Raw genomic sequence first — 503,119 nt, 5'->3', positions numbered from 1 at the left:
TTAAACCTCCAGTCTGAGCCACCAGACCTGCTGGCTTCTTCTCTGGGCTTTTATTTTAACTGCTGGAGTTAAGACAATAACAAGTGAGGAGCAGCTTGGGTTCCAGATCTGTGTGGAGGGAGGGGAGTGCGCCATGGGCAGGTCCCCACGGGCAGCCAGTCCCGAGCTGGTGACTGTGGGCACATTGCCCAACAGAGGGGTCCAGTGCTCTGGGAAAACACTGCTGACAGAGGGGCAGACACTGTCAGCCCAGAGAAATGCTGGGTGCTCATTACTTGGGGAAAAGGGAGCCTTTTTGTTATGTGTTGGGGACACTCCAGGGTGTGAGGTGTCCCCTCAAGCAGCCCAGTGCAATTCCCTGCCCTGTCCTAGCTGCCCAACAGCATCTCGGATTAAACCATCAGGGCTGGCCTGGGAATGTCAGCAAAGCCCACCCTGACACAGCCACGGGGTGCAGGTGGTTCAGGGATGTGTTTCCACAGGGGATTACATGGGTTTGAAGTTTGACTCCTGAGAAGCTGCTGCTCCCACCCCCAGCCTGCACCTCCAGAGTCACCTCACAAAATGTGACCATTTTGCATCTGTGTGAAAGATAGTGAAGGGTGCCAGGGAACCAAGCCTATGGCATATTATTTAAAATACAAAGCAGTGTTTAAGGTGGTAAGATCTCTGCCTCCAGCTGGGCTTGGAGCAAGGCAGAAGAGGAAAGGGAATTTTGAAAATACTTCACTAGTCAGTTCAAGCCTTGCAGGGCAAATTTTTTCCTGTCAAAAACATGTTGATGGTCTTCAAGTGATCATACTATACCAAAGAGCTTTCATTTGACTGACAGTAGTCTCTAAACCTGGTATATGTCTTTTAGAGTACCATCCCATGAGGCTTTGAGGTAGCTTTTCTCACAGTGGGTACAGATATTTGGGGAATCAGAGCAAAGATACTGTACGAATAATCCATGGAGCAGCATACCCCTGTGTTATCTTCTCAGGCTCCCTGTTCCCAGATTCCTCCCAGCAATGAGATGTTGGATATTCAGATTTATAACAGCAGGCTCAAAGAAAACTCCCTACTGTGTATGCTAAACCACTTCACAGAGAGACAGGGAGCAGTTTTGTTCCCAAACCTCAGCAGCTCAGTCTAATGTGCTGTACTACTGACCTACTTGCACAGCAGTCACTTGCTAGTACACGAGAATGACACAGTGGGAAAGCAAATCACGTGTTACTCTGGGGGCAGGAATCACCCCCCACCACGTATCACAAAGTCTGTAATGGTTTCTAGCAAGTTATGCTGTTCTCACCGGGCTGGCGAGACGCGAGACCCTTCGGTCATTTTACAATCGGGAATTAAAGCTCACAACTCCTGGGAGGTGACTGTTGCCTTGCTCTGATCCTCTGGGGGGAAAAGTGGGTTTGGAGGCAGACAGAGGCTAGCTGGGGAAGTAGCAGAGTAGGAAAGAGATTGCAAGAGGATTGGGGAGTGACAAAGACAATTGTTACAAAGAGGAAATACATCTCATGGGAGCCCCAAAGGAGTACATCACCCAACTCCTGCAGTCTGGCAGCAGGCTCTGATCTGCTCAGGTTGTCTTGGCTGACACATTTTCTTCAGCATAGCAGTCTCAAGGCCCTGACTTTGATGTTTTCCCTTGCTCTGTTCCCTGTTCGTGATGGCCCATGTTTCAGTGTTGTCCCAAGTCTCTGATGGCAGACTGGGATCTGGGATGTGTCACTCCTCTCTAAATGCCTTTTGACATACACAGTGCAGCAGGGACTTTCATAGCTTGTGTAACTCGGGATGAAATCCGTCCTTAGAGCCATATGACCAGTAAATTGAAAATTGTCCCAGATGTATAACTGTAGCTATTTGGGTTAATGGTGATCTTTAAATGACTTTGCAATGATCATATGTCAGCATGTCCTCTGGCATGGTGCTTAAATCTGAATTTCCATCACACGGGGATCTTTGTGCCTTAGCAGACGAGGATGCAGTTTGTATTTTGACGTGATAGTGTGTAAAAGGGGTTATGACTCAAGTACAAACATTGCTGAAAAGACAGAGGAGTTGGGCTGTGGCACCAGCAGAGGTAATGGAGCTCAGCTGCTGAAAGGCTGTGCTTGCTCTCTCCCTGCTGTACTGGAGAAAATTGCTGGGTGTGTTTTGTGAAGCACTGTCTCTCTTGGCCACCCTGTGGCTTTTCTCAACGTGCTCAAGCTTTTATTTGAAACCTGAGTGGTCACTGGGCAGAGCTGCTCTCAGCCCTTTAGGAATCCTCTGGTCAGCCTGAGCACTTGTCCCACACAGCAGAGAATAACCCCTGTCCAAGGCTGTCCCTCAGCTCTGGCTGTGCACAGCAGTGAAGGGGGGATGCCCTGAAGAAAAGCAGCAGAGGGGCTTGCTTTCCTTCTTGGAAATACAGTGTAAGTCTGGATTAAAGGTGCAGCCCTGAAGCCCCTTCTCAGTGGCCCCATTCCAGGGAGCAGCAGGGCTGGGCCATGGGCACAGCAGAGCTTCCTGCAGCAGAAAACAGCCGGGCTCTCCCCATCACTCTGCCAGAGCTGGGGAGGGAGGAGGAGCCTTGCCAGGGCTGTCCTGTGCTCAGGGATGTTTCACTGCCCTGAAATGCAAAGTCCAGGGACAGAGGGTGCAGGATGTGGCTGGAAAACATCTGTGAGTTCTGCAACCCCAGCAGCTCCTGCCATCCTGCTGTTTTCGGGATCTGAATATCACTGGGATCCTGACTTCCCAAATGACTGTGGCCTCAAAAAGTAAACCTTACTTTTTTGGATAGGTTCTTTGCAGTATTTATATGAAAACCTAAAAATGGGACCCTCAGGAAAGCAACTGTTTCTCTTTGGAATGAGCTGATCAGGCCTCACATGGTTGGTTTATTTGAGCAAGGAGCGCATTGTGAACACAGGATGCATCCCTGTAATAAAGGTTGTGTAACTCAGATCTGATTCAGCAGAGAGTGGGGCCTGGTTACAAATTCATAAAGTGAAAATAGTGATTATACTATGTCAGATTAGTTCTAACTGTGCCTGGATTTTTTTTTGCTTTTTGTTTGTTTGGTTTGGCTTGCAGTTTCAGGAGGAGTATGTATGCCAGATTACTTTCTGCTGCCCAACATTGGTTCAAAACTAAAAACCAGGATGAAAAATTTCAATTCAAAACTAAATAATAGCTCAAAACCACAACCTTCAAATTCTTCCCTCCTGCCCTACAGCTAGTGGTGATAAAAATGAGAGCTGATTCATTTCTTGGGTTTTAACCAAGTGTTAGCCATAAGACTAAATATTTGGTAGCTGGAAACCCAAAGGAGGAAATATTAATAATGCAGTATTGTATTTATGATTTATGCTATTATGATTTGACTATGTAAACAGCACGTAATGGGTTTGAAGTAAAAAGTGAAAATTCAGTTTGAATATCAGGAAACATAGACTGCCTGATAGCGTCCCAAGGGAAGGGGTGGAAACGGGAGGCAGTGCCGGAGCGGAGCTGCGCCGTGCCGGGCCAGTCCCCGCCGTGCCCGGAGCTGTGCCCCACCGGGCCGGCGCCGCAGGGCCGCCTCCTGCCCCGGGAGCAGGAGTGTGTGAGCCCGGCAGGACTGCCCTCGTCCCGAGCAGCTGCTGTTTGCTTCCCGGGGCAGCCCTGTGGTTCCGCAGCGATGCCGTGAGAAGCACCGGGAGGAAGGAAAGCAAAGCTTCACCGGGGATTCCGCGGGGCCGGAGCAACGGAGCCCGGGGACACGGCGGGGGCAGGGCTGTCCGAGGAGCAGGAGGCGCTTTCCGCCGCAGCCACACGGGGCAGGGGATGCCGAGCTCTGCAGGCGGGGCAGAGCTCGCCCGCGCTCCCGTTCCCGGCGCTCCGCCCCGCGTCCGCACGGCGCGGCCGCCGGTCCCGCCCCGATCCCACCGCCGGTCCCGCCCGGTCCCGCCCCGATCCCACTGTCCCGGGCCGCCTCCCGGCCCGTCCTGTCCCGGCCCGGCCCGGCCCGGCCGCGCCGCTCGCTGCCTTCCACTGGCGGCGCGCGGGTGCAGCCAGCCCGTCGGGCGCGGTGGCCAAGTGGTAAGGCGTCGGTCTCGTAAACCGAAGATCGCGGGTTCGAACCCCGTCCGTGCCTGCCGAGGCAGCGCGGTGCGCTGGCAGCCCCGCCGCGGGGAGGCCGCGGACGCCGCCTCGTTTGCGGCTCGTTTTTGCTGTAAGTGTCGGTGATCCGTCCGTCGGCGGCCGTTCCAGCGTGCGGCCAGCCGGGTGTCCCCGGGTCCCGCGTGTCTGTGCCGCAGAACAGCTTGGGTGGGACGGGCAGCCCTGGGGGAGCATCCTCCGGAGCCCCGGTGCCACCCACAGCTCCCCAGATCCAGAAAGCCCCTTGCAGACGACACTTCCAGGACTTGTGTCCTGAACTGGGTGAATCGCAGCTGGAACAAAGCAGATGTTTGCGCTGTGATGCTGCGCTCGGTGTGAGGAATCCTCCTGCTGGCGCCTTCTCTGTACGTGCTGGGTTTGATGTACTTCTCACAGACAGACAGGCCGAATCCTGGAACAAGCAAGAGCTTAGTGCAGTTAAAATCATGCTATTGGTAAGGTTGGACAAGCCCAGTAAGATCATCGAGTCCAACCATTAACCCAGCGCTGCCATGTTCACCCCTAAACTGCCACAACCACATCTTTTAACCTTTTCAGAGATGGCAATTCCACCACTTCTCAGGGCAGCCCCTTCCAATGTCTGACCACCCTTTCCACGAGATTGTACCATTTATACCAGAATTTACCCTAATTGCTTGGTTCTTGATCAGTCTCTGCAAAGTATGACACATGTGCCAGGGCATTTCTGCTGCCTCTGTATAACATCACTTTGGTTATTGCTGCTTTCAGAGAGCTTGCAATATGTAGAGTCATTGTATTGCAAAGTCAGCAACAGCCAGATATCTGGGCAGAGCAGAGGAGTCTCTTTGAAACAATTTGCTGCTTCCTTTGATGCTTAAGAAAAAGCTGGATTTGCTGTTTTCCGTGCCACACTTGGCCTGGACCTGACTGGGCAGGAGGCTGTTTGCCTTTCTCAGCAGGGACTGGAAGTGTGTGTGCATGAGGTGTTTGGGGAGGTCTGTACAACATGGTTGTGCAGGATGTCATTAGCAAGCCACAAAACAAGCCGTAGTATGTTTTGATATAAAAGCAGGAAATGCAGTTTAGAACTTGTTTAGAAAAATTCAGACACTATTTTACTTGCAAAATAGAGTGCTGTCAAATCCCATCAGCTTTGTTGGAGGCTTTTGAGGACAAAAGTTCCAGCTTTGAAACACCCTCTTTTGATTTTTTTTCCCCCCCTACATCATTTCACAGTGGAATGTCAAACCAAAATGTTTCTACTGGTTCAAAAGCCATCTTGCAGCTTTTGCAGAGATTTTCAGAATTCTGTGGGTTTGTTTCTGGCCGAAACCAGTTGTGAAACTGAGGTTCTCCCTGAAGCAGGTTTCCCATCCTGTAAACTCGAGCAGTCAGGTCCTGCCCAAACGTGTGCCATGAACCCAGGACTGTGAACCAGGTATTTTAATAAAGCTCTGGCATCGCTGTTCTCTGTGGCCATAACACATCCAGGCAGCTCACCAGTTGCTTCACTTCAGTCTCTGCAGAACTGGAATATTCCCTCTAGCTCCTGGGTGTCTGTGAGGAAGGTCCTTCACAGGCTCCTGCTGAATTCCCAGGGAGAGGCCCACGGGAGAGCCTTGGCCAGGATTGCTGTTGTGCATCTTCACCTCTGGAACAACACCACGAGGGGATCCTTTCTGCTCAGGACAGGCAGTTCTGTGTGTGCCATCCTGCCCTTGTTGTTGTCTTCAGGGCAGGGCTGTGGTGGGCAGGTCACGTTTGCTCACCTCCCAAATTCCCGCCCCCTCTTCTTACTCACTCAGGCAATAAATTTGATTTTGGCTTTAATTAGTAGCTAAAGTCCTGAAGTGCCAGCCAATGAACTTTAATCAAGGCATTTATGATCTGATCATAGCTGTGCTGTGCTTGGGGTTTTTGGTGGATTGAGGAAAGAGTTGTTTATTTTGGACACAAGTCCTGACTGAAAACATAAAAATTTTTAGGTGGCCCTTTTGAGTTGCTTTAAGATCTTTGATTTTGTTTTCCCAGAAAATACTGGGCTGCCTTTCTCTGAATATAACACCTCTATGAAATGAGGAACTATTAAATGAGGATTAAAATGAGGCTCCTGTTAATTACCTAATAAAACCATATTACAATTAAAGTACTTAAAAGATGTGTTACTGCTGGAAATCTTGGCCATATTTAAATACAGAATTCCCTGTCCTGTCTTGCTTGACAAACCAGTTATTCAGAATCCTGACTGCTTTAAAATAAGTGTAAAAAATAATCAATTTTAACAGTATTTCTTGTAAACTTTCATTTTTAGCAGTATTTCTCAGTTATGTGTTTTTAAGAGGCTGACAGAAAATGTTTGCTTTTGAAAGGTAAGATGTGAATGGGCACTGAAAATAATGGGGTTTGTTTGGATTATATGAACATTTTCAACACTTTGCGACTCTCCTGAGTGTCTGTTGCATCCTCCCTTGGGTCAAACTTCAGCAACCAAAAAGCAGGGTGTTGGGAACATGGCAGGAGCTGTGTCTGGGTCAGAAATAGCAGTGAGATCATTGGAAAGCCTTGCTGGGACCTTGCTGCGTGGAGCCAGGCAGGGGGATTGGCCCAAAAGCTGGGCAGATCCGCTTCTCCCATCAATAATGTGTTGGACTGATTTCCTACCTCTCTGCTTGTTGGGTTATACTTCCATGGGATGGCTGGCACCTTAAAAAAAAAGTGGGGGGGAGGAGAGGAGAGAGAGAAAAAAACCCAGCCACCAAAGCCCTGAAACCTTGACCTTGGAAAGAAAAGGCCTGTGCTGGGTTGTGCAAACAGAGCGTGGTGTGCCAGGGGTGACCAGGCTGAGCCAGCTGGGCCACGGGCTGGGCACAGCTGCCCTCCCATGGTGGGGGGCTCTCCCAGCAGCCCAGACCCCTCTCTGTAAGGTGAACAGCATGGCCAGGGCGGGAGGATGCTCATGTGCTCAGTCCTGAACCTCAACAACACTTCCTGCAGGTTGGACAACTACACATACAAAGGGTTTTATAAAGCTGCCAGTGCCAGTGAGACCACCCCAAACTGAAGGAAGCAGTGAGCTCAGATGAGACACAGAACAGCATTTGCAGCATTGTCCGAGTCCCAAATATATGGCAGAGTAAATTAACCCATGAGTAAATAAACCCCAAACTGTGGAAATCTTCACATGGCTACAGCAATGTGATTCCCATTTCTATTATGCCTGGAATTTAATGGACTGCTGAAGTTTGACCAAAAGGCATTTCTTGTGTCAAAATGAAAAATTACAGATCAAAAGGGTGACTTTGCAGACAAACATATCGATCTAAAGCCTGGGTGACACAGACTTCCTGGAAGAGAGCCCAGAAGCATGTCTGTGTTTAAAGTCAAATGGCTGTAGCCTTTTACCACTGATGAATAAAAAATGTTTTTGTCTGCATGCCGAAGGCTCCAGCAGAAACAGAAATTACTCGATTTGTTCTGCCAGAGGAGCAGGTACGTGTTTGTGAATAGTAATCCATTGAATGCTGCAGCATTCAGTAATTTTAAAAATGACAGTGAGATAGGAAATAAGAATTATTTTTTCGCCTTGAAAACTCTGTTTATGTCACTGTAGGAAAGACAGAGTGAGAATCCTTATTCTGTATTCAAGGGACAGAGTTACTGGTGTCCAGTAACACACTTCTCCAGAAGTGTGAGGGGAGCAGTTGGGAAGTTCCCCTGTGAGGAACCCAGTTGTGTTTTTGCTTTGCTATAGGAGTAGCAACTCTTACATAGATCCCCAAGGTTGCTACTGTCATCTGTAATTAGATATTAACGGAGAGGTCAGGGTGTTCCTACCTGGCCAGGAGGGATGGAGGGCCCAGCACAGCAATGCTGCTGCTCCTCTGACAGCCAGGGGTACCAGTGGGAATGACAGCCACAGGATTTTGTGAGTGAGCTCCGAGGGCACCCACGAGAGACAGTGCAGTCCTCACTGCTGTGCTGATGTAGTGCAGAGCAGCACTCAGCTTCCCAGGAGAACCTGTGAAACAGATTTTAGATTAAGAAAGTGGTGCTGAATGGCAGCTACTGCTTCTGGGGAACCCAGAAAATGCCAGCTGACACTCCAGGCAGTGTGTCTCAAATGACTGCAATTATGCAGGGAAGGAGGAGCAAGAGGGATGGATGGGAGATAACCAATCCCTTCTTCACAGCCTGTTTAACCTCAGCAGCACAGGCCTGCTGCTCACAGAAGCCCTGCTCTTCTCCCTGACACCCTCTCAGGTTATGTTCCTGGCTGTAAACTATATGGGAAAAAAAAAATAATTAGAAAGAGTATCAGAGCCTAGGCCTGGAAGGTTTGTGTGCAGGGTTCTTTATCTGTGTACACTCTTGCTTTTACCAAGGAATGAAGTTCATTGCAGTGAGCAAGCTGTTGCAGGATGAAGAGCAGTAACATGAGTATAGCTTTTATTGTGATGATCTTTCTGTAAATTGGAAAAAAATTCTATTTGAGCTGATGAAATTATGTGTTTGTAAATGCAGTGCCATGGGAGCAGAGTCAGGTGTTGGATTAATATAGCAATAGGACAAGAGGAAATGGCCTCAAGTTGCACCGGGGAGGGCTTAGGTTGGATAGTAGGAAAAATTTCTTCACCAAAAAGATGCCAAGCCTTAGAAAGAGCTCCCCAGGGAAATGGTTGAGTCACTCTCCCTGAAGGGATTTAAAAGATGTGTTGCTTAGGGACATGGCTTAGTGGGGGACTTAACAGTGCTGGGTTAATGTTGGACTCTGAAAGGTCTTTTCCAACCTAAGTGATTCTCTGCATCTCATGGAGAGGAATTGCCTTTCCATTCTGCACAGTACAGCTGCTCAGGCCTGGCTGTTAGAGTGCCAAAGCCAGGCTCAGAGGCCAGCCTGAGATATCAGTGCAAAAGCTTCAGCAACAAACAGGACAAGAGACAAAGGGCACACACTGGAGCACAGGAGATTCCATTCAGATATAAGGAAAGAGTTTTCCAAGTGAGCAGGACTGATGCTGGAACAGGTTGTGCAGTCTCCATCCTTGGAGAAATTCAAAAGCTATCCAGACACAGCCCCAGGCAGCCTTCTTTAGGTGACCCTGCTGGAGCAGGGCGTGGGACCAGATGTCCTCCAGAGGTTCAGCCTCAGCTATTCTGTGAAACTTCTTTGCCTCTGAATTGTACTGTTTGCTGTGCCTGCAGGACATGGGGCCAAACCATCCCTGCACTAAGAGCAGTGCCTGCCTCAGGGGGTGCTCTCTGGGGCCCTGCCTTGCCAGCTCATTTGTGGCAGCACTGCTTCAAACTAGTGCTGAGTTGGTACAATCACCCAAGTTAAAGAATTTAAACTGTATATGAATTCAAGGCAAGGACAGCCTAATATAGAATGTAATGTTTACTGTCTTTGAAGGAGCTGTAATAAACTTGGATGGGAAGCTTAAGCAAGAGATGGAGCAATCAGCTGGCCTTGCAAGTATGTCAGAGGGTCCTTGGGAGCCTGAATCTTGTCTGGGTTATTGCTGGGCATTGTGGCCATCAATTGTACCTAGATGGTTACAAGAGTTCAATGGTGTGCAGTTTGCACTGTCACAGCCTTACTGGGATTGTAGGATTATGCATCTGGGTTGGGGGAATCCCTGTTCCTAATTTCACTGGGATTTGAGCACAGATTTCATCATAGGAGAAGGAAAGTGGGAGCTGTGTGAGGCTCCAGTGTGTATCAGGGTTTAAAGCCTCATTTCATATGTCCAGAGTACAGATAGGAGGACTCATACTGTGGCGGCATCTTTAATTTTGGGGAAGCATCTTGTAGAGTCCTGCGATCACTGTCCCCTCTCAGCAGTCACTGCAATGCCTCAGTGCCTGTGCAAGACCTGCACAGTGAGAAATGAGCTCCAAGACTGAGCCTGGTCCCTTTGAGACTTGCTTGGGCTGAATTCCTGACTCCTGTCCTTTCATCACTCTGGGCCCAACTGAAAGAGTACTTGTGAGCTACCAAATATAGAATGTGCACAGCCTATTTCACAACTGGAACTTGCAAATGCTGGAGTGGATTTCATGGACTGAAGCCCCCCAGGGAGGGAGCATTACAGTAAATAATGTTAGTGCATTTGTTTAATCCCTGGGGATTGTGGAACGTAGGATTAAAGTGGGCTAAGGGGATTTCCCCATTGACAGCTGCTCCACAGTGCACAAACACACACACACAATTTTTTTTTATGTAACTTGTTCAGGCCCAAAGAATTTAAACTGCATATGGTGCTGACCGTTATTTCCACATCTGGTTACACATATCTGTCTCCCCCAGTAATTGTCTTTAATAGACACAATTGGGGATGAGGTAGTTGTCCTAAGAAGAGACAGAGCTCTGTGTTTGAACAGAGACCATTATTTCTGAGCTTAATCAGAGCTCATTAGTTCTGTGATTTTCTCCTTTCTCCAATATATGCACACATGCTTTAAATGTGAAGGCCCAATTTTTGGTAGGGCATTCCTCTTGTATGGATGATTTGCCAGAGGTTCTTTGGACAGGCAGAGCCTTGGCCACTGAGCAGAGAACCAGAGCATGTCTGTGACTGGAGTGACTGGAGGCTGCAGCTCACTGGTGCTACATGGGTGCTCTGAGGTGAACCACCAGCTTCTAGTAAGGATCTCAGAGGAGGGACTGCAGTTTCCTCTGCATCCTCTAATGAACCTGCCTGCTTGGTGTTCCTGCTCAGGTACATGGGGTCAGGCCAGCTCCTTGCAGTACATCGTGTTTGCACATTTCTGAACTTTTAATCACAAACTTGTTATTCCTACTGTTCTGGCTTAAAAAAAAAAAAAAAAAAAGAAGAAGATGGAGAGAGAGATCTGACCCTTGTCTCTGGCATGGATTGATATTCGCGGGTGAAGACCAGAATTTCATCCCGTGCCATCAGTGGGTTTAAACTGTTTCTATCGTTACACTGTGTTCAAGTTTAACATCTTTGACAATCCACTCTCTTTCCCAACAAGGTCAGATGCCGAAATACCAAACTGTTGGCTACAAGCCATTCTTGCTCACGTGCTGCTTAGTACCACACACAAGAGTTAACAAATCAGTGGATCTACTGGCAGAGAAAGGTACTGCATAAGCACAGGCAGGATTGAGAAAGACAGACTCAAATTAATGCATGTATTCATTCACCTGGACCAAGCACCATCCACAGGGTCCATGTCCCACGAAGCAGCAGGCAGGGCACTCTGCCACCCACAGAAGATCCCTCCTGACTTTAGAAATTTCACACCTGGCTTCTACTTCGTGAACACCTCTAAAGAAGCTACTCCATCTGGTTTGTGGCTCTTGTGAAAATGTTTTCTTTTTTCCCAAAGAGGGCTATTTTCAGAAGTGACAGAACCTGTTGTTCCATAGTTATTGTTCTGGGCTGTTGCTAGTCAAACATTATTAATATATTAATAACCGTAATATTATAATAATATTAATAATATAATAATAGATATTAATATATATTAATATATTAACCTTTTGCCTGCCAAACAGCTTGAAAGAAACTGGTTATGCTTATTTTTAGAATTGTGTAAGTTGTGATGCTTTACAACTTGATATGCTTGTGATTACATCTGAATTCTATGCAGACCTAATCCTCTTCCCAGCTCCCATCCAGACAGGGGTGTACTCATGCATTCCCTGTGCATGGATTCTGCACACCATGAAGGGCAGCCAGCAGGTATTTGTGAGAGGAGATGAAGTCCTAAGACCTGACCTTCTCAGGTACAGAAGTATCTCCTGCCAAGTGAAGACTTGCCTGAAATATGCCTTATCCTGTTACTGCCACAGGGCTGCCAGGGGCATCAGTGGAAGTGGGAATGGGCTGCCAGCAGCTGAGCACATCCCATGGGATCAGGCTCCCTGCAAAAGAGCTCCTGCTGGGCAAAAATGTTGTGTGAAAGTCTTGCTCTGCTCTCATGAAAATTAAGTGGAGCTTCACATCAGCACTAGTGGGGGCCAGGTCAAGACAAGAGGCAACATGTTTTGAGGCTGCTGAAAATAGCAAATTAAGCAGTTGGTCAGGACATCAGAGAAGCAATGTGCCATCAGCTCAGTTAGGGAGGAACTCCATTCCCTGGCTCATGCTCTACCTTCCATACACATAAGTACATTTTTTTGCTGTGAATTTGTTGTTCTTGGAATTATTCTGTGGTGTTTCAAGCAGCTACATGATTGAGACTGAGAAAAAAAAGTATTAAAAAAACCCTAAAAAATGAGAGTGAGGTTGGCAGATGTAACTTGCATCCTGTAAGAGTAGCAGTCTCTTATTTCCTAAAAGCTGATGAGCCTTTCCTTGTTCAACCCAAGTGATTTCTACAGCAGCTATTCCCTTCACCAGAGAAAAGTGAGTGTCTTTTACATCTTTTTGGGAAGTCTTGATTTCTACTGTACTCTCTAGGCATCATCTCTGCAGAACCCTTCCAGATGGTCAAGAAATTCTTTATTTTTCTGTCTTCTGCCAGAATGTCTTATTTTCAAAAGGCTCATAGAGCTCTGTCCCTCTTCCAACCTTTTCGCCCATGGTCCATGATTCACTTTGCATTCTACTATCAGTTTTATACAACATGTTCCTTGGCTCTACATATTCATCAGGCCTCTAGCCAAGGAACACGTTCTTCTGTGTAGAGGATGGCTTCAGTGCTGATGGAGAGCAGTTCCGTGGCAGAGCAGTTCAAGTTCTCTCTCTGGCATTCTGTCCACGCAGGCCAGGTAGAGTCACTTGCCACATCCATAACAACGCAAACACAGGGCTGCCGTGTCCTCAGTATAGACACAGGAAAAAAATGTGGTGTAGATGACAGAGAGGAGCACTGGGTGCTGAAACCAAAGATTTAAAAGATGAGGCCTCTGGCTGTTAGCTTTGATTTTTTCACGCATGAGCACACAATTATATAATGCATGAACACAAAATTACCACATGCATGAGGGCACAATAACGTCATGCATGAGCACACAATTATTTAATGCATGAACACACAATTACCTCATGCATGAGCACATAATTACGTCACACGTAAGCGCACAATTATGTCACACATGAGCACTCCATTACATAATGCGTGAGCACAAAAGTCACCCAAAAGAACCCAAAACCTTTTCAGGTCCTTGTGGCATTTTCTTAAAAAACACATTTACAACTGAGTGTAGTGTAAAGAAACTACACAATTTCTCTATACATGGTACAGCTGCGCTTTGTGCCCAGATTTTCTCAGTCATAGAGATATACTCACCCAGCTTTACTGGAGAGACTTGGCACATATGGAAGGGTAGAATTTGTCCTCTGATATACCTGGGGTACACGCAAGGTATCCCATCCCAAGGTATGAAGTCCATGCCCACTTCAAGGTGTGCAGGAGAAGACTGGACATGTAGGGAGCAGTGCAGGGAACAGTGCAGGGAGATGTACGGGGAGATACTCATAGAGCAGTACGGGGACATGTGCAGGGAGCAGAGTAGGGAGATGCTGCCTGCGAGCAGCCTGGGTGCGTGCGGGATGCGGAGCGGGTGTCGCGGCCGGGAGATGCCGGGGTGTCCGCGGGGTCTGTCCCGGGGTTTGTCCGCAGGGTTTGTCTGCAGGGTTTGTCTGCAGGGTCTGTCCCGGGCTCTGCCCCGGGGTCTGTCCACAAGGTCTGTCCCGGGCTCTGTCCCGGGCTCTGTCCCGGGCTCTGTCCGCAGGGTCTGTCCCGGGCTCTGTCCCGGGCTCTGTCCGCAGGGTCTGTCCCGGGCTCTGTCCCGGGCTCTGTCCCGGGCTCTGCCCCGGCCCGGCTCGGCCCTGGCCCCGCTGGCGCAGCGCCGGGAGCGGCCGGCAGGGGGCGCGGCGCGCCCTCGGTGCGCGGGCCGCGGGGCTGCCCCGGCGGGAGGAGCGCGGGGAAGGGCGGGCGCGGCCGGGGCTGCGCGGGGCCGCTCCGCACCGCGGACCCGCCGCCTGCCCGCGCGGGGCCGGCCGTGCCGGCGCGGCGTCGCGGAGGGCAGCGGGTGGGGAGGGCAGCCCGGGAGAGCTGCCGGAGCCGCCGGGCCGGGCTGCGGCGGGAGCTGCCCGGCGCAGGGGTGGGGACTGGCCGCTTCCTTAAACGGCGCGGGACCGGCGGAGCGAGCCCGCACCGCCCCGGTGCGCCGGGCCGCGCCGACCCTCCCGGGACGCGGCCGCAACACGTGGAGCGAACTTTTGAGGGACGCGTGTCTGCGCCGGACGGGAGCCCCGCCGCCCGGGACCGCAACGCTGCACGGAGCAAGCTCGTCTCTCTCCGGTTTGATGGCTTTGGGTGTTGGATTTTGCCTTTTTTTTTTTTTTTTCTTTCTGCTTTTGGGTGGTTTTGGTATTTTTTCCCTCTTTTCCCTACTTCTCTGGTGCTCTTGTGTTGGGACACTTCAGTCTCGCTGGGGCAAACGCCGCGTTTGAAAAGCCGAGAGAAATGTTGCAACGTCCCTTGTGGCAACGCATTTTATTTATTTATTTTTATTTTTTGCCTTTTGCAAGGGCAAAGAGGAAGGGTAGGAAAAAACCCACCGTGATCAATAACGGCTTAAATACCCATCTGCGAGTCCCTCGGCTGCGGGAGGCAGAGAGGGGAGCGCGGCCGCCCGCCCGCTGCCGCTGCTCCCGCTCGGCTGCGGCTCAGCCCGAGCCCTTCCCGTGCGGATTCCCGAGGACCTGCGGCTCTGGGCGGGGAGGCGGCGGCGGGGGCCCACCAGCCCCTTTCCCGTGCCCCCCTCCACTCAGAGCAGGTAACGGAGGGGCTCGGGATTTTCTGTTTGGTGTTTTCGCTCCCGCCTCTCCGCGCACGAAGTTCCCGCAGGAGCGGGATCAGCGGTGCCGAGTCACGATGGGCGTCGGGGCCCGGCCCGAGGTGCGGGACCGGCTCCGGGAGCCGGGACCGAGACAGCTCTCAAGTTCGGGGAGGGGGCGGCGCGGATCGCTGCCTTCCTCGGCCGGGGGAATGATCCCGCTCCGGCGGGGTCCCGATGGCCCCGGGGCGGGGGCTCTGCGCCGCCGGGGGGTTCGCTACAGATAGCGGTGAGTAGTGGTCGCCTGCGCCTGATGGGCGAGCTGAGGGCTGGGTCTTTGCGGGCGAGATGAGAGGTTCGTGTCTTCAACTGGCCTACAAAGTCCCAGTTCTCGGCTCCCGGGACCTGCCGGGCGCGCAGCGGGCGAAGACGGAGCGCGGCGGCGCTGCCCGGGGCGGCTCGGGCGGGACGCGGGGCCCGGGCGGGCCGGCTCGGCTCCGGGCACGGCGGGCGGTGCTCGGGCGGCCCTCGGGGACCGCGGCGTGCCCGGCGCTGGGGCCGGCGGGTGCCCGGCTCGCCGCGGGGAGAGGACGGAGCTGGTTCTCCGCGAACCGTAAGTGCATTTTGTATTCTTCTGCCTCGGAAAAGGCCTTAAGCGTGCGCGTCCTACCGGTGCTGGCGCCATCCCCGCGGCTTCGCGGCGGTCCGGACCGGCTGTGCCCGGCCCTGCCTTGGCGGAGAGAGCGCTCGCTTTCGCTCCCGCAGGACCATGTGCATCCTTCCCTCCGCTTTCACTTTCTAAAAACACATCTGTTTTCTCTTTTTTTTTTTTCTTTTTTTTATTTTTTTTTAGTAAATCTAGTCACATCCATACGGAGCAGGCGGGCTGCCGGAAATTCTCTTACTCACCTAAGCGTTTTTACCACCCAGCATTCCGGAGTTCCTTATTATTTGTCGGATTTCGATTCGGCACACTGCGCGTCTGCAGACATTGGTTTGTGCTCCTTCTTTGGGCACGGGTGTATATACAGCTCCGGGTGTGTATATTACTCTTGGCTTGTATAGCGTCATATTTATAACTTCTGTGCCCTTCTATGTTATGTTGCATTTTAAGTTCTTAGAACTATTTTGAGGGTCCTCATAATTTTTTGATTTATGTAGAGATGTTTTTACTTCTCTCTTGTAAAAAGTCAATGATATTGACCTCCAGTAAAGAAAAAGGCCAAGTGGCAACAGTATTCTCATGGCTAAGGTCTATAAAAGCGAATGGAAGATTAAAATCTTCCTGTGTGTTTTTTGAGCCACTTAGAATTTCATTTTCTCTCTGATATAGCTTTGTAGGAGTCTACATTCTGTATGAGTGTACACAGACTCACACAACTCTTATGCTCTGTTCCCATGAAATTTTTACGAACAAACTCGGTTTTCAGCACAATTTTTGTAGCTATTGCCCATTAAAAATAAGTGCTATTTCTTTTGCAGTTAGGAGAAATTTACAAATGCTGTTACAGACCTCTGCCTATTTTTTTCTCCTTCAGCCCTTTATATCCAAACACTTGCGTGCAGCACACTAACATGTATTAATAGCTATTGCTCTGACACATGTCAGCACATACAGACCCTGACAGATCAGAATTATCTCCTGTGTCTGGTCCCCCAGGTGCTTCTTTTGACTTGGGGGACAGTGGATGCAGTCAGGTCCTACTTGGGCCTGTTCTCTTCATGAACCTATTCTGGTTGGGAGCTTTCTTGGAAACCAAAATTTCAAGGAAAACTTTTTGCCCATTTCTTTTCCCTATATGCCTGTTTTTCCAAAGAACCCAGTCTAGTGGCCACAAACAGGAAAACTACCTGAACATAAGGAATAAATGCAAAGATTCTGTTACCCCTTTAGGAGAGAGCCCCTCGGAGCCCACTCTGCTGGCCTGTTTGCAGCCATCTTCCCCTGCAGATCTGTATCCCTTAACGAAATGAATCTGCAGTGAAATCACAGAAATCTGATTCTAATCATCCTCCCTGGAACAAGTCGGCGCTACAAGAAGACGAGCATAGTGTAAAAATACTCCAGGCACGCGGAGCCGTGTCATTAACATTAAAACCTGATGGTGTGAAAGGGGGACGGGGAGCAGATTCCTGTGCCTCCTCAGCCCACTCCTTCCAACTTGTGCAACTTGTTAGGCATCTCTGGCAAGCAGCGATTCTTGTGGAGGTTGGGTGTGTTGCTGGTCGGGCTCCTGGACACGCTGGTGGGCTAAAGTGAAGTTTTCCCTTTCACACCAGAGTTTCTTAACTGTGCTGTTCTTTGTTAAGCTGGGTAAACAGCCGAGTTTAGCTTTTGTCAGGTTTAACATAATCTGGATTCTTTTTTTCCCAGCAGCAATTAGTTTTTTCCTGCCTTCAAGTAGTTTTTGTCCCTCTGAAACCTATTTTGGAGCACTATACAGCATAATTTCAGTTACTACCTTTTCATTTAAGTGTACCAGTCAGGATTCAGTGGAAGCCTGGCTTCTGTAGAAAGTGAGTGCTCAGCATTTTACGGTCACCAAGGCTTGTTAAATTTGTACCTTTGAGCTTCCAACTCCCTAGTCACTTTTAGAGTTTTTTTCCTAATGGCATTTGCCAAGGTGAAAGGACACATTTTTTAAGCAATATTCATCTGTTTGCACTAGTGTGGATATAGTTGTCTATAGCTGCAAGAACTCTGTTGACAGACTGGCTGGTACTAGGAATGTGGCTTTCTCTCCATTCATCCACATTATTGGGATTATTTAGATCATAGCCACACACACTGCATTGACAGGCACTTTCCAACTTCTGTCTGTGCCCCAAAGAACATACAGTACAATGCAGATGTACTTCTCAGCATCTGGTTTACACTGTGGAGTTTAAACATTCTCTCTGAATTAATGTTCAGGCTGGAAGGGAACATTCCCTCATGCCCCAAGTGACTTTTTGTGGGTCAAATTACCAAGTAAAAATATTTTATTTTTAAATAATATTGCTCTGAAGGCTGGGTTGGGGGTAGACCATGGTTTAGCACTTTCCAAATGCTAGAGAAGATGGTTCAAGCTTCTGCTGCAAGTTGTGGACAAGCTCTTAAATTATTGTTTTAGCTCTGAGGCTTTCATAATGTTCTGTGCTCTCTGGGATGCAGATTCAATTATTCCCCCCTCCCCGGTTAATAATGGGGCTTTGTTTTATTTTCACTTATAAACTTTATGTCTCTCTTGCTAATCTTTCTGTGTGTACAAATATGCTTCCTTTGTCAGTCAGACTTGGCAATACTCAGGCCACACTAAACTAGTTCTGGGCAGTACAGCAAGGCTTTCTATTTATCAGGGCCTTTCCGGGGAAGTTTATTACACTGTAGGGGTGACATTTTCAGCCTTCTGAAAGAGTTGGTAAATATTTGGCAGGTTTTACTCCTTCAGAGAAAAAAAAAAAAGAAAAAAAAAAGGGCCATATTTTATCTGTGATAAGGCCTGAAAGAAAACTATCTAGGCATTAAGGTTTGAGTTGTCAGGCAGAAGGGTGGGGTTCGTGCAGGATATTCTTTGAATTGCCCTGAGTGAAGTCAAATGTTTGCCTGCAATTTAAGAACCACTGTTCCTCTATGTTTGCAAATAGAGACCTTCGAGCCAGGGCTGTATTTTAAGTTGCAGGAGGGCACAGAGCAGAGCGAGCCTGTGGTGTCTGTCTGGGTTACAGATATGTGTAATCAGGGACAGGTTGGAGTCAGACCGTGCCTGGGATCTGCTCTGCTGTTCAGTGCAGACCTTTCACAGAACGCTGGGCACGCTTGTGTTAGAGCCCTGCACCCGTGGGGAGGGCTGAGCCCCACAGGGCTGGAGCAGTGAGTGTGTGCCCAGCTTGCAGGCGCTTTCCCCTCCGCTCTTGGCTCCATCTGCACATGGCGAACGCCGAGCTGGGCTGTGCTCCATGCCAGCTCCTGTTCCAGGCCAGCTCTTCAGCTCTCAGAGGCAAACCAGACGGGGAGGGGAATGTGCTTCTCCTTCCCACTGCTGGCCTACTTGAGAAAATCCTTCCAGCTCCTGCTGATTTCATCACTTCCCTTCCTGAGGACCCAAAGTGCCAGGTCCCAGAGGGGAGGGGAGGAGGGGAGGAGAGCCTGGAGGAGGCTGCAGGATGGCTGGTGCTGGACCACAGCGGGGGCACACCTCTGAAGCTTTGGCTCCTTGCCACAGCCCGAGTGACAACCCTGTCAAAGGTAAATTGGTGGCACCTGCATGACTTTCCCAAAGCACTTTGCTGTCGCCTTCTGCCAGTGTGATTCTTGCTTAGTCGAGGGGTTTCTCTTGGGCTTGACTGCTCTGAGGGTGCAAGTGAGAAGAAGGAGGGTTACAACTGCTCAGATCCCAAAGAGGGGAGTGTCTGGTGGCTGGGCTAGGGAAACCCTTCCTTGCTGAAGGCAGAATACCTCTGTCAGGTGCCATTGCCAGCCTGGGTGTTTGTGTGAACCTTGGTGTGAGCCAGCAGCAGTGTGGAAAAGAAATCATGTGGCTGTAGACTGAAGAAAATGAGCCAGGATGATGGTCGGGGGACAGCTTCCCTTCCCAACTCATGGGCTTTGGATTCATGGCATATTTCTTTAGCACCGATGAATCAAAATATTTCCAAGACATTGCTTGGTAGATTTGATTTTGGATAAATTTCCTGAATTTTATTTGGATCTTGCTGGTCTGTCAGTTTATGAGGCTTAGGCTGTTGGGTTTTCCTTTCTATGGCAGCAGGCAATAGGCCTTTGTACTTTGTGTCCTTTGGGAGAAAATCCTTCAGGTGTCCCTGATGTCCATGTGGGTTGTTGTGCCCACATTTGCAGGATTTCAGTATTTTCCCAATACAGATTTGTTAGTGACACCATTTATAGGTCCAGGGCTGGAGTTGTGACTCCTAGATCATGCCTGATAGAGCTGTAATTCATTATTATTATTATTTTATATGCAAAGCATCCCACCTGAGCAAGGCTTTGGAGTCCTGCTCAGGCATTTACTGTGCAGAACCTGGCCAGTGGTGGGCAGATGTCACCCATGGAATAATGCCCACTGCTCCAGGTGGGATTCTGAGGAGCAAACATCACCTGAACCGTCCAGTCTGCTGAAAGGGCCAGTTCTGGATGGCTGGGGGCTGGCCAGAGTCTTTTCCCATCCTTTTGCTGGTGAAATCCAATGAAAGAAAATAGTGGCATTCCAGTTCTCACAACTGGTTTGAATCTCTATAAATGCACTTCACTTTTTTTTTCTTTTCCCGTTCCAAGTATGGAATTTCCTCAAACTATAAAATTTGAAAGCAGTTTTGATTCAACAAAATCTCTCTGCATGATAACTTTTGAAGTATGATGAGGAACTCAATTTAAAAGACTTTAATTCAATCAGCAGGCTGTAGGAACTAATTTACAGTGGCCCAAAGGCCTGCTAAAATTAGTCATGGTTTTATGTTTTTGGAAAAAAAAACCTCTTTAGGGGTGGCTCTGTTGTTACAAAGAACAGGACTTTTGAGTATATGACTGTTGGTAGGGTTAAATTCAAATATGCAAGTGCAGTAGTTTGAGGAATAAATTCCAGAAGCTGTTCAAGGCTCAGCTGCATTACAGAGCAACGATCAGGTTGGGTTAGGCAGAACTGCCGTGGACTGAAACATCTGGAATAATATCACATTTCCCCAAAGTGGAATTTTCTTTAAGAGCAGCAGCAATTGCTGATATTTGAGAGGGTGGAGCCAGCAGTAACCTACAAATGGCTGGAAAATGAATTAAGAATTTATAGAGTGAAATATTGAGACTTTGTCAGGAATTATGATTTTGATTATGATCTCTTGTTTAAAGCATCAGCTAATTCTGAGAACTGGGGCTTTCCAGGGGGGATTGCTTGGGCAGTTTCTGCCGCAGCCAGAACTCGGCTCCTTGGCACTTGGCTTTTTAGTCTTTTGATGAATTCCAGTGAAACAAGTTGTGGCAAACTGATTTGGAGCTTTGGAGCCAGAATATGCATGAAAAATCTTGTATGAAATGAGAGATTGTTTCATAAAGAATTTGAATGTAGTTCAGTTAAAATATGCTTGATTTAAAACTGTAAATGCTGTTTTGATTTTTTAAAGAAAGATAAAGGTTTCCTCAATTCCTGCATTATGGGTGTACTTTACACTTGAAGGATACTATAAAAGACTTGAAGTCTCAGTTGCATATTAAAGTACTTTTTATTAAAAAATCTGCTTTTGACTACAGAGACATTTTGTATAATTGTGACTTTATCTGTTAACGTGGAAGGAAATATTTCTGGAGAAGAAAAACATTTCCATGCAAATAACAGTTGTACAGAACAAGAAACAGAAAGGTGCTTAATCACAAGTGAGCTCACCCATTTTAATTTACCTTGGACCATAACACAAAAAAAAGTCATTTGGAAAAAAAAAACCCTAATCAGATATTTACAGTATTCATTTTTTCCATCTTGTGGATTATTCAGCACTGCAGTTAATGGTTTACATCAAGCTTTCAGTACATTAAGAATGTGTCCTGTACACACCCCAAAACCAGCCTGAATCCACATTTTAGAAACAACCTAAATGAAGGGGGGTTTTAAACAACTTCACTGAACAATAAAATTCAACTGAGTAACTTAAGCCGAATTTCTTAAATCTGAGTCAGTAAAGAGCTCCCAAAATGTCATGCACAATAGATTGTAACAAAGGAGCAGAACTTCCCCGAATCTTTGCACAGTGTTTGTTACTGCAACTCAAAGTGCTACTTTGAGAGCAGCATTACTTTATTCCAAGTCCCAGCCTAAATTTAGCTCCAGGATTCACATACTGCACTCGCTTCATTGGAAGAGTTTGGTTTTCTTGCAGCATATTTGAGCTAGTTTTGCATCTCCTTGGGGAATAAATTACAGCCTGAATGAGAACATTCACACGTATTTATGGCATTAATGCTCTGTGCAGTCGGAGGGGCTGTGTGCAGTCAGCCTTTAAAACTAATGCTACCTCTAGCCCCCTTCCAGGGCTTCATTTAATTTTTGTATCAATGGCCATCAAGGGCAGTGAGAAACAATGAAACATTTTTTTTCAGACAGTGTTTCTTTGCAAACATAGCAATGTTTCTCACTTTAGAATTTCTATCCGTGAGCTCTTTCCCCCCCGCAGCCCAGCCCCATGTAACTGCACTTGTACAGCGAGTTGTTTCACATGCCCCAAATAAAAATGCAATAAATCCAGAGTAAGAAAAATGCTTATGAGCAGTTTAAGGTGTTATGTAATGCTAGTTACATAAAGTTTTGGATGTCTTTATACTTTTATGGTATTATTGCCTTCAAAAAGAACACAAACTGTAATTTAATTTAAAAACATTTGATAGTAATTTTGTCTTTAAATACATAAATTTGGCTTGTAGATGTGGCTACATCACGGAACGAATTTACAGCTCTCCAAAGAAACAGCAGGTGTGCCCAGTGCTAAATAAAACATCTCCTGTAAGCCAGCAGAGATCTCCTGATCTGCACCAGCCCAGGATTTATCCCGTGCTCTAATTTTGGTGACGGGTAATGTTTTCAGACAAACAGTCACGAGCACGCTATCATTTTATAGCACCATGCTCAGAACTGCTGGGAAATTCTGATACTTTCAAACCTTCTACAACTTTGAAGTGTGTTTTCCAAACAGAACTATTTTCTAACTGGTCAGCTATCAGTATTACATCAATGCCAAATTACAGTCAGTTGTTTGCAGGCAGCAATCAGGGTTTCAGTGCTTAAAAATACATCTGAAGAGGCTGTTGCAAAGTACAGTATGAGCTGTGCTGCAGGGTGGTTGGATGGGATTATAATCCCTGAAGCTCTGACCTGGTGGGCTGCAAACATTAGGGTTTCTTTAAAAGCTGTGCTCAGGATCTTGTGTTACATGTGCCTCTCTTACCTGTGCAGTGCACAGGAGGTGTATGGAATCAGTCACCAGGCTGAGCTCTTCCTCTCCTGTCTCCTGTCCCACTTGAGTCAATTCACACCCTGAAGGAAACACTTGAGTGAAAGAAATGTAGTACATCCCAATACAGCCTCCAGAAATAGTCTCCCACCTGAATGATTTCCACAGCAACCAAAGCTTTTACTTTTAATGAAATTTGCTATTACTTCACTATTCCAGGCACAGCTTTGAATGCAAGCAGCGCTGCTGAGCTATTACCTGACAACCAGAAGCCTCTTGTTCATTAAAAGCATTTTTAAAGGGATAGAATTTCCCCTTTTGCCAAGCATTTCGTGTGCCCCCTGCAGTACTGAAGGGCAGCCATGAACCTGGACACTCACAGAGTGGTAACATCTCATTCTCACCGAAGCGTCTCATTAGAAGTATCTGGCAAAATGATTCCTCATTCACCCAGTATGGAGTTCAGTTAACTTCATCCGTCTAAACAGTGGGGCCTTGGTCTGGACTTCCCCTCAAGGCAGAGGGAAGGGGGAGATGGCTCCAGGGTCAGGGTGTCTCACCGAGTGAGTTAATACTCGAGGCTGGGAGACAGCTCTTACCTCACTAATCAGGAAGTTTGTACAATCAGTTTTGAGTCACAGATGTGAAGGCTCCCCAGTCGCTGAGGCAAATGGAAAGGTTTTTAACCACATTTAACTCTTAGATTTGCTTGATATGTTTGGTATGAGAGATCTAAAACTGGTAGATGGGAAGCTCCTCCTGTAACAGGGGGCTGGTGGTTGGGCACTGAACACCCGCAGGCACCAGCACCAGGGTGTGCCTGCAGCACCCAGCTGTTCTGAATGTTGCTGTGACTTTCTTTCAATCTCCGTGGCAAGTGAATTTGGTTTCTTTAACCTATTCTTATGGCTCTGAACTAATAGCAATTTTAAGGACACCTAGCTCAGCTTCATGTTGCTAAATCCTGTGTAGTTTAATGACATTCAGCAAATGAAGGGGGTTGTCCTGTGACTTGCTGCTGTAAGGAGCTTATATATATATAGAGTTGGACCCCAAAACCAGTGGGCATTCTCCACAGTAACCAGTGTAACCACAGTAACCAGTGCCAATGTACCTGGCAATCTGCTTCCTTCGGAAAAAAACATTTCAGAGTTACCCATAAGAAGTAATGCTGAAATGAGAGGGAAAAGTCATGTAAATTCTCCCACACATGCAGCACTAAGTCTGGGATTCCTAATAATGTAAACTTCATTTTCTTTGCAAGATTTTACTGCATTTAGTACCAAAAAAAAAAAAAAAAGCTTAAGCTTATGACAAAAACCAACATCTTAAGCAGAGAGCAATATAGTTTAAAAGCTCGAGATCAATGTGCTTCAAGAAGAGGGAGTGCACCTGGGCTGGGCCAGCTGTCTCTCTGGGAACTGCGGGGTTCTTTCTCTTCTCTGTTGTGCCCCAGTATCCAAAACAGACACTTTTCATGAATGTGCTGGCAAGGAACAGCATGTGATGGGATTAGTGATGAGGCGAAGCCAAAACACTTATCAATTATTGTATCTGTTTACTTCCTCAAAGAAGGCTCCCTTCAGAGGCACGTGCCTCCTCGCTTGTAACCAAACGCTCTGTGCTCTCCCTCGCTTGTTGAAAATTGATTTGCACATGCTTTGCTCCAGTGAAAGTCTCTTGGCTTGTCCCTGTGAAATGTCACTGCTGGTGGGTGTAGCTGGGCGTGGGTGTTCCCTGCCCTTGGGATGCTGGCACTGCACATGGGTCACACGCCTGCCTTGGGGAGTGGCTCTGTCCAGTCCATCAAGGCTCCCCAAGCACCACAAAAAGGGCAGTTGTGTCTTTAAAAAAAAACCAAAAAGTGGAGCTTTCAGGTCCCAGTCTTCTCTACTTGCTCCTCCCCAAGGAATGGACACAATTTGACCTTCCTGTATTATTTTGAACTAGGAATAAGCCTTTTCTGGAAAGGTGGAAAAGCGCAGTGAAAAAAATTCCCAGGATCATGTAAGCTGTGGCTAATGAAATGTGCATTTACGTGACCACCCATAGCTGTTGCACATTTTATGCTTGACTTCTTCCATGCGATGAGCCCACTGCTAGCAGGGGCAATAGTTTCAATTATATGCTCCCTATTTTTTTTAGGACTTTGTACACTGCCCAGACATAAGGGAACTAATCCACAAAGTGTGCAAATGAAATGAATCTAAGTTCTTACCTGAAGCAGTATCCAGGAAAAGTAAAAAACTAAACCAAATGCTTTTTAAAAGCTTGAAAATTACAATAATTAGCTCATGTTTTGATGTTAATACATTCTGACCATATACAGTGTTGTAACACTCATAATGAGTATTGGTGCAAAAATAGGGAGAATAAGTCCAAATGTGTAATTTTAAAAAAAGTCAGAAACTGGACTTTGTGTGAATTCTTTGGAGCGTATGAGCACAGGAGTATTCTTACATTATTTCCACTTATTTGACCTCAAAGAACTGGTAAGTGGAGAGCACCAGAACACCTGATATAGCTACTTAAAGCTCCAGGTCAGTAGCATGCTTAAGCACATGCTTAACTTAAAGCATACAATTAATCACATCCCTTGTCCACAGAGTAATTAAACTTGTGCTTATGTACTTTGTACAGCACAGTACCTGCCTGCAGGCGTTCTCTGAATAATACTGTGCCTGAGAAAGTGGTGAATCAGAACGTGATTTTTGGCTGGAGTTTGAAAATGAACTTAAAAGAGTGAGTTAGGCACTCAGAACTTGTTAGATTTGAATAGCTACGGAAAAGCTAGTCTTGTCAGCAAAGCTGAGTAAGTAGCAAGGTGTGGCCATTTTCTTTATGGTAATGCCTCAGTTTTGTTTAAAGTGAAATGATTTTAAAAACTCTTTTGCTTGGTAATTCCCTGCTGCTCTCCTATAACTCTTTGCTTCCCTCAGTGCTGGGCAGCCCAGCAGAGCCCAGGCAGGGCAGCCTCTTGCTGGCAGCTTCTCTCCTAACTCTCTGCTCAGGGTTTAGGGGGGTTGAGCCCTGGGGCCAGCCCTGGCAGGTCGAGGCCAGCAGCGTGGCTGCTTTTCCTGCCATTGATCCGTCTGGGCAGGGCTCTGTGGGAACACTCTCCTCTGGAGGCAGCAGGCATACAGGCACTGCTGGTCATTATCCATAGCCCCAGCCCTCTCCAGCTGCTGCAGCACTGCTGGGCCAGAGCCTTGGGTTACAGCTGCCCTGCTGAACCCACCAGCCGATGGTGCTGAGCGTGGTCCTGGGCAGAACTGTGACCTGGCACTCCTCCAGCCAGTCCTGGACGTTGTCTGAAACTCAGCATGAGTGATGGACCATTATCAAGAGGCTATTGGGATGTGTCTCCTTTCCCCCCCTTCTTTTGGAGACTTTAACAAGAACAGCAGTGGCCAGACTGGGCTAGTTGGCCATGCCCTGATTAATCTGCCAGGAATCATGGAGCCTCTTCCAGCCACAGCTCCTCCCCTGGCATTTTTCTCCTGCTGCTCTCCCTTCCTGTCCCTGTCCTGGTGCCAGCCAGTTTGACGTGTCAGCCGTCACCCCAGCGAGCTCCCACCTGAGCTGCTCTGGGTGGGTGATTTGACCAGGCTGCACTGCCACCTTCTTTGCCAGCCTCAGCTAGGTCTGGTCTCTTGCCTCTTGGTGTAATGTGGCAGCCTCTAGTAGCTTCTTGATGACTAATTGTTTTATTTTATATACATAAAGTCAGCTGCTTTAATCTGTTTGTTCTCCAAGGTTCTGTGTATAAATGCTAGTGAGGTCACCATGCTGAGGCAAACCAGGGCAGCATCAAAAGCTCCTCTTTGAAATATTGGTGCCTGGGTATCTGAATGGTGGGAGGCTCGTTTGCAAAGTGGCCTCTATGGAAAGTCTGTGTAATGTGTTTGATTATCCAACCTTGCCATTTTCAAAGGGACCCAGTCAAGATGAACAGAGCCTAGTTGTACCATCTCCTAAAAATAACTTTGGCTTTCCAGCTCCTCTGCTGGTGTTGGGAGTGGCAGAAAAGAAAAGTGATGCTCCAAAATGAGGATTGTGAAGAGAGAGGAGATGTCAAATGCACGTGGTCAAACCCACCTCTTGTCAGCCCTGGATGAGCACCCTGGATGGAGGATGGGAAGTGCTCCAGTGTTCCGCCCTTTCGGGCCCCAGGCAGCTTCCCCCAGCACTGGCTGTCCCAGCCAGCAGCTCAGCTGGGCAGCTCTGCTGGAGACAGTGACAATGGGGACATGGTCTGTTCCTTGGCAAAGTGAGACACTTCCTGAATTCTCCTAATATGTGTATTTTTAATTTTTTGTGGGTGAGGGACAGGGGCAGAACTGGCCAGGATGGATCACAGTTCTCACTGTCCATTCCTTTTGTGCTGTATAGTTGATACTTTCTTGGGGACTGTTCCTGTAATTTTCAAGATGGTGATCAACCTGATCTTGGTTTTGAGAGAAGAATCAGAGCCACCCCTTGTTCCAGAAAGCAAACCCCACAAGTAATGGTTTCTGGAAGCTTTGCCAGCGTTTCTCCAAAGCAGCTCATTAATTTCAGGGCCATGCTGACATGGGTTGCTCTCTTGGTGTCGTGTCCACTGGCTCATGCACCTCGAGTCAGCTCCAGGTCTGGGAAGTGCACAGTCCCAGAGTCCTCAGAGCCTTGCTGTACTTTCAGCTGCTCTGAAGGCAGCCCTGTATCTTTTCCCAGATATGCAGATCCAGCACTGCTGCCATCTAAACTCGGAGGCTGAAGCTCTTGTCTGGGCACAGCAGGATGGGCAGCTGCTGGTTAAAAGGCTCAGACTCTCTCCTGTGAGTGGGTGTTACTCACTTGGTAATACCAGTCCATTCCAGCTGAGGATCTGTCCCTTTGTTTTGTGTATGGGACAATTTGTTTTCAATTTTTGTTTCTGAAAGGAAACTGTCAAGACAAAATTCACACTTAAAAAAATTAAGGGAAACAGCCTTTTGTCCGTTTCTAACAATCCCCTTCCATGACTAAAGCTGGAAGAATTCTAGAAACTGCAATAATTTTCTACCTTCACTTTGGTTTTGTTCTGCTCTTGCATTTTCTAAGGTTCAGATACAGCAGGACAAAAATAATTTGAGTTAACATCACTGTAACCTAGAGATGTATGCTTTGATCATCAGAATCTGATTGTGCTTTATCTGGAAGTGGGACGGGGGCAGCAGGGAGCCAAGAGCAGCTTAGGCAATATTCACTCTTCTTGTAGTGCACAGCCTGGTGCTGGCTTTGCAATCCAAGAGGGAACATGCAAAACCTCTGTGGAGGGTGTTCCCCTTCAGCACATATCCATCCTCACTCAATTCTGACAATGACCCAATGACAGTAAAATAAAATTGGGGTGAGACAGCCTGCCCAGGCTGCAACGACTCCAGTTACTGCATTTTTGTGCCCTGGGTCTGCTCTGCCTGCTCGTGGTGGGGGCTGCTGGGGAGGTTGTGCTCTCTCTGGGGCAGGGGCTCATCAAATTTTCTTCCATAGTGGTACAGCAGGGACCTGATCCTGCCTGGGGCTCCCCTCAGCTACAAAGAGTTGTTTATTGTCAATCCAAGGAGAAGAAAATAAAAACAAAAAATGTTTTAAAATAATAGCAACATGCATTTTATTTTCATTTTAGTCCTAAAAACTACTTGACGCTCTTTCCAAAAGAATTGATTCCTTAAATGAATGAAGAACCAAGAGTGCTGCTTTCAGTGTGGGACTGCTGATGCTCTGACTCATGCTCTGCTTCTCACAGGCTCTGGCTTTTATGCTTCATTTAGGACACCAACGTCATTAGGTTTTGGAAGGCTGCTGTCTTTTTTTATTATTATTATTATTATTGTTGTAACTTTCTCAAAGATGCAAATAATATTTGGATCCAAATAATGGCTCATGTTTTATTACCAAATTGGGTCAAACTTCTTCTGTAAGTCGACTGAAGTTTGCTTTCAGTCGACTTACAGAAGAAATAGTAAATGAAAATAAGGTGTGGCTCTGTGCAGTTGTGAGAGGGTCTCCAGGGTTTTTGGATGCCAGGTTGTCTGTTGCCATGGAGTGTCATCCCATGTGGGATGGATGAGGATATTTCTCTTGTGTTGCAGAGGGCTGGGACCTTTGTGACTCCCCAGGCATTCCTGGTCACACCAGCTGCGTGTGTGTCCCTGGAGGTGCCTTGTGTGAATGGCAACTCCTGCAAGCATGATGCTGGCAAAGGGTCCCTTACTGAGGCACCAATGTGATGCTTTGTCTACCAGGGGAAGGAAAATAAGAAAGGCCCTGAGAGTGCTGAGGGGTTCCCTGCTTTGACACAAACTCTCCTGGAAGTCCTTGAGCATGTCACAAAGTCCTTCTCAAGGGCAACAACTTGCAGGGATGCTTGCAAGCCCATTATGGGATGGGGCCCACCCCAGCTCCCTGCAGGCAGAATTCATGGGGAAACAACGGAGCAAAATTGTGGGAATCTGCCTGTAGTTGCTGTTGAGTCCATTGCCATCAAAATACTGATCAATTGAAATGAAAGTGTTACTCCTTGCCCTAAGAACATGCAGGGCTGGGCTGGGATTTCCAGGAGGACTTGTGAATGAGGGTTGAAAATTCCCAGCCAAATACTTAGCCCCTTTTTAGTTGGAAATGTATAGATCTTCTTAGCTGAAAGTTGTTAAGAAATCAGAAGTAATTCCCTAAAATTCTCCACTTTTTTATAAATTAAAGGCAGCTGCTGCTGCAGATGGATGTGAACCTTCCTGCTGTGACCTGAGTGCTGCGAGTCCCCAGGGGAGCTCCAAGGGCCCCCGGGGTTGCAGGGTGTGACCCAGTGTGGGATGTGTGTAGGGCTGGTCAGCCCTGGGGTCTCCGCTTCCCCTGGCCAAAGACCTCTGCTCACATGGGTGTCAGAGCAAGGAGTACCCACAGGACAAGGTAATCCTGCCTTTTGCCCCCCTGGCTGGGTGTTCCAGGGCCTGCAGTGAGCTGTGCCAGCTCCGTTTGGTGGCATCCCTGCGAGTGACAGACGAGCCATCTGGCATTCCGCTGGAACTCAGCATGGCCTTCACTGAGGAGGAGCCCACAGCAATGGCAAGGCAGCTGCACACCTTCCCCTGCCATGTGGGCTGGGCTGGGGCACTTCTGGGCACATCAGCAGAGCTGTGTGTGCCACGCTGCAGAGATGCACCCTGCCAGACCCTGCCCTCCTGGGGACCGACTGAACGGCAGCAAGAAAAATGAGGGACTTTCAGGGGCAGCTGTGTTTTACTAACCCAGTCATAATGCCCCTAAAAATCCTTATTGTTCTTGCAATAGTCAACTGTGGCACTGCAAGGAGAGCTCAGGGGCAGGCGGCCCTGGGGAGGGAGGGCTGGCAGCCGGAGCAGGGTGTCAGGCTGGGAACAGTGTTTCTGTTGGAGCAGAACTACAAGGACGTGGAGTTGTGACCAGTGGTGTGGAGCATGTGCTTCTCATGATGCTCAGGGCACAAGAACTGGAGCACAAAGATGGAGAAATTAAAGAAGCCGAGTGCTTTCCCTCCCTGTTGTGTCTGTCTGACATTTCCCCCCACCAGAAATAAATGCAACTAGAGAGGTGCACCCCAAGCCCACAGAAAGAGCCTTTACCCAAACCATTCCTCCCCTCCCAAACCTGTCTTCTTTCAGCAAACTCATTGGAGGTCTCTGGTCATCCACATCATTTTTCTCTGAGCTTTATTCCTGCTCTCGTGTCTCAGACCATGATGAAGTAATTGCTTGCAAAGAAGCAATTTGTTAAACAGAACCATAATATTCAATTATTTGCCATCTTTATGCATTCTAATACTTTACTTGTATTTCTGAGACCTTCTGTATGCTGAGTAAAATTTTTTATTTTCATTGAACTCTGCAACAATGTTCAAAGCTTTTATCATTTAATAACTCTAGGGGTATGGATACACAAATTAATGGCTCCCTGGCCCCACAGCAGCAGCAGTCCTTTCACATTGTCTGTGTGGATTACTTATTTATTACCTTTCTGAAAAGGCTTTGTTTGTGGCTTTTAGCATTTTTATCAATTAATTGATATGATTATCAATTAATTCTGCTTTATATGCCCATGCTGCCCATGCCAATAGATTAGGAGTGCATGCTTTTTTTTTTTTTTTTTTTTTTTTTCTTTAAACTGGGTTTTATGGCTCTGGGGCAAGATTTACTCATTTGTTATTTGTCGTTCTCAGGAGCATTTCAACTGCTTTTCTTAAAGCCGAATTCTTTATAAAGGAGAAGTGACTAGAAACCCTGAGCTGAGTCCCAGGTCTGGCTTAACTTTGTAAGGCACACTGACACACTGCGGCTGCTCCACTTAAGGTATGGTATGAACCAGGAGCTGATCCCGTGGCTGTGGAATGAGTGTTCACATGGAGTCATCCTGCTGTAGCTATTGCAGCTGCTGTGTAAGCAAGTCCTAAAGGACAATCCTTGTCCCAGTGACAGTGTGACAGATAAGACAGACAATGGGCACCGCTATCAATGGAGGATGGATTCTGTTCAACCTGCAGGGAGCAAAGAAACCTGGGCTGCTCCAGGTCCCACAGAACTATCCAGGAGTGTCCTTTGTGCCAGCTGATTCCAGGAATGTGACACTTTTGGAACTGTTTGTGTCAGGACTTTCTGCTTTGACACCTGTGATTTCTGAGACTGCCTCATCATAGGAAACCCCAGATCTGCTGCTCCTTTCCACAAGGATTCTGTATCCAGCAACTCTTCTGTCTTCTTTGGATACTGAAAGGAGATGAAAGGGCTTGAATGTTTCCTTGGCAAGATGGGTGGATGGAATTAGTTTAATCTGTTCTGATTCTGACACCTACAAGTCAAGTGACCCAATCATCTCTTCTGCTCACAGGCTGCAAAGCAACACTCTGCTGCTGTGGAATATTCTCTGTGATGAAAACAGGAGGATCGGGAATGGGGGTTTGTAACTTTTTTGGATGAGTTACTGTTACAGTTTTTATCTTTAGTATCAACACTTTAAATCGGGATATTTATATGTTAAAATAAATACATTTTTGCCCTGAAATAGTGGAATATGCCTCCCCAGCCTCTTCCTACCTCAGCTGTGCCACTGTGAAGAGAAGCCACCCATGGATTTTAAGGTCAAGTCAGAACTTCTAACAGAGGATGCACACAGCACAACTCCTGCAGTTCATCCTGCAGCCCAGACCCTGATGAATGGATGTTTTTCTTATGTGCTGTGGGAGCTCTGCCTATAGAAATGTCTGAGAAGCCATTCCAGGACTTTATAATGTATCTTGTTCCTTCTGGCAAGCTGCAAGTTGCCTGCTTATCCTGGCCAAAACCCTCCATGTGTGTGACTGCACGTGGGAAATAGGAGAGCACCATGATTTGGTGCTGTTTTTGTCGGATTGTTCCCAAAGCAGCTCCCCCAGGTGCCACACTGCCTGTCAGAGGAGGGTTGGTGCAGCAGAGGTCTGTAGGGTCACTTGGTACGTGGCCAGGGGCTCACATGCAGCATCCCTTGTGCACATCCTGCAGTGGGATCCAGCCCTGCTGGTCCCTCTTTAGCACTTGAGGACACTGTCAGCAGACCAAAGTGCATTTCTTAGTGCCCACACAAAGCCACTAAGACTTCAAGAACAAATCTGACTAGGCTGAATTTTCTTTCTTTTTAAAGTTCAGTGCCACTTAACACCTCCAATTTAGCTTGTAAAAAAAGCAGAAATACCTAAAATGAAGGTGTTTTGAAAAGCACATGCAGGCAATTATGGTTTTTTTTCAGACTCAGTCTCAGGTGATACCCTCAGCTTCTACTGCTGTTAAGCACTGCCCCAGACTTCCTTCAAGTTGCCATCCCTAGTCTGTGCTAGCATAATGAACATGAAAATAGATCCTGTTGAAATAAAACACCCTCACATGCACACAACTTTTCCTCTGAGAAACAGGTAATAGCAGATGAACTGAGCCTGAGCCACCACTGGTGCTGCTTTGCCCATCCTTGGAAGGTGCAGAGCATCTGCATTGGTGACTGCCCACAAAGATCTGACCCGAGGCAGCACAGAGCAAAGGGTGCAGGGTGACATCCCAACAGGGAAAAGGGGGAAAAAATTTCTCTTCAAGTACAAGTAATTCTGTTAATGCCTGCAAGGAATCTCTCACTGCAGGGGATGCTTGCTGAAATGCCTTGCACTGTTATCAGCTGCTCTCAGTGCACAGCTCCTGTCCAGAACAGTTTAATGTGGTATGTTCAATCAAACAGAAATTGTATGTCAGACACATACGTGGAATAAAATCAGAGCAGGAAATACATTTTGCAGGCAAATGTATGGATTTCTTTTACTGAAGCACGGTGGTACTTTGCTGTAGTTTCTGATGAATAAATAGCTGCTTCACAGAGCAAATACAGTTATTTAGGCAAACTTTTGTCATAGTTTAAACATTTGATTTTCAGCAAGATTGAATAAATCTAAGCTTTCAAGGAACTTTTAGCTTTAGCAGGTGGTTATTGGGCTTTGTCTTTTTAATTGGACCAGAATTGGCCATGTTTCACCAAGAGAACATTTGCTGGAGTTGATGGGAAAGAAACTACACCTTCTCCAGTGCGATGGCTGGGCCAAACTTCACATGAGCTGGACCCTGTTCTGGTTCCCAGTTTGTATTGCCTGGGGTTCAAAGGCTGATACTTAGTACTTTTTAAACAGAAAAACTAAAACAATACCCCAGAAAAGTGAGCTGACATCCCTAGGTCCCAAATTCAGCACACAAACTTATCAGCTGATCTAGAACAGCATGACTGTGCCTTTCTCTGCAACATCAAGTTTGAAAAAATTGTTATGTCGTTGTAGCAGGATTTGTCTTCTTAACCTGGAAGCCCAACAGACAGAAAGTCCTCTTGTTACTGAGCTTGATGCTGCTTACATGCAGCTTAAAAAAAAATAGAACAAAAGAAAAAAAAAGTATGTGCTGTTTCATTAATACTAAAGATACAAGAAAAACAGCTGTGGTGTCCCAGGTAAATAATGTTGTCAAGTCTAATGAATTAAATCCCACATTATAATTGTGAGGAGGCTCTTAGTTATTTGTTCTGGTGTCATGGGCTCCTGACCTGGCTCAGTGTGACAAATACTGAAGGGGTCCCTGATGATTACTGTACCTTCAAAATGTTCCTTATATTTTTAAGTTGATATTCCTGTAAACTTCACTTTTTCTTTATGTCTGTAAACTCAGACTGGTTCTTTCAGCTCAATAGCAACAGCCTCATAGACAAGAAATGCAGAGAAGTTCAGAGCTGTAGCAACCCAGTTTGTAACTTAGGGCACCATTAAGCCCATGGAGCTGGGCAGGATGCATTTAGGCTGCACTCAAAAGAAGGCAGCCCCAGACTCCTCAGGCTGCTCATCTGCCTCACGAGAGAAGCTGAGCACTACAAGGACTCTCTGCTGCACTTCTGAACCTGTGGAAGAAGAATTTGTTTTCTCCTTAAACTTCCTGAGACTTTTGCTTAGCATTTTTAAAGGAAAAATTAAAGACTTACTGGTTTCTACAGCCTACCCTTAACAAATATACTCCCAGTTCATCCACCTCTGATGATTCATTCACTTCTCTGACAAGAGACTGACATCCTGATTAGTGCCTGCATGTATAAGAGGTTTTCAGTCATTACAGAATAAAGAACAGGGAAGGACTGATGATCCAGTAGGAGCCAGTGACATTTCCAGTGTGCCATTGCCCAGGACAGGTTGGTACCACACTCAGACCCCAGCCCCATTACATGACATTACAGCTATTTATGTCTGGTGCCACGGATCTTATGCTATGTGTAAGACCAAGTGGTTTGTGCTGCATGACAGGTGAGAAGCAAATTGTGGATCCCAGTGTGTGGATTTCCAAGTAGTTACAGCTTGCACTTAATTGGGGGAAAGGAAGTCAGAGGAAATCATGTGCATTGGAATCAAATACCATTTTTAGGAGTGTGTATTTCAACAGTGATTAAAATAGCCAGGGACCATGGCACACTCATGATTAATGGTCTCTGTGAGCTGAGGGCATGTCCCACAGCCTCAGGCCCTCCTGGGAGACACCCCTGAGGAGCAGGAACTGCTTGGTTAGGCTTTATCTTCCTTCATTGTGTGGATCAGCTGTGTCATGTGGCTTGCATTACTCTCTCTTGTTTCTGGAGCCTGTGCTGTGTGTGAGCAGCTCCAGGCCAGCCTGAAGCAGAGGCACATCTCTGCATCCTGTTCCCATGGGGCACTTCCTGAGCTCTGCCTGGCATGCTGAGCTGGTGCTACACTTGGAACAAGACCAAGCGAATGATTATTTTAAAGCCACTCATTTTTTTCTGACTCTGTTCTCATTCACATTTTGTGACTTTGCTACTTCCTGACCCCCTGCATGTCCCTCTGGCCAGTTGTAGCTAAACCACTGAGCAGTGATTTCCCCAGCAGGTATAGACAATTTCATGAAGGACAAACCTGTGAGACACATGCAGGTGAGCTTGGAGGCCTCACTGTACCTGTCCCTGTTACAGGACACAGCTGGGTACCTCAGGACTGCTCAGCCCTCTCAGTGAGGCTTCCTGGCCAGTCTCAGTGGGATATGGCAGCAGGGCCAGCATTCTCCAGTCCTCTGATCATTTGATGCCAGATGAGAAGCTCCTTAAGACCCTCAGATCTCCTGGAGCAGCTCTGAGTCTCCCTGAGGGTGCTGGGAGGGCTGAAACCCACGGAGAAGATGAGCTGGGGGCTGCTCCATGCTCCACCCTCACTCCCTGTGTGGCAAAAAGCACAGGCTTAACCTCTGCATGCCTCCCACCCTGGATGAACCAGAGACAGGGAACTCTCCCTGTCTCAGTGGGTTTCTGCAGCACTTAATTGATTTGTGCTGCTAAACAGCCCTGCAGTAAATGAGTACAAGGTGTTAAAGAAGGATGCGTTAGTGGGAAAGATCCAGCTGAAACAAAGCTTAGATAGAAACCATGTGTGTGCTGTGAGCACTCTCACCCCTTCCAGTGCCCGGCCCTGCACGGGGTGATTAATGCTCTACAGAAACCCTGGCTTGTTTTCAGGCCTCTGGCTCGTCCTGGAGCACCCCTACAGCCCAGCTGCCCAGTGGGCATTGCTGCTTCAGAGCCCAGCCCAGCAGCCAAGTGGCACCAAGGAATGCAGCTGCCCTGCCCCAGCAGCATGCAGACACCACTGCTCTGCCCATGGAGGATGGCTTTTCCTGCACAGAGACAACAATACAAGGCAGTGCTGTAAGAAAACTTGAAAAAGACACAAGTGAGGAACTTCTGGGAATTCCTCAGGCTTTTTTACCAGCTGCAGAGGAGTGTGAAAACTTTTGGCTACAAAAATATTATTGTTTATGCTGTTAAACAAATCATCATTTGTCAACAGGTAGCTGAATTATGTCCAACTCTGCTGGCAGAGCCAGAACTGATTTTGTTCCCAATGCTATTGTATAGTTAACAGCTGGCAGCACTGGCAGAGAAGGCTGTGCTGGGCTGATAAATAACCCAGCCAGCCTCACAACAGAAGCGTCTCATGGAGCGACTGCAGCGCTGGCTGGAATGTGTGGAGTAAAGCTTGTTAACAATCTGTGCACAGGCAGAGAACTGCCTGATGAAAAGGTACTAGAAAAATGTTATTTAAATATGACACAGATTTCCTAGGGTTATCAAAAGAACAAAACAGGTTTTAGGTCTAAGGATACCAAACCACAGCAGCAAACCAGCAAATGTTAGCATTTCTCACTGACTGCAACCAAGTCTGGTAATAATGAGTGAAATGTCCCAACCAGTTCTAAGATACGAAAGGCAAGCCAGAAAACCAACAGAGAGAAATATTTCAGTATTTGTTTCACAGCCCCCAGATTCTGCTGGAGAATGTTCCGCTCCTCCAGATGTTTTCTGAAGGAAGGAGAGAAAGAGAGATGTTCTCATTTCAAATGCTGTGTTGCTTCTAAGCCAATGAGACCACTCTGTACCACCTGGGAGAAGGCAAGGTGACAAGTGACAATGCCCCATGGGGCTCATACAGTGATATCACTGCCCTGTGTGCTGTACTTAACACTGCTCTGGTTTTGTCTTTGCTTTGCAGGCATTTTATTTTTATCATGGGTAAGACCAGGAATGTGTGTCTCTGAGAGAGAGTGAGCATGGGGCTGCAAGCTTCATCTCAGTGCAAACAATATTTTGGCAGGAAATCTGCAGGAGATTAAATTAGGGGCCTAATGACTGAATATTAAACATTTCAAATTTTAAGATCCTTTAAATAAGCAGCTAAAGAAAAAGGAAAAGTCTGACAAAATGAGCAGGTCCAAAAGCACTAGAGGAATCCATTAAGGGTGACTTGGTTTTTTGGTGCAAATTTAAAAAGACTTTTTATTATTATTTTATTAGTAGCTGTATATGTCAACATGCTATTTCCACAATGTGTTTTGAGTCCAGATTAGCCAAAGTTTTAGGTATTGGCAGACTTGCTACAATGGAAGGGAAATGCCAATGGAATAACTTTAAACATGATCCAATCCCTGATGATTCATTGGATGTGTTAAAATTTCCTTTGAGACCATGTAAGTAATGCAGGGCCTGGAGTGCAGAGTGCCTGTGACTCAGCTCTCTGAGGCAGCGGGAGGATGTCAGAATTACTCACTGGGACAGGAGGAATCTCATTTATCTATTTATAGGCAAGGCTGAGATGAGCTTGAACCATTAAAGAGCTGAGTTTGCCAGTTCCCATAGGGGAGGAGGAGGGAAGGATCTCACTTTAGCTGCTGAAATCAAAGCTTCCTTTTTTCCCCTATTTCCAAAGCTGGTGACTGGCCAGTTATGCTTTCTCCTGCTTACACAGGCAGCACAGGGCTCCTCCTCCTTGTTAGAGGCCAGTGCCCACTTTGCCAAAATCCTGTCTGCTGCACATTTCTAGGAACACAGGGCTCAGCATTACTGAGCCAGTCTCCCACTATCACAATCAATTACATCATATCACACTTTTTGGCAGGCTATTCCAACACTTCATTTTAAATTTCCAGCCCAAATATCATTTGTTCTTGTGCCAGCATCATAATTTAGTTTAAACAATTCTCTTTTTTTCTCTGATCTTTACCTATCAGATGTATTTACCAAAAACAATCCTATCTGCTCTAGTCTTTGTTTTGAGAAACTAAACAAATGAAGCTCTTCTAGTCTCCTCTTGTTCTAAACCCTCTGATGATCCTTAATGCCCTTCTCTGTACCTGCTAATCTTCCTTGAACATGAGTGAACCTGTATCTTCCAGGACTGTGTTTGCCTTTCCATATCAGATTGGTGGCTCACAGTTATCCCTCAGAGCAAGTAATTCTCTCTGTGTGTTTTTTTTAACCACCCTGCTTTTGTCCTTTTCAAGTGAGTAATGTGATATTCTAATGATTAATTTTTAACTGCCTGTCTTTATACTTTGTCTATTCTATCTCGAATTCTGTCATTAAGTTATTGCTGATTGATGCTCTGATCCTTCTCTGTATTAGCAAAGTCCGTGTCCTCAGCAAATTTCTTTATGACAATCCTACAGCTGTGCCAGAGTCATTAACAAAATAAGTAAGACTGGCTCAAGACTGAGCCTTGAGGAGTTCCACTCTCTGTCCAGCATTTCTCCTTCCCACAGAGCTCCCTGTCCTTGGCTTTAGCAGTTCTGCATTTGCCATCCACACTAATCCCCATCTTCTCAACTTCAGCTACTAATTTCCCATGTGGTGTAATATCAGATTCTTGACTCATGTCTGGATAGAATATATCACCTGTATTTCATTTGTCTTGGAAAAAAAAAAAATCAGTCATCAAAGAGAAATATGAGGTTACGCTGAGCTCCTTTAATGTGCCAGTTCTTTCCAAATCCTGAGGTGGAAATCTGCCAGGGCACCTTGATCTGAGCACATGGAATTCTTTAAGCTTTTCCTTCCGTCTTACATGTGATAATTTTCATTCCCTTAAGTATGTTCCTACTAGAAATCCCACCTTTGCCCATTGTCCAATATGATAATCTCTAATGAAAACGTAGGTAAAGTGGTTTTAATTGATTTTGGACCATATGTAGACTAGTCTAATCTCAATCCCATTCTCACTATATAATGACCACGTTTTTCCTCTTTCCCTCTTCTGTATTTATCTGAAACCTGCTACCATCTGTTTCATTTCCTTTTCAAAATCTGGTCACAACTTTACTTTTGACATTTCTCATTCTACCCTTATATTTTCTGACCTCAGCAAATTAAAACAGGAACACTGAGGCAAGTAGTTCCTCCAGTCTTGCCCCAACACTCTTCTCTGATGCCACACTCCTGGCAAAGGTGACAGAGTAGCTCACAAAGCAGGTCCAGAACTGCTGGACTGAACATGCCCTTGGCACAGGGGCTCAGCCCTGTGCAGGGTGGTGGGCTCCAGAGGCACCTGGTCATTGCCTGCACTGGTTCCCCTACAGACCTCTGATTTCAGTCCCTGGCTGCACCTGAACCCACTGCTGCTCAGACCTTCTGCCCATCCCTCGTCTGCTCTCACCAAACTCCTGCATGTGTTTGGGGCTGGTTTTGGAGTTTCCCTTGAGGGTTTGTCCTCCTGCATGTTCCAGCTGGTTCTGGAATCCAGTTCCCATCACATTCAACTCCCCAGGTCTTCAGTGCAGTTGATTCCACTCCTTTGTTCCCTTAATTTCTCAACGTTTGTCCTTTGAGAGATGAATACTTTGGTGTGTGACTCCAGACAGTGCTGGAGATTCAGCCCTAATGAGGTACCCTGAAGAACTCTTAACCAGAGTCTTCACAGGCTCTGGATGACTCAGAGCTCAGCGCTTTAGAGACAGTGAAAGAACTTCACTTGCCTTTCTTGTGTGTGTGAGACACTGTAATCCTTCTCAGGATGAACTAGCATTTTCATTTTATAGACAACTGAGACATAAAGATCACACTTCAGAACATACTGCACTCTGCGAGGAATTAGTTAAGTGCCTGAGGTGAAGTACAAAGCCTGCTAACCCCACTGAGATTGCTGCAGCAGCCAGACCTTGCTCACCTGAAAACGAGGTGTCTGTGCCAAGCTATTCACTTTGAATTCTGTCTGGTTCCTGAAGAAAGCAAAGCTCACCCAGACCCTGGGTTGACCTGTCCTAGACATGCAGCCAGGACAAGCAGCAGAGGCTTACCTTAAACTGGCTGCACAGGGCCAGTTCTAGAAAATACACATCATAATAATGTACTGGTCATGCAAACCCCTTTAAAAATCACTGTCATGTGGGGTATCTGTACTCAAAGTGGGACTTGAATCTCAGCAGGGAGTCACCCACCCACTCACTGCCTTTCCCCACTGCCATGAGAATCGCTCCAGGATCCTGCCTGTGACATGTCCTTGCTTTCCCTGTTTTCTGAGCTGCAGAATGGCAGCAGCACAGCCCTCACTTCCCAAAACAGCATGAGACACCTGCCACAGCACTAAGGCCATGCTGCTGTCCCAGAAAGATGGAAGATGAATGGAAGCTCTTCTCTTGGCAAACTGATGCATGTTCCATCCCCGTAGGAGAGATGAAATGGCAGAGCAAAGCAAATTTCTCTCCTCTCCATTAATATACTGTAAATAGTCTGGACAGGGAGAAAAGCTGTGCCCCACTCCCAGAGCATGTCTGCCCCGAATTCACAGTGCTCTGCTGGGCACCTACTGACCTTGGCAGTGTCACAGGACTAGTGTTTGTCTAAAAAAGTAACCTCCTTGTGAACAGGCTCTTTGCTTTGGGAAACACAAAGCAGTCTTGTCTTCCAAGTGTCCAAGCCTTCTTTTCATGTCTGTTTAGTCCTTCAGTAGCATTTATTTTTGGCCTTGAGAGAAAAACACAACTCCACATTAAAGGGATGGTGTCCAGTTAAACCCACAGGCTGCACCACCCTTTGCTCCCCCCTTGCAGGGGAAGGCAGTGGAGGAGACCAACAAAAAACAAGAGGAAAGCCTATTGCCTGTTGGGCACAGAACTGCTTTTGCTTTCTAGTGAAAAGGAGCAGAACATCCTCAGCAGCCCAGAGCAACTGCCCAAACAGGCCAGAGCCTGGATGTCTGAGGCTTTTGAGTAACAGTAATAACCAGTCCAAAGGCTACATTTCCATTTGTCTTCATTTCCAAAAGCCTTTGCAGGTGAGGTAGCTCAGAGCAGGGAGACACCAACGTTCCACACTGTTGTCTTGAGTTTGTGGTAGGTCTCACTCTGGCAATGCCAGACTTCCAGCACATCACCTATAAATGACACCAAATCAGAAACATACCCTTTCATGCTGCCCCTCAGTGCCCTCAGCCCTTCCAGCCCCTCAGGACAAGGCTGCTCATGCTGTGTGAGGAGCTGAGGAGGGGCTGCAGGGCACCACTGCCTCCTGAGCCAACTGCAGGCTCACTCCACCCTGTTCCAGGTAAGTGCTAAGCCAAAGTGCTCAGGATTCCAGTGGATTATGCTCACCTGTCTAACTCCATACAGGAGAGGTATTCCCAGACCCAGTGCCAGCTTTGTCACCTCCAGCAGAGTCTCATGACTGTGTGTGGCCTGAGGCAGCTGCAGAGGGGCTACCTAAGGGCTCACAAAGCTGAAGCCTGAGGCACAAAGTTCAAGGCAGAGGTTCTGTATGGACAGTGTGTGTGGTCAGGACCTGCATTCCTTGGGGGAGAGGCAGAGAGGAGAGCAGAACTGCCTCAGGAGCTCTCCTGATGGGATCTGCAGGAGGAAATAAGCTCATTTTGGCCACAAACTACGTTTTGGGCCACCCATCAGCATTCAGCATGCCAGGTCAGGGAGCTGTGCTCCCTGCCTGTAGCACAGTGACTGAGCTGGGCCCTGGGACAGTCACTGAAGCACTCTGCTCTCAAGCTCTGCCAGACAGCGACCACAGCCCTGCTCCCTGAAATCAAGGGGACTCTGGCCACAGTCCTGATTCATCTTCCTCCTACATCAATACCTCATCTTTTAGGTCCACTGACTTCAGTGATGGGAGCTGTCAGGCCATGGATGTCCACGAGGGCATGGCTGGGGAGGACAGGAGCTGCAATCCGTGTCTGCCTCACACTTAGCGAGTCAGGGGAATATTAACAACGCATCACTCGGAGTAAGGGCTCCTGGCTGACCTTGGCAAGGGGCACTTTGAGAAGGATAAAACTGCATTTTCATTCCTGAGAATCCTCCTCCAGTAATAAGATGTCCCCCCTGGGATGCTGGTAGCACATTGGTATTGTCTGCAGAGTAGCTGGGGGCTCGGGGCTGACATTGCTAAACCATACACACAAACTGAATGTCACCAGTCCACACCCAAGATTTACAAACACACAGACAATCACAGGTAGGCTGTCCTCCAATTAGTCTGGGAATCTAAAAAAAGAAAACAAACCCCACCCAAACCCCTCAGTAATTTTGGATTCTTTCCTTTGCATATAAAACATCATTAAAATAATTAGTAAAACAGATGCATTGTATCAGTAACTGACAAATTAAGAATTCAGTCATGGTTGTTCAGAAACCCACTGCCTCCTTGCAGTACCAATAATGATTATTTATAGCCTTCTCTGCAAGGAAAGCAATCCAGAAAAACAGAATGATTATAATGTAATGCACTCATCCCCAGGGAGAAGTCTGGTGCAAGTTGCAGCCGACATCTCACACCATTTTCTTGTCTTGAATTTTAAACTTTATTGTAAGTACTGTTTGTGTATTTTGCAGAGATTGTCTCAGTTCCTCTATAACAAGTACCCATTTTATTCCTGCTGAATTTCATTGAACTTATTCCTGTTATAAGAGGCAGATCCATATTACTGCTTTATAGAGCAATCTCTTAGCTGCCTATTCACAAGAATGTGCAGCCTGGCAAAAGAATGAGCTGAGGGAATGAGCTGGGTGGCAGATGAGCTATTACTCTCGATATCACCATAGCATCTGGAGCAGTTACACGCAGCACTAACACAGGCTATGAGAAATCCTCTGCTCTCAAAAAGAGCCAACAAAGAAAATACACAGAAGGTGGGAGGAATGGAAGGGCCACAGAAAAGAGAAGGAGCTGTACAATGTCACATTGCCAGCAGCTGAGTAAAGTCCCTGTCTCAGCCCCCTCCAGCTTCATGCTGCCTTTGCTCATTTTTGGTTCTGCATTTGGATATGATGCATCTTTAACTGGAAGTTCAATTCAGAAAGAGAAAGTAATTTTTTCTTATTTGCTAAGAAAACTGCCTTTCTGCTGGTTGTGCAAACAAATTCTTTCCCATGATTAATACCTGTCTCCTGTGCTGAAGACATCAGTCTCTGCATGGATCAAATCTTAATGAAGCAAAGCTCTCTTCTCAGAAAAGAACATTTCTCATTTTTTTTCTGCAAGTATTCCTCCTCACAATTTCCCTTGTTTAGCCCAATGATAATTTTATGATGCACTCCCAACATAACTCACAGTACTTCTCATTATTGTGTGCCACGAGTGTTTACAGAGCCATTTTTGTGGCAGATACCAGCCTTTAGACATTCCACATTTCCTGTTTCACTGGAGCCAATCACTCACTGTTCACTACTGAGATGCAAGTCCCTAATTAATTTATACACAACAAAGCACTTCAGTCATTGCAATGAAAGCGTAATGGAGAGCAGACCATTAGCAAAAATTGGCTATCATGCATGGAGAAATTATTTCCTTTTCATGTTTCCATCAATATTAAGATTGATTAATTATCTTGCAAAAAACCCTCCCCCAATACCAAACTGCCTTTACACTTTTCCACCAATGCTGGATGTGATACCTGTGCCAGTTTTGTTTTCTCTCACATCAAGGAAACCTCTCTGATGTGCTGAGAAGAACCGGGGACTTCACAGGGGACTTCACAACTGCTTCAACCCTACTCATATTCCCTTTATAAAATAAGAATATAATAGCCTGGTTTTAACAAAAAAAAATCAAGATTAAATTCAATATATTCTGAAGGAGTGAATTCTTAGCAACAGCTGAAGGGGAAGTGGAATGTATAAATGCCTCTTTCATCTTTATCAAATTACTATTCAGTGCAGTTACATTTATTAATAACAACATCCCTTAAACCACATTGTGAAAATCCATTAGCAAGAAATGCTTTAAAATGCTCAACAGGCTGTAACAGATGATTTACCAAAAGCTAAAACAATTAAATACTATGAGCAGGGTGGGCATTTTCATGGGCCATGGAGCTTGGCAGGGGGACATTAAGGTATGATCAGAAATGGACAGTTTGCACAGCATAACTTTTTAATTCTCTCATCTCCATTAGGAAGGGGATAGGCAAGCTAAGAGTGTTTTCTGACTTTTCCTTCATCTCACTTCCATACGTACTCACCACTAAAATTGCTGACGGGCATTTCCAAGTCATCACCTGTGACATTTGCTAAACACTGAGGTACCAGACTGCTCTGAATCAGGTTTGGAGAGGAACCTGTGAGAGCAGATCGCTGCTCCCAGAGGAAACATCCTCTGACTGTCCCAAACCCTGGCAATAAGAACCCTCTAAGAAGTTTCATTGTCCCCATGAGGGTCTGACAGGGGGGCAATCGCTGCATTGTTTTCTCCTTCAGCACACCCTGCACTGGCCCTGGAAATTCTCATACTCCCCTCCTGTATTTCTCTACTTGTCCTTTTAAACGCAGTTGAAATGTCAATCAGTGCTGAGCAATCACTGTGAAAGAACTGGATATTGACTCTAAATTCAGGTGGAGGATTCTCTCCTTATTTCCCCACAAAAAAATCGCCGTTCCAGGCTTTGGTGCACACCCCACAACACAGAAGGTTCGCTCAGGTCCCGGGGGATGATTCCAGAGGGACAGGCTGAGAGTCCTTCCCTCGCTGCTTGCGGCTTGGAGCAGAGAACAATAATGGCACAGAGAGCTCCACGCAATCCCAGCCGTGACTGCGGCTATCGCCGCCCGCCGCACAGCCAAAGGAGGGCTGCCATGACATTGCCTTTGCTGCTGCACAAGGCAAAGCCTGAGCCAGGGATTACAGGGAAAGGTGAGGGGGAAGGGGCAGGAGGTGCAGCCACAGCTGTGGAGGGAGTGAAACAGCAGCTCTGGGGAATCCCTGAACTCTCTGGGATGCACAGGGGGTTGCTGTGGGCTGCATTTTGGCAGACCTGCTGATAGATCAGGTTCCCCTTCCAGATTTGATCATTCCCATAACCCATAAAGAGATGCCTGAGGCAGGTCAGATTGTTTCTGAGGCAGATACACACAGTGCAGCGCAGTTCCCTCCAGAGTGAAAAGCTCTTTGCACGTCTAAGCTGTAGGTTTGATTCACCCCAGCCGACAGACAGACCTGAGTCACACACCAGCCACCCTCGTGTTCATCTGTGCCCCTGGGGCCTTCCACTTAGGAGCACGAAGCAGTGGCAGAACAAATTTGTGGCAGAATGTATCTTCTGTAATTGCACACGAGCCAACTTGTTAGATCATTTTCTGTCCCAGCTGAAATTGCAGCTCCGTGATTGCTTGTGATTGAGCAGAACTAAAAAACACATAATTACACAGGCCAGGGCACAGACATGGGCAGCTACAGATGCTGGTGCTTAGCTGGGAAACTGCAGCACATAGTGGGGAAAAGAAAAGTTGGAAATGATGTGCACATTCCACCTCATTCCACTGCAGAGCTTTTGGCCTTCAACTTGTGCAGAGCAAAAGGCTGAAATTTCTCAGGTGTGGCACAATTTCTCTTTTTGCGGCACAAAACATCAAAAACTGTGTCAGTGCTTGAGCTGGTGGGTTCAGCTGGCCCAGCCAGATGAAAGCAGTCTGGACTAACGCTGGGGAGACAATACTTGGCATCTCCCAGGCACATCATTCTTGGCTGTAACATCCCCCTCCTGGTTCATGTTCTGTTTTCTCTGTTGTTGACCTCCAGTGATGGAAGAAAGGGGTTGGACAGGGAGATGAAAAGGAGAAGGCAGTGATGGCACTGGGAACAGAAGAGAGGCCTGAAGGAATGGGAAAGAGAAGGAACAGCTGTGGGGCTGGGAGGGAAATGGAGAAAGGAATGAAACAGATATGCTTCCCCTTTGGGATGGTGGGCTGAGCCAGTGTGAACAAATCAGGGCTAATATGAAAGGGAGGAAACCAGAGAAAAGAAAGATGGAACAAGGGAGATCACAGAGAATATCAGGAAACAGCACTAAGAGGACAGAGATGAAGGCTGGGACATGTTGGGGAAAAACAAACAGTGAAAAAACTTCTGGAATATTATGCAAAAGACAGAGAGAATTAGAAAAATGACTTATGAAAATGCCAGCAACCCAGCTGCTGAAACTCCTGTACACTTACGTCAACATCACACCACAGATCAGCACCAGGGGAGGAGGTTTGGGGCTGATTTTTAATTTCATGGAAAGGCTTTCAGTGATGCAGAGCATGAACTTCAGCTCCCACTGAAGTCAGAGTGGTTCAGAGGTGCTTACAGCCACAAGAACACAAGACCCAGCCTGATAAAGCCCATGAGATGAGAAGCTACATGACAACCTTGAGAACAAGCAGCCTCTACCTTGTCCAACTCCCACCTCAAGAGCCAGGGTGATAAGGACCAGCACGTGCAGGGAGGGAGCCCAGGGCAGGGACACTGCCCAGCCCTGCCCTGCACCACAGCAGCATTTGCCTCCTTGTCCCTGATGAGCAGTGAGGTCCTTCATTTACATGTCTGAGCTTGAGTAGGGGTAAGAGGCATCCTCTTTGCTGCTTGAAGTGAAATGTTTGGCTTATTGGCACAGCTTGTTTAATTTGGCTGTTAGTGCTTGGTCAGTGTTATTAGAGAAAGCAATAAAAACACATTAAATACAAGGAACTACATTAAAAAAACATGGAGTCTGCAATGCAAACCAAAAAAAAGCAGGAGGGCTGAGTATGGAGACAACCATTCCCTCCTTCAATCATCCTCTTCTTCTCCCTAAACATGGAGAGTGTTATGGTGGAGGGCTGGAGGGCCCAGGGGTCACCGTTCATCTGGGAAATGTCAGATCTGTATCCACATCTGGCTCCTTCCCCCAGTGCCAGGGTAGCTGTTGAGGTCAAAAGTGGGGGCAGATATTTCACTCTGATGCAAGATGAGAATTCAATAGCACTGAGCTCCTAAAACTGTAGCTTCTGCCAGAGTTTTGCTTCAGTGCAATCTCCCCAGAGGCAACTGGTGTCCATCCTCAGCCATATCTCTCCAATCTATATAAACCATCATTAAAGTGCACCTGAAGTGTTCTTCCTCTCACACATCGCTGCTGAGCTGCTTCCACACTCAGTTTTTACACTTGCCATGTTTTTCCATTGTTTTCTTGTGACCATATAATGAGGGGCAGGTCCCTCCACCACAGAGAGGGACTGAGAGACACCAGAGTGACACACATCACCTGTCCTGCCTGGTGCTCACTGCTTGAGCCCAGCTTTTGCAGCTCCATCACATTTCTTGGGTTCTGCTCCAGGTTGAGATTTTTAATTGCATTTTATTAACTGATCTGAGCCACAGCTGTGTCCCCACATTTCTGCTGCACCATGAAAACCACAACTGCATGTTACATGTGGGACAATGGTGAGGTGATTGTTGTTCAGCCTGGGATTCCTAAGGAAACAAAGCATTACATGTATTGACTCTGTGTGTGTGTGAGTGTGAGTAGTTCTAGAACAGCATCAGACAATTTCAACACAACAGAGGAGAGGATCTCTCAAAGCTCTGAAGCTCCCAGAGGTGACTGGGAGGACAGCTGGAGGATACAGACACCATTAGTATTCCCCGAGGAAAAGGCAGTGGTGAGTGCTCCCTTCACAGCAGACAGGAGACAGCACACAGGTGAAAGCTGCTCATTAGACCTGCTGATCAGGAAATTATTCCTGAAAAACCTCAGTGTGCCTGAACACCTTCTCTTGCCACTCCTATGGGAGCTGGACCCTGCCTAGTTGTTACATTCACAGCTTTCCCCACTCACCTGCCTTTCATCCCGAGACCCAAATTCCAGGGGAAGGGGGTCCCTGAGTGCTACTGCAAAATAGCAGCAGAGGCAGCAGTGAGAAGATCCAGGTGCAGAATGTTGGAACTGCAGTCCTGCCCCTCAGCACATCCAGTGTTCCTGCCCAGGGCAGCTCTGAGAGCGTGGTGGAAGTTGCAGGAATTGGATCATTGGCTTGAGCATTGTCCCTCTGAGGGCACTCACTCCCTACGCCACGAAATGACAAGTTATTATTTAACAGCAGACCTCACAGGAAGGAATGGTTTTCTGTATTCATGGCCTCTAACAAGCATAGCAATTGTTTACTGTACCCTGAGCAACCCTACAGTAGCTATAATGCAATAATTATAGAGAATCTTTCCTAAAAATGTATTTCCAATACATCAGCATAAATTCAGCTGGCATTGAACACATGAGCTCAGCCCAGCTTCAGAATCAGATCATGCACTGCATTTGTGCAGCTGTGCAAGCACTCTGGTGTGGAGCTCTGGAGCCAAAGCCTTGCAGTGATGGAGGGAAGGACAGGAAGCAGCACAGAAGCAGACAGAAGAGCCACAGGTTCTGTTCTCTGTGGTCAATGACAACAGAAAACAGCAGGATAATTTTCAACCTGGATAAACTGAGGGTTTGGAAATCATAGCATTTTTTAATCTGGGTGCTGACTTGTAGGTCTCTGGTTTTACAGGTTCAGTCTGAGTCCAGGCTGCACCAGCATTTTTCATGGAGATGATTCATTATTATTATTTTATGTCATCCCCACACACTAGAATAGCATCTAGAGGATCCTGCAAGCTCCTTGGAGGATCCTTTATTTTGCTCAATATTAGTGATCTCCAGCTCATGCTACTGTGCCTCAACTTCCTCACCTGAAAATAAGGCCAAGACAGAAACCCCTCAACCTAGGGGTCTGTTCAGGTTTTGAAAACAATTCTAGCACCTTGAAAGAAGGTTTCCCTAGAAGCCAGTCTGCAATTTATTGCTTCAATTAAAAAGTGTGTGTTTTACAGTCCACAGTCTGTTTACACCTCTTCCAGCTATCTCTCTAAAAGAGCTGGGCTCTGTTGCTCACAGATTTGGCACAGCTTGTTGAACAAGCAGGCTCACCAACCTTCCATGACACACAGCACTTGTGTGTAACTTTGCAGGCTGTGTTTGACTTGTCTGAACTTGAACAGTCACCACTGATTGATTGGCTTCTAAAAATACCCGCCCGCCATGTTTCGAGGTCTGGAGAGCTGCTGTTGATTTAGATGGAGACTTTCTTGCTGGTCAGAAGCTAAGACAGACATCTGACACCCAGGCTCTGCTCCTGCTCCTGCTCCTGCCCTAGGAGGGACCAGCAGAGAGACCCAGGCCTGCTCCACACACAGCTCGGTTCTGGGGCAGGATGAAAGCAGCCCTACCCGTCTCTCCTCTTCCTGCATGCCCATTTCCAGGCTCTATTGGTACTCAGTGGGATGATCTGCAGCCACCAGGAGCTGCAGGTGTCCCCACAGGGAGGGGAGAGCTTCCAGAGGCAGCCATTGCCAGCAGAAGGCATGGCAGCACACCCTGCAGAGATGCAGACCTGGCCACTATCACAAAGCCACCAGGAGAAAAGCCAGGCTGCCACCTCCAGAGGAGGCAATGGATGTCCTGTTGGTCTGTAACCTGTCATTGATGGCACTTTTGTTCCAGCTCTAAGAAAGAGCTCCATCAGAGGATAAAAACTACTTTGGGCTCCTTGGAAAACCACAGCTAGACAGCTGCTTATGGAGTATCAGGCTGATAGAAGAAATTAGTGTTATTCTGGGAGCATGTGGGCTTGGAGAGGATCACTGCAGCCAGACACTTCCACAGCTCCACATTCAATCCCTTTTGTGCACAGGTTACAAAATGGGACCTGGCTCTGCTGCCCCAATCCGAGGTCTTGCAGAACCCATTGTTCCAAGACTCAGAGCCCTCCCTGTTTTCATTTTAAGTGTATTGCATGACAGTTTATAATTATTCTGCCAGCCAAAGATTTCCTTTATTTTATATCATATTCTTCCTCTGCAGCAGCTACAGAAAGCAGTGCCCTCACTCCAGCTCTCCTACTGGACCCACACTCCTTTGGCTTTTCCTTGCAGGCACCACTCACTGTCCCCGTCACCTTTAAATTCCACTCTGGATTTATTCTTCCCAAAGATGGATGATGAGAACTGTCCATGGCTTTTCAGATGAAAGTTCAGCTGTTCCTTGCACAGTGGCAGGAGCAGTTCCTCATCTTTTCTGGAAACAGCTTGCCCGATAAACCCAATGATCTCATTTGGCTTTTGTGTTCAGTTTTAAAAGGGGTATAAAGCAGGCTCTCTGCTATTTCACTTCATTTTATTTTAGTGTTTGTTATCTGGAAAGAAGAGGGTAGTTAAAGTGCCTTTTTAATTAAATTCCTTTAAATCTTTGAAAACAATAAAGAAAGAAAGATAGCAAACAAAGTAAGACAGAAGAATTACCATGTGTATGACCAGTGGTATTTTTTCCCGTAACACATTTATATATAAATCTCTTTTCCAAAAACTTGCAACATTTCTCAGTTGCTCAGTCTGTCTCCTGGGTAACGTGACACCTCACAAGAGGAGCCTTGTGCCTCTGCTCTTTAGTGGGACATGGGTCTTAGGAACTCTGTTGAAATTCTCCTCTAAATAAAGAGCATTCCTAGTTTCTGGAAGGTGAGAAGAGCTTAGGGTATTGCATCCTTCTCTCTGCTTCTCTCCATCTTCACAGAGCTAATGAAAAAGGCTCTGAGCAGCAGTAACTTCATTAAACCATGGTCCCTTTGGGCACACAGACTCTTTCTGGAAAAACTCCTAAGAATTTACATGAGCAAGGAGACAGTAAATAGGCTTAGGTTTGCTGTAAAAAGGTTCAGATCTGCAGTGTCAAATGTTTAGAGCTCCATAAATTAAAAATAAAGTTGAAAAGCCATAGCTTAGCTGAAATAATCTGACAAAGGTCCTCTGCTGTCAGCACAGCATCTACAGGATGAAATCTCACGCTTGCGCTGGGTGTGGAAGAAGGGGGTCTGGCAGAAGCTCAGACCCTGTCATTCAATCAAATCCCATGTGCAATAGTTCTGACCACAATGAAAACTTCTGAGTGCAGAGCTGCATCCTGCTGCATCCTGCTGCATCCTGCTGCATCCTGCTGCATCCTGCTGCATCCTGCTGGATCCTGTGTCTCAGTGTGCTGGAGCCATCAGTCCAAGAGATCGGCGCAGTTGGAAGCACAAGTGTGACCAAGCTGCTCATCTGCCATTGCTCCAGCTGGCCACAAGTAGCACAGAGGGGATGTAAAACACTGCAGGTTTGACCATAGGGCAGTCTAAAATCCCACGACATTAAGACTGGAATGTGTTTTCCATTTTCACTGGCACTGGGGAATCAGGAAGGTGCTGACGTGCAGGTTGCTGTGAGGGACAGTCTGTACTGCAGCAGCACCTCAGAGCTCTCTCCAAAACCAGATCTTTGTCTCCAAAACCAGACCTTTGTGGCAGCTGCTGCTTTTAATGTACATTCAGCCCTTTTAAAGTACAGATTTCAGAAATGTAGGACTGGGTACTGAGGGCTACTTCACTTTCTACCAAATGACTCTCAAACATTGCTTGCTGCTTGCTCTTTAGTAATAGCTACTTTAGGCAAGTTTTTTTACAACTTGCCTGATTTATTTTTTATTAATTGCTGTTATATGCTTTTTTTTTAAATAAGGAGACAATGCTTTCTGTGTCTCCTTCCTCAGACACCACTGCTTTCCCAGGGATCTCTCAAACACCAAGGCCAGAAACCAAGTTCAGTTATTGTAGGTTGAAGTTAATCTAAAATTGGTGACTTGTCAATTTTAGTAATTTTAATTTCCCATCTATCTGCTTGGGTTACACACACATAAAACTTTAAAATAATATGCCTTCTCTCTCTCCCCACATAGAGAACCACTGTGTTTCCCTGTCCTCCATAGAGCATGTGACCTCTAGCTGCTCTCCTTGCTTATCAAGTCAAGGAATTCATTCAGCTCCTCACAGCTCCAGCCACTGACTCTCCATTCACATCCCTCTAAAGGCCCCACCAGCTCCTTGATCAGTTTAGAGAGATTTATATTTGTGTGCCCCTTCATATCCTTCCTCCTCAGGCTCTGATTTACCATTGTGGCTTCCTTATCACTCTATAGCACTTCCTACATGTTTGTCTTTAGAGCTCCTTGTTTTCCCTCTTTGAAATCACCCCCGAGTTGTGTTTCCTTAATGGCAGTGGGAAAAATTCATCTGTCAGAGAGGCCTTTGCAAGGAGCTGAGCAAACCTGAGCTCCTGAGGAATGCAAATGGCATTCTGCTCCTCACGCTGGCCCTAAGCACAGGAAGAACTTTCAACCTATATCAAACTTCCTTGGGCAGTTCTCAGACCCTTGCCTGCTTTTACATTTCCTGTGCATTCTCTGAAGAAAAGCTGTGTGCCCTGCACAAGGCATGAGGAAATATGACCTTTTTCACCTGCTTTCTCTGTGCCCCCTCTCAAAGAGCTACTCCAGCCCAGCATCCCTTTCTCTAGCACAGACATCCACAGCTGCACAATTCTGCTCTCCATTTCTTCCCCCCCTCCTGGGTTTTGTGATCTGTTCATTACACAGTTTGTGCTACCCCATTAAAAAAAACATGACTAATGGAAAATGCAAGGTTGTGCTGGAAAGTACAGTGGCTGGGTGACCACCACCCTGAGGATCCCTTCAGGGCCTCTTGGGGTCCCAGGTGAACTGATCTGGACAAGAATGATGGACCAAAGGGAGCCACAGCCCCTCAGTGCTCAGCTACTCCTTGGCTGGACCCAAGGTTCAAGCTCCCGATCTTTTAACTCAGCCTTTGAAGTTACTTTCACAATCATTCTCCTGCTCCTAAATATTCCCCTCTGCAGGGATTAAAGCTGGTAGTAAAACATCTCACAAATGTTTATGATCACAATTACACCTGTTCCTAGAAGAATTTCACAGTCAATTGAGTCACATTATTCTTCTCATATTGGCCTTTCCTGCCCTGGTATCCAGATTTCCCAATCAGACAAACCAAGAGAGAGCCCTGGCAGGTTATGAATTCAGAGTATTCTTTAAAGTGTTTTAAACTCAAATCCTCACCAAATGCAGACATGCAAGCCAGGCAGATAATGAGATGTCTTCAACCAGCTGAACTGCAAAAAAAAAAGAGGGAATGTTTCCTGTAAACATTGCCTCTAAAGCACTGGGATGTGCATGGCCAAGAACTCAAGCCAGCTGCTATAATTTCTAGATCAATTTTATCCAAATAAAGGCATTCCTACTGTACATTGCACAGCTTTGATCCTTTAGGGAGGAATTCCAGTCACCAGTGTGACTGATCTGGATACAACCAATACTCTAGCATTCAAGAGGCTGGGCAGAAAAGCAGGGGGAACATTTAAGATTTCCTTGGCATTTATTCAGCCTGAATTTCCTGACAGAAAAACAAAAGCTCAGCACTTATGGGTGAAATTCCCCCATGACAGAGTAAGGTTTGTCTTTCAAAGAGGAGCTAAGGCAGGCACAGTCAGGCCATTTGGAATTAGACTCTACAAAGTCTAGCTAGAAGCAGGAATAGGAAATAGAGTCTTTGAGAGTCCCCTACTCCCATCAAAATCACCTGGAAATCCCAGGTGCTGTAAGGAGAGGAGAGTCTCCATTTGTGAAATATTCCTGGCCAGAGTTCAAGTTTCACTGTGATCACTCACTGCCAATCCACTTGCAGCCCCTTTTCTCCTGTAACCTCCTTCAGCTGTTAGCACCAAGCAGCAATAAAACCATATCCATGTTCACTCAGGAATCACATTGAAATGCCTTCATGCAAAGGGAAAAGTTTCACATCCTACACATCAGATTTCACGTGGGAACAACTTTCAGACTTCCAGCACAGAATAATTTTTCCAATAGGAAAAATCAAGTCCTATAGTAAAGGCTGATCTAATAATTATATTCACAAGGATCACTCCCCATCTTTGAATGTCTGTGAAATTGTCACAGAGATACCACAGCTATATCCTCCCCTAGATCTAAGGAAAATCTTATCTCATCCACTGAGATACAGTGACTTCCAGCACAGTGCTCAATAGTTATAGCTCTGTCCTAAAAGTCCAATTGCACAACACAGTAAAAATAGATGCAACACGAGCACTTACAAAAATGTACTGCAATGTCAAACAGCTCTGCCAAAAAAACACAATGGCAGGCCTTGGTCCTGCAAAGCCCCACATGCAGTCACGCTGCTTTTTCACACATTTGGAATGGCTTTTCTAAAATCCATGCAGCTATCCATAACAGGCAAGGCCTTTTGCAGGACCAGGGGACTGCTTTACTTGTTCTACTGGTGGAAAATTAGATCTGTTCACTCCTATATAACCTCTTTCAAACAGTATTGAATTACCTACAAGTTACTAAAATTAGACTAACAAATAAATTACTTTGCAGTCGAGCTGATAAAATGTGACTGTTTACATATGATTTAATCCTAGAACTAAGATTAAAGACTACTTCAAACAGAGCCTTTATCCAGTATGTCACATAAAACTCTGTTTGGCTTCAGCAGAGCCGAGAATGACATTAACAACCTTGTTAATCACAGATTAAGAATGGAAAAGGTCCTACTTGGCACCAGGTGAGCCATCAATAACAACTGGGATGCAGGGGAGCTGCAGGATGACCGAGCTGGAGTGCCAAGGAGGAGCTCCAGGGCTGGAGCTGTGCCACGGCCAGGCACAGCAGCTCCGGAGCAGCCCCTGGGGACAGGAGCTCCCTCCTCACACCAGCTCTGCCCGAAGTCCTCCAAGCCTCTGGTGGAGCCACTTGAAAAGTCAGCAACTATCCCTGGGAATCCACTGGTTTCTAGCCCTAATGAAGTCCCCTCCCCTTTTGTTGGTTTGTGTTTTGGATGAAACAAGGCACAAGGCTGATGTTCCTCACCTTTCCCTTAGCAAGGGCAGCATAGGCATGTGTTTAAATACATGTTAAGGTCCTTGTCCATCCCTGGGAAAGCCCAGCACTCCAGAGGCCCAGGCAGAGGCTGAGCACAAGTCTTTGTTGGCACAGCCAGTGGAGCTCCTGCCACCCTCCTCTCTGGAGTGCACAGGCACCTGGCACCAAGGCCAGGCTCAGGGACAGGCACCTGGGCACTTCTCACAGCAGCTGCCACCTGCCAGCACCTCACCTGGCCATGCCTGTACCTCACCTGATCATGCTGTACCTCACCTGGCCACCCCTGTACCTCACCTGGCCATCCCTGTACCTCACCTGGCCATCCCTGTACCTCACCTGATCATGCTGTACCTCACCTGGCCATGCTGTACCTCACCTGGCCATCCCTGTACCTCACCTGGCCACCCCTGTACCTCACCTGGCCATCCCTGTACCTCACTTGGCCATCCCTGTACTCACCTGATCATGCCTGTACCTCACCTGACCATGCTGTACCTCACCTGGCCACCCCTGTACCTCACCTGGCCATCCCTGTACCTCACTTGGCCATCCCTGTACTCACCTGATCATGCCTGTACCTCACCTGACCATGCTGTACCTCACCTGGCCACCCCTGTACCTCACCTGGCCATGCCTGCACCTTGTGCCCTCCCTCTCTTCAGGGGACTCCTCTCTGGTGCTCCACAGTACAGGTACAGCCACCCTACACCCTCCAGCTCTCCCCTCCAAGAGCATCTTTGTGCTGGGGTGGGCAAGCAGCCCCTCTCAGTTAGAGTGTGGTCCATGGCTGACTTGCAGGCACCACCATGGAACAGATGTGAGGTGGAAATGGGCTGGAGTAGGAAGAAGGTCCAGGCCTACAGGACCCCAAGCCCCAAGTGAAGCCCTGCAAGGTCCCTTCCGCTCATCCAAGGCAGGATTCCAGCACCACAGGCTCCCCCAACCCTACCAAACCACACAGGGAGAAGAGAAAATCTGTTCCACATTAAAGATATCTAGCAATCATTAAAAGCACAACCACAAAGGCTTTGCATGAGCAGTCCTTCTCATATTTACCTCCCATGCAGTCCCAAGGTCCCTTAAAATGAACCAGAGACACTTTGCACATCAGAAGTTGCAGCAGCTGCCCTGTGTATAAGCACTGGACAAGCCTTCCCACCAAAAACCCACTACAGAAACTTTGCAAGCCCCTCTTTTAGGTTTTAGCTCTTGATCTGCAAAATCCAGGTGTACATGGGCAGCACACAGCACTCTGGGATGGCATCCAGGGATCCAGTGGGCATTGCCAGCCCAGCTCACCTCCAGCACGTGAAGTCAGCACAGCCAGCCTGACTGGCCAGCTGCAGGTGAGTTATCTCCCAGCTGTTTGTTGTAGTCAAGACAGAAAATAAAGGGGGGACAGACATTTATTTCCCCAGGATAATTTTAGATGTTTGTCATAAATCTCCCAAAGGTAAAAAGCAGAAGAAAAGATCTGGAATCCTCCCTTCTGCTGTGCAGGAGATAAGCTGTGATTCAGCATGAAAGTCCTTCTGAGTTTTCCCTAGTTCCCATTACTGCACTGCCCAAATATCCCATTGTGAAACAAAGTCTCCCCCAGCGAGGTGCAGTGCCAATGCACAAGAAACATCAGGGGGTTTACAAAGAGAAGAGCAACCCTGGCGCCTGATATTCTGAAAACGCTGCGCAGCCGACCTTTGGGAAGCAGTTCTGAAATCCCTCTCATCAAAACAGAGGCTCCTAAAATCACTTCTCATATTTTATAATGTTGGTCGATCTCTGCCCTGACAGTTTAGCAGCGGAATTCAAGTTTATGGTCTGTACTCCACAGGCTTTACTTGCTGCAATTTACTGCATGTTAAGGCCCAAGCAACTGCAGAGAGCACGCACAGAATTATCTTCCTGCTTATATTGCATGTGGTTTGCATTGTTTAGCTTTTATTGTGTGCTCCATGCTATTAATGCCCTGTGTTTCTATAGCATCTGCCAGGTGAAGGACTCAACAGTAAAGAAAGGTAAATGCAGCTGAAGAACACAGCCAAGTCTGGCAGAACCCCCTACTCTGTGACCATTTTGACAATTTAAAGTTCTCTTGTAAAGTGCTGAGTGGTGCCTTTCTGCTCCTGCAAGAAGCCTGTGCTCCTCTGCAAACTGCTGCCAAGCTGGTGCAGGACCAGACTAGTTTATCCCTGCAGCTCCCCTGGGTAAGTGACTGAGCTCTCTGCCCTTTCCACAGTGCAGAGCCAGTGCCTGCACGTACCCATTTCCTTGGGAAGCTCTGCAAAAGGGCAAAGCTGAAAAATGCACTGCTGTGCAGCCAGCCCTGATCCAGCTCTTCCTCCCCTGCAAGTCCTGAGGGCTTCACTAGCATGCTACTGTCAGTACCAGAAAAAGGAAATTCTCCTCAAGGTGTTTGGGAGCCAGGACTAAGTGTGCTGACAATTATTTTGCTTGCACAGAGCTGCCATGTGTTCAGGTTCTCCTGGATAGCTATTTTTTCCCTCATACAAGTAACACATAGCAGAATTAGAAGACTTTATATATTTGCTGAAAAGGTGGAATTTTCAAAGGGAAATAGAGATAAACAATGCTTGTCTAGGATTTCTGGCTATCCAGCAGCCAGTTTGAGAGTAGCAGTTGCTGGACTTTTGGCATTCCTGGTTTTGTCACATATACAAGGATCAGCTACACAACAGACACGTGTCCCTGAAGATCTGAGGCTGCTCTGTGCTTCTACAACAATCTCAGTGTCTGAGATTGCCCTGTGTGTGCAGATCAACTGCACAGAACACACACACAGGATGCTTCCTGCAAATGCTGCATTCATTGTGCCAATAAACAGATTTCTGCAAGGAAATATTTACCTCCACTTGGCTTTTAGCAAGTCTTCCTGTACCTCAGCCTGTCAGTGGGATGCTGTCATCAATCCACAAATCCTGCAAACACCCGGGACAGATATAATTTCAGCTGAATCAAAAAGGTCACCCAAGAGCAGCACAATAACACAACCAACTCAATCACACGGGGTATTTGTCAGATCTTGTTCCTGTGTGTTCTTCTCAAATCTGACTCTCTCTAGATTCTGACTGAGCCATCACACTTCTGCCTGTGCCCCCGGTACTCAGACATATGTTCAGCTGTGGTTAAATTTGACTTCTTGTTGTGTTATGCAACTGAGTTTTACTCAGTGTTATCTTTTGATTGACTCCTCCACTATTCCCCTCCCAGCGGATTTATCTGAGGCCAATGACAGCCAGCAAATACTTACTAGAACTCTTGTCTTTGGCAGCACATGCTGGCAGTAAGTGTTTTCAGGCAGTTTGAGAAGTGGGTGTCACTTACATTAGCTCACTCTAAAATCTTGACTCACCCTTCATGCACATAATCCCTCCTGCAAATTCTAGGCCATGGATTTTAATAGAGTTTCCAAAGTAGGTGTGAGGGCCACTGGCTGTGCTAATTTAGTTCCTATTGATTTATCTTGTCTCCTTTCATGGCAGCAAATTGTAAATGCTTCCTTTGCTTCGCTGGGTGTTTGCTCCCTGTGTGACAAGTCTCTAGCATTGATGGAATGTGTTAGTGAAAAGTGCCTTGATGTCTGTTTTCAATATCACAGAGACAGAGCCATCATCCAGTGACAGTCCCACTTTGGGAGAGCTGTCTGGTTCAGCCTCTGCCCATTTACCAGAGAGGAGAGCTGGGCCCTGTGACGTGCAGACTCCAAAGTAAGACAAAAATAAAACTCCAAAAGACATTAAATACACCTGTCTTTAGCACTGGAGGTCAGACTTGCTGTCAGTGCAGGGCAAAGAAGTGGAAGTCCATGGTACAGCACTGCAATAGAAGAAACTGATGCTTCATTAGTGTGAGCAAAGGCAGCTCCATCCAGCCTTTTGTATGCATGTTTAATTAGGGCTTGGTCCAGTCCTGAGCCCTGAAAAAGGCCTGTGTTCCAGCTGCTTTTAGTTCTCACCCTTGATTTGAGTACTAATCACATATTTTTTTGCAAATATAGCATGAAGCATTCCCTCTAGGAAAAATGACATTTAGATGGAGCCTACAAAGACCATAAATTTTCTCTTTGGTTATAATTATGTATTACATTAATGTTGATTTTTTAATGAACAAAATAAGTGACTTAATCTTTATAATTACACATTTGAAAAAAAGAAGTGTTCCAGAAGCCTTTTGCAGTGTGTTTCCCCTGCCTCCTGCACTGGGAATCCCAGCCTGTGCCTCTGAAGGAGATATCCTGGGACTGGCAGTTGCCAACTCAAATCCACAAACTTCTGGTTGTGCCAGTTTGTGAATTACAGACCTGCTGTCTGCAAATGACTGGTTTTCAAAGCAAAGGCAGCCATCATTTCAAAGGCTGAGAAAGAAATATATCATAAATCAGTGTATGTGGATTTTATTATAAAGATCTAATTAAATTTTGTTCTGTAATTCCAATGGGCTGTTTACACACACAGTGTATGTTTTTCTTCCTCTTTTTGGCCATGAACACAAGCAATATACCTTATAATTCTTTTCTTCCCTAATATGCCTGTTTTTATGCTGGTAAAGTAACATCTTAGCCTATTGTAGCTTGTTACAGTGCACTGTAGAATTTTTATAGTATGTTACAGTCTGGTTTGGAGATCATCCAACCAAGCAATCTGCTTCCTTTTAAAAAAATAACATAAAATACTGCATTTTTCATAATATGTATAAAGCCATGCAGAAATCCAAGCACGGAAAATAAACAGAGCATTGCCAACACCAAGCACTTAGCAGTCCTGTCCTAGGCCACAAAATCACAAGTTTGCCTTACAAATCTTGAGATTTCAACTAAACATAATTTTGGGTTTCCTCTATTTGCCTTTCTTCCTTTTAAAACTTTTTGGTTGTTTTTAAGCTGTTCTGTACAATCACAAAAGTTGTCAATTTACCTTCAGCTTTAAAAAATGCTGAAATTATCACATAATTACAGGATATGAAGAACCAGAGCTTTGAAAAACAACTGTAAGAAAATCTATGGTAAAAGTGTGAAAGTTGCTGCCACTGCAGGCTGAAATCCACTACCTGGCACAGAACTGACACACCCTCATCCCTTTAACCCTCTCTGGGATGCTCAGAGAGCTGAGCAGGAGCTAAGACTGCCCTAAACACATGCAGCAGTTGCTTGCCTCCACTTCCTTTTGAAAATTCAAAATTTTCAGCTTACTATTGGACAGGTTTTCTGCTACCAAACCAAACAGGATTCCAGGCTGGAAAAGGTATTTCAAAATAACTTGAAATATTTAGTTCAACCTAAAATATAATTTCTCTTAGCAGAGTTTTGAATACTTTTTTCGCCAGGAAACACTGAAAAGACAACATTATTGATCAATCCATATCAGGCACTGCTTCCCCCTGGTTGTTCTGCATAACTCTTAGTCAGACACTGCTGTTCTCACTGCTCGTGTGCTGGTTCAGCTTCCATGGAGAGACATCCGTGCCCTTCCTTACGGACAGGCAAGTCTGGGGTCACTGAGAACTTCACCAGGGATGCACAAGGGTTCTGGTGCTGGCCTGGTTTCATAACCAAGAACCACACAGAGCTCCCACACCTCTCCAGGCACTTGTTGGTCCCTGTGTTTGTTAAAGGGCCAAAGAAGCACCACAGCCTGGGCAGTGGCACTGCAGAACCACGGCCTGGGAAGGGCTGGGCTGCATCCCATCCTCCACCTGCACCCAGATCCTTACAGTTCACAGGATGGGCCTGCCCAGATTTCCCTGGTAAAACAAAAACACTTCATTGTAGTCAGCAGGGCCAGACAAACAAGCATTAGATGACAGGTCATCTGTCTTCTGCAGCCCAGCCTCAGGCCGGACTCAGAGGGCCTTGTAGCAACAACCCAGGTGTCAAGCACCTGTCCTTGGCTCTGCCCTGTGCCTGGAGTCAGTACCACATCTGGGCAGAGCAGGGACCACTGACACTGCCCCAGGCTGTCCTGATTCCTGAGACGCTCATGGGGCTGCTCAGGGGTGGCCTTGGTGAGCCTTCACCAAAGCATCCAAAACCCGTTGCAGCCTGGGGAGCTGGGAACTGATTTTACCATCCTGGGCCAAAAGCTCAAGGCCCAGTCATGTAAATGATGAGCTCAAGGAGACCTTCCATACACGAGCAGCCCCACAGCTCAGGCAGGAGTGCCTGGCTCCATGCATGGATCCATTTACAGATGATTTGTTTATTAATTAGAGGGCATCTTTCACTGCAGAGCTGGTTGCCAGTAGCAGGATTGTGAGCTGCAGATCTATTCTCAGTGTTGACATGTAAGGGTAGCATCGCTTCAGCAGTGATAGGAAGGTGTTGAAGGGATAAAGCCCATCCTCCCAGTAACTTCAGCTCTGGAATCACAGCAGGCCATGAGCCAGCCAGGCACTGATTTGCTCTGTTCCACAGCCCCAGCATTAACACTGAGCCTGTGGGACTGCAAAAACATCACTCTGTGCTTGGCATGCTCATAGGTAAAAGGCAAACTTATGGGAAAGCTAACAAACATAAAGCAGTTGAGGAAAGATAGAGGCTCAGATCCATTTTAGAGGCCCAGTTCCTACTGACAAATCCCCTGGAGTTTGAAGGATGCACACTGAGCTGCAAACTCAGGGCCTCAATGCTGCTGTGGAGTGGCTCACACTGACCTCCCCAAGATCACACAGGGGGTGCACCAATGCAGGGAAAATCAGGCCTGCTCTGTCATCCTCTCCATCAAAGGACACAGGTGTGAGCCAGACAGCTTCACCTTGCTGAGACAGAGGCTGGGTTGGAGTGTAGCAGCATTAGTGGCCAAGCTCCCATGTCCACAGCCCTCACAAGAGACCCCCTGGCCCCCTGGGACATTGTACCCTGTTCCCACCAGCTGACAAAGGCCTTTTGCTCTAGGAGAAAAAAAAGAAATAAAAAAGTGGCATGGTTCTGTGTGAAATACCATTGTTCCTTAAATGTCCCCTTACGTCTACCTCAGGCCACACTGAGTCAGTTTGACACATACGAGGGCTGTTTCGCAAGGCAGCGTTATGTGTGCCCAGATGTGATCAATCACACAGAGCAAATAACCTCTCCAACAACTGCCAGATCCAGCAAGGGCAAATGTCACTCCTGTGCCAGTGGCAAGCCCACAAGCCTTCACACGCACACGGGGCAGGGTCCTCAGAGATCACAGGACTTGTGAGAAAAGGGCCTCGTGGACGTCATCCTAATGCCACGTCCTCCAACAGTGAGGGTACTATGCAAGAATGATTTCTGCCCTGAAAAATGAATCAAATCCGCCCAACTTTTAGGCCAAGGCATCTCCCATGTCCACGGTGAGCTGTGAGGCTCCAGGAGTTGTCCTAATATCTACCTGTGCTCATGGGACACTCGCAAAGTCATGACATTAATTTGTACGTGGTTGCAAAATAGCATGAGAAGGTTGTGGGTCTGCTGGCACAGCCTGAGCTGTTATATAGGATGGAGAGTGGACAGGAGAACAGAGTGGGGTCAATATGAAGTGAAGAACTGTTCAGGAATGTCTTGCTGAAATAGCCCCTGAACTCTGTGAAGACTTTGCAAGCAGCACTGTAAACAGCTTTCTATTAGGTTTTGGCCCTCAGTTTGTAGGGGCAAACCCACAATTAAAACAGGCTGCAAAACCAGGGAAAATAGCAGCACAGAGTGCCACAAATCCCCTGAGAGGAGAAATTCTTCATCCAGTGTCCGGGCAAACACTCAGTGCAGATGTAATGGCAGAGGTTTCTGCAGCCTCTTCCACAAGGCTTCCCCCTGGGTGTCCCAGCACAGGAGGGCAGCTCTCCATGGGAGCCAGCCACAGGCAGGCTGGGGACAGCCTCCAGATCCTCCCAGAGACAGGCAGGGGCTGCCTTCCAGATCAACACCTGCTCTACAAACTCCTCCTGTGCTGCATGAGCCGTGCCCAGGTCCCCACTGAGGGTGGGTGTCTCCAGGCTGGGGCTCAGATCTGAATGGGGTGGGTGATGTTCGACTTGTACCCTTGTAACCTCTGCTCTAAACAAAGGGGCACAGCCATTAAGTAAGACAAAAGCAAATAAAAAATCTGGATGGTGAAAGAGCCTATGTGTGTGGAAAACACGGTATTGACCCAACAGGGCAGGGAGCAAAAACTGCAGCTAAGAATCACAGCTTGGGACAGCATGGTCTGAACCAGAGCAACACACTTAGACCTCTGTGTCACAAAATCTCCTTTCCTCAAGGCAGCACCCAGCAATCTGGGCAGCAGATTGTCCAGTGCACCGGGTGTGAGGGTGGCAGGAGCAAACCCTCCGTGTGCAGGAGCCAAATGCTCCGGGAGCACTTACCCATAGCACAAAGTGAGCTCCAGCACTCTCCACAAAGAGCTGCCTTGCTAATTGAGCAAGCCAAAGATTTTCTGGAAGGAAAACAAATATATTTGCAGACAGGCTAAAACAATAAAGGAAAATTTAAAAGGCTGAACAAAGAGACTGCAAAGCCAGTGACAGACATTAAAACCTCAGCAGCAGCTGCCTGCAAGTGGGCAGCGGGGTCCCACTGCCCTGCCGCTGCAGCACGAGGCTCCAGAAACCGGAAAGATGTTTCACACAGCACTCAATTATCAAAGCCGGAATCTGCATCCAGCATTCGTAGAAAAGGAGAAGCGCTGAAGCCGTGCAGTCTCCTTGGGGAGGAGCCAAACGCCGCGGAAAGACGGAGCTGAGAGAGCCGGGAGGGACGAGCGAGGGGAGCGAGGCGGCTGCGAGCTCCTGGGCACGGCAGGGAGCCCTGTGCCTCCCCTGGGAGGCTGGAAACGTTACACAGCTTCATCACAGAGCTTTCCCAAACAACAGAGCTTTTATTCTTCCCGTGGTTCAGCTGTCGGAATCAGCTGTGAGGCCGCAGACCCGCGGGGTGGGAATGTAAAATCCTGAATCCCTGGTGAGACTTTGTTGTCACCTTGAGGCCGTGGCTGGTCACGGGAGCACCGAAGATGGACACTCACCAGGGACATTCCCAGTGCTCCGCTCTGCTTTGATACCCAAGCTGCAGAGTGAAGGAATTACTCATCAAGGATGTGGCACAGCAAAATACATTTTTCCAGAAGACACCCCTGTATAAGTGGCCAATTTCTCCAACACAAACCACACGCCTTTGGCAGATATTTAAGGATGATTATACTGAGATTCTCATCTTCTATGAAAATTAGGATGTGCCAAAATTCATTTATATTTCCTACTTCTAAGCCTGACTGTAAAGATGTGCTTCTGCCCTTGCATTTCCTTTAATGCCACAAGAGAGGGGATTCCTCACAGCATTCACAGACAAAACTCCCCAAAGCACCATTAATGGAGCTGCTTTCCTTGCTGTGGAGAAGCTGGAGGGAGGTGGGTGCCTGGCCTCTGGGAGTGCAGTGAGCAGCCCCAGAACTGCTTACCTCTGGAAGCAATTACTTAATTCAGGAATCCCCCTAAATCCTGGTCTAACTGCTAAATTAGATGTTAATTATTGTGTTGATATTCTGTTCTCCCTGACTTTCAAAGCTGGAACTGCTGCCTGTTCCGTTGCTGCCTGTTCTGTTCCACTGCTGCAGCACTGCTTGAGATGCTGCAGCCAAGGCAGGGCTTGGTGTGATTAATCCAGACCATCTCTTTTCACACACTGGGGGCCACATTTGTGGGGTAAAATTCAGAGTGATTCCTTTGACATGACACATTTCATAGCCATGACTGAAAATTAATGGCTAAATAGGAATTGTGGACTTACAGCAATGAGACTAAAAGGAAAGTTAGAATTTGCCTTTGACAATTAACTGGGAGGAATACAAGGTGTGAATTTAAAGTACTGTCGTTATGACTGAATTGTTCCTCAAAGATACTCTTCATTCTGGAATAAACCAGCAGAATTTAGGGATAAGTGTTCCAGAGTAGTATGGGGGTTTTTTTGCAACTCTGGAGTAACAATTATAGCAGGGAAGATTTAGCAAGATGGTAATTTTATGCTTTATCTTCTGGTCATCCGAGAAACTCCCTTCCACCTTATTTTTTTCAAACCCAGTTGACTCTCTCTTCTGAAAAGAGTTTCTATTTATAAATGCAGTGGGAAATTCTACAGGGCTCACCTGCACCGCTTCCTTTCAGCATTAGCTTTTATTGTTTTTATTTAAAGTAGAGAAAAAAATCACACAGCAAAGAAAACCAAGCATTTGTAGGAGTATGGCAACATTTTCCATACATGCTTTCCCCGTGAGTCAGGGTCCATCCTGTGCACTGACACATCCTGCAGACTTGCTCTGACTCGTGGGGCAAAGCCATGGGTGTGCACAGCACAGGGAGACACCCAGAGAAAACAGAGGGAAAGTTCTGGATCCAGGAGTGCCACAGGAGACAGTTCCCCAGGGATTTTCTCCCATCTTCTCAGTGTGCTGGCTGCTCACCTTGCTCTGCACTATGAAAACTGTGGGGGTGCTAGAAAGCAGCTCCTTGGGGATGGGCTCAGGATGTCTGGAAGAGCTCTGGGAGCTGCAGTAACAATAAATACCCCTGTGCATCTCACAGCTTCTGCTGAAACTGGGAAACTCAGGCTTGTCCAAGCCTGAGGAGGGATTCCAGCTGAGTTTATGCATACAGAGCACACGGCTGTTCCCACAAAACACCACACCTGGACACATTTATCCTGGAATAAAATGTGACTTGATACTACCCACTTCACTCCCTTGGAGAGTCCAGTTGCACTGGCTTTAAAAGAGGATTAGGGTAACACAGAACAAGGCTCTATTTATTCCACAATGAGTTGTGCAGGAATACAGATGATGGAATGAGTCCATCCCTAAAATTAAACCTAGAAAAGCACACATTGAATTTTGTGTATTAATAACCAGTATGTATCATTTCAGTGTGCAGAGGACCAAATGGCCTCTGGATCTGGACAACTCAGGTGACTATCTGTCAGCAAGATTTCCTCCCCAAAACACTGTTATCTAATCTGAAAGCTAGGCAGATATTTCAGTGCCTTGGATTGTGATTTATAGCCTGGTGTATGAGTCCAAACCTCTTGAATGATCTTAATTAAACTCTGAGGGTGAAAAATTAATCACCATAGTTATTTTATTATGCAGGAACAGTAAAAAAAATACTTCAAATTTACATAATGTCTAACAGAAAATTATTTAGCAGTCACATTGAGACTCAGATTATTATTAATTATTTAACTTGTCCTTTTATCATTGGGGAGGAACAGGCAACATTTTGGCACCAAGTTTCTGGACAGTAAGAGGAAAAGGGTTGCTTTGGTATTTCTACCTTCTCCCACAGGGGGCCAGGCTCCATACCTGCTCCAGTCCACTGCAGTAATGCCCAGTGCCTGCTCCTCTTCCCAGAAACACTTCTTTATCAACACTCTGTCTCCAAAAATCATTTTCCCAGCAATATATAACATCCACTGAATGCCACTAATAAATCTCCAAGCTGTCCCTGCATGGAAATGATTTGTTCTTGGTGCTGGGCAGGTTTCTGTGTGCAGCTTTCTCAAACAGGCAGAACATGAGGGACAGGATCTGCCCTGCAGGTGCTCCTGAATGAGCCCCACTTTGTGTCACCATCACATGCCCAGGACTCAGCTTTACCTTTGGGATGTCTCTGACACAAACCCTGCATGGGACTGCTAGATGAAGCTGTATTCACCCCTTGGGTCTCTCCAAGGCCCCTGGGTGACAAACTGAGCCTCAAGGCAGCAGGGTGGTACCAGCCAAGCCTCTACCCTGCTGCTGGGCTGGAACAAGCTCTCTCCACTCTCTGTGTGTTGTATTGACTACTCTCTGAAGGGAAAGGTACCCAGGACACCCGCACAGACCTCTGTGACCTCCTCAGCCTATTGCAGTACCTGAGTTACTGAACACCAGGCTCTTCCTCTGAGGAGATGAACAACCTCCTCCTTGAGGTCCTGTCTGCACTGAGAGGACCCAGGGAGAGTCACAGCCTGGAAGGTCTCCTCAGAAACCTCCCCCAGTCCTTCCCCCACGCTCCATCTGCAGGTTTTTCCCAGGACACTCCCTGGCTGGCTGTGCCAGGAGCAGGACGTGCGCCGGGCTGCGCTCGCTGGGGACCATAAATCACAGAGGCACAGCGCGGGACGTGCTGGGAACAGGGGCACAGTGACAGGGCTGGCCACCTACCAACCCACAGGAGAGCCCCCAAGGTAAAGACAGCAACCTGCTTTATCAAATTATCACCTTAATGAGCCAAGGCTGCAAATAATAGACAATCATGTGGGCTAATGGCTTGGGATGGAATGAGGCAAACAGAATATGGACTGGCATGAACTCTGCAAAGCACAGTAGACTATTTATACTGATGTTCCTTAAGAATACCTCTAAGTAATGTTGAAATGGAGAAAGTATCCCAAAAATCAGCTTCAGAAGGAAGTCAAGGAGTGCCTGGCAAACTCTTACGTGCTACATTGCATTTGCAAGCTAATCTGGAAAATTATTACACCACAGGAGTACTTACTATGAGTTTCATCATTGGTGAGAAATCATTGCCTCACGATAATATCAGCAGAGATCAGCCTGGATGCTCCTCTGCAGCCCTGCTGGAGTGGCTCCCAGACCATGTGGGGTAACATCACTCTTCACTCCCCCCACTGAGGAGCCACAGAGGAGGACTGAGCTGCTGTGCTGCCCCAAGCTCCACTGACACACTCAGCAGCAACCCCAGCTCTCAGAAAAGGAAACTGAGGCAGAGATTGATTCACAAAAGAGGTCAGAGATCATGTACAGGGACAGCAGCTTGGAGATCCCAGATTTTTCTGGCCATCTACAACCTCACCAACAGGATCACCACTCAGAGGAAATTTCACTTACAGGTGCTGTTCCTACTGGTCTTTAAGTCACCAAGGTGACAGCATGTCCTGACACCGCCAGGGCCACCTTGCCAACCCCTCTGCAGCAGGACAGGCAGCACTTCCAGGCTTTTCTAAGCAGAACAGGAAATGGGAATGCAACACCATGGAGTAACTTAGACATAATTGAACCTGTTTAGTAGCCCCAAAGATATCCCACCTCACCACATGTCACTGCCCGTGCCAAAGTGCCACTGGACAAAGACTCAGAGGATGCTAGGGCTGCACTGGAGCTGTCCCAGAGCAGGGATGGCAGTGCAGGATATATTTATACACCAGTCTTAGAGAACAGCAATGCCCACTTGTCCTCAGATCTTTGTATGCCTGGGGAGAGGTTTCCAGTTACACAAATTTATTGCAGGGTGACACCCAGAGATCTGATTTCTTGAGAGAGATAATGAAGTCCAGGACTTTCTGGCAAGGAGCAGAAATGTCAGTGTGACAAGCTGATCACTTACTATACCATAACTTAATACATCCTGTGCGTGCTTGGGAGGATGTTTTTGATGAACTGGCAACCCAAATTAGCAAGGAATTTTTAGCATGTGCATGGTCTTCTCATAGTCAGGTATCAAGATTCACCTTGAATGGGAAGATCATTCCCTGAGCATGACTCCATTTGCTCTAGCATGGCAGTTTATGACTCCAAGGTGCTTGGAGGGATGAGTGGAGAGGGGAATGTCTGCAATTATTCAGGGAAAGCAGATGCTATCAGACAAGGCTGTACCACTGGCTTCTCTGAGCAGGGCAGCAGAGACAGCTCCCAGCATTGCCTCTTGGTGACCTGGACAAAAAATGGACAGCAATATCCTATTTTCCAAAGAGAAGGACAGTTTGGGAGTGCTATGGTATGCTGCCTGATCCCAGACAGTTAACTAAGTCCTTCTTCTGTAAATCCCTGTAAGAGTAGGAAGCCAGGTTGGTGATTTTTTGCTCCCAGCAAAACCAAGGACTCTGCAGGGGCATTGCAATAATGGAATTAAATCCTGCAATGGTGGACTTAAATATTGCAATAGTGGATCACAGAGGTGAGAAACAGGGTGGCTGACAGGAGTGTGGGCAGTGTATAATTCAAATTGCAGAGGAGGAGGACAGGTTTAGGCCTACAGCTTTGTTATCTCACTGCAGTCAGATCCTGTTTACTAGACTGACAAACACAACAGCTCGAGAAGTGAAACTGTTTACTTGTAGTAAACTGCTGATGCTCACAGCTTTTGCTCCATGTGCCTCTCGTGTTGCTTTCCCATCCTTCCAAATATAATCTTCTGTGGCAAGCAAGATCTGGAAGGCTTTTAAGCAGCAGTCTCTTCCCAAAGGGCACTGTGCAGTGCAGTTTGGCCTTTACATATCACTGCCACTCAGGATATAGAAAGAAATTATCTTTCTGGAGATTAAACAGGAATCCAGAAACTCAGAAACAGGCGGATTAATTGCTAGGAATAATATTACCAAACCTGTACACCATGTGCAGGGCATGGCTGTGCAGAGTGTTTATGTGTACCTATGTGTGTGCCTTTACAGAGTAGGCTGAGTAGGTGTATGTGCATAAAATCTGCCCAGAATTTCACAATTTAAGTTAACTGGGGGGAGGGCAAAGAAGGCTGTGGGCAGGGAACAGAAGGATGAACCCATTTCTGCTATGAACTGGATGAACTGTTAGTTTGGGGAATTCTCACTGATGTTCCTGCCCAACCCATGAATTCAGCTCCAGATCCTTGTGGGAGCCATGAAAAGTCCAAAACCATCCTTTCCTCTTTCTCCTCCCTATGTGATCTGGATGCAGATCTAGAGCTTCTATAGAAAAGGAAGCAAAAGAATTTCCAAGATCCAGAGAGAAAGAGTAGGGCTCTGAGGACAGAAAAGGATGGATGTGACATTAAAAAACCAGCAATTTACCAGTACAGAACAGGTACCCAGGTACTGCCAGGGCCCACGAGGCTGCCCATGGTCTGAAAATGCTTTGAGAAAAGCAGCTGAATAAGGAGACATCAAGGCCACAATAAAATATGTGCTCCTCACATACAGTACTAAGTAAAATGCTGGCCCGCTGAAGTCCATGGGAGTTTTGTCATTGATTTAAGTGGGGCCATAGTTCTACCCTGGTCCTTCATTTCTTCTGTTGGTAATATTGTAAACAGCCTCACTAAGTTATAAAGTGGAAACATGCCCAAGGCATCCTAGTGATGAGCTACATTGCTGTAGGTGGCAACTAAACTGTAAATAAAGCTGTAACTCTTTGACTTAGCCCACAACAATGTTTTTTCCTAACTAGAAATTCAGGCTTGATACAGAGCAGGGAGAACACACTGACTCGAAAGCCTCCCAGGGCAGACTGACATGGAAGATCAAGTTGATTCCAGGAACACAAGTAACTGACCTCTCTATTTTAGAAAAATAATTCATTCTTTGTAAAGCTCCAGCACACAAAATGTATATGAGCAGATCTGTAAAAAACAAAAACAAAGAAACAAACAAACCCAAAAAACAACAGCAAAAACCCCAAGCAAAGTCTGACACCAGCTGAAAAAAGAACATGCCAGATGACAGCCCTCTGGGCCTAGGGCTTTTAATTGCACTCCACAGATCTTGCTGGAATGAGTTGGTTTGGTTTAGGAGCTGGCTCCTGAGTCCCCACCTCCCAGATTACTGGGTTCTCCACCAACCTTTAAACACCCAAAACTTTTACAGGGAAAGCACCAAACTGCCTGCTTTGCAAGGAGAGCTGAGGAGAATGGCACTGATACAAAGCTAGATCTACTCCTGCTCTCACTGACAATCTGGGTTTTCTTGTGTCAAATCCTTCTCTTGTCCTATTCCCCACGGCAGCACTGTCAGGGCAGCCCAGCCTCTGGCAAAGCCAAGCCTGGGGAAGGGGCAGGAAAGTCACAGCTGCACTCAAAAGTCAGGTAACAGAAAGAGGAGAGGAACAGGTCCTGAGTTTAGGAAAGAATTTGCTTTCAAGTTTTAAACAACAACAATGTTAGTATGGACACCATTGTGGCATTTCTAAACGCTAGCAGAAACCCCTGCAGAGTAATGAGGTTTGAAATGATGATTCTTGAAACAAGTTTTTCTCTGGTTTATATTGTAAATCCGTGCTTCTCTAGCCTGTGGCACTCAGCAGAGCAGTGCAGTGCCATGGGACAAGTCACCAGATGTCCTGCTGACCATGAATGTTCCTGGAGCTGTGTAAGCAAACCCCTCAGCAGAGAGCCAGAAGTACCCAAACCTACACCTGAAAGACATACAGGTGTTTAGATCTCCTAATCTGAGCTCCACATCTCACTCAGAGCCATCTTTGGTTCCTCGTGCATCTTTTGATCTAATCCTTGTCCTGACTTGTGTTGGTGATATTGCCACTGGCAACAGGCAAAGTCAGGAATGTAAGAACAAAGGAAGGTAGAACAGAGAGAGACCATCCAGGCCATAAAGCCCAACATCATGAAAAACTCATGAGCCTGAAACTTACCTGAATCTCTTACTTTGTCAAATAAAAGCTTTTACATCACCCTGCAAACAAACTGGTATAGATATTTTCAATTTGGTCAGTGACACTCCATTTGGGTGGTATTTTATGTAAAAAAAATAGAATTGCATCAATGAGATCTAAATTATTTTGTTTATTTTCACCTTTCAGATTAACAGGAAGCTATGTTATTGCTGGGTTGATGCTGATTTAAGCTGGTGAGTATTGGAGTAGCTGACATCTCACAGCCAAGCTTGAGATGATCAGCTCTGCACGTGAGAGCTCCACTGATTTCCCTGGCCTTGCACCGTGGCCCAGCTGGGGCAGATCAATCACACTCTGGACTTTCCAAGTGGAGAGACAGCACTTAACCACCCTGCACGTGTCTGCTCTTCAGGGCAGCACACAACAGAAATTCTGGCACTGATTGTCCAAGGAAGATGAAAAAAGGAAGGTCCTACTCTCTCTCATCACTGTGAGACTCAAGATGTTATAGGGACAGATACCAGACACAGAGACAGATACCAGTGAAGCTCTCATACAAAAACAACACCCAGTACTATTTACTGGGAACCCTGTTTTTTCAGTAGCATCACACATAAAATGCCTGCTCCTTTTCCCATCAAAATTAAAAGCAGAATTCCCACTGTCTGGCCTAAGGATCAGGCCCATTATATATGTTAAGAGTTAGATCAGCAGCTTGAAAAGTCTCTAAAGGGTTTTTATGATGCTGCCTAATTAATTCAGAAGCAAATAGATTATTTCTCAGGAGGTGAAAAGCAGGAATTATTTAAAAGCTGCCTTTAGGCAAACTACCAGGGAATAAGAAAAATGTAACTACTGGTTATGTCAGATTTCATTTTCCAGATCAAAATTCATTGTGTCAGCTCCTTTTCTTTGTTGTGATTCTTTAAAGATGTAACGAGAGCCTATGTCTGTAGGAAAGGAAGGTGCTTTGCTGAGCCATGCAGCATCTTACTGTACTTTTCCCCACCTAATAAATATCTTCCAAAGGGGAGTCTGTGAGGAAGGAAAAAGGAAGGAAAAAAAAAAGATACAAGTGCTTTCCCCTCTTCTCCAGGTTGCCTCTTCATGGGACAGGAAAACTTCTCACACGTTGAATTGTGCAATACAAGTGTTGCATGACTGTAACCCCTTATGTGAACTTCTGCATAAAAGAATAAGAAAGGAACTCTTATCCAGAGGTCATGTGTTCTAAATATGTAAATACAGGTTTGAGGGGATAGCAGAGCTGCAGATAAAGTGCCACAGCAGGTCAGTGACAAGGCTAGGATTAGCCACAGTCCCCTGTTCTTCCCAGCACAGGCTGCCTTGAGATTTGCAATTGCTGTAGTTTGGCACAGACCTGCTGAGGCAATTGAAACTGCATCTGCCCACACCAGGTCTGGCTTTGGCATCTGTTTCTAGAAATCCTGGCTGGAGCACCAGAAGACCAGAAAGGCACCAAACACCCAAGTCCCGGGGGAAGTGAAGCTCCCATTATCCCCTCTGAAACAACCCAGCTGAGAGGGAGAGTGATGGGAGAGCGACAGATACATCACACATTGGTAACTTAGAAAAGCTTTCTTAATGTAAGCTCTGTGTGTAAGAGGTTTGTGCTGCTTAATCCTGTCTAAAGCTGCTAAGACACTGCTTTTTAATTCAAGGTTTGATAAAGGAGGGTGCTAAGCCCTGTCCTGCACAAAGAAGCAAACGGTGTGAGGAGCCTGTGAAAAGCACAGCAAGTGCAGTGTGAGGCCAAACTGAGCTTTGTGCCAGTCCCAGGTCCATGGATGGGCAGCAGGGAGGACTGGCAGGCACAGAACAGCCTGGCTGGATCCTGCTGCAGTCAGTGGAGGTGCTGTGCTGAGGAAGGAGTGGCTGCCCAGGAACCCATAAATAGGTGCTGCATGTTAACTCCAACAGCTGCACGAACAAAACACACTTTTAGGCATGAAGCAGTCAGATGACCAACCAGAGAAAAAGCATTTGACCAAAAGTCTTTTCTACTTTGTAATATTTTTCCTGCTTTGCTGCAGTAGTGCTGCAGAGGCTCTTCAAACCTGATTCACTCTGCACTGCCTGGAGGATGTGGGAATCATTCCTGTGCAACAGGACGAGCAAAGGGCTCTGCATTATTCACTCCCACTGCACCGCCAGCCTTGTTGGTTCTCTCCACACACACTATGAATTTCACCCACAGCAATCAAAGCCCAGCCTCTGGACCAAGGTGTGTCTTTGCAGGTGTCCTGGCTCCCTGGCCATGGTCTGGCTTTCCAGGGAAGCTGCTGCTTTTCCTTTTGGGGCAGGGGGTGTTACATGGGGATTTTAAATATTCAGACTTGGGCTTAGCCAGTGAGATTCAGAAAGCATCAATGTCTGAACAGGCTGGCTCACCCTCCTGTTTTTCTGGGATGCCCTCCAGGTACCTGAGGACTGTAAAGCAGAGAAAAGAGGAGTCAATAATTCACACTTCTACAGGACCGAATTTAGATAAGCCTGAGCAAACCAAGCCAGCCACGCACTCTGCTGGGGCTGAGCTGCTTCAGTCCTTAAATATTTTGTAGGATGGCTCCTTTGAATTCTAAAGGAAAATTAAGAAGCTTGCTGTTTTGAGAGGTTTTGGAAATCTCCTTCCTTTAATTCTCTTCATGTACTCTGGGTGTGTTCTCATTACAACTAGGAAAGACCTGAAGATCTTGTTTCCAGGTTCTTCAGTATTTGAATTCAAGTCATAAGAATGTGAACACAAAAGAACAAATGCTGAAGAATTTCCTTACTCACTAGTTTTCCCTAGTCTTGACTTAGATCTTGGTGACTCAACTGGTAATTTCTGTATTTTTTCACAACTACAGAGTCAAAACCATATTCGATGTGAATGTGCTGAAATTTACATTTCTTCAAAGAGTTGTCTCTATTTGATACAGCTGGGCCATAGGTAGCCTTGAATAATTTCTGACTGCTGTGGGGTTTTGATCTCAAGTCTGTACAGCAAAGCAGGAGCTGTGACAGTAAAAGTGAGACTTCAGTCAGAAATGGCCAGGGACAAATGACTAAATCCTGTTGTGCAACTCACTGACCTCTCAAGAATACCTGAGACAAAATTCCTTTGCAAATATGACACAGGTGAAGTGTTGTGCAGAACAGGGCAAGTCACTTTTTATGTGTCCTCCCAGGAAGTCTGGAGTGCAGCGGGGAGACAGAGCAATAAAGAAGATCATTGGGCCAGGCAGCTTCCAGTTCTTCTCTTTTCAAAAGAAGACAGAGACAAAATAAGAAAAAAAAAGGAGGGAGAATAAAGGAACAAACCTTTCAAACCTTTGCCTGCTGAGAGGAGACCCTCATTTAGTCATTATTGTGGGAGCCTTGCAGTAGTCTAAAGGAGATTCAGATGAGGATACCTACTTACAATTATTTCATAGCCCTTGTAATGTTTGCAGCAAACTAATGCAAGCAAGGACTCATTTCTATTAGTCAAGAAAGTGTTTATGTTGGCAGAAAATGTATCTTCCAAGCCTGCTAATGCAGCATTACAAAAGACAGCAGTAGGTTACTCAAACTGGAGATCAAACCTGTTTACTTTGATGAAAGAAATAGTCTAAGGCACCAAAGGGTGCAGCAACAGCTGACAGGCCAAACACTGAGTCCAATCCCGCAACTGCTTCCTCTTCTGAGGCCAAAAATCTAAATAACACAAATGATGGGAATATGCACAGCAGCTCTGTTATTTCTAGCTGTAGTTAGGAATAAAACCAATCAGGCCATTTGTCAAGGTGCAGCCATGCAAAACACAGGGGCTTTATCTTAAATGACACACATAAGTAACATTTCCATTGAAGTTTTTTGGTTGCTTTAGCCACAAACTGGCAGTCACCCTTGCTATGCAGAAAATGGTTGGGTTTTAATAAGCTCTCCTGGGACTGCTGGACAGCAGGGACACTTCAAGACAGTTTATTACTATTTTCTCACTCTCAGTCTCCCTTGGGTGACTTCTGGCTTATCCATGCCAGAACAGAGACACTTGGGCTGCCTCCAGGCAGGACAGCTCGCTTCAGCAGAGCTCTTCCTTTGTGTGAATGTGACCGTGCTGCTCTCAGCAGGCAGCCAGAGCGTCTCTGTCCCACATTCCTGACACTGGGACACCACTCCCATGCCGGGATGTGCACGGCACAGACAGCCAGGCACGTTGCACAGAGCCAGCTTGAATAGGAATTGCCGGCACCCAGCCAGAGCTAATAAGGCTGGCGAGACCTGAGCTGACTCCTGCAGCCATGAGTGCAGGGAGCCAGGTCAGAGCAGTGCTGTGCCCTCCTGCAGCCAGCAGTGCTGGGAAACAGGGCACAAAGAGCAGCTCAGAGCAGCCCAGCTCATTAGCACCAGCTACTCTTCTGCCATGCAGACCTGCCTGGGTATTTTAGATTACTCTTCCCAGTGCTCATATCACCTAATTTCTCTCTTTACCCTAACCATCCTGGCATCTAGCGTGCAATGGAGAGCTGAGCGTGTTAGAAATGAATTTATAATAGAATTAAAATACTCCAGTGAGTTACAGCCAATCTGCAGCGCAACAGTTTTCAGCCAGATGGTCAGGCTATCACAACCATCGAGTCTGAGCTCCTGATTAATGTGGGTCAGAGAATTTCCTGTGGCCTGTTGGCAGGTTTACTCCACGCATTATCAGTGAACACAGCACCAGCGTGGCTCTCCATCACCCATGTGGTGGCTTGAGCAGGGCAGCCAAGCAGGACAGCTCTTTTTAGGTAGACAGCACTGCTGTCTGCAAGATCCAGAGAAGTGCAGGAGGCTCCACAGCACTGGCATGTGCTGGGAGCTGCAGAAGGCTTCGAGAGCTGGGGCTGGGCTCTTGCAGCTCCTGTTGGCAGGGGCAGGAATCACAGAGTCCTGCCCCCAGTTGTAGTGAAATCAAGTGGAGTTTTGCTTAAGTAAGGGCTGAGTCAGTCATGAGTCAGGATTCATGGACTTGGCCCAAAACACACATACATTTAAAAATAATTGCCTTGAGTGCTTGGATAAGTTTTCAGCAACACTAGGGAGATGTGAATAATTTTGGTCCAGTAGGAAGATCAAAGAATGCTGCAAATATCCCTGTTACCCAGCCTCATGGGCACTGCTCAGCCCAGCCACAGCAGCTCCTGGCTTCCCAGGGTGAGAACCTCAATGCATGGGTGTCAGAGAGTGAAATCATACCTACTCTTTGATGTATTTATATGGGTGGAGATTCCAGGTCATGCAGTGAAATGGAATTACTCACGCCCTTTTGTTCCCAAGGATTAAAGCCTTTATCTTCATATTCTCAGCAGGAATATCATGTTTTGGGAAGAGAACCCTAACATCTATACCAGTTGCATGCTACTGTTCTTTTAAATATATATGATATGTGGTTAGCCTTCAGGACAGAATGGAGAGGCATCAGAGCAAACAAATGAACTAACAGTAAAGAGAGTGTGGCTGTGAACAGCCGAGCACAGCCTCTTGGTACAGGGCTGATCTTCCTTTCCCTCACTCCCACAGAGCACTCATCACTTGTAATCATATGGGAAAACTGCACCAGCAAAAGAACGCATTGTTAATATTCCTATGTTGACTCTTTTCTGCCTGTGATATCTTGCCCCAGCTTGAACAGCCCCAGGCACATCTATTACACACATCCAATGGAGACAGTTCCTCATGGTTTGAAGGTAAGGAGGAGATCCATGAAAGCATTTGCCTGCTTGGTACCAAGTTCATACCCTAAATCACGAGCATGACCCCAACACACAAAGTAACTTTAGGAAGAGGAATAACATCACAAGGTAACAGGTATCAGCTATTCTGTAATAATTGTCTTTTTGCTTTCTCTACCCTCTCGCAAATACAAAGTAAGCCAAAGTAGTTTTCCCCTGCCACAAAAAAAGGGGATAACTGCACTGCTGGGCAAGAGCACGAACAAGGCAATTGTGGTGAAGAACCTGACATGCAAGAACCTGTTTCATTGTGGTAACTCACCTGTATGTCAGAGCCCTGAGCACGAGCGAGACTCAGAACCAGTGCAAATCATAACTTGGGAACAGATAATACCAGGCAGGCAAAGCTGCAGAAGCTCAGCACTCCTGTCATGGATCATGCAGGCAAACCCTCGTGCTATGCACTGAAATCATGCCAAGCCATTTGGCATGGCGGTGATTATTTGCTTTGGTGACATCTCCTAGTGATCTACCTTGGCAGGCTAGAAGAGGTGTGAAACAGGACAGCATTAGAACTAATTATCATTATTTGCCTTCAGCAGGTGCTGAGAACTTCACTGCAGAGTGCTGAGAACTTCACTCAGAGAGCTGGGTGGTGTACAGAGCACAGCAAGGAGCAGGCAGGATACAAAGGATACACAACTAATGAGAGCAATATCAATTCAGCTTCAAAACATCTTAAATTATGTGCCTCACAGTCACTTAGCAAATCAGACCTTAACCACAGTTTCTGTAAGACATCACTACATAGCAGTAATGGAGCACACAATTTCTTTTCATCCCTCAAGCCAGCTCTTAGGGGAGCATTCTGTATCCACTAGAAAAGAACATGATGCCTAATGCTCATGGTTTCAAGGCAAATTGTAAATATGTCAAGGACATCCTGAAGCAAACACAGCAAATCCCAACTGAAAATTTAAATTTAAAAATCTGTTCCATAAGTTTGTGATGATATCTTTGGGTTGGGGGGAGACGGTTTTGAGGTTTTTTAATTTTTTTTTTTTTTTTTTTACATTTGAGTGAGATGGACACTTGGTAAGGGCCAGAACAAGTAGAGAAAAAGCCAACGAGAGACTGGTGAGCAGCTGGAAGTGATGAGGACAGCACAACATGCAGCAGCTGTGCCACAGGCACTTCCCTCATACTCAGCATTTTACAGGTATATCTAAGAGGACTTCAGTAGGGGATTTCAGGCTCTACTCCTTCCCTGGACAACAAAATTGTACTCATCTGCCATCAGAACAGACACTGACTGTGGGCTCAGAAAAACACTTTCACACAGATCCCAACAGGAGCCTTTTCCTAACCTGCCATTCCTCGGGTAATCAATGACCCAGCTGAGACTGTGAGAGGGCTAAGGACTTGAAAAAGACTAAAGCACATGTTTAAGACTGAGCACAAGAACAGTCTTACTGAAGTTAAGCACATTTTTGAGTGATTTCATGGGGTTGGGCTGAACTCTGCAACTGCTCATCATTCTTGCTGATTGCATCTGCATCAATAAGGGTGGTTATGAGAACAAGGATCAGCTGTGAGTTACATGGAAGGGAAAGGTGAAGAGAAGAGAAATCAAGGAGGAAAGTTGGTTGCTAAGGAAAAATCAGGGTCTGAAGATAGACTTTTTGGCTGTTCCAGCAATTACAAAACCTCCCCAGCTCCCAGATGGGAGGGTTCAAGTGAGCTGCCTGTCATAGCTGTGACTCTAGTGTTCATAAAGGTCAGCCTGGCCACAGGAAAACACAGGCACAGCCAAATGCCAGGCATTTGTTTGGCTCCAAGAGTCACTTTCTGCTTTAAAACTGCAAATGAATTGCAGCGCAAAGTTGGAACACGCCAGGACTTGAGCTTTTTCCAGCAGCACAGGGATGCTGGCTGGTGCCAGCAGTGCCTATGGCTGGCAGAGGTGAGGCCAGGCAAGGATCTCCTCCCAAGCCATCGCCCAGCCTGCATTCTGCAGCAGCCTTGGGAACATCCATGAAGGCTCAGGGACTCCACAGCTCATCTGTGGTGGAGGACAGGACAAGTTATTGAGATGAGATTTGTCACTGGGACAGGATAAGCAGGGGCAGGACTCACAGGACCAGGTTTTTATTTCTGGCCTGCTGGATGATTATGGATGAAAACTCAATTTCCCACTCTGTAAATTGGGATTAAGCATATTGGCCTTTGTAAAGATCCATCAGATAGAGATATCTGTGTATTTAGAAGAGAGGTAGCACTGATATGCCTGGCATTTATTTGCATGCTTTAAAGCACAGCTGGATTTTTCTCTGTGTGTGTGTGGTGCACTGTATCATGGTGCTGCTGCCTCCAGAAATCACCAGTTAAATGAATCAGCACTGTGTGTGTCAGGACCTGAACTATTGCATTTGGTCAGTTATTGGAAGGATGATCAGACAGCAACAGGAATTTCTTCTTCTTTGAGGGCAGGCATCCAAAAGAGCACAATTTACCCAGTAACACACAGACCCCAGGCATGCCAAGCATTCCTCACAGGAAGCCCTGGGCTCTGCTCCAGCCTGGGTGTGCTGGGGTGGGCACAGCAGCGGGCAGAGGGGACAGGTCACACAGAGACAGAGTCACAGAGGTCAGAGCTGCATGGCTTTGAGGGTGTCCAGGGCACCCACGAGTGGGTGAAGGCAGCGAGCAGCACCCAGCTCTCACTGTTGGGCATCTCAGCCCATCATGTGCAGGTACTGTAGCAGTGAACTGAATAAATTTTTCCTCTCTTGATAGTATTAAAAACTTATTATTTCTGAGTAATTTTTATAAATCTTCACCAGCTACTGTGACCCTTCAGTCCCTTCACTGCCTCCTCTAGTCCCAGGGGCCAGGTCCATGAAGCTGAACCATGCACCTCCTCTGCAAACCAGAGTGCCAAGAGTGCTGTGACAGCAGGACTGGAAATCACAGGCAAAACGCTCTGCTCCGTGGGGAGGCTGGCTGCAGAAAGGAAACGATTCTGGCTTTTTCCTGCAATGCAACTATTCCTGACAGCTCCAGCCCCAGTATGACAAGAGCTGGGGTTAAGACGATCAGCTCTGGGATAAAGCTGGAGATGACCAGATATATTTAAATTCAGCAGGCAGAGGCCCTGCTGTGGCTGTCCTGGGATCAGCACCAGGACCGGACCCGCATCCCCAGCACAGGGAGGGATTCCCAAAGTGAGTGGCCTGGCCGTGGTGGGCACAGCCCTGCCGGGTCCCATCGCTGAGCACCTCGTGGGCACAGGCGCTGGGGAGCAGAGCAGGCTCGGGATGCCAGCAGAGGGAGCAAAGCGCCGGCTGGCACGGAGGGGAGCGCTCGGAACCGCCCGGACCCTCGGGCTGCGGGCAGCCCCTGCCACCGCCGCGAGGGCAACACATGGCACTGCCACCACGGAACACAGGTCCTACCGGAAAGAAAAATAGAACAGACACAGGAATGAGCCATCAAAACCAATCAAGCAGCGAAAGCTGATCAGCATCTCTAGATTTCACAACTATGGATGTGTGTATGTATAAACATATATATATATATAAAAAACCATATACATGTCGATAAAAAATCTTCCATTATCCCTTAAGGCATGTGATTGTTTTGTTAATTCCCAGGATGTAATCTGTTTTGCATTAAGTGGGATGTTAAGCATCTAATTGTGAAGCGTTGATAACCCATGGGAAATTCTATTACCAGATAGGCATCAGCTGAAGGGAGATAAAACACATCAGGCACTGAGGTGCGATTTCCAGGTGAGATCAGTGTTGTACCAGCACCAGGGCCTGCCAGGGATGAGCTGCAGGAGTGATACAGGTGGAAACAGGCGAATTTAGGATTTACAGATCAAAATCTGCTATTTCCAACTGCTCCCTGTTCCCAGATGTGCATGGCACTGACAATTTGCACCTGGGCTGATGACATAACTTGGAAAAGGACCCAAATTTCATGCATTTCATGTAAAACCCATTATTTACACCTACAAGTACCAGAGCATCTAAAAATACCATCAATTACCCACAAGTACCAGAGCAGAGACTGTAAACATGTTTTTTTGCCTCCCCTTATCTCCTCAAATGAGACCAAATTTGCCGGCCGGCCCTGCCGCGTGCAGTTCATGCCCTTGTAAGTGAGGATCAGACACATTTTTGCAATTCAAACTGAGATTATTGTCAGCCCAAGTAATTGCTTGATCTTGTGATTGGCAGCTTTACGTTCCTCCTGCCCGTGTACCTCACAATGTCTGTCACTGCAGACAAAGAGGTCTCTGAGCAGAGGCTCTGCCCTGTCTGCCCCAAGGTGTTACAGCACCCGTCCATCGAGCATCAACATCCAATAATAGGGCGTCAGAGGCTACTCCAGGTCCTGGCCATTGCTTTTGTTACTAGAACTCTTTAATTGTTATTAGACTGACTAGCAAGTTTGTCTGGAGTGGCACGAGCAGAAGGAAAGGAAAGCAGATCCCCCCGGAGCTGGGCGAGTGCTCCTTCACAGACACAGCATTGCACCAGCAGGGTCCTGTTATCTCAGTGACCTCCCAACGCTGGCTGCTCTGTCATGCTTTGGGAACAGCAGAAGCAGATGCAGAGATTGGGGGTTGCGATACCAACACCCTTTGAGCTCTTTGACCTCCAGTACTGTTTGTTTTGCTTGGCACTTCCCAGCGACCACGGCTCCTCCAGGGCAGCCCTGTGGTTCTGAGCTCCTGGCCAGAGACTGGAGGTGGCTGAGAACCTGTCCCCAACGCACCCAGCTGCCACCTGCCCCCCTGGTCCTTCGGATGGCCCTTGCATCAGCCCCTCCAGAGGCAGCAAGTGCTGCTGATGGACTCACAGGCAGCCCTTCCAGAGCACCCAGAGACTCCAAAGTAAGCACGTAGCACATCCACCTTTGTTTTGAATTGTGACAGCACTGAGGAGACATTCACAAAAAGAAAACCAGTTTCCAAAATTTCCTGATTATATGCTGTTAAAAAGCAATTGGCAATAAGTTCAATCTAGTTCTTTTAAGAAACTGTTTTTTTCCTTTGCTTTCTTTTCCTGTTGTTGTCAGAAGGTGGGAGAGGAAGGCAAGGAGAGAATGCAAAATTCCTACATATTTTAGGGACAAAAAGCAGTTGTCATTTCAGAAGGTATTTTTAAGAAACGTTCACTTCATCAGCTGTCAGGCAATTCTGTTCTGCACAGTGCTGCTGCAGGCAAGGCAATAACACAAACTGGTATTATATTGTACATAAAAATAAGGATATATTCTCAGCTGAATCAGAGCTGCCTTCTCACCAGGGCTCTGACAGTCCTGATGGGTGCTCAGGGCTGGTGACTCAGCAGCTACTGGTGACTCAGCACTCACAGAAATCAATGGAAGCACCTCCAGAACTTTTTGTAGGAGCTGAATTAGGCCACATTTCAGCCTGGTAAGGGAAACGCACTTCTGACAACTTGACTTTGTAGCTTCAAGTAATTTTCTCTGTCTGCTCTAAACTAGCTTCAACCGAATTTTCACAAAGACAGCATTTCCCCACTGGCTTCTTGACCCAAAATAGCCTGAATTTCAACACTTGCAGTTATTTGAGTTCAAATCTTCTATGTGTTGCTTGTAGTGACTGTAGGGATCTAAGAGACTTTTGCCATGAAATCCTTTGGCTTCAAACAAGCATTTATGAACACAAACCAATTTTTTTTCTCATTATCTTCTCTTCTTTCTATCTCCTTTTTTTTCCTCTCAAGATGGAATGTGCATTCTTTGGGTCAGAAAGCACTATCTACTGCCATTAGGACTTTCAGTTCATTGTTATTAAACAATGTGGTGGAGGTGTACCTCTGCCTCTCAGACAATTGCCACTTTTCTTTAGGATGAAATTCCTTAGTGGTTAAAATTCTTAACTTGTTAAAAATCTGAGGGAAAGGGAGGAAAAATACTCCGTTGCTTTGTAAATAATTGTGCCCTGCTCCTGGTATTTTTGGCTGTCTGGCTGCATTCCAGCCCTGTATCACTTCCCCACGTTCCACCCACAGGAGCCCCATGAGCAATGGCTCAATGCTGAGTTACCCCAAGCCAGTTCTGGTGACCCCACATTTAGAGGGCAAAGCCCTGCCACAGCTGTGGGCTCCTGCAAGCCTCATACGACACCTGAACCATCCTAAAGAAACATCCTCTTGAGCTAGTGACAACTTTGGGGTTTGAATGGAGATATGGAGGACCTGGCATTGTTTTGTGCAGTGGGCCTGGGAGGTGGGAATGACTCTAATGCCTCTTCTGGCATTTAAATCAGCAAGGCCCAGCCTGTTGGTGTTGGGCAGCCCCTCAGGCAGATGCCAGCCCTGCCACCCTGTGCCCACGCCAGCCACTCGGGATGGATGTGGGAAAACCACAGCACACCCACACTCAGAGTCACAGGCTCCTGTCCTGGCTGAGTCAACCCAGCCCCTTATTTTTGCAGGGAGGATATGCAGGATCTGATGGAGCTTATCACTTGTGCATGGGCAGGGAGCGGCTGCTTGGCTTCAAAGAGCAGATAAGGCCATCAAAGCAGAGCGCCTGTCAGCCCCAAACGCTGCCTCCTCACCCAGCAGAGCCAGCGCCACCTGGGCTCACGCTGCAGCCTGGCTTCAGGAGCCACTGAGGACTCAATTACTGTGCTTGCTGCTCACCACGGCTGGCAGGCTCAGCACAGCCTAGAGGAGAACAGCCACCCTGCTTTTTGCTGCCTGCCTGTGCAGCAGCAGCACCTCAGTCTGGAGCTTTGCCCTGTTGTACCTGCACCGTGGGCAGGGACCAGCTCCCCACCCTTCTGCTCCCCAAGAATGTCACATGAACACGTTTGGAAGTAAAGGAGTGGTGTCAGGACACACTGTGGGTCAAGGCAGCAGAGAAGGACACCTGGGAAAGGAGAGGGATCCTGTTTAATCCCAAGGACCCGTTCCAACAGAGAGCAGAAACAAGAAGCAGGCAGGGAAGGTGACAGGTTTGTCACCCTGGTGAGCACAGCAGAGGGGACTCACCACCAGTCAGAGGCAGACAGGATGCCAGAGGAGAGGCAGAAGTGGATGAAAACAAAGCAAACCTTCTCAGCTGACTCAGGGCAGGAGCAGGGACAAGACAATCTTCTGCCAAAGCACCGCCTCGGGAGGACTCAGATGGAAAGAATTTCTCTTGCGGGCAGGAGGGCAAGTCAGATACAGTATCTGAGCACAGCACCCCACCCTTCTCTAGGCTTGTCCTCGGGTTTGATATGCAGCGTGCAAACCTGGAATGCATTCATAAATAAATGTCAAATTCTCAGATGTATTGTCAGCCTTAAAGAAAATGAGCAAACTTAATTAAAAATCCCACTGTTTCTTTGACTCATTACCTGAGTCACATCTTCAGCTTTGCCTCTTTTCATACCTTTAACACTGAAATACATGTATCTTCACATTATACTTTATACACATTTTACATTATACACTGTACACTGAAATACATTATATCTTTAGCACTGAAATACAATGAACACTTGTAAACTCCAAGAAGTCAGCAGGAGATGCTCCAGTGTCTGAGGAAGTCATCCATAAGCTGTAGCAACAAGAGGCTCAGGAAGTCTGAGGAATCCCTGTGCAATACTCTCATGTGATAATGACAGGCAGATTGCCACTTACTGAAATCACAAGATGCCATGAATCCACTCCCATATTCCCTACCCAGTGAGGACATATTTGCTCCATCAGGTGACAGCACAGACCATTGGGCTCCTGATGTCTGTAACTAAAACTCTCCTCACGGTAGGCTGGTGCATTCACCCCTTGAACACTGTTTGCTCCAGATTTGTTCCTCTCCTCTGACCCACAGGATCCCACCTGACACTGAGTGTTAGAAGGAAGCCAGTTCTGGCACCACAAACAATTCCCAGGCTGCCATGTCCCATTTCTCCTGGCTTCAAAGGAGTGGCTGTGGGCAGGGTGCTGTGTGACAGGGCAGGGTGCTGTGTGGCAGGGCAGGTGTGTGACAGGGCAGGATGCTGTATGACAGGGCAGGTGTGTGACAGAGCAGGGTGCTGTGGGACAGGTGTGTGGCAGGGCAGGGTGCTGTGTGACAGGGCAGGGCAGGTGTGTGACAGGGCAGATGTGTGACAGGGCAGGATGCTGTGTGACAGGGCAGGGTGCTGTGGGACAGGTGTGTGGCAGGGCAGGGTGCTGTGTGGCAGGGCAGGGCAGGTGTGTGACAGGGCAGGTGTGTGGCAGGGCAGCATGCTGTGTGACAGGGCAGGGTGCTGTGTGACAGGGCAGGATGCTGTGTGACAGGCAGGCTGGGCTGCCCTGCCTCCCCCGGGGAGCCTGGCAGACTCTGTCCCAGCAGACACCCAGCAGCAGCTCCTCTGCCCCCAGCATTGTTTGTGCCTTTCCAACGAGGATGAAAGACGCTCCTGAATCCCAGCCTGGACCACAACTGACAGCAGAACCCGCAGAAGGCACCCAACCCTCACACAGCAAGGACAGACCTGCCAGGGCTATCCTGTGAGAAGGCTTCAGCCAAACCACAACAAACTCCACCATCTCCACAGGCTCTGGCTGAGGTCTGCTTTAAAACCCTTCCTTTTCCAGGACAACGCCCCTCTGGACCCATTTTGGTTCATCACAAAGACAGTGGCAAACATCCAATGATTTCAGTAGTAGGTGTGTTTTGGCAAAATTTATCACCAACAGGGATAACTGGAAGACTCGAGACATCCCTGTCCAGCACAAAAATAACCTGGCTGGTGGTTCTGCTGCAGTCAGGAGGCAGCAGGCTCTGGGGTTCAGCAGCAGCTCTTCCCACATGGAATAGCTGACCCACCAGGCTCTCTTTGAGATATATTTTTTGTTATTAAAGAGTTTCACCATTTTACTGTATCTTACTGGTTATTAACAAGGTTTATCATCGAGGTTTGTCACTAGAGAACAGGCACTTATACCTGATGAAACAGAAGAGAATGGGCCAGCTGCCATTGTGGTGCTACCTCTCATTTTTCACCAGTGGCCAAGGACGTGTAAGAGCAAGCAGAATCCACCTCAGTAATTTTGCAAACTAGGCTGTCAAGCTCCAGTGCCAGGAAACCTTCCTGTTGCAAAATGCAACCTAAATATCACATCATTTTAACATCTGCACTGCCTACTCCCAGCTAAGTTTAATACAAGCTGGCCTTTTTCAGCACAGAAGTACATGGGGCTGTATTTAGGCCCATGTGAGAAGTTTAGCAACCCTCTTACACTGTCTTTTCCCAAGAGGTAAGAATTTGGTCATAAAAATTTTACTCCAGAGTGGCATTTTGCAGAGACACCCCTCAGCTCAAGGGCAAATAGGCTTTGGCAGCAAAGTGGAAAACCTCCATTTCAGCACTGAGGTGGCCAGACTGTGACACCAGAGTCACCACCTCCCAAAGAAGTTTTTGCCTTCTCCTCCTCTAGACCTATGCAGTAATTCTGCTTGGTTTAAGGGACGCTAAAGGGCAGTGGGAATTTTCCCATCACTTTCAGAGCCCCATGAAAACATCACTCACTGCTCCATTTGCATTTGTTTGCTTTTCTGTACAGCATGATTTCATCTAAATCAAGCCTAAGCTCAGATAGCCAGCTCTGTTTGGTAAAGCACTATGTACATCAGCTTTAGGTCCCAGAATTTAAGAATGGACTTAAAAGCTTGGCTGATATCAGAACTGCACATCCATTTTATTCATTATTCATGACTCTGATGGTGCTGGAGCTGCCTTCAGAGAGCTCTTCAATACTGCTTTTGACATGCAGAATCACCAGCCCTTGTTGGCAACCACAGCTATTCCCCTCCACTCTGGGAATGCATTATTAATTGTGGAATTTGGATACCAGTGGATGTCCTTGCAGTTTCCAGACTCTCACAGTTGAGAAAGCAGGGCCCATAAAAGGGCACTTTGGGACTATTTCCTGCTTAGAAAACAGAGAAAATAAAAATTCAGCAATTCAGTCCACTTTGGACCTCTTGAAGAATGGAGACCAGGCTCTAACCTCAGCTCCACTGCTCATCCAGAACACATGCCGAAAAGTTAATGGAATTCCTTCAGACGTTCCCCAGCACGGCTGAGATCAGACACTGGCCCACACTGTCTGGGCCAGGAGATATTCTGAGCCAGACTCCTCACCCTCAGCCTTGGGAACATTTTCATAATGGAACACGATGTTTGCAAGAACTAGTCCAAAGGTGGCTTCTCTGCCTGTAAACATGTCAAGAGCGAATTGGCACGGCGGCTCCTCCATCCCTGGAATGCGCAGGAAATAGCTGTGACTGCACTTACCCAGAGAGCAAACAGCCCCATTCCCACCACCACCACGCTCCTGACATGTCACAGCGGCGCTGATAAAAGGCCACACCACACCATGTGCCCTGAAAATGGCTCTTAAAGCTCAGCCCAAGCCTTTCACTACGAGCTCATTAAAAGACAACCGTTCCCTCAGCCTGGCTGTGGGCACAGAGCAGAACAGGAGGGAATTGGAACCACTTCCAGTCCTGTATCTATGTGTAACCTCCCAGGCAACGTAAACCTTCACTTTGCTTGCCAATGTTGCCACACAAATCAGCACACCAGACTTGGCAGGAGTTTAGCCAAATTTGGCACAAGCTCTAAGTCAGTTCATTTCACAGTTGCTCAGAAAAACAAATCTGTATCATGAAGGTTCTTCAGAGCACTCACGTTTGTGTTTTGGTTCTGGAAGAATAAAAAAAAGAGCCAGATTCTGCTCTGATTTATTTTGGTGCAAACCCAGAGTAATTTTACAGGCTTTAATCCTCCAGGTTAAACTGCTTTCTATTCAATCACAATGTAGCTCTCAATCTGACACAAGGGATGATTAAATTAAGTGAGATAAGGGGGTTTTTACCATGTCATTAGCATCAAAATATGAAACCTAACACCATTTCTAGCTGGGTTATTGATTTTACTAAATTCTCTGTCAGAACCTTTATTTTAACAATCTTGTTTAAAAATAGTTAATTAACTGTTGGCAATACTTCACTCTGCACTAAGAATAAATAAGCAAGAAAAAACATAATTTTGTTTTAACTTTGAAATAATTTTCTAATTCACATCCTCTGAGAAGTGTTATTTTTTGACTTGTGATTTGATTTAAAAAAAAGTACTATCTGTGAAAAGCTATCAGTGTCTTCAATTTGGGGGTTTTTTGGTTTGTTTTTTTTTAATAAGGAAAGAGACACTGGAAATGTACTAGTTAAATTTTGCAATAAAAATAAGTTAAATATCTGACAGTACTGCTTTGTAAAGGATTTTAAAGGAAATCAAAATTGGATCAAAGCTATGTTCAGTACTACAGCATATTTACGGCAAGTAATTTATCATTCTTCCATTAAAGTGGGCTAAACTTGATAGCCAAAAAATAGGTTTAATTTTATTTAGAGTCTGATTAATTTCAGTAGTGAGGACTGCATGCTATTCGAATCACACATATTTTATATAACATCATGTTAATTAAAGGCCTAATACTACACTTGTACACGAGCCAGGCAGTGACAGGGAGCTCAGAGCAGAGCAGAGTTACAGCCTCACGATAACATCCAACAATACACAGCTCCTTAACTACCTAATGATGTGGTTCCTACTAACCACACCAACCTCTAGGAAATGGATTTTCTGTATTCCAGATGCTTACAAACACTACCCTGGCTGTAAACTCTGCCCACTTCAGATGCCAGAACTGAGCATCCTTCTTTGCAGGGATGGGGGCCGGGGGTTTGCTGATCCTGTGAATCCCCATCCAACTTCATGGCACTACAAAGCAAAGTAAAACACAGCAAAGAAGCAGAAACTTCGAGGGAGAAGATGACAATCTGGGAAAGCAGGGAAGATGCCAACCCACATCAAAGCTGTTTATGAGGCACAGTCACAAAATCTGAGAAACACCAAACATCGAGGTTCGAGCTTTAGAAGTCCTTGTCATTGTGGCTTTCAGGAATTCACAGAAGCACGTGCTGGGGAGGGAATGAGAGCTCAGATGAAACACAAGGGGTTTCAGAAAAAGATATTTCAAGCACAAGTTCTCTAACAGAAAAAGTAGCATGACTGGAAATCATGTTGTCAGGAAGGCCAAGTTAGCTGGGACAGTGTGGTGTTTGTGTGAAGCCTGTCAGGAGCATTTGATGCTAAATAACCCCAATACTCAGTAATTTAGAGATAGATCACCTCCTTGAAATGAAGCTAAGTATAAAATAGAAGTTGCCTAAAATAGGGGTTTGTGAACTGCAGTTACAGGAAAAGAAGGAATGTGACAGGCCAGCACCCCACTGCCTGGCTGGTGTGGGAAGGGACCAGAGACCTCTGCACTGCAATACAGCCCCACCACATTACACAGCCTCGTTTTTAGGTCAGTCAAGCTCCATCTTGATGATTATTAAGATATTTCTGCCACCTCTCCTTTTGCTGAAGGTGGCTCCAGAACCCCTCTGCTCTGCACTTGGAGACTGCCTCTAGTTTCCAATTTAAATTCATCCATGGCCAGCTTATAAATACTTGTCCTCTGGCCAGAACTGGGGTTCAAGCTAATTCAAACCCATTGAAATTAATGAGTTTTTTTCCCCATTGACTTCAACAAGCCTTGAATTAAGGCCCTGTGTGTGGACAAAAAGGTTTAGGGCAGTTTTTGTAAGAAGAGAGTTTTATCCTGTTGATTTTGGCCTCTCTCCTCAGCCTGCTGTGAACTGTCTGCCTTATTTTAATGCTGTATTCTCATCCTGCTCTAGTGCAAAACTCCTATTGAAATCCAGGACAGCCTTGCCAAGTGGTTATTAATTACTGTGGTTCTTGAGGCTCAGTCCTGCAAACTGATCTGCATGAGCTCAGAGCTTTCTCTTCAAGGATCTGCTTTCAGGATCTGGGCTGTAGGGCTGCAGAACTGAGCACCAAAGGGACTGATCCCATGTCACCCAGCCCTGCCACCCCGGTGCCACTGCAGCCCCAAGGAGCTCACAAGCCCAGCTCTGCTGTTTTCCTTGGAAGGCAGGGAGGGGGCCAGCAGGGAAACAGTCCTGCTCAAGCAGCCTTGCCTTGAACACAGAGCTTTCCAGGCCAAAATAACTTTTTGCTTGTTGGAGTTCAAGCACAATTGAGCTGTGCTGGAGGAGGGCACAGCTGAGCTCTGCCTCTGCAGTCGAAGCTGGGTTTTGTGGAAGCAACAACTGCTGTGGGATTTGTCTTCTGTGGCTGCAGCAAGGAATATTTCTTACCCTAAGAAATGCCAAGGTGTCACACAGGATGTATGTGAGGTCTAAAATGTATTGATATGTGGGCAATTTATTGTATTTCCAGCACCAGGAAATCCTTCTTTTATTACAAAATGGGATGTGGATCCCATGTGTGCCTTCATTACTGAACCTAGTATTTCGTGGTGCCAGGACTGCATTAAAAGCAAGTTTTAGGTATGTTTGTGTTGTTCATTTTGGCTATATGGTGAAAAAAACTGGGGAAGGATGCTTTGCAGTGGAAACAGAAAAATCTCAACTAGTTATTGAAAAAACTTATGAGCTCTTCAATTAGACCACAGGCATTTTAAAGGCAAGCAGGTCAGGGTGTACTTTACTCCCTGAACCTGAAATGTCAAAACAGTCATGTGACATATTTGCATTGAGTTACGTAGGATGAGTTTAGATCTCACTAATCTAGCTAGTCAGATGCCTGTAAAAATAAATATGAACCTAAAAAAGAGTGACATCAGCCATAAGTGCTTATTCTGCTCCAGATCTGGCAGGTAAAAACAGCAAGAAACCAAGTGCATTATGCTGTCTGGGCTCTGTGCCTATTTTTCATCATGTGGGGAGCCAGGCCAAATCCTTGACACAATAGCAATTTTTGCTCAATGCCAACTATTCCCAGGCTGGCAGTGCGAATGCAGAGCTCCTGAGGCATGGAACTGTAATGGAATCCACACTGCAACGAACATCCCTGCTCCAGGAGGGGAAATGGCTGCTGCATGTGAGGCCTGGATTCAAACACATGCTGTCAGGACATGAGTTACAGTGACAGCAGATGGGAACATCCTGGACTGAGTCACCCCTCATGCCAAGCCACAGGTAATGCATGGACTAGTGGCCTACAGAAAGGCTGGGAAGCAACTGTGTCAGAAGAAATGCTGAAGGCTCCAGTTCCAGGTGTCTGTGTGAGCTACGACACAGCAACTGTCACTCATGGTAAGTGGCAAGTGACATCTATTTAGATGAGCTCTACTCAGTCAGTGCCATGATAATAAAAGCACTTCACCTCACTGCACCCTTCCATGGAGACAGGAACATCTGACAATGGCTCAGGAAAGAGTTTAGCTGTTAGGCTGCTACTCACTGCAAACACAGAGAGCTTCTCCTCACCTTTATGGCTGATCATCATGTCTTCTATATTGAATAGTGGGTGGAATGACACTGGCTTAATAATAAAAAACATACCGAGATAGACAAGCTAAAAAATAAAATTATGTATCTGCCACCAACCAGCATGCCCAGCATATGTTCTGTTTGAAAAGGGAGACCCTTGTTTTCATACTAGAGAGTATGAAAGACTCTGCAAGTCTGCAAGTATGCAAGACAGATCAACCTGCTCAGCTGGGAAGACACCAAGCCCTTTCCAAACAGTTCAGAGTCAAAATGTCCTTAAAACTCATTGTGGCAGGACTAACAGTGTCCTCAGAGGTGAATGAATGTCCTGGAGCACTCAGAAAGGCAAAAGGCAACACCGCTGAGCACTTGTGTCCACAACACATGGGTATTGTCACCACAAACCATGGGACATCCTCACCCACCCATCTCCACCCACAGCTCATTACTGACACCAACAGTGCCTTTACCTGAAAAGGGGTCAAGAGGCTCCTTCCACCACGAGGCAGACACGAAGAACAGTACAGCTCTGATGATCAAGTGTTCCTACCCACTTTTTTATTCTAAGTGTTTGTGCTCACTTCTCATGCACTTTTAAACACCATTTTAACTAACAACTAAATAGAATAACTAAGAACAGGACACTAAGCCAGCAACATAAAGCACCCTGATTCACATCTCTCAGAATGGCAGCATCTGTACAGACTGGGCAGGAGAGAAAACAGGTTCTTCTCCATGTAATCTGGCCTTGGCAGCAGCAGTTTGGGTGGTTTCTGAAATCCCATTGCCTAGCACCAAGCTGGCAAGAGAAGAAATAGCCTCATCACTCTCTCTCTCTGCTAAGGGATGCATTCTATATTCATCTGCAATCAGGAGAGAGAATAAAGAAGAGTTTTTTGAGCTTTATGCAAAGTAGATTGAAAATTATCCAACTATTTAAAAATTACTTCAAGAAAACCCCAGAGTAGCAGTGATGAGCCACTGCATCAGGAGAGAGCTCCCACTGCCTGGGGAATGTTTGTGCTCCCAGGCACAGGCACCCTTTGGTGCACAGCCCCTCTCACACGTGGGCAGGGTGATGCTGCTCCTCAGCTTCACGGGCAGGTTTACCAGCACCAAAACAAGTCCTAAATGTATGTGTGACCCCATGGTACTTGAGATGTGATTCAGGGCCAAAGAGAGGGGTAAGAGGGGTAAGAGCCTGCACATGGAAACATCGAGGAGTAGCTGCAGTAAGGAGTGAGAGCTGATTCACCTGTCTGCAGTCTGCTCCACACAGGACTCACAGCATTCTTTCCAAAGCTCAGGCAAGAGCGTTACACTTCATGGCAAAACCATCTCCCACTGAGAGAGGGGACCACTCCAGCGTGCAAACTGCTCATGGGAGAGCAGATGCTGGCCCTGGCAGCTGTGCATGAGCCAGCCCCCACTGGGAGACCATCACATCCCTCACTTTCAGGGTGCAGCACCCACAAGGTGCTCCTCTGCCCCCGCTGAGGAATCTCCTGCCCTCCATTCCTCCTGCTCAGCTGAGTTAGAGGGGAAAGGATTCCCAACACCAAATAAGCCTCAGGCAGACAGCCAGGTTTCCAATCCCCTTGCCAAAGGGGAGACCGTGCTTCTGCTTTTCCAAGTGCTCTGTGATCTTGCACTTGCAAAGCTTCTAGAGGCTTTTTCCTCCCACTGCACATTAGCAATTCATTGAGTGGCTTCTACAGGTCTGGAAGGGAACAAGACAAACTTTTAACACACGCAGTGGAAGAACTGTAGAAGCCTCCCCAGGAGACCATCATTAAGCCCAGAGCAATAGGGTCAATAAACTGCTCACCCTCCAAAGATGGCACAGCCATGGTGGGCACAGGGTAAAAGAAGCTGCCACCTCCTAAGGATGAAGAGCTGTACATCTTCCAAAGCTCCCCAGACATCTTATTAGACTTCAGGAAAGTTACTTCTCTTTCCCAGTCTCCATCTCTGTAAAATGGTGATAAAACTTCATAGGAGGCTCAATTCATTAATTCTGAAAACATTCAAACACAACAGTAAAGATTCTCTGTAAATATGCAAATCCACAAACAAACCAGTATTTGTAACAGAGGAGAAACCACAGGTGGGGCTGAGAACATCCAGAATTTGCAATCTCCCCCAGCAATGTCCTCCTGCAGTTTCCTGGAAAAAGGCTGTTCTGATACATGCACTGCTCTTGTAATGTGAATTTTGTTCAATGGGCTAATATTATTATTTCTAAATTTACTAATACTGGATACAAAACCATCTGTATTCATGAAAACCTGCGCGTTTACAAGCTCTCACACACAGAAACAGAAGCCATTTCAAACATCATGCTGTATTTAGAAGGCTGCTTTGAAAATCTGGCTCTTAGAATCACCTTTGGTTGCTAAATAAACTTCTCTGGAGTAACCACAGCCCACACAAAAATAGTTACAACACAGTTTCATGACTTTAAGTGGAAATGGGTGTTGGTAAGAAGCATGCTCAATTTTTCTTCACTGAAGTTGAAATGTAAAAAAAAAATACAATATAAGCTCTGTAAGCAGATTCTTCATGGTAAACAAATATGCAGAGATGCAGAAAATGCTAAGTGATCATTTTTAGAACATTTATTTTTGGCAGGATAAACACTTTCAGACTCTAAGCAACTTCTCTGTGTGTACAGAATCTCCAACTGTGAAAAGAAAACAAATAGCAGAGTTTCATTTGTTATAATCAGGTTTTTTTTCATGACTGTTTAGAATAAAGTCAGATCACATTTGGAGTGGCTTGGAAATTCATTGTTTAGGCATTAGTCTCCAGTGGTAAACATCCTACAATATGTGTATAATACAGCAACTATTTTTGTACTTCAAAGCCTTCCCTCATATATTGGGAAGGTGCAGGATAAAAACAACCTCTTCTTTTCCCTTCTAGGGAATGATCATTGTTTGATTTCACCAAGAACAGATCCCTGATTATCCCTCACCGGACCCATTTATTCACATAAAAATTAGCCCCAAACACCACACCACAAATTGCACTTGAGAAATCCAACTCTCTGGAGAAACAGGAGTATAATGGGGGGAGTGTGCAGTCCTGGAGCCTTATCATTCCCCAGCTCCTGGGGGCACAGGGCTTTTTTAATACAGGAACTCACTGTTGACTGTTGATGGAATATCCTGCAGATGAGGAAATGTGGAACAACAACTCAGCTGGTTTGAGTGATCACATCTCCATGGCCAGCGCCCCACTGCCCTCCCAGCTACCAGAGCAGGCCTCCTTCATCGCTTCAGAGGAACAGAAAGGAACTTCAGGAGCAGGGTTGAAAACTGCATTTTCTCATTTTGAGCAGCCTAGTGGAAATCTGAAAGCTCAACACTTCTGCAAGCAGCCGGCCGAGCCGTCCTGCCCCGAGTGTCCAAGGAACCAGCAGCCAACATGAGTCAACGCTCTGGGAAACGTCGGCCTGCCAAGGTCACGTAAGTCTGTGGCAGGAGAAGTAACAGGATCATCTGGCTCTTCTCCTGTTTCTCAGCCACAAAACTTTCTTCCTCCCCTAACAATTACATATGTGGGTTTCCTTAACAGTTTCTTTTTACATTTCTGTTTAAATAGCACAGGGAAAAGGAAGGGGAGACTTGATGTGGAAAATTAGTTTTGGAAATGTTGAGCAGTGTGCACTTGCCAACTTCTGTTCCTCCAGTCAGTTCACTGTCGATGCTCTCAGCTCTCACCAAAATGCTATTTTTAGGCTGTACGTCAGATTTCACAAGTGAGACTGACAGGATTTTTAGAAAAATTGGAGGTTTTCCCCTGAGAATTAAATGAGAAAAACAATGTGGGAATACTGCTTCCCACTTTGTGCTGCTGAGGCTCCACCACAGCTACTCCAGGGCAAAGCTCCAAAGAGACCCAACTGCACAGGAGCAGCCTTTCCAGAAGGCATCAGGGGATTCCCAGCATGAGGGAGAGTGCAGGAGATTTCCAGCAGGGATATGTACAGAACACTCCCATCACGAGGGAGATGTGCAGGTCTCTTACACCTAATGAGACACAGGGAATCTGAAAATGTTCTGAGGAGGTTCTCTACAGCAAATCAAAGCACAGGCACAGAGCGGAGTTTCAGAAAACACAACTTTCTAATAAAATCCCCCAGCTGTTGCTGGAGCTGCCAGGTGGCTCCTTAGGGGCAGAGGCAGCTGCAGAGCCCCTGTGCCAGGAGCTGCCACTGCTGCCCCAGCCCAGCTTGGGCACAGGGGCTCCCCAGACCTTCACCACCACTTCTTCCCAGTGCTCAGTGTCGTCTGCTAAGCTGCAGCCTCTGAAGGAGAAGCCAGGAATGCAGAGGTGGCACTTTCTGCTGCAGTGAGAGACCAGCAGAACCTGGAGGCAGCAGCAGCTGTCTCCAGTGCATTGTTTGCTGAGCACTTGTCATGCTGTTGGACATGCACATTAAGAAATTAAGAGTTTCTACATGGTTATTTCCTTGAGCTGACAGGTGTCTAAAGCTAGTTTCCAGCTCTGCTCACCATCCAAATATAAGGAACTTAGAGCAGGTTTAACTTTTGGGTATTTTTTTTAATAGAGAGACTCTGTGTTTAACATCTTTGCTAAGTCTCTTTTGATGAAGCCATGCACATATTGACAGCCCTTGCTGACAGAACAGGGCTGCAGGGAGAACATCTCATGCACATATAAACCAATGGCTCAACCAAAAAAGTATTGCTGTAAAAAGACTTACTATTGCAATGCTGCTGAGCAATTTTTTCTCAATATCCACATGGATATTTGAGACTGCTTGATGATGATGCAGATTGTTTTGAATATTCCAGGGTCATTTATCCATAAAAGACTGTAGACAAGTAATCCAGCCAAATTTCAGTTTGCAGATCAGCATGTCTAGATATTTGACCACACAATCCTACAGAGAAAATGTGGTGTCACTGTGTTAGCTGAAGGTGGTGACTTCACACAGGTGGAACTGAGTGCAGAATCTACCTCCCAAGGGTTTTCTGGTGCTTCCTGAACCTGACAAGATTAATTTAGTGATTTGGAAATCTGTTGCCAAACCCAAGTCCCCAGAAGACTGCATAGCAATAGGAAGATTAAAAGCAGATGGTTCAACAACTAAGGTTTTCTAGTTAAACTTTTAACAGACTTAAAATTCCTGGGCTTCATGTAATCATCTTCATTCTTTCCTTCAATTCAGTGTGTGTTAGTATCTTTGGAGCACTTTCTTTGGACATGAAGCCAAACACATCATGCTAATAATACGACCTCAAAAAGCATACCTTTATGATAGGCTTAATAAGAGGTTAAGGAAACGTTGACTCTAGCTCAACAAAGCTCTGTGCAATTAGACCATCTCCATGTGGTTGTTAATTTCCAAAAAAGGATGCTGGAATCTAAAATATGAAGAGAGACCATTTCCAGGAGGGGCTTTAGCAGATGAGCCTGTTAAACAATTCAAACAGTGCTGCAGCTGACAAAGGGTCTCCTCTATTAAGGTGAGGCATTTGAAAAGGGTCATTGTGGGAGCCGATGGTCACACAATGCTCCTGATTTCCTGTTCCCTTGGAACCACTAAACCCCCTGTCAAGTCTGGCAGGATGGGGTGATGGGGGTCAGGCTGTCAGCATCCCCAGGCCTCAGGAGACCTGTGATGGAGAGGAGCAAGGCAGGAGCAGTTGGAAGCAATAACAGTTCTGGAAATTACCTAAGAAACTTAAGAGTTTCTCTGTCTGCTCCAGGCTTTCTCCTCTCCCCTTGCTCTGACTTTGAGTCCTACAGCTTCGACCCATACCAGGCCAGCTATAGTTTGTTGTGCCAAGGTCAGGCTCCCCCTCAGGCCAAGAGGACCCAGACCCTGGCCAGTCCAGCTTCAAGTCCTGGGATCATCTCTTCTTTAGTTTTTTTCATTTCCGGTGCTAATCATGAGCATTGGTGTGACTGAGACAGAAAAGCAGGCAGAGCCAAGCAAGTATGTGCCTGTCTGAATTGTAGTGACTCCTCCAAGCTCCCAATTAACATCAGAATGAAGACAGGACAAGTGTCTCCCATGTGTCTACTAGAAATGTTCCCTCTCTGCAGAAGTGGCAGCTAAGACAATCCCCTAGACATTCCACATGAGGTCCAACAAACACCAAATACAAATCAAATACACAGAAATTCTCTGCTGGGGATTTCTTCCTCTGCAGTGTCTTATAGCACCAGAACCAACTCTAGGACCACTATGCATTCATGCAGGGCCACAGAATGCCAGTGCTGAGCTGCCAAGGACACAACAGCCCTTCTTCGTGTCACCTGCACTGAACAGCCTCAGGATTTGTTTTCCAGGGGTCATTTGGGTCAGCCTTCACAGAAGCACTCGGGGAGGAGGACACCAAGCAGCAAGTATTTCTCTCTGTGAACAAAAAGGTGCTTTAACAGCCTTTCTTGCCCACATACCTGTGATACCAGGGCAGCATTTCTCATTACCAGCCCCAGGGTCCCCGAGACCTTGAAGACATGGGTGTCCTTCACACAGGTCAGGTCCATGTCAGCACATTGCCCACGCCAGAATAAAGCACGAGAAGTGTCTCCAGTGCCTGATACTGCAGCCTTCATCCAGAAAACACAGCTGGCTTGATTCTTCCCATCCCTGAAAAGAGAGTTGCAGGAATGTTTTAGAGTCCCCCTACTGCTCCCCAGTTCTGGGTGCCCACTATGTTGTGCCACTCCTTGTGCTGCAGTGAGTCCCACTTCACCCCCTCCCTACATCCCTTTGAAGGCAAAGTTAGCTGCAAGGACAAAAAACTGCACCTGCAAAAGCTGAGGAGGTCTGCTTTGAAAAACCAAACCCACAAAATACATTTGGACACATGAATAGAGCAGCCAAACCTCAAGTTAAATCTTCCATATGAAGTGTAAGGAATCAAATAACCATCCAGAAGAGATGCCTGCAAAATAACTTGGCTCACAACATTTTCATTTGGGTTAAATTAAAATAATTGTAAATCTTCAGTGCACAGCACGAGAGCTGCATTCTGTGTAACACTGTACGTATCCCATTAAGCTTTAAGTCAGTTCAATCCTACAAAAATGCTTTGAAAACCAGACTGAGTTGCCCTTCCTTGGGCAACCAGTCACACTACTGCAGGAAAGAAGAAGAGGCTTTGTGGGTGAATTTTCTCCATTGTAGTTAACCAGAGCTGAAAGAGGCAGGGGAACAGGAGGGGCAGAAGAAACACTCCTTGGAACAAAGTGGAGAAGCATCATTACACATTGATCTCTTGAAGCTGCATTGAACCTCAGCTGTGCATCAATTAGAAGCCAGTGCCAAGCTGACTACCTCTGACACAAACGTGGTTCATCTAATGATCCTTTCCTAATGACTTCCAAGTTGTGACTTCCTGGGCATCTGGAGGTTTAAGGGAAGAAGGTGTCTGGCCTCCAAGGTTCTTCACACACAGAACTGACCCCTGCTGGCTGCAGCTCAGGTCTGTGGGGAGCAAGAAACTTTGGACATTGTTTACCAGCTTTTTGCCTGATAGAAAAACCACCTCAATTCACAACCCTGTTAAATCATTGTACATCACTGCATTTTCATAACATCAGGATGTTCAATTCCACTTTGGAATGGGAGTTCACAGTGCAGTGGCTCCTGAAAACCAGCTAATTCCTGCCACTCCTCCCCTCATTTTGAATAATTTTGACTCCATCATCCTGTTTAACAACCTGAGGGCATTCACAGAATTGGTGTGAGCACAGCACAGAAAAACTCAGCCATAGCCATGCCAGTAGAGCAGAGTCACCACTCACACCTGGGTCCTTCTGAAGCTCTCATTGACTTTGCAAGGCTTGGAATTAACCAGTACATTTCTCTAATCCAGCTGTAAATAGAATATTAAAACTCCCACCCCATAGTTGCTTTGGTATCAAGTGCCAACCCTAAAGAAGGCTTAAGAATCTTTACTAAAGGTGGCATAGAAGGGCAGAAGTCAATGACCAATTGGCACAGTTCTGCTCATTAGTTCTTGTAGAGGAAGACTTCAGAGTAAGGTAAACCCCAACACATGAGTTTATTTCCAGAGCTCTTTCTGAAATTGCTCCTGCATATTGGTACCAATAAATCTTACATTCCAGCTATGCTTCTCTAATAGATACAGGCATTAATTTTTATTGCTAGTTGGCCAGATTAATGACAAGGAAAAAGGGAAGAATAAAGCAAAAGCTACAGCTAGCACTTATCTATCTCTGTCCTGCAGCCTTCTTTCTCCTTACTCCTGCATCTCTCACATTAAGAGGCAGCTGAGCTCTCTACATGCAGCTTTAATGGAACACCTATCCGTCAGCATTCAACTGCAGAGTTCAGCTGGGACTGCAGTTGCAAATAAAAACCATTGTACTCTTCTGAACAAGCACAGCAATGACAGTGTAGATAATACCTTGTACTGCTGAAACAAGAGCCATGCAAAGATTTCAAAGAGCTTTACAGACATTCATAATTTAAGACAATCCACATCCTCCTAAAGGTGATACTGGATCCTCACTTTGCAGATGAAGAATAGAGGCATTGAAAAAATTAGGGATTGAGGGACACGGAGAGCAAGGCAGCACTGAACAATGTCCTGCTCACATACATCACAGCAACCAGATCTTGTGATGGTTTCTGCAGGCACTCTAACCATTGCCACATGCTGCTGAAGTTTGCTTCATCAATTTCTCTGTTTTATTTCCTAAGTTACTCTTGGACACTGTTACCCCATCCCTATTAACCCAATCTTCTCTGCTCTGGACCCTACTGTTTCACACCAATGCCAGTTACACAGCCTGTATCACCCTGTCTGGTGTCTGACACTGGAGACACCATTCAGGCATGACCTGATTTGGTGAAATGTTTTGGTTCTCTTTGATATATTATACACTAGATATAATGAATAACTTAAGTGCACCCTACTTCTATTGCCTTTCCACTTTCTGACAGTGTCCAAGCCATGGTTCAGTGAGGTGAGCTGTCCTTTCCAGGAGGAACCTGGGGTGCCAGCCTTGTTGAGCAGGGCCAGCTCTAGCCTAGGGCTTGCATTCAGCACAGGCTCTGTTTGCTGAGTAACACTCAAAGTTTCAGACCCCGGGTTAGAAGTTTTAATTGATGCACACAGGAAAGCTGGATTAGGCGCTGTCTCTCCTGATGGATCTCTCCCTGCAGACTGTGAAACTGGGGAGTTTAAAAGCAAAGATTTTGCTCTTCACTGCTATAAAATATATCTTCTCACTCTATAATTAATCCCAGTGAAATGAAAGAGGGCAGTTTAACGGCTTCACCTATTGTGGTGCAAAGTGCAAAAAGACTGATTGAATATACACTTTCAGAGGTGCAGTTTGGCTTTCCTAAGGTACCTCTTTAATGAGCATCTTGGACTTGAAAATCACAGAGCACAGGACAGGCCAGAGACACAAGAAGAGGCTTCTACAACACAGACAGAGGTGAAGCTGCACTCCCATATACCAAATAATAAATTTTAAAAGTGAATATAAACAGTCTGTCTCATGAAAAGCCACCCCCAAATATAAGGCTTACTCCAAAGAACAGGCTTAAAGCAGAGAATTTAGTTTGCTGGCCACCCTCTCCCATTCCCTGGTCAAGGGCTGAAGGAGGGCAAAGTCAAGGTCTGCCCACCAGTTCTTCACAGGAATAACCCCTGCACAGGGATTGCTCTAGCCAAAAGCAGACCCATGACATGAACAAGGGAAGTGGCACAGTCCTTGTGCAGGGCAGTGAGGGTGCAGCCTTCCCCTCTTCGGGAATGTCCAACCTCTCATGTGCAGGCAAAGCAAGGGCACAGCCAAGAGCCAAGCACACACACCTGGGACTGGAGGAACAGCGTCAGGCACAAAGCAATGCACAGTGCTCACACATGTGCCTTCACCTGCATTTTCAGGTGCCTCTCAAGCAACTCCAAGAGCAGCTGCCTGCTGGCCTCTACTCTTACCCAAAATACAACCCTTCAGATTACAATTTCTTCAAGAGAGCACAGCACCTGAGACCAAACAGAAATTTGTTACAAGTTCATGGATCTTGAAAGTAGTGAAATCCTAGAAGACAGAATTTCCCCAGCAGAAATCAAGTAAACCTTCCTCAAGGTTACACTGCCCTGTGCTGAGGACATAGACCAGGTAAGCCATAAGGGGATAACTCAATTGAAACACTTAAGACTCAGTAAATATACAAAAAAAATTATGCTACAGATGCTGGTAGATAATTGTGCAATAGGACTGAGCTAAGATAAAACATAAAGGGTATTATGTAGATGAAAAAATGGTATTTTTATACTTCAAAAGAGTAAGATAAAAAGCTGATATTTTACTGATGGACTTTAGTTAAGGAATTAGTCATCATTATACAACAGCAATTTGAATATCCTAGCACAGCACGTGTCACAGGAAAATCATTCAAAGTTTGGATACGTTTTAGCTGTATCAATTAAAATTGTACATCACAGTATAACATCAGATAGCAAAACTTATTCCAAGCAAGTATTTACATAGAGCTATTAAATGACAAGGATTTGGTTTAATTGGTGAGTAAATGGAGCTGGAAGTTGCTGAAGAGATCTCTAGCAACCAAGAAGATCACTGTGGCAGAACAAATTGTTTTACTCTGTTTTGTGTGTCTGAGTTTTAAGCCTTCCAGATGCAACAGCAAATGCAATAATAATACTGTCTAATGAAGATGGGTTTAAATAATGAGTTTGGGGTGAGAAGGCAAAGCAATGATTTGTGCAGCAGTATCTCACCAGGGAAGTAGAGAAGCTGACAGATTTTCTGCCTGGAAAGGGATGTAGGAAAGTGGACCACTGAGATAAACTAACAGAAATTCTCTAAAACAAAGGCGCCATTTAGGTATGTAGGGCAGCTTTACTCAGACTCAGTAATTTAAAGCTGCAGCACCAAGAAAGTTTAGTGCTACTGCAGGAGAGAGTCAAAGCCCTAGGAGATGGTAAAAAAGGTTTGGAAAATATGGCCAAACAAATCCAAATCTGTCATAAACTTTCATACAGCACTTACTTGAATGGACAAGGACTGCAGCACTGTCCTTTCCAATTGATCCAACCCAGAGACTGCTCTGGCAATGTGGACACATCCTCAAAAGGACTGAATACTTCCCTCAGCACCACTGTTAGCAAAACTTTACTCCCCCAGTCTCCCAGAGAAGCTACAACCACCATCTGTACAGATCTATGGCCATGATAATTTACACCAGCTGGAAATCTGACCCACCTATTTAATGCAAGGGAACAGGCATGACTTCTTTCCTGCTGCATTGACTAAGATCTCCCCAGCCGTACTCTGAGAACACTTCAGGCGTTGGGATATCAACCACAGAAAACTGAGTGGAAATCCCCAGGCAGGAATAAAACATATGTTTAATAAATGGTTTTACAGAAACAGAAAAAAAAAGAGAGAGAGAGGGGGAGGAGGAGGAAGAAAGGAAAAGGTTTGCATTTGTGAGATCATAAGAGTCCAACCATATAAGTGATGACTAAGTGTAATCTTGAGTTTCAAGAAGATGAAGAAAAACATGTTTTTGAAACTGTTGAGACTGGTGTTCCCAGTCAAGAGATATTCCTTTATTGGCCTGCGAGTGACCCTTTCAACCTGGGCTTCCCTCCAGCCCGTGGGTCCATGGCAATGACTGGAGGGGAGAAAATCCCCGCTACTGGCCAGCTGGGCTCCAAATTACCTTACTCAGCTGTGCCTATAAATGTAATTGCATGTTTCCATGAAATTGCATCAGAATGACCTGCTCACCCCTGACATAGTTCACATATCTGTGATCTCTGTCTCTGTGGATAAAAATCTCTTTCTTCTGTGTGTCTGAAGATTCTGAACAGAGTCAATTCCCCACTAACCAGGGAAATGGAGAGAACAGATAGCCCAGATACAACCAAACTCTGGAGAGTGCAAAACACAGGTAAATTATATCCTCAAATGGACAATAAAAATATGAAATACAGAAGTTTAGTGTTGCTGCTGAGTACAGACCACAGATAAAAACTGGCAGACCTGCAGCAGGCAGCACATCTGCATATGCCATACTGAGCTCAGCATCTCCAGTAGTTGATTTCCATGGGGACAGTGGATAGTGGATAGCTAAAGACAACTACAATTCACACTGGTGGTGTATAACAGCATGAACAAACACTGAGAAAAAACCAAATTCCAGTTCAGGTGAGAGAAGAAATATTTCCTGCTAACCCAAAGGAAGTATCTGTCAAATTGAGTAACAGAACTCTCTACCGTCTCAGCTCAACCTCCCTTCCCAAATTCCATCACCATCACTCCTTCTCATGCCCCTTTTCTCTTCCCCCACAGGCTGAAGGAACTGGTACCTGCAATTTCTGTGCTAAAGGAGTGCTGTTCCACCCCAGAGCAGCCCAGAGCAGAGCTGTGGTCCAAGCAAAGAGGAAAGTCAAACACAAGCAGAGGTGTAAGAGGAGGACGTTTTGGTGGCTCTGATGAGAGAGGAATGCCCTGGTGCAAACTGCAATCTGGGTCACTGTGGCAGGGGAAGGAGAAGATAAAAAGCCTCAGATGGCTGGGGAAAGGTGTTTGGCAAGAGCCTGGGAGATCCACCTAGAAAAATCTGAATCTACTAAGACAAAGGAAACTTATGATTCAATTTCAAGATGTCAGGTCAGCCATGAAGATAGATATAGACAGAGAGAAGGAGAGGTGAGAATGCACCTCCTTTGCTTTTAAAAGAAAGGCCAGAGAAGAAGAAAATCAACTAAATATAACAGCCAGTGAAATAAGTAAAACATCTGGGAGGTTATTTTCTTGGTAACAAGCTAATGTAAATAGACCTTTGTATTAGGTCATAAATGTGACTTCCACAAAGATGTAAGTGAACTCCTCTCATTCAAAGGCTGCTGTGGGCTGGACATTTCCATGGAATTCCCTCCCTGGACCACCACTGTTTCCTGTTGGGCCTTCACACGGAAGGGCAGTCCCACTCCTGACAATGACTGAGGCTCAGGACTATTGTAACCAAAGAACAAAATGTGTTCCCATTAAAAAAATCTGGATGATAGCAATTAATTCCACATTTTTGTGAATAAATATCATGTGTTTTGTGCCAGAACACTTTGGCTCGTTCACAGAAGCTAACAGTGACACATAAATCTATTTTCCCTGTTGCTCAACAGACCATCTTGCTCTGCTGACCAGTTTTCACAGGGGAAAAGGGGTTTTTTCTGTCTCTCAGTCAGGACCTTCAAAGGTCCTTGCTCCCCATCTTTATGTTGACCTGTGGGTTACAAAATGCACTCAAAGCTACTGATGGCAAGGTAGTCCTGTGACTGCTTTGGGTTTTCACCAGTACTGATATGAAACAAATTTATTTCCAAGAGCTGCCCCACCATTTCCCAGGAGTGATGTCATTCAACTGGAGTCAATGACCAGGATTCCTCCCCTCTCCTGCAGCCAAACCCAGCAGAACAGAAGTGCTGTGAGCATCCCTGACACCACAGCTATGCTGAAGGACCCATCCTGTTCTCCCTGTGGCAGTGCTAGGAAAGAGCTCTCTTCTGGCATCAGTGATCTGGGTTAATGTGGAACAAGGAAGGACCAACACCCGAGCAGAGAATGGCCAAGCCATTCAGAAAAAAAAGCTGATATACCCCTGTCTTTTCCCAGGGGTTTACTTTGTTTTACTCTGCTGATGTTGGTGTATTGCATTGCAGCAGTGTAAAACCAAAGGAAAGCTGTAGGATTCTGGCTGCTCTGAAGCTTTACAGATGTTTGCTGGCTTTATGTGGGAGAAACATCACTATTTTATTGACCAAACTCTTTTTTTGTTTTAATATGGAAAATCTCAGTGGCACTTCACTCCATTTGTCTCTTTTTTCCTTCTTTAGTCATATGATAATGTACACTTATAACCAGTGAATCATCCCCCCAAAAAGTCATAAAGAGAAAAATAGCTTGTATGTATGTCTCAGCGGTCAATGAATCATTGACAACAGGTATAATGGGAATAATTATATACTGCTGAGAAACTTTACCCAAAGCCCAGCTCAGAGGCTAGTTTCAAAACTTCTGAGCTGTGCAGTTGGATCCAAGGCTGTGAGTGCCAGGTTAGGAAGCAGCCAGGAGAATTTCAGATTTGTATTATTGCAAGGAAATGTCTTCCCCAAGTGTCTGTTATGTGTTGACAAATTGTTTATACTTAACCAAGCAATAATAATGAACAGTCTAAATAGACATTGATTTTTATGTTTTTAATTCACTTTTAGTGGGAAAATATCTTGGCAACAGAAATATGGATGTCAAGCTTTGGATGCCAGCCACTGCTTTAGAACTATGCTATTTTAAGCAGTAATATGTATTATTTGGTAAAACAACCTATATTTTTAGGGTCTAATCCTGGAAGTTCCTACTCCAACAAGTTTCAGCCTTCCAATCAAAGTTTCTGGAATTACAAATATGAATGTAAATTTGTAGCAGACTGGATCCAGACAAAAAAAAAAGTTTCAGTTTCAACAGTTTGTCTGCTGCCTTCCTAGAAATAGTTGAAATATAAATGTGAAGCAATTGCTCCAGAACACAAGTGCAAAATCCTTCTCTAAGTCAGCTCAAAGAACTGGAGCAACTAAAGAAGACGTGTCCATGGACCCAGCCCAGCTCCAGCAGAGGGCTTTGCTTTCCAGTGCAGGGTCATTGGCTATTTTGAAGAGCATCTATCACACAGAGCAGTCAGGGCTGCCTCCCAGAGCTGCTGGCTCCACTTTTCACCTGGATTTGTACCCTGGGCTGAGCTCAGCCCCAGTGCCAGCTCTGGCAGCCCAGAGATTTTGCACATCATTGTGGAGCCAGACCCCACAATCACCCTTGGGAACAGGGACAACTATTTTTTCTCAGATCTGCTGAAGCCTCTTAGAGAGGAAAGATGCACAAATGTGCCCTCACGAAAACACACCAGTGCACAACAGGAGTTCTCCTAAAGAACAGAATTCCTCACAGAAGAAAAATTTACAAAATAAATTATGGATGAATCAGATCCATTGTGTGCAGCACGAACCTTACCATCCACCAATGGCAAACAGAACTCCTAAGCACCTAATATGCCTTTCCTCTCAAATATCCCAAAGGTGGAAGAAGACGGTGATCAGCCCCATCCTGTCCTGTCACAGCAGTGCACCAGCAGTTAATTAGTGAAGCAGTTAATTCAGTGAAGCCCATACCTGGGAGGAGATGGTGGTCACAGGAACTCTTTCAGTGGAGACAAAAAGGCACCTTCTGAGAGCAAATCTTCTGATCCATCACAGATATCTGCCTGAGGCTAAGCTGAACAACCTTCTGGAGGTTCCCACTTCTCCTTGTCAGCTGCAAAGGGAGCATGGCTACAGCTGTGGCCAGCTCAAACATAAATGTCTGACTCCTGGATGCCTTGAGTTGGAGCAGAAATATTTCACCTTTAGCTGAGAAAGTAGTTGAAGAGAGATGGGTGGCTGCTGTTGCATTTCTGGGAAACACAAGATATTATACGACCTGTTAATTTATTCCAGAGTTTCCCTTTATGCTTTAACAATATTGTTCAGCATTCAATTCAAGTCATAACATTTAATGACTTGTGGTCAGCTCAGCTTATCCCACATTTCTGTGCCAGCTTAAAAATAAACAAAGCTGTGTCTACTGAATGGCACAATCAGAGGAATTTACCCTGCTCCTACCACAAAACATGTATCAGAACATACCAAGACAATTTCAGCTCAGTTCAGAGAATATGAGACAGCTCTTTACATCCTGGTATAAGAGACTGAGGGAGTTGAAGAGTTTGTTTGGTAATGAGCATCACTCTTTAGGGGACATGAAGACTGAGGACAGCTTCAAATTAACATTACTTTCATTTCAAACATGTCCAGTGGCCTCAGATAGGAGATGCAATGTGCTGGGGGCCGCACAGTTATTTGGGACTTGTTTCCAGCACTGAGTTAATTCAGTGAATAACCTGAGTTGTGTCCACACTGGTACAGAACAGCTGTGGGTTTGGAGGGTGCCTTTGTAGGGGTGGCTGTCCTCCACAGGGCAGTGTGGCATTGTCATGTATGAGCCACCCCTCTGTCAATTCTGTACACACAGTGAAGGGTTAATTCCACTGCAGGGTAAACTCCATGCTGCAGATAATTCCCCCAGGAAGAGGTAATCCCTGTCCTGCTGAACTTACAACCAAAATCCCCACATAAGGCGTGGCAGGAGGCACAAAGCCAAGAAGAGGTACAGCAACTCTTACAAAGGCACCTTTGCTGCCAAGCTGGGAGCAGAATTTAATGCTGAGCTGGTGACAAACAACCCCAAAACAACAATGTGCAGAAGATGCTCCATACTTTAGGAAATGGGAAGAAAACTCAAGTGTCTTCCTCCCTTAGATGGTCTACACATACTCAACTGATTCCAGCACAATTTATAAAATAGATTTGTAATTTCTTGGCCTCAAAACCATTCTCTAGACATACCCAGTCTATGAATCTGCTGCACAGACAGTCTCCATATTCTCAGTTTTCTGGTTTAAAAGCCATCAACCAACCTATATGCCTCCATTTCTCCAAAATCCTACTTTAATGTAATTTTGGCAAATAGGACGGTAACTATTTAAAGCTGTTCTGTGGGTTGTGTGCTTTGAAGAAGAAACCATTACCAGATACTTCAGAAAATTTCCATTTCTCTTCTGTTGTTTGTCTGCTTTTATGCACCTTTCCTACCAGCTGCTGGACCGCTGTCTGCCAGCCCACCTCCCCCTTCTCCTGCATTCCATGTTCAATGGGCTCTTCTGCAGTCTAAAGCTTTCTCCTATCTCCTGGTGCCTTTATGTCAGAGAAATAATTTGTTTGTTACATTCAAAAGGGAATTGCTTGGTCCTGTCTTTAAAAATGTATGACAGAGTTAGAGTCCATTTTTTACCCTTTTGCTTGGAAACCTGTACAATTATGATCTCAGGATGAAAGTGCATTTTTTAGTAGATCAGGCAATGAGACAGGCCATTTCATCATAAATGTCTACGTGGAACTTGGAGTGGTTTCTTAAATCTATCATAATAAAGGCACAGAACCAAGTTATGAGACCATTTCCAAAAATTGAAGCCTTTATCCCATCTAAACCAAACTGTTTCTGGAGCTGGCTGATGTGAGGGCAAAGGGTGAGGAAAAGAGGGAATATCTTAAAATACATTTTCTACATCCTCTTCCCTGTCCTAAATTATATACTTTGGGCATCACCCGAATGGAGACACTTCCCAATGCTCACTGTCCTCTTTCCCTCCTATCCCATGAAAAGCAGCAGTTAACTACTGAGCCCTTTGCCTCTCCCTTTAAAAGTCTTCAGCATCCATAGTTCCTGCAGTTACATTCCTGTAAACTCTAGATTCATATCTAATAATATGGAAGTTCTTCTGCAGCATCTCCTGAAGCAGGATTTCCAAGCTGTGCAGTGAATATGTATTAACTTGCAGATCAAAGCTGCCCTTGTCATTACATTAATGATCAACCCAGTCAATATTATACAACACAGATTCATCACAACCTTCAGATCCAGCCCTATGAAAATGTCTTCATTTCAAAGAGATGGCTCTGAAACTCCCCAATGACCCCTGCTCACCTACCAGCATCTCTGCCTGCTTATGGGAACGGGGGGACATGCTGCAGTTCTTTCTTCAGGACATCCTGAAGAAAGAAAGAAGGGAGAGAGAGGGAAAAAAAAAAAGAGAAAATGAGAGGAAAAAGAGAGAAAAAAGAGAAAAAGAGCAAATCAATCTGTGGAAGGGTTCTTGCTGAAGTTCTGGAAAAGCAATCTTTCTCCTCTTCTGGAAAAGGCAGTGCTCAGAGCATGTGGTAGAAGTGTGGACACAAGCACACAAATCCAGGGGCTGCCAAGGCAGCAGCACCACGAGCAGTGAACCCTGTTACCACCCTTCCCCTGCACCTTCCCAAAGCCCCTCAGTGCACGAGACTCTCTGCACAGGGAGGGCAAAATCCCAAGCAGCCTTTGCTCATATTTCCTGAGGGCTGCTAAAACCATGTGCTAATCCTGTCAAAGCTCTCTCCCTGCACCCCCTGCCAGGGGGGCACACATAAACCTGCCTCGTGTGAGCAGCCACCACAGCACACAGAGGCACAGCTATTTTAGCACAGCTCTGCTTTCAGCTTACCCTGCTGGGTCATGTTACACACCCAGCCACAACATACTGAAATACAATACCACACCAGAACAGATATGTGACAAATTCTCCTCCAACCACACAAGTGCCTTATCCCTGTCCTGATCCAAAGTACAGCACTGTAGAGCTCCTGCCAATGGGGCACAGCCACAACTTGAGTTCAAGCAGAGGATGCCACTTCAGAAGTTGGGAAGGAGAGAGTAATAAAAAATATATCCTCTTGTTTACCCATATTTCACATGGGTGCTTTTTTCACTTATCAGGAATTCCCTGTTTCCTTCATGAAATTACACCAAGGACCAAGCACCTGCCAAGGAGGGTGGCTACAGTGCTGCAGGAAGAAGAAAGGAGAGGAGCAGCACCTCCTACTCCACACTCCACAGCTACTTCTACATTAGAAGCTTTAACAAATCTGCTTTGCAACACCTATTGCTTTAAAATGGAATAAAGGCAAGTGGTGCAAGAGGTAGGGAGGGTAACATTATATTCCAATGACAGGGACAGAGGCAGCAAAAGAAAAAACTGCATTATTGAGAATCAAAGGATTTCCTCTGAAATCCTGGTTCCATGCATGAGGTCACTGGAATCCCTCAGCTTGCCATTGATTAATGTGTAGATACAGGGCAGGCAAACCTCGTGCCTCAGTTTCCAAACCTGCAAAGGTAGGAAGATGAGCACTTTCCCTGCTTCAGCAGGGCTTGTTGAGGCCTGGAGGTTTGCAGCATGCTGCAAGATCAAAGGATCAGAAGAGCATTACATATTCAGCACAGGTACACGCACTATTTGAAGGTCTGGAGGCAAGGCAGGTTGCTTAGCTTGCAAAGGAAAGCAGGAAACCAGAGATTTCACAAGCCCTTTTATTGTAATTACTGGGGATTGAATTGGTGCTCTGAGAGATGGGCACACCAGGCTGGCATCTCCCAAAGAGCACTTACCTCAGAGGTATCACAGCCTCAGGATTTGTCCTAAGAGCACCCTTGAAGTGAAGACACTGAAATGAGTCTTCTCTTTGTGAAAACACAAGTTTTTCTTGAGAGTCACTTTCAACAATTTGCCGCTTGCAAACTTCTCTATATCACCCTTCCATTTGTTGGGAAACACAAAATAAATCCTGGCATTCACAACGCTGTCACAGGTTGTGGTACCCTGAAAGGGCTCATATTTCTGCAGAAGCAATAACTCTTCTGCTTGTCACTGTAAGCCAAGGTCTTTCTTACAGCACACACATACACAGAAGAAAATAAATGTATTCCAGGAAAGCACAGGGATGAATTCACAATTACAAGTGGGAATCGGTGCTTTTGTAAACACACACAGACAAAAATTTATGGCACAGGTCTCCTTTTCCAGCTACCATTAAAGGTTATTTCAGCCAGACAACTTGACTGGGGACCTGTGGTAGCACAGGGACTCTGTTATTCTCCCTTTCATGCCTTCACAAACTCATGCTGCTGCCAGTGCATCCACAGCAGGTGGGCTTTGTCCTCCCCGGGGCTCCTTGAGCCCACAGATCCCCAAGCTCTGGACCTCAATAAAATAAGGGGCTTGCTATTCACCATAATTTCAGGATTTCCACAGTTCCTAACTCATCTATCACAAGTGCTCATAGTGCACACACTTAAAAGCAGTCTCCTGCTTGTTGTTAATTCTTCCTACCCACCACACATGACAGACAATGAATACAAGTCAGTAACGACATTCCCACAGACACACACTTGTCCATTAGAGGTGCTCCACCTGCCACACCTCTCCTTTTCAAAATCAAAGTATCTTAAAATGTTTAGAAATAAAGTGTTTGCCAAAGATTAAATGTTGATTCAGTGCTCAACAAAACCAGTGGGAGTCTCCATTGATTTCAGCACTGAGAGCCTCACACAGCTCTGAATGCACACAGGTCACACAGGATCCAGTCAGAGTTCCTGACACTTGGCAGGCTCAGACCTCATCTTGTCAATGCCAGCAACTGGACAAAATGGAAGCAAAAATCAGTACAGGTATTTTTTTATAATTTACTCAGGCCCCTGATCTAGGGCTGAGACACACAGAGAAAAAAATGTAAAAGGTGTAAAAAATGCAGTGAAATAAAACTGATTTGGTGCTTCAGAAGATATTATTGGAGTGTGGAAACCTATGGAACTTGGGATGGTGGAAATGACTACAACTTTTATGAGCATTGCAAGAATACAAAGCCTTACATGAGAAAACAAAAAGCCTTAGAAAAATAGTCAAACAAAAGCCCATGCTAATGCTGGCATTACCTGAGAGCCTCATTACAGAAACAAAGCTTGGGAGCAGACAGCACCAATCCTGGGCTTTCCTCAACAGCGAGGACAGACAAGATTTTGTTTTAAAAGTTTCTCAGCTGGTGCAGACAGCAAATAAGCTTTTTGGGAATGATGCCACATAGAGAGTAATGACAATGAAACCAAATCTGAAAGAACCAGGAAAGAATTTTACATGGACACTGCCTGCAAGTTTGACAACGGAACTGAAAAGCAGCACCTTCCAACCCCCCCACACACAAAACCCACAGGTCTCTACATCCCACAGCCTGAGCTGGTCATCTCTGGGCTGGAATGATGCTGGAAGCCTCCACCAACAAGGGACTCAAAATGGTGTCTTAGTCTGCTACCTTGGTCAAGTAGAGAAAGGCATTAAAAATCTCAGCGACAACAAACTGAATCAAGAACTACTGAGACATGAAATAACACAGAAGCTCTTCACACTAATTAAGGACTGCATATGCAAGCTGTGGGATGGGTGCTGGGCCCCACCTGAAGTCTTGAAAGCTGAAGTACTCCAAGGGTTCAGTGCATATCTGGAATATTAGAAATTAATTTCCTTCTAAGTCTATGAGGTCCTTTTTGCTAAAAGCTTAAATTGAGACTGGATGGTGTTCTCAGAGGCATGTTCCAGTCCAGCCACTTCTTAATGTCTGTAATGCAGAAAACACTGAAATGCCACGGGCTGTAATATGCAGGTGTTCAGGCGAAAGAATCACAGGGGTCCCTATAGGCCTTGAAATCACTGAAGTGTGCAGAGAGCAATTAACCACTCTCACAATTAGAGATGACTTTGGCTTCCTTTGCTGAAAGGCTCAGTGTGCAGCTGGTCACCTCTTCCTCAGAAGTTTTGCTTGGCAACTCTGAGTGTCAAGACAGAACAGAATCTGATGTATGTGTGCATACATATATATACACATACATATATAGATATATACAGACACACATGGCCCCTTTGTGTGGCTCCATGGAGCAAACCAGAGAAAGACTGAGAAAGGAAGAGAACCTCTCCTGGAGCATTTGCAGCTGGCACTGTGGCTCAGTGACCGACCAACAGCACGTGCAGCAGGGAAGCTCAAGGCAGAGGTTCAGCTTCCAACCAAATAACAGCTGAAGAGAAAGCACAGCTCAAGTAAACTGAGGTGTAGAAGTCAGGGAGCTCTCAGGCCTGGGGAGTTCTCTGCATCTCTTCTGTTAGGCTGCTATTGGTAAATAATTCTACCAAACTGACTTAGCTGAGGCAGTGGTTCAAACCAGAACATGTCTGTACTCCCAGTGACCAAAGAAGTGAAGCTCTGCTCAATAACCTCTACAAAATTATTCTCCTAATTGAGAAAACAACTTTATTCCCAGAAGTACTCAGAAAAGTGTTTAAATTGCACTGTGTTTACATGCCACCCCATACAATGAAGGTATAAGCATGGACTTAAGAACCTAGTGCTGCGTATTTGAAGGTATACTGGGGAGCCAAGGTGAATACACCTGTCCTCCTGTCAGGTCTTTTAAGAAAGACCAAAAAAACCAAAAAAACCCAGACATCATTAAGTAGTAATACCATGCTAAGAATATAAACTAAAAAAAAAATGTACTAATTGGAGACAATGAAGATTTACAAAAGTATATACTGAAATGAGGGACAAAAATGACACTGGATAGTCTAATGAGTACAAAGAAATGCAATATTGCATCTGTACAGCATCTCCCAATCTAACATTCAGTGGGAAACTGTATCCTCACCTCCCAGAGAGGAACTGAGGCAAAGAATGGTTGTATGACTGGCAAAATGCTGTATCAGATCTGGGAAGGTGCCCTGCGAGGTGACTCAGTGATCTCTGCTCCCACACACCAGTCAGAGGAATTGTTTCCAAGCCAACATCCAGGCCACTAAAGCTGATAAGGACCCAGGGCCAGGGACACTCCTGCTTGTCACAGTCATGTGTCCAAGCCTTGCAGTTACCTCCTTTAGTACAGAGGGTGACTATTTCTGATTAAAAGTTTAGAGCATAGCACAGCAAGCCCACACATCTGACAGATCCCAAAGTCTCATCTGGAATGAATCAGTATCAATTCAGACTTTATTTAAACATATTGTTTAAATACAGTTTATCCCTCCTGATGCTGGGTTAAGAAGTTCAGTCTTTCAAGTACACTCTCTTACACTGAAATCTTCTTCTCTTTAGGACCGACTTGAGAACGTGCAAGTTCATAATTACAGTAGTCAGATACCGTCATCCTATTATCATCAGTCTGTGTTGCTTTTCACAAGAAATCAGACTGACGTGTCTGTGGGACTGTACCCACCACACCACAAGAGCAGTGTTTGGGAATAGTGACAGCAGGGACCAGACAAGCCTACAGGACATTGTGCCACATGCATAATATACATAGCTTCAGTAGATGGAGAGAAAGCTCCCAACTTCCTGAGCCAAGAGAACTAAGAACAAAATTTATAGATCAGCTATGTATTTTATTTTTTATAACATTAAGTACCTCTGTGACAAACAGTAATTTCCTAGAAATTCACAGTTTAGCTTCCAATAAGTTTGAACTATGTTATTTGCTGTTGTGACATCAGCACTCACTTCTCCTGCAGCTCCCTTGAGTGACAGCATAAAAATGCTGGTTACACTGATGGCACTAGATGCTCCAGCCTGAGATAGAAAACCCTTTCATCAAATGCACTTAGACCTTATCTAGAGAAGGCATCATGACTTCAGGAGCTGCTCGCTCAGCTCTGGCCAGCAGATCAAGCAGTGCAGTTTGCTCCTACTCAGCAAAGCAAACACAAATCCTGAATGGCAGTAACACGCCCATGCCTCAAATAAATAGTGTGCTTAAGTGTTTTCCTGATTGAACCTGGACTGCAGCCTGAGGACGAACAGAGCACCTTCTGCCACCTTCCAGAATGTGGAAGAGCACCTGGCTCAGAAGAGCAAGTGCCTCTGCTGATTTTCATAGCACTTTTCCTCTTGGGTAATTACCGGCAAAATCCAGCTCAAGAGTACCACCTAGCCTTCCTCCAACATTTTACAGACACTAACCAGTGAGCTCAACATCACCAAATTAGGCAGCTATTAACTCTTGCACCTGTCCTACAACACATTTAAGGGACAGACTGAGGACCAGGGTAGGTCAAACTCTACCACAGCATGAAGGGGTGCAAGAAATACAGATTTTTCTGCTGTATCCCACACAGCCTTTGCTCAGAAGGCAAACTCCTCTCTCTGCCCTCCTCCCGTGCTCTCTGCCACATTCATTCCCTCTTAACAGCCAGTGCCAGAGCTGAGCCAAAGGGACTGACTGACTCAGCAAGGAATGCCCAAGTCTTTGCTCAGTGTGGGAGACAGCAGTGTCAGTCCCATGGCACTGCCTCGGGTAGGGGACAGCTTCCCACAGCCCTTTTTCCTATAATGATGGACTGGAGAATGTTTGTGTGCTCAGGAATAATCACAGTATAATGTCACAGCCCACCCTCAGTATTTTATAACCCACAAAGCCACTGACTCATATACACTCCAAGTGGTAGCCAGCCTCTCCACAGGCCCACCAGTGGCACAGCCACTTCTGAGCTGAAGCACAACAACAAATAACATCAAACAGCAATATCTTCTTAGTTTAGCCTAGGAAACAGAAGATATGAGCCCACTCCAGGAAATACAGGGCATCAATTACACTGGTGGGTTCCTACAGCCCAAAGCACGGTTCTCCCACGTAGCCTGGAAAGTGGGAAGGACAATGTAAAAACACCTGTGTGGCATCATAATTCCTGCATTGTGCCAGCCAGAGGTGAATCAAACTGAGCCTGGAAGCAGCTCCACTGCCTGTGTAACAGCCTGGTCACAAAGCAAGGACAGAGAGACCCCTGGCCATGAGCTGGGAGGCCTCAGCAATGCCCTCAGGACTTGGTGGCTGTAACTTCTGAGTGCTCAGGAAACCCCCTTCAATGACAGTGTAAACACCCAGAGTTGTCCAGCCTGGAATCGTGCCAGACCTCTGGCATGAAATTCCTTTTACTTGGAGGAAAAAAAAAATCCAGATGATCTGAGTGAACAAGAAGAGACATGTTGCAAAGGCAGTGCAAGAGATCTGGGATTTGTTCTTAGCTCCACCCAGCCCTGGTGATCATAATCCTTTGTTTGCCTTTTTTTTTTTTCTATTTAGATTGTAAGTTCTTCAAGACAGAGACAGTCTCTTGGTATTTGTTTATACAGAGTTTATACATCAGTCCCAGGGATTACTGCAAGGAGAATAATCTTTAATGACCACAAATCACTGCGACCCCCATTTTAGAAATGCTCTAATGTGTGTCAAATAGATGTTCAAAAAGAGGCTCCAAACTAATTACAAGGTCTAAGATACCACAACAGCTCACCACTCCAGTTGCTGTCCATTAAATCCAGCTAGGAATTAAACCCCTGTGTTCTTGGCTCTAACTTACTTTCTCAAGCAGACTGGCAAATGAGTCTCAGTGAGACTACGAGCACTGTGCCTTTCCTCTCACAGGCTCACACTTGACAGAGAATTAAGAGAAGTCACTTCTGGTTTTGCCACATTAAAACCAAAGCAACAAAAACTTAACAAGTAAACAAAAAAAACCCCAACCAAAATGAAACAAACCCCCCCACTACAATCGCAGATAGATAAATTCAACACTTCACAGGAACTTAGACAGACAGAAATCCCTTGTACTAGGGGCTTTAAAATAAAAAGAGGAAGTCCAAGGCAAAAGTGACCTTAAAAGTGTACCTGGGGCACAGGCAGGAAGAGAGACAGGCAAGAAAGAAGAAAAGTGCCAGGAGAGGGAGGGACCCTCTGATCCCCATCTGTTAGACACAGAGCTGCATCTTGAATTTTCTTCTAATTTCTGAGCAGCAGTGTCAAGAGGGAGTGCCAAGGGATGAGCAGCAAACCATCTCTGAGCCCAGGCCAACCCAGAACCCAGCATGAGCCTTACTGCCAGATTTGTTTCTCCAGGACTGCCTGCCTTCCTCCAATGGCTGACCACAGCTCCTCCACCTTCACTCACGTGCTACAATTACTTTAGCATAGTCCTAGAACTAAAATCCATTAATAATCAACAAATTCCATAGTTTCAAGAGGTTTCTCTAACCAACAAAACCCTGCCTCAGACAGTTTTTCATCCTGTACGTTCTCCAGAAGTGGCATCATGAACACTGCAAGCTTTTTTTAAAGGAAGTTTGGTTCTCTGCAGTCACCACCTGTCTTCTCTTTAGCACCTATCCCCTTCCAGGGGAAACAGAGTCCAATCCAAACAGAGCTGTGCAGAGACTAGAGCAGATGAGATGCAGGTTTGCTGTGTGCAGACTGCAGATCCAGGATTTGTTTAGAAAAATGACTCTGCTTTACTTCACATGTCCATTCCTATTGTGCTTCTTCCAGTTGAGATAATTAATGTGCTTGAGGAAAAATTGATTGTTCCCTAATATTCCTTCAGCCCTGTATAATGAGGCTCATTTTGGTCCTGAAGTCAGTCCCGCTCAAGTAAAGTGCTTGTTTGCATTTCAGATCTTACGGGATGTTAAGATGAATCAAGGTGCTTGGGGCTGTCAAGTTGAAAGCTTAATATCTTCAAATTGCTGTCCAGGTTACTTTGAAATATTTATGTAATGTACCTTTCTTTCCTGGCAAATTACCATTAATGGGAAAGGAGCTTAGAATTACCTACCAGAAGCACCGAAGTCCCTCTAATGGTAACAATTATTCATTCTAACTTTTTTTATATACAATTTTTCCTGTAGTACCTTCAAATTACCTACAATTCTAGCAAATGTTTTATGTTAATCTAAACTCTGATTCTATCTTACTCATCTTTTTCAAAGCTGCTGCCTTGAGGAACCACTCAAAGCAATAGATAAACAGTGATTTCACTCTCCTGACTGTGCATTTGATGCAAAAAATTCCTCTTGGTGTTTTTAAAAAGGCTGAATCTGCTTCAGTTGGAAAGCAGACTATTCAGGTATCAAGCCAAGACCTATTGAAGCCAGAAGAATATATTTAAAAAAACTGCTCTTCAAATGGGTTAATAAGTCCACAGTGGATATTTTCATGTGGAGTTATTAAATTTTAGACAATTATCATAGCAATAAAAGTCAACAGGCTGTCAGCTACCTAAAATACTCAAGAACATGTTTACTCAGAGTTCATTAAAAAAAAATAACATCCATTTGAAGAAAATAGCAGATTTTCAGTGAAATAATGAAGAAAATATTTCCATGCTGAAATACCTGCATGCCTCACATGGATCCCCTTGCTGAGAGTCAAAGTCTCCAATTGAAACTCATTTAAGAGAACTGTAGAAAACTTGGGAACTGAAATGATAACAGAGAGGAAGGGTGGTTTGAGAGCATGCAGCAGGCAGGACATTTGTGACATCTGGGTGAATTCCCTGATATTGTTGCAGAATTCCTGCTTGAGCTTGGCTGAGCTGCTCACCCTGTGCAGTTCCCACCTGGAGCACTGACCTACCTTCACCTCTGCACACCCCAGCTTTCTTCTTTGGAGTAAAGAAAGACTCCCTCAGAACACGTGAGCAAGTGCTTCTTAGCACAAAACAGCTTCATTTTTGAGGGGGAAGCTGGCCACCACCATAATTCAAGCAGCTGCTGAGCAGTGCCCTTGCCCTGGCGTGAGTGGTGCCATACAGCCAGGAAACAGCCACAGCTCTGCCATGTATCAACCCAAACTAATTCAACTTTTTTTTTTTTTTTTTTTTTTTTTTTTTTCACATCACAGCAGGTGCTCCCTGAGGGACTGGGACCAAGGTAAGGAATCTCCTGCAGGAGTTCAGCAGGTAGCACGTGGGTGATGCTGCAGTCTCCTCTGCCACAGAAAGCTTTCAACTGGTAGGTCCCAATATCAAGACTGATGAAGCTACAGAAAAAGTGTAGAAGCCGAAGGAGATTCTTTGCAGCCATGAGTTGCCCTTTTTACTGTTCTTTCAGTACTCTGTCTGAGCATTAGGTTGAGGCTTTTTTGATTCAGTTCGAAACAAGAGGGAAAAGCTGCCTGTAAGGTACTTGCCCTTGCTGAGCTGGAGAATATTTCAGAGAAGATGGAGACTTGCCCTTGCTGAGCTGGAGAATATTTCAGAGAAGATGGAGACCAGAAGAATAAACTCTGGGCATTGAAGGGCTGCTTGAGAGAAACATGGGATATCCAGCTGTACACTAAGTTCCAGGGACAGAACTGCACCTGGATATGAAAGTTAGTACAATGTCCCCTAGGATCAGAAGAGATGTGAAGATAGAAGATAATGGAATAAAGTTTTTAGGGAAAACACTAAGCACTGCAAATACACAAGCACACTGTAAATACTGAGGTGCTCAGCCAGCTCAGTATATCATATTTTCTCCTTTCAGCCAGCTGCAGTGTATAGCAGGAAGCTGGGATGAGAGGATACTTTCATATGAGAACAAAACAAAACCAAACCAACAAAAACAATTGCAGCCCTCCCAGGAACCACTGCCTGTTTATGAACAAAAAACTATTAAGGCTCTTGGGGAAATGGAACACTCTGGTCCCACCAACAGCGAGCAGGTAAGTAGGAGTGAGATGTAAAAGCTGTGTAGAACACTGCAACAGAGCTGCAGCTCTTTTGGAGTCGAGTGCAAGTACTTACCTTCCCAGTTATGGTACCAAATCAATTTCACATGCCCTATATTTACCTGCACTTGTGCTCTGCCTCTCTCAGACTGCAGGATAGAAAGATTTTTTTTCTTTTTTTTTGTAAAGGGATGTCTAGACAGTTGTCTTCACATCAGACAAAAAGGGATCACACAGGAAATTCAAAGGAAAATTGATGTGGGCTGCTATAAAATAGAGGTATTCAGGATGAGGATGGCAGTTCTGCTCCCTAGCAAGGTTCTCAGTGTGGAGTGAGTGGCCCACCTGCAAATGCCTACCAGTTTTCACCATCCTAGCTTTGCTCCCAGGATGAAGAAATTCAAAGGAATCAAAGGAATCCTTCAATTTTCATCTCAGCTCCACTGAAACCAATAAAGGCTGCCCCATGTAAACCACTGCTGCATCACTGGCTGTGACAGTGAACACCAAAATCACCCACACGGACTCAGGTCAGCACTGAAGGAGAGCAGCCAGTGGGAGTAAGTGTAATTCCCATCCATTCATAGCAAATGAGTGGAAAACAGACATTAAATTGATCTTCTGCTCCTTGCCTCTATTAAACACACTTAAAAAATAGATCTTTGAATCATCTCATGATTCATCACAGCATAACATGATGTATTGAGTGACCTATCTGGTTACATGGGCAGGTGACACATGAGTGGAGCAAAGTTTCAAGATCAAGAAAGAATTTGGCTGTGTCAATACAGCAGGTGTCAGCCTGATTCATTAATTTTCATAGTAACTATGCCTCTATGTGAACTAATTAAAGACAATTTAGAAGTATTTTAATTCTTTTTGGAGCCACACCAACTAAACAAGAAGAGTTTTGATACATGTTTTATGTTCCCATATTTCTTTTTCTTCTTCAGGCAGTATTACAGTCAGGATGGACAAAAACCTAAGTCTAGTTCATCAAAAATTGTCTAAGTTGCTGTGTATGAAATGGATGGATTTTTCAGTTTTTCTTTTGCTTCTCTTTAATTTATACAATATGTAAAAATGTTCATCATATTTCCCTACAAAGGCAAATATCCATAGCCTTTGACAAGACTTTAAAAGAAAAATTAAACTACATTAAAAAAAAAAACTCAATAAAAAACCCCCCAAAGACATGCATGCAGTTTAGAAGAAAAATGTATTTTAATAATGTTTAAATTTTAGATAAAAGACTATTTCTCAGTAAAAATCTTTCCCCAAAAGAACCCAACTCTTTCTTTCTGCTTGTTATGCTGTCAAAATTCTAAAACTCACTTAGGAAACAAGACAGGAAAGAATGAAGGAAAAAGAGGTTCAGACAAGAAATGTATCCACACTTCTTCAAAAACTCTATCAATTTACATCAAGTTCTCAAGCCAATGTAATTTATAGTGTTGGTCTTAGAGATATAAAATTTATATTTAAACATAATCTTAGCTAATGACGAACTTGCAATTAATAATAATATGTTTAAATCCCACAAGAAAGTTTTGTTTAATATGACCATTTTAAGGCAAAATGATTACTGAATTGCTGCTGTCACCCAAATGACAATATTTTAAGAGACTCTAGGAATAACTTTTCCAGAAGCAATTGCTTCATCTTCTATAAAAAGTCATGCAAGGCATTCAGTAAGACAGTGTTCATATCAGAGCAGCTGAAACTCCCAGGGCAAACATGACAAGAGGATTCCTCATGAAGCTTTTAATGGTTCCATAACATTTTTTCTTGCCTCTTTTTTGGTTTTCAAATAACATGTATAATTTATTACTGCCAATAAAGTTTACTGGTATTTTCATGCCTAACGGTCACTCATGGTGGAAATCAGAGCAGGGATTAAGGAGGATGCTATTTTTAAAGTTCTTCTGGCAGAAATTGCTTCTCCTCCATGCAAGGAAGTGAGCTGTGGCTAGCATGCTCTCCTGCAACAGGTAAAGCATGGCTACAGGAGACAAAACCAGAAAGCCTGGAGGAAGGGCTTAGGCTTGGGGCTGGCTTTTATTCCCCGTGGTGTGCCACACAAACGAAAGTCATCCTTTTAACAAGAAACAAAAAAAAAATTAGGTACACATCACGCACACCTTATTTGGAGAGCTGAAATGGGAGCCAAGTGGCAGGACAGCTTCAATTTCATGTGGCTTGAGTAAAATCCAATTAATAAAATAATTGGAAGATCTGAGTGGAGGGCAGAAAATCCTCATTGCTTTTGCAGTAACTCTGAGGCGGGCAGGCAGGGCAGCAACCATTCACACAGCTCCATGTCAGGGGTGCCAACTGCCTCCTCATTCACAAAGTGAACTCTCACGGATTTCTGTTAGGAATGATCATGCTTGGAAGTCTCTAACTAAGCAGTGATGTGATCACACCTGAGCTCACTGCAGCTTTGGCATTTGCCTTTGTCATCTGTTTGCTGAACTTCCTCAGTCCTGTTCAGCTGTTCCCATTCCCCAGCTACGGCAGGGCACTGTCTCAGCAGCAGCAGCAACAACAAAAGAGACAAAACCCATCCAGTTACCTCAGCAGAAGTATTAAATGATCTAGTGTTTGACACATTTGAAGTAAAGACCTGAACTACAAAAGCTCTGGTGCATAAGCCAAGGAGCCACGATCAGGCCTGGAGGCCAGGCCTGGCAGCCATGTCCGTGCCCGGGACAGAGCCAGGCCAAGCCCTGCCTGGGTGCCTCGCTCCCCAGCAGGAGTTACTGCTCCCCGTGTGTCTGAACACAGGGCAGCCCTGGGCAACACTGGGAGGCAGAGGGGAGCTGGGGTCGGAAATAAGTGGAATTCCTGAGCCGGTCAGAAAGGCGGGCGGCAGCGGTCCCACAGACTGCGTGGAAGCAGGCGTGTTGCTTTGTTTACCTCAAGCTTTATTTTTTAAAGCACCATGACAGCTCTGAGACCCGCTCTGTCTCAGACTAATCTATTTTCCCCTCAACACCTTGCAGCGAGCCGTCCGCCAGCTTCCCATCCAGGCTGGTCAGGAGCTCCCGCAGGGCCGAGCGGCAGCAGAGCGCTGGATGGGGCGGCTGGAGCAGCAGGATCAGCCCGGGCTGACCCTCTGCTGTCCCGCTCCAGGGCCAGGATCAGCCCGGCCTGACCCTCTGCTGTCAGCTCCATGGCCAGGATCAGCCTGGGCTGACCCTCTGCTGTCCCGCTCCATGGCCAGGATAGCCCAGGCTGACCCTCTGCTGTCCCGCTCCATGGCCAGGATCAGCCCAGGCTGACCCTCTGCTGTCCCTCTCCAGGGCCAGGATCAGCCCAGGCTGACCCTCTGCTGTCCCGTTCCAGGGCCAGGATCAGCCTGGGCTGACCCTCTGCTGTCCCGTTCCAGGGCCAGGATCAGCCCGGGCTGACCCTCTGCTGTCCCTCTCCAGGGCCAGGATCAGCCCGGCCTGACCCTCTGCTGTCCCACTCCATGGCCAGGATCAGCCCGGCCTGACCCTCTGCTGTCCCACTCCATGGCCAGGATCAGCCCGGCCTGACCCTCTGCTCCATGGCCAGGAGCCCCGCACACCCCGGGCTTGGCACTCGGCAGAGTCCAAACACAGAGCGTGCTCCTCGGAGTCCCACCTTCTGTATGTGCAAGGCAGCATGGCCTTGAGGAACCAGAGCAACTGACCTGAAATACTGCTTTATTTACTTCACTTCTGTACAGGTTTGAAACCGGAGACTCCCATTTCTGCAGGGCTCTGTGCAAAATAAACTCTGAGGCACAACAATGATTATCCCATTAAGCAACAAGGATTTGTGAGCCCTGTGTTCGGCTGGGTTTCTCTCACCAGCATTTTACCAATATTTCCAACACTAGAGATGAAAAAAATAATGAGTCAGACTTCTTAAAGATCAGAAATTTGTGAGCTTTTTCAAAATCTCAATCCCCAAAGCTCCCTTGAAAATCACAAAGACAAGAAACTTGCTGGGGCTTTTTACATAAAAGCTGAGTCTTGTGCAACATCTTAACTCAAGGTGCTGGGACTTTCCAAATAACACTAATTAAGGTAGTACTCACGATAAGATCCTGAGAAGTGATCTTACAATTTTTGTGGGATAAACAATAATAAAATTAAATATTACTATAGTTACAACTAGATGTCGGTCTTGAAAAACCTCACCAAAAAAATCTTTAACTTTTCCCAGTTTGTCTTCTATTTAGATTGTACACTTGCTTGGGCCAAATCTTTCCCTATTGTTTATACAGCACATGGAGATAGTGAACTTGTTGGGAAATTCTGGACATTGACATAAACTAAAAAATACCAGTGTGCAGGGAATTTTATTTTGGATCTCAAAATACAGAGATTTTCTGATGGAAACTATCAGATGTACATCCAACTGTCTATATTAGACAAACTTTCTTTTTCTGGAGGTTTTGGACTTAGGCAAGCACAACCAAGGCAAGATTCTTCCACTGCAAACAAAAGAATCAAACAAAACAAATCTCTGCCTTTTGGGATTTTACAGACAGCAAGGCTAGAAAAATGTGCTTGAAGCAAAAGTGTTTATGGCTCTTCCTGCACAGCTGACCCCCATTTCAGGAAAAAAACATAAACAAAATGGGATCCAATTTGTGTCAGGGACCTCTAACTATTAGCACAACACACAGTTAACAGCTCACATTAACAGTTTAACTTGAAAAATCCTAACACGTCCCAGTGATGGGTAGAAGGCAGACAGCAGGACTTGCTAATTGGGTCATTCTTTACTAGGCATCTTTGAGTGGTCGTTTGGGTTCTCTTAAAACTGCTGCCTAATGAAGTAATTCATGGTTAGCATCCTCTTGTCACTTCAAAAATAATTATTTCACATACAGTATTAACAAAATCTAAATTTACACTCAATAATTTTCCTCTATAGCCATGCAGACTCAGAGCAGTGATGCTCCCAGACCAGCTCCCTGCTTAAATTATACCAGGGTAAAAGGCAGAAAAATAGAGCCAGCAGTTCATGGCATCAACATCCTCTCTGCTACAACAGCCCAAAAGACACAACAGTAGAGAGGAAAACAAATTGGTAACATTTAGGGACAGAAAAGCCCATGTCTGAAGTAAGGACCATGCCAGGTCCTCTTCCAGACCTCCTCAAGGCCTGAAGTAAGAGGAGCACAGCAATGCGCTGCCACCAATGACACACAGGGACAGTCCTTCCTCCAGCTCCTCTCAACGCCTGGATTTTGGCTGGGAGAATTCAGAGCATTTCCACCCCTCTCCAATATACATCTGTGTTTATTATTTTTTTTGCCTGCACGACCGATAATGAGCAACCCTGTTCACATATTTTCTAAAAGAGAGAGCACAGTTTGTTTATGTGTCAGTCTTTAATATGTCTGGGGTTACTAGGAAATAAATGGACTTTCCATGTCATATTTAGATCCCCTTCCCATCCCTCACCAGTCCCCCAATGTGTTTGTCTCCTTGGTGCCCTCACAGGGGATTTGCATCATACACAACATTCTGCCCTCACCTCTATTCACTCTGATGCTCAGAGGGCATTTTTTAAAGTATAGGATATTTTTTCAAGGCCTTGACCATTTATCATCCCAATGGAAAAAGTTCTCAATGATTTCATGAGGACTGGCCCTTCATCAACAACTGAAACAGCCTTTACAGGCTGACCAGATTCTGCAACTTCAGCCACTTCCTCACACAGAAGCAACGGAAGAATTCCATCAGATTTAAGGGCTACAGTGACTTTTATTCCTGGCACAGGAACCAGCCTGAAGGTAGCTAAAGGTCCCTGAGACATATTTATGAAACAGTTCAGACTTTTTTCTGAGCATTCAATTCTCAGACCTGCAGCCTAAAGCCTCACAGGAGTGCATTTTTCCTTAAATGAATTTTTACACGTAAAATAATAAGAACATGAAAAATGAAAATTCCAAGTCAGAAACCATCACATCAAAAAACTGGTCCTGGTTTGCATCACTCACTGCCCCACACATTGAGGATCCTCTGCCTTTGACAGGGACTGACCAGAGCTGAGGAGTGCAGGACCTGCCCAGCCCTCCTGGCACTCTGTGACACTGCTGGGAGCACTGTCAGAAATGCCTCTTGCACTGACATTCAGCTGAAGGAGAACTGAATGTCAGACATTCCGTTTTCTCATCCTTAAGGAACTGCTCTACAGCCGTGTCAGGCACATCCCTCTAGATTAAACTAGTCTAAGCATTTAGATATCCACTCTTCCTTTACACCAACACAAGCATTAAGTCCATTGTCAACCTCCAGCCTAACACCAACGTGAACGTGGTAAAAGAGAATGCTCTGAATCAGCTTTTGAAAGTTATTTACAAGAGCCAGGATCTCGGGGGAAGGAAATTCAGCAAGCAAAGTTAATAAAAACATTCCCAGACTGTCATCTTAATTAGCTTCAGCACAATATTTAATGTGGTTGAACAGCATGGGATGGTTTGGGAAACTTAACATCAAGTGCAGCAGGCATGCAGTGCCTCAGCAAGAAAGGGATGAAATCTCTTTCTGGGACACAGCAAACTTGCTGGGAAGTTATTTGTTTGCTGGGAAACAATATCTGGCCGCAGGATGAATCTGCTGCCCAGTTTTGGCTGGCAGAGGGGACTGAGGACAGCACTCATTCCTGGCTGGCATGGGATGCAGTCCTTTCCCTTCATGGGCCCGGCAGGGGCACTGGGGAGAGCCTAAGTGAGTTCCCCACCCTAAAAGGGCTTTAAAGTCTGGTAGGGGAGGATTAGAACACCTTTTAAATAGAAGGGGATCAAACTGGGGACTCCCAGACTGGATCCCAGCCTCTAACCCAGTAGTGTACAGAGCAAGTGCCAGCATTTCCTCCTCCTTGAACAGCTTTGCAAATCCTGGTTCTCCTGCCCCAAATCCAACAGCCTAAAAGTGAAACATTTCATGTGGGGTGGAGTGGCAAATGGAACATCCTTTTGGATACAAAGGAATTCACTTTTTGGTTGTCAAGCCAAAAAGTCATGCATATGTACAGGACATTATTGAAATACGCAAATTTATTTTAAAACCTTGAGCATTCAGACGAATAAATTGGCACTATTCTCTCCCCTCTTGCAAATAGTATGAAATGATCTTTAACTGGTGAAAACCCTGTTTTTTGTAAATGTAAATGTCAACCAAGAGTCCAACCCAAAATTGCCCCCATATTCCTAAAGACACTTTGGAGGATCAGCTTTAAAGCTTTAAAGCAGGACCAAACCCTTCATCTTATAAACTGGCTCAATTTCCTGAACATATCCACAAGTGCTAAGCTCAAACTATTTGTCATCTCCACAGTAATTTGAAAAATATGTTAAGAGAACCATTCTATTAAAATCAAGACTAAAATGGCTGAAAACTCTGGGTGGGGGAAGGAAAGTTATCATTTAACAGAAACACTAAATCCCTGCTACAGTAATTCACAGCTCCATTTATGCTTTTGCACCATCTGAGGATCCTGGCCCCATGGCTGTTTCAAAGGAGGTCAAGGAACAAGTCTGAGAAGCTATGTACCAGTTTCCTAATAAGATTGCCTTGTCTCACATTTCTGCTGATTTCTTTCATACGTTCAAAGTTGTTACAGCAGCTCATAAAGAGAAAATAAAGATTAGACACCAGCCTTTGCCCTTGAGACCATCCCTGACCTCTGGTTTGCCATTTACATTTATTACAAAAGAGCCTGAAATGTTTTTGAGTCATGGAAAAGCATCTGATGGTTACAGAGGGTTTTGCACCAATAAAGTTCTGTTGCCGGGTCTCCTCAGACAGAACTTTGCAAGGATATTGAAACTCCCATAGTTGCAGGCAATAAACACAACTATGTCAAAGTTGGGAGGAGGAGATGGAGGGGGATGGTTCCTTGCACACCACTGTTTTCTTATCCATCTGGAATTAGGAAAGCACGCCTGAAGAAAGAGCCAACAGCTTTGGATAAGTCAGCCCAATTCCTCGGCTATGACATACTCCCTGCATGCACGCACGAGAGAGAATGTGAGTAACTCATTTGTCTGTATTCAGCCACTATTTAAAAGAGAACAAATTAAAAGATTCACCATGGCAGTAGTAAAAGACTGTTTAAAGGATTTGCTAACCAGCCTGGTCTTGGCTGAGGCCCGTCCTGCAAAAAACAAAGCAATCCTGCCTTCAGAATTGGATTTAAGAGGACTTGAGAGTGTTCACATCTGGTAACATCTGACCCCAGATCAGTGCTTCCCTACAGGCTTGTGTCTTTAAAATCAATGGAATCACACTGGAGACATAAGTGTGGTTAGCTGGGAGTCACAGCAACAAGAGGGCAAGAGTGAGCTGCTGTGACTCATGAGCTCCTGTAAAAAAAACATCCTCTCCTGCTTCCCTCCTTTCTAGAGTCAGTTGTCTTCATTTAGCTAGATATAATTTGTCCTTTCAGAATAGCTATAGCTCTCTTTTACTCTGCCACTCACAAACTGCCCATTGCTGCCACATGCTGCACTACAGCCTAGAGCAGAACAAGGAACTATTTCCCATGAGCATTCATATATTCGTTTCAATTCAATTTAAATGTGAGCTTCATTATGACCTTGTTAGCACCCCCTCTCCTGTTTACTTTCCATTAACATTCAGCCTGTCAAACTTCATTAGCACAAATGACCATAGAAATTGCGAGCTGCTTGAATTCTTGCCGTTTGAAACATATTTAGTGGGTGAAATTCAATCTGTCCAGTAGGCCAAGGGAGTGCTGCCATGCCCCAGCCTTCTGCTGACTTGCAAACTTTGGGAGTGTTCACAAGCAAAATGTGATGACAAGAATAAGTCTCTCTGAGTAAGGGAAACCAGAAAGGAGAGCTGTGACTGCCAGGCAGCAGCCCCAGGTACACTCCTGCTCCACCACAGATGGGGAAATGTCAAAGGGAAGGAACTGATTCTCCCCCACCTCTGTTGCCCATTAGACAATTAGGGAGGAAGAACACCTCAAACACAATGATATTTATAAAGAGATAAAAAGTGGAGGGGGAAAAGTAAAATTAATTATAAGACTCACGGAGCTGTGCAAACCACTCAAGTGTTTTGCATGCAGCCCACACCATCCCACCTGTCCCAGGAGGACACGACTTCTCGGGTGAACTCACTCTTCCCTTTAGTCTCAGCTAGATTTCTTGTCCCCAGAAGAACATTATAACATATGGTTAACTTTTGCACATAATACCTAGTTCCCAATCTCACACAAAAACTTCCACAATATATGTCATTTTGACATGGGTTTAAACATGATAAACAGTGTAATACAATCTCCAGCTGTTTGAACAATTCTGGTCATAAACTGCCTCACTGCACTGTCATCATGCTCGTTTCTGCAGTGAGCCTTTGTTCTTTTTTATTCCCTACATTTCTCCCTTCCACTTCAAAATATTTTGAAAGAAAAATGCATAAATTCAAACTTCAAATCAACATTCCCTTGGGATCTTTATGCAAAAAAGGAAGAACCTCAATTTTAAATTTCAGAGGTGGACAAAAAAAATATGTATCTTCTTTTTTGAATTCTCGTCAGGCCATTCTGAAATATTAGGCATAATGTTTCCATGAATACTGGTAAAGAAGATTTCAAGAGTGGAAGAAAACACAATCCAGAAAAATTACCCATTCCAGTATTTCAGTTCAAAATATCCAGGTCAGTACTAAGTTAAAGATAAAGTTAAAGATAAAGTTAAAGATAAAACATCTTGTTTATTAATTTATTAATAACTCACAGAAAAAAATACTTTGGTTACAATCAATTGCCATTATTTCCCTTCTCAGGTTTTTTTAGGGTTTTTTTGGTGTTTTTTTGTTTTGTTTTTTGTTTTTTGGGTTTTTTTTTTTTTTTTAGTGTAGCCTAGAAGACCAGGAAAAAAAACCCTTCCCTTTTTCTGTGCAGTTTTAGTAAAATAAACTTAACATCCAGCAGTGTTGATTAGAAGAGGTTAATACCCACTGGCAGGCTGTTTTCCAAGCTCCATTTCTGGAGGTTCCCTGTGCTGGTTGGATATGAAACTCTATCTGCCCCTGCTCTATTGACACACAGTCCTGGCAGAAAGCTCCTCTACTCCAAATTCTCCTGGGATACTTAAAAATCCTGGAGAATATACATTTTCCTACTGTTCTATACTGGCCCAGGATACACTGAAACACTGAAAGATGAGTCCTATAAAGACAAGCTCTGAGCCTACCACTGGCTGCAGTTGCAAGGGGTTTATTAAAACCCTTTCCCATGGAGTTCAGCATTTCTTCCGTGTTCCAGCATAGCTGCAGAATGAATTTAAATTCCTCTCTGCCAACCCAGGTGTGGAGGAATATATTTTAATATCATAAGAAACACAGAGAAAAGGGAAAGGAGTATTTCACTTCATTAGTGTGCTTTAAAAAGGGGAGATCTAAGATAAGGATGAAGGGAAATTTAGGGCAGGCTTAGGAACGAGTTCCCAAGGGAAACCATGGAAGTCCCATCAAGTGAGATGTTTAAAATTAAACTGAATAAAGCACAAGAACGTACATGGAACAAAACAACTCTGCATGCAGTAGGACCAGCTGCACAAAGTGTCTGTTTTCACTCCTGGTTTCTGTTGCTTTCTCTCACTCCTGTCCAAGTATCCCAGGAGTGTTTTCTCCCCCACAGCATCACCCTCCCTCCTTGGGCAGCCAGGGACAGCTCCAGTGATCTTAACTGGTTCAGCTTCTTGTTAAATTCCCATCTACAAACACAAATGGACACGTTATTGTAGGCTCATTTGTGCTGAGTAGTAACTTGTTCTGGTCTGGCTTGTATTTTTACACTTTGCTTCAAATGAAGACTATCACCGTCCCAGTGCTCAGCAGGAAGAAGGAACTGGAGCCTCCCATCATTTGTGCCCTTTGATTTACCTCTGGCAGGTTCATCTTGGGAACAGCCAGCAGATTCCTGGACAAGGCTTTCAGAGCTCATGCTGCTGTAAGTCAGCATTGGCACCCCCGGTGGCAGGGCCAGCAGTGAAGAAACCACAGGTAGTGCCTGTGTGGGTGACTTGTTCTTCCCACTGCACAAACTTGGGGCAAAACTGGTTCTGATTTGCAAATATGATGGGGCTATTCCTCGTGTAAGAGAAAGAATTACCAAAATCATATAGGTCAAAAACCATGTTGGCTCATGTCAGGAAAGCCATTAATATAACTACATATTGTTAACAGAGAATAAGATAAAAATCACATGTCAAGGCTGGGGAGAGGAGGATTTGATTAAAGATGGCCTAAGTGATTCGGCAGCAATTAAGATTTCTCTCCAGCTGGAGCAGCTCATTCCTGCTAGGAAGGTACTGGATCCAACTCTCCCCTCACTTGCACCAGTCCTGCACTGGTGGAAGCCCTCACCTCTGCTCAGGCAGCTCAGCACAGAGGAGCAGAATCCTGCCCCAAAAGGCCTGTGGCAATTGTAAGGATCAGATAAAACACCTCAGGAATGCAGCACTGAGTGGAACACCAGGTAATGCTTTCATTTCCATCCTTGGCTTACTCAGTCCCAGCTTTCATTTAGACTACACAGTGGTTGGAGAAAGAGTTTTAGCATTAATTAGTTTAAAGGGTGGGGATTACATTCGCATTTTAATAGTGTGGAAATGAAGTATCTGAACAGGGAGCAACGAACTGTGGGAAGGGCTGCTCCATGTTTTCTGTTTACCAGATGGAAACAACCCTGGATTTTCTTACTAACTCCCTCTCTGCTTAGCTGGCAGCAACCTGGTGGACACGGAGGCTCCAGCCCTGCAGAGCACACAGATGCAGTGTGGGGATCATTTGTACTGGGGTAACAACTGGGGGCCCCAGCTGAGCTCAGACCTGTCTGGGATGGATTTTGTCCCACTATACAATGCCATAAATGACTGCAGGAGAAGCAGACAGCACCTAATGCAGGAGAGAGAGTGAAGCCACCTGCCACCTGCAAACTGTAGCTCCAACAGCCCATTTCCCAGTACAGAACCCAGACCAGATTTGGGAAATGCACCAGAGGACCAGCATGGATCACACCACTTCCCAGGGTAACCTATCTCATACTGACAATTCTAAGAGTGCTTTAAAATTAGTTATTAATTCCCAATGCACCTGCTAGGGAATTAATATTTTTCTCCCCCATTTATCAATATGTTAACTGAGGTCCGGTCCATTAATGTGTTGCAGTGATCAATGGCAGAGCAGAAACAGAAGCCAAAATTCTGCTCCAGGGGGAGTTTGTTCATCAGATAAATAGGTGTCTGCACATTTGTTTTATACCTGCATAAACTCAAGAAGACAGCATGCTTGCCAGAAGTTTAACAATGAATCACTGCAAAAGCCTGGAAAGACACAAAAAATTCCAGGGAGAGGGAAAAAAAAACCCAAAAAACTTTATCCTAACACATCTTTACTCAGGGTGCTTCATTGGCTTCATTGTTCACAGGAGTCATGTGCAGTGCAGCATCCATCCCAAAAATGAACCATAACAAGGCTCTGCCTTGGGGACCATCAGAGTTTTGATTTTTGCAAGAATAATCCCACAGATGAAGAGGTCATGGTTATCTGTCCATTGAATCTGGCAGAAGAATGTGCTGCTCCAAAAAGTAGCCAGGCCCACACAGACACTGCTTTTCCCAAAGCAGCTGGCAAGAGTGAGGAAGCGAGGACAGGAAGGGAAGAGGAGAAAGGGAGAGGGAGATCTCAGGCACAGGACAGTGGAGGGTCCACCTTGTGCTAACCACGGCAGCCAGGATCTCCTTGCAGTTTGTCCCTCTCAGCCAGCAGAGTATGGAGCCCCCAGTAGCCCCAGAAAGCCAAACTGGGCTCTAGGGACAGTGCCAGGGCTCTCCTAGTTGCTGAACAGAGTTATGTTCCAGTTGCCATCCAGTTTGAAACTCCAACCTTTGTGTTTCTAGAGTGGAAAGTACAGAGTGGAGCTGGTCTATTACTTCCTTGTTTATGTTGCTGCACTGTAGGTCTGGACTGCTGAGATGGCACCCCATGAGCACAGAACAAGAGGCTGTAGACAGCTGCTGTATCTTATTTGTGCCTTATTTCCAATCAGGCTCCTGCCTGAAACCTCAAAACCACAATATCAGCCTCTTGGAAATATGCAATAGCGACCAACAGGGTAGTGCTGCTTGTTTAAGACCAATAAAACATGAAGTTGGATGAATGCCACCCACAGAGCTGATTTCTTCAACATTTTCTACACAAAAACCTACCTACTGACTTTAGCAGGAATTACAGATACGTATAGTTACAAATTCTGAATTACAGTTCCTAGAAATCAGAAATAAAAGCTTGTATACAGCACCAGAAACAGACTTTTGTGGTGGTGCAGGGACCCAAGCTGCATGTTCACACCCCTCGCCTGTATGAGTAACTGGACAAACCAGCTGCCCCTTGATCCAGGGATCAGTTTCTCTTTAGACAAGAAAGTGGTGCCATCACATCTGCAGAGGGGGGGTGGTTGGTTGGGGATTTTTAAAGTATATCTTGATTTTGGTACACTACAACTCTTACTCTTCAAAGAGAAATTATCACAAAGAGCCTGCAAAAAATCCTCAAGCACAACTGCCTGTTCCCTGGGGAGCTCTCTATCACAAGTACTGAATCTACTTGGAGAAATTAAGGGAACAGCAACTCTTTTGCTGCTTGCTGGCTCTCCCAGAAGGGCATCCCACCCTACAGCAACACCAAAGGATGGAGGGATGGGTGTGTATGGAATAGGGACATCTGGTGATGGCAGCCTGAGCCATAGGCATGTGTTTCACATATGTACTTACATGATCTATTTGGTACATACTTGCCACAACAATTTGTACTGCAAGCAGAATTTCAGTTTCTTCTTAGCTGTGGTGGCAGTCTTAAGGACATGAGGGGATCTTAAGGAAATCATCTCACTCAACCATCGATGTTGGTTGTTGACACACACTTCATGCTAAAAAAGGTGCTGGTTTGTTTCATCTCAAGGTGCTCACTCCCTTTGTAATATAATCAGTATTTCTTCAGGAAATAAGACCTTACTGGGTGAGTATGTGAACATCAGTCTCAGGATTAACAGAAGCAATTTTCAGCCAGCGCAGAGCACACCCACACGCACAGCCTGAGGAAGACCCAGGAGACAAAAGTAAAGAAAAGGTACAGCTTAGCTTAAAGCTGTTCTCTGTAAAGAAAGCAATGAACATGAGCTCTAAAACTACAGGCTATGAAGGAAACAAAGAGGTTTGGGGAGAACAGTGGAATGATCTGGAACAAAGGGAATCTGGTGTGTACAAAGAGCAAGGACAGGAACAGCAGCTGAGTGAGCTGGGAGGATGTTCTAGGATGGCAAGAACACATAACTGATGGTCATTAATCTCTGCAAGAGAGGCAGCTTGTCTTTTGTGCCATCTGTTTCTAATTACTGTCCCAACTCAGCTCTAGGCCTAGATTGCACAATTCAAACTCAATTCCAAACCACCCAAAGTGCTAAAGGTTTTGGAAGGCACAGGAATGGGAGTATCGGGCATAAATTGCAGGGTTTATGGTATTTACACAAGAGCACTCAATTAGTTCATGCACAAGTGCCAGAACAATGCACGTGAGGACCCATTGGGTCACACATGAGTGCAAAATTGCTTCACCCATGTACACCACCCAGAAAGTTTATGCAGGAATGATCCAGCAGTTCATGCATGAGCACCCAATTAATGCAGGAGTGTCCAATCAGTCTGTGCACAAGCAGCCAATTAATTTGTCCATAAGGGCACAATTAATTAATGACGAGCAGGTGATTGGTTTGTGCATGGCTGCCCAGCTGGTACATGCACGAGCACCCAGCTGGTGGTACACACGTGCCTAATCAGTGTATGCTTGAGTGTCCTCTCAGGGCATGCTTGAGCACTCCAACACTTCATGCATGAGCACCCAAATAACTGAGAGATGTGTTTTATGCATGAGCACCCAATCAGCCCATGCATGAATGCCCATGCAATTTATTCTTTAGAACCCAAATATTCCATGAACAAGCCACAGTCAGTTTGTGCACACTGCCCCAGTAACTCACCCCGAGCACTGCATTGGGCAGGTTTTGGTAGCTGGGGCTGCAGTGATGCCTCTGCCAGGTGCTGGGCACAGCCCGTGCCCAGCCAGATGTGAAACTGGTGAAAAACCCCAAATGCTCCAAAGCATCAACCCATCAGAAGAACCCTCAGGATCTCGTCTCAGACATACTCAAGAAAGAGCAGCTGTGAGCATTTGAGGAATGTGGAGGGAGAGATGGCTGAGATGTAGGGCTGGAGATGTGCTCTTGGAAGGAAGCAATCCATGTGCAAGGAGTGCATCCCAGGGGACTGGCTCCAGGACAATTCATGGGTGCTTTTAATTTCTTTAATTCTGCATGCATTTTACAGAAGTGTCAGGAACGTCACATCTGGAATCAGGAATAGAAGTTGCCTTAGAAGCTCTGAGCCAGCTGCTTGTGGTTCTGCAACATACCCATGAGAACTCAAATGCAGAGAGTAATGACTATTAGCCTCTAGAGAAAAATCTCACTCTAACAAAATGCATTGACTTAAGAAGAATAAAGGATGAAGCTCTACAACCTGTGCTACACAGGAGCTCAGACAAGATGATATAATGGCAGAGTGGTCATAAAATCTGTGATCTTATCAGTCCAACCTGCTTATGTCTCTTAATCACTGGTAAGTCCAACTTGCACAACTTTCCTTGTTCAGGCATAGAGAAAAACAAGGTGGTATGTATTAAGCCTTGCTCATGCCAATAAAAATGTACTACAGGAATGAATGCATTTATTAAGTCTCAGCAGTGGTGCCAATGGTTTTGGCTCAACTACAATTTCCTGGCCTTGGACACAGGGTCAGGAATCTCTAAGACTTTTGAATCTTGCCCTGCAGTAAGTCTGAGCTGGAGCTGTCTGCCACAGGGGAGAGAAAGCAAAGCCTAGGCAGCCCTAAAACATAATATTTTCAGCATTCAAACAGAACAATTTAAACATTTGTAAGAGCAGGGGAAGGGCTGGCTTCAAGATGTTTTGGATCAGTTCTTTGCACTTAGATAGAGTTGGATGCAGAGAAGGGCCAGCCAGAGCCCCCTGCCTGGGAGACCTTGCCACAGCCAGGAAGGGGAGGCTGTTCCTAAAAGCACACAGCAGAGCACTGGTGATCCAAGCCCTTGCAGGAGAATGGCAAATGCAGGATTGCCTGCAAGGGAAGAGGAAGCCCATTTCTACCCAGCTGGAAACCAAACTCACAAAAGCAAGATTATTTATTTACCAGAACCAGTAATTTCTTGATGTAACTGGAAAAAAAAGCACTACAAATTCAGACCTTTCAGCATTTTATTCAGAAAATTACCATGGAAGAATAGCAACAAGTCCTTACTGTCTAGAAAAGAGCAAATGTGGGCATAAACAGGCATCATTATTTTGTATCATTCCCAGCCACAACTGTCCCAATACTGTAAAAGCCTTGCCATTAACTTCAAGCACCTCCCTCCTCCTCTGCATGCCCAAGCTCTCCTTTGCCCAGGACTGGATGTATTTCTCCATTTCATTGCATATCCAGTGTCTAGAGAGATGAGAGGCAGATAACTCACTAGAGACTACTCAAGCTCAAACCCAACAAAAACAGATTTAGCATTTGCCCATAGCCAGCCAAGCAGGGTCATGGTCAACCTGAGCATTCTGAATGTGCTCAAAGGTGTATCCCACACACAGTCACAGTGCTGGCACATCTCTGAAAGTGACTCACCCGAGTTCTTAGAAACACCCATCTCAGTAAAAGACAATAAAAATTATGTTCCTAAGGCCCAAACACTCTAAGCTGTACTTTTAAAAAGTCAGTGTCTAATGATTCATGTCTGTAAGGCATCTCACTGGGTCATATCCAAACAAGAGCAAATGGCAGAGAGTCTGTCCTGGCAAATCTGGCCTGAAGCACCTCCTCTGAAAATGGGTCTTGGTCTCCTAAATCCCCAAGCTGTTAACTAATAAATACATTATTCAATTCTGAGGCAAAAAAAGACTAAATGGCTGAAAAATCAGTGGGTTTGTGCAGAGGCATTTGGAGAGACATAGCACATGCTCTAAGAACAATTCACCAAACAAGATTTACTGAGCCTCCTGCTCTGCTTTCAAACCAATCCTCTTTACTAGGTGAAGTCATTAACCTCATTAGATGGAGCCCCCCCCATCCAGCCCAAAGAGACAAAATTAGCCAATTTTACTAGAAATCTTTCAGATTCAGATTTCATTTACACCTCTCTGTCAGTTCAAAATCAGAGACCCTTCTCACTGTCTGAACATACTCTGGCCACAAGCAAAAAGTTCTACATTTCTACAAGAAACCTAACAGCTTTTTCCCTTCAAAAGTAAAATCCATAGATATTGAACATTTCTCCATGTGCTGAGATCCCTGCTGTTACTGCTGAAATTTAACCTATCAGAGTAGGCATTGAAGGAGACCATCAACAGTCTGTGGTTAAATCCTCAAGGGGAGGTAAGGACCTGAACACCTGTGAAAGCCTGGATTTATAGGTTTCAGCAGAACCTCTCTCTGCCCATACTACTTTAACATAAACATGAGCTGTATGAAAAGGCTCTGAACAGCCACCCTGCACCTTTTTCATAACACAGCTTTCTCCTTTTGTTCTCCCTGCCTGCATGGGAAGTTTTTCAGAGGAATCTGGCCAATAATACTGTGAGCTAGCAACAGCATATTTTGGACAGAACAATATTAGCTAGGTGAAAAAAATCAAAATTAAGAAAAGCACATGTAATTAGGCTAGGATGTGATGTCATCAGTGATACAAAGCATCATTAAATATACTTTACCCAGCTAGTGAATTGCAGGCTAGTTTTACAGACATGGATAATCTTGACATAACTAAATGGTTCACAGATCACTGGCATTAATTCTTAGAGTGTCAGTGAGTTTCCACATGAAACAGGAAAAAAAAAAGGATGTTGCAAGAAGATCAGCAGGATGATTTAGGAGCCTGCTGTCTTGATTGATTTTCAAGCAGAGTTTTGCAATTAGGCAAGAGGATACCCTGTTCCATGTAGACTGAATGTGCAGACTCAGTGGTTGAGAAATAGCACGTCCTGGAAGCAGAGGTTCAGCTCTCTGTGTGCAGATGGGAGAGCCCCCACTGCTGCTCCCCCACAGGACAAACCAGCCCCGTTCACAGCACACACACTGGGAGCTCCTCCTGTGGCCCTGAGCACTCGCCTGGCCCCATTTCCACAGCATCTAAACCCCACTTTGCCTTGCAATACACTCTGGGTGCACTGATCCCCATGATAGTGCTGCAGGGTGGAAAATACTTTCACAGCAATTTTACAAATATTAAAGGGAGGCATCAAGAAATTAATTAACTCACCAAAAGTCACAGAAGAAACCTGTGAAATAGAAGGGAACTGAACAGAGGTTTTCTACACTTCAGATCACTGTCAAGAGTTTGTACTTCTCTTCAGAGCTATTTCTTGAAAGATGTCTTGGCTGTAGCTGTTAAATTCTCTCCTTATCATAACAACTGATTTGTTTGTAGAGAGATGATGCATGTGTGTAAAATGTGCCCATAAACCATGATGAAGTTATTTCATTTTCAAACAGACACTCCAAACATTCCAGAGTTAAAAATAAAAGTAGCATTTAGCTCTACAGGGCATGTTTTCTGTTCCACACAAAGTTATTTCTGCTCTTGTTTTAAGAAAGTAATAATTTTTTTTTTCACCATTCATATACCAGGTGTTTCTAGGGGTGTGTTTGGCCCCAGATCAGCTCTGGATGAAGCAGCAACACAGCACATCCTTGCTGGCAAATGAATCTCTACGCATTTGGGAGCTGCAGACTGCATGAACCATAAATCTCCTTCAGTGTGAGTGCCTGGACTCTTCTCCAGGTCTGTTACAAAGCAGATAACAAGTGGGGTCACTGAACAGTACAGAATAAAACCTTGTATGGGGCTGGAATATGTCAAGCTTTACACTGAGACATGAGGATTTGTTCTTCCAGTGCACTTGGGCTCTTCTCAAAGCATCAGCCAAGGGACAAAGCAAGGAAAAGGCTCAGCACCTGCCTCCAGGCAGGTAAAGCTGCAAGGCTGGGTGGGCAGGGACACAGGATATTCCATGTTACAGCCACATACATGGAAAAGCTCCCAGGGCTGTCAGCAGTTGGGTACAGCCATTCCCAGCCACTGTGTTCTCCGTCCTCTTTGCTGAGTTTTTTGCTTTTCTCAAGGAAGGATCCACGCAAGCTTGAAATAATGCAAAACACAGCTGAGAGAGGAAAGGCAGGAGTGCAACTGATGATTCCCAGCCCACTCTGTTTCAGATCCCGAATAAGGATCCCAAGAAGAAACCAAAACCATCTCTAACACAGGCAGTATTTTAAAACCTCATTGCAATCCATGCGCATTTCCAGAAAAAGATAAATCTGCTTTACACTGGCACACCTTTTTCAACAAAGCTACTTGAAGTAAACTGGACGTGTTTCTTAGTATGTATTATCTGGCCAATGTACCAGTACCATTTATTGCTTTTCAAGGCACGTAGTGGGTATTATATCAAATGCCTCCATAAGGCATTGTGAAGGGAGTTTTTCTTTCCACATCTGAAACTCCCTGTACAGGGCAGGTCTTTAGAAAAGAAAACATCAGTGAGAAGCAAAATACTTGTCAGAGGGAAGAGAATCACACACTGAGACTTTACTAAACCAGCTTTTATCAGAGCAAACTTTCTTCTACAAAGAAATATTCACAGCTCTGGGAAAGGAAACACACTTATCAGATCAGTGCTGTTTGCCTAGGAAATGAAAAACGGTGACTGTTTATAACTTAAAGTGTTTTTAATGAACTTAACTGCTGTATTTTAGTCTGGGAGGAAGAGTAAAAGTGCTTAGGAAAACAAGCAGTACAACCGAGATTATGAGATCTGGTCGCTCCCCTGGAACCACTGTGTGGAGCTGGGATTCCTTCACCACCTTTGCCAGTCCTGCTTTATGGCATGTGGGATAATTGCAGCCCGGCAGAGAAGGAATGCCTTTTGCCAAATGTGAAATGAGCTGCTGGTGCTTGTGTGACCTCCCTGTGGGATTCAGGAAAACTCCTGACTGAAGCACCAAGCACTTGCCTGTTCACTGGCTGCCTTTCCTTGGGTTTCTTACATGACAACCTCTGAAGACAGCAAAGCACATTCCCATTTTTCTGCTTCTGTGGCTACAGCTGGGGTGTGCTGCAGGTAACAGTGCAGACAAATCCAAGTTTGAAACCACTTAAAGACAGCGAGTTAGAACAAGAATCTGGGAGTGTAACAATTTCATTAATCATCTTCATTATCTTGGCACACATCAGGAACTTATTAGGAAAACTTAGGAGCTAAGCAAAGGGGTATGAATACTCAAAAAACTGCAATTAAAAGAGGACAACACACACCCAAAGGAAGATCAAATGAACACTAATCTTTTTAAAAAAGCAAAGAATAATACAGAATATTGGAGAATAGGTCCTTATCACCAGTATGTACCACACAGCCAGATCCTTCTGCCTCTACAGAGCCCAAACAGGTTTCACTGCTCCCAACAGTTGCAGGGCTGGAGCTGGAATGCTTTGGGAATCAGGTGCACAAACAGGCAGTGAGTGACCAGACTGACCATGAGGCAGAGTAATCCAGGCAAAGAGTTAAACACAGAGAGAGCAGCTGGGTCCAACTGCTGTAGGCTTGCTGCCAAGTCTGGAACCTCAGCATGTTTCCAGGTTGCCAACATGTCCTTAAACATTGGCCTCTATCATAAATGCACTTACAGAAAGTCTGGCCCCTCCTCAGAGTGACTGACAGCTGGAAATGGATTCAAGAATTCTCCAACAGGATTTTCTGGAAAGAGAGGTTCCTAGACATGTGTTAGAAAACAGATCTCTCACATAGAACATAAAATCCTGCAAATTTGGACGAGGTAGAAAAACAACCACTTGGGGACTTTCATTTGGGTTTTTTTCAAGACGCAGTTTAAAACACTGTTCTTGGTAAATTTCACAAGTGGAGAAAAAGTCAGAGTATAAGCCTGGCTTTAGCACAGGGAAACCAAGACCTGTCTGGGTTTACGTAGAAAAAGAGACTTGATAGAATGCTGACCTCTGAGGAGTCTCAAGGTATTTCAATGGCAGACACTGAACTTTGGGCAGCCCATTTTGTTGTGAAAACACCAGGCAACAATTTTGGCTGACACAAGGTACATCTGGCATGTCTAAACATTGCAAAAATTTCCCTTGAATGCCAAGTGACTGGTGTTGCAAGGACTTTTGAAAGCCCATAGCAAAAGGACCCCTTAACCTTTCATATGACTGTACCACTGGAGAACGGAAAGGTGCCTCCCCACAATGTACTGAAATAAAAGTGGAACAGGAATATTCCCAGCAACACAAGCTGAGACACAAAGGAGTCTTATATTAGGATTTCAAGCACAGGCCATAATCTCCCTTTTGGAAAATAACAGAGTTCCCATAAAGTTCAAAATGGGGAGAGCAGGCACTCCTCAAAGAGTGTTCCTTAACCACAACTGCTGAAAATTGCACTTTCTAGAAAAAAATTCAGGGCTGGTTCTGATTAAGATAAATCCAGACCTCCAAAGTGAAAATAAAACAGCAGAGGACATCTCAATCAGCTCATACATAGGGACTATTAGAAAAAAAGACAACTCCCATTCTGCCTCCCCCTCCTCCAAGCACCCAACAAGTGAAATGCTTAAACAGTTCAGATCTAACCTCATCTTTAAACTCCTACCAGTTTACACCACCTTGGGGGTATGTAAAATGGCCTAAATATGAGTATAAATAATTATGTGTAATCAAGAATTCAGGCTCCCTTTGCCTGAGGTGGAAAAAACCCATGCTCATTCCAAATACAAATTCATTTTGGAAATGAATTTTCATGACTGATCAGCATATCTGCTAATCAACATATCTACAGTCTAGCCTCATAGCATGAATGCCAAGAACAGACGGTACTGATGACAAAAGATGATACAATTTGCATGTTCGTTGAATTTATCAGAGTATGATGGATACCCTGTGCCCCGGGCAGATAATTAAATGTGACTGATTTGAGTTGGAATGGACCAAGCTGAAATCCATTTCAGAAATGTGTTTCTTCTCCAAAGGAATAGCAGAGAGCAGTGACCAAGTCCCTGACACACAATCTTTTCATTCATTGCAGAATTTCAAGGTTGTCCTGCTCAGTCAGAGAGCCAGAGGACCACCTGTTCCGCCTGAAAACAGCAGGTCATGACTGTGGATGTGAGCTCTGAAGATGCAGTTGCAGAGCATCCTTTGGTGATGATGACAATGCCTTGCAGAGCATCCTTTGGTGATGATCACAATGCCTTGCAGAGCATCCTTTGGTGATGATGACAATGGCTTGCAGAGCATCCTTTGGTGATGATCACAATGCCTTGCAGAGCATCCTTTGGTGATGATCACAATGCCTCTCACCACTGGCTCTGGCCTCTGACCGACCCTGCCATGACAAGGCCACCTGACAGACTTCTGACTCAGCTCCTGGAATCTCTTTGTCTCGTGCTGGAGTAAAACTGGGGTCCTTTCAGAACACAATGAGTGAGCCCTACAGACCTTCACTGCTGCACTAGCCCCGATCTCCCTCAATCCCTGATCTCAGCTTCATGCCAATAAGGCTCAGTTACTGCATTTAAAACTCCTAGCACACATTCTTCAGAGCCTTTTATCCTAAATCCTTGGCAGAGAAGTGTTAAGAATGAGGTGATGGCTGTAAGGAGGACCTGGATGTGCCTTAGTTTCCTCAACAGCATTAGGACAGGGATACCCTGCAATGGGTTTGCAGCCCTCACCTGTCAGAACCACTGTTTGTCCATCCATTAAATCACTGGAATTATGGAAGCTTATGGAAGCATATAAGTGTTTTGTACAACTATAAAGACTAAGTAAGGAAACAAAGCAGGTTTCTAAATACAGTCAGAGCTTGCAACCAAGGAACCATAAAGGCAGACACCTCAGATATCTCTATCATCAACCTTAGCAATTTTGCATAAGCATGTAGAATCATCAGCAGCTGCCAAAAGCATCTGATGAATTCTCATGTAGCCACTATCAATGATTAATTAGGATTTAGAATCTGGCCTTTCTTACTATTTCCCAGTCCAATTATCTGCTTGTTAAAATGGACTGCTTCACAGCTGGAAGGTTCTTGTTAGACAGTCCACTTTGGGATCTGCTATTTTCTAGACATTGAGGAATAGCTGGAGAGAGATAATATAGATCAACTTTTGTGTTGCTACCTCTTACCCAGCCCTTACTTTCTGCAGCCTCACTGAAGAAAAGAAAAATCAAAACCCCAGACACCAGACAACATTTCAAGAGTGACCTAGTTAGTTACTGTAGGTTTGGATCCTTCACATTCTTGGCACCCAGCATTTGCAACTGTGTACATGAAAACCAGCTCACAGAAACATGGATTATTTTTTCCATAGCACTTCAAAACAACATAAAGGCTGAATATGGCCTGGAAATTCAACACTGGATGAATCCTTCTATCTGCAATCTTCAGGCTGTAAACAGGAAAATTACTGTTTCAAGGGAAGAAATAACTGTGGTGATCTGCTGTATGTGCCTGTCTTTGCATCCAGTTCAACACGACTGCAGAAGTAAATGAACACCTACTAATTATTTAGATCTAGAAATGGAAAGGCAGCATCTACTGGCCTAATTCCCATGTGTATCTACTCCCTGGAAATATTATCCTGTGAACTTCAGCACCACTGACTCCCGCAGCAAACCGAATGCTGCGGTACATGATCTGCAACGGGTGCTCAAATATGGCTCTGGCCACTTGGCTGGTTATGGAAAGTACTGATGCATGAGAAACCTTTTCTGGCTCTTCATTCCCATCCACTGACCTCAGATCTTGTAACATATTTGCTATGTGAAGTCACTCTTTTATTCAGTAGCAAGGATTAGCAGCTGCAGCGAAAACCTGTGGGCTCTGATGTCAGATGTGAGTGCAGAGGCACTGAGCTCGGAAACTAAAAATTCCTAGTTCAATTTACTATAGAGATGATTGAAACAATCACCCTAGATTTGAAAACCCCAAGTGGACAGGAGGAGTGGGCTCAGCACATCCACCTCACACCAAATTGCTGGCCACCAGCACATCAAGGTTGCTGCACACATGCCCTTTAAATTGGTAATTCTGAGAAAGAAAAGCTCTCTGCAACAATCCTGGCTGTGCACAGAATCTGCTGTTGGCTTCTCTAGCTGAGTCCGCAGCTGCACATCCACTTGGCACAGGCAAAGGAAAGTGCACTTTATCCTGCATCCGTCAGCATCGGTGACAAGCAGATTCCACATAAGGGCATGAAATAGCACATATCAGGGACAAGGTACTCGCAAGAAATGTGAGAGATTTAAACAAGAATTTCCGTCTTTGCCCTTCTACCCTGCGAGAATGGACTTGAGGTGCTGCTCAGGAAGAGGAAAGATTTTTCCAGAACTGCCAAACAAACTTCTGCAGAATGGCAGCAAATTTTCCTCTCTTTGCACAGTTTCTAACACACTTGGAACTGCTGTGAGCAGTGCTGAGCCTTCTGCATCTCATCTGAGCTCTCATTCACATCAGAAATCCCTGCAAAGAAATGCAAGCTGCCCTTTTCCCAAAGGAAGAAGTTTAAATCAAACAGCAGCACCTCAAGCTGAAGAGGAAGTTTTTAAAGGCCAAGGTCATGTACAGACTGAGCAAAGTGGACAGCAAGGGCCTGGGTTCTGGGGCAGTGCTTGAGTTGTGCTCCTGAGCTCTGCTGCCAAAATGTAGGATCTGAAGCAGCCAAGCCAGGGAAACAGGTCTCCCAACACTGTTCTGAAAATCAAATCCACATTGCTGTAAAGCCCTTAATGCTGTCATACAGAAATCTCTTTGAACCAGCAGATAATTATTAAAATAGTACAAAAGCCAATAGTTCTTTTTCCGCAGCTCACTTCTCCCTCTACAGATGATAGGTAAAAAAAGTAAAATACCTGACTGATTAAATTCACATATTTGCAAAGGTATGTGTGTTTGTGCACATACGTGAACGCTGCTGCCTGCCTTTCCTTTCAATTCCCAGGCAATTCCACAAGTTCTTAAATCCCCTTTGGCTAATCAGTTCAGACTATATATGGGCAGCCCATTTCTGGAGTAACAGATGCTCCTAATTTAACCTTCAACATCACGCCTAGAAATTGTCCCATTTGGATGCCAGAGTCCCTAATTTGGAGCAGTGCCTGTCAGAGCAGGGATGGTCACAGAGCGAGCTTCAGAGCTGCTCTGCCATTCAGAACAATGTGAACTATTAAAAAGGAAAAATAAAATAATCGTGCCAGAATCAGTGCTCAGTAACACATGCTGCAGGGAGAGGGCAAAGCTGCAACAACTCAGCAAGAGATGAAATTCAGGCAGGGGAGAAGAATCAAAAATAGTTTATTAGTGAATCAGAGATGTAGAAGGAGAGACAGTGAGCAATGGAACAGCACGTGGAGGAGGAGCTCTGCTGGGAAATAAATGCACACATTATCACGGACAGAAAATAGAAGAAGTCTGAAATAGAGCTAGTCCAAAACAAATATTTCTGTGAATAGAAACATTTTAAAATAATTTTCTTCCTGCTGAGTCCACAGGGTTCTTTTGTATTTGCAATATGTGACAGTTCTAGCAAATAATGTTGTAAGTAGAAATGTTGTAAACGAGAGCATATTAATCGTATGTTGGCATATATGCAAAGAATTCACATACAAAAGCATTTCACTGAAATCCTAGAGTTACCCTCATCCAATCCAAAAAGAGAAACAAAATCACATGTGTAAAGTGAAACAGCAGATTATCTGAATTTAAAATATAGCATTGCCAACTCCAGCCATTCAGATGTCATCAATGAAAACCTCTGCTTCCCAGTTTTCTCATGGAAGCTGATATTGATGGATTGAAAGAGCAAACTCACTAAACAGTGAGGCACACACAAACGTGGTAAAAAACTTGTGTGTCTTTTTCCAGCAATTATACCAGTAGGTTTCTTTCAACAAAACATTCTGCCACCCTAGTGAGGTAGGTGGAGAAAGAAGGAATGAATTTGCCTAAAAAGATATGCTAGAAATATAATTTCCAAAATACAGATGAGTTTAGCAACAGCTGGAGCCCAGTTACTGGAAAGCAGATGAAGATCTTGGATGAGATATTCCTTGAGACAGTTTGAATCACTTTCCCAGTATCTGATCCCAGTGGTCTTCAGAGTGTGTGGAATTGATGTCACATTGTCTTTAATGTAAGTCAATGGCAGCCAGGCAGTTAAAATTAGAGATGTATTTGCAGCCATGTGTCCCGTAATGAACGTGAAGAAAACATTTTTGAAGTAATTTGCAGGTTATTCTAGGTGGGAATTGAAATGAAAACATTGATTTGCTTTATGAGGAATCACTGAATCATGCACTAGTCTCAAGATATCAAGGTGCAGTAATTAGAGATTTTACACCTGCAGCAATTCCATCTTGGAAAGGCTCACTTTAACTGAGAGCAGGTGCATTTCTCAGCTTATTCTAAAACAAAGAGTTGATCCAGAGGTATCAACTCTTTTTGGAACAGGCCTTTTTTGGAACAAAGACTGATTGAAAAATCAGCAATGTTCAGTCTAAACCTTTACTCAGATCTGGCTCTTTTTGGAGTTCTCTGTCACTTGGGTCCAGTCCCAGCTGAGGCTCTCTAGAGAGTCACTCTCATCCCTTTGGGGTACATAAACTAACAGGAGCTGAATGCAGCTGAACTCCTCCTGTGCACATTGCCAGTGAAACCCCTTGAAAAGGAGAAAAATGTGTTTATTAATTTGTTGATTAAGTTTGTTTTGATTTCCTCAGATTATTTGTTTCCACATTTAACACAAGTGGTGGAGACTTGAAAATATTAAGTGAGTCATATACTGCAGGTTTTATTTGCTTCTGCATTTCTATATATAAATAGTAAAAAAAGCAATTTTTAGTATTTATTTCTCAACACAGATAAGGGGGTTACCATGGCTACCAGTCTCCAGTAACATGGTTTAAAAGGACAAAAAAAGGAAACCAGACTGGAGCCTGAAATAATCAGGTTGTTCTGCCCAAAACGTACACCATGCGTGTTATGGTAGGAACAAGGGACTAAAATCAGACAGGCTGGAAAAATACAACACTGAAAACAAAAACAAGGAAAAGGAGTCAAAAAGGTATGTGAGCCATGCACACAGCTTCAGATTCAATATATTTTCAAGTACACAAAACACCTCAGCAGGACGTAAGCAGCTCTGGCTTTGAAGCAAACACAATAAAGTCCCTGAAAAAAAATTAAAGAAATCTGCTTCCTAAGGAGGTTAATGCAGCTCCACGGGCAGTGCACACAGGACAGCCCAGTCCCTGGGATGAACGTCCATTTTAATGCCCAGATACAAAGATTAAACACTGCCCAGCTCCTGAGCTGTCGTGAGTGACATGGAAAATTCCTCATCATGTCCATGCCCTTCTTCCTCCCCTCTCACAAGGAAAAACACAGATAAACCCAGTGCTGTAAACACAGGCTGGAAGTTGTTGGTGTTGCTCTGCCCAGATGCCCTGTCCAAGAAGACAACAAGAATGACTGGCTTCTTCCAGAGTTTTTTCACTCTTCTGTTTTTATTACAGAGAAGAGTTCAATGGTCTTCAAATATGGGAATCTGATGCTTCCAACACCTGAGTTTCTGATCTACTGAAGGCTTTAGACAGATGTTTGAACTATTTTATTGATACAGTACAATGGACTCTTTGCATACCAGACTTTCACCAAGAACAGGCAAAGATATATTCTTATATTTCAGAAGGATGCATTAAAACAAAGGCCTGAGAAGAATGTGTGAGGGTGATTCATTTTATATTGATACACACACTGTTCACAAAACTGTAGACTCATCTAAACAGTGTAATATATTTAGAGGAAGAAAAAATTACTTGGCTGCACAGGATGATGCACTTTCCAATTCATTCTCATATGAACAAGCTGAGTGTAGTGATAATTTATTGAGAAAAAGTAATTTATGCATCTACAATTGGGACTTTAAATCATAAATATGGCTGTGGGACTCAGATTTTTTCCAAATTATCCTTTTTCTCTCCCCCTCTCAGCTCCACTAATATCATCCTTCTATTCCCTTACTACTGATAGCAAGTGTTTAGAACACACTGGCCCATCCAGCAACAGGTCCCTTTTCACACTTTTTCTGAACACTGCTCAGTGGCAGTGGGGAAGGCTTGGTCCTTTCACAAGATCTGCCTCCTAGTTTGTCTCATTCTGAATTTTCTCATTACTTTAAATCACGTGAGCGAAAAACAAGAAGATGCCCCCTTGCAATGCCAGCAGCATCAGCAAATTTTAACAATAGTTTGTTTGTGTGCTTTTCAACCTCATGATGGCCTCTGAGTGTTTGACTCAAGAGCTTGATATTTGTTGGAAATTCTGTGGTGCCAGAAGCATATTTTTTGTGGAACTCTTTGTGGAAGAGCTATAAGTACAAGATGCTTTCAAAAGCAACACAAAAATATCTCTCTGAAGATGAGGGGACAGATTTTTTATATATTTAAATTTTAAAAGGTCCTAATTATACAAGTAAAATATATTTTTCTGCCCCTCGTTAATTTATCCCCACATGCCCCTCAGGCACAGCCCAATGAACTGCAGCAGCACTGAAGCAATTTTTCCTCCTGCTCCAGAAGCAGTGCCTTGTGCAGCGATGCGACAGTTCAAAGTGTGCATGTTATTTTAATGAAATATCATGATAGCTCATTAAAGAGGATGGCAACAGAATTTTGGATTCTCTCCTGTTCCCAAGTTATGTACACAAATGAATGCTCACTTTCCTTCACAAGGTACAGGCAGAGTTCAGCTGAGACAGATGTCTGCTGCATCAGTTGTGCTAACAACCCCCTCTGACAGGCTGATTACCACAGCTAGACCCAGCTTATGGGTCACTGGGGAATTATGATTAGACCATATACATTTTTCTTAGAAGTCAGAAAAACAGGATAGGATAAGTTCTGGCTCACTAGAAGCTTTTTTTTTCCTCAGGATGGAGATGCTCAAGTTCCTAATGAATAATACTTTGTGAATGGCTTAACATGGATGGAGGAAGGGGGAGGGACAAAAACCAGCAAACAAGAAAAGCAGGTAATGCAGACTTGTAGACTTCATTCTGCAAAGCTTTCAGGAAAACAACATGGGGATTGGCTTTAGCAGAATAGTGTGAGATGCACAGACAAAGCACTGAACAACCCACAACTCGACCAGAAAGGATGCAGAGATGTGCAAACACTCCACAGGAAAGTTTTCAGAATACAAGTCCTGGTAGTTGGCAGCTCAGTTCTTGCAGGAACAAGAACTTGGATTGACAGGGCTGAAAGACTGAGCTCACAGGGAACCACCCTCCTACCCTGCTGTTCCTCTGAGGATTTGCAGCAAGGCTTATGAGAAATGCCCAGTGAGGACACAGTGCTCCTCTGCACTGTGTCACTGAGCCCCTGGGTGCTTTGGCCTCACTCCTGATGAGCCACCCGACCTCAGGATTAAAACCCAAAGTCAGGAATGACACATCAAACCCTTCACTTCTTGACATGCATAAAAAAGGGGAAAACAATTCCTGCTGCAGCTCTGTGAAGCATTTCTCTGCCTAGAAAGGTCTATGAGACTTCCCTTAGCTGAAGAACCTGCAGAGTTCAATAATTATTTTGTAAGCATCACAGTGGGCTGGAGGGGAAACAGATGCATTGGTTTATTCTTTGCTATCCCACCAACTTCATGTGGGATCTTAGCACCTCATCAGCCTCTCCTGGACCTCACTGCCCAACTCACATTTTAAAAAGTCTGTGGTATCTGCAGACAGGCAAGATCAAATGACAGAACGTTACCATTTTGAAGTTCCCCGACTCTGTTTTATATCAGCAATGAATTTGGTTCAGCATTTCTGCTGGAATAAATAGTTCATTCTTGTTTCAAAAAAAATAGTGGTAAAAGAGATAGAAGTTAGGAGAGTAAGACCTTTAATTTAAATATGAGATGTTCAAATGCTAAAACCTGACACGAAGGGCATGTTCTTTGCTCAAGGAGGTATCTAGGAAAATCCTCCACAACCTAAAGAAAATGGCCTGACAGGAGAAAATGCCAGTAAAAGTGCCTGAGGCCAGCTGTGCCTTTTAGAAGCCCCTTGGTCATCTATTCTTCCATCCCCAACAGAGCAAAGGGAAAACATGAAGGGGAAAGATCATAGTTGTTCTCCAGATTTACCATAAGAGACTGAACTGAAGATAAATCACCACTGTCTTTATCACACAGATCAAGAAAAGCAGCAGGTTCATTCTGGAATACCTTGAAGCTCTCTGCCCTGCCAAGGAGAACCAGGAATGTCCTCCAGGCTTCCAGTGGAGAGGCAGCATGAGCAGTTCTGCTGCAGAGCTCTAGCTCTGGCTGGGGTGATGTGCCAGCCTGGCACTGCCCCTGGCTCCCCAAGGAAGCAGGGCAGAGACAAACACGGCTGGCAGCACACACCTGCCCTGCTCTGCTGGAAGGATGGCTTTGTCAGAGGGGCTGTCCTGCCCTCAGGGTCGCTTTGAAGGGTCCCCTCTGTCTCCTCTGGGATTTAAGGGTTCTCCTCCCCTGTCCTGTGAGGAGCAAATCTTCCTGTAGAGTCATTCATTCCTTACAAATGGAGCCCTCCATGCACGAATCCAGCACTGGGTGCTTGTTCAGCACGGTGAGGCTGTGCTAACCCTCCCATGGAGGCTGGAGGACTTAGCACAGATTTAATGTAGAGGCGTTATTATTTAAAAAAAAAAGATTAAAAGTAGGAAGACTAGCATTTCATACCCATTCAGTTTCTCTTTAAATCAACTGAATGAGTCAATTAAATTAATAATAAAGAGTAAAGGAGAGCTTGATATACAACACTACTCTGCAGGTTATATTTAACTGCAAATAGAATAGAAACCATCATAGAAAATAATGCAGAGACCATGCAGGAAGGGAAAGAGCAAAGGAAGGGATGAGAGGAGTAAATTTTCAGGGTTTTGGTTTTTGTAACCTGCCATTTCCCAGTCAGGCCACACTATGATGGAGAGTGCACCAATCACCCACTTTGGGTGCAATCCAGTCATTTGTGGAACAATCTTTTTCTGGCTTTATTTGGACATATCCTCACCACCCCTTCCACGTTCCTGCCGAGTCTGTCTCCTCCTCTGAGGTCATCTTTGGTTAGTAGAAGCTAGTTGGCTTCTACAGCCTACATCAGAAAATAGAAAAAAACCCCAAACTTTTCTACAACACTGGATGAACACTAGAAAAAGTGCTTGCTTCACTAAATTCTCAAAAGTTGTCAACATTTTGCTTAGGAATTACCTGTTTTGAAATACAGCTAACTGTTCTTCTGACCAAAATAAAGATAAAAAAATAAAAATAAAAATAAAAATTAAAATGCTAAAGTAAAGCACTTTATTAATTCATTTATTTCAGTAGAAAAAATTGGGAGGGGAGTTGAATCCCAGATTTCTTTGCTTGTTTGTTTGAGCACTGATACACATTAACCTCCACCAGTACGTTATTGTGCTGGCTGAATAAAAGTGGCCTTCAGATGAGCCTCAAGAAAAGCTCCTGCTCACCACTCTGCTAAAATCCTTCAAATTACTCCTCACTGCACCTGTGGCTCTCCAGTTTCTTCAGCATCTCTGCACTGCAGAGCTACAAACACAGATGTCTGTACCCCATGCTACAGATGTGAGGCACAGAAGGATTCAGGACTCACCTGCAGTCACATGAGAGTTGTGACACAGAACAAGACCCAAACTCAGATTCCCTGTGCCAAGGCTCATATTTAGAAAGGGGTTGAGCTCCAAATTCACACAGGCACTTAATAAAATACAGAAAGTGTTCTTGAGAGGAGTGCCTTGGAGATAACACGACACTGGGATTATTACCTGAGCCTGACAGACATTTTTGTATTTACTCAGGTGATCAAATTAACAGCCCTGCCTAATTTCCCATATACAGCATCTCTAATATAGCTCAGCTTCTGAGCTGAATTTAAGGCTAAAAATAAATGGGTCTTTTGGAACATCCTGAGTAAAGTTTTGGCAGTTACTTCTATAATAGGAGTTTTCTAAATTAAACACAAATAACAATATGGATACCCAATTCAAAAAGGAAAGAAAAGTCACTAACTTTTTTTTATTATTAGGATTTATGGCTCTCCCAATTTTAATCCTAATTATTGTAGAATCTCGTATTTATACTGGGAGTTTATAGCAAAATCTTATCAAATTCAAAAATATATTCCCTATTAAAACCTGTACTTCAATACAGTCCCACAAAAAGCCACCAGCATAATGAGAAGAGACACTGCCAACATTAACAATCTTCTCCTCTTCCAAGTCATTCATTTCCAGTGTTACTGAGGAGGAATTCCTGGGAGCATCCTTCTGGGTCAAGGAATACAGATCATTGATTTATGTATAAACTCGTTTAAAAGAAATTGAATCTACCTACATAAATAAAGGTTATAAAATAGCGATTCCCAAAGACTTTTTATTCTGTTAATCCAATAATGCATTTTCCTTTTATTTTTTTGCTTTACTTGATGTTTCTTCCACCCATATTTTAAGGCAATTTCATGACAAGTAAATCCAGGCAATAAATATTTTTGCTGGGTCTGATCTGCAAATTATCAAACCTAATGACACACTGACACAGCGCGTTCTTCCTGCCATGAAAAATTTATCACATGCAACTCGAGCACCTCCGAGCAGGAAAAGTCCGCCGCTCCTGATTTATGCCGCTCGAAAGGAAACGGACACGTTTGAAAGTTGCAAAGCTGTGATTCCATTTTTTTCTTCTGCTGGGCGTGTTTGATCAAATCAGAGCTTGCAAACCAAGCTCTCTGCTGCGGTCTACATCTGAGAGGGGAGAGAGTTGTTTTTGTGGGAATGATCTAGCTCGGGAAAAATGCCGAGGTTAGCACACCCTTGTGTAAAACACATTGCCGGCATTACTTGGCACTGCTGCCTGCAGGTCAAGCTTCTGCTCATGTCAGCAGTCTTGGCTCATCTGGAGGAAGCTTGGCAGGATGGTGGAAAAAAAATCCTACATCCCTCCTCAATGAATCCTCCCCTCTTGTCCTCACCCTTTGGACACCAGCAGCAGTGAAGTTGGATGGTTCTGCTCACCTCAGCTAGGACATCAGCTAATGCTAATTTCAGTCGTGGTTTTCCTCCCAGGAATAAAAGATTTATTCCAAGTTTCCTCGACCTCTCTCAAAAAGTTATGAGGAATGGAAGAGAAGTAAAGAAATAAAGCATGTCCTATTCACCCCAGGAAAAGCATGGGCAGAGAGAGACAGGTTAAATTGACTTGGTTAAGTGGCTGATTAGAATTGAAAATAAATCCTATTAATATGCTGTGATCACACACAAGTCTGCTTTGACACACTGGTACATATCACTGCAAATTCAGCATGCCTGAACAGCGACACATCCACAGGTTGCGACATCACCTCTTCTAAACGATGTTGAGTATCCCACCATCTCTGAGAAACTGCTTCCCAGAAGGAAAGGTTGGCTGGGGGGGGACCAGACACCATCAGGGGACACGGGGAAGGGAAAAAAAGAAAATGGGAGCAAGACTCAGGAAAGGAACAGGCTCCAGCAAACCACAAGGTTGTCCTGAGGTTTTGTGCTGCAGTGAAGTGTTTAACATGAGAGAAAAACAAGATTCAGATTCTCCTACCCCATAAAGCAGACTTGACTGAAAAGATTCCCAGCATCAGCAGAGCTGGGACTGTGCCTGCACTGAGTTCTCCTTCCACCCACGGGAGGGCAGGGCTGCTCTCACACGTTACACATATGACACAAGCACATTTTTACATAATACTGAGATGTGTGTAACTTCAGTACCAAACACCCCTTACACAGTTTCAGACAGCTTTGGTTAGAAGAAACAAAGCTTGTCTCTTTACATAGATGTCAGCTGGAGAAACAAATACACAATTTGGTTCTTAGGGGAGAACTGTAAAAAATAATTCAATTGAGCTCTATAAACTGCAGCTGCAGTCCCATAGCCAGGACTAGGAAATTCCAAAACCAGATGACTGAGGTGGCAACGAGATGGCAGGAAGAGCATTTACCCAGGAGAGGAAGAAAAATCTATTTATACAATGGTCTTAGGATTCTTCTTAAGCACAATCATAAGGGTTTCAGTAAAAAGAAAGGACAAGTACAGAGCTCCCCCAGTTAAGATGATACACAGCAAATAGGATTTCAGAAAATGCAGTTTATCTTTGCTTTAATAGAAATGACATGACTGATACTTGTCTGCATAAAGAAGGAAATATCAATCCTTGCATATACAAATTTTCAAAATGATGATCTAACATAGCTGAAGTATTTATTATAATTCTTTATTAGGTGTGCATGTTGCTACTTTAAAGCAATCAGAGGCTAAATGGAGGTCTCAGTAACCACAGTGATTTCAGCTCATATTACTCCTGTCACTGATGGAACAGAGAAGACTCAAACTACAAACCATATGTACGCTGCTTCTCATCCTTACAAATAACATGACTTTGACTTAAAGATTTTACCATTTTTTACTCCACATGGAATCAAAATTTTAACCTATTTATTCACATTATCAGATCCAGCAATTCCAACCCAGACAAGAAAATAAAATGAAAGACACCACACAGGCCAGTGCACAAATACAAAGCATGAATCTTCCTCCAGCCAAAAGAGAAGAATGTCCTTTTTATAGGGCCGTTACATTTGTTTATATTATTTTCATAGAGCAGATCCAAGTCCTGCATTTGGCACACATTACTCAGCAGCTAACAGAAGAATTAAATCAATCAATATAGCTGGCAGTGTGCAGGCCCAAACAGCTGGCCAGAGCAGTTGTGTGTGCAAACATGCACTGCGTGCTCCTAATCCATGCACACGTGCAAATCCACAGCAGGAGAGCTTAAATTAAGCCATGTCAGGTATCAGAACTGCACCTAATACTCCAGCATGGAGCATTTCAAGGAAGCAAAATATTTATTTGGCAGCTCCAGTTTTCATTCTTTGGGACTTCCCACCTGCCAGGCCATAAGGGTGCATTTTATCTGAACAGAGATTTCTCTTCTACTTGAAAGGCAGCTGCCCAGGAATCAGCACCTCACAGAACTAGGGCTGGCAAATGAGGTGAGGTAACCCTTCCCAGGCTTTGCTACAGAGAAAGCAGAAGTAAAATACAGCACACAAAAGGATCTCCAGACTTCGTGAAAGTCCCATCCTGTGTCATGCAAGGACAGGTGGAGGAAGAGCCCTCCTTTGCTCACACACTCCCCTTGAAGGGCCAGTCTCCACTGTGCTCCCAAAGGCTCTTTGTCTTTCCTCAACACACCCACGTAATGGCCATTCACTGGTCCTCTCCCTGTTGTGCCTTCATGACTGAGACCATCTGTGCTGAACACCTGGAGCTGTGATCCTGCATGCTCTGGTGAGGACAAAGTGGCAGTCTCCAGGCTGAGCACAATCTTGTTCAGTAGCTGCAGGAATGGAGCACTGAGGAGAGGCCAAAAGAGTGCACAGAATTCAAGTGACCTCAGGTGGGTTACCCCATCACCTCCTGAAATACAGAAACTACAGCAGGAAAGCACCTGCAGCTCTGAGTGCTGCAGGGCAACCACCTACATGCTCCATGGGAATGAATGGAAAGTTGCTCACCTCACACCTCTGCCACTGTTTTGGAAAAGCAGACCAGAGCTACCAACTGCTATGCTGGGAATTAAAGAGAAACAGGGAAGGGTGGAGGAAATGAAGAACCAGTTTGCACTGACACTGAGGTGCAGTGCTCTGGGATCAGTGTGATAATCCCAGCCAGGTTTTCCTCAGGTCCCTGATGCTGCTGAGATGGTCACTGCTAACCTCAGGCCAGCACCTTGCTTTCCCATCTACCAATTGTTAGATACAACACCCTCTGTCTTGTCAGCGTGATGGTTCAGGACACCATAAAAAAGAATCAGTAATGTTTAAGCAAGCCACTCTCCCCTCCAAGCCCAGTGTGTCCCAGCCAATGGACAAGACACCACACAGAGACAGATTAAGTCAGTGATAGGAAATGCTAAACTACTCCTGAAGAAATCTGAGCTTGGGCCAATATCCACAGAAGACACTGTGAAACATTCTTCTTCAGTAGGTGTTGGACAAGAGTTATCACTCATCACTCATTACTACATTAAATAGAGAGGGATAAAAATTCCAAAACTAAGACCCTTGGGGACACAACACTTTATGTGGAGACAGAAGGTTTAGCATTAGAGTCCTGATTTAACATTGCTTTCACAGACAAGTGTTAACCAGGAGCAAACCCATTGAAGTCCATGGACTTACTGCAGTGTAAAACCTGCACACTGAGGGAAGAGACAGGGTCAGCATCAAATGGGGATAGCAGAGGCAGGGATTTTGAGAACCGCCTGTGGAAAAATGTTCACACATACTTTGCACACATCATTGCTATGATTAATTTCTTGTGCATGCATGAAGTACTCAAAATGTGGGCTTGAACTTGCTAACTCCAGCAGTAGGAGAACAGACTCACAGAGCAGATCCTCAGCTGGAGTAAATCAACATAACCCTATCAAAACCAAGAGAAATACCTTGATTTATAGCACCAAAAGATCTGGTCTTAAGGTATTCAAAAACTGTATATGGAAAATAAACCCATCAAAAAACAAAACCAAGAGGAAAAACACTGCTTCTTTATCCTACAAGGCAACTTTGGTTTTCTTTCCCTTACTCATCACGCTCCTCTGGGAGCTGCTCACAAAGCTTTCTTACATTGCTATCCATTTAGTGTCAGGCTTCACTCTCACCACCCTTTCAGTATAGGGCCTCCCTTGCTGCTTAAGTGACCTAGAGTGTCTTGGTTTGAAAAGACAGGTGTCTGCTAAGGAAGGCAGGAGCTTCTCTTGAAATGGAAAATGTAAACCCCCTGCCTCTGAATTATTATAATTTTGAAATTAAGGGGCTCTTAGGCAAAGATATGGGAGTAGGAATAACAGTTTTTTATTAAGAAAAATAAAAATGCATTAATCCAAAACAACACTGACAGAGTCAGAATATGACCCGACACCCTCTGGGTCAGGGTGCTGGCAGCAGTCCCATTCAATGGTGGCTGTGGCCCTCCTGCAGTGACAGGGGTGGTTCTGCTGAAATAATGTTCCCATAGAAGGGGTGTAGGTTTCTTCTGATGGTCCAGTGGTGTTCCAAATGTCAGATTATATCCAGGTAGGAATGCTTGGCTCCTCCTCCTGGGCAGAGCATCTCCCAATGGGATGGTGTAATTTTATCAGCCATGCAGTGACACTCGATGGCCCATTAACAGAAGATATCTCCCCGGAGGGAGGATGGGCTGTAGAAGAGATAAAGAAAACTGCTCCACCTGGTTTTACCAGGTGGCCCATTAACAGAAGATAACTGCCCCACCTGGTTCTAGCAGATGGCAATAGAATACACATCCCTAGGCCACATCTTGCATTTGCAACCTAAGACATAAGAGTAATTCAGTAATAGTCCAGATGCTAGACACTGCCTCTCCAGGTAGCTATTTGAAGCCTGGTAATTTTAAATCTTTTACTTAAATCTCCATCATCTACCAAAACACAAATTTTGAGATCTAACTGACTGTGCTTTCGAAGTACTGAAAGCAGCAGGTGGGCTCTAAGGCAGCAATTCATTGTAAACATCATGCTGCCTAAATAATGGTAGCTGTTTAATCCTATGGTGGTTAATGGCCAACGTGCTGGAGAAGAGCATGGGACAATTTATGAATTCCAAATATGGTTTTTCAAACAGAATTTTGGCCTCCAAGAACAGTAATGTGATATATGGAGCAGATGACGTTGATTACGCCTCAGCTCTTCTTGTAGAGCCTGAAGGAAAGATTTGAGGCTATTCATAACCCAGGACTGTTTAGCAGCCTAATCTTCAGACTGGAAACACCTTGAATCCCTGGGGTCAATTTAGCTTTTCATCCTTTCAAGGTACAATAGGGGCATTGAAATTGGGAGGCATTTCTGAGGATGAAAGCTCTGCAAACAGCACAGGAAGCACATCTCGGACCAGGGGACACTTATCAAGAAGCTTTATGCTGCTTACAGATACCCACAGCCTGGGGACACGTGGGTGCTGCCCCAAACCCAGACACAAGCCCTCCTAAAAAGCTCTGAGAACTGTTTTCTGTTAATGTATTTGAACCTTCAGCTTCCTTCCTGCAAACAGTGTCTGTGTGTGATGCTGGGCAGTCTCCCTATGTCCTCTCCAAACTGAAGATTTTCAGATTACACTAGTGATTCTGAGATCCCTTGGAATACTCCCATCCTAGCAAACACACTGGGGACTGACTAGTAGTCACTTAAAGGAAGAACTGTGACACATTTGAGAAGTTTCAGGCCACAAAGAACATTTCTAACTGCCTTCTTACATTATTATAATAATGCTAAATGCAATATGCAGTAGCCAAAAATTCACAAACACTTCCATCCCTAACACCTTGGACAGGTATGAAAACAGACCATGTCTTTGGGTCTCTGTGCTGAAACTGAAAATGGAAGAGCAACTAAACAAACAGCAATGGATGTTGATTCATACAGCAAATCCAAATAAAAAATAGCATTAACAGCTGACACTGGGGGGGTTGTTCTGTTTTGGGGTTTCAGTAAGCATCCTAGCAACAAGTCTGAACTGTACTGATGATGCCCAGGGGACAGCAGAGGCTCTGTTTATGAATCCTGCATCCAGGACTAACCTAGTACTTCCTAGTGTGCATAGCAAAAAACACAAATGTGCACAAGATGAAACAACTCCAACAAAGAGAACAAGGGAAAGCTTGAAAGTGATGTCCCTTATAAATGAACTGGAAATAAAATGCACTTACCGCTTTGACAGCAAATCACCAGGTAATTGTTTCTTCCCACAGACATTATTGTAACATAGACAAAAATTGGTCACCATTAAACAAAGTTTACTCAGTGGCATTTTTACTGTTCTGCTGATGGGCCAGTTAAGAAAACACTGAATAAATTATGAAACAATAGAAGGAAGATGGCTCTTTATAAGCTGTGTTCGATATAACAATTTTAAAAGGCTATAACACAAGCTTATTGAATTTGGCAGGGCTTATAAATCCTAACTCCCATTACTGTGCTGCAACTTAAAAGAAGTATTCTTCACTTTGTCATTGGAAAATTCAGGTTTAAGTGGTCCCAGTGCAAAATGATAACTTACTCACATGCTTGAATGTTTCCATGCACAGACCACAGGTCAAACATCTGGTTAAATGCAGCACTCAGTACTGCAGCCTGTCCTGCTCATGCTTGTGTGAGAATTGGCTTCTACATACCTAGCAGGCCAAATATTTCTCTCATTTGAGATTTCACTGGCAGTGCTGTTTTGGTGGAGGTTTTTAAGGGTTTGGGTGGGGTTTTTAGGAATTCTGACCTTATTGAGCAGATCTCTATGATTTGGGGATGCAAAAGCTCAAAGGAGTACCAGAGCATTTCAGTTAGGATGCCCATGGGCACACAGAGCCAGTTTAGTGGCAAACAAGCCACCAGAGAGTGTTTGGGGAACCTTGGTGCTGTTGGAACTGAAGCAGTTGCCTACAGAGCCTTTCTGGCCTTGAATGATCTTGTTTTGTGGAGTAATGCTCCCAGTAAATAACCTGGCCTGGACAGATGTTCTCCTCTTGCAAAGATCATGAGATCTTTAGAGCCCTGATCTGTAGCAGGAAACAGCTGAGACCCAACATGCATTTGGCCACAAGGCCAAATTGCAGAAATAAGCCCATAGAATTTCAAAGGGAAGGAGGATCTTTCCCCCTTTCCCTAGATAAGCATGCTAATATGAAGTTGCTCCAAACAGACAACTCTTGTAGAATATTCTCTTACAGGTAGGTACAAATCATTTAGAAGAGAACAAGACTGGATCATTTAACACTGATTTTGAAAGTAATACAAATTTTAAAAATGTTAAAGGCTTAACCAGTGGAAGCTGCTAAAAATGCAGCTGCTCCAAACCTGAAATACCAAACTCTAACTAGAAATAAATTATTCCAAAATTTGCCAAAAAAAAAGCCTGAAGACTTCTACTTTGCTTTCATTCTATGGAAGATATACAGCTCAGCACAGACTTCAAATGAAAAGATACAAATATTTTCTACTAAGAAATTCACATCATCCTATTGCATTTTTCAATTAATTTCTGCTTTGAATTTGCAGCTGTGAAACTGAAACAAAAATCCATGTAGCAATGATTGTGAATAAGATCTTCCTATAGAACAATATTAACTTGAAATTACTTAACCAGAGAAGGGCATGAACAAAAGACCAACAGGATGTGATTAAAAAAAAATCTGTACATCTTGAACATTTTCTGAATCAAGTCAATGTAACTTTTAATTGCTCCAGTTATGGATATCTATATACATTTAGCTTTGTATAACTGCATAAAAAACTGTGTTTTCACTGTGGCTGATAAGTGTGGACTTTGACAGGGACTAGGATGAGGCATCTATTTTTAAATCTCAATAAAGCTTTCCAGAGTTCTGTACTCTAGATCTACCTTGAACGAAATGCAGCACCATGTAAAAAGAGGGATTAGAATATCCATAAAACAGTCAAATCTGTTTCTCCAACGACACAAATAGTTAAACTAGAAACCAGAAGTTCAACACTTGTGCTTGTGTGATAGCACTCTAAGGCAGCTGACATTCCAGGTGTACAGCAGCAGATCAGTGATGCTGTGATGACTCCTGGGATGGACGGGCTTCTGAACACCAGCCTTCGGTTAAGAGCTTTCTTTCAATACACACAATAATATTTGGACAGCTCCAATAGAGCAGGATTTACTGCTCTGCTCCTACAGCCCCCTCCCTCTCTAGGATGAGTGCTTTTGAAATACTAATGATTTTATAAGCCTCCTTCTTTTGGTGAGGCATAGAGAGAGTAACAGCGTTGCTCAAAGACAAGTGAAGTGAGAGAAAGTGATATTCTTCCAGGTCACACTGAAAAACCAAGACAGCCAAAGAGCTGCATTCAGACCATGAATCTCAGCTCTGATCCAGGAGCTGCTGAAGCTGAGCTGCTGACTTTAATGGGCAACAGACCAGGGCCCTTTGGCCTTAACCCATGGGTTAATCCTTGGCACAAGCCTGAAGATAAGTAATTGCAGAGCAACCCCACTTCTTACAAAGCAGCACATCACGACAACAGCCAAATTTGCTTCACATGGACTGCGAACGTGCAGCGCACAGAAAAACACAATTCTCATTGTTAACACGTCCTTTTAACCCTTAGAAGTTTGACATTGCAGTCTGCTGCTTTGAAAAACAACCTCCCTGTGGACATGCCCTGTCACACCCCCTTTGTTATTACAGGGTCAGATACTGCCCAGGATCCATAAGCTCTGTTGTTGCTCAGATTTAATAGAAAAGTGAAGGACAGTCAAGTTCCTACCACCTTCTCACACAAATGTACTGAAACTTTTTAAAATTCAGGTAGACTGACAAGGACTGCAAGTTTTTATATGAAACCAGACTAAATTAAGGTACAAACTGTAAAGAGGGAGATTTTGCTCTAAGCTTTCATTTTGTTTATTTCAAAACAAATATTCCCTATAAAGAGTACTGAATTCCTATACATCTGAGAGTCCGGCTGTATTTTTGTTTAAGGTAATCACATTAGCCCAGATACTGACTGGATGCTAACAAAACTTCTTTTTTTTAAAATGTGCTCTAAATAACACATTTTGAGATGTTGTTAGACTAAATGCAAACAGAACTTGAGCCCTGACGTGCTCCACACATTAAAAAAAAGGATTCCTAGAAGTTGCACTTTATGGGACATATCACACACTGCTGACGTCCTTGGATGCTCTGCCAGAGCCAAGATTAACAGCCCATTTGAAAGCCTGAAAATGTTTAAGAACTGAAAGGCTCGTGCTGATGGCTGAGCTCCCTCATGTTCCACTGAGATCAATGAATTTGAAAGCATTTGGCATCTCACATGATGGGTGAGCTCTGCTCCAGCTACCAAATCTTGATTAGTCCAAAATAGAAGAACTGAACACGGTATTGGAGGAACACAGAGGAAAATGTGAGCTGTCATGGAAGAGAAGTAAATCTCTTCCCTGTCAGCCACAGTGAATCTTTCTCTCTCTCATCAGCTTTCCCTTTCCCCCCATGACCTCAAGGAGGAAAAAAAAGGTAAAAATTAAAAATAACAGTCTATTTTAATGGACAAGCTGGGACCACCTGATAGTGTGTTTCTGACCAGCTATTCCCACCTCCTGGGAATTTCAACAAACATCATAAACAAAACCAGGTGGGAAACTAGTTTCATTTATTTTGATTTTACAAAGAAGTTCAGACTGAAATTGAGTTGTTTACAAAACTACAGGACTTTGAGGGGCCAAAAGAAAAAACTATGTCAATCTGAGATCCACAGTCCACATCTCACTAAAAGCAGGAGTATATTTATGTAACGTGCCCAGAATTAGCAATAAATAAAGAAACTCTGTTAAGATGCAGAGGCAAAAATCCTAGTTTACACAGCTGCACCAAGCCAAAGCATTTTATAAAACTATGCAGTACCTGAAAAAGTGGAATTGCAGCCTCCTACAAAGTTGAGTTTCACAGCAGCTTACAGCAGGATGTGAGAGTGAACAATACACAGTTGTAACTGCAAAATCAATTAGAAGGAAGTGGAAATAAGAAGGTGGAGTTTAGCCTGAATAGAGAGATAACTTGGAACATGAGTTCAGGTGATTTGAAATAAATGTTTCATCTCCCTGAGAAGATGGAGAGTATGATTTGCATTATGTGAAGCAGGGCTCAGACTGAAAACAGGAACAGCAGCTAACTGGTCATCCTAAGTATTCCTCAGAAATCCCTCTCCAAAGCATGCTTCAAAGTATTGAAACTATAGGTGGGAAATACAGGATGGAAAAACTCATCTCAGAGGTTGAGACCCATCTGTGGCAGCTCTGCACCACCACCAGCTGGGTCAGAGCACACTTGAGCACAAGCAGGAGCACGTGAGGCTCCACAACCTCTCCAAGTCCTCTGCTTCTGAATGGGTGAATCATAACTGAGAGAGAGCCCTTAACCACAGGGCAGAGACTTCAGTGGGTTTCCATTTTCTTGACATGACAGTAAGTGCATGTCAAAGAGAAAATGGCAACAGTCCTTTAATCAAAGCAAGGAGCAAGTTTTCACCAGCCGAAAACACAGATTAAGACTTAACTCTGATGAAGCTGCTGTCAGACCAGTAAGATTGAAAAAAGATTCACATCCTTGCAGAAATAGCCTAGAAAATGTCATTTGAGAGGAAAAATAGTTTGCCAGCACAAGCTGATCTGTGTGTAGCTCCTCTGCCATTTTTCATGCAGATTCAGAAAATGCAATTTCATAAGAAAAGGAAAAATTACCACTTCGTAAGAGCTGCAAAATTCAAAACAGCCCCTTTGCATCATTTAGCTGAGCAAAGGAGCTTAAAAAATACATTAAATTTAAATTTACTTTAATATCCTGGCAGATTGCTGGGGTGGTATGGACGGTCTTCCACACAATTCAGAATCAAATCACACTGCAAGTTGCAGAGTGTCCTGAATACCCTGTTTTATTAGCACATAGAAAAGCAACACTCAGTACCAAATAGCTTTCCCTTGAGCTCTTCAGACAGCAATGTGCAGATCCCACCTGTGCAGCTGCACATTCACCAGCGTCTTTGTGTTATTTCATTTTGAGGAGAAAATGCATGGACTGGGCAGAAAATGGACAGATGTCCACAGTCAAAAAGTGACCACTGTCCCAAGAGTACAGCTGGAGACGGATTAAAGTAATGCTGAGCTTTGTGTTGCCCCATATCAGGCAATGCAGGGATGAAAGGGGCAATATTTGTCTGAACAGCTCCACCATCACCCTCCCACCACCACTCCCTGACACTCCAGTGTCATTTCTCCTTTCATAGCAATAAATTCATCCCCAAGTTTCAGTCACAGGAAAGGTTCTCCCTAAAGCTGTATGAGTGTATCAATTCCAAATGTTTGCAGGTCACATAACAGAGATAAAAACAGAAAAGAAAGGAAGATTGGAATAAGAGTCCAGAGGAAAGTGCAGAGAATGGCTCAAGGTGTCCCCAGCGTGTGCCAGCACTCCAGGCTTTCCCCCAGCACTGCTGAGTTCTGGCTGCTTCCTCCAGGGTCAGCCTGGTGTCCAATGCAGCCACCAGAGCAGGAGGAATTTTAAGTTTAAAAGCAGCACAGCATTAAGAAGTGACCTTGGCCAGCTGCCACAGCCTCAGCTTTGCCAGAAGCTGCCTTCCTCAATCATGCAGCACCTCCCAGCCAGATTACCTAAAGGCAGCTGTGATTGCTTCCTCCCCTAAAGCTGGAAACAGACACAAGACACAGGAAGCTGACAGAAAATAATAGTATGGAAAACCTAACCCATTTACACCACTATCACAAGGAACACGTAGCACTGAAAGCAGCAGGTAAATTCTCACATTTCCTAGGCTTTGCAAGATGAGAATGTACAAGATGAGGGGAGGACCAAGAGCAGTAGATTGAAGGCTGGAAGAAAGGGAGATGGATTGTTCTATCCTAATATGCAAAATATTTTTGGTTGATCTCTGCTTTGGTGCAAATGTTCTGAAATGAGACATAAAAAAACTTCACAAAGATTACCTGGTTTCCCTGTGCCTCAGTTCTCTGCCTACAGCTCCCTAAGCAGCACGGTATAATACACATGCTCAATGTAATGATGCAGTTCTATCAAAAGTAAGATCCACACAGGGACTTCATAAGCCCCAGAGAAACTATACTCAGCAGCTCCTCTCTCTGAGAGTTTTAAATAGATATGCCAAGGGTTCATGCAGATCCCAGGAAGTACTATGATAATTTTCAGCGATGAAGATTAGCCAGTTATTTCTTGTGAAATATTCCAGGTACATGCTCAGATTTTAACTTGAACAGATTTTTCAGCACAATGTGATAGTACACAATGGATTGTAACAATTTATGCCAGCTGAAGTTTTAATCCTGGACAGAACTAACCCTGGAGATTTTACTTAAAAAAAAAAATCAAACAAAATAAAACCCAGACCCACCCCCATAATCCCAAGACATACAAGTTTCAGGAAGAAAACAGGCACCACCCCAGGTGTGTGTTTAAGGCCTCTGTCTGCAAGTCTTCAATAAATATGTCTTCAAAGTTCTGGCAGCAATCTATCTCACACCAGAGGTGTTATGAGGGAAGGAGCATAGCTTCAGAAATAAATCATTAATGAGTTGGGGTGTATTGTTATGCAACTCAAGAGCACGTGGTATACCTGGCATCCACCTTAGAATGAGATGGCAGAGATATTTGTTACTGCACCAAACAGCCACCACTCATTCAACAAAGCCTCCCTCTGCCACCTTTCCCTCTTTTCCAATTTCTGGCCTTTTATTTTTTAATATGCTTTGAGTGGGGCATTTCCATGTAGCTACTGTCCAGATGTCACCCATGCAAGCTGCCAGGCAGGTGCAGCACTGAGCAACACCTGAGCACTGCATTCCCTGGAGAGGGAGTGCAGCTGCATTGCTGCTTTGCTGCAGCTCCTGCCAGCTCCCCCAGCCTGTCCTGCTCCCCTCCTTGACTTCTGCAGGACAATAAAGAAAAAAATAATCACATCTTCACAGTGAGCATCAGTCACACAGACAGCAGGAGCCAGGCTGAGGCAACTGTTTCCTATGGATCTCACTTCAGAAGAAGCCAGGGATTCAGGACCAGGAGCTACAGCAGATGTGCTGCCATCACTCCAACAATCCTCTTTGATCCTGGTGTTTATTTATCTTTGGAGAACAAGAAGTTAATTCATAAGCAATTTCTAAGCAATATCTCCGAAGTGCTGCTTATCTTTGTCTGAAGTTTTGACAGTGATCTGAAGAACAAGTTGGACAATCCCATTAACAGGAACAATCAGTGATTCAAGATCCAAGGATCTCAAAGTACTTTACAGAAAATAAAATGGATAACATCCACAGCAGATAAGTGTCAATATTACAGTATATTTTACAGTTGGGCAGAAATTAGCATAGGATAACGGAATTACCAAGAACATCACCAGAGCAAGGCAGGAATAAAATTAAAATTTGATCCTCATTTTCCAGCACTGTTTGAGCAGTGCTGCTTTCCCTGCTGTGCAATTACTGCAGAATCCTGCTCGTCTTCACTGTTGCAGAAACTGAGGAGAGCTGCTTAGAAGCACAGCTCGTAAGAGATAAACAGGAAGGCATTTCTGGTGAAAATTCAAAATGCCAACAAACAAAAAAATCCCATTTGGCAGAAGACATATTTTCATTTGGAAACACTGTGGATCTTAAGGGAGTTGTAGGCTGGGCCCATGGAAGCTGAGCATCTGCTGCTGAATGGCTGCATTCTTACCCTGCCATAGCTTTTCTTGCTTGAGATTGCAGGACCAGAGTCTTCAGAAATGGGAGACAGCACAAAAATAGATATTTTGGGGGGTTCAGACATGGAGAATATAACATGTAATATCTCAGAAGCAATTTGACATTTCACAAAGGAAGCACACTCTGTTTCTGAAAGAAATACTTCGATCTCAGAAATAAGGATTTTATTTTTAAAAAACTGACAAAACTTTTTGCAGAAAGCAAAGTTTTGTACCCCTCAAAAAGATGATAATGATTGCAAGGAAATATAACTTTATTTCCCTGAGAGTATTGTTTTGACATTTTAAGCATCATTCTGAGCATTTAAGCTAATGCTTGGGACCAAAAATGGAAGTTCTACACCTTAAAAAAGCCATCATTTTTATGTAACATATAAGGTTAACAGAGTTCACTATTTTTCTCATTAATTCTATTCCTTTTTTCTCCCCCAGCTCTTCTAGTAGCCTGAGTCTCTTTGACTGCTGTGTCCACGTCCTGCAGTTTCATATCTAAACTAAACCCTGAGCACAATGACAGCACAATGAAGCCTTGATCAAGCACTCTGAGCTCTACTGTAAATACATGAGATGGGAAGATCTCATCCTGTGTGCCCTCTGTAAGCTCTGGATCAAGTCCAGGACAAAGAGAAGTTTATTAATGCACACACATTCCTACTGGCCTTTGAGATCTTTGGCAAAAATAGTTTTAAACAGGCCCCTGTAGAGACCGAATGAGCAGTATTCAAATATTTACATCGAACAACAGAGTTAATTACACTTCAAGACATCAGTAAGATTCACTCTGCTGCAACCTCAGCAACATACTCCAGTAAAGCAGCAACATAAACCATTTTCTGCAGTCGAGGCGGGCAGCTTTCCATCTGGGTTTCAGCTAAGGCAGGAATGTTTCTGTCGACAACAGAACCTCACTAATCAGCACTTCACTAATCCACACATTTTATTAACTTCGCCAAAAAACTCACAGCCTCTCCCTGCCTCTCAGCACAGATTTAATAGCAGAGACCTCAAGCAAAGTCTTTCATTCCCCGAAAACATTTTTTTAGGCAAATGTTATGTGCATTTGAGTCAGACATTACAAAGCAGTTTGATAAATAATTTGAGCAAAACTAGTTATCACTGACAGAGCCAAATCTTATGCATATCTGGAGAAGAGAACCCAAGGCAACTTGAAGTTCAATCTACAAAAGAATATTTTATCAAAAACACTTAATCCTTAGTATCTCTCAGGATTTGGCCCTCTGTGAACAAAACAACATGCTCAAATGAAATTTACTTCCTTCCAAGTTAACACTGCATTTGCCCACTTACTCACTGGCTCCCAAATTCAATAACTTTCAAAGAAGTCTCCCTCCAGCCACTTTTGACACTTCATTCTTCCTTTCACAGAGCAGTCTGCATCCTATAGATGTAAGCCAACAGGAACAGCAAAGCCAAAACAAACATTAAGCTATACTCTGGAATGAAAAGCTCTGTCCATGCCAGTGTCTTACCTCTGTGTTTAGAACTTTTCGTACCTCTCAGCCCCAACCATTAGTGCTGAATGTCTGCAGCTATGGCAGCTTCATTTTTCAAGCCCACCAGAGATTATCCATATGCCACCACCTTTAAAATCAAACTAACAGACAGCACATTCATTATCCTTCCACTTCCAAGGGCATTTTTAAATAAGTGTGGAGAAAGCCAAACAGACTAACTTGCTGTTAGTTAACTTCCCCATCAATTATCCTTGCAATTGATAGAGAATATGAATAATACCATGTATAAATTATATACAGGCATTTGTAGAGAAAAATAAAGAAAACTCATCTACAGAAAACCAGTAAATTGGATGGCATTTATATTGATCTACTTCTACATTTTTGTGTGGAATATCTAACAACACATAGATAAGAATGTAATTTAAATTCCACAAATGTTATTTCCTTAGTTGTGATTTCTGTTAAGACAGAAGGGAAGACTCCACAAACAATGGAGTACTCAGAGGAGGGGTGGAAGCTGTGGTCTCACATGTTCAGTCCAAAAGCTACAGACATCCCTGCTCCATGGAACATCCTCTGCACTGCCCCAGCCCAGGGGAGCACAGACCTGGGCACTCCTACACAAGCTCAATTAGAGAGCTCATCTTTTATTAGCATCTGGTGCTCAAAGAGAAGATGCAGGTAGATACAGCCAGAGAATGAACCCTTAGCTGGACCATCCCCATCTGGCTCTGGGCTCCTCAAAATTTTATTTCCTCAGCCTAGCAAAGTGATGGACACATCAAAAGCACGGTTCTTCAGAGCCCTCAGGCCTGGCAGCACTCCTAGCTGAAGATGCATTGTGCTGGATTTACAGTGAACAGTGCTACAAACCTCAGCAATATAATGGTTTATGTCTGTTAATGACCTAATGTGTTTATTGTATGGATCTGAACATTTTAAATTTAATCACACTCTTAGAGTAAGGGAGCATAGAAGAAACTCTGATGAATCTTTACTCTGAGACCAATAGAAGTAACTCTTGTACCAAGCAGTAACATTGCACATTCCCTCACTATCATCATCTCTACTCCAAGTCAGGATTTCTGTTCAATCCTTGCAATTAGCTCAGTAGGTGAAAACTGGAAAATACCATGTTACATTTGAAGATCTGAATGTCCTTGAGAGTTAAAGCAATGTTAGGATGTTTAGACTTTCTGCCTATACTTGAATGACACTGGAAAGACAGGCTCTGTGCATCACTAGAGGCAAGATCCACACACCCACCTGTATGTCATTCTCAGCTTCCCACTGATGTTTACAGGAGGATATTTTGATTTATTCAAAGAGATGCCTTGCAAAACACCCACCTCACCAGAAGAGACAGGATACAGTGGCAGGCACTGACTCCGCACATCTTTATCAGTTTACCCCCAAACTGTGTGTTGTCTTAATTTTGGAAAACTTCTCTGCTCCTTGCCTCTTCATTTGAACTGTATTTAGTAATAACCTCCATTCTGACTTTCCGTAGCATATACGTCCCACGAGTGAAAAATCAGAGGTACACAACCCTTCCATATGAGAGGGAGATTTTGTCAGGATTCCAGTGAAATTAACTATCCCATACACACAAAGCTACTTGGCATAATGAGGAAGTGAGCAGACAACAACTCGTTCTCCTGTTTAAACTTAATCCCAGGTATTCCTTTTCAGAAGACAAACCTTCTCCCCTCACTGGTGGACAAGGAACAGAGGTATTTGATAACAACTCTTCTCAAATTTTTTGAGGGAGCAAAAAAATTCCTTCTTAAAGGTTTGTTTAAATGTCTCCTGAGTTCAGGTGTCTGATCTTACTCTGACATGTTGGCTCCTCTCTTCTCTTCCATCCTCCTTATTGGATAAAACCCCAGTTTTCATTATTGAATCTATGACATCACAAACACACCTCAATGGTGAACTCTTTGTTTTAAGAACCACAGAAACTCTGATCAGACCAGTCTGAGATCAATGAAAGAGGGACTCATACCATGATCTGCTGAAATCACAGGGGTTTGTCATGTCGTAGTCTTAGCCAAACACAAAGAACAGATTTGACAAAATCATCTCTCCAAAGGCAACCTGCTTGGCACCCAAAATAATGGGAAACCAACCCTGAACTGTCATACTAATGGAAATCCTTCTCTGGCATGACTATTTCAGTCAACTTCACTACATACAGTGTGATGCATATGGCAGAGCCCTCCTCTATTACAGAGGATCAACAGCCTATTGTAAATGATATTAAGGAAAATATTAAATTAAAAATGTATCTACAGATGACTTGAAATAGTCAACCAATTGATTTGAGACATTTGAAGACTCCATCTTGCCTCTGAAAAGTGAATAAAACCACTTCTACTTTATGTATTACATTTGTTCTCACTACTCCAAATTACATTGTAAGTTTTCAGGTAAATTGAGGCAGAGGGAGGATGCCAAGGCCATATTCTATGTGCAGCCACACATACTGTAAGCATGTAAACACCCACCTATAAACAGGCACTGGATTTATATAAACATACACACACACACATAAATTCACTTTATAAACAGAGGCAGGCCACACCTCTATCTTCCAGTCTGCACAGAACTCCAACTCCCACACCACTGGGAATTTCAAGATACGTTCAAACTTGAAGTCTCTCCTGGGCGTGCTTTGACCTCTGAATTTTTGGGCCTAAGACAGATCTGAACTTGAACAGAAAGGTTTCACAGATCAATCTCCAAATCACCCCTCATATTTGAAAGACCCAATAGAACAACAATAGCCAGAAAAAATAATTACAGAATTAATATGAACATAAATTAACAACCTTTAGAACAAAATTGTTTGATAGTTGTTATTTTTATAAAGGGATTTAATAAACCAAAAATTCGGAGAGCCCAAGCATAGCTAATAAAATCAGTGTGAGGAGACATGATAAAATTCATGAGGTCTTTGTCTCCACCTACTGTATGGAGGAATAATAATTGTAACTCCCAGAAGGATACAGAGGAAATTAATTTATACCTTTCCCAATATAAAATCCCGACATCTATTCCACACAGATCACAGGACTTCAGCCTTTCCCAGTTACCACAGTTTCTGTCACAAACCTGAGAGACAATGACAGTGGCTGCCTTTACTGAGAACTGAGGCACCCATAATTACTGCAAAGTGGCAACTGTTATGGTTTTATGGTTCACTCTTCCTTTAGAATAAGAAGTTTTGAAATACAAGAAACTGTTTAAAATAACTCATGTAAGCATAAGAGGGGATCTGGGAACTTCCTGAACAGGAATGAAAATTAAAAGCCTTCAGAACATTTAGTTCAATCTTTTTTAATGACCAATAATTATATTAAAAATAAAACCTGCAGAATTGCAGTCCAAACCTGCACAGGCCTGTGTACACTCTCAGGTGTAAAGGCAAAACGAATTAAACAAAACACTCTTAATTAAAACTGTCAATCTGTCAAAATCTGGAAAAGATTACAGAGAAGTCTGATCTGTGGTTGCTCTATACTTTGCACTTCCTAATTTGACAAAATAAAATGTAGGTTATAAATTTTTTCTAAAGACAGCTCTTTCCTGCTATTCTGGCACTCATCCAACCAGTTTATTTCTTTCCTACTGTCACTAAATTTCTGTACAATCAAAAGCTAAAATAAAGCTTTTCATTGCTATGGTCTTGGGGAGCCTGGTGCCAGATTCTGCTTGAACAGAAACTGGGGGAGCCCCAGGAGTCCATTAAAAACTTGATTGAAAATGTCAGGCTGATGGCAGAGAACCAGCCAGCCTGCACAGCAAGGGGCACAGATGCACCCCAGGCAATTTGGTGTTTTTATTTATACAAACCACATGATGTTTCCAACCCTCAGAATGTGTTCAGGGAACAGATTCAAAAGTGCCAGAAAATTGAACTTTTGAACACACTGGTGTTGATGAACAAGCTCTTTCAGAAATATGCCCTGAATGGACCCAAGTATGTACTTGTAAAGGTGCATATTAAGGAAGCATTTTGTTTTCACATCTATCTAGAGTGCATGTTGCAGATCTGTGAGGGCTTTTGGCTATTTTTAAAATTGTTTGTAGAATTTAAATAAGCAGTTCCCATTTTAATATGAAAAAGAGGATATAGCTACTGTAGTAATTCCAACATTTAATCCCTTTCCTCTCTATGTACAAAATTATATGGGTTTTTCTTACTCCAACTCAAGAGCACACAACTTAAGAGACTTAATTCAGCATGTAGTTCTCCTCCAGTACTTATTTACACAGACACTAATGTACACATTAAAACCGTAAGCAGAAGCTCCACATGGGATAAAAAATGTTTGATAATATGCAGAAAATGTATGGCCACAGGAAGAGAGTCAACTTTACATTATAACCATAGAGGGCACGATGGGAAACGCCTCAACACAGGCTCTTTTGTGCTCCAGAAAAAGGGAACAGTCCCTGACAGAAGTAAGCAGTGTCAGAAACACTTGATCTTTGACTTTGCTGGGCAGATGTGCTGCTGGTGAGGGGCAGATTCCAAGACAACAGAGCAAAAATTACTTGATTTTATTTCCTCTACTTCACTCTGTGTTGTTTTTACAACCATGCAAATATTATTTAATAATATCATTTACTGAGTTCTGCAAGGAAAGCTGCACAGGTATTGACTAACAGGATTTCACCATGGGGCTTATGATCATCTCTCCACATTACAAGTAACAGGCTGTATTTTCCAAAAACTCATGAACTGGCCACAATGGCATGGTGGCAGCACCTGCAGCTTCAGAGGAAACGAGCCTTAATGGAACAATAATGGCAGAGCTTGACCATAAAAGTCATTCCTCCTTAACCTTTCTCATTTACTACTCAAAGGAATATGTTACAGCAAGAATATCCAAAAGTGCAAAACCAATTTGAAGAACAACTGGGCATCAGCCACTCATACAAGCACACACAGGACACCCAAAAGAGCATTTGTTAAAGTTTTATGCACACTCAGTAGGTTGCTGTGAGTCCTAGTGACCTTCTAGCCAAAGGATGGTCACTTCTGCTCTACAGTTCAGAACCAAAGAATACAATTTTATGAGATTTAATTCAAAGATCCTATGAAATAGAAGTATATGTTTTGGAAACAGCTATATTTCTGGGGTTTTGATTCTTTGTGGCAACAAGTTTCACCAATTAATGCATACAAATTAAAAGCACTTCTGGAAGCTCTATTTGATTTTACTTAAAGAAGTGGGGGGAAAGGGATTCTTCTTTGAAGTGAAATGCACTGCAGTCCTGGAATCAAGAAAGCTTTGGTAACCATAGCAACACTGTAATTTTTCAATATATATTTTCATAGCTATTTAATTTGTCAAATTGCAGACTGGCATTCAAACCATTTTTTCCAGCAGACCCATGCTTTTCAATACATGAAGTTATTCACATTTACGAGTAGTGGCCTCTCAGGTGCTTTACAACATGGTTCTCTTCCAAATATAACTATTGTATCAGCCTTGACAAAAATAAAAAAAATTGCTACATGGTTTCTATTTCTGCTGTTATTGTCCTTGACAATTTCATTTTTTTAATAAACCAGCTGAAATGTTTGCCAATGTTCAATTTTTTAGAAGACAGACCAGGCAATGTTCTGTAGTTACTAACTCATAAGTTGTTAAGAGTAGCTGAAATACTGTCTTCCAAATCCTGTTAAATATCCAAGTTACTTTAAAAGTATGCAACTTTATGGATAGAAAGTTAATGAATAAACCTGGCACTGAGCTATGGTAGAATGTTATATCAGACTGAGATCCACCTGCAAAAGACTTTCTTAAATTCACTGCTGAAGATAAGATGCTAAGGAAGAAAAACATGCTGCGTACTATGAGTGAATTTGATTAAGCACTTTGGGTAGTAGAATAAGTTTCCAGGCCTAAGAATAAACTGCATTCCTCTGTTGTGTACTGCTGACTGTAAAAAGCCTGAAAGCAAGCAACTATTTCACAAATCCAGAACTTTTGCAGGATAATTATGATAACTCTTAAACGTGACAGACTCCACTGAAAACCATATCTCTTGACAGATCTTAAAATCAGCACAGAAAACATGAAGTCATAAGGGATTTGGGATATGTGCCATTATCACAGTTCTGGTCTCTCAAGACATGCCAATGCTGCCATAATTCACAGGATTCTGTCCTAGTTTTCTAGTAGAGTTCTAGTTCAGGCTACCCTGCTCTGGGAGGGACCATGGAGATGAGAGGACACCATTGCCAGTAGTGCAAGAACCACATTTGGTCAGATAATATCACTGAGAGGTCTCCTGTAAAAGTAGACAATTGCTATAGTATTGTTTTTGTGATAGTAAACAGGCAACAAAAAGGATGAGAGAAAATATGTACCAAAATAAGAATCTGTAAACTGTAGCATTAAAACAGTTAATAGAAGTGTTAGTGAAAATAGAAATTAGTTTAATTAAATAATCCCTACAGCATCTGATAGCAAAGCAGATTGGTATACTCATTATTTTACCAAAGCAACATGACAACAGTTAAAACTACTGAGCTGTTAAAAAATATTAGCCCTGCCATCCTAAGTGTAACAACAGAATCCATATAAAATGGATATTAAATCCTCTATCATACTTGTTTAAAGCAGAATCTACCTATCCAGCCACAAGTACCTATTCCTAGATTGCAGTCCCTATGAAAAGATGTAATGAGATCCCTTGTGTGGAAATTCAAACTAGCCAAAAATAAAGAAACTTCTCTGTTATTATGTTATGTTAGAACATGGAGGATATTTGATAAGACATAGAGAAAACAGCTGTTGCCTACATCATTAAAATAGCGTTGAACTGTCAAGCAGAACCTGCATGGATTAATCATGGGAAGAAGAGCTAAAAATAAATATTCCTCTCACATCAGTGTCATGTGTAAGGCAAAAGAGCAAATAAAGAGAAAAAAGGACACACGGCACTGAACTGCAGAAGGGAAAGCTCTCAGCTCAATTAGGCAAGGCTTCAATTAAAGAGGAAGCAATCAAATGAAACTTGAAGCACACTCCCACTGTACAAATGAGCACAGTTACTGCACACTCTGTGTTCTCCCATATTTGCCTCATTGCAGCCTCCTCCCACACTCACTGCTGATACAGTCCTCGAGTTGTTACACAAGGTGGATGCTGCCATAGCACAGAACATTTTTCTTTTCCTTTACCTGGAACCAGTTCTGGGTCTTTATACTACAGGCAGAAACAAAAACTAAATTTAACCCCAGGCAGAAGCAGACAATAGGCACAAAATTGCATTAAAAAAATTGAAAGAATCCTTCCAAAATGGAAAATTCAAGCAGAAAGTGAAACACAAACCATACACGTAAGCCCTGAAACCAGAGAAATCCTATTGCCAAGCCTGGAGCACTGAACTGTGGTGGAAGCTGGCATTAAAACCTTAGCAATATCCAATACCTGGGTAAGCTGAATGGGAATAACTAACCCAAACTTGACAGGATATGCAGCAAAAGAGGCCATTTCCCAAATACCTGGAGTCTCAATCACGGAACAGTTAAGTCCATTAGCAGGACACTGAACTTTGCCCTTTTGTTGGAGGCAATCAGGATCACAAAGGCTGGGTGTTACCAATTTCCCCAGTCCTCCAACACTCACCAGCCACCCAGTCACATGCTGGACAAATGCTCACATCTACCCCCTTGTTGGAGGGTGAGAAAAATGGCATTAAAGGTACGTGACAGTAATGTAACCCATGACAAAGACATGGCTTATTTAAGAAGTCAAGACATCCTTTAATCAGAGTTCATGCTGTGGAGGGATGGAAGGTGCCTTGTGCAGCCTAAGAAACCCTTCCTGAGAAACTCTCCCCTTTGCTGCAACTATCAGGTGCCAGTTTTAGGCATTTACTCCCCAGCACAACAGAAACCCTGCTGCACTTAATGGGACAGATGATGAAACTCCCCATTCTTTCATCTGAGAACTCACCTCTGTGCATAATTAGAAGCACAATCATTAAAGTTAGCGTTCCAAATTGCTGTCAGGAACCAGCCACACAAAGTATTCCTGCAGGGTTACAAGGCACTTTACAGACCACATCACAAAGCCTGTCCTTACAGCAAACCCCAGATCTGTCTGAAGAACAGTTCACCCGCTTCTCTCCAAAGGACCAAATTAAACCTAATCCATTTACTAACAAATGCAGATAATAGAATTAAATGTAGTTCTTATCTAGCAGACAGGCAGTCTCAGCCTGAGAAATATTTATCTCTCTTGATTTTCTCTGCCCAATCCCACTAAAAAGACCAGACGTCTGGCAAGCTGCAGAGTTGGAGGCCCAATCAAACAAATCAAACCTGAATAATGCAGATAAGCTTCAACTAAACAAAACAGAAGGTAAAAGGTGTTTCAGACCTGGAAAATAATGACCTGTTTGAAGAACATGGAATTGAAGGTACTGATAAAAATAACAGTGAGAACAGAGGGGGGTCTGGGATTCCAGCAAATCCAGTAGGGACAGTAGACAAGACAATGATGATTGCTGACTCAGCATGTGGCTATTTGCACACTCCACCTCGGTGCATTCATTTCAGGTTACTTGCCCTGCTTCAGTTTGTGACTTAAGGAGTTAACTACAGTTAAAACAGAATTTGCAAACTTCCTTTAGGTGTTCTTCTCTAAGGAGAATGCGGCAATTGAGATTCCTGTACCCAATTCTTCTGATTTGCTGCCCATGCTTCTGGTGGAACTATCAGTTTCTCCTCTGGCCTTGCTATTCTAATTCTACCATACTATTGTCAGCAACACTGTGAAGCCCTGCTCAGCTAGAAGACCTTCCTTGCTATCTGGATCTCCACTTGCATAGGAGGAGGTTGTCCTGTCTGCTGTGGGGTATAGGTCCTGTTTTTAATCTCACAGTCACACCTGTTTACTTCCCCAGAAACATCTGGGCATGTAACATGGGACGGGGAGTTACACAATTCCCAACCAACTGTAGCCAGCCAGAACTATATTACAATGTGGCATATTTACTCTGGTGTCTGGATGAAGATTACAAGTGAAATTATATTACTTTATCTGAGGTAAAATAATTTTCATATTTTCCAGAATGTGTTAAGCAAACGAAGGAATTCCTCAGTGAGAACAGGAATGTTTTGGAGTAGTTCCTGAGGTAGATGTAGAAATACTAAATAACTTGTTTAATGTTGGAATAAGAGTCTACAGTAGCTACACTGATTAAAATTGCAAAGCAGCACAATGAGAACTTGGCATCCTCTGGTACCCCAGATGTCACAGAAAATGTGTTGTTCAATATAAGTCTTACTAAGGACCAATAGTTCCAAGAGGACTGAGCACTATTTCCCTTTGAGGGAAATAACAGACTGAGATCTCAAGCTCACAAATACATACAATTTATGTATACAACTCATCCTTAAATTTCTGCATCATACAATGAAAAGAGTTTCCGGGTCTTAAATGTAGAAGCTGCAGGCACACCAGAAAACATTTGATTAAAAGAATTCAGGCCAAAGAATCCAAGACTTGCTGAATCATAGAAGTAAACTTTCCGAGGCTGATTTCATCTACGTGTCCTGAAACTAGTTATCAATGTGGATAAAACCCACCTGATACAACCTGCTAAGAAATAAATGCAGCCATTGAACCACATTCAGGGTTTTTCTCAGTGAAGATCAATAGAGCTAAAAGTAACATAAAGCACACTATATTAAGAACACAGCAATAATAAAACACAGCAGTAATGAAACACTAAACATGAGCTTTCATTGAGATGACACAGGCATTGCATAGGGGCACATACAGGGAGAGAGGTTCTGCCTGGGTAATGAGCTGCCGAAGTTTGTACCAGCTGAAGATCTACTCCAAATGTTTAAAGGAAGTGGTTTCATCACTAAACCAAATTATTGGGATTGTGTGCTTTGCTGCTTTTTTTAGTAGGTTCCAATTTCTCCTGCCAAGCTAGGAAGCTATGCTGTGAGCAGCTGGTACTCCAGGACTAACAACTCCACCATGAATTTACCCTCTAATACTCAAGCTTCCGATGCCTCTGTTTGTAACACAGAACCACAGAGGGTAAAGTATCACAAGTTCCTCCTCCATGCCTACGGAGACTTACCCAGCTTCACAAAATGACCTTTGTTACAAAGGGATTTACTTTGGTGTCCTTGGAAGCAACAGATGGTCAGGATGAGCTGCTGCCATCAGCATTTTGCTTTAGTCTGTTAAATTCTTCACATAGTGCCCCCAACAGTGGAGGCATTCTCTCAGTTTAAAAGTGAAAGCAGACCAGTGCAAAGATGGGACAAAACAACAAGAGAAGCAGCAGTGTCTTTAAAAGACACTGAAATGGGCTGGATTTTGTGATTATATAAAAGCAAGAAACACTGTCTCAATCTGATGTATGAATTAAGTGCTTTACCTTATCAACAGGAAATATGAACACATTTCCTACAATTATTTCCTTTTGCAAATCACTCCCTGTAGGTCTCAAAGGAAACAACAGATGCACCCAAAACAAGTTTTCATTTCTTTGCTGGCTGTTCAAAGAAAATGCAAAACTCTGTTTTGTTTTCATTTCTTAGCACCTCACTGTTTAGACAAAATCTCTTCCTCAGCACATTTGAAGTACTTTACTGGCTGGTGTTATTATCTTTACCTACAAAGTGAGGTAATGAGAAGAAAAGCAAGGGCAGCTTCAAAGTCGTACCCTGTTCTCATGAGCCACCATATTACACCACATTCCTAAGCCACCCCCACACCACAAACCCAGCAAAGCTATTAACCTGCAGCAGGGACTCAGTTATTTGAATGGTATCTTAGGTATAGAAAGGGGAAATCTTGTTAAAGATGTATGAGCATTTAACTGAGCAATCTTTGACACTTCCAAGTTTTCCAACTGATGCACTGCCAATGTGTTTCTTGTGTTCATCCAAGATTTATGATCTTGGTCCTGTGACAGGCACTCTGCTCCCTCTAATAATTTGAGCAGGTTGAAGAGTTGACTGTTGGTGTGAGCTGTTGGCTCATCTGTTACCTTATGTTGTTTTTAATTGCAAGTATTCCTGCCTAGAATGACATGCTTGTGTCAACACAAAACAGGCTTGGTGCAAGACTCACAATGGAATGTGAAACACTCCATAGTGCAGAAACACTGGAATCTGTGAGCTTGGTTCCAAATCCTTCCAGGCAGATGCTTTCTGAGAAACCTGCATCTGGTTTTCTAATCCCCCTGAAGTTTGGCAGTGTTCAGATCAAGCTTTATGTCAAGGCCCTGCCCTAACAAGCAGGGCTAAATTGAACAAAGTTGTATTTGCCAACATATCCCTGGAGAGAACAATGCATCTCTGCGGCAAAGTCCTGGTTCTCCAAAGCTGGAGGGGGTGGTGTCAGTTTTAACCTTAAATGGTATCTGAAAACAAATCTTTAAAGTTTACAGTCATTTAAAATACAAACAGCTTAGCAAAGCAGCCATTCAGTACAATTTCTCCTCAAGTAATAAGACCTTTGAGAAAGACAAGACTGATTGCAATTAAAGATAGAGGGTAAAAAAACACTGTGATTTATAAAGTGCACGGAAAACGGGCTTGAAGATTCAGGAATGATGGAATTTTGGAACTGTACAGGAAGAAAAAATATCCCAATCAGTGTTATAAAGACTTTTTGGTTATCCTTATAAAACAATTCTACAAAAGATGGGTTTGCTTCCACAAAATTCTATTAGTTTCATCTTTATTGAATACGGTGGGATATCTCCCACAAGCATAGTAAAAAAAAAAAATATATTAAGCCTGAAGTCAAGTGATGTTCTTCACTCAGCCATGGGAGAAATTTTTCAGTCCAGTAAGTATAACTTCAGAGTGAAATAAAAAAAAATGAGAAACTAATCAGGGCCATGAATCAGCCTCACTGGGGAACAACAGGGCAATGCAGAACTCTGATCTAAATTGCTATCAGCGCTAGAAATCCAGCCCGGGGAGCTCGCTCTGCTGAGCACACGCCGAGCAATTTTCTGCTGCCCTCTGCAGGGAAGCCTTGAGCCTTGTCATCCACAGCCAGGCCTGCACAGGATAAACAGGCTCACAAAAAAAACAGGGAGTTCTCAGAGGAATTTTTACAATTTACTGGTGTATTGTTACTTCAACAGTAATCTGCGCTCAATTAATCATCATGAATACTGCACTTATAATTGCAAATCAACCTTTTCACTTGAGATGATGAGCCAGTTATTGGCATAACTGAGGAAGTTTTGATGGAGATATTAATCCCTAGGTGACTCCATCATATGGGAATAGAATACCAGGCCCTCTTCCTTGCAACCTCAACACTATGCTTCCACTCTGCTTTGACTGCTAGGTATCAAAACATAACCAGGAATTGAAAGGTACCCAAAGAAAAGCTCTTATCTCACAAGCTCTTGTTCTCCTGTACTCTCTAGGAAAATATTAAGGAAATATCACTGTGCCATTCACTTCTTCCTTCTAAACTTGTGCATGAATTATTTTGGTCTCATACACTGAATGATTAAAAAAAAAAGAGATAGGAAACCAAAAAACTCCTCATTGTACAGTGCTTCAGTTCAGCCAGTGTCTAAACACAAAGCCATGAAAATGTTTTTGAGATAAAAGTGTTTAATGAAACATGAGCACGTTGAAAGTTATTGTTACTCAGGTGACCAGCTACTCAATCCACTTATACACTTCATTTGAGAACACAACTCCAGAGCAAAGGTGAGAAGGATATGGTTCTAGTTCCACCTCTTCCCTTAAGGACTCTGTGGAGGTATTTTGTGTTCCCATCTCATCAGCCACAACACAAACAGCAGAACAGCATCAGGAACCTTAATTCACTACTGTCTGCAGGACACTGAGATGATATGCTGAAATATGTATATATAAGCAGAGATATTTTCTTTGTCATTGCACATCTGATGTTGCATGAGAATGTAATAAAGACAACTGTGGGACTCTAGGGTAATGTGTCCATACACAAGAAGGTCTGATGTGGAGAAATCTTTGTTGGGAGGCAGCCTCAAGCACCCAGCATTCCTACTGGGTGGAGTATGGCCCCCTATATAGCAGCACACGTATCTGCAAAATGTGTACCATGTATTTGTAATTCCTTTATGCTGAAATACATAAAAATAAACACAAAACAACTTGTTCTGTATTCGCCACAGCTGATTTTGTTAAAACAGCAGTATAAGAATCACAAATGGACTTTTAAACCATATGGAAATACAACAGACCAGCTTGAAGGAGGAAGAATTTTTAAAGCTATCCAAACCAATCTGACAGCATCAAATATAAAGGAAAGAAAACTAAAAGTTGCACAAAAACATAGGGATCAGCATGTCAAAACTGACAGAAGCCTGGCAACAAGCTGAAGTTTAGAAATTAAATACTTCTCCTCAAGCAATTAATTAGCAACATAGATCTATATAATACAAACAAAACCTCCAGAAATGCACTGACTCCTTACACCCAGCACCTGCACTCTTATCTCCAGGGCAAGGGTGGGCAGTTTATGAACAGAAACAGTCTAAGCAAAACTCTGGAGATGGTGTTGCATTTCTGGCCTCAGGCCCAACTCTGCAAAAACGCCACGGGACTTGGCAGAGCTCAGTCACTGAAGAACATAACGCAGCACAGAAGCCACACTTACTTCTGACCAGACTCAACCTCATTCATCAGCATCATCAAACTGGCCCTTCTCAACTGTTCTAACTCGTGGTGGAAAAACAAAGCAAGGTGTGTGGTGACAGCCTGGGTTGTAAAACCAATCCTCCTTCCATACATATGAGCCGAAAAGATTGTTTTCCTCAAAGCTTCCACTGGAGAGATCATCAGCATCTAAAGATAAAATAAAAGGTTTAAACTATGGGAGATACTCAGGAAAGTAGTGGAATAGTGTAGCAGGTTATTATGGGGGTCTATGGCATCTTCTAGTTCACTATTTCAGTCTGATCTGCACTTTAATTAGACCTTAAAAAAGGCAAACGGAAAAATTAATTTGGCAATGTCTTCATTTTAAGGAAGGTTCATGCCACACAGACAAAACAGTCTTCCAGAAAGCTCACTGATGTACCTGGGACTTAGAATGTCTGGCACCAGCTCTTACAAGACATGCTGTTCTTTCACATCTTCCCTGGGAATAAAAGGCTCATGAGACTATCAATTTTATTTGCCTTTCCCCTTGCTGCTGTTGTCATAACACCATCCCAAAGAGGAGTCCTCCAAACCCTCTAAGAACTGGGTCACTGGACACAACGCGGGGGTGGAGTCCTGGAAAAGCTGTCTTGGAAAAACATTTCCACTAGGCTAGAATCAAGTCTAATGGGCCTGTATTTAACCAATCTAGCACAAAAATAGGGCAAAGTGTTTTAACAGAAGCATAAAGATTTTTAGCAGACACTGAGCAAAGAAAAAGCCCAGAGCATGGAGAAGCAGAGGACCCAACACAATATCCCACATGTCAGCCTCCAGCAGCACTGCCAAACAAGCCACCACAGCAAGAGCTAAAGACACTTAAAAAGCCATGAATGACCAATCAGCACAGTTTTGTATTTGCAGCAGTTAACTCAGACACTTGTACTGAATATGCTTCAGAAGGACCTGAATCCAATCATCACAGCTGCCTTAGTTTGTGAGGATTTAAAGAGCTACAGGTGGGATGAGCAAGTTAAATAAACGGGGCAAGAGGAGCAGTTCCAGTATCTGACAACAAAATTGTGCATTACACATTCAGGAGGTCAACACAAGAAACTGCTTTCCAAAATAGACCATGGAGTTACTTAAAACACATTCTCCTGCCTCCAACTATCCAAAACTCAAATGAAGCACAAGTAAATGTTTACTCACCATAAGGACCACATGTAGACTCCTCCAATTCTTTATCCCAGTCCTCCACCTCATGCTCAGATGCATCTTGCTGCCCTGAAGACTCAGGTCCATTGGAAACTTCACTATCCCACACATCCAGGTCAGCATATATATTGTACCAGCCCTCATCAGTAGAGCCACTGACATCACCTTCATTGGGGGAGGTAGAAGCAGATTCACTTCCTTCAGACTTGCCATCAGAAACATTTGGAATATTCCGCAGCAAACGTTCTAAAACCAGTAGAAAGCACCAACAGGTACACTCAGAAATTAAACAAGAACAATTAAGTGTTGTGCACTTTGTGACTACTAATCTTATTGTAATACATGCAGTTTCCTATATATGTAATATCACTCCAGGGCTGCTTTACATTTCAGATGCTTGGGAAGAGCGGACATAGCCTTGCACCACAACACCCAGGCAAATCAGACTTTCTTGTTGGAAAATAACTCTGTAAACTAGGACAAAGGACAAAGCAGTCTTGCTTTACCACATTCACCTGTAGGTATTAAAAAAAAAAGTTCTGGTTTTAAAAAAAAAAGTTGTATTAATTACTTATGTACTTAGGCATACACAAATATCTACATGGAAATAATTTAGCACAGAAAGTAAAGAGGCATTTCCCATGCAACACCAAAAGGTTTTGAGTAGATTTCTCAAGCAGTGCACAAGTTTCAATATGTGCAATCTACTTTGTTTTGTCCTACCTTTTCTGGGCTCCCAGATCATAGTTTCTGTCTTATCAGGAAGCTGTTTCCCCTCGGAGTTTGCAGCCTCAAAGGCAGCAGCCATCACCTATGAGAAATTTTTAAAGAATGCAGTAGCAATTCTGATTGCTCATGTGCTACCCCATGTGTTCCCGAGCGTCTCCATTTGTTCCCTTGATGAATCGGAGGTTTAACAACAAACAGGCTTTCACTTCAGAAGGCAAATCTGCAGAGCTGTAGCTAATTCTGCTGCTGCCATCGGTTACCTTGAGCATTAATAGGGAACAGCCCGTGTCCTCACTCACAGCCCCGACCCAAATCGCGCCCCTTTGGGAATGGCGGCACAGTGTGAAGGCACCAGAGGGAATGAAAGACACAAGGAACGGAAGAAGTTCTAACACTGAACCAAGGGCTCTGCGGGAGCCACGCTCCGAGCGGGACCCTCCAGCTCCCTGAGGGGCTGGCCAAGATGGGGGAGAGCAGCAAGAAACCCTCAGCTGCTCTGAGGGGCGCGCAGCCAAAGGGACGGCGAGTCCTCCTCACAATTCCAGTGGAACCAGGAGGAGCCGGCGGTGGGTGCGGGAAGCCGGAGCCTGCAGGGGCCGAAGCCGGTGGCCAAGGGCAGGGCTCGGGCTCCAGGCGAGCCCTTACGGCGTCCCCGCCGCCTCCGCTGCCCGCCCGCAATCCCGGGACCCCCGAACCTTCGGAGCCGAGCCCGGCCTGAGGGCGCCCGGGCAGCGTGAGCCGGGCGGGCCCGGGCTGTGCCCCGGGGACAGGCTGCGGCACCGGGGTGAGGCTGGCAGGGACGGGGCGGCTGCTCCCGCCCGGCCCCGCTGCCTGCAACGCCGCCCAGAGCTTCGGAACCACAGACGCAGCTCGGCTGCAAAAACCTCCGAGACCATCGAGTGCAACCACGACCCGACACCGCCACGGAATCGAGACAAATACAGGCGTGAGAGCCCTGAGAAAGCACCTTTTCACGGATGAAGTTGTAAATAAAGTATCAATGCCCCTCATGGCTGGGTGGAGTTTTCCCCTGGGCGAAAGTTAATTTCCTTCCGGCCTCGTGGTAGCAGCATGCTCAGAGCGTGAGGAGACAGGAAGCACCGCGGCTGAGCAGCTGTGGCAGGTGTCGAGCACATTGTGCGAGGAACCAGAGCAGCTGAGGGGAAAGGGCCCACTCTCTGAAATGATGGCGTTACCAGCTTTGATGGACTTTAAAAACTCCAAACTCTGCGGTTAAAAACTTTTAGCGGAGCAACTGATGAAGCAAGAAGTGGTTCAGGAGAGGGAGTAACAGCATAAGGGGCAGGGAGGGTGTAAGTGATTATCAGTAAGGAAATCTCAATGTCAGACAATGAGATGGCAGAGAACTAGGATATAGGAGACAACCTAGCTAAAAGCTTGGGAAACACAAAAGCAGGATGTACTTCAGATCTGATTCCTCCACAGGAGGAGTCTTACCAGACTGCTGCTCCAAACTTTATTCCCAGCTAGTTAAGTTACTGGAATTCATTGCTTGAGAGGAGCTGCAATTTCTACTTGAGTGCAAAATCAATAATATTTCCCTGTATTGTCATTATGTCACCCTTCAGCCACCGGGAAATTGCACAAAGGAACACTTGCTTCCTGTTCTTGTACTTTCCCTACGTTTCTCTGTTGGTCCAAAGATAGCATTTATGTTGATTTCTCAGGTTTGTGGCTCTGTAAACAGCCAAGGACAGCACTCTTTCAAAAAACATTACACATTATTTAGGCATGGTGGACAGAAAGTTGAAGTGTAGATCAGAGCTCTCCACTCCAACCTCAAGGACATTGCCAACAGATCTCTACAACTCCCCTCTACCCTGCATCACTCTCAGGATGCAAACACCAATGCAAGGTAGCTGCAGAGGCTGTTTCTCTTTCTGTCATGAAGATTACAGATTATTTCAAGGGTAGGAAGCAATAAATACTGCAATTTTACTGATTTCTGATTACCTAATGAAAAGTGTTTCACTTTTCATGATTCAACTTCATAAGATAAAAAGATGACCCACAGGTGTAGTTTCCACTGGGTTTGGTTTGGATTTTTTTGCATTTAGGTGCTATAATATTACTTTTCCAGAGTGTAAAAACTGATGCATGACAACTATCTGAATGTTTAAGCAGATCAAGAGTTTGCTCTCAGAAGTCACAATGAAAAGACCCTCAGAGGTTTGCTTCCTCTGACTGTGCACTTGAACCTGCCCCTGGCAGAATCAACACTAGAAATGACTGAAACAGAGAAGATGATTCTTTTTTGTCACATAAAATGTAAAGGTAAACTTTAATAAAATCCAGGAACATATTTACCTTTGTACAAAGAAGTTAAAAAAATGCACAGTCATGTCATAACTATGTATAGTTTTTCATAAATGTCCAGTTTGCAATAAAGTGTATTTAGAAACAAAATCTTCCACCAGGTCTCCCTGCAACATCTTCATTGCTCGCCAGTGAATGCTCCCACAGTTTTCTGGTTTGCCTTGGGGATGACTCAGCTCCTCCTTGATATAATCCAGCCAGAGGTCTTTAAAAGAAAAATGAAAGTTCTGGTTAGATTTTGACTAGATATTACTTAACAAACATGGCAAGCCTAATTAGAAACTCTTTTTCTAAGTATCTTTGATAATGCAGTAGTGTTCACTTCGTGAAACAAAAATCTCCTTTGCACCTTGAGGAGCAAAAACCCTGGGTTCTACCCCAGCTGGAACAGTAATGTCTGCAGAAATAATGTAACAATAACTGAGCTGTGTACTTTCTTCAAATGAATATTGCAGAAATCTGGATTATAAATATATAGCTCCACACTGTTCATAAATCCAAATTAAAAGTGATACACATCTCTTACGCCAGCCAGTGTCTGAACATGATTTGCTCCTCATTGTGCTGAAGCCATCCCAGTGCCAATGACCCTGGGCTGACAGTGGAGGGTCCCTGCAGTGTCCTACTCTTAATGGCACAGAAGAAATAAGCTCCACTCTGCATGACAGCAAGCACAAGGGCAGAACAAACAGGTACCTTTTAAAATAGATGGAAATAAAAGAGGCAGCAGTGAATGAATGAATGAATAAATTAATAAATAATAAAAAATCCTCCTTACCAGTATTTGTTGAACCAAATTCCCTCAAGGCACGTTCATAGTATTCTCTCAGATTAAGCATTTTGCAGGATTCCTAAAAAAAGGAAGGTATTAAAAAGCCACTTATTTTGTACAGAAGTGAATCTGCAGCATGATTAGATTCTGACAAAAAAGAGAGTCATGGCAATTACACACACACACTGCTGAAGATTAGTTACCATGGAACTTGGGTTTGTATCACATCCTGTGAATCAGCTGCAGAGGACAAACATGAACTGATCACAGACTAACACCGCTACTCTGCTTCCTATTTAAATCCCAAATTAGAACTGTATTTTACAAATACAAAGCATTAATTGGATAGTCAAAAACTTACTTGCTCCTTTTCTATTTGGATCATCTTCCTGAAGAACTCAAGTGAAAATGGACGATTTTCACACAGGCTGAAATAAAATAAGTGACTTTAGACTTAAGGATTCTTAAGATATACCCTAGAATAATCCGGTTTGAAGGGTTTTTTGGTTTTTTTTACCTGGTGAAGAGTCTTTTAACTTTCTTATAACCACTGTTTCTGTAAGTCCAGTCAAGATACATTTCTTTCATAGTCACAGATTCAGCAGGCGTTGTGGCATGTAAGGATCTCTGCAAGTTAAAAAGGAAAAAACCCATCAAAATAAACAAAAAATAAACCTATCACATAACCTACAATTAAATGGCTCAATTAGGCATCTGACACAAAGGAGACCTCCTAAGTCTAAAACACATTTCTCCTTCAGTATTCCATATAGCTGGAACTGGCATTTCCATAAATCCCTTCATGCAGAGGGTTTCACAATACTCTACGAACAGCTGAATTCAAGCTCCCACCTGAAATACATGTTTTATGTGGTAAATGGGAGGAAAAAACACAACTCAACATGCCAGGCAAAGAGAAAATGTTTTGCCCTGCACTACTGAGGAAATCCATAGTGAGAATAAAGTCCTCATTCTGATCTTGACTTTTCTGTAAAAAGACTGATATTCACAGAAATTGGAAAATTCTCTTTTCCATGCTCAGATAAGAATCTGAAAACAGAGCAAATATTCTAGACCACAAAGTAGGAGTCCATCATTGGTTATGCTTACAAACATCCATATACCTCAGAACACGGGAATGACATTTGTGCCTATAACTCTATGTCCAACTGTTTTTTTAAAGGCTTGAAATTCTTTGATATCAACACATCCATGAAGGAACTTCAGTATAAAGCATTTGTTGCATGTTCCATCCACACACATTTTTCCATTTTATTGACACAGACATAAAAGCAGATTTTGATTAGCCAAGTACCTGGTAGAGAGCTTCTGTGTCCTCCTTGCTGTTTGTGCTCTCACTCCATTCCACCCAGAGGGTCCACAAAGGCAAAGTGCCCTACAAGGTCAGCAAACACATCAAATGGCTGAAATTCAGTGACTCTGATTTACAGAAACAGACAGCAACACAGCCATCAGGTTTTGCATTACCTGCCACAAAAAATACTCTTTGGACACAGCTCTTGGAAAGACAACTTTGAACTGAAATCACTTCTCATTTCCTTCCTCTCTTACAGGATAAATCATCCTTAGCTGGACAACTGTGTTGCCAGGGATGAGAACCAAGTTCTGCACCACTGAGCACTGCAGTACACAGAGGTGACTCCAAGAATGAAAAGGAAAGAAACCTTCTTGCTCCCTCACTCATTGTGCTCAGGGTTTGAAATGGAACAGAGCAGGAGAGGACACAGCTAATTCAAGGCTTGAAATACCACACAGGTGTATCAGACAGTGAAGAAAAGGAAACACATTTTTCGATTAAGACACAAACACCAGCTCGCTGCTAGGAGAATATGTAAAATGTCAACTGTAAGCATTCAGATTTCAAACATGTGAATTTTAAGTGAATTGACAATTCCCTAATACACCGGAATGCAATTTGCATGTGAAACATCAAGTTCTTATTTCTGACCTTAAAAATTGTTAAGGACTTTAAATGCCTTGTAAACAAAACAAAAACACACCAAAACCACAAACAAACAAACAAACAAAACCCACCCAAACACAAAAACCACAAAACAACCAGTCATCAGGGGTTTCTGGCCCAAGATAAATGCATTCAAGTCCATTATACCAGCACAGACCTTAGATTCCACGTGTTTAATGGCTTCTTCAAAACTCTGGGTCACATCATCCCTCTTCAGCTGGATCAGCACCTGCAGCCTCATCTGCCACATTTCCACAGAGTGGCTGAAGTGCCTGGTTGCAGCTTCTGCCACCTCCACAGCCCTCTCCGAGAGGTTGGAGTCCAGTAAGAGCTGAAGCTAAAACCCAGCAGATACAGCTTTGTTAAAAAACAGGGCTTTGAACCAAAATAGTTCATCTTTGTGTCTACTCAAAATGGCAAAAGTAGGCACACAAATAATGCAGGAAAGTCCCAGCATCTGTTTCTTCTGTGTCAGTTCTTACCCACTGCTTGTAGAGGGCTTCTGACAGCAAATTGGACTCATGGGCTTTGCTGAACACACTCAGTGTCCTCTCCAGCCTCTAGAACCAACAAAAAATAAAAAGAAAACAAGCATTATTCCTATAAATATACTAGATTCTAACATTCCAAGAAGCCCACTGGATTGTGTATCATGTCAGTGAATATCTAATTACACATTATGTGTCTAATGCTCTAGATACCTGCAAACATTCCAAGACAAAGTGGAAATCTGAGCATTTACTTCTCTTCCTTAAGGAGCAAAGAACAACGTTGCATTGTTCTTTTACTGTTATGCTAGGGAACCAAGCACCAAACTTTGCTCAGACTTATTTGCTTGAGTAATTTTAATACATCCACTTCTTGGAACAAGCAGAGGTTTGAAAGACCTGTCAGTGAAATTTTTGGATCCCCTTCAACCCAAACCATTCCACAATTCCATGATTAACAAGTCTGCAGTCTTAGCTTTTATCCAAAGAGGTCAGTGTACTTTACTGACAAGGCTAATTAATCAGGTCCAAGTTAATCAAGTCCAGACAGGACACCTGTAAGCCTAGCAATAAAAGTGATCCCCCCAGATGGAGATTAAGTTGTTTTTAATGATGGCTACAGGTAAGTATTTTTGATAAAATGTCAAAATACATTTGCTTCTTGTCTGAGCTATTACAAAAGTCAATAAAAATAGGGATGATTTGTTAGAATTATTTCCTAATAAATTTTACCTTTTGCTTTAATTCTTCACTGTTGGTTTTTCTGTTGTACCTCTCTAAGCAAAAAGTGATGTAGCATTTCCACATGTCCTCTGTAGAAGGAAAGGCATAGTATCACACTTCACAGAATCACAAGAATAACAACAAATATTTGTCTTTAAGAAATATAAAGATACAAGATGTGATACAAAGTGTTAATGCCAACGTTATTTTAAAATCTTGTATTACGAGAGAGGCCATAGATTTATAACATTACACTTTAAAATTACTCCCCAGTCCAAGCTGCAGGCAGTAACTCTTGGTAAAGAGCATCAAGCTCTTAGTTCAGCTGAGACTTTTAAAGATCCCTTCCAACCCAAACTATTCTTTGGCTTTAAAGGCTGTACAGCAGCAAGTTTGAGACCACTCCACAAACAGTCCCTTGGCCAGCTCCTTTACAAGTAAGACCAAGACCAGAGGCTGAGGCTGGATATTCACTCCTCTGGCAACTCAAAGCCATTTCTTACTCACAGCTGACCAGCAGCAGACACATTTTCAGTAAAGCCGTTAAGAGCATAAATACACTGGAAAATAACCCAAATAATACATAAAATAGATTCAAGAGGTAGCATCGAACTGCTTGCCTTCTCTTAGGTATGGCAGAGCCTGCCATCACCTTCAAGGCTTTTACAGGCTGCTCAAGCACCTGAAACAAATGTTAAAGTGCAGGCAGAACATTTCACCTGTTGGGACTGCTCTCACAGCTTCATCAAAGACTGCACAGCACCGTTCCTCTCTCTGGGCCATCTCTGAGGCTTTCTTCTGCTTTGTGCTGTGCTCTGCGGGCTGCAGGGACCCCAGCTCCAGCTCCCGGCGGGCCATGTAGTCCCATGTCAGGGGATCATCAGCATAGCTGGCCTGCAAACTGGACACAACATGCTTGTAACAGCCCACAGCCGCCAGTCCTTACCTGCAGGTATGTTTAGGAGGGTTGTTATATTGCTATAGAAATGGAGTTAATTGCTAAGCAACCAAATGCCAGGAAAAAAAAATTATTTTCCACAAGAGAAAGACAAAATATTAGCTTTTTAAAATATTACTTAATACGGATATTCTTCAGAAATAACATGAAACAGGGAGCTGTCAAGAAAGATCTTTTTTTTGAGAGAAACAACTGGAGAAACAAAAGATGCAAAAACCCCACCAAAGAACAGTAGGAAAATCCACAGTTCCGGCAATGAATTTACAGAAACTGAGGGCACTAATTATTCAGTGACAACTGTATTTTACCTAAATGTTCCTAGCAGCTTTTTAAAGCCCCTCCTGAAATTAGATACAAGTATCCTCTTCTAAAGATCATGCTTTTGGTTTTCTTAAAGGACTTCACATCAGCCTTAACACTATTTCTGTAGAGAAACAGACCTTAGTTCTGAAAATCCAGACAATGCACTGTAAGTTAGAGTTATAACTTAGGAGAACATGTTTCTTAAAAACCAAACCAAAATGAAATAAAAATACAACACAAAGCCACAACTCACCTTTCAAGGATTTCTTTTTGCAAATCTTGGGTAAAATCAAAGAGCTTTGCAATAGAGAGCACAGCCAGCTGGAACTCAACACCTACATTTCAAGAGAAGATAAAACTATCAAATGGAGTATTTGCTGAAGAATTCCTCGAGATATTACATTAATTGCACTTGGCATTTCTGTAGCTTGGTTCCACATGCAAATTTAATCAGCACCTCCTCTATTCCCTCACTTGACTCTGCCCTGAAAACACAAAATGCTCCACACTCAGGACAGATCTCTCCAAAGCTGTACAAAACAGATGTCCATGAATTGTGTCCATCTTGTGTCTCCACAACTTACCTTTGAAAATGCCAAGTGACATGACTGGACATAATCAGATCATTGTGAACGCCCACCAGCCATTACTCACTATTTTTAGGTGCTTACAAATCATTTGTATGCCTATTTTTTTCATGATTTCTCCAGAAAATTAAATTAAACTCTTTCTGAAATTTCCTCTAATGTTCTTTTTCCCCACTAATTTTCAATGTTCATTATTGTATTTTGCCCAGTATTCCAAAATAGCCCCATCTATCATGAGCAGTCAAAGATATCTGCTACTAGTTTGCAGTTATTTTACCCAATTCTCTCAATAAAATGGCTTATTTTTACCAAGCCTGCTTAATTTAAAATAATTTAGCCTGGTTTATTATTAGTCTGAATTCTAATTTTTTGCCACTCGTGGTAGCGGATTAGCTGTGATCTAATGTTCAGCAAAGTAAAAAAGTGTGCAACTCTGAACTCTCCTCCAGTTTTCTTTATTTAAACAATCAAGTTTTGGGGCTGTAACTCAGCACTAGGCCTCTTCAGCCTGAAAGCTGCTGTGCTGGAAGGGATGTCAGCCTGCAGGAAAGACATGCAATGAGAACTACCATTAATTTATACTCTGGCATTTAATAAATTCTGCTAAAAAAATGGTGTATCTGAAAAAAGGATCTCAGTGTGTGCACTGAAGCCAAGCCTATCAGCATTGCCTACAGCAGAATTGGGTTAAAGGTTACAATTTTCTTAGTGAATAAGTACAAGAAATGTTCATTCACCTTTAATTTTCTGAGAAGCATCCCTGTAGACTATGCGAGCCATCTCCCCATTGAGAATTTCTTCAGAGTAATTGAATTCCCCCTGAAATATCAAGCATATCATTGAAGAAATTATTGTCCTTTCTCAGCTAACATTTTTGCAAACTGGGAAGGAAAAATCAAAATATATAAATGTTTTTCTTCCTGCAAGTCTATTTTTATGTAACTTACACAAATCAACTATAAAGAAATCAGGTAGGAAGTTTGACTATTACTTTCCAGAAATTACTGTTAATTTTCTGACTGGGGAATGTAATAAAAGATTCTACAAATGCAAAAAAAAAAAAAAAAGTATGAAGTATTAAGAGCTGAGCATCAGCAAATACTTGAAAAGCTCCACACAGGTGCAGGACATGAACAAAAACTTCCTCTAAGCCATTGTCAAATAAACCATTAATCCAAAATTGAATTTCAACATGTAATCCACAAGCAGACAATATCTTTTAAGTAAGTTTAGCTGACCTACCAGGTCCATCTTTGCTTGTTCAAATTCCTTCTTCTCCTTCCTCTGTTTTTCAGCATGCATAAGCTCCATTCTGAAATACTGCAAGAGTGACAACAAAATGAAATTACTCTTTGGATAAATCATAAAAATCTAGGTCCACAAACAGGACAAAACAAGCTCTGAGAAGATACAGATTAGACTTTGACACATCCCACACATGTCCTAGAGCCTTGGTTTTTGAAGGTTTGTGCACCTACCACTATCTGCCCTGTGTATTTGCCCAGAAATTTCCAACAGGTAGCAATGATCATTTTTTAGTTATTCTTTAAACTTGCCCCCAAAGAAAATCAAGTTTCTCAACAAAGACTGGGGATGCCAGACTGAGCCTGACAACTGTGTCCTAGCAGAGCTTAACAGTACCTTAGAAAGGAATTTTGGGGTTGGTTTTTTACAATTTTTTACATTTTCCTGCCGATGGAAAAACAAGTTTCTCCAGCTGTCCCAGACAGATCTGGGAAACATGCTGAATTGATTTGCTCTGATTGAACAAGTAAGTGGTCATGGAAGAAAAACAGGAACTCACTTCTTGATAAAGTTTGGGGCACTCTGGGTGGAAGCGCAAAGCACGAAGGAACAAGTGCCTGGCACTTTCTGATGACAGCCGTGTCTCCATTTCCCACTTTGCTGCCATGATCCACAGTGCTGCAACAGGTGACACAAATAAATTTATTTAACCTCTCAACAAGAGCTCAGCCCCAGAGTAAGACTGATTAGCTCCCACGTAAAACTGTAAAGCAGACAGGCAGTTCCAGGAAGTTTAATCTGGTTTAGCTACAGATCTAATGATGCCTTCAAAAGCCAAAAGGCTGTCATGAGCAGCTGACATCTCTTGCTTCTCCACCTGAGAATTGGGCATTCTGACCTTCTTCACATCCCTTTATGACTGCTCAGCTCTGTCAGAGCCCTCCTCTGAAGCAGCAGCAAGGCAAAGAACAGAGAGTAGGAACTTCAGCCCAACAGCTTGAACTGAGATCTACAAGAACTTAAACCAACACCAGACAATCTATGCTGAGGCATTTATGCAGCACTCACCATTGAGCTATTTACCTGGTTTATTGGAATGAATGGCCAACATGGTAGAAAACACCTTACTGAGCTGATGTTTTGCGTTCTGTAAAAGAAGCAGTTTTGTTTCACCCCCTCTGGCACTGAACTGAACCCCCAGCACCAGAGTTTCAGTAGGAAAGGTTACAAGCTGTAGTACAATTGGTCAGAAAAAGATGCTTCTCTGCTACTTTATCTACAGTAGAAAGTTTCTCTTATTCACTCACTAGTGACCAGCATTTAAATGTCACCACATTAAAGTAGCATTACTCAAATTTCTGAACCACACAGCCAACACAAATGTTGCCAAGTCCCAAACCCATGATTTCACTGCCCTTTTCTGAGATAGAAACTGTATTTCCTTCATCACCTTCTTCAGTACAGAAATGACAACACTTGAATGCTGGTAATAATTAAAGTGTTGCATAGCTAAGTTTATCACGTACAAAACTGACAGAATTAGGCTTTTCACTGCAATAAATATTTGGAACAAAATCACAATTCACAGACAAGTGAATCACTCCCTCCAGAGAAGGTATAACCAATATCATGGTTCTCACAAACCAACTGGTATTCCAGATTTAATGCAGTCAGCCTCACCTTTCCCCTTGCATCGAATTTCATACTAATTCACTCTCAGTCAAACTGTACACTTACATACATCAGTGAAAATCCCAAGCAGCTCCAACAATACTATAAAAATTATTTCAGTATTAGAGCATGTAGCAGTAAAGTTTGTACCCCTATCTTTAAATCAAGTTTCAGATACGTGAATAAGCACCAGTCTCAACCAGGGTAAGATCAGGATTTGAAAACTCACCCACTGCTTGCAAAATGCAACATGGGAAAGCCAGAGCTGGACATCATCCTGTTGGAAATCAAAAGAAAAGAATCAACCTCACAATGCACAAAATCACTTGTACACTGACCAGCAAACAACACATCCTTGGTACAATGACCTGGCAAACAGAAAAAAAAAGAATTCTGAATCTCAGTACAAATAAACTTACTTTCCACTTCCCCGTAGCTCGGTTGAACAGGCTGTGGACTCTATGTAGAATAGAGTGCTCAATTTCATCCTTCTTGAACGAATAGCCAATGCGCTAGGAGGGAAACAAATACTAATTTTACTGCAATAGAAGATTTGGCATAAAGTATTCTGCACTCTTAACAGCTGACAAACTTACTGCTCTTCTTTTCTTGATCAGTTCCAGCAGATTAACTTCATACTAGAATAGGAAGAAAAAAACATTTAACAGCAAATGTGGAAACCCATAAGAACAAGGCAACAAAAAACTACATTAAGTTTGTCATAGATGATCAGGTGGACAATAAACATTACTGTCAGGAAAACATACGCAGCAGTTTCTGGCTGAGTCACTACATTTGTAAGACTTCTGGCCCTGCACAGGGCAGCCCAGCAATCCCACCTTAAAGCGTTGTCCAAACACTCCTGAGCTCTGTCAGGCTCCAGGCCAGGCCCATTCCCTGTGGAGCCTGCTCAGAGCCCGACCACCCCGTCAGGAACTGTCTCCTCTTACTGAACGCACTAATTCCCGTTAACTACACACACAGGGAACACGCTCCCCCTTTGCACACCAGGGGACGGGGGCTCTACATCCCGGGAGGGACAACAAACTACAGAAAGGTCACAGCACTGGAGAAGCCTGACCCAAACTCGGGCACCAGCTCCTGGCTACGCTTCCTGCTCTGGTGCCAGCAGCCGCTCAAGGATGAGCACCGGGGACCAGGTGAGGTGGGGGGCTCCGTTTTCAGACCTGTTTCCAGCGTGGATCACTACAAAACTACCCGGTCTAACTGAGATTTGCACCGAGATCTAAGTACCCGGGTGTGAGCTGGGTCTGCACCGAGAACCGCCCCGCTCTGCCGCTCGGTGAAGCCTACCTGGATGTAGTTAATGAAATCCTCCTTCCGCAGCGCTCTCCGCTGGATTTTGTACTCCAGAGCCGAGGCTTTCCTCAGGACAGCCCTGTGGGAACGGGAGGTCAGCGCCGGGGCGCTCCCGGCCGCGCCACGTGCGCTCACCCGGCCCGGCCCGGCCCGGCCCGGCTCGGCTCGGCCCGGCCCCGCTCACCGGATCTCCCTGCGCGTGAAGAGCCCGACCCGCTCCAGCTGCTCGAGCTCGGGGATGCGATCCTCCAGCCGCTGCTCGATGCGCTCTGCCATGGCCGCGGTGCTCCGGTGTGTCTGGCACGGCTCGGCCCGGCACGGCTCGGCTCGGCTTCCGCCCGCTGCCCGCGCCGCTTCCGCGGCCGCCGCGCCCTCTGCCGCCCCCTGCGCGGCTGGCGGGGCAGCGCCGCGGAGCGCCACGGGCTCGGTCGGGTCGGAAGGGAGCTCTGGAGACCGCCCGGCCCGACCTGCCTGCCCGGGGAGCGGCACGGCAGCACGGGACACCAGCGGGTTTGGAGTGTGTCCAGAGGGGGAGAGCCCGGCATCTCCAGGGCTCTGCCACACTCCACGGAAATAAATTCTTCCTCATGTTGAGCTGGGACTTCTTGTGTTTTAGTTTATGGTCATTGCTCCTTGTCCTGTCGCTGGACATGACCGAAAAGAGTGTGGCAGCATCCTCTTGGCACCAGCCTCGCAGGCAAACACGATGGCATCGGCCAGGCTCAGTGCTCCGGCACTTGGCTTCTTGGTGCGAGTGCTCCGGGACAAATGGCTCTTTGTCTCTTACTATGTTCTTTCCTTTATTCTTTCCACCTTCCACATTTTTAGTAAAAAATATCTGCTGGGAGGGTGGTGAGATAGTGGCACAGGTTGCCCAGAGAATATGTGGATTCCCCATTCCTGGAAGTGTTCAAGGTCAGGTTGGACAGGGCTTGCAGTAACCTGGCGGAGTGGATGGTGTCCCTGCCCACGGCTGATGGTTAGAACTACGTGATCTTTAAGGCCCCTTCCAACCCAGAACATTCCATGGGTCCGTGATTCTGAGAAAATTAACAATAAAACCAGGCAACAGTAAATTTTTGTTTCTTAAATTAGGGATGTTCCGGAAAATATGAATTGAGATGGGAGATAATTTATTGAGAAAATTGCTTAAATGCATATTATCCACAGCAGTATGTGCTGCTTATGCTTTGAGTTGTCACTGCTGTCACTGAGCTGGTCAGCCACAGAACCAGCCCCACATCCAAACCCACCCTGTCACAGCCACCGCTCCCTCCTGGGGGAAAAGGCACATGTTTGTCTCTGAAAAAAACAAGTACAAGGGGAAGAGGCAGCAGACTAAGGGCAAGAGGTCTTCTGGCACAGAATTAGTACATAACAGCAAAAAAAAAAAAAGTGAGTGGTTTTTTCCTTTAGAGTCAGAGGTTTTAACAGGTGTCGCCAAGTACAGAGCAAGTACCTGAGCAATCAACTTTTGTTAAAAACACAGGTAAGACTAAACACTTATAAGAACTATCAAGAACAGCAGTATTTTTTTTCACCTGCTGTGACTTGGATTTGTGGTGGTTTTTTTTTCAATTTTAGGACCACTTAGGAAAAACTAATTCTTAGTGGGACATGTTTAGCAACTTTTCATTCTGACAGGAAATAGTGACATGATTTTCCAAGAAGTACCCAAACAGAAAAGCTGCCAGGAAATGGAGAGGCACATCCAGTCACAAGACCAAGAAGCACAGACTGGTGCTGCATTCAGGAGTTGGTGGCCCAGGCAGCTCTGGATTGCAGCTGCCTCGTGCCAAGGGACCCGTTACCCATCCCACAAGGACAAGGAAAATTCCTGGTGGAGACTGTCCTCCTTGGAGACTTCCTTGTCCTGCACTGAATGTCCTCCACAGGTTGGAGGGGGATTGGCACGGCCGTCCCAGCACAGCCATCCCCTCTGGTGAGCCAGAGCCTGCAGGTCCTTGGCACCTAAAGTTGAGTGAGTTCACCTTCCACTGGGTTCAGCTTTCAGTAAAGCAGCACAGCAGTCCTCAGTGGTGGTGGAAGAGTGTGATTCATAATCACCAGTAACTTGTTAATTATATTAGGTTTCATATTTTGACATGCAGCAGCTCAAGCCGATTCTTGTGCAAGTCCACAGATTTTACTAAAATAGCCCTTGAGGAGAATGGCACTGGGCATCAAAAGTACCATTAGCACACCAAATGGCTGAGCAAGAGTGTGATTGGAATTACTACTGGATTACTTCACTTCATTAGAGTCTTTTTGCATCTGAGTGCATGATGTTATACTAAAAAGCATTCTGTACTTAGAGCTAATCTGTCATGGTGCATGTAGATCCCAATATGTAAATGACAACACTACATGCAGGGGAAGAGCTAGGAATTGAAAAGGTAAATGCCAGCCATTACCTGAAAACCTCTGGAAAATTCTATTTCTGTCTTCTTGCTCTCCTCTCTCTTCAACCATTCAGCTCTTCTTTGGCTGAAAATCAGCAGTAACTGGTTTTGGTGAGAGACACCAACATAAGCAACAGAGTCTTCTGAAACTTTGATTTGTTCTGTCAGTCTGTAAATACTGTTCTGTGATCAACCTCCAGTGTTCTGCCACCTGAAGTAGGTCAGGAACTTTGAAAGTCACCAAACCATCCGTAACTGTTTTAATGTAGATGATGGAGAAATGTGTGCACCCTCAGGGGCCACAGCAACCTCCACCTTGAACGTGCCTCCAGGAGAATTCAGCCCCAAGCACAGATCTACCAACAGGTCTGAGAGTTCCCCTCACACTGATAACAATGGGTGTCCAGCAAGGCCTCAGAGGGCATTAAATTTCTTGCTAGCACTTGTCAAAGCACCACAATATCATCCCATAGAAGCATATAGGCACAGCACAAACCACTCTGCAGGACCCATCACTGTGGGACTCAAAGGATCAAAGAATGGTGTGCACCAAAACAATAGACTCCCCAAGTTTCCAGTTTAGGGCCTGCTACTTCCCACTCAAAATCACAGAGTGAGTAACAATAAGATTTAAAATACTGAACTTCGTTGATGACCTCACTGGATTATTTACAAAAAAAAAAAAAAAATAGATCAAAATCCAATTGAAAACATTTTTTGTTCCGTCAGATATCCCTCCTTTCCTGTAGATGGAACAAGTACAAAAATAAAAATGCCTTTCCTTTTCTTCCCCCGGCAAAACAATCCTTAGAACAATTAACATAACGGACTGTCAAAAGTGCTCATACCAAAGTGACAAACGCTGTGAGTGGCAGGCAAGCCCAGCCCGACCCACCAGAACACTGCATGCTGGATTTGTCATGCAAATCAAAATGGAACCTGACATGCTCTTTGTTCATTTCCCTTTCATAAAATCTACTTTAAATGCCTCCCATGTGCCTTGTTTTGGAAGCTGACATTCCAAATGCATCAGTGCAAATTAAGGAGGGATCCATTACCAATAAAGACGTTGCGATACAGAGAGTTTCAACAAACCTTATTGGGAAAACTGGAGAAACAACTGCTGCAGGTGGCAATGCAGGGTCCCCAGTTTGCTGCTTTTATTCTCTTTAGAAAAACTCTATCAGTAAGTCCTTATGAAGAAGTTCTGGCAAGCTGTCACAGCTTAATATTTATAGATTATATCCGCAAGCAATGGGTACGTTGTGAATTAGCAATAATCACAGTGGTTTTCCTTCAAGTGTCCTTCAAGTCTATATTAAACCATTTAATGGTTAATGTGCATAAAACAAATATTTAAATTACAAATTGATTTATATCTATCTTTTAAATTTCTGCTCTTTTACCACCTGAGTGCAGAAACAATCACAGCTTTTTAGAAGATGCCCCCAGATGTACAGTATTTTACAATTAACGTGTACTTTATGAAAATGCCTTTTAAACAATGAGAGTAATGTTATGACCTCATGAAAATAATTGAGAAGCTTCCACTGACTTCAGTGGTTCATCCCTTCGGGATATATTTTTAACAAAGCCCTCAAAGCATTTACTGAGCATGTGAGACTTTGATTTAAAAATATATGAGCACATCTGTTAATAAAACAGTTTTGAATTTACTCTCAAAAATAGACTAACCCAAACGTTGGACTACATTAACTTCCTTCGTTTTGTAATTAAGATAATTTACATGATGATTTGGTTTCACCCCTGCCAAAACCAACAGTCAATCTGAATAACTGGTGGTTTCATCACTGCAATTCCACTCTGAGCATCCAAAAATTTAGATTTAGGACTTTGCAGTTGGTCAGTTGGACTGTTCCATACCAGCATTAATCCTGGTACATGTCGTAGACAGATGTTATTTTTTCCATTCTGATAGAAAAATGCCAGTCTTTGTCAGTGCATTGCTTTACTCTTGCAACTTGCTGGCATGGACCCTGCGACTTTAGATCTGAGTCCCTCCAGGAATTTCACTCACTCGCCCTTCTCTTTTTTCAGCTCTAAGTGGTAAAAAACCCCCAAACCAACAAATAAAAATATTTTCATTTAATGCCTTAATAGAACTATTATCTGATACTTTACATATCATCTCTTTTAAAAGGCAAAACCTTTACTTTCTTCTCTGCATTGGCTCTGAACTTGAATTTTTATAAATCAGCTTTTTCCTCCTACTCATTTTGAGGCATTCTGTTTTGCCCCAAGATCTGAACATCTATACACAGGGAATTTCCAGTGAAGGGGAATGATGCCTCTGGAATTGTTTTCTTGCCAGTTCACATCTGGCACTCAGTATAAGATCCATCTGCTTATTCAGGGTCTCCAGGGGCTTGCACAGTAGTGGCTCTGAGTGTGCCTTTTAATTTGATTTTGTCATTTGGCTGGTTGGTGAGTGGCTGACAGTCTGTCTGACTGCAGCAGGGCAGTTACAGCTAGTCACTCATCATGTCCTAGCTGCCAGTTCATAACCCAGTGGAATGCCAGTCACATTTCAACAATTTGAAACTATATCAGTCATCTCCCCTACATACCACCAAAATGTCAACACCACAAAATATATTGCTTAATTATCTTTAATTTAATTTATTTCTTGTCTGTGGCCAGAGGTCTGGAGAGCAGGGTCATGCTAAGCTTAATTTACCTCACTAACCTGTCTAAGTTTCGAAGGGTGGGTGAAATTGTGGCATGGCCTTGGGTGACCTGTGTCACAAGTAGCAATTTTGGGAAAGCTAGAACTTCCTCAGAGCAAAGCCTCATATCTTTTAAATGCAAGCATGTTGGTGCCAGCATCAATTGTACTGGTACAACAAAAAGCCTGCACTATACCACATACAGATTTATTTTTCCTTCCAAAAACTGGAATGAGGATTGGTCACAATTTGCCTCCTGCTATGTTTCTCACATCCTTCTACAGAGATGGTTTTAGCATGGTAAAAGTACTTTGAGCACAGTCATGACAACAACCAGTAAAAGTACTTCTGGAGTATGGATAATTCAGATTATAGTGTGCAGAATCATATCCTCCCATTCCAAAAACAAGATAAACCCTTGTAAAAGTGTTGTGAAGCAACCTCTGGCATATGAAACCCCAGATAACATGAAACCCCTGATAACTCTCCTATAAACATTTAGATAAGTTTTCCCATGTGTGAATTTTGTGTATCTGTGCTAACTGGTAAACACCCAGAACACAGTTTCTGCCCTGATCTTATCCTTTAAGTAACTGATGGTGATAAAATTCCAAATTCTCACTTTATTAATCTGTACTTGGTTTAGCCACAAAAGAAAGAATTGGTCCCTGTTAAAACTTATCCCTTACTTAAAGCTGAAATTAATTAGCTAACTCATTCAGTTGAGGTTTTATTTTACTGTCTATTGACATGTTCTTTGATCCTCCAATATTTTTCTTTTTGAGTGATTAAAGATTTCATTCTTGCACTGTCAACAGGCCTTTTGTTCAGAAACTTCTATTTACATCTGTAACTGACTTAATTCTCAGATCTTCCCAGCAGTTTCTCTTTGATCTCTGCATTTCGGAGTTTAATCATTAAGTTTGCATCTGAAGTGTTTCAGTTGCCATATCTTTCACAGTTTCCGGGACTCAATTAAGAGAACACAAATCCTGAAAGTTCACTTAGAATCATTTTTTGACAGTTTTGTGTATTACACATACTGCATCTCTGAAATTACAGCATGAACTAGAATGATTCCTAGTCCATTTTCATGCATTAAGTATTTAAATTTCAAGATCTGGCATGGATTTTTTCTGTGTAGTCACTATATTTCTGGTTTTACATTTTAATTATCTTAAGAGATGTCCTACCTTTCTAGAACAAATCGTTCTCATAGGGCCCAGACTTATCACAATGCTTTTGAAACAAGTAGTTTTATTTCACTATCTTGGTTCTAATGACAAACACTACTGCTAAAAAGCCACCAAGCAAAAATAAATCATTAACTGAAAATCAGGAAAAAAATTTCAGTGTAGAAGAGTAATGGAAAATACAGTAAAACATCACTAAGAGAACTCTAAGAAACAAGTCCTAAGCAATACTGATTGTTCTAACTATCACTGATTGTTCATGTGAAAGCAGAAGGCAGGTGACTCCCTGTTGCAAAACATCCTGTGCATTCACTTCCCACTCCCTGCAATAACTCAGACACACGAGCAACGTGCTGGCTGAAAGCTGGGCATTGTGGGTGCATTAAGATTCCCTGAGGGCCAAGTTCCTTGAGTGCTTTGCTCCTGGAATACATTTGAGCAGCTCTGTACAAAAGCAGTCCCAGCCAAACATGTGAATGAGAATCACAAGTGGCTGCTCTGTCGACCTCTCACACACAGGACATTCTACACTGGGGTTCCTCTGTGGGATTCCCTTTTGCCATGCTCCACAACGCTTCCCTCACAGCAAAGTTTATTTTCTCTTTGCTGAGTTCCCTGATTATTAAAGCAGAGCAGCACTGTACACTAAAATGCAGAGAAACCAGACTGAAACTGAGAACTTCCACCCCAAGAGCTGTGCAGTCCTGCTGCCCCAAATGCACCCAGTACTGCTCCTGGGCTGTACTCAGGGAGCTGGAACTGCCCTGTGCTCTTACCCACAAAGCTGGAATTGCTGTTACCCACAAAGCTGGAATTGCTCCCTTTCTCCAGGTGCAATATTATGTAGCCTCTGTTTACAAGAGTCTGGGAAAACACTTAGTGGGTGTTGACTTTTGTTTTCCAAGTACATAGGGAAAAGTAGCTTATGTAACAAGTTCCATGGGCTAATTACTGTTGATCTACATCAAATCAGACTGAAAATAAAAATATGAACTGAAAAATGAATTCATAACTATTGAAGGTGAAGTTAACTCAGCACCTAGTGAAGTTTATTTGTGTGAGTGAAAGAAAGGGGTGCCACTGCAATCGGTCTGGTTTTGGAGTACAGTGACACAGATGGGATCTCCCCATCTATGCAGGAGGTGGTTTTGTTTGTCTTGGTTCTGGAGCATTTGTGTGTCCTCACTTGTCTCATGGAAAGCCTGTGTTTGGGGACAGGGTGTGAGAGGGAGAACCTGGGTGCATGGAAACAAGAAGCAGCAAGGTTTGGATTTAACCAGAGAAGTGGAGTATGTAAATACTTTTCCATAATGGATGCCCTTGAATCCCACTGATCCTGTTCGTTAGCTCAAGGCCAAAATAAAAATCCAGAGGTACCCAGAACAGTCACTGAGGATTTGTTGTTCTCTACAACACCCTGAACACCCTAGTCCAGAGCCTTACCAGTGGGGAATAACAATTTTCCCTAATAAATACTGACTCTGGCTTTCATGATGGCCCAAATCTGGAACCAATCCTTAACAAAGACTGACAAAAAGTTTATATATTTAACTCATAAGCATTGTTTTGTTCCAAAGTTACATACAATATTAATTTCCCAGAAGATAAACTGATCTGTAGTAGTATTTAGTTAGCTACTAACAATCTATATAGACAGATCTATGTTTAAAGATGTGAGGAAAGCAGCATAAAAATACTGACAGAACCTTCATTTAGACTGAGTTCCAAATACACAAGTATTTATTTCTCCTTAAAAAAAAAAGAAAAAGAAGAAGAAGAAAAGACCTCTTGTGAATATTCTTGTGCTGAGACAGAGTAATTTGGAGGACTGGAAGCTGAAAAATTAAATAGTGTGGCCATAGGGGTACTACAGGCAACTAACAAAATGATGTAACTACGAAACAAAACAAAAATCCATAATGTGCTGTAAAATATGCATGTTCTTTTACATATATATCTGAAGGGGAAAAAGTCACTGCAGTTCTTCCACTAAAGATGACAGGAATGCTAGGCACAGACAGACTGCAAAAAGCCACAGGACAAAGAGATTTACATGTAGCACATGCTTTCAGTCTGCAGAAAACAAATCTGATCTTTTGGATATCAAATGCAAATCCCACTAACAGGATGTGAAAACAAGAATGGATTCACCATCTCAAGACTGAAAATCTGACATAGTATGAAAGCACCTCTGCCACCTACTTCTGCTTTCGTTTCAGGGTTTTGTTCCAACAGCACTCCTGGTTTGCCTTTGTTTCTTCCATTTATCATCCTAAATGCATTAAACTGCCTTTTTCCCCCCCCTACATTCTGTTAGGGTACTTTTATCTTTATGGCAAAAAGATACAGTATCATAATCTTCTGTTTTAATTTCACCTGTTTATGTCAATTTCAGGCAGGCACACTCTGTTTCACTGCATCTTTTTTAGACTACTTTATTAGAAAACACATCTTCAGTGTCATCTGCTAAATATGGCAAATTTTCTGTTACCTGATGTAGATGTACACAAGAAAAATATTTTAATGTTTTGGGTTTTAAAAAATGCATCTGTAAAATCTATAGGGGTCTGTGTTACCAGGCAGGTCAAGGACACAACAGTCTCACACCACGGCTCATTTCTTCTGAAGAAACTGTCATGATTTCCATCTTTCTAAAAGGAAATTATTTCTTTTTCTTGCTTCTAATTGTGCAAAATAAATAGAAGTTACTTGCTATTTTGTGCCCTGTGCTCTTTCTAGCCATCCATTCTGTGAAGCTCCAAATCTAGAATGAATCATAGAATCACAGAATGGTTTGGGTTGGAAAGGACCTTAAAGATCATCTCCTTTCAACTTGTGCCAGGGCAGGGACACCTTCCACTAGACCAGGTTGCTCCAAGCCTCATCCAGCCTGGCCTTGAACACTTCAGGGATGGGCAATGACATTTCAGAGTTTTTGAGGACGGTACCTCATGAATACTCTGTGCTTCTTAAGGACATGCGAACAGCCCAGGGCAGCAAATCTAAACAGGCTGAAAAAGGAAGAGACTCTTTACCAACTAAGGAAAACCGGCTGAAGCTCCCAAGGTGCTCCTGTTTGGCAGCCAGTCCTTCCTTTCCAGGGGGCTCAGGCACAGATGTGGAGCTGCACTGTGTTGTCTCACCCAAGAGGAGCCACAGCCCTGGTCCCTCTGTTCACAAGCAGACACAGCTCAGTGCCAGAGATTAATTGCTGAATTATCTTTTACTCCTGCTTGGAAGGTTGCCCTCTGTCTCCTTCCAGTTCTGAAATTCAGAAGCATGACCCACCAGAAGCAACAGAGGCTTGGAAGCAGTTGGGAGGAAACAGGAATAAATCAGGCAATAAACAACTTCCAAGGACTGAATTGCAGTTGTGCAGCATTGAGGAGCCTTTCTCGCACATATTTTAATACTGACAAATTTTGTCACTTGTAACAGGGTGTCACTGGCCTCAAGCTCAATCTCTGATCACCTAAAGATACCCATAATTTGGGATACTGCTGGTCTCTAGCCTCTGAGTCCAGCCTCCCAAACACCAGAAGCATCACCAGGAAGTCACAGGTATTATAAGCAAAGAAATTACACATAAAGTCCTCAAAAATGTGCAGTGCATCAAACACTGCTGCTGCCAGGAGTGAGAGACTGGCTTGAAATGAAATATTCAGTCACAACAAGTGGCTGTAGAGAAATTGAGTAGGAAATATAAGATGAAGAAGCTGGAGTACTAAGCAGAGACAATTATAAGCAGGATAAAATATTTAACAGTATTGTTTAGAGGAAGAAAACACAATGTAGATAATGAATTTATAAAAATGTAAGAAAATTAAGGCTGAAGCAAAATACTGAAAAACTTGCAAGTAAAACATCAGTGCCTGATGAGGGAAGGAGGAGGGAAAAAAAGATAAGGGAAGAAAGGATCTTTCCGGAGCAAACATGAAAGATAAATGGTACAGCAGAAAAAGCAAAAAGAGGGGGATAGTAATCAACAAAGACTTGTTTATTTGAATGTTTCGGGTGTGTATACATATATTTTCTTTAAACATGATCAGGTTAATAAGGGACAGATGAGACATCACTTTAGAATCTCCCTTTATTGATAATACAAGGCACATTTACAGCATGACTGACTTTTATATATGGTTCTTCTCTTATCACTAAGTTCATTTTTCTTAATGCTAGAAATTGGAAGATAAACGGAGATGGGGGGTGCCAGCACCTCAGCTGGATCTGGTATCAACTCAAGGCTGTATTTCAGACACAGACCATTCTTACCCTACCCTGTACAATTACCGGAGTTTTGCAGAGGAAAGCAAACAGAACGGAGCGGCTGCCGGAGCCTTTTGTGCGGGAGCCGCCGCGCCGCGATAAGGAGGCGATGAAATGGAGCCGCTGTTGAACTGCCCGCGGCCGGGCGGACTCGGCGCTCCCCACACGGAGCCGAGCCCCGAGCCCGGCCCCGGCAGCGCTTCCCCGGGACAGAGAGCTGATGGACCGGAGACTCTTCCAGCAGAACTCCCCGCGCCCATGGGCAGCTTCTTGTGCCTGCCTCTGTTCAAACCTCACGGCTAGTAAGGTTAAAGCCGCGGGCTAGCAGCAGGAGCCAGTGTAACCCCTTCCACCACAACGCCGAGACCCATTTTTACCTGAGCTTCTATTTTGACAAATACAGAAGCTCAGGTATACAGCTCCTGAGCTCTGCGGGCAGCGGAGCGGCTCCTCGGGCAAGAGGGGCATCAGCCACCTGTGCGGCCGCGGGGCAGCGGCGGTGGCACGGAGAGCCGGGGGGGCACGGAGAGCCGGGGGGGTGGCACGGAGAGCCGGGGGGGCACGGAGAGCCGGGGGGGGGCACGGAGAGCCGGGGGGGGGGCACGGAGAGCCGGGGCATCGGGACTGCCGGGGACCGGGCTAGCCAGGATTCGGGGGCTGCCGTGGCTCGGACCGGCCGGGGCTCTGGCCAGCCGGGGGCTCGGGCTCGGCCGGGGCTCGGGCTCAGACCAGCCGGGGCTCGGGCCAGCCGGGGCTCGGGCTCAGACCAGCCGGGGCTCGGGCTCAGACCAGCCGGGGCTCGGGCTCAGACCAGCCGGGGCTCGGGCCAGCCGGGGCTCGGGCTCAGACCAGCCGGGGCTCGGGCGGGCGCTGCCGGCGCGGCGCGAGGGCGGCCCCGGCCCCTCAGGCCGGCGGGGGCCCCTCCGTACCCATCATGCCCCGCGCCGGAGCGCGAGCGGCGCTTTCCCGCGAATTCAGTTCAAAGGCGGGGGGTGGGGGGGGGCGCGCGCCGAGCGCGCGGACCAACCAAACGCTTCCAGAACCATCCGCGCGTCACGCGGGGGCGGGGCCGGCGCCGGCCAATGGGGCGGCGCGGCGCCATCCCCGCGGCCAATGGGCGCGCGAGGGGGGCGGGCGCGCGGCGGCGGTCGGGCTCGGCGGCCGCGGCGCTGAGGGGAGCGGGGCGGAGGAGACTTGGCGGAGTTGGAGCGCGGCGCGTCCCCCCCCCGCCTCACGCACCCGCCCCGGCCGGCCCTGCCCGCCCCGCTCGGTCTCCGTCCCGCCGGGGCCTTCCCGGGGCCACCCCTATGGCTCCTCAGAAGCACGGTGGAGGAGCGGGGCCCAGCTCGGGCTCCGCTGGCGGCGCCGCCGGAGGAGGAGGTGGCGGCGGAGGAGGCGGCGGGTTCGGGGGCTCCGCCGCGGCGGCGGCTCCCGGTGGCAAATCCGGCGGTGCCGCGGGCGGCGGCGGCGGCGGAGGAGGCAGCGGGTACTCGGGCGGCTCCTCGGCCTCCTCGGCAGCGGCGGCGGCGGCAGCGGCGCTGCCCCCCGTGAAGAAGCCGAAGATGGAGCAGATCCAGGCCGACCACGACCTCTTTCTTCAGGCCTTCGAGAGTGAGCACCGGGTCGCCGGAAGAAGTGGGGGCCGAGCCGGCGGGACCGGCCCGAGCCGCCGCGGAAAGGGCGGGAGGAGGAGGGGAGGGCTGTGGGGAGCAGGGGCTTCCGGGGGTAAACACGGCCGGGGGATGGAGGGAGGAGGCGAGGCGGGGGCCGGCGGGTCCCGGGCGGAAGCGCGGGCAGCGGGGCCGGGGTGCGGGAGGCGGCGGGAGGCGCCGGGGCCCGCGGGGCGGAGGGCGAGGGTGGGTGGGTGTGTGTGTGTGTGCCCGCGCCCGGCGATGAACTTGGTTCTCGGTAACACTTCCCATCAGGCTTTCGGGGCGGCTGGTTCCCCTCCCTCCTCCCGCAGCCCCCGAGGCTCTGGGCAGTGAGGGGCGAGGGGGCCCTTTCCTCCTCGGCCCCTGCCCTTCGAGCCCCTTTCAGGGGCAGGACGCGATTAAGAGTTCGCTGTACTTGGTTTTTCTTTGTTTGGCAATAATTTTCACTTAGTCGAGATTTCGTGTTGGGAATCGACCTTTGCGAGCCAGGCATCGCTCCTGTGGCAGCTCCGCATGTGAGGGGAATCCCCCTGAATTCACTGGGTAGTTGTTGGTGGAAATCTGGTTTAAAAGCACAGTGGATCAGTAAACTTCAATTGCGCGAAAAGATTTCTGTGCAGCTGCCAGGATTTGTAGGGAATTTTTAATGCCCTACTTGAAGACATGATCCTGTTTTGGGATGGTTGCTGTCAGTGCTCACACTTGCTCTGGACGGTGACAGTGTTGGAGTTTCTGGTGTAGTCTGGAATAAAGCGTGGCCGGTTGAGTCTCAGTCCTTTAACACGCTCTGTATTCAGTAAATACTGTGCTGCAAATGGGTCAAGTCACAGACTTGAGTTTTAAGAGCTTTTTCTCAGTGCCTGAGGTGGAAAAAATTCTTTTGCTGGTGCCTCAGAGTGTGGGACAAGGGAAGCACAGAGCTGAGCAGGTGGGGTCAGGAGGAAGCTACAGTGTAGATATGCATACATGTGTACATAACATGTTAAACATGTTAACTCTGTGTGCGAGTATCGTGGGACAACTGCAGTAAGTAAATACTGGATTTAAAAAATCCTAACACAATACTGAATTGCATTCTTCCCAGCTGTTTTTGTCCCTTTTCAAGGTCATATGCTAGGAAAAGATAAAAGATTTATTTTAAGCTTTTGCTGAGTAATACAGACTTGTGAGACATATGTCTCTTTGCAGGTTGAAGAGTGTGTTTCAGGATTTTTCCACTCGGGAAAACTAATGTTGAAGCAGCAATGTGTTGCCTTTAAATTAAATTGCATCCTTGTGAATGTGACAATGTTTTCATACATTAAAAAATTATAATTATGTCATGGGACTGAAAAACATGGGATATCTTTTTCAAAGTTGTGAATACTCTGTATTTTCACTTTATGGCAAAGTGCACATACCTTCATTTCTTTCTTTTATCTCAATTTGAAAAATACAGATTTTATTGTGATAATTTGCATTAAGCAGATTTTCACTGGCTTTCTTCAGGCTTCTAAAAGGAAACGCTGTGATAATTTTAAAATTTCCTTCTCTAACAGTAACACATCTCTTTCATTATGTGTTCTATGGGGTCTTACATTCGTAACTGTAGAAATAAAGCTGAATCATATCTTTAAAAAGGGTAAAGGATATAAAGAGCTGTCCTTTTCTACTTCTAATTACAGAATTCCACACAATAAGATTTCCAGCTATTTGAAATAATATTTTATATTTTATAAATATATATATATATATATATAATATATAAATATTATTTCTTTAAAAATAAACTTTGTTTTCTTTATGTGGGAGATGGAGGCAGTGTTACCAGCCTTAGCATGGCCATCAACACATCCTCTGTTCTCTTTTTTTCTCTCCATTTGATGTGTATTAAGTAATTTACAAGTTTTTTGCTCATGTTACTTTGTGAAGTTGGCCTTTATTTCAGTTCAGCTAGGGAGTATTTCAGTTTAGTTTGGAATTCTTGTTAGAAATAACCCGATCCAGACAAAACCCTTCTTGTCCTGATTTAATTGGTTGAAACTAAACTGAAGGTCCTTCTCTTGTCTGTAGGGAAGTCTTGTTCCTTTGAAGGTTGGTTCTCAGGCTGTTTGAGAGGATGCTGTGCTTTAGTGTCCATTTTGTGAACAGCTGAATTATCTTCTCTCCTTTTGCACTTGAAAACAGTAGTTGCTCTACCAAAAACAACATTAATTTCCCACCTTAGAATGATGCATAATGGATCACAGTCAACTGACAGTCCCTGTTCTTGTTTCAGTACCTGCTGCAGGTGACCTTGGCACTTGCCAGAAGAGTAAAGCAATCAGAACCCAAATTATCTGGCTGTGCAAATTTATTGTACTCTTTTGGTATCGTAGCAGATGTGTTTGTTACCTTCATGAACAAAACTTACCTATAAGACCATGGGTTGTGATACATTGAGGTATTTTTCTGCCCCTTAATGTTACAAAGTCTGTATTTTGTGGAAAGCAGGGGAGTCAGAGTCGAGTTGTGGCACCTTAAACAATAAGTTGCTTTGTGTTGTAGAGTTGGTGAAGTAACCTTGAATGTGATAACTTGGAGTTACTTGGACATTGTGATGCTTCACTTAATGGCTTTTGTGATAATTGTTTCAAAGTAATTGCCACGCTAAGTTAGATGCTTTTTGTCATTACAAGACTGTCTTTCTGGAGGTGTAAGTTGCACTGGGTAACATGTGTTCCTTTTTCTTAGAACCAACACAGATATACAGATTTCTACGTACCCGGAATCTAATAGCAGTGAGTAATTGGTTTTATCACTCCTTTACTTTGCACTTGTAGAAAATTTTAATTAAAACATAACCATTTTCTATTTTTCCCCCCTGCAGCCAATATTTTTGCACAGAACTCTCACTTACATGTCCCACAGAAACTCCCGAACAAATATCAAAAGGTAAAATTGTTTTTGTAAAGTAATCCTAAAATGTTCACAAGTAGCAGAAGTCCAAAAAGCAGTGGAGGGTAACCTCCTGTTTTCTTTTTGAAGAACTTTTAAATGCATACTTCAGTGTACAGTTGATTTCTGAGACCTAAGAGGTTTTTTTGCAATGTTAAATGTATGTGTAGCTTTATCCGTGTGACTTCTGTGGATACTGGGAGTATTCAAATGTGGAGAGCTATCTGCAGAATCCTGACTAATTCTCCTGTGTTTGTTTTCTATTTTGGAGGAAAATTTATTAAAAAAACCCAAGCAAAACTGTATTACATCCAACCTCATGTAATCAATGGTACTTAATCATAATCATATGAAACATTGTATTTTAAACTGTAACCTAACCAGTTGTTTTGGAAAAAATCAAAGCCCAAATACAAAACTATTGGTTTTGTTAATTAGTCTTACTTTTTCTTTAAAAAGCTATCAAAACAATTTTTTTGCTTATTTTAAAGTGAGTCAGAACAAAATGTTAAGAAATTATTTTCAGTCTGTTTTGTTTTTTGTGGTTTAGTTTTGTTTGGTTTTTCTAACTAGAATTGTACTACAGGCAGTTCTTGCTTATACCTTAGATTAATTCATTATTGATTGAAATGTGTATGTTACCTGAAAATGTTCTGTTGGGTATCTGGACTTGCTGGAAGCAGGAGACAGTTCTTTGCCTGTGCATTGTTATACTCTGTTCCAAATTCCAGTTGATTCAGCTGCACAGGCAATGCTTGATTTCTTCTTTGGGACACACTAATTTTTATCAGTTCCCTCAACACTTGGTTTTAGAACAGTGAGTTTAGTTGGGAGGGAGATGTTCTACTAACAGACAGATTATAGGTGTTTCTTTCAATAGTTCTGTCAATGCTGACTAACTGAAATCATGCTTGTAATTAGGTTAAAACGTGTCAGTATGTTTTCTTTATAAAAACACAATAATGCCACAGAAGTGAGCGAGCATAGCTGAAAGTGAAAAAGACAGAAAGTAATTGTGAAGTGTGCTCCCCCTGGGTTCCCACTGCCCTTTCCAGGCTCACCCAGTACTGTGCCCTTCTCTTTCAGCCCACTGAAAACCACAGAAGTTGTAATTTAAAGGTAGTTTTGACTTAGAGATTGGTGAAAGAGTCTTAATTGGACTTCCTGAGGGGATTAGCAGGATCCTCGTTTGCTGATCTGTGCTGGTAAATACTTACGGTATGGTCAAGACCTGAATCACTGTTCTTCCTTCAACACAAATAGTTAAGGTCTATGATCTCATTTTGGTGAAAAAGGGACTTCAAAGAGAGAAAATATCTGAACTAGAGAAGATCATCCTGAGGTTTATATTAAGAAAAATCTGTGTTTTGGTTTCAGTACAGTGAAAGTGTTAGTAGAGTTCTCTTTGCAAAGAAATCTTTTCTGGAACTGCATCGCTGTTAGCCTGCTTGTGTGACCTATACATGTACATTAAATTATTCTCCTAGAACTCCTAAATGTTGCCATTGTTAAATTGCTGATAATTTTGATTGCTATTTTGGTAAATAGTATCACAGGTAAAATACAAAGAACTAATCTCTGAACTTGATAGACCTTACTTAAAGAATAGTAACTCTGACTCCACATCTTTTACCTCCAGCTCTATGATAGTCTGAGAAAAATGCCAGACAAATTTATCACTTGGAGGTAGGGAACTAAAACTGCATTTTTACCAGGAAATTATCTGTTGATATTGCTCCACATGTTTAATATTGAGAAAGTGCTTAGAAAACCTAGAATGCTTAGAGCACAGGAAAATGGTCATAGGGAATAGTTAATGGCATGTGTCAACTGGGCTAGAAAGGTATTGAAGTTGCTGCTAATTGGAGAGGTGATGAGCTTTGGTCAGCTGATACTTGATGGAGATCTGAATTGGACTTTGTCTCTCTGGGTCTGTCTTCAGGTGTTAGTATATTATTAGACCAAATGATGATGTTGGAAAGAAGTTACTAACTGTTAATAAAATTGCTTCACATACAGTATTTGGATAAAGCAATAATTATATTATTTATTGTCAAAATAATGGCATGCTATGATGTGACTTTTAATGCTTGCTAATTACTATTTTTCTTGTCTGGAATAAGAGTGGGTGGGGAAAGGAATGCACAAGATGCACGTACTTGTTACACAAGTGAATGCTGTCTTGAAAATCCTGAGTGTGAGGCAGGACTATTACAAAAACTTGATTTTGTCTGTTTTGCATGGGAGCATGGTAACATAAATAGTAATTCATTTTAAAAGAATTTCTGCCTTTGCAAATTAACTTCAAAGGCAAAAAATTTTTATTAGTTGCTATTTTTAGTTTCTTGGAAAGATTTCTTTTTTTTTTTAGGAGGGTTCTTGTGACTAACCTGAGTCTGGATTTTGCAAAGGCTGTGCCACTGTTCTTTTTGGATCAATAATGGTCACATACTAAATACAAGTTGGGTCAGATGTTAGTATGTTTTATGAAAGATTGTTAACTTCCCCCCATTCTGGGATCATGTTTGTCTCTTAGCTGGTTTTTGGCTTGTATTCTGCTCATGTCATAGCTTTGGTCTAAATCTGTTTTAAGCAATTCCTCAGTCTGGAGAATGCCCTCTAAACTTGCTGTTCTGCAGAACAGTGGCTGATTTTGATGAGCTGGAGCAAAGTGCACCCAGAGACATTTTTACCTTATAATCTGAAACTTTTAATAAATTGCTCTGTTCTTAACATCTCTTGCTGTATTTAATGTTGAGCACTGCACTGCTCATTTTAACAATCCCACGTTTTAGTGTAGGTGAGTCAGTTCCTCAGTCTCATATGTGTGACTCTTGGGCTGAGTAGAGCTTTGAATCAGTGATTGTTTACTACACAAATCATAATTGTTTTCCTCCCTGTTATCTGAGTGCAGCCCTGTAGTTTTTGTTGCCCAGTGTTGCTGTTTAGCCCCCATGTGATGTGTAACTCAATCATTCAGGAGCATTACATGCTGACTGCAGACAGAGTGACATCAGTGTTCCTTCAGTCAGGGTATTTCTGTAGACAAATGCTTCCCACTTCCCCAGAGCATGCTGTTGTTCCCTCTGCAAGAAATCCAGTGTTTGGCAATGGTTTATGTTCTTCTTACTCCATTTTTCTAAAGTATAAGTGTAAAGGAAAGCTATCCTTGCACTCTTTCATTGTCACTGTAGACAAGTGCAATTTTGTGGGCATCTAGATCCAAATGTTAACTTGCCTTTAATGAAAAATGGAGAGAGTGCTCTGTAACATGTTGAATAACTTCTGCTCATGAGTGAGCTTTATTTAGCAGTGAACATGAAATTGTGTGTATGGTAGAACAGGCTGAACATATGAGTGTGAGCAGACTGGTGTCAGAATTACAGAGAGGAGAGATTTGAAGTGATTATTCTCTATGACATTGTTGTTATTGGTTGTCATTGTCCCCTGTTTCCTGTGAAAGGTTGCTTCCAAATTCATTGCTCTTTGCATGGTATCCATTTCATAGAAATGTGTGGAGAAGTAAGGGTTTGGGGTTTTAATTAGGATTTTAACTCTTTTGTCCTATAAGGTTTGAAGTGATTTTCATTATTGTGATCAAGATTAAAATAGTAATGACTGAGGGCTGACATGTCAATCCCTGGTGTGTATAAGTGTCAGTAAAACAGGAGGATTGTCTTTGACAAAGCTGGGATGTGGTTAAACAAGTTCATTGCAAGGGTTTCAATATGTTGCTGTTAAATGAAACTTCATGTGAGCAGTAGGATTACTGTTGCAAGGTCTGGGTTTAATTCTTTGTATTATTTTTGATACTGCTTGAGAAGCAGTTGTGTCCCTTACAACACAGGCAGGATACTAGGGTCTAAAAAAGTATATATGTGTCTAAAGGGTGTTTTCTGAAGAGAAGGCTAAAATGGTATATATGGACATTTGTACATGGAAAATCAAGTGAAAGCTCAGGCTGAGTACATTTTCTTGCTGTAAGTTGTGGGTACAGTGGCTGTGTAAAACTGTTCTTTTTGCTTTTTCCTCACAGGAAAACATTCAAAGTAGATGACATGTTATCAAAAGTAGAGAAAATGAAGGGAGAACAAGAATCTCACAGGTACTGTCCTGCTGTATATTTATGTGTGTGGGTTCAAATGAGTACAGGCATGGGCTGTGAATCACAAGTCCTTTTGACTGATAAAGTGCAAGTGATAGTCATTACTCAAAGCAAGGTAGTTGCTGCTGGAAATGTTGCTTCCAGAATCTTAAAATGTGTGTATGTGTGCTGGTCACTTAACTTGGAGAAAAGCAGTATTGGGATAAACTTTCAGTATTTGTTGTGGCATCTTAAAATGTGTATAGAAACCCCAAATAGGTATTTGCCTTAACTTTGTTTTTAAGAGTGTCAGTTGTGTCAGTAAGTAACCTGTGTGTGTTGGAATTAAAAGTTAAAAAGAGGTGGATTTGGGAAAATAGGAAGTTTTATTACTTGTAGTTTATGTTGTTGTATACGTGCTATTTTTAACCTGTTCTTTTCCCACAGTATTTGCAAATCATTAGACTACTTCAGAGGCAGCTGCTGTGCTAAATACAGTGTAGTCTGAAAGAAACTTACAGATTTTGTGTTCTGAGAGGTTTTATGGATTTACTATATATTATTTTTCTTAATTATGTTTTGCTTTATATGTTGTGTTTAGTTGCTTTGTTGAAACAACATAGAATATTGATCTGTGTGTTGTTTTTTGTGCTTCCAAAACTGAAAAAAATGTTCTTTAGTGTGAAAAAATAACATGGATGAATGATGCAAGATGGTGTAGATAGAGTCCTTTGAATGCTTGAGCTGTTGGGCACTTCCGTTGATCATCTCAGAGCTCTTGGGAATGTTTGTGTTTAAAAATAAGTGTGGAGTGTCAGGTTGTGTCTGCCTGAAAAGTGAAGGTGCACTAAGCTTTGTCTAGTGGGGTATTTTTTTCACTTCAGAAATACTAAGTGGTTTTGGGACCCTTTTAAATCTAGATTTATGGATACCTGTTTTCAACAGAAAAATGCCCTGAATTCTATGATTTGAAATAAGATGGGTCTCTGAGAGGCAGAATAGTCTAGGGTGTAAAACAAAACAGATGCAGTTATTATTTTAATTGCATATGTTACGAGTGATTTGGACTTGATTAGACTGATAGCCTTTATTTCTAAAGGTGCAGGTTCCCCCTTGTAAAGATTCTCATTACTGTGCTTAAAATACTCGTTGGTTTGATTTTCTTTTAATGTACACCAAGCCTGTGGTTCAGGGTGAAATTCTAGAAAATTTCCACCGAAACTGAATTCTGTGGCTGCTGGCTGTCAACAGATGTGTGTGCCTGCCTGTGGAGGCAGGATCTTCTGTCTTCAGGCAGTGCTCTTCTACTGTAGTGCTTATTTTTTTTTAACATATCAGGTCATAGAGTACACAGAATAAGTCTGTAAAGAGAAAACTGGAGTACAGTTCTGCATCAGCTGCAACTGCTGTATCCAGGCAGTTTCCAAGTTAAGAGGATGGATTGAATCATTAGAGTTCTGTACTGAACATCAGTGAAGTGGTTGCTGTGGGAAGAAAACACTTATTTGTTCTAACATTTCCTTTTTCCCCCCCTCCTGTTTAGCTTGTCTGCTCATTTGCAACTTACATTTACTGGGTTCTTCCATAAAAATGGTATGTTTGCCAATTCATTCATTCCACTGTTAATTTATATAACACCTTTGAAATCAGTAGAGATCTGTGAGGGGAATATTTGAATGTTTTTACTCTCAGCTCTTTGGATGCAGGTTTTAATTTACTTGTTCAGCCTGTCTCATTAGTTCTAATTCAGTAGTGCTTTAGAAATGCTGTAGTGTAATTGTGATGTTAAGAAGATAAGCCTTCAGGGTTTTAGTCAAAACAGCGATTTTGAGAAATCCTTCAAGCCATCATCCATTCAAACGGAAATAGACCTTGAAGAAAGTGATTCTTTCCTGAAGAATGTGATTTTGCTGGGGGTGTGTCTTTGGTGTTTGAAGTAGCTTTAAAGAACCCCACAGCCCTCAAATAGTTGGAAGATTCAGTGGTTTCTATTTTAAAATAGAAGTGTAAGAAAAAAAATTGTCAAGTTGAGTCTAGAAATGATGGAAAGGCCATGTCAGTGATTATAAAAGCCATGGAAATCACATTTTAGTGACTTGAAATCATTCCGTGGTGTCTTTCAAACACATAAGGATTTGCCTCTCAATATCAGAATATTGGATTTCCTTGATCATAATGAAGAGTTCTATTCCTCTGAGAGTAAAAGCTGTTTTTCCATTAAAGTAAAATTATATTTCTAGATTTTTGGTTGCCATTGCTGATCACACCACTGGCAGCAGCTGCCTTGAAGATTCCAGGCTCTAGGAAATTGATTGTGCAGTCTCTGAAACAAAGTCTTATTTTTTAAGACTTTTTTTAAAGTTTGTTTTGAGAGTCCTTTAGTGACTATTGTGCATTTATTTAGCCTTACATAATATTTAGGGGGGGTGGTGTAATTTTGTCATTTTGTTTTGTTTTTCTATCTGATAGATCCTAAGCCCAAATTTTAGGTTTGCAAGCTGTAAAGAAAAAAAAAAACTGGGAAAAATAATTAGTGTATTCTAACTGTCCTTAAATCTACCCATAACATTTTTCTCATTTCATTTTCTGTTATAAAAATGTAACAAGCTTGCTCTTTTATACTTTGGAGACCAGCTATGCCTTTAAATCAGCTAATATGAGAATAATTAGGATATATTCTCAAGTAGGAATTTGTAGTAAGTTTGGGGAGAGTTGAAACTAAGAATGTGGTTTAGAGGTCTTTGTACCTGGGATGTGCTGTGGTTAAAAAGTAATTACAGATGGATTTATATCATTGAATAGATCTTCACTTTTTCAGAACTTTAAATGCTTTTCTGTTTAGATAAGCCATCACAAAACTCAGAGAATGAACAAAATTCTGTAACTCTGGAAGTACTGCTGGTGAAAGTTTGCCACAAGAAACGAAAGGTAAAAATGACAAATTATTAATATACATTAAAGCAAAATGATTAGCTGCTTCTAGAATATCTAAGTAACACTGCCTTACAGTGATGCTTCTGTTGAAATTAGCCTTTAAATTTAAGAACTAATGTATTCAAGTTGTTTTCTATTGGATTTTGCATTGCTTTACAAGAAATGAGTTTTAAAAACCATTCAGCTCTGTTGATTGAATTCAGCTTGTAAATCACATCCACTCGTGTATTTCAGCTACTTCTGGTTTTACCTCAGTTTTTGTGTGTCACCTCATTAAAATATTCATTCTGTTGTGATGTCCAGAGGCTTAAGGAAACCAGGCAATCACAAAATCATAAAGTACCCTGTGCCTTTCAGAGTTTAGGAATAAAAAGGAACAAATTGTAATTGTTTTGAATTCCTCAGTCACCTGCCAACTCCTCTTTTTCTGTATCTGTGGTTTTTACTTTGGTTATTTCAATTATTGCAGGTTTTAGCTACCATGAATCATAAACAATTTTATATTGAATTTGCTTGCAGTTTCAGCTGTACTTATTTTGCATCACTTGGCAAATTATTTCCCCAACTACAAGAATATGGGAGGCTCAGTGATGCTTTAGGTTTTTAACTAGAAAGGGAAAATTTTGCAGTCAGAGCTGTGTGTTCTTCCCTAAGCTAGGCTGATTTGACAGGTTTTTAAGAATTAATACTGTTTCTAGCCAATTTTGTTAATTATTGTAGTGTGGATAAATGTAGTGAGATCAGGAGGTGCTAATGGTTATTCCAAATGTTTTGCTGCAAGTTTCATATTCAGGCCATCTTGTCTTGTTTTCCCAATTCTACACAATGTTCAATGATCTCTTTGAGAGGTAATTGAATATAATAAATCCTAGGTAAGTGGTTCTTTATCTCACAGGTAGTACAAAATGCACTTTCAAATATTGCAAGGAGAAGATAGAAAGCACTTGGAAAAAATATATATAACCAAAGCATTTAATTTCTTCAGGTAAACAGAATTAAATTAGTATTAATGACTGTTCTACAGTCTTTTTAACTGCCTCATTTTAGTGTTATTTTATTCACATAGAGAAAGATGGCAGCTGCCAGAAGGGGTTATAGAATGCCAGTTTTATTTACACTTAAAAATATCTGGGCTTGCATTTAAAATCTGGGATTGTTCCAGATTTTTTTATTTATATCTGTTACAAGGCTTATTATAAGGCTTATTTTCAAAAGTTGGCAGAACAAATGCAGTTTAGAAGTGGCATCAATTTAAATACTTAATGTCTTGGCTTTGAAGTCTAAAAACCTGAACCTTATCTGTCTTGTTTTGCTGCAGGATGTCAGTTGTCCAATAAGACAGGTTCCTACAGGTAAAAAGCAGGTGCCTTTAAACCCAGACCTCAGCCAAATAAAACCAGGCAACTTCCCATCACTTGCAGTTTCCAGTAATGAGTTTGAACCAAGCAACAGCCATATGGTGAAGTCTTACTCATTGTTATTCAGAGTCACTCGCCCAGGAAGGAGGGAATTTAATGGACTGATCAATGGTGAAACCAACGAAAACATTGGTAACTTCAGCCTTGAAATCTGCTTGATCTTGGGGGCACGGGTGGAGTTGTTTGGGTGAGCACTGTGGGTCACACTGTGACAGGGTCACTCAAACTGAGTGACTGAGCTTTGGTTTGTTTGCAATCTCTGTTGAGATGGGGCTGAAATTCAGCTGCTAGCTGGAAATTGTGCTTCTGGTTTGTGTGGATTTAACACCACTTGTTGCTAACGTGATGCTGAGGGCGTGAGGCAGCACTGCTGGAGGATGAGCAGTGCAAGAGAGCCCTGTGGTCACTGAGACTCTCATTATTCCTGCACCAACACTGGTCACTGCTGACTCACTGGGGGTGCTGTCAGTGTTTCTCAGCAAAACTAAATTACAAGCCAATAGACAAATACCTCAATAATAAATTTTTAAAAGTTATTAATCTTGTTGAGAAGTGTTAAAACACAAATATTGCAGCTTGGAAAGTACATGTAGAATGAAAAACTTTATTTCTCACTATTTTATAGCCACAAGAGGAGGAAGATCAAATCCCAAATTCTTTATGCTGACAGAATAATACAATGAAATTATAAATACACAAGAACACACCTAAAATATGATTACTGTTAAGCTAAGTGCTCTTTTATTGCATTGTCCTTCTCTATTGTATGGATATCTGACACAATCAATAGCCATTTATATCTGTGAGTGCATAGAGACTGTTGGATCTTTCTAATCTGTGCTTATGTCATGATTGAATATCATATTTCTTATTTGCAGATGTCAATGAGGAGCTTCCAGCTAGAAGAAAAAGAAACTCTTCAAATCGTGAAGATGGAGAAAAGACATTTGTAGCACAGATGACTGTATTTGATAAAAACAGGTAATATTGTAAAAACAAATATAGCTTCTATTAATCATTCTGTTAATAATTTTCAATCATCATAATATTAGACATTTGATAATAAGCTTAATATGTTCTTTGTTACAGTGTAGGTTGTCTTTGGCTCTATTTTAGTTGTTTTTTACAATAAGAAATTAGGCTTATGTTTTTTTTAAAAATACTTACAGGTTTCATAACACATTTTATACTGAGACCTATTCAGTGACTGCTGTAAATGATTCCTATCTGTGAACTTGAATATTGTCCTGGTAATTTGCATCTGTTTGTTTTTTCCTTGCCAGTCCATTCTTCCTGTTCCTTGTTTTTGACAGATGTAATTTCTCTGGTTCTGTTAAAGATCAGTGACAACATAATTAAAAAGTAAAACAGAGAAAAGGTCTCTGAAATACCCTTACTGCTTGCACTCTCTTGAGTGCCATAATTCTTCCCATGCCCAGAGTGGTGCTGGTGACAGCTACAGAAGGCATCAGTTCTCCATTGCTACAGGACAATCAAACAAGTAGTTAAAATTATAACAGGCCTACTCTGTCATGTAGTTTAATTATTTATTGTCATGATACTACTTAATGTATTTCAAAGAAGGTGGAGTATGGTGAACTCACTTGTAATAGCTTCGAGCACTCTAGATCCAGTTAGAAAGATGAGGACTAGACCATTTCCTGGGTGGACATTTTGTTTGGTTGTGCTGCAGAGGACCATAGTACCAACAGCCAAAATACAGTAATGAAAATAAAGAGTTCTTTCCATGGAAAATGCAGGTCCCAGGTAGAGGTAGGTATTTACATGATTTCTTTATCAATAAAAATGGAGCTTGAAGAAAAAGCTGCTTAAACCAGCTCCTACTAATTCTGACAAAATGGTTGTTTATCTAAATAGAGTTTTAGAAGTATAATTTGAGAAGAGTTTTGAAGAAACATCCTTTTCTAATCTGTATCTTCTTAGAAGTCTTGACAGGATTTTGTTCTTTTCTATTACTTAATTCCACTGGATAACTTCAATATGTTAAGCAACATATGAACCATTAGATGATTTTGTAGTGATGATAAACACGGACATTCTCAGGCATGCTGTTGGATAAATGAGACTGATTTGCAGCAGAACCAAATCATGCATAAAAATGTATATATTTTTGTTTAGTCTTTAACATCTTTCTTTGTTATGGATGATGTTTGCCTAAGATTTAAACCTAGTCAAATAAATTTGCCTGAAAACATGACTTTAGGTTCATGGAAATTTAATTACTGTGAAATAGTGCATTTTAATAGACAAACAATGAAAGAGCTTTTTTACACATAATATGTATTTTGTCTTGACAGACGCTTGCAACTTCTGGATGGGGAATATGAAGTGGCCATGCAGGAAATGGAAGAGTGTCCCATTAGCAAGAAAAGAGCAACATGGGAAACGATTCTGGATGGGAAGGTATGGATTGTTTTGGTGGCCAAGAAATCAGGAAATAATTCTCTTTGGGAATGTATGGACATACATTTCAATTTAGCTCTTAATTTAGAAAGCTTTGGCTACTCTGAATCATTAATATAAGCAGATGTTAACTACTGTAGGTATGGCAGTTGTCTCTTTTCAGTGACTTCTGAATTACTGACCTAGAAAATCAGGCAGTTTAAATGCTATTCTAACAAGCTGGACACATCAAAAAGCAGCAAACTGCAGAACATTTAAGGGGAAGAAAGAGGAGCCCAGACAGGTGTGATCTTATGCACATAGCTTATTGCTGATAAAATGTAGTGATGAAAAGAAGAGGGTGTTATCAGTGTAGGAGGAAGGGTTGAGCAGAGAGAAGTTATTGACTGAGGTGAATCAACACTCAGTGGTGCAGTGATTGTATGTGCTTACATAGTCATGCTCACATGTCCTGGGAGAGGATGAGTTGTAAGTGATTGGAGAGAAGAACATGAAGGTTCCAGATGGCTGCAAAGTATTTGTCTCAAAATGATCACATAATTATGAAAAAAGCAGAGACAGTCCAAATGATGTAGTAGAAATACAGTTATAAGCTCAACTATCCTGATCAGCCTCTACCTCCATTAAAATAAATTGCATCAGTTTATGTTCTGTGAATATTTTCTCATTGTTTTTAAGAAGACACTTACTCTGCTGGTTTTTTTTACTTCTCCCCCTCTCCAGAGGTTGCCTCCATTTGAAACATTTTCTCAGGGACCTACACTTCAGTTTACTCTTCGTTGGACAGGAGACACAAATGATAAGTCTACAGCTCCTATAGCTAAGCCTCTTGCAACACGAAATTCTGAGAGCCTCCCTCAAGAAAACAAGCCCAACTCTGTTAAACCTACTCAGACTATAGGTAAGCAAACTTTGATTTGCTGCTGAATAATCATCTGCTTAACCCTTGTGTGCTTAGGGCTCACTGGTGCAGCTGCTTCAGGTTATTCTCAGCAGGAGAAAACAAAACTGAGTGGGCTTGCTTGTATCTCATATTTTGTCATTTTTGAAGGTTAAAAGCAGTACATCAGGACAATTTTGAAGTGATTATATACAACGCTCATAAATACTGCTGTTGGGGAAAAAAAATACATTGGGGAAAATACATCACTAGGATTTCCGAGATTGTCTGGTCTGCACTGCTCACTCCAATTAGTGTTCTCTAAGTTTCTGGATTTATAGGTGCCCTACTTTCAGGTGAAATAGAGTTAATTTTCTTCTCAGTGGCTGCTTTAGTGCTGTGTTTTGGATTTAGGATGAGGATAATGTTGATAACACTGATGCTTTAGTTGTTGCTAAGCAGTGTTTAGACTAAGTCAAGGACTTTGCAGCTTCTCACACCACCCCACCATAAAGAGGCCAGATGACACAAGGGGCTGGGAGGAATCACAGCTGGCACAGCTGACCCAGACTGGCCAGAGGGATATTCCATGTATGGCTGCATGCTCAGTACAGAAACTAGAAGTAAAATTGGCCTAGATGCCATTTGATTTTGTCTCACTCCCAGTTATTTGTGACTTTGTATTAGAACCTTATGTTGGCAAGGAAAGCTCAAGGACAGCTGGAAAACTTAAGCTGTACAGAGAACAACAGGCTGCACCTGTTGTTTCAACACTTCAGAACACACCTAGACTGTGGATTGGTTCACCTCAGAGTAATCAGCATTTCCAAGTTTTTAACTAGACTGGACTGTGAGAGTAAGGAATCTTCTAGGGCCCTGTTGTAGAAGTGATTATTTGGAGTGCAGTGGTTCTGTCCCCAGGCTGAGTCTCTGGGGTGTGCAGGGAGGCACTGCTAGTGAAGAGTTGGTAGTGCTTTGGAGAACTTGGCCAAAATGGCATTTCAGTCTGAGTTTGGTGATGTTTGGAGATGCAGTAGTGACAGCAGGGAAATTGCTATTATGAGTAAAGCACTGCTTTTCCAAATGTGGTTTTTATGCAGTTGTGTTAGAGTGAATGTTGAGAAACTTCGTGGTGAGACTAAGAGTGGTGATTCTTTGTGCTGTGTTTAGGGCTTTAGTGTGATAAAAAAGTGAAAGCAAGAAGAATTTCACCCTACCTGTGAAGAAGCCAATGTCTAGAATGATCCCTAACATCCTCAGCCGGCCTTACAGGAATTTTTCTCTTTGGAAAGAGTACAATAATATTTAGATAAGACTGATACCTGTTCCCTGAATTGAGTATTTTACCTGAGCTAGGGATTGCAGACACTGGGGTTTCTTCCATTAGGGTGAATGGCTGATAGTGCACACAAACACAAAGTAATTCCAACAGAATCTGGGAGGTGCCTGAACTTTTGCTGTAGAAATTGTTCTGCTTTCTCTTGACTTCCTTGTAGCAGGCTTCCTTGTATTTTAGAGTTTCTGACCTGTGTTGTAATTTGTTAGGCAGGTTTTATGCTCAGACTTGCAAAAGAAATGAGAGTTGAGTTGATTAACTCCAGTGTGGTAGTTCACTCTAACAAATGTCGAGGCAATAGGAACATGGCCAGGCTGCATTGCCAGTGTAACCAGGAACCCATTTTTTCTTCCATCAGAAAAGCTACGTGTTCCAGTAAATTGATAAAGTTACAGCCAGAGCAACCTTCCCAAACAGTACAGCCAACTCTTGTACAGAAATATGTTGTAGTGAAATGTGCAGCATTGTAGGTATTTGTTATGGTTGTGCTGTTTGCAGTGCCTGAATACCATGAGAGTGCAAACTGTACAAAACTTCTATCAGAGATTCTGATAAAGATCCAGTACATCTTTCCCAATGGGACATAAATTTGGTGTTGTCATGTTACTTTGGCATATTTCCAAGGCAGACCGGTGGAATAAAGACATCAAAGACTTTCTAAATATGGCAGCTGAAACTTTGTTGTAATTACAAAGTTCTGAAAGTAACTGAGCCATGGAATTGGGATTTCTCTGATGTGGTGCAGGCTAAAGTGTCAGGCTTCCTCTCTTTTTCATACAGACAGAAAATAAAGTTTCCTTTCTTCTGCAAAATATTAAATACAAAATAAGTGAATCTTCTAAAAGTTAGGTCAGTAGAGCTGAGCCTTATTTTCCCATCTTTATCACCATTCAGAAGCAAGGGTCATTACTTGGTTTCTCTTGAGGGCAGATTTATAAAGCTGTTTAGGTGTGTGTGGTTTCTCGTTACCTGTATGAAATCAAATACTGTTACAGATCAAAGTGTGTGCAAGAGACTCAGAAGCAACAAAGCAGTGCCATTACACATACAAACAGTGTTCAGGGGTTAAAGTTTCAGTTAAATGTTTTGTATGTTTACTTACATTTCTGCTCCTTTTAAGAGACTTGTGGAACTTCTGAAATAGAATTTAAGTGATGTGTTTGAATGCAGCAATCTGAAAGCAGGGGTGGTTTTTATTTCCCAGCTTTTAGCTATACAAAAAGAATTCTCTGCTGAAATGGAGTAAGAAAAATGTTGCTTTTTTATCTGACCATTTTTAAGTTCTCTGAGTCTTCAACAATTGATAATATCTCAATAATTGAGATAATCTTGTGTTAGAAGTGGGTTTGTCTGTAGATTTGTGAAGGATGCTGAGCATCCAGGCTTCTTGTTGCGGGTAGGAGCTACTTATGTCAAAGGACATTCAAGTAGCCAGTTTCCTTCAGCAGCAGTGCCCTTCTCAGGACTTCTCAGAACTTCCATAGTTGGGTGAGAAACAATGTTTGGCTGTTCCTGTGCACCAAAGAAACGTGTGTCTGTGTGTGGTTTTTTTCAGCTGTGAAAGAATCTTTGCCTACAGACCTTCAGACAAGGAAAGAGAGAGATGTTTTAAATGAACCTCGACAGAAGTTGCGAATATTTTACCAGGTATTGGAAATAATCATTAAAGGGAAAAACTAGAATCTAAATACTGTGTGGAATTAAAATGTTCGCTTGGGAGCTGGGTGGAAATTTCCATTTGCCCTTTTTGTGGGTGCCTTAAAGAATCTCAGATTCACAGACTGAAAGCCTTTCCACAGATTCCTCTTTACACAAGTATTCTAGAAAACTAATCTTGGGGGCACATCTGATGTTCTGAAAGACAAAGACTTCTGGAGGGATGGGTAAAAAATTCTTGAAATACCAGTGTTTCAGTACACTGAACTCATATCGCGTTCTTAAGATCTAACTATTGCTGTGGAGGTCTCCTGTAACCATGTCCAGCTTGGTTTTGGGGGTTGGAAGGTAATGAATGAAACTCATTTGGTGCTAATGGTGCTCTGCCTGTTCCTTTGTTTGCATCAGTTCCTTTACAACAACAACACGAGGCAGCAGACCGAGGCCCGCGATGACTTGCACTGCCCCTGGTGCACACTGAACTGTCGGAAGCTCTATAGTTTACTCAAACATCTTAAACTCTGCCACAGCAGATTTATCTTTAATTATGTTGTAAGTAACCATTTTGTAGTTCAGCACTATGAAACTTTGTACAGTCTGTCACAGATACTACACATGCAGGGATTCTGTTTCCAGCTTAGTGAGTTGTAGAGCTGTATCTACAAGTTAGAAACTGCTTTCTGTGTTGTACATGGAGGGGAAGTATTGTGGATTTGATTTTCTTTCTTTTTTTTTTAATATATATATATGTGTGTGTGTGTGTGTGTGTATATATATATATATATATATATGTATATGTTAAATAATGTTGACCACTGGAGGCTGAATTCTAAATGTAGCTACTGTTTTTGTGTCAATGTGTTCTTTGATGTAGAAAGCAATGTAATTGTATTTGGTTGCAAGTCTCTTGAAGCTCTAGAAAATTTAGAAAGGTTCTTGCTAGCAATCTTTTGTTGATACTTTGCTTAATTTTATAATAAATTTTGAGTGGTTTTATACTAAACAGTAAAATAGTACAAAGCAAGGAAGCTTTAGTGTAAGCAAAAACTCTAGAAGCTTTTGCTTCCAGAGGTTAAAAATTATTTGGGTGCTGTGAAAGGAAACTTAGAGCTGTATCAGGTTATTGAGAGGTGATATTTAAGGTATTCAGAATTTAAAGGTTACTTGTTTAAAGCTCTTGATGCATTGCCATTACTGTTTGCTGAGCATTTGCAACTGTGCTGCAGTATCATCCCAAAGGTGCTCGGATAGACGTGTCCATCAACGAGTGCTACGATGGCTCCTACGCGGGGAACCCCCAGGACATCCATCGGCAGCCCGGCTTCGCCTTCAGCCGCAACGGGCCCGTCAAAAGGACTCCCATCACACACATCCTGGTGTGCAGGTAGGAGCTGCTCACAGAATCTGCTGGGCTGGGAAAGGCCTTGGGGAGCAAGTCCAGCCTGTGACCTAACACCACCGTAGCAACCAATCCATAGCATTGAGTGGATCCAGTCTTTTTTCAACACTTCCAAGTGTTTAAAACCAAGCGTCCGGTCTTTTTTAAACACTTCCAGGGCTGGTGACTCCACCACTTCCCTGGGCAGCCCATCCCAATGGCCAGCTCTTCCTGTAAAAATTTTTTTGGCCTATAAACCAGATTTGTGATACCTGGCGATTTGTGAATCTGCAGGTGCATATACACAGTGCTAAATGTCACTGTTATGACTAAATAAAATGTAACTGAAGGAGGATAACATCACCCATGATTTTTCTGTATCTTTCCAGTTGAGGTATCTGTTCATAACAATGTAGCTCTCTTTAACTGCCTTACCCTAAGGTGAAATTGGAGGGTTGGCTCAGGAGCTCTTGTGTTTTTAAGGGGGATTACTTCGTTGTTGGAGATTTCCCCCCTCCCAACATTTTTGCAAGGTAGATCTTAAAATAACTGGTATAAATCAGTGGCAGCTGTGGGTATTTGCGTGTGTGACGTGCTGTGACAGCAGTGGGTTCCCCTCGGCAGGCCGAAGCGCACGAAAGCCAGCATGTCGGAGTTCCTGGAGTCGGAGGACGGCGAGGTGGAGCAGCAGCGCACGTACAGCAGCGGGCACAACCGGCTCTACTTCCACAGCGACACCTGCCTGCCCCTGCGGCCCCAGGAGATGGAGGTGGACAGTGAGGACGAGAAGGACCCGGAGTGGCTTCGGGAGAAAACCATCACTGTAAGGGTCCCGTCTGTACAAAGTTACTTTAAGCAAATTGTGGTTTTTAAAAGATGGTCTGCAGTTGTTTTAGGGAACAATTGGGCGGACGTTGTGAAAATCCTGCGTTTTGGGAGCAGAACTTCTTGATGAACTACTGTTGGTGGAAATTCCAGGAATCAAAGTTTGTTTTTTCATGTATGCGTTCAGTTTGCAGAGCTAGTTCAGTCCTCCTGTGTTCAAACAGGTTTTCGTTGTTTGTGGCTGATTTTCTCCTTCAAAGAGGAGATGCTGGAATCAAGAGCACAGTTTGGGCTGTATGTAATAAAAATATTATTTATCATCAAAAGTCTACATCAAATTACATTTTTCTAACTTATTTGACTGCAGAGCCTGAATTTTCTATATATATTTTTGAGTGTAAGTTGAATTTTGGGTATGCTCTCACTGCTTGGCAGCAGATATGCAGTTCTGATGGGTGTGTTTGTTTCTTTTTCTATCCTTCCTCCCAATCTCCAGCAAATTGAAGAATTTTCTGATGTTAACGAAGGGGAGAAGGAAGTGATGAAATTATGGAATCTTCATGTTATGAAGCACGGGTATGTAACTGTGCTTAGTTTTGATACAAATAAATTATAGTATAGATTTGGTTGATCATTTTGCATTGTAATTCACTAAATAGTTAAAAAATTCAGTTGGCTCACTTGTTTAGGAAAGGGTCATTAAAGGATAATTTGTAAAAAGCTTTTGACAGTTTAAGCTTTTAAAGAAGTTGTGCCTAGTAGTGTTTGGGCTTTGAAAAGAAAAAATACTGGACTGTGTAATAGCTGCTCTCTGCAGTTACATTGATAAATCATGTTGTAGAGTAACTTTTTGTTTTTGAAAGTGCTCTGCTTGCATAATGATGGCTTTCTTGTTTGACAGGTTTATTGCTGACAATCAAATGAATCATGCCTGTATGCTGTTTGTTGAAAATTATGGACAAAAAATCATTAAGAAGAACTTGTGTCGAAACTTTATGCTCCACCTGGTCAGCATGCATGACTTTAACCTCATCAGCATCATGTCCATAGACAAAGCTGTGGCCAGGCTCCGAGAGATGCAGCAGAAGTTGGAGAAAGGAGAATCGGCGTCCCCGACGGACGAGGAGCCTCCCGAGGAACAGAGTGGGACAGCAAATGGATACAGTGAAAATACCGTGAGAGAGAGGATTTCAGAAGTGGAAAGCATCTCAGGTGTCACGAAACAGAGCAAGAAGCAGAAGCTCTGAAGTCAAAAATTGTCATTCAACGGACAAGCATTGAAGTGACATTCTAGGGTGCATGAGCTCTATAAAGAATTACACACAGAAAAACAGAAATTCCAAACAGGCACTGCTGGATGGAAATAAATGATTTCAACAAGGATATGTTTAAACAGGGTTTTTATTCAGTTACTTATGCAAGTACTACATGTATATTGGTTTTGGTGATGTAATGACAATATTCTAAGAGTTTGAGCATGAAGAGCAATATAAAAATCTTTTTGTAATTTTAGTAATTAGTGTCTTAAGAACTTTATGGAATTTACATAATTTAAGTATATGTAAAACCGTTTTTTATATTAAGATTTTTGCATCTGTATCTGGCTGTTTTTCCTACCATGAAGTTGTGAAACATTAGGGAAAGGGGATTGGGATACAGTTTCTGCTTTTCTTATTTAGAAATTCTCCAGTTAGCTTTTTGTGAAAATAATGTCTGACTATTTACAGTTTAACCTTGATCCTTGTATTTGAAATCATTTATCAATTGATCATAAATTACAAATCGATTTTTTTTACACTAAAAATTATCAAAGTTGGCGAACTTAGCACTTCCTTTGTCTTGTGCCTGTTTGGAAAGATCTTGGCTTTTCACGTTGCAGACACAGTGAAGTAGCACCCTGGCTTTTTGAGGTTTAACCAGCAGTTTGGGTTTTGTGGATAATTCTGATGTATCGATCGCCCAGTGTACCATTTTAAACTTGAACATTTAGCTCCTTTGTCTTTTCCTTACACATTTACACAGCTACAGAGAGGGTTTGTGTGCAGCCCTGTGCCGGGGCTGCCCATCCTGGTGCCATGCTAAGGCTGCAGCCTCTGTCCGTCTGTCCGTTCTGCCTCAGCACAGACTGCAAGGCCAGGCCTGGGTTAGCTTTGGCTTTCGAGATGCCACTCTTGAGGGAAAAATGCACTGTAAAATTGGACCAGAAAATGTGTTGCACTTCTTATGTAAGTATTCTGTGATGTATTGTATTCAATACAGATACTAAGATGCTGACTAAACTATATTTGAGCAGTTTTGCACTGCTGTTAACACATTTTATGCATACGTTTACAGATTTTTTCCAATGGAAAGTGGTTTCACTACTGGTACAGTATCAGCACCGAAGGGTTTTATTCCAGCAAGCACTGTGGTTGAGTGACATCACCTCAATTTTTTATTATCCTTAAAATATTTCATTTTTCATATTCTTTATTTATAAAGGAACAATGCTGCTGTAAATACAGGTATTTTTTGTTTTTTATTTCATTCCATCACCATGAGATGCAGTTCCCTATTTGTTGAAGGGGTATATAAGCTTTCTAATGGTGTCTTCAGAAATTTATAAAATGTAAATACTGATTTTGATGGTCCTTAAGATGTGTTTAACTGTGAGACTATTTAACTAATGGTGTGGATGTGATTTGTCATCCAGTATTAAGTTCTTAGTCACTGATTTTGTGTACAAAATAGGAAAGAGGGAAACTGCAGCTTTTCATCACAAACTCCTTGAATTGCCAGCTCTCTTGAGTTTTAGCAAACTCTAATTATGCCTCTGGATAGTACATCATGCATTTCTCTCTGGCTTTAATTTGCTAAAGCTGTGCACATATGTAAAAAATAGATTATTTTAGGGGAGATGTAGTTCTAGAATTATTGCTTATGTCATTTCTTAAGCAGTTATGCTCTTAATGCTTAAAAGAAGGCTAGCATTGTTTGCACAAAAAGTTGGTGATCCCCCCAAAAATAGTAATGAAATTACTTCTGTTCAGTAAACTTTGTATGTCATGTCAATTTATAATAAAAGCTGAAAAAATCCCCTTGTTTTCTATTTATAAAGATGCCTTTTCTATTTGTACCTTTGAAGATGCCATGTGAGCTGGTTAAAAAGAATTTGAACGGTACAGTAGATGTAAAAACAAAAGAAACCCCCCCCCCAAAAAAAACCCCAAAATGAGTTCAGCTGTTTAAATGAACCATTGTTTTTCATTAAATGTTTTATTTGAAATCAGCTTTTGTACATGAAGTTCAGTGATACAAATCTGCCATGTCATTCCATGTGCAGACACCTCAAGCAGCACCTCTATAAACTCTCTTCTGCATGGCTTAAAGTTTGGATGTGTTCTCCTTTGCCAGATTGTTACAGTTCTATTTAAGGTATCTCCATAAATTTCCAGGGATTTAGCCAGATTATAATAACTTCATTCTCCTTTCTTGGGTAGGACTTGAATACCTGAGATGGGTTTAAGTTGTGCTTTACTATGCAGAGCTGCAGTTTTTAAAGTACAAATGAAACATTGCTTGTGTTGTCAGTTACAGAACTAAGATTTGCATCGTTTTTACGTGCAAGTGGTTCATTTTTCAGAACTTCTACAGAGTATTTGTCTGATATGGAGTGAAGTTTAAATAAGTGTCAGTTTAAATCCTGTTTCTCTGGGACTGCAGAGGATGGATGTTCCAGGTACTGTGGGACCAGTCAGGAACTGGATTGCTTGGCCAGGTGGTGACTGTGGAATGGCAGACACTGGAAAGCTTTTTCCATCTTAGGATGCAGATCCTGAAATGCAGGTTGTGCTCTGCAGACTGGACTCAGGCTGCTGTTGGGCAGTGTGTTCTTGTCTCTGACATTGTCTGGGTTCTGATCTGGCCTTCAGTGTGCTCATGGCAGATTTAATGATGTTTGGTACTCACAACAGGTTTGTGAACCCCACCTAATATGATTTGAATTTTTAATTCAGTGCATTAAATACTATATTCAGAAGTGGTAGATGAATTGTTCACCTTCAGCGTGCTTTGCTTGGAATGCATCTTGAATGTAACTCTTGAATTTTGAGGGGTGGGGTAAAGATTCACTGCCTGGAATGAAGCAGTTGCCCATGATTTGAACTGTTCTGATTATTCATCCAATCAACAAAACTTCCAAACCAGAAATTTGATTTTACCTTTGGGAATACAGGAGGCATTCGGTGAGGGCAATTTTGACAGTGTTGTTCCAAGTTAAATATTTCTTAATTCACAGAAGTCTGGTGTCATCATCAGTGACTGGAGATGTTCCCTGCTACAAATCTGACTGTGGTTTCACATCCAAGAAAACAAAGGCTTTGAAGTAGGTAAGTCCTCCCCTGACTGACCTGCAGTTTTTAGGCTGTTCAGTTTGAGAGTGAAGCTGCAGCTCTGGAGGAGAAACACTTGGCACCTTGTCATGAAGAAAGCTCATGTGAATGGAGTATTTATGAGAGAAAGCTGCCAAGTCAGCAACTTCACTTACTGCTTTCACAAGCTGTTTTTCCTTTAAAAGAGACCAAAGAACTGGAACAGGCTCCAGGTAAAGCAGAACTAAGGGAATGAAGTAAAGCTGTGTGTTACTCCAACAGGGACTTTATTTGAAGGTGATTAAATGCCTCTGCTGCTGGCCAAAACCTCCAGATGTGTAAGAGCTGCAGCACGGAATGCACCAGTAAGAGATGGGAACAGTAAAATGGACACAGACAAATCAGCTGGGATGGAATGCTGAGGGAGGGTAGCTCATAGGTGCTGTAACAAATTTTATTAAAAGAAGGGAAAAATATTTTTTAAGAGATGTCAGTTAAAATTTAGACATAAAGGTAAGTGCAGAGGTGGGAAACCTGGAAATAAATTGTTTGGGACTTCTGAGGGACAGAAGATTAAATAAATAGGAAAAAAATGGAGAGAAGCTCTTAAAGATGGCTGCAGTGCTCTAGAAAACATCCTTATCCTGTTAGAATGCTATGGTGCTCAGCTTTATGCCTCAATAAATAATCTTCTAGACCATACACAGTTTAGAGGGATAAAACTTTTATTTAAAAAAATTCAAATTTTTCTTGACACAAGTCTTAGTTGAGGTAAGTTAATGTACTAGCTTAGGAAAACAACTTTCAGGATTGGGTTTCATAAGCCATTAACACTCTGTTGCTTGCAGGGCTCCAAGAGCTAGAGGTGCAAATTGTAAAGGAAGTGTCAAGTTTTCCATCCAGCTGACCTCTGCTGCGGAAGAACAGAATTTACACCTTTCAGTTCAAGCCTCTTCCGCTCCTTTGCATCCTTTGTTCCTTTAGTGCTCGGCTCTCTTGCCCTGAGACTCTTCACTCCTCCTCTGTTCCCAAGGTGCAGCTCCAGGAGGTGGCTGAAAGTACCTCATTGGCAATTTGGACAGCGAGGCTTGTGCCAAGTTCAAATGAAAAACAAAACCACCACAATAACAACAAAAGAACCATTGGCAAACTGCCCTTGTTCAACACACAGCTAAAGCCTGAGGGCAGAAAAGCTTCTGCCCTCTCCAGGGCAGCAGCAGGGGCCTCTCATGGCCCTTCACAGTCATCTTCAGCTGCTTTTTTGTATATTCTGAACAACCTGACACAGCATTACCACCTCTGGAAGTACCTGAATTCAAGGTTTAAGCTTTATTTTCTAATATGTAAGTAAATATCCTGAAGAATCTATAGTCTGACCAGCCCCTCCCAAAGCAGATGAAAAGATACCTGACCCACTGGTACCTCAGAAGTGGGGATATTCACAATTTTACTTTCCATATGGTAGAAGTACTAAGTTACAACTTGTACCTGATACCTGAAGTGTGTAAGTAGAACTGCCAGCACTACTACATGGAGCAAGATTTAAGTCAGCTGCTGTGTGGAGTGCCTGCCCACCCCTCTGAGCAGGACTGACACTTTCATCTGCTGAACCTTGATGTGAAAGGACTGAGAACACTCTTCACAGCAGAACTGAAGTAACACTGAAAGCACAGTATTCTCTTTTCCCTGACACCAATAGTGCAGCTTGAAAAGCTGAGTACTGCAGGCCCTTTGTTGCTAACAGCGCATGATCTGACCTGCAGCAGCCCAGTCTGCCTCACTTCATGTCTTGCAGCCAATTCCACCCTAACTCTGCTGTGTGCAGCTTTTTTGCACTCATCTAAACGCACACATTTTTTTCTCCTGTCAATGTATAAATCCCAACAGCCATTCTCTCCTTGTCTGAAATTCTTGTACCCCTGCTACAGAATTCAGGCAGGATGGCTGATCTTTTTGTACTGACAGTGTCAGTATGGGCAATGTTAATTAACTGCAAAATAAGCCTTTATGATTTAAGCTTATTATGGTAGCATAGAGGGCTAATGTAGCACATTGCCACTGAAGGAAAGGCAGTATGATTGTCTAGGCTTTATAAAAATAGGGCTACTCTAACATGATAAAATATATTTAATTTTAATTGAACTTGAGGTAAGAAGCCCATCAGTGAATGTTACTTTTAAATATTCCTTAAATCCAGTAGCACTGCAATCTTTTGACCAGGAATGGGCTTTCTTTTGAGACTGAGCCTATCCAGCTTAGTTGCTCCTTAGAGGAAAAATGTGTAACTTTACATAAGTTCTAAATTCCAAGTCATTTAATTCACACTCTTATTTATCCCATCCCACTCTATGGAGGAGACAGCTTAATTACCACACACTCTTCAATTCTGACTGCCCCAGGTTAAATCTGAAGGCAGGGCCTGCCTGAAGCCCACCCAGAGCCCATCTCCCTTAACCCAGGTGGAGCTCCAGCAGCAGCTGCAGTCTGCAGTGCTTGAGCCAAGCCCCTGCCCTGACTGCCAGTGTCCCCAGGCAGAATTTGGGATGGCCAGGAATCCTGCACATCACAACAGCCCTTGAGTTGGCAGACAGTAAGAGCAGGTTGTCTCTGAGTGTTAGGAGGGCTCTGAGGAATCACAGCTGCCAATCCACAGGGTGAGCTCAGGTTCCAATTCACTGAGACTTGCTCTGGCACAGGCTCTGTGTGAACTGTAGCCAGGGAAGAGTTCAGAGAGGCTCAGGATCACATCCTGCTCTGGCTGTCGGTCTGCCCGAGGCAGCTGTGCATGGCCAACACCGTGCAGCTACTACAGAAAACATATTCCAAGTGACAACACAGAAAACAGCTCAAGAAGTATGAAAATAAGGCACTTAGGTGAGACAGTGAGAGGCTGGCTCCCTGAGGCCAGGCTGGCTCAGGGCTGCCTGCCCAGGGGGATGAACAGTACCGTGCGGGGAGCGGCTGGGCGGGCACTGCCCACGCAGGCTCCTAAGGCAGCATCGTGCACAAGAAGCACAGCAGGACCTTGCTGCTCTAAACACTGTGCTCTGAGTGGCAGAAATACAGCTTTGGTCCATTACCACCCCTAAAACACTTCACAGAGCAGCAGCTTTAAGCAAAGTTAATTCTACACAACATGCGTACCCTGAGACGAGTACAATGAAATACTGACAAAAATCAAGTCTAGAGGAAAAAAGGAAAGGTCTGATGGACTGCTTAAATTAATTTGCCTACACAAATGCTTGTTTCTAGCTTTCTCCGGAGTAACAAATCCAATGTTTCACAATTCTTGTTTAAATGATCCAGTACGAAGTACAATATAGTGGAGTTCAAGTACTATAAAGACAGGGGTTTGTTACCAGATTGTTGTCAAACAGCTGGAAACTCAGCTTTTAACATTACACTTTACAGCAAGAACAAAAAATCCCTTTACTCACTGCTAAAAGACCAAAACCTTCCAGCCTGGGTATGAAAATGAACATCCAAAATACAGAGAGCCACAGCACTGATCAAGTACCCAGTCAAAGACCACTTCTCTGTTGTTAGAGCTGATGGTCACTCGGAGCTTGAAGTTTCCTCCCTCGTTGCTGCAGGGTCCCAACTGCACAACTTCCATGTCAAATGTCACAGTCGAGCCAGAAGTAACAGCAGGCAACTGGTTTGTCATCTCTTTTCCATTTACAAATACTGCCCCTGAAACAGTCAGCAGATCTAACAATATTTCTCATTTTCTGTACAAACTAACATGCAGGACCACATCTATTTTTTGCCAGCAAATAGGGAAGTAACCCTGCTACATTTCTCTTGTCACATGGAACAGGCTGCAATAACTGAGCAGGAAGAGATCTGTGATCTCACCAAGGATTTTTAACTGCACAAGCAGCACATACATGAAAGTTGCTCATACATAATGCAGGGCATCTAAAGAGCCCTGTGGGTTTTGGGAAGGAAAATTCCTGCCTGTATCAGGAATAGTGTGGCCAGCAGGACAGGGGATGTCATCCTTCCCCTGTGCTCAGCACTGGTGAGGGCACACCTGCAGTGCTGTGCCCAGTTCTGGCCCCTCAGTTTGGGAAGGACTTTGGGACACTCCAGTGTGTCCAGAGGAGGCAACGAGGCTGGAGAGGGGCTGGGAACACAAACCCTGTGAGGAACCACTGAGGGAGCTGGGGGTGCTCAGCCTGGAGAAAAGGAGACTCAGGGGTGCCCTCCTCACCCTGCACAGCTCCTGAAAGGTGCTGTGGCCAGGTGGGGTTGGTCTCTCTCACTAGGCAGCACTGACAGAACCAAAGCACACAGTCTGAAGCTGTGCCAAGGGAAATACAGGTTGGATATTAGGAAAAAGTTTTTTATGGAAAGGGTGATAAAGTTCTGGCGTGGCTGCTGGGGAGGTGGTGCAGTCCCCATCCTGGGTGTGTTTAACAAAGCCTGGCTGTGGCACTGGGGGCCAGGGTTTGGCTGAGGGCTTGGGGCTGGGTTGGACTCGACCTCTGAGGTCCTTTCCCAGTGGTGGCTGTGAGCTGTGTGGCTCGGACTCACCGTTGGTGCTGATGCACACGGCCTGGTCCCGCTGCAGCGACTCGTCGCCGTTGCGCTGCTCCACGCACACTCCCAGGCTGTCCCGGCGGTCCGGCTGCCCCACGGTCTCAATCCTAGCAAGCAAAATGTTAAGTCCAAACCTGAAGCTTTCAATCAAAACACACCATGAAATCCAGACAGTCTCTCCAGACCCTGTACTGTGCTCCAGGGTTCTCAACAAATTCACCCAAATTTTTGGGGAGATCCCTGGTGAATGACAAAATTCCTACCAGCTTTCCCGAGAGCTCCACTGAGCAATACTCTCTTAATCTGCACAAAATATGAAGCAAACCTTTGCTTCCTGCAAACTTCCAGTGTTATTTAATACAATTCTCCACTGTCAGAGCTTAGAAATGAGTTTCAAAATGATTTCCAGTTGTCTGAAGCATACAGTACGTTCAGCAGGACCATCAGCTACACCACACTACTGGTCAGCATCATGAGTATGGCAAGATAGCTGTAGCTCCAGCAGGGATTTAATAAGCATGACTGAAATAGGTTTTTTTGACCCTGGCATATTCTGCTGTAATGGGATGAGGATGGGGTGTTGCTTTGGGGGTGTATTTGGTTTGAGCTTTTGTAACAAATCAGCCTGGTGCAAACCAAGCAATGTCTAGAAGAACATTTACATGTCTGGCCTCTGCTGGGGAGACCAGACATGTAAATGTTCTTCTAGGCATTGCTTGGTTTTAGTCTGGGGAGAGAATCTCTGAAAAAAATGCAAAGCAGTTGTGCAAATGACCAGGGACTCAGTTCCTGTGGGCCCCAGCACAGGAGTGAGTCTGCACAATTCATACACTGAAGGGCTGTTCTGGGCTTGAGTCCTTTCTCATGTACTGCCACCTCTCAAAGGTGCTAAATCCTACTTCACAGAGAGCCTGAGTGACTCAGGAAATTCAGATGGTCCTTTCTAAAAAGTAAAGCAGTTGTCATTTTCTTTGCAGCTTGAGAGAAAGAACAGACTGATCCGTGGTTGCTGGCAAACAAAGGAAAACTTCAGCAGAACTTTCAAGAAAAAGCAATTAAAGGGGACAGTGGACTGGCACACAATGGGTTAACTCTTTAGGGGTAAAGATAAAATTGGAACCATGTTTTACTTTTGCACTCCATTAGGTTTTTCAGTCCCCTGGGAATGCCACTAAGACAGCAATAGCCTTGCACTGCAAAGCAAAGGGAAAATGATTACTTGAATCTCCAAGCAGCTTTTTCTTTGGAAGGGATCCACCATCTTTTCCCAAAGCAACTCCAAAGGAGATTTCAAATTCCTTTTAGTGCACAACAAAAATGCTGCACAACAAAACCTTGTCTCTGGCACTGCAGCCCAGACACTGAACCTGGTGACCCCCAGCACTTCCCTTTGCCTCAGAGCACAGAGAGGTCCATCCATGGGGATCACAGGCACTGCCTCAGCTGTCAGCAGAGCTCTGCTGGGCTCCTGACAAACTGTGACCACCACAGGGCATCTGCTGGGTGAGCCCAAACCACTGAGTGCCTGGCCACAAGCACTGTGGCCCCCACAGCACAGAAAGCTTCAGAGAGATGCAGAGCAGGTCACTGGGGAGAGATGTTCCCTTCCCCAAGGGCAGCTTCCTGCAGGCTGCAAGGCAACTTGACCTAAAGCAGTGATGTTTTCCTACAGCTTGGCCAAATGCTTCACCTCAGCACAACTGCCACAGTTTATCTTTAAAATGTGGATACAAAGCCCTGTGTTTATCACAACTTCACTGCTCACTGACAAGCTGTGCCTGGGTCCTGAAAACAGAGAACACAGAGCTGCCTGAGAATAGTAACTTGTGTTCCAGCAGCTGGAGGAAGGCAAGCACCAAGTACTACATCTCCCAGCCCAAGAAAATCTCTCTCTTCCAAACAAGAAGCTACTCTTGGACCTTGGAAGAAGAACAAAACCAATTTTTGAGGTTGTCTTCAGTCTCAAGATTCGTGTCACGATAGTCCTTGTGGACACGTGCCTGCTCGAGCTCTGCCATCCTGAAACAATCTCCTCTTGGAGAGAAGTCCATAACCAAAATGTGAAGCAAAACATTTTCATATGCTACCAATAAAAAATTATAAAAGCACTGGACTGAGAGAGAACCAAGGGAAACCTCAAGGTTCTGCCTTTAATTTCACAGGCACTGCTGAGCCAAGAGAAGTTAAATCTAGCAACAGATTTCAAATGAAAGCTTTAGATCTTTTTATCCATCTCAGACAGGGCAACTGAATACATCCTCACACTACAGCCATCTAAAGTTAACATAATCCATTATCAGGAAGGGATAAATGAAACACCATGGAAGAAGTCATGAAAGTATCATGAACAGCCCTTTTCAATTGTCTGTGGGGGCTGCCTGCTGTACAGCAAGTAGTTTCATTTAACCAGGGAAAAGATTAAACAAAGCTTCAGAGTCTCTGAGGTCTGTAATCACAACTGACATATCCACAAGGACATTCCTCATACCCTGTTAAACAGCATCATCTCAGGGATAGGATGACAGGCAGCAAAGCTGCCAAGGTTTTTAATCATGTTCTGTGTCAAATGGAAAGCTTGAAATTCACAAGATCCCTTCACTCTGGATCTTCCAATGCCAGTTTCAAGCAGTAGTCTGACCAGCACTAATTATCTCAAATGTTAAAGGCATTGTTGCCAGACTGTCATCCCAACAGCACATCAGTGTTTTCATGTCCAAAGTCTTCAGAGCCAGTGATTAGTCTGGGAAGGAAAGTCTGGGAAGGAAAGCACCCCTGACCCAAGGTTAAAAGGAACTAGAGGCAAAGCTCCACTGACTTCAGCCAGTAACAGCTGCTACAAAACATCAGGAAGTTCAACATTCCACAGATCTGCTCAGCATGAGCTATATTTTACCATCCCTCAGGAGTTCACTCACTTTTATATAAGTGCAGGCCCTACAAAAACATCAGGTGTTTTCCTACAAAGCCAGGAAGCAGAGCTAAAGGAAGGTCAGATGTCACACAGAGGCACTACCTTGACTGGAGCTGAGCTGATTTACAACTCCAACATGCCTCAGGTTTACACACAGCCCAGATGTGACAGCTCACAGGGGGTGCACCAGCCACCAGCCACCCAAAAGGGACTTGCCTGAATGTCAATGTCTGCCCACAGAAATAAGTGGGAGCTTTGGAGTAGAGCACACCACAGGACTGAGAATCGTTCCGCAGTGCAATGTTTCTTCGGCTGCTCAGGCTGTAACCCTCCAGACCAGCTGTCCATTCTTCAAAGGAAACAAACAAAAAAGCAAGAAAACTGTGAACCTCAACTTGGTCCTGCTTGTGCAAAATCAAGCCAGTCCCAATGTCTACTCAGTCCACCTCATGCAACTCAAGCTATGTTAAAAACAGGCTGGTTTTGCCTTTTTCTTATGGAGAGATTTGTTTTTCAAATAAATTGTAATTACAAAAAGTATTTTCCAACTCAGAGTTCACCAGGAGTTCACTCTTTGCTACAATCCCTGCCAAGTCTTATTGTAAGAAAAGGAAAGCCTTCATTACCCACTGCGCTTAGAAATTTGTAAGTGAAGAGAAAATTTAAGTTTTCCTTTTTCCATGCTAAGAGCTTGTTATGAGCTGTAGGTCGACAAAAATCCTTATGGTGAGGGAGTAGAAAAAAAAAATGCTTTTTTTCTGGCTCACATGCTTTCCAAGGCTAAGGAAGCAGTGAGCCACCTGTGAAAGGTTCACTGAGCCAAGAACGCTGCAGGACAGAGGGACAGCTCAGACACGTCTGTGGAGCTAGTCCAATATTCTGTCTGGTTATGATTCTGGGTACTCAGCTTCACAGCTTTGTTGCAGAGAATATGAACAAAATATACAAATACAGAAAGTCATAATCCAACTCTAGAAAAACCACTGTAGGGTTGATTTCCTGGTGTCTGGAGCGTATTTCTGGGACAGGAAGAAATGACAGACCTGCAGACTGAATTGAGCCTTTCACATCCCTGGTAAATTCCTCTCACTGCCAGGCTATTATATGTGCATTCATTAAATTGCAAGTTTAGTGACATTTAATGCCAGCCCCTCCCAGAGCCCATCCCTTGAGGCCGGGCAGTACCGTGGGGCACCAGCGAGGTGCGGCCGCTCTGGGGCACGCTCCAGGGGCTCCACTCCTGCCGCCCGTCCCCGCGGGCGCACACCCGGAACTGGTAATCCACGTGGGGGTCCAGCTGCAGCACCAGGAACTCTGGCTCCGAGCCCACGTACACGTCCTCGAAGGGCCCCGCGGGGCTGCGGCGGCACTGCAGCCGGTAGTCCTGGGCTGTGAAATCCTCATCCACCTGCAGAAACACAGGAGCCCCCCGGTTCCCCTTGTTGGGAAGGATGAAGGTTTGTCAAGAAAGTCTCACAGATGCTTAGCAGAAAGATTTTTGAATGTAGAAGGTGAGGAAGGAATAGAGATGGAAGCAAGTTTTGATATAGAAGAAAAGAATTGCTGAGCCAGTCTTGCTGGATAACCAAGGAGGCAAAGGGTATGTGAGTTAGAAGGGGGTTTTTATGACTCAGAACAAAGGATAAACCCGCCTCAAACAAGATGTTTTTACCAAGCAGAAAGATAGCACAGGCAAACAAGTCAGCAAATGTTGCAAGTAGAAAAAAGGTCTCAGAATTTTCCACTGCAAAAAGACTGAAAAACAACTTCTAGCTTAAACTGTAATGTACTAACATTTAGTGACTGGAGAATACTAACATGAATATGGTAATTGTATTAGTTATGATAGGCTATAGATAAAAGTTAAGGTATAGATTGGTTCTACTGTATTAAGATGCTCAGCAAAGAAAAGTACATAATGCATTTGTAACCTAAACTAAGGGTCTCCAGGCCAGCTGCAGCTGACAGCTCTAGGCACAGGCTCTGTTGCCCACAACCCTGGACTGCTGTAACCTCTTGCATGTAATACACTGCATTTTGGAAGAGCAGCCTGGAGTCCCACATCTCTCATTCAGGCTCTCACATCCCCTCCCCTGCAGGGGCACACGGCAGGTGAGCACACTCACGAGTACTTCAGAGCAGAAAATGTGCCGTGCAGAAAGTGACAGCAGTGTCTGAACCAACAGATGTATCAGAATTATTACAGTTAGAAAATATCTAGAGAAGAAGAAACATTGAACAGAAGGCTGTTCATTCTAGCAGAGATATAAAAAGATCCTTCAGCCAAAAAGCTGAAAACAACTTTGCAGAAGAAATTCTGTGCCAGTTTTTAACAGCAAGGGAAAAATTAGTGCTGTCCTTCATAAACTGTTCCAGGGAATGATTTCCAGTTCTTTGATATCTCTAAGTCAAAAGATATTTACACACACACCCCCTCAAAAAAAACCCCCTTCCATTATCCCCCAGGCACAACCAAATTCAGGGAACTCCTGCACAGCACAGAAAACCAGACCCCACCTGAGAGCAGTGCTATGGTTTAACAACCTGAGTCCACATCCTTCAGGGTGGCAGCAAGGACTGGCTGTTGCCAGAACAACAAAGGTTTGTTTGATGCTGCCAAGGAGCAGAGAGCTGTCCAACAACAACTAAACCACATCAGACCACAGCAGTGGTTTTTGTGTGTTGAAGAGAAAGGGCACTGGAGTAGCTAATAGAATAATATTTTCTTTTTCTACCCACTGCATCTCCCTGGGAACACAAATGTGTTTAGGGGTAAAAGCAAAACAGAGCAGGTCCAGCCTCATGCTGGGTCTGCTAAATCAAGTGTCACTGCAGGCAGACACAAACCCCAGCACCAGCCACACACCATCACTGCACTACCTTGTCTTTAAATGACACCATTACCAAAAAAACCTCTTCTCAAGTTCTTAACTCCACCCTGGAGTGGACTAGTCCTTGGAAGGTAGTAGAGAGTTCAGCAAGAAAGTGGATTGTTTGGGTTTTTTTAGAAAAAACTCAAGTCTAAAGGAATTTCACACAGGATATTTTACCTACCTTACACCATCTGACTAAAATACCTCCAGGCTTTTCCACAAACTCCTCCAGCTGTACAGGTGGGCGGGATGCCACAGTTCCATGTCTGAATATTTGATTTTTCAATATAGTAAGGAGGCAGTCATCCAGCTGGGCAGATAAACAAGGCACGTCAACCAAGGAGGGCACTTCTGGTAAGCTGAGAAAGGAAAGTTTGCTGTAATGAGAGGGGCCAGCTTCCACAAATTCATATTTCATCCATACACTTGAATCTGTGCAGATTTGCAAAGAGAGAACAGCTGCAGGAATTGGCACGTGCACTCCAAACTTAAAAGACTCAGAAAACATTGTGTTTCAGCCCTAACCAGACTGTTTGTCAGCAAATACTCTGAAACACAGGCTGTTCTGCAGGCAGTGGCTGCACCCTTCACAAATAAACAGCATATATTTCCACAGAACACATGGAGGGTGAAAACCCCCTCCATTCTGTGAGTGCCAGCCCCAAAGAAAGTCTGAGAAACAAACAGGACAGCAGCACCTCAAATTAATTTTTCGAGGCAACGGAGCAGAAAGCTTTTGTTTCAAAGGAGAAAAGATCCCCTGAAAATAAGGGCACAAGTGGCACTGCCTCAGACCACCTCAGAATGTTGGTGTCTTACCTATCTAGCTGAATATGTAAAGCTTTTTTTGTAAAGTTGCAAAGTTTCTCATTCTGTTGTCCCACATCTCCATCAACTGCACTCTCTCCTGCAACCAAACAGTAAAAATATTTCTAATGAGACAACATCCACAGAAGGCATTCTTTGCTTCAAAGAATAACCAGTCCTGACATGAACAACCAATTAAATGTGAAGCACTCTCAGCACTTTCGCTAGTCTTAGCTAGAAAATGCAATTATAGGTAATAATATAAAGCCTATCTAGCAACTTTTGAAGCTCTGAAAGCTACCTGCAGACACACCCATAACAGATGTAATAATTTGCCTCAGGTCTCAGACAGAAGTAGAACTGGGGTCAGATGACAAAAAAACAGGGTTATTAATCCCTTTCTCCACTAATTTTAAATGAAGAAAAAAGCAAAGCACATTCACTGATCAGAAAATAAAAAAGCAGGCGCTTAAAAGCAAGAAATAATGTCAATCATTGTTCTGTTTGCCACAATCAAAATGGTACTATTGTCACAATGAAGGAAATCATCTAATCCATGCAATAATGTGTGGAGATAAATACAAACACTTTCCTAAGCTTTCCATATAAAGCAGCATCACACACTTCATCTTACAGAGACATATGCTCCAGTCTCCTTCTGCTGACTTTAGGGTAATTTACAACTTCAGCAAGCTCAGTCCTTTTCCAAGTGGAGGATTACACACGTTACAAATCTCTGAAGGAAAGCACACGTCATAATTGGCAGCAGAAGATTTAATAAGAACAGAGGCTTAACTCCTCTGTGCCTCAGCTGCAGCCTGTGCTGGTCCTGCCCACGGCCCTGGGTGATGCTGCTGCTCAGAGCACCGGGGAATGGGAACTGCAGCGAGTCAGCTTCTCATCAGATCCCACAGAACTTCACACAAAAAACTTCTGCCACCACGCTGATTCAGTAACCTGAGACTTAAAATCAAGGTGAACACCAGCTGTCCCAGAGCTCTGGTGGTAGAAAAAACCCCAGCAAATGAATCCTTAAACACGGTCACTGCTCCTGTGAGCTCCCAGCCAGCACAGAGCTCAGGGCTCAGGAGGAATTGGGAGCTTTCCCACCCCTGGGACACAGCTCAATGTGCCTGAGCTCCCAGAACTGAGCTCATGCTGAAAGAAAGTTAAAGTTGAGACATGAGAACAATGCAAGGAAACTGCCAACACACTCATGGCTCAGACATGCTCCCAGTAGGTTCTCCAGCCTGGGGAAAACAGGCAAGAGTGACATTCCTTTCTGCCGAGGTATTTAGCATCAGCAGGGTATAGTCTGGCCCTTACAGTAATATTCCACATGTCCATTTTTGTTTGCCTCATCTTCAGACTTTTTAGAGAAATTTTCCCCATACAGTGGCCATTTGATTCCTCATGTTCCCCACCAACAGCAAACATAATCACACTCAGGGGACAATGTGTTTATTTCAGCAAGACAGACATAATCTACTGCACCAAAACAGACACTTTGCTATAGTGGTATCCACAATTCAAAGTAGCCCGATATATTTTTCTGTCTACCCTGGAAAGGTAAGAATGTCTCTGCAGTGAAATTATTATCAAACAGGTACCTCCTGCCCTCCAGGAGAGGCTACACTGACATATGTACACCCTTGGATTGGAGTGAAATGCTGAAATACAGATTTGTAGGAGATAATAATGATCAGCTCTTCACCACATCTACTCAATTCTTAACATTTAGTTTGAGCCAAGCACAGTGATGATAATGGGAATATTCCAGACCTCCGACAGAGCACAGTGGAAGGCAGAGCTCAGGCTCAGCAGCAGGTCCTGCCTCACCTTCCCGGAGCAGATCATCGGCCGTGCTGACCCCGTGCTCGATCAGCTTCTGGCACTCATCCAGGGGCTTGATGCTCTCCTGCTCTATGACATCCACCTCCTGCAGCAGGGACATCAGTCGCTCGTCCAGCAGCTTCTTCAGGGTCCCTTTCAAATCGCTGAAGTGCTGCTCAAGCACATCTCTGGTCAATGTTGCACTATCTTTGATCTGAATTCAGGTAACAGGAAAGAAGGATTCAGGGTAAAGGGAAAGGCCATGCACATCTTTTATTTTTCTGAAGCATCTCATCCACACTTGCTGCAGAAAAGCTGCAAGTGGAGTCTGCTTTAAAAAATGACCACTGGCAGTTAACAAACTAGTGAAGTCATTTTTAGTACATGTACAGCAGGGAGGGAGGCAAAGAAACCAGCCTGGACCAGGGGAAGAGCATATTAACTAAGCAAAATACAACTTGGGTTATGAGTGCTTCAATCAAGGAATTTTTCTCATCAGAAAAATCCAAATGCTCTGTAGATCTCCTCCCTGCTGCCCCTCAAAAAAGCCCCACTGCTGTAATCCTACTTAAAAACCACTCTGCCATCCTCTGGTAATCTTCCTTGCAAACAAAAACCTACCAGACTTTTAGAAAATTATCTAGGAGCACTTTTCCAAGTGCTATCACTTCACTGGATTTTTAAATCCTCATAAAACTGCTTTCTTTTAAATTTTGTTCAAACAACTACTCTTGGTGGCCGGACAGGGTGAACAGCAAGTTCTGATTCCGGAAGAACCCGACCACAGAAGATTCTACAAGTGCTCATTAAAATGTCTGCAAACTTGCTGAATCTGGCTTTTAGGGAAGGAAACACACTTGAACATCCCCGAGCTAAAGATGCAAAAATCAGAAGTAAACATCTCCCTGTGAACAACTTTTCTAAGTCACGCACACAAGGAAATGCTGCAACACGCTGACAGCCTTACACACAATTTCTAGATCTTTAGAAGTACAGACAACCAACACAGGAAGTTCTCTGGTCAGGTAAAATAAATTTCCTCTCCACCAAATACTCATGAAGCTCTGCAGCTGCCACACAGCTCTGTTTCCCTTTTCTTGTAAGTTCAATGCTTGAGGAAAAAAAAGGAAGTATTTAGCTTTGTGAAGGGGTGGGGCAAAGGAAGACAGAACACTCACTTCTCCAAGCATTCTACCTCCATTACAGACAGATACAAATTCAGCAGCTCAGCCCCAGAATTAGACACTGCTCATCATGCAAAAGAGGAAATGCAAGTCCCTGAACACACAGAGCTCTGTGAAGTTTGAGGAAAATCACATCCCACTGGTCCAAAGGAAGAGGATGGAACGCTGAGTGATCCAGTCCCATCACATCAGCCAACCAGTCCTCAAAAAATAAAACTGCCACTATAGAAACCCCAGTCTAGCACACTCAGCACTTTGGGAACACAGGGAGCTCTGGGATGTGCACAAAACAGAAAGTGGTGCTGAAGATGGAAAGAGAGAAAACAGAAACATGGAAAGAGAGAAAACAGAAACAGCACACAGCAAGGGAATTGTCCCCAGGAGCAAAAGGAAAGGTGAGCTAACTACACACTCACTGCACAAAGGCACATGGAACTCTCACTGCCCTTGGAACTGCCAAGCAACACTTTGAGATGACAAGGTTTGGATGAAAGGCAGCCACGAACAATTCATTTTCTTAAGCAGCCTGTGGTTTCAGTGCTGCCTAATTAAATGTCTAATGATCAGCCCCACGCTCAGGGAGCAGGACACTCACCCAGCACATTCTCAGCAGGTTTCTGCACTAACAAAAACCACCAGGCCACCACGGAAACGCTCTCTAAGTTTGGCTTTGTTTGGGTTTTTATTCACCCCCGGCAGAGCTGACTCAAAGGCAGCACGGCACGGCCTGCAGTGCGCCCCTGCCCGTGCTGAGGCCGAGCAGAGCAGCCAGCCGGCCCGGCGGCTCTGCTGCCCACGCTGCCCATGCCCCGGCATCCCCCGCCCGGCGCGGACAAACCGGCCAGCCCGGAGCGCCGCAGCCCGACCGCGGGACGTGCGCCGGGCACGGCGGAGCATGGGCCCGCGGGCAGGGGTGCCACGGGCACCACACGCCCTGCTAGACCAGAGCTCTGGAAAACGAACTCTTCGAGAGATTTACTCTTGCCTGGGGAAGCTCCCTCTGGTCCCACAGAATGAAGCTCGGCTCGGCAGCAGAGCTCGGCTGTCCTCCCACACGCCGCACATCTGCCGTGCCCACAGCTCCCCGGGACACCCCGAGGCCGCCGGGCTCCCGGGGCTCTCACCGCCCCCTCAGGGAGGCTCGCCCGCCTCCACGGCCCCACAGCCGAGCCCCATCCCGGCGGACAGGACCCCCGCACGGCAGCGGCCGCGGCCGCCGCCCGCAGCGGGTCCCGAGTGCGGCCGGCCCCGCGGCACCGGGCAGCGCAGCGCGGCGGGGCTCCGGCCGCTCCTCCCGGCCAGCTCCGGAGAGCCGCTCCCGGCCCGCCTCCCCACCTGCTCCCGCGCCTGGTGCAGCCCGCGCAGCCGCTGCTGCAGCTCCCGCCGGTAGCTCCGCGCCGCCTCGATGCTCTCCCGAGCCTCCTGCAAGAGCAGCCGCACCTCGGCCTCGGCGGCGGCGGCGGCCTCCATGGGCAGCCGCGGCGGCAGCGAGGCGGCGGCGGGCGGGGCGGCGCCTCGGCCCGGAAGGGCCGCGCATCCGCGGGGCGGGGCGGGAAGCGCGGCGGGAGCGGGAGCGGGAGGCGGCCCCGGGCCGCGGGCCGGCGGGCGGTGACGTCAGCGACTCGTGACGTCAGCGAATCGTGACGCCAGCGGCGGGAAGGGCACGCGCTAGCCGCGTGACGTCACAGCCGCGGCGGGAAAACCCGGCTGACAGCGGCGAAGGCGGGAGACGGGGCGTGGCCTCGGCTGGGGAGGGGGCGGGGCGACCGCCCTCCGGTCCGTCCGCGTTCACGTGACCCGGACGGCGGGCGGCTGTTGGGCAGCGGGCGCGGGTCACGTGGGAGCCCCGCCCCTCGCCTTCCGCGCGGAGGATCCGAATCTGGCGCCGCGCGCGCTTTTACCGCCCGCCCGCCCGCCCGGCGCGCGCGCCCTGCGGCGGCGCCATCGGGGCCATGGCGGCGGCGCGCGCCCCGCGCCCCTGAGGCACCGCCCGCGGCCCCGCGCTCCCCCGCCCCAGCGGCCGGCAGGCAGGGCTCCGCGCCCCCAGCAGCCGGGCATGGTGGGCAGGCTCGCCGTGGCCGCGGCGGCCGCCTCCCCCGTCCTCGGCGGGAGCGACGGCGACGTTCAGGTGGGGACGCGGGCCGGGGTCGCGCTGTGAGGGGGGAGAAAGGGTTTGCGGCTGGCAGGGGCCCCTTTTGTCCTTCTCCCCACCCTTTGCCCCTCTCCCCCGTTTGCCCCTCTCCCCCCTTTGCCGTTCCCCCTTTGCGTTCCGCCCTCACACGCCCGTCCCCTGCCCCGGGGGCCGTGAGGGCCGCCCGGCCCGGCCCGGGCTCCCTCCCCGGCGCTGCCGGGGCTCGGCGCAGCCCCGCGGGCCGGGCTGTCATCAAGCGCTTCCGAGGGGCTTTGGGAAGAGACTTTTTCTGGTTCAGAGGGTGTGATTTCCGAGGAGTTCAGTTTCTGGTAAACCAGGAGTTATAAAAGTTTTTATGAGGCAAAGTCTTTCTTGGAGCTGTAGAAGTAAATGCTCTTTCATGGTTTGAATCATTATGCAAGATAAGAATTCTCTTGTGTTCGTTTTAAGTACTCTTAAAGCTACACTGTCTTCCTAAGCGATGTCAGATGTTCACGGTAGGACCAGACCTTTTAAGTGATGTTGGAATCCCCTCTTAAATGCTCCACAGAGGCTCTGGGGAACATCTCAAGGTCGATCATCTGAATTGACCCAGACTTTCAGACTTCCAGTATTGTGAAATCTCTGCAGAGCTGTTCTGAAGACTTGGTGATCCTGTTCAGTTTTGACCATCTCAAGGCTTCAGAGCAGGATTTTTATTCATCTGAAAGAGCAGGATCTTTATTCCAGGTTTAGATGGCCTTTGAAAACATGAAGATACAGTTGATGCGTGCCCAGTCTGAGCACATTAACGTGAATTTTTGTCTTCTGAAAAAGTTCTGTATAAGTCATCTTAGGTTTTTTAAGACTAAGGTTCATGTTGTACCTTTTACAGCCATGCAAGAAGCGGCGAGAGGAAGATGCTTCTGCAAAAACAATCACAAAGTATTTTTCACCATTAGCAAAACCGGTGGAAAAAGCATTGTCATCACCAAAATCCAGCAATATCTTGGATTATTTTAAAAAGACATCTGCAGCTGAGAATGCTGCATTCCCAGTAGGAGCTGGAGAAAATAAAACACTGTTGGAGGCTGATGAAAAAGAGTGTAAATCATCTTCCAAGCCATCTTTAAAGCGGAAGAGAAAAGGGAAGAAAGTTAATTCAAGTAATATGCCAAAAGAAATGAAAGAATCTGAGAATGACCTTGAAGTAGAAATTATTAGTGATGACAGCAGAGCAACTACAGAACTGCAACAAGACAGTAATGACTTCATTGCTTCTTGTGCTCTAGTGGACAAAAAACGTGCAGGAGAATTAGCAGAAGATAATGATCAAAGAGAGAACTTCCCAGACGTTACCCCCTCCAGAAAAAATGCAAAAAACCTTGGTTGTGAAACAAATGGATCAAAAAATAGGATAAAAAAATCAAGGAAGAGGAAGCACAAAGTAAATACTGATTTGTCTGAAAGCTCTTCGTCGGAAACCCAGATGAATGAAATATATAAAGAGGAAACTGAGGAGAAGACAAATGCAGTAGCAGAGTGTGGTGCTGCTCTTGGTGATTCCAGTTTTGAGGTTCATGTGGATGATGGGACATCCCAGGTAAATAATTGTATAATAACAGTGTCATTTGAGGACTTCTTGAGAAGCCAGGGAGAAAATAATGTTGAAGAAGACACAAAGCCAGCAATGGACACTTCTGGTACAGCGAATGAAATGGACAGAAGTGACAGTGTTAGTGACCCAGAGAAGTGTGAGGAATCCCAGCAGCTGCCCCTCAGAACAGTGACTGTCCTTGCACAAGTCCATTCCATTCCCCCCAGATTACCTCCCTCAAATAAGGAGCAGAAAGGCTCTAGGAAAATAGCTTCCATTTTTTTGAAGCAGAAAGGACGTGTAGGGGAAAGAGAAAGCAGCCCAGCCCTTTTGGACAGTGAGCAAACTGAACAGGTAACTCAGAAAAGAAGATCCAATGTGGTTATTGAGGAAGAAGAATTGGAGCTGGCTGTACTGGAGACTGGAGGGGCAGATTCTCTGAGGCCAAAATGTACTCTGGAAGAAAAGCATCAGTTTATGAAAGCTTTTAGACAACCAACAGCAGATGTAACAAAAAGTGGAGTTAAAAAGGCACCTGGAAAACAAAAGCAAGCTCCTGCAAAGTCCTCAAAAGAAAAAGAGGGATCTGTAGATGCTGTTCCTTCAAAGAAAGGATTAGAAAGCGGGATACCAGAAGATTATGTGGACAAATGTACACATTCCAAACCTAAAAGCAGTAGAACTAAACCCAGAAAATCTAGCAAGGTTCAGAAAGAAGGAAACAGAAGAAAGAAGGCTTCAGAAACTAAGGAAACTGGTGTCTCAAACAGCAGCAATTCTAGTGGAGAAGAGGATTCAGGTGCTAAGGAAAACACCTCAGATGTAATAATTTTATCAAGTCCAGAAGTGAAGGAGTTAAGGAGGAGTTTAAGGCAGCAGAAAACCAAAACATCAACAAATGTTACACCTAAGAAGCCCAGGGCTAGACGTGCCTGTTCTGCAGATGAATTAAGTGCCTGCCCCTTAGAGACTTCCACTCCAAAAGCACACAGACAATCCTGCAAGAAGAGCAACATGTACAGAGCTGAGGTGATTACTGTGCCCTCTGATGGAAACAGCCCAATAAGGTAAACCCTTTAGAGTGTATTCTACCTTTTTGCCCATTAATTGTATGCAAGTATTTTGAAAATAAGACATCAATATTAATGGACTGTATATCAATGTTGCATGGATAATGATAATGGTGGGTAAAAATAGAGAGGAACCAAAGCTGACTATAAATGTGTTTGTACTAAAGACATAAAAAAACCCCATCCAAACAACAAAAAAACCTTCTTAAACCAGTTGCTTCTGTTTACAGCACTGTATTTTTAAAAGCTTTTGAAAATGAGATTGAGAATAACATTTCCCTTTATTAACCAGTAATAATTTCATAATACTTTTTCCCTAATTAGAATGAGGTTTACACGTATCAAAGCAGCTACAAAATCAAATAAAGCTGAAGCAATGAAAAATGAAGAGGCTCACTCCAAAAACACAAAGGTAATTTATGTAACAATTGGTGTCAGTATTGTCATTTCCTGTATGGGTATAATTGTGGTGTATTCAGTATTGTGAAATAATCTGGTGTAATACAATATGACACTTCCCAGCTGCCCTATGGAAAGGGAATATACTCTGATGAAACTATGATGAGATACTTTCTTGTACCTTAGATCTTGAAACATGTTTTATTAGTAAAAATCCACCTTTCATAACAGAAGAATGGTATAAAATAGCATGCTTCTGAGCTGCAGGTTCTCAGGATGGGATCTAGAAATGCCTGGACATGGCACTTAGTGCTGTGGTTTATTTGACAAGGTAGTAATTGGCCAGAGGTTGGACTTGATGATCCCAGAGGTTTTTTCCAACTTAAAATGATCCAGTGGCTTGTGCACAGCAGAACAGCTGAGACTTAAGAATGTTACTGCCCATTTCTGTAATAACATGAAAAAATTGGGGATCTCCTTGCAGGGCTTTCATTCCCTTTTGAAAACTGTTGATGTCATCTTGGTTTGCTTGTTCTTTCAATTATTTCATTTTCTTTTTGATACCAGTGAAATTTTGCAACAATTACCTATTTCTATGAAAGTGAAAAATTAGATTTATATGCAAAGTACTTAGTGAAGAGAGTGCTTTTAGTTGCTATTTCAGTTTTTTTGTTCTTTGTTAACAGATAAACTCCACTTCTAAGAACATATCTAAAGCAAAGCAGCTGATTGAAAAAGCAAAGGCTATACAGCAGAACAGATCAAAAGCGAGTGAAGACTCAGCAGCTCCTGTGAGGCGCTCGTCTCGACAGCGAGCTCTTGCTGAGAGGAAGAAATTAGAAGAAAGTGATGTAAGGCTGTACTTTGGGGGGGATATTTTTATATATTTATTGATATGAGCAACACAAATGATTCCTACTTGATTCTTTACAATAAATGTTTGCATGCTAAGATAGATATCTGCAATGTATTGTTAATAAAGGAGGAGAAGTTGGGTTTCCTTTCTTACTAGATTTGCTTTCTCTCCAGGAATCAGTAATAATTCTAGGTTCAAATGTGGATAGTGGCACTACTGCAGAGCAGAGTGTGAAGGAAAAGAAACTTCGGAGTTTAAATGATGTTTTGGGGAAGAAATCTAAGAACTTGAAGGTTGCAAAGAACTCCAATGGTAATTGGGTTTTACTGAATGTGTTTATTTTTTGTTACAGAAACATTTTCTATTATTGACTATTGTAACTTTATTTCATAAAGCTGCCTTTGCAGTATATTAATCTTTTCTTCTGATTTATCTTGTATAATATTGCAATGTATAGCTTCCCTTTTTATATCAATTAATAGTGCAGAGGTTATTTATATGTGTTGTTTTGCTTTTTCTTCACTCAGGGAAAACTGTTTATTTGAAAAATTGTCAACATATACCATGTTTTGTTGTGTCTCCTTTTTTCCTAATGTTAGAAAATAGCATCTATACTGAGGAAGTAATTAGAAACAAAGCTATAATGAGTTTTGTTAAAATACTCAACTTTTCCTTAAGAAAAGGAGATTTCCTGATGATGTTAAAGGAAACATACAGGTAGTGAACACAGAAGCAAGGTTAGACTCTTGTATCAGTGCTGATCTAATAATAGGTTTTTTACTTTTTTAAAGGGAAACTGGGATGTCCACCTTCCTGCCTAGGCAAAAATGCTCCAAACTCTGCAGGTGAACCAATTGTGATCTTTGATGAAAGCAGGTCAGTTGTCAAGAGTGCAGTTGCTTAAAAGTCAAAATATGTTTCAAGGTTACTTAATATTCTCTCATTTTACAGATTTAAATACACTTACTGAAATGTGCTATGAATATCCATTACTCTTATACTGATTAATATTTTAATCTGCTTACAAAATTTTAGGGGTTTCTTGAAGAGTTCCTCAACCATTTTAGAATCATATTGGATGTCTGGAAATGTAGTTGGTGACTGATCAAAAAGAAATCCCCAATTGCATATAAAAATACAAAACCAAAGAGATTTTTTTAGATTAAAGTTTTTAACACAGAATTAATTTCAAACTAACCACATTAATATTAATTTTAGCAGTTCTGCTAGACTATTTTCAACTCATTTGGAAGAGAATGTGATTAAATTCAGCCTTGCATAGCTGGAAGTTCTACTAATTCTATCTTCTTTCTTTTTCTTTTCTGTTTTCATTAAAGCCAAGATGCATCTGAAAATTCTCAAGATGGTGATCCCTTCAGAGCAAAACGTGAATTCCTGATGAGTGGATTGCCAGAGTCACTGAAGAGGCAGATTGCAAAGAAGGCAGCAGCAATGGAAGCATACTCTCTTGCAAGTTCCTGCTTCAAGACTGTTGTCCATGTACAGCAGAAGGATGACTGTAAGCTTGTGTTAAGTTTTTGGGTTTTGTTCAAAGGTACATAATAAATTCTGAAGAATTTGTGCAGAAAATAAAGAATTTGAACAGCTTAGGACTGGAATAGGTGGGAGTTTCCTCTTGTTTTGTGTCTCAGTAAGAGAACAAAACTGAGAAGCTTCCGGTGAGATGTTTTTGGATACAAAATTTACAAATTAAACTGATGCTAAAGGAGTCCATACATGCATGGATAAGGATGCAAAATTCTTACTATTTAGTCAAAAAAGTTGGTCTGTTAATTTCCAATTTGGAGAATAGAGATTGTGTTGGACTGATTTGGGCAGAAACCATTTCGTTCTGACAAAGGCAAAAGACTTCACAAAAGACAAAAGAGCAGCCCATGTCTTTTCCCTAGAACAGAAGTTAACTCTTGTTTTGTTTTTGGTGGGGGTTCCTTTGTAGGTTCTCCAATGTGGAAATTGGAATCACCATCATGTCCTCTATTAACTAAGCTGAGGCACCTCAGTACTGAAGTCACCAACATCACAAAAATCACTCTCTCACTTGGTGAATTTTCCACTGTGAATTCAAAGCAAACTGGAAATTGTTCTGCACCTGTGGTTAGTACTTTAAAATTCAAATTGTTTTGATACTTGTTTGGAGTTGTTTTTTTAATAAATCCTGTTGTTTTAATTTGTTTCAGTGCTGTGATTAGTTGTTTTTTTTTTAATTTCGCTGTGTGTGAGTTACCCATTTTGCATCTTACCATTAGACAGTTCTCATCAGTTTCTGTTAATTTCTGAATTTAACAAGATGTTACCAGTTTAAATTATGCAAAACATTCTGTGTAAAGTTTTTGAGTAATTCTGTGTGTGTATTCCAGCTTTCAGGCCACCGACCAGCTTTTCCTGATGCATTCAAGAAGGATTTGCTAGATGAGATTGTGGCTTCTAACTCTCAGTTTCCAGTGAGAAAATACTACTCCAGGTTCCTGAAAAAGCAAACAGAGCGGTTGGCTTTGGAAAACAGCACACAAGGTTAGGAATCTGTGCAGGGAGAAAACCACCCTCACTCTCTCTGGCATTAAAAAACAACTGGGAATTAAAAAAAATATGTTACTGGAGGAATACTGTTGTTGGAAATACATTGATCCTTACATTTTAGGTTATTTTGACAAAATTCTTCAAATATGGCTTAACCAAATGTACAGAAGTAATGGACATGGTCTGAAATTTTAAATGGATGCAATTGTTTCTTTCTTAGACAGCAGAGATGGCACTGCAAATCTTGATGTAATTGAGAAACATCCTGACAATTGGAAGGAAGCAAAGAGGAAAAGAAAAGAAACAGAAGACCGCAAATCAAAAAGAAGAAAACAACTTGAAGGTACAAAGACTGAAATGAAATCAAGAGTTTCCAGGAAGCTTATTCATCCCCTGTCTGGAGAAAAACAGGCAGAGACAGGACAAGCCACACACTTGGGAAAAAACAAAACCCAGAAACCAGATAGTGTGACAGAAGACAGTGGTTGTTTATCAGATCCAAATGCACTTTCAGGTAACTGCATTTCCTGTCTCATCTTCATCTTTGCATTGGGGAAATGTATGTGTGATCTCTGTCAGCTTTCCACTGTGATGCAAAATCAAATCTAGTCCTGATACTCTGCTAGATGTGATCAAGTCTATTGCATGAAGAACTGTTTAAAAATGGACAATATTTTTTCTGTAGGTGTGGAAAAGGAAGACATGCTCTGGACAGAAAAATATCAGCCTCAAGATTCCAGTGAACTTGTAGGAAACAAGAAAGAAATTGAAAGGCTACACAGGTCAGAAGTTGGAACATGGATCCATTCCTAAAATAACTCAAAACCTCATGTTTCTTGCAAATGCTCAAGTACTGAGAGAGCAGTACTTGTCTATAATTCCCTACAAGCATCCTGATCATGATCTTGCTGTATTGTCTGCTTTTCCCAGGAATTTAGCACTAAATTCCACCTAACACATTGGGCTTTCAGTTAAATTTTCTGTGTGTGCTTAAGTTACTGGTGTGGCTCTTGCACAGACTTTAAAGATCCATCTGACAAAACAACATTGAATTATGAGTGAATAAGTAGTTCACCAAATGACTTTTTATACCAATCAGCTAACAGAATGGAGAATGAAAAAGAAAACATTTTCTACAAAATAATCAAATCCTGAACATTTTTTTGCTTTTATGTGAAAGGACTTGATAGGTTTCTGTGGGATAAAAGTGGCTGATGTCCCCTAGTTTATGTTCTGTTCCATCTTAATTTGGTTCAATTAATTCACCAGCAATTTTTATTCTTGTTTTCTTCCTTTCTTTTATAGTTGGTTAAAAGAATGGAAAAAGAGAGCTGATTTGGAAGAAAAACGAAATCAGAAAAGGGAAAAGGAGGACAAAGAGCAAGAAGGTACTGATAGAATTAATATAGTTTTTCTTTTGTTGAAAGTTGGCAAAAAATAACAGTAATCCTTTATTTTCTTTTTAATAATTCTACAGATTCTTTAAGCAGCCTTGACTTTAAAGATAGTAAATCTGATAGTGACGAAGAGACAACCCTTTGCAATACAGTTCTGATAACTGGCCCACCAGGAGTGGGGAAAACTGCTGCAGTGTATGCTTGTGCTCAGGAGCTTGGGTTTAAGGTTTGTGGAGTTCTTTCTTTCCTCAGTGCATTTTTCTTATTTATAGCTCATGATACAAAAGCATTTGTAATACAAGGTGTCTACAGTTTAATTTTCTTTCTTTTTGTAAATTAAATACCATTGCAGATATTTGAAGTCAATGCCTCTTGCCAGCGTAGTGGGAGACAGATTTTGTCTCAGCTGAAAGAAGCTACTCAGTCTCATCAAGTGGACAAAAAAGGTGTGAATGCACACAAGCCTTGCTTTTTTAACAGCTGTAGCACTACCAAGTCACCAAGTAAGTGTTGTGGTTCTTATCTGGGGTTCTTTGTTTTCTCTGAATTATGGGGTGGATTTTACAGAGGGGAGAAGGTTTTTAAAGACTGAATTCCCCAAATAAATTTTAGGTATCAGTTGTTTTAAAAAAGATAGCAGATTTAGCTTACCTGGCCATAATAGTAAGAACTGGTCTGTTGTTTAACACAACTAGAGACCAAATGAAATAATGACTTTATTAAAATACTGGCTCTTGATTACATTATTTCTGCAGTGGTGGAGCAAGTGCTGTGGCATTTGAATAGATAATTGAACAGAAAGCTTTTCCTATAACAAGAGAAAAGGAAAACAAGCAAAAAATCAGCACAGTAAACCTGTCATTTACCATAGATTAAAAAATGGGTTTTACTTTAAATTTGTCTGAGAAATATCAGTTTGACATTATATCTCCAGATGAAGTTTAATATAAAACATACCTTGCAGAAAAAATGTATTCTCCAAAGAAAGTTATTTCTCCAAGAAAGCCACCACTGTCACCAAAAGGAGCAGGATTAAAACGAAGCTTGCCTTGTAAAACACTTGCAAACTACTTCAAAATTTCTGCCAAAGGAAGAGGTGCTGATGGAGAAGCAACATCTGAAGAAAAAAATGGAGGTAGGTATTTCTTTTTAATAATGAATTACCTTTGGAGGTGGAAATGCTACACCATGTATGGAGCTGTGTGGAGAAAAGAACAGATTCTCTTAAGCATTTGATACATGGGGGTTTTTTGAAACCAGTACCTGGAAAGCATTAAATGGTTTCACTCCTCCTTCCTGCTCTATTATTCATCCATCTGCAGGAAATATTCAGAATTCAGTGGAAGTAAAGAAAGATACTCAGATTAAGTCAATAAACAAAGAAGAAGGAGAATCCAACAGGAAAAGTGCAACATCTCTCATTCTTTTTGAAGAGGTAAAATTCACATGAAATGTACTCTGACTGTTCACAGCTTGTAACTGCTGCTCAAGCTGTTGACACTGTGTTTGTTTCTGTAGGTGGATATAATATTTGATGAAGATGCAGGATTTTTAAGTGCCATAAAGACATTCATGGCAACTGCAAAGAGACCTGTAATTCTTACCACCAATGGTGAGTAGTGTTTGTGACAATAATGAGGCTTCACAGACAGAAGAGCCACTTCTAATTAGAGGCTGTAAATGGTGATGGTTGAATACTGCTCCTAAATGCAGATTTAAATGAGTGGGGACTGTAAAGCAAGTGTTTGAGTGTTTGAATGAAGGTGTACTGGCTGCTCTGATTGATAAAGAAAATAACTAGGTTTGAACATAATGTCATGACAGTTCACTGATTTCTCTTTATAGATCCAACATTCAGCTTAATGTTTGATGGCTATTTTGAAGAGATCAACTTTAAAACCCCTTCTTTGGTAAGTCTATGTCTGGAAATGCAGGTGCATCCTAAGCAAGCAATTGTCAGTTGATTTCAGTTTGAAATTTAAGTCTTGGGGTAGGTTTATATATTTCTGATATAACATAGATAGGGTAGTTGTTTTTCCTTACAGGTTTTAATCTAACTGTAATCTAATTTAATAAACTAATATTCTGTATTAAAAGTCAAAATGTTTTGCAAACATAAGTAGAATAATTTGCTCTTGTGTGACTTTGCAGTGTGCTTGAGTTGTTTCAGTGGTCTGTGTGTAACTCTTGTTTAGACAAACTCTGTGAGCTACCTCCAAGCTCTGTGCCTGGCTGAGAACCTCCGGACAGATGTGGAAGACTTGGCTGCTCTCCTGACCACAAATAACTGTGATATCAGACAAAGTGTCCTGTACTTACAGTTCTGGGTTAGAAGTGGAGGTGGATGCTTGAAAGAGAAGTGTTTGGCACCTCATGGTACCTTGATTTAATTTAATCTTTTAAAAATATCCATCTATTCATATGAATTTGACTAAGTCAAAGCATTCTTAGACATGTGTGAATAAATGGTAACTTCTTGTAAGACCCCTAAATTTTGGAGGGGGGGATGCTTCTGCTATTTTTAGCTACTTCCAAGCCTTGCATTAATGCATAAGGAACTTTGAGGTTTTATTGCCTGTCATTATGGTACTTACTCTCTCCCTTTCATGCTGTGAGTAGTAAAACTAGGCAAAGAAGGGAACCAGTAGTAATTTTCCTCAGAGTTTGCAGTTCTTTATCCATATGGCTGATAGGCAGTTCACCTAGAAGAAGCAGAGCTGAAAAAGGGGTAAAAGTGGGACAGCTGGCAAGCAGGCAGGGGTAGGAGCTTTATCCCAAAGGATTCAGGAGGAGTTTGGGGGTGTGAGGGAGTGACAGGGAGAGACAAGTGAGGCACAGCCTCCTTCAGAGGTTACTTGGGAAGCAGGAGAGCAGGTCGGTAACACTGACACAGTGATGTGGGCATGGGGATGTCTCATTCCAGCTGCTCTGTTCCTCCAGCACCACAGCAAGAGGTGGCAGTTACAGCATCCTTTGGGACAGGAATTGAGGCAGAGAGGTGGAAAATCAAGTTCATGATGCAGTTGTCTCCTTTCAAGTAAAGCCTGTTATCTCTGTGCAGGAGAAGAAGAGACAAGGAAGGCAGATAATGTCATTCATCCTGCAAAGTCTAAGGATTCCAAGGTGGATTTTTCTCAAGCTGATGATTCACATCTTCAGGAGTTTCCAAAATGTAATACAGGCTGTGTAGAGACGTTGCTTGGCCTTAAGAACATCCTGTTGCCTTCAGAAGATTTGTTTACATTTCTCAAGGTATTTTTGTAGCTGACTTGGTAATACTTTGAATGATTGCCAGACAATTGAGTGTAACTATCACCAGGAATAACATCATCTTAGAAGCAAATCTCTGAAAAGGTTTGTTGTAGAAATTAGAGAATTCTGTGGTTATTAAGTACAATCTGAATTGGGGTGGTCTCCTACAAGCAAAATAGTCCCTCACTTCATAAGCACAAAGCCAGGAGTGTGAGATTTTCTGTAATAACATTTTTATTTAAAAGAAATTAATTTTTATATGTTGATAAAGGTTTCATATTATTATTTTACAGCACAAAATCACAACTATGGAGGAATGGAATAAATTGATGCAGCTTCTCACAGAATTCCAGATGAAGCACGTGGATTTTGTATATAGTAATCTTGAACTTATTCTTCCCTTACCAGTGCAAGTTCTGTCAAACCAGTCTGAAGCCTCAAAGTCTATACTTGAGAGGACTACTATAGTTTCTTCAAAAGACAGATCTACTAAGAGTTCTTGCTCTAGGAAGAGTAGCCCTGGAAAAAAGTCTAAAAAGACAAAGGCTCAGAAAATGCTTGAGATATTGGATGATAGTGACTTATTTGATTCTGAGCTGAACTATTCAGCTGAATTCATAACTTTGCCATCAGACAGTCCTAAATCATGTGTTGAAATGAATAAAAAGGAATCAAAATTGTTGGTGCATAAAGAACAAAAAGAAGTTAAAACTAAAACCTCAGTAAACGAAAGGAGGTCTGCAGTTGTTTTTCAGTGTCTAAAGTCACTGACTGAGTTTGTGGAAGACATGTCCTTCCTGGATTGCTGTGTAAACACTAACACCAGGGAACCACTGGAGTTTTCTAGAAGTGAGGAATTCCATTGGACAAATGCCAAAATCAGAAATGGCCTTTGTGATGAGTTCAGTATAGAAAATACTGATTGGTGGAGTTCCCAGAGCTGTAGTGAAATAAAGGCAGCTATTGAAGCACTCAGCTTCACTAAAAGTTCTGTTAATATTTCACAAAATTTGGAATCCTTTTCAACTACGAGTAAAACACCTGAAAGTGATCAGCTGAAAGGACTTACTCTGCCTGCCTCAAACACAAGGAATTGCATATCCTTCAGTCAGGCAGCTGATTCAAGGTAAGGCTTTGTTAACATTTCTGGAGTGTAATGCAGTTATTTGTCAAGAGGAGCATTTCACAGGGTGTAGGACTGTTTCAGATTTGATGTATGCACATTCATACCACTATGACTGCTGTCAGTGTGCCTCTAAACACTGCAGTATATTGTTCATTGTGCTTTTACAACCTTAAATTAACTTCTTGTCAATCTGCAAAAAGTGACTTTTCTTGAACAGCCTGACTAATGTTTTTAAGGAATGGTGGTCTTAGTCTAGTTATTTTAAAAATGGACAAACAGCACCACCACCCCCAAAAGAATAACAGAACCCTAAAGGAATAGTTTTTTCAAGACAGAGGGGATTCTGCAACTACCAAATGTGCAAATTTGTCACCTGCTCATACTGAATGCACGTTAAGTGTGTTGGTAGGTATTGCTTGATGACCACCTAACAAAATCCAAAGTAAATTCTTTGTAGTAACTTATGCTAACAAAGAATAGCCTTTAATACATTGTAAAAGACCAAAGAATACTATCAAGTGTTGGCATGGAACATTGTTTTTAACATAAACGAGTCATCATTGGTAAAATTGGCACAATGGGCACTTAAAGCCCATTCAGGGGTCTGAACAGGAAAATGGCTTAGAGCCTTTCTTCTGTAAATCAGTACCCAGAGGAGCAATGGCAGAATGGATCTGACCATGCATCCTGTGGCCAGGTTTATGTCATGGGTTAGACACTGGACCTGACACCAAAATTCTGGCAAATACCAATTGCATAATGCTTTTTCTTTTTGAAGACCACAGATGCTTTCAGTTGTGGTTGTACTGAACCTCACATCTGTATCTAGACTGAAGAGCTCACCAGATCTGACTCCTAATTAAGATGGGAGCTTTGGCCAAACAAACTGCTGGTCCTGATGTTTCTGTCCAGGTGCAGCTTTGTGATGCTGTGTAAGCAGCATACAATTAGAAGTTGCAGATCTGATCCACTGGGATGCATTTCTGGATATCAATGTAATGGAGTTTTAAACCAGTAGCTTTGATCCTAAAGAAATAAAATCATCACTGCACGTTCTTGAATAAGAAACAATAAAGCTTTATTCTCTGTTTTAGCACTCACAAAAAAGCACAGAAGAGGATGGCTGTCATCAAAACTGTATTTTCCAGAAGTCCTTTAAACCTGGGCAATAAGCAAGCCAGTACCCTTGAATACCTCCCCACTCTCCGCAGTATCTGCAGGTCTGAGAAGCTTAAAGAGCAAGAGAAGACTAAAAGAAGGTAAGTTTGGATTTTCCTAAATATTGCTACATTTCATTATAGAAGGTAGTTAAGGATTTTAATAAAATATTGTCAAATAATTCTAGGCAAGGAAGGTGGACATTTGTCTCTGAAAATAATGAAAGTGTTAACTTATATTTGGAAATAACTTTGTTCCCTTAACAATCTTTTTTACTTTTTTTTAATAGGTTCTTGCATTATCTTGAAGGGATTCATCTTGAAATACCCAGAAAAACGATAAATGGTCTCTCTTTGGACTTCCCTTAAAATTGCCAGCACCAGAAATACTTTGTGCCTAATGGTGGTATTCTCACCATAGTTTGTTTGGGTTTTTTTAATTACCACATTATTGTATATTCAGAGCCATTTGTATATTAAATTTTTATAATTATTTAAAATAATGTATATATCTATTGTCATTATACTGCTCTCCACAGCTGAAATGTGGGTTTGTTTGGTGCTTGTCCAGTAAGGGCATTCATAATATTAAATGCACAAACTATTCAGTGGGGACTTCTTGCTCTCTTTCTCTCTAATTTGTGGATCACATAGCAAGAAGTCCTTTTGTAACAACCAACTGTCACAACCTCCACATCAAAGTTGCTGTTTTCTGAGGAGACTGTTTTGTTCAAACAAGTTTGTTTCTGAGTTTGCAGTTAAAGTGATAAATAACTCCAGGTGGGAGGGGACACAGAGAGGATGCAACAAGTCCTCCAAAGTCTAAATTACTAAAACCAACTCTTCACTCTGACCACAGGGGACAAAGTCCTTACAAAGCACTATGCCTCAGTGTACATATATTTGTATACATTCCTTCCATTGTTTACAGCTGTCAGATCTGCATGTTAACCTCCTAAAAAAGTAGAGAAATTGTTACTGTAGCTCAACATGGTCTCAAGAGATTTAGGCAAGATTTTGTAAATAACAATTATCCCGGTGTTACTTTGGATACAGGAATATTTAACTACTTCTAGTCTTGTATATTGTGTTCTATTCTTAAGCTCCTTTTTTTGTATTTGACAAGACTTCAGCCTGATTATTTGTGATTGAATCCGTTTTTATACGACAATAAATTTGTGAGACTTTGCTACAATCTCAATGTTTCTGTTGCATGAAAGGTAAAACTCCTGAAACATATTTTTTAAAGGGTTTTAAAACTGGAATTTGTTCAACCATGTACTTTTCTGCCTTTCCTTTGCAGTTGGACTGTTCCTGTTCCTCAAATTGAGTCAGACTGCTGCCATGCAGTGGTGCTCCACTTACCTCAGTGTCTCTGTAAAAATAAGGAAGGCTGTTTCCTAGTTCTGGTCTTATCTTACATTTTTCATGTGTTAAAGATGTTCAGGAATTAGAAATGTTTATGGAAACAGTAAATTATTTTAAGCTTCTGCACTGTATATAATTTTTATGGTTTACTCTTTCCATAGTCGAGAATTATCAAAAAAATAGTGGCAGCTGTTAAAATCTTCATGGCTTGATTTTTTTGTATCAACAGTCTCTGCTTCTCCTATATGATTTGTAAAAATAAACACACATTTTTAATTTTTTAAAAATTATAAAAGTGTATCTGTTGACTGCTTTCTAAGGGCACTATCAATCCAACTAGATTACAGTGAGGACCTCCATAAACCAGAAACAAGTCCTGTAAAGAAGTGGTATTTTAGGAAATTCGGGGATAATTTGAAAGACCCAAATTAGCAAGCAGTGAGAGGCAATTTTACCTTCTTTTGAAGTCAGCTCTCTGGTTTTACTAACTGCCTTAAGAAGTTGTTTACAGAATCTGCTGTGGTGTCCACAAGGTAAGGTGGAATTCGAGTATTTCCCTTCTTGAGCAGATATTTACCACATGAAATCACCTCAAGCTACTCTGAATGAAAGATAATCTGTGTGTGATGATTTGAGTTCTGATAAGTTAGCACCTTTGGATTTTTGTGCATCAGGTATGAGCATCTATTGTATGGTAGAATAAAGCAGGTTTCCAGGAGGGATGGGCTTGAGGAACAGGGGCCTGGGGCTGCTTTTGACTAACTCTGCTTGGAAGGAAATGCTTCACAAGCCCTGTTCCAGTACTGTGAAATTCACCTGCTTCTGATGCAAAATATTTTCCTGCAATAGTTTGGGGCCTGGTTAGTCCTTTATGTACTGCCCCTCCAGCTAACTTCTGTGTCTTGAAATCAGAAGTAAAAACAACGCTGGAGTTTCACAATGACTCTGCCATTCAGCATCTATTAGTAGGTATACAGCAACTTAAAACCAACAACCTTGTTCTTCTTGGGGAAATCTCAACCAAGTTTCAAGCTTTTTTTTATCTTTACTGTCATGCCAATATTGCTTTCCAGAATGTAAATTAGAGTGACATTATTCTACCATCCCATGAATGATACAGAAAAAGCAGTTAGGGTTGCAAGCATGAGCCAAAGGCTTAGACTGTGTTAATGCTACAGCAGGATAGAAGTTGGAGGAGGGAAGGACCCCTTCAAGAGCAAGACTGTCTCAAGTCTTTGTGAAATATATATATAAATAACCACTCCCCAAATGTCATACAAAATGTTCCTTTTATTCCACAGGAGTTGTAAGGACACTACAAAAATCAAGCCAGCAAAAAGCTTTGGTGTATGGCTTGCAAGATTACCTGGGGAAAATTAAATCCACATTTACATTCCAGTATGCAACAGTTCCTAGAGGGGGGATGCTGAAAAGAGATTCTATGTAAGTAGCTGAAGAATTTTTTCAGACATTCTGCTGCTGTGCATTTTATAACTTCACAACATTACAAATAAATAAAGGCATAATATTATTTAGTACCTAGAAGATGGGAAAAGGGTTTCAGTATTTGGAACTGCCAGTACATGTCTACTGTAGTGTTTAGTCATCTACAAAATTACAGTGTTTTTACAGGACTGCAGGTAAACTTTAGAAAAGAAGCTTTGTGTACACTACTTCACTATAGCAATGCAAATTAAATTTCTTTTTTATTTTTTAAAAAATCTTTTCCCAAGACTAGAAAAATATTTGAATACCTCAGTCTTTTTCTGAACTAATTAACCTCTTGAAAATCTTTGACTCACATTTTTTTCTTTGTCTTTTCTCTTGCCTTAGATAAAACAAATGCCAAGAAATGGTGCCTTAATATTCTGTTTATCATGGAAGAAGAACATTCTCAGTAGGGTTGAAAGGCTGCATTGTCCCTGTGTTGAGCTACGTGGGCAGTTTTTCTGGCAGTGCTCGGTGTCACCGAGCTCCCTCCGAGCCTGTGCTGAGCGCTCTGAGTGGGGCAGAGCCGTGTTTGCGGAGCGGGACTCGCCTGCCCCGGCAGTACCGCTGCTGTTTGGAGCGCCACTGCCCTTCTGTTCCCCGGCAAGTTTGTAAAATTACTTTAGAGAAAGCTGGGGCTGAGGCGAGCCTGGAGGTGCCGGACGAGCCCTCCTGGCCACAGGCCCCTTGGTAATGAGCGGTCAGCGCAGTGCGGGGAAGCTGCCGGGACAGGAGCGCCGGGCGGGCGCCCCGAGCCGCCTCAGGAGGAGGCGCCGGGGCCACGGGAGGGGACGGGGCCGCTCTGGTTCCTCATTTGCCGGCTGCGCCGAGCCTCCCGCAGACACCGGCCGAGCACCGGCGGCGATGGACTACGACCACAACAAGGCGCTGCTGCTGGAGCTGCAGAGGGCGGCCGGCACCGGTAACGATCGCTGCGCCGACTGCGGGGAGCCAGGTGAGGCGGCTCCGCCGGGCAGCGCCCGGGGCCCCGGTCTCGCGGCCGTGACGAGGGGCCGGCCGCCTCGGCTGTGGCGCCGTGCGGGCGCTGGCCGAGCCGCTCCGTGCGGGGACCGGCCTCGCTCCGTGCGGGGACCGGCCTCGCTCCGTGCGGGGACCGGCCTCGCTCCGTGTCCCGCCGGGGCCGCGGCGCTGCCGCTCCGGACGCGGCTCTCGGGCAGCTCAGCAGGGGACGGGAAAGGACCTCACCACCAGGCGCTTCCCCGGGTTATTTGCGGACAGGGCAGGAGGCTGCAGGGGGAGGAGGGTGCGCGGGGTGGATTTTCAGCTCGGGGAATGTCTCTGCCGAGGGCTGGGGCAGGGAAAAGCAGGGAAAGCCCGGCGGAGCCCCGCGCCGCGCCGCTGCCCGCTCGGGTGGGTCGGGCGGGAGCCGGAGGAGGCGCCCGGTTGCTTCTGTTCAGTGTGACAGGGAGAAGTGGGCGGTGGCGCACCAGGGAAGTGGTCTTGCCAGAACTCTCAATGCCTGTACGGATGCACCTGTCAAAGCTGCTGCAGGCAAGAGCAGGAGCCTTCGGAGGCAGCGCTGGAGGTGGTTGTGCTCCGTTGTACCCTCGATAGTGCGCGCTGTCGGCACCTGCCTTCCATTGTTAACTCAGCAGCAGCAACTTTTCATGCAGAACTAATAATTAGCTGAGCTTTTCCATCCCCACTCACCTGCCTGCACAGTCACGTTAATTTTAAAGCAAAGAGGCAGTTAAAGAAGGTACAAACCCAGGGGCACGTCGTTCACCGGGGAAAGCAGGTATTGTTCCCCTGAACACAATGAACTCACAGCCATAAACAGTGGGGGGATTCGAGGAATTTAGGAGGTGTGAAGCCTGGGCTGTGCATCAGATGTGGGTTTTTACAGCCAGTGGCTGGGCCTTTTCCTGTGTTTTAATTGATTCTTTGTGTTTTTATCTAGATCCAGAGTGGGCTTCTTACAAACTTGGAATATTCATTTGTTTGAATTGCTCTGGAATTCATCGCAATCTTCCTGAAATCAGCAGAGTCAAATCCCTTCGGCTTGACTTCTGGGAGAGCAATTTAATAGAGGTATAGAGGAAAAAGTAGTAATTCTCCACATTTCATAACCTTCTTTCTGCCATGTAATTTCTGTGCCATCCACCACGTTCTTAACAGTCTGTGGTGTGTATTTTTGTATACACAGTAACTTCTCCCTGTGGCTTAGAAACCCACAAATATTTCCTGGTAGTATGTTCAATTAAGAAAGCAACATACTCTTCTTAAATTTTGGTTCAGCCTCTCATCGTTCAGTTGAATTGTGTTAATAATACAATCACAGTTAATATCTGGGAGGAGATGAAGGAATGGGGAGATCATATATAAATTTTCTCCTAATTTTCTTTTGTTCTTTTCGTCAACAACCACAGTTTTGTATTCTTCATACATGGTTCAGAACTGTAAATACTGAAAAAGGTGCATCTACCTAAAACCAGCAAACTATAATGCTAAAGGGAATTGATAAATGTATGTAAATACACATTGAGAGTTATGGCAGGACTCAGAAAAAAGTGCAGCACTCCATTTGATACAAGTCTCACTCTATGTTTATGACATGGTGTTGATTTGCAGTGGCACACCTAACTGTGATTTATTTTATATTTCAGTTTATGAGGAATCACGGCAATCTCTGGGCCAAAGCTAAATATGAGGCAAAGGTCCCTCCATACTATTACATCCCCAAGTCCCATGACTGCATGTAAGTTGTGGTGCATTCACTGCTGCAGACCTTTACATTTGTTTCCCTTTCATGTCTCCCTGACTGGCTGCTGAAACTAGAGACAGCTCAGCTTTATCCATGTTTTCCTCTTTCAGGGTTTTAAGACAGCAGTGGATTAGAGCTAAATATGAGCATGGACAATTTCTTGACAATGGAGTCTGCCACGATCCCTGTTCTGCAGGTAAAAACATTGTCAGGGAGGTCTCAGCCTCAAGGCCAACAGCACAATATTCTGTTGGCAGCTTTGGAGATGTCTAAGGTTGACTTGTCATATTTGAACTGCTGGATGTGCAGTCACTGCTTTGAGTCTGCCTTTGAGAAGAAACTCCTAAGAGAAGGCACTTACACAAGTGCAAGGGTGTACTCAGGTCTTACAGTTCTCTATTTCTTCCACTTATTTTTTCATGAGGGGAAAATTCTCAGGTGGAGAAGAGACTTGAAACTGTGCCTTAGCTAAATAGTCCTGCCCTTGTGCAGGACTCCTCTGACACTTCTCTGTCTGGTCTGCAGGCAGCCGTGAAGGATGCCTCTGGAAGCTTGGCAAGGGACGCAGACAGTTCCAGAAGAGGCAGTTTCTCCTGTCAGCAAGGGAAGGGGTGATGAAGTACTACAGCAAAGAAGTGAGTTCTTCAGGCAGAGCTGGCCATAGGTAGCAGGTCAACACCCACCCTCAGAACTTGCTCTTTGTGGGCAAAACCCAGCACAAGTAGCTTTGTTTCTAGTTTTGTGGCCAGCCTGTGCTTAGAGGAGTGCACATGTTTCTCCTTTAACATATGTGGTATATTGGGCAATTTTGGATTTAGTTCTTTTTCTCTCAACCCTGCAACCTCCTCTTTCTTAGTGAACAAAGGAAATGGGTACTGGCAGTTGAATAGCAAGACAAAGAAGAGGTCTGCTGGCAATTGTTCCCCCTTACATTACCAAAATATCCTCTCATCAACTCCTGCAGCAGGGTCCTCAACACAACTCCTTTCTGTGAGAGACTGTAGCTAACTGCTCTCTGACTGGGAGGCTGGAGATAGACCTATCCCTTGCAATCCCTCTTTAGCAGTGATCCAGCATTTGTGAAGGTATCTTTTAAGTGGTTTTGTGTTGCATGTAGTTAAGGCTTTATGTTTCAGGTATATGCAATATTCAGATATTTTAGTTTGCTTTCTTCTCAGTAGGGTCTAGGTCTCACACAGCTCTGTCATGCAATGCCTTCCCTGGTGTGCACTGTGATCTGTCCTGCAATGCCTTCCCTGAGAGCACTTTCATACAGTGATGCTTTTCATTTCACAGTCCAAAGTTCCAAAAGCCGTTATCAGCGTTGAGACTCTGAATGCAATGTTCCAGGTGGAGAAAATAGGACACAGTCATGGGCTGCAGATCACATACATCACAGATGGTCAAACAAGAAACCTTTTTGTCTATCACGAAAGTGGAAAGGTGAATATAACGGAGATTCTGGAGGAAGCAAGATGCTTAGATGTTTGATTTTTATTTTGGGAGAGTTACTGTGTGCAAGATCTGGTTTTATTTGGCATCACTAAGACTTGTAGGATATAGGAAGTTGCAGAATTTGATACTCCCAACTGTAGCATCCCGCTCCTTTTCTGTTGGGGCATACATTCAACCTCACCCTTTGCATGGTCTGAAGTGGTGCATGATGTAAATCTCTGTAAGGTAACTGCCTCGTGGTTTTACACAATTTCATGGTTAAATTCTTGGCATTGTTCTGCATTATTTCCAAGCCAACAATGATAATTTTAAAAAGTATCTCTAGATATTGTTAGACTTCTGTTTCTTTCTTCACCAGAGTTCTTGTGTCTTTCCAGATACAGAGGTTTTTAAACAATCCGTAACTGAATCAACTGAAAAAGCCTGTGTATACAGACTTGGGTGTCTGTCCATGCTGAGAATGGACGTGCTTGGACCTCCCAGGAGGGACATTCTTAAATTATTTTCAAGGGTCAGTGTTTTTCAGGTGTCTGGGACAAATCACTGACTCTCTCTGCCCCTTGGGGAGAAAGGACCTCTTTACAAAGAGGTCAGAAGGAAGGAGAAAGGCATTTTGGAGAAGCAGTGCTCTTACTCCTCTTGCTGATCTTTATGTCTGTGCTTGCTGTTTTCCCAGGAGATTGTTGAGTGGTTCAATGCTATTCGGGCAGCACGCTACCATTACCTCAGAACAACCTTCCCAAATGTCCCTGAGCCTGAGGTGAGAGCTGAACAGGGCTTGAAGCAGTCTAGCCAAATAGAGCATTGGAAAACATTTTTTCACTTCTTCTGACCGAGTCAGGTGCTTAAAAACAGCACCTGGGTCCAGGGAATGGACAGGAGAGGTAGAAGGAAAGGCCACGCTGAATAGCATGCAAAAACTTGGTTAGCATTTAAGGCCTTAAAGTCTCCTTGTGATTCTTACACAGTGTAATCTGTCAAAAATGTTATGTTCCTTCTTACTTCAGACTTCCCTTTACCAAGCAGCCAAAAAAATCCCAGACCCCAAAAGCCACAATTGATGGTGATTAACTTTCGCAAAAACAGAGCAGAAATGCAATCTTGAATGAGACATCCTGTCCTGGTTTCGGGTGGGACAGACACAGACGTTTTTGTGTTTGTGTTCTCCTAGCTCATACCCAGGATCACAAGAAATTTTGTCAAAGAAGGATATATGGAGAAGACAGGACCAAAAGTAAGTGCATGTTTGGCATTACACAAACAGGATCATTCCAGATAGAGAATATTTGGTAGTTCAATATCCTGACTTGTAAATTATTTGCTCAGTGACTCTCTGCTTCCTGGGTTGATAAAAGACACCACATTCAAACCTCTCATGTTCTTTGGGATCATGTTTTATTTTGTATGGAAAATAAGATCGGGAAGAAGAATCCTTGAGGAGTAAGCAAGGTGGATTAGCTGCCAATGGACATGAAAAGTGCTGTTACACAACACCACATGGATTGTTATATCTGCTAACTGCAGCTCCTGCCACAGCAGAACATGCTGTGCTGACCACCCCTACTTCTCTGTTTCACTTAGAGTCAGTTGCACTTAAGTCACATCTACCTAGAGCAGCAAAGTGTCATTGGAGCAAATTTCTCTACAGTGAAGCCAATAGTTTGGTTTGTTTTATTGTGGGAAGTGTTTGGGCCAGCACTCTTGGAACAGAAGAGTGGGGTTTTGGGCACTGCTGAAGGGGGAGATAAAGATCTGAAGTCTTGTTTGAGCACAGCCACTTCTTGCCTTGCTCTCCTCTGAGTGAACCATGAGCCAAGTCCCATTATAAAGTTCAGCAGTGCAATGCTGATACTGAATATGCTGAGTTTTGGCCCAGCTTGTGCCAGTGTCCAACACCTCTTCTGCAGGTACTTGCACAGAGCATGAAAGATTTTGTGTTTTTCTCCTGAGGCCTAAATTCTGCTTAAACTGAGTTGAGTCCTAGAAGAGGCCTCTTCAGTTCAGCCTGGAGCAATTAATAGCCCAGGAATGGTCAGGTAAGTGTAGCTGATGGAATTAGCACCTAAAAACCCCAACTAGTATTGTACACCCAAAATTCCAGGGACAACCTCCCTGATCAGATTGTTGAAATTGGAAATTGATTGCTCACTCTCCTCACTATCACCACTCAGGGGTTGTTCTCTACAGTGATTTCATTCTGTTTCATGCAACTTCCTTAATCCTGCTAATTTGATTACTTCTCTGCCAAAGGATTGTCATTGAATGTAAATCTGTATTTTGAGCCCAGGGAAAAGAGAGAGCTGAGGGCTGCACACAGCAGTCCTGTTATCAGTTGCAGGGATGAAGGAAGCTGAACTCCAGCTCCAAGTCATTTAAGTGGTCCTGGGATTTGAATAGACTAAAGTCTGCTTTGAGACTTGGGTCTTTAAAGAATTTCAACCATTTCCTTGCAGCAGAAGGAGGCCTTTAAGCTACGCTGGTTCTGCTTGGATTCTCAGGAAAGGAACCTGCTATACTTTAAAAATCCACTGGTAAGAGGAATGTTCTTTGTTCCACAGCCCCTTCATAAAGCAGGTGGGGAGGAAGGGTCTGTTCTCATCCACCTTTTCCAGTGGCTCTGCTAGACTGGAGCAGGCCCAGCCTCAAGAGCCCATCTTCCTTGCCAAAGGATGTCTCTGAAGCTGAGTTGGTTGGGAACTCTGGCCTGTAGAGTGGCTCTGAGAAAGATCTTTTAAAAGTAACTGCTACTGCCTGTGGTGTTCATGGCCCCTCTCCCCCAGCCCTAGTGCCTCTGTGTCTGTAACCTTAGCCAAGATGAGCAATATTCCAGTTGACAGCCCCAGTATCCTGCTTCCTAGCACTGCTTTAGCCATGGGAATGTCCTTTCCTGCCCTTTTTGAGCACCCACCAACCAGCTCTGTTAGGGTGGGACCCTGCCTTCTCCTCCTGAGAATGCCTGTGAGTGCAAAATACCCCTTTGTGTGTTCCCTGCTAGTGTCACCAGTCCGTGTCATCATCCCCTCTGCATCCCCAGATCCTGTTCCTGTCAAGGGACAGGGCAGTGTCTGCTGGAGCTCCACTGTCTGCTGCCTAATGGGTGTCTTCTGCCTCCTTGTTTCCAGGATGCATTTGCACAGGGCCAGGTTTTCATCGGAAGGAAGGATGAGGGATATGCAGTACGAGATGATTTGCCCCAGAAAGTCTGGGTGAAGAAGAAAAAGCCAATGATCACTCTGGTCACGCCAGTGAGAGAGTTTGTGTTTATCTGTGAGAATGACAGGAAGCAAAAGGAGTGGATGGACGCCTTGAATGGAGTCATCACCCAACTGTGATGTCCACAGGCAGCTGTATTCCACCTAGCTGCAGCTTCTGGCCACACAGGAGCAGGGTTGTTTTCAGCAGAGTGGGATGAATGTATCTTACAGCACTACATTTCTGGCACAATAAAAAAACAAGCCAAGTTTAAGTTGTGGAGGATACTGTAATGGAATTAGTTCTGTAATGGAATCACACAGATTCTTCTAGCTCCTTGCTTTCAGCAGTCTCTAGTGTTTGGCTTTTATGTGACTGGCAAATCCAACATCCAATGATTTTTTTCCAAAACAACCCCACACGGTGCCCCAGTGAATGTGTTGAGAGTAAAGGATGAACATACATTGATCTGCCTCACCCAGGAACAGACAAAGCTTAATGAGCTTGATTAAACTGAACGTTGAAAGGCAGAAGCAAGTTTTAGAAGTATTTTCTTCAGTGATTGCTTGCAAATACTCTGTGAATGAGGACTGGTGTTCAGTGTTGGAGGGGAGCCTTCTCATCAGGTACCACTGTGTGCAGGAACTGATGGAGACTGCACTGGCTGACTCAGAGCACTGTGTTCCATGCCTCAAGACAAAGTCTGAGCTCTGGTTCTACCAAGCCTGCAAGTAATTCACACATTTCATTTTTCTTTACAGATAGCCTTATTTTGCAAATCAAGAGGAAGTCTTGCAGACCAAGTTTCTGGTGAGGCTTCCACCCTGTGCTGACAATTGCTAGCTGGTCTTGAGATACTCTAAATAGTTCTTTTTTTGCAGAAATGAGAAGTGCCGATATTTGCAGGAATTAGTGACACTAATTCTTCTTTCTCTCCACCCCCACTTGCCCAGTAGTGCAAAGGAATTGTTTGAGTTGGTTCATCATTCTGCCTTGCTCAGCCAGCTCATCATCCAGCTCTGAGTAGTGTGCAGCAGTTTTATGTATTGATCTGCTCCCATGAACTTCCCTGTGTTCCAGGCTCTGTCCCCACACATCCCCATTCGTTCTAGCTCACATGGTGGTTCAGCAATTCTATGAAACAGCCTAATCCTGCAGCTCCTGAAATCAACAGAGAGCAGCTTTTGAATTGTTTTGAGTTGAGGAACAATACCAGTCTTGACTGTTAATTGTTATTTTGAGATGATCTGAGTAGCTCAGGATGGCCTCAGAAGGTTTGGGTCCCTCCAGTAGCCTAGGCTTCAGTCAGACAAGGTCTGCCCTGTGCTGTGCTGTGCCACTGCTCTCCCGGCTGGGTCAGCAGACTGCCCATGTCAGCAACTCTCGCTATTACAAAATCGGGAAATTCGCGGTGGAAACGAAATATGCAGATAACGGGGACTTTTTTGGACAGTCAATGAAAGTGAAGGCCATGCTCTAGAGAGTTCTGCGTCACAGTCCATTTCCACCGGCAACCCAAATCGTGCGACCAAGGCGGGTGAGAAGAGCAGAGGAGAGCAGAGAGGGGCAGAACAGAGCAGAGCGGGGCAGAGCAGAGCGGGGCAGACCCAGAGAGAAGCAGAGCAGAGAGGGGCAGAACAGAGCAGAGTGGGGTAGAACAGAGCAGGGCACACCCAGAGAGAGGCAGAACAGAGCAGAGCGGGGCAGAGCCGGCGCGCCCGGGGCATTCCCGGCCCCGGAGGAGGAGCTCGGGGGAATCGAAAGTGCGCGGCCGCTGCGCTCCGCCATGGCCGCCGTCTTGGAGCTGGAGGGGCTGGAGCTGCACTGCTCCTGCTGCCTGCAGCTCTTCGCGGAGCCCGTGCGGCTCACGGGCTGCGGCCACAGCTTCTGCCGGGGCTGCATCGTGCGCTACTGCGCGGGCCGGCCCCGCGCCGCCTGCCCGCTCTGCCGGCGCCCCTTCGAGCTGCAGCACCTGCGGCCCAACCGCGAGCTGGCCGCGCTGCTCAGCCTCATCCCGTGGGAGCTGAAGGAGCAGCTGGAAACGCAGGAGGAGCTGAAAGCCTGTGGAGCTGCTGCCTGCGACGACCTGAGCTCGGCCGGGCGGGGACGTGGGGAGAAGGTACGGCCGGAGGCAGCCCGGGGCTCCCGGGAGCTTCACCCCCGACAGCCCGGGACATTCCGGGATTGCGTCCCGCGGTGACATCCCCCGACTCCCATGCCGCATTCTGGGACAGCACCCAGCCTCGGGACAGCCCGGGTTTCCATCCCTCGGCACAGTGACACGCTGGGCACATGGGCTCGGCGGACAGTGTTTGGGGCTCAGTGGTGGTGTCTGTCACCATAGCTGAGTTAGAAGAACTAATACCTGTACGTATGCAGCCGATGCACGATAGTAGTAAGTGACTTCTTTGTGCTGGGTGTTATTTATTGCATCAGCATTGCCTGAGAGACTGCTGAAAGGACACATAACATTGTTAGTGCTACAGCTCCACCCAGCTTCAGGCACAAAAGGGGAAAGATTCATGATCTAGGTTTCTGCTTAAAATTACTCCCAGAGGAGGAGATGAGAAAAATGTATTGACCTCCGTTGTTTTAGCACATATGTATCTTTTTTCAGTCAAGCTAAGAGTATATTGAAGCTTACCCTTATGTTGAACATGTAATTATTTGGTCACTGTTGATGTTGACTTCATTGTGATTATTTCTACTCAGAATTGTGTCTTTCAGACACCTCCTCAAACAATCCATTGCTTAACTAATGTAAGTCATGTAGGGGATTTTTATTATCCTGCAGCCTAGCCTAGTTATGCTTTCTCTGAGGTTTATAGAGATAAATAGTCCAATGTATCACTTTAAAGGAGGAAGAGATATGGGAGAGCTCTAAGCAACAAGAAATAACTGCAGAGACCATCCACCTGTTGAGGAAAGATCTCGATAAAACAAAGGTAAACATTGTACAGTCATCACCTACAGTAACTTTCTACTGTTGTGGGTTGACTGCAGGGTTGCCTTCCAGCTCAGAGCTGGAATCTGCCTTTTTGTTTCTTTCTTTTCTGTCACAATTCTGTTTTTACTGATGAGAATGAATGTATGGTATCAGTTGCACTAATTTGTGTCTTGGCTGGCACAAAGGCCACTGGAATTGTGCATTGTTGCATTTTTCTGCTTATCCCAGGAGTAGCCTGAAGGTTTCTGGTACACTTAGATATAAATTAGAAATCATAAGAGGGAATATTGAGCTTTCTGAGTTGTCAAGCAGACTCCAGTGGCCATAAAATATTCATAATCCTTAAATGCCCGAAATCTCATTTCATGTAATGTAGGATGGTGTCAAATGTATTTTATTCCTTTGAATAAAGTTTTCTCATCTGCAGGGGTCAGTCAAAGAGCACATTGGATGGGGCAGTAATTCTCATGTTCAGTGCATCTTTCCTGACTACACAATGATCTCCATATTTTCTGCCTTTCAGGAATATACATCTCAGATCAAAAGCCAGGTTATTAAAGATTTCTGTTGCATGAAGGAATATGTTGAAAGGCAGGAGAGAAACACACTGATGCTCATTGAACAACAGCAAAAAGCTGCTCAACAGAAAATTGAAGAGACTATTCACCAGCTCACAGACATCAAAGCCCAAACTGTAAGTGATGAAATGAGGTGGTGAACATGAGTAGAAACTCAAGCTCACAGTCTGGGATAGCTGAATAGGTGCAGAGCACCTTTGAGGTCCCCAGTGCACCATTCTCATAGAGACAATGGTGCCAATCCATGGACTTGGCTGTCAGCAGGGGGAGTTTGGGGTGAGAAATTCAGAGGAAAAAAATTACTGAGAGAGGCACAGGCTGGGAATGGAATTCAGAACTAGTTTTTTTCCAAGGGTATTGGTGAGCTGGAATGAAGTGGGAAGTGCAGGGCTGAAATCCAGTCCTCAGTCAAATCTAAAGTCAGGGTCTTTCATGATTTCAGAATTTGTGTTTACACACAGGTATGCAAGTTGAAAAACTCAGAGTTATTAAATACTTTGTGAGAGTTTTCTTGTGGAAAACACATCAAGAGCCCTCAAAAGGCGCAGTTAAAGCACTTCAGATTGTGCAGAGCCGGGTTTGATGTTGGAAACAACAGTGCCAAGTGATGCAAGTCAGCCAGCAGGAATTTGGAGAGGGGCTCACTGGGTGGGGCAGTGCCATGAGGCAGAATTGGACTTCAGAACCCAGGCACAGGTGCCCACACTGGAATTCACCTGATCCAGGGTCCCATTACAGTGAGGAGAAATGAGTACTTTCAGTGTCATCTGGCCTACTTGAGATATCTGCCTGCAAAGGAGATTAACCCAGCCTCCAAAAGGCTGTTTCCTCCTACAGACTGTACACACAGACTAATAGAGCAATTTCAGATGTAGATTTCCACAAGTTCTAAATTTAGGCAAACTAGGTTTACCCTTTCCTCACACTAATACATTTTCAAACTTTTGGTTTCGGTTTGAGAAGAAGAAGGAAGTTTAAAAAAAACTTGTCTATTCATATGAATACTTAAGGAAGTAGTAATATATATATATATATATAAAAGAAAAATTAGTTGCATTCTTGGCTTTCTTGAGGAAAACACAGTCTTTTTATTTTTTAATAAGAATATCCTTCACTATTTTCTGTGAGATTTCAGGCTGGTTTGCTCAGGTAAGTGTCCTATAAAGGAAACTTTTGATACAAAGAATAAGATTCTTGGAGAGATCACTGCTCTTTTTCCGCTTGGGCTTTATATTATAATCTGATCTGTGAGATTAAATAACTGCTGCTGTTTACATCTTTCTCTTAATCCTTTTGTCATTATTAGAGAGACTTATGTGAGGGGCAGAGGTGCGAAGGCTCACCTTTGACAATAAATAAAATTACACTTGATGAAAAGCTTAATGTTGTCAAAAGTGCTGTAGAAGATCTTAAGAGAAAGTTGGAAATTTTACTCCTGGAGAATTATGCTCAGCAACTCCCACCAGGTGAGTTTCCCTTATTTTGAATTTTTTTTTCTTAAAGGCAGTGGCTCTAGCAAATAGAGTAAAAAATTACTTTGTGCAAATAAAACAAGAAACACAAAATACTCAGCAAAAAACTAAAGAACACTGTAATAGTTTTTAAGACAGGAACTGCTTTATCTGCATAGAACGATTCATCTGCTTTACCCATCTCACTCTTCTGACAGTTCCCCTCTGACCACACCAGCATAAGGTGTTTGTTAATTTTGGGTTTGCCTGTGTGCCTGACATCCTTTGTAATTTATGGAATCAAAAAAGCATCTCCTTGTTTTGCACTTGAACAAGTAGCTGGGTTTATTTAAGGTGTGTTTTCCTTCTTAAATACTTCCTGTGTACATTTTGAAGAAATGCCTTAGCACTTCATTTATTTTTGTATTTAGTGCATCTTCCAGACTTACACCAGGAGCCAAGTGTCAGCTCATCATCTCCAGAGCCTGCAGCTGAAAGTCCTGAACCAAGCATTTCCAGCCAGTTTTCTCAGTGTAAGTATCCAAGCCAGCAGGACTCTTAACCACATCCAGGGGACCCTGAGACTGAATTTGCTGCAGAAAATTGTCCTTGCCAACACCAGCAGGAAATGTGTCTGTTCACTGAAGCATGGAAACACAATGGAGTTGCCATGAATGAATCAGTTACTGACACATAATGTAACATTGTACCTGACTGCGGATGTAGGATAAAAAAGAGATAAGAAACCTGGTTTTGTGAGCTGAGTGGTGGCTTGTTCTGGCTGTGGAGTCTGAGCTGGTGTACAGGCAGTTACTGCACCTCACTGATCTTTGCTGTTAAGCTGTTGTTACTCCAGTTCTGTTACTTGAGTTCTGCAACATTTTGACAGAAACATTTTTACAATCAGCACACTGGTTGTAAACACAGAAAACAAATGCTTTTGCTGTTAAAATATATAAGAACTTGTCCCAGTGAACAGATGACTGTAAGATTTATGAAGGTAAGCATCCCATTTATTACTGACAAAAAAGGTAATTTAAAAAAAAAAGATTGTGGCTGGGAATAAAATCCATCTTTTAGGGTGCAAGGTACTTTCACCTTTCCACTGGAGTGCATATGAGTCTGTCATGGATATTTACACAGTTGTGCCTGTTGATGTTTCAGTATGCCCAGGATACAGTTGATAGTGCTTGGTTGAGGATTTTTGAACTTTGATTCAGGTTTATGGCTTGATCATTGGGTTTCATCTCTCTTCTGGAGCAGGGATACACCTGTTGCCTGCATATGGAATATTTTCCTTTCTGTCTTCCAGGGGCAGATGATGTGACTTTTGACCCCACACGGGTACACGAGCGCTTGGCACTCACAGCCCAGAACAGGAGAGTGATGGTTTCCAGCCACCTCACCACTTACCAACCCTCACCCAAAAGATTCTGCATCAGCCAAGTCCTGTGTTCACAGGGCTTCTCTACTGGGTGCCACTACTGGGAAGTCATTACCAAGGACAGTGATGGATGGGCTGTTGGAGTTGCTCATGAAACGATTGGTAAAAAGGAAAAATTGGGAAGAACTGAGCATTCCTGGTGTGTGGAATGGCTGGGTCCTAGAAAACAGCTGTCAGCATGGCATAAGGATCAAGAAACATTATTGCACAAGGACAAACCACTGAAGGTTGGAGTTTTCCTGGAGCTACAAAAGAAGACTGTGTCATTTTACTCCATCGATGACAAAGAAATGCTTTTGCACACCTTTGAAATCAGTACCTCACATCCTCTCTACCCTGCTTTCTGGCTGTACACTCTAGAAAAAAATGGATCTTTAACTATAAGTCAGCCAAACAGGAGATAAAACTACTGAGAACAGGGACAATTTTGCCAATGGCTGCAGAGTTTCTATACAAGCCTGTGTTTAGCACAGGAGCGTACCAAGGAATGAATTCCCAGGCTTTCCTGGGAATCAGCCACTGACACTTCTGTCTGCTTCTCTTCATGCTGTGCTCTGGTCCAGCCAGCCAAACATCATTAAAGCAATTCCAGCCCATGCTAAAGGCAGTAACCACCTCTGTAGGAGTCAGGTGGGTTTCTCAAGCAGCTTTTTGTCCCAGGATATTCCTAGGAAAGAGTGGCCTAAGGAAGCTCTAATGTTGGGGATAAGCCTTTCTCATTGACCTGTATTTTTCCTATATTGACCTAAAAAAATTTTATATATTTTTTTCCTATATTGATATAAAAAAATACAGGAGAACAGATCATGCTGTTACTTTCTGACAAGTGAGTTTTCTTTGGACAGCTCTGATTGATTAAGGAATGCTCAGAGGGTGAGGGTGTTACTCATCTTAGGTATGAAAATCTTTCCCTTTAGGATAGGCACTAACTATGAAATAGGCTTTGCATTTGAGGACCTGGCACTTCTGGCCCAGAAGAACATCACCTCCCCAGAACCCTTTTGCCCTGGCCACAGGGTTGTCAGTCCTGGTGTGGTGTGACCGTGGGCATGCTTGTGGAAGCAGATGTTGGGGTGTGTTTATACCAGTTAATAAATTATGTGGTCACTTTAGTGCCCTTTAAAGGGCCTGCAAAAACGACTCTGTCATGGGAGGGACCATCTGGTCTTGCCAGCCAGCCTGAGACAAAGCAAGAGGTTCTCAGTTGCCTGTGCAGGTGAAGGAACCAGAGCTGAAGTCCCACAAAACCTACGGACAGCTGGATTTCTGAGAGATCCACTGCTTCATGCCGGAAACAAAACAGCATTCCCAAGAAGCAAAAGCTTTTTCAGGAAGACTGTGGCATTCCAGAATTGACAAAATAAATAGTTTATCATGAATAAAGCATGTGGGATTCAACTATTTCATTTAGTGCAATGGAGCTCCTTGTGTTTTAAAGCAATTGCCAGAAGTGCTGCTCGCCTTCAGTCACTCTCTGCTGCCACTGAGCACTCTGATGGCCTGAAGGCACATTTGTATGATGCCAGGGCTGTGCCATTCAGCATCTCCAGGGCTGGGGTGGCTTTCCTGGGACAGCCAAAGCCACTGCCTTAGTATTGAGGTGTCCTTTGCTGGTTCACCTGGAGAACCATTGCAGCTCCAGCGTGGAGTCGCTGCCCGACCTGATTTCCCTCACACGAGCTGCACCGTAGTGCCCAGGGGCAGCAATTTATTGTGGTTTGGATCACAGCAACAACACACAGTGAGATGGGAACCCCCTGTGTCACTGTTTGAACACTGGGGAGAGTTTCCCGAGTAGGTGATTAAACATGGGGCCGGCTGCCCGGGCTGCAGTCACCCTCCCTAGGGGCGTGTAGGGGCACCCTGGGCTTGGTCTCGGTGCCGCGGTGTGGTTGGCACGGTGGTGTTGGCTCAGGGGTTGGCCGGGAGGCTCTCGGCGGTGTTTTGCACCCTCACTGATTCTGTGATCCCGGAGAGCCCCGGCTGTCCCTCAGAGCCGCCGCCTCCCGCCCGCGCCCTCCGGCGCAGCCGCCGCCCCGCGCAGCCGCCGCTCGCGGCAGGTCCCTCGCGAGCCGCCGTAGCGCGCCCGCCGCCTGCCGTGAGGGGAGCCCGGGCAGCGCAGGCCGCAGCGGCGCCGCCGCCGCCGCCCCGCCCGATGTGAGCGGCCCCGGGCCGGGGGCAGCGAGCGCGGCCATGAAGAAGGACGTGCGGATCCTGCTGGTGGGAGAACGTGAGTGCCGGGGCAGGAGGGCCGGGGAAGGGTGGGGGCCGCCGGCTGTCACATCGCCGCGGTGCTGCGAGGCTCAGCCCGGCCCGGGCGGGAGCCCCGGGCAGCGCCGGCCCCTCGGGGCGGGCAGGGGCCGGGTGCGCTCGCCGTGACCGCTCGGAGCCCCTCGGCGCCCTGCTGCGGGCAGCGGCACGGCCGGCGCTTGGTGGAACCGTGCGGCTTGCACGACCCTGGCCATGACACCGGGAGGAAATTCTTGCCCGGCGTTTGGCCACGGCCGGTTTAAACTTTTGCTTTTCTTTTTCTTTTATTTCTTAATTTCCATTATTTTTTCTTTTTTTCCCCATGTGCAAATCACACTTTCCCGTTTCCCATTTACTGACTTTGGATGTCAGTGGCCTGATGTGCTCCCGGGTGTTGTGGGTTTGTGCCCAGGACAGGGCCACAGATCCCTTTTTTTTGCTTTTAACTTTCTGTGTGACCTTGGATAAACAGCACACAGGAAGGTGCATGCCGGAGGTACTGTGGGTCTGAATTTTTTCGTGTGTTCCTAAAATTGTGTCCTGAAGTTCACGCTTAGGTACCCAAATAATGGACAAGGCTGGCAGAGGCTCAGCTTCTCATCGGTATAAACAGCAAAGAGGAGGTTTATACCCTCTGTTGGTTTGCACAGAGAGCTTAAGTTCCTCGAGGGGAAAGAATACAGAGTAATTACCAAGGGTTATTAGTAAAATTACCTAGTTATACTAAGAATGTGGTACTGCTAACAAAGCTTTCCTGAGGATTGAATGCCCCATATATATTTATAGTGCAATTTATGGTGTTTTATAGTGCAGGTTGGCTCTGTCTGTACTGCGTGGAAAGGCTCTCTGTGACTCTTCCAGAGAGGAATCTTGAGGGAGCTGTCACTGTGCAGAAAGAGCAAACTCATTAAGATTGTATTTGGTTAGTTTTGCATGACTGTGTTTGGGAATTGTGCCTTTAACACACAGTTTAATTCCTCTGTAGCACACGCCTGATTTAGCTCATTGTCTTTGCCAAGGCTGTGTTTCGGGCTGGCTGTGTGCAGTGGTTTCAGCACAGGTGTAACAGGTACCTTGTTTTGGCAGCAAGCTTCAGTGTGCCCAAACAGGAACGTTAAAGATACAATACACAATGTGTGGTACACGGCACACATCAGAGATTGTGGGCATCTCTGTGTTACACTTCTGCTTGAATGTAACAACACTGTGTTACACTTCTCTTTGTTACACTTCTTTTAGTGAGGAGGAGGGAGAAATTTGTTTTACAAATTGGTAAAACTTGTCAGTTACAGTGCCAGTCCTGCTTTGTGTGTGTCTCATGTATATTTATTAGTCTGGAACCACAAGTTAGTCCAGACCATATAAAACTTTTTAGATGGCAACAGCAGACCATCAGGTTCAGAATCTGAAACATGCCAAGAACTCTTTATTGTAAGGCTGTTCCAAAACTCAGCCTTTTTCATCCCCAGTGGTCCACAGTTTAGGTTTAAGTTGGTTTAGCCCTCATATACAGGATGCAAACATCAATTTTTAATAGGCAGTAGTTTTCAGAATGTGTTCAGTATGTTCAGCATGACGTAAAAGACTTATATATGAGGAAAAAGACTAATTATCATAGGTGTTGTGCTGCTTTTCTTCATCCCAGTCAGCTGATACTGTTTAGGCTGTTATTTCTAAGACTATGAACATACTGGGAAAGACAGAGGGATGACCTAGATTTGAACAAAATAACCTAAATCTCTACTAGAACCTATGGATTTTCATAAAACCCAAGGGCACTAGAAAGTGTAGCAAGAGCTTCTAAATGCTGAACATTTACTCACCAGCAATGCATAATCTTCTATTTTCAGACACAAGAAGTGGGTTTCTGTATCTGCAAAACCAGTTCTGCCACTGTTTGAAGTCAGAACTGTCTTGGTCAGGTGCAAAACACACATCACTACTTTCACTAATTAGTACTTTACTCACCTATAAGGAAAGTACTCATCTTTTTTCCCCTGTGGAAATAGGAGAGCTTCTGAAGTTCTTTCAGTTCTGTCAGGATGAAAATTAAAATGGAGTTGATGCAGGAGGATGCCTGGCAGCTGTAAGTTAGGATTTTAGCTCATTTGGTACCTTTGATGGAAACAACTGCATTGCTGTTGGGAAACCTGCAACCTGCTGCTCTGCACAGGGGGAAAGGTTACAGCTGTTCTCTGTAAGGAAGACAGAAATCTTCCTCCTCAGAACAGCTTTTCTTTGCTTTTTAGAATTCTCTTACAACTCTTCATCATGGTAAGTTAAAGAGAAGGATTTATTTCTGGATGTCAGAACATGTTATTGTGCCAGAAATAGACCTAGATAAGTTGAGTGTACTCTGACTGGCTGATCAGTTCAGTAACACCAATTCCTGCACAAAATCAGCCAGTGGTACAATCATACCTCTTCATCTTCCATGTTCAGAGTTCTGTAGAGTGACACAGAGAAGTGCAAATGCAGTGATACCAGCTGAACCTTCGTCCCCTGGTGACATTTTCTGTTGGTTTCAGCAGGAGCAGTGGCACAGGCTCTGACTGCTGCTGAGCAGTGCCTTGGCTGGTAACACATTGCTGCTGCCAGAGCTGCTGGTACCTCCAGGGTGAAATTGAGGTGGGCTTCAATTGAGAGGTCCCAGAGGATATTTGAATGTGAACATGCTGGTTTTTAAGAAATGTCTCAAAACCAAATAAAGCAGTAATAGTCCTACAAGGCTGCCAGAGGACCAGAAAATTCACAGATGAGGGGGTTTGGAGAGAGTGGAACCCTGAGAGAAGTTACCAGTTCTTGGTTTTAAGTGGTCACATTAGAGCTTGTCAAAACCAGCAACTGAGTTGTGATATCAGAAGTCTGAACTTTGCAGGTAAACAAAGTCATTTATTTGATTGAATGGTGTTGGGTACTGAAGCTGAGATGCTCAACTTGGATTAAGAAAACTGTGATTAAGAAAACTGTGATTAAGAAAACTGTGACTTTAGGGTCGATGATTTGGGGTATTTTTCACTTTTAGTGGGGGACAGCTCATTTGTATCAAAGGGATCAAGCTCTTGCACTTTTAAAGTAGTCAAAGTACTGCAGACTTGGTTCATGTCCTCTTGTCCAGCTCTCATCCTTGGGATTTTAGGTTTAAAGTGCAATCATCATCTCAAGATTTCTATAAAAACAGTTAATTTCTGCATGATTTTCTGTGTGCATTCTTTGTTTTATTTCTGAAGTTGTATTAGAGTGTTTCTAGTTAATTTTAATTATTTCTTTAAATGTTCTATGTTAAGGTTAAAACCTGGCAATTCTTCTGTGTAAGGCAGAGCAGAATTCACTTCCCTTCTGGAGGAAATACAGAAGTGAGAGATGGAACCCAAGTGTTTGCAATAAAAGAATTATGAGAAAATTGCTGTTGTCCATATTTAATATGATTAAACAATAGCTTTAAAGCTTTTAATGTAGTGAATTGGAAAATATTTTTTAAATCTCCCCATTTTAAGATGGGGTGCAGCTGTTAAGTGTAACAAAATAAATTATCTAATATCTGTTCTTAATGCTTTTGCAGCCAGAGTTGGGAAGACATCACTAATTATGTCTCTTGTCAGCGAGGAATTCCCAGAAGAGGTAGAGCACTTTTATTTGTTTTCCGAGTTTATTTCTATCCTGTCATATACTAAGATAATAGACTCAGCTCTAAAGTAATGTCTAAAAACAAAATAAAGTTTAAAATGGTAAAGATGACTTCAGGAAGAGCAATGTTTAAATCTATCTCTGCATGAAGATGAGAAATTCAAGTTTTAGCTAAGTTCCTTTCTTATTTTTCACATTGTTAATTAAACTAATTGTTTTATATGTGATGAGTGGTAGGTTTTTTAAGGAGCTGTAATTGGTCCAAACTGTCAGCACATTTCAATATTAGAGACACATAAATGGGAAGGTGCTGAAAGAGACAGGACCAGCAATTATTTTTGTGGGGGGGGTGTTGCATTTAAAGGGCAATTAGATTGCAAAATGATAGAGAATGAGGAATTAAAAGTCACATTTTATAACTTAGCCATTTTTTGTAACTAAGCAAGACACTGCCTTTACTTCTGTCTTTGAAGAATGTTTTACTGACTCTTGAAGTAAAAACTGCAGAAAAAGCTACTTCTGCATATTATTCCTTTGAGAAAGCAGCACATAGTTTTCTTTGTACCATAAAAAGAACCACAGCTGCTGCAAATAGTTAAGCTTTTTACATATAAACATGAATGTTTATTTCTTCTGATCACAGGTCTTAAAATAGACATCATGTGCTGCTCTTTGAATCTACTCTGCTTGGAGTTTAATGCAAATCAGTAGGTTACCACATTCAGGAGTCAAGATTGGATTGTAAACATAACTGAATTTTATTAACACAAATGAATTTAGTTCCTAACCTTGCAGTTAAAAGGAGATCCAGTTCCTTTGGCAGGTTGTTTCTTATTGTGTTTAGTGAGTTGTAGTCTTCTGTTCACTTCTCACTTCTTCCTGCAGTATAACCTAGAATATTTATCTGAATTTGCACGTAGAGAAAAACATAATTTATGTGTAACACAAAATCTCTCTGAAATGATAGAAAAAACTTTTGTAAAAATACTGCATCCTGTAAAAGCTGCTGAAAGAGACCTGCCCAGTTCCTCAGGCCAGTCAGGCAGACCAGAGCAACATTATGGGGTCTAACAGGCACTTCAGTCTTGGAAATAGTGTTTCATGTACAGGGTGTTACCAGTAATCATTCCTGAGGAAGATCTGAGCAGAGCCTGAAGCTTTACAAAGAGACATTCTTTTGGTGATTGACTTTTATTTTTCCCTTGTTTTACTAGAAGTAAAGTATCATGAGAGTTCAGTGTAAACAGGTGAAAGGCAATAAATAGATGTGTAGGAGATTTTCATTAAAATTAGGTTTAAGTTGATTGTTTCTGAATATGGATTAGTGTTCTTTGGAAAAAAGGGCTATCAGAGTTTACAGCATTTTTCAGAATGAGCTATTTTTAGCATCATGTTTTGCTTTGCAGGATTTTCTGGATTTAATGTTTAGCACTGTCAGAAGCAAGGACATTGTCAGGTTACAATTGTGTGAAAATTGAGACTTGCAGGTGTTGGATAGAGTGGTCTTAAGTTTTCTAGAAGTATTCATGGAATGTACCTTCAACAGCATTGCTTTTCTGCAATGCATGCAGGAAGTTCCACATGCAGTTACTAGACAGGTAAAAGATGAGAAGGTAGCAGTGACTGTCAGTACTTTTAAAAAGTGAAAACCAAACAAATAAAAACCAAAAGTACTCTAATACCTAAACAACTTGAACAACTAATATGCATTGCATTGCTTAAAGCTGACCAAATGGCAGCTGTATTATAGTGTGTGACTTTTTCACCATCTGGATTATCTTGAAAGGCTCTTTCTTGGTGTTCCTTTCAATCCCAGGTTCCACCCCGAGCTGAAGAAATCACCATTCCAGCTGATGTCACTCCTGAAAGAGTGCCAACCCACATAGTGGATTATTCAGGTAGGGACTGCTCAGTACCTGACTGATTTGGTGTGGAATTGTTTGTCTGTCTCACCAGCCCCTGTCACAGTCAGACAGGTCTGGGACCAGAAATCATTTTTGTTGTTGGACTTGATCTTAAATTTATGTGGAGTGAGTTTTTCTTTCTATTGGTGGATTTTTCATAGATTCAGTTAACAGAAGCTTGGTATCACTATAAAAATCATCACTTTAATAAAATCAACATACGTCATATTCTAAAGTATTCTTCTTCTATCAAATGCAGAAGCAGAGCAAAGTGATGAGCAGCTTTATCATGAAATATCACAGGTAAGTGTATTTTAGTGTTTGCTAGAAACTAGTTTCTTCAAAGTTCTCTGCATTAGATGGGCTTCAGTTTGAATTGAAGGAAAAAACCTTTCTTGCTTGGCAATGTCTATTTTGTTTTGTGACTTGTGCTATAGGAAAGTTATCTCTATTTAAGAAATCTTAAAAAATGTAGGTACTGGTGCTGTGTTGGTGAATTGAGCTTAAGCTTGGGAGGACAAAGTGAAAGGACAGAACCTAAATATCCTTTAATCAGCAAGCCATTTTTGTATAAATAATTCTATCCTGAGAAGATCCATTTTGCTTCTTTCTGTTGCATGGTGCAATTGCATTTATGAATAGCACAGGCTTCTTGGTGACTTTGTCATCCCTTCTGATTCCTATTTTCAGTTCTTTCTGAGCACCTTTGCACATTTTCTGCACAGTCTGTCATGGTGTTGTGTTCCATTTCTGGCATTTAGTTTGGTGCTTCAGTGGAGGCTGCACATTATGACTCTTAGTTTGGATTTCCTGGTGGCACAGGTCTCTGCAGGCACAAGCTGTGACTGTCACACTGCAAGACAGGCTTTTTGGCACTTCTCACCATATAAGTTCTTTGTTTTAATCTTGTTGGTCAGGCTCCAAGTAGCTTAAACAAGCCAGGAACAGAGCTCTATAGTGAGTTTACTCTGGTGTTGTTATGTATGGTCTTTAATTGTCTGTGTTGCTCAGGGGTTTCTGAGCAGTGGAATTCCATGCCTTTCCTTTCTCTTCATTTCAGGCAAATGTGATTTGTATAGTCTATGCTGTTAACAACAAGAATTCTATTGATAAGGTATAGTAACACATTTTATCCCATTATCGAGATGTAACTTGTGCACTGTTAATTGATGTCAAGCTGAAATCTGGATTAGACATTTGAAATGCCTGAGATGGAGTTTGAGATCAGTTGTTAAGAGAATGAACAGATGAGGGTTTGCTTCTGCTCCATTTCCACATACGATTTTTTAGTAATTTCACTTGTCTGAGAAAGTTGCTCATTAGTCAGCTCCAGTTTTTGTTTCCTCCTTTATGGGGCAGTATGTGCCTTTTTGGGAAAGAAGCAGTAGCAGTTGTAGTGAAACTTGTGCACAGTTCAGGCATACTGAATTTGAATATGTATTTTTCATGTCTGTTTTTAATCCCACTTTAGGTAACGAGTCGATGGATTCCTCTCATCAATGAAAGGACAGACAAAGATAGCAGGTGCTTAAGTAAAGATGAGAAGTGTGAATTAGGCTGCACATCGATGGGTGTCAATGAACAGTGTTGAGGATGTTAATTGTTTAAGAAAATCAAATACTAAACTTAAAGTTTATATAAGAAGTCCAAGCAACAAGAGATTTGAAGTATGTAGGTCTGTTACATGTGCCAGCAATGTTATTTATTTTGAATTTCATGGGCAGCTTTTACCAGGTGTGTTTATATTTGCTATGGTATAACTGCCTTTGGCTCTACGGTCGGTATAGCTTTTCTGCTGATGCTGGTTTGGGTAATAACAATGTGATTAGTTACCATTGTATGTAAATGTGTGGGTTTTGTAGATTCAACAAGAAGTACATTTCTGTCTAAGTGTTTATCAAAACACATTATTTAAACTGCTGCCATTTAGTTTTGCCCATTGCCTCCAATGGCAATTAATTACATCATGAAAATACCACAGTGGTTTCTGGTGGGATACAAAATGCTAAATTAAGATACATATTTTTATCCATCTGTCTATAAAGTTCTTAATATTCTTTTGTTTTTAGGCTGCCTCTTATATTAGTTGGAAACAAGTCTGACCTAGTGGAATACAGCAGTATGGAAACTATCCTTCCCATTATGAATCAATATACAGAGATAGAAACATGTGTAGAGGTATGCAAGACTTTCTGAAGTTAAAGCAAGTAACAGAAAATACATTCTTGCCAAGCATGTATGGCAGCTTTATAGTAGAAAGAGAGATTCTGGGTTTTGTTTTTTTTCTAAACTAAACATTTCAAACATGAGTGATTATAATAGTAAGTTTATGTGTTCTCTTTCTTTAGGGAAGATTACACTATTGTATAATCAAATGTTACTGTCAAATTCTAATATTTAGAGCCATCTCACACACTTCCCTTCAACAAGGGTTTTCTATTTAATATTAAGCCAGACAGCAGATGTCTGCAAAGTATTCAAAATTGATTTATTATATGTGGATATGTCTCCTTTTTTTTTTTTCCCTCAAGTAGATACCGCTTTTTGATTTCTGTTCTTGGTATGAGAGCAGATTGTAATGAAACCTCATTTGTTAATTAATTGAACAGGTACAAGGGCTGAATGTCTTTTTTCCAAACCAGCCCTGTACCAACAGGATGGGGTGAAATCTTTAAAAGTTTGATGCTTACTTAAATTTCAGAAGAAATCGCCAAATAGTCAAGAAACTAGCTCATCAATGTGAGGATTTCTCTTTCAGTGTTCAGCCAAAAACTTGAAGAATATATCTGAGCTATTTTATTATGCACAGAAGGCTGTTCTACATCCTACAGGTCCTCTTTATTGCCCAGAGGAGAAAGAGGTATTTATCCATAGATTCTCAGAGCAAATACTGTGGGGGGAGTGAATCACTTTCCTGTTCTTTCCTTTTCCGTGGATTTTGTGTCTCAGTGTGTTCTGTTACCAGCACCCCACCCCTAAATGTCAGGCACTGCATCCCAGAGCCACCAGGGCTGTTTTGTGATCTATGAACCTGACCTGCCTTTCCTCTTCCTTCAAAGCAGTGAGGACAGTTTTTTGTTGCCTGTGTGAACTGCTGGGTAAAGTGAGAAGCTTTGCTAATGGCTTTGAGCCAAATGTAATGTGACCCAAATGATGTCTTCAGTTCAGTTCTCCTTTTGATGTACATTTCACAGGAACTCCATTTATTTCAGGGAAAACATTCTGGACTTGGCCTGATCTAAGAGATTTTTTTGCTGAGAATCTTGGGAAACTTTGGCAAAAGGGATAAGAAACAAGTGATGAGTCTGGTTTTTAGGTATCAGGTGGTTAGCTGAGGGTATTCTGAAGGAATATTTTTTAAAATAATTTTTCTGGGCAAATACAAAGAGAATCTCTAATTGTATCCATTTAGTATTGGGAAGTAGGAAAGTTGCTTCAGCTGTAAATACTTTGTTAAGTAGAGAATCAGAGAATAACCCTGTTTTGATTTCTTCCATCAGAATCATCTATATGAGTTAGTAATGTTGTGATAAAATTGTTGTGCTGAAATCTTTTTGGTTTTCCAAAACCAATGTCTATGCAATCTGTGTGACCTCTGTGAAGAGAAGAGTCCATCATCACGGTAGTTGTTGGGAGAGAATTGCCAGTGTCTGTTTTCCTTCACTTGGAAGGTATCCTAGCAGTTCTTTTGTCCTAGAGATAGTCCATATGCTCGATGCTTTGCCTGGTAGATGAATGAGCCCTGTGAAGGTTTTCAGTATTTGATGTTTGAAGTGAGCTGGCTGTAGTTCTAGACCTATTTAGTTTTGCAAAGCACTGGGATTTTAAGGTGATTTTTTTTTCCCCACCAAAAAATGTTTTGGGGAAAAAAAAATTATTTAGTTTTTTCTCAAAGTTTTCTATAGTAATAAGACTGAATTTAGAGAACTGAGTTTTATTTTTCTTAATAACAGTAGTGCCACCTTCAGCTTATGAAGAGCTTGAGATTCTTCTAATAATTGAATAGAAAAGCATTTAATGTGAAATAATTGTTTTAAATTTATGGATACAAATTTGCTAAATCAGTTTTTTATTTCCTCTTGCTTTTTACTTTTGTGTACATGTGAATGAATGTATGAATGTCTCTGTTCTGAAACTGTAAATGAAGACTAGTGTGTGTTTCCATGTGATTGAGCTGCCTGGTGTTGTTCAGTATAATCTTTTTATATTCAAGCTTAGAAAGATACTGAACTTCCTTTTATTCCTTAGATGAAACCTGCCTGTATTAAAGCACTGACTCGCATTTTTAGAATTTCTGATCAAGATAATGATGGTACTCTCAATGATGCAGAGCTCAACTTCTTTCAGGTACCTCTCTTGCTTATCTTTCCACCATGCTTAAAGGTGCTATATAGTGCTATATATGTGCTATAGAATTCTAGAAAGCAAATTATTGGTTTTGAATAAATAATAGAAGCGTGAACTGTAAGGGGACCAGGCCTCAATACTAGGTCTCAAGTGCAGCATAGAAGAATAGATTTGTAAAAACAGAAATGAAATTATTTTTATTTCTAACCATTGTTCAAGTTTGAGTTCAAGACCAAAATTAAAAAAAATAATCTATGAATATACTTAAAAATAAAATGCAGTTTTTACACCTTTATTTCCACTAAGAGATTGGATTGTCCTTAACCAGCTTATCAGAATGTTTAAGGCTGTATTTCATCCAGGACATGCTGTTTGTCCAGCTCAGTAGCCAGTGGACCTAACATGCTGTTTTTGGGTTTTGTGTTAGAGAATTTGTTTTAATACACCACTGGCACCTCAAGCTTTGGAAGACGTAAAGAATGTAGTCAGGAAAAACCTAAGTGATGGAGTTGCAGATAATGGATTGACATTAAAAGGTGAGTCTTAATTAACTCTTAGAAGATTATACAGTTAATAATCACTCTTACGTGAAAAAGGTGGTCTTTTGGAATATGATCTCTGGCTTGATTTTCAGACTGCAAGAGCTGAGCTTGCTAAACAGTGATATCTTGGTGTTCTTTAAGCCCTGGGAAGTGCCAAACAAAAATCCTATCCAGTTATTTTGATATAAGAAAACTAAAAGCAGTCTTCCATTAACCCCCCTCCAGGCTAGAGCTTTCTGGTTTAAACTATTGGAAATATTGGGTTTGTTTTCATACAGCTCTAAAAGGCTGGTACTGGAAAAAGCAAACAACAGCAGAAGACCAAGGGGATTGGTTGAAGGAAACAGTTCCTTGGAGAGCACTTTTACACGTGTCATGGTTTCTGAATGTTCAGTCTGTGTAGATAACGCTGTACTATCACCCAGGAGCTTTAAAATCCTAATGTGTACTTTGGACTTCTTTTGTTTCCATATCTGATACTGATTCTGTTGAAAACACTTCTAGCAGGTAGAGCACTTCAGGGCCTTAAGGTTTCACCGTTTTTGATTTTTAGGTTTTCTTTTTCTACACACACTTTTCATTCAGCGAGGAAGGCACGAGACAACTTGGACTGTTTTGCGTCGCTTTGGCTACGACGACGACTTGGAGCTTACACCAGAGTACCTGTTCCCCCCGTATGTACCACTCCTGCCCTCTGAGCTTCAGTGTGGGCTGTGCTGCTCCTGCTCTGGCAGGAGGAGAGGGTTGTTGCAGTGTTTATTTAGCACATTGTTACTTAATGACCACCTAGCCAAAACCTTCTTGTGGCTGAACACGAAGGAAGAACTCCCTTGTGCCAAGTCATGTTCTCTTCTCTTTCTTCATAAGAAAGGTGGCAGAAGAGATTCTTAATATAAAACTGAAACATAAATTTGAGCAGTTGATTATATGTGGCATTAAATTCTAAAAGACTTGTCAATATTTTTGTAGCATTTGAGACCTATTGAAAATCCCCATATTAAAAAGAGATTGACCAATTCTGTGGCTTCTATTAAAAATTGTAACTGCATCTTTTTTTTGTTAAAAAACCCCAAAGTACAAAAACAAAGCAAACCAACAAAAATGTGATTACTGTAGAGCCATATATCATATAAAGGCACTCACTCATCATTTTAGAATTCCTAATAAAAAGTATGTGCTTTGATCTGTGTGAAGATAAATTATTCAAGTTAAGTGCCAAGTCAGAGACTAAATGTTTTAATTCATAAAGTATGTATTTTGAGTTTTAATATTCTGTATTTCATAAACAATTAATGCTTCTTATTTTTGTTTTCAATGAACAGCCTAAAAATTCCCCCTGACTGCACAACAGAACTAAATCATCATGCATACTTGTTTCTTCAAAGTATTTTTGATAAACATGATTTGGTAAGCATTTAATTTGGGTGTGTGTGTGTGTCTTTATACTTACAAGCCTTGGTTTGTCAGGAGTTTTGCTAACAAAAATGTTTCTATCATGATGTCATTTTATTCAGAAACTGCCTTTATCTTAACCTACGGAGTCAGAGCTAACCTGCAGCTTATGATGGTCTACAAGGAGAGTTGGCAGTTATAGCTGTAGTACCAAATTGTTTTTACATAGCTCATACATTTAATCTTATTAAAAAACAAGGAAAGAGCAATGATTAAAAATAAATAAACTTGATTTCTTGAATCTTGCAAGTGTACAGCAAGAAAATACCAGTTTAGAATAGACACAAATTAAATTATGTCTGATCCCATATTTTGTTTCAGGATAGAGATTGTGCTTTATCTCCTGATGAATTGAAAGACTTGTTCAAAGTCTTCCCTTACATGCCATGGGGACCTGATGTGAACAACACAGTTTGCACAAATGAAAGAGGATGGATCACATACCAAGGGTTTCTCTCACAGTGGACGTAAGTGTGATACAGGACATTGTAGTAGTTGAGAACTTTGGGTATGATCATGTGTTTGTAGATTCCTCTTAAAAACTATTGGAAAGAGTAGAAGTTTTATAGTTGAAAATTGATCCAAGCAGTCAAGTTTTTGTAGCCATCCAGTGGCCTGATCTTCAGACTGTTGTTATAACCTCTTCAGGATTTGGCCAGTATTTACTGCTAACAATGAAGAAGTGTCTCTTCAAAATGTGGAAATCCCTGTGATCCCTGTTGAAGTGTTATTGCTGTTGTTCTGCCTCTTAGAGATAGTTTGAAAAATGGTGCTCAATAATGAGGGGTTTTTTTTCCTAATTTAAAATACAGAAAATGAGAAAAATGTTATTTGGGGAGATAAGAAAATACAGTGTGGGTTGATAGGCCTCAGCAAGTGCTGCCTTTGTAGAGTTCTGGTGACCAGTAAGACTGGTGAAGTTATCATCATTTACTCTCAGAGACTTGTCCTTCAGTACTGCATAGTGCCAGGAATGTTTCTATCATGTCAGTCTGGAGATAGGAGATAAGGATGGTTTCAGTACTGTACAGAATTGGTACCCAGATGGTGACAATTGAAAGTTCTTTTTGTCCCCTCTGCCAGACTAACCACATACCTGGATGTGCAGCGTTGCCTGGAGTACCTGGGTTATTTAGGCTACTCCATACTTGCAGAACAAGAATCTCAAGCATCAGCAATTACAGGTAATAAAAATTTGATACAACACAGGAGTTTAAATTTAGAAATATACTAGAGAGTAAATTGTTTAATGGTTCATCTATTTTCATTTACTCTCTTTTACTTTCTGATCAAATGAAACCTTTGATTTAATATTTTTGAGGGATTGTTTTTGTGCATTTTCATGTTTTCACATGCATTTATATCCTGTGAAAAATATTTGTGTTTTTCCAAAAGTGACAAGAGATAAAAAGATAGACCTCCAGAAAAAGCAGACTCAGCGAAACGTCTTCCGCTGCAATGTTGTTGGAATGAAAGGCTGTGGGAAAAGTGGAGTTCTTCAAGCTCTTCTTGGAAGAAATCTAATAGTAAGAAACATATTGCCTGTATTCACCTATGTATGCTCTTGAGTTAAGATTAGACAGCAGAAGTGATTGATCTTAGAGCTTTAATGGTTTTTACTTAGTTTGCAGTGTTCTTCAAGGAAATACAGAATTACTGAGGGGGAGTTTGGGTTTTTTTGGTTTTGTTCTATTTTGGCAGTGGCTATCACATGCCATAATGACTTGTGCATCATAGATTATAGCTATGCATTTCCTTGCAAAAAACCCCAAAGAGAACTATAATTGTAATTCATTAATAAATGGAGTAAACCAGCTGTTCAAATCTAACTTAAAGGGAAAAGTTGCTGTGGTCTAACATGAAATTCTGCCTTTTCAGAGACAAAGGCAAATACGTGCAGAACACAAATCTTACTATGCCATTAATACAGTCTATGTATATGGACAGGAAAAATACTTGCTGGTAAGGCTGCTTCATTCTTGTTTGCCTAAGACTGGTTAATGTTAAAATTCTGTGAAGTTTTCAGAGTCTTATACAACAAACTAGCTTTAATTCTCTCTTCTTAATGTGGATTCCTCCCAGTTATTTTCTGTCCCAAATAACATCTGGGTTTTTTTGTTGATAATTTAGCTGAAGCTGGTCAGACCTGTTATTTTTGAAACCTTGGCCTGAGTTGTACAAAACCTCGTCCATTTATGGTTACACTGCAGTGTATCAAATTATAACGTGATAAATGATCAGAAGTTAGTCTACCTATTCAGTAAGAAGCATCTGTCACACAGAGATCTGGAATGGCTAAAATTAGTATTCAGTGGGAGAAATCAGTTCTTTAAGGCTTGTTCCATTCTAGTAGTTCTCCTTTATGACAATGTGATCTCTTTTTTTGTTTTCTGAGACCTGTCCTGCTCTGTGGTGTTCCTCTGTAGGATGAATGCCATTTCTGTAGATGTCTAATCCTTTGTTTTAAAGTAAATATCACTTTTTATGTTGAAGTGGTGATTGCCTGCAGATGTGATGTTAACAGCTCACATATGCTGGCTGCATGGTAAATTCCTACTGTTCTTTTTCATTGATTCTGCCTATTGTCAGTCCATTAGTTGAAGGATACATAAAAATAAGCCATAAAAATTATGAGACAAGTTACAAAATTCCTTTAACTGGATAATGACAAGCTTTCCTCCCTCTGCAACCATCTTTTTTTCCAGCTACACGATGTCAGTGACTCAGACTTTTTAACTGATGCTGAGACCATATGTGATGCTGTCTGCCTGGTATATGATGTCAGTAATCCTAAATCCTTTGAGTACTGTGCCAGGATTTTTAAGGTTTGTAGAGTTTATATTTACAAACCTCTACATTTATATTTCTTCTCATTGACTAAATGTTCAGTGTCAGTTACCTTACACTGGTTCTAGTGCTTAAAAGACATTTTATTTTGAAGTGCTGGTTCCATATCAGGATGCCTTAGCAGTGGTGCACTTCTGTTACTCATACAAAGCAAACATCTGCTTTTCTATGTAAACTACTCTGCTTCTAGAAATGCCTGACTTCAATGGCATGAATGTATCTTAATGCTGCTGCAACCAGTCAATACAGCCTGTTCCAGGTTGAATGTGTCATACACTGTTTCTTTCACTTCTTTTTCTTTAAATTTGCAGCAGCACTTCATGGACAGCAGAATACCATGTTTAGTGGTAGCTGCCAAGTCCGACTTGCATGAAGTTAGACAGGAATATAGTATTTCTCCTGCTGAATTCTGCAAAAAACACAAAATGCCTCCACCCCAAGCCTTTACTTGTAATACTGCTGATGTGCCGAGTAAGGATATCTTTGTAAAACTGACAACTATGGCAATGTATCCGTAAGTACTGGAGCTGCTCTGTCTTCATGTGCATGGTCACTCAGCACCACTCACTGCATGCCATCGTTAGCACAGGATGGAACTGCCTCACCGAGCTTTAGCAACAGAGAGACATCAATGGCCCGAGTAGAATCTTTAAACTATTTTAAATTTAGGAACTTGGCATATATCCAACACAGAAATCAGACTCAGGTATTGTTGCTAAGGTGTTTTTGAAGAATACCCTAGTTCATCCAGTTTATTCCAACAAACAGGCTTCTGTTTGTTCCATATTGGGATACAAAAAGTATGTAAGTTCATAAGTATATATAAATATCTTGGTGTTTTTGAGAGTGAGTTCTACTGTAATCCTTGTTGTAGGTCAACTTGACAGCTGATTACAAGCAATGGCACCTTAGTGCACAACAGTTCCCCCAGTGCACTGCTTAAAGTACTTTTTGTTTTCAGGGTGTTTATTACTATGTGCTTCAGTTCATTCATCTAATAAATATTATAATTTTAATAGACTTTTTGTATAAACATCTTTGGTCTTCAGGTACAAGATACTTAAGCTCAGATTCTCCTTCACTACACATCTCACTGTTGCTAAACTCACTTTGCATCTCTTTTTTTTTGGTGGGTTAAGCTTTTAATATGGTGATGCACTATATAAATATTACAGCAGATGGAGTCTAGTATGACAGCTGACATTTGCTTTAAAATAAATAGAACTAATGTCACTTTCACCCAAAATAATAGGGTATTTTAATTATTTGAAACTGAATTACATCTGTAAAGCTTTAGTTTTGGTTTTGGGGTTTTTTTTTTTCCTCTTGTGTTCATTTTGTAGCACTGGAATACTGGGAAACCACTAAAGTGTAGCACTGACCAAATGTCTGTCATATCAATATTCCTGCTTCTCCCTTAGTTTTCAAGCATGTGTGTTTGGTAGGGTGGGGAAAATAGAGGCAACACTCACCCTGTAAAGAGTGCATTCAAAGTGGTAGAAAATGGGGCTTCCTTTCCTTTGAAAAAGGGGTGTTATCTATTGCTGTGCAGACATACTCAGAAGCCTTAAATGCTTCCCTTTTATGGGAGCTTGTATAAATTCATCAAACATTTTCATTCATCTTTGTGCTTTGCTGTTAAGACCTGTATATGGTGGTGATGCCAAAATGTCCAAGACATAGAACCTCTAACCTTTAAATTCTGCACAGCTGTAGTTGTACCCTTTCTTCCCCAGTGTATTTTTTTCCTCCTCTCCTTACTCATTCAAATGTACCTTTGATTCCTAAATCTCTCTCTTGGTTGTGGCACAGTCCTAATGTGCACTGATTTGATGAGCAAGATTTCAACTCCTGTCCTTCTGTGTGTTTTCGCAGCCATGCCCGGTTACGCTGTATGTGCGCCTGCAACAGGTGTACATTTTGCATCTGTCAGAACTTCCTCAACTCAGACTTGCTGCAATCTGTAAAGAACAAACTCTTCACTGCAGTTCTTAACAGGTCCTTAACTTTATTTACTAGGTACCAGGTGTGCTTTTAAAATAAAGGGTGTCTTTGGAATACCAATTGGTAACCTTATATACTGCAGATTTTTCACTCCATATCCACTAAATAGGCCAATACTTTCATAATTGTCATAGAATTATCAAACTGGGTTTAACTTGGAGGTTCTTTTGAGCTTAGTTTAGACATTTTTGTGAAACATTACCAATTTGGTGGTTGATTCAGGCTCTTTGTGATTGCAGAAATACTGTGCAGGAATTAGGACTGTGTTTTTAGGGAACTGCTAATAGTCATTAAGTAGTGTCTGCAAATCTGTGTATTGTTTCTCACTTGAGACATTACAGGTTTGTTTAGTATTGATTAGAGGTGGTGCCTTTTAGATCCCAGTTACACAGATATTTTCATAAAAGCACAGCTTCACTTACAGCAGCATCATGTAACATATTACATGTTTATAATTGCTAATTTGATATTTGGGAGCTCATAGAATTTCTGTGTGTGTGTGCGTGTTACGCTTGGTTTACACAAAGAGTGGGGCTTTGTCTTAAAAAATAATCCAGATCTTTAAACATCCAGTTCCTCTCTGAATGAAATGCAACATGTAAGAAGTGGTAAATGCTTAAACATTTGCATTTCCAGATACTTTTGGAAAAACAATTGGTAAAGAGAGATAACGGGTTTTCAGCATTGGAAACAGTGCTATAGCTTGTCCTGCAGGCAGTTTTTGACACGCAGGATTTACTAACACCTCAGCACTTGTCATCACACCCCAGCAACTGGGAGTTCAAACCAAACATCTGTTGCAGTGCAATGGTTCCATCCTGCATGGCCTTCTTGGAGGCTTAGATGGTAAAGGTGTTTATTTGAAGGCCATGGTTGAGGTATCCTGACATGCTGATGGTCCATGGATGTTACTACTTGTTACAGGTTTCAGATGTAGCTGCTCCATCTAAGAGTGTCTGCCTCCTTTTAATGCAAAAGACACACATGTAGGAGGTCTGCTGATACACCCACCTACAGGACTGAGCACTTTCCTTGTCAAATACCACTGTAATCCAAGATAAAAGCGTTAACCACAGAGTGAGAATTGAAGGAAGGGTGAAAAACTCATTTGCTTAGGAAAAGACTGAATGAGTGAGGTTCTTCGTGCTGCATCTCTTCTACAGCAGTCATCCCATAGACAGAAATACCTTGAAACAGCAATCTCTTTGCATATTGTCACTCTAAAACTTCAGTGAACAGTCACTGCTAGAAAATCCCAGCTATTCATTATTGAGGCTGAAATCACCTCTAACACATCTGCATTTTTTGGAACTGGTTGCTCCATTTGCTGTTGTGATTTGTTTCTCTGTTGTATGGGATTTTTTGAGTCCTGCATTAGACATTGAACTTCATTCCTCTGAAGTGCTGTCAGGGTCTCAGGGTCCTGAAAACTTTTATTGAGGTTTGGGATGCTGTCATTCCATACCTTATCTCTAAGGAGTCTGTAACAAACATAGAAATCCACTACTGCCTAACAAGTCTGTAATTCAAGATGAGGGAAATTCCTCATAGACACTTCCCTCCTGAAGAATTATTAGCTAGAATCCCCTTGTGTCTCAGTCACTAGGGTTTGTTCCAGTCAGCACACTCACTTCATCTCAACAGCTCCCTAACTAAACACATTGCTGCAGGTTATTTACCATTCAGCACATGAACTGCTGCATAACTGCACTTATGGTAGAGCTGGGACACCTGTAAACAAGAGGAAATAGCTCCCAGTTGTAGGCACAGGAGGGAAGAGATGGATTTCTTGTCTTATAAAAATCATACATCCAATGATGTGTCATTAGAGAAAGCATTTGGATCAAGAAGGACTTTCTGATTCAGTTAGTTTGTATAACTTTTCTTATTTTGCCTTCACAAGTGCTTACCATTAGGTCAGCTAGTTGGGCAAAAGTTAGATAACTGATGGGGGAGGTAGGTTTCTTGTGAGTACTTATTCTCCTGATCCCCTCCTAGTCCCTTAGGCTGTGGAAGCTTTTCAGGTAAATGAAATTTTTCACACGGGACCCCTTCCTGTGCCATTGGTTGCTAAGTAACCCCTAAACACTGTTACCAAGGCACAACAAAAAATCACATTTGAATATTCCCACCTTAGTAATTAAAGGAAGAACATTGCCTCTGTGCAACTGAGGAACCTGCTCATGCCCCGCTCAGTTTCTCTCTGTGGACAAATTTCAGGAATTCCCCTGAGGCTTGCAGGCTGTCAGAAAGGCAGGTTCAGCCTGGAGATTGCTGTGTTGGTTTGAACTGCCCAGGGTGACAATTTATTGGTTCTTTGAGGCACAGCATTCAAAGCACTGGACACGCATGTATGAGACTTGCTAATATCCTGTAGTATTTTTATAGTTTTAATTTGTTCTTTCCTTCACTTGAATTTGGCTGGCTGGCACCTAATCTCTTTTTACTACATTGTTTTACCAAAAGCAGTCATTCTAACCCTTTCTTTAATGATGAGCTCAGACTTTTGGCTTTTTTTTTTCCTTGGTTTCAAATCATCCATGTTGCCTTTTGCTTGTACAGTAGTGGCATTTTTCTGTCAGCTAAGTTCATTTCAAAATAAGATGATCCTAATGCATGAGAATTGTGTTGTTCATCAAGGAGACTTCTCAGAGGATGTTTTTCTTTAAAAGTTTTTAAAACACTGTGGAATTGAAGTGAAATTCTACTTCCATATGGAGCCTGGTTGTTTCAGGAATTATTAGTAAGGTTTTGGTTTCTGTGACAACCTTCTTTCTGTGAATTAAAGTTAAGACTATAAATTATTATTGTGTTTTCCTGTAATAATGGTAAAGTTTTAAGAGTATAACCCAGGATTTACCTTTCACTATGTGCAGTGTACATAGGTTTTTTTTCAAAAGTTGCATATTGCCTTTAAATCTAATTGCAGAAATCTGTCTCTACACTTAGGTGTCCCCCAAATTAGGACATTCCTAAATGACATCCCCAAAATTACATTAGGGCATTAGAAATTTGCTAATTTATTTTCCTCCTTCTCTAAGCTGTTTGATGCCCCAGACTGCATAGAAATTTGCAAAGTTGTGTCCCCTGATTTCTTTCTAAACAGAGTGTAATGAATTGGCATTCTACATCCATTTTTCAGTTTTGTGGATAATAAGATGCGTTTGGAGCTTTTCACATTTTAGATGACTAATGCATGGGGAAAAATTCTAACTGCTGGACTTAGTTTGCATCCTAGGAAAATATGTGCCTGAAGGGAAGCTGCAGCAGCTCGTGCAGGTTATGTGATGCCTTTGGAATTCACTTGCTTATATTTAATGCTGAAACCTTTGTCAGAGCAGGCTGCTGCATGAACTTGCTTTGAGTTCTGCTGTGAGTTGCCATGTGAGCAGCCTGTTGGCCTCAGCACTGTGCTTCTAAAATGCTTTGGAAGTTACTACAGGAATGTTTTCAAACTTCTGTATTTAAGGATAAATCTTCCCAGACCTGGGAATTGTTCTGCTGCTGACCTTGGGAAAAGTGTCAGCATCAAGGTGTAACTCAGCAGTTTTCTGTGTGTACCCATGGCAGGCATGCTCAGTTAACTTCTTAGCAAGTGCATGTGACAAACTTCTTGTGAGTTGTTAAAGTCTCTTGTAAAAAAAAAAAAACTGTTCAAAGATCTCAGTGAACAAGTGGCAAGGTGCTTGATTCACTGTTAAGGGTAGGTTGAATAAAAATATGCCTTTTTCTTTCCAAAATGTGCACTAAAATCTGAATTTTCTGCCAAAGGCAAAATTTCTAGACTTTTGTATATTTGTGGAACTAATTGTATTATTAAGTGCACACAGCAGCCTGTTTGGAAAGTTTGAAACATCATTCTTATCAATAAGCAAGAGTTTCAAATACAGCTTTATTTATGGAGTCCTGACTACTACTATCTGTGTGTATAAGTGCACATCTATTTAGATGTTTTACTCTTGGAGAGAATATTTTTTCTAATTCAGGGTTACTCTCATACTAACAAGGCAGTGATAATTTCCACCACTGGTGAAAATTAGTTTCATAAGCACAACTAGACTGAAGTTAAGTTTGAACGTTATTTTTTGAAAAGGTAGAATTTTTCAGTGTGTACTGAAAAAAGGTTTTATGCATTGTAGCCATCTTCATGTCAAAGAAGCTGCACTAGAAACAAATATTGATCCCTTTTTATTATCTCAGACTTTGTTTGTTCCTTCAATGGCAGCTAAACAATATTAGAGATTAAAGTTGTAAAAATGGATTTTATGACAGCATAGAGAGCACTGAAAGAAGAAAAATTGGATGTTTATAAAGTTGTAAAGCAGTTAGACATCCATAATGTTCTGAATTTCAGTAAGCATTTTGAACTTTGGATTTCCAGGCTGAGACATCCAGAGTAGATTTCCTTGAGGTTGTAAGACGAGTCCCTGTCTCAAATTAGTTCCTTATTTAAATGAAAGAATCTGCTATTGTTAGGCTTAGAAAAGGGATCAAAGCCAATTTAGTCTCCCTTTAGACATTACAAGAGGATTTTATCATGGCTGAGAACATAATAATTGTTTCTAGAAGGATGAAGCGTGCTCAGCAAGTTTCTTGCATGCTATTAAATATGGACATGTGCAAAACAAGGCAAATTATAGATAGGAATCAGAAAATCTAGATGTGAGAGATAGTGCTTTATGAGGCAGTGCAAAAGCATTAATTTGCAATTTAAACATTGATTTGCATATTTAAAGGGATGAGGTTTTAAATTGTACAAATAGTTGGGCATTTGAATTAACCAAATTAAACTGGAGACTTTTTAATTAGACAAATACTCATCCAACAGTAGAATAGGCACTGTGTACTACCCAACAGAGCTTGTCATGTAATCTAGTAAAATCATCTTACCTACAGGTGATTCATTTTACATACACAGATTAGTTTTATCATTTACAGATCTGAAGAAAAGGATTTCACAGCCTTTTACTAAGAAATTATCCCAAACTACCACTGGAGTGATGAAATACAGTCTTTGAGTTCTCTACAGAACTCATCAGTTGTACGGCTGCATATGGTGCAGGGGTATTGCAGTGTCCTGTGGGACACATGGAAGTTGAGGTTGTGGGGACGGAGTGGGAAGAGAAATCCAGTGTCAAAAACAGGTTTCTTTGTCCTTAAAGCAATGGCATTTAGCTACATGAAACCATACATTTTACTTAGCTTATTAAAAGCACAAATTTGATTTGTTTCTGGTTTTTCCCAAGCACTAAGTTTTTAACAACTGCACAAGAATCAGGGGCCAGGTGGCTATAAATCAGAAATTCTCTGGGCTTTTTGATTTGAGAGGGTTGCTGTTGTTGAGCCATGCAATGAACTGCACTGTGCATGTGTGTGAAAAGGTTAAGAGCCTACCTAGCTGAGGTGGGGGCCATGCTGTTAGCAGACGAGGAGAGCAGGATTATGCAGCAGGTGCACGCCGTCCACTCTGTAGAAGATTCCATCTTCATGGAGTCATCTCTTGGTCCACGTTTGCTTGAAGACAGGTAACAACAGCCAAACCCAGGTGACCTTGCCATTGCCTTTTCCCTTCCTTCCCCTCAGCAAGCCATTTGACATCCAGTTTGCAGAGACTTTGTCAAAACTAGCTGTAGAAAAACTAATGCTTGCAGGAATTCTTGGATTTGGTCTGTTCTATAACCCAGCAAGACATTCTTAAATAAGATCAGGATTTTTAGACTAAAGAGCAGCTGTGTGTGCATCAAAGAGCCTGTTCTTCAGCATGTGGTGTGGCAGAACTCTTGATTAACTATCTGGCTGTTATGGCTCCTGCAGAAGTCTACTAAAGCATGTCCAAAACTGGTTTTGTGTGTTTTGATAGCAAGTAGCAATTCCTGCTCTGTTAAGCAATTTGTGAGCTACAGCTCTGCAGTTCTCACTCTATGAATTCCTGTGTGTGCTTAGGATCTCTGTGCTCCTTTACTTAACCCTCCTGCAGCTTCAGTGAGTAACCCATGGTGATTAACACAGGCTAAAACATGTAGGCTAGTGAAGTTCTGTTCAAAGTTCTATCTCTAAAGCAAACAAACAAAAAAATCAACTTTACTATTGTTTAGGAACTTCCTGTGCTTTGATTTATGGCATTTATGATACCTTGTTTTAAATGGTAGCTCCTGCTTTCTGGTAAGCTGTCATACTTCAGACTGCTGTTAAGGGTGGCCAGTCTTGCCTAACTGAGCATGTTCACAGACTTCTTGCAATATTTGGGAGAGTTGGGTCATTGCCTGTCTCCACTGTCATGTGAGGTGTGGATTTTTCTGTCATACAGTCACTCCATACTGTCTTTTTCTGTTGGTGCCATCGTCACTGCTTGTTTCACTCACACTCTCTCTTAGCTTTCAGCTTGGTGTTGGATGACTGTTTCTGTTGCTGTTCTTTTGACTACTGGGAAGAAAGGGATTTTAAAATGGTTTGATTCTAGCTTTTGGAAAAATATTACTTGCTACTTGTCAGTAAACTTTTTTTGGGGGGGTAGAATAAGTAGATATTCAACAGGACGGGGAAGTTTTTCATGGAAAAGCAGAAATATTAAACTCAACATTTAGAAAAGAAAGAAAGAAAAAAAGATTTTGCTGGACAGAGTTGTTCTCACTATGAGTTACTAATTATTTGTAGCTATTTTTATTTTCCTTTCCTGAATGCTTGCTGGTACTCTCAAAGGAGGCACCCTGCCCTCCCCACATCCACGAGCCATGATCTGCTCCTGCATTTCTCCTCAGCCGTGTGAGCGCTCTGCCTTCAGGGAGATCGGATGTGGTCAGGGCTGCAGATCAAATCCTGGGCTTTAAGAAAAGCAAAGTGACTGTAAAGTGCTCGTAAGGCTGAATTTGTGAGCTGTTTGCCTGTGACAAGTGTAGTGATGAATTTCCAAAAGCAGAGTAGTTTAGCACAAGCTGGCTGGAGTTGCTGCCATGGAATTAACCTGGTTTTGTCTGTGTGTTAAATTTCAGGCATGTGACACAAGCGGACCTCAAGAGCTCAACGTTCTGGCTCCGAGCAAGTTTTGGTGCTACTGTGTTTGCAGTTTTGGGTTTTGCCATGTACAAAGCACTACTAAAGCAGCGATGATCTGAGAAGAAGCACATCTGGCCCTACCAAATAAATAAATAAAAAACCACTTTTATGTACATTCTGAATGCTTTAAATTCTGCTAGAAATATTTATATTTGCAGAGTTACTTTATTAATATTTGTAATTCATGATTAAGATTATTTTAAATTATAGCTCTGACTACAGTATTGCGTAATGTGTGGAAAAAAGGAATTGCATCTTAACAGCCAGCTAAAATGGCTTAACTTGTAAGGCCAAAAGGGAATTCGTTGTAAATAACCTGTACATATTAAAGCAAGTAAGACATTGCTTCCCAAAAACCTATTCAAAATACTGTTCTTAGATGTTCACCATGGTGACATTCTGGTGTATAGGTGAAATTCATTTTCAGTAGAGTAGACTCAACTCAAGGATCATACTTCCTCAAGGATTGCTTATTTATTTCACATTCATCTGAAGTGACTTCATCTTTTTGGACTATAAGCTATAGCAGGCAGAATTTGTGATTTTTGTTCATATTTTTAACTGATGAACAAATTTGCCCCTCTAATCATGTATTTCAGGAAAGAGTCACCTTTGCTGTCCTGGCCTATGTCTTTGTATTTTACATGACCAGTAACATATTTAGAGTCTGGTCTCTTTTAAGAGGAAAAAAGTAAACTTTGAAAACTGCCAGATCAACTTCATACACTGTGTGTAACCTGTGTTTTTCATTTTTCACAATGTTGTGTTTTATAACCCTCATCAATCAGACAAGCAAATTTCTTATGTTATAAACAGTTATAATTTGGAAAGTGTTGCAGTTTAATTTCTCACATCTGTCAGTCATACTCGTTGAAAGCTGTGTATAAGAGAAAACTGCAATAGTACACAGTGCCTATTCTACTGTAGTATATTAGTTGCATGGATCACAGTGCATTCTGTAATGGGCTAGAATTACCTATAGACACAGCTTTTTTAATGATCAAGTAAACCAAACATTAAATTCCTCATGACAAACCTATTTTTCCATTGCTGGCCTTTTCAAGTATTTCAATAAAATAACTGTGTACTGTGTCTGTGTTTGTCTTTTTCTTATTTTTTCTTTACCTTCCTGTGCCCCAAAAGGTGGAGTTCACCAAAACTTTGTCCTTTATGTAAATGGATGCTGCCGGTGCTCTCACTTGGTGGAGGTTACAGTTTCTCTCATGCCTCCATTAGAAGTTCATTTCTGATTTATATCAGAAGACCAAAGTGATACTTTAAAGCTGAAATGCAAATAGGCAACCACGAACTTTGCATTTACTGTCAAGGACAAAGACTGGGAGAAAAGACCAAATAGTCAGTGGGGTGTAGGAAGCTGTGGGCAGTGAATTGGTCAGTATTTTCGTGTGGATGGAACAGGCTCCAGCAGTGCGGGTTCCCGGGGAGCTGTGGGGAGCCCCGGGATGCTCCGGAGGGAGTCCCCGAGGAGCCCCAGCCCGCCGGGCGCGGCCGCCTGAGGGCGCTGCCGCCGAGCTCACGGCGCCGCGCTGAGCCCGGCACAGGCGGGGGCGGGAAACGGCCCCGGGAGCCCGGCCCGGCCGGAGAGCCCGCTCCTGTGTGCTCCATCAGCCCGGCCCGGCCGGAGAGCCCGCTCCCGTGTGTTCCATCAGCCCGGCCCGGCCGGAGAGCCCGTTCCTGTCTGTGTGCTCCATCAGCCCGGCCCGGCCGGAGAGCCCGTTCCTGTCTGTGTGCTCCATCAGCCCGGCCCGGCGGGAGAGCCCGTTCCCGTGTGCTCCATCAGCCCGGCCCGGCCGGAGAGCCCGTTCCTGTGTGGAACGAGCGGCCCCGCCAGCCCGGCCCGGCGGGAGAGCCCGCTCCCGTGTGTTCCATCAGCCCGGCCCGGCGGGAGAGGCCGTTCCCGTGTGTTCCATCAGCCCGGCCCGGCCGGAGAGCCCGCTCCCGTGTGTTCCATCAGCCCGGCCCGGCGGGAGAGCCCGCTCCCGTGTGTTCCATCAGCCCGGCCCGGCCGGAGAGCCCGCTCCCGTGTGCTCCATCAGCCCGGCCCGGCCGGAGAGCCCGCTCCCGTGTGCTCCATCAGCCCGGCCCGGCGGGAGAGCCCGCTCCCGTGTGTTCCATCAGCCCGGCCCGGCCGGAGAGCCCGCTCCCGTGTGCTCCATCAGCCCGGCCCGGCCGGAGAGCCCGCTCCCGTGTGTTCCATCAGCCCGGCCCGGATGGAGAGCCTGCTCCCGTGTGCTCCATCAGCCCGGCCCGGCGGGAGAGCCCGCTCCCGTGTGTTCCATCAGCCCGGCCCGGATGGAGAGCCCGCTCCCGTGTGTTCCATCAGCCCGGCCCGGATGGAGAGCCTGCTCCCGTGTGCTCCATCAGCCCGGCCCGGCGGGAGAGCCCGTTCCCGAGCTGAAGGAGCGGCCCCCTCAGCCCGGCCCGGCCGGAGCGGGCTCTGCCGCCCCCTGAGGGAAGCGCCCCCGCCCTGAGGCGCTGCCTGCCCGCCCTCACGGCCCGAGGCGGCCAGCGCCGGTGAGGGACGGAGCGGATCCCCGCCTGCTTGTATAAAACAGCCCTTCCCCAGTGGTTTGGGGACAGGAATTTTCTTAGGGAACGGCATACAAGTCTTGCTGTCCAGCTCTGCTGTGGCCTCATCCAGGCGGTCGTTGGTGCTCCCTGAGGGAGCCCTGGTGACACTGGCCAAGCCCTCCTGGATCCTAGGAGGATTAGTTACCGTGAGGGGAAATTCTTCTTCTCGTGGAGCATATAATGAAGAATGTCCAAAAGTTAGCTGCTGCAATTAAGTGCTGGGAAGAAGAAGCAGCACCCCAGCCCACTTACTCCCAATAGCTATTTGTTTTATTTCTTCTGGTACTGTCAGTTTTCTAACAACTTCTTTGATTGTATTTTCCACAACCAGACTCAAATTCTTCCTGCTCAGTCTGATGCATGGATTGCCTGACCATGGTGTAAAGTCACTGAGAGGACAAAGACCTTGATTCATCTTCCTTGGAGACACATCCCTCAGCTTTGACCTCTTGTCTGAAAGCTTGTCAGTTCAGGATTGATAGTAAGCAAGACTTGATTTTATGTTGGAAATTACCCTTGAATTACTAACTGGTCTCCATTTCAAACAAGTATTTTGTTTAGGAACGAACCTGTGTTATGATCCCAGCAGGTGACAGGTAAAAACAAGCAGACATCTTAAAATACCACAAGGCTGACCTGAGAAGAGAGCCCCCTTTTAAGACAACTGCCCCAAAAAAGGGTTAATGGCAGATTTAATTATTTCCCTAACTATAACCAAAAAGGCAGTTTGAGTCAGTTGCAACCAATAACAGTTATTGTGGCAGCAGAGGGCTGCAGGTGGAAAGACTTGTGCTTTTTCAGTGCTGCATTTGGAAAGTACAACATGGAATAGGGAGGGTCATGAGGAGGGTCTTTCAACACAAGTTAGAAATCAGAAGAGGTTAGACTTTATTTTTTCCCACTATTCATTCAGGAGGGAGAGTAGCCATGACTCAGAGGGAAGGCAGATGGTAGCACATATAGTCCAATTCATATTGGTTCTGAAAGGTAAACTTGTCTTGTCCCAGCACAAGGAGTGTGATGCTCAGAGGCCTTTACCACTATCATTTTTCTTGAGTTTAAGCCCCTGTCTCAAACCATCTGTCCTTAGAGGTTTTTAGCTGTTTTCATGAGTCTGAAGGGGTTAATCTGACAGGTCTGATCCAATCCCAGCTGTGTATGTGCTATATATGATCCTCCCAAGGTTGTGTTTGTGTGCAGCATTTTGGGGTTTTGATCCAAATGCTGCATTTTCCTTCAGAAGTTGCCTCCCAAGTCTGGCCAGCTGGCTGAGCTCTGGTACGGGAATCAAGCTGAGTAGGTTTCTCCACATAGTTCCAATTGTCAGAATTGGGAAGTTTTGTAAAAGCCCTTTGGGGCTACTTGGGGTGGAGGAAGGACTGGTGAACAAAGTGTTCAGATTCGACCCAGAGGGCTTAGCTAACAGATGTTGGCTGGGTCCCTGCTTTGAGGGGGGTTATTGCATATTCATGAGCTGACCTTTTGAGCCACTTCCAATGCGGGGAGGACGTACATCTACATTTTGTTTGCAGTATTTGGAATGGAAAAGTTGCCTATATGACTGAGTGTGAAAATGGATTGGGGTTTATTATCTCAAGTCCTTTCTGTCTGCATTTCTTCTGAAGCCCTTCTTTCTGCCTGCATCTGCTCTGGGGTGGCCCACAACCCCTCCAGTTTATCTAGCAATTACTGGCTTCCCAAGGTAGAGTCACCAGTGTATGCAGTGGGGAGAAATGGCATTCTAAATTAAGAGTCTCTCACACACTTGCAAGATGATAATTTGTCTGTAACAAAACTCCTCATTAGAATACTGTTAATTTCCTTTCTGTGACAATTATAGCACAGCATTAGCTCATATGTGCAATGTACAGAGATATTTCCCTGAATAAAAAACCAACCCAAAACCTATCATTACCACTAGTGGAAAACAGTCCTTGGAGGAGAAAAATGAACTTGTAATTTTGCAGAAATCTCAGTTTAGTAGGAGTTTGGTGTTAAGGTAAGGAGTTTTGGGGGTTCTCCCTGTTGTTGATTGCATTCATGTTAGACTTCACAGTTGTCATTTTCCCACTAGCATCTGGAATCAGAGATGATACAGTCCCCAACTGAGTGGAACCTGTTACCCCTGAAATTCAGCTCATGTGTTCTCTCTTTACTCTAAAATCTCGCTTTCCTCCTCCCTACAGACATCTTTAAATGACTGCTGTTTCTTTCTGTTGGCATAGCATATTTTTGCTTATCCATCTGTTTTGAAGTTTTGATGAGGTTTAGTTTTTCAATCAAAAAGAGATTGTTTGTATAATCACTGTTTAGTGCCTGGAATATTTTGGCAGGAGTGGTGTTGTATGAGTGAAGTGGGTTAGTGGTTCTCAGAAGTGCTGGATTTGGTATCCTGTTCTTATGCTTCAGGAGAGTAGGCTGGACAGGTTCTAGACCAGGCAGGAATGGCTCAAGGAATTGCCTTTAAATATGCAGAAGGTCTGCTCTGTTTCACTGATGTCATTAAGGGGACAGAAGCCCTCCTGTTCATCAGCTGCACTGAAGAGCTTTTATTTTGTTGTCATTTTCCTACCTGAATCCTGAGCTTGAAAAGTTCTCTTCAGGTCCAAGGGCTTTGGTTTTACTTCTCTGCTCTACGCTCTGCTACTGCAGGATGGAAGATCCTGCTCCTTTTCCTGAGGTATTCTAGCTGATTTGTTTTACTTTGTTTTTGTGGTTGGTTGATTTTTAAACGGGTTGTAGAGAAAAGAGGGACTTCCAGCTTGGTTCTGTACTCGCGGCTGGGGTGTGTCTGATCTGGTACTGTACCTTTTCATCAAGAAAACATGGCCTGTGGTGCTGGACTCTGCTCTGACTGTGCTCTGTCTGGCTTTTAGCAGAAAGCAGAGGCACTGGCACCGTGTGCATCAGCCTGGCTCTGCTCGCCCTTCCCCCTTGCCAACCTGCTATTTCTGTACTTGATTGGAAGAAGCTAAAACTGCTGGATTTTTGCCGGCAGTCAAGGCATTCCTCAAGTTCCTAATCCAGGCTCCAGATGGTTAAGTTGCCCATCCTGACATATAGGAACAAATAATTATGGTAAAAGCTGTGAAACCCCACACCAGCCTCTCACGGTGAGACAGAGAATCCTCCTGCAGGGAGCCCCGAAGAGCCGGCACGTCTGGTCACCTGTCCGCGGGCAGCAGGGCAGGGCTGGAGCCGGCCGGGCCCAGCCGCAGGGGCTGCCCGGTGCCGGCCGCGGCCGAGCCTCCGCGGGTCGCCCGCGGACAGGGGCCACCGGTGCTGCTCCCCCCGCCGCCGCATCCTCGGACGTGCCGCAGCTCCGGGCTCTGCCTGCGAGAGCCCCCGGGACTCCCCCCGCGCCGGGAAGGGCGGACCCCCGTCCCCGGGCGATGGCTCGGGGGAGGCGCCGGTGGTGCCCGGGCCGGGGGCACCGCCCGGCCGGAGGGGCGGGAGGCGGGGAGGGGTCAGTGCCCCGGCCGGAGCCCGGCCGCCGGGATGCCGCCCGCCGGCGCTGCCCGCGCTAATTGGGTGTTCCGTGGATGGAGGATTTCCTCCCCTCCCGGCTGCGGGAGTCATGAAGGCATGCTCGGCTGCGCTTGAAAGTTTGCCAACCAGCAGCTAGGTTTAATTTCTTTAAGGATCTGGGGAGAAGGGGGGCGGGGGCTGGAGGGGGACCGTTTCCAAGCATGGGAGACAGGCTGCCGGAGCCTCACGCCAGCTCTTCCCCTGCTGTGGCTGCCAGCTCGGAGGCGGAAGAAATCGAGGTGCTGGACTCCGAAGATGTCCTACCTATGGCCGCAGAGGATGTAAGTTTCCTTTGCTCGGTATCTTCCCCCCTTTCCCCCGGGCCGGGATAATCGGCTCAAGCTATTCATAGCCGAAGCCCGGGATGCGCGCAGAGCGGGGCCGGTGACCTGCGGGACCAGGGAAAGCCGCCGTCCCCGCCGCCCTCCGCGCCTCCCGCCGCTGGGTGTCTGCGGGCTCCAGCAGCCGCCGGGCTGCCTCCGTGCCCGGGGCCGCAGCTCCCGTCCTTCGAGCCCCGGCGGCCCGGACAGGCTCCCGGCTCGCTGGTGCCCGCGGGTGGCGGCTGATCGGGCAGGGCATCGGACTGGCGCACGGCCGCGACTCTGGAGCCTGGAGAGGAGCTGACGCCTTGTCTCGAGGGGCTGCCGGGGGACAGAGAGCTCCTCCAGAGTCACAGCCACCCTGAGGGTGACAGATGTGAAACGCTCCCGCTCTCGGGAGCGGCTCCCTCTTCCAGCCCCCGAGCAACAAACAGTCGAGTAAGTTTTCTCCTCGGCTCGACAGGGCTGATGGCTTCTCTCCACCTTCCGAGCTCTGATGGCACGTGAGGGTGGGATAACTTAGCACGGGCTCTCTGCTCCCCCAGCCCAGAAGGACGCGAAGGGGTCCCGGTCTGCTCCTGCCGTGCTGGGCGGCAGTGCCCGCAGAGCTGAGGCAGTTGTGCTGCATCTGCCGGAGCCGAGGCAGGAGCTCGCCGTGCACCTGTCTGGGAGGGAGTGAACGTCAGAGATCCTGCATTCCTGGTGCATCCCAGGACTGCTCACAGCTCTCATTGCCAGCAAACTCGGCTGGGATGAGGACTGAAAAGTGTCTACTCAGTCTGCAGCGGTAAATGCAGGGTCTGTTCCAGCCTGTCAGGCATAAAGCAGAGATACTAAATGTCATTCTGAAGCGGGCTCTGGCTCGGGTCTTGCACCACTACAAAAGGGACACTTGGGAGCTGAACGTCCAGCAATGGCACATCCCCTCGGCCCTCTCTCTGCCTTTTGGATGCTGCTGGAGGAAGCCGCGCAGCCATGCTTAGGACAGAGGCTGTTCTTCACCCTCCAGCCCTTCCTTCTGAATCACCTAGAATTCGGTTGCTGTTGGACTTTCCTCCCAGAGGGCAGTGGAGGAAGTGCAGTTGCTGGCTAGAGCTGCATTCCCCAGCCTGTGTGTCTGAGCACAGCGCAGTCAGGAGGGAGCGTGTGATGCAGGTTGACCTCTGCTACAACACTGCCAGACAGTCCTAAGAGGCGATGCCTGACTCAGGGGTGTGTGTAGCTTTGACTTGGAAAGGGTGGCTTTCCAGGAGCTTTCACAGTCCAGGTTTCCAAATCCCATTGCTTGCTTATGTCAGACTGTGACCTTTTCTTCTCTGACAAATTTTGTGCTTGTCTGGATGGTCCTACAAGAAAGATTTCCTGTTGTGATACACGTGAGCCCCTTGGAGTTGCTCCAGCCTCTACACAAACACAGCCATTAGCAATTCAATCCTGCCAGGGGGCCCAGGAGATGCTGAAATGCTGAGTGCCTGGCAGGATTGGGCTCCTGGGACAGGAGCTGTCCCTGATGAAGCCTAGATTCTCATCCCAGTTCTGCTGCTGCCTTCCTGCTTGACCTTGAGGTAGGACAGCTTGGGTCAGATCCAGCTTGCAGTGTCTTGCCATTACTTGCATTGTTATTTGACTCTGGTACCTTGTTTTCTGTAATCAACAAAACTAGAGCCTGCAGCTGCACTGGTTATGGGAAGCTGCTGAGATCTGGCAATAGATGATGTGACAGAAGCCTGAGGTATCATGTATCATCTGCAAGTCAGAAAAGCAGGAAGTGGTGTAAATGCCCTCCTTCTACTCCGCCAAGATTCCCTGCTGAAACAAGCAGGCTACAGAGCATCATCTCTGAAAATTTCAACTGCTCTGTGCTACTCTGTGCCCCCTGAGACCCAACTGGGGGTTGATTTTGTGTTGTTGCTATTACATCTGAAAGGCTGATGGAAGCTCTCTGGCTTGGCTGGCAAGAACTGACACAAGGTCAGTTCTTTATGTGTTATTAACCACAAAAATATAACACAGTGGAGGTTTGGCTGTCACAGCCTTGACAGTGTGTAACAGCTCAGCTGTGATGTCATTGTAGCTCTCAGAGCAGCATTCCCTAAAGCCAGGGTCCAGACAGTCCCAAAATGTTCTGTTTAAAGTGCTGGACTGATTTATGATGATAAATGAGAGCTTATAAATGGAGAGAGACATGGGGAGGAGGGGAGCCAACAACTTAACTAATGAAAAGGAATTCAGTGGCCTGATACCCCATCTCTCCAGTCAATTCTGCTTTAGATTTGCCTACCATGTGAGAGAAAATGTTCTTCTACAACTAGATAGGACTCTTACCAGATTTCTGCTTTGCTAACAGCACTGTGAGGAGATTTGCTTATAAGAGTCTGATATTTGTTGTTTTATTCAATTTGTTTCTTTTCTGGGAAGGTGAATGAGGCAGAGAAAACAACAGACCTGGAAATGTGCAAATGTTTCTGGGGATCCTAAGCCAGTAGTTACCCCAGTGCTGCCCTGTAGAAGTTGCTGTCTTCTCAACTGTCCCCTAAATCCAGGAGAGATGGGAGCCTTAAACAATTCAGTAGGAATTTCCTCTGTTTCATGGGACAGTGAGGCAGCAAGTCTGGGTCAGGGAGCTGAGTTGATATCAGCCTCTGTACAAAACATAAATCAGAGCTAGTTTCCATCTTATTTTTTCTGTTTTCAAGTGACAAGGACTTGTGGAGTGTTCACATGGTTGTGAACATTGAAGTGAAGCTTCCTCCTATACAGCATTTTTAAGGCAGATCTGATAGAACAAAAGATGTGGGGTAAATCCTTGCAGTGGGCTCTCCCCAGCCTTCCACCCTCCCACCTAGCACAAGAGGAATTACCTATTTTTCAGATGGGGACATGTGAGGCTCAGAGAACTGATATCAAAGAGGTTATCAAAAGTCTGCAGAAAGTCAGAGTCAGGAGCAGGCAGTAGACAGGGCTCTGATAACCCAGCAAAGTAATTGATGGGTCAGTGTTGGGCCACAGGATCTCAGAAAGTGATCTGGAAAAACATTGCTAATTTGTTCTTTCCCTTAATATACACAGAGCTTTCTTGATCTCTGTGAGTAAAATCCCTTTTTTTCGTTGCTTGCCTGCAAATAGACAAAGTGGGAGAAAACAGAATTATCACATGAATATTTTGAGTTCATCCTAATTTGGATTTGTAAATGAAAACTGTTCTCCCTGTGTTTGGTAGATTCCCCTTCCTCCTCCTCCGGAAGGATAGGTGATTCTGGGATGAAGAAGGATGTTGGAAATGGCATTAAATCATTTGGTTATTTCTCTGTTAGAATATACTTCTACAGTTTACTGCATGTTAATGTCTTTGCTCTTATACCTTCTTTTTATTCTTTTTCCTCCCTTATGCTGCCTCTCAGCACTGGAAAGTCCTATTTGATCAGGTATGTGAACAACTGATATATTCTCTCTGTCTTGTGAGCAAAGAGCCTGACCTCTGGTTAATTTCCTCTGTACTGTCTTCCCCTGCATTTAAAATACAGCCTAGGAGTAATGTGCTGCATGCTCCCAGCTCCCAGGATGCTGGTGTGCAAGTCATAATTATCATGGCTGCTTCGGGCCTTTCTCTCAGTGCCTCTTCAGAGCAGCCAGGGACAGGACTGAGCCCGTCCCTGGTGGCTCAGGGACTGAGCCAAGGTGCTGCAGCAGGTGCTCTGTTTCCTGCCAGTTGTGCTGTCCTTGCTTGTGGATTAAAGGATCTTCTGCTCTTTCAGGCAGGCAGACTTAAGACCTGTAAAACCAGCACAGTGTTCTTTGAAAAGGCTCCCCAGCTGCTAAACTGACTTCTGCAGGGTTACATCATCCAGGCAGGACCTGCTGCTTTAAACTTGCACAGGATTAGCAGAGTCTGCATCTGTACCAAAGACTGTGGCTGTGGCAGGTAAATGCCTTGGGTCAGATCTGTAGCTGGCTGAAGTCAGCCCAGCTCTGAACAGCTCCGAACTGTAGCTGCTGAGATTTTGGGCTGTGGGTTCTAGTTTATAAATTATGTTTTTAGCTGCTTTACCTGACGTATTAACTTTGTGGTATCCCTTCCATCTGCCGGGTTGGAATGTGTAGCAGCTATAAACAGAGGGATTTTTTTAGGGTTGATTTGCTTCTAAACTGCAGCACTCTCTTGATGTCGTAAACTTTTGTGCTGTTGTGCGTGCATGTAAATGTCACCTTCTGTGAGGGAGCTTCCTCTGACGCTGGCAGTATCCTGGCAATAAAGTTCGGATGGGATTTCATCCCTGCTTTATGAAGCGATAATCTTGCTTCTGTGTCTGGCTGCACTACAAAGCCAAAAGCTGTGGTGCAGCCTGCAAAAGGATGTCCTTGGTACCCTGGGGGTCCTGTTATCATTCAGCTATTAACTGGGGCTGCCTGTTCTGATGAGTGCTCATTTATACACAGTTAGCCGTGACCAACTGCTAATCCACGTGTCTGGACTGCAGCAACTTGGCTGTGGTACAGTCAGCGGGCAGTTGGGAGGGGTATTAGGATTGTTGATCACACCTAAATTGTGTGGTGTGTTTGAATCTGCTGGCTTATAGGGGATGCTGCCACTGAAAAGGTGGATGCACAATAAATTGCTTGTGGTCTGGGCTGAATGTTTGTTCCAGCTGCTTTGAATTCTCCTGTCTCCAACACTGGCCCTAATTTGGAGTCTTATTCTACAAGCATCCTTTGATGTCATTGAGTCCTTGTGGGATGGGGCTGTTGGCTGGTAGCTACCTCAGGCTCAAAGAGAGGAATCTGTAATTTCCCATTGGACTTATTTGAACAGTAGATGGGATTTTTTCCTTCTTTTTTTTTTTCTTTTTAAGGGGAGGGAGTTTGTGTGTTGGATGTACAGAACACTAGCCCAGTAACAATGGAACAGGCTGTAAAGACAGACCTTCAATAATTAGCTGTGTTTCAATTAAGGCTGCAGCTGAATTTTAAGCCTGGTCTGTAAGACTTTATTATGAAAGAGAATGCAACCTGTGACAACTACACATAAGTCCTGAATCAATCAATAATGTCCTTGTTGCCTGTGGGCAAAGCTGACGTCTTCCTGGAGCATGATATCAGCAAAGCAATGCAAATAGTCCTGCAGTGAATTGCAGGATGCTGTTTGTCATGGAACAAGGTTGCTATTGCCAGCAGCAACGTGCTAGGAGGAGAGGGGAGCACTTTGTTTAGCTCTGATTGGCATACATGTGAAACATGAGGACAGTCTTAATAACTAGAGAAAGCCTGTGTGTTGACACTGGAACAGTTGCAGCTCACCCTGGGAGTCAGGGGCTGGCTGGGTGTGTACTTGGAGTGGACATGGGTGGCATTTGTGACTCATGGGCTGGGACTGAGGTTTGAGAGCCACCCTCTCAGGCCTCTGCACTCACCACGTTCCAGGAGAGCAGGAGAAGGCTCTGGAGAAAGTGTTAAGAGTAGTTGGGAGTTTACAGGCTGGTAGTCTGCAAGTGGCTTGTTACTGTTATATCCATCATCCCAGAAAACTGTGAAGAGGTCAGCGCACACACACAGAGCCTTTGAGAGGGGAATGAAACTATTATTAATGCTTGGTTGTTTGGGTTCTTTCTCTCTGAGGAAGTGTTTTTTAAAGCTTTAATTTAAGTTTACTGACAAAAAAAAAAGTGGCAAGTTTTCTGTTTAGACATACAAAATTTAAGGGATTTGGTTTTTTTATGACCTCCCCCTCCCCAGCTTAAGTTAAAAATTCAAAACTTCTTGATGGAAAAATTACTGCTCAGCCATAAAGCAGTGCTTTTTGCTTAGTTATTTTAGGAGACAGGAGTGACTGACCATGTTTTCTGTAGGAATTTATTATTTGTTTTGATCCAGCTCTAATCTGTCACACCAGGAACTGTCAGTGAGTCAAGCCAAGATCTTCAGCAACTTGCAGATTCATTTATTTAAGAAGTAAAGGAACTTAAATTCGACAAAAACTCAGACCTAGAACTGCTTCCTATGCTTTGAGGTTCAAAGAAGCCCGTCCCAGGACAAAATCCTGACTACACTGAAGCAAGTACCAAAATTCCTCCTGGATTTAGTGGGGTCAGCCAAGAGTTTGGGAACAGGCAGACACACAGCTCTTCAGTGCTGCAGCCAGACAGTTACAGTTCAGCTGCTGCCTCATACTGTGCTTGCAAGATGTGGTTTTTATTACAAGGCCATGGCCCTCGGGCAGCTCTAACTCACTTTTATATGGGAACTTTTATAGGGATTCATACATTTATTTATTGTGCTCATAAACACCCTCCACCCCCACACACACATTAGCTCTGCATCTGCTGCCTTCTGCAGAGCCTGCACCATCGCTGCCTGCTCTGCGCTGTCTCTGCGAAGAAACTGAGCTCTGAGCAGAGCAAGCTCTCTCCATCCCTCTGCAATCACTTGGGGTTTTCTTCATTTGTTCTTCAGGGGCCAAAGCCCTACTTTTTTGTTCATCTTCTGGTAAAGTTGAAAATGCGGCAATCCCAGGAGCAGCTGCTGACAGTTTGGTGCTTCTCTGTGTTAATAAGATTCATTAATTGCCTTGCACTCAGACATGAGAACATCTCCCAGTCCTTGCTGAAGCCAGGTTGCCTGATGGTTGGAGAGTGAGTCGGCAGATGAGTGTCCTGAGGGGCTGTTCCTCTCTAGGGCCTCGGGTGCAGTTCTTTGCCACCATGTCCCCAGTGTCCCTGCTTTGGCAATGACTGCAGCTGGTGGGTGTTATCCAGCCCTTGGCTGGGCTGGGGGAAAGGGGCTGTCTAGGACAACAGTGTTTGTTCTTGGGACAGACCTGCCTTCTGAACGTGGCTTTTAACCTTGTTAGATGCTGAGAGATTTTATCATCTCCTCTGTTTCCCCATCCCCATTGCTGTTGAGATTTTGAGGGTGAATTAGCATTATCAGCCCTCATCTTGGAGTTCTCACTTCTCACCCATAGCCTGGTTTGTAGTCATGACAACAAACTTGTTTTAAATAGACACACAAAAAACTCTCCAAAAAGACCCTCCTTACTGCCTCAACACCTTGATCCTATTGCTTGTCAATCCAGGCTGTGTTTTTGTTGCAGCTGCTTTAGAAATCCTAGATTCCTCCCTGAGACTTGTACGTGGGTGTGATGGCAACAGATGAACAGAGTTTATGGGGAATGCAGAGAGATGCCAAGTTACCCAGCCTGTGTAGGCAGCTAATGGAAAACTTGAGCTCAGAAACAAGGCTGTAGAGATAGACATGCACTTGCCAGGAAGAGTTCAGTTGCTGACACTACCAGCAGTGGGTGCAGCTGAACCTGCTCCGCCATGGTCTCATAAAACATTAAAATACGCTTTAAAAGATGCTGACTTCGCAGCTGCCTTAAACCCAGGGCTGGTTCCTGCACAATTGAAATTGCAGAGCAATCCATAAAATTGGGGCAGCTATTATCATAGTTGGTGGCAACTGGGGAAGGGAATTATTTTGAACTTAATGATCTTTTATGTTAACTGTCCCTTTTCTCTGGGTAGCCTTTAGTGCAGGCAGGCAGAGCTATTTCCCATGCTGTAAAAGAAATTCCAGTTTATTTACTGGGGCACTGTTGAGCTAAACATGACCCTTCACTTCAAAATATTTCCCTGCCTATTGTTGCTGGCAAACCCCTGCCAGCTGTGGCTGCAAGACCTCTCCAGGCAGGTCTCACTGAGCTGTAAGCAGTGGTTTGTGCCTTGAGATTTCACCTCTTTTTTCTAACAAACATCTTGTGTCTCACTGCTGGTTTGTTGGATCACTGGGAACAGGTGGCACACAAACTGTAATATAAAGAATAGGAAATTATGGCAGTGATAGCAGCAGTGTAGCCAGGGGGGTTGAGCCCGGGGGTGTGTGTAGCCTTCAAGTCCTTGCCTGAATTTTGGACTGTTGCTGCCTTTTTAGTATTCATTGGGACATGCGTCCACATTTAAAGGAGTGGTGCTGCAGATAGGAGGCTATGGAAACTATGATTAGGAAATAGTCATCCGCTTGTTACTTCGTCTGCTGAGGTGACTGGGGAATCAGAGGTGCTGGTGGGAAGACTGTCCATGGTGATAAGAGATTAGCATCCAGGCCCCAAACCAGCGTTTGCCTCGTCTGCCATATCAGAGTGCTTCATCTCAGTGCTTCTGAGAATGTGACAGGAAATGTGTCCCCTTCTCCCCCTCTGCCAAGCTGTGTATTGTAAAGGGGAGAGACATTTTCAAATCTACAAGGGTCTCTTTACAATGCACAGAGGGGGTTCTGCATCTGCCCCACGCCTTGAAGTCTAATCTCATTTACAGTTGTCAGCGTGGGCTGCTGGAGGAGATGAAAGGCAGAGGACAAGGAGGGAGAATAGATTAGTCTGGAGCAGAGGGCACTGGGAGTGCACCTGCCTCTGCCCCGCTACCTTGAGGAGGGGCGGCAGCAGCAGCTGGGCATGTGTCATCTGCTGCTCTTTGAGGCACCCAGCCATGGAGCACACGATTAATGACTCAGGGGGCTGGGCTTTTGTGAGTGATAAAGCCCTGGGATTTAGGCTGGGCTCTCAGGCCTTTTCTATGGGCAGCACCATCACTTTACATTTCTCAAGTGGCGTTGTGGTTGCAGCGAGCTGTCTGTGGCCACAATGCTTCCCTTTCTCCTCTCTCCCCAAACTGGGCTGACCTTTGTCATACAGCATTAACCCTTTGACTCCTCCACTTTGGGTTGTGGGGTTGGGGGAAAAGAAAAGAATCCCTTCAAATTCATTGCCCTGTGGATAGCCTTGAAGGGAAGAAGGGACTGGTAGGAGATGTGTTTTTGCTGAAGGAGATTGGTTTGCTGTTGCTCTCTAGATTATCAGTTCCTCACTCCCTTCAGCTAGAGGCTTTTTTGAATACAGCCTGGGAAAGGGGAGGGGAAATTTTCCTTCTCTGAGTCGAGGAGGGAAACTTGGGCATTGAGCAGCAAATATATGTCCAAGTGACTATTCCCTCTGCAGGATAATGTCTTTTACCATGCCTGCACAGCCTCTGCCATCCCCAGTGTTGTTACAGTGGATGGTAATCTCCTGGCACTTCCAGGCTTATACTCAGATTTGACTTTTAGCCACATACCCTGGAGTGATGGCTCAGCATGAAAAAGCCACATGGAGATCATTAATCTTCCCACCCCTTGCAAGATGAACAGCAAAAATGTCCCAGGTTCCTCTCTAATCTTCTAATACCTCTGTACACGGAGCGTCAGCCAGCCCTTATGCTGAATGTGGATCTCTCAGATTGTATTCAATCCTTCCCTACAGCATAAAAGGTTTGTGACCAGCTACCCCATTTCTCCTTTCCTTGGCTATTTGGACACTCCTCTCTCCAATCCCACCAGCCTGTACACTGACTGTTGACTTTGACTAGTGCAAAAAGTTGGGAGTAGAAGCTATTGGTATGAACCAGATATTGGCAGCACAACAAACACAGCACTCTTAAGCTTGTGCCAGTAAAAGTGGGCATCTCCTGAAATGTTTCAAGGAGTCATAACAAACACACCAAAAAACACATGGAGGCTGAGTCAGTCTTACACAGCTCATGAGTTACTGGCAGCTTGATGTCTCTAGATTTGTAAAGAGCCTCAGGAGGCTTCCTACTCATTACACATTTGTGTACCTTCCACGTCTGAGCCTAGAAACCTGCACGTTGGCGTGCAGTGTCCGAGAGGGATGCTGAGCTGTGTCCAGAGCCGTGTGTCTCTGCTGCTTCCTGATCCCAGCTGCAGCGGGGGGCTTTGGGATCTCCGCTCTGCTGTTTCAGCTGGATGTGTGGGATGAGATTTAGGCACACAGATCCTTGCTAATGCATTGTTCTCAAATCCTGTCTTGCACATAGAAAATCACTGAAGCAATAAAAACGTTTAAGCCTGTGTGTTTAGAAAGAAAGGGGAGAAAAAGCCATAAACACAGAGTGGATTGATGCTGTTTTGCAAATCAGCTGGTGCATTGTGCTCTGTGGCTGTGTGCTGTCATGACAGAGAAGGGGAAGAGATCATCTCATCTCCAGAGAAGCAGGCCAGCTGCTTAGCGAGTGGAAACAGTTTGGAGGTGCTTTTCTACACCATCATCACTTAACACCTGTAACATTTACAGGACTTTTAAAGTTACTGTCCACCAGACAAAACAAATTTTTCTCCTCTACAGTAGGAAGTATGAGGTTTCCATTGCTTTTTGGTATTTGCAGTCAGTGCAAAAATACTGGGGCACATTTGCAAATTAAATGCAGCAGTGGGAGTGTTTGAGTTTGACAGCAGCCACGAAAGCTGTGATCTCTTTCTGCCTCCTCACTGGGTCTTGTACTATATGTTGGTCTGAAATCAGTTGAGTACCAACAGACCATGAGACAAAGTTGATGGGATTCAGCTGATGGGCTGTTTTCCTACATCATTGCACATACAGGACCCTGAGGAAAGCTGGTCTCTGAACGCCCTGGATTTTTGTGTGATTCTAACGTGGTTGTGTTTGTCTGTTCAAGCTGTAGCACTTCTTTCCCTCTCCCAGTCTATTGAGTGGTGGCATCAGCCCTGATCTGGCTGCTCAGGGTGACACAGGGAATATTCTGTTCATTAGAGACAATATTTCTTGGTGAAAAGTGTAGTGAAAGTACTGAATGTTGTGTTCCCTCCGAGTCTCACTTGGACCTTGAATTCTTTCAACTTTAAAAGTAAAACCCCCACTAGCAAGGCCCAGAGAATTTATGAGGTCTTAGTGTCCATTCCTGTTGCTTAGGAACAGCTATCTGCAGTGACCTGTGTTGTTGGTGAGAAGAGTAACAATGTATGAAACTGATGTTAAACAAGCAAGATCAATCTTACCCCTAGGAACTGTCCTTCATGTTCTTTGGTACTTGACATACTTTGTAAGTAGCAAATACTCTGCAGTCTCCTGAGTTCCATGAAGGAAAGATGAATGAGACAGCTGGAGGCAGAGCTGTTTGTGACTGTCATCAAACCTCTGGTCTGATGCATTTCTTCAGGGCAGTATTCCCTGAGGAAACATCTCTGCCTCAGTGAGCCTTCACAAATAGGTACCAGTGATGAACAGGAGTCCCTGGTTTGTGCAGCACACTTGTTTGGGATGTACAGTGGTAGTGGAAGGGTTTGTTGATGGCAGCCTGCAGCCAGTAAGATGTAGCCTTGTTTGTCTCTTGGCAGAGAAAGGATCAATATTATAGAAGGTGAAAAACTGGAACTGTCACAAAAACTATTGGAGGACCTGATACTGAGTGCTCTGACTTGGTTTAGCAAAGCACTTGAAAACAAGTGTGACAAGTGTCCTGGATTGTTCATGTGTCTCACATAAACTGTTTTGCTGGGGTGGGTATGAGAATGGGGTATGCCCTAAGGAATTTAGAGACCAAAGTGGGTTTTTAATTCTGCCCCTTCGCTCTAAGACAGAGCCACGTGCTTGTCTTCCTGCCACTCCTCTCACGTTTGCCCTCACACTGAGAAAGAATGGGAATTAGGACTTGAGCATTTTTTCTCACTGCAGGCAGTGGCCTCCATGGAATGATGTTGGGTTTTAGCCTTGTCTTTTGCCCTGGGGAGGAAGATCAAAGTGTTTATTGTGGTTCCTTCTTCCATCTGAGCTGCTGCCTCTCCCCTCAGCTACTCCTTCATGGCTGCTGATAGAGGAGTTGCTTTTGCACTGGATTTCTGTCTCTGGGTTGTTCTCCTCACTGTCAACAGGGAAGGCATAAACATTTTTCCTTCATATGTCCTCTGACAATAGTATTTAGGTCTTGGGGAAATGTTTATTTTTGTATGGATTTGTGCATTTAGACAGCCCTTTTTGGGGAGACTGCTGTGGAGAGCATGGGAGATAGTCCTGCTGTTGCTATCCTTGGTCTCTGAGTTGTGCTTGGAGATTACAGCTGGAGGAGAAACTTCCTTCCAACCTGAATAAAGTGTCTGAAGAATTTTTATTTAGCTGTATTTGCTTTATTATGCTTGGACTTGCCAGCTGTGGCAACTGTTTGGGCAGGTCTTGTGCATATGTGCTGTGTGCAGGATGTGCCTTTGACATCTTAAATATTCTGGTGTTGTCTCTTCTAGGGCATAATGAACCAAAGTCCCCTTCAGCAAGACCAGTGCTCTGGATGGCTTGTCCCAGGGTAGAGATAGCCAAAATTCCTCACAAATAATGGTTTTAATGTATCTGAAAATGTGTTTTCTATCTTTATTCCCCCTGTGCTCCATGAGCTGAGAGCTGCCATTGCTGCATTGATTTTTGGGATCTTTTAGTGTTGGTAGTGGTGGCCAAGAAGAGCCAGAAAGTCATGTGCCAGCTGCTGATTTATGACCCTAGTGAACAGTCCTGAAATGCACAGTAAGAATTTTCTGGGCCTTATGCAGTCCTAGCTGCCTGGAAGCTCCAGACTGTTATTTGACCATGTGGAGTAATAAAACCGTAAAAACTAATTAACTTTTGTGCCTACTGCAAAACGAACAAGATCATGCAAAAATACTCCACACTTGCAAGCAACAGTGACTTTATGGGTTTATAAGCCTGTGTTTAATGACCAAGCATGTAGTGCAGTGTAAACTATGTTCCTTTTGCTGACTTCCAGAGCTGAACAGAGCATAACAAGCTTTACTGATTACCGAGGCTCTGAACACGAGCTTGGGATAAAGTTCTCTTTCATCCTTATTAATTATGTAGCTGATGTGCGGGTGGAGGTTTGACACAAAGCTGCATTGGATGGTTTCTTGTAGTCTAAACCAGCCTGAATGACGCTGAGCTGCTGCAGTTCATTCAAGGAGAGATGCTCTCTGCAGGGTGAGCACTGTAGTCTTTCTGAGGTCATTCTCTGCCCGTCAGATGTAGGTGAATGAGCTCTTTCTCAGCGGGAGCACCAGGGTGTTTTTCTGATGTTAGCAGACGAAGAGTCAGCCCTGCTCAGGACCTGTCTCCTGTGGTGGGGATGCTCTGTGTGTGCCAGCTGTGATGTTGCCATCAGAGCAGAGATGTTCCGAGTGCCCTGGTGTTGTGTTCCTCGCCGGTGGCAAAGCACTGACCGACACTGTATAGGTGATCCAGCCTCTGTCATCCGACACCGACGCGGAGGAGGGAATGACTGGCTGATCTCCCTTAATCAAATTACTGAGGTAACCCTCCTGTGGGCTCCTCATGCCTGCATTACTCAGTAGCCCCTAACACTGGATGTTTAATTCTCTGTTGTTAGACTCAAAGCTGCTGATTCCTGTTATCCTTTTCTAGGATCTACCAGTTTAGCCAAGATACATGTCATGATTGCTGATATGGGAGCAGGTATTTGGAATTTGAAAGAGAAAGTATCTTAAAAGCAGGAAAACTATGATGTGACAAGATTTTTAAAAATTATTTCTTCTCGTTCTGATGGATGTGCTCAAGTTGTCATGGTACTCAGTACCAGAGCACCAGCCAGCATGGGTCTATCCCAGGTTTAATTTTCTCCACAAAGCTAAGTATTATTGCAGAGCTATTATTAACCTAAAATAAATGTGTCTGCATACTCGCTGCTATAGAATTCTGTTTTTCATGCATCAAATCAAGTCCCTGTGTATTTTCACCTCCCTCCCAGATCTGGCAGACAGTGAAAAAGGGAGCTATTTTTAATTTAAGCTATTCTTATTTTTATTTCATTTAAGAAATGTTCTGTAATGTGCTGAGTTTTGAGTCCAGAGTATGAAAATGTAGTTTTTCTCCCGACAGGTTTCATGGATTATTGCTATAAAGCTTCATGTCTATAAAGGAAGGATAAAACTTCCTTCAGGAAGGGCAGAAGTTCTGATTTTGCGGGTTACAGATTTTAGTTCCTTTTAGAAATTGAAAAACAGTGGCAGTCACTGTCCGCATGTTAAAGAATTTACCAAGAAGGAGGAACAATTAATCAGAGGAGAGAAACAAAAGTCTTGTGTGGCAGAGTGGTATCAAAAGATCCAGTTCCCTTCCAGGGGGGAAGATGACAGTCACTGGATTAGAAATCATTTGCCTGAAACAGTATTTCTGGCAACCAGAGAGATTGGCATCCCTGTCAGAATGGTGCTTACAAACATTTAATCACCTTCTAGCTGTCACTACAGTTCTGGCATCCCACTGGAGTGCCTGCTCCCCCTGTCTTCCTGAAAGGCTGGCATGTATTGTTCATGAGAGAAGATGAATTTCTGGTCCAAATGCAGAAATGCATATAGAAAACATTTCCTCCTTACCCAGTGAATGTGCCCTTCTGTGCCTGAGCCCTGTCTGATGGGCCAAAGGGGAGGTTACTCTCCAGAGCAGGTCCATCCTTCCATGCTGAGTGTCTGCAGCCTGGGGTGTGGTGATTGTTGTTACCAGGGTGCAGATGCTGGTCACAGCAATGAGGGCTGAAGCCACTGGCTTCTTTATGCTCTGCAGGGAGGAAGAGGGAGAGAGGCAGAGCAGATCTGCCTGTACAGGAAGGCTTGAGTTGGGGAAAAGCAGAGTGCCCAGTTTTGCAAGGTAGCTTTAGGTGAGGACTTCAGGCCAGGCAGTAGGGAGGAAACCTTGGATGCGACAGGAGCAGCATTCCCATGTCAGCTCTGAACTGACACTGGTGGAGCTGCTTCAGTGCAAAGCCCAGCTCAGCTTTTTTCTGGCTCCCAGTGCTGGAGGGGCTGTTTGTGACAGTCCAGGTGGTCTCTGTGCTGGTGCCCCTTGAATGGGGACAGCCCTCACTTGCCCTGCTGCAGCCTTTTCACACAGAGCTAATGAAACACAAGGTAAGAGGAGTTCCCTGCAGCTGTATGGGCAGAACTTTTCCTTGCTGAGTACATTTCCACCCTGGTTTCCACCTTGCAGCACGTGGTAGGCAGAGCCCTGGTGTCTGCTGCAAGGGGTGTCTAACACATTGGTCACAGCATCCTGGCACCTGGGAAGGCTGAGGGGGACAGCCAAGCTCTGAGCCCAGCAGCTCTCCCACGGGGCTGCCCTGCAAAGTGCTCCACTCTTTTCTGCCTGATGGAGCAGAAAAGGGAGGAACAGCAGTTGTCTCCTAGGGCTGCTAGGTCATTGGTGTTTCTGCCTGGCCATCCTCTTGCTGGTATTGCTCATCAGATATGTCACTAAACAGCAGCAGAGAGAGACCCAGTGGCTCAGATCTGATTAACCTCTACAACTTTGTGCTGTGTCTTAATTGGATTAGCTGCAGGGGGGTAGCTTTGCTCTTGTTCCTGATTTTTTCTTAAACAGGTACTTATCACTGTGACATCTGATGGAAGCAACAAGTTCGAGTAGCAAGACCTGTGAATAAATAAGCAATATTTACTTCTTCCCCACTACTCATCTAATAGCTCCTGCCCTTCCTTTCTAAGATACTGCTGTAGCTGATGCCTGTGAGATGTCTTTGAGTAAGCCCTGCAGTCAGATCTCTTGGGAGGTGTAGGCTTTGCCTGACAGCCTGAACCCAGAGTCTCTGATTGGTAACCACGGTTCTGTCACTTTTGGGAAGGATTTCTGCTCAGCAAATGTTCAAAGCAGTATTAACTTACCATGTTCAGTTTCTTTCATCTTTTGTCTGAGCTTTTTAGTTTCCTTCAGAGCCTGATTCTTCTGCACCTCAGGGTTTTTGCATGTATCACCACAGTGGCTGTGGGTTGTAGGGAATTGGCCTTATTCAGTACTGCAATAACCCTTCCTCTTCCAGGACTTCAAAGCTTGTTCTCCAGTATCAGTTCATTTAGTTTCATAGATGGGAAAACGGAATAAGGAGATCAGTCATCATATTCTGTTGCAGTGGGGAGCTGCCTGCTACAGACCTGAAAAAATAATTTAATCCATTTGGTTGTGGGATTACCCCTAATTCCTCAAGGTGTTGTCTACCTCTGTGGTGCCCAGTTGAGAAAAAGGAGAACCAGTTTAGGGGAGTCTTTCCTCCATGCCTATTCTTCTGCCTGCAGCACTCAGTTTCCTTTTCAAGAAGCTGAAATAGAAGCCTTTCTCCTTGCCATAGCTGGGATTGGTGCTGGATTGGGTGCTGGAGAGGTGATGGAGGGGTACAGGCTGCTGAGACGCTCTCTCTTCCATCTCTTTCTAGATAGCTGTGCACAAAGAGTGAATTGTAGGTGTGATATCAGGCCACAGTTCTGTTCCAGGAGGAATAAAAGATGTACCAGCAACAAACTGGCTGTTTCAAGATCAAAAGTGCTGTTACATTAAAGCTGGTAATACTGCTTGGCTTGGCAAAAGCCTGACAATGCGTTCCAGGGTTTTAATGTATATTCACATAAACTATCTTCCACAGTGAAGTTCAGGCCTTTGAATTTAGTCCATGTAAAATAGCAAGGGGTTTAGTGACTTGTTAAGAAGGCATCTCCAAGGAATTCCCTCTTTGTACAGTTTTTGAATGTAATTCATTTGTGAACACTGCGTGCAGCACAGTTACATTCTCACAGCAGAGGGTTCAGTGCTTCTTGGCACCTGGGGTGCCTTTGCAGGGTGTGTGGTTGTCAGGCACATGCTCTGCTGCTGCTCCTAAAGAAAACATGATCATTAAGTTGAGGTATAATGGACATTAGTTTCCTTTCTCAGACTTAATGCATTCATGTATTCTGTGTCCACTGGCCCCTCAGCAGCTCTCAGGCTGGATATGTAAATTGGTAGCTGCAGAGGATGACTGATCTGTTAATAGGTAGCATTTGATATTCATAAAATGAATGCATTTAATGTTGCATGGCAATGGTTGCTTGAATTTTTAAGTCTCCTGAGGATCTCTTGTAATTCTGTGGCTCTGGCTGTATTTGTTGCAAAAAGCATTACAAATGGAGAGGCTCTGTGGTTTCTAAGGGCTGGCTGTTCTGTTGTCTGTGAGTATCACTTCAACTTTTTCTGTATCAAATATTATTCCAAGGAAGCTGTGAAAGTGGGAAACACAGTGATATCTGAAAACAAAACACTGCAGTCAAATTCATGGTGTCCATAGAAGTAGCTGTCTTGGAGATCTGCTCAGATATTATTTTTCAGGAAAGGCCAAGTTTTAGTAGATAATTTTTCATTATTAGGCTTTCATTGAGGGATACAGAGGACTAGAAAGATTTGGTAGGTCATTAAAATAAGTACAGATCTGCCACTGTGGGGTTTTAAACACAAAATTAAATCCTGGCCTCTTGGAAGGGGCCTCCTTTGCTTCCTTTGGGCCCCATGCTAATTTCATTGCTGGTTTCAGAAGGGTAAGGACTTCCACTGATTTTAATTTTACAGTGTTTCTTTTAGTATGCAGGCATTGAAATATTAGATTTCTTTTGCAGAAGGTTTCATTAAAGGAAGCTGTATGCCCTTTCCATGGCAGAGCAATTTGTAAATTGCATTTTACAAACACATGAGGTGGTGATGAACCCTCACATATTGCAGAGTTACACTCTAAAAACATTGGTGCTTCTCGATTTTCCCTTTAGCACTGTGAGGCAAATACTTCAGGTTTTGATCACTTCCACAAGCCTGGGCTGAAGGGACAGTAACAAATACACAGGGAGAATATTGTGATATGCACCATAAAGTTGTGCCAAGGTGAAAGGAATATAGAGGCTCAAATGACCCCTTCCCCTGAGGCTTTTGTGATTTATTTTAATATTTTCTAAGGTGAAGTGCTGGATCCCAGCCTTGATACCAGCCAGCATCTTTCATGTCAGACAAAAAATCTTTTACTTGTGCCTTCCTTGGCCACCACCCCTCCAGATACTGGTGATTTCAGCACAGCAGAGTTTGGCAGTGGAAAGTCTGTCACTGTTATAATGTGCTGCTCTGTGGGTACTGCATCCACCTCTGCCTGGTCTGCTCTCAAGGGATGTGTGCCAGGGTCACACTGAACAGTGTCTCAGTTTTGCAGCCTGAGGAAATGGCCGTGGTTTGCTGTGTGTCTGAGAAGGCCATTCAAAGAGGCAGATTTGCTGTGTGGGCAGCAGGAATAGAACCAGGTTCTGAAGTACCAGTGCAGAGTGGCTGAGACTGTGGGTGGCACCTCTGTGACATTTCTCTCTCATTGTGGCATTTGAAAAAAAACTCCCCCAGAGGCAAGCAGGGGTGCCTGGTTATGATGTCTTGGCCCTGAAATTGGCTAGTTGTGATTGCAGGGATCTGCAGCCTGCTCTGGGTTAGTATAAACACACCTTTCAGCTTGTAAGGAACCTGCTGTGTTTCCTTGAAGGACATCAGCAAGTATGTGGGCAAACCTCAGCTGCTTTTCTTCTGGAGGCTTGGTCTCACAAATAAGATTGTCAAGAGTCGTTTCTCAAGTCCATGAATTCAGTGGCAGCTGAAGGTATTTGGCAGCTTTGGGTACCAGTCACTCCTTGGGGCTGCAGAAGGCAGCATTGCACTGTGGACAGGTCAGTGGAGCCACCAGCTCTGTGCCACTGAGCTCTGCTGCCACTGAGCTCTGCTGCCACTGAGCTCTGGCTGGTGTTGTTTGTGCTGCCTGAGCTCACAGCTCTGCACACAGCTCATGGGGCTTAAGGGGGAAGGAAAAGTGAAATATGGAGGGCTGAAAATGACCTCAAGAAATTTCCCACCTTCCCCATCAGCTCCCCACCTCAGATTAAAGTTATCTAGAATGTTCCTTTTCCTTGGTGTAGGAGGGTTTCTCACTTCAGCTTGTCTGAGACCAGGACCACAAGGCCTGGGAAGGGAAGAGTGAATGGAGAAGCTGCTCGCCAGGACCTGCTTCTTCTGGTGACACCAGGTAGCAGTTTCTGAAACAATTTTCGCTTTAGCTGCCTCCAAACTCTGTAGAGTTGAAAACTGGAGCAAGCAATACTGGTCCATTAAAACGACAATATAATTTTAATTGACATAATAAGACTAAGGTATAGTATAATTACTTTTTTCATGCAATAAAATAGGACAGGAATTAATCTCAGCTAAGCAGCCAGTCTGTTGTACTTCCTTACTTGCTACAATGAACATTTTTCTATGCAGTGAGATCTTCTAGCAAAGAAATGCTGAGAGTAGAGGGTGATGGCCATGGGCTTGCTTTCTGGCTGGCCCAAGCATGCTGATGTGTAGTACTTTACTGATGGTTAACCAAAACTAAAAATCCTGTCTATATCTCCAGTCCAGCTCCTCCAAGTCAGTGTGATGAGCAGAGCCTGCTGATATCTGTTCTCCATCTGTCCCTTCCTCCGTCATCTTTGCTATCATTAATTGTTGATGTCTGGCCTCTTAGCACAGTGCTGATGGGATCTTTCCATGGAGGATTAAGGCTGGAGTGGATTGGCAGGAGACAGTATCCTTGCTGTAGGAAGTTTGCCAGATGTGTGCAAGCTTGGTGCTGCTGCTCTTCCAGTTACTCCTGTTGATATCTGGCCATGGGCAAGGTCAGTTGCAGCTCCATGACCTCTGACCAGTACATCAGGCCAGACGTGGTCTGGTCTGGGCTTGGGAGAGGCCTCCTGCACCCAGCTGCTGCACATGGCCTTCGAGGAGACTTTCTGTCTGTTTACATCAGCTGCAGCATCCCTGGTCAGGTGCAGACCACTGTGTGGTCACAGAGCTTTAATCAAGGCAGTGATAACACTAACAGAGTGGTGGGAGTGCTGGCAGGGGAGTTGAGATGTCATTTCTTACAATGTCATGGTCCCCAACATGGTTGTTAATGTGTCTGTAAATCACACAAGTGCTTTCCTGTGGCTTTGCTTTCTGCTGCTGCCTCAGCTGCCATGATTTCATGGGACACAGATCTCAGCTTGTGGCAAAAGCATGGCCTCCTTTCCCTGTAAAGATGCTTGGTATACATTTCCAGTGCTCTGAAGCCTAGCTGAGGGCCCTGCTAAGCTCACTGAATCCAGGCTCTGAGAGATTGTATTTAATTTTATTTTATTTTATCAGGTTTGCTTTCCTGTGGAGTCTGTATTTTTTCCTGTGTCTGCACAGGAGCATGGGAGTATTCCATGGCATTTCAGAAGGTTAGGAGTTCCTCCTTACCTGGTTGGTCTCCTGGTCTGCTCCTGGGAAGCCCTTGGAAGCTCTTGTTGCTCTTTCCCAAAGGTGATATGTGTCCTGCAGTATGCAAAAGGTATCTGTTACATTGCAGGGGCAGCCTGGGCCTGGAGGTACAGTTCTGCTGGCTGTCAGTAGCACAGGTGATTGCTCTCTTTTTCCATATTCAGGACACACTGGCAGAAACTTTCTGTGCTTTGAAGCCTTCACACCAGGGAGGGTTTCCATGTGTGTTGATGCTTCCTACAGCTACAGCAGTTGCAAAAATGTCTTCTCCCAGTCTAGAGGGAAACCTTTGTATCTAATTCACCTCAGACTCTAAATCATAAAGATAGCCAAGTAAAACCAGCAGAGTTTGCACCAAAGGGCTCAATTTTGTTTGCTACTTGAAGGGGATGCTAAGAGATGTTCCCAGTGTTTAGAACCATTCTTGGATTTATTTATTTATTTTTGTATGAAAATCTCACTGGTTGGTATTCCCATGTCCCTTTTAAACCATTTGAGATGACATTTCTTTTGTTTCTTTAATTATAAAATTATTTTTATCCCAGTTCATGGGACTGTACAAGTAGAAATTAAAGCACTGCTTGGTATTTTCTTGCCCATCCTATCTGTTAGTCATCCCCAGCTCCTTTCAGCTCTCCCCAGCTCTCCCCCTCCCCTCCCAGCTTGCCTTGAAGGGCTGGGAAAGCCGGCGCTGGCACATTATGTTGCCTGTCTGATTGTTGTGGGGTTGTGTTTGTGTGGGGAAGGTCACGAGACAAAAAGACCACCAGGCAGGGGTGGGTGGGGGGTGTTCAGTCCCTTTCCATTCAGGCCTTTTGGCAATGGGTGGGAAGAGTCTTGTTTGCATGACAGGATTTCAGGGGGCCATTGCTTTTTGTTTAGATTTCTTCCACTGCTGCTGCAATGGGCCCTGGAGGGCTACAACAAAGGTAGAGCTTATATTTGAGATTCATGGGGCAAAGCTCTCAGTGCAGGAGTGACTGAGCCTGACCAGCCTGGAAAGTGCCAGCAATTGCTCTGGTTGGGGTGTTTGTGCCATGTTCAGTTGTGGCTCTGGTGAGAGCTCTGACTCTCGTGGGCTGAGATCCTTAGTGGGATGAATGCTCTGGAAGCATTCTGTCTGTGGAGTGAGGGTTGGAATGCAGGGAACAGCTCCACAGACCTGCCACAGTGGCTGTGCTTCCCTGAGTATTTCTGAGACTTCCAGTCAGTGACTTTTATTTGCAGCATCTGTCTCTTTCCTTACTATCAGTTCGACGTTTTTGAGAGCATTCTTGTGTTTAAACAGCCCTTGCTTCCTCATCATCCCTGTGAGAAGCTGAGCTGCTGTCCCTGGGTGCAGCTCTCCCCTCACCCCATCCTTAGAAAGCAGCTCAGTCTATATTTACCACTGGTATGCACAAAGGCAAACATTGTCAGGGACTCATTGTAACTGTCCCAATTACCCTGATTTCATTTGCATAAGAAGATTGACCAGCCTGTGGCAGTGGCTGTCTGATATGGGACACTGTCATTTGGGAAGCAGGAATGAACTGGAATCCCCAGGCTGGATGTGGGGTGGGGAGAGGGGCGTTGGTTTGGTCCCTAGCAGCATGGGTGCTACAGCAGCACTTCCTGGAAGGAGGATGACTTGTCAGATCTAAGCACTGCAAGTCCCTGAGCATGTCTGATTCAGATGTAAGAGCTGCCAGCTTCCCAAAGATGCAGATTCCAGATACCCCAGGCATGCCTGAGCATCTCGCTGTCCCACACAGGTAAATCCTTCCCCTGCATAGTGTGGAGGTGTGTATTTATCTATTTTTTTGTCAGTAGGTATTGACCCTGCTTGAATGCTTCTAGACTAAGCAGTGGCGTGCCCTGTGTCACTTCCCTCAGGCACATGTAACCTCTCCTCCTTGTGTTTGGGTTTTTTCCAGAAAGGTAGCTGTTGTGGCAGGCAGGCACTAAAGCAAGAGGAAAGCAGCTGGGACGGAGCAGAAGTCAGGAAGCAGGCTGAAATGGTATGGTCTCTTGACCCAAAGCAACAGCCAGTGCTGGGAGGACTTGCTTGCACTGCAGCAGCTGCACAGCTCTCACTCCTCTCACTGGATTGAGAATGAATCATATTTTCTCTCCCTTCCCCCAGTGCCACACGTAACATGATCTCCCTGTGCCCAGGCTGGCAGATGGAAACCCAAAACTCTTGTGTTTGCAGTAATGGTTCTTCTGGGCTCAGCTGGCCTGTGAAGCTGCAGTGTTCAACTTGTGAGCTTTGGCAGAGCAGCCTTTCTGTCCCCTGCCCTGCCCTGCCCTGCTCTGTGTGTGCCTGCACAGCCCCAAGCCATGCCTTCATCTCCCTGCTGCTTCCAGGAGAGACTCTTGCTCTTGGACATCTTTCCTTGTTGCTCACCAAGCTTAGAGTGCTTCATGGAGATGCACTGACTTTACTCTGTCTTACCCTGTCCTTCAAATTCCCTCCTCCAGTATTTGGTAATTTAAAATTTGTATTAGTTAGTTACTAGGTGGCAATACAGGAGTGTGTCATGGAGGTGGCTGGAGCACAGGTAGCTCATCTCAGCTACAGTAGTATTTTAAGCCTCTTGCATCCTTGGGTGAGTTACTTTGTCTCTGAAAATTACTTTGGTAATTTGTAATTTGGTAATTACTTGGGTGAATTACTTTGCCTGTTTCTCAGTTTAAAAGTGGAACTCTTTATGAAGTGATATCACTATGAATCATAAAGAGCACAAATTATCATTTCAAAATGTACTATGTCCTAGAGACCTGATTGCTAACAGCCACATCCCAAGTCTCTGTCCTTACATTTTTGGATCTCTTTGACAGGGATTAATGATCCAGCCCAGATTTCTCAGGAATTCCTTTGTTCTTTCTTTGGCAGGACATGGAATAGGGAAAGAAATCCTTATGTGTTTTCTCAGATGAGATGCTGCTTGTGCTCTGACTCCAGGACACTCACATTTTTTGCCTGAAATTACCCACATTGGTATTGTTATGTTTGCTAGGTGCAAGGAGCATCAAAAAAGAAAGGGGCAGAACAGAATCTCCATTTGGGGCACAGATGGGCCCTTCATGGTTCCTCTAGCAACCCTTTAAAAGCTAGTTTGTATGTTTGACTTCCCTGATGTGTTGAAAAGGCAAAGTAGGGTCAAGTCTTACATTTAAATTTGGGTTTTTTTGCTTGTGTTTGTTTTTGCAGGGAGTGTCCTACCTTCTACTGCATTTCTGTGACCTCTCTTTTAACTTATGTGTTAGAGGGGTCTATTTATAAACAAGCAAAACACTTGCTCCAGACACTGAATTAGCTTTTAAATCATTATTCCTAACAAATATGAAGTGAAATACTATGATTTAGACACTTACACTATCTCTTTTAAGCTGAGTCACTGTGTCTTTGCTTTGCATTGGGAAAATAGCTTTGGCACATGTTCATGCAGTGGTGACTGATGGACCTAGGAGGAAAACAGAGACATTGGCCACCCAAAGAGGAGAGGAGGACATCCAGCTTTCAGCTCTGCCACTGAGGTTCAAGTAATAAGATGTGCCCTTTTAAAATGCTTTGTTTTCCCCAGCTGTGCAAAGGGAGGAGGTGGATGAATAATAATACAGAGAGTTTTGTTTGAAATTCACCAAAAGGCAGAGGGAAACAGTGCTTTTTTTCTTTTCAAGCAAAATACTTAATTTGATTTGAGCTGAACCATCTGGGCACTCTGAATAGGAATGTAAATGACAATTTTCAAGGAAACATTTTGAAAATAGCAATGTCCAGTGCTTTGGCTTTTTAGAATCTGAAGGAACTTCTAAACAATCAGTATTCAAATTTAAGGCAAAATCTCAGGAAAGTCTTAGCATGACTGAAATCTCAGGAAATCTCTGTGCTTGGAAAAATTTTGTTTTGAAAAAATTTATCCTTGCTGTGTAAGTAGGAGAAAAGCCCTGAAAATAACACTGCTCATAACCATTATATTCTGCATATGAACTGCATCTTGTCCTGCCCTTGGAGCAGTGTTGCACTTGCATCTCTTGGGCTGCTGCTTGTAATTACCCTGGTGCTTTATCCTATCGGCCATTTCCATGTCACTGGTTCAGCTTTGCTACAGCTCTCTTTCATGGGGCAGTCTGACCTTTGGTGGCTGCTGTTTGATTTGCTCTTGGTTCATGAGAATTTGTTGGCTGGGAGCAAAGGAGGTGCCCAGTGGTGGAGGGATTATACAGGGACAGACGATGGTAGCACTGTCTGCTCCAGGCAGCTTTTCTGCTCCTGGATTAAAGTTCATGCTGTGCTACTTGTCTGTCTCTCTGAGGCCTTGTCAAGTCCATGTGGGAAGCTGTTCTGTCTGCACTATTTCACTTTGTGCTGCTCAGCTCTCCCTGCCTCATTTCTCCTCCCTCTCTCCCCTTCCATTCAGGCGGCATCTTTCAGTCTTCCCCATTCAAGCCCTGTCTTTGCTCTCTGCCCTGTGTAAAAGTTCCATGCCCTCCCTACCATTCATCACCTCTTGCTCATTCACTTCCCCGCTTTCCTTTCCCCATTCATCTGGGCTTCCCCTCACCCAGTCTGGGCTGCCCTCTCCTCCTGCCCCTTCCACAGTCCTCCTTTTGTGTCGTTGCACTCCCTTCTCTGTGGCCATCCAAAGCTCAGCAGTCTGCAGTGTGCTCTGGGAGGATGCTCTTCTAGAAGTTGGCCCCAGCTGATGAGCAGATTAATCCTCAGTGGAAGCCTGTGGGACTGTTTTGGGTGGATTGTCTCTCTAGTTACCCTGCAGGTGAGAAGATTTCTTTTCCCTCCACTTCCTGGAGATGCATCAGGAAGAGTATTACAATTTCCTAACCTTCCTGTTCAGTCTGGTCTTTCTGTCTCTCCCTCCTGGTTTGTTTCCCCTTTGTTTGCAGCAGTTGCAGCTCTCAGGTGACTCCTTGGGAGGTTGTTGGATTTCCTCATTCCTGAGGAGTGTAACATGAATTTTCTTAATTATGCTGGCTCTGTAATTATGGTTGTTGCCTGTGTCTTCTCTGCTTCCTTCTTTTAAATAATCTGCTTGGAAGCTGTTTCAGTTTTGTCAAGCCATCTCTGCTCTCCAATATGTGTTTTAAATGTTCCCCAGGAAACAGAGCTTATGAATTGTATTAGCCAGGCCTTGTTGTTTCTGGGTCTCAATGCAGCCATGACCCTGTGCTTGTGATGCAGGCACAGGAAATATGGACCACAGCCTCTGTCAAAGCTTTCCCAGCTTGCTGAGCACCTTGTCCCCTGCAGCTCCCACAGTGCCAGCAGTGTGCAGACATCACCCATGGTACTGAAGGAGCAGATCTCTGCTGCATGTGGCCTGAAAACAAAGTGGGAAGTCTGCTGGCCTGTGGGTGCCCATGGGGGGCTTCAGCCTTGAATGGTTAAACTGCATTCAAGCCAGTCTGGTCAAATAAAAGGGGAACATTAGAGCTTGGGAAGAGTGGATAGGCTTGGAGGAAGCAGGTGCTCTGAAAGCTTGTGTGCTCCCTGTGCCTGTGGGAAATCTGATCAGCTCAGTAAAGGAGACTGAAATGAGGTGGATACAGGCAAGGAGAGGGGCTCTGTGAGGGTCTGCAGGCTCAAATGACAGGATGAGCTCTCTGTTGTGTGGGAGGCTGTGAAAGGACCATCCACTGCTGTCTCATGAGGCTGAAAGGAGCCCCTGACACAGCCTGGCAGGGCCAGACTCCAGGAGGACTTGTCTGAGAAGGACCCTTTCCCCTGATAATCCTGATAAATCCCACTTCTCAAAGTGGGATTTCAAACCCTGCTGTGGTTTGTTGTCAGGCTGGTGAGTGTGTAAAAGAGATTCCCCATTCATTGTGCTTGTGCCCCACAGAGACATTGAACCTGGCAGGGCACATCTAGCCCCAGGCCAGCCCTGCATCTGCAGGCAGGAGTCTCTGCTCCAGCAAGGCTTGGACTGGGAACCCAGCACAAACAGCACGTCTTCCTATGAAGTTAGTTGCATTCCCGTTGTGGAGTTTATTTAGTCATGATTTGCTTTAAAATGTCAGACACATTTTCCTTCTGTTTGAAAACTTGTGGCAGAGAGAACTCTGGAAACACTGTCCCCTGTATCCAGTAAGAGCATACAGGAATCCAAAATGCAGCTTGATTTTTCTGATTTGCAGTTTTGCAACTTTGGCACTTGGACAAATCTCTTCTACCCTTAAACCAAAGCACATTTGACATAGCAGACACTGCTAAAGTGCAAACACTGCAGAAATTACTATTGCAGTTCAATGCAGGAAACCTGCAGTCTGGGTGTCATCCAGGAATGATTTGGATAGATCACTAAGAAACAATTCAAACCACCACAACTTCCAGCAATCTGGCTCCTTCCTGCAGCTGGGGACTCCTGTGATCATCCTGGGAAGATGCAAGTCAGGATTTCTTGCTCTCAAGTGTTTAAATGGTAGAAGGTAGAGAATAATTAATGCCCCCAGCTCCAGGCTGCATTTGGAACCAGCCTGTCTGCAGTACCTTGAGATCATTATGTCGTTGCAGTCTAATGCCAGTGCCTCCAAGACATTTCAAGGAATCATGTGATACCTGTCTCCTCTTCCCAAGGCTGACTTAAACTTCTGCTCCAGTTTTGCTTGGAAAGAGAGTTTCTTTGGTAGCTTCTAGTCCCCATGACTGAGCAAAGCCAGTTGTAAGAGCAGTAAGAGTTAAATACCTTTCCCAGTCTGTTTAGCAGGAGTTTTGCTCTATTGCTATTGCTCTAACCAGAAGCATGGTTTGAATTCCAGTACAGGTGGGTCATTTTGGCAACATGTGTGCTATGGCACTTGTTAGCTGGAGCTTTAAATTCATCTGTTTAGCTTGAGCTTTTCTGAACCCTGATAGCTTGCTGTCAGGTCAGAAGAGAACTGTTGTTATCTAGTCTCTCCTAACGTGGGTAAGATCTTCTGCTTGACCTCAACCATACCTCATCTCCTAGGAGAACTTGCAATTTAATTGTAAAACTTCTGGTGAAGTTAGGGAGACGTTTCTTTTGTTAATAGCAAAAATAATCAACTTATTATGATCTGAGGCTGTCCAGTTTGACTTCTAGCCCCTAGATGTGATTATACCTTTGTCTTGGTGGAGCCCCCGGTACTGCCAAATATCTGTTCCTCCAGACAGTGATCAAGTCATTGCTTAACCTGCCTTTCCATGAGGTAATGAATTGAACCTGTCAGTGCAGCCAGTAAGACTGTACCAGTGAGAAGTGCCAAAGAGGCACTGTCACCTCATTTCCAAACTTGCAGGGCACATTTCCTTTTTTGCAGGCAGTGTTACCTTGAGAGCACTCACTATAACAAGCAAGGGTTTTTTTCCCCTGCTGGGAATGGCTGCTGCTGAAGATGGCATTCCCCACCCTGTGCACTGGCTGGCATTCTTGGCTCCTGTCCAGATGCTTTTCTGTTTATTTTAAATGTAATATATATTGTTTGCAAGTACCCAGATTTACTAAAAGACCTTGCTCACACTTAGTAAGTTGTTGCTTTAACTCCTCTGTGAGCATAATACAGACTTTTCCTTAGTTTGCTCCAAAGTCACTAATGAGAATTCTGTAGGAGGAAGAGTGAATTCTCAGGGGATCCCATTAGTGGCATTGCCACGTGATGGTGGCTCTCTGGCTTAGATTTATTTTTGAGACCTGTCAAATAGCCAGATTTCAGCATGTTGAATGTGTGACACCCTGAGTTTGTGTCACAGTAAATCCTCAGACTCAGGGTTGCCTGGTGATGTCAGGTGCCCTGCAGAAATCAGTCATAGCAGCGACCTTGGCTTAAGATCTGTGCCCAGTTTGTGTTCTCATCCAGATAATATCAGCTGGACATAATCTGTTTTCTATGGCCTATTCTGACTGATATTCTGACCAGTCCTCCTCCAAGTGTGTGTTACTCAAGATCAGTCATTTGTTCCTTTGCTGTGGGTTGCTGTTACACATCAAGACCTGCTGTATCCCATTAAATTCTCGCCGGGCAGTGCGTGCCTGTCACTGTGATTGCACAGGAGTTTTGGAGCCGTGGTTGGAAGGGCTGTACTGCTGATTCAAAACTGGAAGAAAGGGAGCAAGCAGATCTTGATGTTCTTCCAGTGTTCCCAGACTTGCAGAAAATTAGTATTTGTAATGACTTTTTAAAACCTTTTGGATGAAAGTTACCTTGACCTGCTGATTTAAAACTGACTTTAGCAGCTGCTGTGTATCATTCTTCAGAGTTACTGCTGGGAGAGAAACTGCACCATCATCATCATCATCATGTGATAGAGATAATTCATTGAGCTTTTGTCCGCAGACAAAACAGAAATATTTAAACTCCCCTGACTCTTTCACGCTGATATCACCTATGCAACGTTTTCCAGATAATATCAGACCAAAAACCTGTTTTGAATGAGAAGACTCATCTGTACTAGCATCAATGCAGCTGTAACAAGAGACATTATCCATAACAGTGAATTTTACAGAAATCTTTTGTATGATTAGTTGACCCAGGAGTAAGCAGGGATCTGACTGCAGGAACTTGGCATGAAATACAGTCCCCCCTGAACAGCTCTTCTCACTCTTGTGTGTCAGTTTCTGGTTTGATTTGGGTTTTATTATTATTTTCTTTGTAGCAGTAGTGATTAGAGCCAGTCTGTCTTCTAGTTGTGAGATTGACTTTGCATGCTTATGTCTTCTGGTGAGTTATGTAATGCAAATCAATGCAGCATCTCACCCAGAGTGTGTTGCATTTTGGCTCTGAATGAAGTAACTTACATATTATGTCCCCTCATGATGTAGAAGCCCTGAGAGATGTAATTAATATTAATAGAGAATTTTGAGATTTTCCAGTCAGATATGTCTAAAACTGCCTAAACAATAATTATGTGGTGGTGAATGAGAATATCACGTGTCTTATGATACTATGGATATTGCTGGTTTCAGCTTTTGATATTTAATGCCTTACACCATCCAGATGAAAAGCAGAGTTTATTTTATCTAGATTGCAGAACTCATTGCTTCAGGAGATTGTGGAGGCCTAAAAACTGGAGGAATTCAAAAGGGAGAGCAAGAGATTGGGCATTTGTACATTAAGAATGTTGGGGCCAGTGCTGACAAGCAGTTCTGCGAAGTTATAAACCCCTTGCCTCAGGATTGAAGAAAATATTTTAACTGTTCGTGTAAGTTTGGTCACACCAATCCTTAGGTGGTCTCTTGTTGACTTCATCTTGTCCACAATCTCAGGAATGAGGGACAGCTCCAGAGCTTGGGCTGTGCTGTTGGATACGTGACTCTCCTGTCTGGGTCACAGCCTGCCCAGCCTGTTACTGGAGCTGAGACAACTGCCCATGTAGGAATGTGCAGCATGGTCAGTGCTGGATCAAGATTAAAGATAATATTTTCACCTGAAAAACCCCACCTGCGATTTTTTAGAGTGCCTCAGCTTCTTTGCAGTACTCTTAATGCACTGCCATAAATAATAAAACAGGAAGAAGCAGAGCTGGAGAAGGTTCAGTCTATAAACATGTCTCTTTGCATTAAGCCTTGTGGTGTAATGGAGGGCATCTCCTGCCACCCATACTGTCTCGTTAATCATGTAATTATCTCCCTCACTTTAAGTGCTGCATCTCCTTCCCTGTCAGTGGTGCTGGTAATGGAGCTTTTATTTACCCTGGCTTCTTTCTGGGGAGCGGCTCTGGTTTCAAAGCCAGCACAGTGGTGTATTTTGAATAATTTAGTTCTGGGTGGCTTGAACACTGTCTGTAATTCCCCAGCTGAGACTAGAGGCTTGTTTCTGGAAGTATTCTGCCAGAAGGCTGATTTGGAGAGAGGCAGAGGCATTGCTCAGAGTGGTGGGATGTTGAGGTGGCCAAGGACTGAAAGCCCCCTCAGTGGGTCCTGTGAGTGCCTCTCAGCTCTGTCCTCTCTCAGTGTCTTAGCAAGAACTTGCAGCAAGAAACCCACAGGCAAGGGGATGGATAAGGAAGAGAATTGTGTTAAAAATGAGCATGGAGACATGACATGAATTTGGGTACGTGGCTGAGCATAAGAGGCTTCCCCTGCAAGCTGTGGGTCAGAAGTTACTGTGGTCTCCAAGTGTAGGATTTGCTTGGCCTGTGGTGGTTATGGACCGGGGTGTGACCTCTGCAGAGTCAAGAAATTCAGTGTGGCGTCCAGCTGTCGCTGGCTTTGGAAAGTTTGATAGGTTTCTGCATCTGAAACCTCCCCAGGCATCCATCCCTGTTCACAGTGTCCCTGTGCTGCTTGGCCTGGTGGCTTGGCAATTGCCCTTTGCCATTGCAGCCATCATCCAGCCACACTCTGAGTTCTGCACAGCCCTCACTATGCTGGCTCACACAGACACAGGTGTGGTGCCTGTGCCCTGTAGATGGGGAGGTCACAATACCACACAAGTCTGTGGGCTCACTCCAGCAATCTTGGCAATACCAAAAATCAAATCTGGCTCCAAGCCCTCTTTCCAATCCGCCTCAGAACTGAGTAGTGACACACTCCTGAATCTTTGATTCTCTCATTCTTGTTGAATCTGTGCTTCCACTGTCTGTTTAGATAAAGTGCTTCTGCAGAAGGTAACAACAGATGGTAGTAATGTAGGTCCCTTCCTTGTCTTTATGCCTAAGACAGTAGGAGAAATAAATTAGAACAGAAATGCCTCTATAGACTGGGCAACTAGCTCATGAACCTGGTCTTTCAGGCTATTCTGCTCTTCAGGGAAAAGAGAATCTTATACCAGGCCCCTCTATCTCCACTTTGCCATGTGCTACGTGGAGAGACACCTAATCCAGGTGACAGGCCCTCTTCTCTGAAATGCCTCCTGGCCTAGCTGAGAGCTGAGCTGGGCAGCTCTGTGCCCTCACTGCAGCTTTCCTGAGGAGCAGGTGTCTCTGGGAGCACTGCTTGCTGAGGGACTATCCTCTGTGCCTAAAAGCAATCTGGCTTTTGAGAGCTGGGTGATGTTTCCAGCCCTTGGGTTCACCTCAGGTCAAAGCAATCTAACATGCCCTAAAAGTACTGCTGGACAGCCCTTAATCACTTTATATTGTCTGGGCAGTGGTGAGTAAATTCATTATTTACAGGGGAGGCGAGTGTGCGTCACTGGAGCCAGCACTAATGTTTTACCATGTGTGCTCAGGCAACCCAGATGAGCTGACTCGAATGGTGGGAAGCTGGGTTTCAGGGTGGAAGGATATGCATTTACCTCTGACTGGCCTTCCTCCCTGCTGGATCAGGATTTCTCACATGCACTTCTCTCCTTTGGAAGAGAGAACAGGATCATTAAACATCCCTAGATTGCAGAGACTGTGCCACCTAACTTCTGAGTTCCATCCAGCAAAGCTCAGAGTGGCTTCTGAAATCCTTGGAGATGAAAAGATGTTGCATGTAATTGACACCCCCTTTCCAGTGGAAAAGGGCCAATGTATAAATAAGAAACAGGCCAACTATTGAGAGCTCCTTTCTGGTGGGAAATTAATCAGGAGTTGTCATTTCTATATAATATTATATATAATAGGGAGGAGAAGCTGAAGCTCAGGACAATTTCTTTGCAGAATCTCCTAGTCTGGGGCAGTGCTGGGGTCAGTGCCAGGAGGCCTGACACTGCCAGGCCAGTCTCTCCAGAAAGTGAAGACACCACTGGATCTTAGAATGATTCAGGTTTTAAGGACCTGGTCCAACTCAAGGCCAATTTCCAAATTAGATGGAGTTGCTTGGAGCCTTGCCCACTGGAAAGACAACTGTGGCTTTGGTGATGTTGAGACAAAGCCTTTCAATGAGGAAACTGCAGTCCTAAAGCCAGCCAAGGATCCTGCTGCTGTGCCCAGTTCAGCTGTGGACTCCCCAGCTGCCCCTGAGGGCTGTTGGCCGTGGGGAGAGGAGCAGCTGGCTGCACTCTGAAATGTCTGAGTTTTCCCAAGATACTCATTGTCTGTCTGCAGCACCAGCCTCCACCCTACTTGCTCACTCAACCGTGGCTGATGTGTCTGTAATTAAAGAAGAGGAACAATTTGAGATTTCATTTTCTTTCCTCAACTGAATTTCCTATTTTCATCACATTTTGCGAGGTCCCCCTCACCTTACTTTTTGTCTTGTAGTTTTGCTGGGGGACCTTTAGTTTGTGGTGTAAGTAAGGAAGAAACAGGAGAAAAACAGATTGTTTTGGTCCAGGGAATTAAGATCCTGGGTCAGATGGCTGCTGCGGTCATTAACATATTTACATTTTTGCTTAAGAGCCGCGTTGAGGATCAAGGGAGTTAGGGGTGATTGTCATTGAAATGCGGATGAAACCTTGCATGAAATTGCCGTTAGTGTCCTGTTGTCTGGGGGCGGGGGACAAACGGCTTCTCATCCCCGATCACTTGCCTGCCCGCGGTGGTGCCCAGGCGGAGGCTCCGTGCCCGTGCTGTGGGAGCTCCGCTCCCCGGGGCTGGAGCCGGGCTGGGCACGGCCCTGCTGCTGCCTCCGGGCGCTGCCTGCCCTCGGGCGAGAGCCTGCTGCTCGGCTGGCCTTGTGCGACACTTGGCCCCAAGGAGATCCTCATGGATAAATGCATGAAGCGGCTAGCAAAGGTCAGTTGCCTCTTTTATAATTGATGGAGCTGAGTGTTTTGGGTCTGCTGTCACACGTTTTTGCGCTGGTGCAGCATCACCTGGACTGCTGTGTGTAGTTTTGGGCACCATATTATGAAAAAGACATGAAGCTGTTAGAGAGTGTCCAAAGGGGGCCACGAGGATGATGCAGGCTCTTGAGGGGAAGCTGTGTGAGGAGTGGCTGAGGTCTCTTGGTTTGTTTGGCCTGGGGAAGAGGACACTAAAGAGGGACCTCACTGTGGTCTTCAACATCCTCATGAGGGGCAGGTTCTGAAGTCTTTGTTCTTATGACCAGGACTCAAGGAAACAGCTAGAGCTGTGTCAGGGAGAGGTCCAGGTTGAATATCCAAGGGTGGTTGTGTGCTGGAACAGGCTCCCCAGGGCTGTGGTCATAGTACCGAGCCTGTCTGAGTTCAAGAAATGTTTGGACAACCTTCCTGGGCACATGGTGGGATTCTTGGGCTGTCCTGCACAGATCTAGGAGCTGGATGGAGCATGGGGGACTCGATGATCCTAATGGGTCCATTCTAACTCAGCACATTCTGTGATTCTATGATTTGCCATGTGTAGAGACACAGGATATGCAGGACCTGCTCAACCCCTTGATTTTTGTGGATAGCTGTGATAGCAGAAACAGGGTTTGAAGCAGTTTGAAGTATTGGTATGGATTTTGAGTGGTAACAAATGAAATTTTTATATGCTTTTTATAGAGAAATATTGTACAATTAAAAATTGTTTCAACATAAATAAGAGGACTTCCTTACAGCTGGGGTTGACAGTAAAACATTCTGCTGCAGGTTGTGGAGCCTGTGCTTTGGCCCTGCTCTGAGATATTTGAGTTCAGATGTTAGTTGTTCATTGTTCATCTCTTACTCTCACATTGTTCAGATCCATTGTTTTACTTCACACTTATTTCTAATTATTATCATTAACATGGTGCCAAAAAATAATTATATATAATAACATGGAAGAGGAGAAGAGACTCAATAGCCAAATTACACTACAGAAAACACCACCTATCTTCTGCCACTGTTTTGGGTTTTTGTGGAGCAAGCAACAAGACTTCAGTGAGCTGAAGGGGGAATGCTGGTGCCTATTGGTGTGAGAAAGAAGCAGATTCACTCATAGCCACCAGACAGCTACAGCTTCAGCTGTGCCTTTGGAAGCCAGCAGCCAATAACAGCAGCATCCTGAGTGACAGGATGTGTCAGCTCCAGCACTAGTGAGTCTGAAGTCATTAGGGTGTCCTTGGGGGCTGGGTTGAAGCTCTGAAGACATTGTGTAATTTCTGTTCTTGGTTACAAAATGCTTCTTTTTGGAAGGCTTGAAAGCAGAACAAAATCTGGGAAAAGTGGTTTGTGATCTCAGCAGCTCTTTTGTTCTCTGGAGGCCTGTGTGCTTCAGCTCTGTATCTCATCTGCCCTTTGAAGGAATAGCCATGTTCCCTGGGGCTGCAGCCCTTGGTCTTCCTACAAAGTCAGTGACCGCACAGCATGGGGAGAGTCCCACACTTTGGGTGCTGACCCTGGCCCTCAAAGTAGAGAGGTATTTAAGCCTCCAAGGAGCAAATGGTTATATCCTAGACAAGCTAGGTTCTGACATTTTAAATATCAAGATACAGTTAAAGTGGTGCAGTTAAGTAAGATGTTGGTTAGGTCAAATGTTTTTGAGAAACAGGGATGAACAGAGCAGTATCTATGGGCTTGCAGGTCTTAGATCCATTCACTGAATGACTCATCTCACAGCTCCTACAAATTCCCCTTGAGAAAGGTCATCCCAGGTATTGTGCTAATAATACTTTATTTCCTGGGTGTGGGTGTGTCTGGGATTGGGCACCACAAACAGGCTGGCCTGAGAGTCACAGCAAGAGCCAAAACTCATCAGGGCTGAGCCTGAGTGCAGAAGCCCTGACTTTTGGGGCTGGTTTTAGAGTTTGATCTGTTAACTCAAAGCATCAGAGTGGGCCAGAGTAGGGGAGCTGAACTTCTCCAGGGATTAATATTAAGCCTTTGTTTAACAGTAAACAGCTGATGAAATCCACCTTTGGCTCTGGGTGCCATCTGTCAGGTACATCCAGGCCACCTCACAAGGGCAGGACAACCTTTGGCAGAGAACAGGAGAGAGTGCCCAGCTCTGACTGTCCACAGGTCGCTTGGTTTGTCTTGTTTTGTGTAATCCCCAGCAGTTTCTTCACAGAGGGGCTGCTGCTTTGACCAAAGGTAGATAGTCCTACTTCAGCAAGGAGCTGTGACCTCCTCAGGTTAGGCAGCTCCTCCTCAGCCAAGCAGCTGGGGAGAGCAGAGCAGCAGGACAAAGGTGTTCAGGCCAGAGGGAGATGGAGCCAGATCCTCGCACATGGGCACCACAGCCTCTAAACAAGCAGCCCGTGCCTGAGGCTGGTCTGTTTTACAGCTGCTCTGCTCACTGCAGAGCCGTGCCAGCCCTGCTGCTGGCAGGCTGCATCCTCTGCCACATCCTCCTTCCTACCCCCTCCCTTGCCAAGGCACTTCACTCCACCGTGACTGATCGAAGGCCCAGCTCCTGTTCAAATTTCCTTCTCTGTTAGGAAAGAGTGAGGATTGATAGGACCTTTTTGGCTCTGCCAAGGCCTATTATGTCCCAAATGTTTCCATGAAAAGACTCCCTTCTGACCACCCTGCCCCCTGACAGCCGTTCAATCCAGCCAACAAGCTTGATATCATTATCTACAAAAGGAGGCCAGCGAGCACCAGGGTCCTCACAGCCAAGTTTGGGAAATCAAAGGCAAAATCTCCCAGCAACAGAGAGCTGGTAGAGATCAGACTGCACCAGGGCTAGTGCAGACTGGTCTGGCAGCTTGCAGCCACTAGTTTTCCAAGCACATCAGAAAGGTGCTCGGCATGGTGCCAGCACTGGCTTTGTCAGGGCTGAGGCTGTGCCCTGGGAGCTGGCAGCCCCTCAGAGAGTGCCCTAGAGGCCACTGGAACAGTCATTAATTTGGACAGCCTTGTAAAGGTGTCTCTTTTCATCAGTGGCATGTCTAGATTAGCCACTTAGGCTCAGGGAAAACAGTGAAGTTTTTAGTCAGAGTGGGATTCACTCCAGGTCTCACCTGGGACTTTCCTTCTAATAACTCTGGTTTACATTCTCAAAATGGCGTGTGGCTGCTTTGTCACTTTTAGTTTGACATGGTGTTCGTCTGCTTTGCTTCCTGTCCAAAGATTTTCTTTGCCAACTTAAAATAGCTCTTCAGCAGTGAAAGCACTTACCGTAGTGAAGGCATCTGTAGAGATGATCTGGAAAGGTGACTGTCAGAAACATTGAGCATGGAGGGGGCTTGAGGAGGGGTGGCATATTCCTATGGTGCAATTGTGTTAGGAAATAGAGGAGTTCCTCCTTTTCAGTGCATTTTATCTCACAAACTGCATCTCTGGATTGCTTGATGTTCCAGATAGAAAGAGACATAAAAAATAGGCAAGAGAAATAATGATGCAGAGGGCAGGAAGGTGAAAGGAGCTGATGTAGCTGAAGCTTGGGTGGAGATGGAATGGTGGTGTGGATGATGGTGCCTGGACTCACCTCTCTGCAGCAGGGTGCTTTCCAGTCCCTGCGTGATTGCAGGGCAGTGTCACCAAAGCCTAGAGCAGGCCCTGTGTCCCTGGGGGTCTGCAGAGGGTGATGAATGCACAGGACAGAGTTGTGTATAACTTGGGGTTGTTAATTGTGGCACTCTCCCCTCCTATCCCAGTTTGATCCTGACAACACTGGCTACATCAGCACTGAGAAGTTCCGCTCCCTTCTGCAGAGGCACGGCTCGGAGCTGGACCCCCACAAGCTGGAGGTCCTGCTAGCCCTGGCAGACAGCAACTCTGAGGGGAGGATCTGCTACCAGGACTTCGTCAACCTGGTGAGTGCTCTGGCTGGCAGGGCTGGCAGTCCTTGGCTCTGCTTAAAACATGGGCTGTTGAAGGACAGTGTCTTTTTCCCTCCCTTTATTAACACCAGTGTTTGCTGCATCATATTGTGCATGGACTTGTTTCAGCAAAAGTCAAATTGCTTCTGATTTTTCCAGGGAAACAAATTTGCATGGGAAGGAATTGTGGGAACTGTAGTAATATCATGAAGCAATGGCTGCTGCTACTTTGGAAGTTTTTGCTCTCAGTATAAGTTGCTAGCTGCTATAATGAGCCATTTGTTTGCAAGCAGAGGTCTGTCAGTCTGGATGTCTCCTGTTTTATCTAGAGATTTCACCACTTCCAGACAAAAATATATAGATAAGGTTGTGTTGACATGCGAGGTGGAGTCATATTGCACTGCTGTAGGCATCAACAGCAACAGGGATAAAGTGTTTCTAGCTCATGTTCATTTTATCCCAGGTGAGGTGTCAGAGTGCATGAGTCATGATCTGGATGCCTCTCTATCTCTACTGAGTCAATTAGTGAAGGGATTGCTCTGTTTCTTGTCAAGGCAGTTTGTTGAGTCAACACAAATGTAGACATGTGTTGTCAGGTGCCCAGGATGGCTTACAAACGTTGTTTGCAAGATATCCTGGACATTGGCCATTCAGAGGTTTTGCCTTGTTCTTACTCTGTCATTGAACATCTGAATCCCAGATTTGATGCAATATTAATATAAGCCTGGGTGACAAAGTCATAGAGGAATGGAAGTTGGTGACATCTCTGAGGTTTCTGTGGAAAGCTGGATGTGTCCTTGTTGCTGAGTACAGTAATTTATATCTCTGTGTGTTCTGCAGACAATGTGGGGATTTGATCCCTTCATTTGTCATGGTCACTCATGCACGTGTCCTTGGTTTAGAAAGAGTCTTATATATGTCCTGTTTTCACATTAATCAGAAAAATATGATAACATGGCCCAGCTGTCAGGGACCCAGGTCATGACCTCCGTCAGGCTGTGGGCAGTGTCAAGGTGAAGTTACTTTGTTGGAATGACATAAATGTGCTCTGTCTAACCAGGCAGTCTTGTAAACCCTGTGTCTAGGTACACAGTAGAATAAATGCAGCAACTCTTTAACAGATTACACAATGTGAGGTTTTCCTCAGCTCCAGCATAACAAACAGTGTGGTCCTCCGTGCTCAGCAGAGTATTTATAGTAACAGCTGCTTGTTCCACAGTTGGGGATATTCAAAGTACTGTGCAAGTGTTCACTAATTGGGCTGCACAACCCTTAGGTAGCAGGAAGAGGCATCATCGAATTTCTTTTACAGAAATGATGGCCTAGGGCCAGCCAGCACATTGGCAACAGGCTCAGGAATAGAACTGGGCTTTTTTCTCTCTCCTCGCTCCACAGGGCTCGGGAGCAGCACACACTAATGAGAGGTAGGTGGGAGCTGAAATGCTTGGACATTCTCCTCCTTTGGGAATAGAGACTGTGCCAGCTCACACCCAGGTGATGTGGTTTCTGCAAAACAGCAAATTTCCTTCACTACTATTGAATGACTCCTATAAAGAAGCCATTGATTTCCCTGTCACCAGCCCCTCTCTCCTTGTCTGCATTTTTGCACTTTCTAATCAATAGGCAATGCAAATGCCAAAACATTAAACTACTTACAAATGACATCTCTCTTCTCACTTATCCTCTAGTTTCTATTGATTTCCAACATCCAAACTCTTTTTAGGGCTCCTTCTCTTTTCTCTGCCTTCTGAACTTTCTTTTGAACTTCCTGATGGAAAGAAGCAGCACAGTTTATACAGAATCACTGTGAAATTAGGGATTTCCTTCACCTCCTAGCTGTCAATCCTCGATGTGATGGCGTTTAAGTGCATGTTTGTGTGTGATGATCATGAGCCCTTTCTGCTCTATGCTCAGGTTAATTTGTCTGTTTTAGTAGCTTAGCAAGAACTGACCTGCTGCCAAAAATGATGGTGCTGGGTGTGGGGATGGAAAGGCTGACCTTTCACTAAACCAGAGGCTTCACAAGCAAGGCTTTCTTTATGTATGGTTTTCCCTTTCTCCGGCATCATTATGAGCACCAAGAACTCTGCCTGCTCTCTCAGGCACTGTGATCCCCAGCTACATGACTGCTATTGAGCAAAGCTATGTTATCCTCTGATGTCCAAAATGTTTTGTGAACTTCCAGATACATCAAAAATGTAATTATAGGACTTCTCACCTTAATAACAACATCCATATGTATGCCTGCTCTCAGCAAAGCAACTTAAATTGATGAATTTGAAAGTTTTAAAATGTGAGACTAGACCCCAGAAGGCGCTCAGGAAATAAATTGAGAAATTAATAAATTTAAGGAAGATGAAAACTCCGGTGTGATCTGCAAACAGAAAAGGCTCAAAAAGATCAGATAGGCAACTCATTCAACTCCTTGGAAATTAGTTCTCCTCTGTGTGTATGAAATTCAGCTCGTGTAGCTGTAAAACACAATGCTGCAATCATATCCATTTCTGTTTCTGCACTGTGGTTTGTAGTAATGGCAGAAAGCAGTTTCAGATGGGATTTCTTCTGCTGTGTCTGAGACAGTGCAGAGTAACAAAAGTGTTTCCTGTACAAGTGGAGACATCTTGTGCATCTCTGCTCTCTGGCTGCTTTGCAGCATTGTGGAAAGAGATGCACAGAGAAAATTCTGGCTATGAACAGCATGGGCCACAGGAGGAGATAATGAACCAAGGTGTTTAACTAACTTTTCAACTTTTAGAGAAGAGACAAGCCAAGAGTTAATTATACTTGATATGCTATTTGCTGGGGCTCTTGCTGAACAGTAGTTGCTGTTGGCAGTCCTGGATTACTTCAGGTAATATTCTGTGAACTGTAATAGAGCTTGCAGTAAGCAGTAAGCTCTAAGACAGAGTTCATGTGACTTGGGAAAAACAAAACACTGCTGCTTCCAACAGAAATATTTAGCTGTGACTTTGTAGTTACTTGAAGTTGATGTAACATCTCAGCAATGAGCAAAATATATTAACTAATTAAAAGCACATCCTTTATTTTCCAGGTCAAGAATCACCATCTACTTTGCTTTCCCTGGCCTTGCTGGTTTCTAGGGACAAGCTAATTCTACCTCATTTTTAATGTGAACAACACACAGTTTTGAAGCACTGTGTAACATGTTATTTGAACCACAATGTTAGTCTTGTCCTGCAAGCAATGTTCTTTCAAGTCACCTTGAAATTTGAAAGTGTTTTACTTTTTCTATTGGAAGTGCTGGAAGGCCTAAGCCTGCCACATTTAGTAGGAATCAGACAAAAACTTGAGCAGGGATAATTTATTTTGTCTCTCCTGCCTCTTTCTTTGAATCCCTCAAGTAAACCACTGCTTGATCAAACCAGATCAGAATGCTGATATTTGGTATTAAGGTTTTTTCCCTTTGTTACTATTTGGGAAAGTGCTACCAGGTTGGCTTAGAGGATGTGAACATCTGTGACAGATGAACTTAATGCTGAGATATGCATTTTGGGAAAAGCTGTCTCTACCCACATTAGCATTTTGTAGAAGTGTGGGCAGAGGGAAGGAAATAAATGTGAATCTTGAAAGCAAAATTGATTGGAGAGGTTGCATTTGTAAGTAAAGTGGGTTATAAAACTGGAGCTGGCAAAGGCTTTTAAAAAGCTTGTGCTAACTTCTGATTTAATGTTCTGTGTCTTGGAGGATCAGAGCTGGAGAGCTGAATGCATTGCCTGTCACAGAGCTGCATGTGTTTAAAAATAGCTCAAGACCAGTCTCAAAGATGCCAATACGTAATCGGCAGAAATCCATGTTTTTCAAAACCTTCTGAGTGAGGCTGAATAAAACCATAAGAAGGGTACTGTGCCCCACACAAGCCCTGAAATTTGAGATGGGGGAAATAATACATGACTTGGCTATTGATTATCTGAGGTAGCCACAGTACTACAGATATCCAAGGAACACAGAGAAATTGGTCTGCCAGTGGAGATGGACAACTTCTTTTGCAAGTTGCAGATTATCCCAGAGTAATTTAGAGTGCTATGTGTGCTAAACAAAAGCAGGGCCTTGTACTTCATCAAAGTTTGTCACTGTTCTACTCTTGACATCCTAAATGTTGACGTTTTTAGTGTTGAAGACGGGTTCAGATCAAAGTAGGAAAAGATTTTCCATTTGCACAGAGGTATCAAACCCAGCCCTTGAGCAGAGCTCTAGCACTAAGCCTTGGTTTGTTTTGCTTCGGGGATACCAAAGGGCAGGGGTGACAGGACCTGGGTGCCAGTCAGCTCAGCCTGGCTCCTCTGCAAGGGACATTTCTTTCTGCAGAATACCATTTTACAGGCAGGAAGGACAAAGGGAATGTGGTGTTCCCCACTGCTATCTTACTGTTTGCTGTACCCATCTGCTTGCAGCTTTAATATCATGCTCATTAAAGAAGTCCTAGATTGATTGCGTGAAGAGCAGTGGGGTGGGCTGCCCTGGGCTCCTGGAGCCATGATAATGTGCAGGCCAACAATGGGCCTAGTGTTCTTGCAGCTGATGATTAAATAGTTGGCTCATAAATACCAATATTATGTAATTCCAAAATCCAGTCAGCAAATTGTGACCATATGCGAGACTCTGTTTGGGAAGATTTGAATCTTCCAAAGTCAGTCTGAGGAACAAAACAGATTTCTCATCAAGAGCTGGTAAGGGCAGCAGTACTGACTTAATCCTCTGTCTCTCCTCATGCCCATCTCCTCCTAGCTTGACCCAAAGGCCTCTGGGGTCATGTGAGTAGGGCCAGGATTGCTGTGTTTGCTTGAGCCCTGGCAGTCAGCTGTGCTGTCTCTTTGGAGATCATCTCCTCCTTGGTGCCCTGGGCAGTGCTTGCAGGAGGGGACCAGCAGGATGCCTCCTTCCCAAGAGGCCTGATTTTAACAAGGGCTCAGTGCATCCACTCATCCACATCTTGAGGGATTGTGGGGGCTTTTCAGCACATCTGGCACACTCCTGACACTGTGTCCCTGCCTCATTGGGGTGTACAACCATGCCAAGGCTGCAGCATGCAGAGGGAACCTGGACCTTCTCTCCATATCCTCTGCTCTAAAGAGGGTCTGGCAAATATTTTCATGTGTCTTCCATGTTAGCTTCTGTGTGGGATGTGAAAGGTCCTGTGATTTATCCTCCTCTCTGGAAGGAGGAAGGCAGAGCTTTCTGCTGGACAGTAGTCCAGTTTCCCACCTCCTCACAAGAGCCAGTGGAGGCTTTGGTCATCTGAGCTATGACTTACAGTGATCCTGCAATATTTTGCTCTTAAATCTAAGAAGACGTTTCCCTGTTTTTTTTTTTTGTTTTTTTTTAGTACATTGAGGAACACCTTCAGAAACGTCATGGTGATGAATTTGCAGTGCCCTGGCTGTTTTCTGGGCTCCATGGGCAGCACAAGCATTATTGCAGAGAGGACACTGGACTGTGCTGAGTTCAGGTGACTGAACTGAGCCAGTCCTTTGTAACAGTACAGACAAGTCCAGGGGTGCCTCCCTTAGGATCCTCTGCTCAACAGATGCAAGGAAATCTTTGTTAGGATCTTAACCATGGACATCAGCAGCCCTTGGAGTTTCCTGCCCATCTCCCTTGGCAATCTCTGCCCTGATGAGGTGATCATCTACTGAGGGTGGCCAGCACTTCTCGATGCTGAGCTGAAATGATGATTTTCCTTGACTCTGGAAATTATTATCTTTTCCACTGAAGTGCTGCAGCAGGGAAAAGCACTGAGTGTTTTGTGGTAGGCAGGAAAATCCCATTTATCACTGTAATTGGAATAATCACATCAGCAGCTCTAGTCAACTGTCTGGTATCTTCAGGCAATTTTATAGTTTCAGTCTGAATTTATTCTTCTCCATAAGAGGGGCAAAGCCAGAGAGAAAAGTATGAACTTTGTGAGGGAGCACATGCAGAGCATCTCTGAAAGGCTGTTCTGAACTAACCTGGAATGAAGCTTTCTTCTGTGGACACAGAGAGGTCATTAGGTGGCTGAAAGTGTCTTTGAAACAGAGGTACATCTCTTACCTAGCAAAAGGCATCTCACACATGCTAAGCAAAGCCTTGTGCCTGTTGGATGTCTCTCTATGAAAATATTATCTTTCACTATGAGCAGGCTTTCTTAACGCAACACAGGACCACAACAATTTTTTCCCCCTCATCTTCTCTAGTTTTAGATATAGGCCATTGGATGATAGACATGAGAAGACTGAGAGAGAGATTTTGTGGCCTTTTTTTTTCTTCTTTGTTTTTCTGCTTTTTTTACAAGAAATGTTCTATTACAAGTGTTTTCTGAAGAGAGAGCAAAGGAGAAATACCAGAATGGAGAGAGTTGTTAGGGTAAAACATCTCACTGAAACAACGCAAAGAGAACAACAACAGCTTTTTCATCAGTTTAAAAAAAAAAAAAAGAACATCAACTGGCGGTCAGTGCTCCTGTGTGTGTGAGGGACAGGCTACAAATGAAGGCTAAGGAGGGACAGGCAGAACGGGTCACAGTGCCATCACCTCAGATGGCCCCTTGCCTTCCTCCAGTGATTAACAGGAGGTGGCTCCCTGCAGTGATTACTGTATTTAAGCAGCTTGGTCCAGCTTGGAGCAATTCCCTGACTGCCTGGGCACTGAGAGCATAACCTCTGGGCTTTGCTAGCTTTGGGATATCAGCTGAAACCAGCAGCATCCAAGACAACTGGAAGCCAATGCTGTTGAGTGTCATCTCTTGCTTGGTTCTGGGAGGCTGGATGTGCCGGTGGTTTGAGAGCAGTTAGCAGCTCTCTCAGAGGAAGGACAAGGCTGTTGTGTTTGCTTTGCTGCCTGTTACAGGGGAAGGTCCCCCTGCAGCAGCCTGTGTACACAGCGAGGCTTTGGAGCTCCCTGCCAAAGATTCAGCCAGACAGTGGCTCTAATGCAGCAGGTTTGTTTGATATCAGGGCTAATTAACAATTATACAAATCTTGGAGCAAGCTCTTTCAGACCTGGTTTGTTCCCCCACCCCCAGAAGGCTAAGCATGCTAAGCATAAGATTCCATCTGCCTAATTTGCAAATGCAATTGCTTTAATTATGCATCAAAACTGGTAAAGTGTATGCTCAAAAAGATAGCTAAATCTATGCATGTGAGGGGATAATGCATATACAAATTAGCTGTAAGCCTGTGCCATCTCAGAGCCTGCCCCCTCTGAGGATAACTTATAAAAGAAGCCTTGTAAAGACTTGCAAGCTTACAGGAGCTAAGACAGCCTGTACAGCCGATTAATTTGTTGTTTGTTGCTGTTGCTCAGACAGTTTTGTTTTACACAAAGAGATCATTTTCTTTGCCCAGAGCTAACTCCTGCCACAAGGGCTAGATGTGCTGTGAAAGTGCCTGCTGCTACATTTGAGAAATTTCCTGCCCCAAGACTGCAGGGAAGTTTGATAGAGCAGGGGGATCAGAGGGAAGGAGGACACAGGAATATGGATTGTGATAACTGATGGTGAAGAGGGTGCATGGAAGGCTGGAGAATGGGCCATAGAGCTCAGTCAGGTGCATCAGCAGCTCTGCCTTGCCAGAGTTCTGCCCTGACCTCATTTATTGGCATCATAATGGCAGGCCATAGTGCTCGTTTTCCTTGCACCCCAAGTTTTCAGTGCACCCTGTCATTGCCCGGAGACTTGGTTCCTAAAGCTCAGCCTGGTGGTGGCTTTCCTGCCTGCCTGCGACTGGTGCTGCCAAACTGGCACTATTTCCCTGATGATTGTAGCTATGTACTCATGGTTTCTTCTGTTCCTTTTCCCCCAGATGAGCAACAAAAGGTCCAACAGTTTCCGCCAGGCCATCCTGCAGGGGAACAGGCGGCTGTGCAGCAAGGCCCTGCTGGAGGAGACGGGGCTGAGCCTGTCGCAGAGGCTGATCCGGCACGTGGCGTACGAGACGCTCCCGCGGGAGATCGACCGCAAGTGGTACTACGACAGCTACACCTGCTGCCCCCCGCCCTGGTTCATGATCACCATCACTATCGTGGAGGCAAGTACCTCCCTGGCAGCCTCCCACACTGCCAAAGGCTCTGCTGGGACACAGGGCTTGGAGAGGGACTCGTTCAGGCCTGGACGAGGACAGACGTGAAGCTTTGGTTGCCTGTTGGAGCGTGTTTAAGTGGAGACTGCGATCCTGTCATTGGAACAATTCCTATATGGGACTACACAGTTTGGGAAATGGGAGCAAAACTGTTTGAGGAGTGAAAACAGCACAGTTCTAGAGAAATGGATAAGTCAATAGAATTAGAAATTTCTATATGGCTACCTCTGTTCTGTGAGTGGAGAGAAAAAGGAGGGGAGAGAACCTCTGGGTTAAATATTCTGACCTGCTCATGTGTTGCCCAAATGAGATCTTTGCACATTTGCTGAGTAATGTGCTCAAGAAAGTACAGAGTAGGACATGACACTGATAGTAAGGTGCTGACTGGGAGCAGGTTCCTCTGACTCAGGGGCTGGTGTGTTACAGAAGGCCACAAATATAGTTATATCAATGTGTTGTAGGTTACTCCAAACAGGGAATTTTCATACTGTGTGAAGCTGTCAAATGGGAGAAAAGTTTTTTATGTTACTTTTTTCTCCATTATTTTAGGTAAAAGGTACTTTTTGGTGAGAAAAGCCATTTGCTAAACAGTGAATATCTCTGCTCTTCTAGGTTGCCTTTTTTCTTTATAATGGAGTGGTCTTAGACAGATTTGTGCTGCAAGTCAGCCACCCCTTGTACCTGAAGAATGCATTACTGTACCACCCCCAGCTTCGGGCCCAGGCGTGGAGGTACCTGACCTACATATTCATGCATGCAGGGTGAGTACTTACAAACAGTTCAGGTTCCCCAGAGAGATAGAGAAAGTGACAGAATCAGCTCAGAATTAAATTTTAAAAACTCCATTATAAATTGTGTGTAAAAATATGAAGATGTTGTGGACTGTTGGGCAATGAGGTGCAAACCTTCACAGTTCTCTGAAGGGACAAGGCAACAAAAGGAACTTATTAGATGCTGCTCTTGGTTGGGACCACACTTGCTTCTTACTGTGCACTTCCTAAAACCAGGTCAAAGCCCAGTGTTCCACTAAAGGAGCAGGTGGTAGAAAAAGTCTGCAAATATGTTGGACTGGTATTTAAAAATACAGGGTTTTGGAAAAGTCAGTTAAATTCCCTGTGTCTGAGATATGGCATCACTCAGTAATGTTGGTCCCTTCTGTAGGGACTGAGCTAATGCCTAGAAGGCTGTGCCAAGCCTGAACTCCCACTTTGTGCACACTGGGCAAACACTAATGTTCCTGAAGAGTTGACAGTCTTGAGTGATCAGATGGACACAGAAGGGTGTCCATACAAAATGGAGATGCACAATAAAATGAATCCTCCTTCATCCCATGGGAGGTATGTAACAGACTTTGGAAGAATATACAAGGTGTGGGGACTCTAACTCTGTTCTTCTCAGCTGTGCTAGTCCTCACAAAATTTAAATAGACTTAATTGTGTGATGTTTGTGATGCCATGGTGATGAGTAAGTGTCACTGGAAAGTTCATCCCTGTACAAAACATTCTACCCCCTCTGAGCAGTTCCTCAGATCATTATCTTCACACATTCCTGGCAGATAATTGCAATTTTCTTTAATTCTGTCATTGAAAAATGACAGCAACAAGCCTTTCAGCAGTAGTGTAGAGTTTGAAACTGCATAAGGACCCTTTGTTCTTAAATAGAAAGCCTATATTTCCATCAGTCAATGTTCTTCTATGAAAGGCCTGAAATATCAAGTTGATCTTTGCCTTTTTTCCACATCTCTGATGGAAGACATACTGATGTCTCTTCCCTGCCATGGAATAACTTCCTTGGTGTGTAATTGCCCTGGAGCACAAGATGTGCCCCAAATCCCTGGATAAAAACAGACTCTGCCCAAGGGAAGAGTAGGGAAAAGTTTTTAGAAGAAACTCCTGAATGTGGCAACCTCTGTCCTCTGCATGCTGAATCCCTCCAAAGAGCCCATATCACATAGATTTCATCCTGCAACTGGGGACAACTGGGCTTAGACATGAGGCTGGTTACCTAAAATGAGAAGTGGAAATTTCCATCACTGAAAATATGGGGAAAATGGGGCTTGTAAAAGAAAGAAACACTTGATTTAAACTAATGTTAGTTAATTTGTATTTGGGCTTTCTTTTGGTGGGGGTGGTGTTTTACCGTATTGCATCTATAACTACAGATTGCTCTAGGATACATGGGAGGAGAAACACCTGCAAAAGGACAATTTTCCAGCATTAAATGCCTTTCTGTGGCATGCTTTCCTAACCTGTGCCAGGTCACCCTTGTGGCAGGCAGTTCCCTGGCATTCTTCACACTCACTGGCCAAAAAATCCCTCAGGTTTATTTCACCCCTGGCTGACTCAGAGTGGAACAATGGAAGGTGGTGAGCAGGGGACTTGTCATGATGGATTCCAAGTCCTTTAGTTACACAGCCTTTAAAACAATGGAGAGTCCCGCTGGAACAATAAACCTTGTGATTTATCTGCAGTATCTGGAGTTAAGCTAAATGTTCCTTTATTTCTAACTTCTCTGTATTAAGTTCCTTTCTTGTAAGGAAAACAGATAAATCTTGGGAAGGTAATACTGGTTTTTAGTGGACGCCCATCATTCTCCTCTCTTTTCAAATGAGCTGGTAACACAATGCCATGGATCTATTGTTACCCTGCTTCCAGCTGAGACTTTTAAATGGTAATGTGGACTGCTCCTTAATTTAGTGCACTCAGTCTTTTTTTGAAGAGCAAGTGGCAGCCAGAAGGTGTTTGGGAAGGCAGCAGTTGCTAAGGTTTGGCTGGCTGTGCTTCTAGAAAGATTCCAAAAATGTACAGGCTGTGTGTTGGTTCTGATGGAGGGAGCTTTGTCAAGGGCTGAAAAGGCAAAGTTGTAAATTCTGCCCTTCTGTTTTTATGGAAAGCAGACGTTGATATCTGAAGCCCACACATTTGTATCACTGCCATAACTAATGACTTGCATTGATGCTTAGTCCCATTTGTTTGGTCCCAGGGAAGGAGAAAGTCCTTAATAAATCAATGAAATTGTCATTTCAAGAATGACACATTCAGCACTGGCAAAGGGTAATTATATTTTATGGGTACTTATTGACTCTGGTGCCTTCAAAGCTCTTAGTGTGATGGGGAAGAGAAGTGAATGGGATTGCTCCTGGGAAGTCTTCTAAGAACAGCTGTGAATCAGAGCAGTCACTTCAGAGTCCAGGATAAACTTTGCTGAGCTCTTACAAAAGCTTCCTTTGAAAAATAAGACCCAGTTCTTTGTGTGGAAATGTCAGGTGCCACCTCATGATGTTGACTGTGTGCCAGCCAAAGCTTCTTCCCTCCCCTCTGTGAAAGGGCATTGGATGTTTGGACTCATCTCAGTGATCTGGGTTTGACCTTTGCTGGTTTTTCCTAATTTAATTCCCTGTGTTCTGTGAGCATGTGGGATCAGAGCAAGTGCTGACCATGCCCAGTGGTTTCAAAGGGCTTGAGGAAGGCAATGAAAGAACTCAGTTACATGCAGCAGTTTCCCATGATGAAAAATTGCAGTGCTGAGTGTATTGTGCAGGAGGGAAATTCATCTTTGGAGAGAAATTCAATGGAAACAAACTTATTAAGATATCAGGAGAGGATTGTTTTCTGCAGTATCATTTCTGGCAGTCCAACTTTAAATTCTCATTTATGAGACTGTTCTGTCATTACTGACTCTCACCATCAGTGTTTTTCTCTGCTGTATATGGGAAATTGCTATGGTAACGTGAAAAAGATCAAAACAGTGGAAATGCATATAACTTAAAGCAAAGTTTGCTGGTGCCTGCCTGTGAGCAACCCTTTTTTTGTATAAAATAGGATGTATATTTTCAAGGCATTAGGTACTTTGCTCTCTTTTCCCCAAAAGATGCTGGCCTTCTGAGTTAAGGGTACCACTGTGTCATTTAGATCCATCTGTTTTGTAAGCAAGTTCTCTTCATACAAAAAGCAGGATACCCTTGGCTCCAGTGGGATGTCACCATTCAGTGAGGTCACAGTCCTGTGAGCCCAGGGTAAATCTCAGACACTAGCAGAGTGTTGAGGATCCTGTTCAGGGCCTGGTGCTGGTATTTCCTCACTGGAAGACCCTACAGATGAATGTCTGTATAGAGCTTTGAAAAGTGGCAGGTCAGGTTTGTAAGCAGCATTGATTAAAGCAACAGAGAACTTGCATTGAAGCTGTTGATTCAGCTCAGGGGAAATCTGCTGCACTGGAGTCTCTGCCCAAGGTACACATGTGAGCTGTCACACTGCCTGCAGGCTGCAGGTGGTCCTGCACAGCGAGACAGTGGGGCTTTCTGCAGGAGTTCCCTCAGCCCAGCTTTCTCCTGGGTGTTCAACAGGACTTTTGGAGTTTTGCTATTGACTGTAATGGGAACAAGGGTGAGTGAAGTGAGAGCATCGGTGAGTACAGCTGGGTACCTGAGCAGAGATCAAAATGCCCTCTGCTTCCCATTCTGACCAGAGGGAAAATGGTGTATGCTGTAAAGCAGCATTATGGCAGCAGGAATGGCAGTTCTCCTGGGACTTCTACATTCACCTCGTTCTTAACAGCCCCTTCCCATCATGGCAGTGTGATGTGTGCAGGGAAAAGTGGAATCACTAGGAGGGGAGAAGAGAGGAGGAGGTCACATTTCTGGCTTCTGTTCCAGGCTCTGCTTCCATATTGCTTTTTTTTTTTTTTTTTTTTTTTTTTTTTTTTTTTTTGACAAGTAATTTAACTTTTTCCAGCAAGGAAAAAGGAAAAAGAAGTCTAAGAATTAAACGTTGTACGAGGTCTTTAGCTGAAAGGACCTATGTGGATATGGAAAAGATAAAAGCAGCAAGGAAGGAAGAAACATTGTAACTCTGGGTCTGATTTTTTCTGGAATCGCTGTTTTCCCCAGTGTTAATCTACTTATGTGAATCAGGTGCTATTTGATTTTCTTTCCAAGATATCTGTGTCTCAGTGGTAGAGAAAGGAGATGAAGAGTTGGAAAAGAGGACAACTGTTGTTTTTCCTTGCTGCAGGATAGAACACCTTGGGCTCAATGTTGTCCTGCAGCTCTTGGTTGGGGTTCCTCTGGAAATGGTGCACGGAGCTGCGAGGATCAGTTTTGTGTACGTTGCAGGAGTTGTGGCAGGTAGGTGACACCTCTGCATGCCCCACGTGGAGAAGCAGTGAAAATGGTCTGTGCTGGCTTTTGAGTTGGAGAAATGTCATGTGATATTTGGGATTAGGAGAGGACCATTCACTGATCTTCTGTGCATTGGAATCCTTTGTGGGGCTGGACATAGAAAATATGGTACAACTTGACATCTATTTCTACGTAGCCATAGGCTCTGTGTTTAGGAGACCTGCTAAAAATGCACCAACTACCTGTTATTTTAAAATAGCCTTGCTTTAGATGATCTTCTTGAATGTGGAGTCATGCTGGTCCTGTGGCAGTTCTTCCTACATTTGTCCTGTCTTTCACCTTTCTACAGCCTAAGTAAGCAAGAAGTATTTGGTTATAGATTGTGAGCAGTGCACAGAAATCTGGAAAATTCATTTCATCATTAACCCATGGGGCCTGATTGATTTTTAGTTTGTGCTGAATTGCTTTTATTTATGTTTGGAATTTCCAGCAGTTTGGAGGTGATGAAAGCTGACAATAGATCAACATCTAGTTAAAACAGAAGGAGGGTGTGAAAACAACCAAGAACTTTATAGTGGAACTCAGACAGTGATTGACTGCCTTTGTTCAAGATTTATAGTTTTTGTTTGGTTTTTTCCAGCCACATAATTACTTTTTTCCATAATAAGCAGATAAACCCTTTATAGAATGGGCTGCATTGGGTACTAATAAATCCTTCATTCCAGGAGACAGTCTGTGGGAAGAATAATTGGGCTAGGGCACAGGATGAGGCATGGTATAAACACCAACAGTATTTAATGCAAAGAAAGGAGTTAGCAGAGCATCTCCACTCTCCCCTGACTGTTACTTTAACAAACACTAACAAAAGTGGTGTCCAGTTTGCAACTTCCCAGATATAGCTTTTCTACACAGATACAGCTACCAAACCCCAGTTTCACTGGTATCTTAGCCAGTTATGAAACATCTTTTATTCTTTGTCACGTGCCAGGAGAGAGGAAAAGGGGTATATTCATGCTGACGTAATATAAAGATAACTCAGCTGCTAAATAATCAGGAATAGACAAAATGTAGTAAAATGTAAAATGTAGTTAGGCCACAACTTTTATGGTTCTTTCTCATTTGTCTGGCTTTACTAAGAAGACACATTAAGAATGGAAATTGAGGCGCTCAGTGCAGTGCCTGAGGACTTAACTGCAAGTTCTTATTACTCCTTCCTTTATTTCTCATTAACTTTTTCCTTAATGGCAGTGTTTAAGAGCTGAGAAGTCTCAGGGCCACACAAGGAAGGAGGGAACTATCAGCAGAGTTGGTTGGTGGAAGCTCAGCACTTTCTTGACCTGGAATCAGTTGGGCAATTAGCAAAGAAGTTCATTAGGTTCTGCGCTACCAAGGATTCTCTCAAGATTTGCCAATATGTCTTTTTCCCATTCACAATCATCACAAAGATCATTATCCCTTCCTTGTGCCAGCAAATCTGCCTTTCCTTCTATCGCTTAAATTATTCTTAAAGTCAGCAAGGAAAGGAGCTTTGAGCAGATCCAAGCCTCCAACTGGGATAAGAAGAAGCAATGTCTGTGTTTGGCTGTATTCTTATTAGTGGTGCCTTTATGTACTTGACCTGTCATTTTGCAGGCATCCATCCAGGTTACTTTTGACTAGTTTTACTCTGAGTTTTACAGGTAATAGGCTGTGCTGTGAGCAGAGGCCTGTGCTGAGTTACAAGTCCCTAGCTCCTTCCCCCTGTGCTAATATTTTTCTTGCCAACATGGGAGCTACTTCTGTTTTATCTTCAGGAGAAACAAACACAGACATTTGTCTGTCTCCTGCTCCCTTATTCTTTCAATCAGGGAATAAATGCCTTTTTGCAGGACAAGTTTAAAGACACATTGCTGCCTTGCTTGGCTGCTTTTAAAGTAGGTGCAGAGGAATCAATCAGTCACTGCCTTGACAGGACTGAGTTGGCTTCACGAGTCAATCCATTTCCCCCTCCTTCTCTTTCTGTGTTCCTGACCTGCAGCAATTAGCACAACCAGGCCATAGCAGGGATGTAGGGTAGGAGAGAGTGTGTTTGTTTGGTGGGCAATTGTCACAAAGCCTTGTTGTTTCCCCCAGGGTCCCTGGCAGTGTCAGTGGCTGACATGAGGGCGCCGGTGGTGGGCTCCTCTGGAGGTGTGTATGCTCTTGTCTCTGCTCACCTGGCCAATATTGTGATGGTGAGTACCAGAGTGACTGTCTGACCTCAGAGTGAGCCACATCTGGTGGCCCAAAGGGGCTGGAAGTAAGGCCTTACCCAGCCATTGGTCATTCAGAGCTTGCCCCAGCTAAGAGTCTTGTCTCAGTGGTATGGTTCTGGAATGGAAAAATTACCTTGAATTTGGTGGCTTGGTACCCTGATGGCTGACAGTTTGCCAGGACGACCTAAAGTTGTTGGTAATCCAAGATTTATCAGTGTTCTCCAGGCTATCAACTCTCCATGCAATGGCTGACAAATGTTTGAAAAGCAGACTGGCTCTGCAGAAGTGGCAGACCTGTTCCTGTCTGGATGTGCTATGTAATTTTAGTAGGTATCTAAGGAAATTTAGCATTCAGTGGATTCATGTGCAGAATATTCCTTATTTCCATTTGTAACACCCAGACTGTAGCTGAACCCTGGGTGATCTAATGATGCATCTTTTTGCTGTTTCACCTCATGAAATACTTTACAAAGGTGAGCAAATACCAGCACTGTCCTTCTTCTAAGGTTGGAAACCGGAGTTCATCTCCAGCCCTCAGCTGGGTGGTAGCAAAGCCCAGCACAGCTGCCCGGGGGGCTCCTCAGCTGACACTGGGCAAAAAAGGCTTTGCTGATAGAAGATTCGTGTGTAGTGGCATGTCTGTCCTGTACCAGCAATATCAGAGCAGAGTAACCATAAAAATGAGGATAATGCTCCTCCCCTGGGTCTGAGTGGGATGATAATGTGAGGTGGCTGCAGTAGAGACAGAAGATCTGTTACATGGGTGCTGGAGGATGTGTGTGTGTGTGGTGGTGTTGGAACCAAGCCTGAAAGAAAACCTTGTACTTGATGCTTGTCTGCAGTAAAGTCAGCAGCTCCAGCTGTGACCCACAGTGGTGCTGCTCCAGACAGCTGGGTAACAGCTGGGGAGTGAGAGATACCCTGAGCAGAATTGGTCTGCTTCACCCTCTTCAAGCTTTTCAGAGCATGAACGAGCCGAGGCTGCTGTCCAAATTAGACAGAGAGGTTGGAGCAGAGGAGAGGGGCTAGCCCTATAGCACAGGGTTTCTGCTGGGAATTGCATCCCTGCATTCAGTTCTTTTCAGTGTGATTAGTGTTCCCTGCTGCTGTGCCAAGGGAAGCAGGAGGGAGCTTCCTCTCTCTCTCAGGGTGGTAATGCAGACACAGGGATATTTAAAACCACAATTCACAGGGTTAGAGGGGGGCATTGGAGGAAATATTTGCCTGCTTTAGAGGAACAGGCTGTTCCAGAGGCGTGTGGAGAGTCTTCAGCAGTTACCCTCCCTGACTTCTTGGAACATCACAAAGTGATCTGTCATTTCACTACTCATTGGCCTCCACCAAATCTATTTAGCAATTGCTACCTTAGCATCTTTATTTCTCCATTATCCACTGCCTCTCTTCTCATCTGAAATGATTTTTGCTGCCTTTCCAGTTCTGGTGGAGGGATGTTTTTGCTTTCCTTTCCCCCCTTGTCTCTCTGTGCTGCCTTGTTATCTAGATGCTCCTGCACACTGAAAGATGTGCTGGCTGTCTGTGGCAAAGCTCAGTCTGGCACAGCTGGGGACAGCAGGGACTGTGGCAGGGAGGGTCTCTGGAATCTTCTGTTCCCTTGTGCCTCCTGGTAACCAAAGGAAATGGAAACATTCCTCCTTGGAAAAAGAAATATTATTGGAATTAAATACATAAAATAACCAACAGGGGGAAGCAATAAAGCATGTCACCCCAAGGAAAAGAGTGAGGGGAGGGATTCAAAGCAGCTGCATGGAAATGAAAAGTGAAGGAGGCAGCACAGTATTCATCAGCATGAGCTCAGAGCTTTCTGCCTGGGTTAGATCTCTCTGTGGAGAGAGAAAATCAGTTACTTGTTTTGTGGAGGTTGCATTTTTTGCCATCCCAAGTGCCATTAGAGATAGTCTGAAGAGTTTACAAGCATTCTTTTTATTTCTTCAGTGTGACAAGTAGGCAGCTTTTCACAAGAAACCTGAATATCTTGGTATCTCAGTCTGCCTTCAATAGGCAAATTTTCATTTAGTCACATAATAATAATAATAAAAAAATAATGTTGTCTAATAAAGTAATAATGTTGTCATACATCTGAGTTTCTCAAAACATGATTTCTTTTCCTGCTTTAAAATTATGTGCAAGTGGAAAAGGAGGACTTTTAATATTTCTCCATGGTGTCTGATTATCATTCAGAGATTTTTATTCCGCTATATTGATTAATAACCAAGCCTGAAGACAGAGGAGACTAAGTTCAGGTTTCCTTGATATGCTTTTATTGAAGTCTTTATTGTTTCTCTATGCTCTGCCAAAGATCTGAGCTGCAGAATTTCAGGGAGCCCGAGGCACAGAAAGTAGCATTGAAAAAACACAGTAGGGCTTGAATGCACTGAGAAGTTGCCTGACAAGTGACAGATTTAAATGTAATATCCCTTCAGGTTTGTGTGCAGCATGACTTTGTTTTCCTTGTGTCTTTTGCAGAACTGGTCAGGAATGAAGTGCCAATTCAAACTGCTGCGCATGGCTGTTGCCTTGATCTGTAGTAAGTACCACACAGTGCTTGGCACACCAGCAGCCAGTCCTGTTTTGTTTGTCCTTGTCATAATACTTCATGCTGATTCAGAGGGTTTTGACTTTGCAGCAGTTTTGGTAGGAACTTGCAGCTGGACCTTCTGGCAGCAGAAGTCACATTGCTCTCCACTGCAGATTTTGGCTTTCAACACAAGCATTTGTAAACAAGGATTTGTCATTAGCCAGCATCTGTAGCTTGTGGTGTTTGTGAAGGAGCTTAAACATCTTCTCTTTGCAGTCTCAAACATGCAATGCTTTCATAATGATAATACTTGGGTTTCCTAGAGCATGTCCTGTCTGGGATGGCAGCAGCATTATACCCACACAGGTGAATTCTCTTCCAGCCCAGCCCCCAGGGGGACACAGTAAGGGAAACTAAGCTGTGTGTTCATCACAGACAACTGTCTTCAAATTCTAACTCATTTTAGTTATGTTTTTTTGGGGTTTTTTTTATTATGGTGTAAATTTCAGAAGGTAAAAATTCCCCAACCTGTCTCCACTCTCACAAACCCAGACCACTTTCCAGCCTGATGTCTGTGTGCCACAACCCTGCCATAGCCACAGCTTCCCTGTGTTCACCATACACGGCAATTTCCCCCTCTCTGTCTCCTCAGGGATGCAGTGCTTCCCACAATATGGACTTAAGAAGGGACAAACCTAGACAATTAACTTATTTTTTATTCTTTGTTCTAGTGAGCTTTGAATTTGGAAGAGCCGTGTGGCTGCGATTCCACCCCTCCGCTTACCCCCCATGCCCCCACCCCAGCTTCATGGCTCACCTGGGAGGGGTGATGGTTGGAATCACCCTTGGTGTTATCATCCTGAGGAACTATGAGCAGAGACTCCAAGATCAGACTTTATGGTGGATCTTCCTTTCTATTTACGTCATTTTTGTCTTGTTTGCCATCTTCTGGAATATTTTTGCCTACAGTCTGTTGGATCTAAAGCTACCTCCCCCTCCTTGAAAACATGGGACAGCAAACTGGAGAGCAGAAGTCATCTGTCAGCTGTGTTAAATGAATGAAGATGGAGGATCTATTTTTGTATTTAACTTGGGAGGATGATTCTTCTGAACACACAAGTGTGCTGGAGGAGGTGCTTAAAGATCTCATGAAAGAATGGGCTGATCAGTTTGTTCACAAATCCAGCAGTTTCTGTAACTCTGGCTGGCCGTGCCCTGCAGTTTCTGCCCTGCACCTGGGCACTGACTGCTTGGGTTGTTACCACACATCAATATTTTCTATGAAATATTTGTATTTTCCAGGTCAGTGCTGGAATTATGGCCAATTGTTCAGTGAATTTCCTCTGTGTTACTGAACACTAAAAGGGAAAAAGAGCAGACATTTACTAATTAGAGATTCAAATGGTACTCCAAGGCAGCTTGAGTCTGGTTTCTTTGGACACGTCTGACTGTTCAGCCATACCAGTGCCACTGTCTAATTACTTGAATGGTTCCTAAGGTATTTTAGCCTCTGCTGAAACTTGTCTTGCACAACTTTCAAAAGAATCGGCAGAACTTGATCACACAAAGTGATGGAGACTGGTCTTCAACCACAGGTCAAATGAAATTGCACTATAAACATTGTGAATCTTAGAGTGTTGTGGATACCCAGCCAGAAGTGACTTTTCCTGAGCATGTTCCACTTGATTTTAATTAATTATTCCCCCTTCCCCAGCCTGCTGTGGCTAGAGGGTGTGGCTGGATTGTTGTGGGTTTTTTTTGTTTTGGGTTTTTTTTGTTTGTTTGTTTGTTTGTTTTTTGAGGTTTTTTTTGAGGGATGAAGAAAAGGAGGGCAAATGTTCATTTGCGGTTTTATCAGATGACAATCAGGTGCTGTTTTCTTCTCATTTTTTTTTTTCTGACCACACTGACCTAACACCTGGCCTGCAGTGAGCTCCTAGCAAGGATCTCAACTCTTCCAGCAGGTTCTTACTAGGAAAATGAGACCATGATCACCTCCAGCAGCCCAGGGTGGGAACTATCCAGTCTTTACAGCCATACAATCCATTTGGGGCCAAGTCCACTGAAGGCAGTGGAGTTAAATAAGTTTGTATGTAGCACTGGTTTCCCACTGAAGTGGAGAGGGTGTTATTTGCTACAGTGATCATTGTGAAATGAATAAAACTGGTTTTAATATGAATTCTAGAATTTTGAGGATGCCTCTTCCTGAGGCTGTGGATGTTCAGGAGCCCCAGACAACAGTTAGTTGCAGTGATGCCTTTTTCTTTAATGTTGGTCAAGCCCAGTTGAGGCAATCTGTAAGTGGGCTGTGACACAGTTCACACATTGCCTGCACAGACCTAGGGACCACATGGGGACATCTGTAGCACAAGCAGAGCTTATAGGTACTCTTTACTGTAAGGTGCTTATTTTACTTGTCATTTTAGAGAGCTGCCAAATTACAGTCCAGGAGTGTGGGTGCCCTCCTTTTCTCTATCCTTTACCCACCTATTCAATGGTCTGGACAAAGTAGCCATAATAGTCTCTCCAGACAAGCTCCCCTCTTCCTTTTTTCTGTTTCCTGCTGGTGCCCAGGCACAGCCACCAGAGTGTTTCACAGCACATCCCACGGGCACCGTAGCAGTTGTGTTTGCTCTGTAGAAAAATGTCTCAGTGTTGTGGGCTTTATTCCCTCAGCTGTGCTATCCATGCTGCCAGATGATACCACAAGCTAGTAGGAGCCTGTCCTTCTAGAGGGGACATCCACAAGTGCTTATCAGCAGCCCCCTTCTTTGCCTCTTATTGAAAAATAACTCTGGGTTGAGGGGTGAAGTCTTCTCCTACCAGATGCACGCATAAAACTTCTGTTGCCTCAGAAGGAGGGGTGAGAAAATAAGTGTTTCTGCAGATTGGAATAAGCCTTACCTGCAAAAGAAACAATTTTGGCACCTTTGTGCACAGAAATGGGATTTCTGAGGGCAATTGCACTTTTGCTGTTCTGCATGGCCAGCACATTGCTCATGGGCCCTCATTGAGGACCAAGAGGAAGGGATAAGGGCCAGAGCTCTGATCATTTTGGAGAAGGGTTTGGTTCCCTGAGCCATTTTACCTCTGCAGTTTGGGTCCAGATCCCAGCAGTCACCAGAGTTCCCATGGATTGTTGCAGGTGATTGTTGCCCAGTGAGTGTCGTAGCTGTGGATCCCCTGGGAGCAGGCAGGAAGGAGAGTGGGAGCTGGGAGAGCTCTGACATGGTTATCAAGTAAGGAGGACATTCCTTCCCTCACCTATTGCTGAGCCTTTCTCATTACAGATGCCTTGAAAATACAGGTGACCAGGAATGGGCATTCTCCTGAAATCCTAGGAAAGCTTTTAAAATTTTGGTAGAAAATTTCAATTGCAAAAAACCCCAGATTATTTTGCCTATAATTTACCAGAGTGCAATGTGCACCAACTGACTTCTAGTTTTGGTTTCTCAGCTGAGAGCTACTTACTGCCCATGAGTTTGTTACCAGTAAAGGATTTGATGCCTTTCCTGGTGCCTGTGTGTGCTCGAGGTGAAGCAGCAAGATAAAAGTTCAAGAGCCACCAGTTTCTTGATCAGCTTGATCGTGGCCAAAATGTCTTTACTCAGCTCAGGAGTGGAGGGAGCTGAACAGAGTAATGCAGACAGCCTTCCTTGATCCTTTTTCCATAGATGAGTGTAGTTTAGTGAACTGGTTGAAAACAGCTCTGAATTTGATCTTATGACTTGTTCTTTTAAACTGTTGTTCATCTTTCTGACTTCATTCTGTGTCCCCATACCCTGCCTGAGCAAGTCTACAAACAACCCTGGGGATCAGAAAGGCCAGATTTAAGGCAGTGTTAGATTTATGGTAGGTGAAGGAATGAAACCCTTTCACATTCCTGTTCATCAGAGCTGAAATCTCCTTCCATACATGGAGCAGTTTGTGCACAGAGCCTGTTGTCTGCTAAGAATCAATCAGCCCACGGAGCCAGAAACAGCACAAGGTGCTTAAACTTTTTAATTATTTTTTTAATAATTAAAATTACAGTGTGAAAACTTGCTATGTTTTTACAGAGTATCATAAATTCCAGTTGTGTTATTTTCTAACACACTCTGGAGTGCCACAGTGCTGCAGCACCACAGAGCTAACAGCAACCAGGCTTTTCTGTTACCTCCAGATGTCCTTGAAGCTGCTGCCTCATGTTGGAGATGCAGTATTCTCCATCCTGCTCATTTGTGGTTCCAACCTGTCACAGTCAGCATGTTCCTGAAGGAGCATCCACTGAGGGACTGGTTTCAGTGATGTGTTGTAATTTTATTTCAGCTACTGCCGGGATTTTCAGTCAGATAAAACATGAATCTATTGAAACTTACAACTGTGCAGTGCTGGAGCAGAAGGCAAGGACTGTCCCCAATGTACAAGTTAGAACAGAGCACCTCGGAGCAAGTTATTTTATGCTGTGTCCTTGAGCGAGGACACAGCACCTGGGGAGAAAAGCAGAAGAGCAGCCCTTGGCGTGGTGGATTTCCCGGGGTGAGTGCATTGCAGCGGCCCGTGAGGGTGAGGACAGCCGGGGACACCTGCCGGCCGCGGGCAGCAGGGACAGGGCTGCCACAGCCGGGACAGGGACAGGGCTGCCACAGCCGGGACAGGGACAGGGCTGCCACAGCCGGGACAGGGACAGGGCTGCCACAGCAGGGACAGGGACAGGGGATCCCACAGCCGGGACAGGGGCTGCCACAGCCGGGACAGGGCTGCCAGAGCCGGGACAGGGACAGGGCTGCCAGAGCAGGGACAGGGACTGCCACAGCCGGGACAGGGACAGGGCTGCCAGAGCAGGGACAGGGACAGGGCTGCCACAGCCGGGACAGGGACAGGGCTGCCACAGCAGGGACAGGGACAGGGGCTGCCACAGCCGGGACAAGGGCAAGGGGCTGCCAGAGCCGGGACAGGGGCTCCCACACCGCGGGGAGGAGGAGGAGGAGAGGAGGAGCAGGCAGATCGAAGTCCACGCAGACTGCAAATGGCACCTTTTATTCCTAGACAGGTAAAGATCAGTGTTACACCCAGCAGTAATAACACAGACATGAGGAGGGAGAGAGTTGTCATGCAGTGATGGGAGAGGAGGTTTCCAAAAAGGAGGTGTAGCAGTCATAAAAATGCTGATGAATTTACTTTTGCTGAGTTTTTAAGACAACATCTTGTGTCACTGTTTTCCTTTCAGTTGATGAGGAATCCTAGCACTTACGTGGCATATTGTGCTTTTTCACTACTTGCTCCTTTGGCAGTGGGAAGTATGTTACCAACAGGGAAGGGGAAGCTAGTGAAATTGTTACTAGAAATAAAGCTCAGGGATTCTGCGTCCCAATACCTTGCTGCTTCTGATGGATTTTACTGCCCATGTGGTTTGGACCAGATTGGGCCCTTTCAGTTTGAACTTGCTATGAGGATGGAATCTGACATGTTGAGAGCTGGTACTGACACGACAGCTGACCTCACAAGGCAGCTGCTGTTCTCTGCCAATATTTAGTCTCTCAAGATGGTGGGTAGGACTTTCACACATCCTTCAGTGAGCAAAGAGCTCAAAGTCTGTTCGCAAAGATTCAAGCTCAGTGCAATTGCTTTGGAACACCCATCCACTGGCGTTGCCCAAAGTGGAACTGGAGAATGGGGACATGGCAGTTCAGCACCAGCCCCCTCTGAGGGCAAGCTGGGACTGGAGAGACCAGCCCAACACCTCTGAACATTGCTGCTCCTCTTACATGGTGGCTGCTCTGCAGGGCTTTGTGTGGTAGAACTCAAGATTCCTTCTCTAATTGTATAACCAAGAGTTGGTTATAAAGGAGTGCAGTGTGTTTTGCAGTTCCATATAAAAGAATCACACCTAAGACAGAAACCAAGCTTATTTAAAGGCAAATGTATTTAATGTCACCACTAATCATTGGCTTTTAATTGGAAAAAGCTTTCTAATATGCCAGTAGGAGTACAGAAAATTTACATTTCAGGGTACTTTACAGCACAAAGCACAAAATATTCCCTATGATTTAAGCAGCTAAAGTACCTTATTTTCAGCAAGCTTGATAGACACGTTGTCACTGACTCTCTCCTGACTCCCACAGTGTCTGTTCAGTTTGCAAATAAAGCCAGATTTATGCAGCTTTTCTTTTGCTTACACTACTAATGCTAACAACACATCCAAGTGTTAAACACAAAGCACTAAACTACATAATTTTCTGCCTTAAAATACTGAACAAATGGTACTTTCCCTGTGAAGGGCTAGTAAAACAAAATGATATTTGCAAGGTAAGATGCTATTGTATGTTTCCAAATATTTTTGTATTGTGTACATTCTGTATATTTTTGTTGTGACAATATTATTTGAGCGCAGAATCCATTAAATTTTTTTGTGGATTTGTTTTCTGTTTCTTTTTTTTTTTTTTTTAATAAAATTGAGTTGTTCTTTATCACATACCAAAAAACCAACCAAGAAAGAACTTTCAAGGACAATTTTGTAAGTTTGTCTACAGTTAACATGGTTTTTAACAAAAGAGCCCTTGGTTTGGAGCTCTGACGTGTAATCTTCTAATAATGACATTGGTGAGTCATTTTTATGTCTGTCTAACAGATAAAGGAGAGAGTGAACTGCAGCTTCATTTTCCCACAAGATCTAATGACAATGCAGAACTGGCTTGGGACTTGTAGGGAAATTCAGGTGTTGTCCCACCTTTTGGAAGCTGTCCCTTCATTGCAGAGACCTCAGAACTGCAGGGAAGTTGATGACATTTGAGTAAATTTTTTTTACATTTTTTTAGATTTGAGTAATTTATTTTTTTTTACTGGGGAGGAGGATTGTGCTCTTTTAACATCAGGCTGTACTGAATGTTTTCAAATCTGAGAGCCAACACTCTATCTTGAATCAAGGGTGGAAACAACAAAACCCAGAAAAAAGTAAACCCCCAGCAAAAGTAAACCCCCAACTGATTAAAATAAAAGTCCTTCTACCAGTGTGGAAGGCAGAGGCTTATTTTGAAAAATAAGTTGTGTTTTTATTGGGAAACACTGGGTTAAAGTGTAATTTATAGGAATGAAGATGTATGTAGGGGCAGTTCCTGTCAGATGTGCTGCCTAAGGGAGGCAGATCACTGCTAACTCAGCTCTTGCTGTCAGTTCTCTGCACTGAACTAAACTTTCTGAGACACTCAAATCACTCTGTTCATTAGCTGAGGACTTTCAGCACAAAGGTAAGGTGGGTTTTGCCAGCTTTTGTCAAGTAATACAAAAAGTGTTTCAGCCTACTAGCACCATACATTTTCTTGCTACCTGTTCTTCACATCCAACTTATTTTTTTAAGCACTGAGCTCTTTCTTGTGTCCTGATCATCCAAAAAAACTGAACAACCAGTGCTCCAACTTTTTTAGAAATGTATAGGAGCAACAAAAGGTGACATGTTTTATTGTGTGTTGCTGCTGTACTTACTCATGAAGGAAAGCTCCGGCAAATGAGGTTTGTTTTCTTTCACACTACGTTTCTTCTCCAGTACATTACATGCCACCTTGGCTACTAATGCCACACCTGCAGCTCCTCTGCACTGAGGGATAAAGGGTTTTCAACAGGAGACATCAAGGACCACACTCACTGACAATTTACAGGCACACTGTTGAGGATTTCAACATGTTTTATTGTCAGCTTTATTATAGGTTCAACACGGTGGTGGCACAGGAAAGCAGCAACTCCTGCCCTCACAGCACAGAGCAGCAGCACAAGTGACACTGAACCATCTTACTTACAGGCACCGTTTCAGGGGAGTTCAAACACCCTCTGCTGCAAAGGGAACCAACAGGGAATTCTGCTTGTGTCAGGTTTGCAGAAATTGCTCTTTATGAGGTTACTGCGAGACTTCATGAGTTTTATTCCAGCTGTAACCAAGATTTCCTTCAGGTATTCTGCTGCCTATGTGTCCTGTGATGTGGGTAAGAATCCATTGCTGATACAGTGAAATGTTTTAAAGTCTGAGTAATTAACTTGGGAAGTTCATTTACTTCAAATTCTGAAAAAGTCTTACTATTAAATGTGGAAACTTTTTCGTTTTTTCATGACTGAAAAACAAAGGATTACTTACAGTTACGCAAAATTGTAATACAATAACATACAATGAAGATCTTGATCACACCTCAGGCTAAGGAAGAAGGGGAATTTCAGATACCTGTTGTGTGTGTGTATGCACACATACAGGCACATACAAACTGACCACTGCAATGGCTCAGTCTTAAGGCAGCTCTGTTTCATACAATTACCAACGTGTTTATCCAGTGGCAGCAGAACAAACCAGCAGTCTGAAAGCAGAAACCAGACACAGACTTGGTACCTAGGTTCTCTTATCTAAACTAAAATTATTAATTCATTATCTAGATCTATCCAGATGTTTGTACTTCTTTATTAAAACAAAGCAGCCAAATCTAAATTATTTTAAGGATATTTAAAATATTTAGAACACTGACATGCTTGCCAGGTAAGGGATTTGGGTTTGGTTTTGCAATGACTATAAAAATCAAATGTCATGATTTCCTCAGAACAGGATCAAGTCAGTTGGAGTATCTGAAAACTCTGCAGGAGTTTGTATTATTTGATATTTACACATTAAAAAAGCTCATAGTGCTTCATCTAAAATCAAGAAAAGACAGGTGAAACTGCAGCTAAGGTTTGACTTGGGCAATATTTTGAAATATAAATTAAAAATCCAGCAATAGCTGCACTGCACAGAAGAAACTGATGATTTATACATAAGATAATTTTAAACCACTGATGTTTCCCTCATGAATTCCTCCAGGACGGTCACTACATTTCTGGCTTCTGGCATTTCTGCATGTTCTACTTTCACAATCTTCAGCAGGATGTCTCCACTGCCACAGTTCTTTAGGAACAGGTAGCACTTGAACAAGGCGTAGTGGTTCATTTCAGCCTGGCGGATAAACCTCTTCAGGTTGTTGATGTCCTGGATAGCCTGGGAAAGAGTAACAGAGCATTTTCTTATCCTCCTACATGGAATGAAAACACACTATTGTGGAAAATAAGGGATAAATAGTGGGAGAAGCAAAAGCATTTCCAACAGAAATTTTGTATTACTACTTAAGAGTAATAGAAGACTTGAATATTGTCTTAGATGCGTATTATAGCCTTCACTGAAATGATGCAAAATGTGTGGACACAATGTGATGTGACCATCTTGTAGCATGAATTCTATTATGGCAGCTCACCTAAGAAGTGTTAGCTACTGAACCCATTACCAGTTACATCAGATTGTGTGTGCAAGTCTCAAATTCACAGTATTTGAAGAAACAAAGAACAGCAACAAAGAAGGTGGGTCTTACTTTGAGCATTCACTGAATGGCCTGACACTACAGCTGTTCTTGTCAACTACAGTAAGCCAGCCCTCAATTAAGCTTCAGAGTTAGTCATTTAATAGACATACAGACATCATAACAACCTAAAAATTTTATTCAGTGCAAAATAATATTTTGCATATAGTATTTGCTTCCTCAGTAACCCACGTATCTTCAAGTCTTTAACATATATGAACAGGTACCTTCAATTTAAAGTTTTCCAAAATCTGCCGGAAGAGAAATGGATTTCCACCTTCAGCACCATTCACAAAAGCTTGCATCCAGTCCTCACAGAATCTGTTGCTTCCTGTTAAATGTTCAGGAACACAGGGAAGGGACGAGAAAAAGCAAATGAGCTCAACATAAATATACAGCTGCATTCACCTGGTTTAATCATTCTCACATAACAAGTGATAGCAATATACCTGGGCCAGGAAATGAGTCTTAAGGAAAAACAATACACATGAAAAAGAAGAGCAAACACAGCTACAGTGATTACACAAGACTTGTTCTGATTGTTGAATCCCTTTTCCCAACATTTGTCAAAACCACAACAGGAAAAAAAAGTTCTGCAGATTCCCTGAATTGTACAAGTGATACTTTCATGGTCCACAAACTAAATGTACTGTGGATTTTACTACCAAGCATTTTCAACCCACATTTTCCAGTGTGTCCGGTGTAACAAACTACTCTGCTACCTCACAGGGAAACAGAACATAAAGTTTCTGGGCAGAAATGATCTGAATATCCTCAAACTGCCTCCAATGTCCCAGCTCTCAGCAGCTGATGGATCCAAGGGAAGTGTTCCCAGCTGTAATCTCACCTGCATTGTGCAGCTGGGGCCGAGGTCCACTACAGTCTATAACCATGGACTTGTGCTGCTCCTCTGTCATGGCAATGCACAGCGAGGTCATTGTGCCCTCCTGGACAAGTCCCTGCAGGCTGGCAGCTGCCAGGAACCTGACACAGAAAGCTCTTGTCAGCTGCTTGCTTCTTTACACTCCTGCACACCAAGGGAATGGTCAGACACAGCAGCCAAGTTACTCAACTTGGGCTCTAAGTATCTTTACCTGCTGATGTCCTTTTCTGTTCTTTCATCTGCATTTTTGACTTCTACAGGAGTGTAACTCAGAGCCTTAAAAAAAAGAAACAAAAAGAAAAAAAAGGAAAAAGCTGGATGCAACTTCAGTATTACTTTTGTAGCTATATTGTAGTTATGAGCAATTAATACATAATGTGGTACTTTAAAAATTGTTCTTGTCAAGGCAGTACTCTGTATTATTGCCATTGCCCCTGCTTCTGCACTCAGAAGAAATTCAGCAGTTATACTCTGTTAGCTATTCCATCCAGAACCTCCTCAAAGTCAGGGACTAGAGTGAGGATTAGTCTCTTTTCTGTTTCCAGTGAACTACACAAGACATGTACACCATTAAACACCATAACACCCCTTTGCATTCAGACAATTATGGCATGGACAGACTGCTCATGCTATTTCTGATTTTCTTATGCCAATTTCAGTGTGGACACTATTTTTAAGCAATAGAAGATATTGTTACATTCTTCTTTAGCAATAAGCAGGGGAAAAGTACTTGCTCTGAATTTAAAAAACAACAAAAAAACCAAAACAAAACACGAAAAAAAACACCCCTCCCACCCCCCAAAAAAAAACAACCAACCAACCAAACAAAAAAACCCCCAAGACCACCACACAAAAAAGGTTTTGTCATTTCCTCCTGCCAGGAAAGCAAATGCAAGAAATATTTTAACCATGCTGGAGTCACTGAGATGCCTTCTGGAGGTTTTTTAGCTACCCAGTTTTAAATACACTTACAGCATGTAGCAGAGAGGCAAGTTTGTCCTGGAAGAGCTGCACAACCCTCTGGATAGGGCAGATGGCATCCTCAAACCAGCTCCTCAGGTAGGGGCTAACACAGGCCTCCAAGTTTTTTTGCTGTAACACATTGAAACATTACAACTTTAACTAAAAATCAGATTTCTACGTCAATAGAAGCCTATTAATAATCTACTCAATGCAAGATAATTGGATGTTGGAACCTTGTTAATCTCAAACCACAGTGAACTAAAATAATGAGACTGAGATTTAAAGCCTCACTTTATCAGCAATGAAAGGCTTTGCATTTTAAGAAACAGCCAGAACTATAATATGATGGTATATATTGAGTGAAGGCCATGCAACAGCAGATGGGATTACAAAGAGACTTAAAATCCAGAACTTCCACTAGAAAAAATGTGCCAAAAAACCCATAAATGTCCTTTTGTAACATTCAGAACTGGTAAGAATTGAGGTGGACATTGATAAATTTCTTGTTCCTTTATTGGTTACTCTTCTCTCCAAATTTAACTGTAAGTGACCTTTAAGAGATTTATGACTGACACAAAAAGGTCCCCCCTTTCTTTTTTTCTTTTGACTTGTGTGGCTGATAGCACCTTAGACATTCATTGTACTACAGTGAGTCAAGTATCTCTCCCTGTGTTTCATACTGGTGCTTGAAACACCTATTTTGTCTCTACAGATTAGATCTTCCAGATGGTTTTAGCAATTAATCTACATAAATACTAATTTTCACCACTTAAAAAAAAAGTTAGGCTTTACCTCCAAATCAAGGTTTATCTTCAGATTTTGAATGTATTTGTCCAGCTCAAGTCTGAAAGTACCTTCTTAAGGAAAATAAGATGCATCAGTTAAGTATTTTTTCCTTTCAGTAGATGGCTGTGACTGACTTCTTCAGTTACTGAAAGGTGTGCACAATGAGCTGATTTCAAGTAGGAACAGACAAAATTGACAAGATAATTTTTACATCGTCTCCCTCTCCATACAGGTAAAGAAAGTTCAAGGTAAGGATATAGTTCCAGACCTTTCTCTGAGCCACCTAAGAAACAAACCACGTATTCTGGAGCATTGATGTCTGATTCCAACGTTGCCATTTCCAGAACACTTTCTTGTTGGAAACGACAGTAGTAACACCCAACTTTACCTTCTGGTATGCTATGAGAAAAGAAAAAAAAAAAGAAAGAAAAAAATTACTTTCCTCCAGATACATCACAATAAATGATGTCTGCAAAAAGCAGACATACATGATTTCTGAGGTAATTTTAACTGTTGGCACTGGTGGCTCCTATGGCCATGGTAGGTGCAGCTCCTAAACATTCTCTTTTTTCTTCTGTGTGATCAGAATTGTTTAAAAGGAAATAATCACAAATATCTGTAGTATTTTTAAAGTATTCAAACAGTAAATTATTTAAAACAATATTTTTCTCAAAGTTACCTAAAAGAAGGAAAGTGCCATCGTATAACGCTATTATTAAAGCAACAACAGACTGGGAACATGAAATCAGGATTAAACCCAAGTGCAGCAGCAGGCAGCCAAGATGTGCCAATGTTCCTTACAGCTCTCATTCGCCAATAATTCCAAACCTTTACCTGAGCCCCACTGATGCCACATTCCCCATTCCTTCAAACAGTGCTCCCTTAGAAAGACGCTTAGCGATGAAACCGCGCAACTCCGTCTCCGCTTCAGCTGGTAAGTTGGTGTCCAGCAAGGAGAGGCTTTAAAAACCAGAAGAAATCGTTACCAAAAGGCAAATGTTATTGTTTTGTGTCTCTCAGCATGTGCAGGGGGCTCCCTGGGATCTCCCTCTGGTGACAGCTAGGGCAGCTCTGTGACTTTCGGCCCATCGTGAGCAGTCAGTGGTTTGCTCATGACCAGGAGTCTGGAGATGTGGTGTCAGCTCACGCTGACCTTCCCAGCAGCTACACACAAGACACTGCCCTCTTTGTTCCTACATTTCCCCAACTGCAGCGCAGAGTTTATGGAAAGATATCCATTGAAAATTAATAAATTCTTGCTATATTTTACCTACATGAAAAACTAAGTCAATACAGCAATATCAAGTACTAGTAGCACACACAAAAAAAAGTTCAAACTCAAGGATGACAGTTACTGTTTAATACATTACTTGAGCTCTGTATGTGTGTCCATTCCCCAGGTATTCCAGAGTAAGTGCCATGGGGGACTCCATAATGCTTTCACAGGGAGGTTGTGTTTTGAAAGGACTGCAGAGGACCTAACAGTGATCTGACAGCAATACAGCAAAGACTTCAAACCGGGGTACTCCCGTGACTGCGCTGCTCTGCAGCCCCCTTTACCTGAAGTCTTCGGCGGAGGGTGTGTGCGGCACGGCGCCGCCGGCACCGCCATCCCCGCCCGCGGCTCCCGGCAGCGCGGACCTGGAACCAAGAGATTCCCGGGAGGGAGTTTACAGCCGTGACACGCAACAGGAACAGCAGCAGGGAAAAGGCACGGCCCGAGGGCGAATAAAAGCAGGAGCGGGGAATCCGTGCATTATGGGAGGGACAGAATCTCACTGGGGAGAACGAGAGGGGGGGAAAAAAATAAAGGGAATTCAGGGAGCTGGGAATGGCCAAGGCCTGGGCACGGCCTCGCCGCGGGGGAGCCCGGCGCCTCACCTGCGGTAGCCATAGAGGCCGTGGTAGGTGCAGCCGTGCCGCTCCGGCCGCCGCTCCTCGCCCGCGCCCCCGCCGCCCTCCTCGCTGCTCTCCAGCTCCCGCTCATCGCCGTCCGGCAGCGCCGGCAGCATCGCGGCCGCGGCCCCGCCCGTGCCGCGGGAGCCACCGGGCCGCGCTGCCGCCCGCAGCGCCGAGCGCCCGCCCCGCCGCCGGGAGGAGCCTGCGGAGCGCTCGGGCCGCGGCCTCAGCGCGCCGAGGGCGGTGCCGGGGAAACGGCTGCGGCTGCTGCGGCTCCTCCGCGTGTTTAATGCACAGAGAAATGCAATACAGGCACCGCGGGGCCTCTGACAGTACAGTCCTTCAGAACCGGTCACCGACTTAACGGCAGGACCTGCTCACATCACATTCAGAATTATAGAGTGGTTTGGATTGGAAGGGGATTTGGCAGGATTAGCCATGCTGTCTGCTTTTAAAAAATTCTGCTTCTGAAATTCTTTTTCCGTGTTAAAACTGCACATTTGTTAACTTGGCCTTGTAGCTACCGGGTAGTTGCAGAATCACTATCACAGAATCCTTGGGGTTGGAAGGGATCATCCAATGCAGCTGCCCTGCCAAGGCAGGGCCACCTGGAGTGGGTGACACGGGAACGTCCAGGCGGGTTTGGAGTGCCTCCAGAGAGGGAGACTCCACAATCTCCTTTTGCAGACAAGCCCCGCAGGGAGCAGCTGTGACCCCCAGCTGCAGCAGGGCCACTGCCAAGGGCTGGACGTGGCTGATGGCTGCACTTGATCTGACAGGTCATTTCCAACCTCAATGACTCTGTGATTCTCTTCCAAGCACCTGGTGGGCCTGTGGTGAGCCATGGGGGTAACACAGACACACACCCTGATGGACTGACACTGTAACACAGGGACAGCCCCTGTACAGGTACACGTAACTGACAGCTCAACACATTTAAGTCGGTTTTATTGTTCTCACACCCACCAACACAGGCACAGCCAGCACCAGAACACTGCACAGAGCAGCCAGCTTCTTGCCCAGTAACATTTAGTGGGGAAAACAGTTTGTCTGTGACATTAAACACGAAGACAAGCAACAGTTTAGATGAGGATGAAACTCGTTGCTCTGAGAGTGCTGAGGCCCTGGAACAGGCTGTCCAGAGGAGTTGTGGTGCCCCATCCCTGGAAGTGTTCAAGGTCAGGCTGGACAAGGCTTCGACCAGCCTGGTCTAGAGGAAGGTGGCCCTGCCCATGGCAGAGGGGTGGAACGAGACGGGCTTTAAAACCCCTCTCAGCCCAAACCATCCGTGACTGTTTCTGTAACAGGCTCAGCGCCTCAGGCAGCGCCCTCACAGCCCCGACGGGGCAAAATGGCGGCGGCGCCCTGAGGCGTCACGGGACAGCCCGGCGGGGGCGGCCGCGCGCGCGTCACGTGGGCGGCCCGCGCCCTGCCGGCGCGGTGCGTTCTGGGAGCTCGGAGGCCGCCGCGGCGCCTGAGGGAGCTCGGCCGCCATTTTGTGCCTCTCGTTCGGTGCGGGGCGGCCGCGCGGGCGCTGCGGCTCTGAGCGAGCGCTCGGCCCTCCTGCTCTGTCGGTCGGGGTGACGCCGCCATGGGCCGTAAGAAGAAGAAGCAGCTGAAGCCTTGGTGCTGGTATCCTTCTGTGTGGGACGCGGCGGATGCAGAGAGCTGGGTGGGGGAGGGTAGCGGCGCGGCCTGGCGCGGTCGGGGCTCGGTCCCGTTTCGTCTCGTCTCGAGACGGGGCTCAGCCCTTCTCCCCGCGCTCCTCACGGTTTGTTTCGGTGCTTGGCCGTGTTCCAGCCCTGTGCTGCTCGGGATGGGGCCCGGTCCGTGCCCTTCCCGTGCTCCCCACCCGCACGGCCTCAGGCCCGCTCCCGTCGCCCTCGCCGAGGCCGCGGCCTCCGCCCGAGCCCTACAGCCGGACAGCGGGAAATGGAGAATGGCCTTTATTCCTTGCGAGGGAGGATGTTAAAGGGAGAAAATCCTGCTACTGATCAATACATTTTTTTTTTTCACGGAATGAGGTGGGATGAAGTTAAAACAGAAATTTTTTAAGCTTTTTTTTTTTTTCTTCGTGACGGGGGGAGCTTTGTAATTGCTGCATCATGATCAGGCTTAATTTTTCAGTATCCGGAAATACTGGTGGATTTTTATTTCATCGCTCCTTCAGAATGTCCTCACTGTAGTGGAGTGATTATAAATTTGCCTTCTCTGTTACGTTTCTGTCTTCTAGAATTGTTTAATAAAGAAATTTAAAAGGTGCTCCGAGGTATTTTACCATTTTGCTTTGGAAGGCATCTGTGATTGTTTTAGACATTAATTTATTTCACGTTTTGTTGGAAGCAAGGACACATTGTGTTAGCCGTGTTGACGTGTTCTTAATAATAAATAGCTAATGTGTATTTGTCTCACCTAGGAAATGTGTGGAGTGTAATAGCAGTGCTGATCCGCAGAAAGGAAATGCAGTTTGCCTCTTGTGTTATGTAGATGTCCAAACAGTTCTTCGCTTAAAATATCTCTTTTTAAAAGCAGAGAATTCTTTTGTTGCTACAGCAAATTATGCTGTGTCATAAAAATTGATAGCTGCATAACTGGAAGAGGAAGGGAATTTTAAATTAAAACCTTTGTTCTCTTTTATGATTGTTAGTTACTGGTAATTTATTAAAGAAGCACTTCTGAGTGATTTGAATAATTTCCCTTTGCTGATTTCAAGCCTGTTTCTCCTTTAATGCTGTTGCAGTGTTCATATCCCCGAAGAAAAATAGGTGGGACTTGAAAGCCATGAGTCAAACCATGTGGAATCAGATGATGATTCTGAGTGCCTGCAGACACCTCCCCACTTCTGTACCTGAGTAAAGAGGGGGGTGCTGGACCGGGTGAGGGTGTTTGTTTTCAGACATCCGTGAAGTATTTGTCACCCTTTGAATGCTCAGAGATGCTTCTTGTGCCTTTCTTTTGCTCCAGAAAAGTCACACTGGTGCTCGTTACCTCAGTCCTATCTCAAAGGTCACTTCCAGTGTTAAATGTTTCCTTAACAGTCTTCAATAGGTACTGTAATAGGGATTTTGATGATGAGAAAATCCTTATACAGCATCAAAAAGCAAAGCACTTTAAATGCCATATATGTCACAAGAAGCTGTACACAGGACCTGGTTTAGCTATACACTGCATGCAGGTAAGGAGTTCTAGATTTACATGACCTTTTCTTTACAGTATCTAAAATGTAAGTTTCATGTCCTTAGGCAGGGGAGTTGGGGCCTTCCAGAGTCTGTAAAACTGGTGAGAAAAGGGCAGCAGTGTCCTGTTTGCAGCACAGGAGTCCTGCTGTGTCAGCAGTCAAACGGCTGCTGTACAGCAGAAACCTTTCTCAGGAGTTTTGTAGGTGTTAAGGAATTGCGCTGTCTCAATTAGAAAAACTTCTGTATAGTTTATATAAACTGGTTTTAGGGGTAATAGTAATTACCAGGGATGAGGAGGCACAGATCAAGAAAATGCTTGGCCAGAGAGATTAGTCCCATTAAGGATGGTCCTTTTCTGTCTTCAGACTGCCTGAAGAACACACAGAATTTACCCTGAAATGTGGTCAGCAGGATTTGTTTAGTTGGTTTGATTTTTTTGTTTGCTTTTTTTTAGGTACATAAAGAAACAATAGATGCTGTTCCAAATGCTATTCCCGGAAGAACAGACATTGAACTGGAAATCTATGGAATGGAAGGCATTCCAGAAAAAGACATGGAGGAACGGAGGAGGTTACTTGAACAAAAAACTCAGGGTAAGGTGTGATGTGCCTGGTTGTCTGTTACTTCCCTGGTGTGTTCCTTACTCAGCTGTGGCCCTCAGTGAGGGTGGGATTTCATGCATTCTCTGACAGCAGCTCCAAGCATTTGCCAGCCACGTGGGAGGGATTCTTTTGTTGTATTAATGTGACTTTTTGAACACTGGCAATGTTTGAATTTGGCTGTTAGTTAATTTTATGGAATACAATTTGTGTTCAGTTTGACCATATGTGTTGTACTGTCTGCAGAGAGCCAGAAAAAGAAACAACAGGATGATTCTGATGAGTATGAAGATGATGAATCTGCAGCTTCAACTTCATTTCAACCCCAGCAAGTTCAGCCCCAGCAGGGGTACATTCCCCCAATGGCACAGCCAGGTTTGCCTCCTGTGCCAGGTGCACCAGGGATGCCTCCAGGTGAGTGGCTGTGTTATGTTAGGTGATTGCTGGAAACCTCAGTAGGAGCATGAATTGCTGCTTGTATACTTGAGTAGTAATCTGCCCTTTTAACACTGGGCTCACAGAGTGCTTGTGGGAGGTGCAGATAAGTAGTTTGTTCATTTTCTTGCCCTGTTCTGTGCATGAGCACGTCTTCCTTGCTGGCCTAGGTTCAGGTACCTATTGCTGCCATGTAGACTGAAGGCATGTGTTAGACAGGTCAGTGCTTCTAACAGAGCTCTAGCAGTGATACTTGCTCATAGTATTTATAGAAGGGTTTTGGAAAACCTTTTTATAAAAAGGGCAAAGCTGCTCTGCATCTGGAGACTTCTAACACAGAACAGGCTGTTCACACACAGGCCACAGATACAGTGAGGATGGAATTTTGATCAGTGAGTAAAGAATGGTCTCTTGTAATAAGGTCTTCTTTGGAGACCACTAAGAAAGTTCACAGTCTTGCAGGGCTGAGGACAATCAGTCAAAGTCAGATTTGCAGCTAGTATTTATATTGCGCTGTTTGTAAGCAATTTTATTTCAAATCCAATCTTTCAGAAGTTGCTGTAAAGCATTTATCCAGTGTAAACTTATGACATTTGTTTGCAGCTGTATGTTACCCGAGTTGTTGAAAATTTATTTTTCTTTTAAGGTATACCCCCATTAATGGCAGGTGTTCCACCTATGATGCCTGGAATGCCTCCAGTTATGCCTGGAATGCCACCTGGGTGAGTAGCAAGAAACATTTAATATTACATGTTCATACTGTGCATTTTAAACTGTCACAGAAAAAGTAAAGCTAATTAAAAGAATGTACAATAGGGAATTGAGAACTCTAACTTAAATATTAAGACTAACCAAAGAACTGGATGGCTGTAAACCAACATGTAAAATATGGCCAAACTGGGTTTATGTATCAAGTATCTTACCTCTCTCCTGACTTCATAGTTAAGTAGTAATATATTAATCTAAAATTTTGTGGTGTTGGTTTAGAGCCTTCTGTGAGCCACTATTCCTTGTGTATTGCACACATGTTGTGCATCTGGTTATCAGTCATCAGCATAACAGGAAAAAAAGTACTGGATAGTTCATATTTTTCTTGTATTTTGGGCAAAAGATGTTGGATTTTATGCTTGTTATGGGGTTGACACCATACCCTATCACGATGTGTTTGGAAATTCACAGTTAGATTTTTGATTTTGTCATAAATTTTCACAGATTACATCAACAGAGAAAATACATGCAGTCATTTTGTGGTGGAAACATGTAAGCATCTCATTAATGTAATTCTAGGTACATTCATTATGCCATTTTATGTCATGTTTTTGATAAGCTAGAGATTGTTTTACTGAAAACCTTTGAATATTGCCTAAGAATTTGGGGAAAGTGCCTGATTAGGTTTTGTTAGGTTTTATGTTTTTATCTAAATGAGTATTACAAACTGTATGTGAAATGCATTCTACAAAATATAAACCAGATAGACCCTTAGAGACTTAATGCCTCTCTTGAACCAGAGCTTGAACAGCTCCAAGTGCTCGAGCCTTCACACTGCAGGAACTCAGTTTAATCTAAACTTTAAGTTAACTGAGGTGAAAGCTCACTGTCTTCTGAGATATAAATATTGATATAACAGCCTTTCAATTTAAAAATCATATCATAGTCAAACATTGTGTGGGTGCTCATCAGAACCTTAGGTTTACTGGGTGGAAACTCAACAGAATTTAATCAGGTTGTTGGACACTTAGTCCTCATTAAATTCCCTGGTAACTTCAGGTGAATGTTATGTCACCTGTAAAAACACAAATTAATTTGCCATAATTTCACTGCATTTCATTTTGAGAGGCAAGGGTGATGTTGCATCATGCTTTTGTCTATTCTAATCTAAAATTTTGCTTATTTAACCTGATTAACTTTTGTTTAAAAATGACCAAATAATTAGGAGACACAAAGCAACTTTGTTGTTAGTGCTAGAACTGGGGTCACACTATCTGCAGTTTCTCAGAAGTCATTGCTCTGGAGCAGCAGGCAGTGAGCATCCAGCACTTGTTTTGATGTCTGCTGGGTGGCAGACTGACCTTGCCTTCTGCAGCTGAAAAAGGGAGGATGGGTCTGTGTTCCCAGTCACTGCTGCTTCTGCAGGGTTGTTCCTGTGCAGCAGTGATAGATGAGAGCAGAAATCAGACTTGCCAGAAAGAATGCTCACTTGTTCGTGGGATTTGATCTGAAAACAGCAGTGGTGAAGGTGTCTTAACTGTCATACAAACAGAAACTGCTTCTTAGTGGGGTTTTGGTTTGTACTGGAGTGCTGCAGATAAGCTTATCTTGCTCATTAAAGTAATAAACATTCCTTTATTTTGTTTCCCTAATCAGTTTTTGAATGTCTGCAAAAAATTAAGCAAAATGAAGCTACACTTGTTTGTTCCCTGTAAAGGGCTCATACATATTCATTTAGGAAGAGAAACCAAATGGTTTCTTTTTAATGTGGAGAAAAAATATGCTACAATGAGGATTTCTCGTATTAAAAAACCAAAATCCCACTTTATCATTAGTGTATGGAGTGTTTTCTGTAATTGAAACTTCAGAGTCTTTCTTGCCCTATGGTCTCTGCTCTGCTTTTGCCAATATTTTTTGATAGTTTTTCAGCTCTGGGTTATCTCCAGTCAGTGTCAGAGGGGAGTAATAGCAGAGGTGCAGTGATTGTAGTGTGATTGGAGCTAGCTGGTTTTCCTGCATTCACATTCCATGAATGTACTGAGATCAGGTTCTTGGAACATTCTGCTGCAGCTTGTAGTCTTAAGAGAGACTTCAAGATACACTAGTTCTGGAAATCTCCTATTAGAGGAAGTGAGATCTTGAGAAATTAAAGTTCAAATAAGTGTTTGGGGTTTTGGGTGCTGGGTTACGTTTTGGTTTTATTCTTGTGGAGTTGGTTTGGAATTGCCTCTCTTGAGAGCTTCTTGAAATTATTTACCATATTTTTTATCTAATACAGGGATGTGCCAATTATCTTAAAACTTTATCATGAGTGTTCATACCAGTGCTCATTTTCTTTTCACTAGGATGATGCCTATGGGTGGAATGATGCCTCCTGGGCCAGGAATCCCACCTCTTATGCCTGGTATGCCACCAGGTAGGTCAGGGTTGTCGAACTCGTACTATGGTGAGAGTTTAATTTTATTTATTTATTTCCATTAAGATTTAGAATTTATGTAAAGAACATATAGACCTATGCCACCACCTCGATGTGGTTGGATTGCCACAAAAGCCACTCTTGTGCAGAGGTGGTTGATTTATGACTTCTGATTATTAATAATTATTTGACTTTTATACCATTGTTAAAGTAAAAAATAGAATACAGTTTTTTGGGGTTTTTTTGTTTGTTGCATTTTCTCACACAGTTGTGTTGCCTGGTCTCTCTTCATCCCTTTTTTAAATTAATGTTTATGGCTGCAATTGGATAACAGTAATGACTGAAAATGTGGGAAGTGGGGAATAGTTGGGTGATTTACCCAACTAATGAGCCTGCAGTGAAGAAACTTAACTGACATTTTGGTCTCTTACTGTAGCTAGAAGAGATGTTTATTGAGCTTGTGCAGCTCTTAAGTAGCCCTAAGTTTCCTGGGTGTTCCACCTGAGCAGTAGCAGGTTTGCTTGATGGAACCCATGGGAGCTGTTGACTTCCCACTGATGACCCTCCCCTCGAGCTCCACACACACCACATGCAGGTGTTGTGGTGACACTATAAAATGTCCCTGTCCACTTTACTGATGACTCCAGCAAAGCTGGCAGTGTTTGGGTCACAGTTCTGGTACTGTTCAGAAACAATTCTGTCTCAGATTTTGTAACAGTGTCATCTGTGCTCTTGGCAGCATACCTGCAGTGTGTCTGAAACAGTTATTGCATGAATTGTATTGGTTTATTGAGAGTATGAACTTCATTATTGCAGCTTTAGTAAAAAACACCTTAATCTTCTGAGGGGTTTGAGGTTACTGCCTGTGTGTGGTCATTGACTGGTGACTGCTGGCATTACCATTTGTCATGTTTTATTTTACTGTTGCCTTAAAAATACATCGTGTAGTGGGAAACTTTGTTCTAAGGAGCACTGGGAGCAGGATTGTTTAAAGGAGCATTGGTGCTTCCCGGAGCCTGATCCGCCGCCCATTGTTTGTGGTTTGTAGGGATGCCCCCTCCTGTTGGGCCGCGGCCTGGCATGCCTCCAATGACACAAGCACAGCCTGTTACAGCCCCGGGCATGCTGAACCGGCCCCCAGCTCCTGCTGCAACAGCACCGACCCCACAACCTCCAGTTACTAAACCACTCTTCCCAAGCGCGGGGCAGGTAAGGTATCCCAGAGCCTGGAATCTCGTTACATTCTTCACAGTGCAGCTCTGTCAGTAGTGCCTGTTTATTACTGAGGAGGCCCAAGAGATGACTGGTTCAGGTTTTTACTTGGGTTGATGTTTAATTCAGTGTAGTGCTTGAATGAATTTTAAAATACTCTTTTGTTATTTTAAAACAGCTGTGAAACCAGACAGAAGTTCTGGAAGCACTGGGGAAGAAAGGAGTAGGCTAAGCACTCTTAAATGCCTTTAATTTTGTTGTCTGTAAGGGAACTTTGGGTGGGTGAAGAGATGCGTTAGCTACAGGAGTCTGATTGCATAGAACTTTGCTAAAATTTCCAAGTTAAAAATCTTGACGTGACTTGTTCTCACTCATAATGGGCTCTCTACCAATAAATAGACAAATTTATTCTGTAGTCTTGTTAAACCGGTTAAACGTATCCTGACTTAGGAGGGTTTTTTTACTTCAAAAAGTGTAGGAGTAAGTCAGTGTAGTGAAAAGTTAATTTCAGTGTTTTGGGGGGGAAGTGGGGAATTGATAGTGGCTTGTGACCTCTTCCCTATGAATGCACTTTTTCATGGGTCCTGGAGTTCTTACTTGCTTTCAAGTGTGTTGCAGAAGCCTTTGTAATGTACTTGTTTGCATTTTGGGCTTCTGTGGGGATGATAGATGTTTACAAAAATACAGTCCTTTCATAAGAAAGGGCTTGGTGTAAGAAATCCTTTCATCTGGATACTTTCCACCCATTTGTTTGGAGACTTTTCACTGTTTCCTTTCTTTTATGCTACAGATGGGGACACCTGTCACAAGCTCAAGTGCAGCTTCCTCCAATTCAGAAAGTCTCTCAGCATCTTCTAACGCTCTGTTTCCTAGCACAGCACAAGTACGCAGGAAGTCACAGTTTAAAACAAATTGCTTTGCAACTTAACCCTTTGGACCATTCAGTAAAATCTAAAATTGACTAAACATCTTCAGATAATTTTTGTTATATTCCTGATTATGTTTAGCTGGCAAAACTGCAGAGTCCTTGATTATGAGTTGCATCTTACCAGAAATAAGCATGTCAAAGTGCCCAATTTTTCTTAGTGTGAAAGAATGAAATGTAACATCCTGGTTCTAAAGGGTTAAAAGAGCATGAAAGCAGTTAAATGCATTTTAGTGGGCAGTGGTTAGCTTGATGCATGGTGAAGGCTTTTTAGTTTGTTGTTTAATATGTTACATCATTATGTAGGGAATTTTAAATTTGCATTATGTGCAAAATGTTTTTTTTTGTTTGTTTTGATTGAGAGGTTCAAATAATTGTAAATATCCAGTGACTAGAAACAAAAGCATTCTTTCATAACTAAGGTTTGCTTTGGAGATTACTGTGTCTTCAGAGACAGCTTTGCAAAATAGACTTTTACAGGGTTTTTGTAACAGAAGAGTAGGAGAGATGAAATGTTGGAATCTCTAGTGGACCTCTTGCCTGCTTCCATTGATTCTTCATTCACAGATAATATTAAAGTTCAGTAGGTAGACAAAGTACTTTGTGAAAGTACTGCATTGTGTTTATAGAGAACACTTAAAGCACTGGCACAATAGGGCTTTCTTAAATATTTGATTAAGATATTTCTTAAATACCTAATTTTAATGAATACTGGAACTTTGAGCTCTAAACTGATGGTTGACGAGCTATGTTAATTTACTGAAGGAGTAATGAATTTATGCTTAGAGGCTCCTAAAAAATAGTCATTCAGGAAAGATTTACACATTTGCCAAAGTCAGTGTTTGAGATAAATTAGTAGGGTGTTTTTTTTCTTTGTTGTTCCTTTGTTGTGGTGGCTTTTGACCTGCAAATTTTAGACTTTCCTGTGTGTGTGTGTATGTGTACATACCGGGGTTTATTTTGTCTTGGTTTCAGTTGCTCTAGTGTGCAATAAGGCTGAACTTTACTTTTGTCAAGCTTTTTATAATTATATATCTTACTGGAACGTTTCAGAGGTCTAACAGTCATCATTTAAGTTTTCTTAAATGAAAACTTTGAGAAGTAAATATTGACCTGTCTGTGTTTCACAGGCTGCAGCAGCTGTGCCAGGGCCAGTTGGTACTGATTTCAAACCTTTGAATTCTACACCCGCGACAACAACGGAGCCCCCCAAACCAACATTCCCGGCTTACACGCAGTCCACAGCCTCAACCACTAGCACGACAAACAGCACTGCAGCTAAACCAGCTACGTCCATCACAAGTAAGCCTGCTACCCTCACAACAACCAGTGCAACCAGTAAGTTGATCCATCCAGATGAGGATATATCACTGGTAAGTTAACGTGTTTTCATTGTCCTACTGAAAAATGCTATTTGTGATGATATGGCAGGTTGAATGGAATTTTTTCTGTGCTCTGCATTATGTGTATATTAGTAATGGTGAGAGTGCAAACCATGCAGAAAAATGTAACTGAGAGAACTTCTTTAATTGCAGGGTGATGACTGGCATATTGGCAGTGATCTTGCTGCAGTTTAAGCCTTAGCTTTGGTGGTGGTGGGAAATCTCTCAATCCAAAATACAGTTTGGACTTTTACTGCATGTGTCTTAAACTTCAAATTAACTAGGACTGGGTAATAAGTGTAGAACAAAAGACTGAACACTTTGAAGTTGTTTTGATGCTATTACAGCAGTTAGAAATACGAAATATATGGATAAAACATTAGGTTTGTGTTTTTAAGAGAAAAAGACTTTATTCAGCTGGGGGACAGGGAGGATTTGAGTTCCATGCAGAATGCTTGAATTGGTTGTATTAAGGAAGAAAGTCTGCAGAAAGGGGGGCAAATCCTACTGCTGCTGTGTAATGTTGGTAGTAGCCTTTGAATTTGTAAGGTAGTTAAAATAGTTTAATAACCTACTTTGTTGCACCGCTATTTACTTTGCTTTTGGTGAGTTTTAACAGGATGTGCTGTGATTGTCTGTTCTGGTTTTAGGAAGAGAGAAGGGCACAGCTGCCTAAATACCAGCGCAATCTTCCTCGGCCAGGCCAGGCTGCCCTGGGTAATCCACCGGTTGGACCAATTGGAGGTATGATGCCACCACAGCCAGGAATTCCTCCACAGCAACAAGGAATGAGACCTCCTATGCCACCTCATGGTAATCATAAATTTCCCAGCTTCTTGGTTTTGGAAAGATTTGTGAAGTTGCCTATGCTGGCAGGGAGGGGTGAAGCTTTTCACAAAATGCACTTCTCGCTATTTAAAAAAAAAAAAAACTTAAAAATTATTCTTTGCATCTTAACTATTCTGTTCATAGGTCAGTATGGTGCACATCACCAGGGCATGCCAGGATACCTTCCTGGAGCCATGCCTCCATACGGTCAGGGACCTCCGATGGTGCCCCCGTACCAGAGTGGACCTCCTCGCCCTCCGATGGGAATGAGACCGCCTGTAATGTCGCAAGGTGGCCGCTACTGATGCTCCTACTCACGCTCTAATAGGTTTGGAGATTAAACCTTTTCTCATCTTGTGCTGTTAATATAGCCGAGCTTCCGTCAATTAAGGCTTCATTGTGACTTTAAAAAAAATAAGTATCTTCCCACATGCAAGGAGCTATTGGACATTCTTATTTTACATGGGAAAAATTATTTGGAATAATAACAGGAACTTTTCCTGATGTTGCAATTTATACTGTATGGCTTCTTTTTCATGTTTCATCTAGGTTTTTAGAAGTGAAGTATAGTAAATATGGTTCGTTAAATTGTGAAGGCGCTGGAATTACATGAACATACCACCTTAAAGGCAAGTTCTGTAATGTTACGTTGCTCTTTGTGAAACGATGCCTTCACAGCACTTCAGGTGCTGTTGGACTTCATGTCCCCAACATAGTTTGGTGAGGGCTGTAACTGTTCCCAACTACTTGTACATTAAAGTCTGAACTTGTAACAATATTTAATGTATTTAGAGTTCTCCTGTTCCAGGGTTCAAGTAAACTGACCCACTAAGGTCATGTGACTTTTCTGTACTGTTATAAACTTCATTGTAATAAAAGAGGAGAAAAATTTATATGCCTTTTTATTCATGACCAGCTGTGGACAACTGCCTGAAAGGTTTGTACAGATGCATGCCGTGGTAGCCATTGGTGTAATGAACACAGTTATTGGTGCTGTTTTGATAAAGTCTGAATTCCTTGTTCTAAAAAGTCACTCCTTAGCTGTACATCTGAGTAGACAAAGACCTGTACACTTATTAACTGACTCCTCAAAACTGAGGCTGCAGGAGGTACATCCTAACTCTTGGTTGTAACTTCTCTTAATGCATATGTTTCTTTATTTGTGCTCAATAAATCTTAAATGATTTCTAGTCCTGGCACTTGCTTATAGGATGTGAAAGTGCTCTGAGATACATCCCAGTGCCAGGGTGTGTCCCGTTAGTTCACTCTGCAACTGACTCTTTTTAATGTGAAAGTGGAGGTGAATTTTAGGATCCTTTTAGGTGAATATTTCTAGAAGCTTAGGTGCATGGCACATGGGTGAGTGACTTCCAGTTAATGTATTGAAGTTGACCTGCAAAAGAGAAATAGTAGCTTAACCCTCTTAATGCAAAGAAGATGCAGAGCAGGCAAGAGTAATATGTTATCTGCCCTGTTTTTACTTTGAATGTTCAGAATTGTGTGTTTTGGCAGTCTCTGAAAGGTGAACCATGTGTAACCATCTCTTGTGTGCCATGATCAGATATTGTCTGGGTTTTCTTGAGCCATTCAGTGAAAGTTTCTGGAGTGAGAGACCTTTTTATCAAAGAGAGGTCTTCCCTCTGTGAATTAGTCATTTCTCTGTTTATAAGAGTAGAGTGACAAGTTCCTGTTAAGGTTGTAATTAGGTCTGACATATGTTCCTGTGTTAGACCTCTGATGAGACTGTAGAGGGAGACTTTTTGGAGGGGGGAGGAAGTGAGAGCCTCTCTGGCTTCTTTTCAACGTGAAAAAAAAGGTGAATTTTTCATTTGCAGGTCAACTTTAAATACATGTTCCAGCCTCAAGCCTTATCTGCAGTTTAATTAATGGGGATATCTCTTGTTTAGGGTGGGGTAGAAGGATCATCAGCCTTTTTGTGTCATTATATTCATAGATGTTTTTGTAGGTGGTTGAAGTTTTTCACTTAATACTGAGCCTTACGGCTCTGTTTCTTAAAAGTCTTGGGGTTTTGTAGCTGCACTAAAGCACTTCATGTGGCTTTATTCTGTACTGTCTCTGAAAAGTGCAAAAATAACAGTACAGCTAAAGTAGTACATTATCTTAGCTTCTGACCTGTGGTCACAGAATGTCTCAAAAGCATCCAGTGCAGTTTAGTTACAGCTGAATGTTCTTAGTTTAACCCTTAAGAATTGCCAGGCACTTTTTTCTGAAGTGTTCAGTTTTAAGACCATAAGTCCAAGCCTCTGTTGAGAAGCAGTTCTCTCTGATCACTGGTATCTACTGATCACCTGTCAGATGTGCAGTATTTGGCTTGCAAATGTGCTGAGTGGGCCTTGATGTCAAATCTTTTGTTAGCTCTTCATCTTGCTTTAGACATAAGTCTAACAGATAAAACTTGTTTTGCTGAGGCAACGCTTTTATACTCTGGTTTTCTTCTGTTTACCTAATTAGGATAATTACAAAATATTGAAGAGATTTTTATGGTGTCTTATATTTGTCCTTTTTATAATATTACACATAAAATTCATACATTATGAAGTGATCTTAATTACTTATAAAACTATAAAACTTCTTGCTTTTCCTGAAGATCATATTGCTGCTTTAAGGATGCTTTGCCCTTCTGCCCCAGTCAAGTAAATTTCTTCTCCCTTTGGTGTCTTTCTGTAATTTTCCTTATGTTGTCTCCAGATCCCTACTTTTCCTGGGATAAAACCTTATTGCATGCACTGTTAACTTGGCATATTCTGCAAGAGATATTAGATAAGTTTCACTCTTTTAAACAGTGAATGTCTCATTCTGATAATGGTACCATTTTGTATATAATACTGCATAGACTTCAAGCTTGAATGCATTTTCAGAATAATCTTTCCTTAGTAGTGATGTTATGGAAACCCCTTGAGTAAGTACTGCCACGTGTATTTCATTGGTACTTGCATACAAGCAGGTGAACAATTTTTCTGTGATTTTTCACATGGATACTTCATTTCCTGCTCCTGTCATTCCTGTGCAATAAGAGCTGTGGTGTGGCTGCCTTCAGTCTTCAGTTACTTTTGTCTCTTGTGTGATTCCTCTGCGAACAAGCAGATGTGTCAGTGCCTGCATTGTCTGTTGGTCCCTGCCTTCATTTCTTTGAATACTGCTTCTTAATGTTCAGAGAGTTGGATTTATGGTGCATTTACCCAAAAACAGTAAAACTACTTTGAATGTAATAGTTGCTTGTATAAAGACAGAGACTTGGTTTACAGTACCAAGTGCCATCAACATAGCTCTGCCAGCAAAATCCCTGGTGTAAATGCAGCCATGAAAACAGGGTTTTGCTTTAGTTAATCCTTTCTTGGAAAGAGGTTGCAAAAGCCTTTATGATTACAGAAAAGCATATCCTGTGTAACTGTTGCAGGACCCTAGTGATGTAATTACATAGGCAGAAACTTTGTTTTTTAGTTGTTGCCTAAATTTGTCATGGCAGATCTTGCATTAAAATTCACACTTGCAAGTGCATTTTGACCAGTCTTGAAATTGCAAATATAATGCAAATGTTGAATACAAAGGATTAGTCTACAAGAAAGTTTCAGGCACAGGTGAGAAAATAGGTTTAACAAAAAACATGCCTGAATTTATTGCATCTAGGATTCTGTAGAAGGTTCTCAATTATTTTATGCATGGTCTCAATATCATAGTAAGCAGCTGATCTTTAGGGCAAAATGGATGAGACTGACATGAAAGAACCTTTGAAAAGTCTGGGTTACTTTTTTAGAAGTCTTTATATGACTCTTCCATACAGCCATTAAAATTGTCTTCTGCCATTGGCAAGGTTGCATTAAATAAAATACTATTTAGCTGGCATATGTAGGCTGAAAATTTCTTCTGAAATCTTTGGGTTACTTTTTTCCCCCCCACACAGATAATATTTTAGGTGCTGATAATAAATTTGAGGCTGGGCTGTTTATCTAATAAGAGTGGATAACTATTCCTCACTCTGTGCATGCATGGGACAGTGTAAACAAGCTTCTAGAAACACTCAGCTGCCTCTGCCTTCTGTAGTTTGTGCCAGTGTTTTAGGTTGTGGAGCTCTTGAGCAGTACTGACCCAGAACTGGTTAACTTACTGTCAGAAAACATGGATGAAATGGAATGGGATAGATAACCTGCAGTTACTTTATAGGAATGAAGTAATTCTGGATACAAAATGAAAACAAAAATACCAAGATTACTTCAGTTTTGTGAACAGCAAGAAGGTCCTTATGACCTTCAGTTAAATTGAGACTGATAAACTAGTCCATGAGCTGGGGCCACAATTTAAAATGGTAACTAATGACACTTCTCAGAAAATGTCTTAATAATTGTACTGGTCTAGTTTCTACATGAACACTAAGACAAGGGCGAACATTTTCAGTGGCTGGTGGAAACTTTAACTCAACTTTTCATGAACTAGTACAACAAATACTATCAGTTATGGGAAAAATGCCCCAAGACAACTGACTGATGTTCCATTGATCAAGATACAAAGCAAATCAAGCTGTCCAATTCAGAAATAGCTACCAACTACAAAAAATACTGTTTGGACCTAACAAAAGAGGTGCTATAGCAGTCATTTTCTTTTGTTTGCTTGATCACTGGAATTTTGTTAATTTTTAATGCATGTCTTTCACTTAATTGGGTCATGTTTTTTCTAAAATTCAAATTTTTCTTCTTCCTATAGCCCTGCCATAGGACAGGCTGAGGCAGAGTCTCAGTGTTGCCCTGTTCAGTCTGAGGCAAGTGGGATTTATTTTATTCATTCTGGGGGCTTTCACAGCTTTATGGCTGTTGGATATTCATGTCCCCAAACTTGCAGCAAGTTTGGTGAAGGCCCCTAAATTTATTTTAATTTAGGTTTTTTATTCTCTTTTGGTAGATGGGCTCTATATTAATATTTATCTTTTTATTATGGCTGTGTTTTTAAGAGTCTTAAGGGGAGGGAACCTGTTTTAAGATGTGTGGGTACCTTTTCTCTTCATGGAATGCATTTCCTTCAAGACTGCTCAGGTAGTCCTTAAGAAACACTGCCCCTCCCCATCTTTCCCTGCATTGCATTTGTGCTGTATTTGTTTTTGGGTTTGGTAGTGTTCATTTTGTGCAGTCTCTGAATTAGTGGCATGTAAATACCAATTATTAATGTCTTCTCTTCGAGGATGTGTATCTATTGAAAAGCTTAAAATAGAGTTGAACTAGTAAGTTAATTGCTACAAAAATTTGTAGCCCCAATTAGACAATACAGTTTATTTGAAGAAGATTAAGATGTTAATACTGCTGTGTTTGTAAGCTGCACCTCACGAAATATTAATGTAGAGCCCTGCGAAGAAATAGAGATCAGATCCAAGCTGATAACACAGTGAGAAATCAAAGCTGCAGATTTTTCAGCTTGCCAGTTTCAGGGAGAACCTTTTCCTCAATCTCTTTTTTCCTCAGTTCTGGGAGAACTTTTTCCTCCATCTCAAATATGTCAAATTCGAGGATGTTTTGACTATTGCAACAATAGTAAGAGTTGAAAAACTTTTATTTTAAGCCTTGTGAGATTCTGTTGCATATTCAAAATTAGCTTTATTTGAACTTCCTTCTTTCATGTGGTGCCTAGCAAAAATTTCTACCCTTTGTGAAGAGAAAGGTGCTCATTCTGTTACAGATCCATTGTTTGCGAATGCTTGAGGTTGCTTAAAGAAAGCTTCAGAACAGCAGGTTTTGCCTAAGGAGGTCTTGCAGCATACCAGCAGTGAAATAGTAAATAAACAAATGTAGGAGTCTGGTTTGACCTTTTTTTTTTTAAATTAAGTTTTTGAGATATTTTTCAAGTCTGTGGTAAGGCTTTTTTATAAGCATAGTTGTTTATTTCTTCAAGATTTTGCTTAATAATGACCCCTAATGGGATTTCAAGTAATTTTAATTCAAGGAGAGAGTTGTAATTAACGTAGAGTGGATTGCACATTGCTGTTGTACCCTTCTTTGTTTGTACTCTGCCCTTTGCATTTTTCCTGTAGAAGGCCCCCCCAGAATCCCTGACTGGAAAATTGACATGTCCATGTTGACTGTTTCAGAATGGTTATTGAGCATGGTCTTGCTTTGCTAATTCTCATTGTGGTGCTCCCCCTGATAACAGTGAAGTTGAGAACATGTCTTCAAGATAAACTACTGCAGCTAGTACTTCTCTCACTTGCTTAATTTATAGGATCATTTGGCTTAATTATATTTCCCTGGAATGTCTAATGAAAGTGTTTAACTCAAAATAATACATTGTGGGGCTTGTACTTCTTGCTTAAAGTATCTTAATCTCTTAGAGTCTCAAAATAAAAATGCCTCCATTTTAAGGGATGAAGTATGGTTCCTAGTTATGTTCCAGTATTGCAGCTCTCATTGCAGCAGTTTGTGTATCACAAAATTGGACACCTTGCTGTTCGTGAATTTTTTTTTATTAAAGGTGACAGTATTTCATTGACATGAATTTTATAGATAGTAACAAAATGTGGTCTTGCAGTTCAGGCTTTTTAAGCTTAAGTAGGGGCACATAAGTTATTTAAAGGAGCAGGAGTTACTGATACTCTGCTAAATTGGGTAAATTTGTACATGATCTATTAAACAAGAAAAGTAACTTGGAGATGTGGTAAATAAAGTACATACCACACATGACAACCTTTTTAAAAAATCTGAATGCTTTCAACCAAAATAATCAGACCAGGGAAACAGTGGCAGTGACTGGGTTCTGTAAGAATGCAGCTGCCTGTGGCTGCTCTTCTGTCTGTCATGGTTGGGCTAGGTTGGAAGCAGTTCAGAGGAAAGAAAGTTTTGGGACAGCCATTTAAGGGATCAGGAGGAATCAAAGTGTTTGTAAAGTGTAATGTATATAAAAGTTCTTTCTGAAGTCCTGACAAACCACGTGGTGGGAGGTTTCTGGTGCACTGTAAGCAGCAGCTTGGTGCAGTGCTGATTGCCAGAGCACAGATTGGCAGTAAGGCTGTGATAAAGGAGATGCAGTTTTACTGCAGTCTTGTGCAGGTGTGGCTGAGGGGCTGAGCACTGGAGCCTGCTGCTCTGGCAGCCAGCCATGTCCTGTCCTGAGCCACAGGATCCAGGCTGTTATCCTCCAGCCTTTGTTCCTGGCATCCTGCTGAGTCACTTTTGACTGTCCCTGGTGTGAATAATTCTCAGGCTTGGTACTTATATACCTGGACACTGTTGTGAATAGTGAGCCCTTGTATCTTCTGAACAAGTTTACAGTAACCTCCTAAATTCTTGTGGGCTTTCTCCCAGTAGGGACAGTCAGCAACACTGCTGTTTTAATGGCAGTGAATTTGACTTCTGCAGAAATACTGCCTTGAACTTACTGACCTTAAGGTTTTTCTTTCTTGAGGATATAAAGAAGTGTAAAAGTTTTGAGAAAATAGTAGAATTTTAATGCCAGTACCATCTTAACTAAAAGCAAAGAAGCACATGACATCGAGAACTTGAAAGCTTCCTTATAACTTCTCTTGTTAGCAGTTAAAGTGTCTCTCTGACAGCTGACTGCCTTATATAAGGTTCAAGCTTCTGGCATCTTAAGCTTTTTTTCCTTAAGTTTTCTCTTAAATCTCTACCATATTCAGAAAGGGGCATGGGTTGTAGAATTTCAATTTCTGCTGCTCATAGTAGCCAGTATGTAGAACTGGTTTTTGCTAACAGCAGTTTTAATTACCTGAAATGAATGCTGTACAACCAAAGGAGACTATTTCACCATCTCCCAACTTAGGAAGTTACGTAATGCTTTGAGATAAAGATGTCATGCAGAGCTTTTTTTCTTTTCTCGTTTTTTCACTGACTTACTAGCACAGAATTCTCTGGCTTCTTTCTTATAAATTTAAGTGGGAAAAAATACATTTTCCTCTTTCACTTGTAAAGTCCAGAAAAAGAAAACACCCTTTAAGACTTTAATGAAGGAACCTGGCAATGTAAGTATTGTAATTTCCTTTATGTTTTTAGTAGGCAACAGGTGACCTTGTTACACTTACGGGTTATGTATGAAAAATCAGAAGGGCAAAGTGAAAGTAGTTTTATAGTTGCCTTTACTTCACATGCTTTTCTTAAGCAACAAATTGCAGTAATTGAAGTTTGGCAGCTTTTTTTTTTTAATAAAAAAACTAAATTATGGGTAAAACACCTTGGTTTAATACAATTTGTGTTTCTGTTAACTAGCAGCAGAATTTCAGCATTTGCTACTTACTGGTAGAGAAGAAAAATTCCACAGAACTGCCAGTACAGGTTAGTTTAATCTGTAAGTACCTGATGTTACTATTTAAAATAATTTGTTCAAATGATACCATTTAAATACCTGAGGGGAATTTTGGTCTCTGAAATGTGATTGTTACCTCCTACCAGTAGTGAGTGAACAGACTAGACTTTTTTGGAAGATCTATAATGGATTTAACTATGCTTGTGGACAGGTAAAAAATACCTGCAAGCACCTTTAAGGAAAATTTAGTACAGAATCTTGACAAGCAGCCTTTGATGTTACTGAAGAATGTGAAAATCTGAAGTCAAAATCACTCTGGTAACATGCCAAACCAGCAGGATCCTGTGTTTGTTGTGTTGGGGATTAAGCATTTCTGTTTCTAACAATCCACAGCAGTTTGTGATCTTTCCATTTTCTTTAGCTATTGCTTATGACCCTTTCTTACCCACAGATTTTTACTTTGTTAGGCTGATGAGCCAGGAGCTTGTTCTTCTGTGCTTTTTTAATTGCTTGTGTTAGTTCATTTCAGCACTTCAGAGGCTACCTACAAACATGGTTTTGTGCAGCTGTTTTATCTTACATCAGAGCTACTGCTCTGCCTCTGTTTTAATTCTGCCCTATTTCATATTCCCAGAAATTCTGGTATTTTATTTCTATTGTATAGAATGTTTAAACCCTAAAATAGGAAAGATTCTTTGTGAATGAATAAAAGATGCAGCTTTCTCTGGAATGGCTGCACACATTTATTTCTGTTTAGACTTTGTATATCTCATCTCTGCATATCAGTAGAAGAGATGAAAACTTTTTCTGTGCTGTAGCACGAAGCAGAGATCACAGCTGGATGAGCTGTAAGATTGTGCTTTAATTCACTTTGGAGGCCATGATGTCCCACTCTGAATTTGAGAGGCATTTAACATCACTGGTGGGTAATGACTTAGTCAGTTCTGGGAAGGTTGTGGTTATGTGGTAGCTGACCAGACACTTCAGTTTTGCCAGCTCATCTGAGGGGTCTAGAGTGGGTTTATGAGGGACTTGCCACTTCCAGCAGAATTGCTTGGTTTAGGGTTCTGAAATCTTGAACAGTGCTGCAGAATTCATCATAAAAATATGCTCAGTTTTAAGGCAATTGTATCTTCCCAGGTTTTAGAATAGTTACCCTTGCAGCCCATTGCCTGCCATCTTCTCTACATCAGTTCTTGGTAATTTACACTAAATGTCTTCAAAATGAGCTACAGGCAAATTTCTGACCAATGTTGCATAGGCTTTTCTTCCTAAAAGGGGGGAAAAAAGGGAAGTCATACTTTAATACTTAATATTTAGCTTTATCTCTCTGCTTAATCTTAATTGCAGGTATGCAAGAATAAAAGGGATGCCTTGTGAGGCCATTACCCTGTCAGCAGAATGTGTCTGTATTTCTTGCACCATCTGTGGGTGACCCTAGCTGATGCCATTAATGCAATGCTCAGTACTAAGCTGGAGTGAGTAAGTGCTTTTGGCTGCTCAATTACCTTATCAAGTCCTGGTTTGGCCCTGGCTGGATGCAGACCTGCACTGCTTGTTCACTGGCCTGGCAGTCAGTGGGGATAACTAAAGGGCAGAGGGTGTTCCATAGTGTCTTAACAAAAAAAAGTGCATTTCTCCAGGATAGATTGTAGTAGAACTCTGGTACAAAGACATCTCTTTGTGAAACTTTAAATGGCAGTTATTTATAGCACTTTTTGGTAGAATAAATTTTATTTTCTTTTGAGATAGGACCAAAACAAGACTGGAAATTTGAACTTTGATTACCAGGTTAAGAGTGTTAAATTGTAGCTCAGCTTCTGACACACCATTAGAGCAGCTGTCCATTGTGAAGTGGTTCAGCAGTCTTCCCTCCCAGTTCTGGTACTGTGTGTTTGGAACAGTTTGTCATTTCCCACCATTTCCTTAGATTCCTTGCTGACTTCCAGTTGCCCTTTTAGAGTTTCTGGTCACTGTGCAGTAAATTCAAAATGAGCAATGCTGTTTTTAGTACCTTCATAAAGGACCTTTAGTTAAGCACATGAGTGAATAGTGTCCCCTCTCAGTAGCAGTATGGCCACAGAAGTGTGTTGTGAAGGGGTTTTTTCTGTGACTTGATACTGCTTTTGTATTCAGTGGTATGAAAGGGCTGGGATTACTGATCTTTTTCAAAAGACAGGTGGTGGCAAAATACTGATGTTGAATTTAATTCAAGAAAGTGAAAGACTGGTAAGTATGTGCATCACTTTAATGCATGCAAATAATAGTAACAATAACAAGCTTAATTTTATAGCATTCAGTTTACAAAGAAGATTAAAGGAAATACGGAGCTGGCATCATTTGCATCCACTGGGAACCCTCTCTGAACTGTTCTTCAGGAATGGGTGGTGGCACATACAGCCATCTGTAATGTGGGACATTTTGTAACAGTCTCTGATTAAAAGAAGTGAACCACTGTTTCTGTGTATTTCTTTTCTCCTCTTGAAAACCTATTTAAGTTATTAGTGTAACAGATGTTATCGTGAGAATAGCTTGGTACCAGCTTTTTGATTCTCTGTAAGCTGCAGAGACTCATTTGTGTGAGCTCTGACTTAAAAGTGGAGACAGGTGAATCCTAACTTCTTAACCTGTAATTTCCTTTTGCTGTTGATCTGCTGTCCTGCTGCTAAGCAGACTATAAAAAGCTATTGAAGGTGGAAGAGTCAGAATATGGAGGAAAAGTTTCTAACAGTGTTTTCATAAAGGTTGGTGGCATGGGTGTGCTGGCAGGTGCTCTGTTCTAAACCCTTTTTGAGCAGAGATGAGGTAGCTTGGGGAGTGGCACTTCCTGTGTAGGGGATGAGAATGCATTACTGTGCTAGGCTTATTACTGTGTTGGGCTTACTTAGCTACCACTGCTCACTCACAGCTTAATTTCTGAGAGGTGGTAAAAGGAAGGTAAACAGATTTTTTTATGCTATGGCATCGACCAGTTGAAGGCATTTTGATTGGGTGTGTGTGACAAGGAGGAGGTGCAGTAGAGGACCCTTCAAGGGAACAGTGCTGCTGTGCAGAAGTTCTTAATGGGCATTTGCCCTCTGGCCCTTCCAGCCCCAGGAAATCTGGGAGGCATTTGGGAACTGCTTTGTACTAAGAGGCAGTTAGAGCAAGGGCAGTTGTGTGTTGCCTGGCAGGTTAAAGCCCTCCCAGTGTGAACATGACTGGTAGGAAGGGTGGGTCTGTACTTGTTGCTCTCTGAGCCTCAGCTGGTTGTTCTTGCAGTGTGGGACCTCAAGAGTTAAACTCACTTTTTCTCTAAAACTTGTTTCAGTCAGTTTTGGGGGTTTTTTTTGTTTTCTGTGGGGCTGGAGGGGGATGAAGAGTTTGAACTTTAAATTTTTTATAAGGTAAAAGTGGGCATATATGAAGAGCAAGACCTCTGTTTATATTATACCTCAAAGACTCAAGCTTGTGCAGTAGTGTGAGCTATAGGGCAACGCACTGCTGTCTGCAGAATTCAGTTGGGTGTGGGCAGGCAGTAAACGAATTGCAGACAACCTCCTGGCCAAACTGGCTGTAATTTTTCATCATGGTAACAGTTACTTTTCAAAAACAGTCTGTGTTTCTGCCACAGTATTTGAGCAGGTTGTGTATGTGGTGAGCAGTCAGTGCTTTGCTTTTCACGCCTGTGCTTTTCAGTAAGTTCACATATCCTCTTTCTGCTCTAGGTTGAAGCCATCCTAATGCCCCAGGCTAGACCTGGGGAAGCTGCCTTTGCCCAGGTACCTCCTAGAATGTACTCCTGTCCCCTGCATCAGGGATGGGGAGCAGAGGGGATTTCTCTGGCCCTTCAGCTTTCTTCCTTCTGGCAGTTGTTTCTTCTACCTGAGGCCAGAATGTGAAGGCTTGGATTAGACCATCTTCCATCTTCTTCCTTCTGAATTCACCATGGCTTGCAGTTCATTCTACAGTTTTTGGCTGTGCCCAGATCTTTGCTGCAGTTGGAAAAGCAATTTGTACCTAGCTACTGTTGGAAATACATCCTCAGGTAGGGTAATAAAGCTCACACAGAAAGGGTAGTCCTTCATAAAAGATATTTATTCAATTAAAACAAATTTTATGACAAGGGTTTTTGGCAATTTTAGTCACAATATGTTATATCAAACTCTGAAACTCCAGCAACACACTTTTTTGTTATTAGAAGCTGAATGTGCTCTCACAGTTGTAAACACAGCACTGAAAACCTCTGCATTTTTCAAATCATGGATGTATGCTTTGGACAAATCTCAGGTCTGTATTCTGTGGCATTCCTTGGCTGATAATACAAAATAATTTCACCAAGTGCAGGAATTGTTTGGACTATGAACACATAACAGTGCTTACAACTAATCTTTTATGTCACCCATGACTCTGCTCACATACCTCTCCACCCCACCCCAGATACAGATATGTCTAGTAAGGTTATATGTACACAGAAAGCAATGTAGCATTATGAAGAATTTGAGACTGGTTCTTTTCATCAGTTTGATTGAAGTCAGCTTTAAAATTGCTTCCATACTGACACTGGCTTTGCAGTCAGTAGTTATGTCATGCATGGCACATGCCAGCAGTGTATGTGGTCTGAGTTCATTTTTCTGTTGCTGATTCAGGAAGAAACATGTATTTACACTGGACAAATTCTTTTACTGACCAAGACTATGCAGAAATTAATTTACAATCCTAATCTGTGGAATAAGAAGGGATCAATTGCTGTCTTTGGTTTGAAATCTTGCTTTCTGTAACTCAAAAATCATCAAAGCCTTGGCTCAAAGTTCACTCTATGCATGGTTTCAATTTTTTTTAGTTATTTGGTCACTATTATAGTTGTTAATTCTGATGTTGCCCTGGTAGTTACCCACGAACAGTCCACTTTTAGTTTTAAATGTGAGACTGGACCCTTGCAGTGCTGTACCCTCTAAGAGCACAGTGCAGACAGTACTGTACTGCATACCTTAGGTTCTTTTGATGGCTGGATCATTTTCAACCTCAATATTGAAAGCAACAAGACCATTAAATGAAAAGCCTAAATAAAAGGTCACATTTTCATTTCCACCAGGCACTGATTCATGATGGAGTGGCAAGATACGGAGTTCTTTCACATGACCTTGTATAAATAAATTTCTGTCCTTGGTCCAGCCAGAAACTCTCTTGAGATTGTCACGAATTTTGGAAATATTCCATACAGTTCCATGCAGCCACTTCATTCTCCTCTCATCTAAGGACCCCACCATCAATTTGTCAATTTTATTTTTGTGCACTATCTTACTTAAGCCATAACCCTTTCCCAGAAAAAAATGGGTGTAGATTCTTTTCTTTCTGGTAGGAACATCTTTCATTTTGATGTCATACAAGCGTTTCAGGGTTTGAAGGGCTGAAGTTAAAATTTCATCTTTATCAGGATTAGGCTCTTTGTCTAATGCCTCATCTGGCCAGTACAGCAAGGTGAGCAAAAAATAGGCACTTGCTGGAAATTGTCTTTTTCCTTTGAAGAACCTTAGACTGAGCTCACGAAGAGTTGGCAGTGGAAGGAGTTTGGCCGATCCTGGTGCTAAGCAGGCTAATGTGATGTGGCACAAAATAAAATTGATCAAATCATTGTCCTCCAACCTGTTCCTCGTTGGGTTTTCTGGATAGAAACTAAGGATCTTTTCTAGCTTTTCAGCTGACCTGTTCTCTTTCTTATCTGTTAAGAATGACAGGATATTGGTGACATTTCCTCCACCACTCCCATAAATACTCAGGCGTCTCATGAGCTGAGTGTCAGGACCATTGTTGCTGTCATCTATAAGTGATGGTGAGATGAAGAATTTAGCATATACAGCTGACTGCTTTCTCAGCCATTTTCTGGGATTATAAATTTGTTCTTCCTTATCATCATTTTCATCATCCTTCTCTTGGTTTTTATCTGTTTGGAAATAACTTAGTTCCTCTGAAATCCATTCCAGAGCATTGTACAGGTTTTGGCGCAAGCCTTTCAAGCGGGAATGAAGCCTTCCCCATGTTCTTTTTATGTCTTCTGGAATGTAATCTGTGGTGAGATATTTCACAAGCTCAGTGTGTTCCCCCTCTGGACTTCTGTGGAATACAGGCAGCGTGGACAAAAATCGAAGAAGGCGACAGCCTACTTCTACTTCTCCAAAATAGCCAGCGTTGTTCATACTTTCACGTTCTTCCTTTGCTGCCTGTTGTGCAGCCCTAAAGCATTTCATAGCTTTAAGAGCAAGCAATATCTTCTCGATGATCCTTTCAGGAGTATCCTCCTCTGTCATTTTATCCACAGTGAAACTGAACCATCTCCTGTAGACTTGACCTTCTGTATCCAAAATGAAAGAATCAGTTGGCAAATGGGATTTTGCAACCCTTGCCCAGTATTCAGCATCTTCAAATTTTTCATTGCTGTAATTTAGTCTGGCAAGCTGCTGGGCAAAAAAAGGATCTTTTCCAAGGAGTTCATATGCAGCTTTTAAAACCCCAATGGCTTTTTCACAGTCTTCAGCTTCACAGACATGTTCAATGAATGGGGAGAAGAGAGTATCAGTGTTGTCACCCCTGCTTCTTTTATCGCGTCGAATAAACAGATGTCTGATAAACTTTATGAATTCTTCTCGTCCAAATCTGTTTTCAAAGAGTATCTTTTCCTGAAGAAGAGTTGTTGCAAGTTGACTTAGTGATTGATTCCCTGAAAGTTGATGCAGAATTTCTTTTGCAACCAGGCAGTGTATTATCCGAATAGATGAAATGTAAGTGGTGCTTTCCCTTAGCTCAATAAAAATCATTCTTACTTGTTCACTCAAGTGATGTTTGAAATCGTATGCTCTTGCTTTACTCTCTGTATATGCACCCAGCCCCAGAAAAGCCTCGCAGTGTGACAGTGAGATGTAGGAATTTGGTACATAGCAGTTGAGCAGGGCAATGTAACGCATCAGGCAGGTGTCACGGGAGGCAGGGTCGATGCCCTGCAGTATGTGCTCTACCATGTCTGACACGTATGTTTTGTTGAACTCCTCACACATCAGCACAAACGTAAGTATGAATTCTGGCTCGGCATATTTCTGCTGCAGTTTTACAAGTTTGGTGTTAAACAGATTTTTCTCTGAGTCTGTCAGTTTGTGAGTGACAGCAACTGTGTCCAGTGGCGAAGCTTTGCAAAGCCTTTCAGGGTCATTGCATCGTCTGCAGCATATGAGGATGAAGTAAGGCCTGGCGGTTTTCATTTTCCTGGTTGCTACAGCCTCCATTAACTCAATCTGTAGTTCTTCAAAGTACTCATCATCGTAATCTTCGATCAGGAGCAGCACAGGAAAACAGTGAGGGATTTCCTTTTCTTCATAATCTCTAAGGGCGAGCACATGATTACAGACAGTTGAGGGTGAATACGAGGTCTTGATAACAGCACATCTAAAACGCTTTCTGCTTTTCCACAGAACTTGCCGTGCTATTGTGCTTCCACCACTCCCAGGATGGTGAAATATCTTTAGTTTAGCCACAGAATAATTGTGTCCACTTCCTCGTAAAATGCCATCCAAGAGTTTGCTTGCCTCCGCGCATGCTTCGCGCTCAATGATATCCCCACAGAGTTTATTATCAGCAAGCCACAAGTTTTCCCACATGATTTTTCTCCCGCGGTAAAAATTCTGTTCTATTTCTTGTTTTTGTTTATCAGTCCAAAGATTTAATTTGATATCATCACATTGGTCAGCACAAAGGATTTCCAGGGAATACAGCTTCTCTTCTTCCCGCAAGGGAAGCGTACACACGCCTCCAGTGGAAGCTGGCAGGTGTCTGGGCTGGGCTGTAGAAGGCAGCATTGACTGGATGGTGGCATCTACGTGACTGAGCTTCATACCCACAATACTGCATTGTTCCAGGGTCTCAATGCTGCAGGATTCCTGAGCTAGGTTAGCCCACTTTCTGTAATTTTCTCTGGACTCTGCAATGCAGATGATGTACTCCATGCCATTCATCTCTGTATAGAATTCCTGAAAAGTGTCCACAAGTGGTTTCTGCACTGGTGACAGCAAAAGAAAAAGCACAATGAAAGAGCGCTCCGGCAGAATTTCCTCACAGATGCAAGTAATTACTTTCTTCAGGTATTTTTTTTTTGTTCTAATCCATGTATTTTCATCACAAGGCTTTTCATCCCCAAGAAAGTCACTGCGCCCATTGCAGAATATCCAGCTGGTCTGATCAAAGAGTTTCTGAGAGGGAGAATTATCAGTCTTAATTTCTTTGAAAAAATCCTGTAAAAAATAAGAACTTGTTTCATGATGCTCTTTGTATTTACTGAACAGCCCTGACACATTAGAATGTTCATCAAAGTCAAAGACACAGAAAATGTTCAAGTGCATTAAAAAGTTGATGTACTTCAGATTATCCTGTTCACATCTGTTTGTGACAAGGATGTACCGCAGGGAATCATCCATGTAGCTTTTGCCATCATTTAATAGAATTGATAACTTTCTTCCTAAATCTTGAGGTATTTCTGTAGGTACTTGTGTGCTGGAGAGCTCAGCTCTTTCTCTTTGAGCATCCCTGTCTGGCATGGCTTGAATGAAAGCAGTGAGTTTGTTGCGCTGCACAGGTTCAGACTTTGCTCCCAGTCTCTGGTAGAGAGCTGGTTCTTTGGTCAGGATCACCTTCTGACTGCTTTCATTGTATTTTGGCAAATAAACTTCAAAACAGTTGTTCTTTACCAAGCTGAATGTTGGTTCAATGTCAACCTCCACTACAAATCTTTGTTCCTGAGAGTCTTTTGAAATCACTTCAACAAACACAGGTGGGTGAATACATTTCCTTGCAATTTCTTGTAAATCATTGCAAAAGCACTTGTCTATATAATCCAGTGCATCCACAAAGTCTTCTCGGTTTTTGACCTTTATGCCAACGACCTGTCCGTGTTTCCAGCCCTTGTCCTCAACACTGTCCATGACACCAAAATGGATGGTGCCATTTGTTCGGATGTTCATGCAGGCCGAAGCAAATCGTATCACTTCAGAGGCAAATTTTGATTGCAGTTGATGTTTGTTCAGTTCTGCAGCAGTGTCACAAGATTTGTATTCATGGCAAGGAATGATTAAATCACTGACTCCTGATTCTGGAGCAAGAACTGTGTCTTTCACATATTTGAAATCAGTATCCTGACTTCTAAATGGCCGACAGTTTCTGAGCTCTAAAACTTCATCAGCACTTTGAAGCTGGGATTTTTTGCTCCTTTTTTGCTTCTTGCCAGAAGTAGGAGCTGTGCTCTCGCTGCTGGCTGTACTCACAGCAGCAGAGCTGCCTCCAGTGGCCGTGCCCTGAGCAGGGGCAGTGCTGCCTCTGGCTGGGCCTGGTTGTGCATCTTTTCTGTCGCCTGTTTTGCTGCTGGAGTCCTCAGCTCGCTGTGCATTGTCCTGGAGCCGCAGAAGTTCATTTCTCTTGTGGATTAAGATCTGGATTTGGCCTTTCTTCATTCCTATGTCTTTGAGGAAAGACTCATCCAGTTCCATTAAGGCTGGACCTGTCACTTCTTCTGCATATAGTTTATCTACATACTCCTTCTTGATTCCAGTAGATTCCAGCCAGCATTTGACATGGTTCTCAACCCATTCACTCACAGGTAATGTTTTGTAATCTAGAAGTTAAAATCATGTATTACTAATACAAACTAATGTTTGGCCACACTGAATGTTATTTTCTTTCTACCAGTCACAATGAGACAGCAGGTCTTAACTTCTTAAATATGTCACTTCTGTTGACAAAGAGTATCCATAACCTTAATCAGAGGCAGTTCTAAATGGTGCAAGACTAATAAATCAGCAAAGCAGGAAACTAGGAAGGAGACTTGGAAATAATCCTCAAAGGGAGCCAAGGAAATAACCCAAAATGCTTTTTGCAGGGAATGATAAGGTTTATGGGAATTGACAGGGCAGGACTCCCTAAACTGGACAGGTTTGGGTAGATCATTTACCCACTTGAGTCTGATTATTTTTTCCTAAATGAGGATAGCATCAATACAAACCCTAAGATGATAGGAATACAGATTAGTTCCCCACTAGAGAGAAATACTTCAAACGCAGATACTAAAATGCAAATTGCTACATACAAAGTAGAAATTTTCTGAAAGCAATACATACCCATTGTCTTTGGTGAAGGAAGTCCTGCTGTTAATGAACAAAACCCTAGAGGGGGGAAAAAGTAAGTAAGTCTTCAGATTTACAGTTCACGTTCCTGACATAGTTCAAGCTGACTTTGGTGTTCTGTTTTCTCAAATTCCTCCCCACCTTTTTGGTCCAAGGTCATTTCTGTACCTCTAAAAGCCTGTTCTTTCCAGCTGTGCTGCTTCTGTGTGCCTGTGTGAAGGCAGCTGCTCCTGCCTGACACACACGTGGATGTGAAAGAAGTAGGGGGTTGCTGTAGAGGTTTGTGCTGACAGCTGAGCCCAAGAGTTCCTTCTGTTACATACTGGAGAAAAGGAGGCTCCTCCCCACTGTGTCCTCCAGGTTCTATCCCTTACTTTTGATTGCTTTTTCTTACTTTCCCTGCCTTTTGTTCCTTCACACTTGCTTTCCCCCCCCTCTTTTTTGGTAGGTACACTCTCCCTTGCTCCTTCTCTTTTCCCATATCTGTTCTGGTGCTTACCAAAATTTCCAAGAAGCAGTTTGACTCACTGCCCTACCCAGCAGAAGGTTTTCTGTTCAGTGGGGTGTCCTCCCCTGAGTCATGACATCCTTCCTTGCCCAGCCTCCATTCCAGGGGTTCAGAGATGGGTGGCAGCACAGACAGCTTGTTCAGTACTGCAGGAGGAATGGGTTTGTTATGAATGAAGGTCTATATGTCTAATTGAATAAACAGCAAAATTTAATTTAGCAGCAATTTTAATTTAGCAACAATTTTTTATAAATTAATACAATCAAGTATATTAAATATAAGCAAGCATATACAAATATTTGGCAGTGATATATTAAGTATGGTTAAGGTTTGTAAAAAGCAAAAGCAAAACCAACCGGTGTACAGGGAGGGTTTCTCACCCTGCCTCACATACAAAACAAAGGAATCCAAACCCAGCTTACATACTGTATGCTAATACATATTCATCAATATTCTCCTGTTAATCTCCTCCTGTTTTCGATTCTTGAAATCTGTCACTGTTCTGCACAGCACGTGCTCCAGTTGTTGCTAGGGGGGCTCCTGGCTCTTTGGTGGTCTTTGCAGAGGAAGGCTCACTGTCTTCCTCACTGCCCTCTGCACCATCTAACAGGTTGCACGTGCACATTAAACTTTGTGTTATGTGTGTATTGTGTTCCAAATAAGCCTTATTATTTCATACATAAAACCACTACTTTAGATTCCATATCCCTACTTTGCTCATCCCAAGGCTGATTGTGCTTTGGGATCTTGCTTATCTCAGTACTACAGCCTATATCCTGTTTTTCACATGTAACATCTGCAAAGGGACCCATCTGCTTTGTAATACTAATCACATATACTTTTCCTTTTTTATTTTATAGTAATTATTTTCTAAAATATTGATATAGTTACAATTTAGCATGAATCATAGCCATTTATCACAGGTTAAATGCAGCTGCTCAGTGTGACATTCACAGTCAGCAGCAACCATCCACAGCCCTGGCACCGGGGTCACAGTGAAAGGTGCACTGTGCTGTGCTGGTGTTCCTTCCCTCGCTGTGCTGGGGAGACTCAGCTCTGGTTCAGGCAGCTCCACCCCTGCAGCTCCTGGTGCGAGCAGTGCTCTCAGCCAGTGTCAAAGGAGCAGCCCCAGAGCAGCTGGGCGAGCTCTCCACAATATCTGCAGGGTAATGGTGGAGACTGGGCACAGGAGAAGAGTTCACTCCCCAGCACCGAGGCTTGGCAAGGGGTGGTTTGGGGAGATGCTGCTCCGGGAGAACAGGGTGTGCTGGGGAAAGCCAACAAGTGCACATGAACCCTTTCTGTGTCTGGTCAGCCCCGGGGCAGCCTTGGCTGAGGCACAGCATGGCTGGAGCTTTGGTGTGAGCAGGGGGCTCTGAGGGGGGAGCCTCTTACGGGGCTGCCCTGATGTGCTGTAGGTGTCAGGCATCCCTCAGAGCAAGTGTAAGCAGGCTGGTTATGAAAATGGTGGGAGAGGGATTTCCACTGACGCTTGCTGCAGCCTTCCCCGAGAAAGGGGGCTAAAAATGTCCCTGAAATATCGATCTTTCAGTGCCTTTGGCCACGGCCCAGGGCTGGGCTTGTACTGTGGAATCCCATCCCGCCCTTGTCCTGTCCCAGCCCTGACAGCTGACGTAGGGAAGCGCTGCCAAACAAAGAGCGGGGAATCGAAACTGGAACGGAGCTGGGCAGAGGGGGCTGGGCGGCACGGCTGGAGGGGCCCGCGGCTCCCGGATCCCGGCTGGTTCTGGGGGTTTAGAAGTGAGCAGGTTCGGGGTTTGCTCCAGGGGGTCTGGGCACCCCGGGCAGGGACGGGGTGCAGCTGCGGGGTGCGGGCAGGGCCGTCTGCGCCCCGCTCCCACCTCCCCGAGCTGCTCACACTCCGTGGGGTGCTGCCGAGCAGCTCCAGCCCGGTGGGGTGGCCGGGGCAGCGGAGGGACAGCCTCACTTTTCGTTAAACCCGGTCCCAGTAGAGTAAGGCGGCGGCTGAGAAGAGCCCGCAGCGCAGGAGGGCTTACCTGGCAGAGCCCGCGGTGTCCCCAGCGCCGTCTGCCCGCAGGGAGAGGTTTCCATAGGAGGGAAGGTGCTCCCACACCTGTGGTGCCAGGCCCGGCACGGGCAGCAGGCTGTGCGTGTTCTGCAGCTCCCGCCGCTCTCTTGAAAATTATTCCGGAAATAAAAAAGGGAAACTGCTTTAGAGAGGCATTCTTGGTGAGCTATCAAGTCTCCGCCCCTTCACAGCAGTGCTGCTGCTGGGTGGTGCTGCTGATAGGAATCCATAGCTTTAGCCCCACCAAAAACAGGTGTCAGGATGGGTGTGGCATATATTTACTCCTTGTTTTGTATTTTAAACGTTCAGCTCCATCTCACTGCCCTCTGCACCTACCTGTTCACTCCAGGCCCCCTCACCAAGTAGAGGAGAAGCTGGCGGGAGGCTCCTGGCCCAGCCCTCGGTGCCCAAGGCAGGCTGGGCTGCAGCAGAACTGTCCTGCTGCCTTTCTGTTTCCTATAAAGCACGTGAGCAGTCAGAGCTCACTTTCCCCAAAACCATTTATTTATGGTGTTTATCGCACAGCAGCACAGTCCTGCCGTTTTATCTCACCTGAGCACCTGCCCCAGCCGCCAGGCTGGAGGGGGCTGCTGCCTGGGGCCTGTCAGGGGAGCCAGCGGGGCTCTTGGGCCTTCAGGGAGGCTCCCCCACCTGAACAACTCCTGCATCCTCTGCTGCATCAGCAGGCAGGAAATTATTTGAGCAGGCCCAAAAACGGGCAGGAAATGGTTTGAGCAGGCCCAAAAACGGGCAGGAAATGGTTTGAGCAGGCCCAAAAATGGGCAGGAAATGGTTTGAGCAGGCCCAAAACTGGGCACGTGTCCCTTCCCGAGGGAGGCAGGACCAGGCCTGCTGGGCTCCCTGGGCACACAATGGCACTGAAAGCTGTGGGGCTTTAATCTGAGTCTTTATTTAGTAGATTTATAAAAGACCTTTACATGAGAAATACAAAAATATGAAATAGGCTTTGAATCTTTTTAGGTAAAATTACCGTTATTTTTTCAAGCTTTAGAACATGTAACCTGCACAGTTTGGCATCTTAGGTAAATTGCTCTCACACATTGTAAAAGTAGGAAAAAAAACATCCTGTAAAGTATCTCCAGAAAAATAGCTTTAATACCCCATCATACATGGGGTATTACTAGCAATAATTTATTTAAGACACAATGGCACAGTCATACAAATTCTCACTTCCTAATTTCTCCTATAATTAATTCCATTGAAAGATGCAGTATCACTTTCCTCTTCCAGTTGTTATCTGATGATTAAATATAAACACAAAACTGATTAAGACTGATTTGGCATGCTTCATACTTGTACCACGTGGATTTGATACCACTGTGTAGTAAAAATTAAATAAATATAAATACATTAAATAAATATATTGTAAAAGAACACCCCAGTTACATTAGAATTCAGCATTTCCTCATCCTAGCACACGTGACACTTTGTCACACCTTCAGGGCCAGTGTAAAGAAATACTGCACCTTTAAGCACACAGGCTCCCTGGATGGAATTACCAGCCCACACACACAGGAAATGGGGCTCTACAGCTCTGTCGCACCCCTTCAACACTGCCCTGATTTCACTGCTCTGAACAGCTCTTGGTGCCTGCTTTTCCCAGGACTCATCTCACCCCTGGCTCTGTGGCTGTGGCCCTTTCTCAGCCCTTGAGGGACATTTGCAGTTGATGAGTCACAGGCAGCTCCCAGCTGCCATTGGTACTTGAGCAGATCTGCTCTCATACTGTGAGTTAAGTCAAGGATTGTTCAACCTGTTCTGCAAATACTGCTTCATATTAAACAACAAGGCTTATTTTCAGAGTAGGAAAACCTTGAATTGATGTTTCAAGTCAGTATTTTTTAAAACTGTTTCTGCTCAAGTATAAGAGCCTAACTTTCCAAAGTAGTACTGGTTAAACAGAAATGGTACTTTCATACCATTTTTAGGATAATCATGAATGATTCCCTTTACAATCACTGTGGTGTGCCTAATGTGGCAGCAGTGCAATGGCAGGTTCAGATAATTTGCTACAACCAAAGGGCTCCTTTTGCACATCCCAGTCCCGGTAGTTATATCATTTCAATCACTAAATTTGATTTTTTTTTTTGTAGTAAAACACATCCGTTACAAAATCACGTACAGTACAGGGATATTGGGTGATGGTTCTATCCAGCTTTTGCTCTTCAGTTCCACAGTCTTGAAAACTGCCTTGGAGTCAGTAACTCCATCCCCAGGGTTCGGCGCCTTACCACTTGTGCCCTGAGCTCCACCATCTCCTGATCCAGCACAGCCACAGGGACAAGGCACTTTTGGAAGCTTGGTTTCTTCAGAGAGAGAGAATTCAGCTCTTTGATCCCACTTTTCCCTGCTAAGGGTAGGCCTGTGCTTGGAATGTTGGTCCCAGAGAAGAAAGCTCCATCCCTCTCCTCTCAAACCGTGTCTCCTGTAAGGCTCAGCTCTGCAGAGTCCTCAGCATAGTAATGCTGGAAGAGTCTTTCCTGGCAGCAGATGTGCATAGCGTGGTAGGTGTGCAGGAGCAGGCGAGGGAAACGAGCTGTGAAGTAACACACAAAATCATCTGGGATGGAGCCCAGGGTCTCCTGCACTTCGGGAGGCAGTTCCCTGTAATGGTGCTTCTGTGGAGGAAGACAGAAGAGGGAAAAGCTCAGTCAGAGGGTTTGTTCAAAAGCCTTTGTAAACAGAGCTGTTGGTGTTCCTGGACACAGTAACCTCCTAGTGGGCTCTTGTAAAGGAGCTCAGTACCTAAATCAGGGTCTGGTACAGGCTGGCAACAACAGCAGCCAGAGGCAGGAACCCAGAGTGCACGAGAGGAAGAGACTCCTTTACCTTATTTCTCATCGCCCTCAGAAGGTCCCGGACAGAGCCACCTTTATAGGATCTGAATTTTCGAAGATCTGCAAGAGAAACACATTTTTTGTGTGTATTGTGATGCAGTTTTAGGTGCTGGGGTGTATGTCTGCAGCCACAGATCCTTGTAGGTGTGTTTCACTACATAAACACGTACTTCCATTTGAAGAAACACTTTACTGACAAGTAACAGTGATGTGCCAAAACTGAGACAGTGTTAGCCTTCCCTTCCTGTCCCAGCAAACTGGAACAGCAGGTAATTCCCCCTCTGACAAAATTCTGTCCATTACCTGTCTGAAGAGGAACAGTGATGTGCTCTCTCCAGTCCATTTTCACCACTTCTCTTCCACCTCTTTCTAACTGCTTGACTATTGGACCGTCCAAAGATTCTTTCTCTATCCGGTCACTAACATCCTGGAAGAGACATTCAGATTATTTCTAGTTCTATTTCCAATTTTTTCCCAGTATTTTCAAATTGCTGCTTCTGGCCCATTACAGCTTGTCCTGGTAGTAAAGTTAGAATTCCACTTCACTCCATGACAGTGCTTGGGAATAAGATACAGAAGTATCTGAGATTAATTGTTTCACCCTCTTCCAAAGCCTTTTTAGCACAGAAGAGAAGATGAGGCTGGAAAGGATCTCAAGCCCTCAGCCACTTCCCACGCCACATCAGGATTCAGTGCTTGTTCACTCCTGCTGGCCACGTTCTCTGTGGGTACTGCAGCTGCTAGAGGAGACCTTCCTCCCACCAGCTGACCTTGGTAACATCAGCTCTGGCCCCCTCTGAAGGATCTGCTGTAAGACTAAGCCAGGTTTTACAACTGGCCTGCCTCACTCCTCTCAGTAAGGCTGTGGGCTCTGTGACCTCAGGCACAAAAGAGAGACTGAATTCAAGACCTGAAAAAGCCCTGAGAACTGAGAGGAGAGAAAAGGTCATCACAAACCTGAAAGAACTGGAGCTGTTTTTCTAGACTCCAAAAGAAGGGGTGTTTGAGCACACAGCTGGCAGACGGCCGTTTCTGAGGGTCCATGTTTATCATCTGCTCTATTAAATCACGAGCAACAATGTCTTCTGCAAGGAAGAGTGTGCAAGCAAATTTACTTCTTTTATTTTCTCTATGTTCTTAGGCTGTAGTAAAATGTAAAATTTTGTGATTTTATAATATTTTGTACTTCGGAAATTCATTATGGTCCCTACTTCCTCCTGTCCTGCTAGTTCAAGTGCTGCCCTCACAGATGTGCTGGGCAATCAACAGAAAGACTATCAAAGACTAAGAATATCAAAGTTCAGCTCTCTCTTCCTTTAAATACAGGAAATAATGTCACAATCAAGATTGCAGGGTTCCAAAGTGTGTATTCCACACTTTGGAATTTCCACTATGTATATGCCCTGGGGCACTAACTCCAAGAACTTTAGGCCCTTTACTTCAGGAGGACCTGAGGAGTACAGGTTTCATCTCTGCCAGGCTGGGAGTAACTGTGGGCCTTGGTTCTGTCACTGGTGCTGGTGCTCAGCAGCCTGGCCCTCCCTGGTCCCTGCAGTGCAGTCCTTACCGTGCCTCCCTGCCTCCAGAGCCTCCAGGCTGTATGCTCCCAGCAGGATGTTGGCTTGCCGCTGCAGGGACTTGCCAAAGGGATGGCCACCTTCAGACACCACGTAATAGAAGACACAGCCAGCTGAAAAGATGTCCACAGTGTACGTCTGCAAAGAAACAGCCTTCACTAGCACTGGCATATTTCCCCCCTGAAAGCTCAGATTCTCACAGGGTGGTTATTTTGCATCTGAGAGCAGAAGGAAATTTCCAACTCACAGATTTGAGCTTGAGGCAGCCTGGAGGCCCAGGCACCAGGTGCTGCCTATCTCAGGGTGTGCCTGGTCCTGGGCAGCCTGGGAGGGTGAGGACTTACAGGGTTCTCTTTGCAGTCTTCACTCAGCATCTCTGGGGCAATCCAGCCTTCGGTGCCCGGCACGCCCGAGCGGCGGCTGAAGCTGTGCCTGCCCACTGCCAGCTTCTTGCACAGCCCAAAGTCTGAAATCATGGCCTTGACCTTCCCGTGAGCGTTGGGCATCGAGATGAGGATGTTGTGAGGCTTCAGGTCCCTGTGGACTGTGACAAACACCCATTTACCCACTCAGGCAGTCCCAACAATCTTTTGTTTAAGTGGACCTTTCACAAGGCTGAACCACCATTCATGAAACCAAAGTCATAACTTCAAATTATTTTCATCAGTAATTTCTTTTTTTTTTTTTTTATTCCACCTTGTTTTATACGACTTCTATCTAAAAACTCAGCACCCTGCACCAACAATAAGGACTTGCCTTAGTACTCTAGGGCTGCAGAATGTTGCAGAGACAAGGCCAGTGTCAAATCACAGAACCACAGAATGGTTTGGGTCTAAAGGGACCTCAAAGATCATCTCATTCCAACTCCCCTGCCATAAGGAGGGTCACCTTCCAATAGGCCAGATGAACAGTACCAGACCAGTAGCTCTTTATTTTACACTAAGAAAATGTAGCTCTCCATCCAGTCCTGAAAGGAGAGGCATTCTTACCAATATTCAGGGAGTGCAGGTAAGCCAGCCCAGATGTTGTCTGCTGCAGGAGAATGATGGGTTGTAAGCCATGGTGGCTGAAGGCCTTCTGCTCAACATACTGCAACAGAGAACCAGGACAGTCAGCCACAGCACTGCTTAGAAGCTGCATAAATAATAAATCCATGCACTTCACCCACCAAAAGAGACATGACTGGATAAATTGTGCTAGCTGGTAACACACAGCAAAGAGCTTTTTTTTGGCTGAAGGTGATGATCTCTAAAGTCTCATTCAGAGCTAGAATTCTGTATGGCACTGTGCTCCAGAAAGAAGAACAGCCTTCAAAGTCTCCATGGTAGGAGGGGGAGGATGACTAGAAGGGAGTCCTTCACAAGAAGTTAAAAATCAAAGAACAACACCTTCTGTCCATAAATCAGTCCAGGGTTAGGGATCTCTTTCTACAGGTCTGAAAACAGCCCTGTTCTAGGAACATGGAACTGCCACAGAGGTGACAGGAAATGGAGCATCCCCAGTGCCAGGCACTTCAGCAGGTTAAGCTGAAGGGAAGAGAAGGGCTGGCAGGGAGAGGGTGCTCCAGGCGGGGTCACCTCCTGCAGGGTGGCGGCGCACAGCTCGATGGCGATGTACTGGAACTGCCGGTCGCGCTCCGTGCAGAAGTAGCGGATCACGTTCGGGTGCTCGTCGGACTCGCGCAGCAGCTGCACCTCCCGGTCTGCGAAGCTGAAGCACTCGGGGAGAATCCTCTTCACTGCCACGTCACGGTTATCAAAGGAGCCCCTGCAGCCAGGGAGGGAAGGCACAACAGCCCTTCACACTCTGGAGCCAGAGCACGCACAGAAAACATGACAGCAGAAGCCACTGTAGAGGCCAATGAAAGCATTTCCTGTGCTGGAATCAGGTACATTTGGCCAGTAAACACTTCTTAGGGAAGTAAAGAAGTTTTTGCTGGTGAAGAAAATGCATGAAAATATTCCAGACACATGCAAAAAGTTTCATTTCTGTTCATAGTAGATGTGAGGGCTTTTATAAAAAAACAAATTGAAAGGACCTAATACAAACACAATATTGGTCTGTTCAATGCACACATTCTTTTTTACCTGTAGACAATTGTCCCTTCAGCACCATGTCCCAATACATCTTTAGGGTTAAATGAAATCTTGCCAACAATCACTCGGTTTGCTTCTTCATCTGAACAAGAAAAGAAAAACAAGCACTGGTTTAAGATGGGGCAAGACAGCCTTTTACAACTGCATGGACTTTGGGGCCAGTCTGTAAAAGTCTTTTAATTAATGTTTCAATTTAACACACATATGATCAAAAGAAATGACTATGTCCACATTGGTACTTACTCTGAGTAGGCAAATAGCCTGTGGTGACCCAATGAGCCAACATCAAGAATCAAAACACATTTACACACACCTCACGGTTCATGGCTGTGAGAAATGAGTGGTTCTCAGCAGCCAAATCTTTCTAAAAGTTGATGTTGCATTTAGGAAATGTGGCTGACAGTAATGGAAGTGGGTTTAGTAGCCTTTGAAGGGACAATGAGTGCACAGGAAGACCAGGCAAGAAGATTGTGCTGCCTAATCCCAATTTCTTGAGTCCAGTTAATCATAAAACGTGTTTTTGTTTAAATGAGTATCTCACTGGAATGGCTGCAAGTAACAGGAACACAATGCCCTGGGCAGCAGAAGCCCGCAGCTGGCTGTTACTGTAAAGGAACAATCCTGCTGAGGTGCAGGGCTCAGTCTGAATGAGGAAAATGGTTCTTTTCATCTTGCTGAGCTATGAAGTATCATCAATAACTATTCTACTGTACCATCACACAGACTGGGGCAATAAAAACACAATAAACCACACTCAGTCAACTTTACCTCCCTCTTCTTGCTCAGTGGAGAGGCAGCTCCCAACATCAGACGTGGAGATGTTGGAATAGGCAGAGTGGTTTGAAGCTCGGGGGGACAGGTTTGGGGTGCTGGCAGCTGAGCTCTCCGTGCGGCCGTAGGACACGTCCAGGAAATCTGCCTCAGGTGGGAGCTCACCAGCAGCACCAAAGGGCAGCTTCTGCTGCTGCAAGAGCTGGATCTTCTCTTCCAGCTGATGCTGCCTCTGCTGCTGCTGGTGGACACTCTGTGAGAAAGGAGCTCAGTGAAGATTTGGCAGTCAGGTAATGCAAGGGAACTCTACAGCTACTGGGGAGCTACTTCGAAAAGGTGGGAGCCAAACTCTCCTGCCCTGTCCCTGCCAACCACACAGGCTGGGGAACATTCACTCACAATTTGTATTTCATTCTTGACTTCCATTACCAAGGTGAGAAATCACATGGCTTGGTTAAAAAAGCTGTTACTAGGTTGACCAGGAGTCTTTAAACCACAGAAGGATAAAGGCTTTGATTCAAAACCTGGAAAACCTGAAGGTGGTTCAGGTGAGGAAGAGAGGAGCAAAGCCAATAGAGCTGAGATCATACCTACAAATAATAATACCTACAAAAACCACAACTAGTGGATGGAAAAGAAAACCTCTCCAGAGCTGACACATATCCCTGTTAAATCAAACTGGGGCCTTTGCCCCCCAGGGCACATTTGTGAAGAGGGGAATATCCCTGGAGTGTGTCACAACTCCTGTATCACTTCTGGGCTCTACAACATTCCTGATGCTCCCAACACTCAAAAGCACATCAAGCCAGGTCAGCATTACCATTGGGTAGGTGATGATAAAAGCCACCCAGCCCACAAGCAGGAAAGTGCTGAGGATGATTGTGGCCATGTCCTTCAGCATGGAGTCCACTGGAGCCTCTGGCCGCAGGATGGGCCGAGCAGGAGACTCCTCAATGTCCTTTGGAGCAGCTGGAGGCCCTTCTGTTGAGGAACCTTCAACAATGTCAATGACCTGAGGCAAAGAAAGCTCTGTTAGCTCAGTACCTCTGTGGGGAATGAGGCATTCAGACTTTCTGCTATATCATTTTTAGTCATTTCTAAACCTACCAAGTCAAAGTTTGCATGTGGGGGAAAAAAAAAAAGCAGCAGAAAGCCTTAACTCTGAAACAAGGAATGACATTTCCTCATACCAATGATTCTATGTGCTAAGTACATGAACATCTGACACAAAAATGTGAAATAATTCCATGCATTTTCCTCTGTATCCTTCCCCAACTTCCACTCCTTTATATTGTCATGCAGTAAGAGAATTATTCTCCTCACAAACCTCTTCAATTGTGGCTTTCTCAGAGTCAGCTGGAATCACATTTTCAGGCCTCTTCGGTAAGTTGCTTGGGAATTTCTCCAGGATCTTTGTCGGGGCAGACAATGGTGTTTCATGGTGCCCTTTAAATAAAACACATTTGTTGAAACAGAAAGTTGTCCTTTTTTAGGAAAGATATCCTTGATATCTTTGCTGAAGAGTGAGAACATCACAAAACATGATGCTCATGTATGGAGCAGGACAGAGAAAGGAGAGGGAAAATGGAAGACAGAGGTCACTGAGAGCTGCAGAGGAGCATGAACTGCTTCAGGGAACTGCCTGACATGCAGGAGAGAGGGTATTAGCAAGGAAAGGGATCATGGGAAGAGAAAGATGGCACTTTAAAAAGCTGAAAGTTGCATACTGTCCCTGCCCCAGAGCTCCTGTTACATACATCACTCAATTATCACCAGTCATCACTTAAAACTGAACCTCAGACAGTTCCTCATTTTTGAAGCAAAATTGTAAATGTAAAGTCAATTTCAAAATTCAGGGACTTGGGACACACAGGACAGGCTGACAATTAATAAATATCATCTTCAGCCTCTGTGTTTTAATCCATTTACAAAATGGAGAAAACATGACTGTCTGATCCGTATGATGAGAATTAAGGTAACAGCATGCACAATAAAAAATCCAAATGGACCCAAATACAGTATTTATAGTAAATAATAAATTACTACACCCCTCTCTGAAGGAGGGGGCAAATAAGGAATAAATAACTTTCCACATAGTGGAGCACTTCACCTCATCATCAAATAGGGCAGGAGCCTTGGGAAAAACAGAAGGCAGGTGGATATGTAACACATTATTTTACATGCAAATGAGGATAAATTAGGCACTCCAACTAGAATTCAGTAATTATGGCCAGGCAGGGCCTCCCACACCTATCAGCAGCCAGTCATTCCAGTAGTTGAGCTTGTGCTTTTCCTTCAGCCTGCCCGAAAACTTGACATCGGTGCTGGGCGTGATCACGCACTCGCCGCTGTCCTCAATGGTGACTCCCTCTGTCTTCGGACCCTCCAGCAGGGGAAAGGCACTGCCCCGGGGCTGCAGAGAGACCACTGTTACAATTGCTGTTACTGTGACCTTCGAATACTGAAATGGGCAACTAAATTTAAAAGCTGGAGGTCAAAACGGGTGGGCAAGCAAAGATTACTGGCAGCAAATTCACGGTGAGTAAACACGGCCATTGTGCCCTCAGCAGCTGCTTCCACAGCCTTGGACATTGGACCTTTTCAGGGACATGTTGCCTGGGAGATGAGATTACTCTTTTTTTGTTTTCCCCTACAGTTAAGCAGGGTCTGTATTTCCTACCTGGCAGCCACAATGAGCAAAACAGAACTATGATGCAGTTCCCTGCCTGTGGGGAGTTACTTTCATGAGCAAACCAGCAATTTTAACAGGAACCACAAAGCACCAACAATAGCAGTAACCTCAGGTCTGCTCCTGCCTGAGCCTGCCTGGCACAGTTCCTGGGGAGCTGCAGTTACTGCTTTGCAGCACTGGAAGTATGGTCGTGTATTCTATGGTTGTTAATTGTTTCAGAAAACATTTAATTTGCTATGCATTTGTTGATAAAAATCTCAAAACCCTCAAATTTCTGTAGATATACAGTCTTGAGTGTTTTATTTTCTATCTTAATTTAATAGAATTTTATGCACAATTCTATTTTAACCTTTCTTCCCAGCCCAGGAAAGCACTCATTTCAGAAAGGCACCTCCCCCCCAGCAGCTCCCCCTTACCACGACAGTGACTCCCTCGTGCACCATGGAGGGCGACGCGTACAAACTGGTGGAGTATTTCCCTACGTACAGGGTGGGGCTGCAGAAACACAGTCACTGTTAGCAGCAGGCAAATGGAAGTGTGAGCATCTCAGCTAAAACCTGGGCAGCACAACCCTGCAGAACCCATGCAGGAGCTTCCCAAATTAGATACAAAGCTTTGATCTGTGAAATTATTTGAAGTACTGTACTGCTGTACTATGAAGCCTTTTTTTAAAATTATGTCAGTTCATTATTCACAGCATCATCACTCATTAAACATAACTCATGTCCTGTTTCTGCATTTTTCAATAACTGGCATTTGCCAAAATGCTGTGCACCATTTTTATAGTGTGAAAGGCTTCACGTTAGGAAAACCAATTTAATTCCACATTGTAAGAAAGTATTCAACAAAGAACATCTAATAACACTTAGGAATATACAATTTCTAAGTTTTTTTAGTTTGGACTCTGACCTTACACACTAAAATATCAAATATTATATAAAAGAACATCTGGAGAACTAGAAATGCTTTTATGCATTCTTTCCACCATGCTGCAACTTGTAGCACAACCCTTAACTGTTCTGTTTCATGACAGAGCTCTCAAACGGACAGTGAGAACAGCAGAATCCCAGGCTCACGTTAGTTTGCTCTTGGTCTCTGTTTCCTTTGGGAAGGGATATTTCCACTTGGTGATGTGTCCAACCTCCCCAGACATGAAGGTGAGGTAGCGCAGGGTCTCGATGCCCACGTTGGTGTGCAGGACTTTCCTCAGCCCCTCTCGCTGCCAGATGTAAAAGGCCACCACGGGGGAGGCGTAATTCTGGATCCACAGCACGTCCCCAGACTCGCTGTCCACGGTCACCACCAGCCCGTCCCCGTTGGACACAAAGTGGGACATTTCTGCAATGCACAGACGTGTGGGGGTTACCTGGATCCTGCAGCTTTGACACTGCACAGGAGCAGCTCTGGGCTGCGGTCCCCACCACACCTTTCACTGCACACAGCACAGCAGCAAAGCCTCGCCAGAGCTGGGCAGACACAAGTGCAGCTGCCATTCAAGGGCATTGCAATCAGGCTATGCACCACAGCTCAGATCTGCTGCCTCTCCTGCCATTTCTCACTGAGTTTAAGGAATCACACCTTCAAGAGCTGCACCCTGCTGGACTCAATTTACTGGCAGCTACCTAACAGGCTTTAGGTATTGTAGTATGTGATGGATAAAAATGGGCAGAAGGACATGCACCACACAAAAAAATCAGAATATTTTTGCCTACATAGAAAACTCCACTGCAGAAGGGAGACAGCAATTAAATTCTTACTGTATTTTATGTCTTCATCAGGCAAAGTAGCTGCATAATCAAAATAGGTGGCGTTCCATCGCAGCTCCTTCTTTTTGGTGTCATACATTGTTATCGTGTACTCTGTTAAAAAATATACAGTCTGTGAAGCAAAAAAACCTATGAGAGAATAGAATCAATCTTCTCAAATCTGAGACACTCCTCAAACACCACACAGCACTCACTGCTGTCAGCATTTCATTTTCCCAACACTATCCCATGTAGAGGGACACACTGATAGAGAGGTTAAAGAACAAGTCTGTAACACTTATTCCTGTTTCTAGTCAGCACCTCCGTGGTGTTGGTCTAACTTTACCAGTTTACTTTATTTAGCACACTGCACTTGTGATGTCAGTGGATCTGCTCTATTTCCATCTTCTTTACACACTTTAAAAGCTGTGTGTTACAGAACAAACAGTTCACAGCTGGTACTGGAATACACCATTAATTACAATATAAATGCCACTTTGTCAACAAAAGGAATAATGGACCTACTGCCAAAGTTTAAAAAACATTATCTCTCTGCTGCTGAAGTTAATAATTCTTTTGCATACAGTCTAAAATCATAATTCACAAAAGTTTTTCCAAAAAATAAACTTGAAAACCTGAACTGACCACAGGGTTATTTGTTATGAGCCTAAACTTTAAAAATCAGAATTTCTTTTAAACTACAGGAAAAAAAAGCATATGACCTGTTCTCCCAAGATACAGGAGGGATGTTGATGGGCAGAGACTTTCTGCAAAAGAGGAAGTCAAGGTCTGCTGTTTCTCCCCAGTCATGAGGTCAACCACGTACCAAATATCCTGCTTTTTACCTGAAATCATAATTGAAGTCACATTACCATTCAGTTGGAAAAAGTGCACTTTCATTCAGCTTTTCAGTCTTCTTTTTTCTTTAGCAGACTCATGGACTTAGCACAAATCAAGCATTTTTAGTGAAACAGTTTTTCACAGTCAGGCTTAGGGTCATCATTTAGCACTACTGGCCAATCCCAAATACTGACCACAAACCCCAAACCCAAATACAATATTTAAAAGAGTAAGTACTATTGGCTGAATGATTTTTTCACACATAAAATCTAACAGAGCTCTGAGTGCAGCAGATCCCAGAGCTCTCAGATGAGGAGACTGAAGTGCTCATGGTGAAAACAGGAGGTGATAAAAAAAAAGTGAGTCTACACCTTACAAATTGCTTAAGAATTGTAATCTAAACATCCCACTCAAGACTATCTTACAATCTAAAGGAGATAAAATTTGAGCTCACCCATGTACAGGATCCCATCAGAGCTGCGACAGGGAGATGCCTGCACCAGCTCTGGGATTGTAAATGGAAGTTTCTAGGAGAAAAACAAACAAGCAATAATTGTATTGGTTATTTCTATGATTATAATATCTGAGAATTCAGCCAGAATAAATACTAAAATATTTAGCAATGCTCAGGTTCCAAAGGGAAATCATAGCAGCTGAGAAAAAAAATCTTGTAGGAAGCCAAACATTTTATCTCAGTATCACCACAAAGTTTAAAAATGAAAGTCAAGCATTGGGCAGTAGCTATGGCCTACATGGATTGGTGACTAATTTGAAAGGTTCACCATTTTTGTTTGCTTACTAAATCCTATAAAGACCCTCTAAAGGGGTTAGCACAGAGCATTTATTAATCCTGCTTCTGGCAGGTGGTTTTAGAAATGTGTTTAGGGAGAGTGACAGATCTGATTAATGTTATTTTGGGTACACCTTTCCCATCAAATCACACAGAGATTATTCAGAATTTGGATAACAAAACATAAATTTCATTTTTAATTATCATTATTTTAGCAAATAACAGAAAATTCATACATGGGGACAAGATGTGGTGTTGATATTTTCAAGTAGAAATCATTTTCCTGACAATCACAAGGTGGCAACATTCTGCCCTAACAAAATAGAAGTATGTTTTCCTTCTGCAAAGGCATGAGGTTGACTGGGGCACTTTTTAGGAGAGAATTGAAAAACACACTTACAGTTAAGCCTTCACTGTTCTTGCCACCAAGCGTGTACAAACTGCCATCATTTGGGTCTGGAAGAAATGCTGGCCTAGGATTTAAGCAGCAATTTTAAATGATAAAAATGTATTGTGCTTCTCAGAGAGCAGGAAAGAAACTGTGGTCAGTGCTGGCTTTACAGAGAAGTTCATCTGACATTAAATTTTTTGAAGTTTAATTTATTAACTGTGAAAATTAAAAAAATATAAGGAAGTTTCAGAACTGATAAAACATTAGACCCTTAATGTATTTGAATGCACAAAGATCCAAACGTGGCAGGCAATGACTCAGGTGAAAGCTTTTAAACTAAACCTACAAGCTCTTAAAATGACACAGATTTAGAACAAACCCAAATAAAAAAACAAAACCAGAGAGCATAAGGAAGGCAAGAAACAATGAAAGAGTTTCCAGAATTAAGTAAATTTGAGAGGTAAAGGGACTGAGTTCATTTACCTACACCCAAACTACACAAAGACCCCAAACTCACTCACACCCCAATGTCTATGGTTCTATGATCAAAAAAAGAAAGGATGCCACCACTGACTTCAGAGACAAAGCTCAAGCCCCAAATTTTCTAGCTAAATGTGAAGCTGCTGCAGGGACCAATCTAAATTTACAGCTTGAGGATGTCGTTTACAGCTTGAGGATGTCATTTGCAGATTCTGGTTGGGGTGGTGGTTGTAGTTTCCTGTGTTTCACTGTTTTTAGTCTCTGTTTGGAGGGGTAAGTACAGAACCCAGAATCAGTCCTGGCTCTGTCACTTCCCACCTGCCACTCGTGGCACAGTGCACAGCCCTGATGTCCAAACCCAGCAAGGGCTGCAGAGAACAGGCTGCAGTCAGGATGTTTCTTCTTAGCTATTATATGTAGCTAATTCTATCCTTTTATCTGTTCCCCTTACCACCTTAAATGGCCTTCTGCAAGGTGTGCAGCTTGTCTAGAACACAGATGGGTTTGCTTAAAATTAAACCAAATTTCAAGATGTCAGTGAAAATCAAACAAGCTGTAAATGAGATAAAGGAAACAGACTTACTCTTCCACATGGATTGGCACCTGGAGGACAGGATCTGCAGACACAGGAAAAGAAAAAGTCAAAATACTAGCAACTCAATCCCTTGAACTCACCAGATACAGGATCAAGTCAGGCCTGTAACATCTTGCTCCTTTTAGAAAGGCTGAATCACAGTTTGAAAGTAAACTCTCAGCAGCCTCCTCTTGTTCCTGGAACTTGGTTCATAAAATGGGAAACTACAAAGCACTTGAGAAAGTCTTCTGAAGTCCTTTGTTTGGTTTTACCAACACTAAATACCTCAAAATTACTGAGAGCTTACAAAATCCTAAATCACAGGATTTTCACTCCTGATGCCAACATCACAGAAGTACCCTGGTTTATAAGACATACTCTACAATTTCCAAGACAAACATGTGCTTATTAATGGGTCTACTGGCAGAAAATACCTCAGAAGCCAAGAGGATGCAATCCTCTGTCTCCACTTCCACAGGGAAAATCAAACTCCACTGGAATAAGTCTGAGCAAGAGGATGAAAAATGACCAAGCAAACATTGTTTTTCACCTCTTCTGTCCCCATGCAAACATCATGATGCAACAGGAAGGAAATAAGAACAAAAACACTGATGTTTTGACAGCCTTTGCCTGGGAAGCTGGCACAGACTGGGCAGCCTGAGTGTACTGGGATATCTGCAGAGCTAAGCAAGGCGAGGACAGGAAATTCAGGGTTCAGTACCCAGGGCTTACAGAGTCTGTACCACTCTGCAGGGCAGGGCGCCACACCAGCTGCTGGGTTTGATGGCAATGGCCTGCAAGGATGGCCTGGTTTTACAGGGATTAAAAAATCATAACCCCCTACCCAAGCAGATCTCTGGCTGCAACACACTGAAAGCAGCAGCCACCCAAAGAAGCACATTTAATGCCAGAGACAGAAAGAAAGCAGGATATGAGGGATAACAGTACAGTTATCTTTATTTCATTGATTTCTTCTCACAACAGTAAACACTCTCAGAACAGCTTTGTTCAAAACATAACTACATGTAATTTTTTTCTCTTCAAGGCTAAAAAATGTTCCAGGATACATTCCCAAAGGCGTCAAAATAAACTCCATTTAATTCATTCAGAACCCAAACACAGATCAAAGGCCATAAGAATAATTAATATTCAAACAAAGGAGCTTAGTGACTCATCTTCTGTATCTGTCTCTACAGACCAGGCTGCTTAGTCAGACCTTTTATTGCATTAACTACATCAAGCAATTCATTTCTATCCCTTGTGTGAAGAAACTGGTTTCAGGATATGTTGGGAGGGACGCCCCCCTCATTGATTATATGTCAATTATTTCTCAGTGTTTGCTTAAAGTATTCCACATGCTTTATAATATCTAACACAACACATGGTGACTTACATCATCAGCTCTCCACCCCTAGGGAAAAGCAAGAAAAAAGCATTTTTTGCCCATCATACACAGTGGACTGACTTGAGCTGAGCTGCTGGGTTGAACTACTAAAGGCAAACTGAGACCAGGTTTATGGGCTCAGGGTATCCCTAAATCTGGCTGAAATTACCTAAAAGAAGAGAGATATTAAAGACCAAAGGCAAGAGGTTTGGTAATCACAAATGCTTCATGGGAAAGGAACGCTCAGTTTTGTGAAAGAAACAGCATCATGAATCACAACAAGTGACACCTGGCTCACAGCAAGCAACACCTGGCTCAGTTAAGTAAGATTTCATGCAAACAATGCAATGCTACAAGCATTGCTAAGGGCAAAAGCCAAATAAACTTTGTAAGTCTCCTTACAAAGAGTGGTAAGAAAATAAACTCTCACCTGTGGTGACAGTGACTATTGTGAGACAACAGCAGCTTCACCAGCAGCACTGGAGAAACTCTTTCCTATTCCTAAAAATGCCCTCAAATGATCACTAGGAGTAACAAAGCTGCACAACTTGTTTTTGAAGGGACTGCATATTTATTGTTTAAGTACAACAATGCAGATTTTCTATAAAATCACTTCCTAGTCAATCTGGGCAAAACATAAGACTAACTAATATAAATAGTTTCTTGTCAGAATAATCTCCAGAAAGGTTTAATTTTAATTAGAGGACTGTTTTTTCTCTGAATTAAATGGTGGTGGGAAGTTATATGAAATTACAGTGTAAAACCACTACAATCTGAATCAATCTCCAACTTTGCTAACTCCTCTGTTACTGGCAGGACACCTCAGCAGACCAACACAGAGTGGGACTGCCTCAAATACCTCAGTATTTCAGGGGTTTCTCAAACAACACTGCGGAAAACGTGAACCATTACAGGAAATTTCAAAGGTAGATTGTGTCTTCTAGCAACTGATCTTGGTTTGTCCATGACATTTGCAGGAGAGCCTGGTTAGTAATGCTTCCCTAGAGCTCCTCTCTATCCTGAAAATACAGGGGAGAGGAGTAATACAGCAAAGCATTTTTGGGCTAATAGCTTGTGTTTATTTAATTTTCTAAGACTGGGCAATCTATTTTTATCAACCAAAATAAAGTGTTCCCCTCTGATGCAGTTAAAGATCTGAGAATTTTTGCATGGTTTTATTGACCACACGGTGCCACAACAGTGAAAGGACACTCACATGTATCTGTGCAATAATTACTTGCATTGGACTTTTATCCCTCAATTTGTATTTCTGAAAGCTGTTGGGAAAATGTCACTTAAAGCAGTTTCCAGTGTCATCAGTAAATGTCTTCTACCCTTTAATAAACAATGCCAGAAGTCTCATGATGTCTCTGTTTTGCAGTGCTTTTCTGAAGCACTGCTGCCTATCAGATGGCATTGAGGAGTCTTATGGCAAATCCCAAACAATTCAGTGTGTACAGAAGCATCATTGTCATGAAAGTCCTTGAACTTCTCTTTAGTACCGTGTCTTCAACATCATGTACTTCATCAGAAATGAAAAAATTCCTGCTTTTACTTCATTTCTTAGTAACTGAAACTCGATTTATGAGCAAAGATAAAAAGCTAGTAAATAGAACAGGTTAAGTTATAACAAAGCAGCAGGATTTTTTTTTAGTATTTAGTGGCACACATACCAAACCACTGATTATTCTGATGGCATCCTACACCCTGAAGTGTTGTGTATGAATTGTTAGAAAGAAATTGTTCACGGACTTCTGATTCATTTCCATGTATAAGGTTCTTTCACAAGGATGGAGGAGTTAGTTTTCTAAAGTGAAAGGAATTCTCCTGTCACTACTAGCACTATCCACCTGGAAAGACAGGCTGTGGAAAGCCATTTTTCTACATTTTTAGTTACTGAGGTGATGTAGATTTTCTTATTTTCTTAACACTTTCATGATCTTGAACCCAGGTTGTGGCTCTGCAGAGATCCTTGGAAGACAGACAATAAACTCTTCATATTCACTTTCATGTGGTTTGGGAGTGTTCCAACCTCTATTTCAAAGTTTGTTTTGAAATAAGAACTTACTCTGAGATAAAAAGAGAATCTTAAGTTCAATTAATTGTTGCCAGTTCTTACAATAGTTTTCACGTGCTTGAACACAGAGCAGTAAACGAGTGAGCCCTCTTGTGACTGAAGTCACCTTTTGCTCCACGAGGGACCAAACAGAAAAAGTTCTGCCCAAGTCAGAGCACTGAGTCCTCCTCTCCTCTCCTCTCCAGCTGCTCCCCACTCAAGTGTTGGCATGCTGGGACTGAACCACGTCACCCTGCTTTCAAAACTCCCTGTAAGTGGGAAAGTCCCTCTGACAGGCCTGATCTGCTCCAACACCAGCAGTGGTGACAACCACTGAACAAAGCAGCAGTTATTCGGTACTGGAACGAAAGCTGGACAGAAAATGTTATAAAACTCAAAAATACATCTCCCTCTCCCTCAAGCTTCCATCCCATGTACCAGGGGAAAGCCAAATTCTTGCAAGGTCCTACAGAAAGCTTTTTGCACTTTCTAGGCTAAGCAAACAGATGTCAAACCAACTCTGGAGCATGGTAGGGGTGAGTTAGGAAGCAGGACACTATCCTGTAAATATCGCCAATGCTGGAGAAAAGATTGAGTTTTCTATAGATATTTCCATGGGTTTCCAATTTTTTTTTTTCTGCAGCCTCCACTACGACAGATTATGTTACTGATTCATACATTAAAAACCTTCAATTCAGCACACACCATCTTTAGCTTTCTGAACTGGTAACACAGCCTCTGTTAGCAAAAAAAATTGTAAAATAACCTTGTTAAGAAAAAAAAAATAAAGGAGATTGATCCTGCATTATAAATATTTATTCTACAACTCCAAGTGTTTATTTACAAGTACAGCAGTTATTAGAAACCTGTTAACATAATGTCTGCCCAGTAACTTGGTAAATTATTTGTCTCTATTCCACTTCCCCAAAACGAACATTCTGACCTGGCAGCAGGCAGATGTCCCAATCCAGTTTTGGTTGCATCATGGCCAGAATATATTTGTGAGTGGGCAGAAGTGTATAACAGGTTTCAGATGGCTCTGACCCACACTTTGCACACATATATGGAAAAAAGCCTTATAAAACTGTACCCATACTGTAAATATAATGCATTTGACTTTTCTCCATATTTCACAAATACATTGTAAGATAAATTTGCCCTTTGCCCAGACTCTGGGTATTTTTAACATACAAGATAAAGATAAAGATAAAGTTGCATGTTGTCATCACTGTAATGTGCCCTCAGAGCCAATGACTGGAAAGGAGAAGTGGGAGGCTGAAACAGTGAGTAAGTCACTGCTCCACTGGAATGAGCTGGAAAAAACGGTTTCCTGCCCTGAGGCCCCACCACAAAGTTTGGGCTAACGGGCCAATTTAAACCCATCCTCATCTGCTGCTGCAGGGACAGCAAACGAGGCTAGAGACACAAACTGTGCTCTGGAATTTGCTGAAAACAGTACTGTTCTACAACTGTTTTGTTTTGACAATGCATATTAATTTACAACTATACACAAAGATATTATTTCTTGCGTGGGAAAAATCACTGTTTCTACAGCAGGACCTACAGACCTCAGATTTGCCCTTTAAGATCTGTATACTGAATCCCATAAATAGATAGACTCTTTATATCTTTGTCTTATCATAAGAGCCCTCTAAAATCTACAGGTTATGAGTGAGGTGTAGGAAATCAAAACCTTTTAAATTTATTGTGGGCCATCATGCTTTTGACTGCTACAAAGAACTGAAGATCATAACAAAATTTCTGCTGGCTCTAAATGAGGATCCAAATCTGCATATATTAAATGTTCTTCTGGCAAAATACTCTGAATTAGTTCTTAAAGGAAAGCTTTTAAGGAGCTGGTGAATTTTAAAAAATTTAAAAAAAAAGATGCCTTTGAACAATACAACAGGATAGAGAACACTGAGGAACAGCCTGCCCAAGACTACAGTTTGAAACACTGCAGCCTTAGCATCTCAAATTCAATATTGTGTTCAATAAAACAAGCTCTTGAGTTAACAGAGACATACAAGGTGAATTTTACAAAGATGTGAGGGAACAGCACAGTCTTAAAATCACACTCTTAAAGCTCACACTGAAATCAGAACTGTGAAATAAAGTCTGAGAGCATGGAGGAAAGCTTTCTACAGATTCTGCCTTGTCAACAGGTTCTCATGCCCATCTCTTTCTCTGTCCACTTGCATGTAAATCTGAAGGGCTGCCCCTCTGTACCTTTCAAAGAGGTCTGTAGGAAATTACAGAAGTTGGTTTATTTCCATCAATTTTGGGAAAGAGGTTTCATCCTAAGGAACCTTACTTACTGAGGATGCTGAGTAAGTATCCCGCTAGTGGCAAGTGCAGAAAACGTGGGAGCCTGCAGGAGCCTGTGCCACTGTCACTGAGGGCTCACAGCTCCTTGTGTTGATCAGGGGGGACAGCAAGAGCCTCATTCAGGCACTGATGTGAAATGTGAGCCACAGCCTTTCCAAAGGGTGCCTTCAACACCAGCTGTTTGTGTGGGGCCGCAGCACAAGCAAAGGTGCCTCTCAGAAATTACAGGGGAGGAGGAATGTGGGGTTTTCTCTACTTTCCAACCATTTGCCAGCTTTCCAAGGCCCAGGAAATGAGCAGCATTAGCTACCTGCTCACTGAAAAATCCTGAGAGCTGCCAGAGAACAAGACCCATTGCAGCCAACAGGAAATGAAGATTTTAAGCACCCTCAACAAGTAAGTCCACAGTCTCATCACATGTAACTACAGGGACACAGCTTATTTCTGAGAGTGGAAAGTCCTATTCCTAACTGACCTAGTTTTTGCCTGCTTTATGGGCAGCACAACTATTCTGACTGCCTTTCTTGTCAGCACTCCACAAAGGAAGGAAACCCAAACATGTTATTGTGGTGATAATCATTGGCTCATTTACTCCACACACCTAAGATAAGCTTCAGTGCTAAATGAAAACAAGCCACACATAGCAAGATATTCATGTTTGTTTAAGAACTGCCTGATAATGAACATGGCCTTGGTTTTTTTCCCTAATGAAAATAAAATGTACCTGAATTGCCCTTTGTTAAATACCTTGCAGCTCAAGTGCAGTAATAAAATGTTCCCTTCCTGGTGAGTGCCACTGCAGTGCTCCAGGTGACCTCCACAACTTCTCAAAGCACCTGAGCTACAACACATGGTTTATCTGCTGTAATCAGGGTAAAATGGCACCTGCAAGAGCAGTGCTTGCAGTGCAGGCAGCTTCCTGCCAGGGAGTCTCTGTTACAGCACCAGCATACTGCTGACAGAGTGCATCCATCTGCTGTGTTTATACACTAATATTAATAATGAATTCTGCACTTTTAGGTCTCTCCAGGGGTTCAGCACAGAAAGCTGAATGGGCTTTCATTTGTTTCCAACACTGTCTTGTCTGTTGGGCCTCCCACCCACAGGGTGACCACCAACAATTACAGATTTGCAAAAAAATAAATAAACGCCCTCCCATTACAAATTCAGTGACCAATTTATATGTACAGGCCCTTGTTCCATGTCCACTTAACTCAGTTAACTCAGGAGGTATCTTGGAACACTGATACCTACCACTAATTCTTCTTTCATTGACCCCTGTGTGTTGCTCTATTACACAGAAATAAACCGAGGAGCAATAAGTGCTTTGCAAAAATTGAGTGAGCACAACTCATGTACATAAGATGCAGAAGTTAACAGCAGAGAGGAAACAAGAAGTTCCATAAAACTAGATTATCCAGTCTGGCAGTTCTACAGAACCAACAAGAGTTTTGCAACAATTCTTTTTTAAACAAGGGAAGTTCCTTGAGCAACACGCTCTGATCAAGATCATTTTCGTTACCAAAGTCTGTTAATTTCTTCTTAAAAAAACCTTTTTCCATTTGCTAAATGTGGCTGCAAAGCAATGCCAGTTGTGATACCCTTCTAGAAGACGACTAGGCAGGGTATGTTTGTGTCACTGGAATGACAAAGAGACCAGCAAGTTTTTCTTAGCCTACAGCAGCACTAAATTGGGAAGCTGACAACCTGCTTTTAGGCAGGGCTGTTTAGGAAAAGGAGAGGTCTAAATTTAAACAGGAGATGGGAGAAAACCAAGATCCTTCATGAAAATACTTGGCTTAGCCTTTTCTACTCTAAGAGCTACAAAAGCCTTCTTTGCTCATTTAAAAATTTAACTTTTTGTCTGATAGATCTGCTTTCAAATACAAATGCCTTCACAAAGAAGAACAACTGCTTGGTACTGCAGACACCAGATAGGCACAATCCATTTCCCACCACTTCAGCTCACCTACCAAACTGACAGGTTTAAAAACAGAGGACAGAATGATGCAGTCACTGACTCCTTCCATTTGACCCTCTAATTTATTTCCAGAAGTGAAGGTGTTACTATCATATCACCTCTGACATACATGATCAGAGTCCCACTAAACAAAATTTGCTTGTTTTGCTTACAAATATTAAATTTTTTATAAAGACAGAACTAGCCCTGCTCAGTGATTAAAATTACAAAATAATTGCCGGTCACTGAACAATGTTAAATTCCTTTATACAAGTGCAGTTCTTTTATTTAAAAACTGTGTGTTCCTAAATATCTGTTATGGAAAAATCCCCAAGGTTTGCACGATATGCACTGCACCAGAGAATGTAGGGTATTCCAGAGACAGAATCATGCACTCCCTCTGCCATCAGTTCCACAAGCTGACACATCTATTCTGTTCTGTGCTTGCTTATACTGCAGTCATTCCCATAAAACATTACACCTACCAATTATACCACCACACCTTAAACATCCAGGGGAAAAAAACAAACAAAACCCCCAAAAACCCAAAAAACCTCACATGAACCTGAAAAATACCTTCAAGTGAAATTATGAAAATGAACATGACTCTAGAAACACTGTAGCTTAATTCTGGAACAAGAACAAAACAAAAAAGAGAAAAGAAAGTATTTACCAGATCTTACAATAGTTGGAATTGCCAATTAATTTGACTGTTATTTCTGCTATTGAGTAGAGGCCATGAGGACACCTCCTGCTCACCTTCTTTTAAAGTCCACTTGATTGCTCCTGTCCTCTTGCTGACAGCGTGCAAACTTCCATCCAGGGTTGAAACAAACAACAGTGTTTCTGGTACAGTTACTGAGCTGGTGTTCTGGAAAAGAAAAACCAATATGATGAGTATGATTATTTACTTGTAACTGTCAAGCAGTACATGGGCTAGAACATCCCTTCTTTTAAATGCACAGACTGAACAATTTTCTTGCCCCTTTGAATTCAGTGATTTTTGGTTTGGTTTGGTTAATTTGCTGTTAACACTACAGATGTTACTGTGCTAAGTTCCTCTAGAAACAGACTGGGATATGCTTTAACTCCACCTCCATTTTCAATTTGATATCAAAATCTTGCACTAGAATTAGGAGTGACCAGAGACAGGGCTGATCTAGGAAAGGACTGACAAAAAGACCATGCAGGCAGTTATGAGGAGTGAGGGAGCTCAGAGCAGCTCAGAGAACCCACATGTCAATGTCAAAGCCATTCTCCTCGCAGGTACACAGAACATACTCTGCCAGGTTCAGTCCCCTAGAAATGAAGAGACATTGGCTGGGTGGAACCTGGATAAATACAACTGAACAATGGCCAATACTGTGTCTGAGACAGATGGAGCTGCAAGCATTGTCAGCTGCCTCTGAGCAAGGGCAAAATATTTAGGATAGATGCAGTTTAAAGGCTGGAGAAGATCCATACTGGTAAATCTCTTAATTGTGGTTTTATACCTCATGTCTCCCAATATTGTCTTCCTGCAGTACAGAGTAAATAACACTGTTAAGGAATATGACCCATAAGGATGAGCACATCCACAGGCATCTCTGAGAAAGCAACTGGCTGCAGGGTTCAAACCTCCATTTCCCATTCCAATTCATTTTGCCCCTGGGGAGCAGCTTGGTGCCACTGTCTTACCTCCAGCCCAAGCAGGTTTTGAGCCTGGCCCTTGCTGAAAAAGGAATTTTATTAAAAGGGTATATCACACAAACACCAAGGACTCAGAACTATGCAATTATTGTGGGAACTAAGTCCAAGGTGTTCCATCACACAAAGCAGAACAAGCATGTTAATTTAATGCCTGCTCTTCTCTTCCTGCCTGAAGATGATCCCAGACACCCTAAGACTGATCCATTTCTGTTTTCCAGGGCTCAAGTAACTTTTCATTTGCAGGCTGTATCTGCAGTGCTCATCTGTGTGACACCTGCCACGCTGCGAAGTTTCACAGTTAAATATAGTTCTTAACCTACCACACAAAATGAAAATGTATTCATTTTTCATAATTATTGTCTTCAATGACTTATTGTAAAACCAATTACTGGTCATGTTAGAATTACCGCAAAGCAAAATACTTAATTGCCAAATTAAAATACAAGGAATAACTTTCTTTGAACAGCTATATAGTGCAATCCAACTAAAGCATTATACTTTCAGGCAAAGCACAGAGCTAAAAGGATAATGTAACAAGGAGATCCTGCCACAAGCTGCATCATTTCCCTGTAAAATCCACAGCTTTTCTGATTTCTCCCTCAAAGCCCTTCCCCCCTGGCCCCAGGTCTATGTTTAAGCACTAGTTAGCTAGTGCTAACTAGCCAACACTCAGGTTGCACCTATAAATATTGTACATGCTTCTTTCCAGTCATAATCAGCTGGAGCACACAAAGGTAAAACACACAGTGCAGGAAAAAATGGAAGTACAAGTCAACAGTACACCAACCATAGTTCACAAATAATTGCTGGAAGGCCAGAAAAAAATAGGAGAAGTATCTTAACACATAAATATAATATTCATTACATGACATTGTTAAGTTATGTGGGCTGCACAGCCATCTGCACTTAGATAAAATATTTACATCTGGGCTTAAACTTTGCAGTGTTTGTTCAAACAGGGACAGTGCATAACAGTTGCCCTATAAAAAAGCACCTCAAGATGTTACTGATCAGAACTGAACTCACTGTACCTTTCAAGCCAACAACCTGACTGGGTGTAAGAGCAGAGGGGCCCTGTTGTAGAATTAGGAGAACTCAGTCATCTGCATTATTACTTTTCTTAAACTACTGTAGCCACTGTACCAAAGCAATTAATGAAAATTTTGTCCTTTAGGTATATATAACTAAGGATAGTGTAGTTGATTAATCATCATTAGCCCAGTCCTCCTTAAATCAGCATTTAAGAAGCCAGATTCACTGATTCTGCAGTGAGAGGGGGAAGACACAACCCAAGCTCCACTATCACAACCCTTCAGGGCTGAAAACCATCTGAGTGTGAGGCTCAGTTTAGCAAACACAGTGAAACTGCACCTAGAGTGAAACAGTAAATTGAGCAAGAAAATACAGCTGTTAAAGACAGGAAATTAAAACTATTCAAGTTCCTTTAAATTGCAGGTGGGAAATTGACACCCAGAATGTAATGGCTGGTGTTGAAGTTTAGTTGCAGCTAAAATACAACATACAGAAAATCCATAACACTGTCTGCATATACAGACTTAAGATTGCTTTCTAGGCTACTTCTTATTCTCTGTACAAGTCTTATCTTTTATCTTATCTTACAGAATCAGTATATTCTTCATAAACCATGTTCTCTTCCTGTCTTCTGACTAAAGAAATAAATACATGTAACATTTTCACTAAACACTTGCCTGTAAAATAACCACCATGAGTATGGTTTGGGTATCACATATCAGGAATACACAGTGTATAGAACATTACTTGTTGTAGATTGTAGATTTAACACTTTCATATTTAATATTTGCATATCTATTTATTGGGGCATCAAGGATACAGAAATTAAGGATACAGAATTAAATGTGAGCTCTGAAACTCTGATCAAAACATCAGTAACCAGTATTGTCTTCCAGATTGCTGGGGTTTTAGCAGGTTCCTAGGACTTCAGACCAAATAGAAAGGACAAATATGCAAAGGGTTCTTCTTCACACTGCACTCAGAGCAGAAAACATTTCTGCACTTCCCTCCAGCCACAAGCTGAACAACAGAGAAAGAAAACCTTAGCTGAACAAGTGTTCCTGCAAGTTTCAGTGGAAAACCAAATGAACACCTGGCTGTTGCCTAGATAGTTCTAGATAGTTCTCAGATATTACCAAGATCATAAAATCCCAACAGCTTTTTCTAAGCTTTTCAGTGTAGGACCCTTGGCATGGGAGGGGAAAAGCACCACTTCCAGCTGCCATCCCATGGTTAACAGGGAGATGTGGACTTTCCTGGGACGGGAAGGGCTTGTGGCATTCACAGGCACCATGAACAGCACCTGCAGAGCCATTGGGTCTCTCCAGCCAGGGAACCCACCCGCTCGGGGCCAGGTCTGCTCCCTGTCCAAGGAGTGTCCCTGGAGCGACACCAGCACGGGGGCCCTGGGATTCCTGTGACAGGGAGATCCTGCCACATGCTGCATCATTTCCCTGTAAAATCCGCAGCTTTTCTGATGTTCTCCCTCAAACCCCTTCCCTGCCCCCAGGTCTATGTTTAAGTTTCATTTCTTCTGAAGGGCTTTCTTATATTCAGCTATCAAAGTCACATTGATGTGGTCACTGCAACCCCGTGTGTTGAAGATAACATCTCCTTTGGGGGAAAGACTGAATATAGGGCAGATTTCATTAGTTCTTCCCTTACTTCTAAATTTGTATTTGAACACAGATGAAATACGTTAAATGCCATTATTAAAATCATCCATTCACTCAATTTTCAAAGCACATGATATCATGCAGGTGACATTACCCAGCTCAGTAGCACACTGACCCTGGTGAAGCATTTGACCTAAATTTAAAAAAAATCCAATGACTCTGTAGATTTTGCTATGCAATATTGCTCATTTATTTTGTTCAGTATCTACAGCAGTCACTTGGAGAAGGCTGGGGAGTCAGTATAATAATATGGAAACAAGGCTTTATTCTTTCAAATTTTATCACACAACAGATAGAAAATTGAACAGATTATTTAAATAATTACTTGTATTTCACCCAGACTGAGAAATTAAAAATACTTTCTCTTGGTTTTATTTGTGACTTTTATCAGCGGCTAGAGACTGAAGTATCAAAGTTGCAAATACTGAATAGACTTTATTTTGAACACAAAGCTTTGTAATTAATTGATTAATGGATTAATTAAAATCTGGGATTAGCACTGCAATGAAAAACTACAAAACTATAAAAATCTGTATGTACAAGACACACTTGTTTTCATTTTTCTGTGAAGTATGTAAGAGCTTTCTCCACCACAAAAAGACATCATAATCTCAGTCCTGAGACAGACTCTGTAATAACTGGTAACACAGATCCTGTCCTCCCTCCCTGCAAGGGTGAGGTCCCAACTGGTGTGATGCAATGCAAATTCTTAAGAGACTTTTATTTCATATTGCAGTTCTATTTCTAGGAAGACACATCAACTGACTCCAAGAAAAATATGTCAGTACATGAAGCAACTAAGCAAAAAGAACTTAATTTAGTGAACAAAGAAAATGAGACGGAAGGAAAACCTGGTTTGGTTCCTTCTTTCATTTCATCTGAAACTGCAACATCTATTTTAACACATACCCTCTTTGGAATTCAGTAAGAGCTTCTACTGCCCTGACAGTCCATACTCATAACAATCTTCCACAACAATAGCAATGTAAGGTTAACAATTTACAATAATTTGAAATTACATGGGGACTGTTTTAGAATTAATTTTAATAATTTAATTCAAAAGACAAAATTTCAAGTTTTCATTGGATTCAAATTTGACAAAAGTTTTAAAGCTGACTGTTAATAATCTATAACAGCCTAAAATTTGTGACTAAGCAGAAAACAGCATTTTTAAGCTAGAATAGAAATATGCTATCTAATAGAAAAAGAAATTATCTATACTAGTTAAGTCTCTCATAAGAATATTCCCCTCAGTCTAGATCTTTAGATAAAATGTTATAGAAATCCAAGTAAGAAAATTACTCAAAACAATTCTGAAGGACCTGGCAGTCAAGTGAAGGTCAGTGAAAGCTGTAGAACAAGTTCTGGAGTGTGTGTGTGGTGCAGTTCAGTGTCAAGGGTGATAACATCTTCTTTCACCCCAACAGCTCAGATTTTTCTAAGGGTTAGCAAAGCAATGCTTTAGTTTGTTTTATTTTGTTGGAAGAAAACAGATTCCCATAGCAATAATTTTTTCTGTTAGTTCATCTGCTTAACAGCACCATTTTTGAAACGAAGGTCAGGAGGAAGGCCCAAATTGCACTGAAGTTAGTGGGAAAAGCAGACAGAAAACCAGGCCACTGAGTTCCTTGAGGTTACAACTCTGCAACCCAGAAATACATTCTGCTGTGGGGGTGATACCACAAGAGGTTCTTCAAATATGAATAAAGAACAGGAAAACACTTCCCAGTGACCCCGGATGGATGACAGTGTGTGCTGATTTCAAGAACTGTTACTGATTTCATAGAGATAATTGTGTGCTCATGAGTAAACAGAACTGTGCCATGTCTTAGCAGGGAAATAATAATTTTCTTTTCTGAGTCTGCAGTAGGAATACATATACACCAAACTTAACGTGTTGGACTGATGGATGATAAACAATGGATGGTGTGCTAACTATAACAGCCCTCTAATTTCTTTGATAATGCCTGGCTTACCAAACCAAAATGTTGACAAGACACAAATTAACACTCAAGGAAAAAAAAAACAACCCTCACTCCATACTCAGCCTCATAAACATAAGGCTGTGCATTCACATTTTACTCAAAAACTATTAAAAGCCAGCTTCAGCATTGACAGCACCAGACACCATCCTCACAACAACAACAAAAGGTCTATGCCATAATTGATGCTACTGGAACCACAGCTGGTAAACCAATAAGGACGCAAAGCAAAATATTTTTAGGCATTAGCACACACTGCAAGCACTTGGCATATTCATCACAGATAGGCTGTGAATCATTACCCTGGTTTTGACAGCTATCTCATTACACTGCCAGGCTACAGGCTAAAACTCCCTGTGCATGATAAAACCAGGCCATGAAGAAAGTCTTTGTAAAATTCAGTAAACTGCTGGGGGGAGTTTTCCAGTATAACTAATAATGAAGTTAAGATATGAAAGAGAGTTGACAAAAATACGTTTTATCTTCTTTAGAAGGCAAAATCAAATCTACAGATCTTTTAATCTTAAACTGAATTCTGACCCGTCTTTGTTAGGCATTTCCCATCACGCTGTAACGCAGTTCAGTGAGCTCCCATTCACACACCCACCCCTCCATGCAGTGGAAACACCGAGCAGTACGGGAGCTCCGCTCCAGCTCCCTGCCTGGGCTCACCTTGGAGTGGTCTCTCCACCAGGAACTTCCAGCTGGGCTTTCACATTTGATTCTCTGTGTATCCCAAATGTATTTTAATACCCACAAGAACACCAACAATCCAAATGACAGCAGAGTTATAAACACATGAATTTACACTCCAGGACAGAGTTGTCAATGATAATTTAGGTGTGCAAGACAAATTTACATTTCCCTCCCCCACCAAAATACCCTCTAAACCCTATTACACTATTTTTTGGAACAACTAAGGAGATCTACAACTCAAACAAAAAGTATTAATTAACTCAGTGCTTGAATATGTCCTCTGTAAACCTTCTGCTGCCTCACATGGGTTTTCACACCTATCAGTTCCCTGGCCAAACACCTAATGCTGAGATAAAGAACACACCAGAAGGAACAACACCTGGCTGAGGCCGGGGTTTTTCCATGTCAGGTGCTGCCTACACAGTGTAACCCAGCACTGAAACCCGTCCCACGGCTGCAGGAGGGGACAGACCCATGTTCCAAATGCCACTTTAATCCCAGAGAGGTTGGTATTTTTCAGTTGCACCGACTCCACGTTAAAAGATAAACAAACACAGTTTGGAACATCCCAGGGCTCATAAAAACAAGGGATTTTTCACTCTAAAGAGAGCTGTGAATCGTTACTGTGTAATATTGATGGCAACTGTAATTTACTGACGGCTCTACTGCATTTCTCATTGCTCTGAGATTTCACCTTCTTAATGTGCTCCCATTCAGTGGAGGCCAGTTCCAAGAGCTGTAAACTGTGTCACCCAAACGGCAAGAAACAGCATTTTCCTGTCTGTAAGAACAGTCAGGAAAGGAAGAAGAAAGGAAGACCTTGTACGGACTTATACAAACCAAAAAAATAACAATATTAGAGATGGGATATTAGGTAACAAAGAGTGCATTTTTCAGCCAAAGAATTTAGAGAACAGCAGATCACCACCACAACTCTGAAAATAAATCTACAGAAAAAACAATCTGAAAAATCTTTAGGCAACCTCATGTTTTCAAGTTACCTCAACACTGAAATTGTATGCCAGTCCTTCTCATGGGAGTTTATTATTCAAGTGACATGAATAGTTTTAAATAAGCCTCCACAGTTAAATGGGTTATTCACAGGTGAGATGACTGGGACTAAGTTCACAAGAATGAAAACTAGTTCTGAAAAGCAACAGAATAGATTTCAACTTGGAAGTCAGGGTGAGGATCTACAGCTCACAGAGCAAAAAGACCAGGGTAAGAGCCAGGAAAAGGAACAGAAATGGAGAACTCACTGATCTGAGGTGAGATGGCAGAGCAGGGAAGCCAAGGGAAGAGGGAAATCTAGAGAAAAAAATGGGTTGAATTCTACTAGGTCATGAGTCCAGTCTTTTGTGATTATGCAAGTAAAATTTTATAAAATTTAGCAATAATCTGTTGATTTCAAAAATATTTTAGGTATTTAAAAATATTTCTTAATGTTCTTATTCAGGGCTGTTTTTAAAACTCAGTGAGTTACAAATCAGTATTTTCCTTGCAAAATCTGAAACCCAAACCTGTGAGCACCATGGAAAAGACCTCAGTCCAGTCTTACAGTCCAGTCTAAGACAAACACATTAGCACTCTACAATAAAGATTGTAAAGTAATTTTTGTTGACAGTGTGCGTTTAATTTTTTCCAGTTTCCTAATGAAGTAACAAGACTAGGTATGTTGCCAGCTTAACTGCTAATGTGTTTACTTTACTTCTGAAGAAGGGGAGTGGAGTTATTATATCTCAGGTGAAAAACAAAGCCCTCAGCTTTGCTTAACCTGAACTAGAACCCCATATATTACAGCAGCGTTTTCAGGTAACAATGAACAATCCATCAAAGAACACAACCTAAAGCTTTCTTGTGCTACGCTTGACCATATTGGAAGCAGTGAATGCCAGATGGCCTTTTCATTGTCTCCTGATCTGGACAATCTACTAACAAGCACACCTTTCAGAAGTGAATTTTTGAAGTTAGTTATCCATCTCAGTACACACACAGCAGGCAGCACCCACTGTAAAGTACACTGTTTAAAATTATTACCTCTGTAAAAATAATCTGCTCAGCATTCCATCTGCTTTGCACCAGTTTCCCTATTCCATGCACTTTTATTGCTCCACCTATTGCAATACCTTATAACCAACCTGGTTATTTCTTAAGAGGTTTTGTAGGGCAGTGACTCGTGCACTTTGTCTTCCACCTTTGAATTTAAAACTGCGGGTTTGGATCCCAACCAACCACATGTACCTTAATGCACATTGCTGCATTTGCTCTGGAAACAGAATGATCAAAATGCCATGACAGTATAGAAGGTATGTAGGCAGTCACATGTATTTGGTTATCAATACAAATACAGTGTGTGGGTTTTTTTTCCAGAAAAGAAACAAACCCCCTTACTTATTAAGGGATACAGCAGCCCTTCTAGCATGTCTCACTGGTTCCCGACCCATCTACATAGTTTCAGTCACAAAAGTTTCTTTGTACTACTGTTTCAAAAGTTTCTCTGTGCTACTTTTTACAACTGCCTCGTGAGAAATTAACTGTATTCTTATATTTCGAGGATTATGATATACACGTCCAGGTTACACGCCAGGTGGGGCACACTGCAGGTCCACGGCTGTGGGGCTGGGACAGCCTGTGGGGCTGCAGCCCCTCGCCCGCGCACACAGGGCACACGGAGTGGACAGGAGCTGTGCTGGCTCTGCGGGCACCGCCGGGCTGCGGGCACCCCCGGCAAGCTTCGCTATCCGCGGTGGGACGCCCCAGCTCCCCTCCCGCGGCCCTCCCCGTGCCCCGGCTGCCCCCGCCCTTCTCCGGCCCAGCGGGCCCGGGCTTACCGCGAGCCTCGGCGGCAGCAGCAGCAGCGCGGCCAGGCTGAGCAGGAGGCGGCGGAGCGGCTCCATGGCTGCACCGCGGGGCCGCTCCCCCCGCACGGCGCTGCCTCCGGAGCGGCGCGTCCGGCGCTCCCCGCGGCGGGCGGGGCGGGCTCAGGGACCGCCCGGCCGGGGCTCGCACGTCACCCGCGGGCCCGGGCACCGCGCTCAGGGACCGCCCGGCCGGGGCTCGCACGTCACCCGCGGGCCCGGGCACCGCGCTCGGGGACCGCCCGGCCGGGGCTCGCACGGCACCCACGGGCCCGGGCACCGCGCTCAGGGACTTCCTGAGAGGTGTCCCGGGGCTTCGCGCTGCCGCCGGAGCCTCCCCGTTCGTGTGAGCCCCGGCCGACACGGAGCTCGGCTGGCAGCCCCATGGGGAACCGCGGGGTGCGGTGGCAGCTGGGTAGTGCTGCTTTGTTTTTGTTAAAAAATACCTAAATCCATGCAGCACCAGTCAGTGGCCTCCCGGAGTAACCGGGTGGTCAGGCGTTGGCAGGGGCTGCCCAAGGGAAGTGGTGGAGTCGCCGTACCTGGAGGGGTTTGAGGCATCTGGACCTGGCACTGAGTGGTATTTAATGGTTTGGGGGCTACATTGGCAGTGCTGGGTAGACAATTGGACTTCATGATGTTAAAGGTCTCTTCCAGCCTTGATGACTCTGTGATTCTTGTTTTCCTACTGATTTTGTGCTTTCAGAAAAGATCATTCCAAATGCATTCAGCACATCTCCTGCCTTTGACAGACTTAGTTAATCCTGGGCCTTGCAAGGCCTTAAATAAAAAACATTTAAAAACCCAACATGCCCCTTTGAACCGAAAAAAACAGGTCCAGGCTTCTCCGAACAGATAAAAATAAACACAAAAAGTATTGAACCAAATGGAAGAAGCTTTAAACAGAAGAGAGTAAATTTAGAGTGCCTGGCAAAGGCCCAGTGTTCAGCCACCTATTTATATAACAAAGCCACTTTGTCCTTGTACATATTGTTTGCTTTTTTTATGGTGATATCACTAATGGAGCTGCAGGGCACACGGAGTTCTGGGCATGCCATATGCACACACGAGCTCCCACAGTGAGCGTGCCTTTGATGGTGGGCAGCAGACGTAATAATTACCAGAATCACAGAATATCCTGCCCTGGAAGGGACCAAGGATCATCCAGTTCAACTCCTGCACAGGGCAGCCCAGCAATCCCACACTGCCTCACAGCCTTGTCCGAATGATGATCTGACCTGTAAGTCTGAATACATAAAAATATGCTGGAGCTACAAACACACTGATTCCTGTTCTCTGATGTTTCTTTATGGGGCCTTGACTTTTATGAATTTGTGCCACGTGAGAACAAGCAAACCCCTAAACACATTGTGTGTGCCCTGGCAGCAGCACCCTGCTACAGTAGAGGAGGAATTGATCAGCTGCTGTATAAATGCTGTAGTGTGCCAGATCCAAGCTGGAGTTATTTCACACTAGTGGCTCCCATGGCCTCACAGGAGATTAAAAAAAAAATAAAACCGGCTGAGGTAGGAGGGGAGCCGAGTGTTGGTGAGCACGCTCAGCTCCCAGCTGCTCCCCTCAGGAGCCACCTCAACACCCGCTCGGCCGGGGCAGATCTGACCGGGGCCTCAGCTTTTATATTTTTAATACTGAGCCCTACTGCTTCACAGCAACAAAGCTCTAGAGCAAACCAGAAAGAGAAGAGTACTACTGTTCCTGAAAAGGCGAAAAGCTGCCTCTCAGGGCGAGGGGCGACGCGAAACCACCGCCCTCCCTCAGGCCCTGCGCCTGACCTCCCTGCGCCGCCCCGCCCGGCCCACTGCCCTCACGCGGCCCCGCCCACCCTCGCGCGCAGCAGCGCCCAGATAGTCACGTGCCCCCGGGTTACAATTCTATTGGGCGAGACGAGGAGGGCGGGGCTAGCCTCTCTATTAAAGGGAGCGCGGCGGATTCTGGGTCCTTCTTTCGGCGTGGCCAGCGAGGTGAGCGGTGCGGCGGCTTTGGAGCGGGCGGGCGGCGGGGCCGGGCCGCGGTGATGTCTCTTGACACGTGTTAGACTGCTGACATACGTGAAGCAAAACTACTGCTGAGCGCCCCGGCTGCATCCACCCCGCGGGGCGGCCGGGGTGTGCCGCATCAATAACCTCCCCTTTACTCTCGGTGTTTTGCAGGGCCCGTGCGGCGGCCGGCGGCCGGGAGCGGCGGTAAATAAAGCTTGTGTCCCCCAGAGCGTGTCCGGCTGGTTCTTTGCGCGGGCCGCACTGCCTTTGACCCGGCGGGGCCCGCCTGGCGCCGCCGGCCAAGCAGCGGTGCTACAGCGAAACGCTTGTTCATAACTGGCCCCGCTCGGCACGACCCGGGCGGCGCTTTTAAAAACAAGTGACATTCGTTCGAGAGCGTGTCAGCCTGGCGGGGGCACGGCGGGGAGCGGGGCCTGCCGGTGTGCTGCCCGCCCTCCTGCGAGGGCAGCCCGTTCCCGGAGCAGGGCCGGGCCGTGTGACCCCACACTGCCGAAGCGACCGCTGTAGGTTTCCTTAGATAGTTCAGGGTTAAGTTGTAAAAAGGAGCAAGAGTCCTGGGATTCCTGCCTAGCTGTTGCAGGATTAGAGCAGCTGCGTGAATCAGCTTGGAGGCAGGAGAAATGCCTCCAGGATGGGGGTCATTATGGGTATGGTGCAAAACACCTGAAAAGACTGCTGTGACTACGCTGCAGCTCCTTAAGGGGGTACTCTTTTTATACGTGTCAATGCGGGGAGGAACAGTATTTTCTGTCAGTACAAAAGATGTGTAACCACACAGGACTAGACATGCAGGAATAGGGCAGAGTCTAGGCAGACTTAAGGGATCACTGAGCGCCCAGAGGCTCTTCAGGGTGGCAGACATGGATGTGTCAGCTCTGTTCTGTAACTGCTCGTAATCCTGCCACAGTTTTACCAGGTATGCAAACATCATCTTAAGCATATTCCTCATAGGAATACTAGCTGGTGTGGTGATTCATGACAGTAAAATTAAATTTAGGTTTTCCTCCCAGAGCTCAGCACTGGTTAACTCTGAAACTGTCATGCCACAACCAGTATAAGTCTGCAAAGCACAGGGCACACTGTTACTAGAAGCTGCCTTTCTAATAAGGTTTTTAAAACAATTTGCACTATATAGTGGCTGAATGCTGTAGAAAGGAAATTTACTGAGTTGTTTGACATGGGATAAATTTATTTAATAAAACAAAGCAAGCAGATTGTAGTTACCCACAGTTTATGAAGTGCAGTATGACAATCTTGTGTAATAAGTCTAAATCTGTTTACGCATTAGTGCATCTAGTCCTTTGACTTAAGTTATTGCACATATAAATTAACTCATATAAAAGACCTGCGTACAAGACATGCAGACTTCATGAAAGGCAAATAATGCCTACAAAATCAGCAAACCCCAGAATATACACAGCCTGGAATGGTCAAGGAGGAGTTCAGGTAACAAATATAACTACTAATATTTCAATTAAAGGTAACCAAAATAGGTGTTCAAATATAGAATTAATTTTAAATATATTAAATGCTTTTGTTTCAGGCAAGGTGCTGTTTAAAAAACCTTCAATAGAATAGCTTCATTTAGAGATGGTAAATCATCAAGTTATACATGGAAATTTTGATTTACATCAAATGTGACAACACAACATACAAAAAAATTTCTTTAAAAATTACTTGGAAAAAAAAAAAGAAAATCATGTTATAAAAGGAGAGCCAAAACTCACCTTTGTTGTAAACTAAAACATTTTCTGACATCCATGAACAGTTGGCAACACTGAGTATCAGAAAAATATTAAGTGTTAAGGAGTGGATATGTAGTGTTCAAACCTTGAATTTACTGCATACATTTAGCCTTGATTCATTACACCTGACAAATTAAAGGCAGCTCCCCCTTCCCCTTCATGTTTGGCCACTAATTAGCAGAAAGAGCATTTAATCATGATCAGCTCAATCAACTGCAATGTTTGAGTTCCTATGCCACAAAGTCCAAGAAACCAGTGCAGGGGGGTCAGAATCTGTCAGCCACAGCTGCTCCCACCAGCAGCAGGTGCTGTAACTGAGGATCCCAGCCCGTGCCTTGGGTGTAAACACAGTGCAAAGGAAAACACTCACAGCCACAAACTCCTGTCAGAACTGGGTGTTCCATCACAGCAAGAGGCTCTGCACAGTTAGGTCACTGCTCCTGGAGATGTGCAGTGCTGACACTTGGTGTGTGTGCTCTTGTCTCTATAAACATTCAGAATTAATCAGGAACCAAGGTGATTGTACCTCACTGTAAGGCGGCTTGCTATGGTTTGGTCTCATGGCTTTACCAATTTTTAATCAAAAATCTGACAGTCCCACCTTCACTGATAGTTGTGTGTTTTATGGCTAATTGCTTCCCAAAAAAAGCACAAGTTCTGTATGAAAAAAGTAATGTGTATACAGCACATTGAATCACAATATCACCTATACATCCAATTTACATTCTTTTATCCTGAAAGCATTTCATATTTCGATTGCTTGACACAAGCTATTGACTGCAGAAGTGAAAGAACATAAAATAGTTCATTCTACACCTCCAACTGCCTGAGAAAGAAAAATATTCTTCCAGTTTTATAAATTCATTCCTTATTTAGGATTTTTTCCATTTGGCATGCAGTTCCTTTGCTGCCAAACAACTTTTCAATGCTTTAATGCACATTAACATAGCATGAAAACAAGCTGAACAAAAGGTGCATCAACAAGCTCCTTGATCTGTTACATTTGAGTTCCTCCTCCCTCCCCACAAAGAACAGGTCACCTCAGCCTCCCAGTTAAAATCCTGATGGCAGCCAGTACAAAAATAAATCAACAGCTTAATGGAATGGAACTTCATGTAGCTGAAGTACACGGGAACAATAACCAGGCAAGTGAGCACACAGGAACGGGGAAAGGCAGTCCTTGGGAGGGGGGAGTGGCACAAGTTAAGGACGAGAACTACAGCACAGTTTATAAAACCATGAGAGTAACTTTTATAATACTGTAAACTGCAAGAGTCTTCACATGTCATGGTTGATCAGAGGCCTCAGTGCTCAGATCTTGAGGAGGGCATGTGGAGGAGCGGGGATCCATGGCTGAGTGCATTAAAGGAATATAGACATCATCCATGTTTGGCATGACAAAGATTTTCTGGGAAAAAGATGCAATGAAATGAAGTTACATTACATATGTCACTTGAAACCTTAGTTCTCCAATTTTAGTTTCAAAAATGCAACACATTTACAGAGAAAAGGTTCTCAAGCTCAGCATCGTTTAAGTCAGTGCAGCGCCCATTAACTGAAACCATTTTGTTGTGTTCCAGTTGTAAATGAAACTCAGCAATATTAATATCTCTGCATATTTCATTCAATTAAAATGGCACTACAGGTCTACACATGAGTCTTGAGACCACCCCAGCAGTCAGTTTCAGCTAAGCTCTCAACATCCATCCCCATGGCTGGGAGCAGTGGAGGACATGACTAATTATAAATGAAATATAGGACGTGTGAAAATTAAACACCCACCCCTTTAATTGACCAAAACTATCATCAATGAAAGGAGAATGTAAAGGGAACACACCTGGAACTCTTGTTCCAGTTTCCTTGCTATCCAGTCTGTTACATGGACCAGAGTCACTTCTCTCTCACCAAGTTTTGGCCGCGCTTTTAACTCCAGGTAGGGAGGCCTTCGGAAGCCGTACCTGGGGCAGAACACAGAGCAGCATTTACTACAGACACCCTAAGCAAGGAAGTACTTAAAACTGTAACAATTAGCTCTTAGTAACAGTTCCTACCTCAGTTACAACTAATTTGTACTGCTCCTTGCCCAGAACCCACCTGAGCCAGGCTTTAGCTCTCAGCTGCAGCCCGTGGTGTAGCACACCTGAACATTGCCCAGCTCTGCTCTGAGCTCCTCTTACCATATTCTGTCAGTGGGTGGAGGTGGAATGTTAATCACTAGTGTTCCTCTGCACTCCTGTACTTCAACTGTTAGCAGCAATGGAGTATTGGAGACCTCTTCAATTTTTTTCTTAATAAACTCAGTCTCTGTTGCTTTCTGAAAGTATTTTGACTTCGTAATTTTATCCACAATTCTCATGATTTTACTTGTCCGATGTCCTCCAACATACCTTTAGACAGAGAATAGAAAAAGGACATCAAGATAATTTTCTTAAACCTATTTGCTAAGACAGACATGGATTTTCTATTAAATCAATAAAATTTTTGATAAAAAAATTCTGAACAGATACGTGGCCAAGCAGTACATCCTAGGGCTGCACCCAGCAGCTGTACTCTGTCACTACAAGTGTCTGGCAGAAACTCTTCAGTCTGAACACTCCTTCCCAGATGGCACTGGAAACAACCTTTTTTAAAACTGCAAATACACTTAAATCATTAATGCCAGCAAGCTGGCATGAGAAGTGACAACTTCCCTAAACCATTCAAAAAACCTGTCAAGACACTGATGCACCAAGATGTGCACAAATCATCAGCACAGAAGGCCCAGCCACTGTATCTGATTATTTAACTGTGTGCTGAACAAAAAGGTTTTAATTTTAAGGTACTGTAGCATTTACAAGTATAAGGATGCTGAAAAAGAAGAGGAAAACAGTTTTGGCAGTGGGTGGCATGATATTCCAAAAATGGTTAACTGTGTCTGCAGAAAGTGGGCTTTTCCTGGCAATTGTGCCAGACAGCATTCCTGGCTTTAGAAACAGATGCTTTAAGGGCTGAATATGTTTTTTCTTACCCCTATCTCATGTTGGAAATACACACTCCAAAAATAGCACATTTGGTATTTTCCACACACTATATCATGTCTAATTGTGGCTCTTGGTGTTATGTAGCACAGATAACCTTCCTAAGGAAATGACATTTTCCTATTCAGGGAAATAATAATTTTTTTCTTACACAAACTTTTTACAGTTTTGTCCTTAGCACAACATAAGACAAAAAACTGTTCAGCTGATATAAAAAGAGAAAATAAATTTTGTCTTTGGGATTTTATACTAGCTGTATCTTTACCCAGAGAAAGAAGTTATTCTCCCACCAGATTCTATAGTGGTAGTAATGCAGATTTTTAATAGGTGTAAGAAATTTTTTTTAGTATTTTACATTAAGATTCTTCATTCTCCCTCTTTGTCCTCTTGGTAAAGAGTTCTTTATATGCTCAATGAATTTCAAGAAAATATGAAATGCATCAATTGCAGTAATTCAAACAACTCTTCACACAATTTTCTCTGGAACATTTTGAATAAGTCATGAGTCTGCTGATATATTCACTGCAAAAATCACTTAGATATGTTCAGACATAGAAAACATTGTGATTGTCTCAGACATTCTGGGCTCAGACATTCAGCTTTCTCACTGCATGGCATAATTGCAATCAGATGCAGAAAGCAAAAAATCAAGAGCCACAGCCAAAACAAGGAATGATGTGGCATCACTGATGTTGGGAAATTTTCTCTGAAATCCATGTACAGCATCAGAGGGCAGTATTGCACAGCCCAGGCACACAAAGTCCTCAAGGAGAAAAAAACAAAACAAAACAAAACTGAGCAAGAAAAACAGGCTTGAGTAACAGTTGTTTTCTTAAAGAAAATAAAATGGAATGCTGGAAATCAGGGATCAGCAGGATAAGCATAGGAGTAATACTGCATAGAGAGGGTTTCAGGTTTTCACACAAAATCCTGTTCCTGGCTCTGCTACCAGGTAGGACATGCTGGGGAAGGTCCCCAGGGCTTCTCTGGCCTCCCAGTACCCAGCAGAGGAGGGATGGGAGGCACCCAGGGCAGCTGGGTCCCTGCAGGGCTGGGGTGAGCAGGGCTCCTCTGCTGCCCTGGAAATGGGAGACGGGGGCTGCTTCATGGCTTGGGCAGCCTCTGCCATGCTGGGGACAAAGAGCAGCACAGGACTGGCACCAGCTGTCAGGTGTGGGGGGATGGAAGGATTAAAACAGCTCACCCTTCTGCTCCTGGGGTCACCTGCTTCTCTCCTGCCAGCTCAGGAGCATCATCCTCCTCCGAAGAGCCAGCGCTGGAGGATTCCTCATCGCTGTCTGCAAGACAATACGCCCTTGGCCTGAAACTGAAACAATGCAATTTCCAGGTCAAATGCAATATCCTTAAATAGCTACTCATCCTCTGCAGCTCTGGCTGGCATTACAGGTTCCTGAACTGTCCCCTCCCCTCTTTTATAAATGCTATCTAAAAGAAAAAAACTAAAACCACTCTGAAGCCAGTCTGGCAGAACCAGCTTTCAAAACAGAAATCTGTTTTCCCCAGTGGAACATAATCCTTCATAAAAAGAGGCTGGCACGGGGGTGGCTATTCTACATACTCAAATCACATGTGGAGATTATTCAAAATATATTTGGAAGCATCTCTGTTGTTGTTTTTCATGAGTTGAACAGAATTAGGATTGGACAAACCATTTCGTTTGAATGTTGTGGGGGAAAAAGTGAAGTAATAAACAAGTGTTGCCCTTTGGGTACAAAATACCACACAGTAGTGACTAATTCCTAGACTTGAACTGTAGAAGATTTTATGTACACAGTCACAAGAAAAATTTCAAATCTTTTAAACGGATTTAAATAAGAGAAGGATACAGTGGATACACTTCAGAATTAACAGATCTTTACTGAATGCAAGAGCTTGAAACAGTTACACAACACAGGCTTCAAAAACATATGGCTCTAGCCCTAGGGATTATACCCACGAATATAATACTTTACAGCATGTTCAGAATACACTTTATAGCTGTGTCTTCTTTCTTTGTGTGTGTGTGTTCTTGGAAATGTATTTGAAGCATTAATAACCTCAGACAGGGCATGGACTGAGGCCACTGCCTGTTATTCTGCACACAGGACAAACTGGGGGTTGCTGTATGAAGTCCTAATGTGGAGGGACAGTTCAGGTGCAGCTCACAGTGCACAAGACTCCTTCCCCACTGGGGCAGTAATCCCAGGACCTGTCCACACTGAAGTGTTTCCTACCCAGGCTGTGGAATCAGGATTGCAAACCTCTTCCTATCCTGTGTTGTACCTGCAGAGGAATGAAGGAGCAAACCAAACTGAGCCAGCTCCCCGAGGACGTGGGGGTGGAGGGTGGTGCCTGTCCCTGGCCCCAATAGCAATGCTGGAGCTGCTCCTCACAGAAATTCACGTTTTCAGGTCAGATTCAAACTGCACCTTTTCCACCAGGGTGTGACCTCACTTCTCTTTCCTGTGCACTTTAGCATCCAACCCAAACCGTGCTCAGGGCATTCTCAGGTCTTTCAAAGGTGTCACCTTCTTACAAGGTGTTTTATTTCCTGGTTGAAGGGGTCCTCTGAAATGCCTCACAAGCACCAAGTGGCTCAGACCACAGGATTTCCTTGCATTAAACAAAGCAACAATAAATAAGCTTGAGTGAGATTTCAGGGGAGCGCTGTGTACAATGGACCATTTATATGACACAAACATTGGCAGAAAAAAATCACTTTGGAGCTACTGTATTGTTCCTGTAAAGATTGCACAATATGTTATGAATTGCCATTTGTCAGTTTGTTTTTATGTGGTTCAACAAAGCCAAAAGGACTGATGGGTTAAGAAGCTGCAGTAACTTTGGGTTAACCTGCCTGCTTTTGCCTCAACTCCTGTTTAGCAGCATCTGTAATGTATTACTTTTATAAAATTGGCAATTAAATAGTTTCCTATTCTTTCTGAGAGCAGCATTTTCCTGAGAGGACATGCAAGACAGCATTACCAGACTGTCTCTGCACTCTTCACTTCTATTTCAAACAGCAAGTGCAACAGTGACCCACTTGTCTTGCTTTACACTGACAACAGCCACAGACACACAAACCCCAGAGCTGCTCCCCCTCTCCTCTCTCTGCATGAGTAGGTGCCTTCCTCACACCACTTTGTGGTTACTGCATCTCAAGAGATGGTTTGTTCTGAGCTCCTAAGGGCCAGAAATGAGCTCAGCAACCAACACACATCACTTAGTGACAACATGACCATGGATGCAAACACATGCAGAGTAATTTGATTTGTCACAGCAAATGTCAACTGATAATTTAAAAAGCTAGTAGAATTAAAATTAACTAACACATTGGAAGGCAGAGATGAGGATCAAACTGTTCTATACTTACCAGTCCTTAATTTATTTAATATCCATTTTAAGGAAAAAAAAAACAAACAACCAAGAAACCAAAAAACCCTCATCCAAACCAGAATACATTAGACTGTTGTTTATGTAAAGCTGCCACCTGGCCCTGAGCTTTGAAACATCCCAGCCCTGTGCAGGGAGCAATGCAGTTAATGTTGATACCTTCAAGTAACTGGTTGCTTGGCTACAGGCACTTAAATCTGCCTTGCTGGGGGCCTATAGCTCAGCCAGCAGCAACCTGATTTTTAAATATGAATCAGAGTGTTCACTAATTATTTCTGAGGCTGTTCCTGCACTGAACAGATATGAAAATACACAAAGAAAATCCTGAAGGGGTGGAGAAGAAAAGCAAGAATTTGATTTGTACAGACATTTCCTCTTCTATCCCCCATTTTTTTGGGTAGGCAGGATTAAACAGACTTTGAAAAATTCACATCTACCAGTTATAGTGATGTAAATTCAGAAATATTTATTTCAAGCAGTGACAATGAGAATCTAGGTCGATTTAAAATCCTCTGAATTTCTACCAGTGTATGAGATCATTCAGCCATTAGGGTTTTTTTTTCACATTTATTTTCTTGTCATGACTGCACTGAAATATAGTGCTGCTGTAAGTATTACTTCAAGCTATCTCAGAATAAATGGTCAGAGCTGTGACATAAGAATACAAAGCATCTAGTATCTTAATTGTGAAAGACCATACCATTTTGTTCATAGCTAAACAAATGGCCAGATTTAGAGACTATTTTCTTGATTTGTAGGCAGTGGTTGTACATTAAATCAGAGACCACCTACTGTTCAGAGCCTGCAGATTTAGGTACAAAGAGCATACAGCACAAAAATAAAAATGGACCTCAGAGCTGGGAGTGGATCCATCCAGGGATGGATATTTGATAGGTGCCCCTCACTAGGTTAATACAAATGGACAATGGATGACATTCAAACACGGCCAAAAGGAGAGGGAAAGCACAAATACGAAGGAGGTAAGTTACTGTATGGTGTCTGCTAATTAGCTCATCTACATAAGGAATTTCACTTAGGTATAGCAGGCAAACAGAAGGAGGCAATGAGGAAAAATAGAGACTAAAGCAGGGATGTGATTACTCCCATGATGCAATAAAGCTTTTGAAAAGGTCTTTATATAACAATTAGAGCCTGTTTACCTTCCACATTGTTTGCTACTCCATGGTACCATGCTGCAGTAGCCTGTTACACCTGTCTATTTCTGCATGTGTGTATCTCCAGTATTTGAGTTTTATCTCACAAAACTAAATTTTAGTCACAGGGCATTTTAAAACCCAAGTGAAATATATATATAAAATAATTGTACCACAGAAGCCTTTTATTAAAATTATTATCAATAGTGTGACCAAACAATAAAGTAGCACAGAAAAGCCACCTTCCACACCCACTTGCATGAAACATCCCCAAAACCCCTTTCAATCTGCAGAGCCAGAGCTGCAAACACACAAGAGAAACCCCAGCTTTTCACAGTGACAGCACCATTGCCAGCCCTTACCCTTCCCTGCCGATCTCGCCAACCTTAAACGCCTCCCCAAGTGGCTCTTTACCAAGTTTGGTCAAATTCATCTTGGTCTCCAGGGTCATTAGAAAAGATCCATTGTAGGACATTTCCAGATCAACCCAAAGTCCTGAAATAAACAACAGAAAAGATGTCACTTGAAGAGCAATCACAAAGCAAGTTTTCTGATCACATTAAGCTCATGGAACAAAGCCAGATATAAATCCAAGCCACACTGAAACAGAGTGGTGAGTATAGCTAATGGCCTAAAAAAAATACTCTGATTTACACACCTCTAAACTGCTTAAGAGATGTGAAATGAGATACAGGAAATAGAATACCATCAGGGATTCACTTCAGAACTATTTCCAGCATTGCTCCAAGCCAAGCAGTGATGGGGACACTCCTCCGCATCGCTGACGCTGTCCAAGTGAAGCACAACTTCAAATCCCAGAGCAACATTTGCTTCTCTCACACCACAACCTGCTGCCCCTTGTTCTGCCAGATCTGTGACAAGGTTCCCTCAGTAACTGAGCTACAGGCATTGCTTTATGATTCAGTGTAAACAGGGTCGTTACTGACACAATTCTAGATGTACAATATTAAGTTAAATCCTATTGTCTGTGCAAACTATTTGCTTTTTGCAATCTCCAAAAGAATTGTCTTGGGAATACCTTAAGATTAGCTCAAGCCTTTTAAGTGACACCCTGCACCAAAGCAGTAGGATTTGTCATCCAGAGGTTAGAAAACAGATGCCAATAAACACAGATTATACTTCTTCCTCTTCCAGATATTGCAGCTGCACAAAACATTCCCTCACCAATACCTGGCAATTCAACCACTGACCCAGTCCACTTTTATTTACTTATTTGGAAGCAATTAATGGTGAATAAAACTGAAACCAGGACAAATGGTAATTACCCTTTGTGTTTTATTGTTCTAGAAAAGTCACACTTTATCAGTTAAAGAACTATTGTTTCATTTTCTGCAAAAACATATCCTTATCATAATCCCACCCAGATTTGGTAACAGAAACAGAGGCAGCTCCCAAAGACCTGGTCACTGGCACCCTGTGAGGTTACATGCTGGAAGCAAGATGAAGGCAAGTTGGTGCTTTACTAACCCAAATAACTCTTTTCCACCACATTTTTTCTAACCCTGTTCTAAAAACCAAATACAAGAACTCAAACACAATCTTATAAGGATTTTTTTCTCTTTACAGTAGGAAAGTATCAGTAAGATCATAAAACCCATGAAAACAGCTTAATAGATTTTTTGGATAATCAATGAGTTCAGCAGAACTCAATCATCAATATAATTTTAACAGTAGATCAAATTAAGCAAAGGATGCCATTACTGAGAGGGAAAATTCCTTCTGACCAGAAAATATTCTTATACTTTTTCCAGAGGGAAAAAGGGAGGGAGAGGGAGTGAAGAATTGGGCAGATGGTACAATTTATTAAATTTTCTGGTTCCCTAGCCTTGACAGAATTACAGTAAAACCACAGCATATGCTGTCACCCAAGCAGGACTGTATTAACAGAAACAAGACCTTTTTTCTAACATTGTCTGTTAACAAATTTAGCTAATTAGAGAAGGCATATAACAAAAAAATTTATTTTCTTTGGAATCAAGCACTGGGAAAAAGAAGTATTGATGAAACAAAGCACTTCACAATTAGTAACTGCATTTTAAAGCCTCACAAAAGGCTTTAAACACTTACTAAAAAACCCCAAAAACTTAGAAGCATTCATTCTGGATACTCCTCTGAAACTAGAGAGTTTTTTCCCCCACATTTCCCAATAAACCAAGTCATTTACCCATAGACCAACTTACCAAGAAATACATTTATTCTTATGGAAACAAGCATTTCCAATTATCATCCCCTTGTTTATGTCCTTTTAAGTATAATAAGAGAACAAGTTATTCCAGTAACTACTCACTACAAGCTCTTAAAACCCTAAGAGCTCACATGTATGTTCACATGTTCACATTCAACAGTATGGAAGAAGTTAAAAGGATTAGAATTCCTACCATAAATGTTTGCTTGTCACAGTTTAACTGAACAAGAAACTAAAGGAACTAATTGATCTCATTGCTGCTTCAGCAATTAATTGAAGCTAAGTGTTCAGTGGATCCTAAATCCCATCTCATGACTTAGAACTACAGTCCATGGTTACAACTGAAGTTATGAGAACAGAGAAAGGAATTCCAAAAATGTTTCAATCAAAGCAAAGGAAAACACACTGACAAGAACCCTGATTAAAAAGAAACTATAAAACCACTCCACAAGCCATACACACAAAGATTTTTAAAAGTTTCCCTTTGTTCTGTAACTCCAGATAAACTTCCACCAATGGTGCAACCACTTAACTGAGAACACTGGAGGACTCCCTAAGTACTGTGGAGAAGCTGCTGTCCCACACAGCATCAATATGCTTCAGTTCCCCAAATACTGACTGCACTCCAGCTTATTCCATCTATTCAACTCTCATTTCTCTTAAAAATACAGATTTTGGTCCTCATGACAACCAAACAGTTTGCTCTTTTCAAACACGCTTTGTTTATACAGCTCAGTGGAAAATAATCTGTGGAAAAGTTGAGAGCAATGTACCCAGTGTTTTATAGATAAGGCTTTTCCCCAAAGGGTTGCAAGTCTCAAGCAGATAAGGGCAAACAACAGCATTTGGATACAACAGGCAGCATTAATTAATGTATGTCCAAGAAGATTTTAATATTTTCCCAAAGTCTGCTTTGCTCAGATTTATGAGGGAAAGGTTAGCACTTACTATCCTCATGCTTTTGGTCAGTGATTTGAGTGGCACAAAGTTTTAGTATTAGTTAGTATTTCTATTTTAGTATTAGTTAGTATTTAGTATTATTAGTATTTCTCCTAAAGCCCATGCATCTGGTATTCTTGCAAAGGTCAGGTGACCACACCAGGTCTTGCAAGGAAATATTTCCCTTTAGACCAATTAGAAATTTCTCCACGTTGAGTGGAGAAACTCTGATACAATTTAAAATTAAAAACTGCTCTGGTTACATCTTAGATGGCATCTAGCTGTCCTCAACACATAGAATAAATGCTTTTGAAGCTAAAAAAGCATTATTCCAAGTTTTTCTTTTTTGCAAGACTACTTAAGTGACATGAGCATCCTCAAATATGTGACCATATGTTAGCCAGAAGGAACAGAAAACAAACACAATTCATCAAGCAGCAGTATGAAAGTCATCCAGCTTTAAAATAAGCTGTATTTAATATTTAGAACATAAAATGATCCTGTATTTTGAAGTGTATTTAAAAAAAAACCCCACTATTCTTGTTTTCCAAGTGATTACAACTATATTTTCTGAATCCCTGTTTTCAGAATAGGGCAGCTTCTCTTGGAGAGACAAACCTGTTTTCTCCCATGGCACAGAATCAGATCTGTCCCAAGGAGATGTGCATTGCCCTCTGCAGTCCCTGACAGTATCAGATAAGTGTCTGCATCTCTGCTGCATGCAAATTTTAGTCCAGTAATTATTTCCTATGGAAAGACATGATCACAATTCCATATATACAGAATTACATTTACACCAAGCCTGAGACAGAGACCCCTGAGTATCTCAGAATAAGCTCTTACTACATGTACCTAAAACATGCAGAAGGTGAACAGATCAACATTCTCCACAGATACAAAGGCAATACCAGCACCTGCTATTTTTGCATTTTACCTCTGTGATCAATAGAAGGTTTGAAGGCTTGAAGGATCTTGGGCACTGCTATCCCCATGTCAAGCTCAGTCAGAGTCAGCTCATTCATGAAGTAGGGCAGCTAAAAGGACAGAATATAAAAAAATCAAATATGTGTTATGAAACTAAAGATCAGTTTCCTGAGAGAAGAAAGCTCATTAAACTTAAGGAATGGACTGAGCTGAAGTGTCACCAGTGAAAGAACACAAATATAATTACACTAAATTCTTACTATTCTAGAATTTCACAGCTGCCAATTTCAAAACTTTTTAGGGAGAGACTGGGCATCTGAACTTGTCTTTTAAATTATGCTGAAGTTTAGATGCTGACCTTAAATCATCAGCATGCTTTTTAGTCAAAGTATGTAAAAAGCTCAAGAATGAAGTGTAAATCCTATTTCACTGTGAATAAAAATCAAATACTTCTTTGGATTTTAACTTCAATCATATATTTTATCACTGATGTTTTATCAATGTCTCAGCTTCTTTTATCTTGGGCAAATTCTTTCACAGAACATTACCTTTTAAATCTGTATCATAGTTTTAGTAAAACAGAGGCACAGGAATCACGATTCAGGTATCTTACTCTTCTAATTGACTGAAAACATATCTCCTGTGAATAGACACTGCTTTAACACATCAAAAAATACACCCAAGTCCCCACTGCCAGTCTTTCCACTTAAAAAGTTACCAGTGAGATGTCTGGGTACCCTGCTGTCACAATTGTGGAAGCAGACAGGGCAGATTTAGGCTACTGGTGATTTCCCAAAGCAAAGGCAGCACTATCTCACAGCTGGGGCTGGCAGCTAAATTTCTGAGCTTTTGTAAGCAAGACAGCAACTTCCTTTGCCTTTAGGAACAGGCAAACTCCTGCCCAGACACCAGGAGCTGAAGGCTGTGGTGAACTGCTGCTGCTCAGAAGGGTTACAGAAGGCAAGGGGAAGACTGAGAAGTCACTCACATCCCTTCACCCTTGAGATGGTGCAGCTGATGGAAGCTGTGTCCTGTCACCCCACAGAGCTTTTTCCATAACTACTTCTCCCACTGACCTCCTGCAAGTAGTTTATGTCTGAAGTTAACAGGAACACACTACAGTTGTGGTTCCCTGATGTCCTCCACCTTAAAAGCAATCTACTGTTTCCCAAAGAAGATTTCCTCATTTATATGCAGTTCTATCCATCTCTAATGTAAATACAATAATACTTTAATTTTTACATAAAAATTTGACAGATACAAATAGCTAATCCAGCTGTAGTTCATTTTAAACAGAAGCAGCAAAGTTCACATGCATCAGAAACTGAACAGCCATTCTGTAGCACATTAATTGTCTTTTACATGTAAGTATAAAGTAAGTCTTTCTTGTGCTCTTTTAAAACTCAGAGACTGTGTTTCACTTCCTTCAAAAGAGTGTATAATGCAAGTATCCAGATCAGGTACCTTTATTTTGCTAAGCTTCATTTGGATCTTCTTCGACACTAGATCAGACCAATACTTCTCTCCTAAAAAATCCCAAAATATTCTTCCAAGCAGAGCGTTCACCCAGGCCTCCTGTTCCTCTTCTTCAGCTTCCACACTGGCATCTGACAACTGAAAACATAAAGCTGGTTATTCAGCTCTATAAATTCCATAAAATAAGGAAAGAAAAGACCTGATTTATATGGGAAGCTCAGTGTTAAGAGCCTGGGTCAACTCAGAACACCAAATGCTCAGCACAGGGAGCAGCTCTACAAATGCATCAGCTGGGCTGCCACGAGCCTGTCATCATCCTGACATGCAGCAGAGGGAATGAGACCACACAGATACAGATTGACCTCTGGCAATGAAATGAGAAAGTTCTATGTAATTTAACCTCTGGCAGAAAAAGCAGATAAACCCAGAGTGGGCAGACTTATAAACTGTGTTTGCAGTAAGGGATACTCTCTCTTCCTCCCTTGCCAGGAAGAACAGGCACTCTACTCTTCCTTTGTTTTACCAAAAAATTGGAAAGCAAGACCCAACCCTACATCCTTAAATCCAGTTCAGAAACACCACAAATAGATGATAAACACAGCATAGGGAATCACACTCCTTCCTGTGTTTGAATATGGGATTCAGGAAACTATATTGTCCCCTCTGCTGCATTTTTGTTCACAGTCCAAGAGAATTCTGTCTTGATTTCCTTGAGAACCATCTTGAAACACCTGGAAATATTATATATTCAGATGCTGCTTCACTGACTACACACACAAAATCCAATGCAGCTGAAATAATTTTGGGTGTGTACACACATTACCATGAAAAAACAGGAAGTTTCCATGAAGGAAACACAACATACTAAGTGCCTGCAATGACAGAAGAATTCACCACCCTACATTATTCCAGGCAGAACTCCTGAAGCCAGCAGACAGGCAGCGCTTTCTAAGACAGGCAGGTAGATGCTGCAGTTCTGAACATCATCTCTTGGCAGCTACTGCTTGCAAGGGCTGCAGCCAGGCTGTGCCAGGGTGAGGAGCCTCTGCTGTGACGCAGGTTCCCTGCCAGCACTGCTCAGCTATTTATAGAATGGCTTCTGACACGTGCCAGATTCAGCAGCAAATCCATCACAGCTTCAGGAGTGGCTGGGGGCTAGAATATGTTTTCCTGGGGGAACACAAGATGTGTTTATTCATACACTACACCATGGCCTCCTATTCCCTTTTCTGGGTGTTGTATGAAAGTCTGGAAACAAAGATGCATGATATGAATTGCCACTATTTTAAATAAAAAGTGGTCATGCTTAACATTAAAGATGTGTTTATTATGAGTGTTGTATTTAGTATTAAGGTTCTGTTTACTGAGAGTGACTGAAATGCAGTCCAGGAGATCAAAGGATTAGTAAGAGCTACAGAAGCTGTTCACTTTTCCTTTGGAGCACAAGCATTACCTTTTTCACAGCTGTAGGGCTGCTGTCTGCACTGAGGACTGGACTACCTGAAGGGCTTTTCTTTTCTTGTGGAACACACTTTGCCATATAAATATTGTAGTCCAGAAGCATTTTCTGCCTCACGTTGCCAGCCAGGTCCTTGTGCTTTGGCTGGGATGTGATTTCTTCTGCGCTTCCCTTGCTGCTGCTCCGGCTGTGTGTGAGCACTCCAGACTGACTATCAGCTCTGCTGTGTGCTGGCAGCACCCCTGCATTCAAAGGAATAATACCTGTTCAACAGAGAGCAAATCTGACAGCCAAATACCAACAGTGTATCATCAGACTTCAAAGGAACGTGTTTATTCCACAGATATTTCTCCTGAAAAAAAGACCAGCATGGTGCTTTCTTATTTTAAAGGCTAAAAGCAAATTCTACTGCTGTGTGTTTAGGTGGTCCTAAACCCAAATTAGCCAGTATTTGCTATGAGTCAGCACTCAGCAGGGTGTGGGACGGGAGGAGTCAGCTGATCAATAGCATATTTAAATATGGACACTCACATATGTATAACACATGGCAGAATTCCCAACAGCCCTGCTGGATAACGCCTAAAATAAAAGTCAGGTGATTGAAATGCACCTATGGCTAAAGTTTGGAGTTTTTTTACTAATCTAATTATAGGCTGTTACAATTAGAAGGACTGTGAAAAGCATGTAACTATTGGAATTTTAATTTTGTATTTGCATTTCAAGAACTTATGTGTCAGAAACAATGTTAACTAATTTTTAAGAAGCTTCTCAGAGAATAAAGGCAGAAAAGCATGAGTCATTCAGTTTGAAATCACATCAGAGGACAGGTTTAAATTAATATTCCAAACAACTGATCAATACTATAGACTAATGTTTATTGGTTCAGATATATATATATATATATATATATATATATATTGGGCAGGACCCTTTATTTAGACAGAGAAATGTATTTTCTTGTGACACTAACCCATGAGAAAGCCCTATCGTTTACAGGAAACTAGAGTGGAAGGAAGGATGGAGGAGGAAGAATAAGTAATGAAAGAACTGAGCCTGCCTAATACTGCAAGTGTTGACACCAGTTCCAAAATACAGAAAAAGAAGAGACTGAACAATTCCTCCTTACAAATATGACAGGAGTTATTACAGTCACTGACAAACAGTGTATTAAATAAAAGAGTCTAAAACCAGTCATATTTGAAAGCATAGAGCCAAGAGGGAAAAGGTGGGGGTAAGGTGGCAACGAGAGGCCAAGGTAAGGAGAAGAGTATCTTTGGTATTTTTTTTTTTGCTTGTAAAGATCACTGTGGCACCACCAAAACATAACTGGGGTTTGTTTCTTTTAACAGACTTCTACAAGAATACAAAATCTGAGTACCTGGCTTGCTCCCACTGGGTTGCTTCTTTACTTCAGACTTGAGCTTTGATGCGAGAAGGAACCTCCTGAACCACTCCTCCTTCTCCCTGCCCGTCCTTCCAAAGAGGTAAAGCACTTGATCCTTTTGGCAAGTGGACTTGGCTCCATCCTGAGGCTTCTTGGATTCCTCATTGTTCGAGTCCCCCTTTTCAGCAGGTTTCTCCTCTGCAGTCTCCTTCTCAGGCTGGGCCTTGGCCATGAAGTCATCCTGCTTGGCGAGTTCAATGCAAATTGGGTATTTCTTATTCCAAATGCGTTTCCGTGCCAGGCTCTTGGGAACCAGGGAAATCTGAAGGATATATGAAAGGGTTAAATGAATTTATTTTTCACTTGTATCCTCTGTGTTTCTATACTCAAGTAAAGAACACAGGAATGCAAGAGATAAAGATCCCACACTGGATCTGCCAGTTTGACTCAAAATTTCTGGATGTCTAACCCACTGCCATCACTAAGTCTTTGGTGAGCCAAGCCTTGGAATTAAAACAAAGGCCATTTAAGCAGATTATATCATGTGCATTAGAAACTCTGTTTTCATTTAGATGATCTTATTCTTATGGACTTACAGAAAAAATAGAAAATCCAAGAACTTTATTTCTGGGACCACAGAGAGATAAATAGATAATAAGATAAAATAATCAGAGTCCAAAGTGAGTTTTGAACACAACTTTTCATGCCCACCTTATGAAATTGAGTGTTGGAAATTGGTGACAGACACATCAAATACATAAAAGTCAAGCTATAAGACTGATTTGCAGATAATTACATTCTAAACTCAGTATATTTATATCAAATAAAGACAGTGCAAGTGATTAGAGGAGTGGTTTTAAAAAAAGAGTTAAAAATTCTTATGTGGGGGGTCTGTACTCAGCAGTGTTCCCCAAAAACTGTGGGCAAGTCCCTTGAAGAGTAGGCATCCTTTGTTTATTGCAGTCAGGGCACTTGGCCCTTCCGTAATCAATTTGGGCTAGGTGGGGGGAAGCACTGGAAATTTTTCTAAGATACCACAGGGAACCACCATCAGTCAAGTGCTCTCACATGATAGCTCTGCTTGTCTTCATGATGGGAAAACAAATCTGCAAAAGGCAGGAATCTCATTTTTTTTAATCTTTTCACTTCTTCCTTTAATGGAAGGCAGAGCTGACAGCACACTCCTTTCCCATACAGACTCACAGCAAGGGAGGGAGATTTTCCTCACTGTTGCCTTGGTCCCTCTCTCCCTCTCTCTTCCAGTCAAGTGAAGTGTGGTTGTTGCCTCCTACATCTGTACTGCCACAGCCCTCGACTGATGCAGCACATTAAAAAAATCCATTCCCTTCATAATTAGGTATTGATGCATTGTTTAAAACAATACCAATGGAATCAACTTCACGTGGCAACTCTTGACATATTTGAGGGAGGCAAACAACATGTAGGAAAACTGTCCTAGCATTATTGTTGATGCACTCTTCCAACTGCAAAAATCCCCATTTCCTTCCCCAGACTGGGGGTACCTGGAGCAGGTCACGTTCCCGACACCTCTCACTCTCCTTCACATTCACATGTGATGTACATTCCCTCTTCGAGTGAAACAGAAATGTTGTCTCAGCTGCCTTGGGGTAGAGACAACCACCAAAGATGAGGCATTTTGGTGTAACCTTCAGAACAGTCATCTCATGCATCGGGAACGAGTCTCAGAGCTCCCATGAGTTAACTCTGCTCTCTACTGCCAGAGGAAAAAATGCCTTTCCCTTACTGTGTAAATATGTACTTTCTTCCAAATCCTGCTCAATCTTCCTCCCCAGCACAATCTTTTGCAAGTTAGTCACGACAACAGTTTTGTTTAAATAATGACAGAACGTGAAAATAGAGGAGTGAAAAAAAACCAGAGTCAAAAAGAATTTGCGAAGTATTTTTTGTTAAAATCATATATAAGTAAGACACTCACCTTGCTGTCTGTTAGTTCATAAATTTTTTGACTGACATATGTGACTTCAGGCTTTGGCTCATTGTACACAGCTCTCCTAGAAATATTTTTATTGGGTTTTGAAAGTCGTAGGGTGCTGCCTTCAAGTCGCACATAGACAGAGTGAGTCAACGTAGCATGGTATGTTTCTGGATCATAATTATAAATTTCATTCATCCATCCCTAGAGAAGAAGACACTGTTAACAGGCTTTTAAGCTGCTGGAAAACCAAGTACAGCATGTACCTAAAAACTTTAAATTATTATCCAACTTTCTGCCAAAGTTATTTCACTTAGTGCACAAACAGAACAAGGCAATAAATGCCCTAAACAAGGTAGCACCAAACCAACAGAGCAGGAGATGAGGATGAGATCTTAAGTCTTGTGTTTTTTCTGACTCCGGCACTTTGTCTGTGTGGCACAGGGTGCTCACCCACCCAGGAGCCACGGTGGGATCTGCAGACACAGGATGCCCAAAGAGCCACAGGGCAGGAGGGCTGAGCAGCAAAGCAAGCTCAGACACTTCAATCACCCAGAGCCTAGGCAGAGCAAACAGCCCGTCTGCTCACAGACAGCACTGACACTGGAATCACCACAATCAAGGACTCAGTGGAAGACCACAATGGAGTTTGCTTTCATGCACCATCACAGTTTGAGATCATTTAACATGTTGTGTAACTGCCCAGCTACAACACAGGAGTCATACATGTGGATTAAATTCAATTAATTTGTGTGCTGTAAAAGAAACACAAAACAAACCAGCCAGTCCTGCTGTAACAAGCCTCTAAGTGCTGACTCTGATCATGGGGGTGGTATTGCTTCTCTTCTCCAACATCTGACTACAGAAATAGAGATGATAAATGGGGTTGAAGGTAGGCAGAATACTCATTCAAGGAGAAGTTTTCCTTCTCTTAACCCGCCATGCAACATTCTTTGATCATTGTTTTTATCTGCACATCAGAACCTTGAATTCAGCATACTCAGTATTCATCAATGTCAACAGAAAGTGAAGGGGAGCAGAAAGGCAAATGGCAACTTTGCAAACACCTGCATGACGACAGTGTGGGGAAGTGGGGAGAGCTGAATAAGCACCCCAGTATTTCTCAAAACAAAAAGTCATAACTACTTTATGCAAAACATCCCAAAAATTACTGCAAGATTTCAACTTATTAAAGAAGTTCCACCTACACACAGAAATGTAAAATTTTTCTTTTATGCTAATTTCCTTCAGTTTCAGTGCCACATAATTTCCCACAGTAGACAGCATACACTTTCTTAGGTGCCATAGTAACAGTGATATCTGTTTTGCTTACTCCAACATCTAGCTCCATTTCCACTACAAACCCTGAAAAAAACTAGATAAATTAGCATTTCTTTTATGTTCAGGAAAGATTAAGTCATTCATCTTTGCTCAGCTCCAAAGCAGATTATGTCTTTTATTAATAGAAATGCCTATACCAGGACATACTCGTTGAAGAAGCTTTATGGCTGTTTTTTTCCTTACAGCGTGTTATACACAACTCCCGTATAGGAAATATAATGCACGAGGAAGAATTTTCTATAAGCCATCAAACTGCACAGCAGGGTTGAGGCACATCCCATCTCCTTCCTAGAAATTATTTAGCCAAGACATCTTTGAGCAGACAGCAATTAATTTTCAGCCAGGAACTCCAGCTGGACTTACTGAAGCACAAGAACATCACATGAGCTGCCCAAAGCCACGGTGTGCGGGAACTGGAATATCCATATGGCCCACAGATCTCTGGAGCTACTCCCACCTGCCCCCATCAGATCTCCAAGCTATTTCTAGCTCAGACAAAGTCTGGAGCCTGCAGCCAGGCAAACATACAGATGGGAATTTGCTGCCTCAGAAGTTTCTTGCCTTCTCCTGGAAGGCCGTTCAGCCAACACCAGCTGGCACAGAGCAAGGGCTGCTTGGAGAGTGGGTCATTATAGGAAGCTTAGTCACAGGAGCCCTTTCTCTAAGTCTAATAAGCTTTCTATTTCCAGTAGAAAGGTTGGAAACTTGTGGGTACATGTGGTACCCAGGAAGGAAGGTCAGACTGCACCTGACATTCCTTTAACTGCCTGCTTGAGACGGAGCTGTGATGAAAACAACACATGACTTACCCATCAAAATCCTGACTTCCCTGTGCCAAAGTAAGTAAAAATCCCTCCTGGTTTTCTGATATCTACCATGTGTTCAGGCCTTCCAGTTCAAACAAATGGATTAGCTGTACAGTCTGCCAAACACACAATTCTCACACCCTGTAGTGCCTCCCCTGCTCACCCATAACCCAACAGAAGTGCAAACACAGCACAACCACCAGGTTATCAGCAACTGGAGAACCAAGCTCAGGTTTAAGTATTTGGGGTTTTATTTTCAGACAACAGGAGGGATGAAAGAGACAGCACATTACTGCAAACCCTCCTTGAACATAAAATTTATTTTTCTAATTTCTAAGGATGAAGTTTCTTCTTTGCACTCAGATGTTCATGTTATTTGTTACAGAGATACACTGCATAGCTGACAGTAAAATGTCAGCTTCACTAAATGGCCATTCTTCCCTCTATTAATGAAATTGAAAACATGTGGCAGCCACAGAAATTTTATCTAACAGTGTTAAAGGAGGAAACAACACCACCTGCCTTCTCACTTCAGTGATCTTCAGTTCTGTAAACTAGCTTAAAAAACACTGAGAAGTTTATCCAAGAAGCCCCTAAAGTCATTCCAAAGTTCCTGCACTTTAAGAACAATTTCAGCAGAATTACCTCTGCCTCTCTTTTTGCAAAACCAAATTGGAACAAAAGATTCACAGCCCACGGAAACAGTTTTGCAATGCACCCAAACAGGGAAATTGTGTTACCATAACGTGCTAGCAACAGATAAATTCTCCCAAACTACTGAAGCAACAATGGACTTCCTTGTGTAGGAGAGGAGCGACTGTAGGATAGGTCTCCTCTGTTCCAGCAAAGTTGTTAAAATAAGAAATTTAGTAATTCTGGGAGGACAATGACCATAGTCATATGCCAGGGTGCAGCTGCTGGCCATTTACACTGATCCTGTGATCTCCATTTCTAAAGGCCAGCAGTTGCTCCACGCTCCCAGCAGAATGTGCCTGGCCATGAGGCTGGAGAGCGCCCTGAACACGGAGCTGCTCCTGGGGCTGGGCAGCACCATGGCTCTGCCAGCCCAGGCCACAGCTCCAGCCCAGGGCTCTGCCAGCCCAGGGCTCTGCCAGCCCAGGCCACGGCTCCAGCCCAGGGCTCTGCCAGCCCAGGCCACAGCTCCAGCCCACAGCTCCAGCCCAGGCCACAGCTCCAGCCCATGGCTCTGCCAGCCCAGGCCACAGCTCCAGCCCAGGGCTCTGCCAGCCCAGGCCACAGCTCCAGCCCAGGGCTCTGCCAGCCCAGGCCACAGCTCCAGCCCAGGGCTCTGCCAGCCCAGGCCGCAGCTCCAGCCCAGGGCTCTGCCAGCCCAGGCCACAGCTCCAGCCCATGGCTCTGCCCCTGCTCCGCCCGGGAGCACCCAGCTCATGGGACACGACAAAAACAGCTTTAAAAGTCCCCCTCAGTTTGGTTTTCCTTTCCTGACTCTGGGCTCCAAATATTTTATTAAACTGCAGTTCAATAGAATAATTCATGCAAGAACTGCACAGTCAGGCCTTGTAGGTACCAACTTTCTCGTGTTACTTATTTAAGGTCTCAGGTGTGTTACAACCTGAGAGGGGAGGATAGGGAGAACTGCAAAAGATCCTTATGAAGGATCCAGAGGGCTGGGGGAACAAACCTGGCCTGTGGGTAAAAATAAATTAAAATCATTACTTATGATACTTTCAAATACATAAATAAAAGAATCAGCAAATGCCATTTTCACAATACAAGCCCAAATCAGGATTAAAACTGTCTCTAAAGTTTCTCAGTCATATGAACTGGTTAATAGCCATTATTTATTAAATTATATTATCAACTGTTTTAGCACCAAAATTTTTTCAAGACTGTTGATCACTCAAATCATGCACTTGTATTACTATCCCTCTTGTTACCACTATTTTATAATACCTCAATAGTATTTTGCTTCATAAATGAGGGGAAAATATAATGCATTTTTTGAGCTTCTTTCACAGGGAATCCAAAGACACAAAAAAGGTCTAAGGCAGGAGAAACAACCACCACCTTAACTAGAAGAAACATTTATCTGCCAGAGGCCACTGTCAAACGTGAAATCCCTTGGATGGTTCTCAGGAATAGCACACTGATTAAAAGCCTCCTCTTTCTGTACAGCTGGGGCTCAAAGCCTCCATTTCTCCAGCAGGCACTGCCACTGCGTTCTCCTAAAAGTTCTTTCTAATGGAAAGGGTAAATATATAATTTCCATTTTAGCTGTTACTTAAAACCTTTCATATCAGTCAGCACAACACAAGAGAACGCAGAGCTGAAAGGCCAAGAAGGAAGTTAGAAAAGACTAATGGATTAAAGAAGGAAAAAATGTGGGCAGAGAAAAAACCCAAAAAATCCCCAAAAGATAAAAAGGGAGCCAGAGAACTGAAAACTAAGGGAATAGGCAGATACAAAAACATGCAATGAAGATTCAGGGGGTTTGTGCATTTTCTGGCTGGGGGGATGTTTCCCCCCAGTACCAAGGACATTTGACTGAAGTACAGACACCTACAGAAACACTTACCAGCACAAGAGTCATTTACTTTTTCCCACTGCCAAGAACAGTTTTGTGGGAGACAATAATCTGTTCAAGTATTTCAGCAATTGCTGAGGGGAATTTTGCACTAGTTTTCGAAACCTAGGAAATGCAAACCTCTCAAACAATGTTTACATGGGGGAGGATGCACACATACTTGTACAAAAATAACTTGACAGCAGCTTGGCAGAATCCCAACCCTGTGAGCCCCATATGAAGGGATCTTAGAGCATTTATCATAATTGCACAGCAGCAGTCCAGGCCAGAATACCAGACCAACAAGTTCTGGAAAGAACATCTTTATGCAAGAGCATCAAGTTTGATTTTCCTATATTCCCCTGAGTTTTGTTACAGATTAAGTCTTTAGCTGCCTTTTGAGAGAATCTAAGCTGTCCAGTACTCATTTTGACAGATGTAAACAGAACATAGTTGTATGAAGTGGGAATAATAACTTGCAATCTGCTAAATCATATTACATTATGTTCCACTACAACGTGGGCAGAGCTGAATTGTAAACTCCTGAAGCATTTACATATTAAAGACAATTACTTTGTGTGTTATGAACAAAAGAAACATTCATCAGGTCATAAAACCCATTAATCTACATTTATGCAGACTTCTCTGCGCTGTTCATTTCTTGCCTACAGCCATTTTCATAAGATGTAACTTCTCAATAAAAGCACTAAAATATAATTTAAAGGTTTCTGAGCAAAAGCTGACATCTCAGAAATAGCCTAACACAGAGACAGCCTAACATTTGCACGTGGGAGTAGCAGGTAATTCAGTTGGGCAGACAGGAGTGTTCAGTCTGAATTCACTATAACCACAACTCGTATCATTCACAAAAAAAAGGGAACACCAAGGTAGAATAAGGGCTAGACATGCAATTACCACTGTTATGCAACAAAAGTAGAGTTTTATATTCTGTTTTTCTAACTTTTCAGTTACCTAAAGACACATGAAATTGGCCATCAATACATTATAGATTCTACAGTATATACCCATCTGAATTTAAATCCATTAAACCTTTGTGCTGCTACAATTGGGGATGCACCTTCAAACAGCTCAATTTAATATTTACACAAATACAAAAAATGCCTCCACAGATACTCTCATCAGCAGGTGATATCAAGTGAAGGTTATACCACCAGCACTCAGAAATGCTTCTGCCGCACATCAGAAACCAGTAGATGTTTTTATTGCTTAGAATTCTGAAATTGGGAAAATATTAATTCATCACAGATGGAGATTAGGAGGGCAGCACAGAAGCACTGAAGGAACAGAGGAGTTGGGTGGATCACAGCTGGACAGGCAGCAAGGTGACACACAAAGTGACAGCAAACTTCCAATATCTCCACAACTAGTGGAGGGCAGAGAGCAGGTAGGACAAACTTTCATTCAAAACCCAGCTCTCAGACCCATTTTGCTGAACCATAATTTCTCCTCACATTTCAATTAGCTCATGTTTGAGGACGACCCATATGCTCTCCAACTCTCTATGCTCCACTAGAACACAATGCTTTTGTCTCTGCTTATGAACAGAGCAGACAAACAAATTACTGCCTAGACAGCAAAATATCCCAAAAACAAAATACTTCTCCCAAGACACAGCTTCAAGCACAAATGTTATTTTACACACTCAACTTTGACACTACTTGCTCTCAGTATTTCAGCTGGATCATTTCAAACCTATCACCAAAGCCATTTGTCCTTTCACTTTTGAAGAAATTCCATTTTCTACTAATCCCTAAAGACACTGCAGTCTTACATATTCTTGGATACTAAACCATTTGTGCCCCTGCCAAAGTCAGTTGACCCTAAAAAACTATTTACAAATGGGGATATTTCAGCTCATTTACACCCTCAGGATAAATCTAGTTTATTCCTTCTACCCAAAATAATGCACACAGACACACACACAAAATGCCAGAACCTCACCTTCAGTATTTCAGGTTCTTTGATGTCTAGAGCTCCTGTATTCCATCGCTTTTTCATGCTTTTATGCAATTTGAGATACTCATGAGTACGTGGAATAAGAAGCCAAATCACACAGACAGCTACCATAAATCCAAGGGCCATTCCAAGTAAAAGTCCACTTAAATAGCTAGGGAGAGGGATAATAAGGTAAGCATAGACTAACAGTATTAATAAGTATAAAGTTTTCACTGGTATTTCAGACTGTTGCACATCCAGATTATTTTCATCTTCACTACTGAGCATAGTAACAGTTTCCTCAGTCATCTCAGGTTCCACCACAGTTTCAGCAGGTTTATCAGTTTTGCTTTCTTCCTCTAGCAAGAAAAAGTCTTCGGAATACAGTTCACAAAACTCCTCATCCTCCCTGCTCACTAGTGCAGACAACAAACATTTTTCAAGTACAAGTGAAGGTTTTGACCCCACATCCTTTGTGCTTGCAGACTGAGAGCTTTTAGTCTCCATCTCTTTCGTATGTTCTTCTGCCCCTCTTGACTGATCGCTTGTAGTCAGGCTCAAGTCACCCCCAGAGAAATCCCCTTCAGAATCACACTCCTCCTCCTTAATGCTGTAGTTGTTATTGCTTTCCAAATGGCCATTCAAACTGGAAAGGTTTGAGAGTTCTGAAGCACTTGAAGATAAGGCTTTGGGCCTGTGGCTACTACTTTCATCACCCATTATTTTGCTGAGCAGCTGAAGAGGCTCATAGATTACCTCAGAAAGGCGTCTCTTCGTATCTTCAATTTTAGCCTCCATTTCAGGTACTTTAAAAAAGGAACGAGTGTCGGAGGGGGATGTTAATGGAGAGGAGGGGGCAGTTTTAGAATCACCACCTGTAGCTCGAGGTTGAGTGAACTGTTTGAACAGATGCAAGTTCAGTTTCGAGTCAGGTGGCCTGTAAGACACAGCTTCAGACTCCTGCTTAGAAGTGTCTGTAGACAGAGATTTCACCAAGGTTTTCATTAAGTGTCTATGTCGCATCGGTGGGGTGGGTTCTTTTGGTTCCACTTCTGTTGAAAAGGACTTGACTAACCCCTTAAAAGGCTTTGAACTAGAAACTGTGGATGATCCACTAGAGCAGGCGACTGATCTGGAAGGGGATGAGGACGGGGAAGACAGACTGGATTTCTGTTCCACAGGTGGTGCTGCTGCACCTGATGAGCCGAATGTGTGACATGAGTGTGACGATGGAGACAGGACTGGTGGCACTGCACTGAGTACTTGGGATGGGGAAGGAGAATCCAACAGCTTTACAGTTTCTGCAGCTGGCAGGACTGCAGGCGGTGAGGACAGCGGTAATGCAGAGTTGGCCACGTTAAGCGAGGTAGCTGGACCAAAAAGGTCATGGCCGGTATGCTCAAAGCAGAGGTCTTCCTTGGCTTCAAGTGCTGTTACAATGCTTTGGTCATCTAGTTCCTCATCAAGAAACTCTTTAAACTCCTCTTCCTCCTCTTCTTCCTCCTTCCCAAATGCAGAGAAATGAATTGTGATGGTTTCTCGGGAGACAGATCGTTGGACCTGCACTTTTGGTGTTGACTGCTTTGAGGACATTTCACCAGTTTTGTCTGCATGGCTACTGTTCCGACTTGTCATTGCAGGTTCCAGAGATGCGTCAGAGTCTGGGAAGAAAACATATCACCACATTAAATGCATTTTGCCCTGCTTCAAATACCCTTATTTTCAAGCATTAAGTCAAACACAATTTTACTCAGGAAAAAATCCCAAGCCAATTCACACCAACAAAAAAGAAGCAGGAGATGCCTGTGCTGAAAATCACAGATCTAGGTTGCTGTGTGCCACTTAACATACTTCCACATACCACAAAATGGCAATATTAAAACACACCAGGCTGTTAAATTTATCCTCAAGTGCACTGAAATTACAGTTCATCTCTGAAGCACCACCCTTCTATTTTCCCTGCCAGATGTACCTCAGAGTTCCAGAGCGCCATCCCACCCCAACACACTGAAATTCTTCACTCCTAACTCGCAGTCCCTTCTACATGCAATACTTAATGCTTTATACCTTATAAATAAAGACAATTTGAAACTCAAAGCAAGGTCAGAAATATGTAAAGGTCATTGTGTGGGGAGCACATTATTTAAGCATTTTATTGACCCATGAAAGGGAATTTAGCATATATTTACATGGAGAGGAAATAACATGCATTTAATCCAAAGCACTGGTGACCACCGACAGAGATGGACCAGGAATTACAGGATTAGCTCTGCCTCTCCAGCTGGGAGGCAGCACTTTATCTCCACTGCCAAGGCAGCGAGTTTACCACTTCAGTAACCGAATTATTTTTCAGAAGCTGTTAAAATGCTGTAATCAAACTGTCAAGCTGAATTAATGCGAGGCCTTTGCTGACGTTTAAAGAGCAGTTCAGAAGAATGATTATGTGGCAGTGAAGAAATTGCACTTCACAAACAGTTGTGATATCAGATTGTATTATCCTGCAAGCCAGTGCCACCTGCTCGGCATCATCATCCTACTCAAGGCTGTAGCCCTTTCTACTTCCTAGCAGAGCTGCTCATGTAAACATTTTTTAACCTGTCACTAAACTAAGCAGGGTTAAACGTTTTAAAACAGCAGATCTTTGCTACACAGCTTATTCAGAGCGAGTATCTGTACACAACTTCCTACGCACTATAGTTGTCCATTTTATGGCTCCTAAATTGTTGACAATTCCTTACTTCTTCCAGCAATTATGAACTTCCCAAGCATGCTGTACAGAAGGAGCTGGATATTAACCTGCTTCAGGCAAAGCCTTCAGAAATTTCATTTTCAGGGTTTGGTTGTTTGGTTTTTTTAAGTCTCGTTTCTGTTGCATATGACAGTGAGCCACTTTGGGTTCAAAGGACCAAAAGAAACATTCAGACCCTGGTCAAGCTTCCACTTGACATCTCACCCTTGCTCTGATGACTGCTTAGGAGACAGAAATTCTTTCTAAAGATCACTTCTGACTTCAGCTTTTATAATGGATGTTTTCTTCTGTCCTCCCCAAAATCCATTTGGCCCATTCCCAGCATTAACAGAGAGCTCCTTTCAGTGATGGGGATGTGCCTCCAGCCCACCTGGGGCTCAGCAGGTTGCTACCTTTCTTACTACATCTGTGGATCAAGTAGTTATTTACTCAAATATTAAGAACCCTCAGTTACCTGAAGTTTACATGTACACTTTTCAGTCACCTGTATGTATAACTTGGTGAGTGCTAATGTTGGTAAGAAATTTGGTCTCTCATTTCCCAGCTGGATTAGCACACCTGGGAACCACCAGCAGACAGAATCCATGCTTGTGTCTGCTGTCCACCATAGACATGGCTCCATTTCACATGGGTCAGACTGCAAATTACCAGAGTTGTTGGACAAACATACCCAAATTTATTTTGGAGAGGGGGAAAAAATACTACTGGACAAGATATGTGTCCAACCTCATTTCCACAGTGCTGGGCCATCAGCTATCACACATGTTTAATATTTTGGCCCAGCTGTGAAACTGCAAAACTAACACACCAAAATCTGAAAGTACAAAAACCCTACACATTTTCCAGGTCACTGAGCCATCACAACACTATACACTAAGGAAAGAAAAAACAAACTAACATCAAAACCCACAAATATAACGACAAAATCCTCCTTGCACACAATGCTGCTGGCATCAGTTTGACCCTTTCTTTTCTGCTGTTCAGCCTTAACCATTTATTAATAATCTATGAAAGTGGGAGAAAAAGATTAGCAATTCTCCCCCCCCAATGGCATTTTCACTGTGGCATTTTGTACCAGCTAGAACTTCATGGGTTTGGATAGCTCTTTAGCACACTGTGTTTACACTGAACATTAATTAGCTGGTGTTTAAACACCAGTTGCCATGCTGTGCTAATGCAGTGCTAATGACCTGAAACAGATGAACTTCACTTGCACACACCAAATGTACTGAAAAGAGATTTTACTGCTTACTGAACAAGCAAGATTTTCTTAACATCATGATTAACTTAACAGAGAAAGGAAGGAAATTCTTGATTAACCAGTATTTGTCTACCTCAAGCACGTTACTGTACCACAAATTATGTCCTATAAAAGACATGTTTTCAATCCATTCCTGAACACAATCTCTGTTTTATTGTGGATTTGGGCTTTTGTTTTGTTTTTTCTTCCCAAAGCAGATGCTGAGAAGTTTTTCCTTGACAGCTCTTTCTGTAAGTGTTAGGTTTTGATAAAGCTATTTCATCAGGCTCTTGAACCACACATTTTTACCCCTTAAATCATTTTAACAGATTCACTTCTTACTCATTTCTGGTGACATTTTTTTTCACTCATTTTCCTTCCCCTGCTCCTCAGCACCTCTCCCAGCTGTCTGAAGACCTGATGCTCCAGCCTCACTATCTAAGTGGCACAATTCCAAAGTGATTGTATGCAGATTATATTGGTACTTGCAGAAACACAGGTTTTCACTGGCCCTTCTTTTGAAGGCCACACTGTTCCCCATTCTCTGGCTGCTTCTTTAAGGTTTTTCTGTTGATTCTGAAGATGCAAGGTATTAGTTTTATTATGTGGCAGGCAGATCTGACTAACAGTCTTCCATTCTCAGGCTTCAAATGATTCAAAACATGAACTTTTACCCAGAAGGGAAGAAGGCTGCTCAGAAAAGAATTCCTTTCCCCCAGAGGTTTGAATTTTGAATGCTGTTGCAGGGTGGAATGAGATAGCTGCCAACCAACTGCTGCCATTTCCACTTCTGACCTCAAGGCACTGCATCCCCATCTCCCACAGAGGAGCAGTTTATAATCCTCACCTACAGGCACTGCTTTTAAAGCTCCAACAACAGGAAACAGTGAGCCAGGCAAACGGGGAGTGCAGCTGCCTGGGACAGACATTCCTTGCCCAGCCCTTTCCTGTGAGCAGGGAGGCAGCAGTGCAGCTGAGGATGTCTTTGCCTGGGTGACAAGACGTCTCCACCACGCTGTGATGCACCTGGTGACAAACAGGGACACCTAGGGAGAGGCCAGGTGTGGGCTAGGCCATGACACCTCTTGTAAGTGTCACTGCAGGAGCCGTGCTCCTTCCCAGGAATGACTAATTGGGAGTTCACAGAAGAGCCAAGCACCCAGCAGTGTGTGCTTCTGCCCAGCAGCATAAACACCCTTCTGCTCCCTCCTCCTGCCGTGGACAAACACACCCCACCCTTCTTCAGCTGTGCCCCAGAAAGCACCTGTTCACAGCCCTGAGAAAACACAGTCCATCCAAGAGCTTAGAATTATCCCACCAACTTTATAGAGCAAAGCAATTCTTTTCATATTAACAATGTAGAAAGCGATTCAAACAACAAAGCAGCACACTAGGAACTAACTTAAAAGGTCAAAGTTCCATATACCACACTTAGTCATAATCCTTTAGCTCGAGAAACAGGCTGGATTGGGTAACTAAATTCACATGCTTTGCAGCAGCCAACTACTCCAACCACATTGCTATTGCTTATTACAACATCTTCATGAGGGGGAAGGGGTACAGAGTGCACTGTATTAGCAAAATGCTTTCAGAAAAATGTGCAACAAGGTTCAACATTTGTATTTTTGTTGCTACTAAACACAGACCAAAACATGTGTTTTCCACAAAACAAATTCCTTTCCTCCTAAGTAAAGGAAAAGCCTCACAGGTTATTAAACAGCACTGCAACACTTTCCCCTGTATCTGTCACCTGCACCAGAAGAACAAGTCCTAAGTGCTGTTCAGGAAACAACCAACTTCATTACTGATAATGCTACAATTCGACTTCATGCAGACTGAGAAACATCTTTCCCTGTGAATAGCTGTGGCACTGGTTATGCCTCTGCTTTCCCCAGTAACCCTTCTGGGCCATCACTCATCCAACAGGCAGCTCCTGCTTTGGCAGACGGGTAAAAACACCCAGCTACTCTTTAGGATTAATGGGGCCTTTTTTATAATTTTGGATTACATGATAGTAATTTTCAAGTGTCAGACTCAAAACAGGTAGACACTTCATACTCTAAATTTATCCTCCATTTGGCAGGAAGAAGAAGCAGTATATTTGTTTTAGACAATGTCTGCAGCTTCCTTATGGAGAGAGTGAGAGATTTTGTATCAACAGAACCAGGACCCCACTAACACATTACAGCCATGTTCCAAACCAGGCCAGCAGCACATGAATCTTTCTCAGACAGGGAACACCTACACAAGGCAAAATGATCTGAAATTCATATTTGTTCCCAGAAATTCTAGATTCTGTTTGATTTACTAAAGATTCAAGCAGTATCTGCCTTCCAACACTGAGATATGTGGGAGAACTGCTGCAATTCTTTGTACTTAATTAAAATAAGTAACAGAGCTCTCAGCATCAGACCAAATTTTCTGTTAAGAGCAAAAAGTCTCCATTCCAGGTCCTTCAAAATGAAGCACAATATTAGTGAAATGTACTGCTTTGTCACAGAAGTAAAGCCAATTCCCATTTAGCCCAGAATGCCCTCCCTGAAGCAGAGAGCACAGCTGCTGGGACATTGTCTGTCACATGGACTTCATCTCATTCAGCAGATCTATATCATAAAAGACAAAAAAATGAAGGGATACAAAATGCAAAATTCAACGTTCTTTCCTATCCCCATTCAAATTTCTAATTATGATCAATTAAATTCCCCTGGCATCTCCATGAGTTAATGTATTCCATAGTTAACATCTATTGTTCCTTTTACATCCACTAGTCATTACTTTTAAATGAACTACAGAGCCAGGGTTGGTAATTACTGTCACACAATAGCCCTGTGAAACCTTCCTGTCAGGGATCCAGTTACCCAGCCTGGAGATAAGGCTTTAGAGCTCAGTTTCCATCTGGAACAAGAAGGAAGTTCTCTTCACTTTCCAAGTTCATGCAACTGGATTTGAGATACAGAGGTGGGGGGTGAAGAGGGAAAAAACAAAACCAACAAAACCTGTTTTAAATCCAAGGGCAGAAGTGAAAAAGTTGATATCAATATCAAGTACTATTAAAAGACTGTGTTTTAAATGTGTTGAGCAGAAGCCAGTCCCAGATCATGGCCAAAACTGATGGGGCCACCCACCATGGATCATAACACACACACAGCACATACCCTGACAGAGTAACCCAGGCCAGCACAACTCAGCTGGGTGAGAGCTGAAACACCTCCAGCAGGAGCTCTCTGAGCATCATTAAAAAACCCAAACATTTTTGTGCAAATGCTTTCAAGTTCAGAAAAATTTGAGCAAAATAATCTGCATTTTAGTATGCTTAGGTATACTTAAAAAGAGAATCCTAAGCAAAATTTTAAAGTTTTGTCAATGAGATTATACATGTAATGAAAATTATAAACCTATCAAAGAAAGAGTAAGAGTCATTTTAAGTCCAGAACAGAAAATTCAATTAAAATAGCAATGGCAAATAAGGAGTCTTGAAAACTACTGGAATTTTGTTGCAGACAAAGTTAGTGAAATTTTGTTGCTGCTGCCGAGGTCCCCAAGCTTGTCTTTACAACACTTCAAAAATAATCAAGCAAAAATTGTTTAATGTTAGCTAAGCTAATATTCTATATTAACATTTTCCCCAAAGACCTAAGAAAGGTCAGCTACCATGTTAGTTCCTCTGCCTTTACTGATAAAAGAATAATTATTATTTCCTATTCTCCTTCCATGACACACCACTTACTAAAAACTTTAAAAGCTGCACTACAGTCCCATTTTAAGAAACACAAAAAGCTAAGCAGTTAAAGGTTCTCCAGAAACTCAGAAAAATCTAATTTCTTCTTATTTAATGATTTTCTGAAGGCTGAAGTGAAGCAGCATTTTAAAGAAATCCAACATTTTCCCTAACAGGAGAAATAAAAGAAGCTTTTAGGCAAAGCTCTGCTCTTTGGAACAGATTCAAACTGCACCAGAGTATAATTATATTAAAGAACATTTACTCCCAGTTGGCACAATAAGAATGAATAAAAATTCTAGTACATACATAATACTTTCTCCATTCACGTGTTCTCCTCCTATGAGCTATATTCTTGTTTATCATTTGTAATTGCAAGCAACAGATACCACCCTTTTCTTCCAAAACACTTCACATTAAACAGTTCAAAGGGATCTTTCATTAGTTTCCAGAACAAAATAAAACAGTAACAAACCACCACCCTATCTCCCCCCCACCCCACCCTCCATCACAGATTTTGGAGTTTTAGTAACTTCCTGTAACATATATTGCTGTCCTTAAAATTATGCTGAAATATAACAGGTAGCTAGTTGCTGGCATCAAAATTACCTAAAAAAACTAATTTGGCCACAAGTGAGAAGAGAAATGCCCCAGAAAAAGACAAGTTTACAGACCTAGATCTGAAATTTCTGCAGCAGGGATTCAGAAATAGACACATTAAAACAAGGGCAAGCTCAGAGCCAGCTAAAGCCAGCTTTTCCCACTTTCCTCAAGCTGCTGGCTTCTCAAAACCCCAACAATGGTCTTACAGTTCTGAGCAATAAATATATAACTGCTGCTTTTGCTCTCTTCTAAAGGGGAAAAGAGTCTACATCAGCATCTTCTGGTGCTGCACAAGTTCTGCACCTCAACAGAACATGGTGGATTTCTATAATAATAAAGCATCAAAAGTTTACACGTAAAAAATGACACCCTGTGGAAAGAGTAAATGGTGAGGTTAAATTGTGCAGAATTGTAACTTGCTCTCTTATCTCAGTGAAAAAAAAAAATCACCTCCTCATTAATCTGATAAAAGATTATCTAAAACCTCTGTGGATTTGTCCACAGCTGAAAACTCTGCCCACACCTGCGATTAAATTAAAGGTCACTATGAAATCTTTAGGGGAAATTTTGACCGAGTGACTTAGAGAAAAGCATATTTCCAAAATTAGGTAAAAGAAGGTGCCCTGAATCCTAAATTTAAAAAGCCTTATCAGAATTGTCTTGCAGGCTCTTTTTTTTCCCAGTGCAAATGCACATCAATAGGTAGAACTGCCTACAGATAGCAAGTGAGCATTCAGAGACCTCTTAACATTTACATTCATTTCCCTAACAAAAAAATTACAGCACTAGTCCCAGTACCTGCCAAGGTAAAACAAGCATCACACCCCTTCATATGAAAAGGTTTTAAAAATAAACAGGTTTGTCCACATGAGGCTGAACTCAGATACACAGAGGAGCAGCACCAATTAGTAACTCAACCTCTAGGTCCCCATGTAAAATGTAGTTATGAGAGATTATTAAAAAAGGAATGGAATCTGCAGATTTACCCACAGGTATCTAAACATCTTTTTTTCAGGGGATTTTTAATGATCGATCAAATTTCATATTTCTTATGTACAGCCTTCATTTTAATTCAATGTTCTGCAGAGGATTAGCATGCAAGGTGCCTTGTGGCTTTTTAAGCAGACAGGACAAAAAACACAGTACACAATCATGGATTCCTTAGGTCTCAGAGTTGTTTTCAAAATTACAGAAGGGGATATTCTCTGGTATTATTAAATAGCACTCATGTTTTTAATACCTAGAAGCATTTAGTTTCAGACCTAGCACATCCCTAAGAAGGAAGGTAATAACTCTTCAAATAAAATAAACAATTAGAAAAAACAGGCAAAGATCTACAGACCAGGCAGCTGGCACAAACCAAAACAAGAACAAACCAAAGCAGGGCTATTTTCAGAAACCTTAAATTGTCTAGGGAAGGGAGGAGGGCTACATTTAATACAAATAAAGTATTCATACCTAACTAGAAGGGCAGTTGTACTTAATACATGAAAATTAATTATCTGAAGGCACCTGAAGATACAGAGCAAGCTGCAAAGATTAACATTGGAAACTGCTGTTAGAGGGCACATTGATTACAGCTGTTCACCTCCTTGCATCTCATCTACCCAAGGAAAAGTGTCTTTGATAAATGCAGAAAATGCATTTATGACAGATCAGGATTTCTCAGAAGCTTCTGCAAGCATAATCCCCACAAGGTCCAAAGGACAGGAAAGGCTAGGAAAAGGCCAATAAACAGGACTTCAAAACTTGCAAGTCTTTTAAGAGCTGCCATCAAGTTTGAGTTAGGTAGGAAGAAAGTGATTCAACCCAAAAGTCAAGCTTCTGTGCAAAGTTTCTTTAAAATAATTGTTCCCAGCACCTAAGAGAAGCAGTCCTGCCAATCAGTCCATGCCATGCAATAGTCTCTCCTGTCACTGAATTCCATGAAAAAATTAATGGAGAAAGGTATTACCAGCATTTCCTGCTACCTGGAAACTGCAAAAGAAACATAAATTAGCACCACAAGAACAGAAAAGCTCTTTGTGATCTAATTTTGGAAGAAAATGGTCTAGAATTCCAGATTTCTCTGAAAGCCCTGTGCAGGTAATCATGTTATTTTTAGTTTCAATATTATTAGGAAGGTTAAAAAAATTTTGCTCTAACTTACCTGACTAAAGAGCAGTGTTCACACAGATTATGGAACAAGTAAGATCATAAGGAGTCACCAACACCTTGAAACAGCAACAGCAAAGACTGAGAACCACATTAATGCAGCTCTAGACTCACTCAGATTCTAGCAAGAGCTTTGCAGAGATCATAAACTACTGATGACAGCTTCTGTGCATAAAATACTTAAACTTCTAATCCATAGAAAAATCCATAGCAGGGTAACAAAACAAACTCTAAAGAATCCTTGTCCTAAGAATAGCCAGAAAATAAAATGTCAGATTTGGAATTGGCGAGTACCAGACATTTCTCTTTCTGCTTAAGACAACACTCATTCAGATTTATGTTCAACTCAAATATCTAGGAACCAAAATGCAAAAGTTCAGCACCACTGTGGCTTTCCAGCTGGACAGTGGCGAGCACAAGACAACATCCAAGACACTGAAATGGAATCCAGATGGCCCCAAACGACCTGAATTTTTACCATGTTAAGGACAAAGCATTTTGCTTATTAAAAAAAGCCAAAAACCCTAGCAAACACACAACACAAAACCACTGCAGACCCTCAATGAGCACAGATATTAAGTGAGGCTCAATAAAAACATTAGGACAGCCAACTCAGACCTCCCCAGCTTCCCAACTGACTGTCATGACAAAGGCTCTGGGGAGCTGTCAAAAGTTTCTAGAGCCTTGCAACTGTTACATTTCAGTATCATCCCACAATGACTAATTTTGAATTAAAGAGCGGCTTGAGCATTTTATGATTAAAAACACTGGACTACGAGACAGACACAAGTGCACAGGGCTGAAGCAACTACACAATTCCTAATTATTCTATTACAGTACATCCTACTACTTCACAAAATCCACATCACAAATGCATTAAGGCAAAAAACAATATGTGGCAAAAGCATTCCCATGTGTGTTTTCATGTAAATACATTTTCTTAGGTTTTCCACAGTATTTACAACACCTCTAAGCATTTCAAGGTGTAAACTTATTAATTGACAGACATTGGCAAGAATTTTCCCTGGACTTTGTAATTCAGAACATGAAAGAGGCCTTGCCACAAACAGCACTGAAATCAAAGGCAGCAGCCCCATCTGCATTCCCCTCTGTTTCTTGCATTACACACAGAAGAGAGCAGCACTCAATGAATCAGTGAAATATATTAAAGCTTTCTGGTGGTTTGGTTTCCAGTTGCTTTTCAGCTTTTTCCAGGAGCAATGGAGGTAACTCCTATTTCTAACAGCTGCAATACACTTTAATTGCAACATCTGACAGGTCAATTACAGATTGCCTGACCTTAACAGCTGCTTTACAGGCCTGACTCCCATTGAAACCAACTGAGTCAGAAAATTATGAGCACCTCCCACAACATATTTTTTTTATGCCTAATTGCTAAGAAACCATGGGAGATAGATAAAAAAAAAAAACAGCTTTGCTGGCATTCCAACTTTAAATGATCATTTCACAGGAACCTAAAGACACATATTGCTCCAAAGGAGAAAAGAAGTCACTACACCGAGAGGGTAAAGTGAGGTCCTTGGGCATATGGGGATCCTTCCCACTCTGTTTTTCTCTCTCAAAATGTGGTACTGATAACAAGCCTGGAAGGATAATTCGTCATGTGAATACTCAAAACAAAAACAAAAAACAACCCCCCAAAAAAACCAAACCAAACCAAAAAAACCCTACCAAAAAAAGGCAAACAAAATAAGATTGGGAAGAACATAACCAGAGCTGTCCTCTCCTTTTTTCAGCAGAATGGATCTACCCCAACACAGTGCTGAATCAGGCCACCAGTGTGAAATTAAACAAAAATAAAATTTTTCTTAAAAGGTTTAAGTTCATTAAAGGTTTTCTGAACTTTTCAGCACTCCTTGAAAAGTGTCCTCACCCATTACTCATTTTCTCTCAACCTTTGCTACTGTATGGTAAAATTCAGTCGTAGCACACAGACACAGGTCCTTAACTTAGTGGAAGGCAGACCTCAGGTAGACCAGTACAATGGGACTTCTGTAAATGAAATCACTCCTCCAAAACTCTATTTCAGAGAGGCACATACTAAATTTTGACCAGCTACACAGGGAGCTGTAAAACACACACAGATCTCACTTCTGAGAACATTAATCAGCATAGCTGTCTCCAGGAGTTTCATCTGACAACTCCACAGGCTGAAAAGTAAAAAAGTCAGCAGGTGGGTGGCTTGTAGCAATACACACCAAAATTCACCAGTTACCTGCTGAATTTATAGTGCAATATGAACAGCTTGGAAAAATTTTAATGAATTTTTAACAACTCCAGTTCTACTTTACATTCAAGATGTATTAATGCAAACTCTCTATTGTCATTCTCCTTTGCAGTTACTTCCTTGTAAAAAAAGAGCTGAAGTCTTCCCTTTCTTATCCTATATTTTTTATTCAATAAACAGGGATCATCAGTGTAATTTGTCCAGGAAATGCCTTCAACACCATAAAAGTTTCTACTACTGCATTTAGAAATAACTTCTATAGTCTCAACCAGCTAAAAAACAGTTAAGGGTGAATGCACTCCCCTCTATGTGGGTTACATTTTGTGCACACACATGCACAGAAAGGGAAGTGTCATTAAAGCAGCTTCAAGGAAATTAATTTTAGGTCATCAATTTTAAGGTCTTGATTTGCTGGGAGATAAAAGAACAGCAAAAACCACCAGATGGATTCAAAAGGGCAAAGGGAAATAAGTGTCTTTGAGCCATATCCTGCCTTGTCCAATTACAGAATTATGCAGGCAAGTCTAATTTCAGGCACAGGGCAATGTTGCTACATCCATGCTTAATTCATCCACCAGGCATTTGTTTATCAAAGAGAGCCAAGCTCTGAATTACAAGCACCATGAGCAGGTTTGTGGGTATGCACAGCACATACTGGTCAGGGTGTGGGTGTGTAAACGAGGCTTTTAATTGCTCAGAGAGGTCAGGGCTGAGAAGCCAAGCAGGAGTGGCAGCTCAGGCTGTCTTCCAGGATAAGGTGACAAAATAGCGAGGACTGAAGGATGAGGAAGCTGCTCCCATCCCTGCAGAGCTGCCTCTGCTGTGCTCTGTACAACAAAGGCCTTAGACAACATTGGTCACTCTTTTGAGGAAACTGAATTGAGCAGTGCAAGTGGAAATCTCTCACCTCCATTCCTCACCACGAGCTCCTCTCTGTGAAAATGAGGAACAGCCTCCACACCCCCTCAAAAGCTCTCTCCATGAAGGATCAGAAGTGTCATGCCAACAGACAATCCCTTCTTCAGCAGCCTGAGATCCAAACAGACCACACAAACCAGCACTGATTTGGCTGGGGTTACTGGAGCCACTGTTCACACCTCACCCATTGCTGTCCACAAAGACGTTTGCAAAACAGTCAGCCCATGGTATTTTCATTGGTAAATGCACTGCTTAGAGCTGGATGGAAGAAGCAGATTAAAAAAATATATCCCAAGAAAGCAAAACCACTCATGGGGCAGCACCACTGTTTACTCATTTTTATAATTTCAATTGTGAAGTTTTAACATGGAAGAAAGAATGATAGCTAGGATATAGACAGGATTTAAAAGTAAAACTGGAGAATTGGCCCAACCAACATGTTAATAAAATCTGCTTAATACTCCAAAACCATAGCCAATGCATGACAAAAGAAATGGAGAGCCACACGACTGTTTACACTTTTAAATACAACATACCTCTTAGTGCATCTTTTCAGCCACTCACAGAATTTTCTGAAACTGTCAGGCACTGCTTTCAGCTTGCCTGAAATCTCTCAGCAGTGTTAAGGTTTCTGGGAACACTCAACCTGTTGTGAAAAAGGGATTGATAAAAGAGAATAAAGGGAAATACAAAGTAGAGAAAGTTTGTATGCACAGCTGGTCTGTTCTCCATCCACATCTCTGGCTACTCGCTAAAAATAACATATAAATAGGAGAGTAACACTTTTTTCTTTTCTGTAAAAATACTTTTGTAAAGTTGTCACGCATTGCTCAGAAGGTTTATTCAAAACCTGGCAGAGCATTTTTTAACCAGCACGCTTCTGAGTTGACAGACATTCAGGATTATCTCCCCCTTAGTTCTGTCTACTTCTTCCAATTCCTTTGTTTAATACTTCAAGTTAAGTTGAAAAGGAAGAAGTGTGGAAATGATTAGACAAAAAGAAATGCTACTGAAGAGGTCCTACAAAGATAAGCCTTATCAAACGTCACAGCAGCTCCAAACAAGTCCAGAGTTGTACAGATCACTTTCATTTCCCACCAAAGTACATTTATTTATGTGACCAATCCCAAGTATTACACAAGAGTACCAGGAAAAAAAGTGAAGCCACTGCGGACAACAGGGATGACAGATACACATTAAGCAAGCAGAATGGCAATGCCCAGCTTGGAAAGCATCCAGAGAGAATTTCCACCTTGCCGTGGCCACAGTGGGGCAGGGAGATGGGAACAAGGAGAGGGAGGTGACAGCAGGCAGGGCTGTGGGAGTGCTCTGCAATGCTCTGCTCCTGCATCGCTCCTGGCGCCGCCAGAGGAGTCTGGGAAGGATCCCTGGCAGAGCCCAGCACAGGCAGGCTCTGCACACCTGGGGCTGCAGGGGCCAAGGAAGCAGAACGTGCTGCAGCTCGCAGGCAGGAGACAGCCAGCACAACCCAGACAACTTCCACGGTCTCTCCATGTCACATGTCTGTGGCATTTCCTACACCAGCTCCCACAACACAGGCGTGTGAGCACCACCAGCTCCTTCCCCACACAGAACCCTCATTCTTCCAGCCTGTCTGAGCTCATAAAAACAGTTTTCTTTTCTCAGTCTTAATCCTGGCTTCCAGGGAAACAGAATGTTTTTTACATCTCTCTATTTAATTTCAGATCAGTACTTTACTGCAGCTCATGAGAGGTCACGCTCACATTTCACTCCTCTACCATCTGCTTTGAAATTCCCAGTATCAAAGGAGTCCATACCTGTCTGCTTATAATTTTGTAGTCCTATTTTACAACTGAAGTGTAATTTAAACAAAACACGTGAAATCCAGAGTAAGTTCTGAAGTCTTGTAGCTCTGCCTTGTATTTCCACTATTAAAACCCAATATAACAATTTTTTAGATCAAACAGATCCCTTAAAAGAGCTCTCCAATGCCTCAATAACCATTTCCATACTCTTGAAAGAGATCCTATTCTAAGCTTGAGCATCCCATCTTCTTACAGCTCCAGGACAACAATCCTGCAGGACAAGTAACACAGTCACAGCACTAAGGGACATTCTCCTGCAATATTCCTGTCATCCAACACCAGCAGGGTCAGAGAGCACAACACTTCATAAAACACTGAGACACAGCATAATGCACATTAAAGCCTGGTTCACACAACAATTCATTTCTGCTGCCCTCCTGGCCTTTATGGGGAAACACCACTGTTTACATGTTTATTGATCTTCTGTTATCCATTGTCCATCAGTCCTCTCCCTTTTAGAACCCCAGCTGCACTGGGTATTGATTTGGACTTTGCATAGCAGAATATCTCACCTCACTGTCAGGAGAGGAGAGAGTTAAATAGGAAAGACAATGAACAGAGAAGTAGGAGTTTTGAGGAGCAGAAAGGCAAGATCAGAGAATAAACCCTGTTTTATCATTATATTCTCATAGCTCTCCAAAGACACTAACAACTGGTTTCAACAGAGACAACAGTACCCAGAGAATAAACATGACTGGTAAATAACACAACACCCTGGAACTTCTCTCCTCCCAGAGGGTGAAGCAGGAAGAAAAAACACCAGCAAAACTTAGAGGGATTACTGCACACTGCAGACCCCTCAGTCACTCTGACCTACTCTATCATCCAAACTTGCTCCTCTGCTTCCTTTCTCTCGCCATTTCCAACAGAAGCAAGACTGGCTGTGGCTAACACAGGAGATCCTCAAGCAATGCCTCTCAGATGCTTCAATTGAGCAGCTTCAACTTAAGACACTTGGTTTGTATTTTTCAGAGATAATGGTCATCAAGGAGTCCATTAAAGGAAATGATGAAAGAGGCAGATTCTGCATTCCTGAACTGGTCTGACTGGGAGTCCTGCACTACACTGGTTGCATTGTTACTGTGCTGACCAAGGAAAGGAGATTTTGCTCTGTATAGATTCAAACTCATGAGACCAAGTTAGCACAAGGCAGCGTCCAGTGCAAAACTCCAGCAAAGATTTATGTGAAAACATAAAAATCACCTTAAAAGACTTAAAATTCCATTTGTCAAGTACGTTAATACCTTAGGAGCTGTGATACACAAAGATTGGCCCAAACCCAAGCAAATCCATTCACTTATAGCTCTTCTGAAGAGGATACCCCTTCAGTGCTGTCTCTGCAGATCAACCCTCATCCCTCACAAGGCTCTGAGGGAGCAGGGGCTGAGGCTGCTGGGTGAAGATAAATCCTCCCAGCCAATGCACAGCCTTCAGGTCCTGTTGTCCTAAGCTGGAAATGGGATTTTGATCAATTATTGTTAACTTTCTGCCTTCAGACTTCTGTGCTTGCCATGTTAACAGAAGCTTTATAGAAGCCGACCTCCAAAAAGAGATAATTCACAATTCTGTCAAGAACAGCTGAACATATATTTTTATGATACAATAATTGGGATTTTTGTCCAGCAAAGATGATTAATTCAACCACTTGCATTACAAACCCTCCCCCCAAAAAAAAAAAACCAACAAAACAAACCCTTTACTTTGTGAATCTGAACCAGTTAGCACAATCCTCTACAATAAGGAGTGGTACACTTTTTTTTTGGTATCAACAGTTCTGACATGATATTGTTCTCTCAGCAGCTCAATGTTCTACCCTCCTCCGCCTCGAAAGCACAAGACATCCTTTCAAGTGTCCACTTTGCATTACTTAAAAATGTCCATGCCCTTTATCAGGCACATGTGGCACCCTTGTGCACTTCCAGGGCTGGTTTCTACTCTGAATACATCTCTTCTAATAAAGTACACACTCATGAAGCTCACAGTATTAACTCTTATCTTTTTTTCTCTAATCTCTAAGCCTACATTATGCTCTCATTTTCCAGCATACATTGTCATCTGATTGTTTCATTTAGGGCAGTAAGGGTTTCTAGAACATGAGGCCTTTATTCATGGATAAACGTTTTAGAGCACACTGAATTAGCATTACTACTGTGGACATCTGATACCACAATTTCTAGCTTACCAAAGAAAAAAATAAAAATCTAGAGATTTGAGGGACTTTTCCAAGCTCCAAGACTGTGTTTAAGACTGGAATTTACTCACCCTCCCCTCCATTCTTTTGGAACCTACAGTTTATCCTAATAAAGTCTTCATTTCTCCTCAGCTCCTGGGCAGGGGTCAGTTACACTCTGCACACTCAGCACCACAGTTCATTCATCTCACAGGCAGAAACTGGCTAAAGCTCAGTCCTGGAGAGGACAGGGGAACATGTCCTTACCTATGGCCACTGCCATGCCTGTGACTGGTCACCTTCACCCACACAGTGTAACTCTGGTGGCCTTTCAGATGTGCTACAAGAGAAACCTGATTTCATCACAGGGAATTGGCTCAGTTGGCACAGAACGTAGGGGTAGAGCAGCACAGTCCCCAAATGGATCAACTAAAAAGCTGTTTGAATGCCACAGAGCATCCTCAGTCCTCTAGCTCCATGATTTTAAATGTATTTCAGTTATATTAGCCTTTTATTTGCTAAGTGTGTTTCATTATCTCCCATTACTTTGTTTACACCTCCCATAACAGAGAAATTACTGGCATTACCCATTATGTCCAGGCTTCCTGCTCCACATTCTTTACTTTGAAAAACAGCTGGTTTAGAAGTTCTTTAATTAGAAACAACTAAGCATTTGGTATGAAAAGCTGGAAGTCTTAAGAGTTGTTATCACACAAAAAGAAGTATACAATCAATACACACTATTGGGCCATGTCCTTCTTCAAGTTTTAACTCTGGATTTTATTAATTTTTTTTTCCTGGACTAGGTAATTTCAATAAGTTCTTTGCACAGACCAGACGTGTTCACAAGAGACGTGCTCAGCTTTGCCAATAAACTCCCAGGCCATATCATACCCCAGCAAACTCCAGTGTAAGACACCTCTGAGCACAGAATCAACTTCTTGGTCTTCCACTCAAGGGAGAAAGCACCCTGCACTGCTTTAGAAACACCTCAAGCCTCAGCACCTACTTGGACCATAATTAATATGAGTAGCAATCTACTCTTAATCAGAGTAGTAATCTCTCACAAATCATAAAAGAGCATCACATCAGAGTCGTTGAAAGTCAATTTTAACATCTCAAGTCACTAGTTCAGCATTTTATGTTTAAGGTAAAGTCCTTTTACCTCTCACTTAGCACAATTTCAGTTCCAAAAAAATCAAAACAGAGTACTCATGCTGCCTGAATTTTATTCAATTTAGGAATATTAAGTTATTTCAGCACTAAAAAGACAACATCTTCTTGCAATAATAGACACCCCTAAAATTGTAACCCCTTATTTTTCCTGAGTCGCACGGGTAATATCATCTTGAAAGAGGAGTATGACAAAGCATCTTAACAGAAGATAATCTTACAGCACTGAAGACTTACGCTAATTTATCTTATGGTTATAATACTTAAGTGGCATACAAAAGTTTAAATTAACCATCGCTGTATACTTCATTTCCCAAAATTATGGTCAGGAACTCTTCAAGACATTTGCTGACAGATACAAACCACCGAGAAGTTCAGCACAAACATTCAGGAGGAACTTTAGCACACGTTGAAGAGACACAGTACAGGGGTTTAGCCCCTGAACTGCAATGAAGATAACACAGATGACACCGAAAATTAAGACAAGCAGGAAACAAGGAGCTGACAGCTAGGGCAAGAGGGAGGAAACAATTTTGGTAGACAGGAAACCCCTCGCCTTGGGTGGTAAAAGCCAACCGAAAAATTCTCCCCCGGTTTCAGCAGGAGCTGCCGCCTCCTCTGTCGCTTGTTTTCAAGGTGTCGCTCGTACTCCGGCAGCTCCTGCCCAGGGCACCCCGGCTCGGCAGAGCCCGCAGACCCCATCCCGCCCGGCCCGGCTCCCCGCGGGCTCCCGGCTCTCCCCCGGCCGCCATCCGCCCTGCCCGGCCCCGGAGCCGCCCGCGGCCCGGCCCGACCGCCGCCCTCGGCCCCTGCGCTCCTCCCTGCCCGCAGCCCGCGGGGACCGGAGCGGGGCCGCCGGCCGCCCTCCCGGCACTGCCGGCCCTCACCGCAGCCGCGGCTGCCGGCACCGCCCCGGCCCCTCACCTTCAGCCGCGGCTCTCGGCACTGCCCCGGCCCCTCGCCTCAGCCCCGGCTCATGGCACTGGCCGCTCCTGCCCGCGCCGGGCGGCGGCAGCGGCGGGGAGGCGGCGGCGCCGCCAATCCGGGCCCCGCGGGGGGACGGGCCTGCCCGAGCCGCCGCAGCGCCGGCCCGAGGGGCGGGACGGGGCGGGACGGAGCGGGGCGGGGAGAGGGACGGGGACGGGGAGAGGGACGGGGACGGGGAGAGGGACGGGGACGGGGACAGGGACAGGGACGGCGGGACTCCTGGCAGCCGGAGCGGCCCGGTCCGTCCCTCGGGCGCGGCCGGTGTTGCAGCGGCCGGTGGTGCTGACGCTCGGAACGGCCGCGGGGCGAGCAGCCGCTGGGGCCCGCGGCCCGCGCGGGTGCGGAGCTCCGCCCGCTCCCGGTTCCGCCCGCTCCCGGCGGGCCGAGCCTCCGCGGCCCGTGCGATAACCCCCGGTTCCGGGAACGCGGCGCTCGGTGCGGTTTGTGTCACGGGCTCGGTGCGGGTTTGTGTCACGGGCTCGCTGCGGGAGCGGCTGCGGCAGGACGCGTGTGCGCGGCCAGGCGCAGAGGAGCTGGTTGGTATATGAATATCGCAGAAATGGCCAAAAATTATCGGCTCCCTAAGCGAGCAGGCACTTATCCCAGGAAACCTGGCCTGGCAGAGGTCATTGTATTTACCCTGCATATTTCCCAATTTGCAGCAGACGGAGAAAAAAATTAATTCTCTGTGTCAAAAGGTTGTTTTCTCAATAATGGTCTTATGCAACAAATTACAGCCTTGGTACTGCTTTTACCCTTTACTTAATTGCTCTTGCCTTTGAAGGCAGTTAATGATGACATTACAGCATTACACCGGGTCAGGCTGATGCTGGCCCAGGTTTCTTCAGTCAACCCTTGGGTTAATTTGGCTGTACCAATTATCTTCTCTTTAATAATTTCGGTTTGAATTAAAACATAAAGAATCCTGCAAGATCTTTCAGACTCTTTATTTCGTACCAGCCTTTAAATTTATGATACTTTATGAGGTGGTGGGACAAATTTATTTACTAACCAACATTTAGTGGGATATGTGAGCAGAATTCAAATTATTCCAAACTTGCCATTACGAAGAGTAAAATATAAATTACTAATTTTCAAACCGTTTCCTATGTTGTCTGCAGCTGTAGCTGTGCTGAGGTCAGGGGTGCTGTTGCACCAGGCATTATACACATGGTGCATAGCAGGGCTTGCAGTCTAGGTCAGAAGTAGGTGCAGGTAGCACTCAGACTGCTTCTCTCGTTAAATGGCAGCAATAGTTCAGCGCTTGTGGAACTGAATTATTCACAGGCATCTCTGAGTTCTGTTTTTAAAAGTAGGATTCCTGCATGTAATGAAAAACCAGAGTTACTGAGAGCAGCCAGCACCTGCCAAAATCTGCTTCAGTGAGGAGTGGCCTGAGCTCACCAAATGGATGGTCAGAGCCTCCAAGCTGTTGGATGTCCAAGCTCTAAACTTCAGGGTCACAGCTGAAGGAACTGAAGGAACCCAGCAAAGACTGCAGTGTGTGCATGTCACTGCAGAACCTCAATTTAGTCTTAATTTTTTAATTAAAAAGACAACACTCTATTTGAAATACAGATACACGTATTCATCTCAGACTGTTCATGGCTGTCCTTGTATATAGGAAGACCTTTGAATCCTTATACAAAGCTGATGTTAATGTTTCCAGAGTCTGGAGATAAGATAATGGTTGTTTCCTTAACAACAGGTTTTCCCTGCAGGAACAGACCTACAGCTGAAGCTGTGGCTGATGGGTTGGTTTGGGCTGTATTAAACCACAATCAACTCACTGGAATCTCTGAAGCTTTTTCTGCCCTCTCTTTGCATGTAACTTAGGCAACACATGGACTAAAACTCCTGACCTCAAGATGAATATTTGTGCACCTGGAGTTAGGTCCTCAGCAGAGGTTTCTTCCATAGCATGGTGTGTGCTGAGGAAAGGCCAGAGGCAGCCACTGGGAAAAACTGGGCACAAGCTGTGTCTGGCCAGGGTACCACACTCTGCTTCATGGGAATCTTCTAAAGGCAAGTCCCAGTCAGGTGGAAGGGTGACAAAAGGAAAAAATCTCAGAATATTTGATTCAGTCAGTGCTGTAAGAGTAAATCCTTTTGCTGGATTATTTACCTCCCACCTGTCCTGCAAAAAGACAAGAGAATAAAGTAATGCTTATTTATTTTTAATATTTCAGTATCCCATGTACAAGTATACAGTCATCCTGAGAAGCAGCAGCCTGCAGGCTCTAGAAACAGGTATCTACAGTCAGGAGCTGCTTTTGAAAAGAATTACTTTAATCTTTCGGAATATGTGAGGGAGACATTTGAATACCTTTAAAAGCAGTGCTTGAGTAGGCTGTAAAATAATAGGTAATATTTCTCTATAATGCCCCCATCAGCATTTCACAGCTCAGGGCAGTTTAAAGCCTCTACTTTTGTGAGAAAAGAACATTACATGAGCCTTGGGGTTCCACATGGTTTTCCCAAATCCTGTTACTGTCAGATCCTGGGGAAGACCCGAGAGCTGCAGGACAGCCCTGCTTGAATTTTGTGCTGAGAAGCTTTGAGAGGAACGAGGCAGCAGCTGAGCCTGAACGTGTGAATCTTGGCAAACACAGGGCTGCGTGTGTGAGAGCAGCTTTATTGTTGGTTTGTTTGGTTGTTACCAGTGCAACATTAAACGCAACGGAAAGAAGCTTAGCGTGGAAAAACCCAAACAAGGCTGCAGCCCACCCAGTGTGCACAGAGCCCAGCAAGGACTGCCAACGCTGGGGCTTCAGCTGCCTCTGGTTGTGGGTATGGAGGGGAGGATGAGCTTCCTGAAAGCCACGTTCCTTCCACAGCTCTTGTGGGCCCATCTCCTGCTTGTCAAAGAGTGAGAGTGTTCTCAGCACCTCCCAAATTCTTTCTCTGCCAGTGGCTTCACTGTCTAACCTGCAAATTGCCCATCCTGTCCTCCACCCCATCACTTCTCCCCACACTGATCCTGGCCCCTGGGCCTGGCTCCTTGCTGGCACAAAGGGGCAAAGCCTGGGCATACCCTGCCCACGGAGCTTCCCCACTCAGCTCCCCAAGCTCGGCTCCAAATCTGCTACAAAATCCCCCTGGGAACTGCAGAAATTCTGAGCTCCTGTTGCTTCCAGTGCTAAAGCACATTATTCTGGGGTTTGGTTGTTTGGTTTGTATGTTTTGTTTTGTTTGTTTGTTTGTTTTTTGTGTTGTTTTTTTTGTTTGGTTGGTTTTTTTAATTTTTTTTTTATTGGTGCTTCATTTTTAAAGCTGAGCTGAGGATAGATCACAGAATCATTAAGGTTGGAAAAGACATCCAAGATTATTAAGTCCAGCCTTTGACTCATCATGACCTTGTCAGCTAGGCCAGAGCATTCATAACTCCTCAATTACAAAAGCAGGCAGGTCTCAAATCCAGCTGTAAAATAAAATATCCAAAAGAATGGCAGAGAGAAACAACATTTAAAAATTACAGGAGTTTAGTCCTCTTTTGCCTTTGTGGTCTTCCTCTTTCCCTCTTTTTTTTTAATTTAAAAATTTTATTTATTTAAGGCTTCTAGAGTCCCAAGTGTCTGTGGAGAAACAGCCCCATGCAGCTGCTCACATCAAGCCCTTGCCCTCAGAGAAGACACACTGCCAGAGCCAGGGGAGGCTCCAGCTTGCACCCGTGTCCAGCACAGCCTCTGGTGGCTGCCAGGAGCTCAGGTGGAGTCGCAGGACAGGCTAAGGCAAGGGCAGAGCCTGCCAGGGTGTGCTGCTGCTGCCAGGTGACACCCAGAGCAGAGCAGCTCCCAGGGAAGCTGCTTTGCAGGGCAGCCTGGCTCGGGCAGCTTCAGCGCTGGGAATTTGCACTGGTTTCTCTCAGACCTGCAAAACGTTCTGGATGGTTCTCACATGGGTTTGTCTCTCCCTGGCACTGAATCCAGACTGGGGAAATGGCCAGAGCACACCTGCAGCAATGCCACCCATCTCTGGGGAAGGGGCAGGTCCCTGGGCCACCCAGGATAGCCACGTGCTGCTGCCAAAGTCACAGCAAGGTTGTACGAGCTGGTGTCTGTATTTCAGTGTACCTGGCAAGTGTACAAAACTCTAAAAGCCTGAAATCTGATCTGCACATGGTGGAGAAGTCAATACTCCTCCCTCCACCGAGACCTTGGTGAGGTAGGATATTGTGGCTGAGTGCTGGAGCTCTCAGAGTGCGACTGTGGCAAAATGCAAAGCTGGGGGCAGGTTGGGGGATACAGTGGCACGAAGGCTGCAGTTTGTGCAGGTATTGCACCACAAGGCCTTGACAAAAATGTCAGATGCTGCAGACAATTTTCTGGTAATCAGGGCAAGCAAAGCACAAAATAAACAGTGTGTCCTGACCTTTCAGCTGCCAAATCATTCACCTATTTTAAATCTACAAGTAAATTTAGTTCTGACATTACAGAACAGCTGAAGATACTTGTTTAAATCAGCCACATACACTGCAAGTTTTCCACAGGCACAGGAGCATTAACACCAGGCAGCAGCACCTCCTGCTCCTGCCTGGACAGATGCTATGGGTCTACACTGATGGGCCTAATTTAAATGGCTAGTTAAGGGAAAAGAGCATTGACTATAGACTGGAAATGAACAGCAGCCTTTAGATCCACAAGTCCAAACCAACTGTCAGGAGGTCCATAATGGTTTTTTGGGGGCAGAAGGAGAACATATGGCCAGGCTGTCTCTGGTGATCTTATTGCCCCTTGTTTTCACAGGGAAAGTCAGAGAAATTAATCTGAATTAATAACACCTGTGACTTGAAAGTTACATGTGTGAGTTTTGTTATTCAAAGTGGCCTTCATGTGATTTAGCTTTCTTCATTTTCCAAGTAAAGTACACTAAATCAGATTAATGCCACTTAATTCTGAATATGAATATCTGCATAGGTCTTAATAGAATTTAACTAATCTACTTTAAAATATCATTCAGCTCAGGTTCCCTGAGTGTCCCCTTCAAGGAAAGACATCAATAGACTTAATGGGAATTGTTCCTCGATTGTTTGGCATGAGATCAAAACATCACTATCATAAAAACAGCCACATCTTGCTTGGATGTCTGTGTTCTGAGAGCATTAACACCCGACCCAGAGCTGAATGTATACTGCTGAAATGGAATCAGAAATGGCAGCGTGGAGTGAGCTCTTAGTTACAAAAGAGGGATAAAACACTGACTTTGTTTTTTCCAGCTGAGATGGAGAACAGGCATAGGTGGTCAGGGTCATTTCCCTGTTCTGAAGGTGTAAACAATATGCATTGTTTCATAAGGCTGATATAATTTAGGCTGTTGTGCAGTTCTAGACTGTAATTTCAAACCTGAAAGTTGCTAGAACCTTTATTTACATGAACTTCACTGAGGTGTGAGGAACTGCTGTCTCTGTGACAGTAACTTGGAACCTTCCACTGAGCAGTGGCTTCCTCATGGCCCATATCTGCACATCTCCTTTTTCCAGCTGAGCTTTGCTGGGTAGGCTGGGCTTAAACAATGAGAACATGAAGGTGCAGTCACACCCTGGAACAAACAAGAGCCCAGCTTTGAAAGCAAACACAGGGTTGGTGTTTTCCCAGGTTAAAGAACTGCCTCTGACAGGGCACTCGGTGCCTGCCCAGGCACACAAAATGACCACAGCCAAGATTCAATCCTTCCCTGCTCTCCCTACAGCCAACCACCAGAGGCAGCTCCATCCTGGCCCATTTCTCCAACCCAGCCTCCAAAGCCAAAAGTTCTCAGTGCCTCCACAACTGGATTCTTGTTCTGGACTTCACATCCTCCTTTAGCACTTTAGGAGGAAGATCTCAGCACACAGATTTATTAAATAACATCCCACTGTGCTAATCATTCAGGTGGCTAATTAGGAACCTGTGCTCCTTAGGATATCTATTATAGGCAATGCAAAGGGACAGGTTCCAAACAGGCTCTCAGTGGCAGGACTGGAGAGCAGAGCAGCCTCTGAGCTCAGACATGCCAGGTAAGTGTCTCGTGAGGCACTGAGAATATTCTGCTCACCTTCCCTGTGTAATTTTCATGACCTGATGCATAATCCAGTCTCCAAACCTGCCCAGGTGCCCTGACCCTTCTGTCCAGCTCCTGCAGCCATTCCCTATTGGCACTTTCTGCAAACAGCATCACACTGGGCAGGGCAACGTCTGGCTCCATGTGACCTTGGGGTTTCCTCAGAGTGCCATTAAATCCTTCAATTAAACATTGCTCAGTAATCTATCCAGCAATAATTCCTGAGTCAAAATTTCAAGTGCTGATGGATAATGTAGTGTGTTTTCCACAAAAATCCAGTGAGATATATAAAGGAATCTGATATGTACATGCAGAGTCTGTGCTGGAACAAAAAATAAACTAAACACGTCTAAGCTTTTAGAACATCAAATCCAGATTCCAGGCAATATTAAAATCTTCCAGATTTGAGTGAGACTCACCATTCCATGCTGCCTTCCATGGCATTTAGAGAGAGAATTAATCTTGATATTCAAAGCCTTCCAAAACCTGCATGTTTCAAAAATAGCAAAATTTATTTCTCTTGAAGTATGGGCTTGTTACAGCTATTTAGGAACCTCTTACTGAAGTCAGATGGATCTTGAACCTCCCCTGGGGATGGTTTAGATGTCAGTGTTCTTCCATTAACAGATTGGAAACTGTCCAGGGCAATATTGCAAGAAAACACACCATGCCCAGGCTTTCTTCCGGTTTCTTCCTCTGTTAAACAAGACTCTCCGAGCAGTTCTCTACAAATCAATCCAAGGTTAAATATGATAAATAGGGCAATGAATGCAGAGAAATTCAAATGGCTATTAGCAATGCATCCTGCTCGTTGGTCAAAGGGGTATTTCTCTCTATTGGGAGTATGGAGTAAAACCACTTGGGCAGCGAGAACCTCATCTTGCCCCATTCCATCACTGATTCCTGCTCCTTGTCACTGCCAATAGGTGTGCAAAGGTCCTACTCTTCATCAGCACAATGCCACACGCTGCCTGTCCATCCCAAATTCACAGAGTCAGGCAAAAGCTTACCAGGCCCAGACAGGTTTAATGTTGCCTTTCACTGGATATTCTTTTGCACAAGAAACAACCAAGTTCTCATGCACAGGCAGGCAGCTGAAAGAGGAACAGCCACCCTAAGAAGGCAAAAGGGCAAATCTGGAGGAGAAGCTGGTGCATTTGAGGTTTCTGCCAGCTGGAAAATGTGGGCTTGGGAGATGCAGGGAGGAGGGCAGTGCTTGGGGGGACAGGGAGCCCCAGCTCCTACAGGAGCAGCCTTCTCTCCAAACCAGGCAGAGCCAGATGAGTCCTACAAGAATGACCTTGAGAATAAAAAAGTGCTTCTGGTTAGTGCTGGCTAAAATGATTGAAATTGCATGCAGAGAAAGAGAATATTGTCTGATTCCTCTGATTTTAGAGGAAACAGAATTTTCTACTTTCTTTGTAAATAAAAGGGCTGCATCAAAGTACCTGAGTGATCAATTTTCCCTGCTATTAGAAACAATCTACTGGGCACAAAACCTTTTAAGTGCTTTGGTCAAAGACAGGACTTAAAAGCTCCATTCATTTCCTCATGGAAAGGCAGCAACTTCATCCCTTTGACTGCAAGTGCACAGATCTTGAAAAGCCAAGGATGCATGAAGGGGACATGTGCTGGGGACATGATGATGCTGGCACTCCTCTGCCCTCAGCCTCATCTTTCACTGACAGAAGTACAAAGAAGGTGTAAAGCAGTTCTGTGATTTGTGAAAAGCACCAAGTGATTTTGGACCAGTGAAATTACTCTAGAAGAACAGCAATGAGGAGCACACAGCCCTCTCCATGTTTGTATGCAATGAAGAAAACACAGATGTGACCTTTGTCAGCAGTCAGTGCACTAATTAGTGTGTCAGAGATAATAATTCTTACGTATGAAAATCTGACCTACATATGCTACAAAAGAGGAAAAAGCAGAAATTTACTTAAGTCTCTATTATACTCTTAATGATTATAAGCTGAAAAACTAGACCATAATGCAGGAAACTTGTAATTAAAAAGCATCAATTATAATTTTCTCCTTGCAGGGGACATTAGTCAGGTTTGCTTTCCACCGTCCCCTTGGGAATACAGATAGACATGTAGGGCTGTGTGATTCATTGTGGAACAGTCAGAAAGGAAGCAACTCAGTGGGAAAAGATTAGCTTCAAGAAAAAAAGAAAAAGGAAAAGGAAATGATAGTTAAAGACCTCCCTTTCAGTGTTTCTTGTTTGACAAAGCACAGGTGTGTGTCAGGTTGTTTCTGACACAGCAGCCCTTGCCTCCCTCCAGCCATGACTAAACTGGGTTTCTGCAGTGCACACAATGTTCTGAGGCTCCAGGGCTGAGCCAGCTGATCCTTCAGTCATGCTGAACATGCCATCCTTCTGCAGAGATCAACTGGTCCCCGAGCTCCCTGGGAGGAATGTGAATTTCTCTTCGGAGGGCTGCAAATTTCCCCTCTGCTGCCTGAAGGTCCCTGACTCTCGGCCAGGGTGAACAGATCATCTGGAGGCTGTTTCAGACTCAGCATTCACAGGTAGAACCAGTTTTCCTACAGTGCCAGCGTGTGCTGTAAGCCCATTTAGAGTGGTTCTTGCAGCCCTGAGGAAGTGCCAGAAAATGTGATCCATCACTTTGTGTGCAAGGACTGCATTCACCCTTGGCTTTCTGTGCTCCAGCTCTGCCATGGATCACGCTGCAGAATCACAGCTCACCTCCAGCCACCCCTGAGCTTCTGCCTCCTAACAGCTACTGCAGCTCTCAGCATTCCCAGTAAGAATGCTCTTCAAAACTCCTGTTCCTTCAATCAGCATGAGATTGAGGCAAAAATATTTTAAAAACTCAAACAGTATTAAAATCAAACATAAGCTTTGCATTATGAGAGACTGTGGGAGATTTTCTTCATGCTTTAAATAATTTTAAATTATTCAAAAGCAATCTATATTTCCTATTGACAATCTCATGTTAATTTAATAACCTGTATGACTGTAATTTTCATTAATTGACTTACACTCTGACCACATCTTAATAGACTTGACAATTTTTTCTCCTATTACAGTCTCACAGCCAAGGAGGGATGCCAAGCTCACCCCTTCCAGCAGTACCATGATTTGGCCCACTTAGGACAAAGCTCTCGTCTCTGTCTTATCTTTATCAACTTCTCTGTCCTCTCTGCTCCTGGGCCAGACCAGCAGCCCTCCTTATCCCTGCCTTGGAGGCACTTCTCCCACACAAGGCAGAGAGTTTGCTAAGCTGGCTGGAGCTTGAGCCACCCCAGAAAGCCCCCCAGTGAGACAGGCTGGGAGAGCCCCAGGGAGCTCAGGAGCTTGGCTCAGGTGAATTCCACGAGGACTGCACTCACTCAGGGCTCTGAGCAACACAGGTTCTCAGGAAAGACACTTCTGCCCTTGTAGTGCTGTCTCATTGATCTGCAAAGTGGAATTGTGTCAGTCACAGTGGAGACTTGGCCCTGCCTGCAGTTAAACAATGAATAAACAAGGCAGTGCAAGGATTTAAAGCCAAGCTCTCCCTACCAAGAGCTGACAGTGCTTTGTGGAAACAGGTGATTTCAGCAGCCACAGCTCCTCTGCAAGCACCCAACAGGGCTTGGATCATGCCAGCTGGATAACAGTGTGACAGGATGTTTCCTTTGGAAGCACACATTCCCTTGTGGTGCATCACAGCCCCTTGGTGCCTCAGGACTCCACATCCCCAGCCAGGACTGACACACAGGCAGCAGCAGGAACCTGGCTCGATGGTGCCATCACCTGCAGCTGCCCTTTTTGTTGACATATTTATTTCTGTTTCTCCTAGTGGTCACCTGACAATGACAAACACAGGAATGTTTGGGACAAGCCACCTCCACAGTGCTGATTCTGTCACAGCACATTCCCCAGAGCAGCACCAGCACCATGAAGTGTGGAGCTGTTAAGGTAAGGACTGATGGGTTGTTTCTTCCAAACCTTCCACAGTCTGGAGGATTTCTCTTCACCAGCCCTGCTCATTCCCCTCTGTCTTTCTTTCATCTTATTTTAATTTTCTTTCTTCACTGTACTGAGCCTTCATGCCAAGATTTCCTTTTACCTCCTGAGTAAAACATAAAAACAGACAACTGCAGAAAAATCAGGGCAGTAACCAGAGGACAATGAACTCTCACACTGGTCACTTCTGGTTTTCATTCCGTGAAAAAACTGTTACATTTTTTATCATTGCCCTAAAGGAAACCCTGATTTCACCTCCCTCTCTTACACCTTCAGGATTACACAGAAATGTATTCTGTGTCATCTATTCATTTCAGAGGCAGAATCCATCTTTACTATGACTAACAGTTTAGTTGTGGAATTTCTTCTCAAACAATACCTGTTGGATCTGAATTCCTCTTAACCATGGGAATGTGATCCAAGCAGTGTGAGGTCCATTTCTAACAATCACCATTAGAGCTTCACACCAAGTCCAGATCCAGGCTGATGAGAGCCTGAGAGCCTTTGCAGTGACAGCTTTGCCCTTTGCTGCTCTGTGCCCAATCTTTCATTTCAGTTTCATGCTGCTTTCTGTCATCAGACTTTGCAGTGACTCCCTCTCCAAGGAAACTGTGATTTCTTTTGCTATTACATTTAAAATTTACCTACAGTGATTATTTTCTGAAATGGTGAGGAATTTCTCAGCCTTCCCACTCAGCATGTTTGTGGCTGGTGAGAAAATAAATTACCTATATAAATAAATGCTCACATTTAGCTGAAACCTCCCATGCAAGTGACATTCTCACAACTGCTCAACTCTCTAATGGGAGCACTTGTGATTTACAGTGGAACATTTCATAGCATGAAGGCAATAACCCTCACTTTTTGTTATTCCTTAGATATGTCAAATTGCTTATTACCTCCCAAATGACTGCAGAAGTGATGTTTATTCTGCTTTCACCTATTCAGAAAGGCCTTGAAATTCTAAACAACAAAATGTGCTAGCATTTTACATCTGTACTGATACTTTACTGCATTCAGTTTAATTGGTGGGGTTTTTTTTTCCATTTGATACACCTGTTTTTCTCAACTTTGTCACATTTCCCTGTGCCTGCCCTCTCCTTGCACGACATGGAGTTTGACAGTGTCCCTTCCCCTGCCCACA

General features: G+C 43.6%; 14 protein-coding genes, 5 long non-coding RNA genes and 3 other non-coding genes across 69 annotated transcripts; 12 read left to right on the top strand and 10 right to left on the bottom strand.

Moving 5' to 3' along the window:
- The first annotated feature begins 4,051 nt into the window (after positions 1–4,051).
- On the top strand, positions 4,052–4,123 carry TRNAT-CGU (transfer RNA threonine (anticodon CGU)). Its single transcript has one exon. It is a non-coding gene; the product is annotated as a tRNA-Thr (tRNA).
- A 19,590-nt stretch (positions 4,124–23,713) lies between these two features.
- LOC135284190 (uncharacterized) lies at positions 23,714–35,541 on the bottom strand. Its single transcript, XR_010349649.1, has 2 exons — positions 35,265–35,541; positions 23,714–27,724 (listed from the first exon to the last, which is right to left on the bottom strand). It is a non-coding gene; the product is annotated as an uncharacterized LOC135284190 (long non-coding RNA).
- Positions 35,542–93,818: 58,277 nt separating this feature from the next.
- Positions 93,819–106,676, bottom strand: LOC135284189 (uncharacterized). The gene is made up of 3 exons (XR_010349648.1): positions 106,401–106,676; positions 95,918–97,816; positions 93,819–94,463 (listed from the first exon to the last, which is right to left on the bottom strand). It is a non-coding gene; the product is annotated as an uncharacterized LOC135284189 (long non-coding RNA).
- LOC135284188 (uncharacterized) lies at positions 94,488–104,060 on the top strand. Its single transcript, XR_010349647.1, has 3 exons — positions 94,488–94,655; positions 101,097–101,331; positions 103,531–104,060. It is a non-coding gene; the product is annotated as an uncharacterized LOC135284188 (long non-coding RNA).
- An 11,731-nt stretch (positions 106,677–118,407) lies between the features above and the next one.
- LOC135283974 (uncharacterized) lies at positions 118,408–119,754 on the top strand. 2 transcript variants are annotated; one of them, XR_010349551.1, is made up of 3 exons: positions 118,408–118,514; positions 119,031–119,208; positions 119,404–119,754. It is a non-coding gene; the product is annotated as an uncharacterized LOC135283974 (long non-coding RNA). The 2 variants fall into 2 exon arrangements; XR_010349550.1 differs by lacking the exon at positions 118,408–118,514 and adding an exon at positions 118,675–118,875.
- Positions 119,755–180,440: 60,686 nt separating this feature from the next.
- Positions 180,441–184,010, bottom strand: COPRS (coordinator of PRMT5 and differentiation stimulator). Of its 4 annotated transcripts, none has more exons than XM_064395490.1 (4): positions 183,855–184,010; positions 182,882–182,969; positions 182,153–182,404; positions 180,441–181,144 (listed from the first exon to the last, which is right to left on the bottom strand). In XM_064395490.1, the coding sequence occupies exons 2-4, from the start codon at positions 182,964–182,966 to the stop codon at positions 180,975–180,977; spliced, it is 507 nt and encodes a 168-aa protein (XP_064251560.1). In that variant the 5' UTR covers positions 182,967–182,969; positions 183,855–184,010; the 3' UTR covers positions 180,441–180,974. The 4 variants fall into 4 exon arrangements, with proteins under 4 accessions (XP_064251560.1, XP_064251563.1, XP_064251562.1 ...); XM_064395493.1 differs by having other exon boundaries at positions 182,153–182,323; XM_064395492.1 differs by lacking the exon at positions 183,855–184,010 and adding an exon at positions 183,583–183,623.
- A 1,145-nt stretch (positions 184,011–185,155) lies between these two features.
- Positions 185,156–195,632, bottom strand: UTP6 (UTP6 small subunit processome component). Its single transcript, XM_064395489.1, has 19 exons — positions 195,460–195,632; positions 195,270–195,354; positions 194,552–194,593; positions 194,375–194,467; positions 194,185–194,232; positions 193,368–193,431; positions 192,844–192,962; positions 192,282–192,359; positions 191,777–191,858; positions 190,706–190,787; positions 189,911–190,092; positions 189,201–189,280; positions 188,463–188,540; positions 188,138–188,317; positions 187,312–187,392; positions 186,514–186,623; positions 186,358–186,424; positions 186,003–186,075; positions 185,156–185,429 (listed from the first exon to the last, which is right to left on the bottom strand). Exons 1-19 carry the CDS (start codon positions 195,549–195,551, stop codon positions 185,272–185,274), a joined length of 1,794 nt encoding a protein of 597 aa, XP_064251559.1. The 5' UTR covers positions 195,552–195,632; the 3' UTR covers positions 185,156–185,271.
- Positions 195,633–206,965: 11,333 nt separating this feature from the next.
- SUZ12 (SUZ12 polycomb repressive complex 2 subunit) lies at positions 206,966–230,401 on the top strand. Its single transcript, XM_064395949.1, has 16 exons — positions 206,966–207,434; positions 210,188–210,234; positions 210,324–210,388; positions 214,428–214,496; positions 216,019–216,068; positions 217,318–217,403; positions 218,728–218,959; positions 219,706–219,808; positions 221,146–221,251; positions 221,975–222,152; positions 225,023–225,114; positions 225,532–225,675; positions 226,350–226,507; positions 227,126–227,324; positions 227,823–227,902; positions 228,228–230,401. The coding sequence occupies exons 1-16, from the start codon at positions 207,131–207,133 to the stop codon at positions 228,571–228,573; spliced, it is 2,259 nt and encodes a 752-aa protein (XP_064252019.1). The 5' UTR covers positions 206,966–207,130; the 3' UTR covers positions 228,574–230,401.
- A 1,981-nt stretch (positions 230,402–232,382) lies between these two features.
- CRLF3 (cytokine receptor like factor 3) lies at positions 232,383–247,384 on the bottom strand. Of its 2 annotated transcripts, none has more exons than XM_064395950.1 (8): positions 247,164–247,384; positions 244,651–244,858; positions 242,824–242,911; positions 242,186–242,363; positions 240,317–240,539; positions 239,348–239,480; positions 236,215–236,327; positions 232,383–235,368 (listed from the first exon to the last, which is right to left on the bottom strand). In XM_064395950.1, exons 1-8 carry the CDS (start codon positions 247,296–247,298, stop codon positions 235,115–235,117), a joined length of 1,332 nt encoding a protein of 443 aa, XP_064252020.1. In that variant the 5' UTR covers positions 247,299–247,384; the 3' UTR covers positions 232,383–235,114. The 2 variants fall into 2 exon arrangements, with proteins under 2 accessions (XP_064252020.1, XP_064252021.1); XM_064395951.1 differs by lacking the exon at positions 247,164–247,384 and adding an exon at positions 246,814–247,031.
- Positions 247,385–247,808: 424 nt separating this feature from the next.
- ATAD5 (ATPase family AAA domain containing 5) lies at positions 247,809–264,160 on the top strand. Of its 3 annotated transcripts, none has more exons than XM_064395479.1 (24): positions 247,809–247,956; positions 248,834–250,602; positions 250,930–251,017; positions 251,691–251,855; positions 252,034–252,172; positions 252,652–252,736; positions 253,198–253,379; positions 253,818–253,975; positions 254,239–254,392; positions 254,619–254,912; positions 255,084–255,180; positions 255,704–255,786; positions 255,876–256,021; positions 256,148–256,298; positions 256,760–256,930; positions 257,118–257,230; positions 257,314–257,407; positions 257,641–257,705; positions 257,991–258,171; positions 258,857–259,047; positions 259,341–260,173; positions 261,268–261,432; positions 261,621–261,676; positions 264,000–264,160. In XM_064395479.1, the coding sequence occupies exons 1-24, from the start codon at positions 247,885–247,887 to the stop codon at positions 264,143–264,145; spliced, it is 5,598 nt and encodes a 1,865-aa protein (XP_064251549.1). In that variant the 5' UTR covers positions 247,809–247,884; the 3' UTR covers positions 264,146–264,160. The 3 variants fall into 3 exon arrangements, with proteins under 3 accessions (XP_064251549.1, XP_064251550.1, XP_064251551.1); XM_064395480.1 differs by lacking the exon at positions 264,000–264,160 and adding an exon at positions 262,634–262,993; XM_064395481.1 differs by lacking the exon at positions 264,000–264,160 and having other exon boundaries at positions 247,810–247,956; positions 261,621–262,519.
- Positions 264,161–264,864: 704 nt separating this feature from the next.
- Positions 264,865–271,841, top strand: ADAP2 (ArfGAP with dual PH domains 2). 5 transcript variants are annotated; one of them, XR_010349634.1, is made up of 11 exons: positions 264,865–265,141; positions 266,108–266,238; positions 266,814–266,905; positions 267,022–267,107; positions 267,437–267,546; positions 268,208–268,354; positions 269,043–269,126; positions 269,538–269,600; positions 270,274–270,402; positions 270,820–270,897; positions 271,489–271,548. XR_010349634.1 is itself a non-coding variant. In XM_064395531.1 (10 exons), the coding sequence occupies exons 1-10, from the start codon at positions 264,880–264,882 to the stop codon at positions 271,696–271,698; spliced, it is 1,230 nt and encodes a 409-aa protein (XP_064251601.1). In that variant the 5' UTR covers positions 264,865–264,879; the 3' UTR covers positions 271,699–271,841. The 5 variants fall into 5 exon arrangements, 4 of the variants coding, with proteins under 4 accessions (XP_064251601.1, XP_064251600.1, XP_064251602.1 ...); XM_064395531.1 differs by lacking the exon at positions 270,274–270,402 and having other exon boundaries at positions 264,865–265,108; positions 271,489–271,841; XM_064395530.1 differs by lacking the exon at positions 270,274–270,402 and having other exon boundaries at positions 271,489–271,841.
- A 1,429-nt stretch (positions 271,842–273,270) lies between these two features.
- On the top strand, positions 273,271–279,388 carry RNF135 (ring finger protein 135). 2 transcript variants are annotated; one of them, XM_064395528.1, is made up of 6 exons: positions 273,271–273,677; positions 274,417–274,503; positions 275,029–275,199; positions 276,390–276,549; positions 276,966–277,067; positions 277,847–279,388. In XM_064395528.1, exons 1-6 carry the CDS (start codon positions 273,345–273,347, stop codon positions 278,380–278,382), a joined length of 1,389 nt encoding a protein of 462 aa, XP_064251598.1. In that variant the 5' UTR covers positions 273,271–273,344; the 3' UTR covers positions 278,383–279,388. The 2 variants fall into 2 exon arrangements, with proteins under 2 accessions (XP_064251598.1, XP_064251599.1); XM_064395529.1 differs by lacking the exon at positions 273,271–273,677 and adding an exon at positions 273,703–273,925.
- A 657-nt stretch (positions 279,389–280,045) lies between these two features.
- Positions 280,046–305,096, top strand: RHOT1 (ras homolog family member T1). 5 transcript variants are annotated; one of them, XM_064395156.1, is made up of 21 exons: positions 280,046–280,208; positions 283,791–283,849; positions 285,672–285,753; positions 286,019–286,062; positions 286,820–286,873; positions 287,231–287,283; positions 287,829–287,937; positions 288,518–288,619; positions 290,008–290,106; positions 290,534–290,642; positions 291,202–291,322; positions 291,971–292,055; positions 292,422–292,567; positions 293,184–293,284; positions 293,496–293,626; positions 293,979–294,062; positions 294,806–294,925; positions 295,259–295,461; positions 296,823–296,945; positions 302,333–302,476; positions 303,941–304,117. In XM_064395156.1, exons 1-21 carry the CDS (start codon positions 280,172–280,174, stop codon positions 304,056–304,058), a joined length of 2,124 nt encoding a protein of 707 aa, XP_064251226.1. In that variant the 5' UTR covers positions 280,046–280,171; the 3' UTR covers positions 304,059–304,117. The 5 variants fall into 5 exon arrangements, with proteins under 5 accessions (XP_064251226.1, XP_064251221.1, XP_064251223.1 ...); XM_064395151.1 differs by lacking the exon at positions 302,333–302,476 and having other exon boundaries at positions 280,047–280,208; positions 303,941–305,096; XM_064395154.1 differs by lacking the exon at positions 302,333–302,476 and having other exon boundaries at positions 280,095–280,208; positions 287,231–287,426; positions 303,941–304,338.
- Positions 305,097–308,916: 3,820 nt separating this feature from the next.
- On the top strand, positions 308,917–371,272 carry RHBDL3 (rhomboid like 3). 12 transcript variants are annotated; one of them, XM_064395296.1, is made up of 11 exons: positions 309,158–309,276; positions 309,473–310,405; positions 313,846–313,869; positions 332,324–332,407; positions 346,721–346,879; positions 354,685–354,909; positions 355,573–355,721; positions 359,973–360,085; positions 362,192–362,292; positions 364,798–364,858; positions 365,581–371,272. In XM_064395296.1, the coding sequence occupies exons 2-11, from the start codon at positions 310,286–310,288 to the stop codon at positions 365,850–365,852; spliced, it is 1,308 nt and encodes a 435-aa protein (XP_064251366.1). In that variant the 5' UTR covers positions 309,158–309,276; positions 309,473–310,285; the 3' UTR covers positions 365,853–371,272. The 12 variants fall into 12 exon arrangements, 11 of the variants coding, with proteins under 11 accessions (XP_064251360.1, XP_064251363.1, XP_064251361.1 ...); XR_010349596.1 differs by lacking the exon at positions 332,324–332,407 and having other exon boundaries at positions 309,161–309,276; positions 365,581–368,088; positions 369,158–371,272; XM_064395291.1 differs by lacking the exon at positions 332,324–332,407 and having other exon boundaries at positions 309,121–309,276; positions 310,342–310,405.
- On the bottom strand, positions 339,401–342,708 carry LOC135284292 (uncharacterized). Its single transcript, XR_010349726.1, has 3 exons — positions 342,622–342,708; positions 341,607–341,660; positions 339,401–341,023 (listed from the first exon to the last, which is right to left on the bottom strand). It is a non-coding gene; the product is annotated as an uncharacterized LOC135284292 (long non-coding RNA).
- Positions 371,273–372,491: 1,219 nt separating the features above from the next.
- Positions 372,492–378,916, bottom strand: C20H17orf75 (chromosome 20 C17orf75 homolog). Its single transcript, XM_064395297.1, has 10 exons — positions 378,704–378,916; positions 378,383–378,463; positions 377,657–377,782; positions 377,081–377,221; positions 376,829–376,886; positions 376,046–376,165; positions 375,285–375,349; positions 375,038–375,174; positions 374,418–374,521; positions 372,492–373,835 (listed from the first exon to the last, which is right to left on the bottom strand). The coding sequence occupies exons 1-10, from the start codon at positions 378,832–378,834 to the stop codon at positions 373,626–373,628; spliced, it is 1,173 nt and encodes a 390-aa protein (XP_064251367.1). The 5' UTR covers positions 378,835–378,916; the 3' UTR covers positions 372,492–373,625.
- Positions 378,917–380,166: 1,250 nt separating this feature from the next.
- ZNF207 (zinc finger protein 207) lies at positions 380,167–401,117 on the top strand. 17 transcript variants are annotated; one of them, XR_010349592.1, is made up of 15 exons: positions 380,167–380,353; positions 381,770–381,896; positions 382,355–382,493; positions 382,746–382,913; positions 383,581–383,656; positions 384,147–384,194; positions 385,988–386,088; positions 387,107–387,267; positions 388,061–388,153; positions 389,326–389,568; positions 390,228–390,390; positions 390,550–391,034; positions 395,125–395,179; positions 398,628–398,690; positions 400,012–401,117. XR_010349592.1 is itself a non-coding variant. In XM_064395278.1 (13 exons), the coding sequence occupies exons 1-12, from the start codon at positions 380,313–380,315 to the stop codon at positions 390,708–390,710; spliced, it is 1,521 nt and encodes a 506-aa protein (XP_064251348.1). In that variant the 5' UTR covers positions 380,167–380,312; the 3' UTR covers positions 390,711–390,733; positions 390,955–391,298. The 17 variants fall into 17 exon arrangements, 9 of the variants coding, with proteins under 9 accessions (XP_064251348.1, XP_064251349.1, XP_064251346.1 ...); XR_010349593.1 differs by having other exon boundaries at positions 398,628–398,703; XR_010349590.1 differs by having other exon boundaries at positions 398,625–398,690.
- A 1,603-nt stretch (positions 401,118–402,720) lies between these two features.
- On the bottom strand, positions 402,721–411,704 carry LOC135284037 (sterile alpha motif domain-containing protein 9-like). 2 transcript variants are annotated; one of them, XM_064395272.1, is made up of 4 exons: positions 411,327–411,704; positions 409,300–409,454; positions 408,795–408,839; positions 402,721–408,292 (listed from the first exon to the last, which is right to left on the bottom strand). In XM_064395272.1, exons 3-4 carry the CDS (start codon positions 408,796–408,798, stop codon positions 403,632–403,634), a joined length of 4,665 nt encoding a protein of 1,554 aa, XP_064251342.1. In that variant the 5' UTR covers positions 408,799–408,839; positions 409,300–409,454; positions 411,327–411,704; the 3' UTR covers positions 402,721–403,631. The 2 variants fall into 2 exon arrangements, with proteins under 2 accessions (XP_064251342.1, XP_064251343.1); XM_064395273.1 differs by lacking the exon at positions 411,327–411,704 and adding an exon at positions 409,735–410,383.
- A 540-nt stretch (positions 411,705–412,244) lies between these two features.
- On the bottom strand, positions 412,245–443,936 carry ERN1 (endoplasmic reticulum to nucleus signaling 1). 2 transcript variants are annotated; one of them, XM_064395274.1, is made up of 22 exons: positions 443,807–443,936; positions 434,660–434,771; positions 426,182–426,215; positions 425,128–425,200; positions 424,392–424,464; positions 423,820–423,942; positions 423,110–423,211; positions 422,429–422,690; positions 421,769–421,847; positions 420,911–421,073; positions 419,988–420,106; positions 419,481–419,672; positions 418,658–418,913; positions 417,881–417,971; positions 417,371–417,560; positions 416,783–416,882; positions 416,138–416,337; positions 415,784–415,931; positions 415,174–415,301; positions 414,520–414,643; positions 414,209–414,276; positions 412,245–413,997 (listed from the first exon to the last, which is right to left on the bottom strand). In XM_064395274.1, exons 1-22 carry the CDS (start codon positions 443,870–443,872, stop codon positions 413,791–413,793), a joined length of 2,910 nt encoding a protein of 969 aa, XP_064251344.1. In that variant the 5' UTR covers positions 443,873–443,936; the 3' UTR covers positions 412,245–413,790. The 2 variants fall into 2 exon arrangements, with proteins under 2 accessions (XP_064251344.1, XP_064251345.1); XM_064395275.1 differs by lacking the exons at positions 424,392–424,464; positions 425,128–425,200; positions 426,182–426,215; positions 434,660–434,771; positions 443,807–443,936 and having other exon boundaries at positions 423,110–423,230; positions 423,820–423,940.
- Positions 443,937–445,862: 1,926 nt separating this feature from the next.
- Positions 445,863–445,925, top strand: LOC135284479 (small nucleolar RNA SNORD104). The gene has a single exon (XR_010349859.1). It is a non-coding gene; the product is annotated as a small nucleolar RNA SNORD104 (small nucleolar RNA).
- A 166-nt stretch (positions 445,926–446,091) lies between these two features.
- On the top strand, positions 446,092–446,221 carry LOC135284476 (small nucleolar RNA SNORA76). The gene has a single exon (XR_010349856.1). It is a non-coding gene; the product is annotated as a small nucleolar RNA SNORA76 (small nucleolar RNA).
- Positions 446,222–448,826: 2,605 nt separating this feature from the next.
- Positions 448,827–492,053, bottom strand: TEX2 (testis expressed 2). Of its 3 annotated transcripts, XM_064395150.1 has the most exons (13): positions 491,898–492,035; positions 486,320–486,429; positions 472,160–473,814; positions 465,509–465,709; positions 463,546–463,873; positions 462,162–462,409; positions 460,697–460,846; positions 459,243–459,342; positions 455,526–455,658; positions 451,821–451,943; positions 449,777–449,986; positions 449,437–449,557; positions 448,827–449,007 (listed from the first exon to the last, which is right to left on the bottom strand). In XM_064395150.1, the coding sequence occupies exons 3-13, from the start codon at positions 473,786–473,788 to the stop codon at positions 448,885–448,887; spliced, it is 3,366 nt and encodes a 1,121-aa protein (XP_064251220.1). In that variant the 5' UTR covers positions 473,789–473,814; positions 486,320–486,429; positions 491,898–492,035; the 3' UTR covers positions 448,827–448,884. The 3 variants fall into 3 exon arrangements, 2 of the variants coding, with proteins under 2 accessions (XP_064251220.1, XP_064251219.1); XR_010349555.1 differs by lacking the exon at positions 486,320–486,429 and having other exon boundaries at positions 455,578–455,658; positions 491,898–492,053; XM_064395149.1 differs by lacking the exon at positions 486,320–486,429 and having other exon boundaries at positions 491,898–492,053.
- Positions 492,054–503,119: the final 11,066 nt, after the last annotated feature.

The sequence above is a fragment of the Passer domesticus genome, chromosome 20 (genome assembly GCF_036417665.1).
Source record: "Passer domesticus isolate bPasDom1 chromosome 20, bPasDom1.hap1, whole genome shotgun sequence".
Lineage (NCBI taxonomy): Eukaryota > Metazoa > Chordata > Aves > Passeriformes > Passeridae > Passer > Passer domesticus.
Note: the sequence above shows the minus strand (reverse complement) of the source record. Positions and strands in the feature narration are given on the sequence as shown.

Excerpts from the sequence above, each read along its gene's own strand:
- ZNF207 (XM_064395278.1), top strand. The coding sequence starts at position 380,313 with ATGGGCCGTAAGAAGAAGAAGCAGCTGAAGCCTTGGTGCTG. Across the intron at positions 383,657-384,146 it reads ATGCCTGGAATGCCACCTGG|ATTACATCAACAGAGAAAAT; the intron begins GTGAGTAGCAAG and ends AAATTTTCACAG. Across the intron at positions 388,154-389,325 it reads TGTTTCCTAGCACAGCACAA|GCTGCAGCAGCTGTGCCAGG; the intron begins GTACGCAGGAAG and ends TGTGTTTCACAG.
- CRLF3 (XM_064395950.1), bottom strand. The coding sequence starts at position 247,298 with ATGGAGGCCGCCGCCGCCGCCGAGGCCGAGGTGCGGCTGCTCTTGCAG. Across the intron at positions 242,364-242,823 it reads TTACATATTCAGCTAGATAG|CTTACCAGAAGTGCCCTCCT; the intron begins GTAAGACACCAA and ends TTCCTTTCTCAG. Across the intron at positions 240,540-242,185 it reads TTTTAGTCAGATGGTGTAAG|GTGGATGAGGATTTCACAGC; the intron begins GTAGGTAAAATA and ends GTGTTTCTGCAG.
- ATAD5 (XM_064395479.1), top strand. The coding sequence starts at position 247,885 with ATGGTGGGCAGGCTCGCCGTGGCCGCGGCGGCCGCCTCCCCCGTCCTC. Across the intron at positions 252,173-252,651 it reads GGTTGCAAAGAACTCCAATG|GGAAACTGGGATGTCCACCT; the intron begins GTAATTGGGTTT and ends ACTTTTTTAAAG. Across the intron at positions 256,299-256,759 it reads TAGCACTACCAAGTCACCAA|AAAAAATGTATTCTCCAAAG; the intron begins GTAAGTGTTGTG and ends CATACCTTGCAG.
- C20H17orf75 (XM_064395297.1), bottom strand. The coding sequence starts at position 378,834 with ATGCTGCCGGCGCTGCCGGACGGCGATGAGCGGGAGCTGGAGAGCAGC. Across the intron at positions 378,464-378,703 it reads GGCCTCTATGGCTACCGCAG|GTCCGCGCTGCCGGGAGCCG; the intron begins GTGAGGCGCCGG and ends TCTTGGTTCCAG. Across the intron at positions 377,783-378,382 it reads CCCTCCGCCGAAGACTTCAG|CCTCTCCTTGCTGGACACCA; the intron begins GTAAAGGGGGCT and ends TGGTTTTTAAAG.
- UTP6 (XM_064395489.1), bottom strand. The coding sequence starts at position 195,551 with ATGGCAGAGCGCATCGAGCAGCGGCTGGAGGATCGCATCCCCGAGCTC. Across the intron at positions 195,355-195,459 it reads TTCACGCGCAGGGAGATCCG|GGCTGTCCTGAGGAAAGCCT; the intron begins GTGAGCGGGGCC and ends CCGTTCCCACAG. Across the intron at positions 194,594-195,269 it reads ATTTCATTAACTACATCCAG|TATGAAGTTAATCTGCTGGA; the intron begins GTAGGCTTCACC and ends TTCCTATTCTAG.
- RHOT1 (XM_064395156.1), top strand. The coding sequence starts at position 280,172 with ATGAAGAAGGACGTGCGGATCCTGCTGGTGGGAGAAC. Across the intron at positions 286,063-286,819 it reads TTTATCATGAAATATCACAG|GCAAATGTGATTTGTATAGT; the intron begins GTAAGTGTATTT and ends TCTTCATTTCAG. Across the intron at positions 292,568-293,183 it reads GGGTTTCTCTCACAGTGGAC|ACTAACCACATACCTGGATG; the intron begins GTAAGTGTGATA and ends CCCCTCTGCCAG.
- SUZ12 (XM_064395949.1), top strand. The coding sequence starts at position 207,131 with ATGGCTCCTCAGAAGCACGGTGGAGGAGCGGGGCCCAGCTCGGGCTCC. Across the intron at positions 214,497-216,018 it reads GGAGAACAAGAATCTCACAG|CTTGTCTGCTCATTTGCAAC; the intron begins GTACTGTCCTGC and ends CCTCCTGTTTAG. Across the intron at positions 222,153-225,022 it reads TAAACCTACTCAGACTATAG|CTGTGAAAGAATCTTTGCCT; the intron begins GTAAGCAAACTT and ends GGTTTTTTTCAG.
- RNF135 (XM_064395528.1), top strand. The coding sequence starts at position 273,345 with ATGGCCGCCGTCTTGGAGCTGGAGGGGCTGGAGCTGCACTGCTCCTGC. Across the intron at positions 276,550-276,965 it reads TGCTCAGCAACTCCCACCAG|TGCATCTTCCAGACTTACAC; the intron begins GTGAGTTTCCCT and ends TTTTGTATTTAG. Across the intron at positions 277,068-277,846 it reads TTCCAGCCAGTTTTCTCAGT|GGGCAGATGATGTGACTTTT; the intron begins GTAAGTATCCAA and ends TCTGTCTTCCAG.
- ERN1 (XM_064395274.1), bottom strand. The coding sequence starts at position 443,872 with ATGGAGCCGCTCCGCCGCCTCCTGCTCAGCCTGGCCGCGCTGCTGCTG. Across the intron at positions 414,277-414,519 it reads CACTGTTCCTCTTCAGACAG|ATCTTCGAAAATTCAGATCC; the intron begins GTAATGGACAGA and ends TTTCTCTTGCAG. Across the intron at positions 413,998-414,208 it reads TGAGGGCGATGAGAAATAAG|AAGCACCATTACAGGGAACT; the intron begins GTAAAGGAGTCT and ends CTTCCTCCACAG.
- COPRS (XM_064395490.1), bottom strand. The coding sequence starts at position 182,966 with ATGGCTGCTGCCTTTGAGGCTGCAAACTCCGAGGGGAAACAGCTTCCT. Across the intron at positions 182,405-182,881 it reads GATCTGGGAGCCCAGAAAAG|AACGTTTGCTGCGGAATATT; the intron begins GTAGGACAAAAC and ends TACTGGTTTTAG. Across the intron at positions 181,145-182,152 it reads GTCTACATGTGGTCCTTATG|ATGCTGATGATCTCTCCAGT; the intron begins GTGAGTAAACAT and ends TTTTATCTTTAG.
- TEX2 (XM_064395149.1), bottom strand. The coding sequence starts at position 473,788 with ATGACAAGTCGGAACAGTAGCCATGCAGACAAAACTGGTGAAATGTCC. Across the intron at positions 460,847-462,161 it reads GCCCTACAGCTGTGAAAAAG|TTGTCAGATGCCAGTGTGGA; the intron begins GTAATGCTTGTG and ends TTATGTTTTCAG. Across the intron at positions 451,944-455,525 it reads GGCGAGATCGGCAGGGAAGG|TTTCAGGCCAAGGGCGTATT; the intron begins GTAAGGGCTGGC and ends GCATTGTTTCAG.
- RHBDL3 (XM_064395296.1), top strand. The coding sequence starts at position 310,286 with ATGGGAGACAGGCTGCCGGAGCCTCACGCCAGCTCTTCCCCTGCTGTG. Across the intron at positions 313,870-332,323 it reads GGAAAGTCCTATTTGATCAG|AAAGGTAGCTGTTGTGGCAG; the intron begins GTATGTGAACAA and ends GGTTTTTTCCAG. Across the intron at positions 355,722-359,972 it reads TACATATTCATGCATGCAGG|GATAGAACACCTTGGGCTCA; the intron begins GTGAGTACTTAC and ends TCCTTGCTGCAG.
- ADAP2 (XM_064395530.1), top strand. The coding sequence starts at position 264,880 with ATGAGCGGTCAGCGCAGTGCGGGGAAGCTGCCGGGACAGGAGCGCCGG. Across the intron at positions 267,108-267,436 it reads CCACGATCCCTGTTCTGCAG|GCAGCCGTGAAGGATGCCTC; the intron begins GTAAAAACATTG and ends TCTGGTCTGCAG. Across the intron at positions 268,355-269,042 it reads TCTATCACGAAAGTGGAAAG|GAGATTGTTGAGTGGTTCAA; the intron begins GTGAATATAACG and ends CTGTTTTCCCAG.